General features: G+C 43.8%; 3 protein-coding genes and 1 long non-coding RNA gene across 10 annotated transcripts; 3 read left to right on the forward strand and 1 right to left on the reverse strand.

The window, feature by feature from the left end:
* Window positions 1-43,582: 43,582 nt before the first annotated feature.
* Window positions 43,583-45,214, forward strand: LOC309333256. Its single transcript, XR_014152420.1, has 2 exons — window positions 43,583-44,553; window positions 44,626-45,214. It is a non-coding gene; the product is annotated as an uncharacterized lncRNA (long non-coding RNA).
* Window positions 45,215-48,585: 3,371 nt separating this feature from the next.
* Window positions 48,586-407,769, reverse strand: LOC309333209 (far upstream element-binding protein 3-like). 7 transcript variants are annotated; one of them, XM_081846616.1, is made up of 18 exons: window positions 407,500-407,769; window positions 386,404-386,509; window positions 335,666-335,696; window positions 291,341-291,387; window positions 288,693-288,764; window positions 286,489-286,546; window positions 268,815-268,977; window positions 254,624-254,722; window positions 252,567-252,671; window positions 219,822-219,924; window positions 212,814-212,914; window positions 193,170-193,311; window positions 159,467-159,627; window positions 158,188-158,261; window positions 157,413-157,489; window positions 109,742-109,813; window positions 77,421-77,548; window positions 48,586-48,711 (listed from the first exon to the last, which is right to left on the reverse strand). In XM_081846616.1, the coding sequence occupies exons 1-18, from the start codon at window positions 407,587-407,589 to the stop codon at window positions 48,676-48,678; spliced, it is 1,665 nt and encodes a 554-aa protein (XP_081702742.1). In that variant the 5' UTR covers window positions 407,590-407,769; the 3' UTR covers window positions 48,586-48,675. The 7 variants fall into 7 exon arrangements, with proteins under 7 accessions (XP_081702742.1, XP_081702746.1, XP_081702745.1 ...); XM_081846615.1 differs by having other exon boundaries at window positions 48,587-48,711; window positions 335,666-335,699; XM_081846618.1 differs by lacking the exon at window positions 48,586-48,711 and adding an exon at window positions 73,563-75,132 and having other exon boundaries at window positions 335,666-335,699; window positions 407,500-407,767.
* Window positions 407,770-470,152: 62,383 nt separating this feature from the next.
* On the forward strand, window positions 470,153-471,321 carry LOC309333194 (E3 ubiquitin-protein ligase RNF4-like). Its single transcript, XM_081846592.1, has one exon. The coding sequence runs from the start codon at window positions 470,290-470,292 to the stop codon at window positions 470,875-470,877; it is 588 nt and encodes a 195-aa protein (XP_081702718.1). The 5' UTR covers window positions 470,153-470,289; the 3' UTR covers window positions 470,878-471,321.
* A 99,880-nt stretch (window positions 471,322-571,201) lies between these two features.
* On the forward strand, window positions 571,202-572,536 carry LOC309333218 (tigger transposable element-derived protein 1-like). The gene is made up of 2 exons (XM_081846638.1): window positions 571,202-571,944; window positions 571,996-572,536. Exons 1-2 carry the CDS (start codon window positions 571,224-571,226, stop codon window positions 572,391-572,393), a joined length of 1,119 nt encoding a protein of 372 aa, XP_081702764.1. The 5' UTR covers window positions 571,202-571,223; the 3' UTR covers window positions 572,394-572,536.
* The last annotated feature ends 4,180 nt before the right edge of the window (window positions 572,537-576,716 follow it).

Genomic DNA, 576,716 nt, shown 5'->3' on the forward strand with positions numbered 1-576,716 from the left:
GAACACAGCAGCGCCACATGCTGGTTGCAGTGATGGTTGGGATGATGTGGCAGCCAACCCCCTTGCTCCTCCTGCTCTGGAGAGACCTCCCCCTGAACAGGAAACACCACCCCCGTGCACTCTTTCTCCAAATGCCTTCTCCAAATCCCATCTGTGGAGCTTCTGATATCAGAAAAACAGCTCTGCATCTTCACATTCATGACGCATCCAGAGCTCTGCACGATCGTCTGAGATACTGCATCAGTCTCCTCCTGGGCATGATTTATGGTCATTGCCTCCCATTGCAGCGTCGGAGAGAGCAAATCCAGCCCTCTCTGGTATCCCGGTCACCAAACCCCCGCCATCTTGAAGTGTCCAATGTGTGACGCAGCCTTAATTCCTGCAGCACACACACTGCCTGTTGGCTCAAACTGCTTTTGCAGCTTCGGGAACAAATAAAACAACTCCCCCATTCCCCTTTCTCTTCTCAGGGAATGAATCAGAAGCATCGGGGAATGTCCTCCCTCTGTAGCACATAAATCAAGGGTTACATTTTTGGCAAAGGCTTGCTGCATCAAGCAGCTCTTCTCTATCTTGAAAAGCAGCTTTTCCCATTCCCTCTACATAACTCAGGGACTGGGATTCATTCCTGCTCAATCTCCAACCCAGAGATTACTCTGAGCCAGGAAAACACAGAAGCAGTCCTTATCAAACAGCTTCTCCTGTGCGAGCCGCTGGCATCAGCACAAGACATTCTAGCCTGTCTCTGTTTTCATCTGTTTTCATTTTCAAGCACAGGCAGCTTACTCACAGTCTCTTTCCATCCTGAGATTGCTTCACGCTGCCGGTTCCAGGAGACTCCAACTGGGACAAAAAGAGCTCCTGGACCTTTCTGCTGGCACTGAGCCTGCTGTCCTCTGTGGCCCCAATCCTCTGGGCCCATAACCAATTGTCAGGAGCGTCCTACATGTGAGTAGGAACCTGACAGAGACACATGCCTGACTGGCATGTTCTCTCCCTCCTGGTCGGTCATTTGGGAGACTCAAAGTCTTTCTCCAGCCTGAACATCACAGCAACTGATGCCTCAGAGACATCAGCACACTTCAGGATCAGCAGAGTGTTAGCAGTCAGTGTGACAGACTCAGTAGCGCAGCAATATTGGCTAAACTACTTTATTTACATATAATACACTCGGAGCATTCTGACTCAGCTCCTTCCTCATCAGCATCAAACAGCAAAGAGTAAGAAACAAAGGACAAGCGACCTACATCACGGAAATACAGTACTACAAACATCCTCTCTCCAACACTTCCCACAATGTGGAATGAAAACATACACCGTCATGTGAGAAAAACAATCCCATGACTGCAAGCACGGGAAAAGAATCCTAACACACACAAGCCCAAACCTAGAGGGTGGAGGGAGGAGGCTGACCTCAGTGAGGAAGAGGAAGAAGCAGAGGAGACTGAAGGATGGTGGAGACCTGTATCAAGAGAGTCCTCCATGGCAGACAGTGAGGCTGAAGAGGACGGAGGACTTAGAAGGGGGGCGATGTCAGGGACATTCCCGTTCTGACAGAGAGCGAAGAATTCGAAGAGGAGGGAGGACAAGCTGAGGGTAGTAGAAACTTTAGTCTTTCACACAGTGAGAAGGAGATAAGCCTATCTCGCTCTGGAATGCTGCCTGTAAATTCTCAAAGCAGCACAGAGCTGACAGAGCAGGCTGCAAGAGAACGGCCGTGTTTAGACTACTCCAGAGGAGGAGGGGCTGGCTGTACCTGAGACTCCTAGGAGCAGTAGGAGGAGCCGGGTATCCAAGCAACTTAAGCCCAGAAGGAGGGGGGGGGAGTGGAAAATATCCTGCCTTGGCAGGAAACAGAATCTAGTAGCGTCAACTGACTTGAGCAGTGAAGGCTGAGCTAAGAGAGCTTGAACTGCTGAGACCCTGTAATTGCTTAATAAATCTGAAAGTAATAAAGCTGCCAGCGTGCTGTGTTTTGTGTGGGAGAGACATAGTAAACCGCTTAGGTACGATCTCATCGATGGCTGCCAGGAGCTGGATATTCCAGCCCTCAACAAGCTCAGTCAATGAGTCGCCAGGGGGAGCAAGGTCTCGCAAGGCTTGACGGAATCTATCAGGGTCCATCAGCCTCTGCAGGCGAGCCCAAATCGGCTCGCCACCTAAGCAGGGTGGGGGTGGAAAGTCTATCCTGGCTTTCAGAGCGTAGTGATCAGACTATGGCACCTTCATCGAAGGAAACATGATCACATCTATGCCTGCGCCAAAGATCAAATCCAGTGTGTGGCCTGCTTGATGTGTGGGGCCCGAAACAAACTGGGAAAGCCCTAGTGTGGCCGGTACACCAGCCAGACAGCCAAGCTCTCCTTGGAGCCCCACACTAGGCCAACACATCCAATGCCGGGGATCAATGGCAATGGCAGAGCCCTGAAAAAACAATCTTCCCGGATTAATAATGCCACCCCTCCCCCTTCGGCCCACAGTCCACAACTGGTGGAGGACGGAGAAACCCGGGGGCGCCATCTCTTGTAAGGTAACAGTTTCCCCTTTGCGCACCCAGGTCTCCGTCACACAAGCCAGCTCGACCCCCTGTGAGGTAAAGAAATCTCACAGGGTGGCGGTTTTGTTGCCTATAGATCTGGCATTGCACAGCACCAGTGACAGAGGTGAGTAATCCTTGCTCACCCTACCCTCGTCCCTCGGGATGGGGCGCAGATTGGAAGGGGTACGAGCATATCCATATCTCAATTCTCTTCGCCTATCACATTTGTCCCCACCGCCATACCTCCCTCGCCCCTCCACGGTAGCAGTCCCAAGCCTCATACTAGCCTCCATTGATTGCAATTGATGTTATTCTTTCCCAGCCTAGTTATTCTGCTTATAGTATCAACAACTCAATAACTCGATAACTCTAGTTACAGATAGGTAGCCGTGTTGGTCTGCCATAGTCAAAACAAAACAAATTCCTTCCAGTAGCACCTTAAAGACCAACTAAGTCAGTTCTTGGTATGAGCTTTCGTGTGCTTGCACACTTCTTCAGATAAGTGTGCATGCACACGAAAGCTCATACCAAGAACTGACTTAGTTGGTCTTTAAGGTGCTACTGGAAGGAATTTGTTTTGTTTTGACTATGGCAGACCAACACGGCTACCTATCTGTAACTGGAACTATGGAAGGCACCACATTGAGCCGCATGAAATGGAAGTGGTATCTGAAGAAGTGTGCATGCACACGAAAGCTCATACCAAGAACTGACTTAGTTGGTCTTTAAGGTGCTACTGGAAGGAATTTGTTTTGTTTCGATAACTCTAATTAGTCGAGTAGAACAAACCAGCTAATCATCAGCTACCTCTCTGATTATATGAAACTATTATATTCTTTATCAGCCTACTATTATAATATTAGACAAACCAATTAATTAAATTGGAAAATAAACCACAAACATTTCATAGCTAAACAGAACTACCATATAACATACATTCAGGGAAGAAAAACCACCTAAATGGCAGGAGAACAACAATCAAACATCTAACAGTAAGCAAGCAAAACTTAAATATAATCATGAAACAATGGACTATAAAGAGCTAAAACAGATGGCAAAGGAAGGGGGGAGGGGGGGAAAGAAAGAAAAAAGGTTCTTGTAGCAGACGAAGTTCTTGTAACATCACGCGCCAGCTAGAGTCTACTTGAATGATCTCTGAATCTGCCAACCTGAACAACCAGGCGACATAAGGGGATGGGCAAAGGAAGGCGGGGCAGGCTCAGTAAATGCCCTGTTCGATGTCGATGCTGTGCCCAATGGTCTCAGGGGGCCCTCCTCTTGCTGTTGCACTAGCACTTGTAGTGGCAGAGAAAGTGTTCCTCTTGGCATCAGGAGTCCTCTGGTTTTCCCCACAGCTGGTGTTCTCAGGGCCACAGGATGATACCTTGGGGGGGGGGAGCCTCCATTACATCATCCTTCTCCATGCCAGGGTGAGAGCTGCCAGTGTTGCTACCTTCAGGACTGACCGTTCCCCGGCTGCCACCTGGGTAGGTTCAATCTTGGATGTCTCGAGACCTGAGAGGTGCAAAGTTGTCCTCATCCTAAACTCCAGCTGCCACCTGAAGAACGGATGTCAACTCACCCCCAGGTGGAAGGCCCTCACCACAAAGGCCCCTGAGAGCCTTGGCCTCATGTAAGTTCTGTTGGTTACCTCCTCTGCTACGACCAGCTGCCAGCCCTGTGGCTTAAGAGTCTCTGGCGTCTTGAGAGTGGAACACCCCCCCCCTCTGGCTTCCCTAGGTGCCTTTCAACTGAGTCATCTGCAGAGTAATATATCTTGATCCAGGCTCCATGCCGAGCACTCAACCAGTCTGTCTCAGTCCAGGAGCACCACTGGCATGCAGGACAGCCAGACCCACAACTGGGAAGACAGAGCAGGCACACAGCACAGTTGGACCCACAAGCCAAGATGGCGGAGGCAAGCCCAAACGGAACACTCCTGCAACACAGCTCCACCTCCCTTAGTTCGTTTAAAAAGCTGAGTCAAAGCCTGAGTAATTATATATTGTGAAATATTTATTTCTAATTACAAATAAATGAAATTTTGTCTTGAAGCATAGTGTAGCATGGATAACAGTCTTAATATAACAACAGTAAACTACATTGCTACATTTTGCAACAGTATGCATAAAAAGCCAACGTCAGTGTCGAGGTTGAGATTGCTTCTTTCTCACCAGATCAGAAATTCTCGGGGCAGCCTTTGCAAGAGCACAATGAAGATCATCTTACACAACAAGTCTACTTCTGTATTTAGACTTGATAACCAACAAGCTGGAAAACCCTGTTTCACAAAGATATGTTGTTGAAAATGGAAGAAGATGCCAACTGGTTCCTTTAGATGGAGGATGAACGATACTTTGTTTAGGAATGAAGAGGTGACCAAGAAGGCCCAAAAAACTCTAAGAGACTATTTCGAGATAAATATGAATACTACAGTGGAAAAAAAGAGTAATTTGGGACGCAAGCAAAGCGGTTATGAGAGGATTCCTAATACAACAGAATGCAATTAAGAAGAGAACTCAGAATGAAAAAAAGAATAAAATCCTGGGGAAAATAAAGGAAGGAGAGAAGAAACTGAGAGCAAAACCAAAGTCACAGGAGATCCTGAAAGAGATAAAGTTATACCAAGTACAATATATGAAGCTGATGAATCAGGAAATAGAATGGAAGATTAAACAGATGAGGCAAAAGTCATTTGAATCGGCAAATAAGTGTGGAAAATTGTTGGCCTGGCAAATGAAAAAAAGACAAAAACTCAATACTATTACGAATTTGGAAGTGGAAGGAAATAATATACAGAACCCAGTGGAGATCAGGAAGTGTTTTCAGAGGTATTTCAAACAGCTTTATACACAGGAGAAGCAGAAAGAAATGGACATTGATTGATTTTTGAAAATAAATGGACTACACAAAATCTCTCAGGAAAAACAGCTAATGTTGAATTATAAAATAACAGATCAGGAGGTGGAAGGGGCCATCCAGAACATGCAATTAGGTAAATCTCCAGGACCAGATGGTTTGACTTCAAGATATTACAGATCTTTGAAAGAATGGTTAATACAACCATTGAAGGAAGTCTGCAATGAAATATTGGAAGGGAGAAAGGCACCAGAGTCGTGGAAGGAAGCTTACATTACACTTATACCGAAAACAGAGACTGAAAAGACACAGCTTAAGAATTACTGCCCCATATCGCTGCTTAATGTGGATTACAAAATTTTTGCAGATATTTTGGCTAAAAGATTAAAAAAGGTGTTAGTAGAAGAAATTCATAAAGACCAAGCGGGCTTTCTCCCAAGTAGACATTTGTCTGACAACATGAGGAATATAATTAATATTCTAGAAAAACTACAAGTGAATATCAATACTAAGGCAGTCTTGATATTTGTGGATGCAGAGAAAGCCTTTGACAACATCTCTTGGAGTTTTATGAAGAAGAATCTACAGGGGATGGGGGTAGGTCAAGGTTTTGAAAATGGTATAGGTGCAATTTACTCAGAACAAAAGGCAAAATTAATTGTGAACAATGTAGTGACAGAAGAGTTTAAGATTGAGAAAGGGACACGACAAGGTTGCCCAATTTCTCCATTGCTTTTTATATCGGTCCTTGAGGTTTTGTTAAATATGATTAGAAAGGACCAAGAGGTTAAAGGTATACAAGTGGGAGCTAAACAGTACAAATTGAAAGCTTTTGCTGATGACTTAGTATTGACTTTACAGGAGCCAGAATCTAGTACTAAAAGAGTATTGGAACTGATTCAAGAATTCGGACAGGTAGCAGGTTTTAAGTTGAACAAGATGAAAACTAAGGTTTTAGAGAAAAAATTAACTGTGAATAAGAGAGAGAAGTTTCAGGAGGAGACAGGATTAACATTGGTTAAGAAAGTGAAATATTTAGGGGTTAATATGACTGCTAAAAATGTGAATTTATTTAAGGATAATTATGAAAAATGTTGAATTGAAGTGAAAAAGGATTTAGAAATATAGATAAATTTGAAGCTATCATTGTTAGGCCGAATTGCTGTGATAAAAATGAATGTGTTGCCAAGGATTTTGTTTTTGTTCCAAACATTGCAAATTTTGGATAAGATGGATTGTTTCAAGAAGTGGCAGAAAGATATTTCTAGATTTGTTTGGCAGGGCAAGAAGCCTCGAATAAAATTTAAGATATTAACTGACGCCAAAGAAAGAGGTGGATTTGCCCTGCCAGACCTTAAACTGTATTATGAATCAGCTGCTTTTTGCTGGCTGAGAGAATGGCTGCTTCTTGAAAACACTGACATGTTGGATCTAGAAGGCTTCAATAATGCATTTGGCTGGCATGAATATTTGTGGTACAATAAGGTAAAAGCACATAAAGCGTTTAAAAATCACATTGTTAGAAAAGCATTGTTTAATGTTTGGATAAGATATAAGCATTTGTTAGAAAAGAAAACCCCAAGATGGTTGTCACCAATGGAAGCGAAGGCACAGAAAAAACTCAATATAGAGGCCAAATGGCCGAAATATTGGGAAATTCTAGAACAAGATGGAGACAGAATAAAATTGCAGAGTTTTGAAAAATTGAAAAATAAAGTGCGAGATTGGCTCCATTATTACCAAATAATGGAGGCATACAATTTGGACAAAAAAGTTGGTTTCCAGGTGGAAAAATGAAAATTGGAAACAGAATTGTTAGATTCAAAAATCAAGAATTTGCCAAGAATGTATAACTTGCTGTTGAAATGGAATACTCAGGATGAAATGGTGAAATCAGCTATGATTAAATGGGCACAAGATGTTGGACATAACATAATGATGGCTGACTGGGAACAGTTATGGACCACAGGTATGAAATTTACAGCATGTAATGCCCTAAGAGAAAATTTAATGAAAATGATTTATAGGTGGTACATGACACCAGTCAAGCTTGCAAAAATTTACCATTTGCCCGACAATAAATGTTGGAAATGTAATGAGACTGAAGGTACATTCTTCCACCTTTGGTGGACATAGAATCATAGAATCATAGAGTTGGAAGAGACCACAAGGGCCATCGAGTCCAACCCCCTGCCAAGCAGGAAACACCATCAGAGCACTCCTGACATATGGTTGACAAGCCTCTGCTTAAAGACCTCCAAAGAAGGAGACTCCACCACACTCCTTGGCAGCAAATTCCACTGTCGAACAGCTCTTACTGTCAGGAAGTTCTTCCTAATGTTTAGGTGGAATCTTTTTTCTTGTAGTTTGGAACCATTGCTCCGTGTCCGCTTCTCTGGAGCAGCAGAAAACAACCTTTCTCCCTCCTCTATGTGACATCCTTTTATATATTTGAACATGGCTATCATATCACCCCTTAACCTCCTCTTCTCCAGGCTAAACATGCCCAGCTCCCTTAGCCGTTCTTCATAAGGCATCGTTTCCAGGCCTTTGACCATTTTGGTTGCCCTCCACTGGACACGTTCCAGTTTGTCAGTGTCCTTCTTGAACTGTGGTGCCCAGAACTGGACACAGTACTCCAGGTGAGGTCTGACCAGAGCAGAATACAGTGGCACTATTACTTCCCTTGATCTAGATGCAATACTCCTATTGATGCAGCCCAGAATTGCATTGGCTTTTTTAGCTGCCGCGTCACACTGTTGGCTCATGTCAAGTTTGTGGTCAACCAAGACTCCTAGATCCTTTTCACATGTACTGCTCTCAAGCCAGGTGTCACCCATCTTGTATTTGTGCCTCTCATTTTTTTTGCCCAAGTGCAATACTTTACATTTCTCCCTATTAAAATTCATCTTGTTTGTTTTGGCCCAGTTCTCTAATCTGTCAAGGTCGTTTTGAAGTGTGATCCTGTCCTCTGGGGTGTTAGCCACCTGTCAGGGGCTCAGGAGCAGAAGCACAGGGAAGGGAGGGAAGGGAGAGCGAAGGGGAAGAATCGGAGGGCAGCGTAGGAGAAGATGACAGTGGCCCGAGAGATTCCATGAGCCTCTCCAGCGAATCGGAAGATTCACAGAAGGGGGCGCCGGTGGCCAGGGCAAGGGGGGTCCCAAGGGGGACACTCCAGAAGCAAGGGGCCAGCGGGGACTCCCAGAGCAGCAGTTGGAGATCAGGACCAGCTTCCCCACCAGAGCGTAGTGGGGGGGAAGAGTCCCAGATATCGGGGCCAGCGTCTCCCCCAACAGGGAGGGAAGATGAGTCAGGGCTGACCACGCCTCCATCGGAGAGTCAGGCAACGGAGGGGAGGTCAGGTCCAGCCAGCATCCCGGAAGAGGGAAGCAGTGATAGAAGCAGTGTAACGGTCAGGAGGAAGGTCACTGGGTTGGCGCGAGAGCCAAGTTCAAATGTACAGGCGCGCGGGACAGCAGAGAACGAGGATTGGGAACCAGGTCCTAAAGCCCGCCGGAGGCAGGGGGAGGAGTCAGGCGACTCAGCGTCAGAAGAGTCCAGAAAGGGGAATGCCTCAGCGGGCAGGAGGACCCAGCAGAGGAGAGAGCAGAGGAAGAGGTGGAGCAGGGCTAGAATCTTAAACTGGTGTCAAGGGGGAGGAGATTCAGACGGAACTTCGACGGTCTAGGGTTTAAGACGTAGAGCTGCGCGCTGCGGCTTTGAAATGGAAACTGAACTTTAAGGACTTCCGGAGGCGGCGCAAAACGGCAATGGCGGTCCTCTTTACTCTGTGAAGAGGGGCTCCGCGAAAAAGGGTCGTCCGCTGCGGCAAAGCGGAGACCCACTAAGAAAAACCACAGGCAGAGCGAGCCTGTGGCCGTGGGACTCGGCAGGCGCCAAAAGCCCCCCCAGAAACGAAGAAGGAACCTCGTAAGGGGCTCCGGAACGTGAAAGGGGGAGCGGCGCTGTGAGTTCATCGCTCTTTTCGTGGATGCAAAGCTGCGGTGCTGCTGCCGATGAGCGCTGACCTTTCTTCTTGAAAACACTGAATTTGACAGCTACATACCCGTGAGTAAGGGGTACTAAATTTTGGACTAAATTTGGACTAAATTTGAGGATTTTGACTGAAAACGGGAGGCGAGTAACAGGAAGTCCGTCTTCCGATCCTGCTAATTAGATCAAAGCAAGGGCTCTGAAGAGCGCTGTAGCGTTCAAAAAGGATCGTAAAAGCAGAACAAAGGCGCATTGATAGACTCTGCCTTTTAGAAGTTAAAAGGGAAATCTTTGTTAAACCTGTGGACTCTATTTTTGGAACTTTCTTCCTATCTTTGAGTTATACGGAGTTAAAAGGGACAACCTAGTCGTCGGGCTGCCAGAGCGTAATAGAGAACTGTCAAACTGCTGATACTGTTGCTGAAGTTTAAACTGTTACATAGACTGAGACATTAACGTTTAAACATTGTTGCTGGGACCATTCTTGACACCTTGTGGCTTTTATTCAAGAAATAGAAAGCCTTGGGAACTTTCCTTTTGTACTCTGGAATTACAAAGACTTAATACGGGGAATATAGGAACTTCAATGGCGGAAAAGAGTTCTCTCCTTCCTTGAAACTTTGAAATACCCCCCCTAGAGGATTGTGGAGACATAGTGGCCTGGGAACTGTATTTTATTGAGACTTCTTGTGGTTTAATTGTTTATATTTTGGACTTGTCTCTCTTATGGAATAAAAGACAATTTGACCTTGAACTGAGGCAGGTGTGGAATGAGCGGCTCAGGGAAAACAAGAGCAGCCAAAGCTAAAGAAAAAGAAAAAGAAAAGAAATCTGTGCAACTTGTTCAAACAACTTTAACTCATCAACGCAGATCATCTGTCCCAACTGTGCTAATAGCACAGGAGGTGGAAACTGAGCAGCCTGTTACAGAAGATATGGCAACTGGAGGATCTGAAACAGTCCTGAAACAAATTTTGGAGCAACTGGCAATTTTAAACCAAAAGGTGGACAATCAATCATTAAAAATTGATCAAGCTACATCCTCTATTAGTAAATTATCTGACCAGGTTTCCCAGCATACTCAGGCAATAGAGAATTTGCAAGGAGCTACGGCTGAAAATTATAAACTAGCTGTGGAAGCCAATCAAAAAGCAGAACAGGCCAATAAAAAAGTTGATGAGATTAAGGGGGAAGTAAGGCCTCTGAAAAGACAGGTAGGGGAACAACAAGCCTACCTGTCACTGGTTGAATTGAAAAGTAAGGAAAATAATCTCAGGTTAAGGGCCATCCCAGAATTGGAGGTAGGTAATTTAGAGGGATTTCTGACACTTTTATTTTCCAAATTCTGGGGAATTGAGGAAGACAAAGATTTCAAAATTGTGACGGCCTTTAGACTGGGAAGATCGGTAAAGAAAGATAAGTCCATAGACTGTTTGGTTATTTTGAGATCAAGAGAGGAAAGAGATAAGATATTAGGCCTACATTTTAAAAAATCTTTGGAGATAGAAGGTAAAAAGGCTGAAATCTACAGAGATATACCCAAACATCTATTGGATCTCAGGACCACTTACACAGACCTGACCAAATTGTTAAGACACAACGCAATTCCTTATAGGTGGGAGTTTCCACAAGGACTATCATTTACCTATAAAGGAAGGAAGGTAAGAATCAAAACACCTGAGGATCAACAGAAGTTCCTACACGACCACGAGGAGGACCTACAAAAGGGAGCTGCAGCTTCTTGGCCACCACCACCATCGGGACCACCACCAAAACCTACACCGTCTGGATCTGGACCAGCACCACCACCTCTGGGATCGGAGGAAAACCTAGACACCCCATTGTAGGACCCACCAACTAAACCAGGATGTCTCTGCAGCTTCTCAGCTGGAATATAAATGGCGGAAACTCTCCGGAAAAAAGAAAAAAAGTATTTCATATTTTGAAAAAAGAACAATTGGACATTATTTGCTTGCAAGAAACACATGTGACAAGGCTCCACAGAAAAGTGTTAATTAATAAAAGATTAGGCCAAGAATTTATTTCTTCGGACAAAGTTAAGAAAAGAGGAGTGGTGATATATGCAAAGGAGAGCCAGTCACCGAAATTCTTATTTAAAGATGAACATGGCAGAATTTTGGCGATTGAAATTCAGACACAAGGAGAAAAATTTTTGATATTAGGAATATATGCACCAAATGAAGGAAAATCGGAATTCTTTAGGAAGTTGCAAGAGATTATGCTGGACTATTTAGACTATAACAACATCATTATGTTGGGTGATATGAATGGGGTCGTATCTGTAAACATGGATAAGTCGCAAAGTGCTAACATAACGAAAGATGGCAGACTACCTAAAACCTTTTTTGAAATGACTGACAACATGGACTTAATTGACATATGGAGGGTTAAGAACCCCCTAGGAAAAGAAGGAACTTTCTTTTCTGAAGCTCATCTGACATGGACACGAATCGACCAAATATGGGTAACTAGAGGACTGGCACCTAAGACTAGAAAAGTGGAAATCTGCCCAAAAACTTGCTCCGACCATAACGCTTTGAAAGTGGAACTGAGATTAAACATAACCGGATCCTATAGATGGAAAATGAATGACACCCTATTAAGGGATCAGGAGATTGTTAAGAAGGCCCAAAAAACTTTAAAGGACTACTTTGAGATAAATTTAAACACCACTGTGGAAAAAAGAACAATCTGGGACGCAAGTAAAGCAGTTATGAGAGGGTTTCTTATACAACAAAATACGATCAAGAAAAAGTTCTGGAATGAAAAGAAGGAGAAGATATTGGAGAAAATAAGAGAAGGAGAGAAAAAATTAAGATCTAAGCCCAAGTCGAAGGAAGTGCTGAGAGAAGTGAAATTTTTCCAGGCACAATATTCGAAATTGATAAATCAAGAGGTGGAATGGAAAATTAAACAAATGAAACAAAGATCCTTTGAATCAGCTAACAAGTGTGGGAAACTGCTAGCATGGCAGTTGAAAAAGAGACAAAAACTTAATACAGTTACAAATCTAGAGATAGAAGGGAGAATGATTCAGAAACCCGAGGAAATTAGAAAGTGTTTCCAGAGATATTTCAAAGAACTTTATTCACAAGGGCCACAGAAAGACTTTGAGGTGGATCAATTCCTTAAAACTAATGGATTACAAAAAATAACCCAGGAAATGAGAACTACCCTGAATAGTAATATTACTCCGCAAGAAATTGAAAGTACCATTCAGAACCTTCAACTAGGCAAATCTCCAGGCCCTGATGGACTTACCTCCAAATACTATAAGGTTTTGAAGGACTATTTGATACAACCTCTGTTGGAGGTCTGCAATCAGATTATGGAGGGGAGGAAGGCACCGGAGACGTGGAAAGAAGCTTTCATCACATTGATACCCAAACAAGAATCTGAAAAGACCCAGCTTAAGAACTACCGCCCCATCTCACTCCTAAATGTGGATTACAAAATTTTTGCGGATATTTTGGCAAGTAGGTTCAAAAAAGTACTCAATGAAGTGATCCATAAGGACCAGGCTGGCTTTCTCCCCGGTAGGCATTTGTTTGATAATACAAGAAACATTATTGACATTTTGGAACTTCTACAAACAAATCTTAATACTAGAGCGGTTTTAATTTTTATTGATGCGGAGAAAGCCTTTGACAACATTTCTTGGATGTTCATGAAGAAAAATTTGGAAGGGATGGGAGTGGGGCGGGGGTTTGAAAATGGAATAGAGGCAATTTATTCAGAACAAAAAGCTAAACTGATAGTAAACAATGTGGTGACAGAGGGGTTTAAAATTGAAAAAGGGACACGACAGGGGTGCCCCCTATCCCCCCTATTGTTCATTTCAGTTCTGGAGGTGCTATTGAATATGATTAGAAAGGACCGGTCTGTACAAGGAATTGAGGTCGGAGTGAAACAATACAAACTGAAAGCTTTTGCAGATGACTTGGTATTAACATTACAGGAGCCAGTCTCCAGTACTAAGAGTGCTAGAATTAATTTCTGACTTTGGTCGGGTGGCGGGATTTAAGCTGAATAAGCAAAAAACTAAGGTTTTAGCAAAAAATTTGACAACTACAGAAACAGATGAGTTCTTGAAAGGGAAGTTTTTAATATGTGACATTTTAGTGTGTTTTTTATCTCTGATGGAAGCCGCCCAGAGTGGCTGGGGAGACCCAGCCAGATGGGCGGGGTACAAATAATAAATTATTATTATTATTATTATTATTGAAAGAAACAGAATTAAATGTGGTTAAAAAAGTAAAATACCTAGGGGTGTATCTGACCTCCAAAAATTTGAATTTGTTTAAAGATAATTATGAGAAATGTTGGTCAGAAATCAAAAGAGATTTGGAAATATGGTCAAGATTGAAACTTTCCTTGTTGGGCCGAATAGCAGCTATAAAGATGAATGTATTGCCGAAAATGTTATTTCTGTTCCAGGCCCTACAGATCGTGGACAAAGTGGAATGTTTTGGAAAGTGGCAGAAGGATATTTCTAAGTTTGTTTGGCAGGGCAAAAAGCCCCGAATAAAGTTTAAAATACTAACTGATGCGAAAGAAAGAGGGGGATTTGCCCTGCCAGACTTGAGGTTATATTATGAATCTGCAGCCTTCTGCTGGTTGAAAGATTGGATTTTATTGGAAAACACTGATGTCCTAGATCTGGAAGGGTTTGATAATGCTTTTGGGTGGCATGCATATTTGTGGTATGACAAGGTTAAAGTTCACAAATTGTTTAAAAACCATATTGTCAGAAGAGCAATTTTGTTGGTCTGGACAAAATATAAGGACTTATTGGAGAGTAAGACTCCGAGGTGGCTCTCACCGGTGGAGGCCAAGGCACGTAAGAGACTTAACATGGAAGCCTATTGGCCTAAATATTGGGAAATAATTGAAAAAATTGGAGACAATTGGAGGTTGCTGAGCTTGGAAAAATTAAAAAACAAGGTGCGAGATTGGTTGCACTATGCTCAAATTCAGGAGGTTTTTAAAGTAGATAAAAAGGTTGGATTCCAGGTGGAAAAATGGAAATTAGAGACAGAACTGTTAGAGCCAAAAAACAAGCTACTTTCGAGAATGTACAATTTGCTGCTTAAATGGAATACACAGGACGAGACAGTCAAATCCGCCATGATAAAATGGGCGCAGGATTTGGGGCACAACATTATGTTTGAAGACTGGGAAAGGTTATGGAACACCGGAATAAAATTTACGGCATGTAGTGTCTTGAAGGAAAATATTATGAAAATGATATACCGGTGGTACATGACCCCAGTCAAACTTGCTAAGATATATCACCTGTCTGACAACAAATGTTGGAAATGTAAAGAGGCGGAAGGGACATTCTTTCACCTCTGGTGGACTTGCCCGAAAGTGAAGGCCTTTTGGGAGATGATTCATAATGAACTAAAAAAGGTACTTAGATTTACCTTACCTAAGAAACCGGAGGCCTTTCTTCTGGGCATCGTAGACCAGAGAGTACTTAAGAAAGATAGAACTTTTTTTATGTATGCTACCACTGCAGCAAGGATCCTGATTGCTAAGCATTGGAAGACACAAGATTTACCCACGCTGGAGGAATGGCAGACGCAGTTGTTGGACTACATGGAACTGGCCGAAATGACTGGCAGAATCCGAGACTCGGGGGAAGAAACAATCGAGGAAGACTGGGAAAAATTCAAAGACTATTTGAAAAAACATTATAAGTTGTATGAATGTTAAAAAATGCACTTTTGAGGAAATTCTAGCTTCAGCAATTGTAAATTAATGAAATGAAAATTAAGGTACAAGAAGTCAGAGGTGGAATAATGAAATAACTTTATTATGTTCAAGCTAAAACGTATAAGATGTCGGTTACAACATTTTGGAAATTAGATAACATGATAAAATGAAAGATACAATAAGTTTTGAAATAAGTTAACAAATTGCTGATGTTTTGTATCACAGAGAACGCAGGGTTAGGAAGATGCGGGGAAGTCCATTGGATTGGCTGAAAAAAAGGATTATGGAAATTTGTAACTTCTTTACTTTATTTTCTATATCTATCTTTTATTCTTTTTTTCTGTATTTTATAAACTTAATAAAAATATTATTTAAAAAAAAATGAAATGAAAACTGAACTTTAATAAAGACTTTTGTACATAACGACGACCTGGTGTTGGTCCTCTGTGAGCTGGGACCTTGGGGCAGCTCTGACACCACCCCTCCCAGTTTGGTGTCATCTGCAAATTTGATCAGGATGCCCTTGAGTCCATCATCCAAGTCGTTGATAAAGATGTTGAATAAGACCGGGCCCAAGACAGAACCCTGTGGCACCCCACTAGTCACTCTTCTCCAGGATGAAGAGGAACCATTGATGAGCACCCTTTGGGTTCGGTCAGTCAGCCAGTTACAAATCCACTGAGTGGTAGCATAGTCAAGACCGCATTTTACCAGCTTCTTTACAAGAATATCATGGGGCACCTTGTCAAATGCCTTGCTGAAATCAAGGTAGGCTACATCCACTGCGTTCCCTTCATCTACCAGGCTTGTGATTCTGTCAAAAAACGAGATCAGGTTAGTCTGACATGACTTATTTTTCAGAAATCCATGCTGACTATTGGTGATCACAGCATTCCTTTCTAGGTGCTCACAGACTGTTTGCTTAACGATCTGCTCCAGAATCTTCCCTGGTATTGATGTCAGACTGACTGGGCGGTAATTATTTGGGTCCTCTCTTTTCCCCTTTTTGAAAATAGGGACAACATTTGCCCTCCTCCAGTCTGCCGGGACTTCGCCTGTTCTCCAGGAATTCTCAAAGATGACTGCCAGTGGTTCTGAGATCACATCTGCCAGTTCTTTTAATACTCTTGGATGCAGTTCATTTGGCCCTGGAGACTTGAATACATCTAAACTAGCCAAGTATTCTTGTACTATCTCCTTAGTTATTCTGGGCTGTGTTTCCTCTGCTGAATCATTTGCTCCAAATTCTTCAGGTCGGGCATTGTTTTCTTTATTGGAGAAGACTGAGGCAAAGAAGGCATTGAGGAGTTCAGCCCTTTCTGTGTCCCCTGTTTGCATTACACCATCTTCTCCTCTGAGTGACCCCACTGTTTCTTTGTTCTTCCTTTTGCTACGAACATACCCATAAAAGCCTTTTTTGTTGCTTTTAACCTCTTTAGCATGCCCAAGGATTAAGACATTCTGGGAGATGATTTATAATGAAATGAAAAAGGTATTCAAATATACCTTCCTGAAGAAACCAGAGGCCTTTCTCCTGGGCATGGTCGGCCAATTGGTGCCAAAGAAGGATAGAACTTTTTTTATGTATGCAACAACAGCAGCAAGAATACTCATTGCGAAGTATTGGAAGACACAAGATTTACCCACCCGGGAAGAATGGCAGATGACGTTGATGGACTATATGGAACTGGCAGAAATGACTGGCAGAATCCGAGACCAGGGAGAAGAGTCGGTGGAAGAAGATTGGAAAAAGTTTAAAGACTATTTACAGAAATACTGTAAAATTAATGAATGTTAGAAAAATGTTAGATTGAAGTTATATGGCTTTAGTAGAAATGTTATAAGGAATCAAATATAAACAGATTAATAGAGCATTAAAGGAAAAAATAAGGTTAGAATGTGTTAAGAAAATTATAGGATAGAAAACAGAGGAAGATGGAAAGGAATTGCTGAAACAATTAACAGAAGTGGAATACAAAAAGGGAGGTGTGAGGAGGTCGTTGAAATAAGTGAATGAAAGATAAGATATTGAAATTGTTTGATGTGCTTTAAATTGTTTTTGTTTTGTTTTTTTAGTTTAATGTGTTTGTGTTAGGTAGTGTTTTTGTATTGTATTGTATTGTTCATTTCCCCCCTTTTTTTCTTTTTTGTTGTTTGTAGTGTTCAAATTGTTGGAAAACTAATAAATATTATTTAAAAAAAAAGAAAAAGAAAATGGAAAAAGAAGGCGCAACACAGTCTCAGACATAACAGGATATGACTGCAAACACATGATCCAGAATTTTGTAACTGGCATAGTAAAGAAATCAGTTGTCGCTGCATCGCTGTTAATAAGTTCAATGAACTCCTCTTGTGCTGTCACAGGAACATCTTCAACTTTGACTGTGAATGGGCTTCTGGCAAATGCAAATGGGGTGTCAGGTAGATTTGGAAAGTACGATGAAATTTCGTCTGCAAGCATGTGCAAGTGTTCTTTCACAAAAATTATCATCATAATCCTTTTGTCTGGTTCAATGTCATGTTCCTCAAAGAAAGCAGATAAGGTAGGCAACATGTAAATTTTATTTTCATCCAATTTTTTTTGCCAAGCTGAAGTTTCATTTGGAATGAATGGATCTTTTCAGACAAATTGAGGCATGTTGCATTTGGTCCTTGCAGCGATAAATTTAACTCATTCAAGATGGCAAAGTTTTTTGCAGATAAAGTCACTCAGATTCGGGAAGAGGTAGACTCCAATGTGGGAGCAGGGCTGGGGCGGGAGAGTGCTAGAGTCCTGTCTAGTCCTGTTACATGGGATCAATTCCAATCTGTTACCTCCGAGGATGTGGATAGGCTGCTTGGACGAGTGAAACCAACCACCTGTCTCCTTGATCCTTGCCCATCCTGGCTTATAAAAGCTAGCCGGGAAGGGCTGGGCGATGGGCTTTGTGGGGTGGTGAATGCTTCCCTCTGTGAGGGAGCCTTCCCAGACCCGCTGAAAGAGGCGGTTATCAAACCGCTTCTTAAAAAAACATATTTAGATGCTGCCAATATGGCCAACTATCGCCCAGTCTCAAATCTTCCATTCTTGGGCAAGGTGACTGAGCGAGTGGTTGCTGAACAACTCCAGGCACGCCTGGAAGAAGCGGACCATTTGGATCCCTTCCAGTCGGGATTCAGGCCTCATCATGGGACTGAAACGGCCTTGGTCGCACTGGTAGATGATCTCCAGAGGGCTAGGGACAAAGGTGAGAGCTGTTTCCTAGTTCTGCTGGATCTCTCAGAGGCTTTTAACACCATCGACCATAACATCCTTCTGGACCGACGAGAGGGGCTGGGAGCTGGGGGCACTGTTATACGGTGGTTCCGCTCCTTTCTCCTGGGCCGTGTTCAGAAAGTGGGGGGGGGGTGAGTGTTCAGACCCCTGGGCTCTCACTTGTGGGGTGCCTCAGGGTTCTGTCCTCTCCCCCATGCTTTTCAACATCTACATGCAGCCGCTGGGAGAGATCATCAGGGGGTTTGGGCTGGGTGTTCATCAGTATGCGGATGATACCCAGCTCTACCTCTCTTTCAAATCGGAACCAGTGAAGGCGGTGAAGGTCCTGTGTGAGTGTCTGGAGGCGGTTGGAGGATGGATGGCGGCTAACAGATTGAGGTTGAATCCTGACAAGACAGAAGTACTGTTTTGGGGGACAGGAGGCGGGTGGGTGTAGAGGACTCCCTGGTCCTGAATGGGGTAACTGTGCCCCTGAAGGACCAGGTGCGCAGCCTGGGAGTCATTTTGGACTCACAGCTGTACATGGAGGCACAGGTCAATTCTGTGTCCAGGGCAGCTGTTTATCAGCTCCATCTGGTACGCAGGCCGAGAACCTACCTACCCGCGGACTGTCTCGCCAGAGTGGTACATGGCAGCTAGACTGGTGACTGGGGGCGGCCGCCGAGACCACATAACACCGGTCTTGAAAGACCTACATTGGCTCCCAGTATGTTTCCGAGCACAATTCAAAGTGCTGGTGTTGACCTTTAAAGCCCTAAATGGCCTCGGCCCAGTATATCTGAAGGAGTGTCTCCACCCCCATTGTTCTGCCCGGACGCTGAGGTCCAGCACCAAGGGCCTTCTGGCGGTTCCCTCATTGCGAGAAGCAAAGCTACAGGGAACCAGGCAGAGGGCCTTCTCGGTAGTGGCGCCCACCCTGTGGAACGCCCTTCCATCAGATGTCAAAGCGATAAATAACTACCTGACATTCAGAAGACATCTTAAGGCAGCCCTGTTCAGGAAAGTTTTTAATCTGTGATATTTTAGTGTATTTTTGGTTTCTATGGAAGCCGCCCAGAGTGGCTGGGGAAACCCAGCCAGATGGGCGGGGTACAAATAATAAATTATTCTTATTATTATTATTATTATTATTATTATTATTATTATTATTATCTCTCGCTTGGACTACTGCAATGCACTCTACGTGGGGCTACCATTGAAGGTGACCCGGAAACTACAACTAATCCAGAATGCGGCAGCTAGACTGGTGACTGGGGGCGGCCGCCGAGACCACATAACACCGGTCTTGAAAGACCTACATTGGCTCCCAGTACGTTTCCAAGCACAATTCAAAGTGTTGGTGCTGACCTTTAAAGCCCTAAATGGCCTCAGTCCAGTATACCTGAAGGAGTGTCTCCACCTCCATCGTCCTGCCCGGACACTGAGGTCCAGAGCCGAGTGCCTTCTGACGGTTCCCTCGCAACGAGAAGCCAAGTTACAGGGAACCAGGCAGAGGGTCTTCTCGGTAGTGGCACCCGCCCTGTGGAACGCCCTCCCACCAGATGTCAAAGAGAAAAATAACTACCAAACTTTTAGAAGACATCTGAAGGCAGCCCTGGTTACGGAAGCTTTTAATGTTTAATAGGTTATTGTATTTTAGTGTTCTGTTGGAAGCCGCCCAGAGTGGCTGGGGAAACCCAGCCAGATGTGCAGGGTATAATAAATTATTATTATTATTACATCACTCTCAGCCTGTATGAGTGAGTCTGACTGAGTCAAGGTAATGTCCAGATACAGGAAGTAAGGACTGGTTCTCTTCCTTAGACGGGCCACTTTTAGAACGTTGTCGGGATTGCAGCCAATCCCTGATGCAAAGGGCAGAATTCTGCCATGTCTGGGTGGACTGCTTTGTGTTTGGATTTTTATCTCTCCAGCTGCTCAGAGAGCAGCACAATGTTTGTTTATGTCATGTGAGTGTCTGAGAGCGTGAGACAGGAAGTCTCAGCACAGTCTCAGTACTGAGAGAAAGTTACTTTTGCTTCTGTGTGAAGCGTGCTCTTCTGTACTGCTGCTCAGAGAGAGCAGACACGCTCATGGAGTCTCTGTGTATAGACAATGAATAAAGTAGTTTATAGCTACTGATGGTCTCTTTCTTCTGCAATGAGATGCCAGAAGACGAGTGTGCTCCTCTCAGGAGGGAGGGGTCACTTATTAACGGTCTCTCTGGACTGAGGAGGGTTTACAGCCAGAGGGTGACCACGGGAAAGACGCCTCACTGTCTTGGGAAGGTGGCGGCCTTCCTGGGCGTTTTTCCAACACTTTGTTGTGAGGCTGCGAGGCAAGGCATACCTTTCCCCGTCTCTGTAGATAACAGCACAAAGCGAAAGCAGCCTTTTTACAGCAACAGAAAGGTTTATTAAGCACAGCACAAAATCCAGCATCCGTTCTCACCGTGCAAATGCTCCTAATTGAGTTCTTCCCACTTCCCTCTAGCTACTTCCGTCCTTCCTCCCGTCTCCTAGCCACGTGATCCCTCCACCACTGAGCCTTCTTTTTTTTATATTATAAAATATTTATTAGGTTTTCCGAGATTAATATAAAAACAAAAAGAAAAAGGACAAAAAAGGCAAAAAGACAAAAATACAAAAATACAAAATTAAGAAAGATTAAAACAAATACAATTTCCATTACTTATTTCCATTATCTTATTTCTCAGACCTCCTCTCACCTCCCCTTCTTGTATTCCAATTTAAATTATTAATTCAGCAAATCCTTATATCCAAATTTAAACATCAAATACTTAAACAACATTACTTAAACAACATTTTTCCTAAAGTCGACCAAAATTTCCCTTCCATGGCTTTCCCCAGTTCAAATCAAATAACAGACAGAATAAAGATAAAACAAGTTATAATTATATACCCTTTGGATTCCCAAACTCCACCCTCCCCTTTCCCGGTTTCAGTCCCCAACAAGTGTTCATCAATTCAATATCTTGTCTAGCCTGGAGATCTCACGTCCGAGGCTTTTAAATCTCTTTCAGTTCCTCTCTGCCGGCCTTTTTGATAGTCCTTGATGTTAAACCCCAGATTTCGGAAAGGCTTCGGCCCAACAGAATCCATATTTTTTCCAGCCAGCCCTCCATACTTGAAAAAAGCGCCTATAGGGTACCCCGACATATCAAGTCCAAATGTCCCCAAAACTCCGATTTCCACCTTGATCAAATTTATAATCCTTCGGTCTTCAGATCTCCACAGAAGGGGATCTCTCAGTTTTAGGCTCACCAGTTCAGACCAGGCTTTCCCCATCAGATTCTTATTCTCCTTCATGTCAGGCCACAAATTGTGACTCTCATTTAACATCTGGGAAATTACAGCTCCTCCTTCCTTCTCTTCAGGAACAGCACATATCTCCTTTTCCATATTCTCATAACATTCGATTTTCCCTATTTGCTCAGTTGTATGAGCTTCCTGCTTCGAATCCTTATCAACTTCAACAAGATTGTTTACTGCTGAGGCCAGAGTTGTGACACTTGTAGCCAAAACATCAATTTCCCCTTGTAGTTTTCCCAAGAGAAAAAATGTTCTATCCAATTCAGTCTTCATTTTCCCTCCTCCAGCCATTGTTGTAATGTCCTAGACCCCCTCTAGGGGGGTTTTAGTTTCTTAATATTTTTCAGCTCAAGTCCAATAGCCAATTTATTGTATCAATCCTTCCTTATTCTCAGCAAATTGTAACAAATATAACCAGCAGAAGCAACAGAAACAAATTTCTCTTTTTCCCTCTGACAGCCAATTTGACAGCTGTCAAACTCCTCAGCACTTCATCAGCAGGCTCTCTCGCGGGACACTCCCGGGTCCGGGGGGGTGAAACTTCAGCTCCCACAATTAATCCTTTATCCTCCGGTAAAATTTCTTATGGTGTCAAACCATGAGGGTTAAAGTCTTTTAGTAAAAGAAGAAAAGGTCCTCTCGACCTTAGATGGCAAGTTCTTTGCTTTAAGTTATCTACAAAGAGGGGGGGCGGACTTCCTTTTTAACCCTTCCCCGCTCGTTCCTAATTCAGAAAATTATTTCTTTAAATTCCGAATTCCATATTACTCACGGGTTTTAACTTTACAATCCAATTGTTCCAAGGAAAAAGTCAGCGCTCTCCATCAATGGCTTGCGGCTTCACTCCGCAGAAGGAGCAATGAACTCACAGCACCGCGCCGCACCCCGTCCCCGTTCTGAAGCCTTTAAAAAGGCTCCTTCGCTATTTGGGGGGGCGCAAATGGTGCCCGCCGAGTCACCAGGTTCACAGGCATCCGCGCCTGTGATTTTTGAGGGTCACCGCATCGCCGCCGTGGACAAGACCCGATCCTGCGGAGCCGATTCCCTCCGGAGCTTGGAGGGAATCCGCCATTAAACGATGGCGCTAACTCGGAAGTCCCACCACTGAGCCTTCTTAGAGGCTACCCTATCCAATCGTCTGGTTTTAGGAATGATAGGCTGCACACTTCCTAGTGAGGGAGAGTCAGCCTGCTCTCTCTTCCCGTTCCTCTTCCCCTTGTTGTTCCCCTTCCAGTTTGGCCCAGCTATAAGTCTCCGAACTGTGTCTTTCTGCAAACCATTGCTTCAGGTTGATACTATCCTCCTGCTCCTGTGAAGCTTCAGGATCCTGGCCTTGAGCAGAGGGAGAGGGGGGCTCCCACCATTCCTCCTCAGAGCAATACTCCCCAGCTTGATCCCTGACATTTGTGGATGTAGGCCTCAGCCTGGTCCAGGGAGGTAATGAAGTCCCCCAGCCTGAGACCCTCTAGGTTGGTCTTCAGCATGTTTCTCCTGAATCTCTTTTGGGTCTTGAGAACCCGGGGGTCCTCTGCTTTCCTGACTTGTTTGGAATTGTAAAAAGATAAAGTAGCAGCCAGATCCCTGCTGCGGTTTTGGTACAGGTTTATTGCCCTGATCTCCACTAAGTGCTGAACTGTCTGAAACATCAGGAAAGGCATCTGATTTCCTTTTTCTTCTTTTTGGAGCATGTGGAGGAAGTGGTCAAACTTTCTTCTGTAAAACCTTCCCAGATGATGCTGAGCATCCACTAATCTGTGGTCGAGGTTTCCTAGCAGCTGAGGAATTGCTGCAGCCTTTCCCCTGCACCGGGACTGGTCTGAATCAGGCCTGTTGTTGCTGGGGCTGCCTTTTGCTTCCCCTGTAGTTACTGCCCTGAGGCTGCTCAAGGACAGTAACTGGCTACGTGGGTTTCTGTTTTGGGAAACCATGCCACCCCCATAGGAAGGCTTGTGAGGGTGGCCTGGTCTCTCTGCTATTAACAAAACCCTTGTCGGGACCAATGGAATAGTAATTTTCCTTCTGAGCCTTTCTCTCTGTCCTGTGAGGAAGCACCTTCTTTTGTCCCTGGTTTCTATCAGGACATCTTCCAGCCCCTTCCCAAGCTAGACATGCTGGCTTTGGCTTTGGCATTGGTAGGTCATTGGTTAGGTCAGAGCTGCCTGAGGACTGCCACATCCCCTGATTTGGCTCTTGCTGAGAATTGCAAGGCATCTGATTAGCCTCAGCCACGTAGGCGGAAACCTTAGCCAGCTTGCTATTCTCTGGTGGATATGCATGGGCTCTGGTGGGGCCTCAAACATATGGGCCTGGACCAGATGTGGCTGCCCTGATCATAAAGGAGGCTGCTGCCTAATGGCGAATTCTGAAGTATCACGTTATCTGCTCAACAAACCTCTGCTCTCTTGTCCTCAGGATTCCTGGGGTAATCATGCCCATCTCTGGCAATCATAGTGGGGGGGGTGTCACATCTCCCCTGGAGGCTCTTCTGCCAGTGGCGTAGCGTGGGTTGTCAGCACCCGGGGCAAGGCAAGTAATTTGCGCCCCCTGAGAGAGTGAGTGAGCCAGGTAGGGGCAGAAAGCTGCGAGTGCGAGCGCCCCCCCCCCAGATGTTGCGCCCGGTGCGGCCGGCACCCCCTGCACCCCCCCACGCTACGCCACTGTCTTCTGCTGAACTCTTCCCCCCCTGCTCAGCACCCTGCACCCCCTGCCCCTGCCCCGCTGAGGGGCTGATGATGAATGAGGAGTCTGAGGGGGAAAAGAGAGGGATCAGCCCTCTTCCTCCTCCTCCTGTGCATTTGGCCAGATGGTTTCCAGCCCTGCTGAAGCCATGGCTGCTTTCCTGAGGCCCTTCCCCCACTGCTGACCCTGGTGAAGGGGCCCTGATGGGCCTGTGGCAGGCTGAGGGAGGCTAAGGGGCTGCAGGGAGGCCCAGAGCATGTTCCGGACAGACCAGCCTTTCAAAAGCAAAAGGGGGCATCCTGCAAGGGGTGGGTAGGCATGAGCAGTCCCCTACCACCTTTTCCCGGCTTACCAGAACCTCTGGGAGTGCTGAAGGAGGCTTTTCAGGTTCCCCATACCTGCATGGCTGAGGGACTTGCTGCTACTGGAGTCCTCCCCTTTTCTGTGAACACCACTGGGCAGTGTGTCAGTACAATCTCAGTACAAACCCAATTTCTGTACATAGGTACAGTGTTGATCCTTCGGAACAACCTTGGACAATAAATCATCAGCAATTTCATTACCTGGCATGTAGGACACCGTTACGAGTCCTCTCTGAACACATTCTCTAGCATGTTGTAGATTCAAATGCAAGTGCTTTGTGCTTTGCTTACAACCTTCAGAAGTCAGCAAGGCCAAACATGCTTTGTTGTCCTGATAAACCTGGATTGGACATTTGACAGGAATTCTCATGTCTTTGCACAATTGTAACAACCATTCACAATCCACAAGTGAACAAGACAGTGCATTCAGTTCAGCTTCACAAGTACTTAAGCTAACTGTTGTTTGATTCTTGCACGACCAATCAAAAAGACCCTGGTTGTACATGTAGCAAACTCCAGACATGCTTTTCCTGTCTGTAGTGTCACTTCCAAAACTCGCATCTGCAAATATCTCAAGACCACCAGACTTCTGATTGTTAAATCTCAGTCTGTAGTGCATAGTGCCTTTCAAATAGTTTGCTATGCGTTTCAGAGCTTTCCAATCCTTAACAGTAGGATTGTTGACTTGTCTGCTTAGCAAGTTTGTGCTAACTGCAGTGTCAGGTCTTGAACATCTGGCAATGAAGTTTAGTTTGCCTAGCACACTTCTGTACAGGGTAGCGTCAGAAAATGTTCCTTCAGTGTCATCTACCTGATAACCTGTTGTCATCAGTGTGTCTACAGGGTTAGCATCCATCAGGTTTCATTTGCTTAACACATCAGCAATTTTCTGTGACTGGTGTACAAGAATATTACCATCTTGAAGTGAAGCCGCACAGCCGTTGCCGGAGAGCACTGACTTTTTCATGTGGACAATTGGATTTCAAACAACAACCCGTGAGTAGAACGGGAAATTAGGTTTTTAAAACAATTTAATTTGGCAAGGAACGGGGGAAGGTCTAAACAGGAAGTCCACCTCCCCCTTCTGTAAATAGACTGAAGCAAAGAGTTTGTTAACTAAGGTCTTGGAAAGTTCTGTGTAAAGGATTAAAACTTCACTGATTGAAACTATTACCTACACTCCCTTTGGAAGCAGGGGAAGCCTGCTGGAGAAGGTAAAATTTAGGAACTGAAGCGTCACGTCTCCAAACCCGGGAGAGGTCCGCGAGGAGCCCATCGACGGTGAATAGAAAGGTTTGTCAGATGTCAAATTTGACAGCTAGCTGTTAAGATACAAAGAAAGACTTTGTTTCCATTGTCCATTTCTGCGTCTAAAAAGAAGGAAAGGTAACTGGAATTGTTATTAATTTACTTTTGAGACTGTGCTGGAAGGATTGATAGACTGCTTTCCTCTAGAGGGAGTTTTGGGACATGGTCATAAGAATGCAGCTGGGAAATCAGCCTAAAGATAAAAACTCTGAGAAATTAGCTTTGACCTTGGACATTTCAAGGATGACGGCGGAGAAAAAAGTTACGCTTGAATTGAATAGGACATTTTATCTGTTGGGAAAGCTGCATGAACAGATAGATGCCATGGCTACCAGCGTTGATATTTTGGGAACAAAAGTAGGCATCAGTAAAGAAGTCGACAAGAATCCGGCACAAGAATCTTTCTCAATTGAACAAATTGAAGAACCAGAGAAGGAGAAAGTTGTTGTTAAAGTGATGCAAGGGGGAGCTTTAACCCTACAGAGACAATTGGAGGATTACAAGTTGAGGCCTTACATGACTGTAATTAGGAGAAGCCAGTTTTTGGAGATGGGAGCCTGGCTTGATTTGGAAAATGAAAAGTGGAGAGATCACCCTATGTGGGGATCAAATGACTTTTGGGATATGAATTTGAGCCAGGAGGGGACCAAAGTTTCTGGGGCCTTTGGACTCAGAAGAAGTGTGAAACAAGATCGGGAATACTTTATGGGCCCTATCTTTAATTATGGAAATCTGGCAGACTTGATAAGAAGGAATATGACCATCGTTGGGTTGGAGTTCCCCCGAGAACTGTTTCTTAATATTAAAGATTATCAAGAAGATCGGCAGATGGGACATGAAAAAGACTTAAGAGCCTCGGATATGAGATCTCCAGATTTATGGACTGTTGTAAGCCGATGGAACTGTTGGCAGGGGCCGAGACCGGGGAGGGGAGACGGTGAAAGAAAATTGGGAATTTAAAGTGTATATATTGAGAATTATTATTTTTTTAAAAAAAATTCCTTTTAATGAGAGATGGAGAAATCGTGGAATGGAATTTTTATGACCCTAGGGGAAATGTCTTAAGAGAATAGGTTTAAATATATCAGTTTTAATGAGAAATAAGATTAAATAAAGAAAAAGTGGATGGCTAATTGGTGAAAGAGAGAATGGAAAATTACAGTATATTAAGATAAATTATTAGGATAAAAATAAAGATGAAGGATTTGCTGAAATATCTACTTGAACTAGAAAACAAAGAGGGGAGGTGTGAGGAGGTCAAGGAAATAAGTCATAGAAAGAAAATTATGTAAAGGTTTAACAATCTGTTTTGATTGTATGTATTTTCTAATTATTATTTTTTCCTTTTTATCTGTTTTTTTTTTCTTTTTTGCATTTTTCTTGGAAATGTCTTGTTTTTTTCTGTATTGTGTTTTCTGGGGTTTTTTTTGTAATGTTTTAAAACCTGAATAAATATTATTCAAAAAAAAAAAAAAAGAATATTACCATCTTGGTAACTCTCTCTGTTTCCAGAGATAGGTAGTTGGTTACCTCACCAAGATCTTTCATGTCAAAGTGCTCTTTCAGTTGAGCTAGGGCACTGTTGTACATTTTGACATCCTTCCAAAAGAAAAAATATCATCAACATAAAACAAGCAATACAGCTTCTTTTGCCCTTTCTCTTTGACAAATACACATGGATCAGCATTACCTTGCTGAAAGCCCAGAGAAAATAACACTTCAGTGAGTTTAAAGTGCCAGTATCGTGCACTTTGCTTGAGACCATATAGGGACTTCTTCAGAGAACAAACAAATCCCTGTTTTACCTGTACGCCATCAGGTGGAAGCATATAAAGTGATTCACCTAAGGTTCCGTACAAAAATGCTGTATTCACATCGTGATGAGAAACGTGTAGATTCTCTTCTGCAGCAATTTTGAGCATAAGCCTAATGTTCTCATATCTCACAGTGGGTGAGTAGGTCTCGTGATAGTCTTCTCCTGGTACCTGTGAAAAACCTCTGGTTACCATTCTGGCTTTGTGTCTATCTTGCCATTCTGATCTGTCTTTGCTTTGAATACCCATTTGCTGTCAAGCAGTTTCATCCCTGGAACTGTTGGAACTAGCTCCCATGTTGTGTTCCTCTCTAAGGAATCAAGCTCAGCCTTCATGGCGGTTAACCATGGCTCAGCATCCTTCGAATCCAAAGCCTGGATCTCTTGGAACCTTGAAGGTTCAATTACCTTCTTGGAGCTATTAACAGCAGTTACAGCTTTTGCTGCTTTAGCAAATTCATCAGCAAATCTCTTTGGAGGTTTACCTTTCGTGGCTCGTTCAGACCTGCAAATTAGACGTAAGTCTTCAACACTCTCCTCTTCTTTCTTAGGAGAAAAGTGGCCTATAGTAAACAGTGGTTCCTCCAATTCTCGATCAGAGCCTTCAGAGAGTCGCATAGAGGCCTTAGCACTCTTGAAATCCTCTGAACCATCTGATTCAGTTTCAGATTCAGAATCAGAACCTTCATCAGTGGGTGTGGGGTTTTGCTGCTGTTTATCCTCAGACTCCTCACTGTCATCAGGATAACATTGGAAAATTCCCACATTCTCCCCCCACTTGGCATTGTACTCAACACTTCTAGTGAGTCTAATTGTCTCAGAGTCAGTCATCATTACTCTGTAAGAACCTTTCTGATATCCTAGAAAGATACCATGCAAACCACATTTGCCTAACTTATAATAATAATAATAATAATTTATTATTTGTACCCCGCCCATCTGGCTGGGTTTCCCCAGCCACTCTGGGCGGCTTCCAACAAAGATGAAAAATACACTAAAATGTCACATATTTAAAACTTCCCTGAACAGGGCTGCCTTCAGATGTCTTTTGAATGTCAGGTAGTTGTTTATCGCTTTGACATCTGATGGGAGGGCGTTCCACAGGGCGGGCGCCACAACCGAAAAGGCCCTCTGCCTGGTTCCCCGTAACTTGGCCTCTCGCAGTGAGGGAACTGCCAGAAGCCCCTCGGTGCTGGACCTCAATGTCCGGGCAGAACGATGGGGGAGGAGACGCTCCTTCAGATATACTGGACCGAGGCCGTTTAGGGCTTTAAAGGTCAGCACCAACACTTTGAATTGTGCTCAGAAACGTACTGGGAGCCAACTTGGAGCTTTGTGGAGTGTGAACCCACATGTCAGAACCAAAAATCCTCAGATGTTTCACAGATGGTTTTCTACCAAATATTTTCTCATAAGGAGTGCATCCTATTGCTGAATAATACCTTCTATTATAAACATGGGAAAATAAATTCAGCGCTTCGGCCCAGTACGATTCAGGCAAATTTGCATCATGCAAAAGAGCCTTCAGGCCCTGTTGAAGAGTCCCATTAGCCCTTTCACAAAGACCATTTTGCCATGGTGCCCTGGGATTGACTACATCGTGCTGAATTCCCTTCTCAGCCAGGAAACTCTCAAACTGATGAGAACAGAACTCTCCACCTTAATCTGTAAAGAGATAATAAACCTGTTTCTTGTGGACATTCTGTAATCATGAACAGAATTCCTTGAACCTGGGAAATGCTTCTGATTTCCGCTGCAGTACATAAACATGAATATATCTGGTATATGCATCAGTCAAAACCATGAAATATTCTGCTTTGCCTAAAGAGGGTGCTAGTGGACCAACAAGGTCTGCGTGCACTATCTGGTAGGGTTCTGTAGCTTGCCTTCCAGATACCTTACCCTTTGCAGCCACTTTCACCTTGTGCACTGCACATGACTTACACTTCATGTGAAACCTGCAGGGTTTAACGGTCATCCTTTTGACCATGTCAGGCATCTTGGACACTGCCTCAAAATTCAGGTGACCAAGTCTCCGATGGTGGTCATGTAAACAACCTGCATGTAAAGCCTTGTTAGTATTCACAACACAACAAGTTTCATCCTGCATCACATCAATAGAATCATCATACGTCAAGAAGAACAAGCCATTAACATATTTAGCATGCAAAATGTCTTCCTTGTTCTTTGTAATGGTACATCTCCTTTTTCTGAAGGAAACAGCAAAGTTCTGTTCTGTGAGCTGCGACACACTCAACAGATTGTCTGCCAAATCTGGAACAAAAAGAATGTTGTGAATCGATGCATCCAAACTGTGAAGCGCAACCGTCCCAATGCCTTCACTCGGGACTGATTGTCCATCCGCTTGGTGGATTGTTCCCTTCTGTGGCATAAATGTGACAAACAAATGTTGATCTTTGCAGATGTGGCGAGTTACTCCTGAATGAACGATAAATAAGGACGACTCCCCCTGAATTTTTGGGGTGGTGCAGCGTGTAACCAAAGCCTTGTGCTGTGTAGCTTTGCGCTTGGGGCTTTCCCCATCCCTCTGCTGCTCTTCGAGCTTTTGCTGTGTTTCTCTGTTGCCTTGGGACTTTTGCAGTCCTTTTGTATGTGTCCTAGGTGACCACAAGAAAAACATTTCACAGCCTTCAAAGCTCTAGTGCCACCTAGTTTCTGCATCGCTGTCTGGGGTGACATAGCTGTTGACTCCCCCCTGAGTGTTGCACCCAGCACTTCGTCTATCGGCTTCATTCTGGAGAACTGCCGTCACGTGCTGCACAGTTAATTGCTGCGTAGGCAAGACTGCCAGCTGGCTAGCAATTGCATCCCAACTAGGATCCAGAGAATGCAAAATCAGGAACAAGAACAGAGCCTCTGGAAATGTAATTCCACGCTGCTGAAGCTCCTGTCTGAGAGACTGCATCTGCATCAGGTGATCTCTCGCATCACTTCCTGGGGTCAGCGCCATGTTGTGCAGCTTAGAATCATAGAATCATAGAATCATAGAATCATAGAATCATAGAATCATAGAATCATAGAATCATAGAGTTGGAAGAGACCACAAGGGCCATCGAGTCCAACCCCCTGCCAAGCAGAAAACACCATCAGAGCACTCCTGACATATGGTTGACAAGCCTCTGCTTAAAGACCTCCAAAGAAGGAGACTCCACCACACTCCTTGGCAGCAAATTCCACTGTCGAACAGCTCTTACTGTCAGGAAGTTCTTCCTAATGTTTAGGTGGAATCTTCTTTCTTGTAGTTTGGATCCATTGCTCCGTGTCCGCTTCTCTGGAGCAGCAAAAAACAACCTTTCTCCCTCCTCTATGTGACATCCTTTTATATATTTGAACATGGCTATCATATCACCCCTTAACCTCCTCTTCTCCAGGCTAAACATGCCCAGCTCCCTTAGCCGTTCCTCATAAGGCATCGTTTCCAGGCCTTTGACCATTTTGGTTGCCCTCCACTGGACACGTTCCAGTTTGTCAGTGTCCTTCTTGAACTGTGGTGCCCAGAACTGGACACAGTACTCCAGGTGAGGTCTGACCAGAGCAGAATACAGTGGCACTATTACTTCCCTTGATCTAGATGCAATACTCCTATTGATGCAGCCCAGAATTGCATTGGCTTTTTTAGCTGCCGCGTCACACTGTTGGCTCATGTCAAGTTTGTGGTCAACCAAGACTCCTAGATCCTTTTCACATGTACTGCTCTCAAGCCAGGTGTCCCCCATCTTGTATTTGTGCCTCTCATTTTTTTTGCCCAAGTGCAATACTTTACATTTCTCCCTGTTAAAATTCATCTTGTTTGTTTTGGCCCAGTTCTCTAATCTGTCAAGGTCGTTTTGAAGTGTGATCCTGTCCTCTGGGGTGTTAGCCACCCCTCCCAGTTTGGTGTCATCTGCAAATTTGATCAGGATGCCCTTGAGTCCATCATCCAAGTCGTTGATAAAGATGTTGAATAAGACCGGGCCCAAGACAGAACCCTGTGGCACCCCACTAGTCACTCTTCTCCAGGATGAAGAGGAACCATTGATGAGCACCCTTTGGGTTCGGTCAGTCAGCCAGTTACAAATCCACTGAGTGGTAGCATAGTCAAGACCGCATTTTACCAGCTTCTTTACAAGAATATCATGGGGCACCTTGTCAAATGCCTTGCTGAAATCAAGGTAGGCTACATCCACTGCGTTCCCTTCATCTACCAGGCTTGTAATTCTGTCAAAAAACGAGATCAGGTTAGTCTGACATGACTTATTTTTCAGAAATCCATGCTGACTATTGGTGATCACAGCATTCCTTTCTAGGTGCTCACAGACTGTTTGCTTAATGATCTGCTCCAGAATCTTCCCTGGTATTGATGTCAGACTGACTGGGCGGTAATTATTTGGGTCCTCTCTTTTCCCCTTTTTGAAAATAGGGACAACATTTGCCCTCCTCCAGTCTGCCGGGACTTCGCCTGTTCTCCAGGAATTCTCAAAGATGACTGCCAGTGGTTCTGAGATCACATCTGCCAGTTCTTTTAATACTCTTGGATGCAGTTCATCTGGCCCGGGAGACTTGAATACATCTAAACTAGCCAAGTATTCTTGTACTATCTCCTTAGTTATTTTGGGCTGTGTTTCCTCTGCTGAATCATTTCAGCATGCACTACCTGGTATGGTTCTGTAGCATGTCTACTAGACACCTTACCTTTTGCAGCCATTTTGTCCTTGTTTGCTGCGCATGCCTTACACTTCATGTGGTACCTGCAGGGTTTAATAGTCATACCTTCAACTAAGGCAGGCATTTCAGAAACTGCCTTGAAGTTTAAATGACCAAACTTCCTGTGATAATCATGAATACATCCTGCATGCAAAACATTGTTAGTATCTGCAACACAACAAGTTTCATCCTGCACAACAGATTCATCATAATGCAATACAAAGAAACCATCAATATAATCAGCATGCAATACAAAGTCATCTTTCTTGGTGATGGTGCACTTCCTCTTCTTGAAGGAAACGTCTATGTCCTGTTCAGTCAGCTGCGAGACACTCAGTAGGTTGTGTGCAGCATCTGGAACAAAAAACGTTGCGTATCGATGCAGCCAAGCTGTGAAGAACAACTGTTCCATAGCCTTGACTGGAGATCGTTTGGTCATCCGCTTGGTGAATCACACCTTCCTGCGGAGTAAAAGACACGAACAGGTGTTTGTCCCGACAAATGTGTCTGGTCGCTCCCGAGTCGAAAACGAAGAAAGATCTAGACGTCTTCTGGACCTTTGGAGTGAAGTGTGAGACCATTGCCTTGTGTTGAATTGTCCTGGACATCGGACCTCTGCCTTTGCCTTTTCCACGCATTGAGCTTTCGCTGCGCTGCTCTGTTGCCTTGGCCTTGGTATGTTTGCACTCCCTCTTCACATGGCCTAGACGTCCACACGAGTAGCATTTCACTGCCTTCAAAGCTTTGGCGCCATCTAGTGGTTCCACTGCATACTGAGATGACGTCTGTGAGGACTCCCCCTTAGTGATGCAGCTAGCACTGCGCCGATCCGCTTCATTCAACACCACAGCAGTAACGTGCGCTACCGTTAGCTGAGCAGTAGGCAAAAGAGCAAGCTGGCTGGCAATCGCTTCCCAACTTGAACCCAAATAATGTAGAATCATGAAGGAATACACAGCCTCTGGAAAGGTGATTCCACGCTGTTGCAACTCATGCCCGAGTTTCTGCATTTCCATGAGGTGAGCACGTACGTCTGCTCCTTCAACAAGTGCCATATCATGCAACTTGGCATAAAAGAACAAAGAAGCTCCTGCTTCTGTTCTCAAATGTGACTCTTGCAAACTGTCCCACATTTCTTTCTCTGAGGCCTTGTCATGCAAAAGACATAGCTCTTCAGGGGACACAATAAGCGTCAGAGTTCCCCTTGCTTTGGAATCCTTAGCCTTCCATTCATCAGTCATTGGAGCTGGGGGGGGCGTCTGATATCACATTAAACAGACCCTCTTTTCATAGCAGAGCCTCTGCATACTGCACCCAGTTTTGATAATTCCCTTTTCCGAGCTTTGGAAAACCAAACACGTTCTCAAGAGCCTCTGTTACTCTTGGACTGGCCATCTCAGTGTCTTTTAAAGCAAGCTGCGTCTATTTAACAGTTGCATTCCAAAAGCACACTTCCTGAGGCCTTCTGCCGCAGCCGATCAGAGCTTTGGCTTGAAGTCCAAAGTCCACCCCTTAATGCCATCAATTAGGGACTGGCAGGCTTCCCGGGGCTCGAGCATATACCTCTCATCAATCTTCTTGACACGCAGAGAAGATAAGCTGCGTTCCGTTCTTCTGCCGTTCGTCTGGGCCCATAACCAAAAATATCAAGATCTCTGCTCGGCCAAGCTGATAAAGCTCATTTTCTTCCCGAGCCTTCAGAATCGCCTCCCGATGGTTAATTGACGACCTAAACCTTTGATAAGGCCTCAGGCACGTCCTCCCAGCAGAGCATCAAAACAGCTTTTGTCATACCTAGAGAAGCCAACAGGAAATCCTACCAGTGGCTGGCAGGAAGTTGGAACTATAGATAATGGGGTTATCCCTGCCCTAGGTATACATTCTCTCTCTCTCTCTCTCTCTCTCTCTCGGTTACTTCCTGCCAGTGGTGAGATGGGCAGTGACAACCCACAAAGGATCATATTTCCCTCCCTACAGGAGAAGGACATACTCTTTGATGTCCTCGCATACTCAAGGCTATCAAAACTCCTACGTCAAATAATACAAAATCTTGAGCTGTCTGAAGCGGCCCGTCATCAGGCTGTCATGGCACTGATGCAGAACTTTCACTCGGATTTCTCTGGTGGTTACGTAGAGCACCTCTCCATGGTAAAGCAGGCCATTTTTCTTAGAAAACAGTTCCACCTCTGTGCTGCCTTCCCTCAGCGCTGCCAGCTTGTCTTTGGTGAAGGTGGCAGCCACCATCTGTTGTTGGAAATCAGAGACCACCATGGCTGATTCTGCTGCTAGCTGTAGCTGTCCCAGGCTCAATGTTTCGCGGCTCTAGAGTAGGGCCAACCCCCCCCCAACTTGGGCTTCCAGGATAGAACATCCACTCCCTCATTCTGCTTGCTTGGTACATATACGACTCTGAAATCGAGCCTTGCGAAGAATTGATCCCAATGGATCAGCCTCTGATTGAGATGGTGTGCTGTCTGCCAGTACTTGAGATTCCGATGGTCGGTGCGTACCTTCACCTGGTGCTGGGCACCTTCCAGGAAATGTCTCCAGCCTGTAAAGCAGGCATGGGCAAATTCGGCCCTCCAGATGTTTTGGACTACAATTCCCACAATCCCTGACCACTGGTCCTGTTGGCTAGGGATAATGGGAGTTGTAGTCCCAAAACATCTGGAGGGCTGAGTTTGCCCATGCCTGCTTTAAAGGCTTCCTTGATGGCCAGCAGTTCCTTTTCCCAGATAGTATAATTCCACTCCAAGGGATTCAACTTCCTCAAGTGGAGGGTGCAAGCAACACAGCGCCAATGGCCCTGTTGGAGGCCTCAGTCTCCACCAGGAATGGCTGAAGGGGGTCTGCATGCGCAAGATACACATCTGAGGAGAACTGCCTTAGGCGCTCAAATGCCTATTGCGTCTCTGCAGCCCACCATAACGGCTGCTTGCCTCTCAAACAGTCCTAGAGGGGAGTGGTGAGTCTCAAATAGCCGGGCAATAACTTCTGGTAGTAGTTGGTGAATCCCGGGAATCTCTGCAAATCCTTTTTTGTCCTTGGGGTCTGCCAAGTGCTCATGCTCTGCATCTTGCCTGGGTTCATCTTTATCCCCTAGGGGTTGAGACAATACCCCAGGAAATCCATGGTGGTCCCTGGCAAGGAGTCATGGGACTGCCTCGCCGATTCCCCCATCTGCCCCCCTTCTCCACTGGTGCTACGCTGATTCTCTTCCCCAGAAGATGGACTGCCTCTCCCCATCCCGGGACGCTCTCTGGGACCCCTCCAGAGCCCGCTCTCTCCCTCTGGCCCTGATAGCAGTTCCCTGACACAACCCGAGGTTCCACTGTATTTAGTTTTCAAAAATCCATGCATAGACGAAGTTCTGTCAAGGTTTTTTTTTTTCTTTACAAACAGGACAGGGGTGCCACCAGGCTCCTTAGAAGGACGGATGAAACCTCTTCCCAGATTCTTGTCCAGAAAATCCCTCAAGGTGGTCAGTTCTGTTTCTGACATTGGGTAGAGGGGGCTCCTGGGGAGCTGTGCCCCTGGCAGGAGGTCAATCTTGCAACCATAAGGGTCGATGATGTGGCAACCGGTCTGCTTCCTTCTCACGGAAGACATCCCTGAAGGAGCAGTATTTGGGGGGCAGCTGGCTCTACTCACCAGTGAGAGGCCCCACCAAAGCTGCTTCCACTGCAGCAATGGTCTCGGGTGAGATCTCCTAGGCAGTGGCACTGGCAATATGCCGAACCAAACACTAGGGAGCGCTGCCCCCACACAATGACAGGATTGTAAGTATTATTCATTCTCCCATTGCTGTTGGATCTCGTGATCCACACTGTTTACATTCCATTCTTCTGGAAGTGTGAGAACGGAAACTCAGACACAGCATTTCTGTTCTCTGTGTTTTTGTATTTCTGCGCTTTTGCTGCAAGCATATAAGGAATACCTGTTGCCCACTCAAAATGTGTCCAAGAATCAATAGACGCAGCAGTAGAGAAAAAGAAGGCAAAGTTTATTGCTGAGCAATAAAGACCCAGTGGAATACTTTCCAGAGCCTGAATGCCGAAGCCCCCTGGGCATTGAGTTTATATACCTGATTACAAACAGCATTTGGGCATTACATATTCATATATTGCGGCAAAATCAAACCAATGAGCAGGGCACAAGCTCTTCCTATGCCCATGTAAAGAATACTTCTGCTTTTCTCATATTGTGCATCCTTATGCCCTTTACCCTAATTTTCAGCAATAAGGAGGAAAAGAAACCTATCTGACCATTGAAACCTGAATAACCCCCCCATCTGCTATTGGCTAGAGCATTGCATTGTGGCAGACTGCTTTTTCCTGTTCCCCATCTCAGCCCCATCTCATGAGCATGAGAAGCAGTCTGGGGAAGGTTCCCTATAGAAAAAATGCCAATACATCAGATTTATTGTTTCCTTCAAGTACAATAGCAGGACAGAGAGAAATAAGCAAAGGGAAACTCTGGATTCTTGAGATTCAAGCACTTTTAGCTCTGCTGAAGCCTTAGTGATTTAAACATCATTAGGATACATGGATATATAAAAATCATCATTAGGATATATGGTTATATATGGATATATGATTATATAGAAATCATAAAGGTAAAATTCTTCCAGGTGGTCTTGCCACATTTTGTTCTGTCTCCCGGACAGACAGGATGTTTGTGTGAGCTGCTCTTCACACTGTTGTTATTTTCTTTATTATGATTTGATTTGATGTACAGCAATAAAATTAGCAATGCTACATACTTCCACAACCTAACTTTTGTTTACTCTGCTGTTCGCATGCTCATATGAGCAGATATGAGTAGCTGAGATACAGGACTGTTGCTGAATGCTTCATGAGAGTCCTGTTACCGGAGGGAGAAGCCTCATAAAGATCATGGCATGTCAACCAAGACATCCCCAACACCAGGGGAAACGTGGCTAGCTTGGCTAGGTAAAATACAGCCTGCTCTTGGTGTCCCGGCAGCTCAAGGGGCAATGGCACAGTAGTGTTGGAGATAGAACCTGAAAGCAGTGGGACAGACAGATATTGTGACCAATAACAGGGACTCCAGCTCCTGTGTTCCCACCCCTTGCTGCCGGGCAAAGTCACAGTCCAGAAAATTGTTGGAAGCACCAGTCCAAAGGAGCACACAGCTGCACTTTGTGCCCATCAGGGAATTGTAGCACTGCTCTCAGAGTAAGGCCAGTGGGGGAGGAAGAGGTATCGAAGGATGAGGCCCTGTGTTCTGTCTTCTTCCCAGCCCTGTGAAGAAGAGCTTGACCTTTACCAGAGATAGAATTTGGAGTTTTCCTGCTGCTGATCCTCCTGGTCTGGCCTTCTCCTCTCCATGGCAACACAGAGGGTGCTGGAAGAGCTTTTGGCCAGACAACTGCAAGCAAAATGGCTCCCTCCTCCACAGTACAGTCACAATATCTCACAATATCACAATATTGTATTGGGTTTACTGCCTCTGACAGTACCAGCTGTGACTGGTTTGACAGCTATGACCATTCATGGACAGGGAAAGGCCACAGTAGTTCATGCATTGGCTACTTCAAGACTGGATTGCTGCAATGTGTTCTATGTGGGGCTTCCCTCGTGCTTGATCCAGACGCTGCAGTTAGTGCAAAATGCTGCAGCCCGATTGACAGGAGCAAGGCCTTGTCAGCATATAACACCCGTGCTCAGAGATCTGCACTGGTTGCCATTTTGCTATCAGGACAGGTTCAAGGTGTTACTATTAGTATATAAAGCCCTTAACAACTAAGGACCAGTTTATTTACGAGCTCACCTTATCTTACATGTGCTCAGTTGACTGTTTAGATTGGCAGAATTGGCACTACTACAGGTGTCACATAATACCCATTCTGCATTTGTAAGAATTCAATTGTTTTGTGTGGCAGCGCCTACACTTTGAAACTCCCTGCCTATTGAGATCAAGCAGGCACTTTCAATGCACTCTTTTTGGTGCCTGCTAAAAACATTCCTTTTTAAACAATCCTACCCAGATGCTTAGAAAGTTTAGGTAATTTTAATGTGTTTTAGTCTTTTAATTTTTGTATGTTTTAAAGTAGGGTTGTATTTTTTTGTTTTACTGTTATTATCTTTTGTGAACCACTTTGAGGTATTTTTTTACAACTGAGTGGTGTATATATTGTATGAAATAAATAAATTCCACACACTGATACTGGAATAATTTCACAGCGAAAGACACAGGAAGTTTAAATATAGGGCTAAATATAGTTGTAATTTCCAGTACATACAGAGAAAGTATAGAGTGGCCTATAAAAAGTGGAGGCAGTGGTAGTGGTAGCTCAGAACAATTCTGGTAAGGAAAAGGCATGTCACCAGATGCTGAAAGATATGGTTCTGCAAATACAAAATTGTTCAGCATTGGTTCTGAATGCCAAGTGCTCCTTTCACCATTGACTTTCCTGCAGTACTTAATGAGTGCCATAGATAAACAGATAAAAAATCAATTGCTTGATTTGGTAACGTTTCAAGCACTTAAAGATTTCAAGCAGACACCAGACTGCTTATGAAAAGCATGCCTTTGTGAGGCATCATTCATAATGAGGGTCAAGCAAAAGTTGGTTGCCCCACCCACTTGATATTAAAAAGGAGGGGGTGAGAGGAGGAATAGGACTGCATGAAAACTAGTTTCCATAATTTATATTATGAACATTTCCACTAGGGAGCTGCTATCTCATCTGTACTTACAGATACATTTAAGAAAATGGATCCTCCAACTCCTCTCTCCTGGACAATTGACAGGTCTTGGATCAGATGAGTCGCAATTCTCCTGTCTTCAATTAAAATACACCTTTGGGTTTATTATCACACAATTGCTCCCTGGGAAATTTATAACTCCTCTTTTCTGTTGTATACCCCTCATGTCCATCCCCTTGGGCTTTTATTCTCTTCTGCCCATGTGACTATTACCATCCCCATCTATCAATATGTGCCTCTTGATTTTCTGGAGGTGATCCTAGGGCTGCCAAATTGTGTGCCGTATGCAGCCATGTGTCTGGAAACTGGCCAAGGGCTTTTGGAAAACAAAGCATGACTCATAACTATAAAATTCTGGCTCCGCCTATATTTCAAGTCCAACCCAACTTCTTTAACTTTCTATATGCTGGCGGAATCCCACCACTCCAAATGGTTAGCTCACATTGAGAGCAAAATCAGAACCTGTGGCCTATCACTCAAGTCATTGCTGATGCTCCCACAATTGGAAGCATTCCAGACAATCAAGCATAGAATTCTAGAGATTGAATTCCAAACCACTAGCAGTGCAGCCAAAAAACCCTGTTCCCCATTGGGGTTGGGAATTCCACCTTCCTTTGGCCAGGATACTCCATATTTAAATCACCTTTAGGATCCCCATCTACACAGAGCTCTTTACCTTGCAAGATTCAATGTTTTGCCCTCTGCAGTTTTGCAAGGTAGGTCCTCGAAAACCCCATATTTTGAAAGGTACTGCTCTTGTGACACAAAACAGGTTGAATCCATCACACGTTCATGTGCATAAAATCCCAACAGTGGCCAGAGTAGAGGACACAAACACACACAAAAAAAGCAAAGGGAAAAAGAAGAAAGAGAAGATAAAAAGAGAAAAATTAAAAGGACTTATGATTCTCCATCTGTCAGTTACATATAAAAAGATTATTCAAAGTATTCACTCCAGGATAACATCCAACTGTTCCTTCTTCTGCTAAGTGATATTTGGGAAACTACCGTATTTTTCGCTCTATAGGACGCACCAGACGATAAGACGCACCTAGGGGTTTTTTTGGGGGGGGTGGAAACAAGAAAAAAAAATTCTGAATCCCAGAAGCCAGAACAGCAAGAGGGATCTGGCTTCTGGGATAGCCACTGATGCCTCTCCCGGGCAGCGGGATGAAGGCTCCCCCTGCCTGGAAGAGGCTGCGCGCGGGTAAGCTGCCCTCTGTACCTTCCCCCATCTCCAGCAAGAACTGTGCGCTCTTTAAAGGGAGCGCGATTCTTGGGGGCTTTTCTGGGAGGTGGGGGAAGGGACAGAGCCCCCCACTTCCCACAAGAGCTGCGTGAAGCCTCCCAGGGCAGCGGAAAGCTTTCGTCTCGCTGCCCTACGGAGGCTTCGCAGGGGCTATCCAAAAGCCAGAATAGCTAGAGGGAGCGCTGCACAGCGCTCCCTCTAGCTGTTCTAGCTTCGTGCGAAGCCTCCGCAGGGCGCGGGGAGCCTTCATCCCTGTGTCCTGCGGAGGCTTCTGGGATACCCCGCAAAGCCTCCGCAGGGCAGCGGGATGCGCAGCAAAGCCCGAAGCTTGAACAGCAAGACGGAGCGCTCTGCAGCGCTCCGTCTCGCTGTTCTGGCTTCTGGGGCAGCCCATGAAGCCTCCGCAGGGCAGTGGGATGAAGGCACCCCACTGCCCTGTGGAGGCTTTGCGCATTTAGGCCCAAAGCTAGAACAGCGAGACGGAGCGCTGCGCAGCGCTCCCTCTCCCTGTTCTGGCTTCTGGCTTAGCCGCACAGCCTGCATTTGCTCCATAAGACGCACACACATTTCCCCTTACTTTTTAGGAGGGAAAAGGTGCATCTTATAGAGCGAAAAATACGGTAGTTGAAAAGTTTCTCTACTCCCAAAGACGGTAATAAAATGATATACTCAGATATTGATTGAATTTTGTATTTGTGACAATCCTAGAAAGTAACAATAATTGTTACAGATATGTGATGTAACAATCACACATCCAGCAACGGAGGAGTGAAATGCTAACATCCTCCACCTTCTCAGGTAACCGTTGCTGCATTTGCTAACGCAGCCATACACAATCAAACATACAGTTGTCGTACACATAACAGACTCCTGCAGTGCTCCCCCCCAACCTGTGGGGCCACTTGCAACTGGTCTGGCCTTGTGCCTGACCATCTTGCCCTTCATGGCCTTTAGCCATGCCTCAGCATCCTTTGAGGACACACTCTGTACCTTTTGGAAGCTTTTAGGTTCAAAAATCTGTTCTGAGCTACTAACAACAGCTATATTTGCAGTAGCTGTTTTGGCAAACTCCTGAGCAAACCTCTTAGGTTGTTTGGCCTATGTGGCCCTTTCACTTCTGTGTATGATATGCAAGTCTTCCAGACTGGGCATCTCCTCTTTAGGAGAATAGTGACCTATTGTGAACTGTGGTTCCTCCAATTCTCGCACAGACTGTTCAGATGGTCTGAGAGATGCTTGTGCACTTTTGAGACATGGGTGGCGCTGTGGTCTAAACCACTGAGCCTAGGGCTTGCCAATCAGAAGGTCGGCGGTTCGAATCCCTGTGACGGGGTGAGCTCCCGTTGTTCAGTCCCAGCTCCTGCCAACCTAGCAGTTTGAAAGCATGTCAAAGTTCAAGTAGATAAATAGGTACCGCTCCGGCGGGAAGGTAAACGGCGTTTCCATGCACTGCTCTGGTTTCGTCAGAAGCGGCTTAGTCATGCTGGCCACATGACCCGGAAAAACTGTCTGCGGACAAACGTTGGCTCCCTCGGCCAGTAAAGCGAGATGAGCGCTGCAACCCCTGAGTCGTTCGCAACTGGACTTAACTGTCAGGGGTCCTTTACCTTTACCTTTTTATATCAGTAGAACTCACATCTGCACTGTCACTGTCACTGCTGTCAGCAGACTCAGTATCTGAGCCATTAGCAGAAATGGGGTAGCTTTGGAAAATGCCCACATTGTCTCCACATTTTTCATTGTACACGACACACCTGGTTAGCCTTACCTCTTTGGTATCAGACATTAGTACTCTGTAGTGTCGGAGCCAGCCGTCACAAGTGGCATTTGTTTAGTATAAAATAAAGACACAGAAAGCCAGCAATATTTCCATGATAAGATAGAGCAGCCCCTCTGTCTGCCCTTCTCTGATTTATTCTCCTTTGTTCTGTCCAGCCGCATGGCCGTTTGCCAATCTCATGTTACCTCATCTGGTCAAGCTTTTATTGCCCCTTTACCATATAAGGTAATCATTGCCCAGAGGAATGTCAGGGGGCACCCTGCAGTATTTACAAGCCTCTGCCTTGGCTTTATGACTCCCACATGCCCTCTTTCTTTATTTTATTAATCAGAGTCATAAATGTCCGTTCCAATACGATTATATCGAGTGTGATAAGCGACTCTTGTGAAACCGGAAGCGGGCCGCGGACTGGAGAACCATGCAGTACACATAGAAATTAAAGAAGGAATACATTGTATACAGCAACACAAAATAATGCAAATAACTACTATAATGATCACTAAAATCAATAAATGTCAAAGCCAACTTCCATCCGGAAGCCAAGAATATAAGAATTCTGATTCCAAGCTGCATGGTAGGCTTCCTTTCTAGTTTATTAGCCATGCACTTGTGTCACTCCTATAGCACTGAGATTGGTCACTGTATGTTTCTGTAAGAGAACAAGAGCTATTAAACATGAATTTCAATGTATATTGACAGTTTGGATATATGCCCCATGATTCTTTCCCCTCTTTAATTTGAAAACAAATGGGGGCAGGCTCATGGAGGGTTAATTGTACTGGAGGCCAAAAGGTTTGCTTAGGGGATATAATATTTGTAAATCGAAAGGATTCATTAATAGGCACACCATGAAGCATTAAGCCCGAATGAAGGGTAAAAGGGGGCATATTTTACACAACCAGCATCTAGAAGCATGCAATAAACTGGTAAACATAATCGTATCTTGTACAAAAATATCCCTCCATATCTTACGATAATTTTCTCCCCTAAAAGTCTTATTCAACAACACAGTTCTTCTAGTTCGAGAGTGGCTGAGCCGTGGATGCTGCCAGCCAGAGTAGGATTCTGATGACTGCGGCTTGCCAGCTGATAAGGTGAAATATGGTGGTTTCAACTGGACTGGGTCGTCTGCTTCTCTTCCTTGTATAACGGTGCAACAAAGGATGACAAGGCAGATGGTGGGGAAGGCACTTCCGCAATTGAAGGGACTCGCCATGGCTTCACGCATCGAGCTGGAACCCACAAAGGCTTGCCCTCTAGGTGGCGCATGCGGAAAGGTTTCAATGCTTCACCCACAAAATGTTGACAAAGTGTAGGGGAGTTCTGCATGCCCTGAGGCAGGACAACCCACTGATATCGCTGGGTGGGCTGCGAATTGTTATATACTGGCAATGTAAAAGCAAACCGTTCCTGTCTGCTGGGGCCAGTGGGATGAAAGTGGTTCAATGCAGCCGAAAGTCAATTGTTCAGAAATAAGCTGTTCAGAAACGAGATGGTGCCATTGCTGCGGATTTTTCTTTTGGTGGAGGCCACTGTTCTACCCACACTGAGGTATCGGTGATCTTGGTTTGCCACGCTGGCAACGTTGTATCGGTGGCTACAGGCTGGTTTTTATTTAGCGCTGCTGCCAGCAAATGGGCCTTGTGGGTGGCTGTACCAACAGACTGACAAATGCGAAGCATGGCTGCTGTGTCTGTGGCAGGATTGTGTATTATCGGGTGCAACGCAAACTTACAATCCTCATTTGCATTTTCAAAGGCCAATTGTTTGATAATTATTTGTTTGGCTTCAGGATTTTCAATTTGTCTACTCACTGCTGTAATCAGCCTGTCCATGAAGGAGGAATATGATTCTCTAGGTTCTTGTCTGATTGAACCCCACCTAGACTGGATACTGGTGGGTTCCGGGATTTTTCTCATTGCTTGTTGAGCAGCAAGAGCAGTATCCCTCAATAAGATCTGCAGCAGTGTGGCTTGCACTGAAGCCTGAGCAAAGGGCCCACGCCCCATCATAGCATCCATCACATCTGCGAGGGTAAGATTAGGATTATTCCCTCTTGCTTGTTGCAGTAAAGCAGGAGCATAAGCACGACAGGCGATTTCCCATTCATGGGCAAACAATACACCAGCTGATGGGGGTAAAACTGTACGTGCCAAAAGCTTGATGTCATCTGGAACCAACAGCTGGGCTAATGTGGCTTCCAAAAGAGCTTGTGTAAATGGAGCTTGCAGTCCATTTGTCCTAACTGACAATTGGAGTTCTTTCAAGATTTTAAAGTCAAAAGGTTGGTGCTGGGCTTGAGTTCCTGCTGGAGCACCAGCAGGTGGCACAATAACAGGGAATGCCATGGTATCCTGTCATAAGGAACAGGCAAATACTGCACGTTGAAAGGGGGTAGCTTGTTCTGCCGCTGAAAGAGTAGGGTCATTTCCAGCCAGACCACTGTATTTTTGCAGGATTGGGTCCTCTGGTGAGGAACTGTAATCTGGAGGTTTGGGTTCTGGGGCTGCTGGCAAAGCAAGTGCTGGAACACATGGCAGAACAGCAGGCTGAATTAAAGAAGCTGAAGGTTGTGTTGGCAATGCAGCCATGGAGATATTTTTGGGTGATAAAGAGCCCACAGCATATCGAATTTTACACCAAGCATTTAACATTCTAACACCTATGCTGGGATGTCCATGAAAATGTGCTCCAATCTTATCCCATTGTTTTTTTTCCCAAGTCCCATCTGCAGGAAACCAGGGGCAATGCTCATTGATGGCTTGAATAAGCTGTATCAAATCACCATCAGGAACTTCCAATTTGTTGGAGGAGAGGAGAAATTTTAAATCTCTTTAAAATTTCTGTTGCGGATAAGACAGGGAGCTGCCCATATTTCTAAAATCAATATAGGAGGGATCGAACTCACCAGGATCTTTTTTTAAAGATGTAAAGCGCTTTGCAATCCTTGCCGGACGTAGTGAGCCGATGATATCCACTGCTTGGATCGAAAATCCTCTCACAGTTTCTTTTAAAATCCTCTTAGTCTGCCTCAGACTGTTTTCTTTAAGTTGCCTCTCACACTGCTTTCTTTAGTCAGCCTCCTTTGACTTAAGTTTTCCGCTTCTTTTAATTGAGCCTCAGAGAGGGCAGCACTTGTTGGAGCCAGCCGTCACAAGTGGCATTTGTTTAGCATAAAATAAAGACACAGAAAGCCAGCAATATTTCCATAATAAGAGAGAGAGCAGCCCCTCTGTCTGCCCTTCTCCGATTTATTCTCCTTTGTTCTGTCCAGCCGCATGGCCGTTTGCCAATCTCATGTTACCTCATCTGGTCAAGCTTTTATTGCCCCTTTACCATATAAGGTAATCATTGCCCAGAGGAATGTCAGGGGGCACCCTGCAGTATTTACAAGCCTCTGCCTTGGCTTTATGACTCCCACACTGTAGGAGCCTTTTTCGTAACCTAGGACAATACCACGCAAACCACGTTGCTGCATTTGCTAACACAATCAAACATACAGTTGTCATACCCATAACAGACTTCTGTAGTTCTTTTCCCGTATGTGGGACCACTTGCAACTGGTCTGGCCTTGTGCCTGGCCATCTTGCGCTTCTGCTCAGTCAGTTTTATAGACCCAACGACTATCAAGAAGCTTCATACCTGGGTTTATCGGGACTAGTTCCCAAGTCTTGTTCCTTTCTAAGGAATCAAGTTCAGCCTTCCTGGCCTTTAGCCATGGCTCAGCATCCTTTAAGGACACACTCTGTACCTCTTGGAAGCTTTTATGTTCAAAACTTGTTCTGAGCCGCTAGCAACAGCTATATTTGCAGTAGCTGTTTTAGCAAACTCCTGAGCATACCTGGTGGGTGGCTTACCCTTAGTAGATCTTTCAGATCTGCGTATGAGACGCAAGTCTTCCAGACTAGGCTTTTCCTCTTTAGGAGAATAGTGACCTATTGTGAACAGTGGTTCCTCCAATTCTCGATCAGACTGTTCAGATGGTCTGAAAGATGCTTGTGCGCTTTTGTAGTCCACTGTATCAGTATAACTCACATCTCCGCTATCACTGTCACTGTCATCATCAGATTCAGTATCTGAACCGGCAGAAATGGGATAGCTTTGGAAAATGCCCACATTATCTCCCCATTTTGCATTGTACTCAACACTTCTGGTTAGTCTTACCACCTTGGTATCAGATATTAGTACTCTATACAACCCTTTTCGTACCCTGGGAAAATACCATGCAAACCATGTTTGCTGAGCTTGTTGCTCTGTGGTGTCTGAACCCACATATCAGAACCAAAAATTCTAACCGACCACCTGTCTCCTTGATCCTTGCCCATCCTGGCTAATAAAAGCGAGCCGGGAAGGGCTGGGCGATGGGCTCTGCGGGGTGGTGAATGCTTCCCTCTGTGAGGGAGCCTTCCCAGACCCGCTGAAAGAGGCGGTCATTAAACCACTTCTTAAAAAAATCTTTAGACCCGGTCAATATGGCCAACTATCGCCCAGTTTCAAATCTACCATTCTTGGGCGAGGTGACTGAGCGGGTGGTTGCTGAACAACTCCAAGCACGCCTGGAGGATGCGGACCATTTGGATCCCTTCCAATCAGAATTCAGGCCTCACCATGGGACTAAAACTGCCTTGGTTGCATTGGTTGATGATCTCCGGCGGGCTAGGGACAAAGGTGAGAGCTGTTTCCTAGTTCTGCTGGATCTCTCAGCGGCCTTTGACACCATCGACCATAACATCCTTTTGGACCGTCTAGAGGGGCTGGGAACTGGGGGCACTGTTATACGGTGGTTCTGCTCCTTTCTTCTGGGCCGTGTTCAGAAAGTGGTGGTGAGGATGAGTGTTCAGACCCCTGGGCTCTCACTTGTGGGGTGCCTCAGGGTCCTGTCCTCTCCCCCATGCTTTATGAAGCCAATAGGAGAGATCATCAGGGGGTTTGGGCTGGGTGTTCATCAGTATGCAGATGACACCCAGCTCTACCTCTCTTTTAAATCAGAACCAGTGAAGGCGGTGAAGGTCCTGTGTGAGTGCCTGGAGGCGGTTGAAGGATGGATGGCGGTTAACAGATTGAGGTTGAATCCTGACAAGACAGAAGTACTGTTTTGGGGGGACAGGGGGTGGGCGGGGGTGGGGGATTCCCTGGTCCTGAATGGGGTAACTGTGCCCCTGAAGGACCAGGTGTGCAGCCTGGGAGTCATTTTGGACTCACAGCTGTCCATGGAGGCGCAGGTTAATTCTGTGTCCAGGGCGGCTGTCTACCAGCTCCACCTGGTACGCAGGCTAAGACCCTACCTGCCCGCAGACTGTCTCACCAGAGTGGTGCATGCTCTAGTTATCTCCCACTACTGCAATACGCTCTACGTGGGGCTACCTTTGAAGGTGACCCAGAAACTACAATTAATCCAGAACGCGGCAGCTAGACTGGTGACTGGGAGTGGCCGCCGGGACCACATAACACCGGTCCTGAGAGATCTGCATTGGCTCCCCAATACGTTTCAGAGCACAATTCAAAGTGTTGGTGCTGACCTTTAAAGCCCTAAACCGGCCTCGATTCTGTATACCTGAAGGAGCATCTCCACCCCCATCGTTCAGCCCGGACACCGAGATCCAGTGCTGAGGGCCTTCTGGCAGTTCCCTCATTGCGAGAAGTGAGATTACAGGGAACCAGACAGAGGGCCTTCTCAGTAGTTGCGCCCACCCTGTGGAACACCCTCCCTTCAGATGTGAAGGAAATAAGCAGCTATCCTATCTTTAAAAGACATCTGAAGGCAGCCCTGTTTAGGGAAGTTTTAATATTTAATGCTGTATTGTTTTTAACACTTGATTGGAAGCTGCCCAGAGTGGCTGGGGAAACTCAGCCAGATGGGTGGGGTATAAATAATAAATTATAATTATAATTATAACTGAGGAAATATGATTCCACCGTCCAGCCATTTCCCCTTGCGCACACTCTGAGAAAAACGACCTAGGTAGGAAAAAATTGCAGAGATGCAGCATTTTGCCTTCTGTGTGAGAGAAGAGGGAGTGATACAGTCCAGAGACAGCTTCTTCTATCTATAAGCGTTTATTTACAGCAGTAAATCACCATCAGAACTTTCAGACATTTCCTCTCCGTTCCGTGCCGGAGCACTCTCAGTCTAAAACTGAAACCAACTCACAGAACAAAGACTGTGACGATAGCATAGCATCGTGTAGACGCTCCCCCCCCCCCCCAGATACAGAACACCAAGAAGGTTAACCCTATAACCACCATACTCCACAATAACTATTGTTGTTGTTGTTGTTGTTGTTGTTGTTGTTGTTGTTGTTGTTGTTATTATATCAGGTGCTTGAGAAAAGGCTTCTTCTGGTACAATTTCTCATAGGGTGTGCTGTTTACAGCTGAGGAGTATCTCCTGCTAGAAACATACAGAAAACAATTCAGTCCTTCAGCCCAAAATGAATTTGGCAAATTTGCATCATGCAACTATGATTTCACGCCCTGTAGCAAGATCTGGTTCACCCCTTCACACAAACCATTCTGCCATGGTGATCTTGGGGTACCAACATCATGCTGAATGCCTTAGTCAGGAAACTCTCAAAACCTGTTGAACAAAAGACTCCTCCCCGATCTTGGAAAAGAGAATCAATTTGCACATTATGAACACTTTCCAACCATGCACAAAATTCCTTAAACTTGGTTACGGCTTGATCCTTTTGTTGCAGCATATACACCCAAGTAAATCTGGAAAAAGAATCAACCAAAACCAGAAAATACTTAGCATTGCTTCTAGAGGGAGATAGAGGACCAACTAAATCAGCGTGAACCTGCTGATAAGGTTTTATAGCTTTCCCCCCCAGACAATTTCCCTCTGGGAGCTATCTCAACCTTTGTTTCTGCACATGACTTGCACTTCATGTGATCCTTATTTTCAGACATAACACAACATGTTTCATTTTTCACCACATCACCACCACCACCACCATATGATAGTAAATACAATCCATTTACATTATAGCCGTACAATATGTTCTCATTGTTCTTGCTAATGATGCACTTCTCTTTACTGAAAGCAACAGTAAAGTCTTGCGAAGTAAGCTGGGAAATGCTGAGTAGATTATCAGCCAAACCAGGAACAAAAAGTACATTTTGCACAGTTGTCCCGATGCTCTGAAGGTTAATAGTACCAACACCTTCACTCTGCAAGCGATGACCATCTGCCTGAAGTACAGTCCCTTGTTGCGCCTTAAAGGTGACAAACAGGTGTCGGTCACAGCATAGGTGTCTTGATGCCCCAAAATCTATTATGAACACATTCTGGGCTTTTGGGTTGGTGCTTTGCATGATCAAAGCCTTTGCCTGGCTGGGCTTGACCCTTGCCTTTGGCCCCTCTGTCCTCGAAGCTCTTGGTAGCTTCCTTGGCTTTTGGGTGCTTTCTACAATCCTTTTGCAGATGCCCCTTCTCACCGCAATTGTAGCACTGCTGTGCTTTCAAAGCTGTGGCACTTTCTGCACTCTGTGCCACCGACTGGGGTGCTTTAGAAGCAACAGCCTCCCACTGATCATTAGCAATAGCCTTCCTGCGGTCAGACTCATTGAGCAGGACAGAGCAAACACATGAAACAGATAAATCAGCAGTTGGCAGAACAGCCAGCTGAGATGTGACAGCTGAGTAACTGTCGTCCAGGGAATTCAAGATCATAAAGCAAAATAAAGACTCTGGAAGTGTGACTTCCCTCTGCACTAGCTGCTCCCTTAGGTATTTCATCTGCGTCAGATGCCTTTGGAGCTCTCCCCCAGGCTGTAACGCCATCTTGGACAGCCTCTGGAAATGAAGCAACGCTGATCCCGCAGCTACTCTCAGATGTGCCTCTCAAAGAGCAATTGACGCATCTTGAGCTGACCTCTTCACCTGAAGATGGATCAGCTGCTGATCACGTACAGCCAGTGTGAGCGTAGCTCTAGCCTGTTGATCTGCCTTCCTCCACCTTTGGGAGGGCTGGGCTGGCAGACACCTGTGTGCCAAAGGTCAACCGTGTGCCAAACACCCTGTTTCAGCAGCAAAGCCTCAACCTTGAGATTCCAGGTAGCATAATTATCCTTCGTTAAAAGAGGACATGAGGAAATTCCCAATCCTTGTAATAGATCCCTCTCTGGCTCTTTTACTTCAGCTGGGGAAATTCCACAGCAAACAGCCATAAATCTTGCAAGCGGCTTACCAAGTTCCACTCGCTGAACTGAGCGGTTACATACCTCATTAAATCACTGAGACAGGACTCAGGACACTCTACAGCACACTCCAGACTCTGAACCGATACGCTGCTCCATTCTGGGCTTTGGTACCGATGTCGCAGCTCCACTCTGGCACCCATAACCATGTTGGTTTCTATTTCCCTCACTGTGCAGCAAAATGCTTGTCACAAGACAATTGTTTACATTCCACAGTCAGAGTTACTGTTGGATTCCCACGGGAATGGGAGACTGGATGTGACGTACACTGGTTTCCTGTTTTTCACTGTTCTCTCGGTGTTCTTTGTTTCTGAGATGAGGTTGCTTTTCTGCTCTCACAGAGGCAAGATGCATGTTTGTATGCTCTCAGCATAGAGTGGAAATAAAGTTAAGAATGTGGCACATACTGCTTATCCTTCTGCTGTGTGGACTACTCTACTTGGGCTCAAGATAAGACGAGCCTGTATCAGCTTCAGATGGGCCGAAGCTGGTCAAAATCTCACATTTTTGGTTCCGGGCCCAGGAAAACGGAATCGGACTGAAGAATGGCTGCTGGCAGAGGAACAGAGGAACGGATCGGACGTTATCTGCTCTGCGCGTCAAGATGATTGATGAGAGGTATGTGCTCATTGCCCCGGGAAGCCTGCCAACTCCTAATTAATGGCTTTATGGCTGGACTTTGAACTTTTAAAGCCGTTTGCCACGGCACAGGCTCAAAGGCTTGAGAGGCTTGAAAACCGAAAGTGCTTTTACAAGTGCTTTTGGAAGCAGCTGTACTCAGACGCAGCTTGATTAATAAAGCAGCAATGATGGCTAATGCAAGACTGGCTGATGCTTGTGGGATTCCTAAGCTCAATAAGAAGAATTATGCGGAGTGGGTACTGTACGCAGAGGCTCTTCTGCGAAAAGAAGGTCTGTTTAATGTTATTACAGACAACCCCCCAGCTCCAATAACAGATGAATGGGCAGCTAAGGATTCCAAAGCAAGGGGAACTCTTACATTGATAGTCTCCCCAAAAGAGCTCTGTCTGTTGCATGATAAGACCTCAGCCAGAGAGATTTGGGACACTTTGAGAGATGCTCATTAGAGGACAGAAGCTGGTGCTTCTTTGTTCTACTATGCCAAGCTGCATGATATGGCACTTGCTGAAGGTGCAGATGTGCGTACTCATCTGATGGAAATGCAGAATCTGAGACATGAGCTGCAACAGAGAGGACTCACCTTTCCAGAGGCTGTGTATTCCTTCATGATACTACATTCTTTGGGTTCAAGTTGGGAGTCCGTTGCCACTCAGATTGCTGTTCAGCCAACTGCTCAGCTCACGGTAGCCCATGTTACTGTCGTTGTTCTGAATGAAGCGGACAGGCGAGGTGCTAAGGGGGAGTCTTCACAGACATCATCCCAAGAATGCAGTGGAACCACCAGATGGCGCCAAAGCTTTGAAGGCAGTGAAATGCTACTCGTGTGGACGTCTAAGCCATATGAAGAGGGAATGCAGATTTCCCAGGGCCAAGACAGAGCAGCGCAGCGAAAGCTCATCGCGTGGAAAAGGCAAAGGCAAAGGCAAAGGCAAAGGCAAAGGCAAAGGCAAAGGCAAAGGCAAAGGCAAAGGCAAAGGCAAAGGCAAAGGCAAAGGCAAAGGCAAAGGCAAAGGCAAAGGCAAAGGCAAAGGCAAAGGCAAAGGCAAAGGCAAAGGCAAAGGCAAAGGCAAAGGCAAAGGCAAAGGCAAAGGTCCGGTGTCCAGGACAACGCAGCACAAGGCAATGGTCTCACGCTTCACTCCAAAGGTTGCAAAGGTCCAGAAGACGTCTAGCTCTTTCTTCGTGGTGGATTCGGGTGCAACGCACCACTTATGCAACGACAAGCGACTGTTCGTGTCTTTTACACCACAGGAAGGTGCGATTCACCAGGCGGATGACCACACGATCCCCAGTCAAGGCTACAGAACTGTTGTTCTTCACAGTTTGGACTTATCGGTACAATATGTTCTCTACGTTCCAGATGCTGCACACAATCTACTCAGTGTTGCGCAGCTGAATGAACGGAAAATTGACGTTTCCTTCAAGAAAAAGAAGTGCACCATCACAAATAAAAACGATTATGTATTGCATGCTGAATATGTTGATCGTTTGTTTGTTTTGTATTTTGATGATGATGTGCAGGATGAAACTTGTTGCATTGCAGGTTCTAACAAAAGTTTGCATGCAGGATGTATTCATGATTTTCACAGGAAATTTGGTCATTTGCATTTTGAGGCAGTATCTAAAATGCCTGCCTTGGTTGAAGGTATGACTATTAAACCCTGCAGGTACCACATGAAGTGTAAGGCATGCGCAGCAAACAAAGTGAAAATGGCTGCGAAAGGTAAGGTGTCTAGTAGGCAAGCTACAGAACCATACCAGGTAGTGCATGCTGATTTGGTTGGTCCACTGTCACCCTCTTTGGGTGGAAACAGGTACTTCATGGTTCTCATTGATGCATTTTCCAGGTATATTTATGTGTACAATCTTGAGCAGAAATCAGAGGCTTTTCCAAGGTTCAAGGAATTCTGTGCTTGGTTGGAAAATGTGCATGGTAAGAGGATAAAGACTCTTTTCACTGATTGCGGGGGGGGGGTTGGGAATCACTTCTTAGCAGTTTGAAGCATTTCTGACTGAGAAAGGAATTCAGCATGATTTGTCTAGTCCTCGCTCGCCATGGCAGAACGGACTTTGTGAGAGAGCAAGTCAGACATTGCTTCAAGGGTTGAAAACCTTGCTGCATGATGCCAATCTTCCAGAGAGTTATTGGGCCGAATCTTTGGCCTGTTTTGTTTACAGTTATAATCGCAGGTTATCTTCAGCGATTGGTTGTACCCCCTATGGAAAGATGTTTGGCAAGAAACCATACATCAAACACATGAGAATTTTTGGTTCTGACATGTGGGTTCACACACCACAAAGCTCCAAGTTAGGCAAGCGTGGATTGCATGGCATCTTTCTAGGTTATCAGAAAGGTTCTTACAGAATAATGATGACTGACTCTAAGACAATTAGGCTCACAAGAAGTGTTGAGTACAATGCCAAGTGGGGGGAGAATGTGGGAATTTTCCAATGTTATCCTGATGACAGTGATGAGACTGAGGATAGGCAACAGCCACAGCCACAGCAGCAGCAACAGCCACAGCTGCCGCAACCACCCACACCCACTGATGAAGGTCCTGATTCTGAGTCTGAGACTGAATCGGGTGATTCAGAGGATTTCAAGAGTGTGAAAGCCTCTATGCGACCCTCTGAAAGCTCTGATCAAGAATTGGAGGAACCATTGTTCACTATAGGCCACTTTTCTCCTAAGAAGGAAGAGGAGAGTGTTGAAGACTTAAGGCTAATTCGCAGGTCTCAGAGAACCACAAAAGGCAGACCTCCAAAGAGATTTGCTGATGAGTTTGCTAAGACAGCAGTAGCAGCTGTTAAAAGCTCCAAGAAGGTATTTGAACCTTCAAGTTTCCAAGAAATCCAGGATTTGGCTTCAAAGGATGCTGAGCCATGGCTAAATGCCCCGAAGGCTGAGCTTGATTCCTTAAAGAGGAACAAAACATGGGAGCTAGCTCCATTAGTTCCATGAATGAAACTGCTTGGAAGCAAATGGGTCTTCAAAGCGAAGACTGATCAAAATGGTAAGATAGTCAGACACAAAGCCAGATTGGTAGCCAGAGGTTTTTCACAGGTACCAGGTGAAGACTATCACGAGACCTACTCACCCACCGTGAGGTATGAGAGCATTAGGCTTATGCTCAAGCTTGCTGCAGAAGAGAATCTTCACGTTAGTCACCATGATGTGAATACAGCATTTTTATACGGATCTCTAGGTGAATCTCTTTATATGCTTCCACCTGATGGCGTACAGGTAAAACAGGGATTTGTTTGTTCTCTGAAGAAGTCCCTATATGGTCTCAAGCAAAGTGCACGATACTGGCACTTTAAACTCACTGAAGTGTTATTTTCTCTAGGTTTTCAGCAAGGGAAAGCTGATCCATGTGTATTTGTCAAAGAGGAGGTGCAAAAGAAGCTGTATTGCTTGTTTTATGTTGATGATATTCTGTTCTTTTGGAAGGATGTCACAATGTACAATAACGCCCTAGCTCAACTGAAAGAGCATTTTGACATGAAAGATCTTGGTGAGGTAACCAACTACCTATCTCTGGAAATAGAGAGAGATCAAGATGGTAACATTCTAGTACACCAGTCACGGAAAATTGCTGATGTGTTAAGCAAACTAAACCTGATGGATGCTAACCCTGTAGACACACCGATGACAACAGGTTATCAGGTAGATGACACTGAAGAAGCATTTTCTGACACTACACTGTACAGAAGTGTGTTAGGTAAACTGAACTTCATTGCCAGATGTTCAAGACCAGACATTGCTGTTAGCTGTAATTTGCTAAGCAGACAAGTCAACAATCCTACTGTTAAGGATTGGAAAGCTCTGAAATGCATAGCACGCTATTTGAAAGGCACTATGCATTACAGACTGAGATTTAACAATCAGAAGTCTGGTGGTCTTGAGATATTTGCAGATGCAAGTTTTGGAAGTGACACTACAGACAGGAAAAGCACGTCTGGAGTTTGCTATACAGTGGTGCCCCGCAAGACAAATGCCTCGCAAGACGGAAAACTTGCTAGACGAAAGAGTTTTCCGTTTTGGAGGTGCTTCGCAAAACGAATTTCCTATGGGCTTGCTTCGCAAGACGAAAATGTCTTGCAAGTTCCTGCGGGGTTTTTTTCCTTTCCCCCCCTTTTTCTAAGCCGCTAAGCCGCTTATCCGCTAAGCCGCTAAACCGCTAATAGCGCTAATCCGCTAAGCCGTCAATGGGCTTGCTTCGCAAGACGAAAAAACCGCTAGACGAAGAGACTCGCAGAACGGATTCTTTTCGTCTTGCGAGGCACCACTGTATGTACAATGAGGGTCTTTTTGATTGGTCATGCAAGAAGCAAACAACAGTTAGCTTAAGTACTTGTGAAGCTGAACTGAATGCACTGTCTTATTCACTTAAGGATTGTGAATGGTTGTTACAATTGTGCAAAGCCATGGAAATTCCTGTCAAATGTCCAATCCAGGTTTACCAGGACAACAAAGCATGTTTGGCTTTGCTGAATTCTGAAGGTTGTAAGCAAAGCACGAAGCATTTGCAATTGAAACTGCAACATGCTAGGGAATGTGTTCAGAAGGGACTCGTAACGGTGTCCTATATGCCAGGTAATGAAATTCCTGCTGATGTATTGTCCAAGATTGTATCAAGGGATCAACACTGTACCTATGTGCAGAAGTTGGGTTTGTACTGATACTGTACGAACAAGCTGCCCAGTGATGTTCACAGAAAGGGGGAGGATGTTGGTTTCTATTTCCCTCACTGTGCAGCAAAATGCTTGTCACAAGACAATTGTTTACATTCCACAGTCAGAGTTACTGTTGGATTCCCACGGGAATGGGAGACTGGATGTGACGTACACTGGTTTCCTGTTTTTCACTGTTCTCTTGGTGTTCTTTGTTTCCGAGATGAGGTTGCTTCTCTGCTGTTACAGAGGCAAGATGCATGTTTGTATGCTCTCAGCATAGAGTGGAAATAAAATTAAGAATGTGGCACATACTGCTTATCCTTCTGCTGTGTGGACTACTCTGCTTGGGCTCAAGATAAGACGAGCCTGTATCAGCTTCAGATGGGCCGAAGCGGGTCATAATCTCACAAACCATTGTCAGAACATGCCTGGGGGGCACACGCAGCCCCCAGAATGAGACAGACCTCTCCGGGCGTCTTCCTGATGAAGTGCAGCCCAGGACATACACAAATCAATCCTGGTGTGCACCAGTGACACATATCTAAAGACATATCTAAAGACGTGCACACTCTATCAGCAGAGTATAGCAGAAACGATCGTGGAGCGTGAGTGTAGCATTGTAACTGATTTATTAAGCAATATATACAGGACGAAGCAACCATGGCATCCTCTCTCTTCTCTGAGAGAAAAAAAGAAACAGTACAAAAGTATAGTACAGCGGAAGAGATAAGACTGACTTCCGTTCTCAGACTTTCTAAGCCTAGAAAGTAAACACAGACATGTGATGTAACAATCACACATCCAGCAACAAAGGAGTGAAATGCTAACAAGAGTGTCAAAGAAGAACTAATCTCCAGGAAGAAATTTTATGCTGCCAAGGATTTGGGGAAACACAGCAATATTTTGCAACGTAATCCAAACCACAATTGTAATGGTTGTAAGGGGTTACTTGTGCGTAAGTTGCCTTCCGTTTTGGTTAGATTGCCTGGCCAACCATGCTTTGGCTGACAGCTCACACTCCGTGGCCGGTCAGTCACTTGCAGAATCCATCAGTGGGCGTTTCTTGAACCTCTTCCAGCATAAGAGCTGTTTGACGCCAAGTCTCCTCCTACTCTACCTGCACGGAACTCGTCTGCGCAAGTAAGGGGAAGGCAGAGGCGTGTCCACACTCTCCCCACTAGTCTCGGGTGAAGGGTCTTGGAGACCTCTCTCCGAATCCTCCATTTTCCTCCCTTCCCTACCGGTGTTACGCTGAATACCTTCCCCCCCTGCTGGTCCCCTCTCCTGCATCGCTGTGGAGCCTTGCCTCCACCTCTCCTTCTGATGTCAGTTCCCTGACATCCACCTCCCTCCCAGGACCCCCTCCACCCCCGGCCCGACCCTGTGACGTAACTTCGTCTCTCTCTTCGGCCGACGATGCAGGGAATCCCCGGAAGGAGCTGCTATCATCCTCCGAGGACTCAAACCCCGCCTCCCACCCGCTCCGGTCTCTTTGCACGGGGCGGGCTTCCCAGTCCGATTCCTCTTCTTCTGACGTTTCTCCTCCTTCCTCTTCGGAAGCAGGAAAACCCACAAAATCCTCTTCCTCCTTGGTGGTCCCAAATTGCTCCTCCCAGAATCTCTATATGGGTTTGGGCTTCCTTGGATACCGTTCGTGGAACTCCTCCACCAGATTTCCATCCCCTATCTCCCCCGCGGGAACCCACGTGTTTTCTGACGCGGGCTCCCCTTCCCAAGCTACCAGATACTCCACCTGCCGCCCCCGCCACCGCGAATCTAGGATCTCCATCACCTGAGGAGAACCTGAGCTTACAGGGTTAAACAGCTCAGAGTGTACGCACTGCCCACTGTTGGGAGGAGGGAGACCCTGCGTCATTTCCGAGTGTCTCCAGTCTTTGTTTTTTTCTCTACTTTCGCTTTTGAGGAGGGAGGACGTGTTTTTCACGATGCTGTTCGCTGTGATAGATAATGGATAGTCTGCTGTAAATAAACTGCTTCTAGCTGCTAATATCCTGAGTGGACTTTATTTTAGCACACTGAAGAAAGCTCTGAAGAAGCTTTGCAGCTTTCTCTTGCTGCTGCGTAAACTCTGTGTTTTTTGCTCAGAGCCTTTGGAATGTGGCCTTTGAAGTCCAGCAGAGCTGCGTAGCCGAAGTGGGCTGGACGCCAGGACTTATCTGAGCAATAAATCTACTATCCAAAGGTTATGGACAGTAATTGCAATTAGAGGAAGCTGCTTTGATGTCCGGTGGAGAGCCTGTTTGGAATGCTGTGTGCTTACAAAGGCTGTAAAAGGTGAGACGCTGCTGTTTTTGCTGCCGGAAGAAGAAGGCCTGCTTTGAGGCTTTGCCTGGGAGAAAGCAGGGAAGCTGGCTGCAAGCTGTGTGCTGCAAAGGGACGCCAGAAGCCTATCCTCGGAGCCGGTTTAGTACGCGTGAGTACTCCACAGCCCCAAGGGGGGACCGGGGGAGGAGATGGCAGAACTCCAGGAGAGTTTCAACGTCCCCTTTGAGAGATTAAACCAGCAAAACTGGGATATCTGGGTTAGAAGAATAAGGGGGTGGTTTTTGGCCACAGGGCTCTGGAGCATAGCCCAGAAGGAGCCGGCCCCACCCATGCCACTTGCTTCTGAAGATGACGCAGCAGGCTTTGAGGCTGCTTTGCTGGAGGATAGACAGCAGAGAATGCAAAGGGAACTCTGCATGCTGAAAGCAAGCGTGAACGCTTCGCTATTGCTCCATTTGGAGGGCGTTGAGTCGGCTCAGGCCGCTTGGCAGTTGCTGAGGAGTCTGTGTGCAAGCTCAGCAAGAGACCAGGGCCCTAAGAAAGCCGAGAACAGGGAGGAAGCGGAGAGCCCAGAGGGGGCTGCTGGCCATGTTCCTGAAGTTACAGCTGGGAGTAGCTGCTTTGTCTCCGAGGGGCCGTGTGATGTTGAGGCCTACAACCAGAGTGCTGGGGAGCGTGCAGGCCCAGGCTGTGCACCCAAAGGTGGGGGTGCAGGGAACAAAGGAATGGCTGAAGAGGGAGCTGTGAGAGCTGTTGCTACGCGTCGCCGCTGTTATCGCTGTGGCTCCCCCTCCCATCTGGTGAGAGACTGTCCAGTCGAGGCACAGGAACAGCCGAAGGCCGTCTCCCGTAGCAACCAGATAAGGAGCTCTTCTTCAAAGCGTGGGAAAGGCAAGCCGAAGGCAGCTGGCAGAGACACTGAATGTAAACATTTGGCAGCCTCTATGGCTGCAGTCAAGAGTTGTCAACAGGATGCTGTGCTGACTTTTGTGGTAGACTCAGGAGCGTCTCATCACTTAGTGCCATCTGCAGGATTCCTGGAGAACTGCACCTCTGTAACTTCTGGAAAGACTGTGTGTTTAGCAGATGGGACTAAACACCCACTCACGCAGACTGGCTCACTGTTTTGTTCTTTCTTACAGGATTCGATCCAGGCTTTTGTTGTTCCAGGACTGTCTTGCGCGTTGCTGTCTGTCAGCGCCCTTCTTGCTGAAAACTACAAAGTGTGTTTTGATAACAATAAGTGTTCTATTTCTAAGAATGGACAGCACCTAGTCAGTGTTGAATGTAAAGACAGGTTGTTTGTGATAAATGCTTCTTTTGCAGGTACAGGTGACACGGAGGTGGCTCAAGCACAGTGTGCCAACGTTCCAGTTCATGATGCGTGTGCTCACTTATGGCACCGACGCATGGCTCACGTGTCCTGGGGGTCAGTGAAGAAGATCCCAGAGTGTACGCAAGGGTGCAAAATGAAACCTTGTGCTAAGTTTCTAGATTGCAGAGCGTGCAAGTCTGCAAAGGTAAAAACGTGCACATACCCAAGGTCTGAAAGGGTGACCACTAGGGTTTTTCAATTAATTCATGCAGATTTGTCAGGTCCCATGTCTGTGACCAGTTTGGGCGGAGCCAAATATGCGCTGGTTCTGATTGATGACCATACTCGGAATTCTTGGACCTTCACGATCCAACACAAAAGTGAGGCTGCACCGCTAATCAAAGACTGGATTGCAGCTGTGGAACTGCAGTTTTCTGCACGGGTGCAAAGCTTTCAGAGCGATCGCGGTGGGGAGTTCACCGGGTCTGCACTGCAAAGTTTCTTCCGCAAAAAGGGGATTCAACACAGATTGTCCTCTCCGCACTCTCCCCAACAGAATGGGATTGCGGAAAGGCGGAACAGGACTCTAGGGGAGATGTCCGCAGCTCTTTTGTTTGATGCCGGGCTCCCACAGCGCTTTTGGGGGGAGGCTTGGCGAACGGCCAACTTTATTCTGAACAGGTCGTTCAATTCAGTGGTAGGTGACACCCCGTACTTCTTGTTGCACGGAAAGCAACCGAAAGTTCACTACTTTCGTGTTTTTGGTTGTGAGGCTTGGGTCCTCATAACAAAGGCCAAACGCAAGAAAGGTGAACCCAAGTCCCAAAAGATGATTTTCTGTGGGTATGAGCCAGGGACCAAGGGGTGGAGGTTTGCTTATCCGTCAGGGAATCAGTCCAGGATTCTGCTCAGCAACAGTGCTGAATTCTGTGAGCAGAGTGGTTGGGCTAGGATACATGGGAACCCTGACATCCTGTCCGAGAGTCTGTTTGACTCTGCTGATGAAGGTGAGGAAGAGGTTGAACCTGCAGCCGAGGCTCAGAGTTCAGACCCAGTGCAGGCAGAGGGGAGAACTTTTCCCAAGGTTGTGAAGATTGAGCAACGCAGTGCTCCATCTTCCCCCACAGGTTCGGCTGAGAAGTCCAGAAGGCGCAGTAAGTCAGAGGGGGAGCTCTCTGATGCCAAGGACGTTCTGGCTGGCCCCAGTGGGTCAGAGGAGGTTCCTGAAGTGGTGCTGCGCCGTTCAGCTCGGACGACCAAGGGGAAACCTCCCGAAAGGTTTTGCTGTCACTAGCGTGTGGGTCGGAATGGCACAGTGTGAACCCGAGAGTTTTGAAGATGTTCAGAAACTGCCTCAGGAAGAAGCCAGGAAATGGCATGAGGCGATGCAGAAGGAGATGAACTCAATGGAGTCTCTAGGTGTGTTCTCCCTCACGAAGTTGCCGATGGGCGAAAAAGCCGTGGGTAGCCGCTGGGTTTACCGTCTTAAGCCTACAGCGACAGGAGAACCGCAGTATAAGGCCAGATTAGTGGCGAGAGGATTCACTCAGCGCAGGGGGTTGCATTATACGGAAACGTATGCTCCCACCTGTAGGAGTGAATCTCTACGTTTGCTTTTGGCCATAGCTGCACAAAGAGGGTTGCTGGTGCATCATTTTGATGTGGACGTTGCTTACTTGAACTCAGACCTCCAGGAGAATTTGTACATGCTTCCTCCTCCAGGGTTTGAGGGCAATGAGCGAGGTACTGTGTGGAAACTTCACAAGTCAATTTACGGCCTGAAGCAGTCGGCCAGGAATTGGAACTTGTGCCTGAACGAAGCTTTGGAGAAGCTAGGTTTCAGGAAGAGTCTTGCTGACAGTTGCTTGTTCCTTAGAGGATCAGGAGACTCGCAGGAACTGGTGTTATTTTTTGTTGATGACATCATCCATATTGGAAAGGCAGACAAACAGGTGCAGATGTTTGCCAAAGAGCTTGGGAAGCGGTTTCAGCTCAAGAACCTGGGTGCAATAAAGATCTACCTAGGCGTGCAGATAGCAAGAACTAAGGATGGTAGCTTCTTGCTCAGTCAGAAAGGCAAGATTGAACAGTTGCTTGAGAAGTTCAGAATGTCTGATTGTGCAGGAGTTCGGACACCCATGGAGACGAACTTCGTGAAAGATAGCCAGCAAGCAGAAAGTGCCGAGTTTGAGAATGCTGAGCTCTTTCTTCCGGAGGCGGCGCGAAACAGCGATGGCGGTCCTCTTCGTCGTCTGAAGAGGGGCTCCGCAGAAAAGGGTCGTTCGCTGCGGCATAGCGACGACCCGCTTGAAAAAACCACGGGCAGAGGGAGCCCGTGGCCGTGGGACTCGGCGGGCGCCAGGAACTTCCCCAGAAGTGCGGAAGGGACCCCGTAAGGGGCTCCGGAGCGCGAAAGGGGGAGCGGCGCTGTGAGTTCATCGCTCTTTCTGCGGGAGGCGAAGCCGCGCAGCTGCTGCTGATGAGCGTCGACCTTTCTTCCTGTGAACATCAATTCGGCAAGCAACATACCCGTGAGTAAAGTGAACTACAATTTGGACTTTAAATACCCTTTCTCCGGGTTTGAAAACGGGTGACGAGTAAAAGGAAGTCCGTCTCCCGATACTGCTTACAAGATCAAAAGCAAAAGTACAGAGGAGCGCTGAGGCGCTTAAGGGGAACTTTGTAAAGTGGAACTATCGTGCATTTACAGAATTTGCAGTCTTCTTATTTAAAAGATCAAGAGAGACTTTATTTTTTGCCTATGGGACTTAAATTTGGGACTTTGTTTTAAGAACGCAAGTCGTCGGGCTGTCAGTATGTAACTGAGCTGTCAAACTGCGGACTACAGTAACAAGATTTTAAGCTGCTACATATATTGAAACTTTAAACGTTTGAAATACTGTTGCAATTACCAGTCTGGCTCCTAGTGGCTTTAGCTTAGAAAGTAAAGGACTCTGCGAATCTTCCTTTTTGTCTTGGAATTACAAACTAAAAAAGAGATTACAGAAACTTTAAATGGCGGAAAAACCTTTTCCTTCCCTGAAATTTTAAGATACTCCCCCTAGAGGACTGTGGAGCTATAGGGCCTGGGAAACATTTTTTGTTTGGAATTTCTGTGGTTCAATTGTGTGTACTCTGGACTTGCTTTCTCATGGAATAAAGGATAACTTGACCTTGAACAAGAGGCAGGTGTGGAATGAGTGGCACAGGGAAAACAAGAGCAGCCAAAGCTAAAGAAAGAGAAAAAGAAAAAGAAAAAGAAAGGAAGCCTGTGCAACTTGTCCAAACAACTTTAGCTCATCATCGCAGATCATCTGTTCCAACCGTCCTGATAGCACAGGAGGTGGAGGCCGAACAGCCTGCTGAAGAGGACATGGCAACAGGAGGATCTGACACAGTTTTGAAACAAATTCTAGAACAACTAGCAATTTTAAATCAAAAAGTGGACAGTCAATCACTAAAAATAGACCAAGCAACAACTACTATTGGCGTACTTTCTGAAAAGGTCTCTCAGAACACACAGGCAATTGAGAATCTACAAGGAGCTACAGCTGAAAATCATAAATTAGCTGTGGAAGCCTATCAAAAAGCGGAGCAAGCAAGTAAAAAAGTTGATGAGATTAAAGGCGAAATCAAGCCTCTGCAAAGACAGGTAGGGGAACAACAGGCCTACCTGTCGATGGTGGAATTGAGAAACAAGGAGAATAACCTCAGGTTGAGAGCTGTCCCAGAATTGGAGGAAGGCAACTTGGAGGGATTTTTGACACTTTTATTCTCCAAATTTTGGGGAATTGAAGAGGATAAAGACTTTAAAATTGTAACTGCATTTAGACTGGGCAGATCGGTGAAGAAAGACAAGTCCAGAGATTGTTTGGTTATTCTGAAATCAAGAGAGGAAAGAGACAAGATACTAGGCCTACACTTCAAAAAATCTCTAGAGATAGAAGGTAAAAAGGCCGAAATTTACAGAGATATACCTAAATTGTTATTGGATCTTAGAGCCTCATACTTGGAATTGGCAAAGTTGCTGAGAAACAACACAATTCCTTATAGGTGGGAGTTCCCGCAAGGACTATCATTTAGCTATAAAGGAAGGAAGACTAGAATCAGAACACCAGAGGACCAGCAGAAGTTTCTTCACGACAACGGGGAAGACCTCCAGAAAGGAGCAGTTGCGTCTTGGCCACCACTACCACCAGGAACTAAACAGCCTGGAGCTGGACCATCACTGCCACCGCCGGGAACGGGAGATCTAGACACCCCATTGTAAGGCCTATAAATTGACTCAGGATGTCTCTGCAACTTCTTAGTTGGAATATAAATGGCGGAAATTCCCCAGAAAAAAGAAGGAAAGTATTCTATATATTGAAGAAAGAGCAATTGGACATTATTTGCCTGCAAGAAACACATGTGACAAGGCTTCATCGGAAAGTGCTAATCAATAAAAGGCTAGGCCAAGAATTTATTTCTTCGGACAGAGTTAAGAAAAGAGGAGTAGTGATCTACGCAAAGGAGAGCCTGTCACCGAAATTTCTATTTAAAGATGAACAAGGCAGAATTTTGGCTATTGAAATTTACACACATGGTGAAAAATTTTTGATTTTAGGAATTTATGCGCCAAATGATGGAAAATCGGAATTTTTTAAGAAGCTGCATGAGACTTTATTGGACTATCTGGATTATGACAACATTATTATGTTGGGAGATATGAATGGGGTTGTCTCGGTAAATATGGATAAGTCGCAGAGTGTAAATATAACAAAAGAAGGCAGACTACCTAAAACTTTTTTTGAAATGACAGACAATATGGACTTGATTGATATATGGAGAGTCAAGAACCCCCTAGGAAAAGAAGGAACTTTCTTTTCTGAAGCTCATTTGTCATGGACACGAATCGACCAAATATGGATAACTAAAGGACTGGCACCTAAAACTAGAAAAGTGGAAATCTGCCCAAAAACTTGCTCCGACCATAATGCTTTGAAAATGGAATTGAGACTAAATATAACCGGATCCTTCAGATGGAAAATGAATGACACTTTATTCAGAGATCAGGAGATTGTGAAGAAGGCCCAAAAAACTTTGAAAGATTACTTTGAGATAAATCTGAACACTACGGTGGAAAAAAGAACAATCTGGGACGCAAGTAAAGCGGTGATGAGAGGGTTTCTAATACAACAAAACACTGTAAAGAAAAGACTCTGGAATGAAAAGAAGCAGAAGATACTGGAGAGAATAAGTGAGGGTGAAAGGAAATTAAGATCTAGGCCTAAGTCCAAGGAAGTGTTGAGAGAAGTGAAATTTTTCCAGGCCCAATATATGAAACTGATAAACCAAGAAGTGGAGTGGAAAATTAAACAAATGAGACAAAGATCTTTCGATTCAGCAAATAAATGTGGGAAACTGCTAGCATGGCAGTTGAAAAAAAGACAAAAATTAAATACAGTTACAAATCTAGAGATTGAAGGAAGAACGGTTCAGAAGCCTGAAGAAATTAGGAAATGTTTCCAGAGATATTTCAAAGATCTCTATGCACAAGGGCCGCAGAAAGAATCCGAGATAGATCAATTTATTAAAACTAACGGATTACAAAAAATTCCTCAGGAAATGAGAACAACCCTGAATGTTAAAGTTACACAGCAGGAAATCGAGAGTGCCATACAGAACCTCCAATTAGGCAAATCTCCAGGCCCTGATGGACTTACCTCCAAATATTATAAGGTTTTGAAGGACTATTTGATACAACCCTTGATGGAGGTATGTAACCAGATTATGGAGGGTAAGAAGGCACCAGAAACGTGGAAAGAAGCTTTCATCACATTGATTCCTAAAACAGAAACTGAAAAGACTCAACTTAAGAACTACCGTCCCATCTCACTCCTAAACGTGGATTACAAAATTTTTGCAGACATTTTGGCAAATAGATTTAAAAAGGTATTGAATGAAGTGATTCACAAGGACCAAGCAGGCTTTCTCCCGGGTAGGCATTTGTTTGACAATACGAGAAACATTATTGACATCTTGGAACTCTTACAAACAAATATCAACACTAGAGCGGCGTTAATTTTTATTGATGCGGAGAAAGCCTTTGACAACATTTCTTGGATGTTCATGAAGAAAAATTTGGAAGGGATGGGAGTGGGACGGGGGTTTGAAAATGGTATAGAAGCAATATATTCAGACCAAAAAGCTAAATTGATAGTAAACAATGTGGTGACGGAGGAATTCAATATTGAAAAAGGGACACGGCAAGGGTGCCCTCTATCCCCATTACTGTTTATCTCGGTCCTGGAGGTGCTTTTGAACATGATTAGAAGGGACCGGTCAGTTCGGGGCATTGAGGTTGGAGTGAAACAATATAAACTGAAAGCATTTGCAGATGACTTGGTATTAACATTACAGGAGCCAGTTTCTAGCACAAAAAGAGTTTTGGATTTAATATCTGATTATGGTCGGGTGGCGGGATTTAAGTTGAACAAGCAAAAGACTAAGGTCTTAGCTAAGAACCTAACGTCCACAGAAACAGATGAGTTTTTGAAAGAGACAGGATTAAATGTGGTTAAAAAGGTAAAATATTTAGGGGTGTTCTTGACTTCTAAAAACTTGAATTTGTTTAAGGACAACTATGAGAAATGTTGGTCAGAAATCAAAAGGGATTTGGAAACTTGGACAAGACTAAAACTTTCCTTGTTAGGCCGAATAGCAGCTATAAAGATGAATGTTTTGCCGAAAATGTTATTTTTGTTTCAGACCCTGCAGATTGTGGACAAAGTGGTATGTTTCGAAAAATGGCAGAGGGATATTTCTAGGTTTGTTTGGCAGGGCAAAAAGCCCCGAATTAAGTTTAAAATACTAACAGATGCGAAAGAAAGGGGGGGATTTGCCCTGCCAGACTTGAGGTTATATTATGAATCTGCAGCCTTCTGCTGGTTGAAAGATTGGTTTTTGTTAGAGAACACCGATGTCCTTGATCTGGAAGGGTTTGATAACGCTTTTGGGTGGCATGCGTATTTGTGGTATGACAAGGTTAAAGTTCATAAAATGTTCAAAAACCATATTGTTAGAAGAGCAATCTTTATGGTCTGGACAAAATATAAAGACTTATTGGAGAGTAAAACTCCAAGGTGGCTTTCACCGGCAGAGGCCAAGGCACGCAAGAGACTTAACATGGAGGCCTACTGGCCAAAATATTGGGAATTAATAGAAAAAGATGGTGACAATTGGAAGCTGCAGAGTTTTGAAAATGTAAAAAGTAAGGTGCGAGACTGGTTGCATTATGCCCAAATTCGAGAAATTTTCAAAACAGACAAAAAGGTTGGGTTCCAGGTGGAAAAATCGAAATTAGAGACAGAATTGTTAGAACCTAAAGACAAATTACTTTCAAGAATGTATAACTTGCTGCTCAAATGGAATACACAGGATGAGACAGTCAAATCCGCCATGATAAAGTGGGCACAGGATATTGGACATAACATTATGTTTGAGGACTGGGAAAGGTTATGGACCACCGGATTGAAATTCACGGCATGTAGTGCCCTGAAAGAAAATATTATGAAAATGATATACCGGTGGTACATGACCCCAGTCAAGCTTGCTAAGATATATCACCTGTCTGATAATAAATGCTGGAAGTGTAAAGAGGCGGAAGGGACATTCTTTCATCTCTGGTGGACATGTCCGAAAGTGAAGGCCTTTTGGGAAATGATCTATAATGAGTTAAAAAAGGTATTTAGATATACCTTGCCTAAGAAACCGGAGGCCTTCCTTCTGGGCATTGTAGACCAGAATGTGTTAAAGAAGGATAGAACTTTTTTTATGTATGCTACAACAGCAGCAAGAATTCTCATCGCAAAGTGTTGGAAGACACAAGATTTACCCACACTGGAGGAATGGCAGACGCAGTTGATGGATTATATGGAACTGGCGGAAATGACTGGCAGAATCCGAGACTTGGGAGAAGAAAAAATGGAAGAGGACTGGAAAAAATTTAAGGACTATTTACAAAAATATTATAAGCTGTATGAATGTTAAGAAAATGCACTTTTTAGGAAATATCAGCCCCAGCAATGGTAATTAGGTGAAATTAAAATTAAGGTACAAGAAAAGAGAGGTGAAATTAAGAAAAATCTTTATTGCATTACGTTCTAATCACAATATATAAGATTATGGTTACAATAACTTTGATTTTGGTAACATGAAATTGAAAGATACAATAATGAATTGAAAGATACAATAAGTAATGAAATAAGACAATAAATAGCTGAAGATTTTGTATTATGAACATTGGGTTATAAATATATTGAAAAGGGTAATATGACAAAATGAAAGATATAATAAGTGATGAAACAAGATAACAAAATGCTGAAATTGGTATTATAAATAATGCAGATTCGGGAAGATGTGGGGAAGTCCAAAAGATTCTGTAAAAGAAATATGATTTATGAAACTTTCGTATTTTATTTTTTGTTCTTTTCTATTCTGTAAAATTAATAAAAATATTTAAAAAAAAAGAGAATGCTGAGCTCTTTCAGTCAGCTCTAGGTAGTCTGTTGTATCTGTCCCAATGGAGCAGACCAGACATTGCCTTTGCTACCAATCTGCTAAGTAGGGAAGCGTCAAAGCCCAGTGTGAGTGCTTGGCACGGTATCAAGCGGGTACTGCGCTACCTGCAGCATACCAAAGACTTCTGTCTTAAGCTGCCAGCTGAAGGTGAGGCGAAGCTCACATGTTATGCGGACAGTGACTGGGCGAATTCGCAGGACCGCAAGTCTGTGTCTGGGTTGGTGGTAAAGTTTGGGAAGTCACTAGTTGGGTGGAAGTCCCGGAAGCAAAGTCTCATTGCGCTGTCTTCTACTGAAGGTGAATTCAGTGCACTGTCAGATTTGTGCCGGGAACTAGAGTTCTATAGGTGCTTGGTGCAAGAGATCTATGGGGATTGTAGCTTGCCCATCACGGTTTGGGAAGACAATCAACCTTGTTTGAAATTGGCTGAATCTGCGCAATTTAAGGCCAGAACCAAGCATCTGGACATACGTTTTCAAAATGTGTGTCAGTGTTCAGTCAGGTTTGATTCGGCTGAAGTATTGTGCCAGTCACAGTAACCTGGCCGATGGATTCACCAAACCTTTAAGCTTCCAGCGCCATGGGGAGTTTTGTGGTGGTTTGGAGTTGGGAGTAAGTTCTGTACTTACTACCCCCACAGTGGTGCAGCGCGAGAGGGGGTGTGAGTGTTATTCTAAAGCAACAATGCTGCAGCAAGCAAAGGCTCTAACAGCTCAGACAGCTGCTAGTGGCTGCAAAGCCAGACAGGATGTGTGTGACTGCTGCCATGGAAACAAAGGGGCAGTCCATCCTTATTGAGCACAGGATATGAGCTCAGTGTGTGTCATATGACCTGTACAGGATGTACATGGGTGGAGTTTAGAGTTTCTCTCTGTTTGTTGAAGAGAGCAGACATCTTTACTGTATGACTGCTAAAGACAGGAATAAAAGCATGTAGTTACATTTCTGTCTGTGTCTGATTCCCCTCCCTGGGGATATGCTGGAGAGCAGGGAGGAGGAGAAGCAGTTGGTGTGTTTTTCTCACAGCCTGAGGAAAATCGCCGGAACGGACCTCGTGTGTTTTTCCTGCCGGGAGTCGCCGGAGGGAGGTCAAAGGAATTCAGCCGGTGCCTGCAGATAGGCACATACCTCTGACCGAGCCTGAATTCCAACAGTGAGGAGAACCTGAGCTTACAGGGTTAAACAGCTCAGAGTGTATGCACTGCCCACTGTTGGGAGGAGGGAGACCCTGCGTCATTTCCGAGTGTCTCCAGTCTTTGTTTTTTTCTCTACTTTCGCTTTTGAGGAGGGAGGACGTGTTTTTCACGATGCTGTTCGCTGTGATAGATAATGGATAGTCTGCTGTAAATAAACTGCTTCTAGCTGCTAATATCCTGAGTGGACTTTATTTTAGCACACTGAAGAAAGCTCTGAAGAAGCTTTGCAGCTTTCTCTTGCTGCTGCGTAAACTCTGTGTTTTTTGCTCAGAGCCTTTGGAATGTGGCCTTTGAAGTCCAGCAGAGCTGCGTAGCCGAAGTGGGCTGGACGCCAGGACTTATCTGAGCAATAAATCTACTATCCAAAGGTTGTGGTGTTCCCGCTCCTCTACTTGTGGGTGTGTAGGGCCTTCTCCTCCTTCCCCCCGGAACCTCTGCTCCCCCCTGTACGGTGAGATCAGTGACCTATGAAACACCGGGTGGATTTTCATGCTGTCTGGCAACTTGAGCCTGAATGCCACAGGGTTTACTTGCTGCGTTACCTCAAAGGGTCCTAGCCGTTTTGGCCGCAGTTTCTTGCACCCTCCCTTAAAGGGTAGCCCTTGGGTGGACAACCACACCCGGTCCCCCACCCTTATAGTCTCCCCTTCCCGGCGACGCTTGTCTGCTTGCCTCTTGTAGACTTCCTTGGCCCTTTCCAGGTTCATCTTAAGCTGCTGGTGCAGGGCCTCCATTTCTTCCACAAACTGTTCTGCCGCGGGTACGCTCCACCCTTCCTCCCCCCTCCCAGGAAAGGCCCTGGGGTGACAACCATAATTAGCCATGAACGGGCTCATCCCCGTGGACACATGCTCAGCGTTATTGTATGCAAACTCAGCCAGTGCTAGTCTCTCTACCCAATAGTTCTGTCTCTCATTGACGTAGCAGCGTAGGTATTGCTGTAAAATACTGTTCGCTCTCTCTGCTTGCCCGTTGGTCTCCGGGTGTCTCGCCATCGAGAATCCCACCTCTACCTGCAACAAGCTCATGAGCCTCCTCCAGAACCTCTAGGTAAATTGTTTCCCGCGGTCTGAGATAACCCTCGAAGGAGCTCCATGCAGCCTGAAGATGTGGTCCACAAACAACCTGGCTGTTTCCTCTGCTGTTACTGCATGTGAGCACGCTATAAAATGGCACATTTTGGTTAGCAGATCTACTACTACCATGACTGCTGTTTTCCCTCTAGACTTGGGCAAATCTGTCATAAAATCGATAGACACCACCTCCCAGGGTCTTCCCGGTGTGGGTAAAGGTTCCAGCAACCCTGCCCGGGCAGCCCTCTCCCCCTTAGCCCGTTGGCAGCGGTCACACCCCCGTACATACTCTCGTACATCTTCCCTCACCCTTGGCAACCAGAACTGCCTGGTAACCAGTAACATGGTTTTGTGTTGCCCAAAGTGCCCCGCTGTTGGATTGTCGTGAAGCTGTTTAAGCACCCTTTCCCACAAGGCCTCCCCTGGTACATACATTGCTCCCTTGTAGTACAACAGTCCTTCCCTTTCCTCAAAGCCTCCCTGGTCTCCCCTCGCTTCCCTGAGTTCCCTGATCCTGGTTTGGGCTAATTCGTCCTGGCGAATCAGCTCGGTTACTTCTCGTCTCCCAACCAACGCCCCCCCACACACCCATCGTTCCTCTGGGAACACGTGTCTCACTTCCGGCGGTCCTTCTCCTTCCGTGTACTCCGGCTTCCTGGACAGCGCGTCTGCCCTCACGTTCTCTTTTCCCGGTACGTACTGGATCTCAAAGAAGAACTTGGAGAACTCCTGTGCCCATCGAATCTGTCTCTGGTTGAGAACTCGAGCCGTTCTCCAATATTCCAAGTTCTTGTGATCCATGCACACCTGAATCTTGTGCTGGGCCCCTATTAGTAAATGTCTCCACTGCCGAAAGGCTGTGTAAATTGCCAGCAGTTCGCGATCATACACCATGTAGTTTTGTTCCGACTTGTTCAGCTTCCGTGAGAAGAAGGCGCACGGTCTCCAGGTGTGTTGGCTCCCCCCCGGCTGCAGCAATACCGCTCCCACGGCCCGGTCTGACGCGTCTGTCTCCAGCCTCATCGGCTTCTGCAGATCCACGTGCAGGAGCTGTTCCTCCGATGCGAACACCTTCTTTAGTCTTTCGAAGGATTGTTGGGCACTTTCGGTCCAAACGAACTTCTTTTTGCTACTGAGACAATCCGTGATGGGTGCGGTCAAGTGGGCGAAGTCCTTGATGAACTTCCGGTAGAAGTTGCTGAACCCGAGGAACCTCTGCACATCCTTCCGGGTCTTGGGGGTCTTCCATTCCAGCACCGCCTGCACCTTGCTGGGGTCCATGGCTAGGCCCCTGTCCGACAACTTGTATCCCAGAAATTCCACTTCTCTGGCGTGAAATTGGCACTTCTCCAGCATGACCCATAACTGATGTTTCTGGAGTCTCTTTAGCACTTCCCTGACGTCCTGGACATGCTGTTTCTCATTGTCCGAATAGATCAGGACGTCGTCCAGAAATGCTACGCAGTTCTTGTACAGCAGGGGGCCCAGCACATGGTGCATGAAGCTTTGAAAACAGGCTGAGCCTGATTGTAATCCAAATGGCATGACCAGGTACTCAAAGGCCCCTAGGGGGGTGAACATGGTGGTTTTCCATTCGTCCCCCTCCCTCATCCTAATCAAATTGTATGCTCCCCTGAGGTCCAGCTTGGTAAAGATCTTCCCCTTCCCTACCCGGGTTAGAATGTCATCAATTCTGGGCATTGAGAAGGTCACGGGTTCCGATACAAGGTTCAACCTTCTATAGTCCACGACCAGCCTGGGCTGATCCATGGTTTTTTTGTCCACAAAGAACACAGGGCTGCCCCCCACTGCCTTAGATTCCCTTATGAAACCCCTCTTTAGGTTCTTGTCAATAAAGTTCCGCAACTCCTGCATCTCCCGGTCCGACATGGCATACAGCTTACCCACTGGCAGCTGCGCCCCAGGGAGTAGGTTGATTTGGCAGTCAAAGGGCCTATGTGGTGGCAGCCTGTCCGCCTCCCTCTCGCTGAAGACCTCCTGCAGGTCAGCGTACTGTGGCGGCACCTCTCCTCTCGGCTTCAGTGCCATTCCTGCCACTCTGGCCAACCTCAACCTGGGCTTTTCCTCCCCTAGACAGTGCTCCAAACAGTGAGCTGACCCAAAGGTGACTGTCCATTGATGCCAAGCCACCACTGGATCATGTAGCCCTAGCCAGCTCATAATTAATATTATTGGGGGTCCTGCTAGCGTGGCCACGTGAAAGGCAATGGTTTCTGTGTGTCTGGAAACCCTCATTCTCATTGGTGGGGTTTGATGTGTCACCTCCCCTCCCAGCAGCTCCCTGCCATCTATCGTGGTGACTTGGAGGGGAAAATCAAGTGGCAGCAGGTGGAGTTGGTGCTCTAGTGCGAACTCCTTGCTGAAAAAATTGCAGGAGCTGCCTGAATCCAGCATCCCCTTCACCTTGACTGGGTGTCCATTTGGGAGTTCTAGCACCACCTCTATGGCTATTGACGCCTTGGGTGGGTCTGGTTGGGGCACTTCCATTAGTTGCTCGCCTGGCTGCTGTGCCCCCCTGTGGGCAGCTAAGCGTTGGCGTTTCCCTGCACCTTGTCCTCCGCCACCTCCTCCTCACTACCAGCGGCTCCCACCATCCCTTGCCAAGCCTTTCTTTGTGGACAGGCCCTGGCAAAGTGTCCTGGCCGTTGGCAGAGAAAACACTTCTTGGTGCTTTTGCCATCCTTTCCCTTTTCTTAGAAGAGCAACAGTTGGGATGGAGGAGAGTGAGAGTCGTAGACAGAGAAAATGCCACCCCATCCACCCTCAAGCTTGACTTGCGAAGAGCAGCAGCAAATCATCAGAAGAGTTTTCTGCTAATAAAATGCTTCCTTTGAGGAGCTGTTTCTTTGCCCTGGGCCTGGGGCATTCCATAACCACCACAGCACATCGGGGGGGGGGGGGAGCATGGAGGAAAAGGAAAAAACATTGGTGTAACATTGAAACAGAGTTCACAAGGGATGAAAAGGACTGGTTGGGAACTATCAGCCACTACAGTATAGATGTATAATAATAATAATAATAATAATAATAATATAATTTATTATTTATACCCCGCCCATCTGGGCGGCTTCCAAAAAAATATTAAAATACTATAATACATCAAACATTAAAAGCTTCCCTAAACAGGGCTGCCTTCAGATGTCTTATAAAAGACTCTCACCAGCAAGTCACACACACAAACAAAACATGTCCCACTTCCTCCAGAAAACTAAAACGGAAGATGGGGGTTACTCTTTTCAGGAAATGGAGCAGTGACCAAACAGTCTTAATACTTAACCCACAAATTGACTTGTGGATTGGTTTTTATTATTATAGAGATTGTGAAATGCAACTGTCAGTCAAATAAAATGAACAATTTTTGTTTGTTTCAAACACACCATGCTCAACATTCTCTAACTGTGTTTCCGTATAGTTAGACATTTCAAGTATTATAAAGAAATCAGGGGGAGGGGGAAATAACCTAGATCAATAACTTTAGTACAGTTCAAAATGAAATGTCCTGCAGGTCAATCAAAAATGTCAAGAAAAAATAGCTTTACTTTTATTATTATTATTATTATTATTATTATTATCCTTTAAAAATACACTTATCTGTACAAGAAAGTACTACAAGTAAACACTGGAAATCATATTATCCCCTTTATTAAATCAAAACATTATTTATTGGCATACCTGCGGTTAATACTAGATGTCACTTTTATTTTATTTCTCTAGGTAATTTTTTTGACAACTATTAAGATAACAAAATACTTAAAAACAAATAAAAATGGGGAGGGAGAAGCAACACACACCAACCCTGGAATTAAAAAATAGTTACTACTATTTTATATGACTTAATGTTCCACAGTTTTTGTTAAAGGTACTAATAATAGCAGTTTCATCTTAATATTAAAAATAACAGTATTTATTTCTGAAATAGACAAAAGGTATTTTGTTTTTATTTTTTATTTTTTTAGACAAAGCTTGGAGGTCTTAGATACACAGATGCAACCAGAAAATGGAAAATGTGGAAAGCAAACCAGAATTGCTAAAAAAATTAAACACATCATTTTTTATATTATCCCTTTAGATTTCTAGAAATTATACAGCCGTCACTACGAAAATTTGCCCGCTGATAACCAGCTTGACAGTAAACAGTAACCATCCTGATAAGAATTCACACAATTAATTATAATAACATACTATAGTTCAGTTTTTCTTTTTTTTAAAAAAAAAATGCAATATAATCAAAAAGAAAGCAAAGGTACAAGAAATTAGTAGTAAAATATTTAATAAATTTACATATTTAAGAATTTTTAAATACTGTTTTTTATAATTTCCCATTTTTTATTTTTAAAATTTGTTACATATCACCTAAGACTTCCATGCCTTTTTCTGCTACAACAGAAAAGAAAGAAAGAAAAACCACTTGTTGAAATCTCACAGCTCTGGGGTAAGATTAGATGACAGTTATTCTTCTCTCCTCCCACCCCAAAATACAGATCCAAGCGTTTTGCGTTCTCTCTCTCTCTCTCTCTCTCTTTCCTTATAAATTTGGAAAATCAAAAAAGACCCCCCCCCCCAAAAAAACCGAAAAATAAAAGATCACCCAGCAAAGTCCATAAAGTTTAGTACATTACTAATTGTTCCTGATTCTTAGAAAAAAGTTCAGTATAGATTATCCTAACAACTAGTGTTTCACACACAAAAAACCCAAGAGTTCTTCATCAAAATGTTGCAAATCTAGAAACCCTCTGTTACAAAAAGGTTAATTTCCACAATGATTATGAGAAAGAAAGAGAGAAAATGGTTGGGGAGGGAAACGAAGACGAGTCAAGGATGTAGTTCTACTGTTCCTGCAAAGAGTAGAAAAAGACAAAATGAAAAATCTGTGTTAAGAAGGAAAGAGAACTTTCAGGAAATAATTAAAACAAAATAACTTGTGGCTGGATCAAACCAAAGGGGCTAATTTGGATTAGAAGTAGCTAAACTGTGATGTTGAACTACAATTCCCATCAGCCTCGAGCGAGCATAGCCAGTGGTCAGGGATGATGGGAGCTGTAGTCTAGCAGCAACTAGAAGGCTACAGGGTCACCATTCCCTGATCTGAGAAGCAACATTACCTGCTGCATGCAAGAGATTAAAGAGGCATTCCCACAAGATAGAGGGGTGGCGGGGGTGGGGGAATGCCTCTTCTTAGATCAGGTTCCCAACCAATGGTCCAGGGATGGTGGGTGTTGTAGTCCAGCAACATCTGGAAAGCCACAGGTTCTCTCCACTCTACCCCAGTTTACCATAGTGGCCTGCCAGATGCCTCTAATTCCCCTACTCCAACTGTGTGCTCCCAGCAACTGGTGTTCAGAGGCAAAGCCCTCATGTTGAGAAGCATTGTTCCCTGAGCACCATTTGCATGAGTGGGCTAGCTAACAGTGGAGCAAGGCTGTGGCTTCTGTGCCTTACAATCACAGGCAGCTTTTGGATCTCGGAAGAGATGTCTACTAATGTAAAAGGAGTTGGGGGACCCTCCATAAAAGAGTGAAAGGTGGCCCATCTAGCTCAATATAGTTTACCCTAACCAGCAGCAACTCTCCAGGGGTTACACAGGCAGGGAGTCTCTCTCTACTCTATCTAGAAATGCGGAGGATTGAACTTGGAATATTCTGCATGCAAGAAAGATGCTATAAACACTGCGTGGTGTCCTCCTCATTAAAAGGGGTAGCCTTCTACTAAATCAGATTATTGGGTCCATCTAGTTCAGTACTGTCTGCCCTGACTGGCAGCAGCTCTCCCGGCAGGAGACATTTGCAGCCCTACCTGGAGATGCCAACGGGGATCAAACATGGGGCCTTCTGCATGCAAAGCAGATGTTGTACCACTGAGCTATGGCCCCTCTCTCTAGGGGCCACAAAGAGGTGGAGAATGGGCAAAAATCATCCCCTACGCTTTTGTTAGCAGAGACCACCATTGGCTTCTCCACAGAAATGCTGGTAATTATCAGTATTTCATGCTATCTCACACCACCTTAAAAGGCAAAGAGTAAGAGCAAAGCATTGACTCCAATTTTAATTCAGAAAATGTGAGCGCAAATGAGCCTGAGCTCTCATAAATCTGAGAAATGCAGAATCTGCTGCTTGCCAGTATGCAGCTCATTACTTGGAAATGTACGTTACACTGTTACAGTTTTGACTTTGCTTTCACCAGATCCGGAAGAGGCTAAACTAAGTTTGGGAATCATAACCTAAGAACAATGGCCCATCTAGTCCAGCCTCCTGTTCTCACAGTGGCCACCTGGATGCCTGTGGGAAACCAGAAAACAGGGTTTCAACACAAGAGCACTCGCCCCTCTGTGGTTTTCAGCAACTGGTATTTGAAAGCACTGCTGCCTCCAACTGTGGAGGCAGAGCATAGTCATCATGGCTAGTAGCCATTGATAACCCTCTCTTCCATGAACTTGTCCAATATTATTTTAAAACCATCCAGCTTAGTGGTCATCACTTCCTCCTGTGGGAGCTAGTCCCATAGTTAAACTATGCACTGCGTGAATAAGTCATTTTCTTTTATATGCCTTGAATCTGACAACATTCCAACATTCCAACATTCAGCTGCACTGTTTGTCCATGAGTCCTAATGTTATGAGAGAGGAGAAAAACTTAAGTTTTAAGTTTAAATTAAGTTAAACTAAGTTTGGAATACAGTCGCCCGGTGTGACTTCAGAATCCCTTCCAAGCAACCAAGGTAGAAAATGTTGCAAAAACTTTGACTTGGTTCTCTTTTTTTAGGGGGGTGGGAGTGGCCACAAGCAACATAATAAGATACAGTGGTACCTCAGGTTACATACGCTTCAGGTTACATACGCTTCAGGTTACAGACTCTGCTAACCCAGAAATAGTACCTCAGGTTAATAACTTTGCTTCAGGATGAGAACAGAAATCATGCGGCGGCAGGCCCCATTAGCTAAAATGGTACCTCAGGTTAAGAACAGTTTTAGGTTAAGAACAGACCTCCAGAATGAATTAAGTTCTTAACCTGAGGTACCACTGTACACAGGGCTAGGTGCTTCTGTTTAATTGTTTTCAAGGCTGAACTGAACAAGGAACAGTTGTCAGTAAGGGGGATGCAGATACGGAAGAGAAGCGAGACCCACCTGGCTGTGAGTCTGAGCTTGTCCTAATGTCTGGCCATAATAAGCAGCCTGCTGTCTGTAATACTCTGCCCAGGCCATTGTGTAGTCAGGCTGGGAGCTGGCTTGAGACACAGCAGTGGCAGCATGACCTGGAGGGGAAAAAGAACAACGCACTCAGAGAAAGCCAATTGTCAGAGGAATCAAGTAAGAAAATTTCCAAATGCAGTCAACAAACCCAGATCCCCCCTGCCCCCTTTCCAAATACAGGACCCCAGGGCAGACCGTGCTTAATTGTGATTAGTTGCTCGCAACCCCTGGTTAAGATCACAAACATTCACACTGAGAATGTCCACTGTCTGAAACTCTGGAGAGCATCTGACTCATTCTAAGGCAGCTTTCTACATTCCTTTTTAAATCATTCTCACAAGGAATAGAAATCTTTATTTTTAGGGAAAGGGCCATAGCTCAGTGGCAGAGTGCATGCTTTGCATGCAGAAGGTCCCAGGTTCATATTCCAATGACTCAGGCACCAAATACCTGAATAATAATCCCAAAAGCTTCAATCTCCTCCTGACCCAGCTCCATATCCCAAAAGTCAATTGATCCCTGCATTAGGGAATCTCTCCAACTTTCCTTTTCCAGACCAGGCCAGGCTCCAATCTTCAAAATCTGGCTTTTTCTAGTTTCAGTCATAAAGGGCCTCAATTTGTAATCCTCAATTTGCATCTGCAAGGTCAAGGCTCCCCCCTGTATTACTCTAGGCTCGACCACAGCAACTTTCTCCTTCTCCTTCTCAACGATTTGTTCAGTCATGACAAATCCTTGACAACTTCTGTGTTGATACCCACTTTTGATCCCAAGATGACAACATTAGTGGCCATAGCATCTATCTGTTTATGAAGCTTTTCCAGCAAATAATTTGTCTTATGAAATGCAGACACTAAATCTTCCCTAACCAACATTCTTGGGATGTTCAAGGTCAAATTCTGGTTTCTCACAGTCCTTATCTTACAGCTGGATGACTCCACTCCACTCTTGTAACAGTTTCAAAAACTCAGTCCTTTCCAACACAATTCCAAAGGTGAAAAATAGTATCAATTTTCAGTTACTTTTTCTTCTTTTAAAACGCAGAAGCGGACAATGGAAACAGTATCTTTCTCTTGTAGCTAGCTGTCAAATATGTACTGTTCACTGTCAATGGACTTTTTCCTTTTTTTTTCTTTTTGCAGCCCGTTCCCAGGTTCAGAGACGTGGTAGTTTAATTTTCCACTCTCTCCTGCAGGCACGCTTGGTCAAAATTTTCCCCCTCTTCCCCTGCTTCCAAGGGGGGTTTTATAGTTTCAATCAATGGAAGTTTGATCCTTTACATGAAGCTTTCCAAAACCTTAGCTTACGAATACTTTGCTTCAGTCTATTTACAAAAAGGGGAGGCGGACATTTGGTTTTTTTTTTTTTTTTTTTTAAAATAATTTTTATTGGGTTTTTACATTTTATAACAACAGACACACACACAAAGACAAAGACAAACAAACACACAAATACAGTTACATACCCTAAGTTTCTTTACCCACTTTCATTGACTTCCCCCCACCCCCTCCTCTTACATCCCAATTCCAAAATTAATTCAGCAAGTTCTTACCTAACCTCTTAAAGATATTCACATTGCTTTTAAAAATTAAAATCTTTTGTTTATCTGTATTCAACTATCCAATTCTCTTATAATCATTAACTTCTTTTTTTTTTTAAGGTCGATCTAACTTCCCCTTCACAAATTTTCCCTTTATTATATTAATTATAGGTCACATTGACCAAGTAAAACAAAACATAACATTTTAAAATTCTATTCTCTCCCCCCCCTGCCCCGGTTTCTGTCCCTTCCTAGACAAATGTCCAAAAAACAAACAAAAAATATTTCTAGCCCGGATTCCTCACGTCCGAGGCGTCTGATTCTCTGTCAGTCCCTCTCTGCCAGCTATGTTGGTAGTCCTCTTTGATGGTCCTAAGACCCCGAAGGAGTTCAGTCAGAGTCAGATCATATTTTCTTTCATTCAGAATGTTGAAGAGTGTTTGCTGCGAAAGACCATCTAGTTTTCCATACTCAAGAGAAAAGTCCCAATCATATTGCTTTGTTCTTTCTAGTTTTAATATTCCAAGTACTCCAGGGGCTTCTCTCTTCTTCTTTCTCATCTTTCGCAGGTCTGTAATCCAGAGGTCTTCTTGCTCATACTCTAACGCTGCAGATTTCTGGTTGATATTTTCCACTTGTAGTGTCTGAACTCCTTCTTTTTTCTCTGTCAATTCCAAAGGCATCTCTTCCTGCTCAGCTGCAGAATTTTTATCGTACATCTCCTTTGTGCATTCAGCAGAGTTGTTTGTTTCAGGATTCAAGGTCATAAAAACTTTACTCAGAGCCATACTCTGCTCCTGCAGGATTCCCACGAGAAAAAACATTTTTTCTATCTCCGCCAGTAATTTTCCCTCTGCAGCCATTGTAATGTCACTAATTCCCCCTAGGGGGCTTTCAGTTATTTAGTAGTCCTTTTCCAATAATCTGTTACTTTGTTATTATCAATACTTTGTTTCCAATCGCCTCAGTCCAAATGTATCAGCTTTAATTCCAAGAGTTATTAAATAGCAAAATTCTTTACTTTGTCCGCCCGTTTGACAGCTTCTTTGACAGCTGTCAAACTCCTTTCACTTCTTCCTCCGGGACCCAAATAGGACACTCCCGGGTTTTTTGGGGGGGATACACACAAAGTTCCAAATTCCCTTTCTCTCCAGCACAAAAATCTTGTTCTATCAAATTTGTGAGAAACTTTTAAATCATCAAAACAGTATTCATTCCGCCTTAATTCTCCGTTCCTTGCTTTGAAACGTCTATAAGTAGAGGGGGTGCGGACTTCCCTTTAACACATCCCCCGATCGTGCCGAATTCACAGGATAAAATTTTTAAAGTCCAAATTCCACTACTCACGGGTCCTTTGTTATCCAGTCCAAATTTTGGGAAGAAAGTCAGCGCTCTCCGGCCATGGCTTGCGGCTTCGCTCTACTGAGGTAGCGGTCTACTCTCAGCACCACGCCACTCTCCGTACCCTCTCCGCAGCCTTTAAAAAGGCTCTTCGTGGGTCGGGGAGGGCGCTTAAGGTGCCCACCGAGTCACCAAGTCCGCAGGCTTCCGCGCCTGCGGTTTCTGAGGGTCCCCGTGTCGCCGGCACGGCAAGACCCGTCCTCAGCAGAGCCGATTCCCTCCGGAGCTCGGAGGGAATCCGCCATTAGCCGTTCGCGCTAACCCGGAAGTCCTCGGGGAGGCGGACATTTGGATTTGGAGGATTTTTGAAACAAGATTTGGAACGCTTTATGGATCCTAGCTTTATGGATCGCTTTATGGATCCAAAACCTTAATAAATATTATTTAAAAAAACAAAACCAAATACCTGAATAATAATAATAATAATAATAATAAATTTTATTTTTATACCACCCTCCCCAGCTGAAGCCGGGCTCAGGGCGGCTAACAACAATAAAATAGTGCAACATTCTAAAAACATTTCATTATAAAAATTAATTAAAATCCAATTGATGGCAACCATTAAGCTTAAGTTCTGTAAAGATTGCCAAAGGAGGGAGTCAGGCTGCGCCCTGACCAAAGGCCTGGTGGAACAGCTGTCTTGCAGGCCCTGTGGAAAGATGTCAAATCCCGCAGGGCCCTAGTCTCTTGTGACAGAGCGTTCCACCAGATTGGAGCCACAGCCGAGAAAGCCCTGGCTCTAGTTGAGGCCAGCCTAACCTCTGTGGCCTGGGACCTTCAGGATGTTTTTATTTGAAGACCGTAAGTTCCTCTGTGGGACATACCAGGAGAGGCAATCCCGTAGGTACGAGGGTCCTAAGCCGTATAGGGCTTTAAAGGTTAAAACCAGCACCTAAAACCTGATCCTGTACTCCACCGGGAGCCAGTGCAGCTGGTATAGCACCGGGTGAATGTGATCTCGCAGTGAAGACCCCGTAAGGAGTCCCGCCGCGGCATTCTGCACCCGCTGGAGTTTCTGGGTCAGTCTCAAGGGCAGCCACACGTAGAGCGAGATACAATAATCCAGTGGCTAGGTCAGGGCGAGAGAGGTAAGGAGCCAACTGCTTAGCTTGGCGGAGATGAAAAAATGCCGCCTTTGTTATAGCTGTAATCTGTGCCTCCATGGAGAGGGAGGTATCGAAGATTACACCCAAACTCTTAACGGACGGTGCTGGCACTAATTGCACCCCCGCAAGAGATGGGAGTTGCCCCCTCAATCCCATATCGTCCCGTCCCAGCCAGAGGACCTCTGTCTTCGAAGGATTTAACTTCAACCGGCTCCCATGTAACCATCCAGCCACAGCTTCCAAACATCTGATCAGTGTGTCTGGGGCCGAGTCAGGATGGCCATCCATCAACAGATAGAGTTGGGTGTCATCAGCATACTGATGGCAGCCCAGAACAAAACTCCGGACAAGCTGGGTGAGGGGGCGCATAAAGATGTTAAAAAGCATAGGGGAGAGTATCGCACCCTGAGGCACTCCACACACCACGGAGTGGTGCGATGACAATTCCCCCCAAGCGACACCCTCTGTCCCCGACCAGAGAGAAACGAGCGCAGCCATTGAAGGACTGTGCCCTGGATCCCCACGTCGGCAAGGTGGTGGTCCAGGAGTTTGAGATCGACCATGTCGAAGGCTGCTGACAGGTCTAGAAGAAGAAGAAGAAAGATTGCCTCCTTTCCTACAGACCCTATTGTCTGTTAAGATCAGCGGGGGCAGAAGTTTGGGAGGTGGGAGAAGTGGGCTAGGAGAGGGCATTATCTGTGGCAGTCTCTAAGCTGTGGAACTCCTTCCCCACAGAGGTGAATATTAAAGATGTGCCTCTTTATTCTGGCTTTTGACAACTTAAGGTGTATATTTTGGGGAGCCACATTATTCCTTTGATGGTAAGTTGTTTTAAAATGTTCTTAATATTGCTTTTATATTGCTGTAACCTGCCCTGGGACTAGTGCTATGCAATAAATCGCCATACCATTGTACTGAAATAACATTGTGATAAGTGTTTCAACAAGGCAATATGCCAATGAACAAAAGGTGGAGACTTAACAGCTTCCCAGGGTGTAGCTCAGCTGTACAATACTCCAGCTTTGCTTGCTCTCTCCCTCCTCCCTGAAAATAAATGAAGATAAGCCCTCACACAAACCAGCAAACTCTTTCAGCTTCACCTGTATATTTCCACTTAGAGCTCAGTTAATTATGCAGAGCCTGCTAACAATCCAGGAGGAATGTCCCATAGCTAGACAAAAATCCAGCGGGGGGGGGGGGGGAGTAAACAAAGAATGTAAACAAAGAACTGGAAAGCTCTTCTTTCTTCCCTCACACTCACTCCCACAGGTGAAAAATTTGCTCTCCTCCATATTAAAAAGGAAGGGCTAGTTAGTTAGTTAGTTAGTTAGTAAGTAAGTTAAAGGAGACTTATCTTTTTGCTTGCTTGCCCTCCCTCCCTTTGATAAAAAGGGAGAGATTGGCGGAATGAGGGCTTTTGGGGGGCCCTGGGGGGGATGGAAGGGAGAAGATTTAGCAGGCTACTTTATGCTGAAATAGGAGGTTGGATAATGTGTGAGAATGATGGGGAGGGTGCAAGCAAATGTGTGTCTACTCACAAGCAAGCCCTAGTGGATTCAATGGGGCTTACTCCCAGGAAAGTAGAAGTAAGTTTAGTTGAACTCAGTGCATAGATTGTACTTAGATCTCTGAGTGGGGAAGCAGATGCAGCTTGACTAGTAAATCACTTGAACTATTCTTAAATTAGTTGAAAATATATTAAATATAATATATGGAAGTTTATTTAATATTTATTTAATATTTTTTATTAAATCTACTACTTCCTTACATTTTAAGGCCCTCCACTGCCACAGGGAGCCTCGTTAAAGCCCTCAGCTGCTGCAGGAAAGTGCAGCACACCCTCCGCCACCATGGGGAAGTATGGCAGGACCCTCTGACACCACAGGGATGCCCAGCGAGGCCCTCCACCACCAGATAGATAGATAGATAGATAGATATAGGTATAGGTATAGATGTATATAGATATAGTGATATTTAGCTGGTGATATATTGTGATGTTGAAAACCTGATATCGCCCAGCCCTACTAGGGAAGTAAAAGCTGACATTGAAAATAGTACTAAAGTGCTCTCACAGAAATTTGATAAACTAGATGAAAAAGTGAATTCTTTAGAAGCAAAAATTGAGAAATTGGAAAAGTCAGCAGGGGAGGTGGAAGATATTAAGACAGAACAAGGGGCGGTGGCAGGGGCTATGGGGGGGTCTCACTAATAGACAGAATGAGCTGGAAGAACAAATTCTTCTACTACAATTAAAACAGAATGCTAACACGGTTCGAATAAGGGGATTACCAGAAAATGAAAAAGACCCATGTATCTAAAGATCATATACGGGAACTAAAAAACAAGAACTTGGGTCTGGAGTTTATAGCCGCAGCGGCGGAAAAGAAGAGGGGTGGTAATTTATGTAAAACCAGTGTTAAGTCCACAACTAATATTTCAAGATGAGGAAGGTAGAATAGTAGGAGTAGAAATACAAATAAATCAAGAAAAGATAATAGTGGTAGGAGTGTATGCTCCAAATAATAATAAATCCGAATTTTACAGAAAATTGGAAGAGAAGCTTTGGGAATTCGAAAATGGAAAGATAATTATGATGGGAGATATGAATGGAGTTATATCTATTGAAATGGATAGAACTGAGAGAGGGGAAAAATCAAACTCAGGCATACTACCATTATCATTCTTCCAGTTGACTGATAATCTTAATTTATTCGATACCTGGAGATTGAAGCATCCCACTGAAAAGGATATTACTTATTTTTCCGAAGATAAAAAATCGGGAGGGAGAATAGACGCAATTTGGACCTCTAAAAAATTGACATTGAGCTTGGTAAAAGCAGAGATTCTGAATAAATCTCTCTCAGACCACAATCCAGTTACTATACACATAAGATTTAAAAAACATACGAGAGGGAGGTGGAGGATGAATGATGAACTTTGGAGAGATGAGCAAAAGGTGAATAAAATGAGGGAATTGTTGAAGGAATTTTTCGAAATTAATGAGAGACATGGGACAGACAGGAAAATCATTTGGGATACCAGTAAAGCCTATATGAGAGGAATTGGAATACAACAAATGGCAAGAATAAGGAAGGATAAAGCAAAGGATACTACGGAAATAAATAAACACATAAGGGAGAAGGAAAAAGAACTGTTGAAAAATCCAAAACAAGAGAGTATAATCCAGAATATTAAAATTTTACAATCCCAATTAAATAATTTAATAAACAAAGAGGTAGAAAATAAGATTAAATGGACAAAACAAAGGTGTTTTGAATCGGCAAATAAACCCGGTAGGATGTTGTCCTGGCTAACAAAGGAGAAGCAAGTGGATAGGGTTATAAATAAGATTATTGTACAAGGAAAAGAAATTACAGACCCGGACCAAATAAAAATGATGTTTAGGAATTTTTATAAAAAATTATACGAGTTGGAAGACAAAGATTAGAATAAAATTAAAGAGTATGTAAGAGAAAACAAATTCCCTGAACTAGATGGCAAGGAATTTAGTAATTTAAACTCGTGCATAAGCTCAGAAGAAATAAGAGAGGTGATAAGGAAAATGGAAACTGAGAAATCACCAGGCCCAGACGGAATACCGATTACATATTACAAGAAACTAGAAGAAGTAATAATCCCTAGACTTAAAAAGATCATGAATGAGATAATGGAAGAAGGGAAAATTCCTGACTCTTGGCGCGAAGCGTGGATAACCTTATTACCAAAACAAGGAATGGACCCAAATATTATAAAGAACTGCAGGCCAATTTCACTATTGAATATTGATTACAAATTTTTTGCAGGTGTGTTAGCAAATAAATTGAAAAAATGCTTGAACAGAGTAATAGGCAGGGACCAGAATGGCTTCTTACCGGGGAGACAGATAAAAAATAATACAAGAATAGTGACTGATCTTCTAGAATATATTGATATGAAACCTAGCAAGAAGGTGGCAATGCTACTGGTAGATGCGGAGAAAGCCTTCGACAGTGTGGCCTGGAATTTTCTGGTCCACACTGTGGAAAGTTTGAAACTTGGGAACAAAATTTCGAATGGTATTAAAGCGATATATGAAAACCAGAAAGCTAAGCTAATAATTAACAATGAAATAACTGAAGAATTCCAAATTGAAAGAGGCACCAGACAAGGATGCCCTCTATCCCCACTTTTGTTTATTATGACGCTGGAAACACTCCTAATAGCGATAAGAAAGGACCCAAAAATCAAGAGGATTAGTCTAGGTAACAGACAATATAAAGTCAAAGCGTTTGCGGACGATGTAATCATTACTACAGAAAACCCAGAAGAAAGTATACCAGAAGCACTAAAGAAATTGTTTGAATATGGAGGAGTATCAGGCTTTAAGTTAAATAAAGAAAAATATAAATTACTAACGAAAAATATGGGAGTAAAGGAACAGGAAGAACTGGAAAGAGTAACAGGCCTTAAAATTACCACGAAAGTTAAGTATTTGGGGATCTGGATCACAAATAAAAATACCAATTTGTACAAGGATAACTATGTGAAGAAGTGGAAGGAAATAAAAGGACATCTAAATAAATGGAATAAATTGAACTTGTCCTTATGGGGAAGGATATCCTTGATAAAAATGTCAGTTCTACCAAAAAGGCTCTTCCTTTTCCAGACGATCCCAATAATTATCGGGACAAAATGTTTTAAAGGTTGGCAAAGGGATCTTTCTAATTTTATCTGGCAAGGTAAGAAACCAAGAGTAAGGTTCAAAGTTCTGATGGAGCCTAGAGAAAGGGGCGGGTTCGCAGTCCTAAACCTCAAGCTGTATTTTGAGGCTGCATGCATGACATGGCTGAAAGATTGGATGTTACTGACAGATACCAAAATCTTGGACCTGGAGGGCTGGGACAAAGTTTTCGGGTGGCATGGCTACCTGGGTCACGATAAAATAAAAGCACATAGAGGATTCACTAACCATTTGGTGAGAAAGGCCCTATTCGAAGTCTGGGAAAGAAATAAAACAATAGTAACAGTCAAAACTCCCTGGTGGCTATCACCTTGCATAGAAGCAATATGAAAGATAGCTGGCTAACATATAGGGAACTCGTCGAAGAGATAAAAGATTGCCCAACAGTAAAGAAATTTGAAGAATTAAAAGAGAGGGGAGTGAATTGGTTAGAATATTTCCAATTAAAAACAATATTTGAGAAGGATAGTAAGCTTAAGGGGTTTGATAAAAAAATCTTGGTATGGGAAAAAGAAATTTTATATAACAACCAACAGACTCTCTCAATAATATATAAACTGATACAAAATGGGAAAGTAGAAAAGGAGGAAAAAGGAGACGCTATTAAAAAAAGGGAACAAGATCTGGGCCACCCAGTTGAATATAATGAATGGGAAAGACTATGGACAAAAAAGATAAATTTTACAGCATGTTAACTAATAAGAGAGAACTATATGAAAATGTATCACAGGTGGTACCTGGCACCAGAAAGGCTTGCAAAAATGAATAAAACATATAATAATAAGTGCTGGAGATGCAAGATACAAAAAGGAAGCTTCTACCATATGTGGTGGACATGCCCCGAAATTGGGAAATTTTGGAGCATGATCCACAAAGAAATAAAGAAAATATTAAGAATATCATATAGTAAAAGGCCAGAGGCATTCCTTTTAGGAATTTTAAATGTCAATATTCCAAAAGACAAAATTATTTTTTTCTTATACACAACGTCTGCAGCAAGAATCCTGGTGGCTAAGTACTGGAAAGGGAATCAGTTACCCACTAGGGGAGAGTGGCTATGTAAGCTCTCAGAATACTTAGAATTAGCCAAATTGACAGACATAATAAGACAAAAACCAAAAAGTGAAGTAAAAAAAGAATGGGAGTGCCTAAATGAATACCTCAAAAGTCAAGGTTTGAGGGCAGAAATCTGGCTGAGTCTGGAATAACCTTGTGAAGTGAAAGGATATGAAAGAAGGATTTATATCTAGATGTTAGGATAGAGATGATAAAGAAAACAGGAAAACAGGAAGACACAATGAGAGATAAAGGAGGTGCTGTGGGATTGGTGGAAGTCAATGTCTTGTTGTTTTTGTTTTAGTGTTTATAATGTTAACTTGTAAGATATGGATTTGTTGTTGTTTTTTGGTTTTTTTAAAAGTTTTTGAATGTTGATTTTTGTGTGTTGTGTATGTTGTGTGGAAAATACTAATAAAATTCATTTTTTAAAAAAGAAAAAGAGCAGGGCCTTACCACATATTTGAGTAAGATTCTAGCAGGTTGGATGGGGGAGGGGCAAGCGGGGATGCACAAATTAATTGAAAACATTTACCGAGTCAGGACAAGAGCACCCAGAGAAAGAAAGCAGCCTGCAGACGTCTTGGTAACTTTTGTCACAAAGAGTTAAGGATGCAGACCCTCTTCAAAAAAAATTATGAAGAGGGTCTGCAGGTTGAGGGTAAAAAAGTGGACATTTTTCTTCTGGGTTAGCGCCATCGGCAATGGCGGAATTCCTCTGATCCAGAGGAACCCGCTCCGTGAAAATTGGGTCTTGCCGCCGCGGCGAAGGCGGAGACCCCTTAAAAATCCCAGGCGGAGGAAGCCTGGGAACGTGGGATTCGGCTGACACTACACGCAAGGAAACCCCTTTTTTGGGGATCCGAAGCGACATGGGGGTGAGTGGCGCGGTGTCTTGAATCGACCGCTATTTTTACGGAGTGAAGCCGCAAAGCCGTTGCCGGAGAGCGCTGACTTTTTCCTGTGGACAATTGGACTCTAAAACAAGTACCCGTGAGTAGAACGGAAAATTGGGCTAAGAATTTTTTTTAATTTGGCACTCAAGCAGGAAGGCTCTAAACAGGAAGTCCGCCTTCCGCTTTTGTAAATAATCCGAAGCAAAAATTGTGCAAGCTAAAGTCTGAAAAGCTGTTCATAAGGATCTAAAATTCCTCCTGTTTTAACCATCCAAACCCCTCTTTGAGGCAGGAGTAAAGAGGGGAAATTTGACTGTTTATACCTGCAGGAGAGAGAGTAAAGAAAGATAAATTTCCACCGTCTCAAACCTGGGAACGGGGTGTCAGAGACAGAGACTTTTGGTGAAGTTCATTGACCGTGAAAGAAACAACTTTTGACAGACAGCTAAAGAAGAGATACAAATTATCTTCAATGTTGCCCTTTGCATTTAAAAGGAACTAAAATTTTGAAAAGTGAAAGTAACTTTGTTTTGTTGGATTTGCTTTTAAGATGGACACAAATAGAAACTGCCTCCTCTAGAGGGAGTTTGTTAAATTGTTGCTGGAATCGATCTGGGGTTTTTCCAGCTGTGGTGATTAGGATCCTGGGAACAGACTGTGACCTTGAACAAAAATGTGTCTGGAAGAAACTTTGGTGCTTGCTCTTTGCAAGACGAGCGCCCTGTTAGAACAGTTGCATGAGAAGATGGATTTGATGACTGTTGCAGTTAAAAATTTTGGACAAACAGTGAATATTTATACAGGAAGTACTCAGGAGCCAACTCAAGAACCTGATTTGATGGAGCAAGTGCAAATGCAGAAGACAGGGGAGGAAGTTGTTGTTGAACTTCAAGCAATACAAATGGAGAAGCCTGAGGCCCCACAGGAGCATAAGCCGTTGTTGTTGAAGGTCAAACCTGGAGCGGGCCAGGGGAGATCTGGAGTTGTGGGGGCCCTTAAGTTTGAAGGGTCCTTGAAGCATGTCTTTAAATACCCTCTGGACTAAGCTGTTGACTGTGGGGAATGGAACTATGAGGAATGGGCTGATTTCTTGAGGAAAGATGGAGACATTTTCGAGTTGGAACATCCCCGAGATCTACTCTTCAATGAGAAAGGAAAGAAATTAAGAAAGAGATCAACAAAAGAGAAGGTAAAGTGCAAGTATAAACAAGAAGAAGATCTGCAGAAGGGACATGGAAGAGACTTAAGAGCCTCGGACATAAGATTACCAGGTTGATGGACCAGAAGAAAAGGACAATAAGGACTGACATAACCCGAGACCAGGAAAAAGAGACGCTGGATGAAGATTGGAAGAAAATTTTTAAAGTTTTATTTTGGAAATTACTGTAAAATTAATGAATATTAGGAAAAACGTTGGAAGGAAACTATTTGGCTTTAGTAGAAATAATATGGAGTTATGTACAAATAAGTATTAAGTCTTAAGTTTTAAGGTATTTTATGGTAAGATAAGGTTAAAATAAATTAAGGCAAATTGAATGACAGAATATAGTAGTGAAAGATGGAAGGATTTGCTGACTTAATTAATAGGTTAGGTTTTTTAAGATAAATTATTTAATTGAAAATTGAGTGTTATTAGGCGGAAATGTAAAGTTATAATATATTTATAATATATGAATTATCAAGATAAAAGAAAAAATGGAAAGGATTTGCTGAAACTACTAATTGAACTAGAATACAAAAAAGGGAGGTTTGAGGAGGTCAGGGAAACAAGCAAAGAAAAGTTAAGATATGGAAAGGATGACGTGTTTTTTTGTTTTTTTTAAAATTGTTTTTATATTATTTTTATTTCTTTTTTGTGTATATTCTGTATTTTTTGTTCCTCTTTTCTTTTTCTCTTTTACATTTTTGTAACCTTTTCGAAACTTCAATAAATTTAAAAAAAAAAAAAGTGGACATTTTCCAGGAAATTCCCTTTAAATTAAGAGTTAGGAGACAGAGGTACAAGATCTTGAGAACAGCCCTTAGAAAAATTGACATAAGATACAAATGGGAATTTCCTGAACCTATAGAAAGAAAAGATACAGTCAGGTCCCTTAGTTTCTGGAAAAACATGGCAGGGATCCTGAATTTAGAGACGGGACAAAAGAACTGAAAAGCCCCCTGGAACAGCAAAAGGAGGCACTGGAACACTTGGAGGGAGCAGTGGGTGGAAAAACAAATTCTTTAAACAAACATGACAATGGCAAATCTTAAAGTACTAAGTTGGAATGTGAATGGATTGAATAACAAAGGAAAGAGAATCAGGATTGAACATGTAATTCTTCCTCTTGAGGTGCCACGGAAGATGGCCGACAATACCATCTCTCCAGCTCCCACGAGGCAATTTAGAGGCTGAGATGGGAGTAATCAGCCTCCCAAATTCTTCCCGGTGTAAGGGAAGATGCAGTCTCATCCGCGGATGCCCAATAAACCACCCCCAAGTTTGGAATCTAGAAAAAGCCAGATTTTGAGGATTGGATCCCGGCTTGGACTGAAGAAGGAAAGTTGGAAAGATCTCTCTATCCAGAGATTAATTGATTTTTGGGACATGGACTTGGATTTGAAGGAGATTGAAGTTTTGGGGGCCTTTAGATTTGGAGGAATCTTGAAATATGTCCTGAAACACTGTATAGACTCTAGCTTCAACTATGGAAATTTGGCTGAACTGTCCAGAAGGAATAAAAGTAATGTTAGGATGGAGTTCTCTCGAGATTTGCTCTCTAGCATTAAAGAATATGAAGATCTGCAGAAGGGACCTGGAAAAGAGTTAAGAGCCTCGGACATAAGATCTCCAGGTTGATGGACTATATGGAATTGACGGAAAGGACTGGCAGAATCCGAAACCAGGGAGAGGAGTTGATGGAAGAAGATTGGAAAATTTAAAGTTTATATATAGAAATATCGCAAAATTAATGAGTGATAGAAAAATGGTGGATTGATATTTTATGGATTTAGCAGAAATGTTATAAGGAGTTAAGCATATATAAGTATTTTAGTATTAATGTTAAAATAAGGTTAAAAAAATTGGTGAAAGTAGGGAAAGTAAAGTTACATTATATTGAGATAAAATACAGAACAAAAATTGGAAAAGATGGAAAGGATTTGCTGAAATAGTTAATCAAATTAGAATACAAAAAAGGGAGGTGTGAGGAGGTCAAGGAAACAAGCAAATGAAAGATAAGTTGGGAAGATTAGTTGTGTTTTTTGTTTTTGTGTTTTTTTTCCTTTTTTTCTTATTGTGATGTGTTGTTTTGTTTTTGTTTAATATGGTGTTATTACTTTTACTTTTGTTTTTTGTAACCCTTAAATTTTTTAATAAATATTATTTTTTAAAAAAATAATAAACCACCCCCAAGTTCGTAAAGAAGGAGGGGGTGGGGGCACTGGATGGAAAGCCCCCGAGTGTTAGGAATTTTTGTTAGGAATTACAGGAAGCGAGATCAATAGAAGTGATTATAAACTTTTTCAATATGCAGTGACTGCGGCAAGAATTTTAATGGCTCAAAAATGGAAACAAGAAGATTTACCAACATTGGAAGAATGGAGACGGAAATTGATGGACTTTGCTGAATTAGATAAACTGACAGGAAAAATCAGATACCAAAAGGATCACAAGTTCATACAGGACTGGAGAAAGTTTACGATTTATCTGGAAAATATATGTGATGAACAGACAACGCTAGTCGGTTTTAAAGAGGCTTTGTGAGGAGAAAGGGTGTTGTAAGAGGGGAAAGAGCTGTAAAGATTCACTAACTAGCAATACAATTATAAAGGAAATGTGAATTAAATTTTAAAATCATGAGGATTGTGGAGGGAGCTGGGGGAAGTCTAAAAGAATTTATGTATTATATTGGAAAGTATGTGTTATTTAAATTTGTAAAAGAAAAACTTTTCTAAAAAATTAATAAAAAAAAAAAAAAGGAAAGCCCCCGAGTGAGTTCGGATCTCCTGGACGCTGTCCCCGCAAGCACACCAAGTTCCATTTCTTAAGATGAAAAATTGGATATAAGTTTTGGACATGCTTCAAGCGAAGAGGGGAAAATTAATCTGCCAATTAAGCCAGCCACTGAGGTGCCAAGAGTGATGGAGAGGAAGAAAGAATAACATCTAAGAATAACATCTAAGCTGGTATGTTGGAACGGAATGGAAAAGGAGGGGGGTAAAGCTTTTTTTTTACACCACGATTTATTACAATACTTGACAACCCCCCCCCCCGAAGAACCGTTTACATTATTTATAGCAAGTGAGATGGGGAAAAAATAAACTGTGTGAAAATAACAATACTATATAACTCAAGCTTTTGTTTTTTGAAACGCTTGGAAGAAGATAAAAGACTCTCCAAATATGGATATTAGAAAGGAGCAGGATCTCGCTAGCCGCTGGAGAGACTTCAAAAAACTTTGGAAAGACCGAGCTGCAGAGATAAATAGTCATAGGGGAAGGTGAGCTCTTAATTTGTTAATATATCTGCACTTCAAGTCCAACTTGACAAATCTCCCCTGGAAAGGCTAATGTTTGATGCAACCGGTCTGGGAAAATTAATGAGTAAATGCCTAGATTTGATTTCATCAGAACTGAGAGAAGATTGTGTCTGCCAGTGGCGAAATGAACTTTTGCATTGATTCGGCATAAACACCAGCGTGTGAGGAGATACTGCAAACAATAGTCTTACCAGCTGCAATAGTGGGAGAGTCAAGCATACTAATTTCACACAGAGGCATATCATTATTTACTTCAACTCGCCTGTGGAAACAACTCAGAGGCCATGAAAGAAGGAAGGGTAACAACAGGAAGATTTAAAGGAACTATTGGAAACTCAAGGCAGTAGAGATATAAGATGACCAGAGCCCCACCGAACTTGAAGCATGGGAAGTCCCAATAAAAATTTATAATTTGGCGGAATATTTGGACTATATGATATGTATTTGTATAATTTGGAATATTTAATGTGATTTGATTGGATTGTTAAAATGGAAAATTTAATTTAAAAAAATTTTGTTTTAAAAAAAGGATTGAACATGTAATTCTTAAACAAAATGTAGATATAATTTGTCTTCAGGAAACACACATAGCAAACAAACACAAAAGAATTCTGATTAATAAAAAAGTAGGGATGGATTTTGTTTCAGCAGACAATGCTAAAAGACGTGGTGTAGTATTTTACATTAAACCTGCACTTGAACCCAAGCTAATCCAAAAAGATGATAAAGGGAGAATTCTAGTGGTATAAATTAAAGTTCAAGGAGAAAAGATAGTATTGGTGGGAATATATGCACCAAATAAAAATAAATCAAAATTCTCACCAAAATTGGAAACAAACCTTTTGGAGTTTGCAGATGAGAAGGTAATACTAATGGGAGATTTGAATGGGGTACCATCATTAGAGATTGACAGAACAATTAGGAAAAAAAACACCAAAGAAGGTAGACTACCCAAAACCTTTTTGGATATGACAGAGACATTGAATTTAATAAATATCTGGAGGGTAAAACATGTGTTTGATAAAGAGTTCACCTTTTTTTCACATGTACATGGCAGTAGTGCCTGACTGGATGCAGTTTGGATTTCAAAAGAATTAGAATTGGATGAAGCAGATGGGCCTGTCCTTGCCGCTGCTTGTCCACCAGGTTTCTCTTACGCACAGCAACCCAGGTCATGTGGGCGGGGAGGGGGGGTTGCAGTGATTTTTAGGAAGTCATTAGTTTGCACCAGGCGTCCTATTGGGAAGACCCAGTTTTCTGAGTGCATGTTCTGGAAGTTGGGCAATAGGGGCAGTACAGGATTCCTTTTGGTGTACCGACCTCCCCGCTGCACCAAGGATTCCCTGCCCGAGCTGCTTCAGGTCGTGGCGGATGTTCTCCTGGAGACACCTAGTTTGGTCGTCCTAGGGGATTTTAACATCCATGCCGACACGACCTTACAAGGGGCCGCTCGGGACTTCGTGGAAAGCATGGCCTCCATGGGGCTGTCCCTGAATAAGTCTGGCCCAACCCATAGCCGCGGACATGCCTTGGACCTGGTGTTTACCTCTACGGATGTTGGTGATCTGACACTAAGCAAAAGCGAAACGAAAGAAGTGCCATGGTCAGATCACTTCCTGGTGCAACTGGACTTCTCCGCGACCCATCCCCTCTGCAGGGAGGTGGGACCGATTCGGATGGTCCGCCCCCGCCACTTAATGGATCCAAATGGTTTCCAGAGAGTGGTTGGGGATGCTTTATCCCATGTTGATGGCCTTTCAGCCGATTCCCTGGTGGCCCGCTGGAATGTGGAGTTAACCAGGGCTATTGACTGTTTGGCTCCGAAGCGCCCTCTCCGATTGCATGAAGCCCGGAGAGCCCCGTGGTTTTCCACGGATCTGAGGGCAATGAAACAATCGTTGAGACGGCTAGAGCGCCGGTGGCGGATAACTCATTCTGAATCTGACCGGACACGGGTTAGAGCTCAACGTCGAGCCTACCAAGTGGCGATAGCGACGGCGAAGAAGACTTTCTTCACCGCCTCTATTGCATCTGCAGAAAACAGCAGCAGGAGACTCTTTCAGGTGGTTCGCAATTTAGCGGAACCACCTGTAACATCGGGGCCCAGTACGGGCCACATGTTCTCCTGCAATGATTTTGCAAATTTTTTTGCAGATAAAATCGCTCAGATTCGGGAAGAAGTAGACTCCACCGTGGGAGCAGGGCCGGGGCGGGAGAGTGCTAGAGTCCTGTCTGGTCAAGTTGTGTGGGATCAATTTCAATCTGTTACCTCCGAGGATGTGGACAGGCTGCTTGGACGAGTGAAGCCAACCACCTGTCTCCTGGATCCTTGCCCATCCTGGCTTATAAAAGCTAGCCGGGAAGGACTGGGCGATGGGCTTCGTGGGGTGGTGAATGCTTCCCTCCGTGAGGGAGCCTTCCCAGACCCGCTGAAAGAGGCGGTTATTAAACCGCTTCTTAAAAAACCATCTTTAGATGCGGCCACGATGGCCAATTATCGCCCAGTCTCAAACCTCCCATTCTTGGGCAAGGTGATTGAGCGAGTGGTTGCTGAACAACTCCAGGCACGCCTGGAAGAAGCGGACCATTTGGATCCCTTCCAGTCGGGATTCAGGCCTCATCATGGGACTGAAACTGCCTTGGTCGCACTGGTTGATGATCTCCGGCGGGCTAGGGACAAAGGTGAGAGCTGTTTCCTAGTTCTGCTGGATCTCTCAGCGGCGTTTGATACCATCGACCATGACATCCTTCTGGACCGTCTTGAGGGGCTGGGAGCTGGGGGCACTGTCATACAGTGGTTCCGCTCCTTCCTCCTGGGCCGTGTTCAGAAAGTGGTGGTGGGGGATGAGTGTTCAGACCCCTGGCCGCTCACTTGTGGGGTGCCTCAGGGTTCTGTCCTCTCCCCCATGCTTTTCAACATCTACATGCAGCCGCTGGGAGCGATCATCAGGAGGTTTGGGCTGGGTGTTCATCAGTATGCAGATGATACCCAGCTCTACCTCTCTTTTAAATCAGAACCAGTGAAGGCAGTAAAGGTCCTGTGTGAGTGTCTGGAGGCGGTTGGAGGATGGATGGCGGCTAACAGATTGAGGTTGAATCCTGACAAGACAGAAGTACTGTTTTTGGGGGACAGGAGGCGGGCAGGTGTGGAGGATTCCCTGGTCCTGAATGCGGTAACTGTGCCCCTGAAGGACCAGGTGCGCAGCCTGGGAGTCATTTTGGACTCACAGCTGTCCATGGAGGCACAGGTCAAATCTGTATCCAGGGCAGCTGTTTACCAGCTCCATCTGGTACGTAGGCTGAGACCCTATCTGCCTGCGGACTGTCTCGCCAGAGTGGTACATGCTCTGGTTATCTCCCGCTTGGACTACTGCAATGCGCTCTACGTGGGGCTACCTTTGAAGGTGACCCGGAAACTACAACTAATACAGAATGCGGCAGCTAGACTGGTGACTGGGAGCGGCCGCCGAGACCATATAACACCGGTCTTGAAAGACCTACATTGGCTCCCAGTACGTTTCCGAGCACAATTCAAAGTGTTGGTGCTGACCTTTAAAGCCCTAAATGGCCTCGGTCCAGTATATCTGAAGGAGCGTCTCCTCCCCCATCGTTCTGCCCGGACACTGAGGTCCAGCTCCGAGGGCCTTCTGGCGGTTCCCTCACTGCGAGAGGCCAAGTTGCAGGGAACCAGGCAGAGGGCCTTCTCAGTGGTGGCGCCCGCCCTGTGGAATGCCCTCCCATCGGATGTCAAGGCGATGGACAACTACCTGACATTCAGAAGACATCTGAAGGCAGCCCTGTTCAGGGAAGTTTTTAATATGTGATATTTTAGTGTATTTTTTATCTCTGTTGGAAGCCGCCCAGAGTGGCTGGGGAAGCCCAGCCAGATGGGCGGGGTACAAATAATAAATTATTATTATTATTATTATTATAGAATCAAAAGTTTTAAAAAAACTGAAATAGATCCCAGAACACTGTCGGATCATAGTCCTATAATAATGGAAATTTTGAAAGAAAGTCAATCCACCTTTAGATGGAGATTGAATGAAGATCTATTAGATGATAAAATCTTGTTAGAAAAGGCAAAAAAAGGGTTCTGGGAGATTACTTTGAATTAAACATTAAAATTGGAACCAGGCTGCAAACAGTATGGGATGCTAGCAAAGCAGTCATGGGGGGACTGTTTATACAACAAAACTCAATTAGGAAAAAGGCAAGAGAAAAGAAAAAGAAATAAATTTTAGATGAAATTTCAAAGAAAGAAAAAGAATTAATAAAAAAACCCAATAAAGACACAGTCAAACAGGCAATTAAACTATTACAAACTCAATATTCAGTGTTGATTAATGAGGAAATAAGTTGGAAAATTAAAATGATGAAACAAAAGTATTTTGAACATGCCAACAAACCAGGGAAATTACTGGCATTGCAAGTGAGGAAAAGTGAGCAAAAAACCTATATAAATAAGAGAAAACATAATGGTAAGGTCACTGATAAACCAAAGGAAATAAGGGAAGCCTTCATTAAGTACTTTACAGAACTTTATAAAAAAGGAATTGAAAAGAAGACACTGATGGAAGAATATATACAAAGTAGCAATCTCCCAAAAATAAAAGATGAAAAACAGATATGATTAAATGCCGAAATAACATCACAGGAAATATTAGATGCAATAAATCAAGCAAAGACAGATAAATCCCCAGGACCAGATGGAATTTCAGCAAAGTATTATAAAAAATTAAATGAACATCTTGTGATTCCCTTAAAAGATGAATGAGATTTTAAACACAGGGGAAGTCCCAGAAACATGGAAAGAGGCCTATATAACATTAAACCCAAAACAAGATTCAGATATAAGGTTAGTTAAAAATTATAGGCCTATCTCACTATTAAACAACGATTAAAAACTGTTTGCATATATCCCTGCTAACAGAAAGAAAAGCTCTTTGGAGGAACATATACATCAAGATCAAGCAGGATTTCTTCCAGGTAGACAAATGAAAGATAATATCAGAAACATCTTAAACATAAACATAACCTGGAAGTGCAAAATGAGAAAAAACAAGCAGCATTGATGTTTATAGATGCAGAAAAAGCATTTGATAATGTTTCTTGGGACTTCATGAAAAAAGTTCTTGAAGAAATGGAATTTGGAGTAAAATTTAATAGGGGAATACAAGCTATTTATTCAGAACAGAATGCAAAGTTGATTATTAACCAAATCAATGTAAAATACAAAAAGGAACTAGACAAGGATGTCCATTATCACCGCTTTTCATTCTGGTCTTGGAGGTTCTGGCAAGGAATATTAGAATGGATAAAGAAGTAGTAGGAATAAGAATAAAGAAAAATGAACATAAATTGAAAGCTTTCGCGGACGATTTGGTCATTACTGTAGAAGACCCAAAGAATTCTCTCCCGAGAGTAAAAAAAATAAATTCAAAAGTTTGGACAAGTGGTAGGTTTTAAACTTAATAAAAACCAAACTGTTAGTTAAAAATTTTAAAGAATCAGAAAAGAAAGAACTATCAGAATCTATAGATATAGAAATCCACAAAAAGGTAAAATATTTAGGAATATGGTTGATGACAAAGAATCTTAATATTTATAAAGACAATTATGAAAAAAAAGGAACGAAATAAAAAGGAATTTGGGAATAGGATGAATCTCTGTTTTTTAAGACGAATTGTTGCAATAAAAATGAATGTATTGCCAAAAATGCTGTTCGTTTTTCAGACAATACCAATAAAAATAAAAATAATAATAATGCTTGCTTCAAAAAATGGCAGCAAGATATTTCAAAATTTATCTGGAATGGGAAAAGGCCAAGAATAAATTATAAAATACTTACAGATTTAAAAGAGAGAGCAGGCTTTTCTCTTCCAGATTTTAAAATTTACTATGAAGCAGCATGCCTTACTTGGATTCGGGATTGGATTAAATTGGAAAAAGAGGAGGCAATAGTTAGAAGGACACGATAACAGATTTGATTGGCATTCTGTCAGGTGGTGGTGTGGTTGCTCGAGAGCAAACAGGCAAGACTCTGACCTGTCTTTTCCAAGCTTTATTCTTAGTGCAAACTATTTACAGTGAAGAGTGTCACAAGTTCATGTCTGGCTCAGTCACTAGCAGAATCTGGGAGTGGCCGGTCCTTGTACCTCCCCCAGCATAACAGTCGCATGACCCCCAGCCTTCTCCTCCCCTCTCTGCACGGAAACCTACTGTGCAGAGTGGGTGCTGGCAAAGGGGTACTTCCCTCCCCTCCGCTTTGCTCAGGCTCGGTGTTGAGGCTCTCCCTAGCATCTCCTGGTCCCTGCACCTCCTCCCCACTGGAGGCGGGGCTTTCCTCCTCACCAGAGGAGGAACTGCTTCGCAAGATCTTCGGAGGTTCCCTATAACACAACTGCCCTTCCACCTCTCGCCTCTGAGCTGATGGCAGTTCCCTGACAGATTCATACCTGTGGTATGGAAAAGTAAAAGTACACAAAGGATTCCACAATTACATAATTAGAAAGTCCCTGATAAGGGTATGGGGAAAATACAAAGAATTACTGGAATCCAAAACTCCGTGGTGGTTGTCACCTATCGAAGCATTATCACTTAAAACATTAACAATAACGTTAACGTTAACATATAGAGATTTATTAGTAGAACAAGAAGGAAAGTGGAAATTGAAAGATTATGATGAGATAAAGGAACACCTTCAGAGTTGGTTGCATTATAGGCAATTAAATGAAATCTTCGACGAAGATAATAAGAGAGGATTCACTTACACAGTTTCCAAATTCCAAAAGGATATAATTGATGATAATTCTAAATTGTTAAAGAAGGCGTATAATATTCTGTTGGAATGGGAACCTAAAGATGAGGAAGTTAAAGCAGTAATGATCAAGTGGGCACAGGACATAGGTCATAACATACAATTTGAGGATTGAATAAGGCTTTGGAAAGTGAACTTGAAATTTACGGATTGTATATTGTTGAAAGAGAATTATATGAAAATGATGTACAGGTGGTACATTACACCATTAAAACTGGCCCAAATGTATAAAACAGAACAGAAGAACTGTTGGAGATTTAAAGAAGAAGGTACATTTTATCACATGTGGTGGGATTGTAAGATTATTCTAAAAAATTGGGAAATGATATATAATGAATTGAAAAAAATGTTCAAAATAACCTTTGTGAAAAAACCAGAAGCCTTTTTGTTAGGTATTCTAGCACAAGAAATGCCAAAGAAAAATTGGACATTATTCATGAATGCTACTACGGCAGCAAGAATTCTAATAGCACAAAATTGGAAGACTGGAGAAACACCATCTACAGAACAATGGCAAGAAAAATTGATGAACTATGCAGAACTGCGTGAGAAGGACAATAGTGACTTTGGAAAAGAATGGGAACCCTTTACAACATACTTGCAGAAACAACAACAAAAACATGGACTCGGCAGGATTTATTTATTTATTTTAATTAATTTTTATTGAAGTTTTCATCTCTACAAAATAACAGAAAGGTTTACACATATGTACATGTTAGTAACACAAAGCATCCCCCCACCTCACCCCCCATTGATTCAACATAACTCAAAATGTGAGTTAAAATCTGACTTCCTTCCATCGTTGCTTAACCTTAATTCTATATCTTATCTTTACAGTTGTGTTGTTATATTGTATTTGACAAATATTCTGATTTTACTTGCATTTGTAACCTTTCCCCCTTACAAACTTTGTTCTTTACATATCAATATTTCTGTACCGGAGCAGTGTTTTTTCATATATTCATTCACGCAACTCCATTCTTTTATTAAATTTTGATTTGTTTGACCTTGATAGCTGCCATCATTTTGGCCAATTCAAGAAATTCAGTAAGTTTGATTTGCCAATCTATTATTGTGGGTGTTTTGTCTCCCTTCCGGTTCTTTGCTATAAGAACTCTTGCGGCAGCGGATGCGTAAAAGAATATCCTTTTCTTATTTATGGGGATGTCATTTGTTATTAATCCCAGAAGATACGCTTCTGGTTTCTTGTTGAATGATTTTTAAAAAATCTTTATTATCTCTTCATGAACTTTATTCCAAAAGGTTTTTTATCACACTACACCCTCACCACTTATGATACATTGTTCCTGTTTTGCTGTAGCATCTCCAGCACGCATTGGTTTTTTGCTTATAAATTTTTGCCAATTTCTCGGGGGTTAGATACCAGCGGTAGATCATTTTCATTAAGTTCTCCCTTATTGTGTAACATGCTGTCAATTTGATGTCAATTTTCCACAGCTGTTCCCATTGTTCTAACATTATGTTATGTCCAAGGTCCTGAGCCCCCTTTATCATAACATCCTTTACCATCTCATCCTTGAGTTCCCATTCCAAAAGTAGGTTGTACATCCTAGATAGGGTCTTTTTATTAATTTGTAGTAATTCCTTTTGTAATGACTCATTTTCTCCAAAACCAATCTTCTTATCTTGATCGAATATATGCACTATTTGGTGATATTGAATCCAACTGTTACAGAACTGTTTGATTTATTCATATGGTTTTATCTTTAATTGGCCCTGTTCTATTTTTATCAGTTGCTGGTAGGTTACCCAATTTGTATCCATATTCTTCTTTTTTACCGATATCGTCTCCACTGGGGATACTCACCAGGATATCTTAGGCTCTAATAATCTGTGATACCTGTCCCAGACCATATATAATGAGTTTCTAACTATATGATTTAAAGAATCCTTACACAATGCCACTTTGTTGTAATAAGTAGGCATGCCAGCCAAACCTCGTATTCCAGCCTTCTAGGTCTAGAATGTCTGCCTTTTTCAATGTTATCCAGTCTTTTAACCAGTTGAGGCATGCTGCCTCATAATAAATCTTCAGATCAGGAAGACCAAAGCCCCCTTTTTCTTTTTCTCAGTTAATAATTTATACTTGATATGAGGTTTTTCCCCTTGCCATAAGAATTTTACTATGTCTTTCCTCCATATGTTGAAACAGTCCATTTTGCTTATTATTGGTATCGTTTGGAAAAGAAACAATGATTTTGGTAATATACTCATTTTTATGGCTGATATTCTGCCCCACAGAGATAAATTTAATCTTGACCAAATTTCCATATTTTTTTCACCTCTCTCCAGGTTTTATTATAATTATCTTCGAATAAGCTTATGTTTTCCATCATCATTTGTATTCCTAGGTATTTTACTTTCTTTGCTATTTGTATCCCAGTCTTGTCCTCAAGTTCCTTTTCCTCTCGATCACTCATGTTTTTTACCATTAATTTTGTTTTTTCTTTATTCAGCTTGTAGCCCGAGACCTTGCCAAAGTCTCATTTTACCCAATAGTTTTGCAACACTTTCCTTTGGATTCTCTACCATTAATATCAAATCATCCACAAATGCCCGTAGTTTGTATGATCTGTTACCCAAATTTATTCCTTTTATATCCTGATCCAGTTTTATCTCTTGATTTAGCACTTCCAGTACTAATATGAAAAGTAATGGGGAAAGAGGGCATCCCTGCCTGGTCCCCTTTTCAATATCAAAATATTCGGTCATTTCCCCATTAATTATTAAATTTGCTGTTTGCCCCTTATATATCGCTTTTAACCCTTTTATAAATTGTTCTCCCATGCCCATTTTTTCTATAACTTTTTCTATGAATTTCCACGATACATTGTTGAATGCTTTTTCAGCATCTATAAATATAAAGGCCACTTTTTTATTCGGTCTCAGCTCCAGATATTCTATTACATTTATTACTATTCTTATGTTATTGCTGATTTTCCTCTCTGGTAAAAACCCCGCTTGCTCTTCATTAATGTAGTCTTTTAAAACCAGTATGTCTGCGTAGATTTTATAATCAATATTAAGTAGTGAAATCAGTCGATAATTATTGATGTTCTCTTTGTTTTGTCCTTGTTTAGGTATCACTACAATGTGTGCTTGTTGCCAGGTATCTGGTGTTTTTCCTTCTTCCATTATCTTGTTTATTAGTGTCTTCATCAGTAGTGCTAATGAATCTTTTCGAGCTGGCATGTGATGCTACAAGAACTTCCTCTGCTACAATAAACTTTTTTCTTTTTTCTTTCTCCCCCCCCCTTCCTTTGCCATCTGTTTTAGTTCTTTATAGTCCATTGTTTCATGATTATATTTAAGTTTTGCTTGTTTACTGTTAGATGCTTGGTTGTTGTTCTCCTGCTATTTAGGTGGTTTTTCTTCCCTGAATGTATGTTATATGGTAGTTCTGTTTAGCTGTGGAATGTTTTGTGGTTTATTTTCCCGATTTAATTAATAGGTTAGTCTAATATTATAATAGAAGGTTGACAAATAATATAATAGTTTCATATAATCAGAGAGGTAGCTGATGATTAGCTGGTTTGTCCTACTCGACTATTAGAGTTTATCGAGTTGTTGCTATTATAAGCAGAATAACTAGGCTGGGAAAGAGTAACATCAATGCCATCAATGGAGGATAGTATGAGGCTTGGGACTGCTACCGTGGAGGGGTGAGGGAGGTATGGCGGTGGGGGCAGATTTTATAGGTGAAGGGGATTGAGATACGGATATGTTCATACCCCTTCCAATCTGCGCCCCCTCTCGAGGGACGACGGTAGGGTGAGCAAGGATTACTCACCTCCATCACTGGTGTTGTGCAATGCCAGCTCTATAGGCAGCAAAACTGCCACCCTGTAAGATTTCTTTACCTCACAGGGGGTCGACCTGGCTTGTGCGACGGAGACCTGGGTGCGCGAAGAGGAAACAGTTACCTTACAAGAGATGGCACCCCCGGGTTTCTCTGTCCTCCACCAGTCACGGACTGTGGGCCGGGGGGGGGGGAGGGGTGGCATTATTAATCCGGGAAGATTGTCCTTTCAGGGCTCTACCATCGCCATCGATCCCCGGCATTGAATGTGTTGGCCTAGTGTGGGGTTCCGAGGAGAGCTTGGCTGTCTGCCTGGTGTACCAGCCATCTAGCACACCAGCAGCCACCCTGTAAGGCCTACTGGAGGCAGTGGCCAGCTGGGCCTTGGAGTTCCCTAACCTATTGGTATTGGGGGACTTCAACATCCATGCTGATGCCGCTCCCTCCTCACAGGCTCTGGACCTGGTGTCTTCCATGGAGACACTAGGGCTTTCCCAGTTTGTTTCGGGCCCCACACATCAAGCAGGTCACACACTGGATTTGATCTTTGGTGCAGGCATAGATGTGATCATGTTTCCTTCGATGAAGGTGCCATAGTATGATCACTATGCTCTGAAAGCCAGGATTGACTTTCCACCCCCACCCTGCTTAGGTGGCAAGCCGATTTGGGCTCGCTCGCAGAGGCTGAATGACCCTGATAGATTCCGTCAAGCCTTGCGGGACCTTGCTCCCCCTGGCGACTCATTGACTGAGCTTGTTGAGGGCTGGAATATCCAGCTCCTGGCAGCCATCGATGAGATTGCACCTAAGCGCCCTCTGCGACCCCGCAGAAACCGGGCTCCCTGTTTTACCGAGCAGCTCCGGAAAATGAAGCGGGACCTCAGACGGCTAGAGCAAGTATGGCAGGGTGCCCGCGACAGAGCTTCAATAACATCTTATAGGGTTTTTATGAAAACCTATGAGATGGCAGTGAAGGCCGCTAAGAAGTCTTACTTCTCGGCCTCCATTGGATCTGCTAGCTCTTGCCTGGTGCAATTATTTAGTATAATTATGTCTTTAACGTCCCTGGAGGGACAGCCAAATTTAAATAACAATTTGACACACAGCTGTGAGGCATTTGCGAGCTTTTTTGCGGAGAACGTCCTGTTGCTCCGCCGTGACCTCCCTGCCAATTTGGATACAATAACAGAACTGGAGGCCCCTTGACTGTCCTCGGGTCCAGTGTTGTTTTTGTTTAGTCGTGTCCGACTCTTTGTGACCCCATGGACCAGAGCACGCCAGGCACTTCTGTCTTGTACTGCCTCCCGCAGTTTAGTCAAACTCATGCTGGTAGCTTTGAGAACACTATCCAACCATCTTGTCCTCTGTCATCCCCTTCTCCTTGTGCCCTCCATCTTTCCCAACATCAGGAACTTTTCCAACGAGTCTTCTCTTCTCCTGAGGTGGCCAAAGTCTTGGAGCCTCCAGCTTCAGGATCTGTCCTTCCAGTGAGCACTCAGGGCTGATTTCCTTCAGAATGGATAGGTTTGATCTTTTTGCAGTCCATGGGACTCTCAAGAGTCTCCTCCAGCACCATAATTCAAAAGCATCAATTCTTCGGCGATCAGCCTTTTTTATGGTCGAGCTCTCACTTCCATACATCACTACTGGGAAAACTATACCTCGGGTCCAGTATTGGACCACTTTGACTGGATATCCCCAGCCAATGTGGACAGACTCCTCCGAGCTGGAAAGCCCACTACCTTTCCTCTTGACCCGTGCCCATCCTGGCTGATTAGAGCGTGTCCAGACAAGGTGCGCCCCCCCCGGGATATAATCCATTTGTCCCTTGGCACTGGGACATTCCCAGAGTAATTGAAGGAGGCAATGGTGTGCCCGCTCTTAAAGAAAACATCATTAGATCCTTTAGATCTATCCAATTACCGCCCGGTTTTGAATCTTCTGTTCCTGGGTAAGGTGATTGAGAGAGTGGTTGCTGAACAGCTTGGTGGGTTTCTGGATGAAACATCGGCTCTGGATCCATTCCAATCCAGCTTCCGATCTGGTCATGGGACCAAGACGGCTCTGGTCACCCTAACAGATGATCTCACCGCCTCGTCGATGTGGGGATCCAGGGCACAGTCCTTCAATGGCTGCGCTCATTTCTCTCTGGTCGGGGACAGAGGGTAGCATTTGGGGGAAACTGTCCTCGCACCACTCGCGATACTCTCCCCGATGCTTTTCAACATCTTTATGCGCCCCCTCGCCCAGCTTGTCCGGAGTTTTGGGCTGGGCTGCCATCAGTATGCTGATGACACCCAACTCTATCTGTTGATGGATGGCCATCCTGACTCGGCCCCAGACACACTGATCAGATGTTTGGAAGCTGTGACTGGATGGTTATGTGGGAGCCGGTTGAAGATAAATCCTTCAAAGACAGTGGTCCTTTGGCTGGGTCTGGACGATATGGGATTTGGGGGGGCAACTCCCATCTCTTGTGGGGGCGGAATTAGTGCCAGCACCGTCCGTTAAGAGTTTGGGTGGAATCTTTGACACCTCCCTTTCCATGGAGGCGCAGATTGCAGCTATAACAAAGGCGGCATTTTTCATCTCCGCCAAGCTAAGCAGTTGGCTCCTTACCTCTCTCACCCTGACCTAGCCACTGTGATCCACGCGACGGTCAGCTCCAGACTGGATTATTGTAACTCACTCTACGTGGGGCTACCCTCATTGAGACTGACCGAGAAACTGTTGGTTTCCATTTCCCTCACTGAGCAGCAGCTGCATGTCACAAGACATTGTTTGCATTCCACAGTCAGAGTTACTGTTGGGTTCCCACGTGAATGGGAGACTGGATGTGCAACCACCCACACCCACTGATCAAGGTCCTGATCCTGAATCAGATGATTCAGAGGATTTCAAGAGTGCGAAAGCCTCTATGCGACCCTCTGAAGGCTCTGATCAAGAATTGGAGGAACCATTGTTTACTATTGGCCACTTTTCTCCTAAAAAGGAAGAGGAGAGTGTTGAAGACTTACGGCTAATTCGCAGGTCACAAAGAGCCACTAAAGGCAGACCTCCAAAGAGATTTGCTGATGAATTTGCTAAAACAGCAGTGGCAGGTGTTAAAAGCTCCAAGAAGGTATTTGAACCTTCAAGCTTCCAAGAAATCCAGGACTTGGATTGAAAGGATGCTGAGCCATGGTTAAATGCCATGAAGGCTGAGCTTGATTCCTTAGAGGAACAAAACATGGGAGCTAGTTCCAGTAGTTCTAGGAATGAAACTGCTTAGAAGCAAATGGGTCTTCAAAGCGAAGACAGATCAAAATGGCAAGATAGTCAGACACAAAGCCAGTTTGGTAGCCAGAGGTTTTTCACAGGTACCAGGTGAAGACTATCACGAGACCTACTCACCCACCATGAGGTATGAGAGCATTAGGCTTATGCTCAAGCTTGCTGCAGAAGAGAATCTTCACATTTCTCACCACGACGTGAATACAGCATTTTTGTATGGATCTCTAGGTGAATCACTTTATATGCTTCCACCTGATGGCGTACAGGTAAAACAGGGTTTTGTTTGTCTCTGAAGAAGTCTCTTTATGGTCTCAAACAAAGTGCACGGTGCTGGCACACTAAACTCACTGAAGTATTGTTTTCTCTAGGTTTTGAGCAAGGTAAAGCTCATCCATGTGTATTTGTCAAAGAGGAAGGGCAAAAGAAGCTGTATTGCTTGTTTTATGTTGATGATATTCTGTTCTTTTGGAAGGATGTCACAATGTACAATAACGCCCTAGCTCAACTGAAAGAGCACTTTGACATGAAAGATCTTGGTGAGGTAAACAACTACCTATCTCTAGAAATAGAGAGAGATCAAGATGGTAACATTCTAGTACACCAGTCACGGAAAATTGCTGATGTGTTAAGCAAACTAAACCTGATGGATGCTAACCCTGTAGACACACCGATGACAACAGGTTATCAGGTAGATGACACTGAAGGAGCATTTTCTGACACTACACTGTACAGAAGTGTCCTAGGCAAACTAAACTTCATTGCCAGATGTTCAAGACCAGACATTGCTGTTAGCTGTAATTTGCTAAGCAGACAAGTCAACAATCCTACTGTTAAGGATTGGAAAGCTCTGAAACGCATAGCACGCTATTTAAAAGGCACTATGCATTACAGACTGAGATTTAACAATCAGAAGTCTGGTGGTCTTGAAATAGTTGCAGATGCAAGTTTGGGTGGTGACACTACAGACAGGAAAAGCACGTCTGGAGTTTGCTACATGTACAATCAGGGTCTTTTTGATTGGTCATGCAAGAAGCAAACAACAGTTAGCTTAAGTACTTGTGAAGCTGAACTGAATGCACTGTCTTATTCACTTAAAGATTGTGAATGTTTGCTACAATTGTGCAAAGACATGAAAATTCCTGTCAAATGTCCAATCCAGGTTTACCAGGACAACAAAGCATGTTTGGCTTTGCTGAATTCTGAAGGTTGTAAGCAAAGCACGAAGCATTTGCAATTGAAACTGCAACATGCTAGGGAATGTATTCAGAAGGGACTCGTAACGGTGTCCTATATGCCAGGTAATGAAATTCCTGCTGATGTATTGTCCAAGATTGTATCAAGGGATCAACACTGTACCTATGTGCAGAAGTTGGGTTTGTACTGATATTGTACAAACATGCTGCCCAGTGATGTTCACAGAAAGGGGGAGGATGTTGGTTTCTATTTCCCTCACTGAGCAGCAGCTGCATGTCACAAGACATTGTTTGCATTCCACAGTCAGAGTTACTGTTGGGTTCCCACGGGAATGGGAGACTGGATGTGACGTACACTGGTTTCCTGTTTTTCAGTGTTCTCTCAGTTTCTTTGTGTCAAGAAGAGTTGCTTCTCTGCTCTCACAGAGGCAGGATACATGCGTGTATGCTCTCAGCATAGCTTGTAAATAAACTTCAGCATGTAGCACATTACCTGCTTATCCTTTCGTTGCGAGACTAAGCTCTGCTTGGGCTCAAGATAAAACAGGCCTGTATCAGCTCCAGATGGGCCGGAGCTGATCAAAAACTCACAGAAACTCCAGCGGGTGCAGAATGCCACGGCAAGACTCCTTATGGGGTCCTTGCTGCCGGATCACATTCACCCAGTACTATCCCAGCTGCGCTGGCTCCCGGTGGAGTACAGGATCAGGTTTAAGGTGCTGGTTTTAACCTTTAAAGCCCTATACGGCCTAGGACCCCCGTACCTATGGGACTGCCTCTCCTGGTATGTCCCACGGAGGAACTTTCGGTCTTCAAACAAAAACATCTTGGAGGTCCCGGGCCACAGGGAGGTTAGGCTGGCCTCAACCAGATCCAGGGCTTTTTCGACTGTGGCTCCAATCTGGTGGAACGTTCTGTCACAAGAGACTAGGGCCCTGCGGGATTTGACATCTTTCTGCAGGGCCTGCAAGACAGAGCTGTTCCTCCAGGCCTTTGGCAATCCTCACAGAACTCTAGCCCAATGGTTGCCATTAATTTTATTTGAACTGATTTTATAATGAATTGATTTTAGAATGCTATATTATTTTACTGTTGTTAGCCGCTCGGAGCCCGGCTTCGGCTGGGGAGGGCGGGATATATTTTTTTTTAAAAAAAATATTATTATTATTCTATTTTTTTATAGTGAAGGGCCGTAATTCTGTCCGGACCAGGGGATTTTCCTTTGTTTTTCTTATGGCTTCATGTATTTCCATCATAGACACTGGGGCATTTAAAGATTCAGTTCTTCCTTTTGGTATCACTGGTAGTTGTTTCCCTTTCGGATATTCTTTTATCTCATCTTCAGTCTCGGTCTCCCTCTTGTATAGTTTTTTAAAGTATCTCACAAAACTGTTGTTTAACTCTTTAGGGTTGTCTAGGAGTTTCCCTTCATCCATTATTCTGTCGATTATCATCTCTTTCTGTTTTTTCTTCAGTTGGCATGCCAACATGTTTCCAGGTTTATCTGCAAACTCGAATGATCTTTGTTTCATCCACCGTATATTGTTTTCTACTTCAAAATTTACTATTTGTCAATCGTTGTCAGGATTTAAATAAACATTTACAACTTTATTTACAGAGAACAAGAAATATAATCAGTAATAACAGAACACTATGTATAAACAACAGAATGTAACATTTGGTGTAACAAACCAGAAATGGAAGTTGGGGGAAGTCAACAGGGAGGGGGAAAACTAGAAAATGGATGTTAAATGATGATATTGAATAATTGTTATATATATATAAATTAAAAGGTCACCCAGTGAGCTTTATGGCTGAGAGGAGATTTGAACCCTGGCCTCTCCTAGATCCTAGCCCAACACATTTAACTGATGCAACACGCACATGCACACATACAGACTTTTACTCACTCTGTTTCTTGTAATAATCCTCCCATGCCTTGCTGTAGTCTGGTTGGTTGTTCTGTTGCTGGCTTTGTTGATCTGTACAAGGCACCGTGGGACAGAAAAAGAGGGGAAAATAGAATGGATGGGATGATTTTTATTTAGGGCTTTAAAGGTCAGCACCAACACTTTGAATTGTGCTCGGAAACGCACTGGGAGCCAATGTAGGTCTTTCAGGACCAGTGTTATGTGGTCTCGGCGGCCGCTCCCAGTCACCATTCTAGCTGCCGCATTCTGGATTAGTTGTAGTTTCTGAGTCATCTTCAAAAAAAGCCCCACATACAGTGCACTGCAGTAGTCCAAGCAGGAGATAACTACAGCATGTACCACTCTGGCAAGACAGTGCACAGGCAAGTAGGGTCTCAGCCAGTGTACCAGATGGAGCTGGTAGACAGCTGCCCTGGACACAGAATTGACTTGTGCCTCCATGGACTGCTGAGAGTTCAAAATGACTCGCAGGCTGTGCACCTGGTCCTTTAGGGGCACATTTACCCCATTCAGGACCAAGGAGTCCCCCACACCTACGTGCCCCAGAAACATTCCTTCTGTCTTATCAGGATTCAGCCTCAATTCATTGACCACCATCCATTCGCCAACCACCTCCTGACACTTACACAGGACATTTACCACCTTCACTTGGCTACTTCTTCTAAGCATATAATTTTGGAGCACGATTCAGTTTCAATCTTAAAACATTGTTGTTATGGGGTTGGGGGAAATGGAAAGCCCAAATTTGTAGGATGCTACAGAAATGGTTCCCCCCCCCCTCTGTTATGTGTGCTCTTTGTATCAGGAAACACATGCAGCAACATGACATATGTTATGTGTGGATTGGATTGTACTCCAAAAGGAACAAGATAAACCACCATTCTTTGCTAAGGAAACCCATGTTTTCATGGACTGAGTCAATCATGGAAATTGAAAGGCAGCTTTGCATAGTCATAACATCATGGTTAATTTGTTTTATTCTGTTTTTCCTAGCCATGGAGTAGTGCCACTGGGAATCTTATCCCACTCCTAACTTTGGAGATGTCACCAGGTGCCTGTAGGTTTGAATGTGCATCTTTCAAAACAATAAGGGTTTACAACAAAACTTTATCTTTTGTGTTTACAATACTTATTTTTTGGTCACCCTCTTTCAGCCTTTGGGAAAAGTGGTGTCTAAGTACCCCAGGAATGCAAGAGGCTGCCTTATACTAAATTGGTCCTTCTAGCTCAGTATAAGAACATAAGCAACCAGCTTCAGTCTGCAGCAATGGTGGTGCCTCTCTCACTCGTGGGAGAGATTCTGGCGTAGGAGAAGGGGGTAACCTGAGGCAGAGTTGCCTTCCATTTCCCCTTGAGGGGAAAGGATACTCATGGTCATATCCTGAGCTTGTTCCTGCCGCCGTGGAAGCAGGGGGGAGTGAGGTGCTGGGTGCAAAGTCCTCCATCATTAAAGCTGTCTCCAAGACCACCATGCTAAGCAGCCAAGCACCTTTGCAATTGGGACCATTGGAATAAATCTAAAGGAGCACCCAGGACTGGATGTGAACTACAAGCTACAAACTATTTGGCTATCCTCACAAAAAATGAGGTATGAGACTTGAATGACAATTCCTGCATAGACTAGATTAAAGATGGGGGGGGGTTTAGATCATCTTTTGTTATTATTTTTGTAAACATTTATAATAACAAAGTTAAAAACTTATTTTTATTAAGTAAGGGTTCAGAATCCGCCCCCCCCCCGACCATGGAAATATAAGAGTACAAGTGAGGATTTTTAAACAAGATAGAGATTGGAAACTTGTGAGGGAGAGGTGGCTCAGGGTAATGTGACGCTGCTGAAACAATGGAGGAAGCGAAGGCTGCCATAAGATGTTTTGCTAAGACAGAAATGCCTTTCCTTTCCTAGACTGATGAGACTTACGGAGGACAAAACTATTAATGAACTACCAATGAAGCAAATTAAAATTTGGACTTTTGGATCATTGGATATTCTATGATGAAGAAGAGGAGAAGAAGAAGAAGAGTTTGAATTTGATATCCCGCCTTTCACTCCCTTTAAGGAGTCTCAAAGCAGCTAACATTCTCCTTTCCCTTCCTCCCCCACAACAAACACTCTGTGAGGTGAGTGGGGCTGAGAGACTTCAGAGAAGTTTGACTGGCCCAAGGTCACCCAGCAGCTGCATGTGGAGGAGCGGAGACGCGAACCCGGTTCCCCAGATTACGAGACTACCGCTCTTAACCACAACACCACATTAAAAGCAAACTGGCCAGAAAGGAGCAGATTTGTCTGCATAGAGAAGAACTGGAAATTGCATTGGGGGGACACATCCGCTTGAGCGGTTAGCATCAGGGGGAGAGGCTGCAATAAGGAATATCTAGGAGAAGGCGGTTAGCCCCCTGACATTATGGGCTGTTTGCTTTGAAGTTGCTGGTGGGAAAATATATCAAGTGAGATGGTCAACCTTGGAGTTCCTATCTTAAAAAAAGAAGACTACAGATTACATGGGACATGGGACAAAGGAGCTGAGCAGCAAGAAGATTGTTATGTCTCAACACACACAGATGGAAGGAGAAGTTTATTTCATGTTAATTAATATTAATTAATGATTTAGCAGGGATTGACAATCTGATTAAGTAACCTCACTTGTTGAAGTTGGAAATGTTAACTTAATATACATGCAGGAATTGATTCATGGATAGTTGTTTGAAAACAAATTAAGTTGAAAAGCAAATATATTGTATGGTGATGTAAGGTATGTGTAATGTTTGAAGATAAACTAGAAATAAGTGGGAAATATGATGCAGCACTATTGAGAACCATTGACACATCCAGGAAAGCATGTGGGAAGTCAGTCAGTCAGATTTGGAAAAAATGTTAAATTTGTCTTAATTTGTTTTACAGCTTCGTGCACCATGAATTTGTTTAATTTAAAGCCATCCAAGTTGGACACTTAGCCATGGTTTGGAATAGTGTTACTGGGGCATGGTGTGGCAAAGAACTCCAGATATTATTGTCAGGTTTGCATTTTTTTTGTACAGAAACTATTGGTTTAAGGTGTAGAGATCTTTACTATTCTATTTAATTCAATAAGGTTCTGGAAGCGTCTCTGTGTGATACACGCTAGTGCAAGCTGAAAGTTTCTAGCTGTCAAGTAAGCTTCTATTCTGCCTGGAAACAAGCAGAAGGTTCCTGATGTTTGGGTTATTCCTTCAGAGAAGCTGAACAGCCAGTTCAAACTGGTTCTGTGCTGGGAAAAGGGGAGAGAATTGACCCCCCTCACTCTAAACCGGAAATGGCAAAAGGAAAAAGTTCAATGCTAAAACTAACTAGTCAGGACGCAAGAGAATTTAAAACACAAGTGGTTTGATTTGCTTTTAAGATATTAAAAGAGAATGTGAGCAGATAAAGGAAGATGTTAACAAAACAGCCTCTACTTTTTAAAAAAATACTAATGTACTTTCAGAGGCTGCAAGACAATTAAAAGAAGTGAATGCACAAACCACCAAAGTGGGACGGGTAGACAAATGAGGTCTGAAGAACATACGAGGGAAAGTGAGAATAGTCAAAGACAAAAATGGAATTTAATGTGATATATGGGAGGACCTGACTGATAAAGATGGTAACTTGTGTGAAATGATTAGGGAGGCTTTGACTGTGCTAGACAAGAAACAAGAAGGGAGGGCAAAAGGTTTAAGAGGCTACTTTATGTGGTGGCAATGTAAAATTACACTGGCCTACAACAAATTTGTTGTCTGCATTTTTTCAGTTGATTTAGGACGAATCTGATACGCTGAATTCAAAAATCACATTGGTTTTGCTCAATCAGGTCAAGTTTTTGAGCTATGGCCACATGTCGTTTTTTTACCTTTTTGTTCACATGTACGCTTGTGTGGAGCATTTTAGAAGAAGTTGGTGGGGGTAAAATGCCATGTCGAATAATTGTTTTAATTGGAAATGATTATTTTAATGACAAGAAGTATTCAGGTCCGATAGTTCTGGGTGATTATGTCGAAAAGGGATCAGTTTGAAGTCATAAAACCACAAAATCTTCCATAAATTGGTGCAGCATTTCATAAGGCGTGCTTACCATGCTTATTTTGGTATTAAACTTGGTGACCAGGATAAAGCTTGGGCGCCACACATGGTGTGCAAGGCATGCACCGAGACTCTACGTGGGTGGACCAATGGCAAGAAGAGTCTGAACTTTGGAATTCCCATGGTTTGGAGGGAGCCGACAAACCATGTCACTGACTGCTACTTCTGCACTGTTGATGTGACTGGGATCAACAAAAAGAACCGGAGCAGCCTCAAGTATCCTGATCTTCAATCAGCACGTCGTCCTGTAGCTCATTGTGATGAAATTCCAGTGCCTATCTTCGGAGAACTTTCTGACAGAAGTGTGCATGCACACGAAAGCTCATACCAAGAACTGACTTAGTTGGTCTTTAAGGTGCTACTGGAAGGAATTTGTTTTGTTTGAACTTTCTGACATTAGTGACGAAGATGCCTCCAGTGTTGAAGGACATGAAGAAGAAGAAGTGGTTCTTGAAGATGATACGACTGGAATGTAATAATGGAGGGATACAATCTATTTCAGAGAAACAGACCAGACAAGAAAGGAGGAGGAGTGGCGTTATATGTCAGGGATGTGTATACCTGTGAAGAGATCCAAGATTTAGAACCTCAAAGCCAAAGTGAGAGCATTTGGGTCAAAATTAAGGGAGAGAAGAATAACAAGGACCTCATTGTGGGAGAACATAGATGATGCCTTCCTAGAACAGATGGCCAAGCATGCAAAAGGAAGGGAGATAGTAGTAATGGGGGACTTCAATTACCCGGATATTTGCTGGATGTCAAACTCAGCCAAGAGCATAAGGTCAAACAGATTCCTCACTGGCCTTGCAGACAACTTCGTTGTCCAGAAAGTGGGAGAAGCAACAAGAGGAACAGCCATTTTAGATCTGGTCCTAACCAATGTTGATGACCTGGTTAGTGGGGTAGAAGTGGAAGGATCATTAGGCGCAAGTGATCATGCTCTTCTGAAGTTTACTATACAGCGGAAAGGAGCAGCCAAGCATACTAGGACTCAATTTCTTGACTTTAAGAAAGCCGACTTCATAAAACTTAGGGAAGTGCTGGGTGAGATCCCATGGACAGTAATACTAAAGGGAAAGGGAGTTCATGATGGCTGGGAGTTTGTTAAGAGGGAGATAGTAAAAGCACAACTTCAGGCAATACCAATGAGACGGAAACATGGAAGGTGCCTAAAGAAGCCAGGGTGGCTATCTAAAGAACTTTTAACTGAGTTAACATTAAAAAAGGATGTGTACAAAAAATGGAAAAGGGGGGAAACCACCAAAGAGGAATTCAAACAAATAGCCAGCACGTGTAGACACAAAGTCAGAAAAGCTAAAGCACAGAATGAACTCAGGCTTGCTAGAGAGGTTAAAAGCAACAAAAAAGGCTTTTATGGGTATGTTCGTAGCAAAAGGAAGAACAAAGAAACAGTGGGGTCACTCAGAGGAGAAGATGGTGAAATGCAAACAGGGGACACAGAAAGGGCTGAACTCCTCAATGCCTTCTTTGCCTCAGTCTTCTCCGATAAAGAAAACAATGCCCGACCTGAATAATTTGGAGCAAATGATTCAGCAGAAACACAGCCCAGAATAACTAAGGAGATAGTACAAGAATACTTGGCTAGTTTAGATGTATTCAAGTCTCCAGGGCCAGATGAACTGCATCCAAGAGTATTAAAAGAACTGGCAGATGTGATCTCAGAACCACTGGCAGTCATCTTTGAGAATTCCTGGAAAACAGGTGAAGTCCCGGCAGACTGGAGGAGGGCAAATGTTGTCCCTATTTTCAAAAAGGGGAAAAGAGAGGACCCAAATAATTACCGCCCAGTCAGTCTGACATCAATACCAGGGAAGATTCTGGAGCAGATCATTAAGCAAACAGTCTGTGAGCACCTAGAAAGGAATGCTGTGATCACCAATAGTCAGCATGGATTTCTGAAAAATAAGTCATGTCAGACTAACCTGATCTCGTTTTTTGACAGATTTACAAGCCTGGTAGATGAAGGGAACGCAGTGGATGTAGCCTACCTTGATTTCAGCAAGGCATTTGACAAGGTGCCCCATGATATTCTTGTAAAGAAGCTGGTAAAATGCTGTCTTGACTATGCTACCACTCAGTGGATTTGTAACTGGCTGACTGACCGAACCCAAAGGGTTCCTCTTCATCCTGGAGAAGAGTGACTAGTGGGGTGCCACAGGCTTCTGTCTTGGGCCCGGTCTTATTCAACATCTTTATCAACGACTTGGATGATGGACTCAAGGGCATCCTGATCAAATTTGCAGATGACACCAAACTGGGAGGGGTGGCTAACACCCCAGAGGACAGGATCACACTTCAAAACGACCTTGACAGATTAGAGAACTGGGCCAAAACAAACAAGATGAATTTTAACAGGGAGAAATGTAAAGTATTGCACTTGGGCAAAAAAAATGAGAGGCACAAATACAAGATGGGGGACACCTGGCTTGAGAGCAGTACATGTGAAAAGGATCTAGGAGTCTTGGTTGACCACAAACTTGACATGAGCCAACAGTGTGACGCGGCAGCTAAAAAAGCCAATGCAATTCTGGGCTGCATCAATAGGAGTATAGCATCTAGATCAAGGGAAGTAATAGTGCCACTGTATTCTGCTCTGGTCAGACCTCACCTGGAGTACTGTGTCCAGTTCTGGGCACCACAGTTCAAGAAGGACACGGACAAACTGGAACGTGTCCAGAGGAGGGCAACCAAAATGGTCAAAGGCCTGGAAACGATGCCTTATGAGGAACGGCTAAGGGAGCTGGGCATGTTTAGCCTGGAGAAGAGGTGGTTAAGGGGTGATATGATAGCCATGTTCAAATATATAAAAGGATGTCACATAGAGGAGGGAGAAAGGTTGTTTTCTGCTGCTCCAGAGAAGCGGACACGGAGCAATGGATCCAAACTACAAGAAAGAAGATTCCACCTAAACATTAGGAAGAACTTCCTGACAGTAAGAGCTGTTCAACAGTGGAATTTGCTGCCAAGGAGTGTGGTGGAGTCTCCTTCTTTGGAGGTCTTTAAGCAGAGGCTTGACAACCATATGTCAGGAGTGCTCTGATGGTGTTTCCTGCTTGGCAGGGGGTTGGACTCGATGGCCCTTGTGGTCTCTTCCAACTCTATGATTCTATGATTCTATGCTCCACATCCATTTTCCCAAAAGGAGTTGAATGATCTATTTCGCGACCTCAGCTTGTCAAAGGACTCTGCCGAACTGTTGGCATCCAGATTGAAGGAAAAAAACCTCCTCTCTGACAGTGTTCGCATCAGCTTCTTCCGCAACAGGCATCAAGAGTACCTCCGTTTTTTCTCGGAAGAGAAGGACTTGGTGTACTGTGCAGATATTGTGCAGCTTCTGCTCAAGCTTGGAGTGTCACAGTACGAACCCAAAGATTGGAGACTGTTCATTGACAGCAGCAAGCGATCACTGAAATGTGTTCTGCTACACAACGGCAACCAGTTTGCCTCTATACCCCTGGCTCACTCGACTACACTGAAGGAGAACTATGAAGCGGTGAAGTATGTGCTGGAGAAAATTGGTTATGATCAGCATAAGTGGTTTATTTGTGTTGACCTGAAGATGGTGAACTTTTTGTTGGGACAACAGTCTGGCTTCACCAAGTACCCATGTTTTCTGTGCATGTGGGATAGTAGGGACCGCGCTCAGCATTACATGAAGAAGGACTGGCCTGTGCGGGAGGAATTGGTGCCTTGCAAAGAAAGGAACGTCATCAACGACCCTCTGGTGGACAGAGACAGAATACTCTTTCCACCGCTGCACATCAAGCTCGGCTTAATCAAGCAGTTCACCAAGGCTCTGGACAAGGATGGTGACTGCTTCACTTACTTGTGCCAGGCCTTTCCAGGATTGACCATGGAGAAGTTGAAAGCTGGCATCTTTGACGGTCCTCAGATCCGTCAGCTCATCAGAGATCCAGAGTTCGGAAACTCAATGAATGAAGTGGAACTGGAAGCGTGGAAGGCATTTGTTCTGGTAGTGAAGAACTTTCTTGGCAACAATAAAGCCAGAAACTACGCAGAACTTGTCAACAACATGCTGACTGCTTTCAGAAAGAAGCTAATGCACATACATCAAGTGAAGATCGGGAGTAAAGACTGCTGAATAATGGGATCTCTGTGAGCGGAGCGATGGGCTGGACAATAAATCAAGTGAAGAATCATCATTAAAAGATTGGTATGTTGGACTGAACCGGAAAGGGGGGGGACTTTTCTTTTTTTTGTCTTATGTGAGTATTCAATAACCCTCCCCTCCAGAGAGAAGAATCGTTGCAAATTACTAATCACAAGCAGGAGAATAAGAAACTGTGTGGAAATGAATTATTGATTAAAGAGAGGACTGGTGGAAACATCGGGGATTGGAAAGAAAGCTTTATGACGCAGCTAAAAATGGAGCTTCGTTAAGACAGGCTTGCTCATAGGAGGACAAGGGGGAGGAGGACCAGGGTCATCAGAATGTGAATGTATGGTGATCGGAATGTGATCTTGACCTGGCAGAGCCCCCTGAGATATAGATTGGCAAGCCTGTGAAATCAACGGACAGACTGTGGGAATGTTTTTTTACAGAGGTGTGGAAATGGCGTCTGTCTTTTATGTGATAGGACTCTTGGAAAGTGTAAAACCCACACAGGACATGTTTATTTTCAACCCGCTTGTGAAGATTATCAGATATCACAAAGAAAGGAATATATGATAACAACAAGAAGATGAGGAAAATAACAAAGAGACTATCTGGACAGAACTGGATAGAACTGTTTAATGAAAGCAGCAGCAAGAGTGATGTTTGGATCCCTTTCGGAGCTTGAAGTATGGGTACCCCCAACAAAATTTTAAAAAATTGGCTGTATAATTTGGAACTAATGTGATTTGGAAGTGATGTGATTTGATTGGCCTGTTAATAAAATTATATTAAAAAAAGAGAAAAAGAACTGGAAAAAAATGTTTGGTTTGAAAATCTGCCAAAAAGCAAAATACTTGGGCGTCTGGCTAACTTCAAAGAATATTACCATATTTTTCGCTTTATAAGATGCACTTTTCCCCTCCTAAAAAGTAAGGAAATGTGCAGGCTGCGCAGCTTTCGCAGAAGCCAGGAGCGCACCGATCCCTCTTGCTCTCCTGGCTTCAGGGATAGCCACCCAAAGCCTCCTGAGCGCAGCGGGAGCCTACCGCTGTGCTCAGGATGCTTTGCGCTGCTTTTGCTGAAGCTTTCCCTCTCTGTGCAGCGCCCCTTCAGCGAAGCGGGAGGAGAAACGGAAGGGGCTCCGCTTCTCCTGCTGCTTCACTGAAGGGGCGCTGCGCAGAAAGGGAGAGAATATATATATTTTCTTGTTCTCCTCCTCAAAAACTAGGTGCGTCTTATGGTCAGGTGTGTCTTATAGAGCGAAAGATATGGTAACTTATTTCAGGATAATTATGTAAAAACCTGGGAGAAGATCAAAATAAATTTGGATATTTGGGCCAGACTTAAACTATATTTTACAGGAATAATTTCAGTCATAAAAATGAGTTTTCTACCAAAACTACTTTTTTTATTCCAATCAATCCTAATACTGGGCAGGAGGGGCCACCTCAAGGAATGGCAGCATCTATTTCAAGGTTCATTTGGCAGGGGAAGAGGCCCAGAATCAAGCATCAGATCTTAATTGATATTAAAAACAGAGGGGGTCTCTCCCTGCCGGACCTAAGATTGTATTATGAGGTGGCCTGTCTAACGTGGCTAAAAGATTGGTGTACACTCCAAAATTCAGAATTGCTTGACTTAGAGGGACACAACAATAGGTACGGCTGGCATGCGTACCTAGTATACGAGAAAGTACAGTGGTACCTCGGGTTGCATACGCTTTGGGTTGCATACGCTTCAGGTTACATACACTTCAGGTTACAGACTCCGCTAACCTACAAATAGTACCTCGGGTTAAGAACTTTGCTTCAGGATAAGAACAGAAATTGTGCTCCGGCGGCGCAGCGGCAACGGGAGGCCCCATTAGCTAAAGTAGTGCTTCAGGTTAAGAACAGTTTCAGGTTAAGAACGGACCTCTGGAATGAATTAAGTACTTAACCCGAGGTACCACTGTACATCAAAACTTCCTGAGCCATATTGCTGGGAAATCCTTGTATAAGGTCTGGAAAAAATATAAAGACCTTCTGGAACCTAAGATGCCCAGGTGGATTATCACCAATGGAAGCCCTAGGAGTTAAAAGAAAAAACACAGAAAAAAACTGGCCGATGTACCAAGTACTATTGAAGGAAGAAGAGAACCAGCTAAAGCTGAAGAAATTTGAAGAAGTAAGAGAATATGTTGTTGACTGGTTCCAATATTATCAATTATTTGAGAGATTCAAAGTTGACAAAGGGAAAAGCTTTGCTCAGGAAAGTTCAAGATTTGAGTTAAACTTAATTAGGACAAAAACCAAAGCTCTCTCGAAAACATACCAACTCCTCCTTGACTGGGAAGTCAAGGAGGAGGAGGTTAATAAAGTTATTATTTACTAAAACTAAAACCACCACTTGCAACCAAGTATCTTCATCTTTCTTTGTCCTTTTCCCCCTTTCCCCTTTCCCTCTTTCTCTCTCTCTCTTTCTTTTTCCTTCTCTTTCCCTCTTTTTCTTTCTCTCCTTTTTATTTTACCCTAACTTCCATTCCTCCAATCCTCTGCTCTTCCCCCTTTCCTCCACTTCTTTTTCATCTTTAACCTCTATATTGTTTTGTTTGGCTCTGTTCCTGAACACACCCTTGCCAACCTTAAATTCTTAATTCTTTTCTATGAACCCATAACCCCACCCTCCACCCTCAACTGGACCCCAATACCCCCTTGGTGCATATGACTGCACAGATGTGTACACACAGGTGCAACCCCGAATAACCCCCTCAAACACACACCCTTCCTCTGGCCCCACCCCATCAATATCTCACACCCCTGCCTACCAACCCCTTTATGTGAACTGTCTGTCTATTGGCTTACTCATCTGTCTGCTTGTCTGCCCCCCCCCCGGCCCTGGCAACACCGCTGAGGAGACATGCAGGAAGCCCAGAGAAGCCCTTAAAGCACAGCCCAGACGGAACACTAATGGCTGCCTAATCCAGACACTCTGTAAAAGCCACCAGTCAACAATGCCTGTTCAGCTCAACAATACCCAGGAACCACCACCACAACTCCTAACCACAACACACCCTTCTCCAAGAGAACACCAAGCAGGTCTCAAACCAAAAACATCAGTGAGACTGTGATGACACCAACCAGGGAGATGGCAAACAGCACTGAGAACACCCCCCCCCCCAAGATGACAATGACCCAGCAACAAAATGAGAACTGAAGGAAGTGAAAATGAGACTAAAAGAACTACTGAAAGCATTAAGTGACCTAACCTCTAAAGTGGAAACTCTAGAAAACAAGAACCAAATACAAGAAAGAATACTAGAGAAGTACCAAGAGGAAAACACACATGTGAATAATAAATTGGCTGAACTGGAAAGTCACCTGGAAATAATAGAAACGGAAAATAAAGTCATGAAAATCAAACAGGCGGACCTCGAAGACGCTGCAACATCCGCTTCCACAACTTTCCTGAAAAAGTGTAGGAGAAAAGCCCAGCAGACCTAATTGTACGCTGGCTGAAAAATACAATCCCAAACTTGACACTTGAAGTAGACGACCTGGAGAGGGCTCACAGAGCCCTAAAACCTATGCCGAAACCCAGCGCCCCCCCCCCCAGAGACATAATTGTGTGCTTCACATGCTACAAAAATAAAGAAGAGGCATGGAATAACCTCAGAAACTCAATCAACCTTCGATATGGAGACAAACCCATACTGGCCTTACAGGATTTATCTCAGGACACCCTAAAACAGAGAAAAAGCCTATGCCCATGCACCCAGCTGTTGGCTATTTGCAGTATGGTAGCGCTGCAGAGAGCTTGCTGGGGAGACCATGCATTAAAAAGGGACTCAAAAATAACTTAAACAAGGTTTTAATTACAAAAACAAAAACTCCATTTACACTAAATACATCAACAACAAACCAGACCCAACCACCAACCCATCCCCCAGGGTGGTGGGAAAGCTAGGTGCTGCTCCTTATATACTACACCCAAATGCTGACACACCTTAATCAATACAACTCAGCAGCACCTGCTATGTTTCACAGCTGTAAAGCTGGGTCTCGTTATTTTGCTCTGGCCATTTCTCTGGCCCCTTAAAGACATACACATCGGGTGGAACAATGATGAACCTTTACATTTAAAGAAACCATTCAACACCAGCATCTCCAACAAGAAGGGATCAAATACCAATGGGGCTTCCCCTTCTGTAACAACCAACACAACACAACACAACACAACACAACACAACACAACACAACACATGGCTACCAACATACCTGAAGCCCTGCAACTACTGAAGAACCTTGAACTCAACCCTCCACAGGAATGGCAACTGACAGACACACCAAGTGACAGCAATGACCACGATGAAACAACAGCAAACAACTTGTGGTTGATCGCAAAGCCATGAGCAAGTGGGATTCAGCCCTTAGGGGAGAATCCAGCTTTTCGGGGGAAAGGGGGGCATTGCATGGGTGCTGCAAGCCCCCAAAAACCTCAGGAGGAAGATTCTGAGGGCAGGTTCCCAGCAAAGCCAAAGAGCGGTCTCTCCACTGCCTAATACGCTCCTTTTAGGAGTGGGAAGATCGGCGAGATCGAGACACCAGCGCGGGATGCCATTTTCTACTCCTGAGAAGCACAGCCTTAAGCTTACCTGGCACAGCGATCGATTCCAAAAGAAGAAGAAAAATTGGATTAATTTGATGAGAAATAAAAAACTTTAATAATTAGAATAATTCAGAAGCAGCGGGGTGGAAAAAAGGAGGTCAGCCCTGTCTGGGATTTGAACTTAGATACACGACGTTCCTATGGAACAACAAACATATGATCTTACCTACAGCGGAAATATAAACTTCAACACAAACACATTTGCTGAAAAGTAGAACTGTCTATATATTGATTTAAAAGGGTTGAATACCTCTTACTGTGGATATTGTTTGTCTATCTTAGGATCTCTGAGACGGCAGGAGGAGAACCTCCTGGAAAACTTTTACTTTTGTTTTTGTGGAACTGCGTAGTTAAAGTTAAAAAGCTTCATATTTTTTATTTCTTTTAGTTCTTGTTATTGCCAGACAGCAGTGTGTTGGGGGAAAGCTACTAAGCCCAAGCAGGAACTGATTTGGAATTATGGATTGTATATTTTTATATTTTTGAGGAGGAGTGGAGCAGAAAATAAGACCTTAAATTACCCCCCACCTTCTTTACGGATTGATATTGGATTGGTGGGTTGTTTTTTATTTGGATTTCTTTTTTAAATATAGATATTACCTGTTCTTCTTCTTTTTTACTTTTTGGATCGTGGGATTTCAAATGGAATTAGGCCAGCAAGTGGCTGAAGAATTGGTTTGATTTTTATTTGGAGATTTTTTAAAAAAATAAAACACTTGAAGGCAAATAGAAGATTTCTTGTTCCTTGATATTAATGGATTCGATGTTCCTGTGTTTATTGTGTGGGGAAAGCTGTGTGGTGGATTAGCCAAGCAAGTGGCAGAAGAAATTTATTATCTTTGATTTTTAATAATTTGAGTCATTTTGGGGATTTTAATCCTTTTGTTCTGACACAGTGGATTAGCCAAACAAGAGGCGGAAAATATTGCTTTTTTCTCCTTTGTTTTCTTTCTGAATGCTTAACATTGGTGGGGGACACCTAGTGGTGAAGAGTGAAGTAACATTTATAATAGAATAGAAGCATAATGTCAGCACAGAAAAAGGCAGGAGAAGGACGAACACCATTTGAAAGGAGGAGATCGAAACAAGAAAGTAAAAATAAAGGAGGCATTTTGAAAATGTTTGCAGAAATAAAAAATGATATAAAAACAGATATAAAACAGAGTGGAAAAATTCTTGAGACAAGGCTTGAGCAAATGGATAAAAAAATTGATATGACTGTTTCTGAACTGAGAGGTCAGATGAAAGAGATAACTAAAAGAACACAAAGTTTAGAATGAATCAGACAAAGCAAGAAGAGATATGAAAAAGGAGGAAGAAAAAAAGGAGAAGTCTCAGAAATGAACAAAACACAGGAGGAGTTGTGGGACGTGATTGCTATGAATGAACTGAGGCCACAAGAAATGAATTTGAGGTTTAGATCAGTTCCAGAATCACAAGGGGAAAATATTTTGGAAAAACAAACAACAGAAATCGCACAATGGTTAAATATGGAGGTAGAGGAAGTGGCAAAAACAATACAAAATGCATTTAGGATCAAAACAAAGACTACAAAGGCAAAAAAAATTCCAGGAGATTGTTAGATTATATTCAAAGATAGAGAAATGAGAAATTAGATTTTGCAGAAAAATAGAGAAGAGATTACGGTATGTATTGAGGGAACATTTACAATCATTTTTAAAGACGTTCCACTTCGTTTGTTGAAAAAATGTGACCAATATAAGACTTTGACACAAATATTGAGGGAAAAATGGAATTGAATTTAAATGGGAGTTCCCAGAAGGAGTCTCATTCTATTATAAAGAAAAGAAATTCAAATTCAAGAGTGTGGATGAGACATATAAATTTTTGAGGAGATATAAAGAGTTGGGAAGAGGAGAAGCAGCAGCAGCAGTGGCCCCAGAAGGAGAAGATATTGATAATTTGGAAGAAGAGGAGGAAGAAGAACAGGTTTAGAACTTTTATAGTTTTATTTATCAAAAGAAACCAAAATGGCATGAAAATTATGGACTTGGAATATGAATGGCATAAATAATAAAAATAAAAGGAACAAAATTGAGCATTTTTTGTTAAACAATAATTGGGACATTATTTGTTTACAAGAGACTCATGTAGCCAGAAAACATAGAAGAGTACTGGTTAATAAAAAATTGGGAAATGAATTTATCTCATCAGATAAAAGTAAGAAGAGGGGAGTGACGATGTATATAAAAAACAAACTAGAAGCTCGGCAAATCTTCAAAGATGAAGAGGGCAGGGTAATTGCAGTACAAGTCACTTGGCAAGGCGAAAAACTGATAATTGTGGGAATTTATGCACCAAATGGTAATAAGATGGAATTTTATAAAGATCTGGAAGAAAAATTATTGGAATTTATGGATCAAAAAATTATAATAATGGGAGATATGAATGGAGTGGTCTCATTGGATAGATCAAGGAGAAAAGAAAAATCGAAGGAAGGGAAATTACCTAGGACCTTTTTCTCTATGATAGAGAACTGTAATTTGATAGATGTCTGGAGACTGAGACACCCATTAGATCAGTGTTTCCCAACCTTTGGTCTCTAGCTGTTTTTGGACTACACTTCCCATCATCCCTAACCACTGGTCTTGCTCGCTAAGTATGATGGGAGTTGTAGTCCAAAAACAGCTGGAGACCCAAGGTTGGGAAACACTGCATTAGATAAACAATTTACCCACTTTTCAGAACCAAATCAATCAGCTTCAAGAAGAGATTACGTGTGGACATCTAGTGAATTAACACCTAGAGTCACAAAAATTGAAATACAACCAAAGATACTTTCCGATCATAATGCAATTAAGTGTGAAATAAAAGAATTAAAGGAAAGGACTTTTCGATGGAGGTTAAATGAAAATCTATTAGAGGATCAGAAAACAAATGAGAAGGCACAGAAGATGCTAATGGAATATTTTGTAAATAATTGTAACAAAGAAACCAAAATGAACATGGTGTGGGACGCCAGTAAAGCGGTTATGTGAGGTTTCTTTATTCAACAAAACAGCATCAGGAAAAAATTTAGAGAGAAAGGAAAAAAGGAATTTTTAAATCAGATAATGGAAAATGAGAAAAAGTTAATTAAACTAACTAAAAATGCTTTAAAAAAGCAGAGGTCTCTACGACATTTGGAGTGAGCAAAACCCGGGAGACACCAGCCACACATTCCAATCCAGATGCCAGAATACAGTGTCCAGACTGGACAGCATCCGGCTCACACAGGGTCTGATCCCCTCAGTGGAATCAACAAACATAGGTAACATTAAAATCACAGATCACGCCCCAGTAGAAGTCACAGTTAATATAGGAGAGTAGACACAAACCACCCCATCATGGTCCTTCAGTCCCATCCTAACCTCAAACAATCAAATTAGAGAGAGTCTCACCAAAACTCTCCAAAACTACTTCAAGGAAAACGATGTAGACAATATAATAACCCCCCTCCTATGGGACGCAATGAAAGCAGTCACCAGAGAAGACTCCCTAGAAATCAACAAAACAATGATCAGCATTCTATACTCTAAACAACGCTTCTATGACTATAAAGGGGAAAACTCCAGACTATTAGCAAATAGATGTAGAAAAAAAGGTTGGTTTCTGTTTGTGCCACTGTGCAGCTGCTTAGAGTCACAAGACTCTGTTTAAATTCCAGAGACATTCCAGGCTGTTAGAAGTCTCACAGGAGATGGGAGACGGATGTGACGTTACTGGTTTCCTGTTCCTTTGTTTGTTCAGTTGCTCTCTGCTCTCACAGAGAGAGGATGTATTTCTTTTCTGTCTGCGTAGCTTAGCAATAAAACTCTTAGCATGTAGCTCATATTTCTCGTCACTTCTGCCGCTTTGAAACGCTGCGGAATGGGAACGTGCTTGGAGCCTTATCAGAGGCTCAGGTCGTTAATTATCATCGGAGGGCAATTCCGGAGGAGCTTGGAGGGGCTCGGTCGAACGCAGGTTCTGACATTTTTTGTTTCCGGCCCAGAAGAACGGAATGCAGCTTATCTTCTCTGTGTGTCAAGAAAATTGATGAGAGGTATGTGCTCATTGCCCCGGGAAGCCTGCCAGTCCCTAATTAATTGGCAATTAGGGTGGTCTTTGAACTTCTAGCCAAAGCACTGACTGGTTGCGGCAGAAGTTCATGAGCATGCAAAAGCCTCAAGCAGTATGCTGTTTGAAACGCAGCTGCTTGTAAACAGACGCAGCATGCTTCAATGACACAGAAGGCCAATGCCAGAATAATGGAGGCCCTTCAAAATGCGATGGCAATTCCTAAGCTCTCAAAGGGGAATTATCAGGAGTGGGTGCAGTATGCAGAAGCTCTGCTAAGAAAAGAGGGTCTGTTTAATGTGATAACAGATGCCCCCCCAGCTCCAGTCACCGAAGCATGGGAGGCTAAGGATTCCAAAGCAAGGGAAATCTGACGCTTATCGTGTCTCCCAAAGAGTTATGTCTTTTGCGTGACAAGGCCTCAGCCAAAGAGATGTAGGACAGTCTCCAACACTCACATTTAAGAACAGACGCGGGAGCTTCTTTGTTCTTTTGTGCCAAGTTGCATGATATGGCACTTGTTGAAGGAGCAGACGTACGTGCTCACCTCATGGAAATGCAGAATCTCAGGCACGAGTTGCAACAGCGTGGAATCACCTTTCCAGAGGCTGTGTATTCCTTCATGATTCTACATTCTTTGGGTTCAAGTTGGGAAGCGATTGCCAGCCAGCTTGCTGTTTTGCCTACTGCTCAGCTAACGGTAGCGCATGTCACTGCTGTGGTATTAAATGAAGCGGATCGGTGTAGTACTAGCTGTATCACTAAGGGGGAGTCCTCACAGACGTCATCCCAGAATGCAGTGCAACCACTAGATGGCACCAAAGCTTTGAAGGCAGTGAAATGCTACTTGTGTGGACGTCTAGGCCATGTGAATAGGTATTGCAAACAACCCAATGCGAAAGCAACAGAGCAGTGCAGTGAAAGCTCAACGCGTGGAAAAGGCAAAGGCAAAGGCAAAGGCAAAGGCAAAGGCAAAGGCAAAGGCAAAGGCAAAGGCAAAGGCAAAGGCAAAGGCAAAGGCAAAGGCAAAGGCAAAGGCAAAGGCAAAGGCAAAGGCAAAGGCAAAGGCAAAGGTCAGAAGTCCATGACAACACAACACAAGGCTATGGTCTCATGCTTCACTCCAAAGGTCCAGAAGACGTCTAGATCTTTCTTCATCGTCGACTCGGGAGCCACCCAGCACGTCTGCAAAGACAAACACCTGTTCGTGTCCTTTTCTCCACAGGAAGGTGCGATTCACCAAGCGGATGACCATACGATCTCCAGTCAAGGCTACAGAACGGTTGTTCTTCACAGCTTGGATGCTTCGATACACAACATTCTTTTTGTTCCAGATGCTGCACACAACCTGTTGAGCGTCTCACAGCTGACTGAACAGGACACAGACGTTTCCTTCAAGAAGAGGAAGTGCACCATCACCAAGAAAGATGACTTTCTATTGCATGCTGATTATGTTCATCATTTGTTTGTATTGCATTATGATGATTCTGTTGATGTTGTGCAAGATACTAGCAAGGTTTTGCATGCAGGATGTATTCATGATTATCACAGGAAACTTGGTCACTTAAACTTTGAGGCAGTTTCCAAAATGCCTGCCTTAATTGAAGGTATGACTATTAAACCCTGCAGGTACCACATAAAGTGTAAGGTATGCGCAGCAAACAAGGTTAAAATGGCTGCAAAAGGTAAGGTGTCTAGTAGACAAGCTACAGAACCATATCAGGTAGTGCATGCTGATCTCGTTAGTCCTCTAGCACCCTCTTTGGGTGGAGCCAGGTACTTCATGGTCCTCATTGATTCATTTTCCAGGTATGAACACATTTTCCATGTGTTCAACCTCCAGCAGAAATCAGAAGCGTTTCCTAGGTTCAAGGAATTCTGTGCTTGGTTGCAAAATGTGCATGATAAACAGGTGAAATGTTTATTTACAGATCAAGGGGGAGAATTCATTTCTCAGCAGTTTGAAGCTTTTCTGACTGAGAAAGGAATTCAACATGATTTGTCAAGTCCACGGTCTCCTTGGATGAATGGACTTTGTGAAAGAGCAAGCCAAACTTTGCTTCAAGGCTTGAAAACCTTGCTGCATGATGCCAATCTTCCAGAGAGTTATTGGGTAGAAGCGCTCAGCTATTTTGTTTAAACTTACAATTGCAGATTATCATCACCGATTGGTTGTACCCCCTATGAAAAGATGTTTGGCAAGAAACCATACATCAAGCACGTGAGAATTTTTGGTTCTGACATGTGGGTTCACACACCACAAAGCTCCAAGTTAGGCAAACATGGTTTGCATGTTATCTTTCTAGGATATCAGAAAGGTTCTTACAGAGTAATGATGACTGACACTAATACAATTAGACTCACTAGAAGTGTTGAGTACAATGCCAAGTGGGGGGAGAATGTGGGAATTTTCCAATGTTATCCTGATGACAGTGAAGAGTCTGAGGATAAACAGCAGCAAAACCCCACACCCACTGATGAAGGTTCTGATTCTGAATCTGAAACTGAATCAGATGATTCAGAGGATTTCAAGAGTGCTAAGGCCTCTCTGCGACACTCTGAAGGCTCTGATCGAGAATTGGAGGAACCACTGTTCACTACAGGCCCCTTTTCTCCTAAGAAAGAAGAGGGGAGCTCTGAAAGAGTCTGAAAGAGCCACAAAAGGTCTGAAAGAGCCACAAAAGGTAGACCTCCAAAGAGATTTGCTGATGAATTTGCTAAAGCAGCCAAAGCTGTAACTGCTGTTAATAGCTCCAAGAAGGTATTTGAACCTTCAAGCTTCCAAGATATCCAGGCTTTGGACTCGAAGGATGCTGAGCCATGGTTAACTGCTATGAAGGCTGAGTGTCAGGGATCTGTTGGCTGAGAAGCGGGGAGAGATTGGAATGTACAGGGAGCCGCCTCCTTTAATGAGCAGCTGCACTTTGTCAGAGAGAGAAGAGGAGGAGGGGCTGTCAGGAAACACGGAAACAGAGAGAAAGGAACAGCCTTCGACGCTTCAGTCTTTATGTAGGGAGAGGAGGAAAAAGGGGGGGCTCAGGAAGTTTCTATGTTGGAAAGGGAAGAGGCAGGAGCCACTTCCGGCAACTGATAGTGACTGAGGAAGACATGCTTTTAAGAGCTCTGGATTGTACATAGTTTTTGGACTTAATAAATCTTGTAAAGCTGGCTGGAGTCCCGAGTTGTTATCTCGGCTAGCACCCACATATCATCCTGACAGTTTGCCGGAAGTCCATTGCTGGGAGCTAGCAAGGAGGGAGAGACAACCAGCGATGGAGGAGGGGACGAGGAAAGAATTTGCTGCTTTGAAACAACGACACCTAGAACTGGAACAACATGCACAGGAATTGCGAATTAGGCTGAAGGAACGCAGGTCGCAAGATCAGGAATTGAGGGGTGCCCCGCTGGGAAGGAAAATGCCTTCATTGGTCAGTAGGTTCGATGGGGACCCCCAGGACTATTTTAGTTTTAAGACTGATATGAAATATGCCCTGGATCTCCAGAGGAGTGAATTTGCCAATGATCAGCAGAGGGTGGCTTTCATAATCAGTCATTTGGCAGGGTCAGCAAGGGAATGGCCACTGATAATGATGCACTTCGGGATCTGGGGAAGTTTTATGAGGCGATGGATGCCAATGTTGGGATATGAGTACTACGCAGCTGCGAACAAGCAGTTCGATGTTTACATCACATGATGGGTCTAACCGTGGGACAGGATGTTCCAGGCAATTCTCAGGGATTTGTTCTCTGTGCAATATGAGACCTTCCTGTTGCTTGTGTTGAGGAAGTCTAACGCAGTTGCTCGGAGGAGACTGAGTGAGCAGACATGCTTTTTGTACAGTGTACAGTCAGAAATAAAGTAGAGATGAAAAAGACTTTCTGACTGATTTCTTTCTCCTGCTGCTATACAAGGGGGAAGGGGGTGTGCCCCTTTCATCAGGGAGGTGTCGCCTATCAAGATCTCCCTGGTCTGCCGGGATGCCAGCCAGGGTGAGTCACCGGCAAACAGGCCCCGACAAGCCTGGGAAGATGAGCCAGCCTTCTCGAGGGGGCCAGTTTCCAACAGCCATGTTTACAAATGAGAGCCAAATTGATATGACTCAGCAGCAATTACTGGCCTTGAGGCAAGGGAGTCTGACTGTCCGCAGTTACTGGTCTCAAATTGCAATGCTTGTCCACAAGCTGGGCTGGGACTTGAGCTCTGAACCAGTGCAGGCTCTTTTTAAGGCAGGGCTAAATTCAGACGTGAAGGATGAGCTTTCAAGGGGCCCCCGGCCCAAGGACATGGACGCGTTAACTAAGGCTGCCTTAGCTGTGGGGGTGCGACAGGAGACCCGTTTGCTGGAGAGGAGGGAGAACAGAGGGGAATGTTTCCATGGCAGCCGCATTCCTGAGATACCAGCATGGGTTTCTCAAGGTCAGAGTCAGCCAGAGCCCATGGAAATCAACTCAGCCCGCATGCGGGAGCATTCAAAAGTTCAGCAACAGGAGAAAAAGGAAGGAAAGGACTGGAAAGCTGCCAAGAAGTGTTTTCTGTGCCAAAGACCAGGCTACTTTGCCAGAGTGTGTTCGGAACATCGTAACTGGCAGGGGATGGTGGGGGCCACACCACAGGGGGGAGAGGAAGTGCCCCAGGTGCAGGGAAACGGGAAGGCCTGGCTGGTGGGAAACTGGGGCGACAGCCAGGCAGGAGCAGCAGTGAAGAGCCCCGACCAGGCCACCCCAAAGTAGGCATAGTGATCAGGGTGCTGCTGGAGCTCCCCAATGGCCACACAATGGAGGTCCACGCCCTAGTTGATTCGGGGGGGCAGTGTGAACTTTTTCAGCAGGGACTTTGCTGCACAGCACCAGCTGCACCTACTGCCGCTCGATTTTCCTTTGCAAGTTACCACGATTGATGGTAGGGAACTATTGGGGGGATGTCACACATCAGACTCCTCCCATGAAAATGCAGATCTCCATGCACTCCGACACCATCGCCTTTCACATGGCCACCTTGGCAGGGCCACCCATTATTTTGGGAATGAGTTGGTTGGCCTTGCATGACCCAGTGGTGTCATGGCACCAGTGGTCCCTGTTTTTCGAGCCGACCCACTGCCTAGAGCACTGCCTGGGAGGAGGGGAACCCCGGGAAAGAAAGGCCCAGGTGGCAACAATGTGTCTGGGGGAGAAGGCAAGATCCCTCCACAATACAGGGACTTGGAGGAGGTGTTCAGTGAGAGAGGCCGACGCGTTACCGCCTCACCGGCCATACGACTGCCAGATCAGCTTGTTCCCGGGGGCCAAGTTACCGGCTGGTAAGCTGTACTCAATGTCCGACCAAGAGATACAGGATTTGAAGGAGTTTATTGACAAGAACCTGAAAAGGGGGTTCATCAGGGAGTCCAAGGCGGTGGGTAGCTGTCCTGTGTTCTTTGTGGACAAGAGAGGGACGAAAGAACGGAGGCTGGTGGTGGACTTTAGAATTTTGAATTCCTTGACGGAACCCCTGGCCTTTCCCATGCCGAGAATCGACGACGTTTTGGAGAGAGTGCGGAAGGGGAATTTTTTTTACGAAACTGGACCTCGGGGGGGGGGGCGTACAATCTCATCAGGGTGCGCGAGGGAGACGAATGGAAAACCACTGTGTTTACCCCCTTGGGGCATTTGAATATCTCGTTATGCCCTTCGGTTTACAAAGCGGAAGCCCGTGCTTCCAGGCGTTCATGCACCACGCTACTGTACCGTAACTGCGTTTGTTTTTTGGATGACATTTTGATATACTCCGAAAACGAAAAGCAGCATGTGGAGGACGTGCGTCAGGTTCTGGGGAAGCTAAAGGAGCATCGCTTGTGGGTGAAGCTGGAAAAATGCCAGTTCCACACGAGGGAGGTCGAGTTCCTGGGTTACCGGCTGTCGAATAAGGGTCTGGCAATGGATCCGGAGAAGGTGAAGGCCGTGGTAGAATAGAAGAGCCCCAAGACAAGGAAGGATGTTCAGCGGTTCCTGGACTTCAGCAACTTCTACAGGAAGTTTATCAAGAACTTGACGGCGCCCATAACGGATTGCCTCAGTGGGAAGAAGAAGTTTCTGTGGACTGAAGAGGCACAAAAGGGATTTGAGAAACTGAAGAAAGTTTTTGCATCGGAGGAGCAGTTATTGCGCATCAACCCTGACAAGCCACTGCGAGTGGAGACAGATGCGGACCATCGGAGCGGTCCTGATGCAGCAAGATGGGAGGGGAGATTGGAGACCGTGCGCCTTTTTCTCCTGGAAGCTGAAAAAGTCGGAGCTAAACTACAGTATTTATGACAAGGAGTTGCTGGTGATTTTTGCAGCTTTTAAACAGTGGAGGCACTTCCTGATTGGAGCGAAACATCAGATACAGGTGTGCATGGATCATAAGAACCTGGAGTACTGGCGGACTGCACGTGTGTTGTGCTAAAGGCAGATACGTTGGGCGGAGTTTTTTGCCAACTTCAACTTTAGGATTCAGTACATCCCAGGAGAGCAGAACGTGAGGGCGGATGTGCTATCACATAAACCGGAGTACTAGGCAGAAGAGGGACCTCCTGTAGCCAGGCTCATGTTCCCGGAGGACAGGTGGACTTGTGGGGGGGGGCAGTGGTAGAGGAAAATGAACTGGTGCAACTGATGAGAGACGATGCTTTTGCTCAGCGGAAGCTGAGCGAACTCAAGGAGGGTGGGGGAGCTGAGGGAGGCTTCGAGGAGAAAGAGGCGCTGTTGTTTTATTGGGGGGCACTGTATGTGCCGGGTGAATCCCGAAGGGCCAAAATTCTCAAGCAGCTCCACGACAACCCCACTGCGGGGCATTTTGGGCAACACAAGACCATGCTGTTGGATGTGTGGGAATATGTGAGAGGTCATGACACATGTCAAAGGGCTTAAGGGGGAGAGGGCTGCTCCGGCAGGATTACTAGAACCTTTGCCCACACCAGGGAAGCCATGGGAGGTGGTGTCCATACATTTTATAATGGACCTACACACGTCCAGAGGTAAAACAGCAGTCATGGTGGTGGTGGTTCCTTCAAGGGTAATTTCTGACCAGGGGCGCAGTTCACCTCACGATTTTGGCGCAAGCTCATGGGTTTGCCGCAGGTAGAAGTGAGCTTCACGACAGTAAGGTGTGAGGAGAATCAGAACTTACAGGGTTAAACAGTTCTGAGTGACGTCTCACATTCTGAGGCGTGGCATGTTCGCAGAGGGGAGTGATTTCTCTGTGTTCTTTTTTCCTTTCGCTTTTGCGGCGAGGCAGCAAGATGTGCGCTCTCTCGCCGGGGTTGATTTATACTGTTTTTCTACACGATTAAAGACTGTTAAGAGATAAGCAAGAACTTCACCCCTGGAAGCTAAGGCCCGAAAAAGACCCAATATGGAGGCCAAATGGCCAAAATATTGGGAAATACTAGAAAAAGATGGAGACAACTGGAAATTGCAGAGTTTGGAGAAAATCAAGGATAAAGTGCGAGACTGGTTACATTATGCTCAGATTAATGAAGTTTTTAAAAATGATAAAAAGCTAGGGTTCCAGGTGGAGAAATCGAAGCTAGAAACAGAATTGTTAGAACCAAAGACTAAGGTACTTTCAAGAATGTATAACCTGCTGTTAAAATGGAATACACAAGACGAAATGGTTAAATCAGCTTTGATAAAATGGGCACAGGACATTGGGTATAATATTATGTTCGAGGACTGGGAAAGGTTGTGGACCACTGGGTTGAACTTCACTGCATGTAATGCTTTGAAGGAAAATGTAATGAAAATGATATATAGATGGTACATGACCCCAGTTAAACTTGCAAAGATATACCATTTGTCTGATAATAAATGTTGGAAGTGTAAAGAAGCTGAAGGAACATTCTTTCACCTCTGGTGGACCTGCCCTAGAGTGAAGGCTTTCTGGGAAATGATATATAATGAGCTGAAAAAGGTATTTAAGTATACCTTCCCTAAGAAACCAGAGGCCTTCCTTCTGGGCATTGTCGGCCAGAAGGTGTTAAAGAAGGACCGAACATTTTTCATGTATGCAACAACGGCAGCAAGGATACTCATCGCTAAGAATTGGAAAACTCAAGAACTACCCACACTGGAAGAGTGGCAGATGCAACTGATGGACTATATGGAACTAGCCGAGATGACTGGCAGAATCCGAGACCTGGGAGAGGAGAGGGTTGAAGAAGATTGGAAGAAATTCAAGATTTATTTAAAAAAATACTGTAATTTGGTTGAATGCTAAGAAAGGATGCTAGATCATAAATAATTGTGCACCACTAAATTAGTGAGAATTAAGATGATAAGTAAATTTGAGAAAAAAACTATAAACCTTTTGGAGAACTTATAGATTATATTTAAATGAATTTGACATAAGAGTGTAAACAAGATGATAAATTGCTGGCAAGAATTGGCAATGATGTAAATGGGAGCGGGAGGCGCGAGGGAGTCCAAAGATGTTATGAAAAGATGTTATGATATATGTTACACTGTTTTTTTTGTTTTTGCATTTATGTTTGAAAAATCCAAATAAAATATTATAAAAAAAAGAGATAAGCAAGAACGCTTGCGTGCAGTCTGATTTATTACACACACACTGCAACAGTTTTCTACCGCTGCGACGACTCTGCTACAGGGAGCTGACGGAGAGCTACCCAGGGGAGCCCAGTGGGGAGCAAGGGAAGTGTGCCGGGCTCCATCCAAAAGCCAACAGGTTATGGAAGGTCAGCCAAAGCTTTGAAACTGTTGCCAAGGTGTGCTGGTGTGTGTGGAAGCCAGCTGAGGAGAAGCTGGAGCCAGCTGGAGTCCTGCCTAATGTTTGGGGCAGCGGAGCTCGCTGGGAGGAATCGTCTCTTCAGGACCGGGTGCAAAAGGAGCTGCTGTTTACGTGAGTACGCTCAGCCCAGGGGGAGAAGATGGCAGACAGCCATGAATCGTACGCCATACCCTTCGAAAAATTAGACGGAAAAAATTGGGAAGAGTGGAGTAGGAAGCTGAAGGTCTGGCTGGTAGCCAAGGGTTTGTGGGAGGCGGTACTAGGGCCTCCACAACAAGCGGCAGCCGGTGCTTCGGCAGCAGATATTGCAACTGCTCATGCTTCGCAGAGAAAAAATCAGAAAGCCCTGGGAGCTATTGTGCTCAGTTTGGAGGGTTCGCAGCTACCTTTGGTAGAGGGGCTGGAGACTGCTCATGAGGCCTACCAGGCACTAGAGAGAGTGCACCACAGGACCACGGCTGGGGCAAAGATCCACACTACCAGACGCTTGTTTGAGATGAGGCTGCGTCCTGGTGACAGCATCAGACAGCATGTAACTGAGATGCTTTCTGTTTTCAACCAGCTGAGGCTGTTGCAAGTCAACTTCTCTGAGGAACTGAAAGTTTATATTTTGCTCAGCTCTTTGGACAAAAGTTATGACAATTTGTGTCTAACTTTGGAATCAATGGATCCTACAGCTCTTACGCTCCAGTATGTGACTGGACGCTTGAGTGACGAACAGGAACGCCGTGTCAGAGAGGGCCGAGCTGGCACAGGGAGCCCATCCCGGTGCAGAGGGGGGGCCAGGCCAGCGGAAGGCACAGTTCAGGCTTTTTCCACTGGTCGCTGCTTTGTTTGCAATTCTCCTGACCCTCTGCGTCGTTACTGCCCCCAGACAGCCAGACAGGCTGGGCAGGATGTCTCCAAGGTCGCTTCCCATGGCAGTCAGCCAGGTTTCCATGGCAGCCAGTCCAGGAAAGGAGGCCAGCGTGGGAAAGCGCAAGGAGGACATGACTCAGGGAGTGAAGACGGTCCTTATCACCTAGCTGCTGCTATGGCAACATTAAAGACCAACTCCAGTGAGGACAGAGTGTTGCGCTGGGTAATCGACTCTGGTGCCAGCCATCACCTGATAACAGCGACACCTGCTGTCGAAATGTGGAACTGCAGAGCTGTTTCAGCTGGGAAAACAGTTGTTTTTGCTGATGGGTCACAGAAGTCTTTGTCTAACGTGGCAAATGTTTATGTTTCTTTCTTGCAGGCGGAGCTGGAAGTTTACGTTGTGCCTGAGATGAAACACTGTCTTTTATCTGTATCTTGTCTCCTGAAGCAGGGGTACACGGTTTGCTTTGAGAATAATATCTGTTCTATTTCCAGGGGGGGAAGACAACTCGTCAGTGTTGCATGCAAGAACAATCTTTTCGTTTTGGAGACACCTCTGGAGGGTGAGGGGAATGCTGAGGGAGCACAGGCAAAGTGTGCAGACGTTCCCACTCATGATTCATGTGCTTGCTTGTGGCACAAAAGAATGTCACATGGCTCTTGGAAAGGTATCCAAAGGTTGCCCCAGTACACAGTATGGTGCAAGATAGAACCATGTGACCAATCCCTAGATTGTAGGGCATGCAGAATGGCAAAGGTAAAAGGGTGCAGTTATCCCAGGTTGGAGAGGGTAACCACAAAACCTTTTGAGCTTGTGCACACAGACCTTTTTGGACCCATGCCAAAGCCGAGTCTGGGCGGTGCCAGGTATATGCTGACGCTGACAGATGATTATAGCCATAACGGCTGGTCCTTCTCGCTGAGAACGAAAGAAGCAGCAGCGCAACTGATCAAAGATTGGGTTGCGGAAGTGGAACTACGGTTCTCCACCAAAGTGCAGGGGTTCAAGAGTGACCGAGGTGCAGAATTTACTGGGTCTGCTCTGCAGAGTTTTTTCCGTCAGAAGGGGATACGTCACAAGGTGACAGGTGCTACTTCTCCTCAGGAGAGGGGCGTGGCAGAGCTCAGAAGTAAAGCTCTGGCTCAAACAACAGAGGTTTTACTGTGTGACTCCGGTTTGCCTCAGAGTTTTTGGAGTGAGGCTTGGAGGACAGCCAATTTCACGATGAACAGGTCCTACGATTCAGTGGTAGGTGACACCCCGTATTTCTTGCTTCACGGAATGAAGCCGAAGCTGCATTTCTTCCGTGTGTTTGGTTCACAGGCCTGGGTGCCTGTGCCAAAGGCTCAACGAAAGAAAGGTGCCCCGAGGTTCCAGAAAATGATCTTTTGTGGGTATGAACCTGCGACAAAGGGGTGGAGGTTTGCATATCCAGAAGGTGATCAGACCAAGCTTCTGATGAGTAAACATGCTGAGTTCTGTGAGCAGAATGGTTGGTCAAAGATCCATGCAAGTCATGACGTTCTCTCAGAATGTCTGTCTGATTCTGAGGAGGAGGGAGAGCTAGAGACTGAACCTGTTGCTGAGGACCAAGTCTCTGAACAGGGTCAAGAACAGGGTTGGGCATCTCCACAGGTTGTTAAAAGAGAGCCCAAGAGTGAGCCTTCGTCTCCTGTTAGCAAAGTACAGAAGGCCCGAAGACGCGCTAAGTCAGAGGGGGAGTCGTCTGATGTAGAGGACACACTTCCTGACTCCAGTGGGTCAGAAGGAGCACCTGAGTTTGTGCTCAGACGGTCCACCCGCACCACGAAGGGAGTTCCACCTGAGAGGTTTCAGGTCACCGGTGCGTGGGTTGGTTTCGCACAGTGCGAACCTGGGAGTTTTGAGGAGGTTCAACAGTTGCCTGAGAAAGATGCCAGGAAGGGACGAGAGGCAATGGTAAGGGGGTTGAACTCTCAGAGATCTGTAGATGTGTGTTCACAGTTTCCCTCAGGATGCGAGACGAGAGGGGGTGTGAGGAGAATCAGAACTTACAGGGTTAAACAGTTCTGAGTGACGTCTCACATTCTGAGGCGTGGCATGTTCGCAGAGGGGAGTGATTTCTCTGTGTTCTTTTTTCCTTTTGCGGCGAGGCAGCAAGATGTGCGCTCTCTCGCCGGGGTTGATTTATACTGTTTTTCTACACGATTAAAGACTGTTAAGAGATAAGCAAGAACGCTTGCGTGCAGTCTGATTTATTACACACACACTGCAACAGTTTTCTACCGCTGCGACGACTCTGCTACAGGGAGCTGACGGAGAGCTACCCAGGGGAGCCCAGTGGGGCGCAAGGGAAGTGTGGCTCCATCCAAAAGCCAACACAAGGCACCCCGAAACCAATGGGCAAGCAGAGAGAGCAAATGCCATTTTGCAGCAGTATTTGCGATGTTATGTCAAGTCAGAGACAGAATGACTGGGTGGAGAAATTAGCACTAGCAGAATTTGCGTACAACAACACTGAACACGTGTCCACAGGGATAAGTCCTTTCCTTGCCAATTACGGGTGTCACCCCAGGGCCTTTCCGGGGCGGGGGGAGAAGTCGTGGCGTGTGCCAGCCGCCAAACAGTTTGCGGAAGAGATGGCGGCCATTCATGAACAGCTCCAGTTGAACCTGGAGAGGGCCAAGGAGGTGTACAAGAGGGAAGCAGACAGGCATCGAAGACCAGGGGAGGTCATCCGGGTGGGGGATAGGGTGTGGTTGTCCACGCTGGGCATGCCCTGAAGGGGTGGGTGCAAAAAGCTCAAGCCTAGGAGGGTGGGGCCCTTTGAGGTCATCCAACAGGTCAATCCCGTGGCGTTTAAGTTGAAGCTGCTGGACAATATGAGGATCCATCCTGTCTTCCACAGGTCGCTGTTGTCGCCCTACAGGGAGGGGAGCAGCCATCCAGGGAGGGAGCAAGGGGTGACCACAACACCAGACATAGCGGAGAGGGAGAAATGCAATGAGGTGACAGAGATACTGGACTCTTGGTGGTGCAGGCAGCAACTAGAGTATCTAGTGGCCTGGGAGGGGCCACCTAGCTCAGAAAACACGTGGGTGCCGGAGAGTTGTATCACTGAGGAGTTTCTGGTGGAGGTTCCACGCCTTATTTCCCGACAAGCCAAAAACCCCAGGTAGGTTTTTTAGGGAGATTTTTGGGCCGACGGAGGACTTCGAAGGGTTCACACCACCTGAGGGTGACGAGTGGGCACCGGGGGGGGGGGGGTCGACGGGAACTGCACTGCAGAAGACCACCCCAAGGATCACCTCAAAACAACGGGGTTGGGGGAGGGCTGGAAGGATGGTTTTGTGGACACAGAAGACGATGACGACATCTTTCTAGGATTCTCTCCCTCGCCTCGCGATATCAGTGAGGAAGAGGTAGTCGTCTGTCCTGAGGATGGGAAGGGGGGTTTTGAGGAGGGGGTGGATGTCAGGGATCTGCTGGCTGAGAAGGGGGGAGAGATCGGAATGTACAGGGAGCCGCCTCCTTTAATGAGCAGCTGCACTTCGTCAGAGAGAGAAGAGGAGGAGGGGCTGTCAGGAAACACGGAAACAGAAAGGAACAGCCTCCAACGCTTCGGTCTTTACGTAGAGAGAGAAGGAAAAGGGAAGTTTCTATGCTGGAAGTTTCTATGCTCAGGAAGTTTCTATGCTGGAAAGGGAAGAGGCAGGAGCCACTTCCGGCAACTGATAGTGACTGAGGAAGACATGCTTTTAAGAGCTCCGGATTGTACATTATTTTTGGACTTAATAAATCTTGTAAAGCTGGCTGGAGTCCCGGGTTGTTATCTCGACTAGCACCCACATATCATCCTGACACTGAGCTTGATTCCTTAGAGAGGAACAAAACATGGGAGCTAGTTCCAACAGTTCCAGGGATGAAACTGCTTGACAGCAAATGGGTATTCAAAGCAAAGACAGATCAAAATGGCAAGGTAGTCAGACACAAAGCCAGATTGGTAGCCAGAGGTTTTTCACAGGTACCAGGAGAAGGCTATCACGAGACCTACTCACCCACAGTGAGATATGAGAGCATTAGGCTTATGCTCAAACTTGCTGCAGAAGAGAATCTACACGTTTCTCATCACAATGTGAATACAGCATTTTTGTACGGAACCTTAGGTGAATCACTTTATATGCTTTCACCTGATGGCGTACAGGTAAAACAGGGATTTGTTTGTTCTCTGAAGAAGTCCCTATATGGTCTCAAACAAAGTGCACGATGCTGGCACTCTAAACTCACTGAAGTGTTGTTTTCTCTAGTTTTTCAGCAAGGTAAAGCTGATCCATGTGTATTTGTCAAAGAGGAAGGGCAAAAGAAGCTTCTGGCGGTTCCCTCATTACGAGAAGCAAAGCTACAGGGAACCAGGCAGAGGGCCTTCTCGGTAGTGGCACCCGCCTTGTGGAACGCCCTCCCATCAGATGTCAAAGCGATAAATAACTACCTGACATTCAGAAGACATCTTAAGGCAGCCCTGTTCAGGGAAGTTTTTAATCTGTGATATTTTAGTGTATTTCTGGTTTTTATGGAAGCCGCCCAGAGTGGCTGGGGAAACCCAGCCAGATGGGCGGGGTACAAATAATAAATTATTATTATTATTATTATTATAAGCTGTATTGCTTATTTTATGTTGATGATATTTTTTTCTTTTGGAAGGATGTCAAAATGTACAATACCGCCCTAGCTCAACTGAAGGAGCACTTTGACATGTAAGATCTTGGTGAGGTAACCAACTACCTATCTCTGGAAAGAGAGAGAGAGACCAAGATGTTAATATTTTAGTACACCAATCTCAGAAAATTGCTGATGTGTTAAGCAAACTAAACCTGATGGATGCTAACCCTGTAGACACACCAATTATAACAGGTTATCAGGTAGATGATACTGAAGAAGCATTTTCTGCCACTACACTGTACAGAAGTGTACTAGGCAAACTAAACTTCATTGCCAGATGTTCAAGACCTGACATTGCGGTTAGCACAAACTTGCTAAGCAGACAAGTCAACAATCCTACTGTTAAGGATTGGAAAGCTCTGAAACGCATAGCACGCTATTTGAAAGGCACTATGCACTACAGACTGAGATTTAACAATCAGAAGTCTGGTGGTCTTGAGATATTTACTGATGCGAGTTTTGGAAGTGACACTACAGACAGGAAAAGCACGTCTGGAGTTTGCTACATGTACAACCAGGGTCTATTTGATTGGTCGTGCAAGAAGCAAACAACAGTAAGCTTGAGTTCTTGTGAAGCCGAACTGAATGTTTGGCTTTGCTGACTTCTGAAGGTTGTAAGCAAAGCACAAAGCACTTGCAAGTGAAGCTGCAACATGCTAGAGAATGTGTTCAGAAAGGATTCATAACGGTGTCCTACATGCCAGGTAATGAAATTCCTGCTGATTTATTATCAAAGGTTGTTCCGAAGGATCAACACTGTACCTATGTACAGAAATTGGGTTTGTACTGAGATTGTACTGACACACTGCCCAGTGGTGTTCACAGAAAGGGGGAGGATGTTAGTTTCTGTTTGTGCCACTGTGCAGTGCTTTGGAGTCACAAGACTCTGTTTACATTCCACACATTCCATACTGTTGGAAGTCTCACGGGAGACAGGAGACGGATGTGACAAACTGGTTTCATGTTCCTTTGTTGTTCAGTTGCTCTCTGCTTTCACAGAGAGAGGATGTATTTTTCTGTCTGTGTAGCTAGATAATAAAACTCCTAGGAATGTAGCCCAAACCTCTCGTCTCTTCCCTGTGCTGGAAACTCTGCTGAATGGGGGATGTGCCTGGAGCCTTATCAGAGGCTCAGGTCGTCAATCACGTCGGAGGCAATTCCGAAGGACTCGGCCGGAGGAAGATGAACTTTATCAGCTCGGTCGAACGGAGATCCCGACAATATAGGGCACTCCTTATCACATGGTTTGTAAAACCTCTGTGCACTTTCACTTTACCATACCAGAGGTAGGAGTGCCACCCATATCTGTTATTGTATCCCTCCAAATCTAACAGGTCTGAGTTTTCCAGGGTTATCCAATCCTTTATCCAACATAAGCAGGCTGCTTCGTAATAAAGTTTCAAATCAGGTACCGAGAACCCCCCCTCTTTCCTTTCTGTCCATCAGTATTTTAAATTTAATCCTTGGTTTTCTCCCTTGCCATATGAAGTGCGAGAGAACCTTCTGCCATTCTCTAAATTGTCCTAAGCCTCTGATTATCGGAATCGTTTGAAATAAAAATAGCATCCATGGTAATATGTTCATTTTGATCGCTGACATTCTTCCACTTATTGACAACTTTAATCTATCCCATATTTCCAAGTCTCTTTTAATCTCTTCCACACTGGTTGGTAACTGCCATTAAACAAATTTATATTCTTTGCTGTCATCTAATTTCCCAAGTATTTTACTTTCTTAACCACCTTAATTTCATTTTCTTGTTCCAGCCTATCTCATTATTTTCCATATTCTTGACCACCATTTTCGTCTTTGTCTTGTTCAGTTTAAATCCTGCCAGTTGTCTAAATTTGTCCATTTCTTCCAATGCTTTTTTGACACTTTTCTGGGGTTCTTCTAAGGTTTATACTAAGTCATCTGCATAGGCCTTAAGTTTAAATTCTTTAACACCTATTTTAACTCCTTTTACCTCTGATGTTTCTCTCAAACTATTTGCTAATACCTCTAATACCATTATAAACAATAGCGGAGACAGTGGGCACCCCTGTCTGGTACCCTTTGTGATGTCGAATGATTTTGTCAAAGCGTTATTCACTATTAGTTTCGCTCTCTGTTCCGAATAAATTGCCTCAATTCCTCTCAGGAAAGAGCCACAAAACCCCCATCATCCCCATACTTTTCTTCATAAATAACTGTCAGAGCTGTCAGACAATAACCAAGATATATTACACTGGGCAACAAGTTTTTACTTTTTGTATGTTGTCTAGATTTCTACAATTGATTTAGGGTATTTTTGCACTGCTGAATCAGGAAATGGCATCCGTTTCTCTCCATCAGGTCAGGTTTTTGTGCTATGTTGATTTGAAAAAAATCAGATCTTGTGACAAAATCGATTACATTTTTGTGGCATTATCAGCTGATTTTTGTCAACACATATCATCCTAAATATGTTTTTAAGAGAAAAAAATGTTTTTCCAACAACATATATTGATTACCTGATAGAAACATCGATTTCTGTAAACTGAATGGTGGGCATTGATAAAGGTAAGTACACGTAAATTGCATGTTGCTTCACCATTTTTCAAACTTCAGGGCTTGAACTTCCATTTCTTGGAACTCCTGGAATGCTCAGCAGCAGGGAGGTCTCTCTTCAGATTCCAACAGTAGTCAGCCATCATGACTGCGTCCCAGCGACCCTGAGACATGGTCTCCATCTCTTTCATGTCCTGATGGAATCTTTCCCCCTGCTCGTCACTCATTGAACCCAGGTTCTCAGGAAACCGGTCCATATGTGAAAATAGGTAGTGCATCTTGACGCTCATGCTGCAGCCCAGGTTTCTGAAAGCAGTCAGCATGTTGTTGACAAGTTCTGCGTAGTTTCTGGCCTTATTGTTGCCAAGAAAGTTCTTCACTACCAGAACAAATGCCTTCCACGCTTCCAGTTCCACTTCGTTCATTGAGTTTCTGAACTCTGGATCTCTGATGAGCTGACGGATCTGAGGACCGTCAAAGATGCCAGCTTTCAACTTCTCCATGGTCAATCCTGGAAAAGCCTGGCACAAGTAAGTGAAGCAGTCACCATCCTTGTCCAGAGCCTTGGTGAACTGCTTGATTAAGCTGAGCTTGATGTGCAGCGGTGGGAAGAGTATTCTGTCTCTGTCCACCAGAGGGTCGTTGATGACGTTCCTTTTTCTGCAAGGCACCAATTCCTCCCGCACAGGCCAGTCCTTCTTCGTGTAATGCTGAGCACGGTCCCTACTATCCCACATGCACAGAAAACATGGGTACTTGGTGAAGCCAGACTGTTGTCCCAACAAAAAGTTCACCATCTTCAGGTCAACACAAATAAACCACTTATGCTGATCATAACCAATTTTCTCCAGCACATACTTCACCGCTTCATAGTTCTCCTTCAGTGTAGTCGAGTGAGCCAGGGGTATAGAGGCAAACTGGTTGCCGTTGTATAGCAGAACACATTTCAGTGATCGCTTGCTGCTGTCAATGAACAGTCTCCAATCTTTGGGTTCGTACTGTGGCACTCCAAGCTTGAGCAGAAGCTGCACAATATCTGCACAGTACACCAAGGCCTTCTCTTCCGAGAAAAAACGGAGGTACTCTTGATGCCTGTTGCGAAGAAGCTGATGCGAGCACTGTCAGAGAGGAGGTTTTTTGCCTTCAATCTGGATGCCAACAGTTCGGCAGAGTCCTTTGACAAGCTGAGGCCGCGAACTAGATCATTCAAAACAAAACAAATTCCTTCCAGTAGCACCTTAAAGACCAACTAAGTCAGTTCTTGGTATGAGCTTGGTATGAGCTATGGCAGACCAACACGGCTACCTATCTGTAACTGGAACTATGGAAGGCACCACATTGAGCCGCATGAAATGGAAGTCCATTAGCTCATACCAAGAACTGACTTAGTTGGTCTTTAAGGTGCTACTGGAAGGAATTTGTTTTGTTTTGACTATGGCAGACCAACACGGCTACCTATCTGTAACTAGATCATTCAACTCCTTTTGGGAAAATGGATGTGGAGCATCATCTTCAAGAACCACTTCTTCTTCTTCATGTCCTTCAACACTGGAGGCATCTTCGTCACTAATGTTAGGAAGTTCTCCGAAGATAGGCACTTGGAATTTCATCACAATGAGCTACAGGACAATGTGCTGATTGAAGATCAGGATACTTGAGGCTGCTCCGGTTCTTTCTGTTGATCCCAGTCACATCAACAGCGCAGAAGTAGCAGTCAGTGACATGGTTTGTCGGCTCCCTCCAAACCATGGGAATTCCAAACAAAAATAGTTACAAATTAGTCATAAGTTGGCGCATGCGCAGGTGGAGTTTCCTATACACTTCGTGGGGCGGCTGCCCCATTAACTTAGTTTTGATCCCCCAACTTTATGCTTTGCCTCACCAATTTATAGAAGATTTCGCGGTTTTATGACTTCAAACTGATCCCTTTTCGACATAATCACCCAGAACTATCGGACCTGAATACTTCTTGTCATTAAAATAATCATTTCCAATCAAAACAATTATTCAACATGGCATTTTACCCCCACCAACTTCTTCTAAAATGCTCCACACAAGCATACACGTGAACAAAAGCGTAAAAAAAGACATGTGGCCATAGCTCAAAAACTTGACCTGATTGAGCAAAACCAATGTGATTTTTGGATTCAGTGCATCAGATTCGTCCTAAATCAACTGAAAAAACGCAGACAACAAATTTGTTGTTGACCAGTGTTATCAAATGCTTTTTCAGCATCAATAAACATTAATACAGCTGGTTTGTCATTTCTTACCTCTAAGTGTTCCAATATATTAATAATATGTCTTACATTATCTTTTAATTGCCTGCCTGGTAAGAAGCCTCCTTGGTCTTTATGAATTAGTTCATTTAGTATTATTTTTAATCTGTTTGCCATAATGTCCGCAAATAATTTGTAATCATTGTTTAACAATGATAGTGGTCTGAAATTCTTGACATTCAAATGCTCTGTGTCTTGTATGGGGATCAACCTTATATATGCCTCCTTCCAGGAATTTTGTATTTTTCCTCCTTGTAGGATAGAGTTCATTACTTCACAGAGAGCCGGTAACAGCTGTTCACTAAGGGTTTTGTAATACTTTGAGGTAAGCCCATCCGGTCCTGGGGCTTTACCTTGTTTCATCTTCTTTATTGTCCTTTGGAGTTTCTGTTTTGTTATTGGGGCGTTTAGTTGTTCTTTCTTCTGGAGGAATCTGTTTTCCTTTATGTGTTTCCAACTATCTTTTTTTTAATGTCTTCCTTGTCTTTCCTGTAAAGTTCCTTATAAAATCCTTGAAAGGCTCTTCTTATTTCTTTTGGGTCTTCCGTCAATTGTTCTCCTATCTTGATTTTATTAATTGTATTTTGACTTTGACGTTTTCTTAGTTGCCATGCCAGTAGCTTCCTGGTTTTCTTAGCTGATTCAAAATACTTCTGTCTCATTAATTTTAATTTCCATTCCACTTCTTGGTTCACCAACATGGAAAACTGAGTTTGTAACATTTTAATAGTCTGTTTAATTTGTTCATCTTTTGGTTTTATTACTAATTTTTTTCTCATTTTCCATGAGTTGAGTCAGGATTTCCTCTTTTTTCTTTTCTTTTCTTTTCTTTTCTTTCTTGAAGCTGTTTTGCTGTATCAGGAAACCCCTCATAACTGCTTTACTCACGTCCCACACTATATCCAAACCAGCCTCTTTGTGTAAATTCCAATCAAAATATTCCTTTATTGCCTCTTTTGCTTTCTCTACTATTTTTGGGTTCTCAAACAATGTATCATTCATCCTCCATCTGAAAGAAGATTGCTCTTTACCTCTCAATTCCAAATATATTGAATTGTGATCAGATTGGGTTTGTGGAATAATCTCATTTTTACTTACTCTTGGGGCCAATTCTTTGGATACCCATACATAGGCTATTCTGCTCGAGCTTTGATGGGGTTCTGAGAAAAAAGTGAACTGTTTTGTAATTGAGTGTTTCAACCTCCAAATGTCTATTAAGCCAAAATTTTCAACCAAATCAAAGAATGTCTTATGAAGTTTACCCTCTTTTATACCTTTTTTCTTTGACATTCTATCTATTTCCAGCATTACCACTCCACTGCAATCCCCCATCAAAATTATCTTCTGATCCATAAAGTGCATCAATCTTTCCTCTAATCTCTTAAAGAATTCCGCTTTGTTTCCATTAGGTGTGTATATTCCCACTACAATTAACCTCTCGCCCTGCAGCATTATTTGTACCACAATCACTCTCCCTTCCTCATCTTTAGAAATCAGTTTAGGATCTAATCTCTCCTTTATATATAAAACCACTCCTCTTTTTTTATTAACATCTGAAGTTATGAGCTTTCTACCCAGTCTTTTATTAATCAAAATGTGTCTATGTTTTTTAGCAACATGGGTTTCTTGTAAACAGATTACATCAAGATTCCTTTTTTTCAAAACATTTTCAACTTTATTTCGTTTAGATTTCTTGTTAAGCCCATTAATATTCCAGGTTATCAATTTCAACGTCATTTCCTTAATCTACTTTTGAGACAAAGAGATGAATTAAATTTGGGTTGTTTTGTTAGTGTTGTCTTCCTCCTCTTCCTCTTCTACCTCTTCTTCTTCTCCCTCTCCCTCTCCTTCTCCTTTGTTTCTGTCTTTCCTCTTCTTTTTGTTCTCTTCTTCGACATAAAGGTCTGCTCCAGTGGATCTGGGACCAACAAGGCTTCCTTCCATCTTGCCTAATTCTTTCTCATATCTTCTAGATAATTTCTTTACCTCTTGGAGATCTGTTAGTCTAAATCTTTTGTCTTTGTAATAAAAAGATTCCTTCAGGAAACTCCCACCTATGTTGGATACCATTTTTCTTCAGTAGAGTCACCAGTTGTTTGTATCTGTCTCTTTTTTGTAAAAATCTGGTAGGAATCTCTTTAAAAATGATGATTGGTCTTCCATCAATTAATAATTTGTTATTATAACTCATTCTCAGAATTGCATTACTCATCTCTAATGAATTAAAAATTAATCTCCAGGCAGTTTTTTGGCTTTGGCTTTTACCGATCTCACTTTAATTCTAAACACATTCTCAATTGTATATTCAATTTCTTCCTCCTTCATATCCATCCATCTTGCCAATTCTTTAATCATTTTTGCTTTTATATCTTCATTTGCTTCTTATACTACCCCTCTAAATTTTAAATTTCTTTGCTTCTGCCTCATCTCCATCAGAGCCGTGTTGTCCCAGATCTGTTCTTGTATTTTACTAACCTCTGTCATTTCCTCTTTAATTCTATCTGTCTCTTTCCTATTTTCCTTAACTTCCTTCTGAGTTCGTTTCGCTAGCTCTTCCGTTGTTTTTGATGTAACCGTTAAATCTTTAATTTTATTTGACAACTCCCCCACCACCCCCTCTATTTTCTTATCCAGAGTTTCTTGTACTTCTGCCATTTTTTTTCTCCATATGTTGTTCATTTTGTTTAAATTCTTCCTTTATTTTTAACCATAAAATGTTCAAGTCCTTAATTTCTTCCTGTTTTGACTGTCTTCTATCCCCTGGCGTTCCTCCATCCCCCCTCCCATTTTCCCCTGGCATTTTTAAACATATAGCTCAATATTATAATTTCACCACTAGAGGGAGCATGCACTCCAAAGAGCCGAAAAGCGAGTTAATGACAAATTGTAATTTGGGCAATAACCCTTAGGGGTCCTCAGATGTTTTCCCTTCTCTTCACTATAGCTTTCAATTTCTTTGTCTTAGCCACACACTTTAAAGATACCCATTTAAATGCACATCAAGTACTGTCTCAAAAGAAAAGGAAAGGAAAAAAGAAGTAATACAAGTCAGAAATATATAGACCTTGTCCCAACTACTGTCTCAATTTAAAGGTCCTTTTCTGGTCTTCCGCCACTTGTCGGCTCAATCCAACTTATAGATCCAGGTGGAGTTGTAATCCAATCAGGGAGCCAGGGAGGTGATTTTTCTAGCCACTTGCAGGCTTAATCCTCAAAGGATATTTGGTTATAAAGCGTTTTTCCAAATTAAATTCCTCCCTTCTCATTCCAGTGGGGGTATGAGAATGATCACAGTTTCAATTCAAACCTCTTCTATGTCCATTTAATCAGAGATGAGAGGCTTAAGGATCTCTGCAACACACTTTAAAACTTTTACTGCTCTGTCCCACTTTCACTTGTCAGTCCCTTCCAATGTTGCCAGCATTCCCCTCTGTTTTATATAAAGTTTTATACAAAGTATCTGAGTCTCTGGGCTGGAGCTCAGCACGTTACTGTTTCTCCCACTGAGCCACAAAGTCTTTGCAAGAAAAGAAGAGAAACAAAGTCCCTTTTTAACTCTTTTCCCTCTTTCAACGTTATAAAATGGCGTTTGCCTCAGTGCAGTGCCCCTGAGGACTTTCAGTTTTACATTTACTCAGCAGGAACTTTCACTTCCGCCTTTGTTCTTATGTCTTTGTTCTCTGCGCCATCTTTACACGGACGGACTCCCTTTTTGCATCCCTTGGCTGGTCAAATTCTTTGAATTCCTCCCAATTGTCAGTGTTTAAAAATATCCCATTCTTCGGAATTCAATTTTATCGTGGAAGCTTGGCACTTTCATCAGAAGCCTGAGACTGCACAGCGTGAGGTCCGAGGTGCTTCCCCTTCGCGCCCGCAGCTCTATCCTGTCCTCGGATTATTATTTAAACCCAAGAAGCAGGAGAGCACGTCTGGGCGCCGCTGGGTGCTCCGTCCCTCAAGGTATTCCCCTTGAGGTTCCAAGGTCTGCAGGGTACTTGCGGACCTCTAAAAAGCTCCCGTGCTGCTCAGAATTCCCCCGAGAAGCTATTCCGCACTTCTTCCTGATGTCCCTGCCAAACTGGAAGCCGGCACTGCTCATACTTTTGAAAACCAATATTTTTAAAAAATAAAAATACATTTTAAAAAAACCACCAGTGTGATGCAGCAGCAAAAAAGGTTACACTATTTTAGGTTGCATCAGCAGAAGTATAGTGTCCAGATCAAGGGAAGTAATAGTACCACTCTATTCTGCCTTGCTCAGACCCCACCTAGAATACTGTGTCCAATTCTGGGCTCCACAATTTAAAAAGGATGTTGACAAGCTGGAACGTGTGAAGAGGAGGGCAACCAAGATGATCAAGGGTCTGGAAACTAAGCCTTACAAGGAGCGCATGAAGGAGTTGGGTATGTTTTGCCTGGAAAAGTGGAGACTGAAAAGAAATAGCCATCTTCAAATATCTGCTCTGGAGGGTAGGACTCGAACCAATGGCTTCAAGTGACAAGAAAGGAGATTTCAACTAAACATTCGGAAAAAAATACTGACAGTAAGAGCTATTCAACAGTGGAACAGACTCCCATGAGAGGTGGTGGACTCTCCTTCCTTGGAGGTTTATAAAGAGAGTTTGGATGGCCATTTGTCATGAATGCTTTCGCCGAGATTCCTGCATTGCAGGGCGTTGGAGTAGATGACCCTTGGGTACATTCCAGCTCTAAGATTCTATTATTCTTGCTAGTAGTTCTCACATGCTCATGTTTAACCAGTGCTTAAGCAGTAGCAAACTGAGGTGCTGCATGATATACAACTCCAGATATTGCATGTTTGAAGAAACGTTTCCTTTAAGAGTCCAGTGGTGGGGAACCTGTGGCCCTCCATATGTAGCCGAACTATGACTTCCGGGTTAGCGCCATCAGCTAATGGCAGATTCCCTTTGATCTGGAGGGGACCGGCTCCGTGGGAATCGGGTCTGTACCGCTACGGCGAAGTGGGGACCCTACAGGAATCACAGGCGGTGAAGCCTGTGAACGTGGGACTTGGCGGGCACCTTTTGCAACCCCCCAACTCGCAAGGAAACCCTTTTACGGGCTTTGGAGCGGAGTGGGGCGAGCGGTGCGGTGCTGTGAGTCAATTGCTTCTTTCACGGAGCGAAGCCGCATGGCCGTTGCTGGAGAGCGCTGACTTTTTCCTGGGACAATTGGATTATAAAAGCAACTACCCGTGAGTAGGGGAATTTAGACTTATTTACAAAGAAGGGAAAAAAAGACTTAGTTGGCTACCGAAGCGGGGAGGTCTAAACAGGAAGTCCGCCTTCCGCTTTGTAAACAGATCAAAGCAAAGAGACTTTTAAGCTAAAGCACTGGAATTACGCTTGAAAAGGACTGTTTTCTAACTCGATAATTTTCTGAACCCCCTACCTGGGAAGCAGGGAAGGAAGGGGGCTGTTTTTGGACTGTATAAACCTGCAAGAGAGAGGGAAAGAGCTTAAAATCCACCGCTCAAACCTGGGAACGGTCTGCCAGTGAAAAAGACTGTTGCTTTTTAGACTGCGTGTTAGCTGTCATTAGAAGGATTTTTGACAGCAAGAGAGATACATTGTGATCAGCTTTAATACTTTGTTTGCTAAAGGGAGAGAAAGTAACAGGAAGGTAACAAAAATTGGAACTGTTTCATTTTCTCGGTTAGAGTCTTTAAAAAAAAAAAAGGAAAGTTACTTTTTTTCTGGACTATTGCAACTGTTTCCACCTAGAGGGACTCTTAGAAATTGCTACAAGGGGAATTTTCCACTGGTAAACAGGAATTGCTTATCTGAGACTGACCTTGGCTCTTCTGCTGTTTTACTGTTATGGCAGATGGGAAAGAGAAAGTAGACTTGTCATCTTTAGACAGAACAACGAGGTCTGGGAAGACCTTGGGGCAGCGAAGGCAATCAACTGCTGGCCTTCCTATTGTATCTGGGACTGTATCAACACAATCTAAGTCTAGTGGAATGTCTTCAGAAGATGCTCTAGCGAATGCATTAGCTAAGATTAATGAAACTTTGTTACAACTCAGTACGAGTGTCGAAGAGACCAACAAGAGGGTTGAGGAGACAAATAAGAAGGTTGATACTGCAAATAAAAAAATTGATTTAAATACAGAAACATTAGATAATCTGGGGCAAAAGGTTAACAGTAACACAGAATCTATTCAGAAATTGTTGCAGGAATCGACCTTGACCCAGGGAAAAACTGCTGCTGTGGAATTTAAGGTAGCGCAATTGGAAACAGAGAAGGTTCCAGACCTACAGAAACAAATTGAAGACCATAAGCTGACGTTGTCTATGATTGAATTGAAGGAAAAACAGACGAACCTAAGGATTAGAGCTGTACCTGAATTGGAGAAGGGCACCCTGACAGATTTTTTGACACAAGAATTTGCACAGTTTTGGAAGTCGAATTGAAACAAGAAGACTTTAAAATTGTGAGGGCTTTCAGACTAGGAAAAGGAGGAAAGAAGATCAAAATAAGGGATTGTTTGATTACCCTCCGATCTAAAGAAGAAAGAGACAAAATTTTGGGTTTGCCTTTCCAGAACCCTTTGATAATTCTGCAATCAAGAGTGGAAATTTTCAAAGATATACCGAAACACCCTTTGGATCTTAGATCCAATTTTGGAGACTTGGTTGCCCTGCTGAGAAAGAACAAAATTATTTTCAGGTGGGAATTCCCCCAAGGCCTATCTTTTAGCTACAAAGGAAGAAAGATAAAAATAAGATCAGTGGAGGAAAAGGATAAGTTTTTGGGAAATCACGAAGAAGACCTGCAGAAAGGACTTGGAAAAGAGCCAGAAGCATTGGACAAGAGTTCACCAAAAAAAGGGAAACCAACGCCAACGACTGATACAGACGAACTACTGGGTGCAGTTGGAGGAAAAGCAAAGTAAGTACATCATGACACTGCAAGCATTAAGTTGGAATGTTAATGGACTGAATTCCCCGGAAAAGAGGGGGAGAGTATTTCATATCTTAAAAAAAGAACATTTGGACTTGATTTGCTTACAAGAAACACATGTGACAAGGCTACATCGGAAAATTCTGAGTAATAAAAGATTAGGAGAGGAATTTATTTCATCAGCTAAAGTTAAGAAAAGAGGAGTAGTACTTTATGCAAAGGAAAGCCTGTCACCGAAATTTTTATTTAAAGATGATCAAGGAAGATTTGTTGCAATTGAAATCCAATTACAAGGAGAGAAGTTTTTTATAGTAGGTATCTATGCACCGAATGCGGGGAAATCGGAATTTTTCAAGAAATTGCATGAAATTTTAATGGATTATTTAGACTACAATATGATCGTGATGGGAGATATGAATGGAGTGGTGTCTACAAATATGGATAAAGCCCAGAGACAGGTGGTGACAAAAGATGGCAGATTACCAAAGACGTTTTTTGAAATGGCTGACAATATGGACCTTGTTGACATTTGGAGAACTAAGAACCCCTTGGGAAGAGAAGGAACTTTCTTCTCTGAAGCCAAAATGACATGGACAAGAATTGACCAAATTTGGGTAACTAGGGGAGTGACCCCGAAGATAAAAAAAAGCGGAAATTTGCCCTAAAACTTGCTCCGACCACAATGCCGTGAAGATGGAAATGATATTAACACCAATTGGTTCCTTTAGATGGAGGATGAATGACTCTCTGTTTAGGAATGAGGAAATGACTAAAAAGGCCCCAAAGAACTTGAGAGACTATTTTGAGATAAATATGAACACCACTACTGAAAAAAGAGTAATTTGGGACGCAAGTAAAGCAGTTATGAGAGGGTTTTTGATACAACAAAATGCAATTAAGAAGAGAGCTCAAAATGAAAAAAAGGAAAAAATTTGGAGAAAATAAAGGAAGGAGAAAAGAGACTGAGGGTAAAACCGAAATCACAGGAGATCCTGAAAGAGATAAAGCTACATCAAGTACAATTTATGAAATTGATGAATCAGGAAATAGAATGGAAGATTAAACAGATGAGACAAAATACATTTGAATCGGCTAATAAATGCGGGAAACTGCTGGCTTGGCAAATGAAAAAAAGACAAAAACTTAACACCATCACTAATTTGGTAGTGGAGGGAAAGAACATACAGAATCCTGTGGAGATTAGGAAGTGTTTTCAGAAGTATTTTAAACAGCTATATACACAGGAGACCCAGAAAGAAATGGATATTGACCGATTTTTGAAAATAAATGGATTACAAAAAATCTCTCAAGAGAATAAATTAATGCTAAATTATAAAATAACAGACCAAGAGGTGGAAGGAGCCATTCAGAATATGTAATTGGGCAAATCTCCAGGGCCAGATGGCTTGACTGCAAGATATTATAGATCTTTGAAAGAATGGTTAGTACAGCCTTTGAAGGAAGTTTGTAATTAAATACTGGAGGGAAAAAAGGCACCAGAGTCATGGAAAGAAGCCTACATTACACTTATACCGAAAACAGAATCGGAGAAAACACAGCTTAAGAACTACCGTCCCATATCTTTACTCAATGTGGATTACAAAATTTTTGCTGAAATTATGGCTAAAAGATTTAAAAAGTTATTGGTAGAAGAAATTCATAAAGATCAAGCGGGCTTTCTCCCGGGGAGACATTTGTCAGATAACACAAGGAATATAATTAATATTTTAGAAAAATTACAAGTGAATATTAACACTAAAGCAGTTTTGATATTTGTGGACGCGGAGAAAGCCTTTGATAATATTTCTTGGAGTTTTATGAAGAAAAATCTACAGGGAATGGGGATAGGCCAAGGTTTTGAAAACGGTATAGGTGCAATTTATTCAGAACAAAAAGCTAAGTTAATTGTGAATAATGTAGTTACAGAAGAGTTTAAGATTGAGAAAGGAACACGACAGGGTTGCCCAATCTCTCCATTGCTTTTTATATCGGTCCTGGAGGTTTTGCTTAATATGATTAGAAAGGACCAATTGGTTAAAGGTATACAACTCGGAGCTAAACAGTACAAATTGAAAGCTTTTGCTGATGATTTAGTTTTGACATTACAGGAGCCAGAATCCAGTACTAAAAGAGTATTGCAATTAATTCAAGAATTTGGTCAGGTTGCGGGATTAAAGTTGAACAAGCTGAAAACTAAGGTGTTAGAGAAAAATTTAACAGTGATTGAGAAAGAGAGGTTTCAGAAGGAGACAGGATTAACATTGGTTAAGAAAGTGAAATACCTGGGGGTCAATATGACTGCTAAGAATGTGAATTTATTTAAAGATAATTATGAAAAATGTTGGATGGAAGTGAAAAAGGATCTAGAAATATGGTCAAATTTGAAGTTATCATTGCTGGGCCGAATTGCTGCAATAAAGATGAATGTATTGCCTAGGATGCTATGCTGTTTTTGTTTCAAACATTGCAAATTCTGGACAAGATGGACTGTTTCAAGAAATGGCAGAGAGATATTTCTAGATTTGTCTGGCAGGGCAAGAAACCTCGAATAAAATTTAAGATTTTAACTGATGCTAAAGAAAGAGGTGGATTTGCCCTGCCAGATCTTAAACTTTATTATGAATCAGCTGCATTTTGCTGGCTGAAAGAATGGCTGCTTCTTGAAAACACGGACATTTTGGATCTAGAAGGTTTTAATAATGTTTTTGGATGGCATGCATACTTGTGGTATGACAAGGTCAAAGCACATAAAGCGTTTAAAAACCATATTGTCAGGAAAGCACTGTTTAATGTCTGGATGAGATATAAGGACTTGCTTGAAAGTAAAACGCCAAGGTGGCTGTCACCAATGGAGGCTAAGGCTCTGAAAAAACTCAATATGGAGGCAAATTGGCCGAAATATTGGGAAATTTTGGAACAAGAAGGAGATAGATTAAAACTGCAGAGCTTTGACAGACTAAAAAATAAAGTACGAGATTGGCTTCATTATTATCAAATAAGGGAGGTTTATAACTTGGCCAAGAAAATTGGTTTTCAGGTGGAAAAATCAAAATTGGAAACAGAATTGTTAGATCCTAAAACTAAGAATTTGTCAAGAATGTATAACTTCCTGTTGAAATGGAATACACAAGATGAAATGGTTAAATCTGTTATGATCAAATGGGCACAAGATGTGGGACATAACATTATGATGGCTGACTGGGAAAAGTTATGGACCACAGGTATGAAGTTTACGGCATGTAATGCCTTAAGAGAGTGTCAGGGAACTGCCATCGGAGAGTCAGGGGGTGGAAGGGCTCAAGGAGGCTCAGAGACCCTCGGATGCTGAGGAAGGAACCAGCAGGGGGAGAGGGAGAGTTCCTGCAGAAACTCAGTCGGAGGAATGGCTCCAAGATACTTCCAGTGAGAACAGCGGGGAGGGCTCAGGACCTCCACTGGGGACGCCTACTCCGCGCAGGAAACTGTCACGCAGAGAATCCAGAAGGAGAGTTTCCGTCAAGGAACTCTTATGTTGGCGTAAATTCCGGAAGCGCCCACTGACGGATTCTGCCAGCGATTGAGGTAGCCATGCACCCATGGCTCCGCGGATTTGGAGAGTTTAGAAACTGATTGCAAAGCCTTGAGGGCTTAAACGCTTACACACAAGCAGCCCCTTATCCCATTACAGAGAGAATATAATGAAAATGATTTACAGGTGGTACTTGACACCAGTCAAGCTTGCAAAAATCTATCATTTGCCCGATAATAAATGTTGGAAATGTAAAGAGATTGAGGGTTCATTCTTTCACCTTTGGTGAACTTGCCCAAAGATTAAGACCTTCTGGGAGATGATCTATAATGAAATGAAAAAGGTATTTAAATATACCTTCCAGAAGAAACCAGAGGCCTTTCTCTTGGGCATGGTCGGCCAATTGGTGTGAAAGGAGGATAGAACTTTTTTTATGTACGCCACAACAGCAGCAAGAATACTCATTGCAAAGTATTGGAAAACACAAGATCTACCCACCCGGGAAGAATGGCAGATGAAGGTGATAGAATACATGGAACTGGCTGAGATGACTGGCAGAATCCGGGACCAAGGAGAAGAGTCGGTGGAAGAAGATTGGAAAAAATTTAAAGTTTATCTTCAAAAATATTGTAAAATTAAGGATTGTTAGAAAGATGTTGGAAAAAGAAAATTATGTGGTTTTGGCAGAAATGACATAAAGGATTAAGTAAAAATGAATTGGTGAAAGAGAGAACGTAAAATTATAGTATATTAAGACAAATTATTAAGATAAAAACAAGGTTCGAAGGATTTGCTGAAATAACAATTTGAATTAGAATACAAAAATGGGAGGTGTGAGGAGGTCAAGGAAATAAGTAAAGGAAAGAAAGCTATGTAAAGGTTCGATTTGTTGTTGTTTTTTAATTGATTGTATTTTTTCTCTTTTTTCTTTTTGTAACCTTTAAAATTTGAATAAATATTATTTTTTAAAAAACAACAAACAAACATATGTAGCCGAACTATGACTCCCATCAGCATGGCCACTGGTCAATGGGAGATGTAGCCCAGAAACATACAGAGGGCAAGAGGTCCCCCCACTCTTTAACTCAATCAACTTAAACTGGGTGATTTTTGGAAGTTCTACGATTACAAGACACTTACTTGGAACCTGCTGCCCAGGCTGTTGCCACGTCTGATAAGTGCCACCCCAACCCTGCGTCATGAAGGTCTGAGGACCGCTGTGGAGGACAAGATCATTAGTGATTGAAGGGAAAAGGAGCTGGTCCATCCACAATGATTTGTCCATATTAAAATTTGTCAAAAAGGGTTGAAACAGACCATAGTATGCACAAGATTAGCTCTGGACTCGTTTCACTACCAACTCATCAATATTAAAAAAGAACACTGATTCCAGTGGAGTTTTTTTTTTTTAAAATCAGGTGTAGGGAATCTTTCGCTACTGCCCCCCCCCCCCATGTTGCTGGACTACACCTCCCATGAGCCCCAGCAAGCATGGCCAATGTTCAGGGATGATGAGAGTTGTAGTTCAGCAACTTGAGGGCCACAGGTTTCCCATACTTGATTTTAATTAATGGCAAGAAAGTTCCCTGCCCAACCAATAATCCAAGAGTCTTCCTGGAAGGTACCAATGAGCTTTATGGTGGGAAGGGAAGTCCCAACTATATTTATTGGCCATCCAAGGCTGCATGTGGCCACAGCCCCTGCCTGCCCCTCCCCCTCCCAATCCAGGCACCTCAAAATTACAAAATTTATTTAAGTTTCTCAGGGAAAAGCATAGACGACTTGTTCTTCTGTAAAAGCATCATGAACCCAGGATGCTGCTTAATGCTACCATCACAACTACAGCTATATTTGGTGGGCCGGGGAGTGGGGAGGATCTAACGGTGATGGGAATGCAAGCAAGATGGCTACGTACTTTTGGTGAGGTGCAGCAGGTGCTTGGTTGAAGGGGCTCTGGCTGAAACCCCCAGGGCCACCCAGACCAGTACACTGGAGAAGGAACAAACAAAAATTGACCTTTCTGTCACTCAGGCTACAAGGTAATTGAGAGTGCATCTAAGAGTTAAGGAGCTGTGGAAAGCTCCTCAATATGAATAATTTTATTTCATTTAACAGATTTATAAACAGATTCATGGCCAGAGGCTATTCAAAGCAGAGTACAAGATAAAATAGGATAAACACAACAAAACCTGCTTTCTAAAAAAAGTAATAAAATCATTCCTACAAACCTCTAAAAGCAATCAATTCCTGTATTACAAATCCTAAACAAACAATAAAACTGTAGTTGCAAATAATTAATATTCCATAAGTGATCAGGTCACCCAAAGGGGAAAGTCTTCTTAAATAAAAAATGCCTTCAAATAGGCATCTGAACACTGTGACATTAGGTGCCTGTCTAATTTTGCTGGTAAATGACCCCAAAATTCTTATGCAAGGTACATAGTGAGTGTTGAATGGGGCTCTGGGCCACAGAACAATTTTCCTGTCTGTACAGTGGGAACAACAGTGCTCCACGTCACATAATGGGACTATGCACCTAGCAAAAATGTTGTTGGCATCCATCTGTCTCGAGAAGTCAAACCGCTGCGTTAGCAGCATCAAATCGACCTCTTCTGGGGTGCAAGCCTGGGCAGTGTGTATGGAGGTCCTGGGCCACCCAGACAACAAAACCCACCTCTCTGCCTTGAGATGTGGTCCAAATGAAAGCAGAGCAATATATTTGGCACCAGCTTGGCTGCAGGAGTTGCCCGAAGTAGGCATACAAGGCGCCATCCAACCATTTTAGGGACTCCAGTCTGGATTTTTGTAGGTTTACTCCTTAGCATTTTATTCTCTCAAAGGTGTAATGATGACACAAGAAAATTATGTAAATGTTTTGCTATCATTGGTCTTTAATGAATAGTATGATTGTGTGTTGTGCAAGGGTTACATTCTGGGAATGGCATATCTGTCCCTGCGTGACCATCTTTACCTTCTAAGCAAGGCAGAGAGTTTAAAAGCTCTTTCTGTGCCAAGCTTGTGTGCAATTAATTTGCAGGATTTCAACCAGTTAGTTTTCAACCACACAAGGTTGAAATCACACAAGTTAATTGTGTGTAAGATGTGATCATACTGTATTGTAATCTGCAAAACATTATTTTATTTTTTAAAAAGGAAGAAGCAAACAGAAGGGAAGAGAAGGAGCAGCAACTCACACCAACTTTCTCATCTATGAGGTGTCTCGCAAGCTCAATCTGCTGGGGGACACCCCGAATGGTGAACATCCGTATGCTGGGGTCTGTGCTGGGAGGTGGGTTTCTCTGGAGCTCTACATGGGCCCCAGACTGTTGGTTTATGTTCTTGATATTCTCTCCACCTGCAAGGAAGCAAGAGGGGAGGAAGAAAAGGGAGGTAGAACCTGCTCAGTCTTCCACTTTATATTTTCAGCAGTTATCAAAGATGCGTGGAAGTAGGAAGATCCAATCACATAGATTAGATCAGTCCTTGCCACCCTGGCATGCCCTTCAGATGTTTTGGACTGCAATTCTCATCATGCTCTGGTCAGCATAAAAAATGCAAGCAATAAGCCAATCAAAATATATAAAAACAATTCCAATACAGATGCACACTGGGATGAGGGAGCTCTTCCATAGGTGTTGGAAATACAACATAGATTGTGCCCATCTAACATTCAAAGGGGGAGGGAATTTCAAAGGCTAGTGTCAGGAGTCCAGGTTCCAGCTTGATAATACAGTAACGTACGTAATTAAAAAGGAGGATTTATTGCAAAAACAAACAGATAGCTCCGGATGGCTCTAACGAAGCTGCCGACATTATCACTCAAGATGACCCTTCTGAAGACTTCTTCCGGTTCCTACAGAAGATATTGAACTTTTGCACCTTTAATCTCTTGCTTTCCTTCCCGTCTAGCAGCCCTCCCATTCACCAACTCTTCAGACTTATTGGATCAGCTCTAGCCTCTTCCTTTTCTGATACACATCTCTGTGTCTGTTCACGCCTGTTTGAGCTTCCTGAGAGCTTTGGCTGTGTTCCAGCCTGCTCTCAGTCGTTCCCTTGGCAACCGGCATTCCAATGTCCAGGGGAGTCGGCACTGGCCGCTGTTCCACCTGCATCAAATCTAAACCTCTTTGTTCTGCAGCCGGCTGAAAAGTTCCACTAGGAGCTGGCTCATTCCTGACAGGTAGGGACCACAACACTAAATGCCTGATTCCTATATACAGGGCCACCTTTTTTTTAATTTGAAAAAAATAATAAATTCATTAGTAAGAACTCCCTTGTTTTTCTGTGCCTCTTGCTGCCACTGGGGGGGGGGGGGGAGGGGATAGAATTCCCCAAACCTGACACCTTCCTGGTGTCTCTCTTTTCCAGGGAGAGTTCCGGAATTACAGAAGCCATACTGATTTCTGATTTGATCCCAGAATGTCCTGCTTGGCCTTTTTCCTTCCCACCATGTCTTGGATAACAATTAAAAGTGGTGTTTGTGTGTATAGGTGCAAAAATGGAGTCCTGTTTATACTGAAAATACAATACCTGCACCAAAGGAAGGAAATGGTAAAGCTGCCATATGAAGCCCTTGCTATTGTTTTGATGGAAAATGCCACCAATCCACTTTAAATTCTTTAATTGCAATACTTCATCAGCTAGCCACTTTTTAGGAAACACATTGAGTGTTGATTCATTTATTGTAAATGAAGCCTTACACTGCATGCCTTTTCTTCTTCGGCAATCACTCGTAGCGTAATACTACTACTACTACTACTACTACTACTACTACTACTAATACCCCACCCATCTGGCTGGATTTTCCCAGCCACTCTGGGTGGCTTACAGCAGGCAGGTCCAGCTACAAGTAGCCTGAGATCTACCATCCAATATCAAAAACTGGCAGTGATCTACCACACTCTCCCATTGTCATTCTTCAACTTAAACATATTATATTTGGCTGAGCTTATGAGAAAAATAATAACAAATGATAGTCGCTTCCATAAAACCTGAAAAGTTCATCCTAAATTAATATATTTTAAAAAATACATACTTTGTATACTTGTAATAACATAAGAAAATAACATTGAGGACAGGGTCCTATATAATCAGAACATGATGCACAGATTGTTGTTCACAAAAAGCTCATGCCATAATAAAAGTGTTAAACCTTTAAAGTGCCCCAGGACTCTTGCTGTTTTTCAAATGAGTCAGGGGCACATGTCAACCACAGCGATTTCCCCCATAGTTCGAAGCAGAAATTGGGTAAACTCAACTGCAGAGTTGACAGCCTTCAAACACCACCTTAAGAACTGGACGAAACCTGTAGAAGCCCTTTCCCCTGGATCCAACCCACCCCTTCCTTTCGAGAAAACCTAAACCAGCCCTTTCTCTCTTGGAGGAGCCAGCACACACACCTTCCCGCGTGGGTGGGATGGCAGCAGCTAGGAAGGGTCCCCCCCTCCCTTGAAGGTGAGAGAGCTCATCGGTTTACAGCAGGGAGGGAGGAGGAAATGCAGTCCTCTCCTTGAGGGCTGGATCCTGGAATGTCCAGCACCATCTCCCTCCCTCCCTCTCCCCAAAGCAGCCCTTTCTCTCAAGGAGTGCACTGGGAGCCAATGTAGATCTTTTAGGACCAGTGCTATATGGTCCCGGTGGCTACTCCCAGGCACCACTCTAGCTGCTGCATTCTGGATTAATTGTAGTTTCCAAGTCACCTTCAAAGGTAGCCCCACATGGAGCGAATTGCAGTAGTCCTAGCGGGAGATAACCAGAGCATGCACCACTCTGGTGAAACAGATTGTGGGCAGGTAGGGTCTCAGCCGGCATACCAGGTGAAGCTGGTAGACAGCTGCCCTGGACACAGAATTGACCTGCACCTCCATGGACAGCTGTGAGTCCAAAATGACTCCCAGGCTGCGCACCTGGTCCTTCAGGGGCACAGTTACCCCATTCAGGACCAGGGAGTCCCCACATCCGCCTGCCCCGTCCCCCAAAAACAATACTTCTGTCTTGTCAGGATTCAACCTCAATCTGTTAGCCGCCATCCATCCTCCAACCACCTCCAGGCACTTACACAGGACCTTGACTGCCCTCACTGTTTCTGACTTGAAGGAGAGGTAGAACTGGGTATCATCCACATACTGGTGGACACCCAGCCCAAACCCCGATGATCTCTCCCAGCAGCTACATGTAGATGTTAAAAAGCATGGGGGAGAGGATGGAACCCTGAGGCACCCCACAAGTGAGAGCCCAGGGGGATGAACACTCATCCCCCAACACCACTTTCTGGACACGGCCCAGGATAAAGGAGCAGAACCACTGCATAGCAGTGCCCCCAGCTGCTCTAGACGGTCCAGAAGGATGTCATGGTTGATGGTATCAATGGCTGCTGAGAGATCCATGAGAGATCCACTATGGCACTTCTTTTGTTTCACTTTTACTTAATGTCAGATCACCCACGTCCATAGAGGTGAACACCAGGTCTAAGGAATGTCCGCAACTATGAGTTGGGCCAAACTTATTCAGGGACAGCCACATGGAGGCCATGCTTCCCACAAAATCCTGAGCAGCCCCTTGTAAGGTCATGTCAGCATGGATTTGTATTTTTGCTTGCATTTCTGAGGGGACGTTCAGGCGTAATAGTTCTGATTTTGTTTTATTGATAAATAGTCCAGCTATTTCCCCAAATGATTCAATTTCCCTGGTGGCCTCTGACAAGGATGTCTCTGAGTCCAAAATCATCAGGGCAATATCATCCACAAAGAGGTTCAATAATATTCTACGTCCATTTCTTAATATTCCTTTTATTTTCTGATTAGTTCTGATAACACTAGCCAGTGCTTCCATTGACACTGCAAATAATAAGAGCATCCTTGTTTGGTGCCTCTTTGCATGCTCAAGTATTCTGAGTCTTGTCCATTTACCTGTATTCCTGCTCTGCTACTGCTGTGCAGATTTTTAAAAATTAGTATAAGGTCATTTCCAAAATTCACTTTAGATAGCAGCTGGAATATTTTCAATGAAATTTGTCAAAAGCCTTGTGGGCATCTAGAGAGGCTATTGCACAGGGTATTCCTGAGGCTTTTTCATTGTACGCTACATTCAGTATTTTCTGTATAGGATCTGCTATGTGTCTATTACAAACCTCACTTGAGCAATGTGGATTATGTTTGGTAGTATTTTGCCACTCTATCTTCTAATATGCTTGTTAATTCTTTTGCATCTTGTCCAATTAAGGAGATAGGCCTGCATGGTTCTAGATTTTCCGGATCTTTACCTGGTTTCAGTATCACAACGATTATAGAATCTTTCCATGATTTAGGCACTGTCTTGCCAGGCAATACACTGTAAAACAATCTTTGCATATGGGGCAATATCTCAGTTCTTTTTTGTTTGTTTGTTTTTAATTTTCCAGGTAAACCACCCATGTCTGATGCTTTATGTGGTTCAAGTTCCTTGATTGCTTTAGTTATATCTTCCAGCATTACTGGTGCTGCTAAGGACTGCTTTTGTTCATCTGTAATTTTCTCTAACATACTAGTTTCTATGTATTGTTGGATTGAACTCAAGTTCAAGTTTTCCTTTGTATATAGTTTATTATAAAATGTTTTGAATTAATTTCTGAACAATTTAGAATGAAATATTTGTGAGCCATTGTTTTTAGAGACCTGATTCTATTTTTGAGATTTCACTGTTTTAACTAATATGCTAATAATTTAGAATTTTTAGCACCAAATTCATTAAATTTTTGATTTAGCTATTGCACAGACAGATATTTTTGCAATTGCTAGTGTCTGTAATTCAGCTCTTTTCTGTATTTAATTTGCTGTGTGATTTTTTTTGTTCCCAATTTGTTTATGCAGTTCAAGTTTAATGATCTCTGTCATTAAAGTGTCTCTCATTTTGGTTCTTTCCTTTTTAATACAGATGCTTGTACTTACAAATTCACCTGTCAGAACAGCCTTTAGTGTATCCCATAGTAAGGCCTCTTCATATTGTGCGGGATCATTATGGATATAAAATTATTCTATTCTTGCCTTAATTTTATCAAATACATCCCTTTTGTGTAACAGGGCAGATTCTAATCTCCAAGTAAGCCTTTCTCTAACTTCTGGTAAGAGTTGCAATGTGGTTTCTAGCATAGTATGATCGGATATTATTATTGGTCCCATTGTAGCTTTTTAAATATTTGCTATTAATCATCACTTCCGCTTTTGAGATGGAGGTGTGAGCAGACACGCTGAGAAGCTCCGCAGCAAGAATGCAAGGAGAAGCATAAATTAAAGGTGATTAAAACCTATTTAATGATTTATGGACTGGAGGAAGGCTGTGGAGGGAACTTCAGAACAACTATAACTGAGCTTATCGGCACTTTACCAGCTGGGGAATATCAAATTTCAAAAAGACGCTGTGGGCTTGCGTAGGGCTAGAAGACCAAGTCAAATAATAACACGGTCTCAAAACAAATGAAGTGAGATGCATCAGTTCTAACTCCCCCAAAGCCACAGAAAGAAAGAAAAGCTTTGATAACAGAGCATTGGAACTGGAGCAGGAAAACCAAATAAAAGAAGACATGGGGGCGCTTAAGACAGAAATTTCAGCAATTAAACAAGACACTTCACAAATGAGAATTGATTTACAAGTCTTAACATCGTGCATGGATACAATTAAACAGTGTGTTAATGTCTTGGAGAAAGTTTCATTTGCAGCTCAGAACCAGACCAACAAACGCTTACTCCAACTGCAATCTGAACTTAGAAGGAACAACCTTAAACTTATAGGTTTTAAAAACCATCCACCTGAAGGAATTCAGGCAATTGAATATACTGTGAACTGTTTAACAGAACTGTTGGAGCTACAACAACTGGATTTAAGGATAATAATAATAATAATAATAATAATAATAATAATAATAAAAATAAAATTTATATCCCGCCCTCCCCAGCCGAAGCTGGGCTCAGGGCGTCTAACAACAATCAAAATAATCCAGCATTCTAAAAACATTCATTATAAAATTAATTAAAATCAAATTGATGGCAACCATTAAGCAAAATTCTGTGCAGATTGCCAGAGGAGGGGGTCAGGCTGCGCCCTGACCAAAGGCCTGGTGGAACAGCTCTGTCTTGCAGGCTTGCAGAAAGATGTCAGGTCCCGCAGGGCCCTAGTCTCTTGTGACAGAGCATTCCACCAGATTGGAGCCGCGGCCGAGAAAGCCCTGGCTCTAGATGAGGCCAGCCTAACCTCTCTGTGGCCTGGGATCTTCAGGATGTTTTTATTTGCAGACCGTAAATTTCTCTGTGGGACATACCAGGAGAGGCGGTCCCGTAGGTACGAGGGTCCTAGGCCGTATAGGGCTTTAAAGGTTAAAACCAGCACCTTAAACCTGATCCTGCACTCCACCGGGAGCCAGTGCAGCTGGTATAGTACCGGATGAATATGATATTGCAGCGAATAAGGAGTCTTGCCGCGGCATTCTGCACCCGCTGGAGTTTCTGGGTCAGTCTCAAGGGCAGCCCCACGTAGAGCGAGTTACAATAATCCAATCTGGAGGTGACCGTCGCGTGGATCACAGTGGCTAGGTCAGGGTGAGAGAGATAAGGAGCCAACTGCTTAGCTTGGCGGAGATGAAAAATGCCGCCTTTGTTATACGGTAGCTGCAATCTGTGCCTCCATGGAAAGGGAGGTGTCAAAGATTACACCCAAACTCTTAACGGACGATGCTGGCACTAACTGCACCCCCGCAAGAGATGGGAGTTGCCCCCTCAATCCCATGTCGTCCCGTCCCAGCCAGAGGACCTCTGTCTTCGAAGGATTTAACTCCAACCGGCTCCCATGTAACCATCCAGCCACAGCTTCCAGACATCTGGTCAGTGTGTCTGGGGCCGAGTCAGGATGGCCGTCCATCAACAGATAGAGTTGGGTGTCATCGGCATACTAATGGCAACCCAGCCCAAAACTCCGGACAAGATGGGCGAGGGGGCGCATAAAGATGTTAAAAAGCATCGGGGAGAGAATCGCACCCTGAGGCACTCCACACACCAAGGAGTGGCGGGATGACAATTCCCCCCCAAGCGCCACCCTCTGTCCCCGACCAGAGAGAAACGAGCGCAGCCATTGAAGGACTGTGCCCTGGATCCCCACGTCGGCAAGGTGGTGGTCCAGGAGTTCGTGATCGACCATGTCGAAGGCTGCTGACAGGTCTAGAAGAATCAGCAGCCCCAACCCGCCTCGATCCAGCTGCCTGCGGAGATCATCTGTTAGGGCGACCAGAGCCGTCTCGGTCCCATGACCAGCGCGGAAGCCGGACTGGAATGGATCGAGAGCCGATGTTTCATCCAGAAAAATACCAAGCTGTTCAGCAACCGCTCTCTCAATCACCTTACCCAGGAACGGAAGATTCGAAACCGGGCGGTAATTGGATAGATCTAAGGGATCTAATGATGTTTTCTTTAAGAGCGGACACACCACTGCCTCCTTCAGTTCCCCTGGGAATATCCCGGTGCCAAGGGACAAATTGATATCACCCAGGGGGCCCGCACCTCGTCTGGACACGCTCTAATCAGCCAAGACGGGCACGGGTCAAGAGGACAGGTGGTGGGCTTTCCAGCTCGGAGGAGTCTGTCCACATCGGCTGGGGATATCCGGTCAAAGTGGTCCAATACTGGACCCGAGGACAGTCGAGGGGCTTCCAGTTCCTTTATTGTATCTAAATTGGCAGGGAGGTCATGGCGGAGCAACAGGAACTTCTCCGCAAAAAAGCTCGCAAATGCCTCACAGCTGTGTGTCAAATTGTTATTTAAATTTGGCTGTCCTTCAAGGGATGTTAAAGACCTAATTATACTAAATAATTGCGCTGGGCGAGAGCTAGCAGAGGCAATGGAGGCCGAGAAGTAGGACTTCTTAGCGGCCTTCACTGCCATCTCGTAGGTTTTCATAAAAACCCTATAAGATGTTCTTGAGGCTCCGTCACAGGCACCCCGCCATACTCGCTCTAGCCGTCTGAGGTCCCGCTTCATTTTCCGAAGCTCCTCGGTAAACCAGGGAGCCCGGTTTCTGCGGGGTCGCAGAGGGCGCCTAGGTGCGATCTCATTGATGGCTGCTAGGAGCTGGATATTCCAGCCCTCAACAAGCTCAGTCAATGAGTCACCAGGGGGAGCAAGGTCCTGCAAGGCCTGACGGAATCTATCAGGGTCCATCAGCCTCTGCGGGCGAGCCCAAATTGGCTCGCCACCTAAGCAGGGTGTGGGTGGAAAATCAATCCTGGCTTTCAGAGCGTAGTGATCAGACCATGGCACCTTCATCGAAGGAGACATCATCACATCTATACCGACGCCAAAGATCAAATCCAGCGTGTGACCTGCTTGATGTGTGGGGCCCGAAAGAAACTGCGAGAGCCCTAGTGTTGCCATGGAAGACACCAGGTCCAGAGCCTGTGAGGAGGGAGTGGCATCAGCATGGATGTTGAAGTCCCCCAATACCAATAGGTTAGGGAACTCCAAGGCCCAGCCGACCACCGCCTCCAGCAGGCCTGACAGGGTGGCTGCTGGTGCGCTAGGTGGCCGGTACACCAGCCAGACAGCCAAGCTCACCTCGGAGCCCCACACTAGGCCAACACATTCAATGCCGGGGATCGATGGCGATGGTAGAGCCCTGAAAGAACAACCTTCCCGGATTAATAATGCCACCCCTCCCCCCCGGCCCACAGTCCACGACTGGTGGAGGACGGAGAAACCCGGGGGCGCCATCTCTCGTAAGGTAACAGTTTCCCCTTCACGCACCCAGGTCTCCGTCACACAAGCCAGGTCAACCCCCTGCGAGGTGAAGAAATCTCACAGGGTGGCGGTTTTGTTGCCTATAGACCTGGCATTGCACAACACCAGTGATGGAGGTGAGTAAATGGTGTTAAAAGTTTCCCACTGAAAACCAAGAAAGCAAGAGGGGAAACATATATAACACTAATTCAATTTGCACACACAAGGGTGCAAGATGATATTCTTAAAAATTTCCGGGGGAAATCAAATGCTAAAGCCCTTGAATGGAGGAAAAACAAAATTTATATTTTCCCAGATTATGCTCCAATGGTGGCAGAAAAGAGGCGACTATTTGCCCCTGCTCGTAAGCTAGCAAGGGAATTAAAAATACAGCATTTCACAATATTCCCGGCTACTTTCTGCCTAAAGATAAATGATGAACTGTGCAGTTTTCAAAATCATGATAATGCGATATCCTATTTACAAGCAATAAATGTGGATAAAGAGCCAAGGTGAAGGGTAAGGGGGCTATTTTTTTCCTTCCTCCCTCTCCTACTTGACTTGGAAAAGGGTGGGGCAGCCACCCTCCATTTTGAAGCTCTCTTTCAACTTGACTTTCCTAATTGAAGAATCACTGACTCATGTTGATTCACCCTGTGAACAAAGCTTCCTTAGTATAGAGCTATGAAACCCCAGATAAATTAGCAATTTAATAATGGCGGTGGTACAATAAATATTACTATAAAAGCTGAACGTCCGTGGAGATATTGATTTGCCATTTAATAAGTATCAAACTAAGTAATATATGTTGTTTTCTTATGTATATAAAGGGCTCCTTATGTGCTAAGTTAAAAGCTCCTATTATATATATATGTGAACCTAGGAGCTCAAAGAGGTGAACGTTTGCGTCTCCTAGAAGAAGAAGAAGAAGAAGAAGAGGAGACTCCTTCAGGAGTCTCAAAGCGGCTAACAATCTCCTTTCCCTTCCTCCCCCACAACAAACACTCTGTGAGGTGAGTGGGGCTGAGAGACTTCAAAGAAGTGTGACTGGCCCAAGGTCACCCAGCAGCTGCATGTGGAGGAGCGGAGACGCGAACCCGGTTCCCCAGATTACAATTACCGCTCTTAACCACTACACCACACTGGCTCTCCTACAGAGCGGAAGCCGTGCATTTGGTTCCCCCTTTTTTCATTATTTATTTCTGTTTTATTGTTGAGTGTCTTAAGCAGTTTTCCTTTTCTTTTCTTACCGTTAGTGCTAATATTATATTATTAATTGTTGGCTATTGATATATATTTGAGCCTACCCTTTCAGAATCCGTTTTACTGTTAATAGAACTACTTTACACCTTTCTCCTTTTTTCTCTACTTCCTTTTTTGAATATTTTCAAATAATAATTTTTTGATTGGGAATACTTAAAGTTAATTTCAGTGTGTATATAGATATAATGGGTAGAGTCTGCCTTATTTATATTTAGTTATGTAAGAATGTTAATTATTCATATATTTTGTAATCCATATGTTAAATATAAGCATGGTTGATATATGACTCAGGTTGGAGCGATAATAATTTTTAGTATATTTGGTTTATATTTTAGCAAACAATTTTGCTAAAGATAAAATAGAGGACAAGAAAGCTTACAGATTAAAGTCATAATGAGAATTATAAGTATGAATGTCAAGGGGTTAAAGGAAAAGAAAAAACAAATCCTAACACTCAAATATCTACAGTCATTAAAGGCTGATATAGGTTTATTACAGGAAACACATTTGACAGAACAAGGGGCTCATGAAATGTCAGTGGGTAAAAGAAGTTCTTTCAACAAACTTAGACGAAAATGCTAGGGGAGTCACAATTTTTTTTAGGAAAGGCTGGCCTTATGAAATACAAGATATAATAAGAGAGGAAAGATGGTAGATGGTTAATAATTGTAATTAAAACAGAAGGGACAGAAATAGCAATAGTAAATGTCTATGCCCCAAACACTGATGACCATAAGTTTATTCACAACTGCTTTAAGAGATTCAGCTCCCTATCTTATCAGCACTTTCTTCAGTTTAAGCTTGAATTTTGCTGTAAGAAGCTGATGATCTGAACCACAGACAGCTCCAGGTCTTGCTTTTGTTGACTTTATAGAGCTTCTCCGTCTTTGGCTGCAGAGAATATAATCAATCTGATTTCAATGCTGCCCATCTGGTGACATCCATGTGCAGAGTCATCTCTTGTGTTGTTGGAAAAGCGTGTTTGTGATGACCAGCTTGTTATCTTGGCAGAACTCTATTAGCCTTTGCCCTGCTTTGTTTGTCATTGTCTCCAGGGTTAGCATGCCCCCCTGGGGAAGGAGAATACGGATAGGGAGCAGGAAATGGGGTGTGCAGTGATTGGGCCCCGGCTGAGCCCCTCCTAGCGCAGCCGGGGCTTGGCGTTTCCCGAAGCGAGCCTCTTTGCCGGACACTCTACTGCGAAATGGCCCCCCTCTCCGCAATACAAGCACAGTCCCAGGGCCCGCCTCCGACTATTCTCTTGGCTAGAGAGGGAGCGGCGGGCTCCTCTTCCAACACCACTGCAGCACTGGACCCCAGGGACTCCCTCGATCTGCGCTTGGAATCTCTCTCAGACAAGCGCGTGTCAGTGTTAACACACAACGTGATAAAGTCCGTCAGGGCTTCTGGGGGGGGGGGTGTCACCCGAGCCAGTTCATCCTTAATGCAGGGATGAAGTCCCTGATGGAAGTGGAACCGGCAGGCAGCTTCATTCCATAGGGTGTCCGCAGCCCACCGACAGAACTCTGAGGCGTACTCGGTTCTGCAGGGCCATTTCAGCCATCTGGGCGTGATTCGGCTCCCCAACCATGCCCTCCAGGGCGGCAATGAAGTCGTCCAAATTCCCCAACAGAGGGTCGTCGGCCTCAAGGTACGGAGTGACCTAAGAAAGTGCCGGGCCCGGAGGGCCACCAGGTGGCGCATTGGAAGATGGCCGACAATAACATCTCTCTGACCCATACGAGGTAATTAAGAGGCTGCTATGGGAAGTATGCAGTCCTCCTACCCCCCCCCCAAGGAGGTGGGGGGCTGCCTTGCCAGCGGTGTCCACAATGCACCCCCGGATCCATGAGATAGGGGTGCCGGTCACTTGGCACGAGCCCTCGATGAGGTCAGCTCTTCCTGACGCCGATTCCAATCAGCGCGTGCTGGTTAGCTTCAGCTCGGAATTATAATTGGAAACATACGATTGGAATGAAGCTGAAGCACATACATCAAGCAATGCTCGAGAGATAAGACTGCTGATTAATGGATCTCTGTGACCGGGAGTGACGGACGGATAAGTAAATCTTCTGATGAACCACCATTATGAGACTGCATGTTTGGAATGAAGGGGGGGGGGTGGAGGAAAAAACCTTTTTTCCCCCTTTGTACTATGTGATATTAACCCTTCACCCCAGAAAGTAATAAGATCCTTGCGTTTTACTAACCACAAGCAGGAATTCAAGAACTGTGTGGGATGGATTATAGCTAAAGAGAGGATTGGTAAACAATGAGAACGGAGGAAAATTTTATGACGCTGTTAAAAAATGGCGTCTCGCCAAGACAGGCTTGCCAGAGAAAGAAGGACAGGGGGAGAAGAATCAGGACCATTGGAATGAGAAGGATTGTTGGAATGTAATCTTGACCTGACAGAGCCTCCTGATATACTTGGCAAGTCTGAGAAAAGTAAAGGACAGACCGAAGATTAATTTTTTTATGGAAGCATGGAACAGCGGCTGTCCCTGAGCGATATGATCTTTGGAGAGTACAAAACCCACACAGAGGATACCTGTTTCCAATCTGCTTGTGAAAATTATCAGAGATCGCAAAGAAAGGAATATACGATAACAACAAGAAGATGAAGAAAGTAATAAAGGACTATCTGGATTGAACTGGATAGAACTGTTTAATTAAAGCAGTAATTTAAGTGATGTTTGGACTCGTTTGGAGCTTGATGTATGGGTACCCCCAACAAAATTTAAATGTATGGGTACCCCCAACAAAATTTAAAATTTGGCTGTATAATTTGGAGCTAATGTGATTTGGATAATGTGATGTGATTAGCCTGTTAATAAAAATTATATATAAAAAAAGAAAGTGCCGGGCCCACGAGTAGGCTGACCATAAAGCACATTTGGCTCCGTGGGGTGGGAAAGTCTGCTACACAGGTGGCGAAAATCAGCCGACACTGCCTTACAAAGCCTCAAAGAGCCCCATGCTCCCCCCTGAACCTCTCAGGCGATGGGACAGGGGGAGCATGTTGGGCCGGGGCCGCAACAGGAGCCACTTGAAGTGCTTGAACCTCCCCCTGGAGTGTAGCTACCTGCGTGTGGAGGTTCTGCAGCACCGTGACATGATCAACAGGCTGGGCTCCGTCCATCTTGCACCCTGGCCAGGACATAGGTTGGTCACAGCAAACTATCATGGTCCGGTTCACGGGTGATTGAAGTCCCGGCAGGGGATGTCAGGACCGGGGGCAAGATGGTGGGGTGGGAGCAGGAACGGGGGTCCAGAAGCCAGGAGTCAGAAAGCCAAGAGTCCAAGTGTCAGAGAGCCGGGAGTCAAGAAGCCAAGGGTCCGAGGGTCAGGAAGCAAGAAGCCAAACGCAGCAAGGAATGAAGCGTGCTGCTGTGGCAGAGAGCCGAAGGGAAATGCTGACCTTATATGCCTTCCCAGCTCTTGCCACCAGGTGCTATGAGTTACCAATCGGCCTCACCTGTGAGGCTGCGCCTTGCCTCTTCAGAACAAACTTAGGAAGGCCCCAGTCCTACAAAGTCCTATTGGTCACAGGGCCTGGCTCCTGCACGCACACCTAACAAAAACAATCAAGACAGTTGCCAATCTTTCCATGAGCGGATGTCCCGGCAAATTCACCCCAATGTCAGACTGTGCAATGCTTAGATAAATTTCAAGAAACAAAAGAGTTACATCTCAGGCTCTACAGGCCTCAATTAGCATGTTAAATGTCAAAGTTCATGACAGTACAATTAGAACAAGACAGAACCAGTATGGTTAGTTTGGAAGGGTTGCCAGGAGAGAGCCTCTTCTTTCTAAAAAGAACATGGCAGCACGGTTTTGGTTTGCAAAGTTGCATCTGAACAAGCCACAGGACTTCTGGAACAATGTCCTTTGGACAGACGGGACCAAAGTGGAGGTGTTTGGCCATAATGCACATTGCTATGTTCAGCAAAAACCAAACACAGCATATCAGCACAAACACTTCATACCAACTGCCAAGCACGCTGGTGAAGGGGTGATGAATTGGGCTTGGTTTGCAGCCACAGAACCTGGGAACCTTGTAGTCATTGAGTCAACCATGAACTCTTCTGTATACCAAAGTAATCTAGAGTGAAATGTGAGACCATCTGTCCGATAGCAGATCTGTTGTCAAAAGTTTTGACAGGGAACAACTTCAGGTTTATGTACAGCGGTTGCAGTTAGGCTGAAATACTGCAGCAGTGGGTTACATGAAATGGGGGAGGATGTTCAGAATTCCATTCCTCCCATGCTGCAGATGTGTGTGTGGGATTGTTCCATGTCACATGTCTGTTTACATTCCAGCACTGATTATTGGAGTCTTGTAGGCAGAAAGGCAGAAACCCTGTTTCCGCTCTGTATAGCTTTTGCAGCTCTCTCTCCGAAGAAGACAGAGAGAGGAACCATGTTTTCTTTGTTCTGTTACGTTTGATTTAATTTGTAATAATTTGGCTTAGATGTTACTCCTCAAGGCTGAGCTTGTGTTTTGAACTCTGCTCATCGTGTGCTCATGTCCCTGGATATGGACCACATCAGCGTGACGGGAGACTGGAGTGAAGAATCCCGGGCGATGCTGCGTTGGGGGGAGGCACCAGACCTCGGCATTATCACCCAACACCTCAGGGTCTTTTCCAACTCTACAACTCTATTCTTTTATTATTCTTTTTCTAATCACCAAAGACCTATTTGAGGAATTAATTGAGAGGAATGGTGTGTTGGGGTGCACAAGTGTACTGTGAAGGGAGCGGTTAATTGCACATGCACCTGTTTACCCAGTTGTGCACTTATAAAATGAGGCTTCAGATTGAGTCCCCTCATGGGTTACTCTCTTCCAGTCTTATTACTGCCTCAATCGCTACCAGTTACCAGTTACCCTGGAAGTGGGGAGAGAATCTGTAGGAGAAGGTGAAAATTTAAAATTGAAGCACCACGTCTCTGAACCTGGGAGCGGTTTGCAAAAAGCCCATCGACGGTGAACAGGATAAATTTGACAGCTAGTCTAAAAGAAGGACATTGTTTCCATTGTCCGCTTCTGCGCTTAAAAAGAAGAAAAAGTAACTAAAAATTGTTACTAAATTTACTTTTGGAATTGTGCTGGAAAGGATTGATACAAATGAAGTCTGGCTTCCTCTAGAGGGAGCCTTGGGACATTGTTACAAGAGTGCAGCTGCTAAGATAAAGACTGTGGGAAACCAGCTTTGACCTTGAACATCTCAAGAATGTCGGCTAAGGAAGAAGTAGTCTCTGTACTGAATAGGACATTCTATTTGTTGGGAAAGTTGCATAAACAGATAGATGTCATGGCTACCAATATTGATATCTTGGGAACAAAAGTGGGCAGCAGTACAGAAGTTGACAAAAATCTGGCACAGGAATCGATTTTAATTGAACAAATTGATGAATTGGAGGAGGAGAAAGTCGCTCTTGTTGAATATAATGCAATACAAGGGGGAGCCTTAACCTTACAGAGGCAAATGGAGGATTATAAGTTGAAGCCCTATATGACTGTAACTAGGAAAAGCCAGATTGTAAAGATGGGAGCCTGGCCTGGTTTGGAAAAGGAAAGTGGGAGAGATCCCCTTATGCAGGGATCAATCGACTTTTGGGATATGGATTTGGGCCAGGAGGAGCTTGGAGCTTTTGGGGCCTTTGGACTTGGAGGAATGGTGAAACAAGATTTGGAATACTTTGTGGGCCCTAGCCTCAACTATGGAAATCTGGCGGACTTGTTAAGAAGGAATCTAAGTATCGTTGGGTTGGAGCTCCCCCGAGATCTGCTTTTTAGCATCAAAGATTATCAAGAAGATTGGCAGAAGGGACGTCAAGAAGAGTTAAGAGCCTCGGATATAAGATCTCCAGGTTGATGGACTGTTGGAGGTTGATGGAACTGGCGGGAGGGGCCGAGACCGGGGAGGGGAGACGGTGGAAGAAAATTGGGAATTTGAAGTGTATATATGGAGATTTAAAAAAAATAAATTGATGAGAGATGGAAAAATCGTGGAATGAAATTTTTATGACCCTAGGGGAAATGTCTTAAGAGATCAAGTTCAAATATATTAGTTTTAATGAGAAATAAGATTGAATAAAGTAAAAATGGATGGTTAATTGGTGAAAGAAGAGAATGTAAAATTACAGTATATTAAGATAAATTATTAGGATAAAAACAAGGATGAAGGATTTGCTGAAATATTTAACTGAACTAGAATACATAGATGGGAGGTGTGACTCCGGAGGTCAAGGAAATAAGCTAAAGAAAGTAAGTTATGTAAAGGTTTGATTTGTTCTTTTTTTGATTGTATGTATTTTTTCCTTTTTTATCTGTTTTTCTTTTTTCTTTTTTCTTTGATGTGACTTGTTTTTATGTATTGTTTTGTTTTGTTTTTTGTTTCTCTTTGTAACCTTTAAAATTTGAATAAATATCATTTAAAAAAACAACAACTTTGCATGCGGATAAATGCCCAATATAAAAAGCATTATACTCAAATGTTAACATGAGCAATAAAATCTGCTCATGGAATGTGTATGGCCTGGGAAATCAGATTAAAAGGAGAAGGGTTTGGAATGAATTGAAACAAAAACCTTCAGATTGTATTTTCCTACAAGAAACCCAATGAAAAAACAATTAGAATCAAAGCCATTAATGAATCAATCTAAGGTGACATTGCACTCTGCTGCTGGAAATTCAATATTTGGATCTCTCCACATATTACATTTAAAAGAAGACATTTTAAAAGACCCAGGAGGACATTTTATTTTCCTGAAAGGCATCTTAAATTGTCAAAAATTAACTTTGGGCTCAATTTATAGTTCAAATGTGGGGCAATAAGAATTCCTATATTTTCATACATGCAGAAGGAAAAGAATTTAATTTTAGAAATAATACTTATTGATTTATTGTGGATTGATAATTTGTTGAGTAACCTCACTTGTAGATACTGGAAATGTTAAAATATTGTATGTGCAAGAATTGGCAAGTGGATAGCTGATGGTTAAGGATAATAAGTTTTTTTAAAAATTGTAATAGAAGTGTGGAGGTAATGCTCCACTTTGCGAAAGCAAACCTCACACCAGACATGCAACAGTATGTCAAAGAGCGTTGTGCCTGCTTTCCCTTTTGGCTAGAAAACAGGGTTTTTCCCGACCTTTTGTCCTTTCACAATTTGTTTGTTAGACATAACACTTGGCTGGAGCATGACCGGGAACGCAGACGTAATCAAGATGGGGAACATCTGAGGGAAACACCTGCTGACACGTGTATTTGCAAACGCTGGAAATGTGCTTAGATGGAAAAACATTAAGTTCAGGGTGGTTTCACTACTGTTTCCAATTGTTGACTTCTGCTAATAAAAGGAGCCTCTACAGAGCTAGCCGGCAGCTTGTTTGGAGCATGCTTCTCAGCTTGCTCCTGCACAGCTCACCTGCATTCAACCTCCTGTCGTCTCCGTTATTCCTACAAGAAGGTTAATTGCAAGGAATGGAATGTGAGTTAGAAATAACTAGGAAAATAATGCAGCAACAAGAGGAAATTATGGACACATTGACGATGGTGTGCGGGAAACCAATCTTTGGAAAAATTGTATTAAATTTGCTTTAATTTGTGGTTGAGTTGGTAAAATTTAGAAAATAATTAAAAACGATTTGGCAGCTAGTCTGCATCCTCCAGGCTTGTTTGGGCTTTTGGTGCAATATGAAAACACACCATAGCCAATGATGCATCATGATGCCTTCAACTCTCTGGGAAAGTCTAGCATCCACCACCCTGAGCAGCTCCCAACACACACAAGAATGGCCCTTGAGGACAATGCAAGTATGAGGTGGCTGACATGATGTTGTGCCGCCTGGTGCCTGAAGAGTTTCACTTTTTTTCATGAATGAGGGTCATCCACTCTGCACATGGCACCTGTCTACAGAGACCCATTCAACAGGAGAGCTCCCATTCTTCCACTGACCACAGTGGGTGTGGGGGAGAGGGCAGGAGCACCTGAGCAGCTGGATGCAGAGTTATGTGGAGAAAGAGCTGTAAGTCACAGATTCCCTTTCCCTGGAAATTCAGACAGTTCCCCATGTATAGGTGTCACCTGGAAGACCTGGACCTGCAGGTAATAAATTTATTAATAACTGTACAATGGTTGCCGTGTTGGACTTAAGAGCTGGTAAGGCACCCAGTGTCAAGCTTCGGAGAAATGGCTTCCTCCCTCCCTTTGGCCATGCATCAGCAGAACAAAGCAATTAGAGTCCCTTACCAGTTTAAGATTGTTTAATGATCAGAGCAAAAGAACAACACAGTCATTCTTGGAGGAAAGGTGCTCCCAATTAAGCTTCCCTCCTACTTTATCTTCATCACTTCCCCTTCTTGCCACCTGATCTTGCAACCACTGAGCCGTCTGCATAGCAGCTCTCCTTACCCTGGGAGATATAGGCTGGACACTTTCCAGCGAAGGGGAGTGAGTTATCTCTCTCTCTTCCTGTTCTGATTTTCCTAGCTGTTCCCCACTCAGCTTTGCCCAGCTGTTGTTTTCCAAACTATGTCCCTCTGCAAACTAATTCTCTAAATCTATACTACTCCATTGTTCCAGGGCAGCTTCAGGATCCTGGTCAGGAGCAGGAAGAGGTGGAGGTTCCCACCATTCCTCTTCAGAGCTGTAATCCTCAGTCTGGTCTCTGACACCCCCCTCCTCTAAAGCTCTCCTCCTCCTCCCTCCACTCAGCCAGTTTGGGTTTATGGGGGTGACCTGCATGCACCCTTTGCAATTAGGGTGCATGAACCTGCTCTGCATACTCCCATGATCGCTCTGCTGACCCATACCTTTTCCACCCAATCAAGTACTACAACTTCTTCTGTCGCCACTGAGAGTCTAAAATCTGCTCTACCTCATATTCCTCCTCCTTCCACTATGACAGGAGGTGGAGGAGCTTCCGTAGGAGTCTGATACGGATGTGCAGGCACCACCGTCGATAACAAAGATCTGTGGAACATGGGGTGAATCTTCATGAATGCAGGCAACTTGAGTCTAAAAGTCACAGGATTAATCTAGTCTATCACTTCAAACGGACCCACTCTCTGATGCTCTAATTTTTTGCATCTGCCTGTTTGCGGCAAATCACATGTTGACAACCACACTTGATTCCCCACCTTGATCTCACGGCCAGGCTGGTGGTGAGCATCAGCTGCCTGCTTATAGGCCTCTTTGGTACAGTTCAGATGCTCCTTTAGTAACTCATGGATGGCTGCCAACTCCTCTATGAATTCTTCTGCGGCTAGCATTGACAAGGTGTCAGTTGGTGATAGGAGTGAGGATGGCATCTGTAGCTAATGAAGGGGGTCTGCTGAGTTGAAATGTGCAGGGCGTTATTTGTAGGCGCACCGGATCCGCTAAGGGGAGCTTGGCTACCCAATCATCTTGCTAGTAGTTTACGTAACACCTCAGGTATTGCTGCAATGTAGCGTTAGTCCTCTCTGACTCTCCATTCGTCTTGGGATGCCTGACAGAAGAAAGGCAGATTTCCACCTTGAGTAACTGCATGAGCTTTTACCAAAACTGCAAAGTGAATTGGGTTCTACGATCTGGAATTACTCTAAGGGGGAAGCCCATGCAACTTGGATATGGGATCTACGAAAAGTTGTGCTGTTGGTAGTCCTTTACAAGGCCCGAAGTGCGCCATCTTGATGAACAAATCAACTACTACCCGGATCACTGTTTGCTGCTGTGACCTAGGGCGATCTGTTATGAAATCCATAGCAATGGTTTCCCAAGAACCCTGCAGGGTAGGCAGCGGTTCTAGCAAGCCCGCTGGAGCAGCCTTGGGTCCCTTGGCCCATTGACATGTCTCACAGGCTTTCACATACTCCTTCACCTCCTCTCTTACTCTTGGCCACCAAAACTGCTGTGTCACCTGGTATAACATCTTGTACTGTCCAAAGTGACCCACTGTGGGGTTCTCCTGGCATTGACACAAGTCTTTGGCTCTAAGGTCTCCCATGGGAATGTAGAGAGCTTCTCTTTTGTACAAGAGTCCCTCTTTCTCCGAGAAGCCCTTTGCCCCGCCAGTCTCTCCTTGTTGTTTAGTCGTTTAGTCGTGTCTGACTCTTCGTGACCCCATGGACCAGAGCACACCAGGCACTTCTGTCTTCCACTGTCTCCCGCAGTTTGGTCAGACTCATGTTTGTAGCTTCGAGAACACTGTCCAACCATCTTGTCCTCTGTCGTCCCCTTCTCCTTGTGCCCTCAATCTTTCCCAACATCAGGGTCTTTTCCAGGGAGTCTTCTCTTCTCATGAGGTGACCAAAGTCTTGGAGCCTCAGCTTCACGATCTGTCCTTCCAGTGAGCACTCAGGGCTGATTTCCTTAAGAATGGATGCGTTTGATCTTCTTGCAGTCCATGGGACTCTCAAGTCTCCTCCAGCACCATAATTCAAAAGCATCAATTCTTCGGCGATCAGCCTTCTTGATGGTCCAGCTCTCACTTCCATACATCACTACTGGGAAAACCATGGCTTTAACTATACGGACCTTTGTTGGCAAGGTGATGTCTCTGCTTTTTAAGATGCTGTCTAGGTTTGCCATCGCCTTTCTCCCAAGGAGCAGGCGTCTTTTAATTTCGTGACTGCTGTCACCATCTGCAGTGATCATGGAGCCCAAGAAAGTAAAATCTCTCACTGCCTCCATTTCCTCCCCTTCTATTTGCCAGGAGGTGATGGGCCCAGTGGCCATGATCTTCGTTTTTTTGATGTTGAGCTTCAGACCATATTTTGCGCTCTCCTCTTTCACCCTCATTAAAAGGTTCTTTAATTCCTCCTCACTTTCTGCCATCAAGGTTGTGTCATCTGCATATCTGAGGTTGTTGGTATTTATTCCGGCAATCTTAATTCCGGCTTGGGATTCATCCAGCCCAGCCTTTCGCATGATGAATTCTGCATATAAGTTAAATAATCAGGGAGACAATATACAACCTTGCCGTACTCCTTTCCCAATTTTTAACCAATCAGTTGTTCCATATCCAGTTCTAACTGTAGCTTCTTGTCCCACATAGAGATTTCTCAGGAGACAGATGAGGTGATCAGGCACTCCCATTTCATTAAGAACTTGCCATAGTTTGCTGTGGTCGACACAGTCAAAGGCTTTTGCATAGTCAATGAAGCAGAAGTAGATGTCTTTCTGGAACTCTCTAGCTTTCTCCATAATCCAGCACATGTTTACAATTTAGTCTCTGGTTCCTCTGCCCCTTCGAAATCCAGCTTGCACTTTTGGGAGTTCTCGGTCCACAGATGATCTCCGCAGGCGGCTGGATTGAGGCGGGTCGGGGCTGCTGATTCTTCTAGACCTGTCAGCAGCCTTCGACATGGTCGATCACGAACTCCTGGACCACCGCCTTGCCGACGTGGGGATCCAGGGCACAGTCCTTCAATGGCTGCGCTCGTTTCTCTCTGGTCGGGGACAGAGGGTGGCGCTTGGGGGGGAATTGTCATCCCGCCACTCCTTGGTGTGTGGTGTGCCCCAGGGTGCAATACTCTCCCCGATGCTTTTTAACATCTTTATGCGCCCCCTTGCCCAGCTTGTCCGGAGTTTTGGGCTGGGCTGCCATCAGTATGCTGATGACACCCAACTCTATCTGTTGATGGACGGCCACCCGGACTCGGCCCCAGACACACTGATCAGATGCTTGGAGGCTGTGGCTGGATGGTTACGTGGGAGCCGGTTGAAGTTAAATCCTTCGAAGACAGAGGTCCTCTGGCTGGGACGGGACGACATGGGACTGAGGGGGCAACACCCATCTCTTGCGGGGGTGCAATTAGTGCCAGCACCGTCCGTTAAGAGTTTAGGTGTAATCTTCGATACCTCCCTCTCCATGGAGGCGCAGATTGCAGCTATAACAAAGGCAGCATTTTTTCATCTCCGCCAAGTTAAGCAGTTGGCTCCTTACCTCTCTCGCCCTGACCTAGCCACTGTGATCCACGCGACGGTCACCTCCAGACTGGATTATTGTAACTCGCTCTACGTGGGGCTGCCCTTGAGACTGACCCAGAAATTCCAGCGGGTGCAGAATGCCGCAGCGAGACTCCTTACGGGGTCTTCGCTTAGAGATCACATTCATCCGGTGCTATACCAGCTGCACTGGCTCCCGGTGGAGTGCAGGATCAGGTTTAAGGTGCTGGTTTTAACCTTCAAAGCCCTATACGGCCTAGGGCCCTCGTACCTACGGGACCGCCTCTCCTGGTATGCCCCACAGAGGAACTTACGGTCTTCAAATAAAAACACCTTGAAGGTCCCAAGCCACAGAGAGGTTAGGCTGGCCTCAACTAGAGCCAGGGCTTTTTCGGCTGCGGCTCCAACCTGGTGGAACGCTCTGTCACAAGAGACAAGGGCCCTGCAGGACTTGACATCTTTCCGCAGGGCCTGCAAGACAGAGCTGTTCCACCTGGCCTTTGGTCAGGGCGCAGCCTGACTCCCTCCTTTGGCAATCTTTACAAAACTTTAGTTTATGGTTGCCATCAATTTTGATTTTAATTCATTTTTATAATGTTTTATAATGTTGTACTGTTTTAGTGTTGTTAGCCGCCCTGAGCCCAGCTTCGGCTGGGGAGGGCGGGATATAAATAAAATTTTATTATTATTATTATTATTATTATTATTATTATTATTATTATTATACTGCTTAAGCCTGCCTTGTAGAATTTTAAGCATAACCTTGCTAGCGTGTGAAATGAGTGCAATTGTGCGGTAGTTGGAGCATTCTTAGTCTCTCCTTACAACACAGTTAATTTGCCTCCAGCGAAGTTAACATCTCTTGTCCGCTGTAGAAATTCTGTGCTATCCCCTACCGATCCTACAGCCAACTGCAGGTGTGTTGGCTTCAAGATATGCCTTTATACTGAGACTGGTTCAAGCTCCTGGTACTCTGGCTTCCTCAAAAGGGCATCTGCCCCCTGATTCTGACTCCCAGCCACATACTGGACTCTGAAATCAAACCTGGCAAAGACTTGCACCCAGCGAATCTGTCTCTGTTTCAAACACCTTGCCGTCTGCCAATACTCTAGATTACGATGGTCAGTGTGCACCTCTACCTGGTGCTGCACCCCTTCCAGGAAATGTCTCCACACTTCAAAAGCTTCCTTGATAGCTAAAAGTTCCTTCTCCCAAATGGTGTAGTTCTGCTCAGAAGGATTCAGCTTCCTAGAGTGGAAGGTGACCAGATGAAGGTTGCCACCCGGGTCAGCCTGCAGCAACACCGCAGCCATCACCCTATCTGAAGCATCCATTTCCACAATTAGTGGCCTATGCAGGTCTGCATGTGCTAGATATACCTCTGAAGAGAACATGGTTTTGAGCTGTTCAAATGCCCGTCATGCCTCAGCTGTCCACTGGAAAGACTTTTTGCCCCTCAATCTGTGAGAGGTGTAGTTAGCCTTGAATAGGCTGGCAGGAACGTGCGGTAGTAGTTTGCGAACCCCTAGAATCTCTGCAAGTCTTTCTTTGTTTTGGGTTTGTGCCACAACACCACACTCTCTACCTTTGCGGATCCATGCACACCCCTCAGGCGAGAGTCTGTAACCCAGGAAATCTACAGATGAGACATGGAATTGGCACTTTTCCAACTTCGCATAAAGCTGGTGTTCTCTCAATTGTTGCAGCACCTGTCACGTCGGACGTGTTGCTCTGGGTTCTCTGAGTAAATCAGCACATCATCGAGATACACCACCACAAACTTATCTACTAGACCGCTGAGGATGTAGCTGATGAAGGCTTGGAACATTGCTGTACCTGACTGAAGTCCAAAAGGCATGATCAGATATTTGAAGCTGCCGTACCTGGTGCAGAACATCGTCTTCCACTCATCTCCCTCTCCCACGTGGATTAAGGTGTAGGCCCCTCTCAAATCCAGCTTTGTGTAGATCTTCGCTGACCACAACCCGATACGTGGTAGTGGACAGCAATTGGACACCATTATCCGGTTAATCTTTCTATAGTCGGTGCATAAACGAAGTTCTGTGGTGTCCTTTTTCTTCATGAAGAGTACAGGGGATCCACTTGGTGCCATGGAGGGTCTGATGAAGCCCCTCACCAGATTATTCTCTAAAATCTCCCTCAAGGCCGCCAGCTCTACTTCCGACATTGAATAGAGGCGACTTATGGGCAGTTTCGCACCTGGCACAAGGTCTATTTTATGGGGCGGCAACTTGTCTGCTTCTTTTTCACAAAAGACATCTTGGAAGGACTGGTATTCTTGGGGCAGTTGGCTCTCCTTACCCATTAAGGACCCAGCACTCCTGCACCCAATACTGCTGCAACTTCCAAGGGTCTGTAGCCCAAAAAATTGAGGTGACAATACGCTGAAGCAAACATTATGGATCTCTGTCCCCAGGCGATAACACGATCATGTCTGGACAACTAGGTCATCCCCAAGACAAGAAGCTATGTGGCCAGCTTTGCCACGTGGAAAATAGCTTGCTCACGGTGGCCAGGTCGCTCCAAGTTCAAAGGCACGGTTGCACAAGAGACCACCCCTGACACCAGGGGTCTCCCATCTATGGTTTGTACTTTCAATGGGGTGGATAATTTATGCATGGATATGCCATGTTCCTTAGCAAATTCCACATCCACAAAATCCGCTGAGGAACCTGAGTCTATGAGAGCTCGCAACTGCATTCTGTGCCCATTTGGGAACTGTAGCACAGCAAGCAATGTGAGACTGGGAACTGCCCGTGGAGATGGAGGCTCTGCAGCTGACCTTCCTCCCAGTTCTGGGCCTCTTACTGGAACTGGGGTCGGCCGTTTCCTGCCTGCTGTCCCACAGGGTGGCCCTCCCTCCACACTAGCTCCAGAAAGAGATCTCACTGGGGTTTTGGCTGGCAATTCCTGGCCGTGTGGTTAGTTTTCCCACAATAACAGGAGAGCCGCTCCCTTCTCCTCCTCTCTTTCTCCTCTGTGGCCACTTGTGGCGCCCACAAGCAGTGCCAAGCTGCATCGGCTCTTCTTCTGGCTCGCTCCTTGGCAACCCTCCCCCCCCCCGGCTCTCTGACATGAAGGATAGGCATGCCCCCCAATTTCACTGGCATGCAGAAAAGGGGCTTCCATTCCTCTTTTCTCTCTTGCAGCCTTTGATCCATTCTCAATGTCATGTGCATAAGCTCCTCCAGGGAAGAGGGAGGGGCCATCCTAGCCAGCTCATCTAGCAGAGTCCCATTTAGCCCCGCCCGATAAACCGCCATTAGAGCCTCCTGATTCCAATTTAATTCTTGTGCGATTAAATTGAATTCCGTGGTGTAAAGCATTACAGAGGAGTCCCCTTGACACAATATCATAATTTTCCTGTTGGCAGCGGATTGACATTCAGGGTCTTGGAACAACAAATCCAGCTGCATCATAAAACTGTTCAAATCCGACAAACATTGGTGCTGATTAACCATTAGGGGTATTACCCAGCGTCTTGCTGCTCCTTCTAAGAGGTTAATCAGAAAGAAAACATGCTCAGAATCATCTTCGAATTCTGTCTCCCCCCCCCCCCGCACTCTGAAGAGCAACATCATATTCGCTTTGAACCCTGGATAATCCATCACTTTGTCACTGAACTTAGCTGGGGTGATTGGGGGGGGGTCTCGCAGCTCGCCTCACCAATTATTGCATACTTGCCAGGTGTTGCTGATTTACTGTGTTTGTCAGACTTTCTACATGACCTCCGAGTACCAAATTCTGTTGAATTAGCCACCGTATCTATGCTTCTTCAGTCTCACCGCTGGCCTGTGGCCCAGCCAGTGCTGCAGCACCCAATGGCAAAGGAAGGTGTGGGTGTGGGCTGCCCTGGGTGTCATCACTGAGGGAGGGGGACAAAAATAACTCCTGCACTTCTCCGCGTTCCTTGCCTGCTCGCTTTGGCACAGTAAGTCTCTGCGGAGGAAAGCCACTTCCCTCTGCAGGAACCGGGAGAGTCTCAGTGCAGCCAGAAGGGCAGAGAGTGAGGCTCCCCCTGGAGGCCAGGAGCGGAGGCGGGAAACTTTCTGCCAGGTTTCAGCTGCCTGGAAGGTTTCTAAGGCTTGAATGAGTTGAAATGGGCTGAGGCTGTTTGGGACAGGTTTCCTCAAGGGCTGCTTTTCTGGTATTGTTGGGGGTGGTGTGGGAGTGAGTTAATACTTTTTGCTGGGTCTGGGTTGCTCTGGGTTTTATGACTGCATGGTGCAAAGTGATGCTACTTAGTTATTTACTGTGTATTTATTTAATATATTTATATCCATTCTTTCTCCAAGTTGGAATTCAACTTCAAACTTTTAAAATCATCATTATGTAAAATGTAATGTAATAAAAACAAACTAGTTAAAAACAATAAGTAAAATACATTAAAACACATTTTGAACCAGCAATTAAAATCCAGTTTGCCCTGACAGCAACCCAGTGATTACAGTTGCAATCGAAATTATTCAACCAGCATTGCAAATCATGTTTATTACAGACTTTCAGCTGTTTGCAATGAGCAAATCAAACAAAAGCAATTGAAATAATAATAGTAATAATAGTAGTAGTAGTAATAGTAGTAATAATAATAATAATAATTTATTTATACCCCGCCCATCTGGCTGGGCTTCCCCAGCCACTCTGGGCGGCTTTCAACAAAATATTAAAATACTGTAATACATCAAACATTAAAAGCTTCCCTAAACAGGGCTGCCTTCAGATGTCTTCTAAAAGTCTGGTAGTTGTTCTCTTGGACATCTGGTGGGAGGGCGTTCCACAGGGTGGGTGCCACTACCGAGAAGGCCCTCTGCCTGGTTCCCTGTAACTTGGCTTCTTGATGGGGGTGGAGATGCTCCTTCAGGTATATTGGACTGAGGCTGTTTAGGGCTTTAAAGGTCAGCACCAACACTTTGAATTGTGCCCAGAAACGTACTGGGAGCCAACGTAGGTCTTTCAGGACCGGTGTTATGTGGTCTCAGCGGCCGCTCCCAGTCACCAGTCTAGCTGCCACATTCTGGATTAGTTGTAGTTTCCGGGTCACCTTCAATGGTAGCCCCACATAGAGCGCACTGCAGTAGTCCAAGTGACAGATAACAAGAGCACAAGATGCTTCAAGTGTTCTCCCCAAATTCAGCTGAAATTGCAACTTATACTGGCTTCTCTAGTCTCACTATTATTCAACCCCCTGAACAGAATCCCTCACAACAGCACAAATACAACAGGTGTTGTCTCAAGCATACTTGATGCAACTAATCAAGGGTTCCGTCAGTTGCACCAAGTGTGCTTGAGCTGGAACACATGAAATACCTAAGCTGGCTATGGGGTTGCTGAGTGTCAAAACTGAATGCATGTTAGAAATATGGCTAAGTCAAGAGAATGGTCCAAGAAGGTAAAAGAAGAGCCCTTCACAGACAAGAAGCAAGATACAAAAAGATAGCAAAAGGCACTGAATGTTCCTAAAGACATCATTGGAAGCATAGTTCACAGGTTCAAAGTTAAAGGAACAGTGGTTACAGTACCTGGAAGAGGAAGAAAAATGAAGCCTTCTGTGGCAACAACCATATTTCTGAGAAGGCAGGCTGGGAAAAACCCTTGAGTGACTGCAAAACAGCTGCAGCAATACTTGGTGGCAGCAGGCACTGGGGTTTCAGTGAGCAAAGTAAGGCATGTACTAAACACATAAGGTTTCCATGCCACCAGAACTCCAAGACGTACACCACTACTGACCAAAAAGCACAATGAAAGTCGATTCCAATATGCTCAAGATCATATAAATAAGCTACAGAAGTTTTGGGATTCTGTTCTGTGGAGTGATGCAACAAAATTGGAACTTTTCAGCCCCATGAATCAGCGCTGTGTCTGGAGGAAGAAGAATGAAGCATACACTGAAAAGAACACTCCGCCTACAGTGAAGCATGGTGGTGGCTTGGTGATGCTCTGGGGCTGCTTTACATCCAGTGGACACCCTCATAAAAGCATCAATAGAAAAAGACAATACCAACTTCTGGAAAATTATCTCCAGTCAAACCAAAGCTCCTAACGAGGGCACAATAATCCCTGCAAACTCCTGGGAAGAACACTATAAAGTGCTGTTTAGGGAACATCGACCTTCTGCGCTGCTTAACATCTCTTTAGATAATGATACACCATGGCCCCCAACATCTGAAACTGAAATCACTTCGTTAATTCTACAAATGAAATCTGGCAAAGCCCCAGGAAGTGATTTCATTGTTGCTGAACTTCTGAAAGCGCAAATAAACTGGTGGGCCCTGGTTCTTGCAAATCTATTTTCATATTGTCAGGGACGCAGTGGGAGCGCAGGGAGGGGAGGAGATGGAGAGCGAGGGGGAGCAATCCGAGGGCAGCGTAGGAGAAGAAGACAGTAGCCCGAGAGATTCCATGAGCCTCTCCAGCGAATCGGAAGATTCACAGAAGGGGGCGCCGGTGGCCAGGGCAAGGGGGGCCCCAAGGGGGACACCCCAGAAGCAAGGGGCCAGCGGGGACTCCCAGAGCAGCAGTTGGAAATCAGGACCAGCTTCCCCACCAGAGCGCAGTGGGGGGGAGGAGTCCCAGGTATCGGGACCAGCGTATTCACCACCAGCGAGGGGAGATGAGTCAGGATTGACCACGCCTCCATCGGAGAGCGGGGGAACGGTCAAGAGGAAGGTTGCCGGCTGGGCGCGCGCGCCAAGTTCAAATGTACAGGCGAGCAGCACAGCAGGTAGCCCGGACAGGGAACCAGGTCCTAAAGCCTGCCGGAAGGAGGGGGAAGAATCAGGGGGGTCAGCGTCAGAAGAGTCCAGAAAGGATGAAACCCCAGCGGGCAGGAGGGCCCAGAGGAGGAAGGAACTTAGGAAGAGGTGGAGCATGGCTAGAGTCTTAAACTGGTGTGGAAGGGGAGGAGACTCAGATGGAGCTTCGCCGGTCTAGGGGTTAAGACGTAGAGTTGCACGCTGCGGCTTTGAAATGGAAACCAAACTTCAATAAAGACTTTTGTACATAACGACAGCCTGGCGTTGGTCCTCTGTGAGCTGGGACCAAGGGGCAGCTCTGACACATATATAGATAAGACAACTGAAATCCCTAAAGATTGGGGACTGGCTATAATTGTTCCTATATTTAAAAAGGGCAACCCCTCTGACCCATCTAATTATAGACCAATTAGTCTTCTGAATGTGATCTGCAAACTTTATACAAAACACCTATGCCTAAAACTGTGTGAATGGTTAGACCATAATGATTTGCTAGAAATTGAACAAGCAGGATTTACATCTGGACGTTCCACCATTGACCACTGCTTAGTGTTAGATTATTTTGTCTATAAGTATGTGAAACACTGGAAAAAGTCATTGTATGCGGCCTTTGTGGACCTAAAGGCAGCATTTGATTCTGTATCCAGGGGTAGGCTCTGGGCCAAATTGGCCAATATGGGTATTAACAGAAGGATATTACTTCTGATGATCAAGCTTCATGAGAACAATACCCTCCAGATAAGAGTCGCACAGGACGGCAGACTCTCTAGAGAAATCCCAGTCCAAAGAGGAGTTAGACAAGGATGTCTATTAGCCCCATTTTTATTTAACATCTATGTTAACTCCCTGGTCACATGTTGCTGTGAAATCGAAACCCATCCCCCCGGGTTCTCTAACGGCAGAAAAGTACCAGTTTTAATGTATGCGGATGACGCTGTTCTTCTCTCTCAAACCAAAGTGGGTCTGAAACGTGCCTTAGGAAAATTTAGTGACCAATGTAACACTGAGCTGTTAACAATTAACTTTGCCAAAATCAAAATTGTACACTTTAACCGCTCCTTCAGGAAAGATAATTGGAGCGTAAAGGGAAACGCCATTGAACAGACGCCATTGAAACGCCATTGAACAGACTAAGACCTTCCAATACTTAGGCATTACTTTCTCTTATAATGCCAACTTGTCAACACACCTGACCGCATCAGCTATATCAGCAGGAAGAAGTGCAAATGCCATCCTTAGATTATTCCTCCCGATGGCCCTTAAAGTTTTCCAGGCAAAATCTCTAGCCCAACTCCTGTATGGCTCTCAAATTAGCCCTTCTGCCAACCTTAAGACCCTTGAAACAGTACAATCAAAATTCTTAAGATCATTATTTGCTACCCCAAAGTGTACACCTAATGCAGTCTTAAGGCAAGAGGCAGGACTGCCCAGAGTGGAATTAAAAGTCTGGGAGCAAGCAATATCCCTCTGGCTGAAAATCCATTACAATCCTAAGGGACTGTTACCTTACTTCCTGGCCGCAGTTCCCTATCCTCCTTGGCTTATACAAATAACTAACAAGATCAAACAAATTGGCCTAAACCCTGAAAATCTTCTTATTGGAACTCTGAACAAGGCAAAAGTAATTATCACTCAGAGACTTTACGATGTCGAATTACAACAAGAAGACACCCTACTCCCGGAGACGTATAGATGTTTAAAAGCTTGGCCTAATTTTGCAGCTGCCCCTTACTTAACTAACATCACTAACGAAGCTTATAGATGGGCTTTCTCCAGAGCCCGCTTTGAGACAATGCCCTCAGCAGTGCTGTACGGCAAATTTACGCGGGTACCAATGCATGCGTGTCTCTGCCCCTGTATGTCTAATAAGGTAGAATCTTCCTTCCAGTAGCACCTTAAAGACCAACTGAGTTAGTTCTAGGTATGAGCTTTCGTGTGCATGCACACTTCTTCAGATACACTGAAACAGAAGTCACCGGACCTTTCTATATAGTGAGAAGGTGGGGAGGGGTATTACTCAGAAGGGTGGTGGGAATGGGTGATTGGCAGATAGCTGCGATGAGCCTGTTGACGACTCTTAACGACTGTAATAGGTCTAACAGGAAAAAGCAAGGGGTGAAAAGGTGAAAAATGGCTTTGTCATGTATAATGAGATAAGAATCCAATGTCTTTGTTCAAACCAGGTCTCTCCATAGTTTTAAGTTTGGTGATAAGTTGCAATTCAGCAGCTTCTCTTTCCAGTCTATTTCTGAAATTCCTTTGTAATAGAACAGCTACTTTGAGATCTTGTATAGAATGTCCTGGGAGATTGAAGTGTTCTCCTACTGGTTTTTCTGTCTTGTGGTTCCTGATGTCGGATTTATGTCCGTTTATTCTTTGGCGTAAGGTCTGGCCTGTTTGTCCAATATAGAGAGCTGAAGGACACTGTTGGCATTTTATGGCATACACAATGTTAGACGATGAGCAATTAAATAGTCCCGAGATGGTATGTGTGATGTTGTTGGGGCCAGTAATGGTGTTGTCCGGGTGTATGTGGCAGCAAAGTTGGCATCTGGGTTTATTGCAGGCTCTGGTGCCAGTGTCCGTGTTAAGTCTGGTTATAGTATTATTATATTATTATATTATATTATATTGGACAAACAGGCCAGACCTTACGCCAAAGAATAAACGGACATAAATCCAACATCAGGAACCACAAGACAGAAAAACCAGTAGGAGAACACTTCAATCTCCCAGGACATTCTATACAAGATCTCAAAGTAGCTGTTCTATTACAAAGGAATTTCAGAAATAGACTGGAAAGAGAAGCTGCTGAATTGCAACTTATTACCAAACTTAAAACCATGGAGAGACCTGGTCTGAACAAAGACATTGGATTCTTATCTCATTATACATGACAAAGCCACTTTTCACCTTCTCACCCCTTGCTTTTTCCTGTTAGACCTATTACAGTCGTTAAGAGTCGTCAACAGGCTCATCGCAGCTATCTGCCAATCACCCATTCCCACCACCCTTCTGAGTAATACCCCTCCCCACCTTCTCACTATATAGAAAGGTCCGGTGACTTCTGTTTCAGTGTATCTGAAGAAGTGTGCATGCACACGAAAGCTCATACCTAGAACTAACTCAGTTGGTCTTTAAGGTGCTACTGGAAGGAATTTTTTTATTTTGTTTTGACCATGGCAGACCAACACGGCTACCTATCTGTAAAAGGTAGAATCTGTCACACACATCCTTCTATTTTGCGAATTTTATGCAGAGTTTGGAGAAAATGAAGGATAAAGTGCGAGACTGGTTACATTATGCTCAGATTAAAGAAGTCTTTAAAAATGACAAAAAGCTAGGGTTCCAGGTGGAGAAATCGAAGTTAGAAACAGAATTGTTAGAACCAAAGACTAAGGTACTTTCAAGAATGTATAACTTGCTGTTAAAATGGAATACACAAGACGAAACGGTTAAATCAGCTATGATAAAGTGGGCACAGGACATTGGGTATAATATCATGTTTGAGGACTGGGAAAGGTTGTGGACCACTGGGCTGAACTTCACTGCATGTAATGCTTTGAAGGAAAATGTAATGAAAATGATATATAGATGGTACATGACCCCAGTTAAACTTGCCAAGATATACCATTTGTCTGATAATAAATGTTGGAAATGTAAAGAAAATGAAGGAACATTCTTTCACCTCTGGTGGACTTGCCCTAGGGTGAAGGCTTTCTGGGAAATGATATATAATGAGCTGAAAAAGGTATTTAAGTATACCTTCACCAAGAAACCAGAGGCCTTCCTTCTGGGCATTGTCGGCCAGAAGGTGTTAAAGAAGGACCGAACATTTTTCATGTATGCAACAACGGCAGCAAGGATACTCATCGCTAAGAATTGGAAAACTCAAGAACTACCCACACTGGAAGAGTGGCAGATGCAACTGATGGACTATATGGAACTAGCAGAGATGACTGGCAGAATCCGAGACCTGGGAGAGGAGAGGGTTGAAGAAGATTGGAAGAAATTCAAGATTTATTTTAAAAAAAATTGTAATTTGGTTGAATGTTAAGAAAGGATGCTAGATCATAAATAATTGTGCACCACTAAATTAGAAAGAATTAAGATGATAAGTAAATTTGAGAAAAAATTATAAACCTTTTGGAGAATTTATAGATTATATTTAAATGAATTTGACACAAGAGTGTAAACAAGATGATAAATTGCTGGCAAGAATTGACAATGATGCAAATGGGAGCGGGAGGTGTGAGGGAGTCCAAGGATGTTATGAAAAGATGTTATGATATTTGTTATACTGTTCTTTATTTTTGCATTTATGTTTAAAAACTCAAATAAAAGATATTAAAAAAAAAATTGCGAATTTTATAGTGAAGAACGAATTCAACTTATTTTGCCGCTTTTATCAAAATTTATACCCCTACAACATTATTTGGAATCCTCCCCCGAAATTCTACAAAAATACCTTCTGGAAGATTCCTCAAGCTCAATATCATATGAGGTGGCCAAATTTTGCACTTTAGCAATTAGGAAGCGTAAATCTCTTCTGTTGAATGGCACACTGCGAAGTTCCCTTGTGTAAATTTTTTTTTTAATTCTCTTTGATGTTGTTGTTGATTTCCTTTTGTTTGATCTTATGGTGCTCTGTGTCACTGGCTTTTGCCACAATAAAACTAACTTGAACTTGAACTTTACATCCGTTGTGTTGAGCTATATCAATTGCTTTTGTTTGATTTGCTCATTGCAAACAGCTGAAAGTCTAACTTTTGATAATAAACCTGATTTGCAATGGGGGTTGAATAATTTTGACTGCAACTGCAGAATCCTCTGCTGCATAGTTTCCTAAGGCTTGTCTGAATGGGAAGGGCTTAGTCTGCTGATGGAATAATAAAAAAGGGAGCTAGTCTACACTCTCTTGGGAAGGATTTCCACAATATGGGGAAACCCACCAAAAAGGCAATCTCTTGTGTCACCATCGACTGTGCCTCTAGTATTGACAGAAGACCGAAACTTGATACCAGCACATAGGAAAAACTCCCAAGATCAGGCAATGCAGAACCACCTTCCCATAGTTAAAGTGTTAACATTCCCATGCATATAAATATTTATTGCAGGGGGTTGGATTAGATTACTCTTGGGGGTCCCTTCCAACTTTACAATTCTATGATTCACGCTGCTTACCTTTGCCTATGACCAAGCCACATTTGTCAGCTGGCACTGTGTAGGTGATTTCCTGTATGCCCCCAGGGGTGCCAATGCTCCAGTCTCCACGTCCGTGCCCCCTTCCCCGGGCCACAACAAGGCTTCCAAAACCATCACGCTCCTTGAAGTGGGAAGAAAATGACACACCCATTAACATCCTGGGATTTAGAATCACAGAATAATAGAATTGTACAGTTGGAAGAGACCCTGAGGGTCATCTAGTCCAATCCCTTGCGGTACAAGAATCTCAACTAGACCATCTATGAGAGACTGGCAAGAAAACCTTAACAATACTATCTCAGATTTTTTAAAGCGCGTGTGAAACAGTAGCAGCTTGTACACAAATGTAAGTTTAGTTTGACTTGATGGGCAAGGAGAACTCCAAAGGGTTGGTCTGTTAAGGAAATTTGCTTTACAAAGGCGTCCACTGATGGTTACTGTCTTCTTCTGTCAGTATTTCACACAAGAGGGAAGGTTAGCCTCAGCTTGGGAGACAGAGACAAAGCGGTTGGTGAGTTGAGATATGCTTGACCTCTCTTATGGTCCTAGATATGACCAACAACCAAAACTCAATGCAAAAGAATGGGGGGCAGGGAAAAGCAGAGGGCAGTCTGGTGATCTGAGCCAACAAAATCAGTTAGTTGAGCATCTGTGGCTGCTCGCTGCATTAGGCCAACCTCTCAGCAGCTTTCGATACCATCGACCATGGTATCCTTCTGGAGTGACTCTCCAAACTAGGGGTGGGTGGCACTGCTTTCCAGTGGTTCCAGTCCTACTTGGATGTTTGTTCCCAGGGTGTGTTACTTAGGGAATGCTTTTCAGCCACATGGAACCTTCAATGTGGGGTTCCACAGGGCTCAATCCTATCCCTCATGTTGTTTAACATCTACACAAAACTGCTGGGTGGGGTTGTCTGGAGGTTCGGAGTACATTGTCAGCAGTATGCTGACGGCACTCAGCTCTATTTCTCCTTTACATCTGCAGGTGAGGCAGTGCTGGACCAGTGTCTTGCCTCAGTAATGGACAGGATGAGAGCCAACAGACTGAAGCTCAATCCAGATAAGACTGAGGCATTGTTAGTGGGTGGTTCCCTAGACTGCATAGGTGGGAGGTCGCCTGCTCTTGATGGGGTTACACTTCCCCTGAAGGAGCAGGTTCGTAGCTTGGGGGTACTCCTGGATCCTTTGCTGTCGCTCGAGGCTCAGGTGGCCTCAGTGGCCTGGAGTGCCTTCCATCAGCTGGTGGCCCAGCTACAACACTATCTGGACAGGGATAGCCTAACTAGTGTTGTCTGTGCTCTGGTAACCTCAAGGTTAGATTACTGCAATGTGTTATACGTAGGGCTGCCTCTCAAGACGTTTCAGAAACTTCAGCTGGTGCAGAATTCAGCGGCCAGGTTGCTCACCGGAGCAAGACTGTTTAAGCATATTACACCGATCCTGGTCCGACTGCACTGGCTACCAATTAGTTTCCAGGCCCAATTCAAAGCTGGTTTTGACATATAAAGCCTTAAACGGTTCAGGACCGCAAAAACATAACGACTAGAGATGGGAAGGCCTGGGAAAAAATGGAAAAATGGGGGGGGGGGCGGAGGACCTGTTTTTTTTCCATTTTTCCCAAAGCCATTTTTTTCTGGAAAAATTGAAAAAAAACAAACCAGGCAGTCTGATTTACAAGCTGTCAGATAAAGAGCACTGCAATTGACTGTTTTCCTGGCTGAAGCAAAGAGCAGGAAAATGGAAGCACCCAGTGTCCCAAGCTTCATAGGGAGAATTATCAGACCTGGGCTGGCTATTGTGAAGCCTTGTTGAGGAGGGCTGCAGTGTGGCACACGGTTCAAGATGCTGCCCCTGCACCGTTGACAGCAGAATGGTCTGCTGCTGATTCTAAGGCCATGGGCTTAATTCTCCTGTCTCTCTCTCAGGAGGAACTGATAACGCTGGCTGGCAAGACGACTGCACATCTCATCTGAGAGAAGAGGCTGGATCTGTGCTGCTCTACTTCAGAAAATTGCACAGGATGAAGCTCAAGCCTGGAGGGGATTTAAGGGCACATGTCCTGGAGTTAAAATCTCTCAGACAAGAGCTTGTGCATAGAGGCTTTACCATTCGAGGCCTTGTTTTTTGTTCTTATTCTGGACTCCTTGGACGAAAGTTACAGTGCCATTGCTAGCCAGTTGGCAGCGTTGCCAGTGCAGGATTTAACTGCATCAAAGGTGTTGTTAAGTCATCCCAGACAGTGATGCAGGCACCAGAGGGCGCTAGAGTGTTGGCAGCTGTGAGATGCTTTCCCTGTGGGAACCAAGATCACCTACGCAGGGACTGTAAACAGCATCCAAAAACGAAAGGTAAACAAAGCAGCAATTCTACAGGCAGCAGGAAGAAGGGGGGCAAGAAGACCACAGTGCAGAATAAAGCCTTGATTGCACACACTGCTACCCCAAAGGCCAAGGGTCACTTTGTTGTAGACTCGGGAGCAACTCGCCACGTATGCCGAAATCGGCATTTATTTGTTTCCTTCATGCCACAGGAGGGTTCGATTCACCAAGTGGATGGTAAATTGTTACAGGTTGCTGGCGAAGGGACGGTCAAGCTCCAGAGCCTGAGTACTACAATCAGCAAAGTGCTGTTTGTTCCTGATTCCACTGATAACTTACTCAGCTGACAGAGCAAGACTTTGACATTTCCTTCAAGGGAGTTTGCTTCATAAGGAAGAACAACAAAGACATTTTACAGGCAGATTATGTAAATGGTTTTTTCTTGATAACTTATGTCGGTGTCAATGTGGCAGGGGGTTGGACTCGATGGCCCTTGTGGTCTCTTTCAACTCTATGATTCTATGAATCTTGTTGTGTTATGAATACTAACAAAATTCTCCATTTAAATTGCATATATTCCCACCACAGGTGGTTCGGTCATTTGGGATGGCAAGCACTGATCAAGATGCCAGAGATGGTTCAAGGCCTGACCAATAAATCCTGCAGGTTTTCATGAAGTGTAAGTCATGTGCAGAGCAAAGGTATGGGTTGCACCAAAGGGCAAGGTTTCTGGCAGGCAGGCATCTGAACCCTACCAGATTGTCAACGCAGACCTTGTTTGTCCGCTTGAACCCTTTCTAGGTGGGGCAAAGTACTTCATGATATTGATTGATGCTTTTTCCAGGTACATTCATGTGTTCATGCTCAAGCAGAAATCAGAAGCATTTCCTAGGTTCAAGGAATTCTATGCTTGATTGCAAAATGTCCATGGGAAGCAACTGCAGTGTTTACTGATGATGGAGGGGAATTCACTACTCAGCAGTTTGAGGCTTTTCTGACTGAGAAGGGGATTCAGCATGACCTCGCAAGTCCACGATCTCCTTGGCAGAATGGACTTTGTGAAAGGGAAAATCAAACTTTGCTACAAGGCCTTAAAACCTTGTTGCATGATGCCAATCTTCCTGAAGAGTATTGGGCTGAATCTCTGAATTGTTTTGTTTATTCTTATAATCGCAGGTATTCTGCACCAATAGGCTGTACTCCCTATGAAAAGATGTTTGGTAAGAAGCCATACGTCAAGCACATGAGAATTTTTGGTTGTGACATGTGGGTCCATACTCCACAGAGCAGCAAGCTTGGGAAGCGTGGTGTGCATGGCATATTTGTGGGGTACATAATGGGTGCATACAGAGTGCTAATGACTTACACAAAGACGGTACGGTTTACCAGGAGTGTTCAGTACAATGTAGGGATTTTCCAGAGTCACCCAGTTGCTGAGGAAGCAGAGGAAGATGAGGATGATGATCAGGGTTCAGATTCCAGTTCAGTGGGAGGTGCTAGTGCTGCTGACAGTGGCAGTGACACAGCAGACTTCAAGAGCGCGAAGGCCTCACTCAGACCATCTGATGGGTCTGACACTGAATTGGAAGAACCACTGTTCACCACTGGCCGCCATTCTCCTAAGAAAGAGGAGATGAGTGCTGAAGACTTGCATCTAGTACGCAGATCTGAAAGGGACACAAAGGGCAAATCTCCAAAGAGGTATGCTGATGAGTTTGCTAAAACAGCAACAGCTGTTAGTAGCTCAGAGAAGGTATGGGAACCTTCAAGCTTCCAAGAGGTCCAGGAGTTAACCTCAAAGGATGCAGAGCCATAGCTAAAAGCCATGAAGGCTGAACTTGATTCCTTAGAAAGGAATGAGACCTGGGAACTGGTTCCAATAGTAGAAGGGTTGAAGCTGGTTGAAAGCAAATGGGTCTTTAAGGCCAAGACTGATCAGAATGGCAAGGTAGTAAGACACAAAGCCAGATTGGTCGCAAGAGGTTTTTCACAGGTACCAGGACAGGACTACCACAAGACCTACTCACCCACTGTCAAGTATGAGAGCATTAGGCTTATGCTCAAGATTGCATCACAACGTGAACACACCTTTTTTTATGGGGTTCTGGGGGAGGAGATTTATATGCTTCCACCAGATGGAGTGCAGGTACAGAAGGGAATGGTCTGTAAGCTACAGAAATCCCTATATGGTCTCAAACAGAGTGCCAAAACTAACAGAGACATTGCTTTCTCTAGGTTTTCACCAGGGCAAAGCAGACCCATGTGTGTTTGTCAAAGAGGTGGGGCAAAACAAACTGTATTATGTATGCTTTGTTGGTGATCTTCTTTTCTTTTGGAAGCATCAGGCTTTGTACCAAAGCACCCTAGTTCAGCTGTGAGAGCACTTTGACATGAAGGATCTTGGTGAGGTATCAAACTATCTTTCTCTGGAAGTAGAGAAAAACCAGGCAGGTGATTTTATGGTACACCAATCTCAGAAAATTGCTGATGTGTTAACCAGGCTGAATTTGCTTGGTGCAAATCCTGTGGACACACCAATGGTTACAGGTTTCCAGGTAGATGATACTGGTGAAGCATTTTCTGACACTACATTGTACAGATGCATTCTAGGCAAGCTGAATTTCATTGCCAGATGTTCAAGACCTGATATAGCTGTGAGCACTAATCTTCTTAGCAGACACGCTAACAATCCTACTGTTCAGGATTGGAAAGCTCTCAAGTGCATAGCTCGTTACCTGAAAGGTACTATGCACTACAGACTGAGATTCACTAGTCAAAAGTCTGGAGGTCTTGAGATTTTTGCAGATGCAGTTTTTGGAAGTGACACCACAGATGGCACAAGCACTTCTGGGGTGTGCTACATGTACAACCAGTGTCAGTCTGACTGGCTGTGCAAGAAGCAGACAACAGTGAGCCTAAGTTCTTGTGAAGCTGAACTCAATGCACTGTCAATCACTTATGGATTGTGAATGGTTGTTGCAACTGTTTCAGGACATCAGGGTTAATGTGAAATGTCCTATACAGGTTTATCAAGACAACAGGTCCTGTTTGGGTTTGCTAGCTTCAGAGAGTTGCAGGCAAAGAACCAAGTACTTGCAAATAAAGTTACATTGTGCAAGGGAGTGTGTTCGGAAAGGACTCATTCAGGTGTCCTACATGCCAGGAAATGAAATTCCTGCTGATCTGTTGTCTAAAGTTGTTAACAGGGAACAACTTAAGGTATATGTACAGTGGTTGCAGTTGGGTTGAAATACTGCGCCATAGGTTACATGGAAAGGCGGAGGATGTTGGAAAATTCCATTCCACCTTAAGGAGCAGACATGGGATTGTTACGTGTCACATGTCTGTTTACGTTCCAGCACAGCTGGCTGGGAACTTCCGTAGTGTGTATAGCTTTTGCTTTTCTCTGTCTCTCTGTGAAGAAAGGAAGATGATATGTTTTCTTTGTCATGATTTATGCTTAATAAAGCTTTAGCTGTTAGTATGTTTCCACAAGCCTCTCACCTGTTCTGTTTGCACAGTATGCTCTGCTAATATTATATTTTAATATAATATAAAATGCTCAGGCTTTTGAAGTCTGAGTCGCTGATTTACGTCGCACCAGAGATTGGGGGATCGTCACGGCTGGAAGGGCATGATCCAGCTGGGGGCTAGCCAGCTGGCATCTCGACCCCCGAAGGATGCCGTATGTGGCCCCAATCCCTGTACCCATGATGCTTGAGGTGCAAGAGGCAATTAAGCAAGCTAAGATAGGTAAATCGCCAGGGCCGAATGGATTTTCAGCGAAGTATTATAAAAAGTTGCAGGATTTTCTGGTACAACCATTAAAAAAAGTAATGAATGGGATTTTAAAATCAGGTAAAGTACCAGACACCTGGAAGGAGGCCTATATTACTCTGATCCCAAAACAAGATATGGACTTTTAGTTAAAAATTATAGACCAATTTCTTTATTAAATAACAACTATAAATTATTTGTCAATATTTTGGCCAATTGAATGAAGGGTGTCTTAACAGCCATAATTCATCATGATCAGGCTGGCTTTCTACCAGGATGTCAGATGAAGGATAATATAAGGAACATAATTGATATTATAGAATATCTGGGTCTTCCAGTCTGCTGTGGAGCAGAATGGCGGCGCGTTCCGTGTCGTCTGCTTAAAGAAACGACTGGTTCGAGCTGTTTTGGGCTAGAGGAGATTGTGCCAGGGCTAGGCAACCCCCTAAAAAACTCCCACGGAAGAGTGGGGTCTCGAGGGGACCAGCAGAGCATGGAAAAACTCGCCGCAACCTCTTGGCAAACCCATCACTGTTTTTGGCGGCAAGTGGGGGGCAGGAAGCAGCTTGAGTCCACTCACGGCTCCAGCGCACCCAACAGCTGCAGTTACCAGCTGCTTCCGAAAGCAGCAGATTTTCCAAGCTTAAAATCCTTGGGTTTTTCTTTTTTCTTTCTTTTGTAACTGGACTTCAATTTGGCGAAGATGGAATCTAAACAGGAAGTCAACTTCCGTTTTCTGACTGACAGGCTCTGCAAGCAGGGATTTGTGAATGGGAGAGGAGAGTTGTTTTTTTAAACAGCCCTCAGAGTACTCTTAAACATTTTAAGTTGCACTTTTACAAGAGTTTAAAGACTTCCCTTTCTCGCTCTCTTTTTTAACTTGGACTGAGGCATCCTGTTAATGGATGGATGAGTGAGCAGGCAACTAGCAGGCAAGCTCTGTGTTGGATTAAAAACACAAAGACCTGGCAACTTAAACTGCTACAAGTTTAAAAAAACCCTGGAACTTCACTTTTGCAACCCAAGTTTGGCAGGAGAACACTCTGTCGAACTTGGGGGGGGGGTTTAACCTCAGGGAGGCAGAGTGCCTGGAATAGCGGGAGTTTAATTCGGAAGGCAGCATTTCCATGGTGACATCTGACATCTGATGAAGACCAGGGCACAGCATTTGGAATACTGAATATCTGACCTTGCCACTCACTCGGGATTATAAGAATATATGGATTACAACTGCCATTCTTTTATGGTCGTTTCTGGATTATAAAATATATCAAAGATGTTTGGATTATAATTGGATTATAAGTGGAAAACAATTTTACATAGAAATCTGGAACCCAAGGAAAAACATTCTGTGCTTACCCACATTGAGAACTTCCCATTAATCAACTTGAAGTAACTATATCTTCCTAAGTGACTGTAACATATTGTTTCACTCTTTTTACTTTTTAATGTTTGCAGTTACTTTTTATTTTCTTCAACCTCTATTTACAAAAGTCACAGATTTATTTGTATATTGTTTGGTATGGTATTAGGTTGCTGTGTGGTATAGAGAAGTGTGTAACTGGTGGGCTCAGAAGTGGAATTTTCCTACCCTGAGCTTACCAATGGGAAAGAGATAAGAGCTAACAGCTATGACCTTGAAGTCAGGGGGACTGAAGTAAAACTGTTTTGATAATAGCCATGGCGGAAAAGAGTAAGCAGGAACCGCTAGTCGTATCAAGATAGAAAACAGCAGAAGCAAAAATAAGGGCCTCTGCTCAAGAGGAACATGAAAAATGACTAAGATAGATTTCTCAGAACTCATGGCACTACATTTTGCAGAACTGAAAAGGGGAATGGACCAATCAATGGAAAGATTAACCAGGGAAGTAAAAGCGGACATAGAAAATAGTACTGATGTACTCTCTCAGAAATTTGATAAATTAGATGAAAAAGTGAATTCCTTAGAATCCAAAATTCAGAAATTGGAAAAGTCCGCTGGGGAGGTAGAGGATCTTAAGGCAGAACAAGGTGCTGTGGCAGGGGCTATAGGAGGTCTCTCTAATAGACAAAATGAGCTGGAAGAACAGATTCTTCTTCAATTACGACAGAATGCTAATACGGTTCGAATAAGGGGATTGCTGGATTCTGAAAAAGAGCAAGGCTTGGCCACATACTTAAGCAAAATTCTGACTGACTGGATAGGGGAAGGGCAAGCTGGGATGGATGAATTAATTGAAAATGCTTAAATAGCTAAGACAAGAGCATCCAGAGAAAGAAAACAGCCTGCAGACGTCTTGGTGACATTTGTCACAAAAAGAGTGAAGGATGCAATCCTTCAAAAAAATTATGAAGACGGTCTGCAGGTTGAAGGTAAAAGAGTGGACATATTTAGGGAAATTCCTTTTAAATTAAGAATTAGGAGACAGAAGCATAGGACCCTGACAACAACCCTTAGAAAAGTGGACATAAAATACAAATGGGAATTCCCAGAAGGAGTTTCCTTTACTTACAGAAAGAAGAGATATAGATTGGTAACTGAGAGTCAGGCCCATGAGTTTCTGGAAGTACATGGAAGAGACTTTGAACTTAGAGAAGGGGCAAAATAGAAAAGCCCCTTAGAACAGCAAAAGGAGGCACTGGAACAACTGGGGGCAGTAGGGGGAGAAACAGATTTTTAAAAACAAAATTGACAATGGCAAATCTTAAACTCCTAAATTGGAATGTGAAAGGGCTGAGTAACAAGGTAAAAAGAAATAGGATTGAACATGTAATTCTCAAACAGAACTGTCAGGGAACTGCCATCGGAGAGACAGGTGGTGGACAGGCTCCAGGAGAATAGGAGAGAATCTGCAGCAGAAGAGGGAACCAGCAGGGGGAGTGCAGGAGTCACAGTGGAGGGGAGGCTCTGGGATGCTTCTAGTGAGAGTAGTGGAGAGGTAACGGGACCCCCGTTGGGAACTCCCACCCTTCGCCGGAAACTGTCACGCAGAGAGTCACGAAGGCGCATGTCCGTCAAACAGCTTTTATGTTGGCGTAAATTCCGTAGATGCCCACTGTCAGATTCTACCAGCGACTGACGGAGTCATGCTTTGGGGGCTCCGTTAGTGCATCGGTTTGGATGACCAGCCAAACCCCAGAGGGATCAAGCTTTTACGCACAAGCAGCTCATTATCCCATCACAGCAATCTGACAGTCTTTGAAAGCAGCTTGTGCAAGCAGAAGGCATCATGAGCGAACCAGCCGGAACCGGAGGAGCAGGAGCTGGAGCTGGAGCAGGTCCAAGCCTGGAAGAAAGGTACAGGGCGTTGGAGGTCCAGCTGGCGCTGCAAACGGCGAGGCTCGAGGAGAGGAGGGCTCAAGATGCAGATAAGGGGAAGACCACCCCACTTGCCAGACGGGTGCCTGGACTGGTGCAGAAATTTGGGGGGGATCCCCGGAACTATCAAGCCTTTAGGACAGAGATGCAATATGCTCTCAATCTACTGTTTGATGACTTCCCCGACGAGAACTCTAGAGTGGCGTACGTGATTGGCCATCTAGAGGGAGGGGCGAGGGACTGGATTCGGCCCCTGATGGCAGCCAATAATGAAATCTTAAAGGACACAATGAAGTTTTTCCGCGCCATGGACTTGATGTTTTCCAGCGAGATCGAGCAGGGAGTGGTGCGCAGGCAGTTAATGGCGTGTAAACAGGGGAGCCGATCTGTACGTGAGTACTGGACTGAGTTCACCATGCTGATTCATAGACTTGGGTGGGACCTTGCTAGTGAACCTATTCAAATGCTGTTTGAAGAAGGGCTCTCTCCGGCAGTGAAAGATGAACTTTCCCGGGCGCCTAGGGCGGAGTCTATGGATCAGCTGACTAAATCAGCGCTGTCCATAGGATCACGCCAGGAAGCTAGAGCTATGGAAAAGCGGGAAGGAAAGGGGGAACGTTGGAAGGACTTCCGCATTCCAGAGATTCCGGAGCAGCCTTTCCCGCCAGCAGAGCCGATGGAACTTGGAACAGCGTGCGCGCGCGCAGTTTCAAACACCAGTGAAGGGCGGAAGAAGGAGGGAAAGAGCGGCAAGAGATGCTATCTCTGCCAACAGCCAGGTCACTTTGCCAGAGTCTGTCTGCAAAGGAAGGAATGGCAAGGGATGGCGGGAACTGTTGGGGGGAAGGAGGAAGAAGAAATCACGGAGCAAGTTAAAAGCCAACGCCTGGTTGCCAACATCAGGGCACAGCAGCCAGGCCAGGGAGTAATGAATGTGCCCACGCCGGAACCTCCAAGACCAGCGCTTGTGATAGAGGTGTTGCTGGAACTGGCAAACGGACACCCACTGAAGATAAAAGCGCTATTGGATTCAGGTAGCTCATGTAATTTCATGAGCAAAGAGTTTGCAGCTGAACACCAGATACAGACTATCCCATTGAGTAAGCCTTTGCAGGTTACCACGATTGATGGGAGGGAGCTGTTGGGAGGAGAAGTGAGCCAACAGACTGTACCAATGATAATGAGGGTGGCACGACACACCGAACTATAGCGTTTAACGTAGCCACCTTGGGAGGAGCTCCTATTATCTTGGGTATGAGCTGGCTGGCGCTACACAATCCGCTAGTAGGCTGGCATCAGAGAGTGGTTTCCTTTGGATCAGCACATTGCCTAGAACACTGCAAGGAGGGAGAGGCTCAGGCAGGCGCCAGGGCCACTCTAGCAGGGATGGAAGTGATGGACAAGGGGAGGGTGCCACCACAATACGCTGACTTGATTGACGTATTCAGCGAAAAAGAAGCAGATAAACTGCCCCCGCACAGACCCTTTGATTGTCAAATTACCTTACTCCCAGGAGCACAATTGCCAGTGGGCAAGCTGTATGCAATGTCAGACAGTGAGATGCAGGAGTTAAGGGAGTTCATTGACAAGAATCTCAAGCGAGGTTTCATCAGAGAGTCACGAGCGGTGGGGGGCAGCCCAGTGTTCTTTGTGGACAAAAAAAACACGGGCAAGCCCAGGCTTGTATGTGATTTCAGGGCCCTAAATGCAGTGTCAGAACCAGTGACTTTCCCTATGCCTAGAATTGATGACATTCTAACACAGGTGAGAAAAGGGAAAATGTTTACCAAGCTGGACCTTAGGGGGGCATATAACTTGATACGTGTGAGAAAGGGGGATGAGTGGAAGACCACTATGTTCACCCCCTTGGGGGCCTTTGAGTACCTCGTTATGCCTTTCGGATTACAAGCGGGCTCCGCCTGCTTTCAATCATTCATGAATCACGTCCTGGGGCCACTGCTCTACAAGAACTGCGTAGCGTTCTTAGATGACGTCCTGGTGTACTCAGACAATGAGGAGCAGCATGTGCGAGATGTAAGAGAGGTACTGAGCAAGCTGCGAGAAAACCGGCTGTGGGTGAAACTGGAGAAGTGTCAGTTTCATACCAAGGAGGTGGAATTCCTGGGGTACCGGTTGTCTGACAAGGGATTGGCCATGGATCCCAGCAAGGTTCAAGCGGTACTGGAATGGAAAACACCAAAGACCAAGAAGGACGTGCAAAGGTTCCTGGGCTTCGGAAACTTCTATAGGAAGTTCATCAAAAACTTTGCCCATTTAACAGCGCCCATCACGGATTGTCTTAGTAGCAAAAAGAAATTTGTTTGGACGGGAGAAGCGCAGAGGGCGTTCGAACGCTTAAAGCAGGCGTTTGCGTCAGAAGAGCAACTTTTGCACGTGGATCTACAACAACCAATGAGAGTGGAGACTGACGCGTCAGACCGAGCGGTGGGGGCCGTTCTTCTCCAGCCGGGAAAAGATACGTCTGAATGGAGACCGTGTGCATTCTTCTCGCGGAAGTTGAACAAATCCGAGAGGAACTACACAGTGTACGACCGAGAACTGCTCGCCATTCATGAAGCATTCCGGAAATGGCGGCACTTGCTGATTGGGGCGCAGCACAAGGTTCAAGTCCGAACTGACCACAAAAATCTGGAATACTGGAGAACAGCCCGAGTGCTGAACCAGAGACAAGTGAGATGGGCCCAGGAGTTCTCCAAATTCCACTTTGAGATTCGTTACGTGCCCGGCTCCGAGAACATGAGGGCGGACGCTCTTTCCAGGAAACCTGAGTACTTAGAGGGGGAGGGAGCGCCTGAGGCAAGGCATGTAATCCCTGAAGACCGCTGGGTGTGTGGGGCGGCATTGGTGGGGCAGAGGGAACCGATAGAGGGTACGGAGAACGATGAATACGCCCAAGAGAAACTCAGAGAGCTCCGGAGGACAGAGGAGAACACAGGGGGGTTCGAAGAAAAGAACGGGGCGTTGTATTACAAAGGGGCACTGTACATACCCGACGGGGAACTGAGGGGCAGAGTACTCAAGCAGTTGCATGACAGCCCCACAGCGGGACATTTTGGACAGCACAAAACCATGTGGTTGGTTACCAGGGAGTTTTGGTGGCCCAAGGTGAGGGAGGACGTACGGGAATATGTCAGGGGTTGCGACAGGTGCCAGCGAGCGAAAGGAGAGAGGGTGGCGCCAGCGGGGCTATTACAACCCTTACCCACGCCCGAAAGGCCATGGGAGGCAGTATCCATAGATTTTATGACGGACCTGCCAAAATCCAAAGGCAAAACAGCTGTCATGGTGGTGGTAGATCAATTAACCAAGATGTGTCATTTTATAGCTTGTTCACATGCAGTCACAGCGGAGGAAACCGCCAAGTTGTTTGTAGAACATATTTTTAAGTTGCATGGCGCCCCCTTGAGGGTTTTGAGCGACAGAGGGAAACAATTTACTTCCAGGTTCTGGAGGAAACTTATGAGCTTACTGCACGTAGAACTCAATTTCTCAACTGCCCGGCACCCAGAAACCAATGGGCAAGCGGAAAGGGCAAATGGGATTTTACAACAATACCTGAGGTGTTATGTAAAAGACAGAGAAAATGATTGGGTGGATAAGTTACCTCTAGCAGAATTTGCCTACAACAACGCGGAGAACGTGTCCACAGGGATGAGTCCCTTCCTGGCAAATTATGGGTGTCACCCCCGGGCATTCCCAGGAGAGGGAGGGGAGAGGTGGAGCGTGCCGGCGGCGGAATATTTTTTTGAAGAGATGGAGGCGATCCACCGTCAGCTTCAACTTAACTTAGAGAAAGCCAAGGAAGAATATAAGAAGCAAGCAGACAGAAATAGGAGGGAAGGTGAAACTATAAGGGTGGGGGACCGGGTGTGGTTGTCCACCCAAGGGCTACCGTTCAAGGGCGGGAGTAAGAAATTGAGGCCCAAAAGATTGGGACCCTTTGAGGTCATACAGCAGGTCAACCCAGTGGCATTCAAACTCAGGCTGCCCAGTCACATGAAATTACACCCAGTATTTCACAGGTCATTACTGTCGCCGTACCGAGAGGGATGTGAGTGGGGGGAGCGTGAGAGAGAGGCCACCCAAACGCCCGTGATAGAAGAGAGAGAGCGCGACATGAACGTGGCAGGAATCATTGATTCCAGGTGGAAGGGGAATCAGGTGGAATATCTGGTAGAATGGGAGGGGGAAGTAGAGTCGGAAAACACTTGGGTACCAGCAGAGGTAGTCAATGACGAGGTTTTAATAGAAACATTTCATCAGCGTTTCCCAAGAAAACCGCAACCCGTGGCACGATTTAGAAGGGAACACTTTGGGACCACCGATGAGGAAGGAGAGTTTGAAGGGTTCCCAGAGTCCGGGGTGGGTGAAGAAGCCGACTCCGACGAAGAAGAGGAAGACGGGGAGAGAGACGGTACGCCGTGGCTAGAAGTGTTAGAATCCTCGGACGACGAGGAGAGTTCCTTCAGGGGCTTTCCGCCCTCACCGCCAGTGGGAGAGGAGGCGGGAGGGGGTGAAGGGGGCCCTGGGGGGGAGGTGGATGTCAGGGAACTGCCATCGGAGAGACAGGTGGTGGACAGGCTCCAGGAGAATAGGAGAGAATCTGCAGCAGAAGAGGGAACCAGCAGGGGGAGTGCAGGAGTCACAGCGGAGGGGAGGCTCTGGGATGCTTCCAGTGAGAGTAGTGGAGAGGTAACGGGACCCCCGTTGGGAACTCCCACCCTTCGCCGGAAACTGTCACGCAGAGAGTCACGAAGGCGCATGTCCGTCAAACAGCTTTTATGTTGGCGTAAATTCCGTAGACGCCCACTGTCAGATTCTACCAGCGACTGACGGAGTCATGCTTTGGGGGCTCCGTTAGTGCATCGGTTTGGATGACCAGCCAAACCCCAGAGGGATCAAGCTTTTACGCACAAGCAGCTCATTATCCCATCACAAGAACTTAGATATAATTTGCCTTCAGGAAACACATGTAGCAAAAAACCCCAAAGAATTCTGATCAATAAAAAAGTAGGGATGGATTTCATTTCAGCAGGCAATACAAACAGACGTGGCATAGCATTTTATATTAAACCTGCACTTGAACCCAAACGATGATAAGATTAAATTCAAAACCCTACAAGAGCCAAAGAAAAAATAAGAAGACCCCATGTCATCAAACAAAAAATATAATATTGGTCCTATTTACAATCAGCAAGGCAGAAGGAATTCTGGACTCGAACAAGAAATGGATCTGAGAGATCTTATATTAAGTTTGAAGAACGATAAAGGGGAAATGAAGAAATAATTTAATGACCTTAAGTTGGAAATGAATAGCAAAGTGAAAGGATTAGATGACAAATTAGACAAGATGGGGGGGGGGGAGAGATGAGAACACTAAATCAATTATGGAACTAAAAGGACAAGTAAAGGAATTTGCAGAGGAAAAGAAAGCGCTAACAAAAACTGTTCAGGGACTTAAAGCAAAAACACAACATTTAGAAGAATTTTCTAAGAAATCATCCAAAGATCTAAGAGAAAGTAAAAAAGAATGGGATAAGGTTTAAAAGGAAAATGATGACTTTAAAGTCACTCAGGAAGCAACATGGGATGCACTATCCATCCTTCAAATGCAAACTAAAGAAAGAACTCTGAGGATACGTGGTGTACCAGAGAATTTGGAAGAGAATGTGCAAAACACTATTATAAAATAATTAGCCAACTAGTTAGAAATAAAAGAAAATGAAATTGCAGAAAGTACAGAAAGTATATTTAGAGTAAATTCTAGGAAAGCAAAGATGAATAAATGGCCAGGGGACTGTCTAATTATGTTTACATCAAATATACTAAGGAACAGGATACTACTGCAAAGAAGGAACAAAACTTCAAAATTGGAGGAGAGGAAATTATAATTTTGAAAGGGATCCCCCTTGTTTGCTGAAAAAGAGAGAGAAATACCAATTCCTGACAAGAGCCCTAAAAATGAAATCAATATTTTTTAAATGCGAGTTTCCGGAAGGAATCTCCTTCAACTTTAAAGGGAAAAGAAGATTGGAAACAGTGGAAGATGCAGAAAATTTTTATAGAACGTATAAAAATGAATTAGGGGGCGATATACACCTTACAGAAAAAGAGTCCAGCCCAAAGAATCCAAAAAACACAAATTCAGATCACGGTTCAGAGAGTGAGTAAATACCTCACAGAAACAACATATTGAATTGCCAAAAATAAAAATTGTAAATAAACTTCGTGTTATAACACATTATAACGAATAAAGATGAACTTAAATTTTTTGTCTTGGAATGTTAATGGATTTAAATGATAAAAAAGAAAATAGCACATATTCTGACTAAACAAATGAATTATGTTACTTGTTTGCAGGAAACATGTCACAAACGAACATAGAAGAGTATTAATCAACCCCAAATTAGGAAAAGAATTCATTGCTGCAGATAAAGTAAAAAAAAAAGAGAGTAGTGATTTATGTCAGACCTGTGTTAGAGCCAGAGTTTTTATTTTCTGACCCCAAAAGGAGAATAGTGATTGTAAAGATTAAAAGTCAAGGAGAAAACATCTAATAGTAGGGGTATATGCGCCGAATGGAAAAAAACAGTATTTTATAAGAAACTAGAAAAAAAGCTGTTGGGATATGGAAAAGATAAAATAGTACTGCTTGAAGATCTTAATGGAGCAACAGATCCACAGATAGATCGGAAGGAAGTAAAGGACATGGAAAATTACCTTCTACATTTGCAAAGATGATAGAAATTATAGATATAAAGGACTCATGGAGATACAAACATAGATTTGAGAGAGAATACACGTACTTCTTTGAACCAAACAAAACAGCTAGTAGGATAGATGCCATCTGGGTTTCGTTAGATTTGCTTAGAAAGATTGAAGAATCACAGATTTTACCAAAAATAATCTCAGATCACAATCCAGTTCTGTTAAAACTACAACCAGACTGGAAATCAGGAATACATAGATGGAAATTGAATGAATCATTACTGAAAAAGGAAAAAATATTAGAGGGAGCTAAAAATGCATTGGAAGAATACTGTGAATTGAACAAAAACATAAAGCAGTGATCAGGGGATACTTTATACAACAAGGTGCAAGAATAAAAAAGGAAAGCGATAAGGAAAAATAGAATTAATGGAAAAAATAAGGAAAAAAGAAAAAGAACAAATCAAACAACAAAATAATGATACAATCAAAAAAGAGATTAAGTTATTACGGACAGAATATATGTCCAAAATAGAACAGGAAATAAGAGTGGAATGTGAAAATGTGGAAACAAAATAATTTTGAGTTTGCCAACAAACCCGGAAGATATCTGGCGTGGCAAACTGAAAAAGAGGCAAAATCAAAGACAAATAAACAGAATAAAAATAGAAGAGAAAATTATAGATGATCCAAAAGTAATAATACAATTTTTAAAAAAATATTATGAAAATTTACCATATTTTTTGCTCTATAGGAATGAAGGGGGAAAATGAAGGGGAAATATGTGTGCGTCCTATGGGGCGAATGCAGGCTTTCGCTGAAGCCTGGAGAGCGAGAGGGGTCGGTGCGCACCAACCCCTCTCGCTCTCCAGGCTTCAGGAAGCTATCCGCAAGCCTTCGGAGTGCCTGCCACGCTCCGAAGGCCTGCGGATAGCAGCCTGCATCCCGAAGCCAGGGGCACGCTGCGCAGCTCGCCCCGGGCTTAGGGCAGATATCTGCAAGCCTTGGGAGCCGGGTGGGAGTTCCCGCTGGGCTCCCAAGGCTTGCGGATAGCAGCCTCCAAACCCGACCTGGTTTGGAGGCTGGCGGTGGGGAAAGCAGTGCTTCTCCCCACCGCTAGCCCCACAAGCTTGGGGGACAGCGGGGAGGCGGAGCGCCGCCTTCCCGCTGTTCCCCGACCTGGTCTTTGGGGCTGGCAGTGGGGGAAAGCAGCTCCCCCCCGCCAGCCCCAAAGAGCAGGTCGAAAGGAACCCAAAGCCTCCAGAGCCCAGCGGGAACTCCTGCTGGGCTCCGGGGGCTTCGGGTGAATGCACCTCGAACGCACAGAACGCACCTTGTTTTAGAGGGGGAGAAGAAGGAAAAAAAATTTTTTTCCTGTTCTCCCCCTCCTAAGGTCTGGTGTGTCCTATGGTCCAGTGCGTCCAATAGAGTGAAAAATACGGTATATAAAAAAGACAAAGATGCAAAAGAAGTAGACAACTACCAACACCAACAGAAAATCCCAGAGATAAATAAATAAAAAATACAAATGCTAGACTCTTCGATAACATTAGAAATTAGGAAAGCAATCAAGAAAATTAAATTAGGGAAAACACCTGGCTCAGATGGTCTCCCAGCAGAATTCTATAAAAAAATGGAGGAAATCCTAACAGCCCTACTGGTTGAAGTAATGAACAACATTCTTAATAAAGGAAAGATTCCAGACTCATGGAAGGAAGCCTACGTAACATTGATACCTAAACAGGGAGGAGATCCGGAGTCAATATCTAACTATAGGTCAAATAAAAATATAAAGATAACTATATTAAAAATTTCAATTACAACTGTATTTGACTTTATCATGGTAAAAGTAAAGCACTCTGTGGGAGAAGAGTAAGTTTGGAAAGGTGCCAACAACAGACTGCTATGCTGTGGGAATATGGCTAAGAGTAAACAAGAGATGGTTGAATCTGACTGAATCAGCGGATGATGATCTGCATAACAATGCTGACTCAGATACAATTTGGCTTAATTTGTGGATTTTAAAGCTGAACTATCAAAATGGATGGAGTGGGAGTCACTGTATGGAAAAGTTAAAGGACTTCAGGAAAGGATTTAAGAGGTAGATTGAGGTGTTTATTCCCAGAAATTCAGAAGCTTTTCTTACAAGGACAATAGAGGATGAATGTTTTGAAGAAGGGGATCAAATACTGTCGTATTTAACAACAGCAGCCATAATCTCACAAACGTAGAATGAAGAAAGGATGGGAAAGGATCAATCATGACTGAGCCTTTTTAAAATCAGTGACTTGCGTGAACATGACAAACAATAGAGTATAATTAAGTGATTAAAATATTGAAAATAAAATATTGAAAATAAATTAAAGAAGATTGGCGTTTTCTTTGGACTATCTGGAAAATACTAAAGTTAACGGAAGCGTGAGCAAGATCCAAAATAGCAGTGGATGGATAATGAATTGAAATAAGGGGAAATTAACTGAATAATTAATTGTATTGAAGGAAAAATGTAATAGATAAAAGTATGCTATATAATGCAGCAAGAAAGGGCGAGAATGGAAACACCAGGGAGGAAAGATTGGAACTCAACTTATAAAAGTTCTTTTTAATTTGTATGGAATTTGAAGTTACCATATTTTTTGCTCTATAAGACTCACTTTTTCCCTCCTAAAAAGTAAGGGGAAATGTGTGTGCATCTTATGGAGCGAATGCAGGCTGCGCAGCGATCCCTCTTGCTGTTCTGGCTTCTGGGATTCAGAATATTTTTTTTTCTTGTTTTCCTCCTCCAAAAACTAGCTGCGTCTTATGGTCTGGTCCGTCTTATAGAGCGAAAAATACAGTAAATTGTTAAAAATATTTGAAACTTAATAAAAAATAATTGGCAAAAACAGGAGAGCTTCCATTCTTCCACCTGACCACAGGTGGGTGTGGGGGAGAGGGCAGGAGCACCTGAGCAGAGGCGTCCCCCACAGCTGGATGCAAAATTGCTAAGCAATTAATCAAATGGAACTAAAAGGCACCTTTGACAAGAGAGGGGGCTGGCTGTAATATCTGTCAAGACTGCCATGTTTATCATGGAAATCCAGTGGGTGCTTGAGGCGGTTGTCTGTCTCCAAAGCAGTGGCATGCAGAGGAGCGAGAATGATTTGACCAATCTGAAACAGCTGCCCCCAAACCTCACACCACTGTTATCTTTTTAGACAAAGAACTGGCCTGACCCTTGGAGTAAGAATTTTATAATCAGGACATTAAAAAGATTGAAACTAATGAGCTGAAGACTGGAAAAATGAGAAAAGAAATTGGAATATTTGTCCACCCCTATTCCCAACACAGCTATGTAGAAGATAGAGAACAGCTAGCACAGTCTTTATATATTTACCATCTATGTGCCACAATCTTAAAGGGTTATGTGCAGAGAGGTCTGTAAGACTTAATTCCCTTCCCCTGGAAACTCAGGCAGTTCCTCATGTTTTTATACAGTCTGGATGGAGGTTGCCCCACCCACCTGCACTGTGAGAATGAGCTCATTGATGAATTGGGCTGCGTGCTGACACCGATCTGGAAGGCCAACGACCTGTGCGACTCTTTCAGGACTAATCCCATCATCTGTGGAACAAGAGGAGACAGACCCTAAATTAAATACAAACACAGAGGGGGAAAGGCAGGAGGTATAAACCTCTCATATGAAAAGGGGAAAAAATAGCAAAGCACATGATCACTTAGCGTCATCAGTATATGCAAATATATAGATCATTTAAGAGTATATAGAACCCTTATTCTCAATAATGATGGAACTCATAGATAGAAAATACTTTAATTTTGTATAAATCTTTAATATTTGTAAAGGGAATCTTTGTATGTGTTAATAGTTTACTAATTAAGTATATTTGCACTTTTGGAGGGAGCGTCTCTACCCCCATCATTCAGCCCAGACACTCCAAGGGCCTTCTGGTGGTTCCCTCCCTGCGGGATGTGAGGTACAGTGAATCAGGCAGAGGGCCTTCTCGTTGGTGGTGCTCAATCTGTGGAACGCCCTCCCATCAGATGTCAAGGAAATAAACAACTATCTGACTTGTAGAAGGTATCTGAAGGCAGCCCTAATTAGGGAAGTTTTTAATGTTTTATTTTTTTATCGCTTTTTCATTATGATGATGATGATGATGATGATGATGATGATGTTGGGAGCCACCCAGAGTGTCTGGGGAAACCCAGCCAGATGGGTGGGGTATAAATTAGTTAGTTAGTTAGTCCTTCCAGGCTGTGAGGCTTTATTGTTTACATTTTTTAATCTTTGTTTTCTTTTTATGTTTATAATTTTTTTTTGTTAACAAAGAAACAAAATAAATCAAAATAATATTAAAACAGCAGCAACAAGCCTCTAGGACTACAGCTGAGGAAGCAGTATCTTAATGGTGGCAACAAGAAACTCTAAAGGGCAAATTCTTCCAATGAAAAGGGCTGCCCAACCATTTCTGGACAGCCACAGGACAAATTCAAGGCTATGCAAACTGGCACTGGAGAAAAAATTAAACCAGTACCTTGAAATATACCTCTTTGTCTGCCCTTGCCCCAGGCATATTCTAAGCTAGAATCTCCTCTCTCAGGAAAAGCACACCCAATTGTTCAGAAAGCAAAATATTTGTTTCTGTATTCCAATGTTCTGACAACAAGTGCAAAGTCTCTGGAATGCCCCACTAAGCACTAGCCACTTATTTTGTAATTGTATTAATGTTTTTATTGTACTATGTAATTTAATACTTTTATTTTAAAATGCAACACACATTCTTTAATTAAAGCCCCTGCTTCTTTGGATTGATTCACGGTGTCCTACAGGTGGTGGGTACTCCAATCCCGCTGCCTCCCCACGTTAATTTCAGGTGCTTGTGAAGTAGGGGAAGAAAGCCCCATTGCAGAAACAGAAGTCCTTTATTTGTTTTGTTTCTTACATTTATATACCACCTTCCATCTTCCAAGGAGCTCAAGGTGGTGTACCAGCAACAGTGTTTGAACATTCTGCTAGGAGGAAGAGGAGGAAGGAGACAGTTCCAAGTAGTCACTCAGTTTCCATAAACCTAACTATACATATCCTTAAAAGTGTCATTCAAGAATGCGACACCTAACAGTAAAATTCAATTACCATAAATGTGTTGAAAAGCATTTTATACCCTGGAAAGTGCAACAGAAATAATAAACAGAAAAAAATGTGTCTCCAATTTAATAGTTTGATCACTATTATACTGCAAATACTGCTGGACAATGTCAGGTTTTCAACATTGTAATGTATCGCCAGGCCAACATCACAATCCGGCGGTACATTGAGATATTCAAAACCCTGCTTCCTACCACAGCACTGCAAGGAATTAGGGTGAAATTGCTGAGGCGGTTTCACCCCAGCACCTGGCAGCGCCAAAGAGGAAGCAGCTTTGCACCCCCAGCTGATCAACCCCATCCTTCTCCAGCTTGCACGTGAGCAGAAGGATTGGGGCTCCCTCAGCTGGGGGGTGGATGGGAGCACTTTAACGGAGCCACCCCTGCCGCTGCCGGCTCGTATGAGTTGGGGGCTCCGTAAAACTGCTTGGCTGAGGCAAAGACAGCCATTCACTCCTCAGCTGAGCAGTTTAAAGAAGTGGAGAAACAAGCTGTATCAGCGCCTCACCGATGCAGCTTGTTTCTCCCTCTGGACTCTCTCCCGATTCCCTCTGCCTCCAGAGCCTGGCTGCAGCTTGTTTCTCCCTTGGCGCGCTGGGCACAGGTGGCAGAGGGACTCAGGAGTAGCACAGTTTCACTCGCAACATACTGCCAAGTGAAGCAGGCAACGCGGTCTGCCCTTCATACTGGTCCTGGGTGATGTATCCTGTGGTGGTAGGGTACGAGGTCTCCAGAGAAAAGGCACCATGAAAAAACTGGGCCCAGGGGATGTTAGGATATAGTTCCATTCCACCTTAAAAGGGTACTGGCATGATGTTAGTGTATCACATGCCTGTTTACTTCCAGCTCTCGCTGGGAACTTCTGTTACATGTTGCTTTTGCTATGTAGCTGTTTTGCTGGACACGAAGGCAAGCAGTCATGTTTTCCTTTGTTCCTGAACGCGCTGAATATATGCTGTACATATGCTTGCACAACTCTCTCTGTCTGCCTCTTCCGTTGTGGATGATTTATACACTCTGCTGACAGAGTGTGCAAGGGTCTTGGAACGTATCTGAGGCTCGTGTCGCTGACTGACTGATGCTGTTCCACGGGAGACCGGTGATCATCTGGAGCCAGCTGGGGGCCTGCTTGATGCCCCCGTCTCCCCAGCAGTATCCCAACAACAGGGGTTTGGGCCCAGATTCACAGCACTTACAGGAGAGTAAGGCTGCTGATGCCTGCGAGATCCTGGCAGCGACAGAGGTATATGGAGAAAAGCGAGGCTTTTCTGTGCCGCGGCAGAGAGTCTTTGAAGTCCGAGCCAAGTAATTAGGCCGGAGAGAAGCAGGCCTCTTAATTTACGACCTGCCAGAGATAAGGAGCCTCATGGCTGAAGTAAAGAGCTGGAATGGAGCTTTTACAAGCCTCAGATGGGGTTCCGTGCCCAAAGCTTAATGGCCACAATTATCAGACCTGGGCAAGGTACTGTGAGGGCCAGATGAGAAGGCTTAGTGTGTGGCACACTGTTTCTGAGGACCCCCCCCCCAGCGCCTCTGACGGGTGCGTGGGTGGCACAAGATTCAAGAGCCATGGGAATAATTTTGTTCTCAGTAGCTCCTGGAGAGTTCATTACCCTGGTTGGCAAGACCAGCTTGCGTGAGATGTGGGAAGGGCTTCAGGCCTGTCATCTCTGTCAAGAGACTGGGTCTGTGTTGCTTTACTTCAGAAAGCTGCACAAGAAGCGTTTGGGGCCAGAGAAAGACCTTAGAGCCCACATTTTGCATTTGCAGTATCTCAGACAGGAATTGACTCAGAGAGGTTTTAATATGCCCGAGTCTCTGTTTGCAATCCTTATCCTGGACTCCCTGGATGAGAGCTATCATGCTGTGGCAAGCCAGCTGGCAACTCTTCCTGCGCAGGACCTCACTGCTACAAAAGTTTTGGCAACCTTGCAAAACGAATATGATAGGAGGAATGCAGCTGAACCAGCTTATGTGCTTCAGGGGGAGCAGTGTGGGATAGCATTCCAGCCTCCAGGGGGAACCAAGGCGTTGGCAGCTGTGAAGTGCTGGAACTGTGGAAACCAAGGTCACATTCAGCGTCATTGCCCAAAGGCTGGAGGGAAACAAAAGAAAAAGCCTCCAGATGGCCAGAAGCAGAAGGGGGGTGGGAATCCCAAGCCGGTGAAAAACAAGGCTTTGTTTGCTGGCACTGCTTCTCCAAAGCCAGATTTATTGTCAATTCTGGAGCGATGAGGCACGTCTGTGGAAATCGACACCTGTTTATTTCCTTTACGCCTCAGGATGGGGAAATTCAACAGGCTGATGGTAAGACTTTGATAATTGCAGGAGTCGGGACAGTGAAACTGGCAAGTCTGCATACCACCATCAGCAAAGTACTTTTTGTTCCAGATTCTGCAGACAATTTGCTCAGCGTCCCACAGCTGACTGAGCAAGACTTTGAGATCTCCTTCAAGAAGGGCATTTGCATCATCAAGAAGGGCAAAGAGGACATTTTGCATGCTAAGTTTGTAGATGGCTTGTTCTTGATAACTTATGATGACAAAGCTGTTGATGTGTCTAATGTTGAATCTTGTGTTGCACAACTAACAAAGTTCTTCATTCAGGTTGTATTCACAAACAGCACAGAAAATTTGGTCACATGTCATGGCAGGCACTGGCCAAGATGCCTGGGATGGTTCAGGGTTTAACCACAAAGCCCTGTAAGTTTCACAAATGTGTCTCTTGTGCAGAAAACAAAGTGAAGGTTGCTCCCAAAGGCAAAGTGTCTAGCCGACAGGCTTCCAAATCCTATCAGCCAGTCCACGCAGACCTGGTTGGTCCACTTGCGCCCTCTTTGGGTGCAGTTTTAATTGATTTTAATTGATCATGGTTTTAATTGATTCTTTTTCAAGGTACATTCATGTGTTTATGCTCAAGCAGAAGTCAGAAGTGTTTCTTAGGTTCAAGGCGTTCTGTGTTTGGTTGGAAAATGCTCACAATAAATGCATTGGTTGTTTATTTTCTGATCGAGGCAGCGAATTCACTTCTCAGAAGTTTGAAGCTTTCCTGACTGAGAAGGGAATCCAGCACGACCTCTCAGGTCCCAGATCTCCGTGGGAGAATGGACTTTGCGAGCGGGCAAGCCAAACTTTGCTGCAAGGACTAAAAACCTTGTTGCATGATGTCAAGCTCCCTGAGAAATATTGGGCGGAGTCTTTGAATACTTTTGTTTATTTCTATAACAGAAGACTGTCATCACCTATTGGTTGTACTCCCTATGAGAAGATGTTTGGTAAGAAACCTTACGTCAAGCACATGAGAATCTTTGGTTCTGACATGTGGGTACACACCCCACAGAGCAGCAAGCTTGGGAAGCGTGGGGCACATGGTTTGTTCATGGGGTACGAAAAAGGTGCATACAGGGTATTCATGACTGACTCAAAGTCCGTTAGGTTCACAAAGAGTGTTGAGTACAATCCTAAGTGGGGTGTGTGTGTGGGAATTTTCCATAGTCACTCATAAGAGGATGAAGATGATGAGGAAGCAGAGGAAGCTGAGGATGATGATCACAGTTTGGATTCCAGCTCAGTGGGTGGCGCTGCTGCTGATGTCAGCGACAGTGATGACACAGCAGACTACAAGAGCGCAAAGGCCTCAATCAGACCATCTGATGCGTCTGACACTGAACTAGAAGAACCACTGTTCACCATTGGCCACTTTTCTCCTAAAAAAGAGGAAATGAGTGCAGAAGACTTGCGTCTAGTACGCAGATCTGAAAGGGCCACGAAAGGCAAACCTCCAAAGAGATTTGCTGATGAGTTTGCTAAAACAGCAACTGCTGTTCTTGGTAGCTCAGAGAAGGTGTGGAAACCATCAAGCTTCCAATAGATCCAGTCTTTAGACCCGAAGGATGCTGAACCATGGCTCAATGCCATGAAGGCTGAAGCTGATTCCTTGAATAGGAACCAAACCTGGGAGATGGTGCCAATAGTCCAAGGAATGAGGCTAGTTGGCAGCAAATGGGTCTTTAAGGCCAAGACAGACCAGACTGGCAAGGTTGTCAGGCACAAAGCCAGATTGGTCGCTAGAGGTTTTTCACAGGTACCAGGACAGGATTACCACAAGACCTACTCACCCACCGTCAAGTATGAGAGCATTAGGCTAATGCTCAAGATTGCTGCAGAGGAGAAGCTACACGTTTCTCATCATGATGTGAACACAGCTTTTTTGTACGCGATTTTTGGGGGAGGAACTGTATATGCTTCCACCTGATGGAGTGGAGGTACAGAAGGGAATGGTCTGTAAACTACAGAAATCCCTATCTGATCTCAAGCAGAGTGCCAGGTGTTGGAACATAAAATTCACTGAGACATTGCTTTCTCTAGGTTTTCACCACAGCAAAGCTGATCCTTGTGTGTTTGTCAAAGAGGGGCAAAACAAACTGTATTGTTTATGTTTTGTTGATAATTTGCTTTTGTTTTGGAAGAATCAGGCTTTGTACCAAAGCACCCTAGCTCAACTGAGGGAGCACTTTGACATGAAGGATCTTGGTGCGGTATCCAACTATCTTTCTTTGCATGTAGAGAAAGACCAAGCAGGTAATTTTGTGGTACGCGAAACACAGAAAATTGTTGATGTATTAACCAGGTTGAATTTGGTTGATGCAAACCCAGCACACCTCCCGATGGTGACAGGTTACCAGGTAGATTGTGCTGCTGAAGCATTTTCTGACACCACACTGTACAGATGCATTCTAGGCAAGCTGAATTTCATTGCTAGATGTTCAAGACCTGACATAGCTGTAAGCACTAACCTGCTTAGCAGACATGCCAACAATCATACTGTTCAGGACTGGAAAGCTCTGAAGCGCATAGCCCGCTATTTGAAGGGGACTTTGCACTACAGACTGAGGTTCACAGGTCAGAAGACTGGATGTTTTACTATGTTTTTATATATGCTGGAAGCCACCCAGAGGGGCTGGGGCAACCCAATCACATGGGTGGGGTACAAATAAATTACTACTACTAAGATTTGTAAGCTGCATTGCACTATTATCCTGAACCTTTGTATTTTCTTAAAACCATTTATGATGATGATGATGATGATGATGATGATGATGATAGAATCTTGCTTTCTTTTTAGCGAGTGGGGGAAAGCCATAGGTCCCAGGTTCAATTCTCAGCATTTCCAGGTCGGGCTGGGAATGCCCTCTGCCTGAAACCCTGGGGAGCTGTTGCCAGTCAATGTATAGACACTAATTGAGCTAAATATACCAAAGGTTTGATATAAGACAGCTTTCTTAGGATGGAGAGAAAAAGTGGTTGCCAGCTGAGAGTTGTACACTCAAAATCAGACAGACCGTTTTTGATAACAGCCTACAAACCTGGTTTAAACTGAATCCTAACACCAGCATCATTCTGGATCTTCTTTATCATTTCCCCATTTCTTCCTATGACGATTCCCACGGCAAACCTCGGCACAGAGACCTACCAGGAAGAGAGAAAAGCAGTAAGAGGGACAAGGAAAAGTTTCTTACAGTCCTTTTTTTATTTCAAATTCTACAGAGAGAGGCTATAGAACCCAGCCTCTTGGATAATGGAGTTGTCCCAAGTGAATCTCCACCTCCTTCTCTCCCACTTCCTCATTTGTCATCATCATCATCTCCTCTACAGATGCCACTTTGAGCTCTTTGCTCTCCTACTTTTAGGACTCACCGGGTTCCAGGAGATGGTGGGTCTGAAATGCTTTCTAGTGACAACTTGTCATTCAGCTGCTGCTCCGGCTCTGCCTGCTCCTCCTCTCCCATTATTTCCCACCTTTTCCCCTCATCTGCCTCTCAGCTGTGACCTCCTGCAAACCACTGTTGTAAATCTATACTGCCTCCTCTTCCTCCTCCAGGAGTGTCAGGCTGGGAAGGTGGTCTCCACCATTCCTCTTCCCAGTCCCTGACATCACCCCCCTCTCCAGAGCTCTCCTCCTCCCAACCCAGTGGTTTCAATTGGTTGGGGTGGCATGTATGGAACATCCTTTGCAAGTCTGATGCATGGGCATGTTCTGCATACTCCCATGAACTTTCTCCAGGTCCATACCCCCTTCCACACAATCAGGGATTGCCACTTCTTTCTTCGCATCCTGAAGTCTAGAATTTGCTCTACTTCACACTCTTCCTCTCCCTCTACTATGGTGGGAGGTGGAGGTGCTTGTCTAGGTGCCTGGTCGGGGTGTGCAGGCACGACAGGCAACAAGACTGATCTGTGGAAGACGGGGTGAATCTTCATGGATACAGGCAATCAAAGCCTGAAAGTCACAGGGTTGATCTGGTCCACAACTTCAAACGGGTCCACCCTCTGTGGGTCCAGTTTCCTGCATCTGCCCTTCTGTGGCAAATCATGTGTCAACAGCCACACCTGATCTCCCACCTTAATCTCAGTGCGAGGCTGCCAGTGCACACCAGTCGTTCTCTTATAGGCCTCTTTGGCACAGTCCAATTGCTCTTTCAGCAAACTCTGTATTGCTGAAAGTTCTTCTACAAAGTCTTTTGCTGCAGGCACTGACAGGGTGTCAGTTGGGGTTGGGAAGGCACAAGGATGGTATCCATAACTGGCAAAGAAGGGAGTCTGATGCACAGAAGCATGGAGAGCATTGTTGCATGCGAACTCCGCCAAGGGAAGCTTGGAAACCCAACCATCTTGTAGATAGTTCACATAGCAAAATAGGTACTGCTGCATCATAGCATTGTTTCTTTCTGAATTCCCATTCCACCTTGAGAAGCTGCATGAGCTTCTTCCAGAACTGCAAGGTAAACTGTGTTCCCCTATCAGACACTGTAGTGAAGTTAGGAAATTTCAGTAGACCAAACTTTGGTCAAGTAAGAAGCAAAGTATAATGGGAAGACCAAAGGCCGTTAGGATTTATGGGGAATGTGTTTTGTTACTTTAAAACTGCAGACTACCAGTCTCCAAATGTGTGAGGTTGCTTATCTCAGGAAGGAACTTCTCCAGGTTGATTAGTGGTCTTCTGACACCTGGTACCTGTTGCTATCAAAGGGTTAAAAGGTAGCAGAAACGCTCTAATCACTGAGCAGCTGGAGGTCATTAGGCTTCCAGGAACATGAGTTTGTATAAATAGTCAGTCTCCCATGTGTTTGTTCCCTTTTTCCCCTTCTCCCCTTTTGGGCGTGTTTGCTGATATGTGTGGTTCGTTGCCGGGGTTTTTTTTTTGTTTTTGTAAATAAACCTTATCTTTGAGTTCCAAACCGCTTGCTCCAAGACTCCTCTTTGAAAAGATACTGCCTCTCCTGCCCTTCTAAACCGCTGCGCGAAATGCTCTGCTGTAGTGGGACTTGTGACGATGGAAGCGCACTGGGCATTTACATTAAACTAATTAAAGTTTAATGGGACAGGTTATGGGTGTTTGTACGTCAAGAAGGAGCTAAGAAGTGCAGTTCAGAGTGATTTATGCAAGGACTGGAGCGAAGTCAGAAGCGGTTGCCGACAACGAAAGCCTTCAAAGCAGCTTGAGTCCTGCAACGTGCCTAGAAAAGTTTTAAACAGGCACTGAGCAGTTTGTACTCGCTGGAAGACGTCTTATTCCTCAAGGAGCCACCTCAGCAGCTGAGAGACGGTCTACAGGTGTGTGAGTATCGTTCCTAAGCCCCAGGGAGGATGGCAGAGTCCCAGGAAAGTTTTTCTGTCCCGTTTACGCGACTCAATGGGAAAAATTGGCAAGATTGGAAGGCTAGAGAAAGAGGTTTGTCTTCAAAGGGGAGTTATGCTGTGCCTAAGAGTGTTGATGCTGAGTTTGAGAACACAGTAAATGCTTTTGCAGCTAGACACTGTTTTCGCTGTGGTTCCCCTTCCCATCTAATCAGGAATTGCACACGTGAACCTGGTCAAGACAGCACCAAGGCCGTTACCCCTAGTTACCAGACAAGGAGTTCCAGGGGACGTCGAAGAAGAGGAGGAGGTCGTGGCTACTCCCACAGCACACAGCACATGGCTTCAGCAATGGCGTTGATGCAAGGGCGTGGCCAAGGCAGCAATCTACGCTGGTTGATCGACAGTGGTGCTTCTCACCACCTGGTGGCGCCATCTAGTGTCCGTTTGCAGAACTGCAGACATTTGCAAATCCCTAAAGTTGTGACAATGGCAGATTCAACTAAACGTTCCTTAGAGACTGTAGGCACAGTGTTCTTGAATTGTTTGCAAACAGAAATTGATGCCTACGTGCTAAAGGGAATGAAGGGGTGTATTTTGTCTGTGTCGGAACTTGATAGAGTTGGGTTTAAAACTGTGTTTGAAAATGGGGTTTGCACTATTTCAAAGAATAACGTATCTCTTTTGCAGGTGGAATGCAGAAATGGGTTATATTATTTTGAGACAAGTCCAGATGAAGTTGAACAGGTTCATGCTGGTTGTGTGAACTTGCCTACCCATAATTCTTGTGTTCATTTATGGCACCGCCGTCTGGGACATATTAATTTTCAGTATGTTAAAAGGCAACCTGAATTATCAGAAGGGTGCAAAATGAACAAATGTGCTAAGTATTTGGATTGTACTGCATGCAAAAGGGCGAAGGTTCATAGATGCAGCTATCCCAGTTCAGATAGGAAATCTGACAAAGTATTCCAACTTGTGCATATGGACCTATGTGGCCCAATGCCTGTTGCTAGCATGGGAGGTTCGAGGTATGCACTGTGTCTCTCGGATGACAAAACAAAGGTTACATGGTTTTTTCCTCTCAAAACAAAAGCAGATACTGCAGAAACAGTTAAAAATTGGGTTCATGCAGTAGAACTTGAATTCGGTACTAGAGTACTTGCTTTTCGAACAGACAGAGGGTCAGAATTTACCGGGTCTGTGTTGCAGAATTTCTTTAAGAAAAAGGGAATTAAGCATCGTCTGTCTACACCTTATTCCCCCCAAGAAGGAGGCGTGGCCGAACGTAAAAACAGGGTTCTGCAAGAGTTGGCAAACTCTATGTTGTTTGATGCTAAACTCCCTCAAAGTTACTGGGCGGAAGCCTGGCAGGCAGCTACTCATATTCTGAACCGAATATATAATTCTGTAATTGGCACTACCCCTTATTTTGCTTTATATGGGAAGAAGCCCAAAATTAATTACTTTCGGGTGTTTGGATGTCCAGCCTATGTACTTATCCCAAAAGCGTTAAGGAAAAAGGGAGGTCCAAGGGCTAGGAAACTCATCTTTTGTGGGTATGAACCACACGCTAAATCTTGGAGATTCGTGAACCCAAATGGGGATACTACAAGAGTGGTCCTCAGTAGGAGCGCTGAATTTTGTGAGCAATCCGGATGGACTCACTTACATGCTAACCCTGACATTTTGAGAGATGATTTAGGCATTTATGCTGAGAATGAAAGTCCAGAGAGTAGTGAGCCAGAAGGGGATGGTGCACATGGTTCAGATACAGATTCTGACCAGGCACAAGGTTCTTCTCCTAAGGTAGAAAAGGCAGAATCTAGGAGTGTTCCAACATCGCCAGTCAGTAGGCCTAGCAGACAGCAAAAGCGAAGCAGGTCGCCTGCAACACCAAGCCCAAGGGAGGTATCTAAACGGAGGTCTTTATCCCTAGGGGCGCATCCAGACGTAAAGTCTGAGACAGATTCTGACAGCCAACGGTCAGAGGGGGCACAAGAGGAACAATTGCGCAGATCAAACCGTGCCACAAAGGGCAAGCCGCCAGAGCGGTTTAAGGTGACAAGTGTATACGTAAATATGGCACAGTGTGAGCCAGATAGCTATATGGAAGTACAACAGCTTCCAAGCTCAGAAGCCGCAAAGTGGCAGGAAGCAATGGAAAAAGAGATGGCTTCAATGAAGTCTCTCGGTGTGTTTACAAGTACAGAGCTTCCAAAAGGGCAACAAGCTGTAGGTTGTCGATGGGTATATCGTTTAAAGCCCACAACTACTGAAGAGTTGCAATATAAAGCCCGACTAGTTGCAAAAGGGTTTTCGCAGCGCAAAGGTGTTCACTATTCTCAAATCTATGCCCCTACTTCAAGATCGGAGTCACTAAGAATGCTTTTAGCCTCTTCAGCTAAGAAGGGAAATAAGCTGTTTCATTTTGATGTCAATGTGGCTTATTTAAATGCAGACTTACAGGAGGAAGTCTATATGACACCACCACCGGGTTTTGAAGGAGACAAGCCAAACCAGGTCTGGCGCCTACACAAATCCATTTATGGGTTGAAACAGTCTGCCCGTAATTGGAATTCCTGCTTAAATGATGCTCTAGAGAGCATGGGGTTCAGAAAGAGCGCAGCAGATGCGTGTCTTTATCTAAAAGGCTCGGGATGTGAACAAGAAGCAGTCTTGATATTTGTTGATGATTTATTATACAGTGGAAAGGATGATAAACTTGCACAACAATTTGCCACAAAGCTTGGAGAAAGGTTTCAGATAAAATCACTAGGCAATGTATCTGTTTATCTAGGAGTTAAAATTCAGCAAGATGAAAATGGGAACTATTGGCTCAGCCAAGAAGCTAAGATCCAGCAGTTGCTGGAAAGGTTTAAAATGGACAACTGTGCTGGTGTTAAAACCCCAATGGAGTTAAGTTACATAAAGGATGCTCAAGCCGAGCAACAGGCAGAGTTCTCTAATCCTGGGGTTTACCAGTCAGCGATAGGCAGTCTACTCCACATTGCACAGTGGACTCGGCCCGATATAACATATGCTGTCAACATGCTGTGTAGACAAGCTGAAAAACCATCAATGCATGCTTGGCAAGGAGTAAAAAGGGTTTTAAGGTATCTCCAAACTACCAAAAGGTTTCGCTTAAAACTATCAGCAGAGGGCAGCACACAACTTGAATGTTGGGCCGACAGTAGTTGGGCAGATGCTGGACCAGATAGAAAATCAGTGTCAGGAATGGCGATAAAATTTGGAAATGCACTAATTGGTTGGAGATCAAGAAAGCAGTCACTTATAGCTTTAAGTTCAACTGAGTCTGAGTTTAATGCATTATCAGATGTATGTAGAGAACTAGAATTTTATAAGCAACTGGTACAAGAATTGTTTGGAGAATGTTCCCTACCTATCAGAGTGTGGGAAGACAATCAACCTTGTATTAAACTAGCTAAATCAGGTCAATTCAAGGCACACACAAAACACTTGGATATCCGTTATCAAAATGTATGCCAAAGTGTAAAACAAGGTTTAATTGAACTAAAGTATTGTCCAAGCCAAGAAAATCTCGCAGACGGTTTTACGAAAGCTTTGAGTCCGCAATCTCATAAATGTTTCTGTTCAGGTTTAAATTTGAATTAAGGTTGGTACAGCTCAGTGTTACGAGCGAGAGGGGGTGTTGCTATCAAAGGGTTAAAAGGTAGCAGAAACGCTCTAATCACTGAGCAGCTGGAGGTCATTAGGCTTCCAGGAACATGAGTTTGTATAAATAGTCAGTCTCCCATGTGTTTGTTCCCTTTTTCCCCTTCTCCCCTTTTGGGCGTGTTTGCTGATATGTGTGGTTCGTTGCCGGGGTTTTTTTTTTGTTTTTGTAAATAAACCTTATCTTTGAGTTCCAAACCGCTTGCTCCAAGACTCCTCTTTGAAAAGATACTGCCTCTCCTGCCCTTCTAAACCGCTGCGCGAAATGCTCTGCTGTAGTGGGACTTGTGACGATGGAAGCGCACTGGGCATTTACATTAAACTAATTAAAGTTTAATGGGACAGTACCTAACTCATTCACACCCAAACAGTGTTGTTAACAACCCTAATTATCTGGGAATGTGTATCTGCTGAGTATCTGAGGAAGGGAGGAACTCTTTGATCCAAAGTCCTGGGAACTAACGAGCTCAGCTGTCACAAGTTAAAATTATTAGCCAACTAGCTGACCATTGGTGAATTTAAACATAATCAAGAATTTTGATTGGGTCTGAGTTCTGTTTCCACGTGAGGTTTTGAAATAAAGATCCTAAGGACGGACTGAGAAAGCGCGCTCTGCAACCCTCCCTTCTGTCAGCTTGCCACCTTGCTGACAGTCGTCTTGCTGCATTGGCATGTGAGTCTTTGTAGTGGAGATTCTTCCTGCCTTGGAGATGCGGAGCCATCTAAGGACTTTGAAACCATTCTAACTTTGCCTTTGTTCCTTTATTGTGAGTATACTAGCTAGCCATATTCTACAATGTTTTTGTTTTACCTGTTTGAAATGTATAAGAGATGTGCCTGCTTTAAGTATGTTTAATCTTGTTTTTTAAAATAAATTAAAAAAAAAGAACTTTTCCTGTCTTGTGTGCCATTCTGAGGGAAAGCCTAAGTCCAGCGCCTGACCAATCCGTCATGTACTACATTTGTTGAATTTCTGCCTGCATTTTGTGGAAGCGACTTGCAGGGTGGGGCAGCCGGTAAATAGGAAGCATAACCTTCTCCCTTGGGTTACGACTTCTGGTGCCCTGGTACAGGGGAGTGGTGGCAGCAACTACCCTTTTTTGATGTGTTCTGTCCTGTAAAAAGTATATGCTGCCGGCCACCATTCCTTTAAACCTGATCCAGCTGGATGGTAGGACAGGAGAGGGAGGGGGCGAGTGGCCGGAGCATTACTACAGACACTATCAGTTGAGGGAGTCTGTGCAACCTGAATACATGATCTACAAAGAGCCGAGCTGTTTCTTGGGCTGTCAGAAGTGCCTTACAGAGCACGAAGTGCACCATCTTGAACAGATCTACCACTACCCAGATCACTGTCTGCTGCTATGATTTAGGCGGATCAGTGAGGAAGTCCATAGCTATGGTTTCCCAGGGCCCTTGCAGGGAGGGCAGCAGTTGTAACAAGCCTGTTGGTGCCTCTCTTGGTCTCTCTGTTCACTGACATGTCTCACAGGCTCTCACATGCTCCTTGACCTCCTCCCTCATCCTTGGCCATCAGAACTGCTGCACCACATGGTATAACGTCTTGTACTGCCCAAAGTGTCCCACTGTAGGGTTGTCATGACACTGACGTAGGACCTTGGCTTGGCGGTCTCCTGCTGGGATGCAGAGAACCTCTCCCTCTATACAATAGGCCATCCTTCTCTAAGAAACCATCTGCTTCGTTGCTGCCTTCCTGCAGCACCGTTAACTTGCCTCTCTTGTTAGCTACTGGAAGTTTGTGACTTCCACAATTGACCCAGCTGCTAGCTGTAGCTGTGCTGACTCCAAGGTATGTCTATACATTGGGGCCAGCTCAAAGTCTTGATATTCCGGCTTCCTGAAGAGAGCATCTGCTTTTTGATTCCAGTTACCTGACACATACTGGACTCTGAATTCAAGCCGAGCAAAGAACTGTGCCCAGTGGATCTACCATTGATTCAGGCAATGCGTCATCTGCCAATACTCCACATTAAGATAGTCTGTGCACACCTCCACCTGGTGCTGTGCCCTTCCAGGAAGTGCCTCCACACTTTGAAGGCTTCTTTGACAGCTAAAGGCTCGTTTCCCCAGATGGTGTAATTCTGTTCTGAAGGGTTCAATTTTCTAGAATGGAAGATGCACAGGCATAGGGTCCAGTTTTGGTCTTCCTGCAGCAGCACAGCACCTACCACTCTGTCAGAGGCATCCGTTTCTACGACAAAGGGCCTATGGAGGTGCAGGGGTCCAGGAATAGCTGCCGTAGTCCTGTGCTGCCAGTCACAGCAGAGCTCAGTGGAAGGAGAAGCCAGCCAACCACCCAAGTCTCAGTGGGTACTTGCCTGGAGGCAGAGTCCATATACAAGGTCTAATCCAGTTCTAAGGTCAGGAGTATATAAGTTCAAGTCGTCTGATAATCTGGGGGTCAAGAAAGTCAAGGGTCCAATGTCACAAGAAGCAGCAAGATCTGGCCATGAATGACGAATGTTGCTGCCAGCAACTGACAGAGGCTGGAAAACCTTCTTAAGAAAGCTGGAGCCAGCTGGTTCTCATCAGGAGCAACAAGGCTGATCAGCAGCAGGTGGAGTCACTTCGCTTTCTGCTCCTTCAGGCTGCTGCTCACCAGGTGAAGCTGACTCCTGGCCCATGACACTATCCCCCGCCCCAATAATTGGTATCATTTGGAAAAAAACATCATTTTGGGTAACACATTCATTTTTATTACTGACATCCTGTCGCTGAGTGATAATCTTGACTTATTCCAAATTTCCAAATCTCTTTGATTTCTTTCCAAATTTTAATGTAATTGTCCTTAAATAGATTACTATTTTTATTCGTTAGCCAAGATTCCAAAGTATTTAGTTTTGTTTACTATTGCCAATCCTGATATCCTCTTAAGTTGTTCTTTTTCCTGCATAATCATATTTTTTGCTAACATATTGTTCTTATTTTTGTTTAGTTTAAATCCTACCGCTTTACCAAATTCAAGAACTCTTTCTATTATTTATGGAACACTTTCTTCTGGATTTTCGGTGGTTATAATCAAATCATCTCCAAAGGCCTTTATCTTATGTGCCTTCTTCCCTACTGTTATACCTTTTATATTTGGATCTTTCCTTATTGCAATCATTAAGTGTTCATTAAGGGGTGAAAGAGTGCAGCCTTGCCTGGTCCCCTTATCAATGTTGAATTCTTCAGTTGTCTCATTGTTGAGGATCAGTTTGGCTCTCTGCTTTCAATATATTGCCTCAATACCCCTGCTGAAGTTTTCACAGAGTCATGTTCTTTCTATATATTTTTCAAAAAATTCCACGATACGTTATCAAAGGCCTTCTCCGCATCTATCAGCATCAGTATGGCCTTTTTATCGGATCTTTCTTCCAAATATTCTAGTATATCTATTATATTCCTCATGTTATTGTGCATGTTTCTACCTGGTAAGAAACCCGCCTGGTCTTTATGTATAATTTCATTTAAAATCTTTTTAATCTCTTGGCAAGAATATCAGAAAATATTTTATAATCGTTTTTCAATAATGATACAGGCCTGTAATTTTTGATTAATGTCGGATCCACTCCTTGCTTAGGTATCAATGTGATAAATGCTTCTTCCCACGATTTTGGTATTCTTTCTTCTTTTAAGATTCTGTTCAATACTGTTTTCATTGGTTCTGCTAGTATGTGTTCTAATTTCTTATAATACGCCAACGGCAAGCCATCCGTACCTGATGCTTTCCCTGTCTTTGCTCTGGAAATTGCTTGTTGCACCTCCATCATAGTTATTGGAAGGTTTAGTTGTTCGACTTTTCCAATGTCTATCCTCAGAAGTTTATTCTGTGCGAAGCATCTTTCCATCCCTTCATCTTCCTCTTCTGCTTTATATACTGTAATTTTCTATAATAATTTGCATTTCACTAATTACTTTAGGGTCTTCTATTTTCCCATCTTCTTTCAGTTTCTCTATTAATCTCTCCTTTTGTTTTTTCTTTAATTGCCATGCAAGTAACCTGCTTGGCTTGTTGGCGAACTAAAAAAAAAAGTGTCTTAATTTTTTAAATTTTTTGTTTAATTTCGTAGTTCTAAATCATGGAAAGCTGTGTTTGTAAAAACTTTATTTTTTTAAGGTAGCTCCTTTTTTGGATTCTTGGCTAGTTCTTTCTTGTTTTCCCTTATCTCCTTAAACAGTTTTTCCAATCCCACCCCCCTCTTTTATTTGAATTATATTTTGTTGGATAAAGTAGCCTCGCATTACTGCCTTACTTGCGTCCCATACAATATTAATATCTGTTCCTTTATTCAAGTTATTATCAAAGTATTCTTTTAAAGTTACCTTCTCCTTTTCTAATATTTTCTCATCATTAAGAATGGATTCTTTAATTCTCCATCTTCTTGATATTTTCCTTCCTCCCATCATTTCCAACATAACTGGATTATGGCCGGATATTGTTTTTGAGTGGATTTTGGCTTTCTCACATTTTCTTTTTGTGAATTTTTTTATTTTCAATGCAGAATCATAACAAAAATTACAAACATTGAATCCAAAATAATACTATACAAACAAAAAAAAGGAACAGAAAAAAACAGAAAAAAAAACAAAAAAAACAAAGGAAACAAAACTAAACTAAACAAAAACGAAAAAGCACACATCTACAGAAAAAAACCATATCATTACGTACATAAACACAAATTGACTTCCTTCTTTTCTTACATTTTGATAATTCTTTGGATACCTATATTGCGTCTATTCTCCCCGCCAAGTTTTTTTTTGCTTCTGAGTGGTGTATGAATTGCTTTTCATTTGGGCGTTTAATCTTCCATATGTCCTGCAGATCAATATTTTCTACTAGATCTCGGGATCCAACATGGCGACGAAGGTAGTTACTAAGTAATTTCGCTTACCCTTATCAAGTTTTAAGTGATTTTAAGCGGTTTTTTATCCTCCCTTGTTTTTATCTGAGAGTTTTAATGATCTGCTGGCTGTGCTGGCTGTCTTTTAATATCTCGCCACTTGTGTTATTTTTGTTTTCTTTTTATCTGGGTTGCTCCGACGCCCCGGACTCGCCACCACGGCTGCCGCCGCCTCCCTAACTGGGAGAGATAAGTGAAAGGTTCTCCTGGGCATAAATCCTCTGCCCTGTCGACCAGCTCTTTCCTTTTAGCTTTAGGTTTACTGCATATTGCGAAGTGAATTTTGCCCGACTGCTGGAACCTGGCTGTCTCAAAAATCCCAGGAACAAGGAAGAGGGGAAGGAAGAGGCTTGAACTGGCTGCCTTACTGTGAGTAATTTTATGGCACCACCCTCCTGGAAGTGGTAGTATTCTTGTGAGGAAGACTAAAGGATTTAAGGAGCTCCCCAGCACAGTGCCCACGACGGTTCTCCTGCAAAATTGATTTATGGGCCATGGAAAACGCCCAAGAGACTCTGACGAGGCATTATCCTCTCCGAGGCCTAAGCAATTAAGGAAGGGTTCACCTAAAGGAGGGAGAGGCCCCGAGGAATGTACCTACTCAATAGCAACTCAAAATCGTTTCGATCCTCTAACTGCCCTTGAAACAACATCAGAAGATGAGGCCCCTGAGACGTTACAAATTGAAAACGCTATTGGCAACACAAATGGGGATGGTCCCTATCTGAAGGAGGTGTTGGTAGCCGAATCGGACTGTACAGGATGCGAGCAACTCCATCTAATAATTAGAACTCTAAACTGTATATTTAAGAGAATTGACGGCCTATCCTCTCAGCTGCATAGCCTTCAGCAAAAACTGGATGACCAGCCGGCACAGACAGCCCAAGATGGGGCAGTAGATGTTCCATTGCGCCGGCAGAAAGCTCCACCAAACACTGATCGTATGAAGAACTGCAAATACAATCTCAACCCCTCACTGAATCGCCAATCCCTGATTCTACATCCAAGGAAGATTTCCCTAACCTTCTGGGAAAGGGACCCAAGTTGGACAACACTACAGGGGACTAAAGAGCACCTCAGATGGCTTCTAAAACTCGAGACATCACAAATAGATCTTTGTGCTGTGTTGCCCTTAGTCCGCCAGAACAGATATCAGAGAATGATGCTGGCTTCCACTCTGCAAAAATCCCCTCTCTTATTATTAAGCAAAAAGTTTTTTTGAATAGTCTTGGTATTTTTCCAACGAGAGTTTTTTCATGGATTCCATAATTAGACCCCTCCTATTGGAGGGATTAATCAAGGAGACGGTACAACCTTCCCGTCCTGAATCACAAAAGAGGGCTGAGCTGTACACCCCATGTCTGGGCCAGTCTCACAGTACCTCCACTCCTACAACTAAACACTACGAGTGTGCCAGTAACTCTTTGACACCCCAGGAGGAAAGAGAGCTTATTGCCTCCTTTGGAGTGTTACCAGCGATGGAACAAGAAGAAATTATAAATAGGCTGGATTTACTTAAACTTCAGCTCCTAAGTATCGCCTGCAACGGAGTTTCTATGAATGATACCCACTCTAATTTAGCGGTGCCATGCCCCATGGAGGTGGAAACAACAATTCCCCAATACCCAGCATACAAGGTGCCTTCTGCATTGGATGGGAAGGTCTCACTGCTGGAGGCAGACTCTTCTCCTCCCCTTCACGCTGGTAATTCATCCTTGCTTTTAATAGACTTATCTGTTCCCTCCGTGATTAACCGATCAAAGAATGGAACTCAGGATAACACCCCCCTGGATAAATCGTTGTCCCCTCACCCCTCCATGCCTGACTTGAAATCAACATACATCGAAGACCATCCACGTCCTGAGACACTAGTGGCCACTTCAAGTCAGGCTTCTCCACCAAAAATCCAACAATCATGTGAGGAAGACACTACAGTGTCGAGAGTGACCACAGAGTGGACTGAAGACCCAGCAGGACACATAAATCAAATGATCACAAGTGGATCGGTTAGATCCCAAAAGAGGACGGCTCCAGCTGACTTGGCAGGAGCCTCTTCAGAGCCTAGTTGGGCCCGACAGCTAAAAACGCCAAATATTATCTCTACTCACCAGGATGCTAACTCTCCTCTGCCCCCCAAAAATTGTGGCCCTCGCGATTTGATTGTGCTACAACCGGCTCGCACTAGAGCAAAAGACTCACCACAACCGGCGCGCACCAGAGCAAAAGACTCACCACACCAGGACGACAACTCTCAGCAAAGGAAAATAACGGACTTCTTTAAGGGAGCGTCCCTGCCGCATAAGAGCCCCCCACAAGAATTTAAATGATGGTTAGCCGGACAACCCAGAAAACCACCAATATCGATCCTCTGTTGGAATATCGCTGGCTGGTGTAGGAAAAAATGTGATCCAGAATTCCAGTCGTATATCAACTCGTTTCATATCATTCTATTGCAAGAAACTTGGGAGGAGGGTGAAATTGTCATAAACGGATTCGACCTACTATCCCTTCCAGCTTGCCCCTCCCAGAAAGGAGGACGGCCGAAAGGTGGTCTAGTTATTGGTATCTCACTGAAGTTGCATTTTAAATTTTCATTAGTTTTGACTGCTCCCCCTTATGCTTTAACCGGGTTGATGTCGGGGGGGGGGGGAGTATCACTGCTAATTTCCAATGTCTACCTCCCACCAGGGGGTTCGTCCCTTGAACTGCATGATAGATGGGAAATATTAGAAGATCATTTAGTATCATGCAGAGTCAAATATTCCAATAGCCAATCCTTAATTGGTGGTGACTTTAACGCACGTATAGCAGCAAATTGGGTCGATTTAACTAAAGCTAAATGGTGGACTACTCCATGCCTCGACAATTATGATTTGGGACATGCCTTAGGGAGAGCCTCAAAAGACTCTAAAGTAAACGAGGCTTGAGTACTTCTTTACCAAATGGCTATTCGCTTAAACCTAGTACCCCTGAATGGTTGCTGCCCTCCTGATATACCGGGGGAGTATACCCATCTAGGCATAAAATCAAACAGCGTACTAGATTACCTTTTAGCCTCGAGTGATCTGATTTCGAAAGCTCTCTCTTTTAAGATTGGCAATATTCAGTTCAGTGACCACCTCCCACTTGCTGCTACGTTTGACCTAGACTGGCACGGGGATGAGCACAGTCATCCAACTCAATTAGATACTAACGCAGAAAACCCGGTAGAGGGTACTAATACGGCATTACGAGTGAAGGGTAAAAAGTGGTCTGTCACACAGGCCCAAAAATATTCTGAATTTTTTCAGCAGGAGATTATACAAACCTATTCAGCCCTTGGCATAACCTCATATGCACACGATCAAACTATTAATCTATTTGCCAATCTGTTGAATGACCTCACGTCATTCTTTACTGTTCCAACCCACCAGGCAAATAGGGCCCACTCAAAGATAGGTGCACCATGGTTTAACCGTAATTGCAAACAAGCCAAACAACATCTCTGTGCTATTTATGATTACAAATCCTCAGGGGCGACTACGCTTCCCAAGGAGTACTATCAGGCAAAATCAGCTTACAAATATGTGCAAAAAAAGGCCAAACAGGAATGGCAACTGAACCGCTGGCAAGCACTTATAGCTGCCTCAAGTACCCGTAATTCCCGAAAATTCTGGCTGTTGGTTAACAGAAAATCTAAAAGATACCCCCTAACAGTTATTCCTGCCCCAGTTTGGGAATCCTTTCTAAGGAACTATTTTGCCTTACCAGACCTTAATACTAATACAATCGATGGATTCTATGAGCAGCTCCCTCTCTGGCCACCCACTGACCCGGAAGAAATCCACGGACTCATTTCTAATCTTAAAATCGGAAAAGCCCCCGGTCCTGACCTAGTTCCGGCGGAAGCTATAAAACTTCATGCAGACTGGTGGGCGAAAATCCTGGCCGCTACTTTTGATGCCGTAAACAACAGTGGGAAGGTACCAAGAATATGGAAGGATGCGATTATTGTTCCAATTCATAAAAAGGGCTCGACAGATGAGCCGGGAAATTACAGGAATATCAGTTTATTGTCATTAATTGGGAAAATATATGCACAGTTCTTGTTAACTAAGCTTACTAAGTGGGCCGAAGAGAACAACTTGATTGGGCCTGAACAGGCTGGTTTTAGACCGAATCAGTCAGCGGTTGATCATGTCTTAGTTTTATGCCACCTTGCCCGGAAATATTCTTCCCCAAATAGAGGCCAACTTTGTGCGGCCTTTATTGATTTAAAGACCACTTTTGACAGCATCCTCAGAGGATTACTTTGGGGAAAATTAGCCCGATGGGGAATAGACAAAAGACTTTTGTGGCTCATAACTAAATTGCATGACGGATCGGCCGCTAGGGTGAGAACCACTCCGGCCGGCGACCTCTCAAATTCAGTAACTATCAATAGAGGTGTTCGTCAAGGATGTATCCTTGCTCCGACCCTTTTTAATCAATTTATAAGTGATATGAGGGCGCCTCTGATAGATTCTCAAGAAACGATCCACACCCCCCGTCTTGCCCAATACCGTTGCCCCCTGCTACTCTACGCAGACGACGCAGTGATCGTATCCTTCTCAAGAGTTGGCCTTAGGAGGGCATTAAAAATTTTCGATGTTTACTGCAAATCAAATTTTCTTACAATTAACCATGTCAAGTCCAAAGTCCTAATTTTCACCAACAGTCGAAAAATCTATAACTAGAGAATAGACGGAAAAGCTATTGACCAAGTCTTTAAATTTCAGTACTTGGGAGTCCTTCTCCAACACAACATGGGCTGGAAGGTCCATCTTGCATATGTATTAAACAGAGCTAAAGCCCTCTCCTTTGCGCTACTGCGTTTTTTCTTTTCAGATGGGGCTTTCCATATTCCATCAGTGTTAAAAGTTTTCAAGGCAAAGGTGATTGCAACAATAGCATATGCAATCCCAATATGGGGGTCCTTTGTTAATCTAACCCATTTGGAGGTAATCCAAAACCAGCTTCTAAGAAGGCTGCTAAAATTACCCAGGTGTGTAAGCAATACTACTATACGACTGGAACTAAATGTTACATCTTTAGAAACCACATTATGGAAATGCATCCTCTGTTACTGGTTGGCATTATTAACTTCCAAATCTCCACTTGATACAGTGTCTTTGGAGAGATGACTTCCCTAGCCCCTGGGCAAAAGTAATACATGGGAAACTTGTGTCCCTTGGACTATCTCCATCTGAACTATTAAAATTGGATTTAATCTCTGCCAAGAGAATTATAACTCACAAATTAGAGGAGATGGATTTACAATTTAATATTGCGACAGGTGGTGGCACTTGTTTGCCGATAAACCTTGGCTTAACACCACCAACGAAACTTCCATCTTATTTAACTACCTTATCTGTGGGGACTTCCGGAGGCGGCGCGAACGGCAATGGCTGCCCTCTGCTAACAGCGGAGAGGGAGCTCCGGTGAGAACGGGTCGTCCGCTACGGCGAAGCGGAGACCCAGACTGGAAATCCACAGGCAGCGAAAGCCTGTGGCCTCGGGACCCGGCGGGCGCCAGGAGCAACCCCCGAATCACTGAAGGAACCCCGTAAGGGGCTCCGGAACGGGGAGGGGGTAGCGGCGCTGTGGGTCGTTTCGCAACCATTGGAGTGAAGCCGCGCTGCTGCTGCCGGTGAGCGCTGACCTTTCTTCCTGAGAAAATTTTGGATTTGGAAAGTAACAACCCGTGAATAATAACAGACCCTGTATAATTTTGGGACTTTAAAGCATTGGGACTTTGGGACTTTAAAGCATTGAATTTGGCTGAAATTTGGCTGAAAGCGGAGCGACGAAAAACAGGAAGTCCGTCTTCCGCTCTCATTGAACATCAAAGCAAAGAGCTGGAGGAGTGGAGGTAAAGAGAGATCTTTTAACCTAACTGATCTGAGCACCCATTGAACTTTATTTTAAGTGGAATAAGGACTTTAAGTGCTGGACTTTATGCTTTCTAGCTGTATGGTGATACCTTTCTTCTATTGGAGCTACATTTTAAGTAAGAAACCCAGATGCTGGAGCTGCCTGAGTAACTGAGCTGTCAAGTTTGCAGACTTGGATACTTTGAATCTGAACTTTGAAACAATCTGAGAGAGTCTGAACTTGTTACTTTGAAGCATTTGGATTACCAGTACGCACTATTTGAAACATTGTTGCTGTTAAATACTAAATCCTAACTCTGCTGAAACTTTTTACTGAAGGTTCCTGGACTTTGAAATTTGACTTTATTAATTTTATTGGAATTGATTTCTTCCCTAAAAACATTTTAAACTCCCCCTAGAGGATTTGGGACTTACAGCAGTGACTTTTATTTCACTTTCCTTTTCCCGGCTCTCTGTCTGACTGTTACCATCTGGGCCGTTGCTTTCTCATGGGAACAACGCAGCTTGACCTTGACTTTTAGATAACTTTGGAATGAGTGGCGCAAGAAGGAGAGGAAGAGCTAGACAAACAACTTTAACAACTTTAACCGCAGCCTCACAGACACGTAGATCATCTGTGCCTACTTTGCCTTCTGAGGAAGAAGCTGCTTCTCTGCCACGGGCAGGGGAGGGAGAAACTGAGGAATTACAATTGGAAGATATGGCCTCAGGGGCAAGTACCTCTATTTTAGAAAAAATCTTTGAAAAATTGGAATCTTTGGATAAGAGAGTGGAATCTTTGGACAAAAAGGCTGATGAGCAAACATACAAAATTGACCAAAACACAGAATGTCTAAATAGACTAACTGGACGAGTAGCACAGAATGCACAAGCAATTGGAGAATTGAAGGAGGCTACAGGGGAAAATCGGAAATTGGCTGAGGATACCAGCCAAAAACTTGGAAATTTAGAACAAGAGGTAAGACCACTCTGCAAACAAGTAGGTGAACACCAGACCTACCTTTCTATGATAGAACTGCGGAACCGGGAGAGTAACTTAAGGATAAGGGCGATACCAGAAGTGGAAGAAGGCAACCTAGCTGAGTTTTTGACTAAAGAATTTTCCAAATTTTGGAACTTAGAGGAAAAGGACTTTAAAATTGTATCAGCTTTCAGGCTTGGAAGACTTATAAGGAAGGAGAAGCCCAGAGACTGTTTGATAATATTGAGGTCAAAGGAGGAAAGGGACAAGATTCTGGGCCTACACTACGGAAAGTCACTGGACATTTCGGACAAAAGAATTGAAATTTACAAGGACATTCCTAAACAACTGTTGGACCTCAGATCTGACTATTTGGAGCTGACAAGATTGTTAAGGAACAACTCAATCATCTTTAGGTGGGAATTCCCCCAAGGATTATCTTTCACCTTTAGAGGGAAGAAGATTAAAATTAGAACATTGGAAGATAGAGATAAATTTCTGAACGCATACGGAGAGGACCTTCACAAAGGAATTGATCAACTTCCAGGGCCTGAAACACCAGAGGTACCTGCACCCTTGGATCCCGAAGATCCAGTGAATAAGGTACCACCCCCCTGAAAAATAACCAGATTTATTCAGGATGTCTCTGCAACTTTTGAGTTGGAACATTAATGGTTGTAACATCCCGGAAAAAAGGAGGAAAATTTTTCATATATTAAAAAAAGAGCAATTGGACATTATTTGCTTACAAGAAACACATGTGACTAGGCTCCATAGAAAGGTGTTAATAAATAAAAGACTTGGTCAAGAATTTATATCTTCGGACAGAGTAAAGAAGCGAGGGGTGGTGATATATGCAAAAGAGAGCCTGTCACCTAAATTTTTATTTAAAGATGAATATGGAAGAATTCTAGCAATTGAGATACAACATCAAGGAGAAAAGATTTTGATATTAGGAATTTATGCACCAAATGACGGGAAATCGGAATTTTACAAGAAGTTGCATGAGATTATCAAAGAATTGGAGAAGAAGTTAAGATCAAACCCGAAGTCACAGCCGATTCTGAGAGAAATTAAACTTTACCAAGCACAATATTCTAAACTGATAAACCAGGAAATAGAGTGGAAGATTAAATTAATAAAACAAAAAACTTTTGAATCGGCGAATAAATGTGGGAAACTGCTTGCGTGGCAGTTGAAGAAGAGACAAAAATTAAATACAGTTACAAATCTAGAAATTGAAGGAAGAAATATTCAGAACCCCATGGAAATCAGAAAGTGTTTCCAGAGATATTTCAAAAAATTATATACTCAAGGGCCGCAAGACGAGGTTGAGATTAAACAATTTTTGGAAAGAAATGGACTAACAAAGTTGTCACAAAAAAAACAGATCAATCCTGAATAACAAAATAACACGGCAAGAGATTGAACAAGCCATTCAGAACATGCAACTGGGCAAATCTCCAGGGCCAGACGGCCTGACCTCCAAGTATTATAAGACATTAAAAGACTACTTGATCCAACCAATGATGGAGGTCTGCAACGAAATTATGGAGGGGAAGAGGGCGCCGGAATCGTGGAAGGAAGCTTTCATCACATTGATACCAAAATTGGAAACTGAAAAGACACAACTCAAGAACTATCGTCCCATTTCCCTTTTAAATGTGGATTACAAAATATTTGCAGACGTCTTGGCAAGCAGATTTAAGAGAGTTTTAAACGAGGTAATCCATAAAGACCAAGCAGGCTTTCTCCCAGGTAGACACATGTTTGCTAATACAAGGAACATTATTGACATTTTGGAACTTTTGCAAACAGACATAAATACAAAAGCAGTGTTAATTTTTATAGATGCGGAGAAGGCCTTTGATAATATCTCTTGGAAATTTATGAAGGGAAATCTAAAAGAAATGGGAGTGGGACGGGGTTTTGAGAATGGGATTGATGCAATATATTCAGAACAAAAGGCTAAATTGATAGTTAACAATGTGGTTACGGAAGAGTTTAAAATTGAAAAAGGAACAGGACAAGGCTGCCCAATTTCCCCTCTGCTATTTATTTCGGTTCTGGAGGTGCTCTTGAATATGATCAGAGGGGACCGGTTGGTGGAAGGGATCCAGGTCGGAGCGAAACAATATAAACTTAAAGCCTTTGCAGATGACCTAGTTTTGACTTTGCAGGAGCCGGAATCTAGTACGAAAAGAGTATTGCAACTGATACAAGACTTTGGTCGGGTAGCGGGATTTAAATTAAACAAACAGAAACCTAAGGTGCTGGGGAAAAATTTGACAGACACAGAGTCAGAACGGTTTCAGAGGGAAACAGAACTAACTGTGGTTAAAAAAGTAAAATACCTAGGGGTGAATATAACAGCAAAAAATCTGAGTCTATTTAAGGATAATTATGAAAAATGTTGGACTGAAATTAAGAGAGACTTGGACAGTTGGACAAAATTGAAGCTTTCTTTGTTAGGCCGAATTGCTGCTATTAAGATGAATGTATTGCCAAAAATGTTATTTTTGTTTCAAACATTACAGATTGTGGACAAGACGGAGTGCTTCCGGAAGTGGCAGAAAGATATTTCTAAATTTGTCTGGCAGGGCAAAAAGCCCAGAATTAAGTTTAAGATATTAACTGACGCGAAAGAAAGAGGGGGCTTTGCCCTGCCAGACTTAAAGTTGTACTATGAAGCCGCAGCTTTCTGCTGCCTAAAAGACTGGCTACTTCTCGAAGACACTGACGTACTGGATTTGGAAGGTTTTAACAATGCTTTTGGTTGGCATGCATACTTATGGTACGACAAGGTTAAGATCAATAAGGCCTTTAAGAACCATATTGTTAGGAAAGCAGTATTTAATGTCTGGACAAAATACAAAGACTTATTGGAAAACAAGACTCCGAGGTGGCTTTCGCCTCTGGAAGCTAAGGCCCGAAAAAGACCCAATATGGAGGCCAAATGGCCAAAATATTGGGAAATATTAGAAAAAGATGGAGACAATTGGAAATTGCAGAGTTTGGAGAAAATGAAGGATAAAGTGCGAGACTGGTTACATTACGCTCAGATTAAAGAAGTCTTTAAAAATGACAAAAAGTTAGGGTTCCAGGTGGAGAAATCGAAGTTAGAAACAGAATTGTTAGAACCAAAGACTAAGGTATTATCTAGAATGTATAACTTGCTGTTAAAATGGAATACACAAGATGAAACGGTGAAATCGGCTATGATAAAGTGGGCACAGGACATTGGGCATAACATTATGTTTGAGGACTGGGAAAGGTTGTGGACCACTGGGCTGAACTTCACCGCATGTAATGCTCTGAAGGAAAATGTAATGAAAATGATATATAGATGGTACATGACCCCAGTTAAACTTGCCAAAATATACCATTCGTCGGATAATAAATGTTGGAAATGTAAAGAAAGTGAAGGAACATTCTTTCACCTCTGGTGGACATGCCCTAAGGTGAAGGCCTTCTGGGAAATGATATATAATGAGCTGAAAAAGGTATTTAAGTATACCTTCACTAAGAAACCAGAGGCCTTCCTTCTGGGTATTGTCGGCCAGAAGGTGCTAAAGAAGGACCGAACATTTTTTATGTATGCAACAACGGCAGCAAGGATACTCATCGCTAAAAACTGGAAAACTCAAGATCTACCCACACTGGAAGAGTGGCAGATGCAGCTGATGGACTATATGCAACTGGCCGAGATGACTGGCAGAATCCGAGACCTGGGAGAAGAGAGGATTGAGGAAGACTGGAAGAAATTTAAGACGTATTTACAAAAACATTGCAATTTGGTTGAATGTTAAGAAAGATGCTAGATTATAAAAAATTGGCCACCACTAAATTAGATTTGAATTTGATGATAAGTGAGATTAAAGAAAACATAAATTTTTTGGAGAATTGCTAGATTATATTTAAATGAGTGGATATAAGATCCTAAACAAGTTGATAATTTGCTTGGAAAAACCTTTTTACGATGTAAATGGGAGCGGGAGACGTGAGGGAGTCCAAAGAAGTGATGAAACCACGTTATGATATAAGTAAGGTTGTTTATTATTTGTGCATTTGTATTCAAAAAATTTTAATAAATATTTATATATATATAAAAAATAACTACCTTATCTGTGGTGACGCACAGGTATGCCTTTATAAAGGCTAGATTCAATGTTTTCCCATCAAACGTGTTGTGTAACAGACTCTCCAATGGACAGATCTCACTCCTCTGTGACTGTAAAAGTGGATCTATAGAATCGTTATATCATATAATCTTCTGTTGTCCATTACATTCTGCTTCACGGTCCAAGTTTCTGGCCCCATATTTATCGAGAATTGCTGACGGACCTCAGGAAGCCCAAATAATATACTTACTAAACGACGAAGATACAAGTAGATCCCTTGCAGTCGCTAGATACCTGATTAATGTTTTATTTCAAAAGAGAAGAAATGGATCACTGTATGACTCTGACAGCTTAGCTAAATTTAAGAACCATTAATAAGTGCCAGAACTAAGACGCATACCCCCAAAAAATCTGATGGATTTGAATTGCGGTTTACATAGAGGGAGCTTACTGTGTATAGTGTTTACTTAACTGAAGTAAAATTGGTTTTATATGGGTGTTTTAACTTGGAACTGTTTAAATTGTATTGTTTATGGATAAATTTGGATGTATTGTATTCGTTATGGGCCAATGGCCGTAATAAATCTAATCCAGAATCTAATCCAGATTTTCTACTAGTTGCAAAAAATAATGGTAGTCATCCTTCTTTATTCTCCCGTCTCATGTGTTGTTCTATCCATCTCCAAAGAAGTGACTCCATTTAGGTCCCCCATTAGGTATGATGTTTTCATCACTATATTCTAATAATTTATCCTCCAATTTTTTATAGAATTTAGCTTTTTTGTCATTTGGCGCATATATTCCCACTATAATTATTTTTGTTTTTGTTTTTTAACCCTTATTGCCATCATTCTTCCTTCTTCATCTTTAAATACATACTCCGGGTTTAGCTTCGGATTTGCATAAATGATTAACCCTCTTTTTTAAATCACATCTGAGCTAACAAATTCATCACCCAGCTTTTTATTAATTAGCACCTTTCTGTATTTTCTAGTTACATGTGCCTCTTGCAGACATATTATATCCCATTTACTTTTTAAGAGATGTTCAACCTTGTTTCTTTTTATCTTGCTATTTGACCCATTAATATTCCACAAAGATTTAAGGTCCATAAGTTGTCAGTTATCAATTCCTTTATTTTGATCAATTGTTGTGTGTTATTGTGTAGTGTTCGATTTAAAAACCCCTTCTTACACCTCCTTTTCAGCTAACATCTTGACTTTTCCTCTCCTTCAGTGTCACCAATTAAATTACCATATTTTTCGCTCGATAATGCGCACCAGACCATAACACGCACGTAGTTTTTAGAGGAGGAAAACAAGAAAAAAAATATTCTAAACGAAATAGTGATATATGATTTTTGTGGTTCATGCTGTGGCCACAGACATGTGATCTGACAGTGAGTTTGGAGTAGCCCAATGCAAAAATCCTGAGGATCCATGCTTTGTAACCACGGAGGAGGGAAGGAGGGGGAACCATAGATCCTCTGCTCACGACTGCAGCAGATCCCCCCCGCCACCCGCAGGCATTCGCTCCATAACACGCACAGACATTTCCCCTTACTTTCTAGGAGGAAAAAAGTGAGTGTTATGGTGCAAAAAATACGGTAAGTGTGCAAGGCAGACAAGAAAAGAGGCTTTACAAATGAAATCTCATTACTAGACAAAGAGTTATTACAAAATAAGACAAAAGTAATTTCTAAAGTATATGAAACATTGTTGGACTGGGAGGTTAAGGACGAACAAGTAAAAAAGGTAATGATTAGATGGGCTATGGATATAGGTAAAACTACTGAATTATCATGGGAAAAATTATGGAAAGAAAGTTGGAAATTTCCGGCTTGCGAAGTGATAAAGGAAAATCTGATAAAGATGTTTTATAGATGGTATTTAACACCAACCAAAATATGCAAAATGTATAAAACAAAATCAAATCTGTGTTGGAGCTGTAATCAAGTAGAGGGGACACTCATACATATGTGGGGGACATGTGATAAAATCAAAGGCTTCTCGAATATGGTGTATGAGGAGCTAAAGAAAATGTTCCAACAAAACTTTATTAAGAAAACAGAAGCTTTTTTATTGGGGATACTCAATACAGATATAGCCGGGGGGGGGGAATCCTTTATGTCACAGGGACCACAAGACCATTAATTGCCAAAAATTGGGGGGGGGGGGAATAACACTGACAAAAAAAAGAATGGCAAGATAAATAATTTGATAACATAAAATTGGCCAGATTGACAAAAGCTATTAGGGATCAGCACAAAGATTTCAAAAAGACTGGGAAAAATATAGAGAATACCTTAAAAAGCAGTGCCCTCAAATTAATACTTGGACTTGTTTCGATTAACTTCTGCAAAATAAATTAAAGCATGTAAATCAAAAAAAGAAAGAAAAAGAGGTAATAATGAATTAAGGAGGAAACAGTTTACCAAAAACAAAAAGGGAACCGTGTTGAGGATGAAGGAAGTCAATTGGAAGAAAAGAAGAAATGAAATATAGTATCTATATTGCTGTCCATTTGTTTGTATACATTTCTGTAAGTAACTATGTTTTATTTGTATCTCTTTGTTTTTGTTTTTGGTTCATTTTATTTTTGTTTATGTATTTTTATGGTGGGTGTGGGTGTGTCGCAAAATAAACTAAAAAAAAATTCAATAGTATTGTTTCAAGCTTTCTCTGCTGGGCTCGAATTCACCTACGACTTTAGTGCACGGTCCTCTCCACAATTCTCCATTATAAATCCAATAAAAGTTAGTAAAGAATGGGTTTCAGTTGCTTTTAATCAAACTTTCCCATCGGCAGACATACTGTATATCTAATAGAGTCACATAAAATTAATAACATTCTCACTTGCAAGTTGTTTCCATGGTGATAATTACCCAGAAGACAGGGATGGACTTCCTTTTTACTCCTCCGCCTAGCGCCGAATTCAGCCTAATCAGATCCATTAATTAATCTTCTTTATGTTTCTGTCGTCTTAAATGTAGTTTTCGGAAGATCTCTGCTGCAAGTAGGAGTTTGAAGCTTCACTCCCATGGAGTTGCGATACTGCCATATCTGCAGGCTCAATCACCGGTTCTTCCCCACTCCCCGTTCCTATCGGAACAGGGGTTTGAGGTTCGCAGGAGAGCTGTTTTGTGGACTGCTGGAGCTCTGGACACCCTGAGGACTCTCTCAAGGATTTTAGGGGGTGCGCCTCACCTTGGCGCTTTCCCCTGTACCTCTGCGGGGCTCGAGTCTGTCAGACGATCGGACTCACACTCCTTTTTGCCATTCGCAGAAACCGGAAGCCTGGTGTGTAAAGATGATTCATTGCTGTCACCTTTGTCTATTCACATTCCTCTGCTTTATTCAAGGTCTTACTGGGCTATAAATAACTCCCCAACAGAAGGCTGCTCCACCATTAAAACTCCAGGAATTATTTTCTTCAGCCCACAGTTAGAGAACAGGGTCACATAAATAAACTCCTGCTAGATATAATTAGCAGTCCTTCGTTTTACCAAATTAGTCTCTTTTCCACTCCAGTCCAAAGATATTTTTAATATTGTCTATTTCAACCTCGGGGGACGCGGGTGGCGCTGTGGGTAAAACCTCAGTGCCTAGGACTTGCCGATCGCATGGTCGGCGGTTCGAATCCCCGCGGCGGGGTGAGCTCCCGTCGTTCGGTCCCAGCTCCTGCCCACCTAGCAGTTCGAAAGCACCCCTTAAGTGCAAGTAGATAAATAGGTACCGCTTTATAGCGGGAAGGTAAATGGCGTTTCCGTGTGCTGCTCTGGTGCCGGTTCGCCAGAGCAGCTTCGTCACGCTGGCCACGTGACCCGGAAGTGTCTGCGGACAGCGCTGGCTCCCGGCCTCTAGAGTGAGATGAGCGCACAACCCTAGAGTCTGTCAAGACTGGCCCGTACGGGCAGGGGTACCTTTACCTTTACCTATTTCAACCTCGGTTGAAAGGGGAAGGTATATAAAACCATTGTGAAACTCTTGGTAGAGTATAAATCAGTGTTTTCCCTTTCTTCCCTCAGTATCAGGCAAACATAGTGACTACACACAATTTTTTCATTTTGCAAGGGGGGTCAAGAGAGAAAAATATCATTTAGGAATCATTATAACAAACATTGCCTTGCCTCTCCCTCCCATTCCGGCAGCTGCAAGGATTTCCGTGCTTGTAAAAAGTCATTCAAATACCTTCATAGCTCAAGTCCAGTCCTTTCGGCAGCTGATTAATTGCAGCCCATTATCATATGCTGTTTCAGGAGCGCCCCTTAATTAAAGCCAATATTCCAAATTCTTGAGGAACCGATCATAGATCATGCCAGAAATGGAGGTTCATCCATGACAGGGACACACTTCCCAGGTCGCACCCTTTCTGCCTTTCAAGTTGGCTTAAGCAACACAGAGGGATACTGTGCACTCACCAGAACCCCCTGAGGAGCATTGCCAGGAATTTTACCTCATAAATCCTGGCTTTCCCCCGCCCAGAGGGCAGCAGAGCTCAACCATCATGGCCATGACATCAGGCCGGAAACCTCAAGCAGATGAAAACATTAGCAGGCTGGTCCTCCTGGTGGGTGATCTAAACGCAAGGCTAGGGCCAGATGACTCCAGTTTAGCAACCAAATACAGGTGAAAAATTGGGTTTCCTGAGACATCTAGACCAGAAGCCCGCCAGACCCCAGGGCTATCTAAGGACCAATATTCAAACTACGCCGGCGCCTGCCTTTTCAAATTTTCCAGGCAGCTAAGTTTACACATTCTAAATGGCCACACAAGAGGCGATATCCCTGTGGAATATACATTCCTTTTTTTTTTAAATAATTTTTATTAAATTTTTCCAATTTAAAACAAATTAAATCCAATTTATAATCTTTTTCCAATAACCAGGACTTCCCCTCCCCACCCCCTCTTGTCTTCCAGTTTAACAAATCAATTCAACAAATTCTTATCCCCAAATTACACTTATCGTCAATAACCCAATTTTTCGAAAATTCCCATCCCCTAAGATCGACCTAATTCCCTTCCACGAGTTCCCCCCCTTCAAGAATAAAGCAGATAAAAGTAAACAAGATAAAAAATAGTTTTGCACCCTTTGGATTCCAGATTTCCCTCCCCCCTTTCCCGGTTGCGTTCCCAATATCCCTCGACATCTGATATCTTCCTGGGGTTCCCACATCTCACTAAACCCAGACCTCACTAGTCCTTTACCAGTCATTTTTAAATTCGAGTGTCCAATCATAGAAGGAGTCTATCTCAAAAAGGGGCCCATTTCTTCTATCCAGATTTTTATATCCAGGAGCAAAAACTCCAATTTTATTTCTGTAAGCTTGTCAAATCTGAATGTCCCAAATGTTCCCACTTCCAGTTCTGTCCAGATCTTGTTATTTCATTATTCTTATTAATCACACTCCTCCTTTTTATTTTTTGCTTTTTCCCTGCTCTTCTGCCGAAATGCTCTATTTCCAAAAGTTTCTAGTTTCTCTGCAGAGGCTTGTTATTCAGGAGCAAAACATTGCGTCATGTCCCTTTCATTTACATCCATTGTTTTCTGTAGTGTGTAGACCTCTGTAGACAAAATAATGTTCCATTTCTGCAGTTTCCCAGGAGATAAAAAGTTCTGTTCAACTGTTCAAATTTCCAGTCAAAAACACTTGCAATATCCCTCAGCTCCTCTAGATGGATTTCAGTAACTGAGTTCCCTTCCAGATCACATCCACCAATCCAAGTAGCTTGTTGATCCTTATTTGAAACATTTTATATCCAATTTATAGCCAATGTAACCGGCAAAGTCCTCATAACAAAGTCTCTGTTTTGTTCTTCCGTTTTGACAGCTCTTTGACAGCTGTCAAAACCTCCGTTTCTCTTCCCCAGGCATTTTCACCGATCGCTCCCGGGGTTCCGGGGGGGGGGTTGCTTTTTAGTTCAAATTCCACTTTTCTCCTCCAGCTCAATCTTATATTTTTCCCTCGCGAAGTCACTAATTCATCAAGATAGGGTCACTCTCGATCTTAGTTGTTAAGTCCTTTGTTTTGGCTCTTCTACAATGGGGGGGGGGATGACTTCCTTTTTATACCCCCCCCCCCGCTCGCTCCGTATTTTAAAAATTTATCCCTCTTTTTAATCCATATTCCAATTACTCACGGGTTGTTCTTTTGGATCCAAATTTTCAATGGAAGAAGCCAGCGCTCTCCACCGAATGGCATGCGGCTTCGCTCGGCAGGGGAAGCGGCGGACTCAAAGCACCCCCCCCCCAGGCGCCCGCTCTCCAGCCTTTAAAAAGGCTCTTTCGCAGGCCGGGGGGGGGCTTAAAGGTGCCAGCCGAGTCACCATGTCCATGGGGCTCCGTGCCCATGGTTTTTGCGGGTCCCCGCGTCGCCGGCGCGGTAGAACCCAGCCCCTGCCGAGCCGGCTCCCTCCGGAGCACGGAGGGAGCCCGCCATTCGGCGATGGCGCCAACCCGGAAGTCCCTGGAATATACATTCCTGTCAGGGTCAAAACCTAGTACAATTGACTACATATTGGTCGATAGCGAATTATTAGCAAAAACTGAGCGATTAAAAGTGCTTCCATATGTAGAAGGGGATCACTTCCCATTACACCTGCAGGTATCCCTCAAAAACAAGACAATATTTCTTAAGACAATATACCCTGTAGAGATTATCGCTTTAGAGCACCCTGGATGTCGAGCTAAATGGACCCCCGCACTTGACATCCAACTAAAGGAGATTTTAGCTTCTGAAAAACCATATACACGTACAAAGGGCTCCTGGAGCAACCTCTATCCAGAAGATCCCCTTGTTGAATATGAGTGCTTGCTTTAACGCCTAAAACCCCACCTCTTTAACAGAAAACAGAAAACAAACCTTGATTTGATCAGACCTGCTTCCAGGCCAAGAAAACGTTACAAGCTGCCTATAAAGCTGCCCAGACAGCTGATAACGCTATTAGACAACAAGCCTATCTCTCTGTCCGCACTGTAAAAAAAGAATACAAAGCCTTAATAACCCGCCAAAAATATGCCTGCAGCAGAAAATGCTCGTCGAATCTAATTAGCGTGGCAAAGGGAAAAAATCAGTCACTATTTTGGAAATTGGTTACCTCTGGCTCCCCCAAGGCTGTTTCCCCTCTATCCACACAAATCCCACCTGACTACTGGGTCTCCTATTTTTAAGCTATGTATGAGGATGTTGAATATCCCAGTCAGGAACATGAAATAGAGCAGCTGGCTAAATGGCCGGCAGTCTCGGAAATAGAAGTGAAACTGCATATAAACCAACTGGAAGTGGCTAAAGCTCCTGGACCTGATGGCATCCTTCCAGAAATGCTAAAATCACAGGCGGACTGGTGGGCCCCTTTCCTTGTGAGGAGAATCAGAGCTTACAGGGTTAATAGCTGTTAAAGTTTGTGAGTCGTAAATCCTTTGACCCACTGAGTCTGCTGCAACGGCACTGCAATAAATTTGATTTATTGCCACTCTAACAAACTTCAATGGCGCCCACGCGCTGCCACTCTTCTCAGTTGCCGGATAATAGCAGAGTTCACACGCAGCATAAAATGGCTTGTCTGTGTCAACGTGGTGTCTTCAATAAATCAGCTCGACACCAGTGCTTCTAATCTATTACTCTTTATTTAGAAGCATAACAAACAGAAAAGAAAAACCTACAGAATCTAGCTGCATGTTCGCAGCTTTCTGCCGCTAACAAAAACAAAACTACCTTGCTCACATTCCCAGAAAGACTGCTATCCAGAGAGAGTTCAGCCCCCACAGAGCACAGATCAAAGGAAAATGCCCAGGTCATGTGGGCAGTGCACCCAGTGAATCAGAATGTTTCCTGAAGTGTTAACTCTTGACTGTCCAGAACCACAACAATAGCTCTATGTGTCGTCCTGCCCACTGGGGATTGTTCTTTGTGTGTGAGCCAAGTGACTTTCGTTTTTGGTCTGAGAGTGTCAATCGTGCCAGCTTGTTCTCCCAGATGATTTATTTCTCTGCTGTAAATAAAACGCTTCTTAGATTAGGAAGAAGCTGTATATGGACTGTTATTTCTGCACCCACACAAGGCACACACCGCTGTTTGGGATACTCTCCTAGAAGCTGCGAAGTCCAGAGGCGCAAGGAAGCGTGCCAGACGTCCAGAAATCATCACATTCCTAGCCACTATTTTCACTCATATAGGCAATACCGGCCGCATCCCAAGGGACTGGGGCACAGCCATAGTCGTTCCATTCTATAAAAAAGGCAACAGAGGGGATCCATCACCTTATTAAGTGTAATTAGCAAACTCTACACAAAGCACCTGCTGGAAAAATTCACAGAGTGGCTAGAGGATAAAGACATTCTGGCAGCAGAACAAGCGGGATTTAGACCCGGCAGGTCCACGCTAGATCACTGCCTAACGTTACAACACCTCATAGAAAAATATAACTCAGGAGGGCAGGCCTCACTATATGCAGCCTTTGTTGATCTAAAAGCAGCCTTTGACTCAGTTCCCAGAACCAGACTCTGGGACAAGCTTTGGCCCACTACCATCGATAGAAGGCTACTATATTTAATTCAGGTAGTACATTCAAATACGGCCCTTAGAGTCAGGTGCAGCCAGCTAGGGCATTTAACAGATCCCATCAAAACATTTAAGGGTGTTAGGCAAGGATGCCTTTTGGCCCCTTTATTATTTAATTTTTATTTAAATAACTTGGTAACCACTCTCCATAACCTCCAAAGTTAGCAAACCAGCATATCACGGCTCTGCTTTATTCAGACGATGCGGTAATACTACCCAGAACCCCCTTAGGGCTTAGGAGAGCACTAAGAAAATTAGCTGCCTATTGTGAGATGGAATGCCTCAAAATAAATTATCAGAAGACCAAAATTCTTGCTTTTGGGAAAAAACCAAAGCTCAGAAACTGGAAACGTCAAAGCCAAAATTTAGAACAAATCTCGAACTATAAATATTTAGGAATGGTGGTCCAGGCATCAGGATCCAACAAAATTCATATTAACTCAAATGAGTGTGCCAGAGAAAGATCTTCAAATGCTATCCTTAAATTTTTTAGAACTCAAGGGGGTTTTTATGTCCCCACGGCACTAAAATTATATAAAGCCAAAACATTGGCACAGCTCCTTTACGGATCCTTTCTGGGCCCACCTCCCTCCTCGTTCATTCCCCTTGAAAGAGTGCAATCCAAACTCCTCAGAGCCAGTCTGGCTGGCAGACAGCAGTCTTAAACACTCCTCAGAAACTGGGCCCTGCTCCCCAAACCCTCATAACTATGGGCCTGGGCCAAGCTAGATCCGTGGTTAGGCAAAGAATCATGGACACAGAGAGACAACAGGACTGTATAAGGGTCCCCAATTATAAAATCATAGAAAACAGGAGATATGTAGCCACTCCAGCAACATATCTATTTTTCCTTGCATCCAGAAATGCAAAAAGGGCTTTCACTCTTCCTAGAAGCTTGGCCTTGCCCTCATCAGTTCTGAAAGGCTCCTATAGAAGCGTCTCGTACTCACAGAGACTTTGCGCCTGCCCATTAGGGGAAATAAGGAAGCCCCAAACATATATATTTTTAGATGTCCTTTTTATGCTGAGATTCGTAGAGACACCATTGATCCTTTCCTGAAGAGGCTTGCCAATCTTTCAGACAAGTCTAAACTTAATTCTCTCCACTTCGGTAGGCAAAGATCACAAGATGACCTGGCTGGTAGTCAGATTCTGCGCCCAGATTTGTAGGCACAGATCATCCTCTAGAATGAAATAGCTTACTAGGAAAAAGCTGAAGTCGCCCTTTAGGGCACCTCAGGGTCAATTTTTATGGTAGCCCAAATCTCAGTTGTACAGGTGTATGTACGTATATATCTCAATTTTAACTCATGAGCTATTGCTGGAATCTGCTCTAATTGTATATTTTATCTTTATGAATGCTGTTTTTATTGTGTTGTGTGAGCTGGTCTTTGACCATAATAAATTATCTATTAGCAGGCTTTCACTCAGCCCTGCATGGTAAATAGCTATCAAGGAATCATGATCCCACGCTAGCTCCTTCGACAGCAAATTGAACTATGTACTGTACTCCATTACTGAGATAGACCCCTGCTTCAGCTTAATTAGCTTTCATGTATTTGCAGGTTTCTGCTGCGGGTCCTGGGACATGGAATACAGATGAGCCATAAAACTGTTCAACCTCAACAAAAAGGGTATTGATTAATTAGTAAGGTAATCACCCAGCATCTGGCGGCTCCTTCCAGAAGATTAGTAACTAAAAACACACGCTCCTGGTCTGACAAAAAGTCATCTTGCCTCACCTTCAAAAACATTTCCATGTTCGCTTTCAACCCAAGCAACTCAGAGGTCTGTCCATTGAACTTCAATGGGGGAATCGGGGTGTGTGTGTGTGTCTCATTGACCGTCTCTGGGTTTCTCCCACCATCCTGGCCATTTCTGCATGTTGAGAGTTGACGGCCATTGTTAATTGTTCTACGTGTCCTCTCAGCGTTAAATTTTGTTGTAAAAGGCATTGAAATTGCTACTTTCAGTTATCAGTCTTGGCAGGCTGCACCCTGGCAACTCCTGCCCTGTTTGTCATGATTTATGACTTAACTGGCAATTAAAGAGGACTTGGGACAATCTGTCAGGGTACTGTCAGCGGCTCCAGACTGGTTGCCCAGGAAAGCATCATTTTAAATAAATGAGTAATTACTTCAGCCTCCTAAAGCTGTGCAAATATGCACAATATGCATGTATGCATGTATAAATCAATAAATAAAATAATATAAAACCATCTCTCAACTTCATTTTTTCCCCTAGGGAGAAGATTCCTGTATTGCAGGGAATTGGACTAGATGTCCCTTTGGGTCTATAACATATAAGATAAATCCACACCTCTATGCTGCCTCCGCCCATTCTGGAAGTGAATTCGTTGCGTATGCCCCTGAGGTCTGCCTGGTCTTTCTCTCGAATGATCTCCAGTACCATCTCTCTTGCTTGCTGTTCAAATGCAGAAGGAGGAAAACAGGTTGATGACTAGTTTTGTTAGATCCCCACAAAAAAATTTATCCTTGCCTCTTCAGGGAGCATAATACTACTTGCCCCTCCTGCGGTCTCCAGCAACAGGTATTAGAAGCATACTGCCTCTTGACAGCAGAAGTAGAACATAGCTGCTGGAGTTAGGCAGGCCCAAGGTTCTCCAACAAGCTTCATGGCTGGGGTGGGGAGTGTTTTGAACCTGGGGCTCCCCTCACCTAAGAATATATGAAGAGCTGTGCTGGATTAGGCCAATAGCCCATCTAGTCCAGCATCCTGTTCTCACAGTAGCCAACCAGATGCTTGTGGATGCCTGCAAGGAGAACCCAAGCATAAGAGCACTCTCCTCTCTTGCTGTTGCCAGCAACTGGTAACTCCTTGCCCAACACTTTTATCCAGCACACCACACTGGGTCTCTTTCGACTGTATTGCAATTTCATGAAGAGCCAACCACCTGTCTCCTTGATCGTTGCCCATCCTGGCTAATAAAGGCAAGCCAGGAAGGGCTGGGCGATGGGATCTGCGGGGTGCTGAATACTTCCCTCTGTGAGGGAGACTTCCCAGACCCGCTGAAAGAGGTGGTCATTAAACTGCTTCTTAAAAAAACATCTTTAGACCTGGCCAATATGGCCAACTATCGCCCAGTCTCAAATCTTCCGTTCTTGGGCAAGGTGATTGAGTGGGTGGTTGCTGAACAACTCCAGACACGCCTGGAAGAAGCGGACCATTTGGATCCCTTCCAGTCGGGATTCAGGCCTCATCATGGGACTGAAACTGCCTTGGTCGTGTTGGCTGATGATCTCCGGCGGGCTAGGGACAAAGGTGAAAGCTGCTTCCTAGTTCTGCTGGATCTCTCAGCGGCCTTTGATACCATCGACCATAACATCCTTCTGGACCGTCTAGAGGGGCTGGGACCTGGGGGCACTGTTATACAGTGGTTCCGCTCCTTCCTCCTGGGCCGTGTCCAGAAAGTGGTGTTGAGGTATGAGTGTTCAGACCCCTGGGCTCTCACTTGTGGGGTGCCTCAGGGTTCCGTCCTCTCCCCCATGCTTTTTAATATCTATATTAAGTTGCTGGGAGAGATCATGAGAGGGTTTGGGCTGGGTGTTCATCAGTATGCGGATGATACCCAGCTCTACCTCTCTTTTAAATTAGAACCGGTGAGGGCGGTGAAGGTCCTGTGTGAGTGTCTGGAGGCAGTTGGAGGATGGATGGCGGCTAACAGATTGAGGTTGAATCCTGACAAGACAGAAGTACTGTTCTTGGGGGACAGGGAGCGGGTGGGTGTGGGGGACTCCTTGGTCCTGAATGGGGCAACTGTGCCCTTGAAGGAGCAGGTGTGCAGCCTGGGAGTCATTTTGGATTCACAGCTGTCCATGGAGGCACAGGTGAATTCTGTGTCCAGGGCAGCTGTCTACCAGCTCCATCTGGCACACAGGCTGAGACCTTACCTGCCCGCAGACTGTCTCACCAGAGTGGTGCATGCTCTGCTTATCTCCCGTTTGGACTACTGCAACACGCTCTACTACTGCAACATGCTGAGTGTTGAACAATAAAATTTAATTGCTGCCAATTAACTTGCCCGCTTCTAATTTACAGCTTCAGATAACGGCTGGCAGGGCTTTTCTGGCAGCCTGACAACACCCCTCCTCACCAGCAGCGCAAGGATTTGCACTGGTTTCCTTTCCTTTCCTTGACCAAACTCTATTTGAGTGGGTTACCAATGTAAAGATGGTGTGTGGCAGATGCAAATGGGAAAAAGGACTGCTTGGCCCATATGCTTGAGGTCCTCCACCCTGCCACCATCATTGTGTACATGTGAGAGAGAGACAGACCGACAGCAGTCCAACTGTGCCATTATTGCAAATCCTCCTAATGTTCTATCAGCATAATGGCAAATCCTCTTCGATACATACCTGTACTTTAAAAATGTCTCCAGTAATCCGGAGAGGTTTATCTACTCCAGTTGGCAAAGGACCGTCTTGGATCATAATCATTTTCACGCCTGTTCGTTCCTGCAAAAGTGCCAATAGCAGTGCAATGGGGAGAGAAAAGAGAAAATGCCACAAAAAATAAATGGAAATGCCAAAACAGACAGAAAGGCTATGAAAATGGTGGGGAGTGGGGGTGGAAAAAAGCAGGGATAAGCAATAGGAACTCCCCTGGAGCTTTGGACTTTCATGTAGTTACCGTAAGTGACACGGCTTGGCCAGCTTTTCCTGATAACTCCATAAGCAGAAGGCAAGTGACAGTAAAACGAAAAGGGGGGTGGGGTGGGGAGAGAGGAAGAAGCAGGCAAGGAATTTTTGCTCTACCACCCTCTCTCACTTTCACTTTGCATTTAAATGCTTGTGCTCATGGTGCATTCATATAATTGTGTATCAATCGCGTATTGTTTTTGACTAAAAGCCGTTACAAAACCTGCAAATCCAATAAAACCTATTAAGAAAGATCCAGAAATAAACAACTATTTACAATAAATCAAATTAATCAATCCCCTGCACAATCTACAGGATTGCCTTTTATGGGACTAGCACAAATACTTTTTGTTGGTTTCTATTTCCCTCACTGAGCAGCAACTGCAGTCACAAGACATTGTTTTGCATTCCACAGTCAGTTACTGTTGGATTCCCACGGGAATGGGAGACTGGATGTGACGTTCACTGGTTTCCTGTTTTTCACCGTTTCTCTCAGTGTTCTTTGTTTGGTGTTGCTTCTCTGCTCTCACAGAGGCAAGATGCATGTTTGTATTCTCTCAGCATAGAGTGTAAATAAAAATTAAGAATGTAGCACATACTGCTTATCCTTCTGCTGTGTGACGACGCTCTGCTTGGGCTCAAGATAAGATGATAAGACGAGCCTGGGGGTTTGAAAATGGTATAGGCGCAATTTATTCTGAACAGAAAGCAAAATTAATTGTAAATAATGTGGTTACGGACGAATTCAAGATAGAAAAGGGGACATGACAGGGGTGCCCAATTTCACCATTGCTTTTTATATCGGTTTTGGAGGTTTTGCTGAACATGATTAGAAAAGACCAGTTGGTCAAAGGGATACAGGTCGGAGCCAAACAGTACAAATTGAGAGCATTTGCAGATGACTTAGTTTTGACGTTACAGGAGCCAGAATCTAGTACGAAAAGGGTTTTAGATTTAATTAATAAATTTGGTCGAGTGGCAGGATTTAAATTGAATAAGTCAAAAACCAAAATTTTAGAGAAAAAATTAACATCAATTGAAAAAGAAAGGTTTCAGAATGAGACTGGTTTGACTGTGGTTAAAAAAGTGAAATATTTGGGGATTAAGATGACAGCGAAAAATGTGAATTTATTTCAAGATAATTATGAAAAATGCTGGTCAGAAGTGAAAAGAGATTTAGAAATATGGTCAAATTTGAAGCTTTCCTTGTTGGGCCGAATTGCAGTTATAAAAATGAATGTATTGCCTAGAATGTTGTTTTTGTTTCAAACATTGCAAATTGTGGACAAGATGGACTGTTTCAAGAAGTGGCAGAAAGATATTTCTAGATTTGTCTGGCAGGGCAAAAAGCCCAGAATAAAATTTAAGATTTTAACTGATGTAAAGGAAAGGGGGGGGTTTGCCCTGCCGGACTTTAAACTTTACTATGAATCAGCAGCTTTTTGCTGGTTGAAAGACTGGCTGCTTCTTGAGAACACAGACATTTTGGATTTGGAAGGTTTTAATAATGCCTTCGGGTGGCATGCATATTTGTGGTACGACAAGGTTAAGGTACATAAAGCATTTAAAAATCATATTGTCAGGAAAGCATTGTTTAATGTTTGGATAAGATACAAAGATTTATTGGAAAATAAAACCCCAAGGTGGTTGTCACCAATGGAAGCTAAAGCTTTCAAAAGACTTAATATGGAGTCCAAATGGCCAAAATATTGTGAGATTTTGGAACAAGAGGGAGACAAATTGAAATTGCAGAGTTTTGAGAAACTAAAAAGTAAAGTACGAGACTGGCTTCATTATTATCAGATAATGGAGGTTTATAAATTGGATAAAAAAATTGGATTCCAGGTGGAAAAATCGAAATTAGAAACAGAATTGTTAGAACCTAAAACAAAGAATTTGTCAAAGATGTATAATTTGCTGCTGAAATGGAATACTCAGGATGAAACGGTGAAGTCTGTTATGATTAAATGGGCACAAGATGTTGGACACAATATCATGTTTGCTGACTGGGAACAGTTATGGACCACCGGCTTGAAGTTTACGGCATGTAATGCCTTAAGAGAGAATATTATGAAAATGATTTATAGGTGGTACATGACCCCAGTCAAGCTTACAAAAATATATCATTTGCCCGATAACAAATGTTGGAAATGTAAGGAGACTAAAGGTACATTCTTTCACCTTTGGTGGACATGCCCAAGGATTAAGGTGTTCTGGGAAATGATTTATAATGAAATGAAAAAGGTATTTAAGTATACCTTCTTGAAAAAACCAGAGGCCTTTCTTCTGGGCATGGTTGGCCAATTGGTGCAAAAGAAGGACAAAACTTTCTTTATGTATGCGACAGCTGCAGCAAGAATTCTCATCGCAAAATATTGGAAGACACAAGATTTACCCACTCTGGAAGAATGGCAGATGAAGATGATCGATTACATGGGATTGGCAGAAATGACCGGCAGAATCCGAGACCAGGGAAAAGAGTCGGCGGAAGAGGACTGGAGGAAATTTAAAGACTATTTACAGAAATATTGTAAAATTAATGAATGCTAGAATGATGTTGGACTGAGATTAAATGGTTACCAGCTGTAATGTAAAGGTTGAGTAATAAGCTAAAATAATTTATATTAAGTTACAATAAGGATTTGCTGAAATAAGATTTGAACTGGAATACAAAAGGGGGAGGTGAGAGGAGGTCCGAGATATAAGGTAATGGAAATAAGTGATGGGAATTATATTTGTTTTGTTTTGTTTTTAATTGTGTATGTTTGTATTAAATTGGAAACTTGAATAAATATTTAATAAAAAAACAACAACAAGAAGATAAGACGAGCCTGTATCAGCTTCAGATGGGCTGAAGCTGGTCAAAATCTCACACTTTTAGCGGCTTTTGCAAATAAGGCTGTTTTATATGTAACAAGTGGGTCACATTCAGATAACAGCCAACATATTTTCACTTCAGGGGTCTGTCCCTGTAGCAGTGCCAACATCTGTTCCAAAAATCTCTTTCTGGGATTTTGATAGAGCTGACAATGGGGTATGTAATGGGGAAGGTCTTCTACTTCACCTACCCCACAAATACAGAATCTTAAATGTATTGGAGCTTTCCTATATCTTCCATCTAAGACTGATGTGGGCATTGCTTGAAAGCGGAGAGCTGTAAAAGCAGTTATCAGGGAGGCAAAGGTAAGTGTCTGCAAATATTGGGGTCTGGTGCGGTTAGTTTTCAGCAAATGGTACCAATGGGAGAATTTTGAGATATAGATTAAAGATAAATCTTGCTCATTATCCTGCTTATAGATCCAATTCCTGAGCAGTCTTTTAACTCATGGGAATACAAAAATGTCTTGTCAGGTTTTCTGAGACTAGCAAATCTTGTGCTAGCTTGGCCCAACCACCCTTCTGCCATTGGTCTTCCATGCAGTGTCTAGGCAAATGGTCCTCTGACATATCCGGGACCTTTTTATATTACGAAAGAGCAGGCATCTCTACCCTAGCTTTTACAAACACCACGCCTGTCTCTGTCCTGAGGAAAGCAGCCAGGGTACCTGGAGGTACTGCCAGCGCATATTCTGGCACACTTCCAGGTCTTTCAGGTTGTTGTGATTTATCCCCCAAATTTCAATACCATACTGCATTTGAGCTACTAGTTTCCCTAAATAGACTTTTAGGGCTGGAATTACCAGCCTGCCACCTTTAGAATAAAAAAAAAAGTCAGTATAGCATAGGCTGACTTCTGTACTGTTGCTATTATGTTTTGTAGCTGAGGTTTTCATGAATTTTTCTCATCAAAGGAGGGAATCTGATCTACTTTGTTGCCACCTAGATTTCAATTAAACTTAGGGGTGCGTTTGCCAAAGATAGTCACCTTTGATTTTGTGTAATTTATTCTGAGTTTCTCTGATGGGCAAAACTTGTTTAGTTTTTTCAGGCTTCTCCTCATCCCTATTCTATTCAAAGATAGTAATACAATATTATCTACATATATCAGAATTGCTGTTTTATGATTCCCAATTGAAGGAGGAAATTTATCAGGGTGGTTTAACTTTGTTACAATATTATTAATATAGAGGTTAAATAAGAGTGGTGCTAGCAGACAACCTTGTCTGACTCCTTTATTAGTACTGATTTCCTTCGTCAACCTTCCATCTGTACTGATCCTTAGCCTTATGGTTGTATTAGTATGTAACTCCGGTATTAGGAGTACAGTCAAACCTTGGTTCTTGAATGGCTCCATTTTTAAACATTTCGGTTCCTGAAAGCCAAAAATCCAGAAGTAAATGCTCCAGTTTTCTAACATTTCTTGGAACTCGAATGTCCAACGTGGCGTCCAGCTGAGTGCAAGAAGCTCTTGAAACCGATCAGTTGTCAAAAGTTTCCAAGTCAAATGGTCTGCCAGAATGGATTACATTCAACAACTGAGGTTTGACTGTAACAAACTTTTGTAGATGTTAGTCCTTGCAAGTTTACCCCACAGAAGATTCCTATTAATTGTATCAAATGCTGATACGTCAATAAACGTAGCAAAAAGCCGTTTGGAAGGAAAACTAGTGTATTTATAGATTAGATGATGCAATACAAAAAATTGATTGTACTGTGGCCCTTCCTAAACCCAGCTTGTTCCTGATGCAATATATTGTTTTCTTCCACCCAACTTGTCAGTTTGTGAAGAAGGTAGTGGCTATATATCTTAGAGCTGATATCCAATAAGCTAATAGGCCGATAGTTCTGGGGGCTATGTTTATCACCTTTCTTGTTGATTGGAATGATTACACTCTGTTTCCAGCCCTCAGGGAAAGTGCTAGTACAGTTTATATACAAAAATAATTTTGCTAGGAGAAGAGACCACCAATCAGAGTTGTTCTTCAAAACCTCTGATGGGATCATGTCCTCTCCAGGAGCTTTATCATTCACTAAAGCACCTATAAGATCACTTACTGTTCTGAGACTGGGGGCCATTCTGGTAACAACATTAACCAGTCCTGAGTAGTAGTTGGTCCATTAGGACAGCTGTCACAATCACTTTCAAAGATATTGCTGAAGTAAATACACCAGGTATTAGCAGAGATGCAAGCATCTAACATAGGATTAAAACCTGTGTCTGAGATCAAATTTCAGAAATGTCTATCATTTCTATCCAAGGGGGCCATTCCCAACTCTTTCCGCTGAATAATCATGAATGACCTCCTCCCCCCTTAGTAGTCCCTTATAATTTGAATGATAAAAAGCCAAAGTTTCCAAATTACCGTATTTTTCGCTATATAGGACACACTTTTCCCCCTCCAAAAATGAAGGGGAAATGTGTGTGCGTCCTATGGAGCGAATGCAGGCTTTCGGCTTTCAGGTAGCTATCCGCAAGCCTTCGGAGCCCGGCGGGAGTTCCCGAAGGCTTGCGGGAAGCAGCCTGCAGCCCGGGGAGCGCAGCGCCAACTCCCGCTGCGCTCCCCGGGCTTCAGGCAGCTATCTGCAAACCTTTTGTTTTTATTTTTTAATTACCATATTATTTGGCCATTCTTTTTCTGCATATGTTTATCTTTTTCAACGTTTTCAATACTCTCAACATTTGGATTTAAAAATTCATAAGGACATAATTTGATTTTTGTGGTTTGCTGACTTGGTGGATTAGCCTAATTGGTGGCAAGAAGATAAGTTTTTATTTTTCTTCAACAATAAGAAATTAAGATTTTGCCTGAAATACTGTCGAAAATTGGAAACTGTTAGCCATTCAAGAGGCAAGAAGATTTGTTTTGGGGTCCTTTGGGTTGTAAATTGAATATATAATTTAAAATTGGGAATATTGTTGGGAATTGGAAGTCAGTAGCCACGAAAGTGGTAAGAAGATTGCTCCCACTGACTCTGGTGGTGTTGGGCCCCTTCTCTCTCTTTGTATTTGGGTACTCTTTCTATTGTTTGATATTGTATTGTTTGATTTTTGGGAAGGAATCGGAAGGGCCTTGAAGGGAATGTAATCAAAATGACTCATTTACAGAAGAAAGTGAGTGAGAGAGGAACACCGATGGAAAGGAGAGGCTCTAAACAGGAACCAGATTTTAAAGGAGAGATATTGAAAATGTTTGCCGAAATTAAAAATGATATAAAGCAAAGTGAAAAGAATATAGAGACTAACTTAGAACAAGTGGATAAAAGGTTTGGACAGATGGATAAAAAAGTTGATGCAGCAGTAAATAAATTGAAAGGGCAATTAAAGGACGTAACTAAGAGAACACAAACTTTAGAAGAGGGGATGAAAAGGACGAAGTTGGAATTGAAAGAAGTGAAAAAAGAGGAGGAAAAAATTAAAACAGAGATGTCGGAAATTAATAAATCACAGGAGGAGGTGTGGGATGTGATTGCCATGAATGAACTCAGGCAATGAGAAGTTAACCTAAGGTTAAGATCTGTGCCGGAGACGCAAGGTCTATATTATTAAAGAGAAACTGATAGAAGGGATAGCACAATGGTTGGAGCTGCAGACAGAAGAGGTGGCAAAAACAGTGCAAAACGCATTCCGAATGAAGGTAAGAACAACTAAGGCAAGGAAATTTCCAGGTGATTGATTGATTACATTTAAGGATAGAGAAATGAGAAATATGATATTACAAAAGAATAGAGAGAAGAGATTGAATATTGAAGGGAATTACATAATTATCTTTAAAGACATCCCAATCAGGTTGTTGAAACCGAGAGACCCATATAAACCAATGGTGCAAATTCTCAAGAGAAACAAGATAGAATTTAGATGGGAATTTCCGGAAGGAATCTCCTTTTTCTATAAAAGCAAGAAACACAGACATACGAGCCCAGAGGAAACAAACAAATTTCTGAGAAGATACAAGGAGTTACGAATAGATGAAGAAGAAGTAAGGGGTGCAGAAGCAGGAGCAGGAGGTTTGGAATTGGAGGAGGAAGAAGAAGAAGACAGAAAAAAAAACGGAAGAAGAAGAAGAAGATGATGAAGAAGAGAAAGAAAGATTATAAAATTTGTAATAAAAATTAAAAATTTTAATAAGAGGTTAAAATGGCATTGAAATTATGGACTTGTAATATTAATGGGATTAACAATAAAAAATGGAATAAAATTGAACAATATTTGAAAAAGAAAAACTTAGACATTATATGTTTACAAGAAACTCATGTGGCAAGAAGACATAGAAAAGTTTTGATTAATAAACAATTAGGAAATGAATTTATATCTTCTGACAAAGACAAAAAGAGAGGAGTGGTATTGTATATAAGAAACAAAACTGAAACTCAGCAAATTTTCAAAGATGAAGGGGGAAGAGTTATTGCAGTCCAGATCAAATGGCAAGGAGAAAAATTAATTGTTGGGATCTATGCACCTAATGGTAATAAGACTGATTTTTATAAAAAATTAGAAGAAAAATTGTTTGAATATATGGACTAAAAGATTATGATAATAGGAGATATGAATGGAGTGGTGTCAATGGAAATGGACAGACTGAGAGCAACAGGGATGAGTAAGGATGGAAAATTACCCAAGACTTTATTTTGGATGACAAAGAATTGTAATTTAATAGACATTTGGAGACTTAGACACCCGTTGGGAAAGGAGTTCACATTTCACTCTGAGCCAAATCAATCAATGTCAAGAATAGATCAAGTATGGGTATCCAATGAATTAACTCTGAGAATATTGGATACTGAAATTCAACCAAGAGTAATTTCGGATCACAGTACAATAAAATTTGAAATAAAAGGATATGAGGAAAGAACCTTCAGATGGAGAATTAATGATTACCTTCTAGATGATCAAAAAATCATTAACAGGGCACAAAAGTATTTGACAGACTATTTTGTAAATAATTGTAACAAGGGCACGAAAATGAAGACAGTATGGGATGCCAGCAAAGCTGTGATGAGAGGATTTTTTATCCAGCAGAGTTCATTGAAAAATAAAAGCAGAGAGAAAGGAAAAAAGGAAATTTTAAGGCAAATAACGGACAATGAACAATTATTAATAAAAAAAACCCTAACAATTTGAAAATAAGAGAGTATAAAGGTTTTGCAAACACAATTTGCAATGATAATAAATAAAGAAGTGGAATGGAATATAAAAAAAATGAGACAAAGGAACTTTGAATTCGCTAATAAATCAGGAAAATGGCTGGCGTGGCAGATTAAGAAAAGGAAGGAACAGAATACTGTTAATAAAATCATCATTGAAGGTACAGAAATAGATGATCCGAAAGGGATTAGAAAGGGATTCTTGGACTTTTACAGACATCTATACAAAAGTAGAGAAAAGAATAATATGAAGAAAATAGAAAGATTTTTAAAAGAAAAAGAGGTGCAGAAGAACCCGACAGAAAAAAAAGACAGACTGAACGCCCCAATAGAAATTGAAGAGATAAAAGAGGCAATAAAAGAATTGAAAAAAGGGAAAGCTCCAGGACCAGATGGATTTACGGCAAGTTACTATAAAGAAATGAAACACATCCTACTTGTACCAATGAAAGAAGTTATGAATAACTTTATGAAAGAAAGAGAAATCCCGGAAACCTGGAAAGAAGCCTTTATCACATTTATTCCAAAACAAGATTCCGATTTAACACAAGTTAAAAATTATAGGCCTATTTCATTGTTGAATACAGACTATAAAATCTTTGCAAGCATATTGGCAATGAGGATGAAAAAGGTATTACAAGAAATTATACACAAAGATCAAGCGGGTTTTCTTCCGGGCAGGCAGATGAAAGACAATATAAGAAATATAATTGATATTTTAGAATATTTGACTGCCAGGAATGAGAAACAAGCTATGTTAATATTTGTGGACGCAGAAAAGGCCTTCGATAACATATCATGGCAATTTATGTTAAAAAAATTGGAATTGATGGATGTGGGAAAAGAATTTTTTAACGGAATAAAGGCTATATATACAGAACAGAGAGCAAAGTTGATAGTAAATAATATTACTATAGAAGATATAAGAATAACCAAGGGCACAAGGCAGGCATGTCCTTTTTCCCCATTGTTATTCATCTTGGTACTGGAGGTCTTTCTGAAATCAATAAGGAAAAACGGAGAAATAAAAGGGGTGACAGTAGATCAAAATGAATATAAGGTTAAAGCTTTTGCCGATGATCTGGTACTAACAGTGAAAGAACCACTGAAAAGTGTAAAAAAAATATTAGAAGAGATAGAGCAGTTCGGTCAAGTGGCAGGGTTTATACTGAATAAGAAAAAGGCTAAAATAATCACAAAAAATATGAATCAAGAGATGATAGAAACAATGCAATAACAAATAGAGATAGAAGTGGTAAAGAAAATCAAATATTTGGGAATATGGTTAACCCCCAAGAGTATTGATCTGTTTCAGAATAATTATATACCAGTGTGGAATGGAATAAAAAGAGATCTGGAGGTGTGGGGAAGGATGAAGTTATCATTTTGGGGGAGAATTTCAACGATAAAGATGAGTGTGCTGCCAAAGATGTTATTTTTGTTTCAGACAATTCCTATAATCAAGGGGGCATCAATATTTAAAGAATGGCAAAGAGTAATCTCAAGGTATATCTGGCAGGGTAAGAAGCCAAGAATTCAATTTAAGTTATTAACGGATGCGAAAGAAAGAGGAGGCTTCACTCTGCCAGATCTGAAACTATATTATGAAGCATCATGCCTCTGTTGGGTAAAAGAGTGGATAAAATTAGAAAATGGAGAGTTGTTAGATTTGGAAGGTTTTGACAACAGATTTGGTTGGCACGCATATTTATGGTGTGAAAAGAAGAAAATACATAAAGGTTTTAAAAACCACATTTTCCGTAGATCTCTTATAGAAATATGGGATAGGTATAAAAACCTATTAGAACCAAAACTTCCTCACTGGCTATCTCCATTAGAGGTGATGAGTGTTAAAAAGATCAATATGAGGGGGAGATGGATAACATATGGAGAGTTGATAATTAAAGGAGGAGGGAAATGGAAAATAAAACCATATGAAGAGGTAAAAGAGTATGTATATGATTGGTTGCATTATTATCAGGTTAATGAAATGTTTAAAAAGGATATTAAAGAGTGTGGGTATGTGGAAAAATATTCAAAATTCCAAACAGAAATACTAAGTAACGATTATAAAATTTTATCAAAAATGTATAAAATGCTGCTGGAATGGTATACAAAAGATAAAGAAGTTAAATCGGTGATGGTACATTGGGCCAGAGATTTTGGATATAATATACAATTTGATGACTGGACAAAATTATGGAATGAAAGATTAAGATTTACAGCATGTACTGCGTTAAAGAAAAACGTTGTGAAAATGGTATATAGATGGTATATCACACCAGCAAAACTTGCAAAAATGTACAAAACGTGTAATAAGTGTTGGAAGTGTAAAGAAAAAGAAGGGACATTTTACCATATGTGGTGGGAATGTAAAAAGGTGAAAGGCTTCTGGGAAATGATTTATAATGAATTGAAAAAGATGTTGAAATATACATTTGTTAAGAAACCGGAGGCCTTTCTTTTAGGAATTGTAGGAAATGAAATATGTAAAAAAGACTGTAAACTTTTCCAATACGCAGTAATAGCGGCGAGAATACTCATGGCCCAAAAATGGAAACAGGAAGAATTACCGACGGTCGAAGAATGGAGATTGAAATTGACGGACTTTGCAGAACTGGATAAACTAACGGGGAAGATTCGATATTTGCGAGACCAGAAGTTCACCGAGGACTGGGGAAAATTTACAGATTATCTGAAAAGTATATGTGATGAACAGACAACGCTTGTAGGTTTTCAAGATGTTCTGTGAAAATATGAGGAATATTGTAAAAAAGGGAATAAGATTGGGGAGGTTATATTTTAAAGGCAATATTAAAATTAGAAAATGTGTGAATAAATAAACAAAACGGAAGATTGGCAGAGAAGCTGGGGGAAGTAAAAAAAAAAAAGGTTATGTGATAAATTTTGATATTGGTTATATAAACTTGTATTTGAAAATGAATAAAAATATTATATAAAAAAAATGAAGGGGAAATGTGTGTGTGCGTCCTATGGAGCGAATGCAGGCTTTCGCTGAAGCCTGGAGAGCGAGAGGGGTCGGTGTGCACCAACCCCTCTCGCTCTCCAGGCTTCAGGCAGCTATCCGCAAACCTTCGGAGCGCGACGGGAGTTCCCGCCAGGCTCCGAAGGCTTGCAGATAGCAGCTTGCAGCCTCTTTGGGGCTGGGGGGGAAATATATTTTTTTCTTTATCCCCCCCCTAAAAACTAGGTGCGCCCTATGGTCCGGTGCACCCTATGGAGCAAAAAATACGGTAGCTGTTGTCTGTGTCTGTCTTGCCCTCCTAGTTAGTTGAGCCAAATTCCTTTTTGCTTGCCTGCACTCATTAGTGTACCCACCCAGGTTTGCCAAAAGCCTTACTAGATGAGTGACCTGGTTTAGATAAAAGTGGTCTTAAATCTACAAAAAATAGACATGATGCCTTCAACGGGATCTAAATGTCCATTAACCGTGTTCTGGTGAACATGCTAGCAATGGGAGCTGTTCAAATGGGCCTGAACTGAATGTTCAACTGAGGTAGACCACTTTAAATGTTTGCACTTTAAATGTTTGCACTTTATACTGTTCCCTCTGCCAAATAATTTGATGGAATGGGCAACTGAGGGACTGAAAGGGAAATGGACAGGAAGATAGGTAGGTGATCAGTTTCTGGTCAATCTAAAATATAACTGAGCCCTAACGGCAATACCTTTGAAAGACAGAAAATGTAGTCAATAACGCTTCTTGTTCTGCTATTGAGGAAAGTAAAGTAACCATTTTATTTGTCCCATGGACTACCATGCAAGCATGTCAGCTGCAAGCAGGACATTAGTTCAACTAGCTTTTTACCTTCTTTGTTGATCATTTTATCCATGGAGTAGTGCTCAGGTAAAAAAGCTTCATTGCCATCCAGGCAATGATTGTTTTCCTTGTCATTTGGGCTCAAGCCTACCCATGCATTAAAGTCACCACACACAATTAGGACTGCCTTAGGATACATTGCCTTGCAATATATTAGGGCCACTTCTAATTCATCCCAGAAGAGTCTTCAGCTCCCGAATTTATCAGGTGGACAGAATACACTCAAACAAGTATTCATAGAATTAGAAGGGACCCCCAACAGTCATCCAGTTCAACACCCTATAATGCAGGAATTAGATAAAATTGGTGGGTGGGGCAGGGACAACTTTGCCAACACAAACACATCCTGCAATCAAGTGCACACCTCTATTGGCTATGATAATCACTTTGGTGAGGCAGGCACTTATGGGCTCCAGGGAAGGTTGCTGGGGGGGGGGGGGAGCTTTGCCACCCACAAGCATATCCAATTCAAAGTGCTGTCACTAACCTATAAAGCTTTATTTATAAAAAAAATATTTATAGACACTGCTGTCATTATATATGCAGTTTAGAGAAATAAAACAATGTTATAGAATAAAAACTATATTAGAAAATTAAAAAGACATCAAGTAACCAATACAGAAGGATGCATTCTTAATTGACTGCATAAGGCTTGGCAAAATAGAAAGGTTTGCAGCAGGCAGTTAAAAGTTGGTACAGAAGGTGCCAATCTCTGTTGGGTTGGAAAAGCATTCCATAAGACTGAGCCAATTACACTCAAGGCTCGATTTCTCATCAAATGAGCATCATAAACTTGGGGAATGACCAATGATGCTCATACAGATGATTTTGGTGATCAAGCTAGGATAGAAGGGTTCAGGCGACCACTCAAGTTCCATAAACCTAAGTTGTTCAGTGCTTTTTAAATTAATACATTATCTGGCTCAGGACTTTAATACTTCAAGGATCACCTCTCCCCATATGAACTGACCCAGAATCGTCATCTGAGGCTTTTCTTCATGTGCCCCCTTCACAGGAGGTCTAGAGAGTGGTAGTATGAGAATGGTGCCTTTTCAGTGGTGGCTCCCTGCTTGTAGAAATGATCTCCCCAAGGAGATTTGCCTAGCACCATCATTATATACCTTTAGGTGCCAGGCAAAAACATTTCTTCTTCTGTCAGGACTTGACTTCTAAATTATCTGTGGACTAGGTAGAATGTTTTAATCCTGCCCTTTTAAAAATAGGATTGTCTTAGATTTTTGTTTTGTTTTATGCTGTCTTTAAAGGGTTTGCTTACTTATGTGGCTTTGAGTTACTTTTGTAAAGAAAAAAATACTGTGTTTAATAAAATATATATTGATGACCCCTCTGAAGAAAGAGACCCAAAGGCAGTTCTGGAGCAATTCCATGGAAATGCAGACCAGCCACTGGCAACAGACTCTCACTTCATGAAGGAAGGGCTCTAAAGCTTTACAAGAAAGGCAGTGTTTGCTTGCACCCAATCCCAGACTCGGGGCACTTCATGGTCTGGTGCAGCATGGAAACTTTTGCCTTCTGTTCTAAGAGTTCAAGTTTTCTGAGGCTTTGTTGGCCAAAACAAACAAAGCAACCCAAAAGCTCCCCAAATGAGATATGTACATTCCTCATAAACAAGGAGAGCAGGGGAGGATGACTCTAGAAAATGATAAGTGCCAAAGGGGGTCCATCTAGTCCAGCATACTGTCTCACGGGGGCCAACCAGGTGCCCCAGCAGGAAGCCTGAAAGAAGAAACCAAGTGCAACAGCAACTCTCTTGCCCTGTGGTTTCCAGCAACTGGTATTCAGAGGCCTGCTGCCTCCAACCATGGAGGCAGAATATAAGAAGAGCCTTGCTGGATCAGGCCAAGGGCCCATCTAGTCCCGCCTCCTGTACTCACAGTGGTCAAGTAGATGTTCAATATGGGAAGCCCATAAGCACAACATGACTGCAACAGCAACATTCTCCCCACTTGCAATTGCCAGGACCACTGTAACTAGTAAACACTGACTCCTCCTCCATGCACCTGTCTGAAGCCACATCACACCCACCTGTAGCTGCTTGATTGTTTCTCCACCTTTGCCAATGACGAGGCCCACTTTGGACGCTGGGATAAGGATCTCTTGGATCATGCTGTTGCCATCCATGTCACTGTGGAAGCCAGGACCATTCCGACAGCGGTCCACGATCTGCCCCAGTAGCCGCTTTGCTTGTCTTTGGAAGAGGTGGAAAGGGAGAGAACAAAAGGGGGGGGGATAATAATAACCACCTCAAGGCAAACAGCTATTACACTGTACACACTCCCATCTTGCTGGGTATAACCGTTTGGGGGGAGGCAGGGTGGAATACCATGAGAATGCAGGAAGTTTGAGGGGTGGGGTAAGCATGAAAAGAGAAAGGATAGAAAATAGAAGAGAGGAAATAACAGGCATCCATGATGGCAATTCTCTGTTTTAGATCAGACACCCCCCTATCAGACATACCCCGTTTTGACTTAGGAGTTGGGAAGAGGGGGAAAGGAGGTCGCAAAGTCCAACTAACTTCTCAAAACACTTCATTTTCACTGCAGTGGCTTCTCCTACCTGACACAAACCATTAACTTGCCTGCTTGTAGCTCAAGTGGTAGAATCTACCTTGCATGCAGAAAGTGCCAGGTTCAATCCTGGCATCTCCAGGAACGTCTGAGAGACATGTCCTACCTGAAAGGTTAAAGAGCCATTGCCATTCAGTGTAGAGTAGACAATACTGAGCTAGATAGAGGAATGGTCTGACTCAGTATGAGGCAGTTTCCTGTGTTCAACCCCTAGTGCTTACACTCCTTGTGGGACAGGTTAGCCACCTGTGAACTATTAACTACAGTTGCAATCAAAATTATTGAACCCCATTGCAAATCAGGTTTATTATCAAAATTTACAGACTTTCAGCTGTTTGCAATGAGTAAATCAAACAATCATACAAAAACAATTGAAATAGCTCAACACAACAGATGCTTCAAGTGGTTCCCCCAAATTCAGCTGAAATTGCAACTTTTGATAATAAACTTGATTTGCAATGGGGGTTCAATAATTCTGATTGCAAACTGTACTTTGTATTAATGCAACCTTAAGTAATAAAGGTATGGCTTCCAATATAGACAAAATTCTACTTAGTAAAGTTTCAGGCTCTTCCCAGGGGCTATGATCAGTGTGGGAGAGTGATCTGTGCCTTCGGATAGAGGAACAAGTATAGGAAGCAATATGGTCTAACCCTCACTTAAAACTATCTCTGTAAGAATACAGGAAGCCACATTGAAGACACTATTAAGATGGCATTGGACTCTACTCTGTCTATCCAGAGTTGGCAAAAGGCTATTCCAATTTATGTTGGCAGGGCTGTGGACACACTGGAACATTGCTCCACATGTGGTGGAACTGTTGCATAGTTCAATTCTGGATCCAAACTTTTGATACCATTTCCATCATCACCTGACATATACTTCCCCCAGACCCAGCTCTGGCACTCCTTTCCTGTCATGATTTTGCTCCATATTGCACTCCATGTATAATTAGAGTAAAAACAAACACATTGAAGGGTTCCCAAAAAGTAGGCCAGAGGCAATCAACTTCATTCAGCAAAGTTTACTGAAGGTAAATGAGCATAACAGTTCAAATCTATAAACTCAGGATTGGCATAGTCTCTTAGCAAAAATCCAGTTGCATTAAAAAAAAGCTTAAACTTACAATAAGACTAAAACTTAGCACTTAAGCATACTATGTACAGAACACCACACCATAAGGAAAAAGAGACAGAATGACCTTGACAAAAAGAGACAACACAACCAGTCTGAACCAGTTCAGCTTCTCTGAAGGAATAACCCAAATATCAGGAACCTTCTGCTTGTTTCTAGGCATAATAGAAAACTCACTTGTTAGCTAGAACCTTCCGGCTTGTATCACACAGAGAAGCCTCCAAAACCATCTTGAAACAACTAATATAGGAAAGATCTTAAAACTTTAAACCAATACTTTCTATGCCAAAAAATGCAAACCTGACATATCCTTGGAGTGTGGGACCAACCCATTTATCATGCATAAATATATTGTGCTTATGCTTCTTGCCACAGCCAGCTTGACACTGGCTGCCCATTGGAAGTCCAAATCATCTTCGTCCCAGGAAGAGTGGCTAACAAAAGTATGGGACACTGAATTGTCAGAGCACCTGACAAATAAATGGAGAGACCTTAATGGTTCATCAAAAATGGATCTTTTTTACTTGATATGGTATAAGTTTTTCTCCTATGCTAACTCAATTTAACAGCCCAATAAACCCACTGCTCTACACAGACAAGTAAGTGGAGAGGTTTTATTGAGAACTGAATTGACCTGCTTTTTCTTCTCATATGAAACAATTGGATGCAGCACTGTATTTTCAGTAGTTTCTTGGTTTTTTTACCCCTCCTCTGTATCTGTGTTTAATTTTTCTACTTTCACATTTATTTTTACTTGCCATATCCACCATTTTTATTGTATTCTGTATGCGTTTATGCCTATACACTTTAAATTATTTTAAAAAGAGAGGGAGAGAAAGATGTCATGGCTAAAGTCTTTGAGGGCAGAAACTGGAAAGTGCTAAAAATTTCTAGAAGATTCTGGAAGACTCTAGAAGGTTCCTTTCTGATGAAAATATTATTCTGACTATTCTCAAGGTCACGCTGAGCCAGGAGAGATAAATTCCTGCACTCAGTGAGCTGCTCTCTTTCTCTCTCTTTTACTTTCATTTGTATCTGTATGTCTGAAGCTATTTTCTGAAGTTTTTGTAACAAGCCTTTGCCTTTTAGTAAATGTTTTTCTTTTGGACTTTTGAATCTGCGTGCTTTTGTTTATTTATTACAAGACACTGTCCATCAAAAGAGATATGTGGGGGTCTTCTCTCATTAATACTGCAGCTTGAAGACAGTAAGCAACACCAGAATGTTCCGGAACTCTTTATTCTCTTGCTCAAGTTGCTGCGTAAGTGAGTGAAGACCCTGGGTCTCCCCCTCAAGCCCCCTAGGTGTTTCTCCCATTGTTTACCTTGCCAATGCTCCAGTGCAAATGAAAGAGGACCTTGGGGAGGGTGAGGAGGGGGTTAGTGGCAAGCAAAGTAAATAAATGAGAACATAAGAAGAGCCTGCTGGATCAAACCAAAAGCGGCCCATCTCATACAGCATCCCATTCTCACCTTGCCCACTCAGATGCCCCAGTGGGAAACCTGCAAGCAGGACCCAAGCACAAGAGCACTCCCCACTCCTGTGGTTTCTAGCAACTGGTATTCAGAAGCATTTCTGCCTCAGACCATTGAGACAGAGAGGACAACCATCAATAGACTTCTCTGTGGATTTTTCAAATCCTCTTTTAAAGCCATCCAAGTTGGTGGCCATTACTGTCTCCTGCAGAAATGAGTTCCATAGCTTAACTATGCACTGCATGGAAGGACTTCCTTTTATTTGTCCTGAATCTTCCAACATTTACCTTTGTAAGGCATCTGCAAGTTCCAGTGTTATGAGAGAGGGAGAAAAAAACTCTATGCATTTTCTCCATGTCATGCACAATTTTGAAAACCAGCTTCTAGAAATAAAAACTGAGGCTCTCTCATTAGCTAAGCAGTTATAATAGCAGTATGGATGTCCTTTAGCTCAGCTATATATCAGCTAAATCCGCTGCTGGGGCCATGAAATCATTCAAGACACTGACTGGCTGCAACTACACTTAAGAGCTGTGATCAAAAACACCGCCACAAAAAGGTTGACGGAATTTTCCAACTGGTTTGACTTTGAGTGCAAACAGGCAAAGACACCTGAAGAGAGCTTACTGTAAATATAGAACCTCCAAGTCTCTTCTTCTATTTACTGCATATGTCTCTCTTAGATAGAAGTATAAACAACTAATAAAATGGAAAAAACAGAAAGCCAAAAGAAACGCCTGGCACAGCTTAATAAAGGCCTCGCATGACAAGGACAGATCCTGCTTCTGGCATACCATATCAGGCCTCCTGGAGCATGAGCGCAATGGGCCAATTTGAACTATCGAACCCCAAGAATGGATGCAGTACTCACTTTTTCAAGACCAGGATGCTCAGCCTAATCACCAAACAGTATCTCCAGAAAAATTACCAGCTTGGCCCCCAGTATCTATAACTGAGGTAAAAAAAACTAATTACACAGCTAAAAACAATAAAGCCCCAGGCATTGATCATTTGCCCCCGGAACTTTTGAAGTTCAATATTGACTGGTGGGCACCTGTTTGCAGCAATATTCTCACATATTGATTCATCTGGTCTACTCCCCGACATCTGGGCCATTGCGGTAATCATCCCAATATTCAAAAAGGGCCCTACATCAGATCCGACTAGCTATAGATCTATCAGAAGTGCCTGGCGTGCTCTGGTCCATGGGGTCACGAAGAGTCGGACATGACTAAATGACTAAACAACAACAATATGCAAAGCATCTCCATAACAAACTAACCTACTGGATTGATGCTGAGGCTATCCTTGCTGAAGAGCAAGCAGGATTCAGGCAAGGCAGATCTACTATAGACCATTGCTTTGTCCTAGCCCATCTCATAGATAAGTATGCCAAGCAATCACGCGGTGTGCTGTATGCAGATTTCATTGGTTTGAAAGCTGCTTTTGACTCAATTTCAAGAGCAAGACTATGGGCTAAGTTGAACACCTCAAGCACAGACAAAAGATTATTATACCTGATCAACTGCCTTTATAAAGACACTGTGCTGAAAGTAGGCTGCTCTACAACAGTCAACTTACAGGATCTGTACCAGATACAAAGGGAGTTAAGCAAGGATGCATTCTAGCCCCAGCACTGTTCAACCTATACATAAACAACATGGTTCAGTGTCTAACATCTCCAGAGTTCCATGCCCCTAAGCTGGCCTCAAAACCAATCTTTGTACTATTACATGCTGACGATGCGGTCCTCTTATCCCAAACAAAAGTAGGCCTAAAAAACTGATAAGAGAATTTTCAGTGTATTGCCAGAGAGAACACCTGGCCATGAATTATCAGAAAACCAAAGTTATGGTTTTCTCAAGAAGCTATAGGCCCCACAGCTGGCGTATGGAAAATCAGCCAATCGAACAGGTCAAAGCTTTCAAACATTTGGGCCTTATCTTCCAGTCCATGGGGTCATGGGGAGCACACCAAAAATGTGCAAAAGAAAAAGCATCCCAAAGTGCCAAAACTCTGACACGGTTTTTCCATACAAAGGGTGGCAAACACATACTCTCAGTCCTAGAAGTCTTCCAGGCTAAACCCCTAGCACAACTATTATACGGGGGTCAGATTTGGACTGGTAACCACCTTGGTACTTTGGAAGCTGTTCAATCAAAGTTCTTAAGGCAGATTTTTTCTCCATCACTGCGAATGGAGGCAAGTTTCTGTCGCGAAATTCCTCGCGGCGCTTTCAGCAGAAACGCTCAGAGTCCCAGGTTTTTCCCAGTGCAGTCTTTTTAATGTGAGCTATATACAGGTATTTACAAAAACAATCCAGAGTACCTGCTCCTTAAGGCAAACGAATACTCTCCACACAGCATCACCACACCACAGCACAACCACCACAGCAACCACACCCACTGTTAAACAGGCTTTTCTTTTTAAAACAGGTGATAGCCAATCACATTAATCACACTCCTGCTGAGTCACTCTGACTCAGCACTTCACAGAGTATTGCATCATCCTGTTGAAGCCTGCAGACTTATTCAGTATCCTGCAAATCCCAACACTCCTCCTTAAGTCAAAGGCTTGAGACCTAATAATTCTCTTAAGTCTCGAAATATAGGAGCATCCAAACATTTGGTATACAAATCTGCCACATTACATTTTGTGTTACAGTGCTGTACCTTTAACACATTTCTTTCCAAAGCATTTTTCACATTTCCGTCTCTTATAGCTATGTGTTTACTTTTGCTCTTAAAGTTCTGTTGGTTAGCAAGCTGTTGTGCAGCCATGTTGTCACTTAGCACAGTGATTGGCATTTCACAAGGTATTCCAAGCTCTTTTGTTAGACAAGCAAACCACTCTATTTGTGACACACATTCGCTTATGGCTGAGTACTCTGCTTCACAAGTACTTGTGGCAACGAATGTTTGTTTCTGGGATTTCCACTGAACCAGGGCATTTCCAATATATATGGCATATCCAGTGGTAGACTTTCCATTTTCTCTGTCCCCCCAACTGGCATCAGTGGATGCATACACTTGCTGATCATATCCTGTATCCAGCACCAGTGTGTAATCTTTTGTGCCTTTCAGATACCTTAGGATTCTTTTAAGTGCTACCCAATCTCTCTGAGCTGGGTCTGCACTTCTTTGGCTTAACATGTGCACTGCCAATGTTATGTCGGGTCTTGTCCAACAACTTAAATATAACAGAGAACCCAACAGAGAATGAAATGCTCTTGCATTCTCACATTTTTGCCCTTCTGGTTCATTTTTGTACTGGGTAGTTATGGGAGTGTCAACCTCATTTGCCCTCTCCATTCCATATGTCTTCAGTAACTTTTCAATTTTTTCCTTCTGACTCGGAGAGTAGACACCCTCTTCATTTCTCTGAACCTCTACTCCTAAGTAATTCTGAATCTCTCCCAAACACTTCAGTTTGTATTTGTTACCTAGGCTGTTTATAAACCAAGACACTTGCTTTTGTGCAGTTGTTATTAGACAGATATCGTCAACATACAAAAGTAAATAACAAACACTTCCTTGCACCATTGCTGAATATAAACAGGAATCAGCCAGGCTTTGTTTGAATCCCATCTTTTTCAAAGTTGTGTCTATGCATTCATGCCATAGACGTGCACTTTGGTGTAAACCGTATAGTGCCCTTTGCAGTTTTAACACCATGCTGTCTTTTTCCAGCTCATAACCTGGTATTTGCTGTAAATACACCTCAGCGTCAATAGGAGCATTTAAATATGCTGAGGCAACATCAAAATGATTAACTTTAAACCGTCTCAGACTTGCCATTGCTAAAACTGATTTTACTGTTTCAGCCTTTGCTGTTGGGGCAAACACTTCATCATAATGTATCATTTTTCTTTGTGTAAAGCCCCTTGCAACCAACCTGGCTTTCCTCTGACAACTACCATCAGCCAGCTTTTTCACTTTAAAAACCCACTTACAGCTTATGGGCTTTTTACCTTCAGGCAATTCTGTAGGTACAAACACATTGTTGTTTAGCAGAGTTATACTCTGCCTGCATTGCCTTTAACCACGCCTCTTTCTCTAGAGTAGGTAACTCTTGCACTTCTTCAAAGTTTTCTGGCTCAGTTACACAAACCTGGTTTATGGTGGCTGGGAACCCATAACGGTCTGGAGGTTGACCTTTATTACTTCTTGCAGACCTCCTTGGTTGATTAACCTCACCCCCTGGGCTACCTTCAGGACTGCTTTTGGGGTGGATTGATTCTGGAGATTTACCTCCTCCTGTCCCTGTTGCACTTTCTTCCCCCCCCCCTGCTCCATGCTAGCAGCTGGAGAAAAATGCTCAACCTTTACCTCCTCCCTTTCAGTTTCTCTGGGAGAGCTGCCAATTCTTAGCTTTGTTTCAACTGCCTTATCAGGTACGCTCGGCAGTAAAACTTTTTCTGGCAGCAGGTTTGCATGTATCTTGGGCCACTTTCTTTGCTCATTAAAGCTGGCTGATCGACTATAACTCAACAGATTTTTATCATCTTCAAACCTGTAGGCTTTCGTACCACTTTCATACCCAAGAAATAGCAACTGCTGTGCCCTTTTCCCACCTTTTCTTCGGTTCTTTACAGGTATGTCAACCCACGCCTTTGTCCCAAAGATTCTCAAATGTTGCAAACTGGGACTTTTGTTATAGAGAATCTTATAGGGTATGTCATCTAGTACCCTTGACCACAAGCGATTCCCAATATAATTTGTGGTCTTAATACTCTCAGCCCAGTATTTAATTGGAAGATTTGCATCTGCTAACAATGCTTTCATTTGTGTCTGCAAGACACCTCCCCTACGCTCTGCTACTCCGTTCTCCTGAGGCGTTGCCACATTGGTAAGTCTATGTTTAATCCCTTGGGAAAGCAACCAGTTTCTTAGGGAGCTTGCCATAAACTCTCCTCCCCTGTCTCTGTCTGAATAGAGCACACCTTTTCGCCAAGTTGCCTTTCTACCCTTCTTACCCAGAACTTCAAAGTTTGGGCAACGTCAGACTTTTGCTTTAATGGATAGACCCAGCCAAATCTAGAATAGTCATCCACTAGGATCAAACAGTACTTGTTATGGGAGACACTTGGTGGAAAAGGACCAGTTACATCAGCATGAATCAGCTCCAGTGGTTTTTTGGTTTCTCTCTGGCTTGCTGTTGCTACTGGGCAAGCCCTGCTTTTAACCTCCTTGCAGATATTACAGTCTAAGTAATTATCACAACTTTTAATGTTTTTCATTCCCCCACACAACTCCAATGTTTTGTTTAGCACCTTATAGTTAGCATGAGCCAGTCGCCTGTGCAGGAGATGAATACACATATCATGGGTTGGGACATTTTGCACATTTGCAACCTTAGACTCACACTGCAGTACATACATATTAGTTCTAAGGTTAGCATTTGCCAACACTGCCCCATTTTGCTTTATCTGGCACTGATCTCCCACAAAGTTTACTTCAAAGCCTGCTTTTGCCAAGTCAGGAATGCTCAGGAGATTGTTTTGCAAACTAGGCACACACAACACATTCCTGAATGTGTGTCCCAGCTGTGGGAACACAACCTCCCCCTCACAAACCACATTAGCTTTCTGGCCCGTAGCAAGACTTACATGTTTTTTGTTTGAAGCCCTAACATCAGTCAGCAGTCCTTTTCTTTTACAAAAGGTTTGAGAAGCTCCACTGTCCAGAACCCACAGCTCTTCCTTTTCTTGACCATCTGCAGACACCCAAGCGGTAGACTCTCTCTGCTGCCTCCTGTGCTTCTGCTGTTTTTGTTGTTTTCTCGGGCAGTCCCGCAGCAGATGTCCACTGGACTTGCAGCAAAAACACCTTTTTACTTTGTTGACCACCGGCTGGTCTGCAGCAGCTCCTCCTGGCTGTTTCTCCGGCTCCCGACACCTCTGGTCTTCCCGGCTGTTGTTCCCTCTTGGATGCTCCAACAGCTGGGCTGAGGTCATCTTTCGCTCTGCACACCTGTCCTCCTCTGCATACAACCGTCCAGTTACGTATTCCAGAGTCAGCTTATCAGTCTCTACCGACTCGAGGGAGTTGACCAGCATATCATAGCTGTCATCAAGGGAACTCAGGACTATAAAGACTTTGTCCTCTTCCCCCACAGGCCTCCCTCTTAAGGCTAGCTCCTGGAAACAGCCTGTTAGGAATTTTAGGTGGTTCACCAGCGAGTCCGCCGGTTTCTTCCGACACCGGTACAGTCTCCTGGTCAGTGTTATCAGTGAGCCAGCTGTCTCTCGCACATGGACAGCCTTGAGTGCATTCCACGCCTCACTTGCCGTCACCTTATCAGCTACGTAGACTAGCTGGCTGTCGTCCACTCCAAGGATGATCATAGCCAAAGCTTTCTCATCCTTTTCTAGCTGGGCCTCTGCTAGTGCCAGCTTTTCATCGTCGTCCTCATCCTCCTCAGGGGGCTGCGGTGGAGTTTCCACCACCTTCCACAGGCCCTCACGCTTGAGGAAGTGTTGCATGCGGACCGACCAGATGCTGTAGTTCGTGGCCGTCAGCTTCTCCAGCAACACGCCACTTCTGGACTGCTCCATCCCTGCAGCTCACCTCCAGCACCCACGGCTAGATAACTGCCACCTGTACTCTTGCGCAGCGGAAGCGTGCTGGGCCCATAACCCTGTCGCGAAATTCCTCGCGGTGCTTTCAGCAGAAACGCTCAGAGTCCCAGGTTTTTCCCAGTGCAGTCTTTTTAATGTGAGCTATATACAGGTATTTACAAAAACAGTCCAAACAGAGTACCTGCTCCTTAAGGCAAACGAATACTCTCCACACAGCATCACCACACCACAGCACAACCACCACAGCAACCACACCCACTGTTAAACAGGCTTTTCTTTTTAAAACAGGTGATAGCCTATCACATTAATCACACTCCTGCTGAGTCACTCTGACTCAGCACTTCACAGAGTATTGCATCATCCTGTTGAAGCCTGCAGACTTATTCAGTATCCTGCAAATCCCAACAGTTTCCCCTCAGTAGAAGTACGGACTTGGCAAAGAACTTTTAACTTCTGGCTCCACCTAAACTCAAATCCCCCTGGTTTATTATCCTTAGTACTTCAAGACTACCACAAAAGTGTCTGGCTTAAAACCATCTACCAAAAATTCCACTCTTGCGGCCTATCCCCACAACACCTACTCACTATGGGCCTAACCAAAGCAAACATTCTAATTTGTCAACATCTAAAAGATATCGAGCATCAGAACCTGGCCATTATAAGGAAATTCTGCCCATGGTATTGTCAATTTCCTTCTACCCATTTTGATTCTCTGGCTCCATACCTGTACAAACTAGCTATCCCAAAATACAGACGTGCTTTCACACTCGCAAGACTGAATGTTTTGCCATCTGCTGTACTTGAGGGCCGATTCCAAAAGATCCCGCATGAGAAACGCCTTTGCCCCTGTGGAGACGGTAGCACCGAAACAGTGGCACACATCCTCCTGTCTTGCACTCTCTACCAAGACCTGAGGAACGAGATCATCACCCCAATCGTACTGACCATCCCAGGATGCACAACTACTGCCACAGTGTCCTTTCTCCTGTCAGACCAAACAGCAGATAACAGCAAAGGTTGCTAGGTTCTTAGCAGGGGCAATTAGAATAAGGGCCACTATCTGACCATTGATTCAAGATCCTAAACTGTGCTTTTATACTAAATTTCCTTTCTTCTGTGTATATTGTAATGTTTTATTGTTGCTATGGCCATCGGCTAACACGAATAAAGTATCTATCTATCTAATCTATCTAGACTGCTGCTGCTGCTGCCACTGTGAGTGTTGGGGAAGGCCGCTCCCGCCTCAGGCTAATTCCACCAGGCCTAGGGGGCGTGGCCCAGACTCCCCTCCGCTACAGCTTTAAGAGGCCTCATTCAGGCCCTGGGACACTGCTGCTGCTGCTGCTGCAACTGTGAGTGTTGGGGAAGGCCGCTCCCTCCTGCAGGCCAACTATATCAAGCCTAGGGGGCGGGGCCCACACTCACCACCACCACAGCTTAAGGACACTGGTGCTGCTGCAACAAATGTTAAATTTTTTAATATATATTTTAAAGTGTTTTAAAGGTGTTTTTACTTTTTACTTTGTTGTACCATCGTGAACGGTGGTTTTTATTCATGTATTTTTATTTTGTTCTGGTTTGGGGTTGGATTTTGAGTGGGGTGGGGATTGGTTTTGTTTTGGTATAATTGTTTCTGGTTTGTTTTGTTTTTCTATTTTGTAAATGGAGGCTAGTATGAGGCTTGGGATTGCTACCGTGGAGGGGTGAGGGAGGTATGGCGGTGGGGGCAGATGTCACAGGCGAACGGGAATCGAGATACGGATATGCTCGTACCCCTTCCAATCTGCGCCCCATCCCGAGAGACGAGGGTAGGGTGAGCAAGGATTACTCACCTCCGTCACTGGTGTTGTGAAATGCCAGGTCTATAGGCAACAAAACCGCCACCCTGTGAGATTTCTTCACCTCGCAGGGGGTTGACCTGGCTTGTGTGACGGAGACCTGGGTGCACGAAGGGGAAACTGTTACCTTACGACAGATGGCGCCCCCGGGTTTCTCCGTCCTCCACCAGTCGCGGACTGTAACTCGCTCTACGTGTGGCTGCCCTTGAGACTGACCCAGAAACTCCAGCGGGTGCAGAATGCCGCGGTGAGACTCCTTACGGGGTCCTCGCTGCGAGATCACATTCACCCAGTGCTATACCAGCTGCACTGGCTCCCGGTGGAGTACAGGATCAGGTTTAAGGTGCTGGTTTTAACCTTTAAAGCCCTATACGGCTTAGGACCCTCGTACCTATGGGACCGCCTCTCCTGGTATGTCCCACAGAGAAACTTACGGTCTTCAAATAAAAAACATCCTGAAGGTCCCAGGCCACAGGGAGGTTAGGCTGGCCTCAACCAGATCCAGGGCTTTCTCGGCTGCGGCTCCAATCTGGTGGAACGCTCTGTCACAAGAGTCTAGGGCCCTGCGGGATTTGACATCTTTCCGCAGGGCCTGCAAGACAGAGCTGTTCCACCAGGCCTTTGGTCAGGGCACAGCCTGACTCCCTCCTTTGGCAATCTGCACAGAATCTTTGCTTAATGGTTGCCATCAATTTGATTTTAATTAATTTTTATAATGAAATGTTTTTAGAATGTTGCATTATTTTGTTGTTGTTAGCCGCCCTGAGCCCGGCTTCGTCTGGGGAGGGCAGGATATAAATAAAATTATTTATTATTATTATTATTATTATTATTATTATTATTATTTCCTCCAAGTGACTTGGCTCACCACCTGCCATGAATAACAAGAGCTGTATGTCAGAAGGCCAGTCAAATGCTTATTTGGGGTCTTATCTACAACTGCAGGGTAACTTTTCAGCTCTTAAAAAGTGCCTATGTTCTTTTTTAATGAATTTTATTAGTATTTTCCACACAACAACAACACCACGAAAGAGATCAAAAAAGAATAATACACAACACACAAAAATCAACATTCGAAAACAAAAAAACAAAAAAAAAATTCGTATCTTACAAGTTAATATTATAAACACTAAAACAACAACAACCAGACATTGACTTCCACCAATCCCACAGCACCTCCTTTATCTCTCATTGTGTCTCCCTGCTTTCCTGTTTTCTTTATCATCTCTATCCTAACATCTAGATATAAATCCTTCTTTCATATCCTTTCATTTCACAAGGTTATTCCAGACTCAGCCAGATTTCTGCCCTCCAACCTTGACTTTTGAGGTATTCATTTAGGCACTCCCATTCTTTTTTTACTTCACTTTTTGGTTTTTGTCTTATTATGTCTGTCAATTTGGCTAATTCTAAGTATTCTGAGAGCTTACATAGCCACTCTCCCCTAGTGGGTAACTGATTCCCTTTCCAGTACTTAGCCACCAGGATTCTTGCTGCAGACGTTGCATATAAGAAAAAATTAATTTTGTCTTTTGGAATATCGTCATTTAAAATTCCTTTTTACATTTTTTTTAAAATAATTTTTATTAAGTTTCATATTACCAAATTAAACACATCAAATCAATTAATCCAAATTATAACAATACATATCATGTAGTCCAATTGTTTTCCAAATTAAAAATTTTTGTGGGGGGTACCCATGCTTCTCGATCGGCAGGAGTCCAATCCTCGAATATTTGTGCTGCTTTCATCTTAAGAATGATATTTCCAGTCCCCTCTTCTCAATCCTTGTCGTTACTCATTTTCCTTTTCATTCACCTCCAAATTGCTCCGCAAGTGGGTTGAAAAAAACAGTCTTATTTGTGTTTCTGTGTGGGCTTTGTACTGCTCTCTCGTAAATCGCTCTCATCCAATAATCCAGGCATTTCCGCTCAAGCAAGCAATCACCATTTTGTCGTTCTGATGAAATACAGTCTAAAAGCTCGCTCTTTAACTTTCCCGACCTGTTGCATCGTAAATTAGTCTTTTTCCAGGAGGGCTGCCCCTTCCAGATCGCAATCTCCTTGAAAGTAATAAATCTTCGGCTCGCCCTCCCCAAGACCAAACCTCTGCAACACAGGCCTCGTATCAAATCTCCATTCTTACTGCATCACAAGAGAGCCCTTCTTCTTTCCAAATCCTTCACAGAGTAAAACCTTTAAGTTCAAATTATTCCCACACAATTCATTTTTAGTCCCATTTGCAATTAGTTGCTGTGACGGATCTTCTAAGAGGGAGGGTTATTAGTTAATCACATAGAGCAAAAAAATAAAAAGTCATCCCCCCCCCTTTCAGTTCTGTCGCATTCCATTCCACATACCATGTCTGTAGTACTTTGATGTCATCTTCCATCTCAGTCTTCTTCATTTCAGTGGTAAAATTATTAGCAGATAAGAACCTCCTGCCTCTCTTGAAGCATGTGCGTTATCTTTCACCAATTTTTTCCTTTTAAGTAACGCAACTAGTTTTGCACTTGGAAGCAGCTTCGGAGGAGTTCCGAGGCCCGCCGAGGGTTGTGCACCCAGTGCCTCACCCCCTCCTTCTTCTGAACTTGGGGGTGATTTATGGCAACAGCGGGTGAAAACTGCATCTCTCCCCCCTGGAGAGATGAAGGGAGACTGATTTACTCCCCATAATCAGCCTCTAATTACCTTGTGCGGGCTGGATAGATGTTAATATCCACCATCTTCCAAGGCGCCCCTAGCGGCCCCCCTCGTCATTTAAAATTCCTAAAAGGAATGCCTCTGGCCTTTTACTATATGATATTCTTAATATTTTCTTTATTTCTTTGTGGATCATGCTCCAAAATTTCCCAATTTCGGGGCATGTCCACAACATATGGTAGAAGCTTCCTTTTTGTATCTTGCATCTCCAGCACTTATTATTATATGTTTTATTCATTTTTGCAAGCCTTTCTGGTGCCAGGTACCACCTGTGATACATTTTCATATAGTTCTCTCTTATTAGGTAACATGCTGTAAAATTTATCTTTTTTGTCCATAGTCTTTCCCATTCATTATATTCAACTGGGTGGCCCAGATCTTGTTCCCTTTTTTTAATAGCGTCTCCTTTTTCCTCCTTTTCTACTTTCCCATTTTGTATCAGTTTATATATTATTGAGAGAGTCTGTTGGTTGTTATATAAAATTTCTTTTTCCCATACCAAGATTTTTTTATCAAACCCCTTAAGCTTACTATCCTTCTCAAATATTGTTTTTAATTGGAAATATTCTAACCAATTCACTCCCCTCTCTTTTAATTCTTCAAATTTCTTTACTGTTGGGCAATCTTTTATCTCTTCGACGAGTTCCCTATATGTTAGCCAGCTATCTTTCATATTGCTTCTATGCAAGGTGATAGCCACCAGGGAGTTTTGACTGTTACTATTGTTTTATTTCTTTCCCAGACTTCGAATAGGGCCTTTCTCACCAAATGGTTAGTGAATCCTCTATGTGCTTTTATTTTATCGTGACCCAGGTAGCCATGCCACCCGAAAACTTTGTCCCAGCCCTCCAGGTCCAAGATTTTGGTATCTGTCAGTAACATCCAATCTTTCAGCCATGTCATGCATGCAGCCTCAAAATACAGCTTGAGGTTTAGGACTGCGAACCCGCCCCTTTCTCTAGGCTCCATCAGAACTTTGAACCTTACTCTTGGTTTCTTACCTTGCCAGATAAAATTAGAAAGATCCCTTTGCCAACCTTTAAAACATTTTGTCCCGATAATTATTGGGATCGTCTGGAAAAGGAAGAGCATTTTTGGTAGAACTGACATTTTTATCAAGGATATCCTTCCCCATAAGGACAAGTTCAATTTATTCCATTTATTTAGATGTCCTTTTATTTCCTTCCACTTCTTCACATAGTTATCCTTGTACAAATTGGTATTTTTATTTGTGATCCAGATCCCCAAATACTTAACTTTCGTGGCAATTTTAAGGCCTGTTACTCTTTCCAGTTCTTCCTGTTCCTTTACTCCCATATTTTTCGTTAGTAATTTATATTTTTCTTTATTTAACTTAAAGCCTGATACTCCTCCATATTCAAACAATTTCTTTAGTGCTTCTGGTATACTTTCTTCTGGGTTTTCTGTAGTAATGATTACATCGTCCGCAAACGCTTTGACTTTATATTGTCTGTTACCTAGACTAATCCTATTGATTTTTGGGTCCTTTCTTATCGCTATTAGGAGTGTTTCCAGCGTCATAATAAACAAAAGTGGGGATAGAGGGCATCCTTGTCTGGTGCCTCTTTCAATTTGGAATTCTTCAGTTATTTCATTGTTAATTATTAGCTTAGCTTTCTGGTTTTCATATATCGCTTTAATACCATTCGAAATTTTGTTCCCAAGTTTCAAACTTTCCACAGTGTGGACCAGAAAATTCCAGGCCACACTGTCGAAGGCTTTCTCCGCATCTACCAGTAGCATTGCCACCTTCTTGCTAGGTTTCATATCAATATATTCTAGAAGATCAGTCACTATTCTTGTATTATTTTTTATCTGTCTCCCCGGTAAGAAGCCATTCTGGTCCCTGCCTATTACTCTGTTCAAGCATTTTTTCAATTTATTTGCTAACACACCTGCAAAAAATTTGTAATCAATATTCAATAGTGAAATTGGCCTGCAGTTCTTTATAATATTTGGGTCCATTCCTTGTTTTGGTAATAAGGTTATCCACGCTTCGCGCCAAGAGTCAGGAATTTTCCCTTCTTCCATTATCTCATTCATGATCTTTTTAAGTCTAGGGATTATTACTTCTTCTAGTTTCTTGTAATATGTAATCGGTATTCCGTCTGGGCCTGGTGATTTCTCAGTTTCCATTTTCCTTATCACCTCTCTTATTTCTTCTGAGCTTATGCACGAGTTTAAATTACTAAATTCCTTGCCATCTAGTTCAGGGAATTTGTTTTCTCTTACATACTCTTTAATTTTATTCTAATCTTTGTCTTCCAACTCGTATAATTTTTTATAAAAATTCCTAAACATCATTTTTATTTGGTCCGGGTCTGTAATTTCTTTTCCTTGTACAATAATCTTATTTATAACCCTATCCACTTGCTTCTCCTTTGTTAGCCAGGACAACATCCTACCGGGTTTATTTGCCGATTCAAAACACCTTTGTTTTGTCCATTTAATCTTATTTTCTACCTCTTTGTTTATTAAATTATTTAATTGGGATTGTAAAATTTTAATATTCTGGATTATACTCTCTTGTTTTGGATTTTTCAACAGTTCTTTTTCCTTCTCCCTTATGTGTTTATTTATTTCCGTAGTATCCTTTGCTTTATCCTTCCTTATTCTTGCCATTTGTTGTATTCCAATTCCTCTCATATAGGCTTTACTGGTATCCCAAATGATTTTCCTGTCTGTCCCATGTCTCTCATTAATTTCGAAAAATTCCTTCAACAATTCCCTCATTTTATTCACCTTTTGCTCATCTCTCCAAAGTTCATCATTCATCCTCCACCTCCCTCTCGTATGTTTTTTAAATCTTATGTGTATAGTAACTGGATTGTGGTCTGAGAGAGATTTATTCAGAATCTCTGCTTTTACCAAGCTCGATGCCAATTTTTTTGAGGCCCAAATTGCGTCTATTCTCCCTCCCAATTTTTTATCTTCGGAAAAATAGGTAATATCCTTTTCAGTGGGATGCTTCAATCTCCAGGTATCGAATAAATTAAGATTATCAGTCAACTGGAAGAACGATAATGGTGCCCATGTTCAAACAAACCCACTTTAGGGGTTTTTTTTTAAAAAAAGAGGACTATGAAGATTTGTCTACATTGGGAAAGGGAGCTAAATATGTATATATGAAGGAAGCCTTCAACAGGTCAAACTGCTGAGCTGTTAACCAAGAGACGGCAGGTGGGGGTGGATCTAGTGCATGATGAGTCTACGGCTGGCCGTCTGATCATCTGTGGCAGCTATAAAAATGATAGCAAGCAAACAAACAGAAGAAAAAAGTGTAATGGAAAAAGGAAAGAGGAAAGAGGACAGAAGGGAAGGGGTAGAAGCAACCAGTATTATATAAATGTATGTGTGGATTTTTTTTAAAAAAAACACTCACTCAATGCTCTCTGGAGTTCCGGTGAGCACGCAGGGTCTCTCCACCAACCCACCACAGTCTACAAAAGACAAAGCAATAAATAAATAAAAGATCAACACATACTGAGCGTCCCATAATTCTCAACCACCTAGCAGCTTCCAGCTGGTTGGTTACTGGTGATACTGGTGAAGGAGCGTCTCCACCCCCATCGTTCAGCCCGGACACTGAGATCCAGCGCCGAGGGCCTTCTGGTGGTTCCCTCATTGCGAGAAATAAGGTTACAGGGAACCAGACAGAGGGCCTTCTCGGTAGTGGTACCCACCCTGTGGAACACCCTCCCTTCAGATGTGAAGGAAATAAGTAGCTATCCTATCTTTAAAAGACATCTGAAGGCAGCTCTGTTCAGGGAAGTTTTTAATATTTAATGCTATATTGTTTTTAATACTTGATTGGGAGCCGCCCAGAGTGGCTGGGGAAACTCAGCCAGATGGGTGGGGTATAAATAATAAATTATTATTATTATTATTATTATTATTATTATTATTATTATTATTATACTGTAGTGCACTCTATGTGTGGCTGCCCTTGGGCCTGGGTTCAGAAGCTACAGCTGGTACAGAATGGGGCAGCCAGACTGCTGATAGGGAAATCTGGCTGGCAGCATGTGATACCCTTGTACGAAACCAGGTTTAAAGTCCTTGCATTAATTTGCGAAGCCCTGAAATACTTAGGCCCTGAGTACCTCAGGAACCACCTGGAGTGTTGCAGCTGCAGGTGTGTTGTTGGTCATTCCCCAGATTGGTGAGGCAGAAAACAACAGAAAACCGAGCTTTTAGTATCATTGGCTCAGTTTCGTGGAATGCTTTGCCAATAGAGATTCATGGGCCAGGAGTCAGCTTCTGAAGGAGCAGAAGGCAAAGTGACTCCACCTGCTGCTGATCAGCCTTCTTGTTCCTAATGAGAACCACCTGGCTCCAACTTTCTTAAGCAGGGTTTCCAGCCTCAGTCAGTTGCTGGAAACAACATTTGTCGTTCCTGATCAGATCTTGCTGCTTCTTGTGACCTTGGACCCTTGCCTTTCTTGACTCCTGGAACCTTCTGAGTATATGTGAACTGAGATGCTCCTGATCTTAGGACTGGACTAGACTGGAGCTTGTATATGAACTCTGCCTCTAGGCAAGTACCTCACTGAGACTTGGCTGGCTGGTTGGTTGGCTGACTTCTCCCTCCACTGAGCTCTGCCATGGCTTGGCAGCATGAGACTGCGACATAAATGCCTGCTGAAAACTTTTCCGTCAGGTTTATGCAAGCAATTAAGAAATACCTCTTTCCGCAAGTTACCCTATTTCTGATTTTAACACTTTTATATGGCTTTTATTGTCTAGTTTTATGCTCAATTGGTGTAAACCTTGGATATTTTTTAATGAATAACAATATATAATTTTTTTTAAGCATGCACATGGACATACACCATGCCTGGATCTAGAACCAAGACTACCTGTAAAACAGAGAATGGCTTTTGGAGGCAGAGAATTTTGAATTCTATCTCCTGCATAAATTAGCCATAGAGAACTAATTCCACACATATTTCCTTAAGCTTGCAAGTTTCAGTCTTGATATTGTTTTGGGGAAAGGAGTGATGCCAGCCTCATCCTGAAGCTATTCTGAGCAGCAACTCTCCCCCCCCCCCCAAAAAAAAAATGTCTGGCACTGAACAAGTTGGGACCAAAGTTGCTGGATCCACTGTTAGCCCTACTCAAGAGCAGACATCTTTAAAATGACTTGACCTAAAACAGTCATGTTCTATTTTCTATGGGTCTATTCTGAGTAGGAATAACACTGGATACAACACTGTATCCCCAAAATTGTTCAGGGCTTGATCTATCAGCATAAGTCTTCTAAAGTGGGCTCTATGCTGCCCCCTTTCTTGGGCAGAAAAAGGGTTCTGATTTTGGGACAGGAACGTGGGGCATGTTTTTTGTAAGGACTTATCCCTCTTGTTAAAGGAGAGGGACAAATAAGGGTATAGAGATGGGCCCAAGCAAGAAGCCTTGTGGAGGAACACTTTGGGACTCTAAGAGGATGTTTTACAGAACATTTCTCTCAGCTTTTAAGTTGGTCTGATGGTTTTATATTAGTATACCACTCAAAGACTAGCAACTGTGTTATTTTGATGATGCCTTTGTTCTTCTAGAAAGTGGAGAGTGAGGCAGAAATAGTCTTACCTGGTGCAATCTGAATTTTGCAGCCTGACTCTGCCTGAATCCGGGAAATCTGCTCACCGCCCCGGCCTATAACTAAAACAAAAATTTCAATTGATCAGAATTTAAGTTTTGTTTTTTTATCAAGAGTAAGACCCAAGCAAATACCTGGACTGAAGTTTTGCACACATCTGTGTCGGGAGCAACTGAAAACTTAAGTGTCTTGAAGAACAGGAGGTGGAGATGCCAGCACTCTCAAATCTTTAGTTTAAGTTCTTCACTGTCCCCCACCTGCTTTGGTTATTAAGCGTAACTGAGTTGACACACCTTCAGTCCTAAAAGTTGAGGAAGAGGGGTCAACAAAGAGCTGACCACTTCCATCCAGCACTGCTAATTCTCATATTCTGCTGGAAGGTTATCCTGCTTGTGGGCTTCCTATTGCAGCACCTGGTTGACTACTGTGAGAACAGGATGCTGGACTAGGTGATGATGATGATGATGATTATTATTTATACCCCGCCCATCTGGCTGAGTTTCTCCAGTCACTCTGGGATGCTCCCAACCTGAATATTAAAAACACAATACAGCATTAATCATTAAAAACTTTCCTAAACAGGGCTGCCTTCAGATGTCTTTTAAAAGTAAGATGGTTGCGTATTTCCTTGACATCTGATGGGAGGGTGTTCCACAGGGTGGGTGCCACTACTGAGAAGGCCCTCTGTCTGGTTCCCTGTAACCTCACTTCTTGCAGTGAGGGAACAGGCAGAAGGCCCACGGCGCTGGATCTCAGTGTCCGGGCTGAATAATGGGGGTGGAGAGGCTCCTTCAGGTATACTGGACCGAGGCCGTTTAGGGCTTTAAAGGTCAGCACCAACACTTTGAATTGTGCTTGGAAACGTACTGGGAGCCAATGCAGGTCTCTCAGGACCAGTGTTATATGGTCCCAGTGGCTATTCCCAGTCACCAGCCTAGCTGCCGCATTCTGGATTAATTGCTGTTTCCCAGTCATCTTCAAAGGTAGCCCCACATAGAGCACATTGCAGTAGTCCAAGCAGGAGATAACTAGAGCATGCACCACTCTGGAGACACAGTCCATGGGCAGGTAGGGTCTCAGCCTGCATATTAGATGGAGTTGGTAGACAGTTGCTGTGGTCCTTCAAGGGGAACAGTTATCCTGTTCAGGACCTGGGAGTCCTCCACACCAGCCTGCCCCCTGTCCCCCAAGAACAATACTTCTGTCTTGTCAGGATTCAACCTCAATCTGTTAGCCGCCATCCATCCTCCAACCGCCTCCAGGCACTCACACAGGGCCTTCACTGCCTTCACTGGTTCTGATTTGAAAGAGGTAGAGCTGGGTATCATACTGATGAACACCCAGCCCAAACCCCCTGATGATCTCTCCCAATGGCTTCATGTTAAAAAGCATAGGGGAGAGGACGGAACCCTGAGGTACCCCACAAGTGAGAGCCCAGGGGTCTGAACACTCATCCCCCAACACCACTTTTTGGCCCAGGAGAAAGTAGCAGAACCACTGTATAAGTGCCCCCAACTCCCAGCCCCCCCCCCAACGGTCCAGAATGATGTTATGGTCAATAGTATCAAAGGCCACTGAGATCCAGCAGAACTAGGAAACAACTCTCACCTTTGTCCCTAGCCCGCCGGAGATCATCAACCAGCGCGACCAAGGCGGTTTCAGTCCCATGGTGAAGCCTGAATCCCGATTGGAAGGGATCCAAATGGTCCACATCCTCCAGGCGTGCTTGGAGTTGTTCAGCAACCACCCACTCAATCATCCAGCAAGCTCTTATGTTCTACTGCCACTGTCAGAGGCAGTGGCTACCAGTTACTGGGACTTGCAAGTAGGGATAGTGCTATTGCACACATGTTCTGCTTGCAGGCTTCTCATAATGTGTGTCTAGTTGGCCACTGTGAAAACTAGATAAGCCTCCCCTTCGGTTCTACTTCCATGGTTGGAAGCAGGATGCCTCTGAATATCAGCTGCTAGGAATCACAAGCAGGGAGAGTATAATAATAATAATAATAATAATTTATTATTTGTACCCCGCCCATCTGGCTGGGTTTCCCCAGCCACTCTGGGCGGCTTCCATAAAAACCAGAAATACACTAAAATATCACAGATTACTAGTATACTAAGTATACTAAGCCTGATGGCTTCCCAGAGGCATCGTGTTGGTCAGTGTGAGAACAGAATGCTGGACTAGATGAGCTCCCTTTAGTCAGATCCAGCAGGGCTTCAGTTATGAAGCTGGGACCCTGAGCAGGCAAAGCACATGCTCCATTATCAAGCTGCGCATTCTCCCTGTGAAATGGCTCTTCAGTGGTATATCCTCTCCCCACGCACATATGCCCCACACAATTTCCCCTTCGCTTATCCCCCACAGCACATTACTAGCAAAGTTTGTCATCAAGATCTTTAACTACAGGCTGCTGTAGCAGTCAGGAAGTAACTAAATCATCCTCAATTTATTTTAAAGTTCATATGACAAGCATTTCCCCTGAAACTGCCATGTTCTCAGAAGGATTAAGAGAAATCTGCAATGCTATGCCGAGCACTACCTATCATAATACAAGTTAGTCTTCCGATGGAAGGAGTGTTCATAGAGGCCCCCTATGCAGCCAAGAGAAAAATTGCCTCAAACTAGAATACTTACTGAATCCAACCATTTTGTCAGGCACTTTGAATTCTTCGGTTATTACCCTGAAGAGAAAAGAAAAGGGGAAGACTTAAAATGACAGGGAGAAATTAATGCCTTTTCCAATAGCATCAACAGTCTCAAAACATTTCAGAAATTATGTTTTAGTTCCCAGAAAGTGAAGTAGGAACTGTCATGACTAAAGTTTTTGAGAGCAGAAACAGGAAAGTGCTGGAATATTCTAGCAGGTTCACTTCTGAAGCAAATATTGTTTTGACTACATAAAGGTCACGCTGAGCCAGGATAAATTCCTATGCTCAGCGAGCTGCTCTCTCCCTCTTTCTTTCACTTGTACAGTGCTTGTAATGAAGTTTGTTGCCTCAGTAAAGTTTTTGCCTTTACTGTGAATCTTTTGACTCTGCGTCATTCTTTGATTCTTCTTTATTGCAAGACACCACTGTCCGTCAGTAACTAGTTAAAACATTCTGGAAAACTGGGCAATGAAGAATGGAGTTTTCAGCTGGTGGCCTCCATCAGCTTCCTAAGAGGATATATGGAGGAGTGACCCCAAACCAGCTAGCCTGTGTCCTGAGCACTGTGCAGAAGGCCCTGTCTGCTCTTGCCCCATCCCTAAACGTGAAGCACATTACAGACACGGGATAGGGCTTTTCAATTTGGTGGGGTACCAACTCTAAAAATGTCCTGGTACCAATGCTGCTGAGTTTACAGTACCAGCTGAAAAGACACTTTGTTGTCCAGTTTCTTGCAGGGATTTGATTTGTATCTGTGAATGCCAGATAGTAAAGGATACATAATGTTATATGAAATTCCAAGGTCAAAATATTATAATACGTTCTCAGGGCTAATCACCACCCTTAGTGTTGGGGTCATGTGTATGCACTGCAGAAGCTGTCATGCAGTTAAGCTCACTGCAGAAAAAGGCCATTTAGCAGAGTTGTCTTTACTAGGCCACCACCAACATACACTACTACTACACACACACACACACTTTTTTTTTTTAAACAGATGTACAAGTAGTCTTCTCTCACTAAGTCCAGAGGGGGTTCTTTGCTTCAAAGTTCTTGCTGTGTTAAAGTCCACAGACAAGTCCCAAGTTTACAGTAGTTGCTTGCAAAGATTGGGTTCTAAACTCTGGCAATTTTCCAACTTCTTCCTCAGATGATCTCATCAAAAAGTCTTTACTCAAATCCACAGGTCCAATAGATATGCTGTAACCTGAGCCCTTTATACACAGAGTTACTTCCCAAATCTGCCCAGTAACACAGATAAGAGTCATAAGATGTATGCAGGTGCATTGTGGGGAATGAGTAATCCCTGCTGATTTAAGGATAATTAAAATATTCATTAACATAGTGGCATTGACAAAATGAAACATATGCTGACTAGCAGGGCTAAACCTGTTATGTTCAATCCAGTTAAGTTTGATAAAAGCTTCCCAACTCAGAAAAGCCTATGAGTCTAGCCTTGTGACCTGAAACATGTGTGTATGTATGTGTTTTATGTTATTAACTTTGCTTGTTAAAATCTGTTTGCTTATTTGTTTTTAGGCTATAACCTGTATTAGGTTGACCAATAAATTTTGATTCAGCTTGGCTGGCTGCCAATTAAGTAAGTGGTTTACAAAAAAGAATAAAACAATAAAATATCAGCAAAAACTGCAAAAAAGTTATTTAAAACATTCAAAGAATAATTTAAATTGGCAATATGTTAAAAACCAGATTAAAATGCATGTCAACATTCTACATATCTGGATATGCTTGCCTAAACAAAAATGTTTTCAGCAGGTGCTTAAAAGAATATAGCAAAGGTGCCTCCCTGATGTCAATAGGCAGGGAGTTCTAAATTGTAGGTGTTGCCACATTAAAAGATTGATTTCTTACAGATGCGAAACAAGGAACATGTGGCACCTGTAATATTGGCAGTTCCTGAATTCTAACGGTTTGAATTCTCATTGCAGCTTCAGGGAGACCTTGCAATCAGGAGCAATGATTGCTGGAGTAGACTGACGAGAGTGAGCTTGTGTCTTTTTTTTTTTTTAAAAAATAATTTTTATTAATTTTACAACATAAACAAAAAACAAACAAACATAACACGACTTCCCCAAACCTCCCCTTCACTGCATTCTTGTTTTAACATTTTTTAGCAATCCTTCATCCATTTTTATATTTAATTCTCTTTAAAATTTTCTTAAGCTTAAGTTTTTACAGCTGTAATTCTTTATATCCAATCCCTTGACATCTTAACATTCCGAAATTTTACAACAATTTTTAAGATAGATTTTGAATTTTTTCCAGTCTTCTTCCACTGTCTCTCTCCTCTGGTCACGAATTCTGCCGGTCATCTCTGCCAGTCCCATGAATTCAGTCACCTTGGTCTGCCATTCTTCCAGAGTAGGTAATTCTTTAGTCTTCCAATACTTTGCCAAAAGAATTCTTGCTGCTGTTGTTGCGTACATAAAAAATGTTCTATCTTTCTTTGGAACCATTTGGCCTACCATGCCCAAGAGAAAAGCCTCCGGTTTCTTTACAGAAGTCCACTTAAGGATTTTCTTAATTTCATTATAGATCATTTCCCAGTAGGCCTTAATCTTCGGGCAGGTCCACCAAAGATGATAAAAAGTTCCTTCGCATTCATTACACTTCCAACAGTTGTTATTGGGCAAATGATATATCTTTGCAAGCTTGACTGGGGTCATGTACCACCTATAGATCATTTTCATTATATTCTCTTTTAGGGCACTACATGCCGTAAATTTAATACCTGTGGTCCATAACTGCTCCCAGTCAGCAAACATAATATCATGACCAATATCTTGTGCCCACTTAATCATGGCTGATTTAACCGTTTCATCCTGTGTGTTCCATTTTAGCAGCAAATTATACATTCTAGACAAATTCTTAGTATTGGGTTCTAACAATTCTGTTTCTAACTTTGACCTCTCCTTCTGGAATCCTAGTTTCCTGTCCTGCTTAAAGGTCTCATTAATCTGGTAATAATGTAACCAGTCTCAGACTTTAGGTTTCAATTTCTCAAAGCTCTGTAGTTTCAACTTTTCACCATCATATTCTATAATTTCACAATATTTTGGCCAGTCTGAATCCATGTTCAGTCTTTTTACCGCCTTGGCTTCCATTGGTGACAACCACCTGGGGGTTTTACTCTCTAACAAATCTTTATATCGGTTCCATACATTATACAGTGCTTTCCTGACAATATGGTTTTTAAAGTTTCTATGAACCTTTACCTTGTCATACCATAAATATGCATGCCAACCAAAGTTGTTATCGTAACCTTCCAGATCCAGAATATCTGTATTCTCAAGAAGTAGCCATTGTTTCAGCCAGCAAAAAGCTGCTGCTTCATAGTAAAGTCTTAAGTCCGGCAGGGCAAAGCCCCCTCTATCCTTTGCATCAGTCAAAATCTTAAATTTTATTCTGGGTTTTTTGCCCTGCCAGACAAATTTAGATATATCTTTCTGCCACTTCTTGAAACAGTCCATCTTGTCTAAAATTTGCAATGTCTGGAACAAAAATAACAATCTCGGCAGTACATTCATCTTGATTACAGCAATTCGACCTAACAAGGAAAGTCTCAGCCTGGACCATATATCGAAATCTTTCTTCACTTCCAACCAACATTTCTCATAATTATCTTTGAATAAGTTCACATTCTTAGATGTTAAATTCACCCCCAGATATTTTACTCTTTTTGCAATTTCCAAACCGGTTTCTCTTTGGAAACTATCTTTTTCCCCCATCGTTAGATTTTTTTCCAACACCTTTGTCTTATGCTTATTTAATTTGAAACCTGCTACTTGACCAAATATTTCAATTAATTCCAAAACTCTTTTTGTACTGGCTTCTGGCTGTTGCAATGTCAAAACTAGATCATCTGCAAATGCTCTTAACTTATAATGTTTACTTCCGACCTGTATTCCTTTAACCAGCTGGTCCCTTCTAATCATATTCAGGAAAACCTCCAGTACCGATATAAACAATAGGGGGGATATTGGACATCCCTGTCGTGTCCCTTTCTCTATTGGGATCTCGTCCATGACCATACCATTTACAATTAGTTTAGCCTTTTGCTCAGAATATATTGCACCTATACCGTTTTCAAAATTTTGGCCTACCCCCATCCCTTGGAGATTCCTCTTCATAAAACTCCAGCAAATATTGTCAAAGGCTTTCTCTGCATCCACAAAAATCAACACAGCTTTTCTATTTATGTCAGTTTCCAGAAGTTCCAAAATGTCTATAATGTTCCTCACATTGTCTGACAATTGTCTACCTGGTAGAAAGCCTGTTTGGTCCCTTGTGAATCTCCTCTAACAAAACTTTTTAAAATCTTTTTGCTAAAATGTCTGCAAAAATTTTATAATCCACATTCAGAAGTGATATAGGGCGGTAGTTCTTGACTTGATGTTTCTCAGTTTCTGTCTTCGGTATAAGTGAGATGAATGCTTCCTTCCACGATTCGGGAGCCTTTTTCCCCTCCAAGATTTGGTTGCAAACTTCTTTCAATGGTTGTACTAACCATTCCTTCAATGCTTTATAGTATCTCGCAGTTAGTCCATCTGGTCCTGGTGATTTCCCTAGTTGCATATCCTGAATGGCACTCTCTATTTCTTGATCTGTAATTTTCTCATTCAAACGCCTTCTGTTTTTTTCCGAAATTTTTGGCAGGCCGTATTTTTCAATAAATTCTTCTATCTCTTGTTCATTCTTTGGCCCTTGTTTATACAGTTTCTTGAAAAAACTTTGAAAACAATTACTTATCTCATTTGGTTTATTAATAAACTTCCCATCTACTTCGAGTGATGTCACCGTATTCAGCTTTTGTCTCTTTTTCAATTGCCATGACAGTAGCTTCCCACATTTATCTGCTGACTCAAAGGTCTTTTGCCTCATTTGTTTTATTTTCCATTCTATTTCCTGGTTCATCAGTTCCATATATTGTGTTTGATAAAACTTTATTTCTCTTAAAATCTCATGAGACTTAGGCTTAGATCTCAGTTTCTTCTCCCCTTCTTTTATTAGGTTCCAAATTTTCTCTTTCCTCTCATTCTGTTTTTTCCTCTTTATTGAATTCTGTTGTATTAGGAAGCCACGCATCACGGCTTTGCTTGCGTCCCAAATTACTCTTTTTTCGACATCTGATCTCAGGTTTATCTCGAAGTAGTCTTTAAGTGTCTTTTGGGCCTTTTTACAAATTTCTTCATCTCCAAAAAGAGTGTCATTCATTCTCCATCTAAAGGTTCCAGCTGTTGTCAGTCTCATTTCCATCTTCACAGCATTATGGTCGGAGCAGGTTTTTGGGCAAATTTCTGTTTTTTTGACCCTTGATGCCAGATTACTAGAAATCCATATTTGGTCGATTCTAGTCCATGTCATTTTTGCTTCAGAGAAAAAAGTCCCCTCCCTTTCCAGAGGGTTCCTAGTTCTCCAAATGTCAATCAAGTCCATAGTGTCAGTCAGTTCAAAAAAAGTCTTTGGTAGTCTTCCATCATTGTCTTTGGGCCTTGTCCATGTTTGTGGAGACAACTCCATTCATATCGCCCATCATTATAATTTTAAGGTCCAAAAAGTCCATTAAAGTCTCATGCAACTTCTTGAAGAATTCAGCCTTCCCCTCATTTGGTGCGTAAACTCCAACAATCAAAATCTTTTCTCCTTGGATTTGAATTTCCACTGCCAGGTATCTTCCTTGCTCGTCCTTAAAGATCATTTTTGGCTCAAATTTTTCCTTAACATAAATCACTACTCCTCTTTTCTTGACTCTATCTGAGCTTGTGTCTTTTAGAGCCTGATCATTCTGCGGAAACACAGGATTTGAGGGGGAAGAGTTACAGTTGAGAGGAAGCCAGGCTGAGGGAGGAGCTAGAAGCCAGCAGCAGTCAAACTTAGCTCAGTGCACACAGGTGTTTGCAAGAGCGTTTAGCAGGGGACTTTAAAGGGGAGGCCCAGAACTCTGTCCCTTGGTGTGCATAGGACCAACAGACATGGAGGGTGAGGGAGCTGCTGCAGTGACCTGGAACATCTGTGCTATGTTTATCTTACTGCCAGGGAACAAGCAACAGTACACTTGTAGCAAGTGCAAGCTGGTTGTCTTGCTGGAAGAGAAGCTCCAGCAACTTGAGGCCCGTCTAGCCACACCTCAAGCAACAGGACAACATGCAGAGTTGCTTGATAGAGCTGAATGGACTGTGATGGAGCAGCAAGACAGATGGGGTGCCCCTAGGGAGGTGAAAGATTGCCCATTGCAAGAGATGAACCCCTGGAGGAATGTGATGCACAGAAGTAGGACATTCATGAGCCATGCTTTGTCATTGGAGTTGCAAAATCGCTTCCATGCTCTGACGATTGACACCAATTCTGTGCCAGAGAAGCTACAACAGCAGTTGCCGTCGCACACAGTAGCAAAAATGTCTGCAGTTGAATACTTGATAGTCTATCTTTCAATAAACACTACATACAAATACATAATTATGTTGCTTTGTTTTTACCACCACCTTGCTGCTCTGTTCTGTTCACTGCTGACTGCAAGCTCCTGCAATCGCATCCTTGCAAAACGGCTGTATCCTAAAAGCCTGAAAGTCTCCTGTTGGAGTGCAAAGGCAACTGCCTGCTCCAAACTGAGTAAATTGTACTTACTGTAAACCAGCTCCAGTGACCTTGAGCCTTAGACATAAAAGCAGATGCATTGGTCCTGAGCCAAGTACTCCAATTAACTGTTGCTGAATGTGCAAATTACTGACACCAAGGTGGCTGTGAAAGGTACAGTGCACAGAATGATTCCTACCACCCCCAGAGAAGAAAGAGACAGGAGAAGATAGACTTGGAGGAGTCTTTCTCCATTCTTGATCCAACCCCTTTGGATCCAGAGTTCCTGACTGAGGGTGAGTATGCAGATAACCCATTTACTACCTTCCATGGAGATGATACTGGAGAAAAGAAACTGCAGTCGAGACATGACAAGGCGAGAGGAAGGAATAGGAAGTATTCAAACCATAAGGTTCCTGCCTTTGTAACTTCTCAAGAATATCAAAATAAGCTCCAATAGACAAGTGGAGAAGACTCAAGAACAGCAGGAGGAAGAGATGTGTGGTGGTGATAGGTGACTCCCTACTGAGGGGAACCAAGGCAGTAGTGTGCCAAAGATTCACGATGTGCCAGAGAAGTTGCCAAGTCTTATAAAGCCCACTGACCACTATCCCTTCCTTCTGATTCATGTGGGTACTAATATTACTGCCACACACAGCCTGCAATGCGTAACAAGGGACTGTGAGACCCTGAGCAGGGAGCTGAAGAGACTTGGGGCACAGGTAGTCTTTTCATCACTCCTTCTTGTTGAAGGTTGTGGCCCAGGGAGAGGAAAATACGTGAGGTAAACCACTGGCTGTGCAGGTGGTGTCATCAGGAAGGATTTGGCTTCTTGGATCATGGTCTCGGCTTCCTTGAAAAAGGACTTCTGGTGAGAGATGGGCTGCAACTCACAGCGGTTGGCAATAATGTGTTTGATAAGAGTATCAAGAACCTGATCAAGAGAGCTTTAAAGTAGATGTTAAGGGGGAGGGAGACAACATTACAAACGACAGAAGAGCACCTGGCACTGGGGATAATAGCTTCACTGATGCACAGGAAACTGAGGTGGTGCTCCAGAAACCTGCTAAAGGGCAAGAAACTACAGGAAAGAAGCAGCTGGAGGGAACGAATCCTGGTTTCTGTTGTCTCTACACAGAGTATGGGAAACAAGCAAGACGAACTGGAGCTTTTAGTTCAGGATGGCAAATACGACCTGGTTGGCATTACTCAAACCTGGTGGGATGAGACTCATGACTGGAATATAGGAAATGAGGGGTATAACCTGTTCAAAAGGAATACAGTGGTACCTCAGGTTACATACGCTTCAGGTTACAGACTCCGCTAATCCAGAAATAGTGCTTCAGTTTAAGAACTTTGCTTCAGGATGAGAACAGGAGGCCCCATTAGCTAAAGTGGTGCTTCAGGTTAAGAACAGTTTCAGGTTAAGTACGGACCTCCGGAACGAATTAAGTACTTAACCTGAAGTACCACTGTAGACTAAACAGGAAGGGAGATGTAGCAGCATTATATGTAAAGGATGCATACACTTGTGAAGAAATCCATGACCTGGAGCATGGGGAGCAGATTGAGAGTATATGCATAGAAATTGTAGGAGAGAGAAACAACAGTGACCTTACTATGGGGATCTGCTATAGACCACCAAGCCAGACTGAAGACTTGGATGATGCATTCCTAGAGCAGATTACCAAACATTCAAAAAGAAGAGATATAGTAATGGGGGGGAGGGGCTTCAACTTCCCCAATATCTGTTGGAACTCAAACTCTGCCAAGAATATAAGGTCTGACAAATTCCTCCATTGCCTCACTGGCAATTTCATTTTGCAGAAGGTGCAAGAACCAACAAGGGGATCATCTATTTTGGACCTGATCCTCGCCTATAGGGAAGAACTGGTTGACGAAGTGGAAGTACTTGCAAACTTGGGAGAAAGTGATAATGCTCTCCTGGGTTTCAGGATACAGAGGCAAGGGAAAGCTGAGCATAGTCAGACATGCACTCTGGACTTTAAGGAGGCCAATTTCAAAAAGCTTAAGGAGCTACTGGGTGAGATCCCATGGTCAGGAATACTCCAAGAGAAGGGAGTCCAAGAAGGATGGGAGCTTCTAAAAGGAGAAACTAAACAATTAAGCCTGACAGACCTCTTGGACTGGGCAATTGCTGAAATTGAACAAGAGGTGCCTGATGGGCTAGAAACAAGGACAGGGGAGCAGGTGGAGGAGGGGGGCAATGGGCATGATGCCGACTCACAGTCTCCCCACAGTCCTAAACAGCAGCCAACTAGCTGTTTTGAAGACCACCCCCCCAAAGCAGCCAAAAGGCCCAAGGCCGAAAAATTCCAAGTACAATGGGACCACAGGAAAGAGTTCAGAGATTAAAGCAACCCAATCGTCCCACGCCGTTGCCCAGACAACTCCTCAAAAGCTACCTTCACAGTATGGAGCTGGAAAATTGCTAAGTTTGTTAGGAGAACAAAGCTTACTTACCAGAAGGTCATTGGTACTGATTCTTCGAAAGTTGGAGAGCATTGAGAACCTTGCGGTTGGTGGTCAGGGAGCAGAGAGCCCAGAGTGGCCCCGGGAGAGGAATGCTGAGTGGGTACCACCAGGCAGGCTGGAGCCCCCTAATCCTGCCAGGGAGAGCCCCCAAGCTGTACAGTCCATATAATCCCAGGAAGGAGCCCAAGGGTCCCCCCCCATACTAAGAGGTGTTTGCAGCTGGATCAGATAGTTCTGATTATCCAAAACAACTGGGAGAACAAAGGACGTTGGATCTCCAGACTGAGAGTCTGCCTTTCCTTATCTGAACTTCTGAGATTGGATATAGGCTCTCTGAACTTAAAAACGCTGGAAAAACTGCCGAGCCACCCAAGAGTAACAAAGCTACTTCTCAAATTTCAAAGTCATGCCATCCCCCTGCTTCTCCCCAAAATGGGTGGCTTCCTGAGTCATTTCCACATTACAGTTAAAAGGGTGTTTGCAGACTTGGATGCTGTACCTCTACTTCCAGCTATACAGAGGCCGACAAGTCGGTTATCTCCCAAGCTACCCCCCGACTCAAGCTCTGCCCCACCTTCAAGATGAAGCCAACGTGGAAATTTTCCAGTTCCTCTGATTGACACTAACACAGCTGCAGTTAATACAGGAGGACCTCAAAGAGTGACTTTAAAGACATCTCTGCTCCTTAGGAATGTTGAGCAAAGAGTAACGATAAATACAACCCCAATTAACTCCATACTAGAGGAAATTGAAGAAATAACAAACAGTATTCAAGATTCGATGTGTGACCTCAACAAGCCTAGGACAAACCCCCATGAACCTGCTAACGTGGGCAGCAGGAATACAAACAATGATAGGTCTGGAAAAGAGGAGATATTGGCCTTTCTACAGGAGGAATCCCCCGTAAGAGACTCAACCATCCAAGAAAGGCGTTTGCAGACCAAGGGACTGGATCCAACTATACGCCAAATCAACATGTATGACACTATAGATAATCCATCCTCACCTCTATCCATAGAACAGACTTTGCCCACAGTTATGGAGGAGGAGCAAGCAAGGTAGGAAACTACACAAATGTCTGGGGGACTGTTTGAACTGTTTTTTTTTTTTTTTTGGCACATTTTTCTTATTTGTTTAGTAACATAACATTACTATATATATTCTATAAAACAAAGACTACAAAACAACATTCATTCATACTACAATGCATAACTATGTAACATTAATATATCTGGTTTCTGAAAAAGGGCTTACATAACAAAATCCATTCAAAATACCATCTGGTTTACCTTTTTTTCCCCTTCCCCTCCCTCTCCACTCCAACCCCCCCCCCCCCCCGGTCAGGCCTTCCTTCTTCATATCTTTATCCATGTACACAGTCTGTTCATTCGAGCTTGTATGTTAGGGTTGGCTTCCCCTCTTTCTATCCAGTTCCTGTAAAATGCCCATTTATTTGTGATTCTTTGGCATTTATTTTCCCATCTATCCTCTGCCACTATCTGTGCAAATATTTCTGATTGTACGTATTCAAAAACATAATCGTTCAAATTTTCCATATTCCATTTGGCCTTTTCTTTCCATCCCAGAGCAATAACTGCCATTCCAGCTAGAATCATAATCTTGTACAACTCTTGCTTATTACTTTCTACTTTGTTATTTCCCAGTATTACCGAAAATAACAAATCCCTATTAACTTCTATGTTTATTTGAAATAATGCAGAAATTACCTTTATAATCTTTTGCCAATATTCCTTAACCAGATTACATTCCCACCACATGTGTGAATATAGTCCTTTTTCCTGACCACAATGCCAGCAATTGGGACTAAACCCTTTCACTATATACACCATTTGTGCCGGAGTTTTATACCATTTTAATAAAATTTTTCTACTTAATTCTTTATATTTTAATATTGTTTATATTCTTCATCAGTTCTTGGGCCGTGTTTGGATGGATCATACCTTCCTGCTCCCATTTAATCTGGATTATCCTTATCATTCTTTCTTTTGTCGCTTATCATCAGTTTATATAACATCCCTGCTATCCCTTTCTTAGTCATTTGTCTTTTGTTCAGCACCATTTCTATTTTCATTTCTGTGCTCATTGTTTCCTCTGCTCTTTCGGTTTTTTTTAAATCATAAAGTCCTTGCACTTTCAGCCAATATTGTTTTCCTATTTTTTCTAAAAAAACTTTTTTTGTAATTAAATTCCCTTCTTCATCAAACATATCTTTTAATTTATAAAATCCCTGATCTTCTAATTTCTTCCACCAACCAGGTTCCCTTTGACCCTCCTGCATATATTTTAACGGCATCCACCTTGAGTATGTTGGCATCCGTTTCGTATTCCAGTTCTTTCAGATTCCTAACGCAGTTTTCCTTGGTCCTATTGTCTTCTTAAAAGCCGTGTTCATATCTCTATTAAATATCCGTTATCTTCCTATTCCTTCATTTATTTCATTCTCCAGCCTTATACATTTAATCCCTTCCTTATATCCAATATCTATTAGATTTTTCAATTGGAACATTTCATAGTAAAATTCTAAGTTCGGTATTCCCCATCCCATCTCTTCTTCAAGGTGAATAGTTTACTATGTCTGGGGTTCTAACTCTTTTCCTTCCAAAAATCCAATTTTAAAATACCTTATTCCATGTTTTAAACCATATTTTCCTAATGGGTAGTGTAATTACTTGAAATAAATATAATAATTTGGTACCAAAATTATTATAAACTGCTCTAACCCTACCTAGAATACATAAATTCTTATTTTTCCATGATTTTATATCCTTCTTGATCTTCCTCCACGCTTCTTTGTAATTTACATCTGGAATCCTAGTAATATTTTTAATATTTACCCCCCAAGTATTTAATTTTTTTCCAATTGATATCCATCTTTGTCATTTTTGCAAATTCCTTCTTCTCCTCTTTATTTACATCCCCAAATAAAATTTCAGACTTCTCCAAATTTACTCCCAATCCCAACTCCTCTTTAAAGTCCTTCAGGATTATCATAAATTCTCTCACACCCTCTAAGGGGTTTGCAAATAATAATAGGATACCATCTGCATACATGTTTAACTTGATTTCTTCCTTTCCTTTCTTATATCCTTTTATCCTTTACTGAGTTTCGTATTCTGTCTGCCAAGTACTCCATACCCAATACAAGTAGTAGTGGTGAGGGGGGGCCACCGGGGCGCATTGGAAGATGGCCGACAATACCATCTCTCCGTCTCACACGGGGTAATTAAGAGGCTGATATGGGAGTATGCAACCTCCCTTGTTACCCCAGGGAACGAGGAAACACTGCCTTGCCTGCTGTTGCCATAAATCACCCCCGAGTTCGAAAGAAGGGGGTGAAGGCACTAGGCGCACAGCACCCGTGGGAGACGGCTCTCCCTGACGCTGTCTCTGATCACGCAAACTGGTTGCAGGAGCTCAAAATAAACAATTAGAGAGAAGCAAATGCACATATTTCAAGTGAAGAACGGGAGTTAAGACTGCTAATTGAAGTGACCTCTGTGAAGTAGAGTGATGGGTTGGATTCAACAGGACAATAAATCAAGAAGAAGATACATCAAAGGGTCGGTATGTCAGAACGGGACTGGAAGGGGGGGGGCTTTTCTTTTTTTCTCTCTATCTGATTACCTAACAACCCCTCCCCAAGAAAGAACCATTGCACAATTGACTATAAGCGGGATGATTAAAAAACTGTGTGGAAATGAATTATTAACCAAAGGTTTGGCTTATGGAGACTTGGAAAAGAATAAGGGCTTTTGGAATGACGCAGCTATAAAAAGAGTGTCACCATGTTGGCAGGTTTTGTCGAAAGATTGATGATCGAGGAGGAGGAAGCTATGGCTGTTATCATATTGGACTCCTGGCAGAACCTCCTCGGAAGATCGAGAAAGGGAGTGACAGGCCTGCGAAGATTAACAAACGGACGGTAAAATTGTTTTCTCTATGGAAGTGATGAAAGGCGGCAGCCGTCTGAATATGACTCTTGGATGAATGGAAAAACCCACACAGGACTACAAAAACATTTGTCTTCAACTCGCTTGCAGAGACTATCAGAGGCCACAAAGAAAAAGGAAAAATATGTGAAAATAACAAGAAGAGATGTGGAAAACAACAAGAAAGGATTGGACAGAATCGTGAACATCATTTGGACAGAATTGTGGATATTAAAGCAGCAGCAACAAGATGATTGGATCCCTTTCGGAACTTGAAATATGGGTAACCCCAACAAAAAATTAAAATTTGGCTCTGTAATTTGGAATTAATGTGATTTGATTTGATTGCTCTGTTAATAAAAATTATTTTAAAAAAAAAAAAATAGTAGTGGTGAGAGTGAACATCCTTGTTTAACTCCTCTTTGTATATTGAATTGATCTGAAACTCCCTCATTCACTCTGACCACAGCCTTCCCTTCCCTATACAATTCCTGGATTGCTTCCACAAAGTTCTCTCCTAATCCTACGTCCCGCATAATATTCCATAAGAACTTATGTCTAATCGTGTCGAAGGCCTTATACACACCCAATTTTAAGACCACCAATTTTCCTTTTACCTTGCTTGTTAATACGTTTAACACATTTCTTATAGGATGGCCTGTGTATCTTCCCTTAACAAATCCATATTGATCTTCCTTAATTATTTTAGGTAGTACCTTTTCCAGTCGCCTTGCCAGGATCTTTGTAAATATCTTATAGTCTTGATTTAATAGGCTAATTGGTCTGTATGACCCCACCTCTGTAGGGTCCTTTTGTGGTTTTTCAATCACTACTATTTCCGCTAGTTTCCAAGTGTCTGGGGCTTTCCCCACTTCTAAGATATTATTAAATACTTTTTTTCAGTTCTGAGCCCAGGATATCAATTGTTTATTTATAAAAGCACCCTTTATCGGATTGCCCATTAGTATCCGTAAATCATAGATCTCTGCAAACCCTTCTATCATGTCCTGGAATGTAGCCGGACTTTCATGTAAATTAGCTGACCCAGATTTTATAAATTTTCTTGATTCTCATAATATAATCCTTTTACAGGAAACTTGGTCTCTTAAACCTTTAGATATTCCTAATTTTATTACTTATAATTTACCCGCCACTAAAATGTCAAGTAAAGGACACCCCAAATCCAGTTTGATCTGTGGTATTAAACAGTCTTCTAACCTTAAAATTAATTGCATTAGAAATATTGGGCAGTATGCACAATTGTTATCATTTTCCAATGTTCACAAGGAAATTCCTCTTTTAAATACATATTTCCCTCCCATAGAGTCAGAAGCCAGACCAGATTATTGTTGGAATATAGTCTTTGAAGAGCTGTACATAATACACAGTAAATTTCCAAATATCCCCCTGATTGTAATGGGGGACACTAATGCGAGAATTGGATCACATCTTAAGGCAGCCCTGTTCAGGGAAGTTTTTAATATGTAACGCTGTACTGTTTTTAACACTTGATTGGGAGCCGCCCAGAGTGGCTGGGGAAACTCAGCCAGATGGGCGGGGTATTAATAATAATAATAATAATAATAATCAGATAACACAGCTCTCTATAAACACTATGTCTCAACTCTAGCTGAAGATGCTCCACTTCCTTTGAGAATAGGGAGAATTTCAAAGGACATTACTGTTAATAAAGCGGGAGGAAAACTCTTACAATTGGTTTTAGAATTTAATCTTTCATTTTTGAACGGCTCAAATGGCCTGATACTCCAGGAGATTTTACCTTCTGCTCCAAAAGGGGCAGGAGTGTAATTGACTATTCCTTAGTCTCCTTAGAAATGTTAGATGAAGTTGCCTCTTTTACAGTTGTACTCCACTCTGAGAGTGACCACTTTCCAATTGTTTTAGAGATGTATAGAAACTCTAGAATTAATGACCCTTGTCCTCTTATTAGTACCGATAAGACTAGTTATGCCAAAATAATTTATATAAGTGATAAAAATAGGGAGGGTCTATTAGCAGTATTTGAAAATAACCCAGTTATTCTCGAACCTTTGGCTAACCAAAATTTGATACCTTTGGCAGACATTGAGTATTATTACAATACTATTCAGGAATTATTTTCTTCTTTTTTTAAATCTGTAGTTCAGCAACAGACCTTTAAATAAGTATAACTGGTTTGATAAAGAATGTATTAACCATAAGAAAGAACTTAGAACTTGTCTAAAAGAAGCCTCTGTCACTAACTCCCAAGATCTCTGGAAGACCTATTTTGAAATGAAAAAACGCTTTTAAGAACATGCTCCTGTGGGAAAAAAATCAATGTTTTCACAAGCCAAGTGGTCCAAAATTGTTACTGCATTAGAAACTAAAGATACCAAAACTTTTTTGTCACTCCTTTCAATAAAAGATACCACTGATTTGCCTAATATAAGTGATGAAGCTTGGATTACGCATTTTACTGCTGTTTTCTACGATTCCCAAGTTTTTAAGAAGGAAAATTTTAATTCTTCTTCGGCAATAACCACACAATTTCAAATTACTGTTGAGGAGATGAAAAGGATAATTATTTCGTTTAAGCAAGGAAAATCTCCAGGTATGGACGGCATCTCGATACACCTGCTGAGATTAAATGTGGAATGGTGGGCCACTAATCTTGTCCCGCTCTTTAAGTCTATCTATCACTCAGGCTTGGTACCTAAATTGTGGAATAACTCAATAGTGGTGCCGATTTTTTAAAAAGGTGATGGGAATTGCCAAGAGAATTACAGGCCTATTAGTGTGTTACCATGCATAAGCAAAATCTATGCCAAATCCCTGCTTATTAAACTGGAAGAAGAATGGATGCTTACAAAAGGTCTACCTGGTAAGGAACAAGCTGGTTTCAAGGCAGGCTCTTCAACTCTTGACCAGTGTCTAGTGTAAAGTCATCTTGTGGACAAATATGTCTTGAGAAACAAACGAAGACTTTTTGTGGCATTTGTAGATTTAAAAAGTGCCTTTGATTTGGTCAATCGTAATAAACTGTGGACCAAATTGGAACACCTCGGTATTGACCCATACCTACTTACATTGATTAAAAGTTTACACTCTAGTAACCAAATATATGTTAAAGTTTCAAAAGATGGTAGACTTGCAGGTCCAATTCTGAATAACCGAGGAGTTAGGCAAGGCTGTATCTTGGCCCCTACCCTATTTAATCTCTTTTTATCTGACCTCCCATTATTTCTTCAAAATGCAACCACTCATATTCCTTATTTAAACAATATCCCAGTTTTTTTATTACTTTATGCAGATGATGCAGTAATTATCTCACTTTCCTCTTTGGGTTAAAAAAAAATATTTAAGAGTTTCTCAAATTTTTGCTCTCTTAATAACCTCAAAATTAACTATGATAAGACAAAAATTATGCAATTTACAAAGAGAGGAAACCCAAAAAATTGGATAATCAATGCACATCTAATACAAGAAGTTAAGCATTTCAATTATCTGGGAATTGTATTTAAAAATAACATGAATTGGAACACAAATATCTGCGCTGCAATAGCTAAGGCTAAAGTGACAGCTCACCATATTAAATCGTATTTTTTTTCTCCTATAGGAAATAGATATATTCCAGCTGTATTGCAAGTGATTGATATGAAACTTTGTGCCCAACTTTTATATGGCACCCCAGTGTGGATTTCAGGTGACCTCAAGAGGGTTGGATAAATTTCATGCATTCCTTCTGAGGTCATTATTAGGACTTGCAAAGTCTGTAAAATATGAATCAATATGTTGTGAGTTGGGAATACTTCCTTTATCAGTAAGAGTATGGCTGAGAACCTTGAAATATTGGATCTTCCTGCATCATAGAGCCCTAACTCCTAATTCTCTCCTTTACGACCTCTTAAGTGATAATGTAATTTACAATTTATCATTTATTTTAATAAATAATAATAATAATAATAATAATAATAAAATGTATTTATATCCTGCCCTCCCCAGCCGAAGCCGGGCTCAGAGTGGCTAACAGCAGTAAAATAATACAGCATTCCAAAATCAATTCTCCTATAGATTTAATATGTTTCCCTCGATGATAGTAAGAGGAAGAAATTTAGCTCTCCCAGAATCAGAGCGCCTCTGCAAATGTAGTAAACAGGAACCTGATACTTTGGAGCATATTTTCTTTTCCTGTGATTTTGGCATTTACAGTGGTGCCTCGCAAGACGAAATCAATCCGTTCCGCGAGTCTCTTCATCTAGCGGTTTTTTCGTCTTGCGAAGCAAGCCCATTGACGGCTTAGCGGATTAGCGCTATTAGCGGCTTTTAGCAGCTTATCAGCTTAGCGGATAAGCAGATAAGCGGCTTAGCGGCTTAGAAAAAGGGGGGGAAAGGAAAAAAACCCTGCAGGACTCGCAAGACATTTTCGTCTTGCAAAGCAAGCCCATAGGAAATTCGTTTTGCGAAGCACCTCCAAAACGGAAAACCCTTTCGTCTAGCGGGTTTTCCGTCTTGCGAGGCATTCGTCTTGTGGGGCACCACTGTATGCCAGTAGACAATTACTAGAGGACTTGCAACTCAACAGGCTCAATTCTATGCTACCAACGGTTCAGGACCTGCTCTCTGACAGGAATGATCAAATTACTTTAATAGTGGCTGGATTTTTGAGTGCTGTCCATGTAGAAAGACTGGGCCATTATAAAGAGATTTAGTGGTTCTTAATTGATTGGTATGTGGTAGTGTTGTATTGTATTATTTATGCAAATTGATTTTCTCTGGAGTTAAAGATCTGACTGGGACAAACCTTGTTATGTTGAGCTCATATTTGGCACATTTTGCATATGGTGTCTGTTTGATAATGTGTGGTTTGCTATGCCTAATAAAGGATACTGGTATTTAAAAGGACAAATACTGAAGGCCCAAATGCATACAATACCAATAAGAAAGAAAAGTGGGGAGGCATCTAAGTAAAGTGATAAGGAGCTTAGGGATGAGCTGAGAGTTAAAAAGGGCATGTATAAGAAATGGAAGGATAAATCACAAAGGAGGAGTATACATGAGTAGCCAACAGTTGCAGGAGGAAAATCAGTATGAGCTCAGGCTTGCAAGAGAGGTTAAAAATAATAAAGGTTTCTTTGGCTATGTCCGAAGTAAGAGGAAGAACAAGCAAGTGGTAGGTCCTCTGTGTAGGGAAGATGGAGAAATGCTATTGGGTGACAGAGAAAAGGTGGAACTGCTCAACACCTACTTTGCCTGTCTTCAGCCAAGAGGAAAGCAGTGCCCAGCCTGTGGATAACAGAATAAATGATGTAAGGAGGGAGCTGCAGCCCAAGATAGGAAAATAGGTAGTAATGGAACACCTAGCTACTTTAAATTAATTCTCCAGGGCCTGATGAACTGCATCCAAGGATACTAAAGGGGCTTGTGGATGTAATTTCAGAGCCTTTGTCTATGATCTTTGAGAAGTCTTGGAGAACAGGCGAGGTCCCTACAGACTAGAAAAGGGCTAATGTTGTCTCCATCTTCAAAAAGGAAGACCCAGGTAACTACCAACCAGTGAGCTTGACATCCTAGAACAGATAACACTGGGCAACAATTTTTTACTTTTTGTATGTTGTCTAGATTTCTACAATTGATTTAGGGTATTTTTGCACTGCTGAATCAGGAAATGGCATCCGTTTCTATCCATCAGGTCAGGTTTTTCTGCTATGTTGATTTGAAAAAAATCAGATCTTGTGACAAAATCGATTACATTTTTGTGGCATTATCAGCTGATTTTTGTCAACACGTATCATCCTAAATATGTTTTTAAGAGAAAAAAATGTTTTTCCAACAACATATATTGATTACCTGATAGAAACATCGATTTCTGTAAACTGAATGGTGGGCAAAGATAAAGGTAAGTACACGTAAATTGCATGTTGCTTCACCATTTTTCAAACTTCAGGGCTTGAACTTCCATTTCTTGGAAATCCTGGAATGCTCAGCGGCAGGGAGGTCTCTCTTCAGAGTCCAACAGTAGTCAGCCATCATGACTGCGTCCCAGCGACCCTGAGACCTGGTCTCCATCTCTTTCATGTCCTGATGGAATCTCTCCCCCTGCTCGTCACTCATTGAACCCAGGTTCTCAGGAAACCGGTCCATATGTGAAAATAGGTAGTGCATCTTGACGCTCATGTTGCAGCCCAGGTTTCTGAAAGCAGTCAGCATGTTGTTGACAAGTTCTGCGTAGTTTCTGGCCTTATTGTTGCCAAGAAAGTTCTTCACTACCAGAACAAATGCCTTCCATGCTTCCAGTTCCACTTCGTTCATTGAGTTTCCGAACTCTGGATCTCTGATGAGCTGACGGATCTGAGGACCGTCAAAGATGCCAGCTTTCAACTTCTCCATGGTCAATCCTGGAAAGGCCTGGCACAAGTAAGTGAAGCAGTAACCATCCTTGTCCAGAGCCTTGGTGAACTGCTTGATTAAGCCGAGCTTGATGTGCAGCGGTGGGAAGAGTATTCTGTCTCTGTCCACCAGAGAGTCGTTGATGACGTTCCTTTTTCTGCAAGGCACCAATTCCTCCCGCACAGGCCAGTCCTCCTTCGTGTAATGCTGAGCACGGTCCCTACTATCCCACATGCACAGAAAACATGGGTACTTGGTGAAGCCAGACTGTTGTCCCAACAAAAAGTTCACCATCTTCAGGTCAACACAAATAAACCACTTATGCTGATCATAACCAATTTTCTCCAGCACATACTTCACCGCTTCATAGTTCTCCTTCAGTGTACTTGAGTGAGCCAGGGGTATAGAGGCAAACTGGTTGCCATTATGTAGCAGAACACATTTCAGTGATCGCTTGCTGCTGTCAATGAACAGTCTCCAATCTTTGGGTTCGTACTGTGGCACTCCCAAGCTTGAGCAGAAGCTGCGCAATATCTGCACAGTACACCAAGTCCTTCTCTTCCGAGAAAAAACGGAGGTACTCTTGATGCCTGTTGCAAAGAAGCTGATGCGAGCACTGTCAGAGAGGAGGTTTTTTTCCTTCAATCTGGATGCCAACAGTTCGGCAGAGTCCTTTGACAAGCTGAGGCCACAAACTAGATCATTCAACTCCTTTTGGGAAAATGGATGTGGAGCATCATCTTCAAGAACCACTTCTTCTTCTTCATGTCCTTCAACACTGGAGGCATCTTCGTCACTAATGTCAGGAAGTTCTCCGAAGATAGGCACTGGAATTTCATCACAATGAGCTACAGGACGACGTGCTGATTGAAGATCAGGATACTTGAGGCTGCTCCGGTTCTTTCTGTTGATCCCAGATCACATCAACAGCACAGAAGTAGCAGTCAGTGACATGGTTTGTCGGCTCCCTCCAAACCATGGGAATTCCAAAGTTCAGACTCCTCTTGCCATTGGTCCACCCACGTAGAGTCTCGGTGCATGCCTTGCACACCAAGTGTGGCGCCCAAGCTTTATCCTGGTCACCAAGTTTAATACCAAAATAAGCATGGTAAGCACGCCTTATGAAACTTGTGCACCAATTTATGGAAGATTTCAAGGTTTTATGACTTCAAACTGATCCCTTTTCGACATAATCACCCAGAACTATCGGACCTGAATACTTCTTGTCATTAAAATACTCATTTCCAATCAAAACAATTATTCAACATGGCATTTTACCCCCACCAACTTCTTCTAAAATGCTCCACACAAGCGTACATGTGAACAAAAACGTAAAAAAACGACATGTGGCCATAGCTCAAAAACTTGACCTGATTGAGCAACACCAATGTGATTTTTGGATTCAGCGCATCAGATTTGTCCGAAATCAACTGAAAAAACGCAGACAACAAATTTGTTGTTGACCAGTGGTGGTGGTGGTGGTGTTGTTGTTGTTGTTGTTGTTGTTGTTGTTGTTGTTGTTGTTGTTATTTCCTTCTTTTCAAGCTGGATGAACAGACTTTTATCCTTACAAAGATGACATGTTGCACCGGAGTCTATAACAAAAAAACTCTGCATACGCTGACTGGAACAGCGTATGACCAAAGCTTTGGGTTGGGAAGGTCTCTGAGGCTTCTCCCCACCTCTTCCTCTGGAGCCACGTTTAAACTTGTTGCCTTTTTAACAATATTTTTGCAGATGTTCTAATTCTCCGCAGGTAAAGCATTGCTGTGCTTTAAAAACTGTGGCACCTTCTAGACTCTCATGCTGAGGGCTTGGGAATGTTGCTAGCCTCCCTGTGCTGATCCCGGGGGGAAGGTTACCGTTGGCGTAGTCAAAGTCTGGTCCTGGGTCACTCTATTCTGCTTTGGTCAGATCACACCTGGAATACTGTGTCCAATTCTGGGCACCACATTTTAAGAAGCTTGTTGACAAGCTGGAATATGTGCAGAGGAGGGCAACTAGGATGATCAAAGGTCTAGAAACTAAGCCTTACAAGGAGCGCTTGAAGGAGCTGGGTATGTTTAGCCTGGAAAAGAGGCTGAGAGTAGATATGATAGCCATATTCAAATATCTTAAGAGCTGTCACATGGAAAAGGGAGCATGCTTGTTTTCTCCTGCTCTGGAGGAGGGTAGGACTCGAACCAATGACTTCAAGTTACAAGAAAGGAGATTCCGACTAAACATCTGAAAAACTTTGACAGTAAGAGATGTTCAGCAGTGGAACAGACTCCCATGAGAGGTGGTGGACTCTCCTTTCTTGGAGATTTTAAAGCAGAGGCTGTATGCCCATCTGTCATGGATGCTTTAGCTGAGATTCCTGCATTGCGGGGGGTTGGACTAGATGATCCTTGGGTCGCTTCCAGCTCTAAGATTCTATGATTCTCAGTTCAATTTTACCAGATCTTGTATTTTCATTGTCACTATGCTTTATGTTCTTAACCCACCCAGGGATCACGAACAGATGAAAGGTGGGATAGAAATGGAATAAATAGTTATTTCAATACATTAAAATGAATATTTTAAAAGTGAAACAAGCTTAAAGCACCCTTGGAGGCAGCCCTACCCGCACTGCAGGCAGAGAAACTTGGTAGGGATTAGGAGCTTGTGCAGCCTTCATTAATACCACACTGTGATGTGCAGTGAAGGGTGGGCAAGAAAGGTCATTCAGAGGCTGGTAGGAACACAGGAAGCTGCTTGGGCTGAGTGATATCTGGTTTTCAACATTGTGTTACATCAGCAGCTAAACACTGCGATATACTGATATATCACAATGTCTGAAATAAGGATGGAGCTGTGTTGGGGCATTGGTTGGCTTCACAGTTTTCCCCACATCATGTTTTTTGCATAGAACACACACCCATACACCACGGTTTGCAATATATTGCCAGGTCAAAAAGTATGGAATTGTTATCACAATATGGACTTCAAACCTGTTTGGGGTGAGATATCACCCAGACCTAGAAGCTGCCCGATACTTACTGAATCCATCTAGTTAAGTATTGTCTGCAGTGACTGACAGCAGCTCTCTGGGGTTTTAGACAGAAGGCTTTTCCAAGCCACACTGTGAGATGCCAGCAAGGATTGAAACTGGGACCTTCTGCATACAAAGCTGATCTACAACTGAGCCACAGACCTTCCCCAAAGGATCCATGGTGCAGTGCTAAAGCATTCACCTTCCATGCAGAAAATCCCAAGTTCAATCCCTGGTATCTCCAGGTCGGGCTGGGAGAGAGTCCCTGCCTGAAACCATGGAGAGCTGCTGCCAGTCAGAGTACGCAATACTGAGCTAGATGGACCAATGTTCTGATTCAATATAAGGCAGCTTCCTAACACTCCTTTGTACTAATTTTCATGAATCACAGAATTGTAGAGTTGGAAGGTATTAGGGGTTAATTTCATTCCTTCTCAGAACACAGGTGTTCAAGGCAGGATAGTGAGATCACCGGACATACAGACGCATAGGAAATGAGTGTCGGGTCTATAAAAGCAGCTTTGCTTTTGCTGTGCATTGACTCTCCAGGATGGACTCATGACTGTCTGCTGGGATTCAAGTGTATGGACCACAGCCAGGGCTCTGACTGCTGCTAATGGACTCCTGTATATAACTATAACAGTTTAACATCTTAATTTGCCTGACGGTAGGTCTGTCTGAAGATCAGTTGTCCTGTGATTTATCACTACTCCAATCTGGGTCTCCGCATGCTGGAAGCTGTGTGCCGGGCCTGATCAATCAAGTAGCTGTTGTTTTTATGGAAATTGGCACACCATAACAATTCCAGCAGAAGGAACCTCAAGGGTCATGTAGTCCAACCCCCTGCTATGCAGGAATCACAACTAAAGCATCCATGACAGATAGCCATCAAAGCTCTGCTTTTAAAAATCTCCAATGAAGAGGAGACCACCTTCTGAGGGCACCAGTTCCACTGCTGAACTGCTCCTACTGTCAGAAAGTTCTTCCTTAAAAAAAATAAAAATTAATTAATATTTTTATTAAATACAAATTAGAAAACATACATATTCAATACAAAAGAAAAAGAAAATACATCTAACCAAGGAAAATAAATTAAGAGAATATTTTGTCTCTTTTCATATTTACAGTTATTTATACCTCTATAAAATGCTATTCACAATAAAGCAGTGAAAGATAAAATATCAGAAAAAAGAAAAAAAGAACAAAGAATAAAGAAGTAAGAGAAAAAGATCATAAGTGAAAATTTTTAAAAGTAGATAAGTACTCACAATACATAGCCGTTTCCCATCTATATTTATATTCAATTGTATAATTTCATCTTGTCCTTATCTACCTTAAAAAAAAAGAGAGACTTCCACCGTTTACCTCACGCGTTTTTAATAATCCGTTCGTCAGAACCTCTGTTCTTCATATTTTCCCTTTGGATTTCCTTAATGTCTCACTTTGTATTTTTTATATTACGCACAAGATTATTCTAAACACAACCAGATTTTTGTAGTTGAGCCCTGGCTTTGTAAATAATCATTTAAGAACTCCCATTGCTTCATAACCATAGTTTTGGATTTTCTCCTTATTATATCTGTCAATTTTGCTAATTCCAGGTACTCGCAAAGTTTCCCCAACCATTCTCTTTTTGTTGGGATGCTGTCTTCTTTCCAATAGCTAGCAATCAAAATTCTTGCCGCTGTTGTCGCATATAGAAATAAATTAGTTTTATCTTTTGGGATATCTTTATCTAGAATTCCTAATAGATATGCCTCTGCCTTTTTTGTGTGTGATGTCTTTATCAATTTTTTTATTTCATCATGGATCATGTCCCAAAAGGTTTTAATCTTTGAGCAAGTCCACCACATGTGGTATAACGTACCTTTTGTTCCGTTACATTTCCAACATTTGTCGTTGTTCCTTTTATTTATTTTTGACAATCTGTCAGGGGTTAGGTACCATCTGTGGTGAATTTTCCTGAAATTCTCCCTTAATAAATCACACGCAGTAAAATTTTTGTTTTCCTCCCCAAAAGTTTTCCATCTTTCCAGATCTATCTCATATCCCAAATCGTGCTCCCATTTTAACATGTTTTCCCCTTTCGTCTCTTGTTCTAAGGGGGTTTTCATTAATAATCTATACATTTTTGCAAGTATTTTTTGATCACTTTGCAATATTTCCTTTTCTAATTTTGAGGTTTTATTTTCAACCCCCCCCCCTTTTTATGTCTTTTTCATATGTTGCTTTTAATTGATAATATTGTAACCAATTTATTCCAGATGTTTGTAATTGTTCGTAAGTTTTTAATTTAATATTTCCGCCTGCATCCTCTAATATTTCCCTATATGTTGGCCAAGTCTCTTTTACATTACTCTTTAATGTTGTGGTTGCTTCCACTGGTGAAACCCATTGGGGAGTTTTCTCAATAATTTTTCCTTTTGTTCTTTCCCAGACATCCAATAGAGCCTTTCTTACTATGTAATTTGTAAATCTTTTATGTTGTTCTTTTTTGTCATAGAATAAATAGCCGTGCAAGCCGTATATTTTGTCCCAGCCCTCTAGTGTTAGGACTTCATTGTCTTTTAATAATATCCATTTTTTTATCCAACACCAACACGCTGCCTCAAAATACTTTCTTAAATCTGGCACTGCGAATCCTCCACTTTCCTTTGGGCCCGTCATTACTTCTAATTTCATCCTTGCCTTTCCCCCCTGCCATATAAAATTTGCAAGATCTCTTTGCCAGCTTATAAAATATTTAGTTCTTATTACAATTGGAATCATTTGGAATTAAAATAGAATTTTGGGGAGTATCATCATTTTAATCATAGATATTCTTCCTCCTAATGATAGTTTTAGTTTTCCCCATTTATCCATACTTCCTTTAATTTCTTTCCATTTTTTGATATAATTATCCTTAAATAAATTTGTATTTTTATTTGTAATCCATATCCCTAAGTAGTTCACTTTATTTTCTATTTTTAGTCCTGTTGTTTCCTGTAATTCCTTTTTCCCTTTCTCGCCTATATTTTTAGTTATCAATTTCGATTTATCTTTGTTCAATTTGAATCCTGCTACTTCGCCAAATTCTTTCATTCTTTCGAATGCTTTTTAATGCTTTCTTTTGGTGTTTCGGTTGTAATGATCACATCGTCTGCAAATGCTCTTACTTTGTACCACTGTGTACCAAGACATATGCCCTTTATTTCTTCGTCCTTCTCAGAGCTATTAATAGGGTTTCTAATATTGTTATAAATAGGAGTGGGGATAAAGGACATCCCTGTCGTGTCCCCCTCTCGATGTCGAATTCTTCTGTAATTTCGTTGTTTAGGATTAATTTGGCTCTCTTTTTTTGTAGATTGCTTGAATTCCATTCATAAATCTTTTACCTAAATTTAAACTTTCACAGTTTTTGATCATAAATTTCCAAGAGACAGTGTCAAATGCCTTTTCAGCGTCTACCAAAAGCATTGAAATTTCTTTACTTGGGTTCATTTCGGCATATTCGGTCTATAATTATTCTAGTGTTGTCCTTTATTTCTCTGGCTGGCAAAAATCCTGCCTGATCTTTTTTAATTACCCTTTTTAGCAGAGTTTTCATTCTATTTGCAAGAACTCCAGTAAATATTTTATAGTCTATATTCAATAATAGTCTATATTCCTCCTCCTGTCTTTATATGTAAATGACAGTCCCTCTGGGAATTCCCATTTAAACCTTTATTTTGTTTTTCTTTAGCGCTGATGTCATGAATCTATAATTATCCCTCCTCCTCAACAAGCGTGTTGGGATCTCTCTCATAAATTCTACATAGCTCCCTTCTATGCAGAGTGGGTCTGTCCTGCCTTTCAATAGTAGTTTATCTCTAAGCAGTCTTGAATTTAAAAACATCAAACAGTCTCCAGGTCCTTTCCTTGTTTTGGTCTTGTCCACCTTTATTCTAAATATTTTTTCAATGTCCAATATCATCTCTTGTTCTTGAACCCCCAGCCATTCTGCTATTGCCTTTGTCAATTTTGTCAATATGTCTTCATCTTGATTTTCCTTGACACCGCGCACGCGAAGAATCATTTCTTTTTGTTTCATCTGTAAGATGGCCAAGGAATCCCAAGTGTCTTCCTGTATCTTCTTCAGTTCATCTATTTCTTCTTTATTTTTTTCTTGGTGTCTTTTCCTTTCTCTTTGTTCTTGCAAGCTTTTTTCATACTTTTGTCCTGCTTCTGTACTTTTATTTTGCTCTCCTGGACTGTTTGATCTAAATTTTGGTGTTTTACTGTCAGTTGGTTCACTTGGGTTGAGAGGTCCATTATCACTTTGGAATTCTTTTCTATTTTCGCCCCCATACTTTCCATCTTCCCGTCAAGCATTCTTATATTTCCGTCCAGAGCTGTTATTTTTTCTCCTAGATTTTTCTCCATTTTTTACATTGCTGCTAATGTGAAATGACTGACAATATGGACTTAATTGACATATGGAGGGTTAAGAACCCCTTAGGAAAAGAAAGAACTTTCTTTTCTGAAGCTCATCTGACATGGACACGAATCGACCAAATATGGACAACTAGAGGACTGGCACCTAAGACTAGAAAAGTGGAAATCTGCCCAAAAACCTGCTCCGACCATAATGCATTGAAAGTGGAATTGAGACTAAACATAACCGGATCCTTTAGATGGAAAATGAATGACACCTTATTAAGGGATCAGGAGATTGTTAAGAAGGCCCAAAAAACTTTAAAGGACTATTTTGAAATAAACTTAAACACCACTGTGGAAAAAAGAACAATCTGGGACGCAAGTAAAGCAGTTATGAGAGGGTTTCTAATACAACAAAATACGATTAAGAAAAAGCTCTGGAATGAAAAGAAGGAGAAGATATTGGAGAAAATAAGAGAAGGAGAGAAAAAATTAAAATCTAGGCCTAAGTCGGTGGAAGTGCTGAGAGAAGTGAAATTTTTCCAGGCACAATATTTGAAATTGATAAATCAGGAGGTGGAATGGAAAATTAAACAGATGAAACAAAGATCCTTTGAATCAGCAAACAAGTGTGGGAAACTGCTAGCATGGCAGTTGAAAAAGAGACAAAAACTTAACACAGTTACAAATCTAGAGATTGAAGGGAGAATGGTTCAGAAACCCGAGGAAATTAGAAAGTGTTTCCAGAGATATTTTAAAGAACTCTATTCACAAGGGCCACAGAAAGACTTTGAGATGGATCAATTCCTTAAAACTAATGGATTACAAAAAATAATTCAGGAAATGAGAACCATCCTGAATAGTAATATCACCCAGCAAGAAATTGAAAGTGCCATCCAGAACCTTCAATTAGGCAAATCTCCAGGTCCTGATGGACTTACCTCCAAATACTATAAGGTTTTGAAGGATTATTTGATACAACCTCTGATGGAGGTTTGCAATCAGATTATGGAGGGGAGGAAGGCACCAGAGACGTGGAAAGAAGCCTTCATCACATTGATACCTAAACAAGAAACTGAAAAGACCCAGTTTAAGAACTACCGCCCCATCTCACTCCTAAACGTGGATTACAAAATTTTTGCGGATATTTTGGCAAGTAGGTTTAAAAAAGTGCTTAATGAAGTGATCCATAAGGACCAGGCCGGCTTTCTCCCCGGTAGGCATTTGTTTGATAATACAAGAAATATTATTGACATTTTGGAACTCCTACAAACAAATCTTAATACTAGAGCGGTTTTAATCTTCATTGATGCAGAGAAAGCCTTCGACAACATTTCTTGGATGTTCATGAAGAAAAATTTGGAAGGGATGGGAGTGGGGCGGGGGTTTGAAAATGGAATAGAAGCAATTTATTCAGAGCAAAAGGCTAAATTGATTGTTAACAATGTGGTGACAGAGGAGTTCAAAATAGAAAAAGGGACACGACAGGGGTGCCCCCTATCCCCCCTATTGTTTATTTCAGTCCTGGAGGTGCTATTGAACATGATTAGAAAGGACCGGTCTGTACAAGGAATTGAGGTCGGAGTGAAACAATATAAAATGAAAGCTTTTGCAGACGACTTGGTATTAACATTACAGGAGCCAGTCTCTAGTACTAAAAGAGTGTTAGAATTAATTTCTGACTTTGGTCGGGTGGCGGGATTTAAGTTGAACAAGCAAAAAACTAAGGTTCTAGCAAAAAATTTGACAACTACAGAAACAGATGAGTTCCTGAAAGAAACGGAATTAAATGTGGTTAAAAAAGTAAAATACCTAGGGGTGTATCTGACCTCCAAAAATTTGAATTTGTTTAAAGATAATTATGAGAAATGCTGGTCAGAAATTAAAAGAGATTTGGAAATATGGTCAAGATTGAAACTTTCCTTGTTGGGCCGAATAGCAGCTATAAAGATGAATGTATTGCCGAAAATGTTATTTCTGTTCCAGGCCCTACAGATCGTGGACAAAGTGAAATGTTTTGGAAAGTGGCAGAAGGATATTTCCAAGTTTGTTTGGCAGGGCAAAAAGCCCCGAATAAAGTTTAAAATACTAACTGATGCGAAAGAAAGAGGAGGATTTGCCCTGCCAGACTTGAGGTTATATTATGAATCTGCAGCCTTCTGCTGGTTGAAAGATTGGATTTTATTGGAAAACACTGATGTCCTAGATCTGGAGGGGTTTGATAATGCTTTTGGGTAGCATGCATATTTGTGGTATGACAAGGTTAAAGTTCACAAATTGTTTAAAAACCATATTGTCAGAAGAGCAATTTTGATGGTCTGGACAAAATATAAGGACTTATTGGAGAGTAAGACTCCGAGGTGGCTCTCACCGGTGGAGGCCAAGGCACGTAAGAGACTTAACATGGAAGCCTACTGGCCTAAATATTGGGAAATAACTGAAAAAATTGGAGACAATTGGAGGTTGCTGAGCTTGGAAAAAGTGAAAAACAAGGTGCGAGATTGGTTGCACTATGCTCAAATCCAGGAGGTTTTTAAAGTGGATAAAAAGGTTGGATTCCAGGTGGAAAAATCGAAATTAGAGACAGAATTGTTAGAGCCAAAAAATAAACTACTTTCGAGAATGTATAATTTGCTGCTTAAATGGAATACACAGGACGAGACAGTCAAATCCGCCATGATAAAATGGGCACAGGACTTGGGGCACAACATTATGTTTGAAGACTGGGAAAGGTTATGGAACACCGGAATGAAATTTACGGCATGTAGTGCCTTGAAGGAAAATATTATGAAAATGATATACCGGTGGTACATGACCCCAGTCAAACTTGCTAAGATATATCACGTGTCTGACAATAAATGTTGGAAATGTAAAGAGGCGGAAGGGACATTCTTCCATCTCTGGTGGACTTGCCCGAAAGTGAAGGCCTTTTGGGAGATGATTCATAATGAACTAAAAAAGGTACTTAGATTTACCTTACCTAAGAAACCGGAGGCCTTTCTTCTGGGCATTGTGGACCAGAGAGTACTTAAGAAAGATAGAATTTTTTTAATGTATGCTACCACAGCAGCAAGGGTCCTGATTGCTAAGCATTGGAAGACACAAGATTTACCCACGCTGGAGGAATGGCAGACGCAGTTGATGGACTATATGGAACTGGCCGAAATGACTGGCAGAATCCGAGACTTGGGAGAAGAAACAATCGAGGAGGACTGGGAAAAATTTAAAGACTATTTGAAAAAACATTACAAGTTGTATGAATGTTAAAAAATGCACTTTTTAGAAATTCTAGCTTCAGCAATTGTAAATTAATGAAATGGAAATTAAGGTACAAGAAGTCAGAGGTGGAATAATGAAATAACTTTACTGTGTTTAAGCTAAAACGTATAAGATTTGGGTTACAACAGTTTTGAAACTAGGCAACATGATAAAATGAAAGATACAATAAGCTTTGAAATAAGTTAACAAATTGCTGATGTTTTGTATTACAGAGAACGCAGGGTTTGGAGGATGTGGGGAAGTCCAATAGATGTGCTGGAAAAAAGGATTATGGAAATTTGTAATTTCTCTACTTTATTTTCTATATCTGTCTTTATCTCTTTTTTCTGTATTTCATAAACTTAATAAAAATATTATTAAAAAAAAAATACATTGCTGCTAATGTTTCTTTCATGTCCATGTTATTTTCACTTTATGCTTGTGCTGGTCCTGGGGGGAGGTTACTGTGAGGCATGGTCAGAGTCCGGTCCTGGGTCGAGGGTCTGGAGACTCTCCACCAAGGGCGAAGCAGGGTCCAAAGTAAGAAGCCGGGCGTGGTCGGGAACTTGGGAAGAACAGGCCTGGGTGCTGGCAGAAACAGGTTTCCAACGACGTTGCTCCTGCAACCTGGGACTGGGCTGACTGGCCTTTATTTCCTCTGAGGCCACGGGCGGTCCCGGCCCACAGATGACCCGCCTCTCCTGGCCTTAAGGCGAGCACTCCTCCTGAGAGAACCCAGTTCCCTCCGCCTCTCTGCCCTAAGCCTTTGCAGCTCAGGAGAGGCTGGAGGGTTATTGGACCCAGGGGAAGCTTCACCTTCATCTGAAATGGCTGGGAGAGGCGCACCTGCAGGCAATGGGTCCTCAATCACCTCCGGAGCCAGAGTGGATACATCTGGTGTCTGCTCCTGAGGATCCGGCACAGGTGCAGGCCCTTCAGATTCAAGCCCCTGCCCCAGCTCAGTCGGCCCTGGAGGCGGGGACTCCTGTGCAGGCTGGGACTCCTCAGGTTCAGATTCTGAATCAGATTCCCAGGCCATCACACCATCCCCCCTCCCAGCCCCCCCCTCAACCGAGGGTCCAGACCCGGCTTGCTGGGGTACGCCGCATGGAAATCTCGGAGGCAGGCAGGCGCGTGGACGTTGGCTGCTGGTTCCCAGGAACGGTCCTCAGGTCCACACCCCTTCCAGTCTGAGATACTGCAGCTTCCCCCTGTGGTATCGGGAGTCCAGAATGCATTCCACCTCGTACTCGGGCTCCCCCTGAACCCAAACTGGCTGCGGTCGTGGTCTGTTCAGGTGGAACTCGTCGGGCGGGGCCACCGGACTCAGAAGGGACCTGTGGAATACCAGGTGAACCTTCAGGGTTGCGGGCAACCGGAGACGGAATGCCACAGGCGAGACCTGGTCCACAATAGGAAACGGGCCGGTGAAACGGGCATCCAGCTTTCACGAAGGTCGAGAAGGGTGGAGGTGGCGAGTGGAGAGCCATACCAGGTCACCGACGTGGAGTTCCGGCCCCACCTGGCGATGGCGGTCGGCCTGGGCCTTGTACGCCTCCTTGGCCTGGCGCAGTTGCTCCATCAATAGTTGTTGCTGAGACTAGAGCTCCTGAAGCCACTCTGTCACCGCAGGGACTGCGGATGCCGGCAGCACATCCGGGAACAACCGCAGATGGTAACCGTAACTGGCCTGGAATGGGGTCTGCTGGGTGGACGCGTTCACCGCGTTGTTGTAGGCGAACTCCGTCAATGCTAGGTGGTCGACCCAGTCATCCTGCTGGTAGCTGCAGCAACACCAGAGGTACTGCTCCAGCACCGTGTTCGCCCGTTCCGTCTGGCCATCGGTCTGTGGGTGGTAGGCTGATGATAGACAGACCTCTGTCCCAAGGGTCTGGGGCAATGCTCGCCAGAAACGGGATGTGAACTGAACACCCCGGTCGGACACCACACGCTCAGGTAGGCCATGCAGGCGGAAGACATGCTGAAGGTATAGCTGAGCGGTTTCCTTAGCTGTGGGTACAGATGGGCAGGGGGCACAGTGCACCATCTTAGTGAAATGGTCAGAGAAAACTAGGAGGCAGGTACAGCCATGAGACGGAGGTAAGTCCACTACAAAGTCCAGCGAAACTGTGTGCCAAGGACGTGGTGGGACTGGCAACGGCTGAAGTAGGCCAGAGGGTCGACCCTTGGCCCGCCGGCAGACGTCACAACCAGCGACGTAGCGAGCCACGTCAGCCTTCAGGCGGGGCCACCAAAACTCGCGGCTTACCAGATGGGTGGTCCGATACCGCCCAAAGTGTCCCGCTGCTGGGGCATCATGGGGCATCCAAAGAACTTCAGCCCGCAGTGGCCCTGGGAGGATGTACAGGCGACCGTGGTGCAGCAGAAGGCCCTGGTGCAAGACCAGCCCCGGATACTGAGGGCATGACCCTTCGGCCAGTTCCCGGAGTCGTTCCTGGGCCCAATCGTCAACCCGCTGCTGTTCCCGCACCCGAGCCAGCAGTGGCTCAGCCTCCTGAGTGGCCAGAGGTAAAATCGTTGTTGGTACTGCTTGCTGTACCGCGTCTGCGATGTCTTCAGGTTTCCGGGACAGGGCATCCGCCTTCTGATTTTGGGAGCTGGGGATGTAGCGGATCCGGAATTGGAACCGGGAGAAGAACAACGCCCACCGGATCTGCCTTTGGTTCAACTTCCGGGTGGTCTGGAGGTACTCCAGGTTCCGGTGGTCGGTTCTCAGCTCCACCGGGTGTCGTGCCCCCTCAAGTTGGTGGCGCCAGACCTCAAAGGCCACCTTGATGGCCAGTAGTTCCCACTCCCACACGGTAGTTACGCTCCACCGGAAGGAGCTGGCGGGAATAGAAGGCGCAGGGTAAGAGTGGCACATCAGGTCCGTGCTGCTAGGACAAGACGGCACCGAGAGCCGTGCTGGAGGCGTCGGTCTCTACCACAAAGGGTCAAGAGCGATCAGGATGTTGCAAGATCGGCGCCCTCTGGAAACAGGCTTTCAACCCCTGAAATGCCTCCTCTGCCTCCTTGTCCCAGGAAAATGGCGTCTTGGGGCGCAGCAGCCGGGTCAACGGGGTGGTGCGCTGAGCATAATCTGCAATGAAGGTCCGTGTGATGGCCTGGGATTCCGATTCAGAGGATGAACCAGAGGAATCCCAGCCTGCACAGGAGTCCCTGCCTCCAGGGCCGGCTGAACTGGGGCAAGGCCTAGATGCTGAAGAGCCTGCACCTGTGGCAGAGCACCAGGAGCTGGCCCCAGGTGAAACCCTTCAGGCCCCAGAGGGGCTTGAGGACTCAGTGGCTACAGGTGAGCCTCCTCCAGGGCCCAGTAACCCTTCGGCCTCTCCTGATCTGCAGAGGCTTAGGGCAGAGAGGCGAAGGGAACTGGTTGCTCCCAGGAGGAGTGCTCGCCTTAAGGCCAGAGGAGGCGGGGCTCCTGGGGGCCGGGACCGCCCCTGGCCTTAGAAGAGGATAAAAGCCCAGTCAGCCCGGTCCCAGGTTGCGGGAGCAACGTCGTTGTTGGCTTTGGACCTTCCTGTGTTCCTGATCCCTGCTTGGCCTCCTGTTCCTGACCATCCGGTGCTCCTGTTCCCTGCTCGGCCTCCTGTTCCTGACCATCCGGTGTTCCTGTTCCCTGCTCGGCCTCCTGTTCCAGCGTTCCCGTTCCCCGCCCGGCTCTCCGCCTCGGACCTCGCCCCTCTTCGTGTGGACTCAGACTACGCTCACGGTACCTTTCCCCCGGGTCCAGCACAGTTTGCTCCCGCCACACCCGCACTCCCCCTTCGTTGGGGTGCGTTCGGGAAGAGCCAGAGGCCATGGCTGACCAGGTGGCTGCGCTGGTGGCTTTGGCCCAGAAGAACCAGGCCTTGACTCACAACGTGCAGCAGCTCAGCGACGCGGTTACGGCACTTCAGCAGCGCTTGTAAGCCCTACCGGCTCCTGGGGCCGACGCCCCGGCTCCTGGCAAGTACCCAGTGGCTTTGCCCGAGAAATTTGATGGAGCCCCGGCCAGCTTTCCCATGTTCCTCGCCCAAGCCAAGCTGTATATTCAGGGGCGAGCCCGGAACTTCCCTGACGACCGCACCAAGGTGCACTTTTTGATTAGTTTGTTAAAGGACCAGGCGGCCAAGTGGGCGTTGCCGCTACTCAGGCAAGACTCCCCCTTGCTGGCAGACTATACGGGGTTTTGCAATCTTTTGGAGGCCGCGTTCGGCAACCCCCAGAAAGGGAGTCAAGCCAACCGGGCGATTCGGCAGTTGAAACAGGGCGAGTCCACGGTGGCTGCATATACCACGGAGTTTCGGCTGTTGGCACAGGACTTGACCTGGAACGACTCGGCATTGCGGGACCAGTATCTCGAAGGGCTTTCGGACGAGATACTGGACCAGCTGGCCACAATGGAACGCCCCACCACGCTAGACACTCTCATTCAACGGAGTCTACAGATAGACGACCGGCTGGAGGATCGTCGCCAGGCCCGGGGCCGACGACACCTCCAGTTCTCGGCACCAGTTTCTTCCGGCAGCCCCACAGTCACAACTGCGTTATCGGAGGAGCCTATGCAGCTCGGGGCAGTGCGGCCACGCCTTTCCCCCGCAGAGAAGGTGCGGCGTCGGGAGGGGAATCTATGTCTCTACTGTGGCGGAAGTGGACACTACGCTCGGTCCTGCCCTGAGAAACGCCAGCCGCAAGGAAACCGCCAACCCCCAGTAGCTGATGGCCCTAGCTACCGGGGGTCCCAAACAGCGCAGAATGGGCCCGCACCAATGGACTTGCAACATCTTATGGTTCCGGTACGTTTATACCCTCCAGGTGGGCCCTGGATTCTTACCCATGCTTTGGTGGATTCAGGAGCAACCCGTTCTTATATGGACGCTGCTTTTGCTGCCCATCATCAGGTGCTACTTCGGAACAAGCCAGAACCGGTCCAGGTGGAAGCAATTGACGGACGGCTTCTACGTTCAGGAGCCGTTACTCAGGAGACCCAGCCCCTGGTCCTGTGTCTCCAGCAGCACCGGGAGTTGCGAACTTTGGACATTGCCTCTATGCCCCGGTTCCCCCTCGTGCTCGGGATGGACTGGCTGGAAGCTCACAACGTTCAGATTGACTGGGTCAAACGGACTGTGCACTTCCCAGACCCATGTTCCCATGCTCAATCCGAGACGCTGGCGGCCGCGCCCACGGAGGAGGCAGCACCCACGCTCCCAGCCGTGTACCAGGACTACCAGGACGTGTTCGAGGAACGGGGGGCAGACCAGCTGCCGCCGCATCGGCCTTTTGACTGCGGCATAGACCTCCAGCCCGGAGCGCCCTTACCAGTGAGTCGCTTATATTCTCTAACAGAGCCAGAGCGCGAGGCTTTGCAGGACTTCTTGCGCAAGAACCTGGAGCGTGGGTTCATTAGGCCTTCCACCTCGCCTACCGCGGCACCAGTGCTCTTTGTTAAGAAGAAATGTGGGGAACTTCGCCCTTGCCATGATTACCGAGCCCTGAACAAAATTACCATCCCAGACCGGTACCCCTTGCCCGTTATCTCGGAGTTGCTGGAGCGGGTGCAAGGGGCACAGGTGTTCACCAAGCTGGACCTCCGGGGGGCCTACAACTTGATTCGGATCCGAGCCGGGGATGAGTGGAAGACAGCATTTGGGACCCGGTACGGGCAGTTCGAATACTTGGTTATGCCTTTCGGTTTGTGCAACGCGCCTGCTGTGTTTCAACGCTACATCAACCACGTGTTCCAGGACTTGTTAGACAAGTACGTGGTGGTGTACTTGGATGACATACTGGTTTACTCCCGTGACCCGGCTCGCCATGAGGGACATGTCCGGACCGTGCTGCAGCGCTTGCGTGAGCACCGTTTGTACGCAAAGCTCAGCAAGTGCGAGTTCCATCAGCGGACTGTGGACTTCCTTGGACACCGGCTCTCTCCAGATGGGGTGCAGATGGACCCTGGGAAGGTGGCAGCGGTTCCAGAATGGGCGGCACCCCGGAACCGCAAGGACCTACAGCGTTTCCTGGGGTTCGCCAACTACTACCGGACCTTCATCGCAGATTATGCTCATCGCACCACCCCGTTGACCCGGCTACTGCGCCCAAAGACGCAGTTTTCCTGGGACAAGGAGGCAGAGGAGGCGTTTCAGGGGTTGAAGGCCTGTTTCCAGAGGGCGCCAATCTTACAACATCCTGACCCCTCTCGACCCTTTGTGGTGGAGACCGACGCCTCCAGTACGGCTCTCGGTGCCGTCTTGTCTCAACAGAATGGACCTGAAGCGCCACTCTTACCCTGTGCCTTCTATTCCCGCCAGCTCCTACCAGCGGAGCGTAACTATACTGTGTGGGAGCGGGAACTACTGGCCATCAAGGTGGCCTTTGAGGTCTGGCGCCACCATCTTGAGGGGGCACGACATCCGGTGGAGGTGAGAACCGACCACCGGAACCTGGAGTACCTCCAGACCACCCGCAAGCTGAACCAAAGACAGATCCGGTGGGCGTTGTTCTTTTCCCGGTTCCAGTTCCGGATCCGCTACATCCCTAGCTCTCAGAACCAGAAGGCGGATGCCCTGTCCCGGAAACCTGAAGACAACTCAGACACGGTACAGCAAGCAGAACCCACCACGATCCTACCTCCAGCTGCATTCCTGGCCACCCAGGAGGCGGAGCCACTGCAGGCTCGGGTGCGGAAACAGCAGCGGGTCGACGCTTGGGCCCAGGAACGACTCCAGGAGCTGGCTGAAGGGTCCAGCCCACAGTATCCGGGGCTGGTCCTGCATCAGGGCCTTCTGCTGCACCACGGTCGTCTGTACATCCCGCCAGGGCCACAGCGGCTGGAGGTTCTCCGGATGGCCCATGATGCCACAGCAGCGGGGCACTTTGGACGGTATCGGACCACCCATCTGGTCAGTCGTGAGTTTTGGTGGCCCCGCCTGAAGGCTGACGTGGCTCGATACGTTGCTGGTTGTGATGTCTGCCGGCGCGCCAAGGGCCCTACCGGGCGACCCCCCGGCCTACTTCAGCCATTGCCAGTTCCACCGCGCCCTTGGCACACGGTTTCGTTGGACTTTGTAGTGGACTTACCCCCGTCTCGTGGTTGTACCTGCCTCCTAGTTTTCTCCGACCATTTCACCAAGATGGTGCACTGCGCCCCTTGCCCATCTGTACCCACAGCCAAGGAAACCGCTCAGCTGTACCTTCAGCATGTCTTCCGCCTGCATGGCCTACCTGAGCGCGTGGTGTCCGACCGGGGCGTTCAGTTCACATCCCGGTTCTGGCGAGCATTACACCAGACCCTCGGGACAGAGGTCTGCCTCTCGTCAGCCTACCACCCACAGACCGATGGCCAGACGGAACGGGCGAACGCGGTGCTGGAGCAGTACCTCCGGTGTTACTGCAGCTACCAGCAGGATGACTGGGTCGACCACCTGGCATTGGCGGAGTTCGCCTACAACAACGCGGTGAATGCGTCCACCCAGCAGACCCCGTTCCAGGCCAGTTACGGTTATCATCCACGGCTGTTTCCAGATGTGCTGCCGGCATCCGCGGTCCCGGCGGTGACGGAGTGGCTTCAAGAGCTCCAGTCCCAGCAACAGCTTTTGGTGGAGCAACTGCACCAGGCCAAGGAAGCGTACAAAGCCCAGGCCGACCGCCACAGCCAGGTGGGGCCGGAACTTCGCGTCTGTGACCTGGTTTGGCTCTCCACTCGCCACCTCCACCCTTCTCGACCTTCGCGGAAGTTGGACGCCCGATTCACCGGCCCGTTCCCTATCGTGGACCAAGTCTCTCCTGTGGCATTCCGTCTCCGGTTACCCGCAACCCTGAAGGTTCACCCGGTCTTCCACAGGTCCCTTCTGAGTCCGGTGGCCCAACCCGACGAGTTCCACCCGAACCGTCCCCGACTGCAGCCAGTGTTGGTTCAGGGAGAGCCTGAGTACGAGGTGGAACGCATCCTGGACTCCCGATACCGCAGGGGAAAGCTGCAGTATCTCATTGACTGGAAGGGGTACGGACCGGAGGACCGTTCCTGGGAACCAGCGGCCAACGTCCACGCACCTGCCTGCCTCCGAGAGTTCCATGCGACGTACCCCGGCAAGCCGGGTCCGGACCCTCGGTTGAGGGGGGGGCCTGGGAGGGGGGATGGTGTGATGGCCTGGGATTCCGATTCAGAGGATGAACCAGAGGAATCCCAGCCTGCACAGGAGTCCCCGCCTCCAGGGCCGGCTGAACTGGGGCAAGGCCTAGATGCTGAAGAGCCTGCACCTGTGGCAGAGCACCAGGAGCTGGCCCCAGGTGAAACCCTTCAGGCCCCAGAGGGGCTTGAGGACTCAGTGGCTACAGGTGAGCCTCCTCCAGAGCCCAGTAACCCTTCGGCCTCTCCTGATCTGCAGAGGCTTAGGGCAGAGAGGCGAAGGGAACTGGTTGCTCCCAGGAGGAGTGCTCGCCTTAAGGCCAGAGGAGGCGGGGCTCCTGGGGGCCGGGACCGCCCCTGGCCTTAGAAGAGGATAAAAGCCCAGTCAGCCCGGTCCCAGGTTGCGGGAGCAACGTCGTTGTTGGCTTTGGACCTTCCTGTGTTCCTGATCCCTGCTTGGCCTCCTGTTCCTGACCATCCGGTGCTCCTGTTCCCTGCTCGGCCTCCTGTTCCTGACCATCCGGTGTTCCTGTTCCCTGCTCGGCCTCCTGTTCCAGCGTTCCTGTTCCCCGCCCGGCTCTCCGCCTCGGACCTCACCCCTCTTCGTGTGGACTCAGACTACGCTCACGGTACCTTTCCCCCGGGTCCAGCACAGTCCGGTAATAGTTGGCGAATCCTAGGAATCGCTGTAGGTCCTTACGGTTCCGAGGTGCCGCTCATTCCCGAACCGCAGCCACCTTCCCAGGATCCATCTGCACCCCATCTGGGGAGAGTCTACTGACCACTGACGGAAGTCGCACTTGCTGAGCTTCGCATACAGGCAGTGCTCCCGCAAGCGCTGCAGCACGGTCCGGACATGACCCTCGTGGCGAGCCGGGTCACGGGAGAAAATCAGAATGTCATCTAAGTACACCACCACGTACTTGTCTAGCAAGTCCTGGAACATGTGGTTGATGTACCGTTGGAACACAGCAGGCGCGTTGCACAATCCAAAAGGCATGACCAGGCATTCGAACTGCCCATACCAGGTCCCGAATGCTGTCTTCCACTCATCCCCGGCTCGGATGCGAATTAAATTGTAGGCCCCCCGGAGGTCTAGCTTGGTGAACACCTGTGCCCCTTGCACCCGCTCCAGCAACTCCGAGATAACGGGCAAGGGGTACCGGTCTGGGATAGTAATCTTGTTCAGGGCCCGGTAGTCATGGTAAAGACAAAGCTCCCCACACTTCTTCTTAACGAAGAGCACTGGAGCAGCGGTGGGCGAGGTGGAAGGCCGAATGAACCCATGCTCCAGGTTTTTGCGAAGGAAGTACTGCAAAGCTTCGCGCTCCGGCTCTGTAAGAGAGTATAGGCGACTCACAGGCAGGGGCACCCCGGGCTGGAGGTCTATGCCGCAGTCGAAAGACCGATGGGGTGGCAGCTGGTCTGCCCCCCGTTCCTCGAACACGTCTTGGTAGTCCCGGTAAACCGCAGGGAGCATTGACGCAGCCTCCCCAGTGGTTGCGGCTGCTAGCATATCGGACCAAGCATGGGGACACGGGTCTGGGAAGTGCACAGTCCGATTGACCCAGTCAATCTGAACATTGTGAGACTCCAGCCAGTCCATCCCGAGCACCAGGGGAAACCGGGGCATGGTAGCAATGTCCAAAGTTCGCACCTCCCGGTGCTGCTGTTGACACAGAACCAAGGGCTGTGTCTCCTGAGTAACGGCGCCCGAGCGCAGGAGCCGCCCATCAATTGCCTCCACCTGTACCGGTTCCGACTTATCCTGGAGTGGCACCTGATGATGGGCGGCAAAGGCAGAGTCCATATACGAGCGGGTTGCCCCTGAATCCACTAGACCATGGGTGAGAATCCAGGGCCCGCCAGGGGGGTATAGGTGCACCGGAACCATGAGGTGTCACAATTCCACCGGTGAGGGATTCTCTTGCATGGTTTGGGACCCCAGGTATCCAGGGACCTCGGCTACCGGGGTTGGCAGTTTCCCTGCGGCCGGCATCTTCTCGGGACAGGATCGGGCATAATGTCCACTCCCACCACAGTAGAGACACAGGTTCCCCTCCTGACGCCGCGTCTTCTCCTAGGGGGAGAGGCGAGGTCGTGCTGCCCCGAGCTGCGTTGGCTCGTCCGGCAACTCGGCTGTGGCCGTGGACCTGCTGGGCAGGCCTGGAGCCAGGAGCCGGGAGTGCTGACTGTCCCTTGGCCTGGCGACGGTCCTCCAGCCGATCGTCTATCTGCAGGCTCCGCTGAATGAGGGTGTCCAGAGTGGTGGGGCGATCCATCATGGCCAGCTGGTCCAGTATCTCATCCAACAGTCCCTCAAGATACTGGTCCCGAAGTGCAGAGTCATTCCAAGACAAGTCCTGCGCCAACAGCCGAAATTCTGTGGCATAGGCGGCGGCTGTGGACTTGCCCTGTCTCAACCGATGAATCGCCCGATTGGCTTGCCTCCCCTTCAGAGGGTTGCCAAACGCAGTCTCCAAGTGGTTACAAAACCCCTCATAGTCTGCCAGAGCAGTGGCAAGGCCCACTTGGCCACCTGGTCCTTTAACAAACTGATCAAGAAGTGCACCTTGGTGCGATCGTCAGGAAAATTCCGGGCTCGCCCCTGAATATACAGCTTGGCCTGGGCGAGGAACATGGGAAAGCTGGCTGGGGATCCATCAAATTTCTCTGGCAGGGCCACTGGGTACTTGCCAGAAACTGGGGCGTCAGCCCCAGGAGCCGGTAAGGCGTTCAACTGCTGTTGAAGCGCCGTAACCGCATTGCTTAGCTGCTGAACGGTGTGAGTCAAGGCCTGGTTCTCCTGGGCCAATGCCACCAACGCAGCTGCCTGATCGGCCATGGCTTCTGGCTCTTCCTGAACGCACTCCAACGAAGGGGGAGTGCGGGTGTGGCGGGAGCAAACTGTGCTGGTCCCGGGGGGAGGTTACCGTGAGGCGTGGTCAGAGTCCGGTCCTGGGTCGAGGGTCTGGAGACTGTCCACCAAGGGCGAAGCGGGGTCCAAAGCAAGAAGCCAGGCGTGGTCGGGAACTTGGGAAGAACAGGTCTGGGTGCTGGCAGAAACAGGTTTCCAACGACGTTGCTCCCGCAACCTGGGACTGGCCTTTATTTCCTCTGAGGCCAGGGGCAGTCACTGTTTCTTCCTTCAGTTTCCTTCCTTTCCTGTGTTTCTTTCTCTGAGGTCTTTAGAATCTCCTCTTTATCTCCTCTTCCTATCTTTGTTCTCAGTAATCTCCGTCAATGGTGGAGGGCCCCCGTGACTCAGCAATCACCCTCCACACCTCTCTATCTCCTCTCTCACACAGGTATGTCAGTTTTCTCAAGTTATTTTTCCTCAGCGGGTCTGTTTTTTAGTCATTTATTTTCGCCACAGTTTTTAGTCCATTATAAAGTCCTCCAGTAGTTTACTCTTCTAGTTTCTTCTAATTTCTAGTTTCAGTTCGTTTATTTTTGCTCAGTCTGGTGTATCTAGGCACGCTTTTCTTAAAACACCTTGTGCAATTATTAACAGAGGGTTTTCACGTGAGTACGGCCCCTTCTCTGTTGTCTGTTCAGTTCTGTAGTTCCTTTCACAAACTGTTTCTTCCTGCCTCCCCCTCCCTCCACTGAACAGGCAGAGGTTTTTCAATTGTTTTCTTTCAATTTTATTTTACAGGGAGGCATTTGCTTTTAACAGTCTCCTTTTTATAGGAGAGTTCAGCTGTGCCAGGGAATTGGGGCGTTTGTACCAGAGATTGGTTTTGCCTCTTTGCGCAAAGGTCTTCCCCACGTCTTTCTATATCAGTTTTCTTTGTTCTATAATATTGGGAAACCTCTTCTTCTGAGCTGCCTTAGGCTTCCGCCCTCAGGTTCCCCCCCTGAGGTCGAGGTGACTTACGCCTAGTCCCTCGTTTCTCTCTCTCTGGCACCAGGTACGCCTTGAGATTGCAGGAGCGTGGATCTCCACCCGTCTCTCTGGCGTGCTGCTCTGGAAGTCCTCCAGAAAGTTCTTCCTACAGTTTAGTTTCAGCTTTTGTGAGATTTTGGGTGTGTTTTTTCACCTTTACTGATACAGTACTTGGGTTTTTCTGAGTGTTTTAGAAGTTGAATTAAAACACAGTGATGAAAGACAGGGGGGGACGTGCAGCATGGCACCCTACCCAGTCATAAGCTGTTGCTTCCTTCTCAGTGCCCTCCAGTTGGAGGACAGTTAAGAAGGATGCAACAGTTGTGCGCCCTGGCCCCTGCAAGCCCAGCACTGCTTTTGTGAGCGTGCTGTGAACTGTTGAATCCTTCTCACAATGCCCTCCAACTGGGGGAGTGGCTGAGAAGGATGCAACAGACATGTGCCCTGACCCCTGCGAGCAGTGCCATAGCATGCCTGTTGCATCCTTGTCAGCTGTAAGAATGTCACAGCAACTCACAGCGCCCTCACTGCAAGCCAGCACCACTCGCAAACGCAGTGCTGGGCTCGCAGGAGCCAGGGCACAGACCTGCTTGCGGTGCCCCGCGAGCCCAGCCTCGTTTATGAGTCTTGCAAAGTGTTGCTGCGCTTGCAGGGTGCATGCGTGTTCCCCACTTTGCAGCAGTGGGCAGGGGTTGCTCCGGTTGTGAGCCCAACCCATGGCCTTGCCCCCACAGTGTGCCCTGCACACATATGCCTCAGACGCAGGTGGGGAACGGTCCACCGCTGACTGAGAGTAGAGGAAATCTAATAAATGGGTATCAAGTGGCTCCCCGAACCCCCCTCCCAATTCTTTCATCATAACACTAGACAGGCCTCTGTGTGGAGGGAATTCCCCAATTACTAATAACATATATAAATGAATGCTTGAGAGCTGCAGATTTTCCCTCAAACACAGAGTGAATTGAACATTGTTCTCTTCTCACTTTTATCTTTTTACCATGTGAACCTGAACAGTAAGGATGTCTTTACTGGATGCTCCAAGCTTAGACTGTGGCTTCAGCAAGCCATTTTTGTGTTTCTATACAAATAATTTAGAAACTTTTTGAAACTAAGTTGTACTGTCTGTCTTTTCTTGCTGCTGTGTTTAAAAGCACATGAATCTGACCTTTGAGTAGAGTATAAGTAAACTATTTTCAAATTACCAAACGTGTGGCCTCTTTCTAGCCTAAGGGAAGTGGGTAGCTTAGGAAGTGACTTAGAGGGAGATATTTTAACAGTATAACAGCCTTTATTTCAACGTGATTTTAAATCTCTGCAGGGGCTCTCTCACCAATGAGTACTTGCCCCAAACCTGGATCTAGACATCCAGGAATTATTTTATTTTACCTTGTTCTATTTTCCCCTTTAACCAAAATGCCAAAAACCAACAGCAGAGCCTCAAGCTTAATCTTTGAAAGCATCTCCAGAGAGGACAGGTGATGTCTCTTGGCCTCAAACCTGCAAAAGCTGCTGCCAGTTACAGAAGGCAATACTGAGCTAGATAGACTAAAGCTGTCATTAATTTGCACATTCAGCAACAGTTAATTGGAGTATTTGCTTCAGGGCCAATGCACCTGTTCTTATGTCTAGGACATTGGAGGTGAGTTACTATAAAAGAAATTTGCACTCAGATTTTGTGTGGTTTTCAGGCATTTGGGATTCAGGCGTTTTGCAAGGAGGTGATTGCAGGAGCTTGCAATCAGCAGTGAGAGAACAGCAAGGTGGTGGGAAGAACAAAGCTAAAGGATTCTGTATTTGTACATAGTCTATTTTTCAATAAACACTATCAAGTATTCAGACGCTTCTGTTACTGTGCTCAGCTGGCACAAGGATTTTGTCATTCCAAGTTTTTCGTGGGAGTTTCCCAAATTCCATTTGGCTACCCTAAGCAGCTCTGTGGATCTTAGCTCAAGACACAATGTTTAATTAAATGCAGACCTTCCTTTATGTGCTACCCATGCCATACATGCCCCTCATTCCTTTCCCAAGACATGCAATATCTAGAAATGCAAGCAAATAAGTTCAGCATGGAAGGGGTTTGCGGGGTGCACATGTGGGAAGATGAGAAATTGAGTCTATGCAGTTCTGCCACATTCTCAACCTCTGACTCTGTCAGTATAGATGGCAGATGAATAAATGATTAGAAGTGATCAATAAAAGATAAAACATAGCCCACTGCTTACCTTTGATGTTCCAGGGCCCCTAACTGGTTACCTACTGTGTCAGAGAAGAGAGAGAGAGAAAAACAAAATCAAAGCATCAGCACAGATAAAATAACTTCATCTTTATAGCAGGAAAAGAAATACGTTCTTACCATTTTCATCGGGAGGGAGGGGGAAAGAGAGGGGGAATAAAGGAGAAACAGCACTAAAGAACAGCAGCTTGGGTTCAATAGCTGAAATGAATGGGTTACATGGGAGGAAAAGCAGGTGATTTATTGATCAACAGAAGCTGAGAAGTGAAGTGTCTAGCTGAATGCAGGATAGGAAAATGATCTGTTTTGCCATCATGCAAGGCGGGGGGGGGGGGTTTCTGTCTCGGGATCCCAAAATCCTTAGTAAAGTACAGCCTGTCCCACTGCCAACCTCCCCAAATTAAACCTGATGTAAAATAAAGGAGATGAAGCAGATTGGTACAACATTTAAAAGGGGGGAGGAAAGAAGTCACAATACACAAAATATCTGGAGGGGATATTTAGTCTAATCAAAAGCACTAATAGAGGAGAGAGAAATTGAAGAGGGGGGCAGGAGGCTTGCAACATAGTTCCCTGAGTCTCTCTTAACTGTGCTCCATGGAGCCAATTTCCCCAAAGACCTGTTAAAGGAATAGGGCTGTTAAAGAACCTTGCACCCTCATCAAGTTTTATGGCCTCTTACATTTCTACTCAGTATGACCAGGGGATGAGCTATTTACAACGTTGTCAAGGGGGGGGCATCTTCTACACAGACCAATCAGAAAGCTTATGTTAGTTATCATCAGTGTTAGAAATTCCCCAGGCACAGTTCCAAAAAGAAAGCCAAATCTCTTTTAGAAGGAGATTAAATGATGATTTATTAGATGATCAAAAATTTGTTGAAAAAGCATAAAAGACCCTGACAGATTATTTTGAAATAAACAGTCAAGGGCAAACAAAATTACAGATGGTCTGGGACGCAAGCAAGGATGTAATGAGAGGACTCTTTATACAACAAAACTCGTTTAAAAGGAAATTGAGAGAGAAAAAGAAAAAAAATATTAGAGGAAATTATGAAAAAGAAACAGCTGCCAAACAAGGCAAATAAAGAGGCAGTAAAACAGGCAATTAAAACATTACAAACCCAATAGCCTGAGCTTCCTCCGACCCCAGCCCCCAGAACGGGTCTGGGAGCGATGGCGAGGTTGCGCTCAACCTCGCCATCGCTCCCAGAGCTTGCTGCTATCCGAAGCCCGGGGAGCGTGGTGCTGTAGCCCGCTGCGCACCCCAGGCTTAGGGCAGCTATCCGCAAGCCTGCGGGCGCCCAACGGTGCTGCGTGCTCCCCGGACTTCGGGCTGCAAGCACCTATCCGCAAGCCTGCGGAGCCCGGCGGGAACTCCCACCGGGCGCTGCAGGCTTGCGGATAGCTACCCTAAGCCCGGGGTGCACAGTGCCGCGCTCCCCGGGCTTCGGGCTGCAGGCAGCTATCCGCAAGCCTTCAGAGCCCGTGGGAGTTCCCGCTGGGCTCCGCAGGCTTGCGGATAGCTTCCTGAAGCCTGGAGAGCGAGAGGGGTCGGTGTGCACCGACCCCTCTCGCTCTCCAGGCTTCAGCGAAAGCCTGCATTCGCCCCATAGGACGCACACATATTTCCCCTTCATTTTTGGAGTGGAAAAAGTGCGTCCTATAGGGCGAAAAATACGGTAGCTTATAAATTGAGATTCTAACACTGAGTACAATTTATTACCTGCTCTTCACCCTAAGGTCCCAGGGCAGCTGACAACACTTATAATACACATTAATGTTAAAACACAATATTGGTCTGCGAGCGGATAATGGAGGACGACAGAGACTGCTCACTCTGCGCAGCCTGATTGCTGTGAGGGTCTGGGAAGTGTGCTCAGGCAAATCAGCTTCTCAAAAAAGCCTGAAGGAAAAGTTCAGGTCCCGAAGGGGCCGGCGGTGTCACAGGACACTCTCTAGGATCTCCCAAAGCTCCGGAGGGAGCTGAGGGAGATCTGAGATTGAGCTCAGACACAAGGTGCAATCGAGACTCACAGCAAACTGCCTCTAGTGCCTCCATTGAAGCAAAGGAATTCGGACCAATTTGACAAGGTAATAAAAAACAACCTAAATTAGCAACAATAAAACAATTAGATCCACACCAGGGTGTCAGGGAATTGGAGGCTGAGGAGATGAGGGGGGAGAAGAGAGGCACTTACAGAGAGCCTAAGTCTTTAATCAGCAGCTATTCTTCCTCGTCAGAGGAGGAAGAGAAATAAACGTTCGGAGACAGTGAAACGGGGAGGGGTGAGCCAGTTCCGGGTATCAGCCACTCACGGAGCAGAGGAAAGAGGAGGGCTGATCTGCGGAAATGGGTCTGCTGGGCACGGCCAAAGAAAATGTCAGACGATCCAACTGACTCATCATGATGGAGTGTGCTTTTTGAACTCTTGTAAGGACTTTGAAGCTAAGCAATAAATCTTTGTACAGATATGGCTGGCTGCCCGGAGTTTTATCTCAGCTAGCTTGTCAGCAATTCCCTAACACAGGGTGTTAAAGAGGAGCCTGCCCCCCTCCGGTGCAGGAATTGATCTGGCTGGAAAAACTCTGCAAGGACTGAATTAAGAATGAGAATAATAGCGGCTAATTTTTACAAGCATTCCAGGCAATGAACTGTGTTTAACCTGTGATTTGCCTAAAGCTCTGGATGCAGAATCTTTTAGACGTTATAAATATTTTCAAACTGCAAAGAACCCTAATAATTGTGGAGGGAAAGAGATGAAAGCGGGACATTGACTGTGTGTGTGTGTTTAATATATACTCTAAGGACTATTTTTCCTTTTTATGATTCAAAAGAGACTGACACTGTGGGGCTGAATTTATTTTGAATTGTCTTGTGGATTGCTGCTTTTTGTTTCTTTTTAAAAAATATAACCTAAGAACTATTTTTTATTTCCTTTGCTCCTTTTTATGATTTAAAAGAGACTAACATAGTGGGATTGAATCTAACTTGGTCTATTTTCTGCTTCTTGTTTTTTTATTTGGAACTGACAGGGGCTAGATACAAACTGGAGTTGGTGTAATTTACTTTACTTTCATTTATATATGGATTAAGAGGTGGGCTTTTTGGAAGAAAGCTGAAGAAAGGGGAAGGGAGATTTGGTTTTAAAAACCCCAGAATTAACATAAATAAATGGATAATTGCAGGGCCCTTTGAAGTGGCTGAAGGAAGAATCACACTGCTGAGAGACATGGTTTTTGTGAATGAAAAAGGAGACTTGCAAAACTTCTGTTTGAGTTTAAAAAAGGGGGACAAGTTGGGTTTAAAGGCTTTCTTATTTTATTTTTCTACTCTTTTCCTAATCTTTCCTTTTGTGGCCTGACAAGCTTTGCAAGTAAGTTGTAGTGAAAGAGGGAAAACAGGAAATCAAATATCAAAATTAGATTAAAAGGGAAAGTACAGCGTGAGGAAGTAGAGTGAGAGATTAAGGACGGAATTACAGTGATATAGTGACACAGTGTGGCTGAAAAAAATAATTGCCATTTTTCTATTTATCTTTTAAGTATTTCCCTATAATAAAGGAGAGTCCCATCTAGTGACATTTGTATATAATTACAAACATTGAATATATATATATATTCACACCAAACCTGCATATATATATATATATATATATGCTTTCGTAGATTTTCACGGGTACAGGAATGCAGGTTTTGGTGTCCTCGGGTGTCTTCCCGTGTAAAAGTTGGGGTGTCTAGGCGACGTTTCGACGAGGTCTCACTCGTCATCTTCAGGCTGGTGCTTTCGGCTTCTTGTTACTGGAACAGAGCAGGATCTCAGTGTTTGAGTTCCTATAAATACTGTAGAGGGGGTGTGGTGTATAGCCTCCAATGTTCTGGGCAGAGAGGAAGTTCCCAGGCTAGTGTGCCTTTTCTTCTTTTGTTCCTTAATTACTTGAGAGATATCTTGAGTGATTTCTTGAGTGATATCCTGAGTACCACTTAGGTGGGTCATTAGGTGTGGATTAGTTGTTAAAGTCTTTGTGTCTTGACCTCTTGAACTTTGTGAAGAGTTTTCCTGAGAAGATGGCTGTACTGTACTTAGTTGTGCTCTGGCTTGGCTTCGTGTATAGGGGCGAGCTGTGGTTTTGTGGCTTGTGTCAGCCAGATCTGTGTAGGGATTGCAGGGGGGTGCAGCATCCGGAGGTGCCACCATGGATTGGCTACTGGATGGTGTCTGTAATTCATCTGTGGAGAGGGTCTGGGTTTGGGTCTGGTGTGGTTGATTGGTGTTGGCGTTCTGTGTGCCTCTGGATCTGGTGTCAGTTTTTGTGGGGAGGGCTAATTTCCAGATGTCTGGCAAGCGGGATGTGTCGTCACGCTTGTTCATGTTGTGAGGGTGTTTCTCTATCTCGATGGCTTCCATGATTATTCTCTTGTGGTGATGTTCCGTGTTAAAGAGCAATTTGGAATCTGCAAAATTAATTTCGTGTCCTGTTTCTTTCATGTGTTGGAAAAGAGAGGAAGTTTTTTCTTCTTTTTTGACGGCATTCTTGTGTTCTGCGATACGTGCATTTATTCGTCTGTTTGTTTGTCCAATGTACGTGGCTGGGCAGACTTTGCAGGGTATTTCATAGATCCCTTGGTTTTCCAACTGGATTTTATCCTTGGGGTTTCTGAGGATATTGGCTATTTTTTGGTTGGTGCAAAAGGCTGTTTTGATATTGTGTTTATGGAGGATTTTGCTAATTTTATCTGTAGTGCCCTTGATATAAGGAAGGAGGGCCATGCCATTGTTTTCTTCTGTGTCTTGGTTTTTGGGGGGTGTTTCCTTTTGGATTAGCTTCGTAATCCTGTTTTGCTGGTATCCATTGGCAATTAACACGTTTGAGAGATTCTGTAACTCAGTTGTCAAGTGGTCTTTGTCAGCCAGGCGTTTGGTTCTGGAGATGAGAGTCTTGGCTACGGAGTTTATTTGTGCAGGGTGGTGGTGTGATTGTGCATGTAAGTAGCGGTTGGTGTGTGTTTTTTTCCGGTAGATAGTGTGTCCTAGGGAGCCATCAGGTTTTTTGTAGATTAGGACGTCAAGGAAGGGAAGTTGGTTGTTGGCTTCTATTTCCATAGTGAATTGTATTTTGGGGTGTAAGTTGTTGAGATGTGTGAGGAAGCTATCCAGTTTTTCTTTCCCGTGTGGCCAAATTACAAAGGTGTCGTCAACATATCTGAGCCAAAGTTTGGGTTTGTGTTCTGACTTGTCTAAAGCATTGGTTTCAAAGTGTTCCATGTACAGGTTTGCGATGACCGGTGAGAGGGGTGATCCCATAGGTGCTCCTTCTATCTGTTTGTATCTTTGTCCATTGTGGATGAAGTACGTGTTGGTTAGGCAGTGGTTGGTCAGGTCCAAGATGTATTCGGGGGGATTGTATTTGTTTTGAATAGCTGTCAAGGCTTCATTAATGGGCACTTGTGTGAAGAGAGATACAACATCGAAGCTCACAAGTAGGTCATTAGGATGTAGGTTTTGCTTCTTTATTGTTTCTATGAACTGGAAGGAGTTTGGTACGTGTGAAGAGATGGATTCTGCATAGGGCTGAAGTTGCTTGGCGAGAAATTTAGCGAGATTTTGTAGAGGTGAGCCTATGGAGCTGACTATTGGTCTGAGTGGTGTTCCTTCTTTGTGTATCTTGGGGAGGCCGTAGAGTTTGGGGCATCTGGATGATTTTTCTCTGGGGATGATTCTTAGCTGGATTTCTTCACTGATAGGAGAGGCTTTTATTTTGGATTTGGTGGCTTTTTCCAGGTAGGTGGTGGGATCTGTTTTTATAGGTTTGTAGGCAGGATCTTGGAGTAGATTTGATAGTTTTGCTTGGTAGTCCGATGTGTTCATCACCACTGTGGCATTACCTTTGTCTGCTGGGAGAATGATTATGTTGTTGTCTTTCCTCAGGTTGGTGAGTGCTTTCTGTTCTTCTTTGTGTAAATTGCTTCTGGGTGGTTTGCTGGAGCAGAGGATGTTGGTGACTTCAAGTCTGATTTTATTGGCTTCATCTGGGTTGATTTTGGTTAGGCTAGCTTCGACTCCGCATATGTTTTCCGTGGGGATGCGTCTCGGGGCGACTGCAAAGTTGAAACCTTTGGAGAGTACTTTGGTTTCAGTTGTGGTGAGGATCCTGTCTGATATGTTATGTACTGTTTGTTTCATGGGTTGCTGTGGAGGGTGGCTGGGCTTCTGGCGTTTCTCTAGTTTGTGGAGTTTGTTGGTGTGTGTGTCTGTCTTATGTGAGGTCTCCGTTTCAGCTCTCCAGACGGCTAGTTGTTTGCATTTGTCCCAGAGTGCATGGTGGATTTTGTTACAGAGTTTGAGGTGAAGAGTGAGTAGATCTTTGTTGGTTTGGTCTAGTAGGTATCTTTTCTTGTGTAGTTCGTTTCTGATTAGGGATAGTTCAGTTCGTTTCAGGATCCTTTCGGTGGCTGGGGTTTTAGAATGGAATTTAAGTTGGAAGCATGTGGGAATTAAGTTGTTGTCTCGGCAGTTGCGTAGGAACAAGAGATCACATAAGATGGTGGCTCTTCGGACTTCTAGTTTCTCGTAGGTTCTTGTCAGCTGGAAGGTTTCCTCCCCGTAGAGGTAAGATATTTGCTTTCGTAGATTTTCACGGGTACAGGAATGCAGGTTTTGGTGTCCTCGGGTGTCTTCCCGTGTAAAAGTTGGGGTGTCTAGGCGACGTTTCGACGAGGTCTCACTCGTCATCTTCAGGCTGGTGCTTTCGGCTTCTTGTTACTGGAACAGAGCAGGATCTCAGTGTTTGAGTTCCTATAAATACTGTAGAGGGGGTGTGGTGTATAGCCTCCAATGTTCTGGGCAGAGAGGAAGTTCCCAGGCTAGTGTGCCTTTTCTTCTTTTGTTCCTTAATTACTTGAGAGATATCTTGAGTGATTTCTTGAGTGATATCCTGAGTACCACTTAGGTGGGTCATTAGGTGTGGATTAGTTGTTAAAGTCTTTGTGTCTTGACCTCTTGAACTTTGTGAAGAGTTTTCCTGAGAAGATGGCTGTACTGTACTTAGTTGTGCTCTGGCTTGGCTTCGTGTATAGGGGCGAGCTGTGGTTTTGTGGCTTGTGTCAGCCAGATCTGTGTAGGGATTGCAGAACGCCAACACCAATCAACCACACCAGACCCAAACCCAGACCCTCTCCACAGATGAATTACAGACACCATCCAGTAGCCAATCCATGGTGGCACCTCCGGATGCTGCACCCCCCTGCAATCCCTACACAGATCTGGCTGACACAAGCCACAAAACCACAGCTCGCCCCTATACACGAAGCCAAGCCAGAGCACAACTAAGTACAGTACAGCCATCTTCTCAGGAAAACTCTTCACAAAGTTCAAGAGGTCAAGACACAAAGACTTTAACAACTAATCCACACCTAATGACCCACCTAAGTGGTACTCAGGATATCACTCAAGAAATCACTCAAGATATCTCTCAAGTAATTAAGGAACAAAAGAAGAAAAGGCACACTAGCCTGGGAACTTCCTCTCTGCCCAGAACATTGGAGGCTATACACCACACCCCCTCTACAGTATTTATAGGAACTCAAACACTGAGATCCTGCTCTGTTCCAGTAACAAGAAGCCGAAAGCACCAGCCTGAAGATGACGAGTGAGACCTCGTCGAAACGTCGCCTAGACACCCCAACTTTTACACGGGAAGACACCCGAGGACACCAAAACCTGCGCATATATATATATATATATATATATATATATATATATATATATACCACACATTTTATTACTTTTCTCACCTTCCTCCCTTTTGCTTTAATTTTTTATTTCTTCTCTATACAGAAATTGAAAATTGAAACTTAATTGTTGAAAATTGTTTAGTTATTCTGAGTTAATATTTTAATTAATAAAAAATAAAATAAAATAATGTTCGTTATTTGTTCCTTTGTATTCTGAATATTTGAAAGGAAGTAGGCAAGGGAAGGGAGAGAAGGGCGGGGGAGTGTAGGGGAGGAAGGAAGAGGGTTTCCATATACATAGATATAGATATATATGTGTGTGGGTTTTTTTGCTTTTTTGTGTCCGTTTCCATTGTTGTGGACAAAACTATGGCTAATACAGGCAAAAAAACCTCCAGGCCCAACTACAACATCAAGTCAGAGAAAAGAATCAATTGCAGAAGGAGACACAAAGTCTGATTTAACAACAATTTTATTAGAAATGAAGAACGAGATGAAGAAAGGAATACAGAGACTGGAACAAAAAGTGGATTTCAATACCGTGGCAGTCACAAACTTAACAACAGAAATTAAAGAACTGTCACATAAAACTTCAGAATTGGAGAAAACAGTACAGGACTTAAAGCTTAAAACCTCCAGCTTGGAGGAAACTTCTAAGAAAAAGCAAGTGGAGGTAAGAGAAACAAAGAGGGAGCAAGAAAGGATGAAGGAGGATACTGAAGCGATGAAATTTCTTTATGAACAGGCTCTAGATGAGATTGCAGTTCTGGAAGTACATCAAAAAGATCTGATTCTTCATCTGAGAGGCATGGCAGATGACACAACGGTGGAATTACCATATTTTTCGCTCCATAAGACACACCTTTTTCCTCTTAAAAAGTAAGGGGAAATGTCTGTGCGTCTTATGGAGCGAATGTGTGGTCCCTGGAGCCAAATTGCCGGAGTGCGGCATGCTCCTGAGCTGCTCTTTGGGGGTGGTGGGGGGAGCCGCGCTGCTCTGCCGGCAACTGGGGCTGGAGGGGGAAGCCCCGGGAAGCTCTGGGAGCAGTGAGCAGGCTGCACGCAGATGCCCCGCGCTCCTGGGCTGCTCTTTGGGGGTGGGGAGCCACACTGCTCTGCCGGCAGCCTCCGCTTTCCCCTTGTTGTAAACAGAATCTGTCCTTAAGGTTTGTGAGCAGCGGGCAGGCTGTTCGCTGAGAGAGGGGAGGAAGAGGATGGAGAGAAGGGGGACCAAGAAGCTCTGCTTGCTTTACAATGAGCAGGAGGGAGGCCAGACGCTTCTGCCCCTCCCCCAGCTGACTGTAATTCAAGCAAAGGGAGAGCCGCTTGCACGCGTGTAAGCAGCTCTTACTCTGCTTGCTTTACAATGAGCCAGAAGGATGGAGATAGCCCCTTCCGCCCCTCCCCCAGCTTACTGTGCTGGTAAGTCCCGGCATCGCCTCCTCTTTTTGTTCCGGTTCCAGCGAGGCAAGGCAGCTGCCCTCCACAGGCACCCACAAATGTGAGCTCTCCCTCTCTCTCTCTTCCTTCCTTCCATTCCCTCCCCCCCCCCCTCTTCCAACTTAAATAAAATATGCGGGGGGCAGTTAAGCCCCCACCTCACATACCACAATTCAGCCTTTCTCAACCTGTGGGTACCCAGATGTTGTTGAACTACAACTCCCATTGACCCTAGGTAGCAAGGCCAGAGCTCAGGGAAGATGGGAGTTGAGGGATGATAGGAGTTTTAGTCCAACAACATCTGGGGACCCACGGGTTGAGAACTGCTGCGATCTCAAGACAAAGGGGGGGGCGAAGGCACCTACGCCTAGGACAATTCAAGAAAGCAAAATGATGCATATGCTATAATATCAATAAACATTTAGGGTGATACCGTAATTTTATTTTTTTCACAGACTGTATGTTGGCTATGTTTACTATGATGCCATTAGTTAAAGGTATGGTCAGCACTCAGTGGTGAACATTGGAGATACTGTACATTACTGACAGTTCCTTCATCACTGTATTTTCTTGTAGAAAACCGCCCCCATTCTGATAAGGATGATAAAGCAGAAAAGACTAGCATATAAGATTCCTTTTAAACTAGATTATTAGTACTTGACCAGTTTAGAGCACATATTAGCGAAACTACAAAAAAGTGCTTTAAAGAAGTGAAGACTCATCTAGCTGTAATTCCTGGAGGTCTTACCAGCCAGTTGCAATCTCTCGACGTTTCCATCAACAAGCCATTTAAGGTCTTTATACGAGAAGAGTGGAACAAATGGATGGCTGTTGATAATCATGATCTGACATCTACTGGACGAATGAAGAGGCCCACTATCACTCAAGTTTGTGAATGGGTGAAAACATCATGGCACTCGGTGAAGGAGGAAATCATTGTCCGGTCATTCAAAAAATGTGGCATTAGCAATGCTTTGGGTGGAAACGAAGATGGTATTTTACATGAAGATAGCAAAGAAAGCTATGTCAGTGATTGTGTGCAACTGAGCTTCATAAATTCTGACTCTAGCAGTGATGAGTTCTTGGGGTTCACAGAAGACTAGAAGAGTACTCAAACCTTACAAGTCTCTCTTCATTTGTTAATGGCAGTGATGATGGTTCTTAATGCCACTGTTGACTGCTGTTCACTTTACATGGCTGTAATATGATTCTGATATACCGGTTGTTTATTAAATACAGTAGTTTAGTACAACATTTTATTCAGAATTTTTTTTTTCTTGTTTTCCTCTAGAAACTTGGTGCGTCTTATGGTCGGGCGCGCCTTATAGAGCGAAAAATACGGTAGGTGAGAAAATAATAATAGAACTTGCTAATCTGATTGAAATGGAGGAAGAAATGGTTAGTGCAGCAGTGGACAAAAAAATTCGTGTAAAATCAAGATATGCTAAAGCACAAAAACTGCTGGGCGGCTGTCTTTAATTCTCTTTGAGTTAAAAATCTCCAGAGTAATACAGATGCACTGTTAGAAAGATCTCCAGATTGACGACCAAAGAGTAATAATCCTGAAAGAAATACCGATGAGACTTGTTAAAGAAAAGAGCAAATTATAAATATCTGACAGATGCTCTGTGATACAACAAAATCACATTTCGTTGGGAATACCCTGAGGGAGTAATCCTTTACATTTAAAGAGAGAAAACAGAGGTGTAGGGATCCTACAGAAGCAGATAAATTTTGAAGAAAATATGGAAAAGAATTAGCAGGAGAAAGGGCATTTGGTTTGGAGACAGGACATGAAGAAGAACCAACAGAGGTGGAGAAGAGAGAGAGAGAGAGAGAGAGAGAGAGAGAGAGAGAGGACAAGATGGAGTTGAAAATCTTAACTTGGAACGTAAATGGACTCAATAATAAAACAAAAAGGAATATGATGAGGTAAAAATTTGGATGTTTGCTTTCAGGAAACACATATTGTGAAGAAACACAAAAGAATCCTGATCAATAAAAGATTGGGAAAGGACTTTGCGGCCGCTGATGTAGCAAAGAAGGCGCAGTAATGCATATAAAACCCGAATTAGATCCAAAGCAATTATTTAAAGATGAGCAAGGAAGAATATTGATAATGCAGACAACGTCACAAGGAGAAAAAAATAATGTTAATAGGTGTATATGCACCAAATGAGAAAAAAACTGAATTTATAAGAGACCTGAAGAAAACCTGTTTGAATATATGAATGAAAAGATCATCTTGATGGGAGATATGAACGGTGTAGCTTCCCTGGAATGGGACAGGACTATAAGAAGAAGTGATACAAAAAGAAGGGAAGTTGCCCAAGGCTTTTTTTCAGATGACAGAAAATTTAAGTCTAATTGATATATGAAGGAAAAAACACCCACTGGACAGACAATTCACATTTTATTCGACCACAAATAATTCTGTGAATAGAATAGTTATGGCCCTCTAGAGATTTGTACATTAAGGTAAAGAAGGTAGAAATTCTACCCAGGACATTATCAGATCACAACTCTATTATGGTGGAATAAAGAACAGGGCAAAATCTCCCAATGAGATGGAGATTAAATGAGAATTTATTAAATGATCAACAAATATTAGAAAAGGGGTAGAATATTAAAATATTATTTTGAAATTAATTTGAATCAGGAGACAAATTTGAAAGTGGTATGGAATGTGAGCAAAGCAGTGATACAAGGCTTTTTTATTCAGCAAAGTACAGTGGTGCCTCGCAAGACAAAATTAATCCGTTCCGTGAGGCTCTTCATATAGCGGTTTTTTCGTCTTGCGAAGCAAGCCCATTGACAGCTTAGCGGATTAGCGCTATTAGCGGTTTTGCGGCTTTTAGCGGATCAGCTGATAAGCGGCTTAGCGGCTTAGGAAAAGGGGGGGGGAGGGGGAAAAACCCGCAGGAACTCGCAAGACATTTCGTCTTGCTAAGCAAGCCCATAGGGAAATTCGTTTTGCGAAGCGCCTCCAAAACGGAAAACCCTTTCGTCTAGCGGGTTTTCTGTCTTGCGAGGCGTTCGTCTTGCGGGGCACCACTGTACATACCAAAAAAATGAAAATGAGTGTTGAAAAAGCAAGAAATTCTACAAGAAATAAAAAGGAAAGAAAAGGAATTGATAAATTCCCCTCAAAAATAGATAGTAAAAATGGATATTAAAATATTGCAAACACAGTTTTCAATTATAATAAACTGAGAAATAGAGTGGAAAATAAATATTTAAAACAGAAACAATTTGTGCAGGCTAATAAACCAGGGAAATTATTAGCATGGCAAATAAAAAAAAGGCAAGAGAAATCTCCTTTCTGATAAGAGCAACTTTTGCATCTCATTTGGAAACCAAGGACCCAGAGTCTGGAGGAAGAATGGGGAGGCACACAATGCCAGATGCTTGAAGTCCAGTGTGAAGTTTCCATAGTCTCTGTTGATTTGGGGAGCCATGTCATCAGCTGGTGCTGGTCCACTGCGCTTCATTAAGTCCAGGGTCAACGCAGCCGTTTACCAGGAGATTTGGGAGCTGTGCTGGTCCCGGGGGGGTTACCGTGAAGCGTGGTCAAAGTCCGGTCCTGGGCTGAGGGTCTGGAGACTGTCCACCAAGGGGGAAACGGGGTCCAAAGCAAGAAGCTGGGCGTGGTTGGGAACTCTGGAAAAACAGGTCTGAGTGCTGGCAGAAACAGGTTTCCAACGTCGTTGCTCCCGCAACCTGGGACTGGGCTGACTGGCCTTTATCTCTTCTGAGGCCAGGGGCGGTCCCGGCCCACAGGTGACCCGCCTCTCCTGGCCTTAAGGTGAGCACTCCTCCTGAGAGCACTTAGTTCCCTCCACCTCTCTGCCCTGAGCCTCTGCAGCTCAGGAGAGGCTGGAGGGTTACTGGACCCAGGAGCAGCTTCACCTTCATCTGACAGGGCTGGGAGAGGCGCACCTGCAGGCAATGGGTCCTCAATCACCTCCGGAGCCAGAGTGGATTCATCTGGTGTCTGCTCCTGAGGACCCGGCACAGGTGCAGGCCCTTCAGATTCAAGCCCCTGCCCCAGCTCAGCCGGCCCTGGAGGCGGGGGACTCCTGTGCAGGCTGGGACTCCTCAGATTCAGCTTCTGAATCAGATTCCCAGGTCATCACAGGAGCACTTCATGCTTCCTTCCACAGACGAGCTTTATGGGGATTGCTGACTTCATTTTCCAGCAGGACTTTGGCACCTGCCCACACTGCCAAAAGTACCAAAACCTGGTTCAATGCCCACGGGATTACTGTGCTTAATTGATTTGCATTTGAGAGAGAGAGAGAGTGGCTGAAGGATGAGGAGATTTCACCCCTCCCATATCCAAGAATCTGCTGATGAGTCTGGTGGTTTTCCAGAGAGGAGGGGCGGTGTTCTGCTCTCTACTTATTCCGCTCCAGCCTAACATCAGTCAGTCAGTCAGTCAGTGTGTCGGAGAGAGAGAGACTGAGTGTTAGAGATCGTGTGTATAGATAAGGTTGCTGCTAAGAGCAGCTGCAGGACTCAGTGCAGTTCAGCATTCATTTTGCTTAGACCTCATATAGCTCTGTATATAGTTGTGTATTATAGTTGTAGATAGAATAAAGAAGATATTCTACATAGCTGCTCTCCGAGTCGTTTATGCTCTGCTATACTCTGCTATACTCTGCTGTGTGACGACTGTCTTCTTGTGGAAGTGAATCCGGTGCTCACAACTCTAAGCTGTGAGTCCACAGCACTTTGACCTGTTCCTGTGCAGAAGGTGGTCTCTGAAAGTGCTACCCAGCTCGCCTAGCCCAGTCAGGGTTGAAATGGATGAATCCAGTTAGTGGCACTGGCTCAAGGGCGATGCTGACACTGCCCACACTGCCAAAAGTACCAAAACCTGGTTCAGTGCCCATGGGATTACTGTGCTTAATTGGCCATCAAACTCTCCTGACTTGAACCCCATAGAGAATCTATGGGGCGTTGCCAAGAGAAAGATGAGAGACATGAGACCGAGCAATGCAGAAGAGCTGAAGGCTGCTATTGAAGCATCCTGGTGTTCCATAACACCTCAGCAGTGCCACAGGCTGATAGTATCCATGCCATGCCGCATTGAGGCAGTAATTGATGCAAAAGGAGCCCAAACCAAGTACTGAGTACATATGCATGCTTCTACTTCTCAGAGGTCCATTATTGCTCTATTTGCAATCCTTGTTTTGCTGATTTCATTTAATATTCTAATTTTCTGAGTTTGTTAATTTGGGGTTTTCATCAGCTGTACCCCATGATCATCACAATTATAACAAATAAAGGCTTGACATATCTCGCTTTGCATGTCATGAGTCTATCTCATATATTAGTTTCACCTTTTAAGTTGAATTACTGAAATAAATGAACTTTTCCATGGTATTCTAATTTTCCGAGTTTCACCTGTATATTATAAGAAGTTGCAGGTTTGTCTAATACAACTATTAAATGGCATTATGCATATGAGTTTATATATAGGCGAGCTGCCAGAATCTTGGAAGAATGCTCATATAACTTTGATTTCGAAACAAGACAGGGATCCTGAGCAGCTAAAAAATTATTGACCTATTTCTTTGTTGAACAATGATTATAAACTTTTTGCAAACATATTAGCAAATACGTTGAAACTGGTATTAAAAGAGGTAATCCACCATGACCAGGCCAGATTTTTGCCAAGAAGACAAATGAAAGATAATATTAGAAATGTAATTAATATATTAGAATACTTACAAGTGAGAAACGAAAAACAAAAGGCTTTTGTGTTTTTAGATGCCAAGAAAGCATTTGATAAAGTCTCCTGGGATTTTATGTTTACAGTTTTAGAATATATGAGTTGTGGAGAAACTTTTATAAAAAGAGTCAAGGCAATATATATTGTTGTTGTTGTTGTTTGGTCGTTTAGTCGTGTTCGAATCTTCGTGACCCCATGGACCAGAGCACGCCAGGCACTTCTGTCTTTCATTGCCTCCCGCAGTTTGGTCAAACTCATGCTGGTAGCTTCGAGAACACTATCCAACCATCTCGTCCTCTGTCGTCCCCTTCTGCTTGTGCCCTCCATCTTTCCCAACATCAGGGGCTTTTCCAGGGAGTCTTCTCTTCTCATGAGGTGGCCAAAGTATTGGAGCTTCAGCTTCACGATCTGTCCTTCCAGTGAGCACTCAGGGCTAATTTCCTTAAGAATGGATAGGTTTGATCTTCTTGCAGTCCATGGGACTCTCAAGAGTCTCCTCCAGCACCATAATTCAAAAGCATCAATTCTTCGGTGATCAGCCTTCTTTATGGTCCAGCTCTCACTTCCATACATCACTACTGGGAAAACCATAGCTTTAACTATACGGACCTTTGTTGGCAAGGTGATGTCTCTGCTTTTTAAGATGCTGTGTAGGTTTGTCATTGCTTTTCTCCCAAGAAGCAGGCGTCTCTTAATTTTGTGGTTGCTGTCACCATCTGCAGAGATTATGGAGCCCAAGACAGCAAAATCTCTAACTGCCTCCATTTCTTCCCCTTCTATTTGCCAGGAGGTGATGGGACCAGTGGCCATGATCTTCGTTTTTTTTATGTTGAGCTTCAGACCATATTTTGCGCTCTCCTCTTTCACCCTCATTATAAGGTTCTTTAATTCCTCCTCACTTTCTGCCATCAAGGTTGTGTCATCTGCATATCTGAGGTTGTTGATATTTCTTCCGGCAATCTTAATTCCGGCTAGGGATTCATACAGCCCAGCCTTTCGCATGATGAATTCTGCATATAAGCTAAATAAGCAGGGAGACAATATACAGCCTTGTCATACTCCTTTCCCAATTTTGAACCAATCAGTTGTTCCATATCCAGTTCTAACTGTAGCTTCTTGTCCCACATAGAGATTTCTCAGGAGACAGATGAGGTGATTAGGCACTCCAATTTCTTTAAGAACTTGCCATAGTTTGCTGTGATCGACACAGTCAAAGGCTTTTGCATAGTCAATGAAGTAGATGTCTTTCTGGAACTCTCTAGCTTTCTCCATAATCCAGCGCATGTTTGCAATTTGATCTCTGGTTCCTCTGCCTCTTCTAAATCCAGCTTGCACTTCTGGGAGTTCTCGGTCCACATACTGCTTGAGCCTGCCTTGTAGAATTTTAAGCATAACCTTGCTAGCATGTGAAATGAGTGCAATTGTGCGGTAGTTGGAGCATTCTTTGGCACTGCCCTTCTTTGGGATTGGGATGTAGACTGATCTTCTCCAATCCTCTGGCCACTGCTGAGTTTTCCAAACTTGCTGGCATATTGAGTGTAGCACCTTAACAGCATCATCTTTTAAAATTTTAAATAGTTCAGCTGGAATACCATCACTTTCACTGGCCTTGTTATTTGCAGTGCTTTCTAAGGCCCATTTGACTTCACTCTTCAGGATGTCTGGCTCAAGGTCAGCAACCACACTACCTGGGGTGTACGCGCCATCCATATCTTTCTGGTATAATTCCTCTGTGTATTCTTGCCACCTCTTCTTGATGTCTTCCGCTTCTGTTAGGTCCTTACCATTTTTGTCCTTTATTATGGTAATCTTTGTACGAAATGTTCCTTTCATATCTCCAATTTTCTTGAACAGATCCAGTCAGCTAAGCTGATAGTAAATAATGTCTTGACTGAGAATTGTAAAACAACTAACGGAACAAGACAAGGCTACCCATTGTCACCTTGGTTGTTTATAATAGTTTTAGAAGTATTGGCGCAAAGAATAAGATGTAATCAAGATATTAAAGGAATAAGAGTGGGACAGAGACAATATAAATTAAAAGCATTTGCAGACGACGTGGTGATATCGGTAGAGGAACCAATAGAGTCAATTCTGAAAGTATTACAAGGGATTAAAAAAAAGGTGAGGTAGCAAGTTTTAAGATTAAGATAAAACCAAACTCTTGGTTAAGAATATGAATGATGAGGGTAAAAATAAATTACAAGATGTGTCTGGATTAAAGATTGAAAGGAAGGTTAAGTATTTAGGTGTATGGGTAACAGCAAACAATATAAATTTGTATAAAGATAATTATTTAAAAACCTGGGAAGAGATTTTTAAAATTAGCAAATTCGGAACAGAATGAATCTTTCACTATTAGATAGAGTGTCAACTATAAAAAATGAATGTATTACCTAGAATGTTATTTCTGTTTCAATTGATTCCAGTGATTGGCAAGACAGATTGTTTCTTTTTTTTTTTTTTAAATCTGTTTATTAAGTTTTTACATAATACACCATACATAGAAAAAAAAAACAAGCATAAAAAAGACAAAAACCAACAAGACACACATAAGAAAGAAAGCAAAAAAATAATAAACAAAAAATGAAAAACAAGAGTTACAACACAAAAAGACAAAAGTTACCAACACAATGACTTCCATCCAACCCGGTTTGGGTTAAGAACTCTTATAACTTTCTCGCCGGTTATAAAACCATTACTGTTATCTAAACATTGCAGGTATTAAATTCCATCCACTGTGACTTTAGTAATTCCAAAAATAACTTCAAGATAACCTAAAAATTTACTCCAATCGTTTTTTAATTTACTATTATTTTGATGCCTAATTCTTTGTGTCAATCTCGCTAACTCTATATAATTGAACAATTTCATCTGCCACTCTTTAATTGTGGGGGTATTAGGCGTTTTCCAGTTTTGTGCCAAAAGAATCCTGGCCGCCGCCGTGGCGTACTGAAAAAAAGTTTCATCCTCTCTTTTAATCTCTTCTCCTACCATTCCTAAGAGGAACGCCTCCGGTATTTTAAGAAAGTTGTACTTTAATATTTTCTTTAATTCAACATAAATTTGGTCCCAGAATCTCTTCACCACCTCACAGGTCCACCACATGTGAAAGAAACTTCCCACCTTATTTTTACATCTCCAGCAAGTGCTGCCTCCGGTTTTGTACATCTTCCCCAGTCTTGCCGGGGTGATGTACCAACGATACATCATTTTTTCTAAATTTTCTCGGAGGGTAGCACATGCCGTAAACTTCATACCCCTCTTCCATAATTTCTGCCACTTCTCCTGTTCCAAATTATGTCCCAAATCTCTGGCCCATTTAACCATGACCCCCTTGACTTCTTCGTCCTTAGTTTCCCAGGCCAACAGTTGCTTGTACATTTTAGAGAGGAGTTTGGTGTTACATTCCAAAATTTCTACCTGATATTTTGACTTTTTTTCACTCATCCCTGTTTTTCTATGCTCGAGCCACAGCGCATAAATCTGATGATATTGTAACCAGCCATTTAACTTTCCCTTCAGCTCTTCATACGGTCTAATCTTCCAGTCTCCCTCCGATTTAACTAGAAGATCTTCATATGTCCATCTTTCCCCTTCTTGATTTGTTTTTTTTAATGTTATAATATCAATTGGAGAGAGCCACCAGGGCGTCCTACTTTCAATCACTTTTTTGTTCCTATTCCATACTTCAAGTAGTGAGCCTCTGATAATATGATTGGAGAAGCTTTTATGGGCTTTTCCTTTGCCCTGCCATAAGTAGGCATGCCAGCCGAACCTGGCATCAAAGCCTTCAAGATCCAGTAAATCTGGATTTTTTAAAGTGGCCCAGTCCTTTATCCAGCAGAGGCAGGCAGCATCGTAATAAAGCCTTAAATCTGGGACTGCAAAGCCCCCCCTCTCTCTCGCGTCCGTCAGGTGTTTAAACTTGATTCTAGCCCTTTTCCCCTGCCATATGAATTTCGCCAGAGCTTTCTGCCAGTTCTTAAAACATGATATTCATCTGATTATGGGGATGTTCTGGAATAGAAACAGTAGTTTTGGTAGAATACTCATCTTAATCGCGGCCATCCTTCCTGTCCATGATAGCTTTAACCTATTCCAAGTATCTAGGTCTCTTTTAATTTCTTTCCAGACCCTGGTATAATTATCTTCTAATAAATTTATGTTCTTTGGGGATATCCATATTCCCAGGTATTTAACTTTTTTCACTACCTTAATACCAGTCAATTGTTCCAGCTGATTCTTTACATCTTCATCCAAATTCTTCACTATGATTTTTGTTTTTTTCTTATTTAATTTGAACCCCGACAGCTTGCCAAATTCTTCTAAAGTCTTTAAAGCATTGCTAACGCTGTCCATTGGTTCCCCTAAGGTTAATACCAGGTCGTCGGCGTACGCCTTTAATTTATACTCCTTCTCTCCGACTCTTAACCCCCTTATTCTCGAAGACTCCCTTATTTTATTTGCGAGTATCTCCAAAACCATGATAAATAGAAGGGGGGACAATGGGCAACCTTGTCTTGTGCCCTTCGTGATCGTAAAGGAGCTGGAAAGATTGTTGTTAATAATCAACTTGGCCCTTTGCCCTGAGTATATTGCCTTTATAGCTTCCAGAAAGGGACCTTCTATTCCTACTGTTTTCATACACTGTGTTAAGAAAATCCAGGAAACATTATCAAAAGCTTTTTCGGCATCAATGAAAATCAGTGCTGCCGGAATATCTATCCTCATGTCTAAATATTCAATAATATTCAATAAGTGCCTGACATTATCTTTCAGCTGCCTATTCCGGAGGAATCCCACTTGGTCTTTATGGATGGCTCTCTTTAGGTACTTCTTAAGCCTGCTCGCCATGATGTCTGCAAAGATCTTATAATCATTGTTGAGCAGGGAGATCAGTCTATAATTTCTTATATCCGTTTTCTCTGTTTCCGCTTTCGGTATTAACGTAATATGTGCCTCTTTCCATGATTCGGGGATCCTTCCTCCCTGAAAGATGTTATTAATAACCTCACTAAGAACAGGGGCTATGTAATCTCCTAAAATTTTATAATATTTAGCAGTTAGTCCGTCGGGGTCAGGTGCCTTCCCAAGTTTCATTTTCTTAATGGCCTCCCTTACCTCCTCTACTGTGATCTTCTTATTTAGATATTTTCTGTCTTCTTCGGTTAAACCAATCCCTCCGCATTCGGCCAAATATTTTTCTACTTCTGCAACTTCTTCTTCTCCTTTCTCATATAACTTTTCATAAAACTGGGTAAACCTTTTTTCTATTTCAGTTGGCTCTTCTACTATCTTATCATCTACTATTAGTTTATTTATCACATTTTGTTTTTTCCTTTTCCTTAGCTGCCAGGCTAATAATTTCCCAGCCTTATTTGCTGACTCAAAATATTTTTGCTTCATGAATTTGATTTTCCATTCTACCTCCTGGTTTAATAATGCGGAGTATTGAGCCTGCAGTGTTTTGGAGGTTTGTATAAGCCTGTCGTCTCCTGGTCTTATTACTAGTTTTTTTTCACAATCTTTTAGCTGGTTGAGAATCTCTTCTTTCTTTTGTTCTCTCAATTTTTTCCTATAACTACTTTGTTGTATCAAGAGGCCTCTTAGGACTGCCTTACCGGCGTCCCAGACTATATCAATGGAAGTACCTTTATGCAAATTTAAGTCAAAGTAGTTCTTTAAGGTATTTTTGGCCTTCTCTATCACCTCCTCGATTTCAAAAAGGTATTCATTCATCCTCCACCTATACGGGCCTGATGTTTCTTTTTTTATTTCCAGGACTATTGGGCAGTGGTCTGATAAGGTTCTGGGTTGTATTTCACATTTCCTTACTCTTGTCGATAATGTTCTTGAGGCCCAGACTTGGTCAATTCTACCCCAGCTTTGGTGGGGTTCTGAAAAGTGTGTAAACTGCTTTGCTACAGGGTTTTTATGCCTCCATATATCAATTAAATCTAGGTTCTCCTCAAGGTTATTAAAAGATTTTGGGAGCTTCCCTTGGTTCAATTTCCCCTTCTTTACATTTCTATCCATTTCCGGTACTGGTACGCCATTCATATCCCCGAGCAGGATTAATTTATAATCTTCTAATTCTAATAGGATTTGTTCTAACTTCACAAAGAATTCAGCTTTATTTGTGTTAGGGGCATAGACCGTTACTACATTAATCTTTTCTCCCTGGCAATTAAGTTGTATTCCTAATATTCTCCCCTCATCATCCTTGCAAATTAGGACCGGGTCCCATTTTTCTTTGGCATATACCACTACTCCCTTTTTCTTCTTTGTTTCTGAGTTGATAAATTCTACCCCTAATTTTTTATTTACTAGGATGTGTTTATGTTTTTTTGCTATGTGCGTCTCTTGAAAACAAATTACATCATAGTTCTTATTTTTCAAAGCTTTCTCGATTTTATTCCTTTTAATTTTCTCATTCAGCCCATTCACATTCCACGATAAAAATTTCAATGTAGAAGTTATTGTTTAGCTCTTAACTGTAGTAAGCACTTATAATCTAGAGCCTTTGTTTCCTAGGGCCTCCTCCACTCCTACCGCCTCTTCTCCCACCGCGGCTTCACCCTCATCATTTTCTTCCTCAGCTTCCCTTTCTTCCCTTCCCGGCCCCCTCCCCCTCCATCTCTCCTCCTCCTCATCTTCCTCCCCATCCTTTGGCCTACTCTCTGTCTTACCAAGCTCCTTCTCATACCTTCTCAAAAAATTTTCAGCCTCCTGTGTGTCCAGTAACCTAAACTTTTTATCTTTATAAAAAAAGGTGATCCCTTCAGGGAATTCCCATCTATACTGTATGTCGTTTCTTTTTAAAACGCCTACCACTTGTCTAAACCCTTCTCTTTTACGCAACAGTCTTATTGGTATTTCTTTATAAATGATGATGGGCCTCCCACCAATTTTTAGCTTATTCCGGTAGCTCGTTTTTAAAATCCGATTTTTCATTTCTAATGAGTTAAAGATCACTAGACAGTCACCCAGGAATTTGTTTGGTTTTAAATGTTGAGGTCTCGTTTTAATTCTAAACGCATTCTCGATGGATAGGGCCATCTCTTCTTCTTTTAGTCCCAACCACTTAGATAATTCCTTAGTCATTTTCCCTTTTATATCTTCATTCCTTTCTTCTTCCACTCCCCTAAATTTTAGGTGAAGTTGTTTTTGTCGCAGTTCTGTCATGGCTAAGTTATCCCAAATCCTTTCCTGCGCTTTATTTACTTCTCTCAAGTCCTCTTTCATCCTTGCTGACTCTTTTTTCTGTTCCCTCATCTCTTTCTGCATTTTTTTATTGGACTCCTCAATTATTTTGGATTTTGCGGATAACTCTTGAATCTTAATTGAGAGTTCTCCTACTGCACCTTCTATTTTTTTATCAATCATCTCCTGCATTTCTCCCAGTTTACTTTCCATGTATGATTCATTTTGCTTAAATTCCTCCTTTATTTTTATCCATAGGCTTTCTAGATCTCTAATTTCTTCATGTCTTAATGGTTTCCTGTCTCCTGGAGTTCCCCCTCCCCTTTTCCCGTCTCTCCCCGTCATTACCAAATCTCTCCCTTAAAGGGCTCACACTCTTTCTTAGTCCGCTGTTTAATAGCTTCGATTCTTATTTGCTTATTATATTTACAAGCCCGCGGGATTTGTTACCATATAGGTCGGAAAAGGTGGGGGGGTAAAGGAGGGGGAATCGCTAATGTTGAAACCGAGAAAAAGAGAGAACAGACAACAATAGAAAAAAGAACCAAATAGAGGACGTTTCCAGGCGGTTGGAAGTGGGGGGGGAGGGTTAAGAAGTCCGTAAGAAAAGACTGTATAGCAACCCCGAAGGGGTGTCTTAGCTTGTGTTAAGCCGGGGGGGGGGAATTCTCGTCGGGGCAGTGTCCCTAATCGGTAAGGAGACGCTTGTCTAACCCCCACCGCGGGGGCCTCTCCAACTCAGATCTCGAAAGTTCTCGGTAAATCTCGGTAAATCTCTTGAGTACGTCGATTCACTCCAGCGTCCACAGGTGGTATATTAACCAGCGGAGGGATCTCGTCGATATATCAAATTGTTCTAATATAGTTCTGGTAAAATAACCTACAGTCCCCCAGAAGATGTACTTCAATATCCAGACCTCTAGGGACCAGTCCAGTATAAGTTAATCACCTAAGTTGAGGGTGAACGGCTGGGAACTCCGTGAGCCGGTACCAGAAACAATGGAATAAACCAAGCGGTAGAGAACGAATCTATGTGCCTCCGTAATAAAATATCCGCGCACAGCGTCACCTCCGAAAATCCTTAATTATCCGTTATTTCTTCACCCACTTTAGAGTTTTAGAGTTTTTGAGTCCCTTAAATAAAGAACATTGGCAAGGGGGGGTAACCGTATAAGCAGGTCTAATTAAAAATTAGCAAAAGTATACAATTAGCATCCTCCTTGTCACTTGTAAATTTATATAGAAAATTCTCCCACAGTACTTCTTTAAAAATTAAAGTCTGAAGTTCCCTCAGTTGCCGTGGGTTCTTGGTTTGTACTCACTCAGTCGGACTAGCAGAGACTTCCCTCCTCATTCCTGCAACTTTGTATCCGCGCCATTTTAATCCGTCCACCGGGTGGATACCAAATAGAAATCCAAAAGCATCCAAGATTCTCCCAGCTTTTAGCCAACGTCCTATCTTTATAAAAAGACTATAAACACTGGGGAATCCATTCTAATCTTTCTGGAAGCCCGTCGCTTTCTCCAGTGGAAGCTAGAGGCTTCTCATCGCGGAGTCGGTCCTCTCCCGTTTGCGCTCACGGCCCCGTCGTCCTCGCGACCTCTCTCAGAGAAACGCCCCGAAAAGACGGCGGTTCCGCTCCCACGCTGCTGGGCGGCCCATCCCCCAGGGGTCTCCCCCCTGGGATTTTTGGGGTGCGCAGAGCCTTTGCGCCTCCCCAAGCCTCCGCGATGATCGGAAAACCCCGAGCTGGGCTCTCCGCGCTTCCTCACTGTCCGCGACCGGAACCGGAAGTCAAGACAGATTGTTTCAATGTATGGCAAAAAGATATTTCTAAATATATTTGGCATGGGGAAAACCCGAGAATAAAATATAAAATATTGATAGATGCAAAAGAAAGAGGATTTCCCCTGCCGTATATGAGACTATACTATGACCCATCCTGTCTTTGTTGGATGGAGGAATGGACATTAGAGAATCCACATATTCTAGACTCTGAAGGTCATGCTGTAAAGGTGGTGTTTCCCCTTCGAAGTAACACTCCAGCACACGCAACGTGATATTTACAGTCTTTATTACATATATACAAGAAACAGCTACAGTTCAGAATGACACGTTCGAACCCGTTGAGTCAGATTCAGGGAGTGGCTTCCTACGATTCCCGCGCCAACAAAGTAGGCATGGGAATCGAGCGAGACTTAGATCTTTACGTTTCATTTCACTCCTTGTCTGTGCTGATTTGAAAGCCCCCTCCCTTCCTGAGTCTGAGCTTCCTTCCCGAGCCTCTGGGTGGTTGCAGGGATCTTCAGCATCCCTGAGCCCCTGTTCTGCATCTTCTTTCCATTGCTCCTCCAAATCCTCCCTGACACATGATAATATTTTTGATTGGCACGTTTATTTATGGTATGACAAGGTGAAAATACATAAAGGATTTACAAATCAAATAATTAGGAAAAAAATGTATATAGTATGGGATAAATACAAAAATCTATTAGAGGTTAAAACACCACTTTGGCTCTCACCGTTGGAAGCTGTAGCGGTAAAGAAAAATAGTATGATAGAAGGGTGGACAACTTATAGAAATTTATTAAAACGAGGGAGGAGAGTATAAATTAAAAGAATTTAAGGAATTATCAGGAAAATTAACAACATGGATACAATATCATCATTTGAATGAAGTATTCAAGAAAGATAGGTGTCAGGGAACTGCCATCGGAGCCAAGAGTGGAGGTAAGGCTCCCCAATGACGCCGGAGAGGGAACCAGCAAGGAAAGAGGGAGAGCTTCCGCTGGAGAAGGAAATCAGCGTGACGCCAGGAAGAAAGGGGAGGCTGAGAGGGCTTCGGAGGGAGGGCTCCGAGACTCTTCCAGCGAGACCAGCGGGGAGAGCACAGGACCTCCGCTTGGCACGCCCACTCTGCGCAGAAAGCTTCCGCGCAGGGAGGCTAGGCGGAGACTTGGTGTCAAAGAACTTTTATGTTGGAAAAAGTTCAGGAAACGCCCACTGACGGATTCTGCCAGTGATTGAGACAGCCACGGTGTAAGGGCTGTCCAGCCAGGGAAAGGTTTTAGCCAGACAACCTAGCCTGGAGCAGTTTGCGGCTTACGCACAAGCAACCCCAATTCCCATTACAGCAATCCGTCAGACTTTGACGTTGCTTGTGCACAGAGCAGGAGAGGCAGCATCATGAGTCAGACCGGAGGAGCAGGCGCCGGAGAGGGAGCCAGGGGAGGACCAACTCTGGAGGAGAGAAACAGAGATTTGGAACAGCAGCTGGCTCTACTAGCGGCGCGGCTAAATGAAAGGCGGACTCAGGATGCCCAGGGGAAGCCCACCCCCATCGCAAGGAAGGTACCGGGACTAGTGCATAAGTTTGGGGGCAATCCCAAAGATTATAATGCATTTAAGACGGAGATGAAGTACGCGCTGGACCTGCAGTATGATGACTTTGTGGACGATGGGGCGAGGGTAGCCTATGTGATAGGACATCTTCAAGACGGTGCCAGAGAATGGGTCAGACCCTTAATGGCATCGGAGAATGCTGCCTTAAAGAACCTGAGGAAATTTTTTAGCGCCATGGACCACATGTTTTCCAGTGAAGTGGAGCAGAGCGTGACGCGCAGGGAACTGATGGCGTGCAAACAAGGGAACCAATCAGTGAGAGAGTACTGGTCGCGTTTTGGGATGCTTATCCACAAACTTGGTTGGGAAGTGGGTTCGGAACCAGTGCAGATGCTATTTGAGGAAGGCTTAGCCCCTTCGGTAAAGGACGAACTTTCCCGCTCGCCCCGCCCGCAATCGGTGGATCAGCTGACTAAAATGGCGCTTGCTGTTGGAGTACGCCAAGAGGCGCTCTAGAAAAGCGGGAAGGGAGAGCAGAGCGTTGGCATGACAACCGCATTCCTGAAATGCCGGAGCAACCTTCCCAGCCAGCGGAGCCAATGGAGATTGGAGGGGGGCGCGCACGCAGGGTTTCAAACTCCGGCGAGGTTCGCAAAAAGGAGGGGAAAGCGACCAGGAAGTGTTTTCTCTGCCAACAGCCAGGACATTTTGCCAGAGTCTGCCCTCAGAGAAAAGCATGGCAAGGAATGGGGGGGGTGGCTGGTAGTGAGGAGGAGGGGAATAAAGAGCAGGGAAACGCCAGCGCTTGGCTGCCGATGAGCGGGCACAGCAGCCAGGCCAACAACCAGTAAAAGTGCCCAAGCCAGACCCCCCCCCCGGGCAGCCATAGCCATAGAGGTGGTGCTAGAACTCCCTAACGGACACCCAATCAAGGTGAAGGCACTGCTGGATTCAGGCAGCTCTTGCAACTTCTTTAGCAGGGATTTTGCACTAGAGCACCAGCTCCATGTGGTGCCTCTAGAGCGCCCCTTACAAGTAACGACCATTGATGGGAGAGAACTCCTGGGGGGGGAGTGACCCACCAGACTCCTCCCATGAAGATGAGGGTCTCCAGACACACTGAGACAATTGCCTTTCACGTTGCCACACTAGCCGGGCCGCCAATCATACTGGGAATGAGCTGGCTGGCACTGCACGATCCAGTAGTGGCATGGCACCAGCGGACAGTCACCTTTGGGTCAGCTCACTGCTTGGAACACTGCCACGGGGGGGAAACCCCGAGGATGGCCGTAGCCAGGGTGGCAGGGATGGCGGTAGGAGAAAAGAGGAGGATACCACCGCAATACGCTGACATGGAGGAAGTCTTCAGTGAGGAGGAGGCGGATAGACTACACCCTCATAGGCCGTTTGACTGTCAAATCAACCTACTCCCAGGGGCTCAGCTGCCAGTGGGTAAGCTGTATGCCATGTCAGACAGGGAGATGCAGGAGTTGCGGAAGTTTATTGACAAGAACCTGAAGAGAGGTTTCATAAGAGAATCGAGGGCGGTGGGGGGCAGTCCAGTGTTCTTTGTGGACAAGAAACTCCAAAGAGCCCAGATTAATCGTGGACTATCGGGGGTTAAACCTGGTATCGGAACCAGTGACCTTCCCAATGCCCAGGATTGATGACATTTTGACCAGGGTAAGGAAGGGGAAAATTTTTACCAAGCTGGACCTTCGGGGGGGCGTACAATTTGATTAGGATGAGGGAGGGGGATGAATGGAAAACCACCATGTTCACCCCTCTGGGGGCCTTTGAGTACTTGGTTATGCCTTTCGGATTACAATCGGGCTCCGCCTGTTTTCAATCTTTCATGCACCACGTGTTGGGGTCCCTACTGTACAAGAATTGTGTGGCCTTTCTAGATGACGTGCTAATCTACTCGGAGAACAAGGAGCAGCATGTTAAAGACGTCAGGGAAGTGCTGAAGAGGCTGCAGGAGCACCAGTTGTGGGTCAAACTGGAGAAATGCCAATTCCATGCCCGAGAGGTCGAGTTCCTGGGTTACAGGTTGTCGGACAAGGGCTTAGCCATGGACCCAAGCAAGGCGCAGGCGGTGCTAGAATGGAAGACCCCTGTCAGGGAACTGCCATCGGATCTCAGGGGGGTGGAGAGGCTCTTGGATGCTGGGGAGGGAACCAGCAGGGAAAGAGGAAGAGCTTCCGCTGAGGAAGAAGGGAAGGAGGAGGAGTCGGAGGGAAGGCTCAGGGACGCTTCCAGTGAGACCAGTGGAGAGAGCTCAGGACCTCCCCTGGGGACGCCCACTCTGCGCAGAAAGCTGACGCGCAGGGAATCCAGGCAGAGACTTTCTGTCAAGGAGCTCTTATGTTGGAAAAAGTTCAGGAAACACCCACTGACGGATTCTGCCAGTGATTAAGACAGCCACGAAGTAAGGGCTGTCCGGCTAGGGAAGGTTTTAGCCAACTACTCAACTTGGAGCGGTTTGGCGCTTACGCACAAGCAACCCCTAATCCCATTACAGCAATCCGTTATGTCTCTGACGTTGTTTGTGCGAAGGGGGCATTATGAGTAACACAGAAGGAGCCGGAGGCGGAGGGGGAGCCAGGGGAGGACCAACTCTGGAGGAGAGAAACAGAGATTTGGAACAACAGCTGGCTCTCCTAGCGGCGCGGCTCGATGAGAGGCGGGCTCAGGATGCTCAGGGGAAACCCACCCCCATCTCAAGGAAGGTACCGGGACTGGTGCATAAGTTTGGGGGCGATCCGAGGGACTACCAGGCTTTTAAGACAGAGGTGCAGTATGCACTGGATCAACAATATGATGACTTTGTGGACGAGGGGGCGAGAGTTGCCTTCGTGGTCGGACACCTGGAGGCGGGAGCCAGAGAGTGGGTTAGACCACTGATGGCATCGGATAATGATGCCCTAAAAGACTTGAGGAAGTTCTTTGCAGCCATGGATCTGATGTTTTCCAGCCAGATTGAGCAGAGCGTTGTACGCAGGCAGTTGATGGCATGCAAACAAGGGAACCAATCAGTCAGAGAGTACTGGTCGCGATTTGCCATGCTCATACACCGACTTGGTTGGGATTTGACTTCGGAACCGATTCAGATGTTATTTGAGGAAGGCCTAGCCCCCGCAGTAAAAGGCAAACTTTCCCGCGCGCCCCGCCCACAGTCGATGGATCAGCTGACTAACGCTGTGCTTGCCATTGGAGCGTGGCAGGAAGCACGGGCTCTGGAGAAGTGGGAAGGGAGAGGAGAGCGTTGGAATGACTTCCGCATTCCTGAAATACCAGAGCAACCTTCCCCGCCGGCGGAGCCAATGGAGATCGGAGGCGCGCGCGCGGGGGGGTTTCAAACTCTGGCGAAGTTCGAAAGAAGGAGGGGAAAACTACCAAGAAGTGTTTCCTCTGCCAAGAGCCAGGGCATTTTGCCAGGGTCTGCCCTCAAAGGAAAGCATGGCAAGGAATGGTGGGGGCGGCCGGGAGTGAGGAGGAGGGGCTTAAGGAGCAGGGAAAAGCCAACGCTTGGCTGCCAATAGGGCCCAGCAGCCACGCAAACAACCAGTAAATGTGCCCAAGCCAGAGCCCCCCCCCGAGCAGCCATCGCCATAGAAGTGGTGCTAGAGCTCCCCAACGGCCACCCACTCAAGATAAAGGCGCTGTTGGACTCAGGCAGTTCTTGCAATTTCCTTAGCAAGGAATTTGCGTTAGAGCATTAGCTGCAGACTCTGCCACTAGGGAGTCCCTTACAAGTCACAACGATCGATGGGAGGGAACTCCTGGGAGGGGAGGTAACACACCAGACGCCCCCCATGAGAATGAGGATTGCAAGGCACACTGAAATTATTGCCTTTCACGTAGCCACCCTGGCAGGACCGCCAATTATACTGGGAATGAGCTGGCTGGCGCTACATGACCCGTTAGTGGGATGGCACCAGCGGATGGTCTCATTCGGGTCAGCTCACTGTTTGGAACATTGCCATGGGGGGGGGGGAAACCCCGAGGATGGCAATAGCCAGAGTGGCAGGGATGGCGATGGGAGAGAAGGGGCAGGTACCACCGCAGTACGCTGACTTGCAAGATGTCTTCAGTGAGAAAGAAGCGGATAGACTGCCTCCTCATAGGCCCTTTGACTGCCAAATCAACCTACTCCCAGGAGCTCAGCTGCCAGTGGGCAAACTGTACGCCATGTCGGACAGGGAGATGCAGGAGTTGAGGGAATTTATAGACAAGAACCTAAAAAGAGGGTTCATAAGGGAATCAAGGGCGGTGGGGGGCAGTCCAGTGTTCTTTGTGGACAAGAAGGACACTAATAAACCCAGGCTGGTAGTGGACTTCCGGGCCGTGAATTCGGTGTCGGAACCCGTGACCTTCCCCATGCCCAGGATTGATGACATTTTGACCAGGGTGAGGAAGGGAAAGATTTTCACCAAGCTGGACCTAAGAGGGGCGTGCAATCTGATCAGGATGAGGGAGGGAGATGAATGGAAAACCACCATGTTCACCCCTCTGGGGGCCTTCGAGTATCTCGTTATGCCCTTCGGACTACAAGCGGGTTCAGCGTGTTTCCAATCTTTCATGCATCACGTTCTGGGACCCTTGTTGTACAAGAACTGCGTGGCCTTTTTAGATGACGTGTTGATCTATTCAGAGGACGAGGAGCAACACGTCAGAGATGTCCGGGAAGTGCTTAAGAGGCTACAGGCGCACCAGCTGTGGGTCAAACTGGAGAAGTGCCAGTTCCACACCCGAGAGGTCGAGTTCCTGGGGTACCGGTTGTCAGACAAGGGCCTAGCTATGGATCCGGGCAAGGTACAAGCGGTACTGGAATGGAAGACACCCAAGACCAGGAAGGACGTGCAGAGGTTCCTGGGGTTTGGAAACTTCTATCGGAAGTTCATCAAAAACTTTGCCCACTTAACGGCACCCATCACAGATTGCCTCAGTAGCAAGAAGAAGTTCGTCTGGACAGAGGAAGCGCTGGAATATTTTGAAAGGCTAAAGAAGGCGTTCGCTTCGGAAGAGCAGCTCTTGCACGTGGATCTGCAGAAGCCAATGAGGCTGGAGACCGATGCATCGGACAGAGCGGTGGGGGCCGTACTGCTTCAGCCGGGGGGGGGGGAACCAGTCCGACTGGAGACCGTGTGCCTTTTTCTCCAGGAAGTTGAACAAGTCGGAGCAGAACTACACGGTGTATGACCGGGAGCTGCTGGCTATCTACGAAGCGTTTCGACGCTGGAGACATTTGCTGATAGGGGCGCAGCACAAGATCCAGGTGTGCATGGACCATAAGAACCTGGAATACTGGAGAACGGCGAGGGTACTCAATCAGAGACAGGTGCGGTGGGCTCAGGAGTTTTCCAAATTCCATTTTGAGATTCGTTACGTACCGGGGGAGGAAAACGTCAGAGCAGACGCCCTCTGCCGGAAGCCAGAGTACCTGGAAGGAGAGGGAGCGCCGGAAGAACGACATGTGATACCCGAGGACCGATGGGTGTGTGGGGGAGTGTTGGTAGGGCGACGAGAGCTTGCAGAGGGGACGGCAGACGACGAGTACGCCCAAAGCAAGATCAGGGAACTCAGGGGGGCAGGAGGAAACCCGGGGGGTTTTGAGGAAAAGGATGGGGCACTGTATTACAGGGGGGCATTGTATATACCAGAGGGGAACTTGAGGAGTAGAGTACTCAAACAACTGCACGACAGCCCCACGGCGGGACATTTTGGGCAACACAAAACCATGTTGTTAGTCACCAGGCAGTTCTGGTGGCCAAAGGTGAGGGAAGATGTACGAGAATATATAAGGGGGTGCGACTGCTGCCAGAGAGCCAAAGGGGAGAGGGCGGCACCCGCGGGGTTACTGGAACCATTACCCACACCAGAAAGACCATGGGAGGCAGTGTCCATAGATTTTATGACTGATTTGCCCAAGTCAAGGGGCAAAACGGCCGTCATGATAGTAGTCGACTTGTTAACTAAGATGTGCCATTTTATCGCTTGCTTGCATGCGGTGACGGCGGAGGAAACTGCCAAGCTGTTTGTGGAACACGTTTTCAGGCTGCATGGCGCCCCCTTGAGGGTTGTATCAGACCGAGGGAAACAATTCACTTCCAGGTTCTGGAGGAAGCTCATGAGCCTACTACACGTAGAGGTCAACTTCTCGACGGCCAGGCACCCGGAGACCAATGGGCAGGCGGAAAGAGCAAACAGTATACTCCAACAATACTTACGGTGCTACGTCAGCGAGAGGGAGAATGACTGGGTAGAGAAATTGGCCTTGGCCTAATTTGCCTACAATAACGCGGAGCATGTGTCCACAGGGATGAGCCCCTTCATGGCCAATTATGGGTGTCACCCCAGGGCTTTCCCGGGGGAAGGGGAGGAGAGATGGAGTTTGCCCGCAGCTGAACAGTTTGTGGAAGAAATGGAAGCCCTGCACCAACAGCTTAAGATGAACTTGGAGAGGGCTAAGGAAGTGTACAAAAGGCAGGCAGATAGGAGCAGGAGGGAAGGAGAGACCATAAGGGTGGGGGACCGGGTGTGGTTGTCAACCCAAGGGTTACCGTTCAAGGGAGGTTGCAAGAAATTAAGGCCTAAGCGACTGGGACCCTTCGAGGTAACACAGCAGGTGAACCCGGTGGCCTTTAGGCTCAAACTGCCTGACAACATGAAACTACACCCGGTATTCCATAGGTCATTACTTTCACCATACCGGGAAGGGAGGGAATTTCAGGGACGAGAAGGAGAGGTTCCCGTACACCCACAGGTGGAGGAGAGGGAGCGCAGCAGTCACGTAGCGGAGATACTAGATTCAAGGTGGAAGGGGAGACAGGTGGAGTATCTAGTGGCTTGGGAGGGGGAGCCTGAGTCGGAAAATGCATGGGTGCCAGCAGAAACCATCAAGGATGAGTTTCTCCTGGAAGAGTTTCACCGCAGGTTCCCAAGGAGGCCCAGACCCTTAGCGAGATTCTGGGAGGAGCAATTTGGCACCACAGATGATGAAGAGGATTTTGTGGGTTTTCCAGCCTCTGGGCAGGAGGGAGAAGTGTCTGAAGGGGTGGAATCGGATTGAGAAGATGCTCCCGTGGGAAGAGGTAGTAATAGGTGGAGAGCAGTGTTCGAGTCATCAGAAGATGGGGAAGATTCCTTCCGGGGGTTCCCAGCATCACCGGCCGAAGAAAGGGGACGGACCAGGGGTGAGGGGGGTCCTGGAGGGGAGGTGGATGTCAGGGAACTGCCATCGGATCTCAGGGGGGTGGAGAGGCTCTCGGATGCTGGGGAGGGAACCAGCAGGGAAAGAGGAAGAGCTTCCGCTGAGGAAGAAGGGAAGGAGGAGGAGTCGGAGGGAAGGCTCAGGGACGCTATCAGCGAGACCAGTGGAAAGAGCTCAGGACCTCCCCTGGGGACGCCCACTCTGCGCAGAAAGCTGACGCGCAGGGAATCCAGGCGGAGACTTTCTGTCAAGGAGCTCTTATGTTGGAAAAAGTTCAGGAAACGCCCACTGACAGATTCTGCCAGTGGTTTGGCGCTTACGCACAAACAACCCCTAATCCCATTACAACCCCCAAGAACCGGAAGGACGTACAGAGGTTCCTGGGGGTTTGGGAACTTCTATAGGAAGTTCATCAAGAACTTCGCCCATTTAACTGCACCCGTCACCGATTGTCTCAGCAGCAAAAGGAAGTTTGAATGGACAGAAGAGGCACAGCAATCCTTTGAAAGGCTAAAGAGGGCGTTCGCTTTGGAAGAGCAGCTCTTGCACGTGGATCTGCAGAAGCCAATGAGGCTGGAGACAGACGCGTCAGACAGAGCGGTGGGGGCTGTACTGCTCCAGCTGGGAGACCAGTCCGACTGGAGGCCGTGCGCTTTTTTTTCGAGGAAGCTGAGCAAGTCAGAACAGAACTACACGGTGTATGACCGGGAACTGCTTGCAATTTATGAAGCATTCTGACGCTGGAGACATTTGCTAATAGGGGCGCAGCACAAAATCCAGGTGTGCACGGACCATAAGAACCTGGAATACTGGAGGACTGCACGGGTCCTCAACCAGAGACAGGTGCGATGGGCACAGGAGTTTTCCAAGTTCTTTTTTGAGATTCGGTACGTGCCGGGAGAGGAAAACGTCAGAGCAGACGCCCTCTCTCGGAAACCGGAGTACTTGGAAGGAGAGGGAGCGCCGGAAGTACGACATGTGATACCCGAGGACCGATGGGTGTGGGGGGGAGTGTTGGTAGGGAGACGAGAACTAGCAGGGTTGACGAGGGACGACGAGTACGCCCAAACAAAAATCAGGGAGCTCGGGGACGCAGGAGAAAATCAGGGGGGTTTTGAGGAAAAGGAAGGGGCACTGTATTACAGGGGAGCATTGTACATACCAGAAGGGGACTTGAGGAGAAGAATACTCAAACAACTACATGACAACCCCACGGCGGGGCATTTTGGTCAACACAAAACAATGTTGCTTGTCACCAGGCAGTTCTGGTGGCCAAGAGTGAGGGAAGATGTGTGGGAGTACGTACGGGGGTGCGACCGCTGCCAGCGGGCTAAGGGGGAGAAAGCAGCACCCGCGGGGTTACTGGAACCCTTGCCCACTCCGGAAAGACCATGGGAGGTGGTATCCATTGATTTTATGACCGATTTGCCCAAGTCCAGGGGGAAAACAGCCGTCATGGTGGTAGTCGACTTATTAACCAAAATGTGCCATTTCATTGCTTGCTCGCATGCAGTGACGGCAGAGGAAACAGCTAGGCTGTTTGTAGATCACGTCTTCCGGTTGCATGGCGCCCCCTTGAGGGTTTTGTCCGACAGAGGAAGGCAATTTACTTCCAGATTCTGGAGGAAGCTCATGAGCCTGCTGCAAGTCGAGGTGAGCTTCTCGACGGCCAGGCACCCGGAGACTAACGGACAAGCAGAAAGAGCTAATAGCATACTCCAACAGTACCTACGTGGCTACGTCAGCGAGAGGGAGAACGACTGGGTGGAAAAACTAGCGCTGGCCAAATTTGCATACAATAACGCTGAACATGTGTCCACGGGGATGAGTCCGTTCATGGCCAATTACGGGTGTCACCCCAGGGCCTTCCCAGGGGAGGGGGAGGAGAGGTGGAGTGTGCCGGCGGCAGAGCAGTTTGTGGAAGAAATGGAGGCCTTACACCAACAACTTAAGGTGAACCTGGAGAGGGCCAAGGAAGCGTACAAGAGGCAGGCAGACAAGCACCGCAGAGAAGGGGAGACCATAAGGGTTGGGGACCGGGTGTGGTTGTCAACCCAAGGGCTACCGTTCAAGGGGGGTTGTAAGAAATTACGGCCAAGACGACTGGGACCTTTCGAGGTAACACAGGTGAATCCTGTGGCCTTTAGGCTCAACTTGCTGACCAACATGAAACTGCACCCGGTGTTCCACAGGTCCTTACTCTCACCATACCGGGAAGGGAGGGAATTTCCGGAGCGAGAGAGAGAGATCCCCACTCACCCACGGGTGGAGGAAAGGGAACTCAGCGGTCAAGCCGCGGAAATTCTCGATTCAAGGTGGAGGGGGAGACAGGTGGAATGTTTGGTGGCTTGGGAAGGGGAGCCCGAGTCGGAAAATACTTGGGTTCCTGCAGAAGGGATCAGGGATGAGTATCTGCGGGAGGAGTTTCACCGCAGGTTCCCAAGGAAGCCGAAACCACTAGAGAGGTTCTGGGAGGAGCAATTTGGCACCACGGATGATGAAGAAGAGTTTATGGGGTATCCGACCTCCGAAGAGGAGGGAGGGGAGGTATCAGAGGGAGAGGAATCTGACTGGGGAGATTGGGCAGCGGAAAGAGACAGCAGCAGGTGGAGAGCACAGGACCTCCGCTTGGCACGCCCACTCTGCGCAGAAAGCTTCCGTGCAGGGAGGCTAGGCGGAGACTTGGTGTCAAAGAACTTTTATGTTGGAATAAGTTCAGGAAACGCCCACTGACGGATTCTGCCAGTGATTGAGACAGCCACGGTGTAAGGGCTGTCCAGCCAGGGAAAGGTTTTAGCCAGACAACCCAGCCTGGAGCAGTTTGCGGCTTACGCACAAGCAACCCCAATTCCCATTACAATAGGATACGAGGGTTTGGGGAACAAATACCACAACTGGAGAGAGACCTGTTGAAATGTAATGTAAAAGTGCCGTCTAAAATGTATAAAATATTATTGGAATGGAAGACAAAGGATGAACAAGTAAAATCCTTAATGATACATTGGGCAATAGATATTGTTCATAATATAGATATGGAAGCATGGGAACTATTGTGGAATATGGATGTAAAATTTACAGCATGTTATGGTCTAAGACATCTGAAGGCAGCTTAGAAGATATCTGAAGGCAGCTCTGTTTAGGAAAGTTTTTAATGTTTAATGTTTTATCGTGTTTTTAATATTCTGTTGGGAGCTGCCCAGAGTGGCTGGGGAAACCCAGCCAGAAGGGCAGAGTATAAATTTGTTGTTGTTGCTGAAAGTTATATGAAAATGTTATATCAATGGTATCTAACACCAAGTAAATTGGCAAAAATGTATAAATCTAAATCAAATAAGTGTTGGAAATGTAAAGAGAATGAAGGTTCTTTTTATCATATGTGGTGGTTAAACCTTACTGGGAAAGGATAGATAATGAATTGAAAAGGATGTTTAAAATAACGTTTGTAAAATAAACCAGAAGCTTTCCTTTTGGGAATTATGGGGACAGAACTACCCAAACTGTACAGAAACTTATTTATGTAGGCTACGACAGCGGCAAGAATGTTACTTGTCCCCAAATGGAAAGAAGTATAAGCCCCAGCAAAGAAAGAATGGATACAAAAACTTATGGAATATGCAGAAATGGCAAAACTTACCAGAAAAATTACAAACTTTCTATAAAAGAATGGAAATGGTTTATTGAAAAACATAAAGGTAAAGGGACCCCTGACCATTAGGTCCAGTCGTGGCCGACTCTACGGTTGCGGCGCTCATCTCGCTTTATTGGGAGTCGGCATATATTTACAGATAAATTGTAAACAGATAAGAACATTGGCAGGATTATTGTAATAACCTGCAGTTTCATAAGACTACCTATATATTTAAAGTAGATGAATAAATGAACAAATTAAGTTAATTTGGATATGAAGATATTAAAAATAAATTTAAGGAACTGCAGAAAGAGGGGGAAGGAAGTCAAGTTTTGAAATGTTAAAATGACTGTAAAATTATTGAAATGTATAAACCTGAAAATCATAAATAAAATAAAATAAAATAAAAACACAATATTACAGGATATTAGAAACTATTAAAATTACAATATGTGGGTCCGAAAAATAAAATATATATCTCAAGTATATGCATCTTATTCCTGCACTGCAGGGAGTTGGAGCAGATGACCCTCAGGGTCCCTTCCAATTCTATATTTCTATGATTCTATGTGTCAAAAGTCAGGGTAAAGAGGTGCACCTTCAAGCATTTCCGAAAGGCTGTGAAGGTGCCAGACACGCCTCTGGGGGGAGGGAGTTCCACAGCTTAAGGCCTGCCAAAGAGAAGGCCCTCTTTGTGGCTGCCACCCTCGCAAGCTTCTGAGGGTGAAGAAACTACAAAGAGGACTCCCTGTGACAATCTTAGCATCTGAGAAGGTCTATAGGGAAGGAGGATGTGTTTCAGATATTTGGGGGCCAAGTCGTTTACTGCTTTAAACACTAACACGAACACACTGAATTGGACACAGAAAGAAACTAGCAACTAATACACCTGTTTTAAAGAGGGGTTATAGAAGTTCTAACTGAAAGTCCAGTCAATAATCTAGCCACGGCATTTTTGGACCAACTGAAGCTTCCAAGTCATCTTCAAGGGCAGCCCTGTGTAGAGCTCGTTGCCATTATTATTATTATTATTATTGTTTTCTACCCCAGCCACTCTGGGTGGCTTCCAGACATATAAAAACATCATAAAACATAAAATGTTAAAAACTTCCCAATACAGGGAATGTCTTCTAAAATTTGTGTGGTTCTTGATCTCCTTGACATCTGAAGGTAGGGTGTTCCACAGGGAGGGCGCACTACCGAGTAGGCCCTCTGCCTGGTTCCCTTTAACTTCACTTCTCGTAGTAAATGAACCAGCAGAAGACCTTTGGAGGACCTCAGTCTCCTGGCTGAGTGATGGGGGTGGAGACGCTCTTCTACTCTAGAGATAGGAAAGGTGCAGAGGAAGCCTGCCTATTTTAAAAAAATGATTTAGGTGCAGTGTGTCAGGATTTACGGTCTCCCTTGCACACCAAGAGACAGCAGGCTGACAATTTTATGGTTTTTCAGATTTATTAGTATTTACACAGAAGCCCGGTCGGAGCACACAGTTCAATCATCATCACTTGAGATTCCAGTTGAGCCGACTAAAGAGCGGGCTCTGCGTAAGCAGGAAATACACCAATGACTCCTCTTCTTGTGGGCTTGACGCCAAGCCTGCAGTCTGCCCCATCTACGAGAGCAATGGGATTCCAGCACAGACTGTCCAGCTTCTCCCTCTTCCCGAGAGCATATCGGAAAGCTGTGTCTGTTCTTCCTGCCTTACGTCTCCCTGTGAATTAACGACAGGCATTGAGCGATAGGCCAAGCTTTTCGTAATCTTCTGCGAAGATATTTAGGATGGTTTGGAGGGCATCCTCTGAGCGTGCACACACTACATTGTCATCAGCATACTGAAGCTCTATGACAGAAGTTACGGTAACTTTACTCTTTGCTTTCAACCTACTCAGATTGAAGAGCTTTCCATCTACTCAATATATGATTTCTACTCTGGTGGGGAGTTTCCCTTCAACAAAGTGTAGGATCATGGAAATGAAACTAATGAATAGAGTTGGGATAATAACACAACCCTGTTTAACAGCTGATCAGTCCACAGTCCACAGAGTGTTGCAATTTACAGTGTCAAAAGCCTTAGTCAGATCTATAAATGCCATATACAGGGGTTGGTTTTGCTCTCTGCATTTTTCTTGAAGATGTCGAGCAGTGAAAATCATGTCCAATGTCCCCCTAGAAGGCCAAAAACCATTTTGGGATTCAGGAACGGGCACCTCGGATATTGTTAAAAGACGGTTTGCTAAGATCCTTCAAAAAATTTGCCAGCTGCAAATAGAGAGATGCCTTGATAGTTTCCGCAATCAGTTCTGTCACCTTTTTAAAAGAGATTGATAATTTTGGCATCCCTAAAGTCTGTAGGGATCTCTTCTCTCCCCCAGATTATTTCGATGAGCTTCTGAAGTTGTTGTGTAAGTTCAATTCCACCCACTTTGAAGACTTCAGCAGGTATACCATCAGGTCTGCTGGCTTTGTTGTTTTTCATTTGGTTAATAGCTGTACAGTGGTACCTCGGGTTACATATGCTTCAGGTTACAGACTCCGCTAACCCAGAAATAATACCTCGGGTTAAGAACTTTGCTTCAGGATGAGAACAGAAATTGCACAGCGGTGGCGCGGCAGCAGCAGGAGGCCTCATTAGCTAAAGTGGTGCTTCAGGTTAAGAACGGACCTCCGGAACGAATTAAGTACGTAACCAGAGGTACCACTGTACACAACTCTCCCAAATTTGGAGATACTGAAAGCTCATAGAATCATAGAATCATAGAGTTGGAAGAGACCACAAGGGCCATCGAGTCCAACCCCCTGCCAAGCAGGAAACACCATCAGAGCACTCCTGACATATGGTTGTCAAGCCTCTATTTAAAGACCTCCAAAGAAGGAGACTCCACCACACTCCTTGGCAGCAAATTCCACTGTCGAACAGCTCTTACTGTCAGGAAGTTCTTCCTAATGTTTAGGTGGAATCTTTTTTCTTGTAGTTTGGAACCATTGCTCCGTGTCCGCTTCTCTGGAGCAGCAGAAAACAACCTTTTTCCCTCCTCTATGTGACATCCTTTTATATATTTGAACATGGCTATCATATCACCCCTTAACCTCCTCTTCTCCAGGCTAAACATGCCCAGCTCCCTTAGCCGTTCCTCATAAGGCATCGTTTCCAGGCCTTTGACCATTTTGGTTGCCCTCCTCTGGACACGTTCCAGTTTGTCCGTGTCCTTCTTGAACTGTGGTGCCCAGAACTGGACACAGTACTCCAGGTGAGGTCTGACCAGAGCAGAATACAGTGGCACTATTACTTCCCTTGATCTAGATGCAATACTCCTATTGATGCAGCCCAGAATTGCATTGGCTTTTTTAGCTGCCGCGTCACACTGTTGGCTCATGTCAAGTTTGTGGTCAACCAAGACTCCTAGATCCTTTTCACATGTACTGCTCTCAAGCCAGGTGTCACCCATCTTGTATTTGTGCCTCTCATTTTTTTTGCCCAAGTGCAATACTTTACATTTCTCCCTATTAAAATTCATCTTGTTTGTTTTGGCCCAGTTTTCTAATCTGTCAAGGTCGTTTTGAAGTGTGATCCTGTCCTCTGGGGTGTTAGCCACCCCTCCCAGTTTGGTGTCATCTGCAAATTTGATCAGGATGCCCTTGAGTCCATCATCCAAGTCGTTGATAAAGATGTTGAATAAGACCGGGCCCAAGACAGAACCCTGTGGCACCCCACTAGTCACTTTTCTCCAGGATGAAGAGGAACCATTGATGAGCACCCTTTGGGTTCGGTCAGTCAGCCAGTTACAAATCCACTGAGTGGTAGCATAGTCAAGACCGCATTTTACCAGCTTCTTTACAAGAATATCATGGGGCACCTTGTCAAATGCCTTGCTGAAATCAAGGTAGGCTACATCCACTGCGTTCCCTTCATCTACCAGGCTTGTAATTCTGTCAAAAAATGAGATCAGGTTAGTCTGACATGACTTATTTTTCAGAAATCCATGCTGACTATTGGTGATCACAGCATTCCTTTCTAGGTGCTCACAGACTGTTTGCTTAATGATCTGCTCCAGAATCTTCCCTGGTATTGATGTCAGACTGACTGGGCGGTAATTATTTGGGTCCTTTTCCCCTTTTTGAAAATAGGGACAACATTTGCCCTCCTCCAGTCTGCCGGGACTTCGCCTGTTCTCCAGGAATTCTCAAAGATGACTGCCAGTGGTTCTGAGATCACATCTGCCAGTTCTTTTAATACTCTTGGATGCAGTTCATCTGGCCCTGGAGACTTGAATACATCTAAACTAGCCAAGTATTCTTGTACTATCTCCTTAGTTATTCTGGGCTGTGTTTCCTCTGCTGAATCATTTGCTCCAAATTCTTCAGGTCGGGCATTGTTTTCTTTATCGGAGAAGACTGAGGCAAAGAAGGCATTGAGGAGTTCAGCCCTTTCTGTGTCCCCTGTTTGCATTTCACCATCTTCTCCTCTGAGTGACCCCACTGTTTCTTTCTTCTTCCTTTTGCTACGAACATACCCATAAAAGCCTTTTTTGTTGCTTTTAACCTCTCTAGCAAGCCTGAGTTCATTCTGTGCTTTAGCTTTTCTGACTTTGTGTCTACACGTGCTGGCTATTTGTTTGAATTCCTCTTTGGTGGTTTCCCCCCTTTTCCATTTTTTGTACACATCCTTTTTTAATGTTAACTCAATTAAAAGTTCTTTAGATAGCCACCCTGGCTTCTTTAGGCACCTTCCATGTTTCCGTCTCATTGGTATTGCCTGAAGTTGTGCTTTTACTATCTCCCTCTTAACAAACTCCCAGCCATCATGAACTCCCTTTCCTTTTAGTATTACTGTCCATGGGATCTCACCCAGCACTTCCCTAAGTTTTATGAAGTCGGCTTTCTTAAAGTCAAGAAATTGAGTCCTAGTATGCTTGGCTGCTCCTTTCCGCTGTATAGTAAACTTCAGAAGAGCATGATCACTCACTCCTAATGATCCTTCCACTTCTACCCCACTAAGCAGGTCATCAACATTGGTTAGGACCAGATCTAAAATGGCTGTTCCTCTTGTTGCTTCTCCCACTTTCTGGACAATGAAGTTGTCTGCAAGGCCAGTGAGGAATCTGTTTGACCTTATGCTCTTGGCTGAGTTTGACATCCAGCAAATATCCGGGTAATTAAAGTCCCCCATTACTACTATCTCCCTTCCTTTTGCATGCTTGGCCATCTGTTCCAGGAAGGCATCATCTATGTCCTCCGTTTGGCTTGGGGATCTATAGTAAACTCCCACAATGAGGTCACTGTTATTCTTCTCTCCCTTAATTTTGACCCAAATGGTCTCACTTTGGCTTTGAGGTTCTAAATCTTGGATCTCTTCACAGGTATACACATCCCTGACATATAACGCCACTCTTCCTCCTTTCTTGTCTGGTCTGTTTCTCTGAAATAGATTGTATCCCTCCATTATTACATTCCAGTCGTGGGACTTATCCCACCAGGTTTCAGTGATGCCTATTATGTCATATTTAGTTTGCTGTACCAAGAGCTCAAGCTCATCTTGTTTATTACCCATGCTTTGCGCATTAGTGTACAGACATTGAAGTCCATTAATCATTCCCCCGTGTCTCTTATTTAAGGATTTTTTCCTCCCACCACTAGGTCTGCGTGCTGTTTGCTCCATTTGGTCTATGACATTTGGATGATCATCTTCATCAATTGATAGACTCCTACCTTCAGGAGCACTGTCTCCCTCCCCCACATTAGTCAGTTTAAAGCCCTCCTGATGAGGTTTCTGAGATTTTTGGCAAAAAAAAAAATCTTTAACTTGGTTTTGCAGAATTTATGAGAGGACCTCAGCAGCTACTGGGGAGTTGCGGTTGAGGAGATGTTGGTAATGTACTTCCCAGCTCAGTGCAATAGTTTCTTTCTTTCTTTTCAGAAGTGTGGTGCCGTCTGTTGAGCGTAGGGGGCATATGCCATGATTTATTGGCCCATAGATGGTCTTTGTGGCTTTAAAGAAACTGTGCATCATGAGTGTTGGCTAAGTGCTGGATCTCTTGAGCTTTTTTTTATCCACCAGGTGTTTTTTAGTTCTCTGGTCTTCTTTGAACCTTAGCCTTAGAGCTGGCATAGGTTTTTTTTTCTTTTTTCAATAATAATTTTATTGCGTTTTCCATATTTAATCACATTTTATTACATAACTCTATAACCTAAAACATTGCTCAAACAGAGCATCGACCTCCTTCCCTCCCTCTAACTTCCAAATGTCTTTTAGTAAATTCTTAGCATTTCTATACCCACTTTTTTACCTTCGATCTTCTCTCAACGTTTCACATTATATGTAAATCAGCTCCTTATTTTCGCATTACAAAACATTTCAACTCAAACCTACAAACGTTTTCAAATGTTTACAATTTTCTTTCATATAAAATATAAATTTGCTCCAGTCCTTTTGAAACAGTTCACCGCACCGATTCCGGATCTTCCCCATCAGCTTTGCCAGCTCTACATATTCCAACATTTTTATCTGCCATTTTTCCAATGTAGGAAGATCCTGCTGCTTCCATTTCTGGGCCAGAAGTATCCTTGCAGCCGTTGTGGCATACATAAACAAATTTACATTTTAAAAAAAAAAATCCTCTCCAATTAAACCTAACAGAAATGCCTCTGGTTTTTTGTTGAAATTATATTTAAAAACCTTTTTCAACTCATTAGATATTGTATCCCAACAGTCTTGGAAGCACATTCATTTTAATAGCTGAGATTCTACCCATCAATGATAATTTCATTCTGGTCCAAATCTCTAGATCTCTCTTCAGTTCGTTCCACACCTTTTCATAATTGTCCTTAAAGAGGTTTATGTTCTTCGACGTGAGCCATACACCCAAATATTTTACTTTTCTTGCTATCATCATTCCTGTTTTTTGTTGTAGTTCGCCTACTTCTTTACTATCCATATTTTTAGTTAGTAATTTTGTCTTGGTTTTATTGAGTTTAAAACCTGCTAGTTGCCCATATTCTTCTATCTTGTCCAGTGCTTCCACTGCACTGGACATTGGTTGTTCTAATGTCAATACCACATCATCAGCAAAAGCCTTAAACTTGTACTCTTTTGAGCCAATCCCAATACCTTTTATTTCTTTTGCTGCTTCTATTTTCTTCAGCAGGACCTCCAATATTATTATAAATAATAATGGTGATAGCGGACACCCCTGTCTGGTCCCTTTTGTTATCTCTATTTTTTTCCATAAAATTATTATTATCAATTTAGCATGTTCTGAATATATGGCCCTAATGCCATTTAAAAACTTCATTCCCATATCCATAATTTCTAAATTTCTTTTCATAAAATACCAAGACACATTGTCAAATGCCTTTTTGGCATCCAAAAACATTAACACCGCTTGTTTATCCCTCCTGGAATCAAGGTATTCAATTATGTGGACTATATTTCTAACATTGTCTTTCAACTGTCTACCTGGTAGAAATCCAGTTTGGTTCTTTCCAATCTCCTCTCCCAGTACTTCTTTAAGCCTATTGGCTAAAATACTAGCAAATAATTTGTAGTCATTACTCAGGAGTGAGATTGGTCTATAATTTTTAACTTGCGTTAAGTCTGTGCCTTGTTTAGGAATTAATGTGATATGGGCCTCTCTCAAAGTCTCCAGAATTTTATTTCCCAGTAAGATGTTGTTCATTACTTCCATTAAAGGGACTGACAGTTGCTCCAAACATTTCTTATAATATTTGGCTGTCAAGCCATCTGGTCCTGGTGCCTTTCCAATTATTGTTTGTTTTATTACTGCTTTTACTTCCTCCACTGTTATATTGCTATTGAGCTGGCTCTTTTTATCGTTGGGGATTTTCTGCAACCTGTTCATTTCCAGGAATTCTTCTATTTTTTCCTCATCTTCTTTTTCTTTTTTATATAATTGTTTATAGAATCTTTGAAAGTTCTTCCTTATTTCACCCGGATTGTCTACTGTTTTTTCCTTCCACCATAAGTTTTGTTATCGTATTCTGCTTTGGTCTCTTCCTTAACTGCCAGGCTAACAATTTGCCTGGTTTATTTGCAAACTCAAAGCTTCTTTGATTTAAGAATTTAATTTTCCATTCAATCTCTTGGTTTACCAATATTGAAAATTGTGTCTGTAGCATTTTTATATTATATTTAGGCTTGACTATCTTTAGGGTTGAGTGCTAATTTCTTTTCATTACATGTTATTTGTTTTAATATCGCTTCCTTTTTTCTCTCTCTTAGTCTTTTTTGAATTGACTTCTGCTGTATCCAAAATCCTCTTATTACTGCCTTAGAGGCATCCCATACTATATTTATGTGCACACCTTTATTTAAATTAACCTCCAAATAGTCCTTCAATGCCTTTTGCGCCTTTTCCAATATTACTTGATTGTCCAATAATCCATCATTCATTCTCCACCTAAATAAAATCTCTTCTTTTCCTTTCAGTTCCATTGTTAACGCATTGTGATCTGAAATAGTTTTAGGAAGAATTTCTGTTTCTGTTACTCTCGTTGCCAACTCTAGAAATCCAGATATAATCAATCCACCCAGCACTCTGGTTTGGTTCTGAGAAGTAACTAAATTGTTTCTCTAGTGGATGTTTTAATCTCCAGATGTGTATCAAATCATTATTTTTCACCAGTGTAAAAAACATTTTGGGCAGTTTCCCTTGATTTGTTACTTTTTTCCCTTTCCGTTCTATCCATCTCTAAGGAAACTACCCCATTGAAGTCTCCCATTAATATTATTCTTTGGTCCATAAATTCAAACAATTTCTCCTCTAATTCTTTATAGAAATCCATTTTTTATCATTTGATGTGTAAATTCCCACTATAATCAATTTTTCGCCTTGTGCTACCATTTCAACTCCTATTATCCTTCCTTTTTCATCTTTGAAAATCTGACGCAATTCATATTTTTCCTTTATATACAAAGCCACCCCTCTTTACTTACTATCATCTGCAGAGATATACTCTTACCCCAATCTTTTATTTTTAAGAATTCTTTCGTGCTTTTTCGCAACATGTGTGTCTTGTACAGTGGTACCTCGGGTTAAGAACTTAATTTGTTCTGGAGGTCTGTTCTTAACCTGAAACTGTTCTTAACTTGAAGCACCACTTTAGCTAATGGGGCCTCCCACTGCTGCCGCACCGCCGCCACGCGATTTCTGTTCTCATCCTGAAGCAAAGTTCTTAACCTGAGGTACTATTTCTGGGTTAGAGGAGTCTGTAACCTGAAGCGTCTGTAACCTGAAGCGTATGTAACCCGAGGTACCACTGTATACAAATTATGTCCGAATTGTTTTAATAATATATGTTCAATTTTATTCTGCTTAACTTTATTATTTAAACCATTCACATTCCATGATATTATTTTCAAACCCATAATTGTCAGCAATTAAATACAGTCTTTATTCCTTAAATCTCTTTCTCTTCTTCTTCTTCCAGTGGTGTGTCATCTTCCTTCTTCCCCAGCTCTTTACCATATCTTCTCATAAATTTCACTACAGTGGTGCCCCGCAAGACGAACGCCTCGCAAGACGGAAAACCCGCTAGACGAAAGGGTTTTCCGTTTTGGAGGCGCTTCGCAAAACGAATTTCCCTATGGGCTTGCTTCGCAAGACGAAAATGTCTTGCGAGTTCCTGCGGTTTTTCCCCCCTCCCCCCCCTTTTCTCAGCAGCTAAACCGCTTATCAGCTGATCCGCTAAGCCGCTAAACCGCTAATAGCGCTAATCCGCTAAGCTGTCAATGGGCTTGCTTCGCAAGACGAAAAAACCACTATACGAAGAGACTCACGGAACGGATTAATTTCGTCTTGCGAGGCACCACTGTATCTCCTGAGTAGATTTAATCTTAAATTTCTTGTCCTTATAAAAAAAAAGAAACCCCTTCCGGGAATTCCCACTTGTACCAAATTTCATTCTTTCTCAGGATCAGGGTAATATCTTTATATTCTTCTCTACGTTTCAGAAATCTTTTGGGTGTTTCCTTGTAAATTATAATAAATTTTTCATTAATACACAGCTTCCTTTCCCAGTTTGTTCTTAGAATCAAATCTTTCATTTCTCTTGAATTTAAAAAGACAAGGCAGTCACCCGGAAGTTTTTTTTTACCTCTTTCTGTCTTATATTTAATCCTGAAAGCCTTATCAATTGTCTTTCCAACTTCTTCTTCATCCAAGCCAAGCCAATTTGCTATTTCCATAATTAATCTTTCCTTTATATTCTCTCCTTCCTGTTCTATTACACCTCTGAAGTGGAGATTCAACTCCTTCTGCTTGATCTCCATAAATGCCAAAGCATCCACAGTTTCTTCGTGCATTTTTGTTAATTCCGCAACTTCTGATTTTATTTTCTCTTCCTCTCTTTTGTTTTCTCTGACCTCTTTTTGTGCCTTCTTCACTGTCTTCTCCAGGGCTCTTAACCTCTTCTAATTGGCCTTTTAACTCTGCCACTGATCGGTCAATTATTTCCTTCATTTTATCAAATTTACGATCTAAAAAATTTTCAGTATCTTTTATATCCTTCCTAATTTCTGCTAAAATCTCTGCAATGTCCATTTTAGGTTGCTCCTGTTTTGAATTTCTCCCATCTGTTGGTGTAGCTGTTGGTCCTTTCTTCCCCACCATCTTCTCTTTCTAATCTAATTTTCTCCCTTTTTCAAATTCCCTGCAATTCTTTATTTGACCTCCAGGTGGCACTTATTCAAATCAAATTTCAAATTGCAATATTATAGTTGGCCACTTGGTGTCCCCCAGAGTAACTTCAAAAATTTCATTGCAATTAACTCCTTTAACCACTTGGTGTCATGTATCTAAGATGAACTGAAACCCGGAAAACAAAATAAGAGGAAGAACAAAAGCAAATGGCACAGGTTCCTTCAGGTTCCTTCTCGGAAAACAAAAGCTTTCTTCGGCTGCCAATACAGCCTAATCCAAACAAAATAAGAGGAAGAACAAAAGCAAATGGCACAGGTTCCTTCAGGTTCCTTCTCGGAAAACAAAAGCTTTCTTCGGCTGCCAATACAGCCTAATCCAATTCTGGAAACCCCAGCCACCGAATCTTCATACGTCTCAATTCCAAAAATATTAAACAACTCCCCTCTTCGGCCTCTTCAATGACCTAATCCTCAGTAACGATTATAACCCCCCCAATAAATAAATAGATAGATAGATAGATAGATAGATAGATAGATACAGGAAGATGACACAGTGAAATCTCAGTTTAGAGTCAAAATAAAACACAAGGAAAATTAAAGTTTCAAAGCTGCAAAACTCCACGGGCAAGTCGCTGGTTCAAACTCCTTATAGAACTATAGAGACTAGTTGCTGGCTCGTTAATCTCTTTTTCCCTTTCCAGTTACAAAGTTGCTTTCGGCAGAGCCAGCAGGGTTCCCCCCCCCCAGCGTTCCTGAGCTGCTTCTCAATTCATAACTTTAAAAGTTGCAACACTGAAGCAAACATCAAGTCTTTAAGTATCTTTAAGTGACTATTTTCTCCCTTCCCTGAAGGGCTAGGGGAAATTAGCAGTTTGTATCCACTTATATCTGTTTGTAGCTGATCTTTTTGTGTCGGGAAATCAGCTGCCTTCTGCATTGGAACCAGAGGTTTCACTCAGCAGAAGTAACGAGTAGACCCCCTTTGCACCCGCGCCTCCATCCCCTCGGGCTTCCGAACCGTTTTACGGGGTCATTTGTATGGGGAGATATGCCAGGGGTGCCGCTGGGTCCCCAGTACCCAAAACTCCCTTTTGGGTTTTTTTTCCAGAGCTCACAGCGCCTTTGTGAAGCTCCAATCTCCTGCTGAGCTCTGATTTTCCCCTAGAGGCTAAATCCATGCCGAAAATGGCCCCCGCAGCCAACCCGAAGTCGGCATAGGTTTTTTTTCTTAGTGGCACAGTTTCTATCTCTTTGCCAGATCTGAAAGGCCTTCCTTTTCTTGTCAATAATGCCTTCAAATCTCACTGTAGTCTCATCAAACCAGTCCTGGTGTTTCTTGGTTTGGTATCCAATAGTTTGTTCACAGGCTGCTATAATGGATGTTTTTAGCTTGATCCAGTGTTCCTTGATGTTATCAGGGCATTCTGAAAGCAGTCGTTTGAGTAGTAGAGTCGTTTGGAAGCAATCCCGCTTAATGGGATCTTGAAGGACTTGAGTGTTCATTTTGCGCCTTGGTTTCCTTCCTTGAAGCCTGCGTTGAGGTATAATCTTGATAGCCATCATGGAGTGTATTAGTCGGTGATCTGTCCAGCAGTCGTTGGCACTTGTCATAGTTCTGGTAAGGAGCACATCACGGCGATCTTAAGAGGTGCCAATGGTTCGACCGAGGGTACCTCCATGAAGTTTTAAATTTATTTTTCTGTCAAAAGAGTGTGTTGGTAATAACAAGGTTGTGCGGCTGCGGGGAAGCCTTGTGAATGTTCTGCCACCACAGGAAGGTATGACAAGGCCCTCTGCTGCTGTAGGGAAGCATGGTTCACCCTCTGCCACCGTGGGGGAATACAGCGGGATCCTTGCCACTGCAGGGAGGTGGCAAGGCCCTCTGCTGCTGTGGGGAGCCGAAGTGCACTCTCCACCGCCACGGGGTGGTATGGTGGGACCTCTGCCGCCGTGGAGAGGCCCAGGAAGGCCCCCCACCGCTGTAGATATATAACGTGATATTTAGCTGGTGGTATATTGTGATTTTGAAAATCAGATATTGCCCAGCCCTATTTGCCAACTTGTTTCTGGATGCAGCCCCTCAAGTGGCTGCAGTGGATACCACTCCAGGCAGCCCCCTCATCTCCAGGAGGGGCTTTCTGGGAAACACAGGATGCAAAAGAATCTCAGCGCACCCAGCTCTTCACAACCCAGCCAATGGGATTCTCCACTTGAAAAAAAAAAGTGTAAAACTGTAGACAATCTTTAAAAAAACACATTTAGTTCTAGGTGGGCTTCCTAATACTAGTTGCTGTTGCACACAGATTCTGCTTGTGGGCTTCCCAGAGGCATCTAGTCTGCCACTGTGAGAACAGGAGGCTGCACTAGATGGGCCAGGGCTCCTATGTTCTCTCCCCTTGGCTTAACATGAGCCAGTTCAATGGGTTCAGCAGCCATGGTCCCACAAAGCAGCCACTGCCACACTGAGTTAGGGGCACTTCAGCCAATGGAAACCAATAGGCCAATAAGACACACCTAACTCTGCAGCCATTAAGTTTGGCCCAACAGGCCCCTGCAGACCTCTCCCCTCCCCTCTCCTCGTTTCCCAGTCAAAGATAGGCTTCAACTGACCCTCAACTTTCCTCTAATAAAGGGACCATTTAATCTGGCCTTATCAGTGTCACAAAAACCTACTTGTTTTCTGACAGACATTCAAAATTATTATTATTATTTTATTTATACCCAGCCCATCTGGCTGGGTTTCCCCAGCCACTCTGAGCAGATTACAGCATATATAAAACATAGTAAAATATCAAACATTAAAAACTTCCCAATACAGGGCTACCTTCAGGTGTCTTCTAAAAGCTATGTAGTTCTTTACCTCCTTGACATCTGAAGGGATGGTGTTCCAAAGGGAGGGTGCCACTACCGAGAAGGCCTTTTGCCTGGTTCCCTGTAACTTTGCTTCTCACAGTGATGGAACCAGCAGAAGACTCTCAGAGGAGGACCTCAGTGTCCGGGCTGAATGATGGGGGTGGAGATGCTCCTTCAGGTATACTGGGCTGAGGCCATTTAGGGCTTTAAAGGTCAGCACCAACACTTTGAATTGTGCTCGGAAACGTACTGGGAGCCAATGTAGGTCTTTCAGGACCAGTGTTATATGGTCTCGGCAGGCACTCCCAGTCACCAGTCTAGCTGCCACATTCTAGATTAACTGCAGTTTCCAGGTCACCTTCAAAGGTAGCCCCACATAGAGAGCATTGCAATAGTCCAAGCGAGAGATAACCAGAGCATCCACCACTCTGGCGAGACAGTCTGCGGGCAGATAGGGTCTCAGCCAGCATACCAGAAGGAGCTGGTAGACAGCTGCCCTGGACACAGAATTGACCTGCGCCTCCATGGACAGCTGTGAGCCCAAAATGACTCCCAGGCTGCACACCTGGTCCTTCAGGGGCACAGTTACCCCATTCAGGACCAGGGAGTCCTCCACACCTGCCCGCCCCCTGTCCCCCAAAAACAGTGGGGCACAAAGTTTTTATCACTGCTATTCAACCACCATGGTTTTGATTTTTGAATCATAGAATTGTAGAGTTAAACTGAGGAAAAGAACAAGGGAGTGCCCCGACACAGTCACTAGATAAGAGATTATTTTCATAACCACATTTGGCATTCCAATACTACACTATTTCTTTGCAGTCAGTGGTCTGGTAAGATGGCAGACATCATGCTGCCCACCTGACAAATAAGGAACAAAAGGGGTGGGGAAACAGAAGAAAACTGAGGGGACTTACTTCTCTCATCCAGTGGCCGTTTTACTCCATAACCATACACTGAAGGGTCCACAAGTGGTGTGGAATTATTCAAGTGAGGAATCTCTCCAATTTTAGCAGCCATTTGCTGTAGAGAAAATAAAATAAAATTAAAAATAAAATAATTTTGGAACAGTATTAGCAAAACTAGTACTGCTTATGTAACTGGATAGCAAGAAACAGCTTTTCTAGCACTAATTCCCCCCCCCCAAAAAAGTTGTCAACATTTTATCAAACTAGAGCATGACCAAGAGACACACTATGCAGCACAACCAAGAGACAGACTCCAGGAGGCACAGTACAGATTTAGCACCCACCTCTGTGGGCTTGCTTCCCACCACATCATTATGCAGATGCCACTCATTCCTGTGAGGAAAACCCATGGGAGTGGACAGTCCAGCTCTTGCCAACTAGGCCAACACAACAAGTTGACTTCCGGTGTGACCACCATGGCGTTTAGCAGCTTTCCCATGGCACCGAACCCCAGTTGTGCAATTAATCAGGTAGTTTGGGGGTAATTATCCCTGCCAACACCCCCAGGGCTGGGGGGGACGGGAGCCAGGGGTTGTCCAATAACTGCCGCTCGCTACAATGGAATGAGGGGGCAGGGATGCTGGGTGCTTAGCATTGCACGAATTGGAAACTCTCCAATGCCATCGCCATGAGCGGGAGTATTCCTGTTTTTCATCAAATATTTGAATTCCGACTTGAAAACAGGCATGTTCTGGAAAGGAGGAGACAAAAAATGACCTGTTAAACAAATCAGTCACTGAGTGCCAAGGTTTTGATCTGGAAAGGACTTTCGTCGTCTTGCTATGGTATATGTGAAGTGAGTGTCCGTTTCTCTTTTATACTTGCTATTTCATGATCTGGCAAACCTCACTAAGAAAGATTTAATTAATTAAACAGAATGCAAGAGGAATTTTACAAAAACTTTGAGAATTTGGTGCTTTATGGCACAGTCCTTTGTGGAGGGCTCTATTTAGAACTGACAAGGTATCAGCTTGTTAGAAGATATGAAGGGACTTTGTCCAAAGACATGATTAGATATGCTTTTGGCTTGGGATGGTAAAATGGCGTAAATGATGGCACATTAGAAAAAAGGGGCCCCTCTATGGGGGCTGAAGACAACCAATGGATTACAACCAGGGAATATTTCACACAGGAAACTACATCTGCTTGCATGGACTCTCGTCGTATATGGATTAATATAAAAGTGAAGGTGAATCTTTGATCACTGTAAGCTTTCCCCAAGGCCCAAGTGGAGCAAAGCTTGGATTGTAGAGGAACCAAACACTTACTAACTGTGGGACTTCCGGTCGGCGCCAGCGTTCAATGGCGGTCCTAGCCTCGAGCTCCGAGGCAGGACTGCTCTGTAAGTTCGGGTCTTACCCGCTACGGCAAGCGGGGGACCCCTAAAATCACAGGCGCTGAAGCCTGTGAGCAAGGAGATTCGGTGGGCACCTTTGCGCCCCCCGGTATCGTAAAAGAGCCTTTTTAAAGGCTCCGGAGCGGCATCGGGGTGAGCGCGGTGCTGAGGATCGCTACCCAGCTTACGGAGTGAAGCCGCGTCGCCATTGACGGAGAGCGCCGATTCCTTTCTGAAATTAACGATTGGCAACAACAACACCCGTGAGTAAGAACGGAAATTAAAGAAACGGGACTCTTAAAATCTAGAAGATTTGGCTGAAAACGGGAGATAAAATTAAGGAAGTCAACCTCCCGGATCTGCATGAGTAACGAAGCAATAAAAAGACTGAGCTGTATTTAAAAGGGAAATTATTTTGAACTTTACCAGACCAGACATCGAAAGGATCCCCCCCCCTATAGAGCAGGGGAAGGGGGGGGGAAATAGAATTAATTTAACCTGTAAAAGAAAGAAAGATAACAAACGGGGAGCCTCTGCTGCCGACATTTCTGGCCAGGCTGCCGGAGCAGTGATTGCCTAGAAAAGGAACTGTCAAATGAACTGTCAAAAGATAGCGGTTACTAAATAAGGCTTATTTGAAACATTTTAACGGGACTTTGGTGGATTACAGTTTTGATACTATAAAGTGCTACAAAGTAGAGACTTTTGGTTGGACTTGTGCCTTTGGAACTTGCCGTTTCTTTGTAGCTGTTATCTCTACTTGGATACAATTTCTCCCTCTAGAGGGCTTCAGTTGCATTACGGTGTACTCAGCGGGATTTTCCACTTGCAACTTTCCTGTGTGAATGACCTTGAGTTATGAGCAACCCGCAGGAAGAAATTTCAACAAGAAGTAAAACAAAGCAGGCTCAAAAACAAGCTAAAAGAGGTTCTATATCAGGAGCAGCAGCTGCACAAGAGAAAACAACAGCAGCATCAATGGATTCAATGACACAGGCTCTGCTCAGAATAAATCAATCTTTAGAAGTACTTACTAAGCAGTCTGCAGAGCTTACTAAACAGTCTACAGAGAACTCTAAGAAACTGACGGAGCTGACAACAAGACTAGACTTGAACACAACGACAATATCGTCTAATACAGATTCTATCAACCGTTTAATTCAAGAGACTACGGAAACAAGGAAAATAGCCGAGAGTGCCAGGACCACTGCTGAAGAAACCAAGGGAAAATTTGCGCCAATTGCAAAAAAAGTGCATGAACATGATGCAGCTCTAGCCCTATTGGAATTGGAAAGGAAAAGTAAGAACCTGAAACTGAGATTGGTACCAGAAGAGGAAGAGGACAAGCTTGGGGAATTCCTTACAGACAAATTTCAAGACTTCTGGAATGACGAGCTAGATGGAGAGGAAGATGAATTTGTAATAACTACAGCCTTTCGGATCGGCAGGAAGCAAGGCAAGAAGCCAAGAGATTGTTTAATCACCCTGAGATCAAAGGAACAAAGAGATAAAATATTGAACTTACATTTCCAGAAGGCCTTGGTCATCAAAAATTCTCAGATACAGATCTTCAAGGATATTCCTAAACACTTTTTGGAGGTTAGAACTCAATTTAAAGAATTAGTGGATTTACTCAAACAGAACAATATCCCATTCAGATGGGAATTCCCACAAGGGCTGTCCTTCAATTATAAAGGGAAGAAAATTAAAATAAAAACAAATCAGGATAAAGAACTTTTTCTGGAAAGAAACCTAGAGGATCTCCAGAAAGGAACTGTTAGTGAGAGGGAAATACCGGACATTTCAAACTTATCATTTGGATTGAACCAAGCACCGACCGAGGAGGAACAACAGCTGGGTGCAGTCGGTGGAAGAGGTACCCAGTAACAAAAATGTCTCTGCAACTCCTGAGCTGGAATTGTAATGGTTTAAACCATCCCCGAAAAAGGGGTCAAGTGTTTCATATTTTAAAGAAAGAACATTTAGATGTAATCTGTTTACAAGAAACCCACATTGCCAGGACACACAGAAAACTTTTAACAAATAAGAGATTAGGAATAGAATTTATCTCATCAGACAAAGTCAAGAAAAGAGGAGTAGTGATTTATGTTAAGGAAAAACTCGAGCCAAAAATGATCTTTAAGGATGACCAAGGAAGATACCTGGCAGTGGAAATTCAAACTCATGGAGAAAAGATTTTGATTGTTGGAGTTTATGCACCAAATGAGGGGAAGGCTGAATTCTTCAAGAAGTTGCATGAGACTTTAATGGACTTTTTGGATTTCAAAATTATAATGATGGGCGATATGAATGGAGTTGTTTCCACAAACATGGACAAGGCCCAAAGACAAGTAATATCTAATGATGGAAGACTATCAAAGACTTTTTTTGAACTAACTGACACTATGGACCTGATTGACATTTGGAGAACTAGGAACCCTCTGGAAAGGGAAGGGACCTTTTTCTCTGAAGCAAAAATGACATGGACTAGAATCGACCAAATTTGGATTTCTAGTAATTTGGCATCAAGGGTTAAAAAAACAGAAATTTGCCCAAAAACCTGTTCCGACCATAATGCCGTGAAGATGGAAATGAAACTGACAACAGCTGGAACCTTTAGATGGAGAATGAATGATACTCTTTTTGGAGATGAAGAAATTTGTAAAAAGGCCCAAAAGACACTTAAAGACTACTTCGAGATAAACCTGAGATCAGATGTCGAAAAAAGAGTAATTTGGGACGCAAGCAAAGCCGTGATGCGCGGCTTCCTAATACAACAGAATTCAATAAAGAGGAAAAAACAGAATGAGAGGAAAGAGAAAATTTGGAACCTAATAAAAGAAGGGGAGAAGAAACTGAGATCTAAGCCTAATTCACATGAGATTTTAAGAGAAATAAAGTTTTATCAAACACAATATATGGAACTGATGAACCAGGAAATAGAATGGAAAATAAAACAAATGAAGCAAAAGACCTTTGAGTCAGCAGATAAATGTGGGAAGCTACTATCATGGCAATTGAAAAAGAGACAAAAGCTAAATACGGTGACATCACTCGAAGTAGATGGGAAGTTTATTAATATACCAAATGAGATAAGTAACTGCTTTCAAAGCTTTTTTAAGAAACTGTACAAACAAGGGCCAAAAAATGAACAACAGATAGAAGAATTTATTGAAAAATACGGCCTACTAAAAATTTCGGAAAAAAACAGAAGGAGTTTGAATGAAAAAATTACAGACCAAGAAATAGAGAGTGCCATCCAGGTTATGCAACTAGGGAAATCACCAGGACCAGACGGATTAACTGCGAAATACTATAAAGCACTGAAGGAATGGCTAGTACAACCATTGAAAGAAGTTTGCAACCAAATCTTGGAGGGGAAAAAGGCTCCCGAATCGTGGAAGGAAGCATTCATCTCACTTATACCGAAGACAGAAATTGAGAAACATCAAGTTAAGAACTACCACCCTATATCACTTTTGAATGTGGATTATAAAATTTTTGCAGACATTTTAGCAAAAAGATTTTAAAAAGTTTTGTTGGAGGAGATTCACGGGGACCAAACAGGCTTTCTACCAGGTAGACAATTGTCAGACAATGTGAGGAACATTATAGACATTTTAGAACTTTTGGAAACTGACATAAATAGAAAGGCTGTTCTGATTTTTGTGGACGCAGAGAAAGCCTTTGACAACATTTGTTGGAGTTTTATGAAGAGGAATCTCCAAGGGATGGGGGTAGGCAAAAATTTTGAAAATGGTATAGGTGCAATATATTCTGAGCAAAAGGCTAAACTAATTGTAAATGGTATGGTTATGGACGAGATTCCAATAGAGAAAGGGACACGACAGGGATGCCCAATATCCCCCCTATTGTTTATATCGGTTCTGGAGGTTTTCCTGAATATGATTAGAAGGGACCAGATGGTTAAAGGAATACAGGTCGGAACTAAACAATATAAGTTAAGAGCATTTGCAGATGATCTAGTTTTGACACTACAACAGCCAGAAGCCAGTACAAAAAGAGTTTTGGAACTGATTGAAATATTTGGTCAAGTAGCAGGTTTTAAATTAAATAAACATAAGACAAAAGTCTTGGAGAAAAATCTAACGATGGGGGAAAAAGATAGCTTTCAAAGAGAAACCGGTTTGGAAATTGCAAAAAGAGTAAAATATCTGGGGGTGAATTTAACATCTAAGAATCTGAATTTATTTAAAGATAATTATGAGAAATGTTGGTTGGAAGTGAAGAAAGATTTCGATATATGGTCTAGGCTGAGACTTTCCTTGTTAGGCCGAATTGCTGTTATCAAGATGAATGTACTGCCGAGATTGTTATTTCTGTTCCAGACATTGCAAATTTTAGACAAGATGGATTGTTTCAAGAAGTGGCAGAAAGATATATCTAAATTTGTCTGGCAGGGCAAAAAACCCAGAATAAAATTTAAGATTCTGACCAATGCAAAGGATAGAGGGGGCTTTGCCCTGCCGGACTTAAAACTCTACTATGAAGCAGCAGCTTTCTGCTGGCTGAAACCATGGCTACTTCTTGAGAATACAGATATTCTGGACCTGGAAGGTTATGATAACAACTTTGGTTGGCATGCATATCTATGGTATGACAAGGTAAAGGTACATAGAAACTTTAAAAACCATATTGTTAGGAAAGCACTGTATAATGTATGGAATAGATATAAAGATTTGTTAGAGAGTAAAACCCCCAGGTGGTTATCACCAATGGAAGCCAAGGCGGTAAAAAGACTGAACATGGATTCAGATTGGCCAAAATATTGTGAAATTATAGAATATGATGGTGAAAACCTGAAACTACAGAGTTTTGAGAAATTGAAACCTAAAGTCCGAGACTGGTTACATTATTACCAGATTAATGAGACATTTAAGCAGGACAGGAAACTAGGATTCCAGAAGGAGAGGTCAAAGTTAGAAACAGAATTGCTAGAACCCAATACTAAGAATTTGTCTAGAATGTATAATTTGCTGCTAAAATGGAACACACAGGATGAAACGGTTAAATCAGCTATGATTAAGTGGGCACAAGATGTTGGTCATGATATCATGTTTGCTGACTGGGAGCAGTTATGGACCACAGGTATTAAATTTACGGCATGTAGTGCCTTGAAAGAGAATATAATGAAAATGATCTATAGGTGGTACATGACCCCAGTCAAGCTTGCAAAGATATATCATTTGCCCAATAACAATTGCTGGAAGTGTAATGAATGCGAAGGAACTTTTTATCATCTTTGGTGGACCTGCCCGAAGATTAAGGCCTACTGGGAAATGATCTATAATGAAATTAAGAAAGTCCTTAAGTGGACATTTATAAAGAAACCAGAGGCTTTTCTCTTGGGCATGGTGGGCCAAACGGTTCCAAAGAAAGATAGAACATTCTTTATGTACGCAACAACAGCAGCAAGAATTCTTTTAGCGAAGTATTGGAAGACTAAAGAAGTACCTACTCTGGAAGAATGGCAGACCAAGGTGACTGAATTCATGGGACTGGCAGAGATGACCGGCAGAATCCGTGACCAGAAGAGAGAGACAGTGGAAGAAGACTGGAAAAAATTCAAAATCTATCTTAAAAATTGTTGCAAAATTTCGGAATGTTAAGATGTCAAGGGATTGGATATAAAGAATTATAGCTGTAAAAATTGAAATCTAGAAAGAAAGAAAAAAAGCTTTAAAGAGAATTAAATATAAAAAGGGATGAAGGATTGCTAAAAAAATTTAAAATAAGGATGCAGTGAAGGGGAGGTTTGGGGAAGTCGTGTTATGTTTGTTTGTTTTTTGTTTATGTTGTAAAATTAATAAAAATTACTTTAAAAAAAAACAAACAAACACTTACTAACTTTGAAATATACCTTATGGTACTGTCTCCTACGGAAGACCCCTATTCAGATTGGGAAAACTTCAGTTCATTACAAGACTTGAAGGATTGCTGTGTTTTATGCTGTGGAATGAAAAAGGGGCCTCTGAGGGGGACTGTGCCAAAAATAATTGACGGACAACAACAGGTAGAACAAAATTCCTCTTTCACATAGATTTGCTAAATACGATTGAAAGTCTCACACCAGTGGCTGTTAAGATAAAGGATTATGATCAGAGCTATGATATTGGGAATAAACAAGAGAGAAAAACCAGGAACAAGAAATAAAACATTTTCTCCTGACCAGCCAGAACATGGGAAGTCTTTTTAAAATATAAAATTTGGAATGTATAATTGGCTTTATTTGGATTATGATGTGGCAAGATTTGATATTCTGAGTGTTATTAATGAAAAATTAATAAAAATTATTTACAAAAGGACAACACAACAAGTTGCACCCTTCCGGGGTCCTTGCACCATACACACCCTCCCACTGCTCACACCCATTTTGTTGGCCAATTTATTTAGAGGGGGGCCATTACTGGATTCTGTTAACAGTTGAGCATTAGACTGAGAGAACTTCCCAGGCCCATGTCCCAGAGATGCCTCAGGAGCACACAGGACCACGGTCCAGCACACAGCTCAGTCTTGGACAGCTGAAGGTCTCCTCCACATGGCAGGTGTACGAGCCACAGCAGCTGTGGGGGCTGCAGGGTTCCACCCAGAGGATGTGTCGCAGCAGGGAAGGTCCAAAGGAGGGGCTATGGGAGTAGTATGGCCCTGAGCCCTGTATCAGATATGTTTCTATCAAGGCTGATTCCGGATTGGTGCACAGAAGGGCAAGTGACCACATTCCTGTTTGTTTAATAACCCTGTCACAGTTTTTTGTCCATGTAGGGAAACACCCCACCACACACACACCATATGAACTTTATGTAAAATCCTAGCTTTCCGCCATTCTGGAAGTCTCTGCTGACCAAAACAGGCATGACACTAGGGCTGGGTGATATCTGCTTTCCAATATCATAATACACCACCAGCTAAACATTGCAATATGGTGGTATATTACGATGTCGGAAAGGAGGCGGGGAGGAAGAAGGCAGTTGCCAGCCACGGAGACAATTAGTGTTCCATGAGCAGCTTCTGCCTCTTCCACAGCCATCGCCTCCTCCAGTGCCTGCCCATATCAAGGCAATGGAGGCAGGCCCACAAACACTCCATTTGCGCAAACGCCTCAGCAGCCACCACCCAGGAAAAAGAGGTAGCCCACCCCGAAGGGGAGAGATTGATCAGCTGAGAAGCTGGGATTTAACGAAGCCCATTTCTCAGTTGATCAAATCCCCACCCTCCAACTCGCACAAGTCAGAGTAGGGGCTTTGTTAAACTGCTGGGGTGCAGCAGCTACACGCCCCTCAGCAGAGCAGTTTAAAGAAACTGCCTGCCTGTGCGGTTCCTCTGCGGTATGAGGGCCAGAGCATGCTGGCAGCTTCACCCGGTGAAGCAGCCACCGCTCCTCAGTCCCTCTGCCACTTGGTTGATTAACGCCAGGTGAAGCTGCCAGCGCGCTCTGGCCCTCATATCAGTCTTGGGCGATGTATCAATACATCGCCCAGGCCTACATGACACATCACATAACTGCTCCATCCCAATATCAAGCTTATAGATGACAAACCCTGACCATCTCCTAATACCAAAACACATGGGGGTGGGGGATTAAGATCTTTCTCTCTCAAAAAAAAAGTAACAGGAGCTAAACACATTTTTACAAATGCAGTGTTAAAATCAGTTAGAAACTCAGATATGTAAGCTATTCACCAAATGACCCCTTAAACCTAGGTTACAGGCACAATGGAACGTCTAGTCATCATTTTGTATATTTTCAACATTAATATATTTAATATACTGTATTTATGTGATTCTATTGCACCTTTGAATCTAATGCGCACCTCAATTTTCAGAACCTTGAAACCAAAAAAGTATTTGCTGGCAAATATAAATGAGTCATCAAATCTACTGTGCACCCTAATTTTTGCAACATAATCTGGCCAAAAAAGGTGTGCATACGTTATTTTAAAGCTTGTTTCAGTTCATTGTATATTATTTACCAGAATTCCTTTATTACTTTACAATTCCACCACATATGGTAAAAGGTGCCTTCCTTTTCTTTACATTTCCAACAAGTATTATGTTGTTTGGATTGTCTACTACTTTTCCTTCTACTTTCAGTTTATTTATTAAATTTGTGCTCTGTTTTTTCTTTAGCTGCCATGCCAAAAATTTCCCCAGCATATTAGCAAATTCAAAAATTTTCTATCTTAACAACTTTATTTCCCATTCAATTTCTTGATTCACCAACATTGAGAATGGTGTTTGTAACTGTCAGGGCTGCCTCTAGGTCCCAGCTCAAAGAGGACCAACGCCAGGCTGATATTATGTACAAAAGTCTTTATTGAAGTATAGTTTCCATTTTAAAGCCAGAGCGTGCAACCCTACGTCTAGACTCTAGATCGGCGAAGTCCTATCTGAATCACTTCCCCTTCCGCACCAGTTTAAGATCCTAGCCCTGCTCCACCTTCTTCGCTGCTCTCTCCTCCTCTGGGTCCTCCTGCCCTCTGGGGCATTGCCCTTCCTGGACTCTTCCGACGCTGAGTCGCTTAGTTCCTCCCCTTGCCTCCGGCGTGCTTTAGGACCCGGTTCCCAATCCTCACTCTCTGCTGTCCCGCGCTCCTGTACATTTGAACTTGCTTCTCGCGCCAACCCAGTGACCTTTCTCCTAACCGTTACACTGCTTCTATCACTGCTTCCCTCTTCCGTGACACTGGCCGGATCTGACCTCCCCTCCGTTGTACGACTCTCCGAGGAAGGCGTGGTCAGCTCTGCCTCGTCTTCTCTCCATGGTGGGGGAAGTACTGGTCCTGATGCCTGGGACCCTTCCCCCCCACTCTGCTCTGGTGGGGAAGCTGGTCCTGATCTCCAACTACTACTCTGGGAGTCCCTGCTCCCCCCTTGCTCCTGGGGCGTTCCCCTTGGGACCCCCCTACCCCTGGCCACTGGCGCTCCCTTCTGTGAATCTTCCGATTCGCTGGAGAGGCTTATGGAATCCCTCGGACCACTGTCTCCTCCTACACTGCCCTCTGATTCCTCGCCCTCGCTCTCCATTTCCCATCTTCCCTGTGCCTCTGCTCCTGAGCCCCTGACAGTAACATTTTAATATTTTGTTGTTATGGATTCTGGGTTTTTTAAACAGTACTTTTTCATTTTTAATCAATTCATCCAGCAGCTCCTGCCCCCCCCTTCTCTAATCTTTTTCTGAAGGGCATTCTGTTGTATATATAAAAAAAACCCCTCACATTACTGCCTTACTTGTATCTCATACCACATTCAAATCCGTTCCCTGATTTAGATTTAATTCAAAGAAATCTCTTAAAGTTTTTTGAGCTTTCTGCGAGGTGCTTGTATTATCCCAAATTCCTTCATTTAACTTCCACCTTTGTGGAGTCTTCCCTTTTCCCCTCAATTCCAGAAAGACTGGATTGTGGTCCGAAAGTGTCCTAAGCTGTATGTCTGCTTTCTTCGTCCTCAATGACAAATAACTGGATATCTATGTTGAGTCAATTCATCCAGCAGACTGATTTGGTTCTGAGAAAAAAAGTGAATTCTTTGTCCAGTGGGTGTTTAAATCTCCAAATGTCAATCAAGTTAAAGATTTCCACCATTTAAAAAAAAAGTTACAGGTAGTCTCCCTTCCTTAGTTTCAGTTTTCCTTATTGTCCTGTCCATTTCTAGGGAGACTATCCCATTAATATCTTCAAGTAATATTATCTTCTTGTCCATGAATTCAAACATTTTTGCTTCTAATGTTTTATAAAATTCCAACTTTCTCTCATTTGGTACATAACTTCCAACTACTACTAATTTCTCACCTTGTGACATTATCTGGATTGCTATCATTCTCATTGTGGAATAATAATTTCAGATCATACTTGGCTTTTGCATAAATTACTACCCTTTTTTTGTTTTATATGATGCAATAAAGTCCATTCCCAATCTTTTGTTTATCAAGACTCTTCTATGTTAAAACATGTTCTATCTCCTTTCTTTTTACTTTGTTGTTTAGTCCATTTACATTCCATGTTATAATTTTCAAATCTATCCTGAAATTCTTTTCAAATGTCATTAATATTCTGCTAAGTCTATTTACGAGTCTTGTTCTTTTACCTTTTCTTGCTTTTCTTCTTTATTCTCTACCACCACCTTGCTCTCTTCTCCTGCTATCATAAGCATTTTCCCTCCTAGTTGCTTTTTGTACTTTCTCCAGAATTTTTCTGCCTCACCTATATTTCTACATCTGTGCTTCTTCCCTTTGTTTGTGAAAGAAATACCTTCCGGAAATTCCCATATATAGTGGTACCTCGGGTTACAGACGCTTCCAGTTACAGACTCCGCTAACCCAGAAATAGTACCTCGGGTTAAGAACTTTGCTTCAGGATGAGAACAGAAATTGTGTGGTGGTGGCACAGCGGCAGTGGGAGGCCCCATTAGCTAAAGTGGTACCTCAGGTTAAGAACAGTTTCAGGATAAGAATGGACCTCCAGAACGAATTAAGTTCTTAACCCGAGGTACCACTGTATATGGACCAAGAACTTAGATACTTCTTTAAGTAGTCACGTCAGTATTTCCTTCAATATAATATTTTTGTTGTCTATTTGAAGCCTTTTTTAATCCCTCACAGTGAGTATTCTAATCATAAGTAAAAAAAGGAAATAAAAATACGAAATAAATCCTGTAACTTTTGGCTTCCTTATGAAGTTTCATGAAGGCGGTGTGGGGGGGGGGGAGAGAATGGAGGAGCGCAAATTGGAAGAAGAAAAGTACCAGAAACAAAAGAAAGATTATCCTCTTTGACTGCTTCCAAAGTCTAATCCTAGAATCTTTCCAAGCAGCTCCCTTCACTTTCCAAGATTGATTGTTCCCCCCCCCTTAATCAGTTTCCAATACAATAAACAAAAAATCAGACGAGATGGAGGATAACAGGAGCCCAGGCTACAGTCTTGATAACACAGCACGCAAGTCGTAATTAGCTTGAAGATTTATTGCAATACAATTAGCCTCTGACATCTAACGAAGCGTCCATGCCTTAGGAGTCAGTTGACCCTTCTGATGAGTGCTTCCTGGTTCTGCAGAATATCCAACTTCTCTCTTTATACACATCACCAGCTGTTCCTAATTAGCCTGGAAAACCACACCCAGAACTCATAGAAAACGTCCTTATCTTCACCTTTTTCCTGTTTCGTGATGAATGATACCTGACTTCTCTCCCTCCCACTCCCTGCTAACTCCTTATCTAGATTCCGTTCTGGTGCAGATGAAGGGAAGGGAGACTGCTCCTAGCTGTCTGACTGCTTCCTAACTCATGCTGTGTTTCTCTACTTTGGGCAGATGCGTTCATGACAGAGGATATAGCACACTCGCCAAAAATAAAATGTCAAGTCCAAGCACGCAGGTTTCACCTTGCTCTTAAAATTGTTTGGGTTGTGTTTTGTTTTTTTTTTTTTGTATAAGGTTACCGTATTTTTCGCTCCATAGGACGCACCTAGTTTTTTTTTGGGGGGGGGGGGGAATAAAGGAGAAAAAATTATTTTCCCCCCAGGTGCTCTGCGCTAATCCCGAAGCTTGGGGTGTGCGGAGCTCAGCGTGCCCCAAGCTTTTGACTGCTGGCAAGGTCTCCGCTAGCCTTGGGAAAGCCGCACGACTTCGCGCGGCTCTCCCATGGCTAGCGGAGCGCTGCGCTAATCCCGAAGCTTGGGGCGTGCGGAGGTCAGCGCGCCCCAAGCTTCTGGGTACAGGCAAGCTCTCCGCCAGCCCTGGGAAAGCTGGGTCTCCCACGGCTAGCGGATAGCTTCCTGAAGCCTGGAGAGCGAGAGGGGTCGGTGCGCACCGACCCCCTCGCTCTCCAGGCTTCAGCGAAAGCCTGCATTCGCCCCATAGGACGCACACACATTTCCCCTTCATTTTTGGAGGGGAAAAAGTGCATCCTATAGGGCGAAAAATACGGTAAATTCGTTTTTTAGTGTCCTCTTTTCAGAGTGCAAAAATGAATAAAAGTCAGCAGAGTCTGTAACTAGCTAGCTGACCACAGCATATAACAAAATGAATTAAAAAGAGACATTCCACTCGAAGTCAGTATCAGGAAGATCTCAGTCCCCAACTCAAAGTGAGGGGGGGCTCATAAAACCACTGTATTTAAAGTCCTCTTGATTACTAAGTCAAATCCAAAATACAATCTGTCAGGGAAGTGCAAGGGGCAAAAGAGCCAAGGGGGGAGACCAGCACTTATAGAGACCAGCACTTATAAAGAGGCAGGGAGGGGGGATGCTCAGCCCGGAACTAGCTATATTTTGAACAGAGGAAATAAGAGGCGGGGTTTCCACCGATTAGCCTGCTGGGGAAGGAGGAGTAAGAAAAAGCCATTCAAGGCATCTAATCAGACAAAGACGGACATGCTTTGAAGCTCTGGAAACCTTTTTGAACTTTGTAAATAAATCTAAAAGACAGAAACTGGCGGCAAGCCTGGAGTTTTATCTATGCTGGCTTTGGCAGCACTCACCTCTCACACAATCCTTCTCCCACACGATTTCTTTAGTATGTAAAAATTCAAATCTTTTTTTCCTTAATTTTTACTCTTGCAGAATATTCCCATGCAGAGTCAATCATAGAATCATAGAGTTGGAAGAGACCACAAGGGCCATCGAGTCCAACCCCCTGCCAAGCAGGAAACACCATCAGAGCACTCCTGACATATGGTTGTCAAGCCTCTGTTTAAAGACCTCCAAAGAAGGAGACTCCACCACACTCCTTGGCAGCAAATTCCACTGTCGAACAGCTCTTACTATCAGGAAGTTCTTCCTAATGGAATATCCAAGGTGACCCTTACAATATCCAAGGTGACCCTTCCTGAATCCCAAAATGGTTTTCGGCCTTCTAGGGGGACAGTGGACATGATTTTCACCGCTTGACAGCTTCAAATGCAGAGAGCAAAATCAACCCCTGTATATGGCATTTATTGACCTGACTAAGGCCTTCGACCAGGGTGGATAAAAATCAATGATATTTTTTAAAAAATATAAAATCAGATTTATTTTTTAAAATTGGATTGTTTTTATTTAAATTGGGGTTTTTTTAAAAAAAAATTTGGAGGAAAAATCTTTCTAAAGATAGTTTTCTATTTAAGTTACGTTATAGTTCAAAAGCTATTCATCAGGAAATAAGGATTTGTTTTTAATTATGTAGCATGAGGTTTATATGCAATGTTTAATTTTTTTGGTAAATGAATTCCATTAATCCATTCACAATGTCATGATCTTCCAGAAGTTTCTGTAAGATTATTTGGGACAGTTTTTCTAATGAGAAGATATAAACACAGATGCTTGCTTTTGCAGTTCTCAAAAGTGTGAATTTGTGTCTACAGAGATAACATGCCTTTTCTTCACAGGAAAAATGTTATAAAATAAACACACAGAGTTGAGGAAAAAACCTTAATCCCATCATTCCTTTGCAAATTTATATACACAGAATCAACCCCTTACCAAATGCTAAGTTCCAAGAGGTTCAATGAATAGATTGTTTGGAGTAGAATAGATCTGCACAAGTAGCTAAGCATGAAGCAGTAAAAAATGAAAATGCAACCTTGTGAGCAGAATAATCCACAAGTTTGGAATATTTGCATAATAATTGTGCAAGTCAGTTGCGTGTCTGTGCAACTCAGACTTGAGGCAAATGCTGAAGGCACTTCAGGGCTGGCAACCTCTTCCCAATCCCACTGGGTTCAAACAACTGCGCTAACTTAACTGTACAGAATAGGCACCTGAATGTAGAAGCAAATCCAAAGGGTGGGGGGGTGAGTGGAAACAGTAACTGGGATCTATAAGTCCCTGGCGAGACCTTGAAGTGCTTGCCAGTCAACTAATAAAAGAGTTCACTGGTTCCAGGCCCTACTTCCCAGGGCTCGCCTAACATTGTCCAAACTATAAAGTCTCTACCTGGAACTTCAGTCCTGCATCAGGAATCCCTGAAGTTCTCTGCTCCAGTTCTTGGTTCCCCTTTTCCAGCTTTCCACCAGCCTGCTTCTCCTTGGCCTGTTCTTTCTGCAAGCCTGTTCCAGCCTAGGCCTACCAACTGTATTTCTCCTCCTCCCCCCTCCCCTCTAGAAAAGGAAGACCAGCCTCTCCCAAGCCAGGGCTGCTGGGAGATATAGCCCCTATAAACAGTTAATTATGAAATTATTGTGAGGTTTATTAAGTTAACTGTCTATGTATTTCTAATAGTATAACCCAGGCATAGGCAAACTCGGCCCTCCAGATGTTTTGAGACTACAGTTCCCATCATCCCTGACCACTGGTCCTGTTAGCTAGGGATGAGTTGTAGTCCCAAAACATCTGGAGGGCCGAGTTTGCCTATGCCTGGTATAACCAAATCAGTAATTTTTGATATAACTGTAAAAACTACTCTGAAATTTTATTATTCCAAAAATGAAACTTTCATCTGATTGTGAATATTAAGATTATACCAGCACGAATGAGTCTTTCTGTAAAAAAAAAAAAAGATTTAAATCAAGTCTTACTGGCTAGTGATTTAAATTGTGATTTAAATCGATTTTATTTAAATCAAATCCACCCTGCCTTTGACACTGTAAATCACAATGCCCCGCTGACTGTCCTGAAAATTGGCTGCCCAGATAAATTTGTGAACATCATTCAGCTCCTCCACGATAATATGACAGGAACAATTGTGGATAACAACGGCTCTCAAAGTGAACCATTCACAGTGGAATCAGGTATTAAACAGGGTTGTGTTATTGCCCCAACTCTATTTATCACCATGATCCTACACACTGTCGAAGGGAAACTCCCCACCAGGGTAGAAATCATTTATCGAACAGATGGAAAGCTCTTTAATCTGAGTAGACTGAAAGCAAAGAGTAAGGTTACCGTAACTTCCAGAGCTTCAGTATGCTGATGACAACATAGTGTGTGCACAATCAGAGGATGACCTTCAAACCATCCTAAATATCTTTGCAGAAGCTTACAAAAAGCTTGGCCTATCGCTCGACATCCAAACCACCAAAGTGCTCCACCAACAAGCAAAAAACAACCCCTCTGCAGCACCACAAATACAACTCAATGGTGTAACGTTGGAAAATTTTGATCACTTCTCCTACCTGGGCAGTTATCTTTCCACAAGGGCTGACACTGATGCCAAAATCCAGCATCGCCTGAGCTCTGTGACTGCAGCTTTCTCCTGATTGAAGTGCAGAGTGTTTGAGGACATTCGCAGGGAAACCAAAATGCTTGTTTACAAAGCTATTGTACTACCAACCTTACTGTATGCTTGTGAAACATGGACCACTTATAAACGCCACCTCCAGCTCCTCAAAAGATTCCAGCAATGGCATCTCAAAAAAAAAATTACTCATCACTTGCGAAGACAGGCAAACTAATGCCAGTGTACTAGAAGAAGCAAAGATCACCAGTGCTGAAGCAATGATTCTTCAACATCAACTTGGTTGGACTGGCCAGTACGTTTCCGAGCACAATTCAAAGTGCTGGTGTTGACCTTTAAAGCCCTAAACGGCCTCGGCCCAGTATACCTGAAGGGGCGTCTCCACCCCCATCATTCTGCCCGGACGCTGAGGTCCAGCGCCGAGGGCCTTCTGGCGGTTCCCTCATTGCGAGAAGCAAAGCTACAGGGAACCAGGCAGAGGGCCTTCTCGGTAGTGGCGCCCACCCTGTGGAACGCCCTCCCATCAGATGTCAAAGCGATAAATAACTACCTGACATTCAGAAGACATCTTAAGGCAGCCCTGTTCAGGGAAGTTTTTAATCTGTGATATTTTAGTGTATTTTTGGTTTTTATGGAAGCCGCCCAGTAGCACCTTATAGACCAACTAAGTTTGTTCTGGTCTAAGCTTTTGTGTGCATACACACTTCTTCAGATACACTGAAGCAGAAGTCACCAGACCCTTATATATACTGGGAGGGTGGGGTGGGGTGGGGTATTTCTTAGAAGGGTAGTGGGAGATGGGTATGGTAAACCTGTTGATGACTGTTAACAACGGTTAACGACTTCAATTAGTCCTACAGGAAAAAGCAAGGGATAGTATGCAGATGACCAAAAATAGCTTTAGCATGTGTAATGAGACAAGAATCCAATATCTCTATTCAGAGCAGGCCTCTCCATAGTTTTCAGTTTACAGAACTGTGCCAGACAAGGGATCCCAGAGCTGGCTTGTAAACTTTGTTTATGCTGCTCAGTCTCTCCACCTAACAGCTGCTGTGTAGGGTAGCGCAGTAGCAGCAGCAGCTTTCCAACACATCCTCCAACCTGTCCCAGAGCTTTAATTCTAGTTGAGGATATTTTGGGATACAGTATTTTTAGTATGGATTGAAGAGAGTGGCAGAGAGGGTGTTTGGAGGCTTTTTAGAAGGTGCACCCTACTTTACACGATTTCACTTATGCACGTGGGGACCCAGAGCGTAACCCTTGCATAAGTGAGGAGATGCCTGTACTGTTTACAGCTCTAGCTGCTCTATCTCTAGGAGGATATTGTACAGCTGGAGATGGTGTTGTAAAGGGCTACCAGTGTTAGAAACTGGGATCGAGAAGCTATTTGCCACATGACTCCTGGAACCTAGGTTACAGGCACAAAAACAGAATGGCTAATCGCCATCCCCCCCCCCCCCCCAGTTCAGCAGCACTTTCTTTTTATTTTTCAAAATGCATGAATTAATACAATTCACATCACTGACGCATTGTTAATATCACATTTTAATAGCAATTCTTAATTGGTCAAAAGCATAAAACATTTGAATAATTAATATTTACAGATGCCGGCATATATGTGTTACTACGAGCAGTTTCACACCAGTTTTGGACACTTAAAGTAATTTCCAATGTTAAGAGAGGTGCTATAAATAAAAGTACTTTCGACATTCATAAGCATTCACTTTGGGCATGCTAACTGCATATGTACATTCTCCCAGAAAGCTGCTCATTAATGATCCATGGGAGGCTGGAAGCAACACTTCCTCTGTTTCCCAGTAAGATAAAAACCAGTCAGTGAAAGTTGCTACTCAAGCTGATGATTGCAACATGTGCTTAATGACGTAACTTCCAGCTGCGGGAGAGGTCTCAATCACCTAACTATACATATATATCCTTAAAACTGAATTTAAATGTTAGGTGTTGCATTCTTAAAAGGCAATTACCTTAAGAATGTGTCTAAAGGCATTTCATACCCTGTAAAGTGCTACATAAATAACAACACAAAAAACATACCTCCAAGTTAGTAGCATGATAGCAAAGGAACTCACCTTCCCTGTGAACTACTTTTTTCTTTCTCAGATCTTTATGGGCTCTGCTGCATTCCTTAATCTAACAACAATATGCTTTCTGCATAAGTACACTTACATCAATAGGCAAAGATTATTAGGACCAAAGAGCAAGGGGAAGGGGTGGGGGAATATCTATCTAAATTAGTCAGACTGAACAGTCGCTGAAATGAGTGTGCTTCCCTACACACACCCCAAGACAGATGGGGGAGACAGAGAGGGAGCACATTTGAAAGGGCAATGGCCAGGTGCCTGTCCTCCTCACAAATCACAGCTGCCCCTTCATCAGACAGAACAGAGACAAGGGAGAGCAGCCTCCAGCCAGCCCATCGCAGCTCCCAGAATTTCCGCCCTCCCTTCCCCACAGGTGGGCGGGGTTTGCGGCACCGAGCGGGGGTTCACCTGGGCGGGTGCCTCCCACCTGCTTTGGCCAGCCTTTTACCCGCCCTCGGCCAGGGAGGACAGTGGATGGCCGGCCAGGGGTGGGGCAAAGGCCAAAGAAAAGAGGTTGACCCGTTTGTCCAAGCCTCTTTTGGTTTTCTTCCTTCCAGGATACACACACGCGTGCGGTAGTATATACACACAGAGAAAAGAGCTACAGACTGCAGCTGAGCTCTGCAGAGGTGAAAGGGGAGAGGGAAAAACCTCACACCAATATAGCTGCTAGAGGACCGAAGCTGAAACACAGAGACATGCTCACACACCCGTTTTTCTTCAGCAGCCCACAACGTTCTGCCACCTCTCTTGCCCTCTTTTTTTGCCCGGCCCTCTCCTATCACAAGACGCCCCCCCTTGAGTGCCACAGAACCAACCCAGAAGCAGCCCATTTCGCACTCCCCTTCATGCAACAGTAAGAGACAGAAAAGCATGTGAGGCACTTTTTCCTGCCCCTCAGCACCAGCTCAGTGACTCATGTTGCTGCAGCGGAAGCAGTACTTCCCTTGGGCAGCAACAGATTACTCAGGAGTCAGGCAAGGAGGAATTCTCGAGTCTCAGCAACCACATATGGCACTGGCTAATTTCAACCCCTGAGGGAAACCAAAATTACTGCTGGGTAAAAGCAACTCTTCTGTAAGTACATAAAGGCTACAATGCTTGAGATTCTTTGGTTTATAAAAGTACTGTATTTTTCGCTCCATAAGGCGCACCTGACAAAAAGGCACACCTGACAAAAAGACGCACCTAGTTTTTAGAGGAGGAAAACTACTACTGTATGTGACCTCCAGTTTCAGGAGGACACTGTACCTTTTACTAGGAATCAACATCAATGATGCTATTGCCTTCATGTCTTTCTTAATAATAATAATTTATTATTTATACCCTGCCCCTAGAGATATATTGGAAAGATATTTAAGGTGAGGGGGTATAGCTACATAGCACAGCATCTGCCTGGCGTGCAGAAGGTCCCAGGTTCAATCCACAGTAGTATCTCCAAGTAGGGTTGGGAGAGACGCCCTGTCGGAAAACCTAGAGAACCACTGCCAGTCAGTGTAGACAATACTGAGCTAGACAATAAGGACCCCAGTGCTCTGACTCAATATAAAGCATATATGCCTACGTTCCTAGTTTTAAAACAATGGTCCTATTGCTATGTAGTTTGGCCACACACCTGAACAGGGCCAAAAGACTTCCCCACACCTGAGGCACAGCATTCATAGCAATAACCTTTTTCCATGCTGGTCCCTTCTCCCAGCAGGAGGTGTGGTGGACAGCTTTCCCCACCTTCCATACGCCTTTTCCTCCAGGTCTGGTCAAGCCTAGCCCTCTGAGCTAGATGGGCTAATGGTCTGCCACGTTATAAGGCTATGTCTCTATTGAAATCTGCTTTTAATTTAGAACCATGACAACTAGAATCCAAGTTCATTTTTAGCATATGATTCAAAGATCCCAGATTCAATCCTTGGCATCTCCAGGTAGGGCTGGGAATTATCCCCTGCCTGTCAGTGCAGACAACACTGAACTAGAGAGACCCCTCAATGGCCTGACTTATAAGTTAACGTCTTATGATCTTATATTATGGGGAAGGGGTACAGCTCAGTTGCACAGAAAAGGTTCCAGGTTCAATCCCCAGTGGCATTTAAGGATAGGACTGGGGAATGCTCCCTTCCTGAAACTCTGGAAAGCCACTGCCTACCTGTGCAGACAACTAAGCTAGACAGAAACCAATACTCTGAACTCAGCAAGCTGTGTCAAATATCAAGTCATGTTACTAAGTGGTATAGTTTGGGCCGCACACCTGTCAGGTGCCAAAACTGCTTCCCCGCAACTGAGGCGCGTCCCTTCCCACGCTGACCTCCCTTCTCCCAGGAGGAGGCGTAAGGGGCGACCGTTCCTCACCTCTTCACATAACGCCTCCTCCAGGTTCAGCCCCTCTCCTGTAAAGACCGAGGCGCGGGTCGCTTTGATGAGGTGGGGGACCCACCCCGAGCCTCTTACCTGGCGGACGCGATGCAACGCGTCTACGAAGCATTCGCTCTTACCCGCCCCCGCGGGTGCCGCATTCGGCCCCGGAGTCAGCTCCGCCATGACACGCGCACGCTGCCACTGCCTAGGTGTAGGCCTCTTCCGCCTCGACCTCCCACCGCCCGGCTTGCTCCTGCCTCAGCCTCTCCGTCCAGCGCCCAGGGACTCAAGTTAGCTTTGCTGGCTTTCTTTCTTTCTTTCTTTCTCTCTCTCTCTCTCTCTCTCTCTCTCTCTCTCTCTCTCTCTCTCTCTCGACCCGTAGCGGAAAAGGAAATCCCATTCGTTTCCGCCAGAAATAGGAAGTAGAACGAGGGAGGGGCGGGTTGAGAGAGAAAGCAGCACTAGGCCTGGGAAGGGAAGGCGTCGGAAGTCCTCCTAGCGAGATCTTCCTTCCGGAGCCAGGGTCACGTGGCCGGGGCGAGCTCCGCGTGGCTCGCCAAGAATGCCCACAGTGAAAGGAGCCTGGAAGGAAGGGGTGGAGGGATCGTATTCCTCCTTTAATTTTCATTACTGTATGTAGTAGTGGCATGCTCGCAAGCACACCTGTCGGGTTTGTTTTTACTCTGATTTTAAATCTGTTGACGTCGTCACGTTTTTGTTTGTTTGATTTGGACCAGCTTCAGAATAAAACTTTTTATAGCGTTTCAGGACTTTAGCTATTGGGGAGGGGGAGCTAGCCTGTTTTTTTTGCCCCGGGTGAAGCCTCCAGAGGGGCGCCATTGAGGGTCCAATCCTGCCTGGACTCCCTCCGACGGCAGCCGCTCATTGCCTCTTCGGAGGCTAAAAGCGTCATTCGGCAGGGAGCTTCCTACCTAGCCAGCTCTAATCTCGGTATAGTCTTTCGTGCATGGAGAGGGATGCTTAATTGCAGTGGGAAGCAGGAAAACTTGGAAGGCCAAAAGTGAACAATCCTCCCACCCATTTCCCCGTTTATTGGCTCCGGAGGCGCCGCGACAAGGTTGCAAAAGCGTGATCCGATCGCCAAACTAAGCAGCCTCCCCCTCCCACTTCCGGGAGAAGAACCCACCCCCGACCGACCCCCCCCCTTTCTGTGTGTGTCACACAGAGAGAGAGAGAGAGAGAGACGGCATGCTTTCTTGGAATAAGTGGAAAAGGGTAAAAGGCGGATCCAGCTGATTTTAAACGGATCCTCATAAATTCATATGATTTTTTTCATTCAAATTAAATAAAACCACCATGATACTGTAGACCACGTCTTACTCTGTTTTTTGTTGTTGTAGTTTTTTTAAAAACAACAACAGGTGCTTGGATTTGCTTGTTGTTTAGTCGTGTCAGACTCTTCATGACCCCATGGACCAGAGCACGCCAGGCACTCCTGTCTTCCACTGCCTCCCGCAGTTTGGTCAGACTCGTGTTTGTAGCTTCGAGAACACTGTCCAACCATCTCGTCCTCTGTCGTCCCCTTCTTGTGCCCTCAATCTTTCCCAACATCAGGGTCTTTTCCAGGGAGTCTTCTCTTCTCATGAGGTGGCCAAAGTATTGGAGCCTCAGCTTCACGATCTGTCCTTCCAGTGAGCACTCAGGGCTAATTTCCTTAAGAATGGATGCATTTGATCTTCTTGCAGTCCATGGGACTCTCAAGAGTCTCCTCCAGCACCATAATTCAAAAGCATCAATTCTTTGGCGATCAGGCTTCTTTATGGTCCAGCTCTCACTTCCATACATCACTACTGGGAAAACCATAGCTTTAATTATACGGACTTTTGTTGGCAAGGTGATGTCTCTGCTTTTTAAGATGCTGTCTAGGTTTGTCATTGCTTTTCTCCCAAGAAGCAGGCGTCTCTTAATTTCGTGACTGCTGTCACCATCTGCAGTGATCATGGAGCCCAAGAAAGTAAAATCTCTCACTGCCTCCATTTCTTCCCCTTCTATTTGCCAGGAGGTGATGGGACCAGTGGCCATGATCTTCATTTTTTTGATGTTGAGCTTCAAACCATATTTTGCTCTCTCCTCTTTCACCCTCATTAAAAGGTTCTTTAATTCCTCCTCACTTTCTGCCATCAAGGTTGTGTCATCTGCATATCTGAGGTTGTTGATATTTCTTCCGGCAATCTTAATTCCGGCTTGGGATTCATCCAGCCCAGCCTTTCGCATGATGAATTCTGCATATAAGTTAAATTAGCAGGGAGACAATATACAGCCTTGCTGTACTCCTTTCCCAATTTTGAACCAATCAGTTGTTCCATATCCAGTTCTAACTGTAGCTTCTTGTCCCACATAGAGATTTCTCATGAGACAGATGAGGTGATCAGGCACTCCCATTTCTTTAAGAACTTGCCATAGTTTGCTGTGGTCGACACAGTCAAAGGCTTTTGCATAGTCAATGAATCAGAAGTAGATGTCTTTCTGTTACTCTCTAGCTTTCTCCATAATCCAGCGCATGTTTGCAATTTGATCTCTGGTTCCTCTGCCTCTTCTAAATCCAGCTTGCACTTCTGGGAGTTCTCGGTCCACATACTGCTTGAGCCTGCCTTGTAGAATTTTAAGCATAACCTTGCTAGCGTGTGAAATGAGTGCAATTGTGCGGTAGTTGGAGCATTCTTTGGCACTGCCTTCTTTGGGATTCGGATGTATACTGATCTTCTCCAATCCTCTGGCCACTGCTGAGTTTTCCAAACTTGCTGGCATATTCAAAAAAATCATTCATCCACTGTTTCCTGGGGCCACAGTGGTGCAAAAACATGGTTAAAAAACATGGATCCTCATAATTTTTGCACTAGATCAACCCGAAGTCACCATCAGATCAAACATCGTGGCCATGGGCACAGCCTGCACCACAAAAAACTCAGATCCACGGCTTCCTGGCAACTCCATGGCCCAAAAACATGGTTTCGAAGCACAGGTCCTCATGGATCCTTACACTTTTTGCATGGTCCGAAGCCAAACTCACCGTCAAATCACACATCATAGCCAGCGTCACAGCCTGCACCACAAAAATCTAGGATTCACGGCTTCCTGGAAACTCCATGGCCCCAAAACGTTCCGAAGCACGGATCCTCATGAATCCTCAAGAGTTTTTGCATTGGGGAACCCCAAATTCGCCCTTTATTCAAATATCTTGTACATAACCACAGATCTTACCACAAACATCATGGATCTACTGCTACATGGCCCTGGCCAGATGCTACCCTGGATATATTGGCCAATTTTTAGGTGGGTGTGCTGGGATGGAGGAAACGGAGTCGGCTGAATCTCTATCCATTAAAGATGGGGGTCCAATGGCTGGGCTGGAATGATTTCTGTTGGTTTGCCAGCTCCCAGCTCTTGATGGGGTGCAAAAGTCACCTGTAACCGCCATCAGGAGTCCCGGTGTGATCCTGGACGCTTCTGTCTCTATGGAGGCACTGGTCACAAATGTAGGCAAAATGGCATTTTTTAATCTATGCCAGGTTAGGCGATTGGTACCATACCTGTCACTTTCCAACCTAGCCATGGTGATCCATGCAGCAGTCACCTGCAGACTAGACTACTTTAACTTGCTCTACACCTGATCTGGTGAGGGCAGGGTATAAATGCGATAAATAGGTAGGTAGGTAGGTAGATAGATACGCAGGGCTACCCTTGAGACTGCTCCAGAAACTCCAAATGGTCTAAAATGCAGATGCATGAGTTCTTACTGGGACTTTGTGGAGAGCCCACATTCAGTTGGTTCTTCATCAGCTGGATTGGCTCCAGGTGGAGTATCAAATCAGGTTCAAGGTTTTGGTGCTAACCTTTAAAACCCTAAACAGTCTGTGACCTTTCTTATCTTTGGGAATTATCTTCCAATACACCCCCCAAAGAGCGTGACGCTCATCTAACAGCAACCTGCTGGTGGTCCCTGGCCCAAAACATATCCAGCTGTCCTCAACCAGAGCCAAAGCCTTTTTGGTGGAACACTTGGTCTAATGAGACCAGGGCTCAGTGCAATCTATCTCAGTTCTTTCACTCGCTGGATCATCACCTTGTTGTGGTGAGTGGGCTTGCACATTCCTATGAACCTTGTGAGCGAAGCCTTTGGGAATCTTGTACTCCCAGCAGGGTCACCCAAGGCGGTAGCGTCAAAGGGAATGAAATATACTTGGAGTCCTGTAGTGATTTCATGCTCTTTATTGATGCTTGTAAAACAGTGATTGAATTGCCCCCCAAACCTCTGGCTTCTATATACATTATTTACACAATGAGTCCCGTCTGATTGTCTGATTCTGCTTCCCTCCTGGAGCCTGATTGGTCTTTTCCTGCAAGCCAATCAGTTGTTGCATTCTAGGATCCTACTTGCCTATTGTTCTAGGATCGAAGCTTAGTACATAACAGGGAAGGAGCTAGACAAAGAATGCTCCAAGAAGTCCTCAACAGCAGAATAGGCGGATGATAACAAGCGGTATGTTACAACGGCTGTGAAAGCGGATGAAGGCTGCAGCAGATAGGATCTACCAGTTTGTCGTGACTACTCATGCCATCGGAACAGGGCCCTACTGCGAAGACTGTGCGTTGGTCAGTGTGCACTGATCTACACACAAAACGAATTCATGCACAGGCGTCTTCCAAAAACCCAACCCATGGCAATCAGCAAATGGTTACAGGGGCAGGATCATGAAATCTGGAAGCCCCTAGTCATGAACCGGCACATGGGCGGTGGATACAGATTCAGTCGTTCTGACTCAAGGAACAAGGCAGTTGAGCAGCTTGGCAGCTGTATCCATGACTGAGCAGCCCTTTTTAAGATCCAATCTGCTCACCCCAAAAAGGGGGAGGGGCTAGAAAAGGTGCCCTAAACATAGTCTGCCTCCCTTTTCCCCTGACTGGATTACCGTGCCCAGTGGGGTCACCACCCAGGGGTTGTAAAAGACAATTGAATTTTGGAACATGGAATATATGGACTTTGTCAGATAACACAGACAGCGAACATCCTAAACGCAGAACTGCCATCATTGCAAGAGAGCTGCAATGTTTTAACATTGATATTGGAGCGCTTCAAGACTCTCGAAGAGCAGGCGAGGGACAACTGAAGGAAGAAAAAGGAGGCTACACATTCTTCTGGAAAGGTCTATCTGAACAAGAACATCAAATACATGGGGTAGGCTTCACTATCAAAAATGATCTTGTGAAGCTCCTGTCAGAAGTCCCTACCGGCATTAATGAGCGACACTCAACCCTTCGAATAAAGCTCACAAAAAACCCAACAGGCTACTATTATAAGCGCTTATGCACCAACACTGGATGCTGATGAAGACATTAAAGAAAATTTTTACTCTCAGCTGGATACCATCCTATCAGAGATGCCTAAGGAAGATAAAATTATCCTTCTGGGTGATTTTAATGCAAGAGTTGGGTGAGATTTCGATCTGTGACCTGGGACTATTGGGAAAGAAGGAGTTGGCAACAGCAACCGGAACGGAATCTTACTTTTGACGATATGTGCAGCGCACAACCTTGTTATTACCAACACACTCTTTAGACAGAAAAATAAATTTAAAACTTCATGGAGGCATCCTTGGTCAAACCACTGACATCTCCTAAACTATGTTATTATTATTATTATTTAATTATTTTTTTAAAAGATTTTTATTAAAATTTTAAAGGTTACATGAGTAATAAAAAAAATAACAACAGAAAAACACCCAATTAAACCAAAAAAGAAAACAAAACATAAAAACAAGTCACATCAAAGAAAAAAGATAAAAAATGGAAAACAGACAAGAAACAAAAAAAAAGATGCATAGAATCAAGAAAAAAAAAGAACAAATCAAACCTTTACATGACTTTCTTTCTTTAACTTATTTCCTTGACCTCCTCACACCTCCCCTCTTTGTATTCTGGTTCAGTTAGGTATTTCAGCAAATCCTTCATCTTTGTTTTTATCCTAATAATTTATCTTAATATACTGTAATTTAACATTCTCTTCTTTCACCAATTAATCATCCATTTTTACTTTATTTAATCTTATTTCTCATTGAAACTAATATATTGAACTTAATCTCTTAAGACATTTCCCCTAGGGTCATAAAAAATTCATTCCACGATTTTTCCATTTCTCATTAAAATTTTTTTTTTAAATCTCCATATATACACTTTAAATTCCCAATTTCTTTCCACCGTCTCCCCTCCCCGGCCCCTGCCGTCAGTTCCATCAACCTCCCAGCATCCATTAACCTGGAGATCTGATATCCGAGGCTCTTAACTCTTCTTCATTTCCCTTCTGCCGATCTTCTTGATAATCTTTGGTGCTAAAAAGCAGATCTCGGGGGGGGGGGGCTCCAACCCAACGATGCTTATATTCCTTCTTGACAAGTCTGCCAGGTTTCCATAATTAAAGCTAGGGCCCATAAAGTATTCCAAACCTTGTTTCACAATTCTTCCAAGTCCAAAGGCCCCCAAAGCTCCAATCTCCTCCTGGCTCAAATTCATATTCCAAAAGTCATTTGATCCCTGCATAAAGGGATCTCTCCACTTTTCCTTTTCCAGATCAGGCCAGGCACCCATCTTCAAAAACTGGCTTCTCCTAATTACAGTCATATAAGGCCTCAAGTTGTAATCCTTCATTTGCCTCTTTAGGGTTAAGGCTCCCCCATGTTTTGCTTTATATTCAACAACAGCAACTTTCTCCTTCTCTAATTCATCAATTTGTTCAGTTAAGAAAGATTCTTGTGCCGGGTTCTTGTCGACTTCTATGCTGATGCCCACTTTTATTCCCAAGATATCAATATTAGTAGCCATGACATCTATCTTTTTATGCAGCTTTCCCAGCAGATAGATTGTCCTATTCAGAACAGACGCTACTTCTTCCTTTGCCGACATTCTTAAGATGTTCAAGGTCAGAACTAGTTTCTCACAGTCTTTATCTTAAGACCAATTTCCCAGCTGCACTCTTGTAACAATGTCCCAAAACTCCCTCTAGAGGAAAACAGTCTCATTTTGTATCAATCCTTTCCAGCACAATTCCAAAAGTAAATTAGTAACAGTTTCCAGTTACTTTTTCTTCTTTTTAAGTGCAGAAGCAGACAATAGAAACAATGTCTTTCTTTTAAAGCTAGCTGTCAAATTAAAGCCAGCTGTCAAATTAAAGCTAGCTGTCAAGTTAAAGCTAGCTGTCAAATTTGTCCTGTTTACCGTCGATGGACTTTTTGCAAACCGTTCCCAGGTTCAGAGACGTGATGCTTCAATTTTTAATTTTCCACCTTCTCCTGCAAGTTCACTTGGTCAAAATTAATGGTTTCAATCAGTGGAGTTTTAATCCTTTACGTAAGACTTTCCAAAACCTTAGTTAATAACTACTTTGCTTCAGTCTATTTACAGAAAGGGAAGGTGGACCTCCTGTTTAAACCTTCCCCGTTCGGTGCCAAATTAAATTATTTAAAAGCTCAATTTCCTGTTCTACTCACGGGTTGTTGTTTAAAATCCAATTGTCCACAGGAAAAAAAAGTCAGCGCTCTCCGACAGCAGCAATGCGGCTTCGCTACGTGAAATAAGTGGTCGATTCAAAGCACCGCGCCTCTCACCCCACGTCGCTCCGGATTCCCGATACTGGGTCTCCCCGCGAGTAGGGGGGCGCTGAAGGTGCCAGCCGAATCCCAGGTTCACAGACTTCTTCCGTCTGTGATTTTTAAGGGTCTCCGCCGTCGCTGTGGTGGTCAGACCCTGTTTTTCATGGAGCCAGTTCCTCCCGATCGGAGGAGCTCCGCCATTGCCGGAGGCGCTAACCCGGAAGTCCGTCCTAAACTATGTTATTGTCCGTGCTAAAGATCGACGTGATGTGCTCCTTACCAGAATTATGATGAGCGCCGACGACTGCTGGACAGATCACCAACTAATACGCTCCACGATGGCTCTCAAGATTATACCTAAACTCAGGCTTCAAGGAAGGAAACCGAGGCGCAAAATGAACACTCAAGCCCTTCAAGATCCCATTAAGCTGGATTGCTTCCAAACGACTCTTAAGGATCATCTGCTTTCAGAATTCCCTGAAATATCATGTGCATTCCATAGCTTCCCTCCAAAAGGAAGTCCTGCTCGCCAGCATTTTGGAGTTCCTTGAGAAGGGTTACAAGCACCTGCATGAGGGCAAGCTGTTAGACATGATATGCTTGGACTTCCAAAGGAGTTTTTGATTAGAAACCTCACCAGACTACTGAGAATAATCTTACCAGCCATGGGCCCAAAGATTGGGCCCACTGGGGGATTACAAATTGGTAAAGCGACATGAAGTTGGAAGAAATGGACAGTTCTCCCAGTGAAAGAAAGTGAGCAGTTGGGTCCCACAAGGATCAGAACCGCTATTATTTCATTTATTCATGCATGATCTGGAATTAGTGCTGAGCAGTATAGTGGCTATGTTGGCAAACCAAATTCCGTGCTGGAGACTATTGAAAAAGGAACTAAAAATGAAATGGTCATTATTGTAATGTCTCTGTACAGTTCTATAGTGTGGTCCCATTTGGAATACCGTGTACAGTTTTGGCATAGCTGGGAAAAGTGCAGAAGAGGGTGTTCTCGCCCTGTGTGGGATGGTCGTTCTCTTCCATGGAGTGTGTGGCATAGGGAGGGATGCACACTGATGGAGATGGCAGACACATTCCTTGCCAGTCTGATCAGCCAAATCAACCCTGGTGATCAACAGGGTGATAGATGTGGCAACCAGATTGCTCTTACATCTAGAATTGGGCAACCAAACGATTAAGGGGTAACAGTGCTTACCCTTTGAGAAAAGGCTGAAGAGCTTGGAAATGTTCAGTCTATAAAAGGTGACTAAGTGGGGAGCAGACATGATAGAGGTTTAAAAATTTAAGAAGATAAAGTGGATAGAGAGAACTTTTTGTCCCTCTCCCATAATACTGACCTCAGGGGCACCCAGTAAAAGGAAGTACCACTTTACTCCATGAGAGATTAAACTGTGGAGTTAACTGCATGAAGATTTAATGATGGTCACAGGGAAAAAAATAAAAATATTATTGGGACAAAAATTCTGCCCCACTGGTCATTATGCACCCCTTTAGAATTAACTTTGAGAAATTATTCCAATAAAAGAGACCATTCCAATATACAGAGCTTTCTTAGTGACATTATTGAGCAATTGCACAGAAAGGTAGAGACAGAGACACTGCATTAAAGCTGATCATTTAACATTTTCCTGTATAATTTTATATACATTTGTGTCAAGAGAAAGGCGAAATGGATAGAACTAGCAGGATACACACAGGTGAAGGGAGAAGTGAGAAAGTCAGAGCTTGGGTTGGATATTAAAAAACTATAATTTAAACATTTATTTAACAGTCACAAAGATCAAATATGCACAACTTTCTTTTGCAGAGGTCATCCTGCAATTAACTATCAGCCTCATGCAGCCTTCTCCTGTCTGTCCACATGCTCATCATATGGAGACCTGAAAACATAATGCAGAGAATTATATGCTGAACTTACATTCATCATTCCTCCTTTCATAACAACTTTTCCTAAACATTCGTCCTATCTTTTAGGAAAATATTTCAGGCTTTAGGTGCCATCATAACACTAATGTTTCAAAAATGATAACAACAGGGCATTAATGACAACTGGAAAAGGCACTTCAGGTGTGGTGTGGTGGTTATGAGTGGTGGACTCATAATCTGGTGAGCCGGGTTCACTTCCCCGCTCCTCCACATGCAGCTGCTGGGTGACCTTGGGCTAATCACAGTTCTCTCTGAACTCTCTCAGCTCGACCTGCCTTACAATGTGTCTGTTGTGGGGGTGGAAGGGAAAGGAGATTTTTAGCCGCTTTGAGACTCCTTAAAGTAGAGAAAAGCAGGATATAAAAACCAACTCCATGAATAAGAATTCTATGGAAAAGGACCATCCCTGCCATGATGATGAAAACTATGTGTTTGGATTTTGCTGTATTATACCAACCTGTGAAATATGACAGTTCGCAGATTATCAAATCCTACAAAGTACTGAGCGCAAATATAACATTGAATCACAATGGTACAAAATAACTCAGCAAGCTGACATTTATCAAGAGTTAAACGAAGGTTAGTGTACTAAATATTATTTCCCATTCTAGGTAGTTTGCTATTGGAGAAATACCATATATGATTGTAAAAATCTAAAGCAAAAGTATTTAAAAATATGATTTCATTTCTAGATCAGACAGACAAGATTTCTTCTACTATATATTTCTTTATCATATACACACAAAGCTTCTATTTTTAAACAGGGAATATTTTTGTAACCTAAAGTCTATTATACAAATCCATACAGATGTTCATTTTGTTACAGTTCTGTTAAGTTGTATACAAATTATAAAGATTCAATTTTTTTTTTATGTTCCTCCATGGGTCTATTATTTACTAAATTGGCGAGTTTTGCCATTACTGCATATTCTGATAGTTTCTCTTTCCATGCATCTATTTCAGGACATATGTCAGATTTCCATATGTTAGCCAACACACTCTGACTACTGTGGTCATATAACTAAATAGTTCCACTGACAATTTCACAATAGCTGAAGGAGTCATTCCCAACAGCATAGTTTGGGGGTCCAAGGCAAATTTAGGGTTTTGGGTTTTTTTTACATTTTTTGCATTGCTAAATGATCTTTCCTCCAAAACCTTTTGGTCTTTTCACAGGTCCATCATAAATGGAAGAAGGTCCCTTGAGGTCTATCATATTTCCAGCAATTTCCATTCATTTCATTATTCATCTCTATATCTTTCAAAGTTATATACCATCGAAAGAACATTTTTGTACCAATTTTGTTTTAGGGTTTAACTAGCAGTGAATTTTATTCCTTTATTCATAATTGTTCTCATTGTTCCACTGCAATCTGCTCTTAAAATTTTTGCATCCATTTTCTCATACAAGGTTTTGCTCATTCAGGCTCGGTGTCATATTTGAGTAATAGTTTATAAATTTTACCCAAAAGGTAGACCTCTGTTATGATGGACTCAAATTCTGTCTTTTCTCTGATTTAACTGTTTGCCATACAGTCTTTGTTGAATCTGGATATTAGTTGACATTATGTAAGCAGTTTCATATTTTTTCTCCTCTTTAATACTTTGGCATGTTTTTGATCTCTTCTTGAAGATGAACCATATCTTGGTACAATATATAGTTTCTCCTCTATACATTCTCCTCTTGGCTCTAATAGTAATGTTCCAGTACAGTGGTACCTTGGGTTACATACGCTTCAGGTTACATACGCTTCAGGTTACATACGCTTCAGGTTACAGACTCCACAACCCCAGAAATAAAACCTTGGGTTAAGAACTTTGCTTCAGGATGAGAACAGAAATCGCGCGGCGGCAACGCGACAGCAGGAGGCCCCATTAGCTAAAGTGGTGCTTCATGTTAAAAACAGTTTCAGGTTAAGAATGGACCTCCGGAATGAATTAAGTACGTATGAATTAAGTACCAGAGGTATCACTGTAGTGACATTAACAGTGCTGGTGAGGGCCTTCTTGTGATTTTTGTTGTGCAACTCATGATTCTTGTAGTGCAGGCTGTGCCCCTGGCTAAGATGTGTGATTTGACAGTGCATTTGGGGTGGCCCAATGCAAGAAGCATGAGGATCCATGAGGTTCCGTGCTTCGCAACCACGTTTTTGGGTCACGTTTTTGGGCCACTCAGACACTCACATAATGTACACAAAACATAGTACAATAGTACCACTCGCTGGAGCAGCTCGGATAGATAAAAATCCTAACATCACTCCCCCATTTTTAGGTAACCGTAGCTACGTAAGGTAGTGCAGCATCAAGTGACATAAACAAACAGTTGTCATACACTTAGTATACCCCTGTTGTACCAGTTCCACTCTTGGAACTACCTGCAACTGGATTGACCAGTTCAAACCTCTGGTTACCTGTCTTCCATGGGACTAGAGTTTTTGCTCTACCTTGGTCTGAGGAAACAGTGTCGACTCTTGCAACCTTCAGGTGTGGCTTTGTCTTTCCTGTGGACAAACCATGTATCTCATGCAAGACCTCAGTGTCTGAAACCTGGTTTGAGCTGCTAGCCACAGCTATACATGCAACAGATGTGTTAGCAAACTCCCGAGAGTACCTCTTGGGTGGCAGTCCCTTTGTGACTCTCTCAGATCTATGTATCAGGTGCAGATCCTCCTTGCTGGCTGGTTCTTCCTTGGGAGAACCACGACCAACAGTAAACAGTGGCTCTGGCAATTCCAGTTCAGCCTCAGACAATGGCCTGGACACTGCTTGTGTATCTCTCAATAACTGTGTCATCTGTACTCTCAATGGTGCTTTCAGTGTCACTCTCAATGTCAGAATCTACATCTGTGTTGGCATTGATGGAGTAACTGTGGAGAACCTCTCTCCTGTTGTGCAGTGCATTCTACATCCCTAATAAGAATCACTGTCAGAATCAGGCAAGAAAACTCTGTATTGACCTTTCTCATAACCCATGAAAATGCCCCGTGCACCCTTTGCAACTTGTGGTGTTTGTACCCACATGTGAGACCTGAAAACCTTTAATTGCTTGACGGAAGGTTTTCTCCGGAACAGTTTCTCAAAAGGAGAACTTTCCATACCTGTGGAAACCTTTTTTACCCACGTGTAAGAAAAAGCGTTCAGCAACTCAGCCCAAAACTCCTGGGGCAAACCTGCACTTAGCAGTTGTGCTTTCATGCCTTGTTGCAACTCTGTGTTCACCTTGACACATACACTCTTGTTCCAGGAAGTTTCTGAGGCAGCAACCTTGTGCTCAATCTCCTGTTCACCTAGGAAACCCTGAAATTCCTGTGAAACAAAAACCTGCTTTTCATCAGTGAAAAGACATTCAACATTAGCATCATGAACAAATTTCACCTTATCACAAAAATTCTCTGAACTTTGTTAAGGTTTGCTGTGGTCTCTGCAACATATACACCCAAACATACTGAAAAAAACAATCAACCATTATCAGGTAGTACTTGGCTTTGCCTCTAGAAGGTGGCAGAGGTCCAACCACATCAGCATACACTTGCTGGAAAACTCTGGGGACTTTGTTAGGCTTCTTGCATGTGGCACCTGTAACACAAGACACAGCGACACCATTACAATCCTTACAATCAGTATTACAATCAAAGGAAAGCAAATAAAGCCTATCTTCTTTGTAGGCGTACAGAAGTGGTGTCCCATCTCTGGAGATCTCACATCTCTTCTTGTTGCAGGAAACCTCAAAACCCTGCTCAGTCAGCTGTGACACACTCAACAGGTTGTAAACTGAACCTGGAACAAAATAAACATTGTTAATGGTGGTTTGGAGACTTTCAAGAAACACTGTTCCAAACCCAGTGGCTTCCAACTCATGACCATCCGCTTGCTTGACAGTGTAACGCCGTTCCTCAAAAGTGGTAAACAACCCCTTGCGTCCAGTCAGATAAACTGTGGCTCCTGTGTCGACAACAAAAGCATTCCAGGTTGACAATAACGTCTCCGGTGTAATCAAAGCAAGTGCTTGCTTGGTCTGGGGCTTAGCACGCTCCCTCTGTGCTGCTTTGCTACCGGCCCCTCCTATCTCTGAGCTCCCCGTGGCTCCTTTGGGATTCCGGCTCTTTTTTACAATTCTTTTGTAGATGGCCAACAATTCCACAATTGTGACACCAAATGACTTTAAGAGCAACCGCCTGCTCTCCTTGAGCAACTGTGGGGGATGCTATCGAAGCTCTACTCTCCCCCTGACACGCAGCAAGCGCGGCCTGGTGATCGGCTTCATTCAGAAGTGCTGCACAGATCCTCGGCACCGTGAGATCTGCTGCAGGCAACGTGCCAAGCTGTGACGCAACAGTCATAAATCTCTGATCCAGACTGTTGATCAACATGAAAGAGAACACAGGCTCTGGCAGTGGAAAATTCCTCTGCTTCAACTGGTTATGCAGGAATTTCATCTGTGTCAGATGCTTTTGGAGATCTTCTCCTTTCCTCAGCCTTAAATTGCTGAGCTGTTGGAAATACACTCACATGATATACACAAAACATAGTACAATAGTACCACTCGCTGGAGCAGCTCGGTTAGATAAAAATCCTAACAATTTTTATTCCTTTACCTGGGATCTTTGGAAAGGGAAGTATCCGCTAAGGTTATATATTTTTTGCAACCTCATGTTCCTGTAGCTTAATTAGATGAACTTTTGCCAAAGAACAAAGGAAAGAACTGTCATTTCCAAACCTTTTGAAACAACGACACCCCCGAAATCAATACATCAATTTTTGTATATGTAACTGAATAATGTATTATGTAATTGTAATAATAATAATAATAATAATAATAATAATTTATTTATATCCCGCCCATCTGGCTGAGTTTCCCATCCACTCTGGGCGGTTTCCAATTGAGTGTTAAAAACAATACAGCATTAAATATTAAAAACTTCCCTAAACAGGGCTGCCTTCAGATGTCTTTTAAAGAGAAGATAGCTGCTTCTTTCCTTCACATCTGAAGGGAGGGCATTCCACAGGGCGGGCGCCACTACCGAGAAGGCCCTCTGTCTGGTTCCCTGTAACCTCACTTCTCGCAATGAGGGAACTGCCAGAAGGCCCTTGGCGCTGGACCTCAGTGTCTGGGTAGAACGATGGGGGTGGAGACGCTCCTTCAGATATACTGGACCGAGGTCATTTAGGGCTTTAAAGGTCAGCACCAACACTTTGAATTGTGCTCGGAAACGTACTGGGAGCCAACGTAGGTCTTTCAAGACCAGTGTTATATGGTCTCAGCGGCCGCTCCCAGTCACCAGTCTAGCTGCCGCATTCTGGATTAGTTGTAGTTTCCAGGTCACCTTCAAAGGTAGCCCCACGTAGAGCGCATTGCTGTAGTCCAAGCGGGAGAGAACTAGAGCATGCACCACTCTGGCAAGACAGTTCGCAGGCAGGTAGGGTCTCAGCCTGCATACCAGATGGAGCTGGTAGACAGCTGCCCTGGACACAGAATTAACCTGCACCTCCATGGACAGCTGTGAGTCCAAAATGACTCCCAGGCTGCACACCTGGTCCTTCAGGGGCACAGTTACCCCATTCAGGACCAGGGAGTCACCCACGCCCGCCCACCCCCTGTCCCCCAAAAACAGTACTTCTGTCTTGTCAGGATTCAACCTCAATCTGTTAGCTGCCATCCACCCTCCAACTGCCTCCAGGCACTCACACAGGACCTTCACCGCTTTCACTGGTTCTGATTTAAAATAGAGGTAGAGCTGGGTGTCAGCTGCATACTGATGAACACCCAGCCCAAACCCCCTGATGATCTCTCCCAGCAGCTTCATATAGATATTAAAAAGCATGGGGGAGAGGACGGAACCCTGAGGCACCCCACAAGTGAGAGCCCAGGGGTCTGAACACTCATCCCCCCCCACTTTCTGAACACAGCCCAGGAGAAAGGAGCGGAACCACTGTATAACAGTGCCCGCAGCTCCCAGCCCCTCTAGACGGTCCAGAAGGATGTTATAGTTGATTGTGTCAAAGGCCACTGAGAGATCCAGCAGAACTAGGAAACAGCTCTCACCTTTGTCCCTAGGCCGCTGGAGATCATCGACCAGTGTGGCGAAGGCAGTTTCAGTCCCATGATGAGGCCATCAACTGGAAGGGATCAACATGGTCCGCTTCTTCCAGGCGTGCCTGGAGTTGTTCAGCAACCACCCGCTCAATCACCTTGCCCAAGAATGGAAGATTTGAGACTGGGCAATAGTTGGCCATAATGGCCGGGTCTAAAGATGTTTTTTTAAGAAGCGGTTTAATGACCGCCTCTTTCAGCGGGTCTGGGAAGGCTCCCTCCCAGAGGGAAGCATTCACCACCCCACGGAGCCCATCGCCCAGCCCTTCCCGGCTTGCTTTTATCAGCCAGGATGGACAAGGATCAAGAAGACAGGTTTCACTCGCCCAAGCAGCCTGTCCACATCCTCGGAGGTAACAGATTGAAATTGATCCCATATAACATGACTAGACAGGACTCTAGCACTCTCCCACCCCGGCCCTGCTCCCACGGTGGAGTCTACCTCCTTCCGAATCTGAGCGACTTTATCTGCAAAAAACTTTGCAAAAGCATTGCAGGAGATCTTGGGGTCCCTACCCGGCCCCGATGACGAACGTGGTTCCGATAGATTGTGAACCACCTGAAATAATAATAATAAATAATATTTATATCCTGCCTTCCCCAGCCGAAGCTGGGCTCAGGGAGGCTAACAACAATAAAATAATACAACATTCTAAAATCATTACATTATAAAATTAATTCAAATCAAATTGATGGCAACCATTGGGCTAGAGTTCTGTGAAGATTGCCAAAGAGGGGAGTCAGGCTGTGCCCTGGCCAAAGGCCTGGTGGAACAGCTCTGTCTTGCAGGCCCTGCAGAAAGATGTCAAGTCCCACAGGGCCCTAGTCTCTTGTGACAGAGCGTTCCACCAGATCGGAGCCACAGCCGAAAAAGCCCTGGCTCTAGTTGAGGCCAGCCTAACCTCTCTGTGGCCTGGGACCTTCAAGATGTTTTTTTTTTTTTTTTGGAAGACCGTAAGTTCTTCTGCTGCTGTTTTCTGCAGATGCAATAGAAGCGGCAAAGAAGGTCCTCGACCTTGAGCTCTAATCCGTGTCCGGTCTGATTCAGAGTGAGTTTTTCGCCACCGGCACTCTAGCCGTCTCAGCGATTGTTTCATTGCCCTCAGCTCCGGGGAAAACCACGGGGCTGTCTGGGCTCCATACAATCGGAGAGGACGCTTCGGAGCCAGACAGTCAATAGCCCTGGTTAACTCCATATTCCAACGGGTCACCAGGGAATCAGCTGAAAGGCCATCACCATGGGATAAAACATCCCCTACCACTCTCTGGAAACCATTTGGATCCATTAAGTGGTGGGGGCGGACCATCCAAATCGGTCCCACCTCCCTGCAGAGGGGAAGGGTCGTGGAGAAGTCCAGTTGCACCAGGAAGTGATCTGACCATGGCACTTCTTTTGTTTCGCTTCTACTTAATGTCAGATCACCAACATCCATAGAGGTGAACACCAGTTCTAAGGCATGTTCGCGGCTATGAGTTGGGCCAAACTTATTCAGGGACAGCCCCATGGATGTTGGAAATCAAGCCTCTATCAGGAGAAACTGGCAACTCTCCCAGGCACCCGGCTTGGTCTCCGGTTGACCTCCCTGGCTGCATTCCCCAGCAAGATCCAGGCTAGGTCTCGATAGGCAATTCTTCCCAGCGTGGGAAGAGCACACCCACTCCCTCCTGCTCCCCCGGCAGGGAAAGGAGATAGACAGAAACGTATTTACATGCTTTTATTTCTGTCTTTGCAGCATTACAGAAAACGTGTCTGTACTCTTCAAACTCCAGCAATCAAGTGACAAAGACTTCCTGTACTTCCTGTACAAACGCAAGAGGAAGGTCTCAAATTACACTCTGAGCAAATTCCGGTGCATCGCCCTGTGAACTGACTGTCCCACTGTTTCCCACAGACAGTCCCAACATTCCCATCATGTGATGTTTTCAAGCTACCAGTTTGCAGCTGCGTTGCTTCCATATCGTAACCTGCTTTCCACGAAGTCCCGAGCGGCCTCTTGTAAGGTTGTGTCGGCATGGATGTTAAAATCCCCTAGGACAACCAAGCTAGGTGTCTCCAGGAGAACATCCGCCACGACTTGAAGCAGCTCGGGCAGGGAATCCTTGGCGCAGCGGGGAGGTTGGCACACCAAAAGGAATCCTGTACTGCCCCTATTTCCCAACTTCCAGAACATGCACTCAGAAAACTGGGTCTTCCCAATAGGACGCCTGGTGCAAACTAATGACTTCCTAAAAATCACTGCAAACCCCCCCTCCCCGCCCACATGACCTGGGTTGCTGTGCGTAAGAGCAGCAGCAAGGACAGGCCCATGTGCTTCATCCAACCAAGTCTCTGTCACACATGCCAGGTCAAATCCTTCATCCACAATCAGGTCATGGATGGCAGTGGTCTTATTCATCATTGACCTGGCATTGCACAGCAACACTTTCAGGTCATGTGGGTTTCCCCTGCTGATTCTAGTAACCTTCCGGTCAGGACCAGACCTGGAGGCAGGGATAGTCCTCAGACAATGACTAAACCTGCCTCCTCTGTAATGACATGGTCTGGTCTTAGCGTAGCTCCTCCTCCTGCCCGTGATCACTGAGAGCGGGTGTTCTGGTGCTTCTGCCCCTGCAGAACCTGCCCCAGCCATTCTGTTGGCTGAGGCCCACTCCCAGGCAGCCCTGACCCTTTCCCCTTCAAAAGCAAAATACAAACTATACAGTAGCCTAACAAAATAGTAAAAGCAAAACAAAGCCAAAAACAATTATACTAAAATAAAACTAATCCCCACCCCACTCAACATTTATCCCACCCCAAACAAAAATAAAATAAAATAAAATAAAATAAAAATATTTAAATAAAAACCACCCTTCACAGTGCAACAAAGTAAAAACGCTTTTAAAACATTTTAAAATATATAAAACCATTTTCGACATTTGCTGCAGCAGTAGCAGCAGCATCAGTGTCCTGAGGCCTTGCTGGAGCCTCTTAGAGCTGTGGTGGTGGTGAGTGTGGGCCCCGCCCCCTAGGCCCGGTGGAATTGGCCTGCAGGAGGGATAGCATGTATACAGGAAAATAGAGCTTGCAAATTTTCTAATACACATGGGTCATCATTTCTTATTGCTGAGAATAAATTGAGGATCTTGTGTGACATTGTAATGATTATGATTATATTTATACCCCACCCATCCAGCTGGGTTTCTCCAACCACAATTGTATATTGCCACAGAAAGAAATATTAAAAATTAAGAAATTTAGTTGTTTGCCCACAAATCTTTCCATATAGACCAATGTTTGGATTCTCCTTGAACATTCTCCACAGTTTTAGGAAGTTCCAGGCAGCTGTAAAAGTTATAAACAGTTCCATGAAATTTTAAAAAGTGCTAATAGTTATGAGTAGTAACGTTACATATACAATGTTTCCAACTTTTCATTTTGGGATGACCTTTTTCCATAACTGAGAATAATTAGTCCCTTTTCCAGTGTTTCTAAGCAAAAGTGCATCCCTTTATGATACAGGGAATTGTTTTGGTGGAAGAAAAGAAAAGTCAACAAGTTATACCCCTAGTGCCCACACAAACACACAGACACTGTGTGGCACTGCCTGCCTGCTTCTTGGCACTGCCTGCTTTCATCCACATGCCTTGGAATATGTGTAGAGGGTGCTTCTGAGCATGTACAAAGTACCCCCCACACATACACAAAAACCCTATCTCCACCGGCTTATCACACAGCTCACCCATGAGCATGCCTGAGTCTGTATGTGCAACTGGAGAGGGTGAGGGGTGTGTAGAAAAACAGTCACCCTTAACCAAATTTGAAAATTGCAATGGATGGGGGGGGGGAAGGATTAGATTCTAAATTATACTCTCTATTGCTTCATGTAGGTTATCAATGGATATATGGAATCCCTTAAAAAGATATGGCACACAAATGATTCCCAAGGATGGGAATAAAATTTGGGAATCGCAGCCCTTAAAATCTGCTTCCAGATTTCTTTGGGGAAACTCCTTGAAATTATTGCACAGATGGGAGAGCAGGACCTGGTCGCTCACGCTGTCGCGAATTCCTCGTGGCGCTTTTTAGCGAAACGCTCAGAGTCCCAGGTTTTTCCAGTGCAGTCTTTTTAATGTGAGCTATATACAGGTATTTACAAAAACAGTCCATACAGAGTACCTGCTCCTTAAGGCAAACGAATACTCTCCACCAAAGCACCACCACACCACAGCACAACCACCACAACCACTGTTGAACAGGCTTTCCTTTTTATTTTATTTTATTATTATTTTTTAAATAATATTTATTACTTTTAAAGCTTACAAAAAAGAAAGAAGAGAAAGAAAACAAAAAAGAGAAAAAACAATACAATATATAAACAATACAAAACACAACCTTAACACATTAAACTAAACACAATAAACTAAACAAAACAAAACAAAAAACAATTTAAAAGCATACATCATACCTTTTCCATACTCTATCTTTCATTCCCTTGTTTCATCGACCTCCTCTCACCTACCTCTTTGTCAAAACAAAACAAATTCCTTCCAGTAGCACCTTAAAGACCAACTAAGTCAGTTCTTGGTATGAGCTTTCGTGTGCATGCACACTTCTTCAGATACCTCTTTGTATTCCACTTCCATTAATTGTTTCAGCAATTCCTTTCCATCTTTCTCTATTTTCTATCATATAAATGTCTTAACATATTTTTAATCTTATTTCCATTAAAACTAGTATACTTATTTAAGCTTAACTCCTTATAACATTTCTACTAAGACCATAAAATTTCATTCCAACATTTTTCTATCACTCATTAATTTTGCAATATTTCTATATATAGACTTTAAATTTTCCAATCTTCTTCCACCATCTCCTCTCCCCGATCTCGGACTCTGCCAGTCACTTCCGTCAACTCCATACAGTCCATCAACCTGGAGATCTTATGTCCGAGGCTCTTAACTCTTTTCCAAGTCCCTTCTGCAGGTCTTCTTCATATTCTTTGATGCTATAGAGCAGATCTCGGGGAAACTCCGACCTAACAATACTTTTGTTCCTTCTCGACAGGTCAGCCAAATTTCCATAGTTAAAGCTAAAATCCATGAAGTATTTCAGGACATGTTTCAAGATTCCTCCAAATCCAAAGGCCCCCAGAACTCCAGTCTCCTCCTGACCCAAGTCCATGTCCCAAAAGTCAGTTAATACCTGCATGGAGGGATCTTTCCAGCTTTCCTTCTCCAGTCCAGGCCAGGCTCCGATCCTCAAAATCTGACTTTTTCTAGATTCAATCATAAAAGGCCTCAACTTATAGCCCTCAATTTGCCTCTGTAAGGCTGAGGCTCCCACTTGTATTACTTTAGGTTTGACAACAACAACTTTCTCCTTCTCCTTCTCCACATTTTGTTCTGCTAAAGTAAATTCCTGTAGCAAATCCTGAATAATTTCTGTATTGGTGCTCACTTTTTGTCCCAAATTAATCACTTTTTGTCCCAAGTTATCAATTTTAGTAGCCATAACATCAGTCTTCTTGTGAAGCTGTTCCGACGAATAGCTTATCTTGCATAATGCAGTCACTAAGGTTTCTCCTGTCGACATTCTTAAATGGTCCAAGGTCAATCCCTGATTCTCACAGTTCTTATCCTGCAGCTGGAGATTTCCCAGCTCCACTCTTGTAACAGTTTCAAAAGCTCCCTCTAGAGGGAAACAGTCTCCACTTGTATCAATCCTTTCAAGCACAGTTCCAAAAGTAAAGTTAGTTTCAATTTTCAGTTACTTTTCCTCCTTTTTAAACGCAGAAGAGGGCAATGGAAACAATAGATTTCTCTTATTTAACTAACTGTCAACATACGTTTTATTCACAGTCAATGAACTCTCCCAAAACGTCAATCTACTGGCAGCCCGTTTCCAGGTTCAGAGCAGTGGTAATTTAATTTTTATCACTCTCTCCTGCAGGCTTACATGATCCAAAATTTCCCCCCTCTTCTCCTGCTTCCAAGGGGGGTTTAATGATTTTAATCGATGGAAGTTTAATCCTTTACATAAGGCTTTCCAAGACCTTAGCTTGCAGCTTCTTTGCTTCAATCTATTTACAAAAGGGGAAGGCGGACTTCCTGTTTGAAACCTTTCCGTTTCGGTACCAAATTAAGACGTTTGTAAATCCAATTTTCCGTTCTACTCACGGGTAGTTGTTTAGAGTCAAATTGTCCACAGGAAAAAGTCAGCGCTCTCCGGCAACAGCAATGCGGCTTCACTCCGTGAAAAAAGCAGTCAATTCGAAGCACCGTGCCACTCACCCCACGTCGCTCCGGATCCCCAAAACTGGGTTTCCCCGCGAGCAGGGGAGATGCAAAGGGTGCCAGCCAAATCCCACGTTCACAAGCTTCTCCCGCCTGTGATTTTAGTGGGTCTCCGTCTTCGCCGTGGCGGTCAGACCCTGATTTCCACGGAGCAAATTCCTCCCGATCGGAGGAACTCCGCGGCGCCAACCCGGAAGTGAATAGGCTTTCCTTTTTAAAACAGGTGATAGCCAATCACATTAATCACATTCCTGCTGAGTCACTCTGACCCAGCACTTCACAGAGTATTGCATCAGCCTGTTGAAGCCTGCAGACTTACTCAGTATCCTGCGAATCCCAGCACTCCTCCTTAAGTCAAAGGCTTGAGACCTAATAATTCTCTTAAGTCTCGAAATTTAGGAGCATCCAAACATTTTATATACAAATCCGCCACATTACATTTTGTGTTACAGTGCTGTACCTTTAACACATTTCTTTCCAAAGCATTTTTCACATTTCCGTATCTTATAGCAATATGTTTACTCTTGCTCTTAAAGTTCTGTTGGTTAGCAAGCTGTTGTGCAGCCATGTTGTCACTTAGCACAGTGATTGGCATTTCACAAGGTATTCCAAGCTCTTTTGTTAGGCAAGCAAACCACTCTATTTGTGACACACATTCGCTTATGGCTGAGTACTCTGCTTCACAAGTACTTGTGGCAACAAATGTTTGTTTCTGGGATTTCCACTGAACCAGGGCATTTCCAATATATATGGCATAGCCAGTGGTAGACTTTCCATTTTCTCTGTCCCCCCAGCTGGCATCAGCGTATGCATACACTTGCTGATCATATCCTGTATCCAGCACCAGTTTGTAATCTTTTGTGCCTTTCAGATACCTTAGGATTCTTTTAAGTGCTACCCAATCTCTCTGAGCCGGGTCTGCACTTCTTTGGCTTAACATGTGCACTGCCAATGTTATGTCGGGTCTTGTCCAACAACTTAAATATAACAGAGAACCCAACAGAGAATGAAATGCTCTTGCATTCTCACATTTTTGTCCTTCTGGTTCATTTTTGTACTGGGTAGTTATGGGAGTGTCAACCTCATCTGCCATTTCCATTCCATATGTCTTTAGTAACTTTTCGATTTTTTCCTTCTGACTCAGAGAGTAGATGCCCTCTTCATTTCTCTGAACCTCTACTCCTAAGTAATTCTGAATCTCTCCCAAATACTTCAGTTTGTATTTGTTACCTAGGCTGTTTATAAACCAAGACACTTGCTTTTGTGCAGTTGTTATTAGACAGATATCGTCAACATACAAAAGTAAATAACAAACACTTCCTTGCACCATTGCTGAATATAAACAGGAATCAGCCAGGCTTTGTTTGAATCCCATCTTTTTCAAAGTTGTGTCTATGCATTCATGCCATAGACGTGCACTTTGGTGTAAACCGTATAGTGCCCTTTGCAGCTTTAACACCATGCGGTCTTTTTCCAGCTCATAACCTGGTATTTGCTGTAAATACACCTCAGCGTCAATAGGAGCATTTAAATATGCTGAGGCAACATCAAAATGATTAACTTTAAACCGTCTCAGACTTGCCATTGCTAAAACTGATTTTACTGTTTCAGCCTTTGCTGTTGGGGCAAACACTTCATCATAATGTATCATTTTTCTTTGTGTAAAGCCCCTTGCAACCAACCTGGCTTTCCTCTGACAACTACCATCAGCCAGCTTTTTCACTTTAAAAACCCACTTACAGCTTATGGGCTTTTTACCTTCAGGCAATTCTGTAGGTACAAACACATTGTTGTTTAGCAGAGAGTTATACTCTGCCTGCATTGCCTCTTTCTCTAGAGTAGGTAACTCTTGCACTTCTTCAAAGTTTTCTGGCTCAGTTACACAAACCTGGTTTATGGTGGCTGGGAACCCATAACGGTCTGGAGGTTGACCTTTATTACTTCTTGCAGACCTCCTTGGTTGATTAACCTCACCCCCTGGGCTACCTTCAGGACTGCTTTTGGGGTGGATTGATTCTGGAGATTTACCTCCTCCTGTCCCTGTTGCACTTTCTCCCCCCCCCCCCCCCGCTCCATGCTAGCAGCTGGAGAAAAATGCTCAACCTTTACCTCCTCCCTTTCAGTTTCTCTGGGAGAGCTGCCAATTCTTAGCTTTGTTTCAGCTGCCTTAACAGGTACGCTCGGCAGTAAAACTTTTCCTGGCAGCAGGTTTGCATGTAACTTGGCCCAATTTCTTTGCTCATTAAAGCTGGCTGATCGACTATAACTCAACAGATTTTTATCATCTTCAAACCTGTAGGCTTTCGTACCACTTTCATACCCAAGAAATAGCAACTGCTGTGCCCTTTTCCCACCTTTTCTTCGGTTCTTTACAGGTATGTCAACCCACGCCTTTGTTCCAAAGATTCTCAAATGTTGCAAACTGGGACTTTTGTTATAGAGAATTTTATAGGGTATGTCATCTAGTACCCTTGACCACAAGCGATTCCCAATATAATTTGTGGTCTTAATACTCTCAGCCCAGTACTTAATTGGAAGATTTGCATCTGCTAACAATGCTTTCATTTGTGTCTGCAAGACACCTCCCCTACGCTCTGCTACTCCGTTCTCCTGAGGCGTTGCCACATTGGTAAGTCTATGTTTAATCCCTTGGGAACGCAACCAGTTTCTTAGGGAGCTTGCCATAAACTCTCCTCCCCTGTCTGTCTGAATAGAGCACACCTTTTCGCCAAGTTGCCTTTCTACCCTTCTTACCCAGAACTTCAAAGTTTGGGCAACGTCAGACTTTTGCTTTAATGGATAGACCCAGCCAAATCTAGAATAGTCATCCACTAGGATCAAACAATACTTGTTACGGGAGACACTTGGTGGAAAAGGACCAGTTACATCAGCATGAATCAGCTCCAGTGGTTTTTTGGTTTCTCTCTGGCTTGCTGTTGCTACTGGGCAAGCCCTGCTTTTAACCTCCTTGCAGATATTGCAGTCTAAGTAATTATCACAACTTTTAATGTCTTTCATCCCCCCACACAACTCCAATGTTTTGTTCAGCACCTTAAAGCTAGCATGAGCCAGACGCCTGTGCAGGAGATGAATACACATATCATGGGTTGGGACATTTTGCACATTTGCAACCTTAGACTCACAGTGCAATACATACATATTAGTTCTAAGGTTAGCATTTGCCAACACTGCCCCATTTTGCTTTATCTGGCACTGATCTCCCACAAAGTTTACTTCAAAGCCTGCTTTTGCCAAGTCTGGAATACTCAGGAGATTGTTTTGCAAACTAGGCACACACAACACATTCCTGAATGTGTGTCCCAGCTGTGGGAACACAACCTCCCCCTCACAAACCACATTAGCTTTCTGGCCCGTAGCAAGACTTACATGTTTTTTGTTTGAAGCCCTAGCATCAGTCAGCAGTCCTTTTCTTTTACAAAAGGTTTGAGAAGCTCCACTGTCCAGAACCCACAGCTCTTCATTTTCTTGACCATCTGCAGACACCCAAGCGGTAGACTCTCTCTGCTGCCTCCTGTGCTTCTGCTGTTTTTGTTGTTTTCTCGGGCAGTCCCGCAGCAGATGTCCACTGGACTTGCAGCAAAAACACCTTTTTACTTTGTTGCAGCAGCTCCTCCTGGCTGTTTCTCCGGCTCCCGACACCTCTGGTCTTCCCGGCTGTTGTTCCCTCTTGGATGCTCCAACAGCTGGGCTGAGGTCATCTTTCGCTCTGCACTCCTGTCCTCCTCTGCATACAACCGTCTGGTAACGTATTCCAGAGTCAGCTTATCAGTCTCTACCGACTCGAGGGAGTTGACCAGCATATCATAGCTGTCATCAAGGGAACTCAGGACTATAAAGACTTTGTCCTCTTCCCCCACATGCCTCCCTCTTAAGGCTAGCTCCTGGAAACAGCCTGTTAGGAATTTTAGGTGGTTCACCAGCGAGTCCGCCGGTTTCTTCCGACACCGGTACAGTCTCCTGGTCAATGTTATCAGTGAGCCAGCTGTCTCTCGCACATGGACAGCCTTGAGCGCATTCCACGCCTCACTTGCCGTCACCTTATCAGCTACATAGACTAGCTGGCTGTCGTCCACTCCAAGAATGATCGTAGCCAAAGCTTTCTCATCCTTTTCTAGCTGGGCCTCTGCTAGTGCCAGCTTTTCATCGTCCTCATCCCACTCAGGGGGCTGCGGTGTAGTTTCCACCACCTTCCACAGGCCCTCACGCTTGAGGAAGTGTTGCATGCGGACCGACCAGGTGCTGTAGTTCGTGGCCATCAGCTTCTCCAGAAACACGCCAGTTCTGGACTGCTCCATCCCTGCAGCTCACCTCCAGCACCCACGGCTAGATAACTGCCACCTGTACTCTTGCGCAGCGGAAGCGTGCTGGGCCCATAATTCCTCGCGGCGCTTTTTAGCGAAACGCTCAGAGTCCCAGGTTTTTCCAGTGCAGTCTTTTTAATCTGAGCTATATACAGGTATTTACAAAAACAGTCCATACAGAGTACCTGCTCCTTAAGGCAAACAAATACTCTCCAGCACAGCACAACCACCACAACTACTGTTGAACAGGCTTTCCTTTTTAAAACAGGTGATAGCCAATCACATTAATCACATTCCTGCTGAGTCACTCTGACCCAGCACTTCACAGAGTATTGCATCAGCCTGTTGAAGCCTGCAGACTTACTCAGTATCCTGCAAATCCCAACACACGCATGCACCTGGCAGGGACCTGGCCTTGTTGTGAGCAGCAGAGCTTCCAGCCGTGGGGCTCACGGCGGACTCCCGAGAAGGGCACGGAGGCTGCATCGCCTGCTGTCACTTACTCCAAAGTAAGTGTGTACGCACTTACCTGGGACTAGTTGGCCCGATCTGACTCAATGCACTTACTTCTGAGTAGACATTTAGGGGATTGCTCTGAACGCCTCCATTAAGGGGATGAAATGTTCCATGTGCGTGTTGTGCTCGGTCCTCAGTGCCAACAAGGAGAAGGAGCTTACTTGTAGGAAAATCGCCAGGATAGTGTTATTATACCTGTTGCTTGAGAGAGGCAGAGTTTTCCCAAACTGCCAGCATGGCAAGGAGGCAAGGTGCGCGCCAAATGGGTGGCAGACACGTGTATGCCTGTGCGTGTGTGAATGTGGCGTTGTGTGTAGCGGGCAAGAGATGAGACCTGCAGCCAGGGAGAAAGTGTGGTTCCCACAGGCTGGAAGGGCTGTGTGTTTTCTCATGGGAAGTGTGCAAGGCAGGGAAGAGGCGCTTGCCTTCCGAGCATGCAGCAGGACATGATACAAGAGCGAGCGCACAAAAGGCGTGAGCCACCCGTGCACGCCAGGCACAGATGGCAGCAGCGGCTCCCTCTGAAAGCAAGGTGCAGGGATTCGTTTTCTGAGGGTATAGGCAGCAAGGAGCAAAAGACAGCTCATGAGCGTGCAAAGGGAAGGCAGTGTGGTGTTGTGGTTAGAGAGCTGGCCTAAGACCTGGGAGGCTTAATGTGGGGGCTGACCTAATCTTACTCAAAGTAGAAATTACTGGACACAGAGATAGTTTGGTGTAGTGGTTAGATTGTCAGACTGAGACCTGGGAGAGACCAGGGTTCAAATCCCACCAGAAAGCTCCTAGATTACAAAAAACTGGTCACCACTAAACTAGATTTAAATTTGATGATAAGTGAGACTAAAGAAAATATAAAACTTTCTGGAAGAAGCGCTAGATTATATGTGTGAGTGGACATGAGATTGTAAACAAGTTGATAATTTGTTTGGAAAAATTTTTTTAACGATGTAAATGGGAGCGGGAGACGTGAGGGAGCCCAAAGAAGTGATGAAATTGTTGTGTAATAAGTAAGATTGTTTATTGTGTTTTATATTTAAAAACCTTAATAAATATTTATATAAAAAAAAAAGAAAGCTCCTCTCCACAGGCGGTTGGACTAGATGGCCCTCAAGACCCCTTCCAACCCTGCAATTCTATGATTCTTTGAGAGCAAGAGAAGAACTTTTCCCTACCCACTTTCTCAATGCCATCCATATTTTTTTAAAAAATTCTATCCTGTCGCCTCTTGCTTGTCTAACTCCCAAGTGCTGCAGTCTTTCTTCATAAGGGATTCACTCCACGTGGTGTGTGGCGGGGAGAGAAGACTGCTCTGGTTATCCAAACTGAACGTAGTCATAATTTGGTTGCATTTTACAAAGCACTTCAGGGCGGTTCAGACGCTTCCTTGGAGAAAGCTCCCCTGCCCATGAAATCTTCCTAACAGCCTTGTGAGGTGGGCTCGTTCCCATGTTTGTAGCGACTGGTTTTGGAAGCAGGCGGCAGTTTACTAAGATGCTGACTTTTGTTTGATAATTTGTATTTTGCTGCCTATAAACCTTACTTTCTCTGCGTTAATTTTCTTGCCCTTACCGGCAGCGGGGGTGGGTAAGGGGTGGGAAGGGGATTTACCTATTTCTATGGGGAAAAGATAAATGTCATAAATTCATTTAGTGATGATGACAAAGCAGGTGCCACTTGAAAATAAGTATTAGCTTGGCAGGTTCAGACTTTTTAGCTTTGTTTACTAAATGCAAGAAAAACAAGCAGGCTAAATTGGATAGCTCATTAGTCCTGGGATGGAGAATCTTTCGTCAGCCCCCGCAGGCGTGGCAATGGCTAGGAATGGATGGAGTTGTATTGTAGTTCAGCAACATTCGGGGGGGGGGCACAGCGTTCCCCACACCTGCTCTTGGTCATTAGGATGTTTGCCCCATTCAACATTTCCCCCCAAGTGGTTAGCACGCTGTCCACCAGCCTAAAGAGTGCTGGATTGTCTGTGCGCTGCTTGTTTTCTTATGGTAGTCTGTTGCAACATACACATAGCTACTCTCTCAACCGAAAAGGAGAGTAGAACTCTTCAAAATGAATATTGCCCCCCAATATTCAGCCACAGGTTTGCTTGATCTATAAGTGATACGTTGTGGTCCTAATATTGATCCCTTAATTGGTCTAGGGGTTTTCAATTCAGCTATGCAGTTGTTCCTTGCAATATTGACTTGATAAAATTCTCATGACCCTGAGAGGTCACGACTGTGAGGTTTGGAGTTTACAGGGTTAACATCTCTGTGTGTCCTGCATCTGGGGAGGAGCCTTCCCTACATCCGGGAAAGCTGAGTTCTTTGTCTGTGAGTTACTTTCACTTTTCTGAGGAGAGAAGCAGACACATCATGTCAGCTGTTTCTGATGGAGTGTTTGTTGTTTTATCTGTCTGATGTAAATAAAGCTGTTAGTTTAGAAGAACTACAGCGTGTGGACTCTCTCTTCACTCACACATCAAGCACTCACTGTTCCGCTCTGCTACAAGTCCGGTTATGGCAAGTTGCCAGCCACGTTTGTGCTGAGTGTGAGGAGGAGGAGAAGTGAAGTCCAGCTCTGAGATCCTGTCTGCTGTGGTGAAGGGGCAGAGGCAGTTTGACCTCGCTGGTGAAAGCAGGAGCCTGCTGGAGAAGGCATCTTTGAAGCAACCGGCTGGCAGAAAGCGTGAGTAAGCTTATAGCCCCGGGAAGATGGCTCAGGCTCAGGAGACTTTCACTGTCCCTTTTGAGAGGTTGAATGGGTGCAATTGGAAGACTGGTGAAGTATTGGCTGTTGGGCAAACAGCTCTGGGATTGCATGCAAGCCCCACCAATCCAGGCCGCTGCTGGAGCTGCTGGAGCAGATGTGGCAGCTGCTCTGAAGAGGGATCAGAGTGTGCTGAGCATGCTGAGGCTTAGCGTGGAAGGTTTGCTGTTGCCCCACCTTGAGGGTCGCAAGACGGCCCAGGCCACAATTCCGGGTTGGCGCATCCAGCAATGGCTGAATTCCTCTGATCGGGAGGAATTTGCTTCGTGGAAATTAGGGTCTGGCCGCCACGGCGAAGGCGGGGACCCACCAAAAATCACAGGCGGGAGAAGCCTGTGAACGTGGGATTCGGCTGGCACCTTTTGCGCCTCCCCTACTCGCGGGGAAACCCCGTTTCGGGGATCCGGAGCGATGTGGGGTGAGTGGCGCGGTGCTTCGAATTGACTGCTTCTTTCACAGAGTGAAGCCGCATAGCTGTTGTCGGAGAGCGCTGACTTTTTCCTGTGGACAATTTGATCTTAAAACAACTACCCGTGAGTAGAACGGAAAATTGGATTTTTAAACATCTTAATTTGGCACCGAAACGGGGAGGTTTAAAACAGGAAGTCCGCCTTCCCCTTTTGTAAATAGACTGAAGCAAAGAGGCTGCAAGCTAAAGTCTCAGAAAGTCTTCTGTAAAGGATTAAACCTCCATCGGTTAAAATCATTAAACCCCCCTTGGAAGCAGGAGAAGAGGGGGGAAATTTTGGATCGTGTAAGCCTGCAGGAGAGAGAGCGAAGAAAGATAAATTACCACCGGAAACGGGCTGCCAGTAAGACTGACGTTTTGGGAAAGTTCATTGACTGTGAATAAAACGTATGTGGACAGATAGCAAATAAGAGAAATATATTGTTTCCATTGTTTCCTTCTGAGTTTAAAAAGGAGTAAAAGTAACCAAAATTTGAAACTAATTTTGTTGCTTGAACTGTGTGTGTTTTTTTAAAATAATTTTTTTATTAAGGTTTTAAAGATTACAGAAGAAAAAAGAAAATAATAACAATCAAGGAAAAAAAAAGGAAAAACAATACATATATATAAAAAAAACACATCATCAAAAACCATAAAACAGAAGAAAAAAAATAAAAAACAAGTCAAACCTGTACATCACTTGCTTACATTCACTTATTTCCTTGACCTCCTCACACCTCCCATTTTTGTATTCTAATTCAATTTGTTATTTCAGCAAATCCTTCCAACCTTATTTTTATCTTAATAATTTGTCTTAATATACTATAATTTTACATTCTCTCTTTCACCAACTCATTTTTACTTAATCCTTTATGTCGTTTCTACTAAAACCACATAATTTTCTTTTCCCAACATCTTTCTAACAATCCTTAATTTTGCAATATTTTTGAAGATAAACTTTGATTTTTTTCCAATCTTCTTCCACCGACTCTTCTCCTTGGTCCCGGATTCTGCCAGTCATCTCAGCCAGTTCCATGTACTCCATCACCTTCATCTGCCATTCTTCCCGGGTGGGTAGATCTTGTGTCTTCCAATACTTTGCGATGAGTATTCTTGCTGCTGTTGTGGCGTACATAAAAAAAGTTCTATCCTCCTTTCGCACCAATTGGCCGACCATGCCCAAGAGAAAGGCCTCTGGTTTCTTCTGGAAGGTATATTTAAATACCTTTTTCATTTCATTATAGATCATCTCCCAGAAGGTCTTAATCTTTGGGCATGTCCACCAAAGGTGAAAGAATGTACCTTTAATCTCTTTACATTTCCAACATTTGTTATCGGGCAAATGATAATTTTTTGCAAGCTTGACTGGAGAGCATTTGGTTTTTTGTTTTTTTAAAAAATTTTTATTAAGAATTTTTTGTTACAATAGAGAAAAAGAAAACAACGTAGCAAAAAACAAACAAAAAAGAAAAACAAACATAAAATTTAGCATCATATAATAACCAACTTTTCTTCATTTTTGGACTTCCTCACGTCTCTCGCTCCTACTTTCCAAATTTATAACACTTTAACCAGCAACTTATCACCTTATTTCCATTCTCATTGTACACTTTTCCAATATTTTGTCCCTAACTTTGAATATTTTTATCTAGGTCTTAAATATCTAATCTTACCATAATATTTATTCAAAATTTATTTTTCTCATAAAATTCACTCATTCTCATAATCTTTTCACCAAATTTTATGGTGCCCTGTTATTTTCAAATCCCTCATCCTTCTTAGCACTCATATAATTTACAGTGTTTTTGTAGGTAGTCCTTGAATTTCTTCCAGTCCTCTTCCACTGCTTCCTCTCCCAGGTCTCGGATTCTGCCAGTCATTTCTGCTAGCTCCATGTAGTCCATCAGTTGCATCTGCCATTCTTCCAGCATGGGCAAATCTTGAGTTTTCCAATATTTAGCGACAAGTATCCTTGCTGCTGTTGTCGCATACATAAAAAATGTTCGATCATTCTTTAACATCCTCTGGCCAACAATGCCCAAAAGGAAGGCCTCTGGTTTCTTAGGGAAGGTATACTTAAATACCTTTTTCAGCTCATTATATATCATTTCCCAGAAGGCCTTAACCCTGGGGCAAGTCCACCAGAGGTGAAAGAACGTTCCTTCAGTTTCCTTACATTTCCAACACTTATTGTCTGAGAGGTGATATATTTTTGCTAGCTTGACTGGGGTCATGTACCACCTATATATAATTTTCATAATGTTTTCTTTCAAGGCATTACATGCCGTAAACTTCGTACCGGTGGTCCATAACTTTTCCCAGTCAGCAAACATGATATTATACCCAATGTCCTGTGCCCACTTTATCATAGCTGATTTAACCGTTTCATCCTGTGTATTCCACCTCAGCAACAAGTTATACATTCTTGAAAGTACCTTAGTCTTAGGTTCTAACAGTTCTGTTTCCAGTTTCGATTTTTCCACCTGGAATCCTAATTTTTTATCCAATTTAAAAGCCTCTTTAATCTGAGCGTAATGTAACCAATCTCGCACTTTGTCTTTTAGTTTCTCCAAACTCTGCAATCTCCAATTGTCTCCATCTCTTTCTATTATTTTCCAGTATTTCGGCCATTTGACCTCCATATTGGGTCTTTTCACAGCTTTAGCTTCCATAGGTGATAACCACCTTGGGGTCTTATTTTCTAATAAGTCTTTATAATAATAATAATAATAATTTATTATTTATACCCCGCCCATCTGGCTGGGTTTCCCCAGCCACTCTGGGCGGCTTCCAACAGAGATAAAAAATACACTAAAATGTCACATATTTTATATTTTGTCCAGACATTAAACACTGCTTTCCTTACAATATGGTTCTTGAAATTCTTGTGAATCTTAACCTTGTCATACCACAGATATGCATGCCATCCAAAAGCATTGTTAAATCCTTCCAAATCTAACACATCAGTGTTTTCAAGAAGCAGCCAATCTTTCAGCCAGCAAAAAGCTGCTGATTCATAATACAATCTTAAGTCTGGCAGGGCAAACCCCCCCTCTTTCTTTAGCATCAGTTAATATTTTAAACTTAATTCTGGGCTTTTTGCCCTGCCAGACAAATTTAGAGATATCTCTTTGCCACCTCCCGAAACACTCCATTTTGTCCACAATCTGTAAAGTCTGAAATAGAAACAGCATCCTTGGCAATACATTCATTTTTATAGCAGCAATTCGGCCCAACAAGGAAAGTTTCAATCTTGACCAACTTTCTAAGTCTCTCTTAATTTCTGACCAGCACTTTTCATAATTGTCCTTAAATAGGCTCAGATTTTTTGCTGTTATGTTCACCCCTAGATATTTTACTTTTTAAACCACGTTTAACTCTGTCTCCTTCTGAAACCTTTCTGACTTTGAAACTGTCAAATTTTTCTCCAATACCTTAGTTTTTTGCTTATTTAATTTAAAACCCGTCACCCGACCAAAGTCTTGAATTAATTGTAATGCCCTTTTCGTACTAGATTCTGGCTCCTGTAACGTCAAAACTAGGTCATCTGCGAAAGCCTTGAGTTTGTACTGTTTCGCTCCGACCTGAATTCCTTCCACCAACCGGTCCCCTCTAATCATATTCAAGAGCACCTCCAGGACCGAAATGAATAACAGTGGGGAAATAGGGCAACCTTGTCGTGTTCCTTTTTCGATTTTAAACTCTTCTGTCACCACATTGTTAACTATCAGTTTAGCCTTTTGTTCTGAGTATATTGCATCTATCCCATTTTCAAATCCCTGTCCCACTCCCATCCCTTCCAGATTTTTCTTCATAAATTTCCAAGAAATGTTGTCAAAGGCCTTCTCCGCATCTATAAATATTAACACTGCTCTAGTATTAATATTTGTTTGCAGAAGTTCCAAAATGTCAATAATGTTCCTTGTGTTAGCAAACAAATGTCTTCCTGGGAGAAAGCCGGCCTGGTCTTTATGAATCACTTCACTTAAAACCTTTTTAAATCTGTTTGCTAAAATGTCTGCAAAGATTTTGTAATCCACATTTAGAAGGGAAATGGGGCGGTAATTCTTAAGTTGTGTCTTTTCCAATTCTGATTTAGGTATCAATGTGATGAAGGCTTCTTTCCACGTTTCCGGTGCTTTCTTCCCCTCCATAATCTCATTGCAAACCTCCATTAGTGGATGTATCAAGTAGTCTTTCAGTACCTTATAATATTTGGAGGTAAGCCCATCTGGTCCTGGAGACTTACCCAATTGCATATTCTTGACTGGAGAGCATTTGGGTCAAAATTAAGGGAGAGAAGAATAACAGGGACCTCATTGTGGGAGTTTACTATAGATCCCCAAGCCAAACGGAGGACATAGATGATGCCTTCCTGGAATAGATGGCCAAGCATGCAAAAGGAAAGGAGATAGTAGTAATGGGGGACTTCAATTACCCGGATATTTGCTGGATGTCAAACTCAGCCAAGAGCATAAGGTCAAACAGATTCCTCACTGGCCTTGCAGACAACTTCATTGTCCAGAAAGTGGGAGAAGCAACAAGAGGAACAGCCATTTTAGATCTGGTCCTAACCAATGTTGATGACCTGGTTAGTGGGGTAGAAGTGGAAGGATCATTAGGAGCGAGTGATCATGCTCTTCTGAAGTTTACTATACAGCGGAAAGGAACAGCCAAGCATACTAGGACTCAATTTCTTGACTTTAAGAAAGCCGACTTCATAAAACTTAGGGAAGTGCTGGGTGAGATCCCATGGACAGTAATACTAAAAGGAAAGGGAGTTCATGATGGCTGGGAGTTTGTTAAGAGGGAGATAGTAAAAGCACAACTTCAGGCAATACCAATGAGACGGAAACATGGAAGGTGCCTAAAGAAGCCAGGGTGGCTATCTAAAGAACTTTTAACTGAGTTAACATTAAAAAAGGATGTGTACAAAAAATGGAAAAGGGGGGAAACCACCAAAGAGGAATTCAAACAAATAGCCAGCACGTGTAGACACAAAGTCAGAAAAGCTAAAGCACAGAATGAACTCAGGCTTGCTAGAGAGGTTAAAAGCAACAAAAAAGGCTTTTATGGGTATGTTCGTAGCAAAAGGAAGAACAAAGAAACAGTGGGGTCACTCAGAGGAGAAGATGGTGAAATGCAAACAGGGGACACAGAAAGGGCTGAACTCCTCAATGCCTTCTTTGCCTCAGTCTTCTCCAATAAAGAAAACAATGCCCGACCTGAAGAATTTGGAGCAAATGATTCAGCAGAGGAAACACAGCCCAGAATAACTAAGGAGATAGTACAAGAATACTTGGCTAGTTTAGATGTATTCAAGTCTCCAGGGCCAGATGAACTGCATCCAAGAGTATTAAAAGAACTGGCAGATGTTATCTCAGAACCACTGGCAATCATCTTTGAGAATTCCTGGAGAACAGGCGAAGTCCCGGCAGACTGGAGGAGGGCAAATGTTGTCCCTATTTTCAAAAAGGGGAAAAGAGAGGACCCAAATAATTACCGCCCAGTCAGTCTGACATCATACCAGGGAAGATTCTGGAGCAGATCATTAAGCAAACAGTCTGTGAGCACCTAGAAAGGAATACTGTGATCACCAATAGTCAGCATGGATTCCTGAAAAATAAGTCATGTCAGACTAACCTGATCTCGTTTTATGACAGAATTACAAGCCTGGTAGATGAAGGGAACGCAGTGGATGTAGCCTACCTTGATTTCAGCAAGGCATTTGACAAGGTGCCCCATGATATTCTTGTAAAGAAGCTGGTAAAATGCGGACTTGACTATGCTACCACTCAGTGGATTTGTAACTGGCTGTCTGACCGAACCCAAAGGGTGCTCATCAATGGTTCCTCTTCATCCTGGAGAAGAGTGACTAGTGGGGTGCCACAGGGTTCTGTCTTGGGCCCGGTCTTATTCAACATCTTTATCAACGACTTGGATGATGGACTCAAGGGCATCCTGATCAAATTTGCAGATGACACCAAACTGGGAGGGGTGGCTAACACCCCAGAGGACAGGATCACACTTCAAAACGACCTTGACAGATTAGAGAACTGGGCCAAAACAAACAAGATGAATTTTAATAGGGAGAAATGTAAAGTATTGCACTTGGGCAAAAAAAATGAGAGGCACAAATACAAGATGGGTGACACCTGGCTTGAGAGCAGTACATGTGAAAAGGATCTAGGAGTCTTGGTTGACCACAAACTTGACATGAGCCAACAGTGTGACGCGGCAGCTAAAAAAGCCAATGCAATTCTGGGCTGCATCAATAGGAGTATAGCATCTAGATCAAGGGAAGTAATAGTGCCACTGTATTCTGCTCTGGTCAGACCTCACCTGGAGTACTGTGTCCAGTTCTGGGCACCACAGTTCAAGAAGGACACTGACAAACTGGAACGTGTCCAGAGGAGGGCAACCAAAATGGTCAAAGGCCTGGAAACGATGCCTTATGAGGAACGGCTAAGGGAGCTGGGCATGTTTAGCCTGGAGAAGAGGAGGTTAAGGGGTGATATGATAGCCATGTTCAAATATATAAAAGGATGTCACATAGAGGAGGGAGAAAGGTTGTTTTCTGCTGCTCCAGAGAAGTGGACACGGAGCAATGGCTCCAAACTACAAGAAAGAACATTCCACCTAAACATTAGGAAGAACTTCCTGACAGTAAGAGCTGTTCGACAGTGGAATTTGCTGCCAAGGAGTGTGGTGGAGTCTCCTTCTTTGGAGGACTTTAAGCAGAAGCTTGACAACCATATGTCAGGAGTGCTCTGATGGTGTTTCCTGCTTGGCAGGGGGTTGGACTCGATGGCCCTTGTGGTCTCTTCCAACTCTATGATTCTATGATTCTAAGTACCACCTGTAAATCATTTTCATTATATTCTCTCTTAAGGCATTACATGCTGTAAACTTCATACCTGTGATCCATAACTTTTCCCAGTCAGCCATCATAATGTTATGTCCCACATCTTGTGCCCATTTGATCATAACAGATTTAACCATTTCATCCTGGGTATTCCATTTCAACAGCAAGTTATACATTCTTGACAAATTCTTAGTTTTTGGATCTAACAATTCTGTTTCCAATTTTGATTTTTCCACCTGAAAGCCAATTTTCTTGTCCAGGTTATAAGCCTCCCTTATTTGGTAATAATGAAGCCAATCTTGTACTTTATTTTTTAGTTTATCAAAACTCTGCAGCTTTAATCTATCTCCTTCTTGTTCCAAAATTTCCCAATATTTTGGCCAATTTGCCTCCATATTGAGTTTTTTCAGAGCCTTAGCTTCCATTGGTGACAACCACCTTGGAGTTTTATTTTCAAGCAAGTCCTTATATCTTATCCAAACATTAAATAGTGCTTTCCTGACAATATGGTTTTTAAACGCTTTATGTGCTTTGACCTTGTCATACCACAAATTTGCATGCCACCCAAATACATTGTTGAAACCTTCCAAGTCCAAAATATCTGTGTTTTCAAGAAGCAGCCATTCTTTCAGCCAGCAAAATGCAGCTGATTCATAATAAAGTTTAAGGTCTGGCAGGGCAAATCCCCCTCTTTCTTTAGCATCAGTTAAAATCTTAAATTTTATTCGAGGCTTCTTGCCCTGCCAGACAAATCTAGAGATATCTTTCTGCCACTTCTTGAAACAGTCCACTTTATCCAAAATTTGCAATGTTTGAAACAAAAATAACATCCTTGGCAATACATTCATCTTTATCACAGCAATTCGGCCTAGCAATGATAACTTCAAATTTGACCATATTTCTAAATCCTTTTTCACTTCCATCCAACATTTTTCATAGTTATCGTTGAATAAATTCACATTCTTAGCAGTCATATTAACCCCCAGGTATTTCACTTTCTTAACCAATGTTAATCCTGTCTCCTTCTGAAACCTCTCTTTCTCAATCACTGTTAAATTCTTCTCTAACACCTTAGTTTTCAACTTATTCAATTTAAATCCCGCAACCTGACCAAATTTTTGAATTAGTTGCAATACTCTTTTAGTACTGGATTCTGGCTCCTGTAATGTCAAAACTAAATCATCGGCAAAAGCTTTTAATTTGTACTGTTTAGCTCCGAGTTGTATACATTTAACCAATTGGTCCTTTCTAATCATATTAAGCAAAACCTCCAGGACCGATATAAACAGCAATGGAGAGATTGGGCAACCCTGTCGTGTTCCTTTCTCAATCTTAAACTCTTCTGTAACTACATTATTCACAATTAACTTAGCTTTTTGTTCTGAATAAATTGCACCTATACCGTTTTCAAAACCTTGACCTACCCCCATTCCCTGTAAGTTTTTCTTCATGAAGCTCCAAGAAATATTGTCAAAGGCTTTCTCCGCGTCCACAAATATCAAAACTGCTTTAGCATTAATATTCACTTGTAATTTTTCTAAAATATTAATTATATTCCTTGTGTTATCTGACAAGTGTCTCCCCGGGAGAAAGCCCGCTTCATCTTTATGGATTTCTTCTACCAATACCTTTTTTAATCTCTTAGCCATAATTTCAGCAAAAAATTTGTAATCCACACTGAGCAAAGATATGGGACGGTAGTTCTTAAGCTGTGTCTTCTCCGATTCTGTTTTCGGTATAAGTGTAATGTAGGCTTCTTTCCACGACTCTGGTGCCTTTTCCCCCTCCAGTATTTCATTACAAACTTCCTTCAAAGGCTGTATTAACCATTCTTTCAAAGATCTATAATATCTTGAAGTCAAGCCATCCGGCCCTGGAGATTTGCCCAATTTCATGTTCTGAATGGCTCCTTCCACCTCTTGATCTGTTATTTTATAATTTAACGTTAACTTATTCTCTTGAGAGATTTTTTGTAACCCATTTGTTTTCAAAAACCGGTCAATATCAAATCAAATTTTATTAAACGGTCACAGACCAGATTAACTCGAACAGCTAGTCAGCGAAACATAACAATGGAAAAAACAAAGGACAATTTCAATACAGATTAGGCCGTAACAACAATTTAAAATTAGACAGCATGAATAAAATTAAGTATTTGCCTTCGCCTGCATGTTGACATTGGAAAGCTCTTGTTTCCTGCGCCTGGTAGCGGCTACACAGAATTTAGCAACATTGATCGTGATTTCAGGAACCTTATCTTCTACCAAGGCTCTCATACTTTGGAGTTCTGGTTCATTTTTAAGCTTTTGTAGAACTGGGGCAATAAAGGTCAGGCGTAGATCCTCGTAATAACTACAGTGCAGCAATACATGCAAACTTGTTTCCACTTCCGATGAGCCACATGGGCAAACACGTGACTCATATGGTTTGCCCTCATATCTGCCTAACAGCAGGGCAGAGGGCAGAACGTTAAATCTGGCCAAGGTAAAGGAGTGTCTGTACTTGGGTATTTGTAAATCAGCCAGATAGTTTGCGGGTGAGAACCCTCTCCCAAAGTCTCTAATTGTGGCGTATTTATCCATTTTGCCCATATGACATTGCAGCTCTATGTCCCTAATGCGCTGGAGCACTTGATTTCTGGCTCTCTCACCGGTCAATATCAATTTCTTTCTGGGTCCCCTGCGTATATAACTGTTTAAAATACTTCTGAAAGCACTTCCTGATCTCCACAGGATTCTGTATGTTCTTTCCCTCCACTACCAAATTGGTGATAGTGTTAAGTTTTTGTCTTTTTTTCATTTGCCAAGCCAGCAGTTTCCCGGATTTGTTAGCCGATTCAAATGTCTTTTGTCTCATCTGTTTAATCTTCCATTCTATTTCCTGATTCATCAGTTTCATATATTGTACTTGATGTAGCTTTATCCCTTTCAGAATCGCCTGTCAAAACAAAACAAATTCCTTCCAGTAGCACCTTAAAGACCAACTAAGTCAGTTCTTGGTATGAGCTTTCGTGTGCATGCACACTTCTTCAGATACACTGAAACAGAAGTTTCCAGACCCTTCTATATAGTGAGAAGGTGGGGAGGGGTATTACTCAGAAGGGTGGTGGGAATGGGTGATTGGCAGATAGCTGTGATGAGCCTGTTGACGACTCTTAACGACTGCAATAGGTCTTACAGGAAAAAGCAAGGGGTGAAAAGGTGAAAAATGGCTTTGTCATGTATAATGAGATAAGAATCCAAGGTCTTTGTTCAGACCAGGTCTCTCCATGGTTTTACCGTAAGTTTGGTAATAAGTTGCAATTCAGCAGCTTCTCTTTCCAGTCTATTTCTGAAATTCCTTTGTAATAGAACAGCTACTTTGAGATCTTGTATAGAATGTCCTGGGAGATTGAAGTGTTCTCCTACTGGTTTCTCTGTCTTGTGATTCCTGATGTCCGATTTATGTCCGTTTATTCTTTGGCGTAAGGTCTGGCCTGTTTGTCCAATATAGAGAGCTGAAGGACACTGTTGGCATTTTATGGCATACACAATGTTAGACGATGAGCAATTAAATAGTCCCGAGATGGTATGTGTGATGTTGTTGGGGCCAGTCTTCCTCCCAGAGCTTGAGAAAGAGAACTGTCATTGTCCAGGAGAGGTTGTAGATCTCTGATGATGCGTTGTACTGTTTTAACTTGGGAGCTGTATGTGATGACTAGAGGTGTTCTGTTATTTTCTTTTTTGGGTCTGTCTTGTAGCAAGTTCTCTCTGGGTATCAGTCTGGCTCTGTTGATCTGTTGTCTAACTTCATCTGTTGGGTATTTTAGTTCTAAAAAGGTTTGCTGTAGATCTCTTAGGTGAGAGTCTCTGTCTGTAGAATTGGAACAGATGCGGCTGTAACGTAGTGCCTGGCTATATACAATGGACTGTTTGGTATGTATCCCAAACATACCAAACATACCAAACAACGCATCATCAGAGATCTACAACCTCTCCTGGACAATGACAGTTCTCTTTCTCAAGCTCTGGGAAGAAGACCTTTCATTGCCTACAGACAGCCACCCAGTCTTAAACAACTCCTAACCCACAATAATACTACAACCAGACCTAACACAGACACTGGCACCAGAGCCTGCAATAAACCCAGATGCCAACTTTGCTGCCACATACACCCGGACAACACCATTACTGGCCCCAACAACATCACACATACCATCTCGGGACTATTTAATTGCTCATCGTCTAACATTGTGTATGCCATAAAATGCCAACAGTGTCCTTCAGCTCTCTATATTGGACAAACAGGCCAGACCTTACGCCAAAGAATAAACGGACATAAATCTGACATCAGGAATCACAAGACAGAGAAACCAGTAGGAGAACACTTCAATCTCCCAGGACATTCTATACAAGATCTCAAAGTAGCTGTTCTATTACAAAGGAATTTCAGAAATAGACTGGAAAGAGAAGCTGCTGAATTACAACTTATCACCAAACTTAAAACCATGGAGAAACCTGGTCTGAACAAAGACCTTGGATTCTTATCTCATTATACATGACAAAGCCATTTTTCACCTTTTCACCCCTTGCTTTTTCCTGTAAGACCTATTGCAGTCGTTAAGAGTCGTCAACAGGCTCATCACAGCTATCTGCCAATCACCCATTCCCACCACCCTTCTGAGTAATACCCCTCCCCACCTTCTCACTATATAGAAGGGTCTGGAAACTTCTGTTTCAGTGTATCTGAAGAAGTGTGCATGCACACGAAAGCTCATACCAAGAACTGACTTAGTTGGTCTTTAAGGTGCTACTGGAAGGAATTTGTTTTGTTTTGACTATGGCAGACCAACACAGCTACCTATCTGTAACAGAATCTCCTGTGATTTTGGTTTTGCCCTCAGTCTCTTTTCTCCTTCCTTTATTTTCTCCAATTTTTCCCCCTTTTTTTTCATTTTGAGCTCTCTTCTTAATTGGATTCTGCTGTATCAAAAACCCTCTCATAACTGCTTTACTTGCATCCCAAATTACTCTTTTTTCAGTAGTGGTATTCATATTTATCTCAAAATAGTCTCTCAAGTTTTTTGGGGGCCTTTTTAATCATTTCCTCATTCCTAAACAGAGTCATTCATCCTCCATCTAAAGGAACCAATTGGTGTTAGTGTCATTTCCATCTTCACGGCATTGTGGTCGGAGCAGGTTTTAGGGCAAATTTCCACTTTTTAATCTTCGGGGCCAGCCCCCTAGTTACCCAAATTTGGTCAATTCTTGTCCATGTCATTTTGGCTTCAGAGAAGAAAGTCCCTTCTCTTCCCAAGGGGTTCTTAGTTCTCCAAATATCAGCAAGGTCCATATTGTCAGCCATTTCAAAAAACGTCTTTGGTAATCTGCCATCTTTTGTAACCACCTGTCTCTGGGCTTTATCCATATTTGTAGACACCACTCCATTCATGTCTCCCATCAAGATCATATTATAGTCCAGATAATCCATCAAAGTTTCATGCAACTTCTTGAAAAATTCCGATTTCCCCTCATTCGGTGCATAAATACCTACTATCAAGAACTTCTCTCCTTGTGATTGATTGTTGCTTGAACTGTGTTTAAAAGGATTGATACAAATAGAAATTGTTTCCCTCTAGAGGGAGCCTTTGAAACTGTTACAGGAGTGGAGCTGGGGGGATTACCAGCTGCACAGATAAAAAACTGAGAACCAGGGATTGACCTTGGATTGGTAAGAATGTCGACAGAAGAAGCCTTAGTGATTGCATTGTGCAAGATAAGTGCTTCATTGGAACAGCTTCATAAGAAGACGGATGTGATGACTATCAAAATTGACAATTTGGGACAAAAAGTGACTGATTTGGGACAAAAAGTGAACATCTATACAGAAACTATTCAGGAATTGTTTCAGGAATCTACTTTGACATGGCAAATTGTTGAGAAGGCAAGAGAGAAAGTTGTTGTTGAACCTAAAGTAATACAAGTGGAGAGAGTCCCAGTCTTACAGAGGCAATTTGATGAATATAAGTTGTTGCCTTCTATGACTGAATTTAGAGAAAGTCAGATTTTGAGGATTGGAACCCTGCTTGGATTTGAGAAGGAAAGTTGGATAGATTCCCTCATGCAGGGATGTACTGATCTTTGGGATTTGGACTTGGGCCAGGAGGAGATTGGAGTTGTGGGGACTTTCAGTTTTGGAGGGATTTTGAAACACGTCCTGAAACATCTTTTGGACTATAGTGCTAACTACGGAGATTTGGCTGACCTGTCAAGAAGGACTAAAAACATTGCTAGGTTGGAGCCTCCCCGAGATCTACTCCTCGGCATCAAAGGAAGGAAATTAAGAACAAGATCAACAGAAGACAAAGTAAAGTGCATGTATAAATATGAAGAAGATCTGCAGAAGGGACTTGGAAAAGAGTTAAGAGCCTCGGACAGAAGATCACCAGGTTGATGGACCATATGGAATAGACGGAAAGGACTGGCAGAATCCGAGACCAGGGAGAAGAGACGGTGGAAGAAGATTGGAAAAAGTTTAAAGTTTATTTATAGAAATATTGTAAAATTAATGAGTGTTAGTGTGCTGGTCCCGGGGGGAAGGTTACCGTTGGCGTAGTCAAAGTCCGGTCCTGGGTCAATAGCCTGGAAACCGTTCCGAAGGAGCGGGGCGAGGTCCGAAGCAGGAAGCTGGGCGGGGACAGGAACACTGGAGGAACAGGACTGGATGCTGGCCGAAACAGCTCTTCATCGACGTTGCTCCCGCAACCTGGGACCGGGCTGACTGGCCTTTATCTTCTCTGAGGCCAGGGGTGGTCCCGGCCCCCAGGAGACCCGCCTCTCCTGGCCTTAAGGCGAGCACTCCTCCTGGGAGAAACCAGTTCCCTTCGCCTCTCTGCCCTGAGCCTCTGCAGTTCAGGAGAGGCTGAAGGGTTACTGGGCCCAGGGGGAGACTCACCTGCAGGCACTGAGTCCTCAACCACCTCTGGAGCCAGAGTGGAATCACCTGGTGCCTGCTCCTGAGGATCCGGCACAGGTGCAGGCACTTCAGAATCAAGGCCCTGCCCCAGTTCAGCCGGCCCTGGAGGCGGGGACTGCTGTGCAGGCTGGGATTCCTCTGGTTCAGCCTCTGAATCGGAATCCCAGGCCATCACAGTTAGAAAAATGTTGGAATGAAATTATATGGCTTTAGTAGAAATGTTATAAGGAGTTAAGTATAAATAAGTATTATGGTATTAATGGAAGATAAGGTTAAAATAAGTTAAGATAATTATATGACAGAAAATAGAGAAAGAGGGAAAGGAATTGCTGAAATAATTAATAGAAGTGGAATACAAAAAGGGAGGTGAGAGGAGGTCGATGAAACGAGGGAATGAAAGATAGGGCATTGAAACGGTATGATGTATGTTTTTTAAATTTTTTTATGTTTAGTTTAATGTGTTAATGTTGTGTTGTGCATTGTTTATATATTGTATTGTATTGTATTTCTTTTGTCTTTTTTTCTTTTTTCTTTTCTTCTTCTTTTCTTCTTTTTTTTTGTAAGGTTTAAAAGTAATATTTTTTTTTTTAAAAAAAAAGACGGCCCAGGCCACTTGGCAGGCACTGGAAAGGGTTTGTGAAACCACAGTGGGAGCCAAGGGCCATGCGGGAACCGAGGGCCATGTGGGGGCTAAGGGCCAGGTCCCTGGAAGCTGTTTCTATGCTTCAGCGCGTCTTTGCGATGAACAGGAGAAGAGACAGAAAGCTGGGGGGCAAGCAGGCGCTGGCTGTTCCTCCAGAAGCTGTGCACCAAGGAGTGGGGGTGCAGGGAAAAGCAATGATGAATCTGTGAAAGCCTTTGCTTCGAGACGCTGCTACAGATGTGGGTCCCCCTCCCATCTCGTGAGAGACTGCCCAGTAGAGGCTCAGGAATGCAAGGTCAAACAGATTAGCTCAGCGCAGAGACGTGGGAAAATGCACAAAAGTTCCAAGGGAACTGAGAGCAAGGAAAAGTCTTCTCAGTATCATCTGGCAGCTTCCATGGCAACAGTCAAGAGCTGTAAACAGGACGCTGTGCTGACCTTCGTGGTTGACTCTGGAGCGACTCACAATCTTGTGCCATCTACTGGGCTTCGGCGGGATTGCAAGGCTGTTAAAAATGGAAGAACTGTCACGTTGGCAGATGGAAGTCGACATGCTCTGACTATGTCTGGCTCATTGTATTGTCCTTTCTTGCAGCATGAGATTCAGGCTTTTGTGGTTCCAGAAATGTCCAGCTGTCCAGAAATGTCTATCCGTCGCTGCCCTCGTTGCCGATGGTTTCAGCGTTTGTTTTGAGAATAACATGGGTTCTTTTTCCAGGGGTGGGCGTCAACTGTTCAGTGTTGAATGCAAAAGCAGGCTGGTTGTGGTAGAAATACCTATTGCAGGTAACAGTCCCACTGAGTCAACACAGGAGCAGTGTGCCAATGTTCCAACACATGATGGCTGTCAGCATTTGTGGCATTGAATGCACATGTGAATTGGGGTTATGTTAAGAAGGCCCCGGGGTTTACTGAGGGGTGCAAAATGAAGGCATGTGATAAGTTTTTAGATTGCAGAGCTTGTAAGTGGGTGGACACGCATACATGGTAACCCAGACGTACTTTCAGAGAGTTTTCTTGACTCAGCTGATGAGGAAGAGGTGGAGACTGATCCTGCTGCTGAGGAACAGAGTCCAGAGCAGGAGCAGCCTAGAGCCTCTCCTAAAGCTGTCAAGTCAGAGCCAAAAAGTGAACCGTCCTCACCCACAGGTCCATTTGAAAGGTTCAAAAGGTGCAGCAAGTCAGAGGGGAAGCTCTCTGACACTGGGGACAGTTTAGCTGGCCCTAGTGGGTCAGAAGGAGTACCGGGCCACGAAAGGTAAACCACCTGACAGGTTTGAGGCCACAAGTGTATGGGTTGGGGTAGCTCAGTGTGAACCTGAAAGTTTTGAGGATGTTCAGAAACTGCCTCAGGAAGAAGCCAGCAAATGGCAAGAGGAGATGAGCTCAATGGAGTCTCTAGGTGTGTTCTCCCTCACAACGTTGCCAGCTGGCAAACAGGCTGTGAGCAGCAGGTGGGTTTATCGTCTTAAACCCACAGAAACTAGAGAACCGCAGTACAAGGCTAGGCTAGTAGCCAGAGGGTTCACGCAGCAGAAGGGCATGCTCTAGGCATTGCTGCACAAAGAGGTTTGCACTTTGTTTGTTTGTTTGTTTTTGATTTTTTAAATAATTTTTATTAACAGGCCAATCAAATCACATTAATTCCAAATCACATTAATTCCAAATTACACAGCCAAATTTTAAAATTTTTGTTGGGGGTACCCATACTTCGAGCTCCTGCTCTCTCTTGCTGCTGCTTTAGTATACACAGTTCTGTCCAAATAGTATTCACAGTTCTATTCCATCTTCTCTTTGTTGTTTTCCTCATCTTCTTGTTTTCTTTATGATCTCTGATAGTCTCCACAAGCGGGTTGAAAACAAACGTTGTTATATCCTGTGTGGATTTTACACTCATCCAAGAGCCATATCAAAATAGACAGACATCATTTCAACACCTCTGTACAAAACGTTTCCCACAGTCTGTCCTGATTTCCACAGGCCTGCCACTCTCATAAATTTTCTCAGGGGGCCCTGCCAGGCCGATCTCACATTCCGATATAGTAACGAGCCATAGTCCTCCTCCCCCTCAGTGCTCCTGCGGGCAGGCCTGCCATAACAATCTCTTTTTATGACTGCGTCACAAGGAACTTCCCTTTCTCAATGTTCCCACACGCCATATCTTTGATTAGCAATTAATTTCCACACAGTTCTTACTCCTCCTGCTTGTGATCAGTAATCGCTACAATTCTTTCTTAGGGGGAAGGGTTATTGGGTACTCACATAAGACAAAAAAAGAACCCCCCCCTTTTCAGTCTCACTCCGACATACCAATCCTCTGATGATTATTCTTCTTGATTTATTGTTGAATCCAGCCCGTCGCTCCACATCCCAGAGATCCCTTTAATTAGCAGTCTTTACTCCCGATCTTCACTCAAAGTATGTGCATTTGCTTCTTTTCTAATTGTTTATTTTGAGCTGATGCAGCCAGCGCGTGATCAGAGACAGCGTCCGGGAGAGCCAGACCCACACAAGGGCTTTGTGCCTAGTGCCCTCACCCCCTTTTTTCGAATCCAGGGGTGATTTATGGCCACAGCAGGCAAGGCAGTGTTCCCCATTCCCTTGGGCGAACAAGGGAGGCTGCATACTCCCATACCAGCCTCTTAATTACCTCGTGTGGGCCGGAGAGGTGTTATTGTCGACCATCTTCCAATGCGTCCCTAGCAGCCCCCCCCCCGCAGGTGCATCACTTTGATGTGGAAGTAGCCTACTTGAACTCAGACCTCCAAGAGGAGTTGTACATGCTTCCTCCTCCAGGGTTTGAGGGCAAGAGGCAAGGCATTGTGTGGAGATTGCACAAATCGATTTATGGGCTACGACAATCAGCCAGGAATTTGTGTCTGAATGAAGCCTTAGAGAAGCCTTAGAGAAGCCAGGAATTTGTGTCTGAATGAAGCCTTAGAGAAGCTAGGTTTCAAGAAGAGTCTTGCTGATAACTGTCTCTACCTTAAAGGGTCAGGAGAGTCACAGGAAATGGTTTTAGTCTTTGCTGATGATATAGTCTATGTCTCAAAGGCACATAGACAGGTGGAGAAGTTTGCCAAAGAGCTTGGTAAACGGTTTAAACTCAAGAACCTAGGCGCAGTAAAGATCTACCTAGGCGTGCAGATTTTTAGAACTGAAGATGGAAGTTTCTTGCTCAGTCAGAGAAGCGAGATTGAGCAGTTGCTTGAGAAGTTCAGGATGTCTGAATGTGCAGGGGTCAGGACACCCATGGAGACAAGCTACGTGGAAGACAGTCAGCAAGTAGAATGCGCTGAGTTCGAAAATGCTGAGCTCTTTCAGTCAGCCTTGGGTAGTCTGTTGTATCTGTCCCAGTGGAGCAGACCTGACATAGCTTTTGCTACCAATCTGCTCAGCCGGGAAGCTACAAACCCAAGCGTACAAGCCTGGAATGGTGTCAAGCGGGTGCTGCGTTACCTGCAAGATACCAAAGACTTTTGTCTCAAGCTGTCAGCTAAGGGAAACGTCAAGTTGACGTGCTGGGCAGACAGCGATTGGGCGAATCTGGAGGACAGGAAGTCCGTTTCTGGTATGGTGGTGAAGTTTGGGGACTCTTTGGTTGGGTGGAAGTCCCAAAAACAAAGTCTCATAGCGCTCTCATCTACTGAGGCTGAGTTCAGTGCACTGTCTGAGATTTGTAGGGAATTGGAGTTCTGCGGAGAGTGTTGCTTGCCCATCAGGGTTTATGAGGACAATCAACCCTGTCTGAAGTTGGCAGAGTCTGGGCAGTTTAAGGCCAGAACCAAACACCTAGACATCCATTTCCAGAATGTGTGTCAGAGTGTTCAGTTGGGATTAATGGAACTGAAATATTGTCCCAGTTTGAAGAACCTGGCAGATGGGTTCACGAAACCGCTGACCTTCCAGCGTCATGGGGAGTTCTGTGAAGGTCTGTATTTGGGGTAAGTGGTCACACTTACATTCCCCCAGTGCAGGACAAGACGGGGTGTGAGGTTTGGAGTTTACAGGGTTAACATCTCTGTGTGTCCTGCATCTGGGGAGGAGCCTTCCCTACATCCGGGAAAGCTGAGTTCTTTGGCTGTGAGTTACTTTCACTTTTCTGTGGAGAGAAGCAGACACATCATGTCGGCTGTTTCTGATGGAGTGTTGTTGTTTTATCTGTCTGATGTAAATAAAGCTGTTAGTTTAGAAGAACTACAGCACGTGGACTCTCTCTTCACTCACACATTGAGGACTCACTGTGCCGCTCTGCTACAAGTCCAGGAATTCTGTTGCTGTGGAAACGTACCAGACAGGTCAATGACTGGTCCATGGTCACTCAGTGAGCTTCATGGCCTAGTGTGGATTTGGACCCTGGATCCAACACTCTTACCACTACTGCACAGTGACTGTCGGAGGAATTGGCAAAAGCCCTCCCACTGCAGGCCTTAAATACATGAGGGAAAACTGTCACGCAGTGGTCAATTAATCAACTCAGAGTCTTCTTCATAAACAGAATAAAGGTTTACTAAAGAAAATAAACTTATTCAGAAACAGCATAGTCAAAGAGCATACACAGAGTGCTCCTAACAGCCTTCTTAGTCTTCACAGAGGCACAGATCTTAGTTACTGATTAATTGGAGTCCTGGAGCCGCTCTGTCTGCAACAACACAACATATTGGCTGAGATACACACACTCTACACACAGACTGAGGCCCACAGAGATGGCTGGTTACATTTATAGGGAACCCAAGATGAGTCACGAGTCACAGTGACACAGCATTTTACTGCTAAAAGTTAGGCTTGAAAGATTTGTTTAGCCCTCGTAGGCCGCACTGCCTAGGCCTTGCCTGCTTCTGCTCTCAAGCACCTTTGTCTCATGACACTCCCCCAAAGGTTAGAAGAGCAGAAGTATAAACATGAATATTAACTTATTCCCCCTTCATGGATCACTGCCTTGCCGTGGCGAAGGGGCTTGAATAACTCAGAGAAGCTATGAGCTATGCCGTGCAGGGCCACCCAAGATAGACAGGTCATAGTGGAGAGTTTTGACCAAACATGATCCACCTGGAGCAGGAACCGGCAAACCACTCCAGTATCCCTGCCAAGAAAACTCCATGGACAAAGACAACAGGCATATAAAAGTTATGACACTGGAAGATGAGCCCCTCAGGTCGGAAGGCATCCAACATGCTACTGAGGAAGAGCGGAGGACAAGTACAAGTAGATTCAGAGCTGATGAAGCGGCTGGGCCAAAGCTGAAAGGTTGCTCAGTTGCGGATATGCCTGGAAGCCAAAGGAAAGTCCAATGCTGTAAATAAAAATATTGCATAGGAACCTGGAATGTAAGAACCATGAACCTTGGTAAGTTGGATGTGGTCAAAAATGAGATGGCAAGAATAAATATTGACATCCTGGGCATCAGTGAACTAAAATGGACGGGAATGGGTGAATTCAGTTCGGATGACCATCATATCTACTACTGTGGGCAAGAATCCCGTAAAAGAAATGGAGTGGCCCTCATAGTCAACAAAAGAGTGGTGAAAGCTGTACTAGGATGCAATCTCAAAAATGATAGAATGATCTCGATACGAATCCAAGGCAGACCTTTTAACATCACAGTAATCCAAGTTTATGCACCAACTACTGGGGCTGAAGAAACTGAAATTCACCAATTCTATGAAGACTTACAACACCTTATAGAAATGACACCAAAGAAGACTGTTCTTCTCATTATAGGGGATTGGAATGCTAAAGTAGGGAATCAAGAGATAAAAGGAACCACTGGCAAGTTTGGCCTTGGAGTTCAAAACGAAGCAGGGCAAAGGCCAAGAGAACAAGCTGGTCATCACAAACACTCTTTTCCAACAACACAAGAGACGACTCTACACATGGACATCACCAGATGGGCAGCATCAAAATCAGATTGATTATATTTTCTGCAGCCAAAGATGGAGAAGCTCTATACAGTCAGCAAAAACAAGATTTGGAGCTGACTGTGGCTCAGATTATCAGCTTCTTATAGCTAAATTCAAGCTTAAACTGAAGAAAGTAGGAAAAACCACTGGGCCGGTAAGATACAATCTAAATCAAATCCCTTATAAATATACAGTGGAAGTGAGGAACAGGTTTAGGGATTTAGATTTGGTGGAAAGAGTGCCTGAAGAACTATGGATGGAGGCTCGTAACATTATACAGGAGGCAGCAACAAAAACCATCCCAATGAAAAGGAAATGCAAGAAAGCAAAGTGGCTGTCCAAGGAGGCCTTACAAATAGCAGGAGAGAGAAGGCAAGCAAAATGCGAGGGAGATAGTGAAAGATACGGGAAATTGAATGCAGATTTCCAAAAAATAGCAAGGAGAGACAAGAAGGCCTTCTTAAACGAGCAATGCAAAGAAACAGAGGGAAACAATAGAATAGGAAAAACCAGAGATCTGTTCAAGAAAATTAAGATATGAAAGGAACATTTCGTACGAAGGTTACCATAATAAAGGACAAAAGTGGTAAAGACCTAACAGAAGCAGAAGACATCAAGAAGAGGTGGCAAGAATACACAGAGGAATTATACCAGGAAGATATGACTATCTCGTACACCCCAGGTAGTGTGGTTGCTGACCTTGAGCCAGACATCCTGGAGAGTGAAGTCAAATGGGCCGTAGAAAGCACTGCTAATAACAGGGCTAGTGGAAGTGATGATATTCCAGCTGAACTATTTAAAATTTTAAAAGATGATGCTGTTAAGGTGCTACACCCAATATGCCAGCAAGTTTGGAAAACTCAGCAGTGGCCAGAGGATTGGAGAAGATCAGTCAGTCAGTCAGTTTTATTGCACATAGCCAAAGGCTGCCGCAATGTACACAGAATTATTTGACAGTTAAAAATAAATATACTGAATTGGTAAAAAAAGGCTTAAAACATTTATATTATTAAAACATTACATACTCTAAACAAAGCTATAAAAGTACCCCAATTTACAAATAAAAACATTAAACAATAAAATTCATAGGCTAAAATCATCACATGGTCACTAATGTTAGAAACAATATCAATTAATACAGTGTGCAATTTATACTCAGAGTTTGGTGAGAAAGATAGAGCATAGCCTGAGGTAGATAGATAGGATCAGATAAATTCATCTCCTTTACAGTTAATGGCTACCTTAGCTATATAATTTGCTCTAATTTTCCTGGCAGCAGTTGCAAAAAGTGCTACCCGCCAGGTCACATACTTATCTGTGTCTGCAAGGAGATATAACATCATATCGAGGGGGTTCTGGCCAGGGGACCCCGTCATTATAGGTACCAAAAATCTTTGTCTTGCGTCATTATATAACGGACAGTGCAAGATATAATGCATAAGGTCCTCTACTTCAGAACATCCCCTAATGCAAACACGTTCGTTTTTTGGTATGCCTCTATATCTCCCATCTCTATAAGCAGAGCTTATTGTATTTAGTCGTAGCTCTGTGAAAGCTTTTCGAAGCTGAGCAAAAGTCAATTCATTAAAATAAGATATGTGTTCATTGACCTCTCTAAGTTTAAAATACAATGGGGCGCATGTAGATGTGCACATAGAGTTTAAATCGTTTTTAGTTGCCACTGCCCTTATGGTTCGTTTAAAAATATTTTTCTGTGAATACAAAGGGAGTTCTTTAATCTCAGTCACTGAGAGATCATATTTGCCCATCAGTTGGGCAGCATGATGTACCCAGTTTTTAAGGGGTAATCCATTTGAGAGCTCAATCAGGCATTTTTTTGGTAGCCTAGTGTTGTCCATCTGTTGAACTCTAAACCAGTAACAGAGAATTCTTTTATCTATTTGGCTCTCTATGCTCAACATGTGAGTTTCCAACCTGACCATGGCAGATTGCACGTCTTTGGGTAAACCTAAAAGAACTCTTAAAAAATAATTCTGTGGGGGTTCCAGACCGGAGACCTTTGAGGTACCCCAAACCTCTGCGCCATATAAAATCTGGGCCATTGTTTTTGCTTTGTACACAGATAGAGCTGGGTTGACCAGATTTCCACCTTTACATGCAGCGAATTTCAGAATAGCTTTTGCTGATTTATAGGCTTGCAATTTGATATTGGATAGCTGTGTATTCCAAGATGCCGTTTCTGAATAAATCAATCCCAGATATTTAAACGTATTTACTTGGCTTATGATGTGTTCATCCAGGTGCCAAACATGCTTTTTGGAACGCTTCCCAAATACAATGACCTGCGTCTTGTCATAGTTTATAGATAAAGCATTCCTCATGCAATATGAACTTAATTTTGCAAGCAGCCGTCTCAGGCCCACCTGGGTTCTAGATACAAGTACTAGGTCATCAGCATACATTAAAACTGAGAGTTTTTGGTCGAGAATTGTGACAGGGGCAAACTGTAGGCCCTCCAGTTCTTTAACCATGTCATTAATATAAAAATTGAACAGGAAAGGTGCCAAAATGCATCCCTGTTTAACTCCAGTGGTGGTCTTAATTCTAGTGGTGAGATGGCCAGCCAGATCCACCTTTACTTGTATTGATGTGTCAGTATATAATGTTTTGATGAGGAATAATAGACGGAGATCTATATTTGTCTTTTCCAATTTTTGCCACAGAGCGTGTCTTGGGACCGTATCAAAAGCTGACTTTAGATCGATAAAAGCAACATATAATTTTTGCTTCAAGTTATGGATGTATTTACATAGCAGAAAGTTCAGCACAAAGCACTGGTCCAATGTGGATTTCCCTCTTTGGAAACCTGCCTGGACTTCAGATATCACCTTATTCGTATCTGCCCATTCTTCTAGTCTCCCAAGAAGGAGCCTGGCATATAGTTTGGAGGCTACATCTAACAAACTAATGGGTCTATAATTGGCAGGGTTTTTCTTATCACCCTTTTTATATATTGGGGCAATTATGCTCAACTTCCACCCTTCAGGTATACGACCTGAGCTGTTAATGTATGAAAACAATTTTGCAAATATGGGTGACCAGAAATCAGGTCTTATTTTATAGATCTCCATTGGGATCATGTCTTCTCCTGGAGCTTTATTAGCTAGTTGGCTTGCGATTAGCCTCTTAATTTGATTGGGCGTGACGTCTGGCCATTCTGGCAGTTCTGATAACTGGGTATAGTAAACTTGTGGGGATAGGTCAGGGCAGGGGCCATATATTTCTGTAAAATATGTCACCCAATCCTTTCCTTGGACAGATGCTTCTAACGAGTAGCCCAGCGCATTTGTGCCTTGGGCAACCAGATGCCAAAATTTCCGTGAGTCCTTCTGAAGTGCTGCATCTCCCAATTCTTTCCACTGTTGTTCATAATATATTTGTTTCTTGCTTTTAAGTAATAATTTATAGTTGTTTCGTGACTGGGCTACCTCAGCTTGTAGGACAGGATTGTGCTTGTCCTGTTTTAACTTCAATTTTCTAAGTACCCTAGCTAGGCATTTTTTGCTATTCTGACATTCCTTATCAAACCAAGTCTGTCTCTTAAACTTTTTGTTTTTTATCACACTAGCTATGGTCATCAGTGGGCGCATTTGGTTGATTATGTTCTCATAAAGTCCAATTACGTTTCCTGTTTCTAACAACATTTTCCCCTTTAATAAAGCAAATTCATGGGAATCCAGGATCTGAATCATTTTTTCTTGGACCTGTGCATTCCATTTTAACCTTCTATTTCCAAGTATCAGATATTCTGTTTCATCCAATAATTTAGGAAAGGCAGGAGAAAAGGATAATGTCAGAGATAACTCAAGTGGAAAGTGGTCACTTTCAGCTCTAGGAATTATCCTGAAGGTATCTCGGTTAACTGGCACATTATTAGATGTTAGGATATAATCTATGGTGCTAGTAAATCCTCTGGGGGAGGTAAAAGTAAAGTAACCCTCTTGATCCCCTTGACCGTGCCCATTGCATAACAAAAGGTTATGCTTTATTATAAGTTCACAAAGATGTTTCCCAGCGCGATTAGAGGTGGTGTCCATTGCTGCCCTCTGACAGATTTCAGGTTCATCCTCCAAGTTTAGACCAGATAATATTGTATTTTGTGGGGAAACAAGGCCGATCCGGGCATTGAAGTCACCTCCCAAGATAATCCGAGGGTTAGGTGACAGAGAGTCAATACTTTCGAGTAGTTGGTCAAGTTTATCCCAATATGATCTCAGTTCCCCACAAGACTTTACTGGAGGTATATACACACATATGCAATAAGTATTTCTCGGGAGACTATCAGAAAGGGACAACACTAAAAAATTTGGGGTGGTCAGCAAGGGACACTGTTGAATTGATACATTAAGAGAGGTTGACACCAGCACCGCCAGCCCCCCACTAGGCCTTCCATACTTTACAGTTTTAAGAGCTGGTTGAGTGTAACTTGTAAAACCCTGTAATTCAACCATAGTGCCCTCTTTTGCCCAGGTTTCTTGAAGAAAGATGATATCATGTGTTTGTAGATAAGAACAGAAGTCACTGTCTTGGTTCTTGTTAGTCCACCCTGTTACATTCCATGAGAGAAGTTTAATTGTTTTACAGTGATTTACTCTTAGTCAATTATTGGCCGGTGTGCTCTCAGAGTTTACCAGTTTTTGAGGCAGGTTATTGCTAATGCTAGTGGAATAATCCAGATGTTCGATTATTTCAGTCGTCGTACATAAAGTACTTACATTTGTAATCACTGGGCCTTTTCTTTGCAAATTGTTTGCCAATGGGGATTTCTTGGGTGTATTTCCTGACTCCTCCTCTTCCAAATATCTCATCTTTGTCCAATACTCTGGTGGTTCTATAGTTATCATTCTGTTGTAGCCATTGGGTCTATTATCAGTCTCTGCCTCCGGTTCTTTAATCCCTTTCAATGTCTGGCTCATAAGGTCAAGCCTCTTGATAACTGTTTGTTGCTCTTCCTGAGGGAGATTCCTAAAGGAGCTGAGAAAATCCTCTTCCAAGGGATTTGCAAAGTACTCAGATTCCTGAAGATGATTATCTAGAGGAATCGGCTGTTCCTTTTGGCTCACCTGGTTATTTTGATGTTGGGCATGATCCTGTGGATTCAACTCAGGCATGTCTGTTTCCTCCCCACCTGCCAAGTCTTTTTGTGATGTCATTACTTCCATTGGGGATCCAGGCTTTGGTTTTGTGGGCCCCTCTGAAGCACCAGTCCTCATCTTACATAAGGGTGCAACAATAGAATTGCAAAATACCCGGGTTGGAAAAACTCCTCTGCTTGACAATCTGAATTTCAGCTTGTGAATTAGTGAGGGCAGTCTAGTAGAGGAAAAAGTTAACAAAATTTTTTGGCTTTGATTTGTGGTACTCAGGAGTTCAGTCCTAACGAGGTCGATCTCTGTAAGTCCAATGCCAAGTAAGTCTGATAAATGTCGTTTGCAACGCTGGGCACCTTTCCAGCTAGGAGTTTGATCTGGCCTTCCACAAATTGTCATGCAGATCTTTTTTGGTTGGAAGATTAAACAAGAGGAGTTTGTTTTAAGAGCCTCTGCGCGTTCCATGTTGAGCCCAGGGGTCTGCTCTTGCTGTCGCCAATTTCCCTTGGCACTATGGTGTTCTGCCGATGCCTGCCTGTTATCAGCTGACAAACTGTGGACCTCCCTGGACAACTGGGTTATTTGAGAGGCAAGATCTCTAATTTGCTGGAAGATATGCTCAACCGTTCTTGCAATTAGAGTTAATTGGGAGCTCTCCCTCCTTGTTATTTCTTCCTCTCTGAGGAGCACAGGATCAGCTTGCCCCATTGCTGGATCCAGTTCCACGCTCTCACCTTGAGTACTCTCCCCACACTCACAATCATCTTCAAGAGGAGAAAACCGGTTTTTTGTTGAAACTGTAAAAGCAGATTTGTTAAAAAAAGTCCTCTATTTTAGATTGTTTGGAAACCGGTGAGAGAGCTACATCCTCTGGGTCCCTGTGGCGTTTACTAGCAGGCATAGCGTCACCGCAGGGAGTGAACAAGGAGAGATTTCCCCAACCAAAAAAGAGAGAAAAGAATAGAAAGTGCTCCGTTTGTTTTCTGTGTGGAGACTGCCAGGGGTTTCAAGGACAAAGTATAGAAGGGAGTTGGCGATTAATAGCTAGCAGCTGGCGACCTGCCCAGGATGCTTCACGGAACTTGCCCAGGATGTTTCTCATAGCATAGACTCTCCGTAAGTTAAAAAATAGAGAAGTAAAAAAGGAAAAATTACTTCCCTGGGTGGCAGTCAATGCTAATTACAGACCTGCTATCAGCAGAGCTCCGAAGCCTGCTGATTGGAGAAGATCAGTCTACATCCCAATCTCAAAGAAGGGCAGTGCCAAAGAATGCTCCAACTACCGCACAATTGCACTCATTTCACACGCTAGCAAGGTTATGCTTAAAATTCTACAAGGCAGGCTTAAGCACTATGTGGACAGAGAACCCACAGAAGTGCAAGCTGGATTTCGAAGGGGCAGAGGAACCAGAGACCAAATTGTAAACATGCGCTGGATTATGGAGAAAGCTAGAGAGTTCCAGAAAAACATCTACTTCTGCTTCATTGACTATGCAAAAGCCTTTGACTGTGTCAACCACAGCAAACTATGGCAAGTTCTTAAAGAAATTGGAGTGCCTAATCACCTCATCTGTCTCCTGAGAAGTCTCTATGTGGGACAAGAAGCTACAGTTAGAACTGGATATGGAACAACTGATTGGTTCAAAATTGGGAAAGGAGTATGACAAGGCTGTATATTGTCTCCCTGCTTATTTAACTTATATGCAGAATTCATCATGCAAAAGGCTGGGCTGGATGAATCCCTAGCCGGAATTAAGATTGCCGGAATAAATATCAACAACCTCAGATATGCAGATGACACAACCTTGATGGCAGAAAGTGAGGAGGAATTAAAGAACCTTTTAATAAGGGTGAAAGAGGAGAGCGCAAAATATGGTCTGAAGCTCAACGTCAATAAAACTAAGATCAAGGCCACTGGTCCATCACCTCCTGGCAAATAGAAGGGGAAGAAATGGAGGCAGTGAGAGATTTTACTTTCTTGGGCTCCATGATCACTGCAGATGGTGACAGCAGTCACGAAATTAAGAGACGCCTGCTTCTTGGGAGAAAAGCAATGACAAACCTAGACAGCATCTTAAAAAGCAGAGACATCACCTTGCCAACAAAGGTCCGTATAGTTAAAGCTATGGTTTTCCCAGTAGTGATGTATGGAAGTGAGAGCTGGACCATAAAGAAGCCTGATCGCTGAAGAATTGATGCTTTTGAATTATGGTGCTGGAGGAGACTCTTGAGAGTCCCATGGACTGCAAGAAGATCAAACCTATCCATTCTTAAGGAAATCAGCCCTGAGTGCTGACTGGAAGGAAGCTGAGGCTCCAATACTTTGGCCACCTCATGGGAAGAGAAGACTCCCTGGAAAAGACCCTGATGTTGGGAAAGAGAAGGGGAGAAGGGGACGACAAAGGACGAGATGGTTGGATAGTGTTCTACCAGCTACCAGCATGAGTTTGACCAAACTGTGGGAGGCAGTGGAAGACAGGAGTGCCTGGTGTGCTCTGGTCCATGGGGTCACGAAGAGTCAGACACGACTAAACGACTAAACAAACAACAACAACAACAACATTAACTTATTCACATATTTTGTCCACAAGATTCAGTCTTGCAATCAACTCAACATGTTGCACCCTAGGGAATGCTTTTGTAAATAAATCAGACAGACTTCCCTGTGATTGACAATAAACCAACTTAATCATTGACATTGCAAAACTTGATTGCCATGTGTTTTGCACGTGCTGTAGTGTTCCTTAGAAGGTAGTTTCAGAACTTGAGCAAAGTCTTGTGGCTCTGCATAATTAACATTACACACTTTTGTTGCACCAAAAGTCAATTTATCAGGATATCAGGTGCAGATATCATGTAGGATATCAGGTGCAGTAAAAGAGCCAGGATGCTTCCTTGGATGTTTGATCATGGTCCATATTGGAGATCTAACTCCTTTTTGTGTCTCTCCTCCTGCTGTAGGTCCGAGGGCGGCTTCCAAAGAAGCTACTGGGTAAGTTTGTTTTACTTAAAGTCTTTGCAAAAGAGGTGGTCGTTTTTACTGTGAGCCCGATCAAGATGCACAACAGTGCACTGCCGCCTTGGGCAAATGAGAAGCTATGGAGGGATCATGCAACTTTTTGTTCTTTTCAAAGTTTGCACTTCAAGACTTTTATTTTTTTTTAAAATCCCCTTTGCAAATTTGATAAGTTTCCCTATGTTATGCCTCAGCATTTGACGCTGCTTCTGTGCAGCCTCACCAGTGCACTGTGCTCACTAGAAAGACTCCCTTAAAAACCCATTCTTTGCCAAACTCATTTTGGCACCAATGCTCTTAATAATAATAATAATAATAATAATAATAATAATAATAATAATAATATATTTATACCCCGCCCATCTGGCTGGGCTTCCCCAGCCACTCTGGGCGGCTTCCAACAAAATATGAAAATACAGTAATCCATCAAATCAAATCAAATCAAATTTTATTAAACGGTCACAGACCAGATTAACTTGTACAGCTAGTAATCCATCAAATATTAAAAGCTTCCCTAAACAGGGCTGCCTTCAGATGTCTTCTAAAAGTCTGGTAGTTGTTGTTCTCTTTGATATCTGGTGGGAGGGTGTTCCACAGGGCGGGTGCCACTACCGAGAAGGCCCTCTACTGGTTTCCTGTAACTTGGCTTCTCGTAGTGGGGGAACCTCCAGAAGGCCCTCGGCACTGGACCTCAGTGTCCGGGTAGAACGATGGGGGTAGAGACGCTCCTTCAGATATACTGGACCGAGGCTGGTTAGGGCTTTAAAGGTCAGCACCAACACTTTGAATTGTACTCGGAAACGTGCTGGGAGCCAATGTAGGTCTTTCAAGACCAGTGTTATGTGGTCTCGGCGGCTGCTCCCAGCCACCAGTCTAGCTGCTGCATTCTGGATTAGTTGTAGTTTCCAGGTCACCTTCAAAGGTAGCCCCACATTGAGAGCATTGCAGTAGTCCAAGCGAGAGATAACCAGAGCATGCACCACTCTGGCGAGACATTCTGCGGGCAGATAGGGTCTCAGCCTGCATACCAGATGAAGCTGGTAAACAGCTGCCCTGGACACAGAATTGACCTGCGTCTCCATGGACAGCTGTGAGTCCAAAATGACTCCCAAGCTGCGCACCTGGTCCTTCAGGGGCACAGTTACCCCATTCAGGACCAGGGAGTCTTCCACACCCGCCCGCCTCCTGTCCCCCCAAAACAATACTTCTGTCTTGTCGGGATTCTACCTCAATCTGTTAGCCGCCAACCATCCTCCAACCGCCTCCATACACTCACACAGGACCTTCACCGCCTTCACTGGTTCTGATTTGAAAGAGAGTTAGAGCTGGGTATCATCCGCATATTGACGAACACCCAGCCCAAACCCATTCTCTCCCAGCAGCTGCATGTAGCTGTTGAAAAGCATGGGGGAGAGAACAGAACCCTGAGGCACCCCACAAGTGAGAGCCCAGGGGTCTGAACACTCATCCCCCCCTTTCTGAACAAGGCCCAGGAGGAAGGAGCGGAACCACTGTATAACAGTGCCCCCAGCTCCCAGCCTCTCAAGACGGTCCAGAATTATGTTATGGTCGATGGTATCAAAAACCGCTGAGAGATCCAGCAGAACTAGGAAACAGCTCTCACCTTTGTCCCTAGCCTGCTGGAGATCATTGACCAGTGTGAGCAAGGCAGTTTCAGTCCCATGATGAGGCCTGAATCCCGACTGGAAGGGATCCAAATCCAAATCGCCTTCTTCCAGGCGTGCCTGGAGTTGTTCAGCAACCACTGGCTCAGTCACCTTGCCCAAGAATGGAAGATTTGAGATTGCATAATAGATGGCCATATCGGCCGCATCTAAAGATGGTTTTTTTACGAAGCGGTTTGGTAACCGCCTCTTTCAGTGGGTCTGGGAAGGCTCCCTCACAGAGAGAAGCATTCACTACCCCAAGAAGCCCATCGCCCAGCCCTTCCCGGCTAGCTTTTATAAGCCAGGATGGGCAAGGATCCAGGAGACAGGTGGTTGGTTTCACTCGTCCAAGCAGCCAAACATCCCCTACCACTCTCTGGAAACCATTTGGATCCATTAAGTGGCGGGGGCGGACCATCCAGTTCGGTTCCTAACAGCGTACTTGCTTCACTTGCACATCTCCGGTCAAAAGAATTGGGTGGGAGGTGGTGCTGGGAAAGGCCCTTCCTCTTTCTGAGAGCTGCTGCTGGTCTGCATAGACAATATTGGGTTGAACAGAGAAGGAACCCAACCTGGTATGAGGCAGATTCTTTCTTGTCACATACTGGGGCACATATAGGAATTTGCAGGCAACCTTGCACACACTTTTAGATGTGCGCAGTTGGGGTTGGGGTATTTTTTTGGGCTAGAGGGGCCTGATCCAGAAAGAATGAAAGCACCTTTTAGCCCCTTTTCTGATGGAGATACAAGGAAAATGGTGTGGACAGCAGTCTACCCAACAGTCCCTGCACCTCTTCACAGCATGTCAGCAAATGAGTGCAAAAGCACTGGTGTTACCCACATTTGTCACAGGTAATTTTCCATATCAAGTCAGCCAATTTTCTTAATATTCTCTACACTTGGGTGATGTAAGTCATGCTGTTCCTTGGTCAGTCATTCAGACAATCAAAAAACAATACTCTGTGGATTCACCACCAGTACTGCCTAGCTTGCAAGATTTGTATGTGCAAGGCTTGGGTGTCAGGGTCGATTTGATTTAAATCAAATCAATTTAAATCACAATTTAAATCACTAGTCAGTAAGACTTGATTTAAATCTTTTTTTTCTTTTTACCGAAAGTCTCATACTTGCTGGTATAATCTTAATATTTACAACCAGATGAAGGTTTCATTTCTGGAATAATAAATTTTCAGAGTAGTTTTTACCGTTATATCAAAAATTACTGATTTGGTTCTACTCTTAGAAATACACTGACAGATAATGATTAAATTATTGTGAGGTTTAATAAGTTAACTGTTTATATTTGGACAACTTTTCTGCTTTACATTATTGGAAGGAGAAAAATAATCATTTCCTTAATAACAATTAAAATAGCTTATTTAACTAAAACAATAAAATTATAGCATATGTATCCATGTTTGTTAACTGATGTGGTTAAACGTTTTTCTTTGTAAAAAAACCCCCAAAAATTAGACTGAGTTTTAGCACACATGAAAAACTTAAAACAAATACTTATTTCCTGATGAATAGCCTTTGGACTATAGGTAAAGGTAAAGGGACCCCTGACCATTAGGTCCAATCGTGACCGACTCTGGGGTTGTGACGCTCATCTCGCTTTACTGGCCGAGGGAGCCGGCGTACAGCTTCCGGGTCATGTGGTCAGCATGACTAAGCCGCTTCTGACAAACCAGAGCAGCGCACGGAAACACTGTTTACCTTCCCACTGGAGCGGTACCTATTTATCTACTTGCACTTTGACGTGCTTTCGAACTGCTAGGTTGGCAGGAGCAGGGACCAAGCAATGGGAGCTCACGCCGTTGCGGGGATTTGAACCGCCAACCTTCTGATCGGCAAGTCCTAGGCTCTGTGGTTTAACCCACAGCGCCACCCGCATCCCGTAACTTAAATAGAAAACTATCTTTAGAAAGATATTTCCTCCAAAAGCATTTTATTTTAAAAATCCAATTTAAATAAAAAAAATTGATTTAAATTTTAAAAAAGATCAACCTGTTGGGTGTACACATTGAATGTGTCAAACCTGAAAAATACCTCTTGCAAGAGCAGCCATAGGAGGTGCGCTCTAGTAGAGGCAACTCCAATGAATTTCATTTAATATTTCCCATCATCCTCAGCTTGGCTATGTGCCCTGGTTCTTCTTGAAGAAGAGGCATTCATCAGTCTTCCATGAATTCTTCCCTTCTCCTTATCAGACTCTTGTATAAAGAGGACTGTCAAGGTAGGGAAAGATACTCCACCTCGTAATAATCCTAATTGTTTTAGCTAATCTCTTGGCTGAAAGATAGAAAATTAATATTTGTGTGCCTGCTTCTTAGCCTAATCATGTTTCTTCCCACTTTAATGCAGTTCTGTAGAGTAACACTAAAGACACCCTAACTCAGGCTTCCTCAAACTCGGCCCTTCAGATGTTTTGAGACGACAATTCCCATCATCCCTGACCACTGGTCCTGCTAGCTAGGGATCATGGGAGTTGTAGGCCAAAAACATCTGGAGGGCCGAGGTTGAGGAAGCCTGCCCTAACTCCTCAAGATGTTGAACTTGCTCCAGCTTCGGAGTACCTGCTATAAAAGAGACAACTCTAAAAAAGTCACAGTGCTCCAAAGCGTCACCAGTTGCATCAAGTTGCTTTAGAGAGAGCATTCATGATCATCCTTATCACATTACAGAATTGCTTGGCGACTAAGCAGGGAGCAGCAGACGGAGATAAGGGGGGAAGCAAGTACTCTGCAGCCTGTGCCTCTCCCATCCCTGTGCATCATGAGTTCAACAAGTACAGAATGTAATGCAACCCAGCACAGCAACAGCAAGAGGGGCAGTCGCAACACCTCCGCAAGACCTCCTCATACTCTGGACAAGATGATGGTGGGAACTGCTTCTGAACCCTGTATCCCCTCCTCCTCCGCCTCTGCCTCCCTGCCACACAGCCTTAATGATAGAAGTATGGATGTGGAAGTAGTTGACCTCACTTGCGAAACTTCAGAACCTATAGTTGTTGATCTTACGCAAGACGATTCTCTTGTGCTTGTTGGAGAGAGTGGGCAGCAGCCCAATAGAGAGTTCAGACTTCAACAATTGTCTGACAGCCTCATATTTAGTGGTGGTGGTGGTGGTGGTGATAGCAGACACACACAGAGTGGTGCTCTTGCCACTAGAAAGCTCCCCAGAGAAGTGGGAAGGAGGGAATTTGCAAGATCCTCAGGCACTTTGAGTTGTGGAATTTGCATAGACAGCTTTGCAGAGATTGTGCAAAGCGGACGGCTTATAGTGTCAACAACATGTGGCCACATCTTCTGTAGTCAGTGCCTCAGCAATTTTCTTAGGCATGCTAACTTTTGCCCAATTTGAAGGAGGAAACTCACTCCAAAGGAGTATCATCCACTTTATATGTGAAGACATGGGTGTTCCTGAACACAGTCTAATGTGGCCTTCATAAACATGAGTGAACTCCAAAGAACACACAAAGTATATATGACTTAAATATGAGTTAGCAATTTCACTTTTTCCCAGTTGGCCTCCTTATAGTCCAGTTGTACTGTTTCAGCTTCATTTTCCGTTAAGGTTTTTGCAGCTCACATTTTTTGAGGTCTGTAGAAGTTTGAAGAACAGCTTGGAGGATATGTCTGCTGCTGCCACATTGCTTTGTGCCGATATATCATTTCTGTTCTAGTTCTGTTGCTGCTTTGAGAAAAGACTGATGTCGAGTGAACTCATCTATTCAAGACTAGGCTAGTCATAGCCATCTATGATAATACAACCTGCAGCTTCTTTTTGCAATTTGCCTTGTAAAAAACCAAAGCCAACCACTCACCGGTGGAAGTCTGTTCCACATCTACTTGCTTTCTAGTGGCAAACCCCTCTTTCTGTTGATGTAGCCCTAATAAAGACCAAGGTTTATACAACACTGTGGCTCATTTCTAATGCTGCATGCATAAATGGTTTATTACAAAGAACTCTGGGTGGTCCGAGTCTTCTCTTGAAGAGAATACAGCCATCATGTTAGATCTGAGCAGCTTTCCCTGTCCAGGCATATGCTTAAGGAGCAATTCCAATTCATAGTGGAGTCCGTACCGAGGTTGCCACGTGGGGCAGAATCCAATGGAGATGAGCTAAGCCATTTATGTGAAACACTCCTCAAATGGTTGGAAGAGGATAAAGTAATTCTCTGCTTTTCGTAAATGCTTTGCTGTGGGGAAGCTGCACCCATAGGACCATGTTTCAAGCAGCAAGCATGTAAGACTTGAACCTCGCATGATGAAGTCAACTTGAGTTGCGGTGACTCCCTTTCTCAGCCCTGTCACGTAGTCATAGTGGAACTATGAATGGCTTGACCTGTTGAACTTTGGGATGCTGCTCTACTAATAGGTCTAATTGCTTTAAAATGTTTTATGTTGATAACTTTCAAATTAAAGACTTTCTCTTAAATGTATAAAAAATTCCTTCCAGTAGCACCTTAGAGACCAACTTTGTTATTGGTATGAGCTTTCGTGTGCATGCACACTTCTTCAGATACATGAGCACACAAAAGCTCATACCAATCACAAACTTAGTTGGTCTCTAAGGTGTTACTGGAAGGCATTTTTTTTATTTTGTTTCGACTACGGCAGACCAACACGGCTACCTACCTGTATCTTAAATGTATGCCATCCAATCTTCTGTTGGTAGAAAACATGGGATATCCAGATAATCAGCAGCATCTCACCAGGCCTTAATCGGCTGGGGTGAGTCTCATAATATTTTCCCCCATGTTTCTTGTTTATTCGATTTTAATGAGTCTCGTAACATAGTGAAACTTCACCCATTACAGCTTGGAGAGCCAGTGTTATGCTTCCAGTTCAGCACTGGATTGAACACCTTTTTAGACGTACCAGGTTGCCCTTCTATATCTCCACGGATCAGTTTCTGTAGAACCAAGAACTTTAAAGACATGCTTGTACATGCAGATATAATGGATAAGAACCAGCTGCGAGGTTGCGATATAAAGGGACATTTTAAATGTGGAAGATGTGCAGCATGTAGTTTAACAATTGAGACAAAATATTTTATCATACCTGGAACCAACAGCATTATCAAACTGGAAGCATTTACCAACTGTAATTCCCATGGAGTGGTATATGCAATTAAATGTATTTGCGACCATTGGTATGTGGGCAGTACTACAAGAACGGTTAAAACTAGAATACTAGAGCATAAGAATCATATTTTCAACAAGGTGGTTGAAAGCACCTCTTACATCTCACTTCTTAGAGGCTAAACATAAGGCAACGGATTTCAGATGGTTTGTCATTTATAAACATCACACTCCTATCTTAAGAAATAAATTATTACAGAAAGAAATGTATTGGATTTTTAGATTTGGCTCCTTAATTCCGTCAGGTCTCAATGCTTACATTGATTTTACTTCATTTTTATAATTTTCTACAACTCCATTCAATATCATTCTTGTTATTTTTTCCAAACTTTACCAACCCCGCCCATTGTTTGAACAAGATGGCTTGTCCCTTTAAAAAAAATTTCACCCTATAGTATATAAAACTGTGATTGGAAACACCCAGTATCAGTCTTTAACATCAGCAGTAACATCTAGACCGTGGGAGCGTTTCAGTCCTGTTCTTGAGTTTGTTTAAAATCTAAAACAGCTTATCTTGTATTCCTTTCTTTGAATTTGTGCCATTTAGGTTTTTAAACCTTTTTGTAAAAGCAGCACTAGAATTTTCATAGTTGAGTCCTCAACCCTTATTACTGTGCTTTGCTTTCTTCAAGTTGGGTTTTGTTTAAAACTTGCCATTTAGGTTTTCAAACCTTTTTTGTAAATTCAGTATTAGTAACTGTAGTTTTGAGTCCTCTATCCTTTATTACTGGCCTTTGCTTTAACTAGGTTGAGCTTGTCACGGCTAAAATGGCCGCTGTTTCTTTAATGCGAATAAAGCTGGGTCAGCATGACTCAGCGGTCTGCACCAAGTTGTATATATAAAGTGAGAAATGTTCGTTTGTGCTGAGGCTGGTGTTTGGGTTGGTTAGTGCTGGTGTGTATAGTTATTCAGTCGTGTTTTGCACAAGGACTTTTAAGAATAAAACTCTGCAAGGATATTCTCGTGGACTCCTTTATGCCGACAAGGGTCCGAGGACCAGGCTGAGGAGACAAAGGGAGGTCAGAACCCTTTCCTTCTTTTTTTTGCTTTTTACAAACACTGACAGGTTATGGGCCCAGTGTTTCTGAGCATGTGCAGAGTGCAAAACGACTGACAGCATCTCAGCAGGGAGCTGGTGAGTCCTGGTGGTGTATGGAGCCAGTGGCTGTGCGTTGGAGCAGTTGGTGGCAAGCTGTAACTGTCTGCAGCGACGTTGGAGCGGCTAGGATCTGAGGATCAAGAAAGCACTCAGCGTCGGCTACTGGAACAGTTTGAACTACTAGAGGACCACAGTAGGCGACTCAGAGTGGCTACACCAGTTGCAGAGCAAGGCGGGACCTGAGGGTCAACAGAGGCAGCAGCTAGAAGCCGGTGAGTGCCAGCCAGGACCATCCAGTTGGACTCTAAAGAGAGAGTCAGGAGAGATCGCTGAAGGCCCCACAGAAGGGGCTCAGCAAGCACCAGCAGAGATGGCAGATTTCCAGTCTTCCCAAGTTGTAAATATTGGGGGAGGCATCCCTTTTGAACTTCTCTCAGAAAACAACTGGCTGAGTTGGTCAATTAAAATGCAGCAGTTGTTAAGGAGAGATGGACTATGGGACTGTGTTGAAACTGAGGTTTTGAGACAGGACTCTGCTGAGAAAAAATGGCTGGATGAAAGGGCCCGTGCCCAAATTATGCTGTGTTTGAGCAACTCTGTTATTGCATGTAGCAAATGCCAGCACAGCGTTTGAGTGCTGGAATTTATTAAGGGCAATGCATGTCAGAGAAACTGCTAGAACTATAATTTCTCTGGCCAGAAGGCTGTTCAGGACTGTTATGAAAGAAGGTGAGAGTTTGGCAACTCATCTTCAAATGCTGAAATCTCTGTTTCTTCAACTGCAGCAGAGAGGTAAGCGTTACAATGAGACTGACCAAACCTACATTATCCTTTCAAGTTTGCCTGAAAGCTGGTTGCCCGTAATTAACAGCATGGAGAGTATGCGTCCCCGAGATCTGACCCTTGAGTATGTGGCTGGAAGATTGACCGAAGAAGCAGAAAGAAGGTCAGATAAACAGGCTGAACTCCAAGAGCGGAGGAGTTACAGTCGAGGGGGCCAGCAGCAGAATCTGCCAATGGAGCAACGCCAGGGTTTGGACTTGGCCATGGCGGTGAGGAGGTGCTATAGATGCAACCAACCCGGGCATCTCTGAAGCCAGTGCAGGGCAAGACTTCCAGGAGACGACATGGAGCAGAGACAGCAATCGACGCAGAAACATAAGCAAAAGGGGTTCTCTTCAGGGAAGAAGAACACGCGTTCTGCTCATTTTGTGTCTGCATTTTCTCGGGAGGAGAGGAAGATACCTCGAGGAACATGGTTGCTGGACTCTGGCAGCAGCAGGATTATCTGCAATAGTCGGGAGGACTTTAAGACCCTGGGGAAGCCAGCTGATGGAAAAGACTCCATCTATCTTGCTGATGGTCGTAGAAGCAAGATTGATGGCCAGGGAACATGTTTCCTGCAGTGCTTGAACACTACTCTACCAGAGACTGTTTGTCAGCAGTTTGGACTATTGTTTACTGTCTGTAAGCTGTTTGATTAATGCAGGGTATAGTGTTAAGTTCATGCAGGATGGCTGTCTGATAAAGAATGGAACTCAGGTATGTGGCCATGCAAAGATGGAGAATGGGTTATATGTAATGCAGGACAAGCCTGTTAAAGCAGCCCAGGTGGTTCAGGATAATTTGCCAGTTCATAAGGGGTGTGTACATGAACTGCACAGAAAACTGGGTCACACAAATTTCTGTGTGCTTTCAAAGATGCAAAAGGTGTGCAAGAACCTAAAAGTAAATAGCTGTAACTGTTTCCTAGATTGCAATGTATGTAAAATGGCCAAATCTAAGAGGAAGCCTGTGGCTTCTAAAAGTGACAGAATATCTAAAGAGGTTTTAGAACTTGTCCATTGTGACGTGATAGGCCCTTTTCCACAGAAGACTGAAGGGGGCGCCAGATATGCTTTTCTGGTAATAGATGACAAATCACGTTTTAGTTGGTTGTTTTTGTTAAAGCAGAAATCTGAGTGTTTCCCCACATTCAGAGAATGGGTTGCCCAAGCTGAAAAGCTCTTCGCTCGCCCTGTTGTGCAGTTGCAAACAGATAGGGGCGGAGAATTTCTGAACAAACAATTTGGGGCATGGTTGCGACGTAAGGGTATCACTCATCATTTGACTAACCCTTATAGCCCTGCTGAAAATGGTCTATGTGAAAGACGTGGGGCTGTAATACAGTCAGTAAAGGACTGCCTGCTAGTGGATGCAGGATTGGGCCACAACCATAGGCTGTGGGGCGAGGCTTTTCTTACAGCGAACTTTTTGATTAATAGAACCTGGTCTAGCTCTATAAAAGATATTCCATATCGTGTATTGTTTGGGAAAGAACCAGAGTGGAAAATGCTCCATAACTGGGGTTCTTGGGCACATGTAAATATCCCCAAAGCTCAGCGCCAGAAAGGGGGCACTAGAGCGCAGAAACTGCGGTTTGTGGGATATCAGTCCTATGGCAAAGGGTGGCATTTCAATTTACGCCCAGGACGTGTGGTTCTGTCACGAAGTGCAGACTTTGCTGACCAGGACAGATGGACTGTGATCCATGCCAACCCAGATTGCCTACTGCCCCTGCAAGTAAGAGAAGAGGCTTCTTCTCAGCCATTGGCAACACAGGAGCAGGATGAGGAGGGGGCACAGATTTCCCCAAAAGATGTGGCAATAGATAATACTTCTCTAGAGGAAGAGGAAGAAGAGCCAGAGATAAGGGGGGAAGAAGTAGTTGTGCCTAGACGCTCCCAACGTTCAAACAAGGGTGTACCTCCTCAGCGTTTGACCCTAGGAGGAGTGAGAGTATGCAATGTGAGTTGTGTGGAACCACAAAGTTATAATGAAGTCTTAGACTTACCCCCTGGGGAACGTGCTTTGTGGGAACAAGCTATGAAAGAAGAAATGGACTCTTTTAAACGTAACAAAGTGTTTGAGGTTATAATGCCGCCACCTGGTGGCAGAGTGGTGTCATGCAAGTGGGTTTACAAAAGAAAAACCCTTGCATCTGGGGAACCACGTTTTCGAGCCAGATTAGTAGCCAGAGGGTTCACTCAGATTAAAGGGGAGAGTTATGATGAAGTGTTTTCTCCCACTGTAAAGAGTGAAACTTTTCATTTAATGCTTTCCATTGCTGCTGTAAGACAACTAGCAGTGCATCATTTTGATGTTGATGCTGCATATCTGCATGCAGATTTAGACCATGAAGTGTTAATGAGACAACCCCCTGGGTTTGAAGAGGGGAATGGTGCAGCTTGGCATTTGAGAAAGGCTGTTTATGGTCTCAAACAAAGTGGAAGGTGTTGGAACCAGTGTTTAAATGAAGCCCTTGTAAAAATTGGTTTTAAAAGGAGTGTGGCTGATCCATGCCTCTACACCAAGGGGACAGGCAACAAATATCTAATGCTCTTAGTCTTTGTTGATGATTTGCTTGTGGCAGGGAGTTCCACAGATGAGATCCAGAAGCTCACAAGTCAACTGGAAAAGAGGTTTAAGCTTAAAGCCTTAGGGCCTGTAAGCAATTACTTGGGAGTAGAAGTAAGGCAGGAAGTAGATGGAAGCTTCCTATTGAGCCAGAAAGAGAAAATTATTCATTTGATAGAGCAGTTTGGCATGGAAAAATGCAAGCCAGTTCAGACTCCCATGACACCAGATTTCCCAAAGACAGTGTGTGATGATGAATTTGATCAGCCTGAGTTGTATCACTCAAAAATAGGATCACTTTTGTATTTAAGCCAGTGGTCAAGGCCAGACATTGCATGTGCTACAAATGTTCTGAGCCAACGTGTATCTAAACCCAGTACTGCCGATTGGTGTGCTTTGAAAAGGCTTATCAGATATCTAAAGGGGACATTAAATGTATGTTTAAAGATATCTAGTACACAAGACGAAAAACTAGAAGTATTTGTTGATGCGGACTGGGGAAGCTGTGTAGCTACCAGAAAATCTACAAGTGGAATGGTCATGATGTTTGCCAATTCCATAATTGGATGGAGGTCAAAGAAACAAGGATTTGTTGCGACCTCATCCTGTGAGGCAGAATATGGGAGCCTGTCGCTAGCATGCAGTGAAATCATGTGGTTTATACAGATACTAAAAGATCTAGATTGTAAAGTAGATTTGCCTATCCAAGTGTATGAAGATAGCCAATTGTGCATTGCTTTAGCGGGCTCAGAAATAATGAAATCTGCATCAAAACATATTGCTATCCGTCATGCGAATGTGAGAGATTGTGTACAGAATGGGGTGATCAAACTGGAGTATTGTCAATCACAAGATAATATTGCTGATATGTTTACCAAGCCTTTGCCAGAAACATGCCATAATGAATTGATGACAAAACTGGGTTTATGTATATAATGTATGTATGTATTGTTTCTGTTGGGGTTTTTTGCATTTAAGAAACAGAAGGGGTGTCACGGCTAAAATGGCCGCTGTTTCTTTAATGCGAATAAAGCTGGGTCAGCATGACTCAGCGGTCTGCACCAAGTTGTATATATAAAGTAAGAAATGTTCGTTTGTGCTGAGGCTGGTGTTTGGGTTGGTTGGTTAGTGCTGGTGTGTATAGTTATTCAGTCCTGTTTTGCACAAGGACTTTTAAGAATAAAACTCTGCAAGGATATTCTCGTGGACTCTTTTATGCCGACAAGGGTTCGAGGACCAGGCTGAGGAGACAAAGGGAGGTCAGAACCCTTTCCTTCTTTTTTTTGCTTTTTACAAACACTGACAGAGCTAGGATTATAATACTTTAGAATTTTGGGGGGTTCTATGCCCTTTTTTTGAAATTTTGGTCATTTAAAGTTTATGATTTTTCTATTTCCTTCTGAGGAAACTGAATAGTTGAGTGAAACGACGTTTGTAGCCGGCATCCCATTAAGGCTTTGTTCATTTTTAGGTTGTTCTAACTTTTTCCTTAAGCTTTTTGATTTTTCTTATTATTTAGTTTATTTCCACAAGATAATATTTCTAGTTGATTACTTCTCGTTTCAGGGATTTTCACGGTATTTCATTTGTTTTGTGCAATTTCTCAGTTCCGTGACTGTCTTTTTTCTATTGCTGTAGAGGCCTAGCTGCACACACCCCATATTAGACTTGCACATAGCCTGGCAATCATGTGGCATGGTTAGGACTTCCACAGATGGCATTGTCTCCGTGAACATGGGCTGTGGGGATCAAATACTCTGTGCAAATGCATCTGGTGTTACCAAAACTTATATGCATCCCCCAGCTTTCGAGTGGAGGTTAAATTATGGTTACCAGATTTTTTTCAATGAATCCGGGAACACATTTTTTTTTTTTTTTTGCAGCTGAGTAGCAACAGGGAGTCAGTAGTGGGGATGGTGAGGCAAAAGACCCTGGGCCCAAGCACACATGCATATTGTATAAAGGTGCAAAGCCCTTCTTTCTCACCCTGTGAAACATAAATGTGCAGAGTTTTTAAAAAACTGGGCAATGATGCCTGCCCGTGGCTCCCGAGCCTCCCCCGATCTGTCAAAACAAAGGGGGAAGGGAGCAGGAGATTGGGGGAGGCTCGGGAGTCATGGGCTGGTGGTGTGCCATTGCCCAGTTTTTTAAAAAACTCTGCACATTTGTGTTTCACAGGGTGCGAAGGAAGGGCTTTGCACCTTGCCCGGCAGAGAAACCATGCGCATTGCGCCCCTCCTGGGCGACAGCCACCCACCCATGACTCCCGAGCCTCCCTCATCAGTCAAAACAAAGGGGGAAGGAGGCAGGAGATCTGTACCACCGGACATCCCCGGTTCCCCTTCAGCAGTGGTGGCGGCAGCGGCAGTCAGCAGCCCGGAGCCAGCAAGAGCCAACTGTGTTACCAGGCTGGCTCCGAGCTGCTGAGGCTGCCGTTGCCACGTTTCCTGGGGACAGATGTGCAAATCTGGGGACATTCCGGGGACGGAATTTGTCCGGGAACCGGGGACGTCTGGTAACTGTAGGTTAAGTAGAGTGCTAGACGGAATGTCATTTCCATTCATCCCTACCGTCACAGTTTCTGTGGCTCCATAATGAGTGGACTCGTGGTACTGCTTCACCACTTCTCTGCCTAGGGTTTCTGGGACAAAAACTCGCTGATCTGGCAATATGAACCATCCTTCGTGAGGAGGTACTCTGGTTCCTCCTTCCTGATGGGCCCATTCTGCTTCTCCCTCTGTATTAATGGGCTTCATTTCCTTCATATTAATAACTGTTGGTAAAAGGGAGGCTATCACAGATTCTGGCGGAGGTTCTTCTAGGGCTGCATCCCTTGCTGCCTTGTCTGCCAGGTGATTGCCCTTTGCAGTTCTGGTGGCCTCCTGGCTGTGGCCCCAGCAGTGCATTACAGCAATTTTCTCAGGCGCCCATACAGCTTCTAAGAGATTTTCTAATTCTGGGCCGTATTTAAGAGCTTTGCCCTTTGCACCAATGAGTCCCTTCTCCTTCCATAGGGCTCCATGGGCATGCAGGGTTAAGAAGGCAAACTTTGAATCAGTGTAGATATTAGCATGGCAGCCTGCTGATAGCTGTAGGACCCTAGTGAGTGCCACAATTTCTGCTTTCTGTGCTGAGGTCCTTACTGGTAAGGGTTTGGCCTCTACTGTTTCTTCTAGGGTCACTACTGCATATCCTGCCTTCCTTTTCCCTTCCCAGATGAAGCTGCACCCGTCCGTGAAATATTCTGCATCAGGATTCTTCAGAGGCTCATCTTTCAGGTCAGGGCGACTGGAGTACACCTCATCCATCACTTGAAGGCAGTCATGGGGTTCATGATCCTCTGCCTCAGGGAGGGGCAATAGAGTGGCGGGGTTCAGGGTATTTACAACCTGCAGGTGCACCTGTGGATTTTCACATAAGAGTCCTTGGCATTTGCCCATGCGTTCATTGAAAAGCCAGTAGCTCCCTTTGTATTCCATAAGAGTGAAGACCGCATGTGGCACATTTACATACATTTCCTGTCCAAACGTGAATTTGAATTCCTTCTTGACTAATAGAGCCGTGGCGGCTACTGCTCGCAGGCAACGGGGCCATCCTTTGGCTACTGAGTCCAATTGTTCAGACAAATAAGCCATGGGTCGCTTCCAGCTTCCCATCCTTTGGGTCAGGACTCCTGCTGCCACCCCCCTTTATTGTGATGGCCTGGGAGTCTGATTCAGAGGCTGAACCAGAGGAATCCCAGCCTGCACAGGAGTCCCTGCCTCCAGGGCCGGCTGAGCCGGGGCAGGGCCTTGAATCTGAAGCGCCTGCACCTGTGCCGGATCCTCAGGAGCAGACATCAGATGAATCCACTCTGGCTCCGGAGGTGATTGAGGACCCATTGCCTACAGGTGCGCCTCTCCCAGCCCTGTCAGGGGAAGGTGAGCCTCCGCCTGGGTCCAGTAACCCTCCAGCCTCTCCTGAACTGCAGAGGCTCAGGGCAGAGAGAACTGGGTTCTCTCAGGAGGAGTGCTCGCCTTAAGGCCAGGAGAAGCGGGTCACCTGTGGGCTGGGACCGCCCCTGGCCTCAGAGAAGATAAAGGCCAGTCAGCCCGGTCCCAGGTTGCGGGAGCAACGTCGTTGGAAACCTGTTTCTGCCAGCACCCAGACCTGTTCTTCCGGAGTTCCTGACCACGCCCGGCTTCCTGCTTTGGACCCCGCTTCGCCCTTGGTGGACAGTCTCCAGACCCTCGACCCAGGACCGGACTCTGGCCACGCCTCTCGGTAACCCCCCCCCGGGTCCAGCACATTTGTTCATGAACATACAACTGAAAGGGCTTATTTGGGTTCGGCAGTCCTAGGGCTGGGGCCTGCATGAGCTTGGATTTCAATGCATTGAAGGCCTCCTTCTGCTCAGCGTGCCACTCAAAATGAGCGTTCTCTTTTCCCTTAGTGCTCTCATAAAGGGGCCGGGCAAGGTTGCTGAAATCTGGGATCCAGATGCGGCAGAAGCCTGCTGCTCCCAGGAATCCGTGAAGCTGTCTGCGGTTAGTGGGTTCTTTAATAATGCACAGTCACTGTTACGATTCCTGTTGCCTCTTGTGGTAACTTCAATTCTGCCCCTTAAGTGTGAAGGCTATTTGAGCTTGAATTTTAGATAGAAAATCACGTCCCAAAAGGGGAATGGGACATTCTGGCACATAAAGGAACTGATGAGAGTGTTATTCTAAAGCAGCAATGCTGCAGCAAGCAAAGGCTCTAACAGCTCAGACAGCTGCTAGTGGCTGCAAAGCCAAGCTACGGAGCCCAGGTATGAGATTTTCGGGCTTAGAAGTGTGAATGCAGATTGATTCATTCTCTGCTTCGAGGGAGCAAGGTTTGGGAAAAACAGCTCCGAGAGAGGAGAACTCTGCATTCCAAACATTCCTGTGGTTTTATCCTGTCCAAGGAAAAGAATGCAGTTGCTTAGCAACGCAGGCCAGTTTCAAGATAAGGGCTGTACAGTCACACAGTGCCTCGGAGAGGCGAAAACAAGTTTGTTTTGACTTAGGCCCAGAAGGAACTGTTGGGAAGGGACTTTCCAAAGCGGCCAGTGTAATAGCTGCCAGGTGCACAGAGTGTAAACAAGCCAGCTATTGGATTTTAGAGGCTTGTGTTTGAGAGTCAATGCAAGGACTCAAAATGGATGCCAAGAAGGGGGGAGCCCTGCCTTCTCCGCCCCTCCTGACCAGTGACAATTACGCATCTTGGTCTATTAAGATGAAGGCCCTGCTGCAGAATCAGAGACTGTTTGGGGTGATTGAGAACCCCATCCCTGCAGCACCAACGCGTGCTTGGGAGTCACAGGATGTGAAGGCCAGAACTGCTATAATTCTGTGCATGTCAGACTCTCAGCTTATTCATATACAGGATTTACAGCACGCGAAAGATGTTTGGGACACGCTGAGAAGGACACATCAGAGAGATGCAGGTTCTTCAGCGTTGCTGTATTTTGAGAAGCTGACCAACCTGAGGCTTGCGCCTGATGGAGATGTTCAAGCGCACCTGACGGAAATGAAATATCTGCGTCAACAGATGGTGGAACGTAATTTCCGTCTGCAGGAGGAAGTGTTTTGCTTCATGGTGATCAACAGTCTGAATCGGACTTACAAAACGGTTGCCAGTCAGCTGGGGTCTCTCCCAGCGCAAGATTTGACTTCGGAGAGGGTCTTTGCCGTGGTTCTTTGTGAACATGACAGGCTTGCCGCCCTGGAAGTCAAGGACAGGGGGAGACAAGAACGGAGTTCTGACACCCCCACTGCTACAGCTACTGGAGAAAATGCCGTAGCTTTGAACGTTGTCCGATGCTACAATTGTGGACAGACTGGGCATCTTCAGCGGTACTGCAAGAAGCCACGTCAGAACAAGGGAGCCAAGGGCAGCTCCACGAAGTCTGAGGCGTCAGGCAGAAGTCATGCCAAGTCACAGACGAAGCCTGCAAAGGCTTTGATGTCGAAAGGAGCCACACCAGAAGTGGGGAATTCTTTTGTTTTGGACACGGGAGCGACGGTTCACATGACCCATCGCAGGGATTTGTTTTCGTCGTTTAAGAAGCAAAGCTTCGTTGTACAACAAGCCAACGGTCAAGAGCTGGAAGCCACCGGAATTGGGACTGTGTATCTTAAAAGTCAGAACTTGACTATAAACAATGTTTATTTGGTTCCAGAGTTGAAGTACAATCTGCTCAGCGTATCGCAGATTGCCAAGAAGGGACTAAAACTGTCCTATGATGATCAACACTGCGAGATCTACAAAGATGGAGAGTTGTATCTTTCTGCCAAAGAGAAAGATGGACTGTATTTGTTGACTTTTGATCAAAGTGATTACATGAAATGTAATTCTAATATGATTTCTTTTGTAGGTGTATCCGAGAAGAACGCCAAGCAGGTCACCTAGAGGGTCGACAAGGCATTTCAGCGGGTGTATGCTGATGTGATTGGTCCTTTAGCACCGTCTAGAGGCAATGCAAAGTATTACCTAATATGTGTTGATTCTTTCACAGGTTTTGTCTGGATTTATCTTTTGGAGAGACCAAAAGATGCCTTAGAAAGGTTTAAAGAGTTTTGTGACAAAGTTAAAAATATGCATGATGCTGACATAGATTGTCTTTGCACAGATGAGAAGCCAATTTTTCTTTTACAGGATTTCCAGAGGTTCCTAAAGAAGAAAGGGATAAGACACAAAATTGCAGCTTCAGAAGAAGCTTGGAACAGATGTGTCTGTGTTAGGGTGAACAAAGAATTGCAAAAGGGAATGGAAGCGCAATTGCTTAGTTCACATCTGCCACATGAGTACTGGGCTGAGTCGCTAACGTCATTTTGTTATACGTGGTTGAGAAAGTTTTCAAAAGAGTTGGGAAGTTCTCCTTTTGAGAAACTGTTCCACAGAAACCCTTCTGTTGCCCATTTCAAGGTTTTTGGGTCTCATGTGAGGACAGAAGCTCCGGGTGGAGTTAAGAATGCCAGAGGCATTTTTGTGGGTTATGAAAAGGGTCTCTACAGAGTAATTTTGTCTGAATCTGGTAAGGTGATTCTCACAAAATTTCTAGAGAGTGCTCCTGAACAGGAGCGAGTGATTGTTCACACATTTCCCACAGGTGATGATGATTCTGATGATGATGATGATGATGTTGATTTTGTTGAATTCAGTAGTACTGATGATGACAGCGATAGCTCAGACAGCTCAGTTGTCACAGTCATTGAGAGGAAATCTCACACAATGACTAGACCCTCAGAGGAGGAAGACGAACCACTGTTTACAATTGGTACTGGTTCTCCAGAGAGTCCAAAGGTTGAATCAGAAAGCAAAGAAGAGCGGCACTTCTTACGTAGGTCTGAGAGAGCAACGAAGGGTGTACCACCCAAGAGGTATTCAAAGGAGTTTGCTAACCTAGCTGTTGCTATTGTAAATGACCAAGGTCAAATTGAAGCTGTGTCTGAGTCAGAGACAAAGGCACAACAGAGAGTTGCTAACCAAGGTAATGCAGATGCACTCATTCCTTGGAAGTCACACAACCAGAGAGGTACATTGGTAAAACCAGTGGCGGGTAGTTCCAAGGGTGGAACTGAAACAACAGGGGAGTGTTATAAGTATAACAACTGTTTGTTTTCTTCTCTGGATGACGCTTTGCTCGCAGCACGCATTGATACTTTAGGGGGAGTATGTTATTCTAAAGCAGCAATGCTGCAGCAAGCAAAGGCTCTAACAGCTCAGACAGCTGCTAGTGGCTGCAAAGCCAGACAGGATGTGTGTGACTGCTGCCATGGAAACAAAGGGGCAGTCCATTCTCCTTATTGAGCACAGGATGTGAGCTCAGTGTGTGTCATATGACCTGTACAGGATGTACATGGGTGGAGTTTGGAGTTTCTCTCTGTTTGTTGAAGAGAACAGACATCTTTTACTGTATGACTGCTAAAGACAGGAATAAAAGCAATGTAGATACATTTCTGTCTGTGTCTGATTCCCCTCCCTGGGGATATGCAGGGAGGAGGAGAAGGAGGAGAAGCAGTTGGTGTGTTTTTCTCACAGCCTGAGGAAAATCGCCGGAACGGACCTCGTGTGTTTTTCCTGCCGGGAGTCGCCGGAGGGAGGTCAAAGGAATTCAGCCGGTGCCTGCAGATAGGCACATACCTCTGACCGAGCCTGAATTCCAACAGAGAGAGGGTCTTCCCTCCAATCTGGCACTCTTGGGGTTGCAGAAAGGGTTTTAGGATTTTATTGGCGGTGGCTCCCACAATCGTTACTGCTTGGTTGCTTTTTGCTTTCAGGGGTTTAGTCAAAACAGAATATTGTGTATACACCATAAAGTCTATTAGGCGGCTCCCTATTTTGACAGAGACCATGGGCTCGCAGGGGCCTAATGGGAGTATTGAGACTGGTCTGTCCTATTGATTCTCATACTCCTCAAGCTGCGCCAATCCAATGAAATATCGGCGGCTTCCTCCATTCCTTGCATATCTTCCTCCTTGTACTCTTCCACGCTGCTGTCCCCATCCTCTTCCTCTCTGTCCTCCAAATCCTTCCTGCTGTCCTTCTGTCCTCCCTACTTCGGGGCATTCCTGCTTCCAATGGCCTTCCTTCTTGCATATGGCACACTGGTTTCTTCCTAGCGGTTGACCTCTTCCTCTGCCCCTTCCTCTATTGAAACCTCCTCCCTGGGGGCTTGCTTCGAACACTGGGCCTTGGCTGATAGCCCCTGCCAGCAGTGCAGCTTTCTGCTTCATCTCCTTCACTCTTTCCTTCCTTACTTCAATCTCATGGTTCACAAAAACTTTCTGAGCGATAGTCATAAGTTGTTCAAGATTCATTCCCTCAAATCCCTCTTTCTTCTGCAGCTTTTTCCTGATATCTGGAGCACTTTGGGCCACAAAGGCTGCATTGACCGTTTGCCGATTTGCTGGGGCTTCTGGGTCAAAGGGGGTATAAATCCTGTACACCTCCATTAAACGTTCGAGAAACTCAGAGGGCGATTCTTCAACCTTCTGAATCACTTCAGATACTTTGGAAATATTAGTGGGTTTTTGGGCAGCCCCCTTTATAGCCTTCAGCACCTCTTGCTGATAGTGCTTAAAGTAGCTTTGTCTCTATCGGGATCCCATCCTGGATCTGCAAGGGGGTACATCTTCGGCAATACATTCATCTTAACCACCGATATTCAGCCCATCAATGAGAGTTTTAGGTTTGACCATACCTCAAGATCTCTCTTGGTTTCATTCCATAATTTTTCAGTTATCTTTGTAAAGATTCAGATTCTTTACCGATAAATTCACACCCAAATATTTAACTTTTTTCACCGAAACAAGGCCTGTCCTTTCAAAAAAGGTTTTTTCTTTCCTCATTATCAAAGTTTTTTTTCTAAAACTTTGGTTTTGCTCTTGTTTAATTTAAATCCTGTTACCTGCCCAAACTCTTGAATCAGCTCCAGTGCTTTCACTGCACTGGTTTCTGGATCTTGTAAAGTTAAAACCAAATCATCAGCAAAGGCTTTTAATTTATATTGCTTGGATCCTACTACAATGCCTTTAACCTCCTCCTCTTTCCTCAACATGTTTAGCAAAACCTCCAGAACTGAAATAAATAGCAGAGGGGAAAGCGGGCACCCTTGCCTGGTACCTTTCTCAATTCTGATTTCCTCTGAGACCACATTATTAACTATGATTTTTGCGTTTTGTTCAAAATAGATCGCATTAATACCATTTAAAAATTCCTGGCCAACCTTTTCATCATAAATAACCAAGAAACATTATCAAAGGCCTTTTCAGCATCAATAAACATTAACATTGCTTTACAATTTCTTTTCGCTTCCAGCCTTTCTATTATATCAATTATATTTCTAATGTTATCTTTCATATGTCTCCCAGGCAGAAATCCTGCCTGGTCCTTATGTATATAATTTGATAGAACCTTTTAAAATCTATTGGCCAAAATGTTTGCGAAGATTTTATAATCCACATTAAGTAATGAGATTGGTCTATAATTTTTTACATCGGATCTATCTTGATCTGTTTTTGGAATCAGAGTGATAAATGCATCTTTCCAGGTTTCGGGAGCTTTGTCCCCTCTTAGAATCTTATTACACACATCTGCCAACGGTTGAATTAGCCAATCTTTCAATATTTTATAATATTTTGCAGAAAGACCATCCGGTCCCGGGGCTTTGCCTGACTGCATCTTATTTATTGCCATCTCAACCTCCTGTCTTGTAATCATGCCATTTAGTAGGAACCTTTTATCCTCGGGAGTTTCCTTCCGGGAACTCCCACCTGAAGAAAATGTTCTTTCCTCTTAGGGCACTGGCCAAATCCGTATAATTATTTCTCAGGGCCAAAAAGTATGTCGGAATATCTTTAAACAGAATTATTCCCTTCTCATGTATCTTTAAACTTTTTTTATAATGGTGGCCTAAAATAATGACTCTCTGCTCTTTAGTTTTAAAAATCACCATACAGTCATGTGTGATCTTAGTATCTTCTTTAGGTCCAAATCTGTAGGCCTTGTCTATCCAGGAATTTAATTCTTCTTTTGAGAGGCCCCAGTACACTGCAAATTCTTCAGTTAACCAATCCTTCAAATTATCCCGCTCTTTCTGGGGTATGCCCCTCAATCTCAGATTACATTCCTTCTGTTTTAGCTGCAGAGATGCAATTGAAATTTGAGATTGTCACTGATTTGCCTCTAAGTCAGGAATTCTCATAGTTTCCAAATGCGCCAGTCTTGACTCATGTGCTGATACATCTGAATTAACTTGCGTCAAATCTTGTCTTAATTGAGCAAAGTCACTTTTTCATTCCTGTATAGACTTTTGATTTCCTCTTACTTCTGTTTTAATTTCCTGAAGCAATTGCAACACAGAGTCCTCAAAAGACGGTGACTTAGAATCCCTCCTTGCTTTGGTTTTTGTTTTCTCTGTCCTCTCTCCTTTCTCTCCCGCATCCATAACTTGCAGTTCTTTTGTTCAAGGTCAGTCTCAAACACAAAGGGGAGATAAGGAGACAGACAGTTTCTCTTCTCAAGCCTCTCCACCAGTCTTAATATACCAGTCAACAGTCTCTGTAACTTGTAATCCTTTCTTAATTCCCCAGAAGTTAATAACACAGTCACAATTTACAATTTATATCTGGGGGTAGAGGTACTGTTTAAAAGAGAAAGGGAAAAGAAAAACCTTTGAGTTCGGGCAGCTGCAGTTACTTTCCCCCCCCCAAGTAGGAAAACGAAAGTTGAAAGTGTCCTTTTCTTTACGACGTCACAATGGACTCTAGTCTTCCCGACTGAGTAGTCCGCTTCCACAAAGAAAATACCTCGTAAATCCAAACTGTCTGCAAGGATTAAAACAATCTGAAAAGTATCTCCCCCCTGCTAGAAGGAGGAATACAAAGGTTAACTTGAAAGTCTTTAGAAAGTCGTAAATTTTAGATCATGGCTTCGGCTAATGTAGCTGTTTTGTCTCTTAATCAGAGGAAGGGACTGACCTCCATTGTTTTTTAAGCCCCTGTCCTTTCCAAATGAATGTCCAATTTTTTAATTTATTACTCACTCTTTTCCAATCATAGTTGCTTGGAGAAATTGGCCGCTCACGATCGCCGGACTCGGAGCTTCATGCGATGAAGCAAGCGAGTCTATTCCCAAGTGCCTCCGTCTCCAACCCCACCCGCTCTCGGAGCCCTTATCAAGAGCTTACCAGGGGGTGAGGGAGTCATTCCAGGCACCCGCAGGAACACCAAGTCCTTGGAATGCTCAATCCGAGGTTTTTAAGGGGTACCGTGTCACTCTAGTGGTTTCCCCAACCTTCAAAGCACTGGTGCTCTTTCCAGCGAAAGAGCTCACCCTTCCAGCAGAACAGGCAGCCAACATGGAAGTCCCATCCTTCTTCTTTCCTCAGTGGTGAAGAGGGTCGTTAAAAGATTCCTGCAATCTTGCCACATGGGCAGATGGGTTACCATGATTGAGGCCATTAGGTCCTGCATAGCTTGCGGCTTTTCAGAAAAGGCAAGGTATGGGTTTTCCAATTTAGCCGATCAGTAGTAGGTGAATGGCACATATTGCATGGTAACGGAACGTGTTGGCCATTCACCGGTGGGTTGGCCCTGATCATCTGTGGCCCTGGGCTCTTGGGGTCCCAAAACTGCTCTCAAAGGGAACATTGAGGCTTGATCACCCTTTTTGTTACGAAGGAAATGTCTTCCTTTATATACCGATGGAGGTGGCGTAGTGGGGGGGGCGCTTATTGTATCGCCTTGCTTCATTTTTATTACTAACTTCTCTCCAGTATCAGTTATTGCATCCACAATTTCCCACAGGCCTGACTTTCTCCCAGTGGCTGGAGTGCCTATTGGGTTGCTGATGTCACCCCGGGTTGGAGTTGCAGCCACTTCTCCAGCTTCCGCTCCTCCCACAGCTCCCAGGGCCTCCAATGCTGAAGTGTCTATAATCTCTTTTTCCCGGGGGGGGGGGGGGCTTGGACTTGGGCAGCTTGGGCTTGATTTCATACCAGCGCTGGGTCTGGCAGTGGGGGGGTGCATCCGGAATGCCAGGTGGAGCTCATAATAATTGAACTACAGCGGGTTGCTGGACTGGAGGTGATGGCACCATTCTGGCTGAAGGGGCATATGGAGGTGGAAGAAGAAAATCATCCTCTTCTGGATGGCCCTGGTGTATCTTCTTAGCAGGGGCTGGAGGCTTGGGTTTATCTATTTTTTTCCAGGCCTCCTGCTTTATTGCTAATATCTTACAGGTGTCTCCTTGCACTTCTTTATCCATGGAAGATTTTTCATGCAGGCATTATACCATTGATCAATATAGGGAAATTGATCTGGGTGGCCTCCGGGGTCCCTAGTTACTGAGACCCAAACTTGCCAGCACAGTTCCACATCAAAACTACCTTCTGAAGGACATTTCGGAACTTGGTTTGGCCAATTCAGGTCACAATGCATCCTCAGAGTCTCTGGGGTCAGTTTGACACCATAGTCTCCTGAGAAAGTCTTTTTGAAATTTGCTATAATACAGTGTTCGCTGCAGCAGTGATGGAGGGATCCCGGCACTGTCCGTCCGGCGCTGGAGTGGCGCCGGCGGCAAACTGCTATACAGCGCATGTGCAGCGTCGCTACGTACAGCGCATGTGTGCGACGTCGCACATGCACTGTCCTTAGCGGTTTGCTGCCAGCACCTCTCCAGTGCTGTACGGACAGTGCCGGAATCCTCTGCTCATGGCTGTAGCCATGAACGGAGCATCCTCCATTCATGGCTCTAGTGGCGATGGAGGTATCCTGGCACTGTCTGTACGGCGCTGGAGTGGCGCCGGCACCAAACCGCTATTCAGCCCATGTGCGGCGTCGCTACATATGGCACATGCGTCGTACGTAGCGATGGCGCACATGTGCCCTACATCGTGATGCCCGCTCTGGGTGTCACAACACCTTCCTTCGCTCCTGGATGCCATATCAAAGAAGGAAAACAAATTAGGAAAAAATCCAAACAAACAATAACATTATTGCAATCACAGTATTCAATGATAATTAATGATGAAATAGCATGGGAAGTTAAAAAAAATGAAACAGAATTTTTTTGAGCTTGCAAATGAACCAGGAAAGTTGTTAGCATGGCAACTAAGGAAAAATCAACAGATAAATTATATAGGTAAAATTAACTCCAATGGGAAAGTTTTGAATAAAACAAAAGAAATAAGGGAAGCTTTTAAAAAATATTTTCAAAATTTATATAAAAGAGGAGATGAAAAGATAACCAACATACAGGAATATATAAAAAAAGAGCCATTTGACAAAGTGTGATGGCCTGGGATTCAGACTTGGAGGCTGAACCTGAGGGATCCAAGCCTACACAGGATTCCCCGCCTCCAGAACCAGCTGAACCGGGGCTGTGGCATGTGCCTGAAGGGTCCTCACCCGTGCTGGATCCTCAGGTGCAGGCATCAGCTGAGTCTGCTCTGGCTCTGGAGGTGATTGAGGACCCATTGCCTGCAGGTGCTCCACTCTCAGCCCCGGCAGAGGAAGCTGAGGTTGCCTCTGGGTCCGGTAACCCTCCAGCCTCTCCTGAGCTGCAGAGGCTCAGGGCAAAGAGGCGGAGGGAACTAAGTTCCCTCATGAGGAGTGCTCGCCTTCAGGCCAGGAGAGGCGAGTCACCAGAGGATCGAGGCTGCCCTATGTCTCGAGGCAGATAAAAGCCGGTGTGCTGGTCCCGGGGGGGGGGTTACCGTGCAGCGTGGTCCATGTCCGGTCCGAGGCTGAAGCAGGGTCCAAGGCAGGGAGTCGGGCGTGGTCAGGAACTCTGGCAGAAAGCAGGACAGGGTACCGGCAGGAACAGGTAACCAACGATGTTGCTCCCGCAACCTGGGACTGGGCGGGCTGACCTTTATCTCCCTTTCCGGGAAAGGGCATCCGCCTTCAGGTTTTAGGAGCTAGGGATGTAGCGGATCCGGAACTGGAACCGGGAGAAGAACAACGCCCACCGGATCTGCCTTTGATTCAACTTGCGGGTGGTCTGGAGGTACTCCAGGTTCCGGTGGTCGGTTCTCACCTCCACCGGGTGTTGTGCCCCCTCAAGATGATGGCGCCAGACCTCAAAGGCCACCTTGATGGCCAGTAGTTCCCGCTCCCACACGATATAGTTACGCTCCGCTGGAAGGAGCTGGCGGGAATAGTAGGCACAAGGTAACAGTGGCGCATCCGGTCCGTGTTGTTGGGACAAGATGGCACCGAGTGCCGTGCTGGAGGCATCGGTCTCCACCACGAAGGTTCAAGAGGGATCAGGATGCTGCAGAATCGGCACCCGCTGGAAACAGGCTTTCAACCCCTGAAACGCCTCCTCTGCCTCCTTGTCCCAGGAAAATGGCGTCTTGGGGCGCAGCAGTCGGGTCAACGGGGTGGTGCGATGAGCATAGCCTGCAATGAAGGTCCAGTAATAATTGGCGAACCACAGGAACTGCTGTAGGTCCTTGCGGTTCTGGGGTGCCGCCCACTCCTGAACCGCAGCCACTTTCCCAGGGTCCATCTGCACCCCATCTGGTCGGTGACCAAGGAAGTCTTCCGACCGCTGATGGAACTCGCACTTGCTGAGCTTAGCATACAGGTGGTGCTCCTGCAAGCGTTGCAGCATGGTCCAGACATGCCCCTTGTGGCGAGCCGGGTTGAGGCGTTCCCAAAGTAAAGGAAGGATTGAACTCTGATTAATAAGAATAAACACAGAGGCTTGAACCAGCAAGACTCTGGGAAGGGTGCGTATAATAGTGTCTCCGTCTCCAGCCCCTAGCCCAGATCGTTTTATTCACAAAAGAGCTTTTTACAGAGTGTTTGTAAGAACCAATCAGATTTCTTCTGAGCATTTCAACAAACCCCACGTGGGAACAAAGTTAAACTACCAAAACTAATTAAGCACACAGATTTCTGGGGTAAACAAAACAGAACTACAAAGGAGAGCATTTGGCAACCCTGGAGGTGATAAACAAGCAATATACATGATAAGGAGGATGGCCAGGAAGACAGCGATCATTATAACCTTTACGTGAGACCTGTTTCCTGTCCCTAAGATTAACATCCTAAGATTAACATATCAGAAAAGCTACATCAAAGAAACTGCCCACTGTCTTTGATGACCCAGGATGCCTGCCTGGCGAAGCAGCTGGCAGTGTACGTGACTGGTCAAGAAAGAGAAACGGAACAGGGGTGCAGGGGTGTAGATTGATCAAGAATCATATCAAAATAGTTTAAACCCAGTCAACGCAATGCTTTCATTGCTGACACAGATGGCTTACTCTATATTTGTTATAATTCCTCATAGCAATCCCACCTGATCACTACATCTCACCGTTTTTTATTTATTTAAATTTTTTTTATTTTTTTATTTTTTGTTTTGTTTTGTTTTATTTTGTTTGTAAGAAGAGTTTAAGATAGTAGAGGTTAAGGTAACAGGGGTACTGTGTTCTCTTCATGTTCATGTGTGTGTTCTTGTATCACAAAAAGACGTCTAGCAGACATTCCTAAAGGAGTGCTCAACAACCTTTGCCTATTCTTTTCTAAAACTGAGCAACTAGGCAGGACCCATGTCAGTCTGTTGAGGCAGCACTGAGCATCAGATAAATTTGCGGAAAGGTAGTTATACTTTGATTATACGTGAAAAAACAACCATCTGGCAAACTAACATGAGCATAATTAAAAGTAATCTGTTGAACACGTGAACAATTTCAAGTTGGCCTTCCTGTGTCCAGACAGCGAGTTGCTTCCTTACTGCAATTCACAATCTGAGCACAAGAGGTGTCTAGCGGTGCTGCAACTCTAGGTGTGTATAATGATATTGCATCAAGGGGTAACTTTTTGTGTCACTGTTCCCCAATCATGGAGATTGGTATAACCAATGATAGTATCAGGAATCCATTTGGAAAACCACTTTCCCATGTGTGTGGCATGTGCCATATGAAAGGGCTGTGTACAAACAGGAATCATAGAGTTTTCTAAGGCAGTGTGCATATCATATGTTTCACTCAAACAAAAATGAGAGACATTAGCAACTTCAGCTAAATGCATCCACATATTATAGCTATGACTAGAAGAAGTGTCAGGAGGAAGATAGATACAATGAGTACTAGGTATCAAGAAAACAAATAATATACATATAAAAATCAGCATAGAGTTCATATGTAGCTGAGTAATCAAAGCTATTAAAAAAGTCTCTGGTGCTTCTGGAACATCATGATGCTAAAATCGTGTCCTGGCATCAGAGTCCAAGGTTTTCAGCATTCCCCATGTCACCTTTGGGCATCCCTCAGCCTTTCAAGGATGAGGATGGACACGATGGACTTTTGCACGGGGCTGCTGAGCCTGTAGAGGCAGAGTCAGGATCATGGTCCTTGCAAAGTCTGGAATGGGATTCTGCAGGCCTTGGTGCCAGCGCATGTCTTGGCCCATAGGGATGGATACAGCGACCTGGAATCCACAAAGGACCTGAGGAAGTAAGAACAGTAGGGCATCCTGCCCCTAGGTAATTAAAGGAACAGGTAATCAAAGGAACAGGTAATCAAAGGAACAGGTCCCTCTCACTGCGGGTTGGAGAGCTGCTGGTACATCACTAGAGGTCGTTCCAGAGGTCGTTCCAGAGATACCTCTTCCCTACAATGGCATTTCATAGGAGAAAGTTTATTAGGAAAGGAAACAGTTAATTGCTTTAAGGTAAAGAGAACAGGAGTTAAAGCACAGGAAGGACATCCATCAACAATATCCTTAGCTTGTGTCAGAGGAACGAAAAAATATTTTATGCATTGTTTATGCAGCTGCTTAGCTCCCTGGTGAAAAAATGCATGGCTGTCAATTACATTAGAAAATAATGGACAGAAAGATTTCAGAGCAGAATCAGCATGTTGATTTTTTTTCAGTGTCAAGAACAGAGCGAGTAGATTAAAACCTAGCATAGGAGAAAGATAGGAATTAGCCAAATGTGATAAAAAAAATCCCACTTCACACAAAAACCACAAAATGGAGTGGAAGTGTAGGCTGGTCTCTGAGTTTTCTGATTAGCTGCAAAAAAAATGCCAGTTATTTTCAGAATCCTTATACGTTAAGCTATGTCAGAGGCTTTTTTTTTTTTTTTAAATAATTTTTATTGGCAGGCCAATCACATCATATTATTCAAATCACATTGGTTCCAAATTATACAGCCAATTTTTTTATTTTTTTGGGAGTACCCATATATCAAGCTCCGCACGAGTCCAAAATTCCGGCTATTTCCAGACTTCACTTATTTTACTGCATTCCTTAATCAGTTCTATCCAGCCCAAACCAGATAGGTCTTTGTATATTTTCTTCATCTTGTCGTTATCGTATTCCTTTCTTTGCGATCTCTGATGATTCTCATAAGCTGACTGAAAGCTGGTTTCTCTCTGTGTGTGGGTTTAGTCCAGGACAGCCCTGTTCAGCACCTCCGCAGACAAAATTAATCATCATTGTCCTTTATTTTTCCAGGCTAGCAGAATAAATCAAATAGATCAGGGGGCTCTGTCAGGTCAAACTTCAGTTTCATACTCCTTCTTCTTCATGCATTCCTGAATCTCCGCCCCCATCTTTCTCTTTCTCTTTTCTCCTGCAGCCTGTCTTGGCGAGACGCCATTTTTTGACTGCGTCATAAATATTCTTCAGCGTCCACCGATCTTTTTTCCATCTCCCACACAACTCTTAAACTTCTGCTTATGCTTCTTAAAAAAACGCAACGATCTTGTTTCTTTCTGGAGTGGAGGATTATTTTTATCACTTCATATCACATAGAGAAAAAAGAGTTTTTCCTCCACCCCCCTTCATTCCAAATACACAGTCTCTTAGTGATGTCATATCAAAAGATTTACTTATCTGTCCGTCGCTCTCAGTCGCAGAGATCCATTATTCAGCAGTCTTTTCGTCATACATTGCTTGATATATGTGCTTCAGGTTCATTTCCAATCATCTGTTTCCAATTATAATTCCAGTCTGAAGCAACCAGCACGCGCTAATCGGAATCGGCGTCAGGAAGAGCTGACTTCACCGAGGGCTCGTGCCAAGTGTTCTGCACCCCCATCTCTCGGATCAGGGGGTGCATTATGAACACCGCTGGCAAGACAGGGTCCCCCATATCCTGGTGGGAAGGGAAGGCTGCCTACTTCCCATAGCAGCCCCTAAACTACCTCGTGTGGGTCAGAGAGATGTTATTGTCGGCCATCTTCCAACGCGCCCCCTGGTGGTCCCCCCAAGCTATGTCAGAGGCTTAATGCTGTCCAGCTGGCATAGATAAGACTCCGGGCTCCCAGCCAGTTCCAAACTATTTGATTTATTTGACAAAGTTCAAAAGTACATCTCCAGCGTTTCAATTAGCGTCCGTCCCCTTGTTGCACAGTTGCCGCGTACCAAGCACCTATAGAAACTCTAGTTCCCGGCACAAATCTGACAGTGCACTGAATTCAGCTTCAGTAGAAGACAGCGAATGACTTGTTCCCGGCTCATCATCCTCCCTCTCTACGTCAGACTCACTGTCAGACGACAGGCTGCTAATGATCTCTTTAGGCTCTCTATAATTGCTGGTTTCTGTTCTTTCATCTTTTCCCATTTGCCTCTCCCTGACAAGCTAGACCCCCCCCCCCAAGGTCTAGCTTGGTGAACACCTGCGCCCCCTGCACCCGCTCCAGCAACTCCGAGATAAAGGCAAGGGGTCTGGGATAGTAATCTTGTTCAGGGCCCGGTAATCATGGCAAAGACGAAGCTCCCCACACTTCTTCTTAACGAAGAGCACTGGAGCAGCGGTGGGCGAGGTGGAAGGCCGAATGAACCCACGCTCCAGGTTCTTGCGAAGGAAGTCCTGCCAAGCTTCGCGCTCTGGCTCCGTAAGAGAGTATAGGCAACTCACAGGCAGGGGCACCCCGGGCTGGAGGTCTATGTCGCAGTCAAACGACCGATGGGGCGGCAGCTGGTCTGCCCCCCGTTCCTCAAACACGTCTTGGTAGTCCTGGTAAACCGCAGGGAGTGTTGACGCAGCCTCCCCAGTGGGGGCGGCCACTAGCATCTTGGACCGAGCATGGGGACACGGGTCTGGGAAGTGCACAGTCCAATTGACCCAGTCAATCTGAACATTTACAGATAGGTAGCCGTGTTGGTCTGCCATAGTCAAAACAAAACAAATTCCTTCCAGTAGCACCTTAAAGACCAACTAAGTTTTGACTTAGTTGGTCTTTAAGGTGCTACTGGAAGGAATTTGTTTTAATCTGAACATTGTGAGACTCCAGCCAGTCCATCCCGAGCACCAGGGGAAACCGGGGCATGGTAGCAATGTCCAAAGTTCGCACCTCCCGGTGCTGCTGTTGACACAGAACCAAGGGCTGTGTCTCCTGAGTAACGGCGCCCGAGCGCAGGAGCCGCCCGTCAATTGCCTCCACCTGTACCGGTTCCGACTTATCCTGGAGTGGCACCTGATGATGGGCGGCAAAGGCAGAGTCCATATACGAGCGGGTTGCCCCTGAATCCACTAGACCATGGGTGAGAATCCAGGGCCTGCCAGGGGGGTATAGGTGCACCGGAACCATGAGGTGTCACAATTCCACCGGTGAGGGATTCTCTTGCATGGTTTGGGACCCCAGGTATCCAGGGACTTCGGCTACCGGGGTTGGCGGTTTCCCTGCGACTGGCATCTTCTTGGGACAGGATCGGGCGTAATGTCCACTCCCACCGCAGTAGAGACACAGGTTCCCCTCCCGACGCCGGGTCTTCTCCAAGGGGAGAGGTGAGGCCACGCTGCCCCGAGCTGTGTTGGCTCGTCCGGCAACTCGGCTGTGGCCGTGGACCTGCTGGGAAGGACTGTGGCATAGGCGGCGGCTGTGGACTTGTCCTGTTTCAACCGATGAATCACCCGATTGGCTTGGCATCCCTTCAGAGGGTTGCCAAACGCAGTCTCCAAGTGGTTACAAAACCCCACATAGTCTGTCAGCAAAGGAGAGTCTTGCCGGAGCAGCGGCAAAGCCCACTTGGCCGCCTGGTCCTTCAGCAAGCTGATCAAGAAGTGCACTTTGGTGCAATCGTCAGGAAAATTCCGGGCTCGCCCCTGAATGTACAGCTTGGCCTGGGCAAGGAACACGGGAAAGCAGGCTGGGGACTCATCAAATTTCTCTGGCAGGGCCACTGGGTACTTGCCAGAAACTGGGGCCTCGGCACCAGGAGCCGGTAAGGCGTCCAAACGCTGCTGAAGCGCCGTAACCGCATTGCTAAGCTGCTGCACGGTGTGGGTCAAGGCCTGGTTTTCCTGGGCCAATGCCACCAACGCAGCTGCCTGATCGGCCATGGCTTCTGGTTCTTCCCAAATGCACCCCAACAAAGGGGGAGTGCGGGTGTGGCAGGAGCAAACTGTGCTGGTCCCGGGGGCGGGGGTTACCGTGCAGCGTGGTCCGTGTCCAGTCCGAGGCTGAAGCAGGGTCCAAGGCAGGGAGTTGGGCGTGGTCAGGAACTCTGGCAGAAAGCAGGACAGGGTGCCGGCAGGAACAGGTAACCAATGATGTTGCTCCCGCAACCTGGGACTGGGCGGGCTGGCCTTTATTTCCTCTGAGGCATAGGGCGGCATCGGTCCACAGATGACTCGCCTCTCCTGGCCTGGAGACGAGCACTCCTCCTGCGAGAACTTAGTTCCCTCCGCCTCTCTGCCCTGAGCCTCTGAAGCTCAGGAGAAGCTGGAGGGTTACTGGACCCAGAGGCAACCTCACCTTCCCCTGACAGGGCTGGGAGAGGAGCACCTGCAGGCAATGGGTCCTCAATCACCTCCGGAGCCAGAGCAGACTCAGCTGGTGTCTGCTCCTGAGGATCCGGCACAGGTAAGGGCCTTCAGGTTAAAGCCCCTGCCCCGGCTCAGCCGGCCCTGGAGGCGGGGACTCCTGTGCAGGCTGGGATTCCTCAGGTTCAGCCTCTGAAGCAGATTCCCAGGCCATCACAGCCGGCCAGCCCCAGTCCCAAGTTGCGGGAGCAACATTGTTGGTTGCTAGTTCCTGCCTGAACCCTGCCCTGCTTTCCTGCCTGAGCTCCTGACCCGTCCTGGTTCTCTGCTTGCATGCCTGTTTCTGACTTCACCCGACTGCCTGCCCTGCACCCAGCTTCAGCTACTACGGACTGCCTCCACGTTGCACCTTTGACCATGGACCGGACTTGGACCTTGCCTCTTGGGTAACCCACGGGACCAGCACACAAAGATAGAATAAGAAGAGACAGTACTCTTAAACACACAAATAAAAGACCAAGAAATCTTTGATGCAATAAGTGAAATAACGGTGGGTAAATCACCAGGACCAGATGGACTATCAGCAAAGTATTATAAAAAAAATTAAAGAACAGCTTGCAAACCTAATGAAAGACATAGTGAACAAAATGTTAACAAAAGGGGAAATTCCAGAGACATGGAAGGAAGCTTATATTACCTTGATCCCATAACAAGATAGAAATCTGACTTTGATCAAAAACTATAGACCCATTTCATTATTGAATAATGACTACAAGAGATTTGCTAATATTTTAGCTAATAGATTGAAAAAGGTCTTAAATGTTTATATACATCCAGATCAAGCGGGATTCCTTCCAGGTAGACAGATGAAAGATAATATAAGAAATATTTTAAATGTAATAGAATATCTAGAAGGAAGAAATGAGAAAAAAGCAGCAATGATGTTTATAGATGCGGGAAAAGCATTTGATAATATATCTTAGGATTTTATGAAGAAAATGATGGAAGAAATGGAATACGAAGAAAAGTTTATAAAAGGGATACAAGCTGTATATACAGAACAGGATGCAAAATTAATTATTAAGCAGGTGATAACGAAACAATTTAAAATAGAAAAAGGAACGAGACAAGGATGTCCGTTATCACCTTTATTATTCATCCTGGTCCTGGAGGTTTTGAACAGAAACATAAGAGCAGATAAACAGATTGTGGGAATAAGAACGGGGGGAAATGAATTTAAGTTGAAAGCATTTGCAGATGACTTGGTAATTACAGTTGAGGAACCAAAATTATGTCTCCCTAAAGTTTTAGAAAAAATACAAGTGTGTGGGCGAGTAGCAGGATTTAAATTAAATAAAGGAAAGACAAAAATATTAACAAAAAACATGAAGGAATCAGAGAAAAAGGAATTGCAGGAGATCACAAAAATAGAAATTCAAAAAAAGTCAAATATTTAGGAATTTGGCTTACCAATAAAAATTTAAATTTATATAAGGATAATTATGAGAAAGTTTGGAATGAGATTAAGAAAGATTTGGAAATTTGGAACAGAAGGAATCTCTCTCTGATGGGAGGGATAGCAGCAATAAAGATGAATGCACTACCAAAGATGTTATTTTTATTTTAGTCAGTACCAATAATAAGTAATTTTGTCTGCTTCAAAAACTGGCAGAAAGATATTTCTAAGTTTTTCTGGAATGGGAAAAAGACTAGAATAAAATACAAAATACTTATAGATACTAAAGATAGAGGAGGCTTCTCCCTTCCAGACCTAAAATTGTATTATGAAGCAGCTTGCATCACGTGGATTCGGGACTGGATTAAATTAGACAGAGATGAAATATTAGATTTGGAAGGACATGATAATAGATTTGGTTGGCATTCATATTTATGGTATGGGAAAGATAAAAAACACACACAAAGGTTTTCATAATCATATACCGTATTTTTCGCACCATAGGGCGCACTGGACCATAGGGCACACCCAGTTTTTAGGGGGGGAAATCAAGAAAAAAAATATTTCCCCCCCCCCCCCCAGCCCCAAAGTGCAGCGTACAGGCTGCACACAACCTCTCCCTGTGAGAGGGGTTGCGCACAGCTATGGAAGAAGGCAAGGCAGCGAGCGGGATGGATCCTGCTCGCTGTTTTGGCTTCCCCTTTAGCCCCGTGCAGCCTCTCCTTGCCAGGAGACGCTGCGCAGGGCTAAAGAAGCCATAGCCCCGTGCAGCCTCTCCCTGCCAGAGGGGTTGTGCGCGGCTATGGCACAAGCCTGCATTCGCTCCATAGGACGCACACACATTTCCCCTCAATTTTTGGAGGGGAAAAACTGCGTCCAATAGAGCGAAAAATACGGTAATAAGAAAAATGCTTATAAAAGTGTGGAATAAACAAAGATTTTTTAGAACCCCAAACTCCATGGTGGCTTTCACCGGTTGAAGCATTAGCATTAAAACCTCTTAATAAGAGAGGAAATTGGCCGACGTACAGAGAGTTACACTGAAAGAATGAGGAACTAAAGTTTTTTTTTTTTTACAAAGTTGGTTGCATCATAGACAATTAAACGAACAGTTTAAGGAAGACAATAAGAAAGGTTTCAGCTACACAGTGTCAAACTTTCAAAAAGAGATAATTCAGAGTGATACGATATTACTCAAAAAAATGTATAATCTTGTGAGGAGACCCAGAGCTTACAGGGTTAATAGCTCTAGGGAGTGATGTCCTGTCACTGGGGGGGTGTTCACATACGGGGTTTTCTGCTTTGTTATGTGAACTGTTTTTCTTTCTGTTTTGCTGCGACAGGAGAAGCAATGTCTCCACTATCTCCTGGCGTGATTTATTTTGCTGCTGTACAATAAACGCTTCTTAGATTAGAAAGAAGCTCCGTGCAAGAGTGTTATCTGCGTGCCTGAGATTCCTCCACACAGACACACCGCTGATCACTATACTCTGCTGGAAGCCAGGAAAAGCAGAGGGATGCAGTGGAAGCGGGCTGGACGCAAAGCACTGTGGCTGTCGCAGCTGAGTCGGACGTCCAATCTCACAGGTTATGGCTGCAGCACAACAGGTTATGGGCCCGTCATGCCCTACGGACGTTGGTGGTGTTGCCTGTGTGTGGAGCAGAGCCCAGCTGGAGGACCTGCCTGAGGTTTAAAGCAGGCAGTTGAACTCACTATTGGAAGACTCATCTTCCAGACCGGGTGCAGGAGCTGCTGAAGCGTGAGTAAGCTACGCCCCAGGGGAAGATGGCTGAGGTCCAGGAGTCCTACTCCATGCTGATTGAGAGGCTCAATGGGCAGAACTGGGAGGAATGGTCCCAAAGAGTTAAGGCCTGACTTACAACCAAGGGCCTCTGGGAAAGCACCCAAGCCCCTCCGCTTCAGGCTGGAGATGGAGCTGCTGCAGTAGATGTAGCGGCAGCCAACGCTTCTCTGAGTAGAGATCAGAGAGCACGGGAGCTCTCGTGCTGAGTATTGATGGCTCACAGCTGCCCCACGTTGAAGGGTTAGAAATGGCCCATGATGGGACTTCCGGGTTAGCGCCTCTGGCAATGGTGGAATTCCTCTGATCGGGAGGAATTTACTCCGTGGAAACAGGGTCTGGCCGCCACGGCGAAGGCGGAGACCCACTAAAAATCACAGGCGGGAGAAGCCTGTGAACCTGGGATTCGGCTGGCACCTTTTGCGCCTCCCCTACTCGCGGGGAGACCCGGTTTCGGGGATCCGGAGTGACGTGGGGTGAGCGGTGCGGTGCTTCGAATTGATTGCTTCTTTCTTTTTTTTTTTTTAAATAATTTTTCTTAATTTTACAACACAAACAAAAAACAAACAAACATAACACAACTTCCCCATACCTCCCCTTCACTGCATCCTTGTTTTAAAATTTTTTAGCAATCCTTCATCCATTTTTATGTTTAATTCTCTTTAAAATTTTTCTTAATCTTAAATTTTTACAGCTGTAATTCTTTATATCAAATCCCTTGACATCTTAACATTCCAAAATTTTACAACAGTTTTTAAGATAAATTTTAAATTTTTCCCAGTCCTCTTCCACTGTCTCTCTCCTCTGGTCACGAATTCTGCCGGTCATCTCTGCCAGTCCCATAAATTCAGTCACCTTGGTCTGCCATTCTTCCAGAGTAGGTAGTTCTTTAGTCTTCCAATACTTTGCCAAGAGAATTCTTGCTGCTGTTGTTGCATACATAAAAAATGTTCTATCTTTCTTTGGAATCATTTGGCCTACCATGCCCAAGAGAAAAGCCTCCGGTTTCTTTGCAAATGTCCACTTAAGGATTTTCTTAATTTCATTATAGATCATTTCCCAGTAGGCCTTAATCTTCGGGCAGGTCCACCAAAGATGATAAAAAGTTCCTTCGCATTCATTACACTTCCAACAGTTATTATTGGGCAAATGATATATCTTTGCAAGCTTAACTGGGGTCATGTACCACCTATAGATCATTTTCATTATATTCTCTTTTAAGGCACTACATGCCGTGAATTTAATACCTGTGGTCCATAACTGCTCCCAGTCAGCAAACATAATATCATGACCAATATCTTGTGCCCACTTAATCATAGCTGATTTGACCGTTTCATCCTGTGTGTTCCATTTTAGCAGCAGATTATACATTCTAGACAAATTCTTAGTATTGGGTTCTAACAATTCTGTTTCTAGCTTTGACCTCTCCTTCTGGAATCCTAGTTTCCTGTCCTGCTTAAATGTCTCATTAATCTGGTAATAATGTAACCAGTCTCGGACTTTAGGTTTTAATTTCTCAAAACTCTGTAGTTTCAACTTTTCACCATCATATTCTATAATTTCACAATATTTTGGCCAGTCTGAATCCATGTTCAGTCTTTTTACCGCCTTAGCTTCCATTGGTGACAACCACCTGGGGGTTTTACTCTCCAACAAATCTTTATATCGATTCCATACATTATACAGTGCTTTCCTGACAATATGGTTTTTAAAGTTTCTATGAACCTTTACCTTGTCATACCATAAGTATGCATGCCAACCAAAGTTGTTATCGTAGCCTTCCAGATCCAAGATATCTGTATTCTCAAGAAGTAGCCATTGTTTCAGCCAGCAAAAAGCTGCTGCTTCATAATAAAGTCTTAAGTCCGGCAGAGCGAAGCCCCCTCTATCCTTTGCATCAGTCAAAATCTTAAATTTTATTCTGGGCTTTTTGCCCTGCCAGACAAATTTAGATATATCTTTCTGCCACTTCTTGAAACAGTCCATCTTGTCTAAAATTTGCAGTGTCTGGAACAAAAATAACAATCTCGGCAATACATTCATCTTGATAACAGCAATTCGGCCTAACAAGGAAAGTCTCAGCTTAGACCATATATCGAAATCTTTCTTCACTTCCAACCAACATTTCTCATAATTATCTTTAAATAGGTTCACATTCTTAGATGTTAAATTCACCCCCAGATATTTCACTCTTTTTGCAATTTCCAAACCGGTTTCTCTTTGGAAACTATCTTTTTCCCCCATCGTTAGATTTTTTTCCAGCACCTCGAATTGATTGCTTCTTTCACAGAGTGAAGCCGCATTGCTGTTGCCGGAGAGCGCTGACTTTTTCCTGTGGACAATTCGATTTTAAACAACTACCCGTGAGTAGAACAGAAAATTGGATCTATAAATGTCTTAATTTGGCACCGAAACGGGAAGGTTTTAAACAGGAAGTCCGCCTTCCCCTTTTGTAAATAGATTAAACTATTAAACCCCCCCTTGGAAGCAGGAGAACGGGGGGGGGGGGATTTTGGATCGCGCAAGCCTGCAGGAGAGAGTGTTGAAAATTAAATCACCACTGCTCTGAACCTGGAAAGGGTTCTGCCAGTAAGATTGACGTTTTGAAGTTCATTGGCTGTGAATAGAACGTATCTTGACAGTTAGCTAAATAAGAGAAATATATTGTTTCCATTGTCCTCTTCTGCGTTTAAAAAGGAGGAAAAGTAACTGAAAATTGAAACTATAGTTACTGTTTGAACTGTGCTTAAAAGGATTGACACAAATAGAAACTGTTTCCCTCTAGAGGGAGCCTTTGAAACTGTTATAAGAACTGAGCTGGGGGAACCAGCTGCAAGATAAGAGACTGTGAGAATCAGGGATTGACCTTGGACAATTTGAGAATGTCGACAGAAGAAGCTTTAGTGATTGCATTATGCAAGATAAGTCACTCATTGGAACAATTCCACAAGAAGACAGATGTCATGACTACTAAAATTGATAACTTGGGACAAAAAGTGACTAACTTGGGACAAAAAGTGACTAATTTGGGACAAAAAGTGAACATTAATACAGAAATTATTCAGGATCTGATACAGGAATCTACTTTGACAGGGCAAATTGTCGAGAAGGCGAAGGAGAAAGTTGCTGTTGTTGAACCTAAAGTAATACAAGTGGAAGCCTTACAGAGGCAAATTGAGGACTATAAGTTGAGGCCTTTTATGATTGATTTTAGAAAAAGTCAGATTTTGAGGATCGGAGCCCTGCCTGGACTGGAGAAGGAATGTTGGATAGATCCCTTCATGCAGGGATTTACTGACTTTTGGGATTTGGACTTGGGTCGTGAGGAGATTGGAGCTGTGGGGGCCTTTGGATTTGGAGGAATTTTGAAACATGTCCTGAAATACCTTATGGATTTTAGATTTAACTATGGAGATTTGGTTGATCTGTCGAGAAGGAATAAAAGCATTGCTAGGTTGGAGCTTCCCCGAGATCTGCTCTTCAGTATCAAAGGAAGGAAAATAAGAACAAGATCAGTAGAAGACAAAGTAAAGTGCATGTATAAATATGAAGAAGACCTACAGAAGGGACTTGGAAAACAGTTAAGAGCCTCGGACAGAAGATCACCAGGTTGATGGACTATTTGGAAATGATTGGCAGTATCTGAGACCAGGGAGAAGAGATGGTGGAAGAAGATTGGAAAAAGTTTTAAAGTTTATTTTCAGAAATAGAAATATTGTAAAATTACTGAGTGTTAGAAAAATGTTGGAATGAAATCTTATGGCTTTAGTTGAAATGTTATAAGGAGTTAAGCATAAATAAGCATTATAGTTGTCAGAGCCGCCCCTAGGTCCCAGCTCACAAAGGACCAACGCCCGGCTGCAGTTATGTACAAAAGTCTTTATTGAAGTTCAGTTTCCATTTCAAAGCTGCAGCGTGCAACTCTACGTCTTAAAGCCTAGACCGGCGAAGTTCCGTCTGACTCTCCTCCCCTTCCACACCAGTTTAAGACTCTAGCCTTGCTCCACCTCTTCCTTAGCTCCTTCCTCCTCTGGGCCCTCCTGCCCGCTGGGGTTTCATCCTTTCTGGACTCTTCTGACGCTGACCCCCCTGATTCTTGCCCCTCCTTCCGGCGGGCTTTAGGACCTGGTTCCCTATCTGGGCTACCTGCTGTGCCGCTCGCCTGTACATTTGAACTTGGCGCGCGCGCCCAGCTGGCAACCTTCCTCTTGACCGTTCCCTCGCTCTCCGATGGAGGCGTGGCCAACCCTGACTCATCTTCTCTCGCTGGTGGTGAATACACTGGCCCTGATACCTGGGACTCCTCCCCCCAACTACGCTCTGGTGGGGAAGCTGGTCCTGATTTCCAACTGCTGCTCTGGGAGTCCCCGCTGGCCCCTTGCTTCTGGGGTGTCCCCCTTGGGGCCCCCCTTGCCCTGGCCATTGGCGCCCCCTTCTGTGAATCTTCCGATTCGCTGGAGAGGCTCATGGAATCTCTCGGGCTACTGTCATCTTCTCCTACGCTGCCCTCGGATTGCTCCCCCTCGCTCTCCATCTCCTCCCCTCCCTGCGCTCTCGCTGCGTCCCTGACATCCATCCCCCCCCTCGAAGCCCCCCCTTCCCCCCCTCTCCCTCTTCCGGCGTGGGTTCCGGGTGCTCCAATGCTGTGGGGGTGAGTGCCGGATACAGTTCTTCCCCCCTGGCATGCTGCCAGTCCGTGACGGGCACATCGACGTCGATCTCCTCCGCTTCCATTTCTTTGCAGGTGTGCTCTAACCCAGGGTCCTCCCCCAACCCGTTCATGCCCTCCTGTCCCCCCATCTCCTCTGGTGAGGCTGCGTGCCAGGGCCCTCTTAGCAGTTCCCTGCGCCACTCCTCCTCGGGTTGAGTGTCCCACCAATAAGAGCGGTCCGTACCAAAGCCTGAGATCGACCCCTCCGGCGAGGTAGTCTCTGGCGCCGTCTCCTCAGCTGAGGAGAACCCCTGGAACGTGCTGGCTGAGAGTGTGGGTGTGAAAAGATATTCATCAAAATAATCTGCCGGCATGGGTCTGTGTGGGAACAGTGCATGGAACTCGTCTTTGAGGAATTGCTCCTCCACGGCATAGTCCGGTACCCACCTGTTGGTGCTGGCCGGGGTGTCCTCCCTGGCGAGTAGATATTCAATTCCTTCCTCCCCCCATCTCGAGTCTAAAATCTCTGTGGCCTCGTTGAGTGGCTCCACCCTCGGCGACCCCCCCTTCGTGGGCGCTTCCCTGAGCGGGTCTGGTGCTGTCTCTGGTGCCTGAAACCTGTGAGGTGCCTTGTAGGGCGTGAGCACTGATCTATGAAAGACCGGGTGCATTCTGGATCCCTCCGGGAGTGTCAACCGGAAGGCCACTGGATTGATCTGTGCCTCGACTTGGTAAGGCCCTAGCTGCTTGTGTCCGAGCTTTTTCTTAGCTAACGATCTGGCCGGTACTGCCTGGGCCGCTAACCAGACCCAGTCTCCCACCTGTATGTCTTCCCCAACTCTCCTGTGTCTGTCTGCCTGCATTTTGTATGCATGTTTTGCTAGTTCTAACTGCCTCCGGAGTTGCTCGTGGACCTCCTGTAACTCCGTTGCCAAGGCCTCTGCTCCCTGTGGCTCCCCCTCCCCCACTCTCTCTAATCCCGGGAAGGTTCTGGGATGCCGCCCATTGTTGGCGAAGAACGGTGTCACCCCCGTGGACACGTGCTTCGTGTTGTTGTAGGCGAACTCGGCCAGCGGTAGGTAGTCCACCCATGTCGAAGGCTGCTGATTCGCGTAGCATCTAAGGTACTGCTGCATGATGGCGTTGACCCTCTCCGCTTGTCCGTTGGTCTGCGGGTGTCTTGCCGACGCTAGGTTGATCTTGACGTTCAGGATGCCCATCAACTTCTGCCAGAAGTTCGAGATGAACTGGCGCCCCCGGTCGGACAGGATAGACCGTGGTAGACCGTGCACCTTGAACACGTGGTCTATGAACAGCTTGGCGGTCTGTTCCGCTGTGGCCACCTTCGCGCAAGGAATGAAGTGGGCCATCTTGGTGAACATGTCCACAACCACGAGTACTGCTGTTTTGCCCCGCGAACTGGGCAGATCCGTGACAAAGTCCAGGGCCACCCTCTCCCACAGTTCGAGCGGTGTCTGTAGTGGTTCCAGCAGTCCCGCCGGCGGCCTGTGTACTGGCTTGGCCCTTTGGCATGTGTCGCACCTCGTGACGTAATCCGCGACTTCCCCCCTCATCTTGGGCCACCAAAAGTCTCTGGCTACTAAGTCCACCGTCTTGTCCTTGCCGAAGTGCCCAGCGCTGGGCGCGTCGTGTAACTGCTGCAGTACTTTCGCTCGGAGGTCGTCTCCTGGCACGTAGAGGGCCCCTCTTCTGATGAGCAGTCCTTCGCGTATCTGGAACTCGTCGTCCTTCGCTGTGCCGCTGCGCACCTCCTCCATCTTGGCTCGTGCGAAGGAGTCCGTCTGCAGCGCGCGACGTACCGCGTCCAGGTCCACTGTGGCTGAGGCGCATGCCCATGCTTTCGGTGCGAAAATGTGCTTGGCCGCCGCCGGTGCCTCTTCCTCGAGATACTGCGGTTTCCTGGATAGCGCATCCGCCATGATGTTGTTGTCTCCCGGGATGTATTCTATCCTGAAGTCGAAATCCGCAAAGAACTCCGCCCAGCGGATGTGTCTCTGGTTCAGGAACCGCGCCGTGCGCCAGTACTCCAGGTTCTTATGGTCCGTGTGGACCTGCACTGTGTGTTTGGCTCCGATGAGGAAGTGCCGCCACGCCTTGAAGGCTGCATGAATTGCCAGCAACTCCCTGTCCCAGATGGTGTAGTTCTGCTCTGACTTGCTGAGTTTTCTGGAGTAGAAAGCACACGGCCTCCAGTCCCCTTGCGGGTCTCGCTGCAACAGGACTGCCCCCACGGCTCTGTCTGAAGCGTCCGTTTCAACCCTCATGGGTTTGCTGGGGTTTACGTGCAGCAGCTGCTCTTCGGACGCGAAGAGACGCTTGAGCGTCTGAAAGGACCGCTCCGCCTGCTCCGTCCAGATGAACTTCTTCTTCTTGGAGCTGAGGGTGTCCGTGATGGCCGCCGTTTGCATGGCGAACCCCTTGATGAACTTGCGATAAAAGTTGGCAAATCTGACGAACTTCTGGACCTCCTTCCGATTGCGCGGGCTCTTCCAGTCCAACACCGAGCGGACCTTGGCGCTGTCCATGGCGAGTCCCTTGTCGGATAGCTTGTAGCCCAGGAAATCCACCTCAGTCATGTCGAACTGGCACTTCTCCAGTTTGGCGTAAAGTCTGTGCTCCCGTAGTCTCTGCAGGACCTCCTTGACGTCTCTCTCGTGATCCTCCTGTGATTCCGAGAAGATCAGGATGTCGTCCAGGAAGCAGACGCACTTCTTGTAGAGGAGTCCCGCTAAGACGTGGTGCATGAAGGCTTGAAAACAGTGGGAACCATTTTGTAAACCAAACGGCATAACTCTATATTCATAGGTGCCTAGGGGCATAAACATGGCCGTCTTCCACTCGTCGCCCTCCCGCACGCGTATGAGATTGTACGCCCCACGTAGATCCAACTTGGTGAAGATGCGTCCCTTCCTCACCGTCGCGAGCAGGTCGTCGATTTTGGGCATGGGGAACGCCGTGGGCTTAGTTTTTGAATTTAAAATTCTATAATCAACTACCAGCCTCTTTTGGGGCGTGTCTTTTTTCTTCACGAAGAACACAGGACTGCCCCCCACTGCTTTTGATTCTTGGATGAATCCCCGCTTCAAGTTGTGATCTATGAACTCCCTGAGTTCCTGCAGTTCATCCTCAGACATGGAATACAGTCTCCCCATCGGCAGCGTCGCCCCCGGCAGGAGGTCAATTTTGCAGTCGTAGGGCCTGTGGGGAGGCAGCTTGTCCGCTTCCTTCTCGCAGAAGACCTCCAAAAATGCCTTGTACTTGTCGGGTACCGCTTGCAGCATGCCCAGTTGTAGCTGTGGTTCATCCTCTGGCCCCTCGTCTTCCTGGCTAGTCAGGATGCAGTGTTCTGCGCAGTAGGAGGAGCAGAAGGTCAATTGACGCTGGTACCATGCTAATGCCGGGCTGTGCCTGTGCAGCCAACTCATGCCCAACACTATGGGCGTGTCTGACAGGTGTGTGACATTGAAGCTGATGACTTCCCGGTGATTTCCAATTCGCATCACCATTGGCGGCGTTTGCTGTACCACCTCTCCCCCCAGCAATTCTCTTCCATCGACTGTGACTACTTTCAGGGGCATCGTGGCTGGCAGGAGTGCTATGCTATGTTGCTTGATGAAATCCACTCCTATAAAGTCTGCATTGCTACCAGAGTCAATGGTAATAGGGACTTCCATGGTGAGCCCATTGGGAAGCTGGAGTGATGCGGTGAGCTGCACCACTGGTTTGGGTGGGAGGGGGTCTGTGGGCTGTAAGATTCCTGGGGACTGCTTCACTGACTCGTCTGGCTGGCCCCCAGTGCCTCCGCTTCCAGCCAGACTCCGTCGTTTCCCTGCAGTGGCTCTCTCTGCTGAACTGCTTCTGTTACTGTTGCTGAGGCTGCAGTGTGCTCGTGGAGCCTCTGGGGACACTCTTTCGCCATGTGCTGAGCACTATCGCAGATGTAACACTTCCTGCTCCCTCTAGGAGGCTTCGCCTTGACTGCTCCTGGTGTTTGGGCTCTGGTTGCTGTCTGAGCCCTGGCACCACCTATCTCCATCGGCTCTTCACCCCTTCCCAGTGGAGGCGTGGACTGGGCGCGCGCTGTCTCTCTGGGAAAGAAAGGAGGTGATCTAGCTGGCGTGCGTCCCCAACGTCCTTCATCCTTGCTCCAAGGACGTTCTTCCAGCCTCACTCCTATCGCCAGCGCTCTCTGGACGACTTCCTTAGTGGTCTGGGGTCTCTCCCCCCTCGCAATTTCATCTTTAACTGGCCCATTCAGCCCCTCCCAGAACAGGTCTCTGACGGCAGCTGAGTCTTTTTCCCACCCTAGCGCGTTGACCAATGCAAAAAAGCGGGAGTGGTATTGTCGCACAGTGGCTTTCCCTTGTCTCAGTCCATGTATCTCCCTTCTGGCCACATCTACATCTACCGCTGATAAAAAACAAGCGTCCATCGCCTTAATAAAGGCATCCGCATTTCGGAGGGCTGGGTCATTATCGCGCCATAGATTGCGCAGCCACGCTTTAGCTTCTCCATGGAGATGAGTTAGTATGAAGCCCACTTTCTCCTCCTCATCTCTAAAATCTCCAGCAACTTGAGCGCGAAAACTACGTCTGCTCTGAAGTTGGGATACTGCTGCAGGCTCCCATCGAAATGAGACACGAGGCTGCCTCCCCTCTTTCCTAGACCAATCCCCTCTGGTCTGGCACCCGGTAGCCCCTGTTTGGTTAACACTTCCAACCTGGCTTGCAGATCCCGGCAGGCAGCGGCTGCGTCATCCTCCCTCTTTCTGGATGCTGCTATTTCCAAGTTAAGCCTTGTGACTGCATCTTGCAAGGCTGTTATTCTTTCATCGGTACTCATCCTTCCCGATCTTCGTGAGCTAGCAAAGCACCAAGCTTTGTCCCTCGCTGCGTCTCTCACGGTTTTTTTCCGAGACGGAACTTACTGTCAGAGTAGGTCCCAGCTCACAAAGGACCAACGCCCGGCTGTAGTTATGTACAAAAGTCTTTATTGAAGTTCAGTTTCCATTTCAAAGCCGCAGCGTGCAACTCTACGTCTTAAAGCCTAGACCGGCGAAGTTCCGTCTGACTCTCCTCCCCTTCCACACCAGTTTAAGACTCTAGCCTTGCTCCACCTCTTCCTTAGCTCCTTCCTCCTCTGGGCCCTCCTGCCCGCTGGGGTTTCATCCTTTCTGGACTCTTCTGACGCTGACCCCCCTGATGCTTGCCCCTCCTTCCGGCGGGCTTTAGGACCTGGTTCCCTATCCGGGCTACCTGCTGTGCCGCTCGCCTGTACATTTGAACTTGGCGCGCGCGCGCCCAGCCGGCAACCTTCCTCTTGACCGTTCCCTCGCTCTCCGATGAAGGCGTGGCCAACCCTGACTCATCTTCTCTCGCTGGTGGTGAATACACTGGCCCTGATACCTGGGACTCCTCCCCCCCACTACGCTCTGATGGGGAAGCTGGTCCTGATTTCCAACTGCTGCTCTGGGAGTCCCTGCTGGCCCCTTGCTTCTGGGGTGTCCCCCTTGGGGCCCCCCCTTGCCCTGGCCATCGGCGCCCCCTTCTGTGAATCTTCCGATTCGCTGGAGAGGCTCATGGAATCTCTCGGGCTACTGTCATCTTCTCCTACGCTGCCCTCGGAGTGCTCCTCCTCGCTCTCCATCTCCTTTTTTAAAAAAAATAATTTTTATTAATTTTACAACATAAACAAAAAACACACAAACATAACACGACTTCCCCAAACCTCCCCTTCACTGCATTCTTGTTTTAAAATTTTTTAGCAATCCTTCATCCCTTTTTATATTTAATTCTCTCTAAAAAATTTTAAATTTCAATTTTTACAGCTGTAATTCTTTATATCCAATCCCTTGACATCTTAACATTCCGAAATTTTACAACAATTTTTAAGATAAATTTTGAATTTTTTCCAGTCTTCTTCCACTGTCTCTCTCTTCTGGTCACGGATTCTGCCGGTCATCTCTGCCAGTCCCATAAATTCAGTCACCTTGGTCTGCCATTCTTCCAGAGTAGGTAGTTCTTTAGTCTTCCAATACTTTGCCAAAAGAATTCTTGCTGCTGTTGTTGCGTACATAAAAAATGTTCTATCTTTCTTTGGAACCATTTGGCCTACCATGCCCAAGAGAAAAGCCTCCGGTTTCTTTACAAATGTCCACTTAAGGATTTTCTTAATTTCATTATAGATCATTTCCCAGTAGGCCTTAATCTTCGGGCAGGTCCACCAAAGATGATAAAAAGTTCCTTCGCATTCATTACACTTCCAACAATTGTTATTGGGCAAGTGATATATCTTTGCAAGCTTGACTGGGGTCATGTACCACCTATAGATCATTTTCATTATATTCTCTTTTAAGGCACTACATGCCGTGAATTTAATACCTGTGGTCCATAACTGCTCCCAGTCAGCAAACATAATATCATGACCAATATCTTGTGCCCACTTAATCATGGCTGATTTAACCGTTTCATCCTGTGTGTTCCATTTTAGCAGCAAATTATACATTCTAGACAAATTCTTAGTATTGGGTTCTAGCAATTCTGTTTCTAACTTTGACCTCTCCTTCTGGAATCCTAGTTTCCTGTCCTGCTTAAAGGTCTCATTAATCTGGTAATAATGTAACCAGTCTCGGACTTTAGGTTTCAATTTCTCAAAACTCTGTAGTTTCAACTTTTCACCATCATATTCTATAATTTCACAATATTTTGGCCAGTCTGAATCCATGTTCAATCTTTTTACTGCCTTGGCTTCCATTGGTGACAACCACCTGGGGGTTTTACTCTCTAACAAATCTTTATATCGGTTCCATACATTATACAGTGCTTTCCTAACAATATGGTTTTTAAAGTTTCTATGTACCTTTACCTTGTCATACCATAAATATGCATGCCAACCAAAGTTGTTATCATAACCTTCCAGATCCAGAATATCTGTATTCTCAAGAAGTAGCCATGGTTTCAGCCAGCAAAAAGCTGCTGCTTCATAGTAAAGTTTTAAGTCCGGCAGGGCAAAGCCCCCTCTATCCTTTGCATCAGTCAAAATCTTAAATTTTATTCTGGGTTTTTTGCCCTGCCAGACAAATTTAGATATATCTTTCTGCCACTTCTTGAAACAGTCCATCTTGTCTAGAATTTGCAATGTCTGGAACAAAAATAACAATCTTGGCAATACATTCATCTTGATAACAGCAATTCGGCCTAACAAGGAAAGTCTCAGCCTAGACCATATATCGAAATCTTTCTTCACTTCCAACCAACATTTCTCATAATTATCTTTAAATAAGTTCACATTCTTAGATGTTAAATTCACCCCCAGATATTTTACTCTTTTTGCAATTTCCAAACCGGTTTCTCTTTGAAAACTATCTTTTTCCCCCATCGTTAGATTTTTTTCCAGCACCTTTGTCTTATGCTTATTTAATTTAAAACCTGCTACTTGACCAAATATTTCAATTAATTCCAAAACTCTTTTTGTACTGTCTTCTGGCTGTTGTAATGTCAAAACTAGATCATCTGCAAATGCTCTTAACTTATAATGTTTAGTTCCGACCTGTATTCCTTTAACCAGCTGGTCCCTTCTAATCATATTCAGGAAAACCTCCAGTACCGATATAAACAATAGGGGGGATATTGGGCATCCCTGTCGTGTCCCTTTCTCTATTGGAATCTCATCCATGACCATACCATTTACAATTAGTTTAGCCTTTTGCTCAGAATATATTGCACCTATACCGTTTTCAAAATTTTGGCCTACCCCCATCCCTTGGAGATTCCTCTTCATAAAACTCCAGCAAATGTTGTCAAAGGCTTTCTCTGCATCCACAAAAATCAGCACAGCTTTTCTATTTATGTCAGTTTCTAAGAGTTCCAAAATGTCTATAATGTTCCTCACATTTTCTGACAATTGTCTACCTGGTAGAAAGCCTGTTTGGTCCCTGTGAATCTTCTCTAACAAAACTTTTTAAAATCTTTTTGCTAAAATGTCTGCAAAAATTTTATAATCCACATTCAAAAGTGATATAGGGCGGTAGTTCTTGACTTGATGTTTCTCAGTTTCTGTCTTCGGTATAAGTGAGATGAATGCTTCCTTCCACGATTCGGGAGCCTTTTTCCCCTCCAAGATTTGGTTGCAAACTTCTTTCAATGGTTGTACTAACCATTCCTTCAATGCTTTATAGTATCTCGCAGTTAGTCCATCTGGTCCTGGTGATTTCCCTAGTTGCATATCCTGAATGGCACTCTCTATTTCTTGATCTGTAATTTTCTCATTCAAACTCCTTCTGTTTTTTTCGGAAATTTTTGGCAGGCCGTATTTTTCAATAAATTCTGCTATCTCTTGTTCATTCTTTGGCCCTTGTTTATACAATTTCTTGAAAAAACTTTGAAAGCAGTTACTTATCTCATTTGGTTTATTAATAAACTTCCCATCTACTTCGAGTGATGTCACCGTATTCAGCTTTTGTCTCTTTTTCAATTGCCATGACAGTAGCTTCCCACATTTATCTGCTGACTCGAAGGTCTTTTGCCTCATTTGTTTTATTTTCCATTCTATTTCCTGATTCATCAGTTCCATATATTGTGTTTGGTAAAACTTTATTTCTCTTAAAATCTCATGAGACTTGGGTTTAGATCTCAGTTTCTTCTCTCCTTCTTTTATTAGGTTCCATATTTTCTCTTTCCTCTCATTCTGTTTTTTCCTCTTTATTGAATTCTGTTGTATTAGGAAGCCACGCATCACGGCTTTGCTTGCGTCCCAAATTACTCTTTTTTCGACATCTGATCTCAGGTTTATCTCGAAGTAGTCTTTAAGTGTCTTTTGGGCCTTTTTAGAAATTTCTTCATCTCCAAAAAGAGTGTCATTCATTCTCCATCTAAAGGTTCCAGCTGTTGTCAGTCTCATTTCCATCTTCACAGCATTATGGTCGGAGCAGGTTTTTGGGCAGATTTCTGTTTTTTTAACCCTTGATGCCAGATTACTAGAAATCCATATTTGGTCAATTCTAGTCCATGTCATTTTTGCTTCAGAGAAGAAAGTCCCCTCCTTTTCCAGAGGGTTCCTAGTTCTCCAAATGTCAATCAGGTCCATAGTGTCAGTCAGTTCAAAAAAAGTCTTTGGTAGTCTTCCATCATTAGATATTACTTGTCTTTGGGCCTTATCCATGTTTGTGGAGACAACTCCATTCATATCGCCCATCATTATAATTTTAAGGTCCAAAAAGTCCATTAAAGTCTCATGCAACTTCTTGAAGAATTCAGCCTTCCCCTCATTTGGTGCGTAAACTCCAACAATCAAAATCTTTTCTCCTTGAATTTGAATTTCCACTGCCAGGTATCTTCCTTGTTCATCCTTAAAGATCATTTTTGGCTCGAATTTTTCCTTAACATAAATCACTACTCCTCTTTTCTTGACTCTATCTGATGAGATAAATTCTAATCCTAGTCTCTTATTTATTAGAAGCTTTCTGTGTAACCTGGTAATGTGGGTTTCTTGTAAGCAAATTACATCTAAGTGTTCTTTCTTTAATATATGAAACACTTGGCCCCTTTTTCGGGGATGGTTTAGACCATTACAATTCCAACTCAAGAGTTGCAGAGACATTTTTATTACTGGGTACCTCTTCCACCGACTGCACCAAGTTGTTGTTCCTCCTCGGTCGGTGCTTGGTTCAATCCAAATGATAGATTTGAAATGTCCGGTATTTCCCTCTCACTAACAGTTCCTTTCTGAAGATCCTCTGAGTTTCTTTCCAGAAAAAGTTCTTTGTCCTGATTTGTTTTTATTTTAATTTTCTTCCCTTTAAAGTTGAAGGACAACCCTTGTGGGAATTCCCACCTGAATGGAATATTGTTCTGTTTGAGTAAGTCAACTAGATCTTTAAATTGAGTTCTAACCTCCAAAAAGTGTTTAGGAATATCCTTGAAGATCTGTATCTGAGAGTTTTTAATGACCAAGGCCTTCTGGAAATGTAAATTCAATATTTTATCTCTTTGTTCCTTTGATCTCAGGGTGATTAAGCAATCTCTTGGTTTTTTGCCTTGCTTCCTGCCAATCCGAAAGGCTGAAGTTATTACAAATTCATCTTCCTCTCCATCTAGCTCATCATTCCAAAATCTTGAAATTTATCTGTAAGGAATTCCCCAAGCTTGTCCTCTTCCTCTTCTGGTACCAATCTCAGTTTCAGGTTCTTGCTTTTCCTCTCCAACTCCAATAGGGCTAAAGCTGCATCATGTTCATGTACTTTCTTTGCAATAGGCGCAAATTTTCCCTTGGTTTCTTCAGCAGTGGTTCTGGCACTCTCAGCTATTTTCCTTGTTTCCGTACTCTCTTGGATCAAACGATTGATAGAGTCTGTATTAGATGATATTGTTGTTGTGTTCAGGTCTAATCTTGTTGTCAGCTCCGTCAGTTTCTTAGAGTTCTCTGTAGACTGTTTAGTGAGCTCTGCAGACTGCTTAGTAAGTACTTCTAAAGATTGATTTATTCTGAGCAGAGCCTGTGTCATAGAATCCATTGATGCTGCTGTTGTTTTCTCTTGTGCAGCTGCTGCTCCTGATATAGAACCTCTTTTTTGAGCTTGTTTTTGAGCCTGCTTTGTTTTACTTCTTGTTGAAATTTCTTCCAGCGGGTTGCTCATAACTCAAGGTCGTTCACACAGGAAAGTTGCAAGTGGAAAATCCCGCTGAATCCATCTCCATCGCTCTCCATCTCCTCCCCTCCCTGCGCTCTCGCTGCGTCCCTGACAATAGTATTAATGGAAAATAAGGGTAAAAATAAGTTAAGATATTTATATGACAGAAAATAGAGAAAGATGGAAAGGAATTGCTGAAACAATTAATAGAAGTGGAATACAAAAAGGGAGGTGAGAGGAGGTCGATGAAACAAGGGTATGAAAGATAGACTACTGAAATGGTATAATGTATGTTTTTAAATTGTTTTTGTTTTGTTTTGTTTAGGTTAATGTTGTGTTTTGTATTGTTTATAAATTGTATTGTATTGTTTTTTCCTTTTCTTGTTGTTGTTTTTCTTTTTTTCTTTTTTCTTCTCTTTCCTTTTTGTAAGTAAAAGTAATAAATATTATTTAAAAAAAATAGAAATGGCCCATGATGTTTGGCAGGTGCTGGAGAGGGGTCACCACAGAACCACAGTGGGAGCCGAGATCCATGTCACTAGATGTTTGTTTGAGCTGAAGCTACAACCTGGTGGCAGTATCAGAGAGCATGTGACAAAGATGCTGGCAGTGTTTAACAGACTGAGGCAGTTGAATGTGATTTTTCCAGAAAATTTGAAGGTGTATATTCTGAGTTCTCTGGACAAGAGTTATGGCAATCTGTGCTTAACCCTCGAAGCCATTCCCCCAGCCGACTTAACGCTGCAGTTTGTCTCAGGGACATTGTCTCAGGCTGTCCTGCTTCCAAGAGGGGGGGGCAGTAAAAGAGGACAGTGTAAAAGCTTTTGCTACGAGGCATTGTTATCGTTGTGGCTCGGAGAACCACCTGCGTAAACATTGCCCCAAGGAAGCTGCACAGAATGTCTCCAAGGTTGTTGCCCCTGCCAACCAGATAAGGGGGTCGGCCTGGCGTGGGAATGCAAGGAAAGGTCCCAGAGGAAGTGACAGAGACGCTGCATTGCATCATCTGGCTGCTTCCATGGCGACAGTGAAGGACAGCGATGAGCTCAGCATACAGCGCTGGTTGATTGACAGTGGAGCAAGTCATCATCTGCTGCCATCTGGTGTCCGCATGGCGAACTGCAGAGCTGCTTCCGAAGGAAAATCGGTCACGCTTGCTGATGGTTCAAAGAAACAGCTGACAACTATTGGCATTGTTTTTGTTCCTTTTCTGAATTCTGAACTAGAAGCATTCGTGGTACCAGGGATGAAATATTGCTTACTGTCTGATTCTTCTCTAGTTAGAGATGGGTTTAAGGCTTGTTTTGAGAATAATGTATGCTCTATCCCCAGGGGTGGGGAACTGTTAGCCATTGCTGAATGTCAGAACAGGCTATTTGTTCTGGAAACACCTGAATCAAGTAAAGGTAACACTGAGACAGCACAAGCACAGTGTGCAAGTGTTCCCACTCACAACATGTGTCACTACTTATGGCACAGGAGGATGTCCCATTGTAACTGGAGGTATGTGAAAAGGCTACCAGGGTGCACTGAGGGATGCAAAATAAAGGCATGTGCAAAGTTCCTGGATTGCAGAGCCTGCAAGAAGCCAAAGGTAAAAATGTGCAGTTATCCTAGGTCTGACAGGGTAACCACAAAACCTTTTGAGTTGGTACATGTTGATATCTGTGGTCCCATGCCTGTTGCAAGTCTAAGTGGGGCTAAGTATGTGTTAACCTTGATTGATGACTACTCTAGAAATGGTTGGGTGATACCTCTGAAGGAAAAGGGTGAGGCCGCCAATTTGCTAAAAGAGTGGGTCACTGCAGTGGAACTCCAATTCTCGCTGAGGGTTTGCAGTTTCCAATCAGATCACGGTGGGGAGTTCACTGGGTCTGCGTTGCAGGGTTATTTTCGCCAGAAAGGGATACGTCACAGGTTGACGGTTCCGCATTCACCACAGGAGAACAGGGTGTCAGAAAGGCGGAACAGGATGCTCCAGGAGGCTGTGGAAACGATGCTTTTTGACTCAGGCTTACCACAATGCTTCTGGGCGGAAGCTTGGAAGACGGCGAACTTCACACTGAATCGTTGATACAGCTCTGTTGTAGGTGACACACCCTATTTTCTGCTGCATGGTAAGAAACCGAAGGTACTTTTCTTCCATGTTTTTGGGTGCAAGGCTTGGGTTCTTGTGCCAAAAGCCTGACACAGAAAGGGTGGCCCCAGGTCCCGGAAAATGATCTTTTGTGGGTATGAGCCAGGAACAAAGGGGTGGAGATTTGCCTATCCAGAGGGCAATCAGTCAAGGGTTCTAGTCAGCAGGAGTGCTGAGTTCTGTGAGTAGAATGGGTGGACACACATCCACGGGAATCCTGATGTTCTCTCAGAGTTTGCTTGACTCTGCTGAGGAGGGAGGGTTAGTAACTGAACTTGCTGAGGATCAGGTCCCTGACCAGGAGCAAGAGCAGGAGCAGCCATCTCCAGAGGCTGTGAAGCAAGAGCCAAAGAGTGTGCCTACATCTCCCACCAGTCCAGTTAAGTTCAGAAGACGCAGTAAGTAAGAGGAGGAATCTTCTGATGTCAAGGACACACAAGCTGGCCCAGTGGGTCAGAGGGGGCATCTGACATAGTGCCAAGGCGTTCTGCACACACCATGAAGGGAAAGCCACCCAAAAGGTTTGAAGTCACTAATGTGTGGGTTGGTTTGGCTCAATGTGAACCAGAGAGTTTTGAGGAGGTTCAACCAGTTGCCTCAGGCAGAAGCCAGGAAATGGCATGAGGCAATAGAGGAGTTGAACTCAAAGAGGTCTCTAGGTGTGTTCTTCACCATGAAGCTGCCTGAAGGCAAACAGGCAGTGAGCTGTCGTTGGGTGTACAGAATTAAACCCACAGCAACTGGAGAGCCACAGTACAAAGCTAGGCTAGTAGCTAGAGGTTTCACACAGAGAAAAGGGCTGCATTACACTGAAGTGTATGCTCCTACTTCCAGAAGTGAAACTCTGTGTGTGCTATTAGCAGTTGCTGCCCAAAGGGGTTTTCAGGTACATCATTTTGATGTGGCTGTTGCTTACTTGAACTCCGACCTGAACATGCTACCACCTCCAGGGTTCAAGGGCAATAAGCCAGATGTAATGTGGAAGTTACACAAGTCCATCTATGGCCTAAAGCAATAGGCCAGAAACTGGAACTTGTGCCTGAATGATGCTTTGGAAAGCATGGGTTTCAGGAAAAGTCTTGCAGATAGCTGCCTGTACTTGAAGGGGTCAGGAGAGACACAGGAGCTAGTGTTGGTGTTCATGGATGACATAATCCATGTGGCAAAGACAGGGAAACAGGTGCAAGGTTTTGCCAAAGAGCTTGGGAAGCATTTTAAGCTGAAGAACGTAGGTCCTGTAAAAGTGTACCTAGGCGTCCAGGTTGATAGAACTGAGGACGGCAGTTTTTTGCTCAGTCAGAAAGGCAAGATTGAGCAGTTGCTTGAGAAGTTCAGGATGGCTGAGTGTGCAGGGGTCAGAATGCCCATGGAAACGAGCTATGTGAAAGTCAGCTCGGGGACCGTTCCGAGTTCTCAAACCCTGAGGTTTTTCAGTTCGCTCTAGGGACTTTGTTGTATCTTTCCCAGTGGAGCAGACCAGACATAGCGTTTGCTATAAACCTGCCCAGCAGGGAGGCTACAAAGCCAAGTGTAAGTGCCTGGAATGGTATCAGGAGAGTGCTCAGGTACTTGCAGGATACCAAAGATAAAGTTTTTTGCCAATCTTTAAACGGATGTTCCTTTAATCACTGGTATCGTTTGAAAAAGAAAGAGCATCTTCGGTTAAATGTTCATTTTAATCGCTGCTAGTCTTCCGCTCCAGGATAACTTTAATCTATTCCAGTTATCCAGGTCATTTTTAATTCCTTTCCAAACTAATGCATAATTGTCACTAAATAGATTGATATTTTTCATCGTTAACCAGATCCCTAAATATTTTACTTTTTTCACCACATTAATTCCACACTTTTGTTCCAATTGTTCTGTCGCATTCCTATCCAAATTTTTAACCATCCTTTTAGTCTTTGTTTTATTTAACTTGAATCCCGATAATTTGCCAAATTCCTCTAGTTCCTCCAATGCTTTCCCAGCACTTGTTTGTGGTTCCTCTAGAGATAAAACCAGATCATCTGCATAGGCCTTCAGTTTAAATTCTTTGATCCCAATTTCTGTCAATTTTCTTAGCCTATCTGCAACAACCTCTAGAACCATTATAAACAACAACGGAGATAGAGGGCAACCTTGTCTCGTGCCTTTCATGATGTCAAAGGGCTCTGTCAATGTATTGTTTACAATTAATTTGGCTGTCTGAGTAGAATAAATTGCATCTATCCCTCTCATAAATGAGCCCTCTATGCCCATTGCTTCCATGGTCTTCAATAAAAACTGCCACGACACATTGTCGAATGCTTTTTCTGCATCAATAAATATTAACGCTGCTGGTACATCGTTCCTGATTTCTAAATATTCAATAACGTTTACAATGTGTCTTACGTTGTCTTTGAGTTGTCGACCGGGGAGAAAACCAACTTGATCCTTATGGATCAAGTCCTTCAGGCTTCTTTTCAATCTATTTGCCAATATTTCTGTGAAGATCTTATAATCGTTATTTAACAACGAAATCGGCCTATAATTCTTGATGTTTAGCTTATCTGTATCTTGTTTAGGAATTAGTTATATGTGCTTCTTTCCATGTATTTGGAATATTCCCTCCTTGAAGAATATTATTCATAACTTCACATAGAGCTGGAATTAATTGTTCACTAAGAGTTTTATAGTATTTGGAAGAAAGGCCATCCGGACCTGAAGCTTTATCCAATTTCATCTTTTTTATTACCATTTGTATCTCTTCTGGTGTTATTGGTTTATTTAGTTGTTCTCTTTCTTCCCCTGTTATTTGTTTTCCTTTATAGTCTTCTAAATATTTTTCTATTTTACCTACTTCCTTAGACTCTTTCTTATATAGGTCTTTATAAAATTTCTGAAAAGCCTTCTTTATTTCTCTCTGATCTTCTATTTGGAATTCTCCAATTTTAATTTTATTTATCACATTCTGATTTTGTCTTTTTCTCAATTGCCATGCAAGGAGCTTCCCTACTTTATTAGCCGATTCAAAAAATTTCTGCTTCATATATTTAATTTTCCATTCCACTTCTTGATTTACCAATATTGAAAATTGTGTTTGTAACATTTTAATTGCTTGTTTGGTCTGTTCATCTTTAGACTTTATTGTTAATTTCCTTTCACACTCTTCAAATTGAGCCAAGATTTCTTCTTTTTTCTTTTCTCTCAACTTTTTCCTATAAATATTTTGTTGAATCAAGAAGCCTCTCATGACGGCTTTACTTGCATCCCAAACAATGTCCAAACTAGTTTCTTTATTTGAGTTCCACTTAAAATAATCTTTTATAGTGTCTTTAGCTTTTTCAATCACTTCTTGATTATCAAAAAGATTGTCATTCATCCTCCATCTGAATAACTTCTGTTCTTTATTTCTTAACTCTATTATTATAGGATTGTGATCTGATAACGTTTTTGGGAGTATCTCGCATTTCACTGTTCTTGGGGACAAATCCCTTGAAATCCAAATGTAATCTATTCTTCCCCAGCTTTGGTGAGGCTCAGAGAAGAAAATAAATTGTTTTGTAGTTGGGTGTTTAAGTCTCCAGATGTCTATCAGTTCAAAGTTGTCCACAAGATCAAAAAGAGTTCTTGGTAATTTGCCTTGCTTGTACTTTTTCTTTTTTGTTGATCTATCTATTTCAGGTGTCACCACACCATTCCAATTTCCCATTAATATTATCTTTTGATCGACTGTTTCTGTCAGTCTTTCTTCCAACTTCTTATAAAATTCTGTCTTGTTTGTATTTGGCGCATAAATCCCAACCACATTAATCCCCCCCCCCCCGGTAGTTAATTTGAACAGCAATTATTCTCCCTTCTTCATCCTTAAAAATTAGTTTAGGCTCCCATTTCTCTTTAATATATAGCACTACACCTCTTTTCTTATTGACATTTGAGTTAATAAATTCCATACCCAACCTTTTATTTTTCAAAATATGTTTGTGTTTTTTAGCTACGTGGGTTTCTTGTAAACAGATTACATCAAGGTGGTTTTTTTCTTCAAAACATTTTCAACTTTATTTCTCTTAGATTTCTCATTCAGGCCATTCACATTCCACGTTAACAATTTCAAGGTCATTTTTACGTATTTAGTTCACAGCTATATAACAAGTTCAGATTCGGGTGGTTTTGTCCCCAAAATCCGCTTCCGCTTCCTCTTCCTCTTCCTCCTCTTCCTCCTCCTCTGCTTCTTCCTCTTTACCCTCCTTTGGCTCCTTCTCTCTCTCTTCTCTCCTCCTCCTGCTTTCTTCCTCAGAGTCCTCCCTTACTCCAGGTCTGTGAACGACTCTATCCCCATCCAGCTTTCCCAACTCTCTTTCATACCTCCTTGAGAATTTCTTTACCTCTTGAATATCAGTAAGCCTAAATCTTTTATCTTTATAATAAAAAGAGATCCCCTCAGGAAATTCCCACCTATGTTGTATTCCATTTCTTTTCAGCAAACTCACTAGCTGTTTGTATCTGTCCCTCTTGTGTAAGAATCTGGTGGGAATTTCTTTACAGATAATAATTGGCCTACCATCAATTGCCAGTTTATTTTGATAACTCATTCTCAAGATTGCGTTTCTCATATCTAATGAGTTAAAAATCATTAAACAGTTGCCTGGTAATTTTTTTGATTTGGCCTTCAGGGATCTTACTTTAATTCTAAATACATTATCCACAGTGTATTCAATTTCTTCTTCCTTCATATCCATCCATCTTGCCAATTCCTTAATCATTTTTATCTTTATATTTTCATTCATTTCCTCATTTACGCCTCTGAATTTCAGGTTAAGCTGCTGTCAGGGAACTGACATCAGAGCGAGAGGCGGAGGCAGGGCTCCAGAGTGATGCCGGAGAGGGGACCAGCAGGGGGGAAGGAATTCAGCGTAACACCAGTAGAGGAGAGAGGGAGATGGAGGAATTGGGGACAGGGCTCCAAGACCCTTCAACAGAAACTAGTGGAGAGAGCGCTGACACGCCCCTGCCTTCCCCTTACTTGCGCAGATGAGTTCCGCGCAGGGAACATAGGAGGAGACTTGGCATCAAACAGCTTTTATGCTGGAAGAGGTTCAAGAAACGCCCACTGACGGATTCTGCAAGTGACTAACAGGTCACGGAGGGCGAGCTGTGAGCCTAAGCATGGTTGGGATAGCAATCTAACTAAACCGGAGGCAATTTACGCACAAGTAACCCCCTTACAACCACTACAGCTGCTTTTGACGCATCTCCAATAAGGCTAAATTGTCCCAGACCTGCTCCTGTGTTTTGTTTGAATCTACCACTTCATCTTTAATTTTCTCCATCTCTTTCTTGTTTAACTTCCTTTTGAATCCTTTTCGTTGATTCCTCAATCATCTTGGACCTAACAGTCAAGTCTTTAATTTTATTTGAGAGTTCTCCCACCACTCCCTCTATTTTTTTATCCAACGTTTCCTGTATTTCTCCTAATTTTTTCTCCATATGCTGTTAATTCTGTTTAAATTCTTCCTTTATTTTTAACCACAAAATATCCAAATCTTTAATCTCTTCTTGTCTAGAAATTTTCCTTTCACCTGGTGTCCCCCCAATTTCCCCCCCGTTTTTCCCTGACATTTTCAGTCTGTTGTTATAATACTCAATTTTGTCCACTAGAGGGCAGGGAAAGTCTCCACAAAACAAAACAACCTTATAATTTCACACTGTACCTCTAGATGTCCCCCTCTCACTCCCCCTCACCCACAGTGACTTTCACTTTATCTCTTTGTTCCCAACTCCAATTAATACCAAATTAATTAAAAATCCTTAACAATTCCGCTTCAATCATTTGTTACAAAAAGAAAGGAGCAGGGAAAAAACATAGAAAAAATACATAAAGACTCCTATTAGTCCAATTAAAAGTCCTCTTCTACGGTCCTCTTCTGTTCTTCTATTCTTCCATAAAATCTTAACTCAGTCTTTCAATAAAGTCTTCAGCCCCTTGATCAGCCTAATCCACGTAATGGAAACACAACAGGAGAAAAAACGCAACAGGAGAAAAAAGAAAAATCCTTAACTCAGTCTTTCAATAATATCTTCAGCCCCTTAGTCGGCCTAATCCACCACGATGAAGGTACAGAGGGAGAAGAAAATGAAAAGAAACCTTTAAATTTTTATATCTCAGTATTTATCTCTGGCCTCTTGTTAATTTAATCCAATAGCCTCTTGCTGGTTTAATCCAATACAAAACTAAGGGTTGTAACAAAATCCCTCATTTTTCTTCTTAGCCTCTTGTTGGCTTAATCCACGTGAGCAGATAAAATGGAGGTGCAAAAAATTTTGGAGGTGCAAAAAGTTTTAATGTTGTCCATCCAGCCTTTCTTTATATAACTCAGTTCTTATTCCACAGGTTGTTTTTTGACTATTTTATTCCTCTTACACTCCCTCTTGTACTCTCAAATTCAGTCTTATCCTCCGCAAAAATATAATCCAAATAGTCCAGATAGTATTATTTATATTGATAATATTTGTGTTAATACTGTAATACAGAGGTTGGTATATTGGCTTATTATAAAGGCTTATTCTTTTAGCAGTCTCATGGAGCATTACAGTCTTTTACATTAAAGCCCTTTCTAACCACCTTTTATTCTTTAAACTGCAATGTTCTCTCTTTACTTCTTTACTTCCCCTCCACCTCATAAGTGCCCCAAAACAGCTACAAAGTCTCTATTATTTAACTCTTCTTTCAGTTGATTGCTTTTAAGTATCCTTTGCCTCAGGGCTCTGAGGACTTTCACTTTGTACTCACTCAGCAGGAACTTTCACTTCCTTCTTTGTTCCTGTGACTTTGATCTCCACGCCATTTTCTCACCGCTGCAGGGATGGACTCTCCTTTTACATCCTACAGCATCCAAATCTTCTCCAAATATTTTCAAAAATTTCCTGGATATACATATCCTGTAAGTACTGCAGATTCCAAATATTTCTCTTTTGGAAGCTTGCTGCTTTCATTTGAAATTTGAGACAGTGCTGTTCGGGGGGGGGTGCCTTCCCTTTCATGTCTGCAGCTCTATCCTGTTCTGGGGCTTTAATAAAAAAAATCCAAGAGACAGGAGAGCCGCTCCGACGCCACTGGGTGCCCCTGCCCCTCAAGGATCACGCCCTTGAGCTTTGGGGGTGCACAGTGCCCTTGCACCCCCTTAAACGCCCGGGCAGCTTGGAAAACCTCCAGAGAGGTTTTTCCACGCTTCAGACCATGTCCGCAGGTGTAATGGGATTAGGGGTTGCTTGTGCATAAGCGCCAAACCGCTCCAAGTTGAGTAGTTGGCTAAAACCTTCCCTAGCCAGACAGCCCTTACTTCGTGGCTGTCTTAATCACTGGCAGAATCCGTCAGTGGGCGTTTCCTGAACTTTTTCCAACATAAGAGCTCCTTGACAGAAAGTCTCTGCCTGGATTCCCTGCGCGTCAGCTTTCTGCGCAGAGTGGGCGTCCCCAGGGGAGGTCCTGAGCTCTCTCCACTGGTCTCGCTGGAAGCGTCCCTGAGCCTTCCCTCCGACTCCTCCTCCTTCCCTTCTTCCTCAGTGGAAGCTCTTCCTCTTTCCCTGCTGGTTTCCTCCCCAGCATCTGAGAGCCTCTCCACCCCCCTGAGATCCGATGGCAGTTCCCTGACATCCACCTCCCCTCCAGGACCCCCCTCACCCCTGGTCCGTCCCCTTTCTTCGGCCGGTGATGCTGGGAACCGCCGGAAGGAATCTTCCCCATCTTCTGATGACTCGAACACTGCTCTCCACCTATTACTACCTCTTCCCACGGGAGCATCTTCTCAATCCAATTCCACCCCTTCAGACACTTCTCCTCCCTCCTGCCCAGAGGCTTGAAAACCCACAAAATCCTCTTCATCATCTGTGGTGCCAAATTGCTCCTCCCAGAATCTCGCTAAGGGTCTGGGCCTCCTTGGGAACCTGCGGTGAAACTCTTCCAGGAGAAACTCATCCTTGATGGTTTCTGCTGGCACCCATGCATTTTCCGACTCAGGCCCCCCCTCCCAAGCCACTAGATACTCCACCTGTCTCCCCTTCCACCTTGAATCTAGTATCTCCGCTACGTGACTGCTGCGCTCCCTCTCCTCTACCTGTGGGTGTACGGGAACCTCTCCTTCTCGTCCCTGAAATTCCCTCCCTTCCCGGTATGGTGAAAGTAATGACCTATGGAATACCGGGTGTAGTTTCATGTTGTCAGGCAGTTTGAGCCTAAAGGCCACCGGGTTCACCTGCTGTGTTACCTCGAAGGGTCCCAGTCGCTTAGGCCTTAATTTCTTGCAACCTCCCTTGAACGGTAACCCTTGGGTTGACAACCACACCTGGTCCCCCACCCTTATGGTCTCTCCTTCCCTCCTGCTCCTATCTGCCTGCCTTTTGTACACTTCCTTAGCCCTCTCCAAGTTCATCTTAAGCTGTTGGTGCAGGGCTTCCATCTCTTCCACAAACTGTTCAGCTGCGGGCACACTCCATCTCTCCTCCCCTTCCCCCGGGAAAGCCCTGGGGTGACACCCATAATTGGCCATGAACGGGCTCATCTCCGTGGACACATGCTCCGCGTTATTGTAGGCAAATTTGGCCAAGGCCAATTTCTCTACCCAGTCATTCTCCCTCTCGCTGACGTAGCACCGTAAGTATTGTTGGAGTATACTGTTTGCTCTTTCCGCCTGCCCATTGGTCTCCGGGTGCCTGGCCGTCGAGAAGTTGACCTCTACGTGTAGTAGGCTCATGAGCTTCCTCCAGAACCTGGAAGTGAATTGTTTCCCTCGGTCTGATACAACCCTCAAGGGGGCGCCATGCAGCCTGAAAACGTGTTCCACAAACAGCTTGGTGGTTTCCTCCGCCGTCACCGCATGCGAGCAAGCGATAAAATGGCACATCTTAGTTAACAAGTCGACTACTACCATGACGGCCGTTTTGCCCCTTGACTTGGGCAAATCAGTCATAAAATCTATGGACACTGCCTCCCATGGTCTTTCTGGTGTGGGTAATGGTTCCAGTAACCCCGCGGGTGCCGCCCTCTCCCCTTTGGCTCTCTGGCAGCGGTCGCACCCCCTTATATATTCTTGTACATCTTCCCTCACTTTTGGCCACCAGAACTGCCTGGTGACTAACAACATGGTTTTGTGTTGCCCAAAATGTCCCGCCGTGGGGCTGTCGTGCAGTTGTTTGAGTACTCTACTCCTCAAGTTCCCCTCTGGTATATACAATGCCCCCCTGTAATACAGTGCCCCATCCTTTTCCTCAAAACCCCCCGGGTTTCCTCCTGCCCCCCTGAGTCCCCTGATCTTGCTTTGGGTGTACTCGTCGTCTGCCGTCCCCTCTGCAAGCTCCCGTCGCCCTACCAACACTCCCCCACACACCCATCAGTCCTCGGGTATCACATGTCGTTCTTCCGGCGCTCCCTCTCCTTCCAGGTACTCTGGCTTCCGGGAGAGGGCGTCTGCTCTGACGTTTTCCTCCCCCGGTACGTAACGAATCTCAAAATGGAATTTGGAAAACTCCTGAGCCCACCGCACCTGTCTCTGATTGAGTACCCTCGCCGTTCTCCAGTATTCCAGGTTCTTATGGTCCGTGCACACCTGGATCTTGTGCTGCGCCCCTATCAGCAAATGTCTCCAGCGTCGAAACGCTTCGTAGATAGCCAGCAGCTCCCAGTCATACACCGTGTAGTTCTGCTCCGACTTGTTCAACTTCCTGGAGAAAAAGGCACACGGTCTCCAGTCGGACTGGTTCCCCCCCGGCTGAAGCAGTACGGCCCCCACCGCTCTGTCCGATGCATCGGTCTCCAGCCTCATTGGCTTCTGCAGATCCACGTGCAAGAGCTGCTCTTCTGAAGCGAACGCCTTCTTTAGCCTTTCAAAAGATTCCAGCGCTTCCTCCGTCCAGACGAACTTCTTCTTGCTACTGAGGCAATCTGTGATGGGTGCCGTTAAGTGGGCAAAGTTTTTGATGAACTTCCGATAGAAGTTTCCAAACCCCAGGAACCTCTGCACGTCCTTCCTGGTCTTGGGTGTCTTCCATTCCAGTACCGCTTGTACCTTGCCCGGATCCATAGCTAGGCCCTTGTCTGACAACCGGTACCCCAGGAACTCGACCTCTCGGGTGTGGAACTGGCACTTCTCCAGTTTGACCCACAGCTGGTGCGCCTGTAGCCTCTTAAGCACTTCCCGGACATCTCTGACGTGTTGCTCCTTGTCCTCTGAATAGATCAACACGTCATCTAAAAAGGCCACACAGTTCTTGTACAGCAAGGGTCCCAGAACGTGATGCATGAAAGATTGGAAACACGCTGAACCCGCTTGTAGTCCGAAGGGCATAACGAGATACTCGAAGGCCCCCAGAGGGGTGAACATGGTGGTTTTCCATTCATCTCCCTCCCTCATCCTGATCAGATTGTACGCCCCTCTTAGGTCCAGCTTGGTGAAAATCTTTCCCTTCCTCACCCTGGTCAAAATGTCATCAATCCTGGGCATGGGGAAGGTCACGGGTTCCGACACCGAATTCACGGCCCGGAAGTCCACTACCAGCCTGGGTTTATTAGTGTCCTTCTTGTCCACAAAGAACACTGGACTGCCCCCCACCGCCCTTGATTCCCTTATGAACCCTCTTTTTAGGTTCTTGTCTATAAATTCCCTCAACTCCTGCATCTCCCTGTCTGACATGGCGTACAGTTTGCCCACTGGCAGCTGAGCTCCTGGGAGTAGGTTGATTTGGCAGTCAAAGGGCCTATGAGGAGGCAGTCTATCCGCTTCTTTCTCACTGAAGACATCTTGCAAGTCAGCGTACTGCGGTGGTACCTGCCCCTTCTCTCCCACCGCCATCCCTGCCACTCTGGCTATTGCCATCCTTGGGGTTTCCCCCCCATGGCAGTGTTCCAAGCAGTGAGCTGACCCGAATGAGACCGTCCGCTGGTGCCATCCCACTAACGGGTCATGTAGCGCCAGCCAGCTCATTCCCAGTATAATTGGCGGTCCTGCCAGGGTGGCTACGTGAAAGGCAATAATTTCAGTGTGCCTTGCAATCCTCATTCTCATGGGGGGCGTCTGGTGTGTTACCTCCCCTCCCAGGAGTTCCCTCCCATCGATCGTCGTGACTTGTAAGGGACTCCCTAGTGGCAGAGTCTGCAGCTGATGCTCTAACGCAAATTCCTTGCTAAGGAAATTGCAAGAACTACCTGAGTCCAACAGCGCCTTTATCTTGAGTGGGTGGCCGTTGGGGAGCTCTAGCACCACTTCTATGGCGATGGCTGCTCGGGGGGGGGCTCTGGCTTGGGCACATTTACTGGTTGTTTGCGTGGCTGCTGGGCCCTATCGGCAGCCAAGCGTTGGCTTTTCCCTGCTCCTTAAGCTCCTCCTCCTCACTCCCGGCCGCCCCCACCATTCCTTGCCATGCTTTCCTTTGAGGGCAGACCCATGCTTTCATTTGAGGGCAGACCCTGGCAAAATGCCCTGGCTGTTGGCAGAGGAAACACTTCTTGGTCGTTTTCCCCTCCTTCTTTCGAACTTCGCCAGAGTTTGAAACCCCGCCCGCGCGCGCGCCTCTGATCTCCATTGGCTCCGCCGGTGGGGAAGGTTGCTCTGGTATTTCAGGAATGCGGAAGTCATTCCAGCGCTCTCCTCTCCCTTCCCGCTTCTCCAGAGCCCGTGCTTTCTGCCACGCTCCAATGGCAAGCACAGCCTTAGTCAGCTGATCCATCGACTGCGGGCGGGGCGCGTGGGAAAGTTCGTCTTTTACTGCGGGGGCTAGGCCTTCCTCAAATAACATCTGAATCGGTTCCGAAGTCAAATCCCAACCAAGTCGGTGTATGAGCATGGCAAATCGCGAGCAGTACTCTCTGACTGATTGGTTCCCTTGTTTGCACGCCATCAACTGTCTGCGTACAACGCTCTGCTCAAACTGGCTGGAAGACATCAGATCCATGGCTGCAAAGAACTTCCTCAAGTCTTTTAGGGCATCATTATCCGATGCCATCAGTGGTCTAACCCACTCTCTGGCTCCCGCCTCCAGGTGTCTGACCACGAAGGCAACTCTCACCCCCTCGTCCACAAAGTCATCATATTGTAGATCCAGTGCATACTGCACCTCTGTCTTAAAAGCCTGGTAGTCCCTCGGATTGCCCCCAAACTTATGCACCAGTCCCGGTACCTTCCTTGAGATGGGGGGTGGGTTTCCCCTGCACATCCTGAGCCCGCCTCTCATCGAGCCGCACCGCTAGGAGAGCCAGCTGTTGTTCCAAATCTCTGTTTCTCTCCTCCAGAGTTGGTCCTCCCCTGGCTCCCCCTCTGCCTCCGGCTCCTTCTGTGTTGCTCATAATGCCCCCTTCACACAAACAACGTCGGAGACTGACGGATTGCTGTAATGGGATTAGGGGTTGCTTGTGCGTAAGCGCCAAACCGCTCCAAGTTGAGTAGTTGGCTAAAACCTTCCCTAGCCGGACAGCCCTTACTTCGTGGCTGTCTTAATCACTGGCAGAATCCGTCAGTGGGCGTTTCCTGAACTTTTTCCAACATAAGAGCTCCTTGACAGAAAGTCTCTGCCTGGATTCCCTGCGCGTCAGCTTTCTGCGCAGAGTGGGCGTCCCCAGGGGAGGTCCTGAGCTCTCTCCACTGGTCTCGCTGGAAGCGTTCCTGAGCCTTCCCTCCGACTCCTCCTCCTTCTTCCTCAGCGGAAGCTCTTCCTCTTTCCCTGCTGGTTCCTTCCCCAGCATCCGAGAGCCTCTCCACCCCTCTGAGATCCGATGGCAGTTCCCTGACAGCAGGCAGAACCGGAAGCCGCGATCAGCCTTCTTTATGGTCCAGCTCTCACTTCCATACATCACTACTGGGAAAACCATAGCTTGAACTAAACGGACCTTTGTTGGCAAGGTGATGTCTCTGCTTTTTCAGATGCTGTCTAGGTTTGTCATTGGTTTTCTCCCAAGAAGCAGGTGTCTTTTAATTTCATGACTGCTGTCACCATCTGCAGTGATAATGGAACCCAAGAAGGTAAAATCTCTCACTGCCTCCATTTCTTCCCCTTCTATTTACCAGGAGGTGATGGGACCAGTGGCCATGATCTTCGTTTTTTTGATGTTCAGCTTCAGACCATATTTTGCGCTCTCCTCTTTCACCCTCATTAAAAGGTTCTTTAATTCCTCCTCACTTTCTGCCATCAAGGTTGTGTCATCTGCATATCTGAGGTTGTTGATATTTCTTCCGGCAATCTTAATTCCGGCTAGGGATTCATTCAGTCCAGCCTTTTGCATGATGAATTCTATATGGCTAACCTGATCCAAAACACCCACCCACCCCACTCACACATGAAAACAAAGATCACCACAGCCAATCACAAACAACCAACCACACCCTAGGCCAACCCCAACCTCTCTCACCACCAAAGAAACACAAACGAACAGCAGAGAACCTGCACGAGCAATGCTGACACCAAACCCTACATACATTAAGCAAAATAGAAATATTGCCACCCGACCCCACCCCCACCCATCTTCCCCCCTCCACCCCTTTTCCCCCCTAATGTCTCAACAAATGAAACTGACTTGTAAAAATGTTACATGGAAAAAAATACGAGAGACATTACACATACTTCTGTAAAACAAGAAAATCTTTAATTAAAAGAAAGAAAAATAAATTCTGCATATACAGTAAGTTAAATAAGCAGGGAGACAATATACAGCCTTGTCATACTCCTTTCCCAATTTTGAACCAATCAGTTGTTCCATATCCAGTTCTAACTGTAGCTTCTTGTCCCACATAGAAATTTCTCAGGAGACAGATGAGGTGATCAGCCACTCCCATTTCTTTAAAAACTTGCCATAGTTTGCTGTGGTCGACACAGTCTAAGGCTTTTGCGTATTCAATGAAGCAAAAGTAGATGTTTTTCTGAAAATCTCTAGCTTTCTCCATAATCCAGCGCATGTTTGCAATTTGGTCTCTGGTTCCTCTGCCCCTTCGAAATCCAGCTTGCACTTCTGGGCATTCTCGGTCCACATACTGCTTAAGCCTGCCTTGTAGAATTTTAAGCATAACCTTGCTAGCCTTTGAAATGAATGCAATTGTGCGGTAGTTGGAGTATTCTTTGGCACTGCCCTTCTTTGGGATTGGGATGTATACTGATCTTCTCCAATCCTCTGGCCACTGCTGAGTTTTCCAAACTTGCTGGCATATTGAGTGTAGCACCTTAACAGCATCATCTTTAAGAAAATTAAATTAATAGTTTAGCTGGAATATCATCACTTCCACTGGCCTTGTTACTGTCGGAGCCTCCGCTACGACCGAGCTACTCCTCCAGTCGAGCCTTCGGAATCTCCTCCGACAATAATTAACGACCTGAGCCTTTGATGAGGCTCCAGGCATGTTCCCCCATTACACAGAGTATCCAGCACGCAGGGAAGGACGAGAAATATGAGCTACATTGCAAAGGGTTTTATTTCTAACTATGCAGACAGAAAAGAAATATACATGCTCTCACTGTGAAAGCAGAGAGCAACTGAAACACAAAGGAACAGGAAACCAGTAACATCACATCCGTCTCCTGTCTTCCGTGAGACTTCCAATAGCCTGGAATGTCTGGAATGCAGAACAGAGTCTTGTGACTCCAAGCACTGCACAGTGGCATAAACAGAAATCTAACATCCTCCCCCTTTCTGTGAACACCACTGGACAGTGTGTCAGTACAATCTCAGTACAAACCCAGTTTCTGTACATAGGTACAGTGTTGATCCTTCGGAACAACCTTGGACAATAAATCAGCAGGAATTTCATTACCTGGCATGTTGGACACCGTTACGAGTCCTTTCTGAACACATTCTCTAACATGTTGCAGCTTCAATTGCAAATGCTTCGTGCTTTGCTTACAACCTTCAGAAGTCAGCAAAGCTAAACATGCTTTGTTGTCCTGATAAACCTGGATTGGATACTTTAGAGGAATTCTCATGTCTTTACACAATTGTAACAACCATTCACAATCCACAAGTGAATAAGACAGTGCATTCAGTTCAGCTTCACAAGAACTCAAGCTTACTGTTGTTTGCTTCTTGCACGACAAATCAATTAGACCCTGGTTGTACATGTAACAAACTCCAGACATGCTTTTCCTGTCTGTAGTGCTTTTCAAATATTGTGCTATGCATTTCAGAGCTTTCCAATCCTTAACTGTAGGATTGTTGACTTGTCTGCTTAGCAAATTACAGCTAACTGCAATGTCAGGTCTTGAACATCTGGCAATGAAGTTTAGTTTGCCTAGCACACTTTTGTACAGTGTAGTGTCAGAAAATGTTCCTTCAGTGTCATCGACCTGATAACCTGTTGTCATTGGTGTGTCTACAGTGTTAGCATCAATCAGGTTCAGTTTGGTTAACACATCAGCAATTTTCTGTGACTTGTGTACTAAAATATAACCGTCTTGATCTCTCTCTATTTCCAGAGATAGGTAGTTGGTTACCTCACCAAGATCTTTCGTGTCAAAGTGCTCTTTCAGGAGAGCTAGGGTGCTATTGTACATTTTGGCATCCTTCCAAAACAAAAGAATATCATCAACATAAAATAAGCAATACAGCTTCTTTTGCCCTTCCTCTTTGACAAATACACATGGATCAGCTTTACCTTGCTGAAAACCTAGAGAAAACAACACTTCAGTGAGTTTAGAGTGCCAGCATCGTGCACTTTGTTTGAGACCATATAGGGACTTCTTCAGAGAGCAAACAAATCCCTGTTTTACCTGTACGCCATCAGGTGGAAGCATGTAAAGTGATTCACCTAAGGTTCCATACAAAAATGCTGTATTCACATCATGATGAGAAACGTGTAGATTCTCTTCTGCAGCAAGTTTGAGCATAAGCCTAATGCTCTCATATCTCACGGTGGGTGAGTAGGTCTCATGATAGTCTTCTCCTGGTACCTGTGAAAAATTTCTGGCAACCAACCTGGCTTTGTGTCTGACTACCTTGCCATTTTGGTCTACTTTCGCTTTGAAGACCCATTTGCTGTCAAGCAGTTTCATCCCTGGAACTGTCGGAACTAGCTCCCATGTTTTGTTCCTCTCTAAGGAATCAAGCTCAGCCTTCATGGCAGTTAACCATGGCTCAGCATCCTTCGAGTCCAAAGCCTGGATCTCTTGGAAACTTGAAGGTTCAAATACCTTCTTTGAGCTATTAACAGCAGTTACAGCTTTTGCTCCTTTAGCAAATTCATCAGCAAATCTCTTTGGAGGTCTACCTTTCCTGGCTCTTTCAGACTTGCAAATTAGATGTAAGTCTTCAAAACTATCCTCTTCTTTCTTAGGGGAAAAGTGGCCTATAGTGAACAGTGGTTCCTCCAATTCTAGATCAGAACCTTCAGAGGGTCGCAGAGAGGCCTTAGCACTCTTGAAATCCTCTGAACCATCTGATTCAGTTTCAGATTCAGAAGAAGAACCTTCATCAGTGGGTATGGGGTTTTGCTGCTGTTTATCCTCAGACTCTTCACTGTCATCAGGATAACACTGGAAAATTCCCACATTCTCCCCCCACTTGGCATTGTATTCAACACTTCTAGTGACTCTAATTGTCTTAGAGTCAGTCATCATTACTCTGTAAGAACCTTTCTGATACCCTAGAAAGATACCATGCAAACCATGTTTGCCTAACTTGGAGCTTTGTGGTGTGTCTGACATGTGTGTCCACATGTCAGAACCAAAAATTCTCATGTGTTTGATGTATGGTTTCTTGCCAAACATCTTTTCATAGGGGATACAACCAATCAGTGATGATAATCTGTGATTATAAGTGTAAACAAAACAGCTGAGCGCTTCTGCCCAATTACTTTCTGGAAGATTGGCATCATGCAGCAAGGTTTTCAAGCCTTGAATTAATGTTTGGCTTGCCCTTTCACAAAGTCCATTCATCCAAGGAGACAGTGGACTTGAAAGGTCATGTTGAATTCCTTTTTGAGTCAGAAAAGCTTCAAACTGCTGAGAAGTGAATTCTCCCCCTCGATCTGTAAATAAACACTTGACCACTCAGAAGCAAATCAGTCAATGTCAAGAATCTAACAGTTTTGGATTTCTAGTAAATTAACACCAAGAATTTCTAAAATTGAAATACAGGCAAAGGTACTTTTGGACCACAATGCAATTAAGTGTATATTAAAAGGATTTGAAGAAAAATCTTTACAATGGAGAATAAATGAAAATCTTTTTGATCACCAGAAAATAGTTGAGAGAGCTCAAAAACATTTGACAGACTATTTCGTAAATAATGTTAATAAAGAGAATAAAATGAGTATTGTTTGGGATGCTAGTAAAGCGGTGATGAGAGGTTTCTTTATTCAACAGAATGTGATTAAAAATAAATTTAGAGAAAAAGGGAAAAAGAAATCTTAAAACATATAATGGAAAATGAGAAGAACTTGATTGCTAGACCCAATGATAAGAAATTGAAACAAAATATAAAAATTTTACAAACTCAATTCACGATGATAATAAAGAAGTAGAGTGGAACATCAAAATAATGAAAAAGAAGAATTTCGAGTTCGCAAATAAATCAGGGAAATGGCTGGCGTGGCAAATTAAAAAGAAAGGAAAGAACAGAACACAATAAAATTATGGTAGAAGACAAAGAAGTGGATAATCCGAAAGGAATAAGAAAAGGATTTGTGGACTTTTATAGACATTTGTATAAAAGAAAAGAGAGGAGCAATCTTAAAAAAATAGAAGAATTCCTAAAAGAAAAAGAGGTGTAGAAAATTCTGACGGAAAAAACAGAGAAATTGAATGAACCAATTGAGATTGAAGAAATTAAAAGTGCAATAAAAGAATTGAGAAGTGGAAAGACACCAGGACCGGATGGATTCAGTGCAAGATACTATAAAGAATGAAATGAAAAAGGAAGTAAATGGAAAATGAAACCATATGAAGAAGTTAAAGAATACGTTAATGATTGGCTGCATTATTTTCAGTTTAACGAAATGTTTAAAAAAGATGTTGTAGAAAAAGGTTTTCCCGATAAAGAACCAAAGTTTCAACAGGAAATATTGAATAGTGATGTAAAAATTTTATGTAAAATGTATAAATTGTTGTTGGAATGGTATAAAAAGGATGAGGAGGTTAAGTCAGTTATGATTCATTGGGCCAAGGATTTTGGATATAATATACAATTAAAAGATTGGATAAGATTGTGGAATGAAGGAATGAAATTTACTGCATGTACTACAATAAAAGAGAATGTGATGAAAATGATATATAGATGGTATATAACACCAGTAAAATTAGCAAAAATGTATAAAGTAAGTAATAAATGCTGGAAGTGTAAAGAAAAAGAGGGAACATTTTATCATATGTGGTGGGAGTGTAAAAAGGTGAAATACTTCTGGGAAATGATATATAATGAGTTTAAAAAAAATGTTGAAATATACATTTGTAAAGAAACCAGAAGCATTTTTACTAGGAATAGTAGGAAATGAAATTAATAAGAAAGAATGGAAGTTGTTTTTGTATGCAGTAACAGCAGCAAGAACGGTACACTCCTTCTATCTGGGATGGTCGTCCTCTTCCACCGAGCGCGCAGCTTCGGGAGGGACGCACATGGAGCGGTGAGGGAGGAAGGGGACACCCGCCTAGCCAGCCAGATCAGCCGAATCAACCCTGGCGATCAATGGGGTGACAGATGTCGCAGCCAGATCGCCCTCACATCCTTTTTTAAAGATTTTGAACTAATACTTCTACAAGAAACATGGTCAACTAGAGATATTAAAATTAATGGATTCACCTCCTACACGAAACCCGCATTGAAAACTAACACGAAGGGCCGGCCGAAAGCAGGGTTCTGTTGTATGATCAAAGACAACTTAGGGTTTGAAATCAAGCAACTAGAAAAATGCTCACCACTTGCACAAGCTCTAATTTTAACCCCCAAAAAAAGATTCTTTATTACTTCTAAATGTCTATATCCCCCCAACCAAAAACAACAGCAACAGTGAAAATTGGTCACAACTAACCTTTTATATAGAAAATTTGACCGATAAATACCCAAATGCCTCACTGATAATAGCAGGTGATTTTAATGCCAGAGTGGGAACCAACAACGAACAACTATGTAGCAAACTAAATTGGAATACTGATAATGATATCGCACATGCCCTGAAAATAGGACGACTCTCCAGAGACAGGGTTGTAAACAACGAAGGTTTACGCCTACTTGAATTATGTAACTACTTCAATTTGCAGATTGTGAACGGTTCAACAAAAGGCGATAGAAGCGGGGAGTTTACATACTTCTCCCCCCGAGGATGCAGTGTCATCGACTATATTCTTGTCCCTTATAATATTATAAATTCGATCATGGACCTCAAAATTGGAACGCGCACTGAAAGCGACCATCAGCCATTATCACTGTCTATTAACTTAAAGGACGAATCCAAAATAACTAGGTACAATATCATAGAACCCTCTCAATACAAACAAATGACCCAATTAAAATGGTCCCAGGAAATGAGTGCAGCAGTGGGGCAAAAACTTACAGCCAACCTGAGAAAACAAGTATTATCCAACTTAAAGACCACTAATCTCTACAGTGATATTCCGAAAATTTATAATGAAATCTTCCAAATGTTTGTAGAGCTTAGTACCCCACCTAAAGTTTGGGAACTTAAACATAGCGCTAGCCCTTGGTTTGATGATGAATGTTTCCAGCTAAAAAGAAAACTGCGCCAAACATTTAGAAATAATCGCACTAAACTAGAGCCCTCTTATCTTGATGGAAAAAGAAAATATCACAACATTCTGGCCGAAAAGAAACAAAAATACGCAACCCAAAAATGGCTACAATTACTCGACTCAATTCAGAGTAAAAACAACAAAGCGTTCTGGAACCTAGTGTATGGAGGATTGAAAGCTGAAAATCAACTAACTCTACCACCAATTACAGAATCCAAATGGTCCCAATATTTTACATCTGTATTTAACAATCTACACAGTGAACTTAAAGGAAATGAAACCACTAAAAATAAAATAAATAAACTCCAGGAGTGGCCAAGGGTAGAGGAAGAGGAAATTAGAGAGATAGTTAAAAATTTCAAATCGGGGAAATCTCCAGGGCCAGACGGTCTACCAATAGAATTATTTAAGACCTATATAGATTGGTGGGCAGAACCCTTAGCTCAACTGTTTACTCTTATAGATAAATACGGGATCATACCTGAGATATGGTTAAGATCAATAATTATTCCAATCTTTAAAAATGGCGACCCAAAAGAACCAAGGAATTATAGACCGATAAGCCTACTATCAGTGATAGGGAAAATCTACGCTAAGCACCTCTTATCTAAACTCCTTACCTGGATGAAAAATCTAAACCTACCAGGGAAAGAACAAATAGGTTTCTCCAAAGGTTGCTCTACACTAGACCACTGTCTTATACTCATGCATCTGGTTGAAAAATACAGATCCCAAAGGCAATCTAAGATATACGCTGCTTTTGTAGATTTTCGTGGTGCATTCGACTCAATTGACCGCCCAAAGTTGTGGAGGAAACTCGCAGAATTAAAAATTGATCAGCGCTTATTGATTCTAATGCAAAATCTACACTCTTCTAATACCTGTCAAGTCAAACTTAACACCAAAGGTCACCTTTCATCAGATATCCCAAACTCGAAAGGGGTAAAACAAGGGTGTATTCTTGCCCCCTTTCTATTTAATTTATTCCTATCAGACTTGCCAGATTACCTTCAAAAAATAGAATCACATGCCCCTAAACTTAATCAGAAGCCAGTTCCTCTCTTATTATACGCAGACGATGCTGTCCTACTATCATTAACGAGCCTGGGTCTGAAACGTCTTATATCCTCACTGATCTCTTACTGCGAATGTAACAAACTCTCTATAAATTATGAGAAGACAAAAATTTTGGTCTTCTCGAATGGTTGGAAATTAGAGAAATGGAAAATAAGAGGGCAAGAAATCCAACAAGTGAAAATCCATAGGTATCTGGGAATCTTATTCCAGAGCAATTTAGGGTGGGTAACCCATCGCACAAATGCCATAAAACAGGCAAAGTGCACCTCATCAGCAGTTGCCCGTTTTTATTATCAGATAGGTAATCAATTTATTCCTGTGGCCATTCAGATATTTCAAACAAAAGTGCAATCCCAGTTACTTTATGGAATCCCGCTATGGGTCCAAGCATATAACAGTGATTTAAAAAAAATTCATTCCAGCTTTTTGAGACGTATTCTTGGACTCCCAGCTGTGATCAAATATGAAACAATGTGTGCAGAAATAGGCATACACACACTGGAATATTGGGCATGGTCCACCTCAATAAAGTACTGGTTACGCTGCCACTTTCGCTGCCCTCCATCAAGTCTGCTCGCTGATTTGCTCAAAGACTCCTATAAATCAAGATGGTATCAGCACCTCGAAAAAAAGATTGAATCTTTAGGCATCGAGCTGGAGCCCCTGTACAACTCTAATGAGCAGTACATTTTTCATAATATCCTAACTAGACTAAAGGATGTCGAGAGACAAAATATTATGGCAGCTGTAAACAAAATTTGCTCCCCCACATTCTATGATTTAAATATCTTAGATAGTAGAGCCAATTACGTCACTAAATTAATAATCCCAGCCCAACGTAGGGCTTTTATGCTGGCCCGTTTAAATGTTTTTCCCTCAGCATTTGTCAGGGGAAGATATCAAAACGTTCCTAGAAACAAGAGATTCTGCAGATGCTCTATGAATGTCCCGGACACTGTAGAGCATATTCTCTTTCATTGCCCATTGCACAGTACGCTCCGTCAACGCGTGCTGTCCCCTCTTTCGGGTGGTCTGGAACCCCAGCAAGGTAAATGTGTGGGACTTTACCTATCCGACGCTGACCAAAGGGTAACGGCGGGGGTAGCTGAGTTTTTGGCAGCAGTCCTCCAAGGAGCAGGTTAACAAGGAAAACCACTGATTTTATATGTATATATATATATATGTATGTAACCATCTGCTGCCTTTTTATATACATTTCAAGGTTTTTATATGTTATTTTCTCTTTTATGGTTTTATTTGCATAATGCCTAATAAAGGTTTGATAATAATAATAAAAAAAAACAGCAGCAAGAATATTAATGGCCCAGAAATGGAAACAAGAAGAATTACCTACGACTGAAGAGTGGAGAATGAAATTAACGGAATACGCAGAACTTGATAAACTGACAGGAAGGATCCGGAACCGGCGAGACCAGAAATTCACTGAAGACTGGACTAAATTTACAGATGATATGAAAAGTGTATGTAATGATCAGACGTTTGTAAATTTTCAGGAAGTTTTGTGAAAAATTAATAGTAGAAATATTGCATTAAAAATAAGGTAGACTAAGCTATTATTATTGTGCAATATTAATAAGGGAATGTGAAAGAGGTGAATAAGACGGAGAATTATCAGACGAGCTGATGGAAGTCCAAAATGATGATGTTGGTGATAAAGTGGATGTATTATTTGTATAACTTTATATTGCAATATATATATATATATATATGCTTTCGTAGATTTTCACGGGTACAGGAATGCAGGTTTTGGTGTCCTCGGGTGTCTTCCCGTGTAAAAGTTGGGGTGTCTAGGCGACGTTTCGACGAGGTCTCACTCGTCATCTTCAGAAGATGACGAGTGAGACCTCGTCGAAACGTCGCCTAGACACCCCAACTTTTACACGGGAAGACACCCGAGGACACCAAAACCTGCATATATATATATATATAGAGAGAGAGAGAGAGAGAGAGAGAGAGAGAGGGAGGGGGAGAGAGTTTTTGGATGATCAGAAAATAATAGAAAAGGCACGTAAGAACTTAACGGACTATTTTGTGAACAACTGTAGTAAGGGTATGAAAATTAATACAGTATGGGATGCCAGCAAAGCAGTGATGTGGGGATTTTTTATTCAGCAAAATACGATTAAAACAAATTTAGAGAAAAAGGGAGGAAAGAAATTTTAAAACAAATAATGGAAAATTAGAAGAATTTAATCGAAAAACCAAACAATTCGAAAATAAAGCAAAATATTAAAATATTACAAACTCAATTTGCAATGATAATAAATAAAGAAGTAGAATGGAATATTAAAAGAACGAGACAGAAAAAAATTTGAGTTTGTAAACAAGTCTGGAAAATGGCTGGCATGGCAAATTAAGAAAAGAAAGGAACGGAATACAATCAACAAAATTATAGTGGATGGGAAAGAAACAGATAATCCGAAAGAAATTAGAAAAGGGTTCGTAGATTTCTATAGACATTTATATAAAAGAACTGAGAAAAGTGATATTAAAAAAATAAAAGAATTCCTGAGGAAAAAGGAGGTGCAAAAAATCCCGACTGATAAAAAAAGACAGACTGAACGACCCAATTGAAATGGAGATCAAAGAAGCTATAAAAGAATTGAAAAGTGGAAAGACTGGATGGATTCACTGCAAGATACTATAAAGAAATGAAGCACATCCTTTCTGTGCCAATGAAAGAAGTTATGAATAATATATTAAAGAAGGGAGAATTACCTGAAACATGGAAGGTAGCATATATTACATTTATTCCGAAGCAAGATTCTGATTTAATGCAAGTAAAGAATTATCGGCCAATTTCGTTGTTGAATAATGATTATAAATTATTTGCAAGCATATTAGCGAGCAGGATGAAAAAAATACTGAAAGAAATTATACATAAAGATCAGGCAGGTTTTCTTCCTGGCAGACAGATGCAATATAACATAAGGAACATAGTCAATATTATTGAATATCTGACAGCCAGGAATGAAAAGAAAGCAATGTTAATTTTTGTGAATGCGGAAAAGGCCTTTGCTAATATATCTTGGGAATTTATGCTTAAAAATTTGGAATTGATGGACATGGGTCAATCCTTCCTAAATGGTTTAAGAGCTATATATTGTGGTTCGAGGACCCAATCCCCGCCTAGTGGAATGAAACACACGGACACGTGATATAAGGTTAATGGGCAAGAAAAGGCTACAACTTTATTGATTACAGCAAGTGAAAAGGTATTGGCTTAGGCATTGGATCACATCAGTTGACTCCACCCACTCGGAGAGGGGTGAGTCTAAAAGGGGGGTTTATTCACCAGTAGGTGGAGCCTGTTGATGCTAATCCAACTATAAGCTCTCCCCTGATGTCACCGAGGGTCGTGCCATGGTCCTCCGCCACACAGGCATCGGACAGAATACACGACCGCCGGATTCCTTTAACGGAATACCCAAAAATTGAAGGCGTAGGCAATGGCCACACCTAGCCCTTCCACACACCTCAAACACATTATTCCAATGCCTAAACGCCACCCGAGCCCAAAAAGGCTCGCCGCCAATACCCTCACAGCTGTAACCAATCCCTGATGCTGCTGCTGATGCTACCTAACCAAATATCATTCCCTTTGTCTGAAAGATGAACCCCATCATTCCGGTACAAGGCCTGATCACCAATCCGGATGCGGTCATGAGAAATGACTCGGCCATTCATAAAGCGTACCCAGCGGGCTATTGCACGAAAAGTGAGGCCGCGTGGCTGGCGCAGCAGCAAGTTAAGCTGCCATTCACGCCCCTTCCAAGGCACCTGGTTGGGCGCTTGCCCATGGGCGTGGTGCGCCAGCCAGGTGAGAGGGTGGCAGGGGGCTAACGCCCCCTGCTTGAGGTGGAGATCGGCTCCCGCCCACAACCCCTTCCCTCTTTGCAGGAGGAGAGTCTTACTGAGCAGAAAGCAAAATTGATTGTAAATAATATAACAACAGACAATATTGTAATTACTAAAGGCACAAGACAAGGATGCCCCCTTTCTCCACTATTATTCATATCGGTACTGGAAGTACTTCTAAGGTCGATAAGGAAAAATGAGTTGATAAAGGGTGTTACAGTCGGTCAGAATGAATATAAGGTAAAAGCCTTTGCTGATGACTTGGTATTAACAATTGAAGAACCATAAATAAGTATTAAGGAAGTAACAGAGGAGATAGAACAGTTCAGTCAAGTGGCAGGTTTTTTTGTTTTTTTTTTTTAATTAAAATTTTTATTACATTTTCAATTTACAGAAAAAAGAAAAAAGAAAAAGAAAAAGCGATCCAACTTTCAAAATGCATTTTTACATTATTAACTGGACTTCCCCACATCTCCCTCACCCTGCGTTCCTTACAATAAACATGTCAGCAAATTATTACCTTATTTCGTGTCTTATTTGTATCTTTCAAAATATTTTACTTCTAGATTTAAAGTACCTTTTTTCAAATATTTATGCTTTAGAATAATACATAAAATAACTTTAAATTTCACCTTTTTCTTACTTATAACTTAATTTTCTATTTTCCCAATCTAGTTGCAGGAGCAAGAATTTCCAAATCATGCAGATTCTTAACATTCATACAACTTATAATGTTTTTGTAAATAGTCCTTAAATTTTTTCCAGTCTTCTTCCGTTGTCTCTTCTCCCAAATCTCGAATCCTGCCAGTCATTTCTGCCAATTCCATATAGTCCATCAACTGCGTCTGCCACTCTTCCAGCGTGGGAAGGTCTTGTGTCTTCCAAACTTTTGCAATAAGTATTCTTGCTGCTGTAGTTGCATACATAAAAAATGTTCTGTCCTTCTTTAACACCTTTTGGTCCACTATGCCCAGGAGGAAGGCCTCTGGTTTCTTAGGAAAGGTGTACCTAAACACCTTTTTTAACTCATTGTAAATCATTTCCCAGAAGGCCTTCACTTTTGGACACGTCCACCAAAGGTGAAAGAATGTCCCCTCAGCCTCCTTACATTTCCAACATTTATTATCAGATCGATGGTAAATTTTTGCTAGCTTGACTGGGGTCATGTACCACCTATATATCATTTTCATAATATTCTCTTTCAAGGCATTGCATGCCGTGAATCTCATTCCAGTGGTCCATAACCTTTCCCAGTCTTCAAACATAATGTTGTACCCAATATCCTGAGCCCATTTTATCATGGCTGATTTGACTATCTCATCCTGAGTGTTCCATTTAAGCAGCAAGTTATACATTCTCGAAAGTACCTTAGTCTTAGGTTCTAACAGTTCTGTCTCTAGTTTCGATTTTTCCACCTGGAATCCTGTTTTTTTATCAGACTTAAAGACTTCTTGAATTTGAGCATAGTGAAACCAATCTTGCACCCTATTCTTTAATTTTTCGAAGCTCTGCAGTCTCCAGTTGTCTCCTATTTTTTCTATCATTTCCCAATATTTTGGCCATCCGACCTCCATATTGAGTCTTTTTCTAGCCTTGGCCTCCACTGGTGATAACCACCTCGGGGTTTTACTCTCTAATAAGTCTTTATATTTTGTCCAGACCGCGAATATAGCTTTTCTGACAATATGGTTTTTGAACATTTTATGAACCTTTACCTTGTCGTACCACAAATATGCATGCCACCCAAAAGCATTGTCATACCCTTCCAAATCCAAGACATCAGTGTTCTCAAGTAATAACCACTCTTTCATCCAGCAGAAAGCCGCAGCTTCATAATATAACCTTAAATCTGGCAGGGCAAACCCCCCTCTCTCTTTGGCATCCGTTAGTATTTTAAATTTTATTCGGGGCTTTTTGCCCTGCCAGACAAACCTAGAAATATCTTTCTGCCACTTCCCAAAACACTCCACTCTGTCTATGATCTGTAGGGTCTGAAACAAAAATAACATCTTCGGCAATACATTCATTTTTATAGCTGCAATTCGGCCCATCAAGGAAAGTTTCAATCTTGACCAGATCTCTAAATCTTTCTTAATTTCTGACCAACATTTTTCATAATTATCTTTAAACAAATTCAGATTTTTGGCAGACAGGTTTACCCCTAGGTATTTTACTTTTTTAACAACATTTAATTCTGTCTCTTTCTGAAACTCATCTATTTCCAAAGATGTCAAGTTTTTCTCCAAAACCTTAGTTTTTTGCTTGTTCAGTTTGAACCCTGCTACCCGACCAAATTCATGAATTAACTCTAACACTCTCTTCGTACTAGATTCTGGCTCCTGTAATGTTAAAACCAAGTCATCTGCGAAAGCTTTCAGTTTAAATTGTTTCGCTCCGACCTGTATTCCTTGTACCAACCGGTCCTCCCTAATCGTGTTCAAAAGCACCTCCAGAACTGAAATAAATAACAGAGGGGATAGGGGGCACCCTTGTCGTGTTCCTTTTTCAATTTTAAATTCTTCTGTCACCACATTGTTTACAATTAACTTTGCTTTCTGCTCTGAATAAATTGCTTCTATTCCATTTTCAAACCCCCGTCCCACTCCCATCCCTTCCAAATTTTTCTTCATAAATCTCCAAGAAATATTGTCAAAGGCTTTCTCCGCGTCAACAAAGATTAACACTGATTTTGTATTAATGTTGGTTTGCAAAAGTTCCAAAATGTCAATAATATTCCTAGTGTTGTCAGACAAATGTCTTCCTGGGAGAAAGCCTGCCTGGTCCTTATGAATTACTTCATTTAATACATTTTTAAGTCTACTCGCCAAAATGTCTGCAAAGACTTTGTAATCCACATTTAGGAGTGAGATGGGACGGTAGTTCTTTAGTTGAGTCTTTTCAGTTTCCACTTTAGGGATCAATGTGATGAAAGCTTCTTTCCACGATTCCGGTGCCTTCTTCCCCTCCAAAATCTGGTTGCATACCTCCATTAGTGGTTGTATCAAATAGTCTTTCAACGTCTTATAATACTTGGAGGTAAGCCCATCCGGACCTGGAGATTTGCCTATTTGCATATTCTGAATGGCATTCTCTATTTCTTGTTGTGTTATTTTGTGATTCAGGATTGTTCTCTTTTCCTGAGCAAGTTTTGGTAGTCCATTTGTTTCCAAAAATTGGTCTATCTCCTTCTCCTCTTGTGGCCCTTGGGTATAAAGCTTTTTAAAATATCTCTGGAAACACTTCCTAATTTCTTCTGGTTTCTGGATATTTCTCCCTTCAATCTCTAGATTGGTGACTGTGTTCAGTTTTTGTCTCTTTTTCAATTGCCATGCCAAGAGTTTTCCACACTTATTGGCTGATTCAAAAGATCTTTGTTTCATTTGTTTGATTTTCCACTCGACTTCTTGATTTATCAATTTCGCATACTGTGCTTGGTAGAATTTGATTTCTCTCAAGATCTCCTTCGATTTTGGTTTGGATCTCAGCTTTTTCTCTCCATCTCTTATCTTCTCTAAAATCTTATCTTTTTTCCCATTCCAGAGCCTTTTTTTAATCGTGTTCTGTTGTATCAGAAACCCTCGCATGACTGCTTTACTTGCGTCCCAGATTGTTCTTTTTTCCACCGTGGTACTCAAATTAATTTCAAAATAATCTTTCAAGGTTTTTTGGGCCTTCTTCACAATCTCCTGATCTCTTAATAGTGTGTCATTCATTTTCCATCTAAAGGAGCCGGTTGTTGTTAGTCTTAATTCCATTTTCATGGCATTATGGTCGGAGCAGGTTTTTGGGCAGATTTCTACTTTTCTAGTCATAGGTGCCAGCCTTCTAGATATCCATATTTGGTCTATTCTTGTCCACGACAGATGAGCTTCAGAGAAGAAAGTTCCTTCTTTACCCAGGGGGTTTTTTGTCCTCCAAATATCAATTAAGTCCATATTGTCGGTTAGTTCAAAAAAGGTTTTAGGTAGTCTGCCGTCTTTTGTTAAACTTTGATCTTGTGACTTATCCATATTTGTAGAGACAACTCCATTCATATCTCCCATCAAAATGATGTTAGTATAGTCTAAATAATCCAAGATTGTCTCATGCAGTTTCTTATAAAATTCTGATTTCCCCTCATTCGGTGCATAAATCCCTAAAATCAAAAATTTTTCTCCTTGGAACTGTATTTCAATAGCCAAAATCCTTCCTTGTTCATCTTTAAATAAAAATTCTGGTGACAGGCTCTCCTTTGCATAGATCACCACTCCTCTTTTCTTTACTTTGTCTGATGAAATGAATTCTTGGCCTAATCTTTTGTTAATCAAAACTTTTCTGTGGAGCCTAGTCACATGTGTTTCCTGCAAACAAATGATGTCCAATTGTTCTTTTTTCAATATGTGAAAGATTCTTCTTCTTTTTTCTGGGGAATTTCCACCATTTATATTCCAGCTAAACAACTGCAGAGACATCCTGGTTCAAGCTATGAGTCCTGTGGAGGTGTCTTTTTCTTTGGATCCTCTGGTCCCGGGGGTGTAGGTACTGATTCAGGTGTAGGTAGTGGTGGTAGCCAATCTCTTGTTGTCCCTTTCTGTAGGTCCTCTTCGTGGTCGTTCAAAAACTTTTGTTGGTCTTCTGCTGATCTAATTTTAACTTTCTTTCCTTTGAAGTTAAAAGATAATCCTTGAGGGAACTCCCACCTATAGGGGATTGAGTTGCCTCTCAATAATTTTGCAAGTTCCGTATAAGTCCCTCTAAGATCCAAAAGCTGTTTAGGTATATCTCTGTAAATTTCAGCTCTGTTGCCCTGGATAACAAGCGATTTTCCAAAATGGAGGCCTAATATTTTGTCTCTCTCTTGCTTAGATCTTAAAATAATCAGACAGTCTCTAGGTTTATCCTTCCTCGTCACTCTTCCTAGTCTGAAAGCAGTCACAATTTTAAAATCTTTATCCTCTTCGATGCCCCAGAACTTAGAAATTTCTGATGATAAATAGCCAATCAAGTCCTCCTGTTCCAGTTCTGGAATAGCTCTAAGTCTCAGATTGCTTTCCCTGTTTTTCAGTTCCGTCATTGACCAGTAGGCCTGTTGGTCATTTATCTGTTTATGTAGCGGCTTCACCTCCCCCTTTAATGCCTCAACTTTCAAGTTGGCTTCCTCTGCTTTTTGTTTGGCTTCCTCAGCCAGTTTATAATTCACTGCTGTAGCCTCTTGGAGATTCCCAATTGCTTGTGTATGTTGAGCCACCTGGTCAGACAATTTATTTATTGAGGATGTGGCTTGATCGATTTTAGTTGAATGTTCATCTGCCTTTTTATTTAAAATTGCCAGCTGTTCTAAAATCTGATTCAAAACTTTTTCAGACCCTCCTGAAGCCATTTCCTCTGTAGGTACCGGCTCATCCGCTTCTTTTTGTGTTTCTAGAACCGTTGGGACCGATGATCTGCGTGGTTGGGAAGTCAAAGTTGTTTGTACCAGTTGTTTTGCTTTTGTTTTTGCCAACCTTGTTTTCGCTGCCTCGCTCATTCCAAGTCCTTCTATGTGTCAAGGTCAAACTATCAGTGTTCCCATGAGAGAGACAATCCAAAATGTAAACAGCCAGGCTACAGAGAGTCAAAACAAAATGTAGTTCCCAGGAACTTATAAATCCAAAGTCCTCTAGGGGGAGTAGTGAAGTTCAACCAAAACCCTGAGGTGTTTCAGTCAGCGCTAGGGAGTCTGTTGTATCTCTCTCAGTGGAGCAGACCAAACATAGCGTTTGCTGTGAATCTGCTCAGCCGGGAGGCTACAAAGCCCAGTGTGAATGCCTGGCTAGGCATCAAGAGAGTGTTGAGGTATTTGCAGGATACCAAAGATTTTTTCCTCAAACTGTCAGCTGAAGGTGACGCACGGCTTACGTGCTGGAGTGACAGTGACTGGGCAAATATTGGAGACAGGAAGTCCGTGTCTGGGCTGGTATTAAAGTTTGGGGAATCCCTGGTTGGGTGGAAGTCCTGGAAGCAAAGTCTTATTGCACTTTCCTCCACTGAAGCTGAGTTCAGTGCATTGTCGGATTTGTGCAGGGAGTTGGACTTCTACTGGTGCTTGATACAAGAGATCTGTGGGGATTGTTGCTTACCCATCACTGTTTGGGAAGACAATCAACCCTGTCTCAAGTTGGCAGAATCTGGACTGTTTAAGTCCAGAACCAAGCATTTGGACATACGTTTCCAGAATGTATGTCAGAGTGTCCAGGCAGGTTGGATACGGCTCAAGTATTGTTCGAGTCGGGAGACATGGGAGTTCTGTGAAGGGTTGTGTTTGGGGTAAGTTGTACTTACAGTTCCCCTCAGGATGTGAGATGAGAGGGTGTGTGAGGAGAATCAGAACTTACAAGGTTAAACAGTTCTGTGTGACGTCTCACATTCTGAGGCATGGTTTTGTTCACATACGGGAATCTTTGTGTGTGAGTTACTTTCGTTTTTGGCTGTAGAGCTGTGAGGATGTCCGCTCGATCGCCGGGCTGATTTATTATGTTTTTTCTTCTCATTAAAGACTGTTAGAGATTAGCAAGAAGCCTGCGTACAGTCTTTGATTTATTACCCACACACAAGGCACCTTTTCTGCTGCTGCGAAACTCTGCTAAGAGCTGAGGAAGAGAGCTCAAGATTTATATCAGCACAGGCGTCTATCGGCACAGGGAGAAGCGTGCAGGGCGCCATTATATTCCAGCACACCTCTCTACCAGCTCAGGCACAGAGGGAGAGGGAAGACCAGTTCCTTCTGCGCAGGAACGGAGAGGGTTAAAACGCCTGGAACAAAGAAGGTGTCTGGTACTGCCCAACCTGCTTTGCTGGAGGAGGAGCCAAAAGTCCCCACTTCCGGGATCTGCTACGAATGATTCAGACACATGAAGCTATGTTCTAGATCTTGTAAATAGGTGTAAAATAAAGACTGTAAATACATCTCTGATTGAGCAGAGGTATTTATTGAGAAAGGCTTCCCAAACTCATCACAGTATCTCTCCCATACCCTCATTAGCGATCTCCTAATTACATTATAGAATCCTTTATGCACTTTTTCTTTCTCATACCATAAGTATGCATGCCATCCATATCTGTTATCATGACCCTCCAAATCTAATGCCTCTTCCTTTTCCAGTTTTATCTAGTCCCTAATCCAAACCAAACATGCAGCCTCATAGTACAATTTAAGGTCTGGGAGGGCAAACCCACCTCTTTCTTTTCTGTCTGTAAGTATCTTATGTTTAATCCTTGGTCTTTTGCCTCCCCAGACAAACTTAGAAATATCCTTTTGCCATCTTTCGAGGCAATCATCCTTTACCATTACTGGGACTGTCTGGAATAGAAAGAGCATTTTTGGCAGTACATTCATTTTTATCGCTGCTATTCTTCCTAGTAGAGAAAGGTTCCTTCTACTCCATATTTCTAAATTCCTTTTTATCTCAGACCATACTTTTTCATAATTATCTTTATAGACATTTATGTTTCTTGCTGTTAACCATATTCCTAAGTATTTTACTTTTTTTACGGATTTCTATCTCAATGCTTTGCATCAACTCCTTTTTCTCTTCTTCCTTCAAATTTTTAACTAATAACTTAGTTTTATTTCTATATAATTTAAATCCTGCCACTTCCCCAAATTCTTGAATTTTCTCTATGACTCTAGGGAGAGTGTTTTTTGGATCCTCCACCGTAATTACTAAGTCATCAGCATAAGCTTTCAATTTGAATTCATTTTTTCCCCAGTTTTTATCCCTGTGATCTCTTTATCTGCTCTTATATTTATTGCAAGTACTTCCAGGACCAAAATAAACAACAGCAGTGATAACGGACACCCTTGCCTAGTTCTTTTTTGTATCTTACATTCATTTGTTATCACCTGATTTACAATTAGCTTAGCACTTTGTTCTGAATATATTGCTTGTATTCTTTTTATAAATTTGAATCCACAATTAATTTCTTCAAGCAATTTTTTCATGAAATCCCAAGAAACATTATCAAAAGCTTTTTCAGCATCTATAAACATCATTGCTGCCCCCCCCCATTTTTTACCTCCAGGTATTCTATTACAGTCAGAATATTTCTTATATTCTCATTCATTTGTCTACCTGGGAGAAATCCTACCTGATCTTGATGTATATATTCACCTAAATTTTTCCCCATTCTGGTAGCTAAAATATTTGCAAATAATTTATAATCATTGTTTAATAAAGAAATGGGCAAAATAACAACAAACCTCTGCTTACCTGAAACTTTCAATAAACACACAAGATGTAACTGGCTGTACGTTTGAAAAAAATAATATATACGATTCATTGTATTGAATTGTAGATTTCAACAGAAGTAGCTCATAAAGTTCAATGAAAAAAGTAGAAGACCCAGTGGATCAGTTCATTCTCTAATCAGTTTATGCATAAGGTCCATATATGTGAAAATGTCTATTCCACCTCTCTGCTCATAGAGTCCAACAATCCACATGAAAGGTTGTTGCACTTCCACAGAGTCTAAGACAAGGATTTCCAGAATATTAGCCTTGTTTCGCCGTCCTAGGCTTCATCAGTAGTACAAACTCTAGGTAATGCAAATAAATACAATATCGTAATCTCACACATTTTTACAGCAAAAATAATATAAAAACCGTCAACAACCATACATACCATATATGATATCACAGGACAGTGGATCTTATAACATAGCAGTAGCTGCTGTAAGCAGCAACTTTTACAGAGTGGAGTTATATGGAAGCACAATATTGATTCAAGTAACAGGTGTTGGCAATCAACAGATACAAAATTTCTTTCTTAAAGTGACCCATATCGCACAGCAGAAGTAAAACAAACTTAATCCATACTCAGATGTTATACATATAAACAATAATGCAACTCATACAAAAATGTAATCAAATATCAGATCTAAAGTAATGGCAATTCACAGATACAAAATTTATTTATCACAGTAATCTATTCGGCCCACATAGGTGAAACAAACTTAGCCCATGCTCAGGTGTTCTACATATAAACCTTAGTACACATTTCACAAAAAGCAACTATAATCAATTTCAGTATTCAGACCTGAGGGATGTAAGGAATTTAATAAGAAAATAAACCTAGTTTCTTTCTGCATGAGGACTTTTTTAGCTCGTTCTACAGGACCTAAATACGTCCAAATTACAAAAAATGACAAGTCCTCATTGGAATGAGATGCTTCAATAAAATGTTGTACTAAAGGAGCATCTGTTACATTGTTCCTGATCCTAGATTGGTGCTCTGATATTCTATATTGATAGGTCTGAGAGTGTGACCCACATACAACAATCCACAGGGACATCTAATCACGTAAATAACACATGGAGTAGCACATGTGGCAAATGCCTGTACAACGAACTTAAAACCTTCTTTGTTATTAAACTCTTTTACCTGCAGAGCATATTTGCAGGCGGTACAATGACCACACTTAAAAAAAACCACGTGGAGGATTGGACAATGTGCGTTGTATGGGTATGGATTTTAAATCCGTATGCACCAATATATCTCGTAATATGGTTGCAGAAAGCAAATTAGAATGGACTTTAAAGTCTTTTGAATTGCGTTTTAAGTCTTAGAAACTGACCTAAGGGAAGGTTATCACAGAGATGTTTGGGGTGATTGGATCTATAATGTAACAAGGAATTTCCACCTGTGCTTTTCTTATAAGGACATAGTTTAATTCTTTTTTTAAAAATAATTTTATTAATTTATTTAACATAATTACAAAATATTAGCAAAATGTTGCAAATACATACATACATATATTATTTCAGATAAGCACACATATATAAAGAAGAAAAGATAAAAAAGGAAGAAAAGATAAAAGAAAAAGAAAAAATAAAGAGAAGAAGAAGAAGAAGAAGAAGAAGAAGAAGAAGAAGAAGAAGAAGAAAAGTTGGAAGAATTTCTTCCAAATTTATCCTACAAATATCTCAATAAAAAAATTTCATTGCTTGACTTCCATCGCTTACACTGCACTTCCTATATACAGTGGTGCCTCGCAAGACGAAATTAATCCGTTCCGCGAGTCTCTTCGTCTTGCGGTTTTTTCGTCTTGCGAAGCACGGCTATTAGCGGCTTAGCGGCTATTAACGGCTTAGCGGCTTTAAGAAAAAGGAAACAAACTCGCAAGAACTCGCAAGACGTTTTGTCTTGCGAAGCAAGCCCATAGGGAAATTCGTCTTGTGAAGCACCTCAAAAAACAGAAAACTCTTTCGTCTAGCGAGTTTTTCGTCTTGCGAGGCATTCGTCTTGCGGGGCACCACTGTACATTTTAAGCAAGATTGTATCTGTTATTCCATATTTTCCCCAATCTCATGCAAATATTCTCACCACTAAATCTATTCTATTTTTTTCCCAATACTTTTTATTCAAACTTTACAAATACACATACCCGTGTAAGTATACACTGTACAGTTCATCATATCAATAAGCATATCAACATACATATAAGTAAATTATAATTCATTTACATAATGTACTTATCTCTTCCCCTGCTTATACAAAGAAGAAAAAAGAAAAATAAATAAATATAAAAAATTATTATCATCAAGAAAAAAGAAACAAAACTTCATATTTGGGCTCTTATTGAGCCCTGGACTCCCCTCCACCCTATTGGTAAGTATCGTATAAGTCCTACATTCACGTATTTTATCTTAATCTTGAATATTAAACGTTCTCTGTTAGAGTTATTCCAACACCACCAGTGTCTTCTACCATTTATTATCAATATACTTCCAATATTTACTCCAGTTTTTATGAAATTTTTGTTCATCTTGATCTCGTATTCTACCCGTTAATCTAGCAAGCTCGGCGTATTCCACCATTTTAACCTGCCAGTCACTTATACTAGGTATAGTTTCTGTTTTCCAATTTTGTTTTTTTTTTTTTTTATAAATATTTATTAAAGTTTTTAAATATAAATGCACAAATAATAAACAGTCTTACTTCTATCACAGACATAATTTCATCACTTCTTTGGACTTCCTCACGTCTCCCGCTCCCATTTACATCGTTAAAAGTTTTTTCCAAACAAATTATCAACTTGTTTACAATCTCATGTCCACTCATTCAAATATAATCTAGCACTTCTTCCAAAAAATTTTATATTTTCTTTAGTCTCACTTATCATCAAATTTCAGATCTAATTTAGTGGTGGCCAGTTTTTTATAATCTAGCATCCTTCTTAGCATTCAACCAAATTACAATGTTTTTGTAGATACTTCTTGAATTTCTCCCAGTCTTCCTCCATCTTCTCTTCTCCCAGGTTACGGATTCTGCCTGTCATCTCGGCCAGTTGCATATAGTCCATCAGTTGCATCTGCCACTCTTCCAGTGTGGGTAGATCTTGAGTTTTCCAGTTTTTTGCGATGAGTATCCTTGCTGCCGTTGTTGCATACATAAAGAATGTTCGGTCCTTCTTTAACACCTTCTGGCCGACAATACCCAGAAGGAAGGCCTCTGGTTTCTTTGTGAAGGTATACTTAAATACCTTTTTCAGCTCATTATATATCATTTCCCAGAAGACCTTCACCTTAGGGCATGTCCACCAGAGGTGAAAGAATGTTCCTTCGTTTTCTTTACATTTCCAACATTTATTATCAGACGAATGGTATATTTTGGCAAGTTTAACTGGGGTCATGTACCATCTATATATCATTTTCATTACATTTTCCTTCAGAGCATTACATGCGGTGAAGTTCAGCCCAGTGGTCCACAACCTTTCCCAGTCCTCAAACATAATGTTATGCCCAATGTCCTGTGCCCATTTTATCATAACCGATTTAACCATTTCGTCTTGTGTATTCCATTTTAACAGCAAGTTATACATTCTAGATAATACCTTAGTCTTTGGTTCTAACAATTCAGTTTCTAACTTCGATTTCTCCACCTGGAACCCTAACTTTTTATCATTTTTAAAAACTTCTTTAATCTGAGCATAATGTAACCAGTCTCGCACCTTATCCTTCATTTTCTCTAAACTCTGCAATTTCCAATTGTCTCCATCTTTTTCTAATATTTCCCAATATTTTGGCCATTTAGCCTCCATATTGGGTCTTTTTAGGGCCTTAGCCTCCAGAGGTGAGAGCCACCTTGGAGTTTTATTTTCCAGTAAGTCTTTGTATTTTGTCCAGACATTAAACACTGCTTTCCTGACAATATGGTTCTTAAAGGCCTTATTGATCTTAACTTTGTCATACCATAGGTATGCATGCCAACCAAAAGCATTGTTAAAACCTTCCAAGTCCAACACGTCAGTGTCTTCGAGAAGTAGCCAGTCTTTTAGCCAGCAAAAAGCTGCGGCTTCATAGTACAACTTTAAGTCTGGCAGGGCAAAGCCCCCTCTTTCTTTCGCATCTGTTAATATCTTAAACTTAATTCTGGGCTTTTTGCCCTGCCAGACAAATCTGGATATATCTTTCTGCCACTTCCGGAAGCACTCCGTTTTGTCCACGATCTGTAATGTTTGAAACAAAAACAACATTTTTGGCAATACATTCATCTTGATAGCAGCAATTCGGCCTAACAAAGAAAGCTTCAATTTTGTCCAACTATCCAAGTCTCTCTTAATTTCAGACCAACATTTTTCATAATTATCCTTAAATAGACTCAGGTTTTTTGCTGTTATGTTTACCCCTAGGTATTTTACTTTTTTAACCATAGTTAGTTCTGTTTCTCTCTGAAACCTTTCCGACTCTATATCTGTCAAGTTTTTTCCCAACACTTTAGTTTTCTGTTTATTTAATTTAAATCCTGCCACCCGACCAAAATCCTGTATCAGTTGTAATACTCTTTTCGTACTAGATTCTGGCTCCTGCAGAGTCAAAACTAGGTCATCTGCAAAAGCTTTCAATTTGTATTGTTTCGCTCCGACCTGAATCCCTTCCACCAACCGGTCCCCTCTGATCAAGTTCAAGAGCACCTCCAGAACCGAAATAAATAACAAAGGGGAAATCGGGCAGCCTTGTCGTGTTCCTTTTTCAATTTTGAACTCTTCTGTGACCACATTGTTAACTATTAGTTTAGCCTTTTGTTCTGAATATATTGCGTCAATCCCATTCTCAAACCCCCGTCCCACTCCCATTTCATTCAAATTTCCCTTCATAAATTTCCAAGAAATATTGTCAAAGGCCTTCTCCGCGTCTATAAAAATTAACACTGCTTTTGTATTTATATCTGTTTGCAAAAGTTCCAAAACGTCAATAATGTTCCTAGTATTTGCAAACATGTGTCTGCCTGGGAGAAAGCCTGCCTGGTCTTTATGAATTACTTCATTAAGAACTCTTTTAAATCTACTTGCCAAAATGTCTGCAAATATTTTGTAATCCACATTCAGAAGGGAGATGGGACGATAGTTTTTAAGTTGTGTCTTTTCAGCTTCAGATTTTGGTATCAATGTGATAAAAGCTTCCTTCCACGATTCCGGCGCCTTCTTCCCTTCCATAATTTCATTACAGACCTCCATCAATGGTTGGATCAGATAGTCTTTTAATGTCTTATAATACTTGGAGGTCAGACCGTCTGGCCCTGGAGATTTGCCCAATTGCATGTTCTGGATAGCTTGTTCAATCTCTTGCTGTGTTATTTTGTTGTTCAGGATTAATCTGTTTTTTTGTGACAACTTTGTTAGTCCATTTCTTTCCAAAAATTGTTTAATCTCAACCTCATCTTGCGGCCCTTGAGTGTATAATTTTTTAAAGTATCTCTGGAAGCACTTTCTAATTTCCATGGGGTTCTGGATATTTCTTCCTTCAATTTCTAGGTTTGTAACTGTATTTAGTTTCTGTCTCTTCTTCAACTGCCAGGCTAGCAGTTTCCCACATTTGTTTGCCGATTCAAAAGTTTTTTGTTTCATTAATTTAATCTGCCATTCTATTTCTTGGTTTATCAATTTGGAATATTGAGCTTGATACAGTTTAATTTCTCTCAGAATCGGCTGTGACTTCGGATTTGATCTTAATTTCTTCTCCAATTCTTTGATTTTCTGCAAAATCTTATCCTTCCTTTCATTTTGTGTTCTTTTCTTTACAGTGTTCTGTTGTATCAAGAACCCCCTCATCACAGCTTTGCTTGCGTCCCAGATAGTTCTTTTTTCCACCGTAGTGTTCATATTTATTTCAAAATAATCCTTTAGAGTTTTTTGGGCCTTCTTGACAATCTCCTGATCTCTAAACAAGCTATCATTCATCTTCCATCTAAAGGAGCCGGTTGGCAAAAATGTCATATCCATCTTCAGCGCATTATGGTCGGAGCAGGTCTTTGGGCAGATTTCCACTTTTCTGACCTTGGGTGCCAGACCTCTAGATATCCATATTTGGTTGATTCTTGTCCAAGTCAGTTGGGCTTCAGAGAAGAATGTTCCCTCTCTTCCCAGGGGGTTCTTAGTTCTCCAAATGTCAATCCAGTCCATATTGTCAGCCATTTCAAAAAAGGTCTTTGGCAGTCTGCCGTCTTTTGTAACATTTTGATTTTGTGACTTATCCATGTTTGTCGATACGACCCCATTCATATCTCCCATCATAATGATGTTGTTGTAGTCCAGATAGTCCAGCATAATCTCATGCAACTTCTTGTAAAATTCCGATTTCCCGTCATTTGGTGCATAAATTCCTAATATCAAAATCTTTTCTCCTTGATGTTGTATCTCAATTCCTAATATTCTTCCATGTTCGTCTTTGAATAAGAATTTAGGTGACAGGCTCTCTTTTGCATATATCACCACTCCTCGCTTCTTTACTCTGTCCGAAGATATGAATTCTTGACCAAGTCTTTTGTTTATTAACACCTTTCTATGGAGCCTAGTCACATGTGTTTCTTGTAAGCAGATAATATCCAATTGTTCTTTTTTTAATATATGAAAAATTTTCCTCCTTTTTTCCGGGATGTTACAGCCATTAATGTTCCAGCTCAAAAGTTGCAGAGACATCCTGAATAAATCTGGTTATTTTTCAAGGGGTGGTATCTTATTCAGAGGATCTTCAGGGTCCAAGGGTGCAGGTACCTCTGGTGTTTCAGGCCCTGGAAGTTGGTCAATTCCTTTGTGAAGGTCCTCTCCGTATACGTTCAGAAATTTATCTCTATCTTCCGATGTTCTGATTTTGATCTTCTTCCCTCTAAAAGTAAAAGATAGTCCTTGAGGAAATTCCCACCTAAAGATGATTGAATTCTTCCTTAGTAGTCTTGTCAACTCCAAATAGTTAGATCTAAGATCTAGCAGTTGTTTAGGAATATCCTTGTAGATCTCAATTCTTTTGTCCAAAATGTCCAGTGACTTTCCGTAGTGTAGGCCCAAAATCTTATCCCTTTCCTCCTTTGACCTCAGTATTATCAAACAGTCTCTGGGCTTCTCTTTCTTTAGAAGTCTTCCGAGCCTAAAAGCCGAAACAATTTTAAAATCCTTTTCCTCTAAACTCCAAAATTTGGAAAATTCTTTAGTCAAAAACTCAGCTAGGTTGCCTTCTTCCACTTCTGGTATTGCTCTTATCCTTAAATTGCTCTCCCTGTTCCGCAGTTCAAGCATGGACAAATAGGTCTGATGTTCACCTACTTGTTTGCAGAGTGGTCTTACCTCTTGTTCTAAATTTTCAAGTTTTTGGCTGGTATCTTCAGCCAATTTCCGATTTTCCCCTGCAGCCTCCTTCAATTCTGCGATTGCTTGAGTATTCTGTGCAACTTGTCCAGATAATTTATTTAAACATTCTGTGTTCTGCTCAATTTTATATGTTTGCTCATCGGCTTTCTTGTCCAAAGATTCTACTTTCTTGTCCAAAGATTCCAATTTTTCAAAAATTTTCTCTAAAATAGCAGTGCTTGCCCCTGAGGCCATATCTTCCAGTTGTAATTCCTCAGTTTCTCCCTCCCCTGCCCGAGGCAGAGAAACAGGCAGAGAGACAGCTTCCACCTCAGAAGGCAAAGTAGGCACAGATGATCTACGTGCCTGTGAGGCTGCGGTTAAAGTTGTCAAAGTTGTTTGTTTAGTTCTTCCTCTCCTTCTTGTACCACTCATTCCAAAGTTATCTAAAAGTCAAGGTCAAGCTGAGTTGTTCCCATGAGAAAGCCACGGCCCAGATGGTAACAGTCAGCAGAGGGCCGGGAAAGGGAAAGTAAAATAAAAGTCACTGTTATAGGTCCCAAATCCTCTAGGGGGAGTTTAAAATATTTCAGGAAAGAAATCAATTTCAGTTAAAATAAAGTCAGATTTCTAAGTCCAAGAACCTTCAATAAAGAGATTTTTCAGCAGAGTTGGGGTTTAGTACAGCAACAGTGTTTCTGATGGTGCAAGCTGGTAATCCAAATGCCTTAAAGTAGCAAGTTCAAATTCTCTCAGATTGTTTCAAAGTTCAGATTCAAAGTATCCAAACTGCAAACTGCAAGCTGACAGCTCAGTTTCTCAGGCAGCTCCAGCGCCTGGGGTTTTTAGTTAGAATGTAGCTCCAAAGGGAGAAAGATATCCCCGTGTAATTAAAATATAAAAGTCCAACACATAAAATTATTGTTCCACTTAGAATAAAGTTCAATGGGTGCTCAGATCAAATAGTTTAAAAGATCTCTCTTTGCCTCCACTCCTCCAGCTCTTTGCGTTCAAGTTCAATGGGAGCGGAAGACGGACTTCCTGTTTTTCGTCACTCCGCTTTCAGCCAAATTTAATATTTTAAAGTCCCAAATTGTATACAGTCAGTTGTTTACTCACGAGTTGTTGTTTTCAGAGCATAAATTTCAGGAAGAAAGGTCAGCGCTCACTGGCAACAGCTACGCGGCTTCACTCCGCCGATTGCGGAACGACCCACAGCGCCGCAGCCTCCTCCGCGATCCGGAGCCCCTTACGGGGTTCCTTCAACGTTTCGGTGGCCGCTGCTGGCGCCCGCCGGGTCCCGGGACCGCAGGCTTCTGCTGCCTGCGGGTTTCCGTTTCGGGTCTCCGCTGCGCCGTAGCGGACGACCCTTTCTCGAGCGGAGCTTCCCTTCCCGTTAGGAAAGGGCAGCCATTGCCCTTCGCGCCGCCTCCGGAAGTTTTCCAATTTTGTGCCAGCATAATTCTTGCGACTGTGGTGGCATAGAGGAATATTATTTTGTCTTCTTTTTTAATCTCTTTACCCAACATTCCCAGCAGAAAGGGTTCAGGTTTTTTGGGAAAGGTATACTTAAGAATTTTTTAAAGTTCATTACAAATTAGTTCCCAAAATCCTTTCACTTTATTACACAGCCACCACATGCGGTAGAAATCGCCTTCTGCTTCACCACATTTCCAACATCTTTTGTTCTTTAACCTGTAGATTTTAGCTAGTTTCACCGGTGTATGATACCACCTATATATCATCTTCCATATATTTTCCCTCAATGCCATGCACGCCGTAAACTTTATATTATTATTCCATAATTCTAACCACCTTTCAAATTCTAAACACAACCAATACCCTACATTTAAACTTTGTCTACTTAAATAATCATTTAAACATTTCCATTGTTTCTGGATTATATTTTTTGGTTTTGGTTTTATCAAATCAGTCAACTTTGCTAATGCCAAATATTCCATTAATTTATTCAACCATTCTTCTTTGGTTGGAACTTAATTTCCTTTCCAGTTATTGGCTATTAACATTCTCGCTGCTGTTGTCGCGTACAAGAAAATATTAATTTTGTCATTCGGGATGTCTCCATTCAAAATTCCTAATAAATATGATTCTGCTCTTTTGTTATGTGATGTTTTTATTAGCTTTTTAATTTCCTCATGTATCATATTCCAATATTTATTAATTTCTGGACATAACCACCACGTATGGTATAAGGTTCCAATCATTCTATTACACCTCCAACACTTATTATCACCCATTTTTTTCATTTTTGCCAACCTATCTGATGACATATACCATCTATGATGCATCTTCATGAAATTTTCTTTCAATTGATAAGAAGCCGTAAAATTTATATTTTTTTTTATTTATAATATTTTTATTAAGTTTATGAAGTACAGAAAAAAGAAATAAAGACATAGATAGAAAAATACAGTAGAGAAATTACAAATTTCCATAATCCTTTTTTCCAACACATCTATTGGACTTCCCCACATCCTCCAAACCCTGCATTCTCTGTAATACAAAATATCAGCAATTTGTTAACTTATTTCCAAACTTATTGTATCTTTCATTTTATCATGTTGCCTAATTTCAAAACTATTGTAACCCAAATCTTATATGTTTTAACTTAAACATAATAAAGTTATTTCATTATTCCACCTTTAACTTCTTGTACCTTAATTTCCATTTCATTTATTTACCAATGCTGAAGCAAGAATTTCTAAAAAGAGCATTTTTTAACATTCATACAACTTGTAATGTTTTTTCAAATAGTCTTTAAATTTTTCCCAGTCCTCCTCGATTGTTTCTTCTCCCAAGTCTCGGATTCTGCTTCCTGAAGAATTCCGATTTTCCTTCATTTGGAGCATATATTCCTAATATCAAAAATTTTTCTCCTTGCGTCTGAATTTCAATCGCCAAAATTCTGCCGTGTTCATCTTTAAATAGAAATTTCGGTGACAGGCTCTCCTTTGCATAAATCACCACTCCTCTTTTCTTAACTTTATCCGAAGAAATAAATTCTTGGCCTAATCTTTTATTGATTAACACTTTTCTATGGAGCCTTGTCACATGTGTTTCTTGCAGGCAAATAATGTCCAATTGTTCTTTTTTCAAAATATGAAATACTTTTCTTCTTTTTTCCGGAGAGTTTCCGCCATTTATATTCCAGCTAAGAAGCTGCAGAGACATCCTGGTTTAGTTGGTGGGTCTTACAATGGGGTGTCTAGGTTTTCCTCCGGTCCCGGAGGTAGTGGTGCTGGTCCAGATCCAGACGGTGTAGGTTTTGGTGGTGGTCCCGGTGGTGGTGGTGGCCAAGAAGCTGCAGCTCCTTTTTGAAGATCCTCCTCGTGGTCGTGTAGGAACTTCTGCTGATCCTCAGGTGATTTAATTCTTACTTTCCTTTCTTTATAAGTAAATGATAGTCCTTGTGGAAACTCCCACCTATAAGGAATTGCGTTATGTCTTAACAATTTGGTCAGGTCTGTGTAGGTGGTCCTAAGATCCAATAGATGTTTGGGAATATCTCTGTAGATTTCAGCCTTTTTACCTTCTATCTCCAAGGATTTTTTGAAATGTAGGCCTAATATCTTATCTCTTTCCTCTCTTGATCTCAAAATAACCAAACAGTCTCTAGCCTTATCTTTCTTTACCGATCTTCCCAGTCTAAAGGCCGTCACGATTTTAAAGTCTTTATCTTCCTCAATTCCCCAGAATTTAGAAAATAGAAGTGTCAGAAATCCCTCTAAGTTGCCTGCCTCCAATTCTGGGATGGCCCTTAACCTGAGATTATTTTCCTTACTTTTCAATTCAACCAGTGACAGGTAGGCTTGTTGTTCCCCTACTTGTCTTTTCAAAGGCCTAACTTCCCCTTTAATCTCATCAACTTTTCGGTTTGCCTGCTCTGCTTTTTGATTGGCTTCCACAGCTAATTTATAATTTTCAGCCGTAGCTCCTTGCAAATTGTCAATTGCCTGAGTATGCTGGGAAACCTGCTCAGTTAATTTACCAATAGAGGATGTGGCTTGGTCAATTTTTGTTGATTGATTGTCCACCTTTTGATTTAAAATTGCCAGTTGCTCCAGAATTTGTTTCAGGACTGATTCAGATCCTCCAGTTGCCATATCTTCTGTAGCAGGCTGCTCAATTTCCACCTCCTGTGCTGTTAGCACAGTTGGGACAGATGATCTGCGTTGATGAGTTAAAGTTGTTTGAACAAGTTGCACAGGCTTCTTTTCTTTTTCTTTTTCTTTAGCTTTGGTTGCTCTTGTTTTCCCTGGGCCACTCATTCCACACCTGCCTCAGTTCAAGGTCAAATTGTCTTTTATTCCATGAGAGAGACAAGTTCAAAATATAAACAATTAAACCACAAGAAGTCTCAATAAAGTACAGTTCCCAGGCCTCTATGTCTCCACAATCCTCTAGGGGGAGTATTTCAAAATTTCAAGAAAGGAAAGAACTCTTTTCCGCCATTGAAGTTCCTATAATCCCGTATTAAGTCTTTGTAATTCCTGAATACAAAAGGAAGGTTCCCAAAGCTTTCTATTTCTTGATTAAAAGCCACAAGGTGTCAAGAATGGTCCCAGAAACAATGTTTAAACGTTAGTATCTCAGTCTATGTAACAGTTTGAACTTCAGCAACAGTATCAGCAGTTTGACAGTTCTCTGTTGCACTCTGGCAGCCCGACGACTAGGTTATCCCTTTTAACTCCGTATATCTCAGAAATAGGAAGAAAGTTCCAAGAATTAAGTCCACAAGCTTCACAAAAGTTTCCCTTTTAACTTCTAGAAACAAAGTCTGTCAATGCACCTTTGTTCTGTTTTTACGATCCTTTTTGGGCGCTACAGCGCACTTCAGCCCTTGCTTTGATCTAGTTAGCAGGATCGGAAGACGGACTTCCTGTTACTCGCCTCCCGTTTTCAGTCCAAATCCATAAAATTAGTCCAAAATTTAGTACCCCTTACTCACGGGTATGTAGCTGTCAAATTCGATGTTTTCAAGAAGAAAGGTCAGCGCTCATCGGCAGCAGCAGCGCGGCTTTGCATCCACGAAAAGAGCGATGAACTCACAGTGCCGCTCCCCCTTTCCCGTTCCGGAGCCCCTTACGGGGTTCCTTCTACGTTTCTGGGGGGGCTTTGGGCGCCCGCCGAGTCCCACGGTCACAGGCTCGCTCTGCCTGTGGTTTTTCTTGACGGGTCTCCGCTTTAAAATTTATATTTTTTGTCCAAAATTTAACCCAATGTTTGTATTCAATTTCATAACCTAAATCTTGTTCCTATGTTAACATATTCTTACTTTTGATTTCCTGATCTATTTGTTTATTATTTAATAATTTATACATTTTTGTAAGTATTTTTTTGTTCACTCTGTAAGACTTCTTTATCTAACTTCGATATTTTATTTTCAAACCCTCTGCTTTTTATATCTTTTTCAAAAGTCGCTTTCAATTGAAAATATTCCAGCCAATTTATTCCCATCTTTTTTAAATCTTCATAATCTTTTAATTTTGGTTTTTCATTCATTTCTTCCACTAACTCTTTGTAGGTTGGCCACAGTTTTCTTGCATTAGTCTTGAGTGGGGAGGTCCACCATGGAGTTTTTTCTATGATTTTCTCGTTTGTTCTCTCCCAAACTTCAAATACAGTGGTACCTCGGGTTACATACGCTTCAGGTTACGCACTCCGCTAACCTAGAAATAGTGCTTCAGGTTAAGAACTTTGCTTCAGGATAAGAACAGAAATCGGGCTCCGGCGGCGGGGCGGCAGCAGGAGGCCCCATTAGCTAAAGTGGTGCTTCAGGTTAAGAACAGTTTCAGGTTAAGTACAGACCTCTGGAACGAATTAAGTACATAACCCAAGGTACCACTGTAGAGCCTTTCTCACTAAAGGGTTCGTAAATCTTTTGTGTACCTGTATTTTCCCATACATTAGATAGCCATGCCATCCATAAATTCTGTCCCAACCTTCTAATTCCACAATCTCCATATTTTTAAGTAACATCCACTCTTTCAACCAGCTCCAACATGCAAAAATATACTTAAAAATATGGAGAGAACAAAGGAGAAGTTATGGGTCTCCTACCACCGCTGCTGGAAGGCTGTAGTCTGTGTCAACCTTCCAGTGCCTTTCGTACGAGGTTTGGTTTTTTTTGGTTAATGACGTCCGCACATCGGTCTGTTCAATATACAGCCTTGCAGAAAAAAAGAAATTGTAGGAGACTGAATGTTAAGAGTCTTTGCTGCCCGGCCCAACTGCCTTAAATGTATGAGGTATTGCAGCACCACGGCCTTTGTAGGGGGGGTGTCCGGCCTAACATTCTTTATCTTATTTCGAAACTCCACAAAATCAGACCAGGCCTTTTTATACGATCTAAGCGTGGAAGGGGCTACTGACGTCGATACTCGCTTCATGACGTCTCGTTCCCAAGGCTCCAAAGGTGCTCCGGGAATGGCTGTGGCGAATGCTGTGCTTCTGGTGCTAACGAGTGAAAGCGATCCATCTGAAAACGAGATAGAGCATCCACGATGTCATTGTTAACCCCAGGTACAAACTTAGCGGAGAAATAGATGTTTAACTCTAGGTACAAAAGGACTAAGGACCGAAGCAGGTTTCCCACCCTAGGGGAGTGCAATGATTGTTTTGACAGGACATTGACAACTGCTTGGTTGTCTGTCCAAAAACATACCCGGTGATTCGTAAACTCCTTGGCCCACAAGTGCACCACAGCTACAGTAGGAAAAATTCTAGGAAGGCGATATCACACATAATGGGCTTTCCCTGCCAGGAGCTGGCCACATCAGACTGCACCTGAAAGTCTGCACAAAGCATCAGGTTATCCTGCCATTAGGAAATGCCATTGTATTTGTCCAAGAACCTTAAACCATACCTCCAGGTCAGACTTGACCGCTTTAGAAAGGCGCACTTTGTGTTGAGGAGCCCGCAATCCTGCTGACAACTTTGCCAAACGCCCACAAATGGGGCGGCCGGGAGATACCACTCGGCAAGCGAAGTTGAGGTGACCCAGTAGCGATTGAATCTGTCTAAGGGTGACCTTCCTGAGGTGAAGAAGCTGTAGGATTAATTCCTTAAGTGCAGTTAACTTTTCCTTGGGTAAGCGGGATGTCTGCGCAATTGTTTCCAATTCTATGCCCAAATAAGTCATGGTTGTGACTGGGCCCATGACGTAGCCAGGTAGTTACCCAGGCACTCCTCACATTTGAGAAGGTACTTACTGTTTGGCCTCATACAACCCCCCCCCCCATTATACTCCGAGCACTGCCTTCTGTGTTTTGACTCGACCTTTCCGAACTTATAGTGTTCATGTGGTTTCTTCTCCACGTAGGGACCCCCGTGTTCCACCCAGTAATTCTGGTCCCTCAAGTCCCAGTGGGTGGTGAGCAGCAAGGAAGCATTTCTGAATTGTCCTTGGTATCAGAAGGCTTACTTCTCTGCTTTTCTTCGATGAATGTTTCTTCTTTGCCTTCCTCTTCCCCCCTTGCCCATCACTGGTAACCGGGATTGGGGCGACAGCCGCGGGGAATTCCTGTTATACTAAAGAGAACAAACTCAGGGGTGGCAGAAGAAGAAGGGAAAGAAGACTGAGAAAAAGTCATGGGACTTCAGAGACAGAGTGAAATATAAGAAGTGAAGAATTAATGAAGAAGGAAGGCAGGAAGAAAGAGTACCGGGGCGGCTCGAGGGGGCTGTTTTTTCTTTCTTCAGACTTATTAACCCCCCCCCCCAATATGGGAGTGAATGCTGGTTGGTTGAATGAGTGAGTGTGGAAAGGTGTTTGTGTGTTGTGTTGTGCTGTATGGGATGGTATGGGGAGTTATAATGTGTGGGAGGTGGGTGAAGATGGATGGTTTGGAAGTGAGGATAAATCAGAGAAGAGGAGTTATTGGAAAAATGAATGTAAGGATGTATGGAAGCATATTGGGCGGTACCCCAGGTGGAAGAGGTGTGCCGAGAATTGTGGCACACAGTTATTCTCTTGTGTCCCCCCCCCCCGGACTTTGCATGTGGGGGTGGAAGGCTAGGGCTCACAATAGGGTTAGCTGGGAGGGAGGGTGGGGTTGGGTTTATCTCCAGGCGGGAATGGTACAAAAGGAGGAAAAAGGAGAAATGAGATGGTTGGGAAAGACATTATAAAGAATGTGAATGTTATGTGTACAACTCTTAATGTAAGAGGTTTAGGTAAACAGGTGAAACGAGTGAGGATTGGGAAGTATATTCAAGAACTGAAGGCTGATTTTTTTTTTGCAAGAAACATATAATGGGGGGAGAGGGAGGTTAATTTTCCTGGTTTTGGGAAAGGGAAAAAATTGATGGCTTCTGGAACTTTGAAAAGTAGAGGGGTGGGAATAGTAATTAAATCCAAGGTTGATTTTGTTGAGAATAAGGTGTTAAGAGATAAGAATGGAAGGTTTGTTTTTGTCCAAGGTTGCTTGGAGGGAGTGCTGGTGGCATTAGTGTCAATTTATCTTCCTAACAAGCATCAGATGGATTTTCTTTATAAGTGTTTACAGAAGCTTGAGAAATTCTCACCTCATTCAAAAGTAGTGTCTCTCTGTGTGTGGGACTTTAATGTTGATTTGCAAGGGGGAAATAGTTCCAAAAAGGGGAAAGGTGTGAAGTTTAAAAAACTATGTGGAAAGTTTGGATTATTGGAACTATGGATGGAGTTGTTCCCCAAGGATCACTCATATTCATTTTATTCTAGCCCATATGGAACATTCTCAAGACTGGATGGTATCTTAATATCGCAAGAGGCTAGGGAATGGGTGAAGGGAATGGATATCGAAATGATTAAGATCACTGACCATACCCCCATATCTGCGTTCCTTCAAATAGGTCATATTTAATAGGTCCTATTCTTGGAGGTTTAACCCTTGGTCAGTAGCTGATGAGCGGAGTAAGGTTAAAATTAAAATAGCATTAGAGAGGTATTTTGAGGAAAATAAAGACCCAAATACCCCATTAACAACAAAATGGGAAGCAATGAAGGCATTCATTAGGGGAGAATGTATTCAGAACTTGTCAATGTTAAAAAAAGGGAAACATAGAAGGATTAGGCAAGTAGAAGAGGAGATCAGAATACTGGAGGAGAAATTGTCTAAGCAAAAGGATAAGGAAAAAATAGACCAAAAGAGAGAAGAGTTGAAAGTTCTAGATATAAACAGAACTACATTAAAGATATGGTACAGTAAACAAAAATATTATGAATTTGAAGGGAAAGGAGGGAAAATATTGGCAAATAAAATTAAGAATTATCAGGTAAGGAAAAATATTAGAGCTATTAGAGATAATAAAGGGGAACTGGAAACAGACCCTAAGAAGATATTGGAGACCTTTTTAGGTTTCTAGAATAGATTGTATGCAAATAAAGGAATTAAGGACGAAGAGGTGGATCAATTTTGTGAAGGATTGGAACTCCCAGAATTAAATGAAAAAAATAGAAGGGAATTGGATAAGGATATATCAGAGGAGGAAGTTAGATCAGCAATCGACTCTATGAATGTGCAATCGGCCCCAGGACCGGATGGGTTCAATGTGGTGTTCTATAAGCATTATAAGGATATATTGGTGCCACATATGACTGTACTGTACCAAAGAATTTTGAATGGAGCTTCAACCCCACCAACCTGGTTGGAGTCAAGGTTGGTATTGATTCCCAAACCAGGGAAAGATCAAACCCTGCTGGATTTATATAGGCCAATATCTATTACTAATATGGATTATAGAATATTTGCTAAAGTTATGGCAATAAGGCTAAAAAAATGTATCATACAATTGGTGGGGAAAGAGCAATTTGGGTTTATGCCCCCAGAAGTATTTGGTGAAGGCAGTCAGGAAGGTGATGGGTATGGTGTACAGTGGTGCCCCGCAAGACGAACGCCTCGCAAGACGGAAAACTCGCTAGACGAAAGAGTTTTCCGTTTTCGAGTTGCTTCGCAAGACGAATTTCCCTATGGGCTTGCTTCGCAAGACGAAAACGTCTTGAGACTTTGTTTCCTTTGTCTTAAAACCGTTAAAACCAAGGGTGCTTTGCTTCAAGAGCTGCAGTTGCGACTCGACTTCGAGGAGCAACTGTTAGCACGCGGTTTGGTAGCCTTTTTTCAGACTTTGCCGATTTTTGAAGCTTTTCCAAAACTTCTTTTGCATCCATTTGGTAAGTTAAACTTTTAAAACTTTTTTGTGGTTTTTGGATTTTGGGTTGGGGTGTTTGGGATTCAAGGACTTGGTGTTGGGTTTTTTTTTGCAAGAATCTGGGAGCTTGTGGGTTTTTTTCTGCATTTTTCTGATTTTTTTTGTCCATTGGGCCATGTTGTTTTTTCTTAAAAAAATTTCTGAGTTTGAATTTCTGTGTGCTGGGTGGCTGGGGGAACAGTTGGGGAGGTTTTTTGCAGGAATCTGGGAGCTTGTGAGGGTTTTTTCCCTGCATTTTTCTGTGACCATTGGGCAATGTTGTTGTTTTTTAAAAAAAATTCTGAGTTTGAATTTCTGTGTGCTGTGTGGCTGGGGGAACAGTTGGGGAGGTTTTTGCAGGAATCTGGGAGCTTGTGGGTTTTTTTTTAATTTTTATTATTTTCTGTGACCATTGGGCCATGTTGTGTTTTTTTTTAAAAAAAAATTCTGAGTTTGAATTTCTGTGTGCTGGGTGGCTGGGGGAAGAGTTGGGGAGGGGTTTGCAGGAATCTGGGAGCTTGTGGGTTTTTTTTTTTAAATTTTTATGATTTTCTGTGACCATTGGGCCATGTTGTTGTTTTTTTTAAAAAAATCTGAGTTTGAATTTCTGTGTGCTGGGTGGCTGGGGGAACAGTTGGGGAGGTTTTTGCAGGAATCTGGGAGCTTGTGGGTTTTTTTTTTTTTTTGGAATTTTTATGATTTTCTGTGACCATTGGGCCATGTTGTTGTTTTTTTTAAAAAAATTGGGTTTGAATTTCTGTGTGCTGGGTGGTTTAGGGAACAGTTGGGGAGGGGTTTGCAGCAGTTGGGGAGGGGCTGGGGGAGCAGTTGGGGAGGGGTTTGCAACAGTTGGGGAGGGGTTTGCAATTTCTGTGTGGTGGGTGGGTGGCTGGGGGAACAGTTGAGGTTTTTGAGGTTTTTGAAGACTTTGGTGATTTTTGAAGCTTTTCCAAAACTTCTTTTGCAGCCATTTGAGGTTTCTGAAGACTTCGGTGATTGATTGTTGAAGCTTTTCCAGAACTTCTTTTGCATCCATTTGGTAAGTTAAACTTTTAAAACTTTTTTGGGGGGTTTTGGATTTTGGGTTGGGGTGTTTGGGATTTAAGGACTTGGTTCTGGGTTTGAATTTCTGTGTGGTGGGTGGCTGGGTGCTTTTGAATTTTTTGGATTTGAAGCACAGCACTGATTTTTTTTGTGTGTGTGTGAGTTTACGAAGGTAGGAGCTGTGCTGCCATGGGACCCAAGAAGACTGCTGCTGCAGAGGCCGGCGAGAGGAAGAAGGAGAAGGTGACGCTGGAAATGAAGAAGGAGATCATCCGGAAGCACGACGGCAGAATGCGTGTGACAGTTCGACAGTGGAATTCAGTTCGACAGTGGAATTTGCTGCCAAGGAGTGTGGTGGAGTCTCCTTCTTTGGAGGTCTTTAAGCAGAGGCTTGACAACCATATGTCAGGAGTGCTCTGATGGTGTTTCCTGCTTGGCAGGGGGTTGGACTCGATGGCCCTTGTGGTCTCTTCCAACTCTATGATTCTATGATTCTATGATTCTATGATTCTATGACCTCGCCAGGGAGTACGGGAGGAATCCATCGACCATCGGGACCATCCTGAAGATGAGGGAGAAGATCCTTGCGACTGATGCAGCCAAGGGAGTCACCAGGATCGTGAAGAACCGCCCAGTTGTTCTGGAGGAGGTCGAGAAGTTGCTGCTCATCTGCAGCGGAGTTCCTGGAGGTTGTGAAGATGGAGGGCTACGTTCCACAGCAGGTCTTCAACTGCGACGAGACCGGGCTGTTTTGGAAGAGGATGCCCAAAAGGACTTTCATCACACAGGAGGAGGCCAAGTTGCCTGGCCACAAGCCCATGAAGGACCGTCTGACCCTGCTCTTCTGTGCCAACGCAAGCGGCGACCTGAAGATCAAGCCCCTGCTGGTGTACCACTCGGAGAACCCACGGGCCTTCAAGAGACACAAGGTCAACAAGGAGCAGCTGAGTGTCATGTGGCGATCCAACAGTAAGGCTTGGGTCACACGTGTGCTGTTTGTGGACTGGGTCAATCGTGCTTTTGGCCCTGCTGTCAAACAGTACCTGCTGGACAATGACCTGCTGCTGAAGGCTTTGCTTCTGATGGACAATGCTCCTGCTCATCCTAAAGGCCTTGAGGTGGACTTCTTGGAGGAGTTCAGCTTCATCAACATCATGTTCCTGCTGCCTAACACCACGCCACTGCTCCAGCCGATGGATCAGCAGGTCATCGCCAATTTCAAAAAACTCTACACCAAGGAGCTTTTCAGGCGATGCTTTGAGGTGACTGATTGCACCACCATCACCCTGCGGGAATTCTGGAAGGACCACTTCGACATCGTCACCTGCTTGAAGATGATCACCATGGCCTGGAACGGGCTCAGCCGGAGAAATTTGAATTGCGCTTGGCGCAGCCTGTGGCCGGACTGTGTGGCACCAAGTGACTCTGATGCACCAGAGTCAACAGTGGTGCAGGACATTGTTTCCTTAGGGAGGACCATGGGCCTGGAGGTCACAGAGGAGGACGTCTGCGAGCTGGTGGAGGAGCACGACCACAAGCTGACCACCCAGGAGCTGGTCGAACTGCAGGCGGAGGCTGCGCAGGAGCAGGCCTTGCTGGAAGAGGAGGAAGCAACTGAGGAACAGCTGTCCTCCAAAGAACTGAGGGACATTTGCCTGAAGTGGAAAGATGTGCAGGCTTTTGCAGAGCGGCACCACCCTAACAAGCACGTGGAACATGACCTTGCAAACACTTTTGATACGACGGTCATGTCGCCTTTCAGGGAGGTGCTGAAAAGGCGGATGAAGCAGCAGACCATGGACAGGTTCTTGAGCAAGAAGCAAAGAGTGGAAGAGGAACCTTCTTCGAGTGGTCCCCCAGAGTCTTAGAAAATGTACTGTACACTTTGTTGATTTTTAAATGTTTTTCTGTCATGTTTAGAAACTTAGTTTATTGTTCCTTCAATTTTTGAAATGCTCTTTACAGTATGTGTGACTTTAAAGAGCAGTTAATAAACTCTTTTTGTACCAAATTTGGCTTTGTTTGGACTTTTTTTGACCATAGGAACGCATTAATTGATTTTCAATGCATTCCTATGGGATTTTGTGCTTCGCAAGACGAAAAATTCGCTAGACGAAAAAACTCGCAGAACGAATTAATTTCGTCTTGCGAGGCACCACTGTATTTAGCGAAAAATGAAGATTTGCCTCTCACTCTCATGTCATTGGATATATATAAAGCATTTGGTTTGGTGGTGTCAGGGAACTGCCATCGGCTCAGAGGTGAGAGGGGGAAGGGCAGATGGATTAGTGAGTGAGCAAGACATGGGATAGAGGCGTTCTGCATTGTAAAGGTTTTTGCACCAAGCTTTTGAAAAGACCAGTGAGGGATCTTGCCTGATCGCTCTCAAGCAACCACCTGATAGCCGTAACAGCAATCTGAGAGTCCCTGACGTTGCTCGAGGGTAGCCGTGTGAAGGCAGCACGAGTCGGAGCAGGAAATGGTGATGCGAGCATTAATGGAGCAAAACCGAGACCTGGAGGCGCACGTCGCGATGCTGTCAGCCTGGTTGGAGGAGAGGCGAGCACAGGATGGTCAGGTCAGAGCCACCCCTAGCGGAAGGAAGGTCCCAGGGATAGTGAATAAGTTTGGAGGAAAGCCCCAAGATTACAACGCGTTTAGAACAGAGATACAATATGCGTTGGAATTGCAAGAAGGGGAGTTTGCTAGCAACCGGGAGAAAGTTGCTTTTGTAATTGGACATCTTGAGGGGTGTGCTCGCGTATGGATTAGACCGCTCATAGCAGCAGGGAACGATGCTTTGAAAGACCTGGACAAATTTTATCAGGTGATGGACGCTATGTTCTCCAGTGAGGCGGAGGGGAGTGTGACACGAAGGGAGCTGCTGAATTTCAAGCAGGGGTCTCTGACCGTCAGGAGCTACTGGTTGCGTTTCGCGATGCTAGTGCACAAGCTAGGCTGGGACCTAGACACTGAGCCCCTGCAAGCTCTGTTTGAGGCAAGTTTGAATCCCGAGGTAAAAGATGAATTATCCAGAGCCCCCCGCCTGCGTTCCATGGATGAGTTAACTAAAGCGGCATTGGCCATTGGGGTACGGCAGGAGGTGCACGCTCAGGAAAGGCAGGAAGCCAGAGGGGAGCGTTTCCATGGCGGCTGCATTCCTGAGACGCCAACAGGGACTTCCCACAGTCTGCTGCCAGCCGAGCCAATGGAAATCGATGGAGCCCACACGCGCAAGTTTTCAAACGCCGGTGAGCTCAGGAAGAAAGAGGGGAGGGACTGGAAAACTGCCAAAAAATGTTTCATCTGTCAGCGTCCTGGACATTTCGTGAAAGCCTGTCCCTAGAAAAAAGCCTGGCAAGGCATGATGGGGGCAGCAGGCAAAGAGGAGGAGGGAGAGAAGGCTCAGGTGCAGGTAAACGAAAGAGCCTGGTTGCAGACCAACAGGGGCAGCAGCCAGGCAGGCGACCAGTAGAAGAGCCCCCACCAGACCCTCCCAAGGCAGGCATAGCAGTTCAAGTGGTCCTGGAGCTTCCTAATGGGCACCCAGTAGAAATCCAAGCGTTGTTGGATTTGGGCGCGTCGTGTAATTTTTTCAGCAGAGACTTTGCTCTGTAGCACCAGCTGAACCTGTTGCCACTAGATTTCCCCTTGCAAGTGACCACCATTGATGGCAGAGAGCTACTGGGGGGGGGGGGAGTGACACAGCAGACACCCCGATGAGGATTTCTAGGCACACGGAAACCATTGCCTTTCACGTGGCCACACTGGCGGGACCCCCCATTATACCGGGAATGAGTTGGTTGGCACTCCATGACCCAGTGGTGTCGTGGCATCAACGATCCCTCACCTTTGGGTCGGCTCACTGCTTGGAACATTGCCTGGGGGGGAAGGAACCAAGAATGACTATGGCCAGGGTTGCTGGGGTGACTCTGGAGGAGAAGGGGTGCGTTCCATCACAATATGCGGATTTGAAGGAGGTGTTCAGCAAGAGAGAGGCTGACAAGCTGCCCCCCCACAGGCCCTATGACTGCCAGATTAACCTGATCCCAGGGGCCAAGCTGCTGGTGGGTAAGCTGTATTCGATGTCCGACCAAGAGATGCAAGAGTTGAGGCAGTTTATTGACAAGAACTTAAAGAGGGGTTTTATAAGGGAATCCAAGGCCGTAGGGGGAAGCCCAGTATTCTTTGTGGACAAGAAGGGGACTAATCTGTTGGAATTCTGCCTCGGTCAGAGGTATGTGCCTATCTGTCCAGGCACCGGCTGAATTCCTTTGACCTCCCTCCGGCGACTCCCGGCAGGAAAAACACACGAGGTCCGTTCCGGCGATTTTCCTCAGGCTGTGAGAAAAACACACCAACTGCTTCTCCTGCTTCTCCTCCTCCCTGCATATCCCCAGGGAGGGGAATCAGACACAGACAGAAATGTATCTACATGTCTTTATTCCTGTCTTTAGCAGCCATACAGTCAAAGATGTCTGCTCTCTTCAACAAACAGAGAGAAACTCCAAACTCCACCCATGTACATCCTGTACAGGTCATATGACACACACTGAGCTCACATCCTGTGCTCAATAAGGAGAATGGACTGCCCCTTTGTTTCCATGGCAACAGTCACAAACATCCTGTCTGGCTTTGCAGCCACAAGCAGCTGACTGAGCTGCTAGAGCCTTTGCTTGCTGCAGCATTGCTGCTTTATGGTAACATACTCCCCCTAAAGTATCAATGCGTGCTGCGAGCAAAGCGTCATCCAGAGAAGAAAACAAACAGTTGTTATATGTATAACATTCCCCTGTTGTTTCAGTTCCACCCTTGGAACTACCCGCCATTGGTTTCACCAATGTACCTCTCTGGTTGTGTGACTTCCAAGGAATGAGTGCATCTGCATTACCTTGGTTAGCAACTCTCTGTTGTGCCTTTGTCTCTGACTCAGACACAGCTTCAATTTGACCTTGGTCGTTTACAACAGCAACACATGCAATAGCTAAGTTGGCAAACTCTTTTGAATACCTCTTTGGTGGTACACCCTTCGTTGCTCTCTCAGACCTACGTAAGAGGTGCTGCTCTTCTCTGCTTTCTGATTCAACCTTTGGACTCTCTGGAGAACCAGTACCAATTGTAAACAGTGGTTCGTCCTCCTCTTCTGAGGGTCTAGTCATTGTGTGAGATTGACTCAATGACTGTGACAACTGAGCTGTCTGAGCTATCGCTGTCATCATCAGTACTACTGAATTCAATAAAATCAACATCATCATCATCATCATCATCATCATCATCATCATCATCATCATCTCCTGTGGGAAATGTGTGAACAATCACTCTCTCCTGTTCAGGAGCACTCTCTAGGAATTTTGTGAGAATCACCTGACCAGATTCAGACAAAATTACTCTGTAGAGACCCTTTTCATAACCCACAAAAATGCCTCTGGCATTCTTTACTCCACCCGGAGCTTCTGTCCTCACATGAGACCCAAAAACCTTGAAATGGGCAACAGAAGGTTTTCTGTGGAACAGTTTCTCAAAAGGAGAACTTCCCAACTCTTTTGAAAACTTTCTCAACCACGTATAACAAAATGACGTTAGCGACTCAGCCCAGTACTCGTGGCAGATGTGAACTAAGCAATTGCGCTTCCATTCCCTTTTGCAATTCTTTGTTCACCCTAACACAGACACATCTCTTCCAAGCTTCTTCGGAACTAGCAATTTTGTGTCTTATCCCTTTCTTCTTCAGGAACCTCTGGAAATCCTGTAAAAGAAAAATTGGCTTCTCATCTGTGCAAAGACAATCTATGTCAGCATCATGCATATTTTTAACTTTGTCACAAAACTCTTTAAACCTTTCTAAGGCATCTTTTGGTCTCTCCAAAAGATAAATCCAGACAAAACCTGTGAAAGAATCAACACATATTAGGTAATACTTTGCATTGCCTCTAGATGGTGCTAAAGGACCAATCACATCAGCATACACCCGCTGAAATGCCTTGTCAACCCTTGAGGTGACCTGGTTGGCGTTCTTCTTGGCTACACCTGCAAAAGAAATCATGTTAGAATTACATTTCATGTAATCACTTTGATCAAAAGTCAACAAATACAGTCCATCTTTCTCTTCGGCAGAAAGATACAGCTCTCCATCTTTGTAGATCTCGCAGTGTTGATCATCATAGGACAGTTTTAGTCCCTTCTTGGCAATC

This window comes from Podarcis erhardii (assembly GCF_964252035.2).
Source record: "Podarcis erhardii genome assembly, chromosome: W".
NCBI classification, from domain to species: Eukaryota; Metazoa; Chordata; class Lepidosauria; order Squamata; family Lacertidae; genus Podarcis; species Podarcis erhardii.

What these genes read in the sequence shown, in the direction of transcription:
- LOC309333218 (XM_081846638.1), top strand. Translation starts at nt 571,224, where the DNA reads ATGGAGGGCTACGTTCCACAGCAGGTCTTCAACTGCGACGAGACCGGG. An exon ending in GCCGGACTGTGTGGCACCAA is followed by an intron (nt 571,945 to 571,995) that starts GTGACTCTGATG and finishes TTGTTTCCTTAG; the next exon opens with GGAGGACCATGGGCCTGGAG.
- LOC309333209 (XM_081846615.1), bottom strand. Translation starts at nt 407,589, where the DNA reads ATGGCGGAGCTGACTCCGGGGCCGAATGCGGCACCCGCGGGGGCGGGT. An exon ending in TGACAAAATGGTTGGATTCA is followed by an intron (nt 288,765 to 291,340) that starts GTAAGTATTCTA and finishes TTTTTGTTTTAG; the next exon opens with TTATAGGCCGGGGCGGTGAG. An exon ending in TAGGATTCAGTTTAAACCAG is followed by an intron (nt 212,915 to 219,821) that starts GTTTGTAGGCTG and finishes CTTGTTCCACAG; the next exon opens with ATGATGGGATTAGTCCTGAA.
- LOC309333194 (XM_081846592.1), top strand. Translation starts at nt 470,290, where the DNA reads ATGAGTTCAACAAGTACAGAATGTAATGCAACCCAGCACAGCAACAGC.